The sequence below is a fragment of the Sturnus vulgaris genome, chromosome 3, assembly GCF_052056855.1.
Source record: "Sturnus vulgaris isolate bStuVul1 chromosome 3, bStuVul1.hap1, whole genome shotgun sequence".
Classification (NCBI taxonomy): domain Eukaryota; kingdom Metazoa; phylum Chordata; class Aves; order Passeriformes; family Sturnidae; genus Sturnus; species Sturnus vulgaris.
Window position 1 is genome coordinate 7412660 of NC_142245.1, and position 569600 is coordinate 7982259.

The 569600-nt window shown below is 44.4% G+C and overlaps 13 protein-coding genes, 1 long non-coding RNA gene and 1 pseudogene across 52 annotated transcripts; 7 read left to right on the top strand and 8 right to left on the bottom strand.

Moving 5' to 3' along the window:
• Window positions 1-36761: 36761 nt before the first annotated feature.
• On the top strand, window positions 36762-108860 carry MAP4K3 (mitogen-activated protein kinase kinase kinase kinase 3). 5 transcript variants are annotated; one of them, XM_014891162.2, is made up of 34 exons: window positions 36762-37004; window positions 51617-51674; window positions 54492-54582; window positions 57372-57436; window positions 59666-59721; window positions 62551-62598; window positions 64679-64721; window positions 65350-65422; window positions 67712-67843; window positions 68138-68200; window positions 68282-68363; window positions 68468-68578; window positions 72421-72496; window positions 73474-73532; window positions 76067-76129; window positions 83283-83341; window positions 84500-84538; window positions 84835-84888; window positions 87640-87682; window positions 87896-88058; window positions 89042-89151; window positions 90129-90170; window positions 90401-90485; window positions 91481-91560; window positions 93997-94057; window positions 94143-94260; window positions 95796-95854; window positions 97698-97801; window positions 98547-98718; window positions 100771-100839; window positions 100953-101045; window positions 102648-102718; window positions 105236-105291; window positions 107365-108860. In XM_014891162.2, the coding sequence occupies exons 1-34, from the start codon at window positions 36894-36896 to the stop codon at window positions 107450-107452; spliced, it is 2697 nt and encodes an 898-aa protein (XP_014746648.1). In that variant the 5' UTR covers window positions 36762-36893; the 3' UTR covers window positions 107453-108860. The 5 variants fall into 5 exon arrangements, with proteins under 5 accessions (XP_014746648.1, XP_088016985.1, XP_014746645.1 ...); XM_088160859.1 differs by having other exon boundaries at window positions 94149-94260; XM_014891159.2 differs by lacking the exon at window positions 76067-76129.
• A 2771-nt stretch (window positions 108861-111631) lies between these two features.
• SOS1 (SOS Ras/Rac guanine nucleotide exchange factor 1) lies at window positions 111632-160463 on the top strand. 2 transcript variants are annotated; one of them, XM_088160861.1, is made up of 23 exons: window positions 111632-111919; window positions 116388-116489; window positions 120706-120831; window positions 123041-123172; window positions 123586-123750; window positions 125170-125379; window positions 125827-125970; window positions 127755-127865; window positions 127975-128073; window positions 143931-144058; window positions 144832-145487; window positions 149805-149886; window positions 150114-150236; window positions 150383-150486; window positions 151591-151813; window positions 152492-152611; window positions 152926-153088; window positions 153425-153542; window positions 154872-155044; window positions 155947-156063; window positions 156223-156487; window positions 157538-157656; window positions 158889-160463. In XM_088160861.1, exons 1-23 carry the CDS (start codon window positions 111833-111835, stop codon window positions 159390-159392), a joined length of 4071 nt encoding a protein of 1356 aa, XP_088016987.1. In that variant the 5' UTR covers window positions 111632-111832; the 3' UTR covers window positions 159393-160463. The 2 variants fall into 2 exon arrangements, with proteins under 2 accessions (XP_088016987.1, XP_014746643.1); XM_014891157.2 differs by lacking the exon at window positions 116388-116489 and having other exon boundaries at window positions 111641-111919.
• A 3235-nt stretch (window positions 160464-163698) lies between these two features.
• Window positions 163699-201104, bottom strand: ARHGEF33 (Rho guanine nucleotide exchange factor 33). Its single transcript, XM_088160711.1, has 15 exons — window positions 200854-201104; window positions 198426-198552; window positions 180148-180312; window positions 178443-178564; window positions 177465-177607; window positions 176401-176460; window positions 175575-175790; window positions 174817-174946; window positions 173960-174092; window positions 173126-173209; window positions 172294-172377; window positions 171423-171571; window positions 170373-170558; window positions 167982-168735; window positions 163699-166401 (listed from the first exon to the last, which is right to left on the bottom strand). The coding sequence occupies exons 1-15, from the start codon at window positions 201102-201104 to the stop codon at window positions 166264-166266; spliced, it is 2742 nt and encodes a 913-aa protein (XP_088016837.1). The 3' UTR covers window positions 163699-166263.
• A 197-nt stretch (window positions 201105-201301) lies between these two features.
• On the top strand, window positions 201302-217489 carry DHX57 (DExH-box helicase 57). Of its 4 annotated transcripts, none has more exons than XM_088160885.1 (24): window positions 201302-201352; window positions 202627-202829; window positions 203619-203771; window positions 204051-204215; window positions 204570-205372; window positions 206730-206926; window positions 207044-207165; window positions 207414-207609; window positions 208338-208462; window positions 209587-209720; window positions 210490-210544; window positions 210844-211040; window positions 211481-211597; window positions 211910-212006; window positions 212466-212639; window positions 213499-213699; window positions 214136-214412; window positions 214951-215046; window positions 215138-215221; window positions 215342-215476; window positions 215935-216009; window positions 216417-216551; window positions 216920-217120; window positions 217213-217489. In XM_088160885.1, the coding sequence occupies exons 2-24, from the start codon at window positions 202636-202638 to the stop codon at window positions 217354-217356; spliced, it is 4077 nt and encodes a 1358-aa protein (XP_088017011.1). In that variant the 5' UTR covers window positions 201302-201352; window positions 202627-202635; the 3' UTR covers window positions 217357-217489. The 4 variants fall into 4 exon arrangements, with proteins under 4 accessions (XP_088017011.1, XP_014746639.1, XP_088017012.1 ...); XM_014891153.2 differs by lacking the exon at window positions 201302-201352 and adding an exon at window positions 202196-202334; XM_088160886.1 differs by lacking the exons at window positions 201302-201352; window positions 217213-217489 and having other exon boundaries at window positions 202486-202829; window positions 216836-216972.
• A 1768-nt stretch (window positions 217490-219257) lies between these two features.
• Window positions 219258-224903, bottom strand: LOC106862256 (serine/arginine-rich splicing factor 7-like). Of its 2 annotated transcripts, XM_014891167.2 has the most exons (9): window positions 224774-224903; window positions 224246-224426; window positions 223929-224105; window positions 222893-222967; window positions 222672-222773; window positions 222116-222169; window positions 220806-220850; window positions 220163-220198; window positions 219258-219568 (listed from the first exon to the last, which is right to left on the bottom strand). In XM_014891167.2, the coding sequence occupies exons 1-9, from the start codon at window positions 224793-224795 to the stop codon at window positions 219544-219546; spliced, it is 717 nt and encodes a 238-aa protein (XP_014746653.1). In that variant the 5' UTR covers window positions 224796-224903; the 3' UTR covers window positions 219258-219543. The 2 variants fall into 2 exon arrangements, with proteins under 2 accessions (XP_014746653.1, XP_014746654.1); XM_014891168.2 differs by lacking the exon at window positions 220806-220850.
• Window positions 224904-225192: 289 nt separating this feature from the next.
• Window positions 225193-230875, bottom strand: GEMIN6 (gem nuclear organelle associated protein 6). Of its 5 annotated transcripts, none has more exons than XM_088160890.1 (3): window positions 230563-230875; window positions 229104-229249; window positions 225193-227286 (listed from the first exon to the last, which is right to left on the bottom strand). In XM_088160890.1, the coding sequence occupies exons 1-3, from the start codon at window positions 230575-230577 to the stop codon at window positions 226881-226883; spliced, it is 567 nt and encodes a 188-aa protein (XP_088017016.1). In that variant the 5' UTR covers window positions 230578-230875; the 3' UTR covers window positions 225193-226880. The 5 variants fall into 5 exon arrangements, with proteins under 5 accessions (XP_088017016.1, XP_014746634.1, XP_014746633.1 ...); XM_014891148.2 differs by having other exon boundaries at window positions 230707-230852; XM_014891147.2 differs by lacking the exon at window positions 230563-230875 and adding an exon at window positions 229835-230321.
• A 49-nt stretch (window positions 230876-230924) lies between these two features.
• On the top strand, window positions 230925-237077 carry LOC106862265 (uncharacterized). The gene is made up of 9 exons (XM_014891186.2): window positions 230925-231042; window positions 231360-231540; window positions 231671-231847; window positions 232739-232813; window positions 232904-233005; window positions 233122-233175; window positions 235187-235231; window positions 235812-235847; window positions 236764-237077. Exons 1-9 carry the CDS (start codon window positions 230937-230939, stop codon window positions 236816-236818), a joined length of 831 nt encoding a protein of 276 aa, XP_014746672.2. The 5' UTR covers window positions 230925-230936; the 3' UTR covers window positions 236819-237077.
• Window positions 233740-254099, bottom strand: GALM (galactose mutarotase). 2 transcript variants are annotated; one of them, XM_088160888.1, is made up of 8 exons: window positions 253420-254099; window positions 252776-252930; window positions 243349-243555; window positions 241899-241980; window positions 240828-240969; window positions 240562-240736; window positions 239965-240076; window positions 233740-233918 (listed from the first exon to the last, which is right to left on the bottom strand). In XM_088160888.1, the coding sequence occupies exons 1-7, from the start codon at window positions 253613-253615 to the stop codon at window positions 239999-240001; spliced, it is 1035 nt and encodes a 344-aa protein (XP_088017014.1). In that variant the 5' UTR covers window positions 253616-254099; the 3' UTR covers window positions 233740-233918; window positions 239965-239998. The 2 variants fall into 2 exon arrangements, with proteins under 2 accessions (XP_088017014.1, XP_014746670.1); XM_014891184.2 differs by lacking the exon at window positions 233740-233918 and adding an exon at window positions 236252-236801.
• Window positions 254100-254699: 600 nt separating this feature from the next.
• LOC106862261 (uncharacterized) lies at window positions 254700-264903 on the bottom strand. The gene is made up of 5 exons (XR_015802122.1): window positions 264842-264903; window positions 264197-264233; window positions 259845-259938; window positions 258980-259083; window positions 254700-254804 (listed from the first exon to the last, which is right to left on the bottom strand). It is a non-coding gene; the product is annotated as an uncharacterized LOC106862261 (long non-coding RNA).
• A 4637-nt stretch (window positions 264904-269540) lies between these two features.
• On the top strand, window positions 269541-293789 carry HNRNPLL (heterogeneous nuclear ribonucleoprotein L like). Its single transcript, XM_014891177.2, has 13 exons — window positions 269541-269884; window positions 278000-278118; window positions 278232-278469; window positions 281764-281849; window positions 283662-283758; window positions 283848-283920; window positions 287818-287889; window positions 289395-289612; window positions 289776-289897; window positions 290529-290730; window positions 291596-291653; window positions 291770-291868; window positions 293020-293789. Exons 1-13 carry the CDS (start codon window positions 269684-269686, stop codon window positions 293073-293075), a joined length of 1641 nt encoding a protein of 546 aa, XP_014746663.1. The 5' UTR covers window positions 269541-269683; the 3' UTR covers window positions 293076-293789.
• An 11108-nt stretch (window positions 293790-304897) lies between these two features.
• Window positions 304898-349939, top strand: ATL2 (atlastin GTPase 2). 18 transcript variants are annotated; one of them, XR_015802119.1, is made up of 16 exons: window positions 304905-304989; window positions 311552-311767; window positions 331228-331505; window positions 335974-336108; window positions 337744-337848; window positions 338582-338632; window positions 340696-340752; window positions 341316-341408; window positions 341691-341829; window positions 342669-342796; window positions 344753-344809; window positions 345572-345643; window positions 347399-347830; window positions 349052-349066; window positions 349184-349417; window positions 349704-349939. XR_015802119.1 is itself a non-coding variant. In XM_088160871.1 (16 exons), the coding sequence occupies exons 2-15, from the start codon at window positions 311638-311640 to the stop codon at window positions 349289-349291; spliced, it is 1800 nt and encodes a 599-aa protein (XP_088016997.1). In that variant the 5' UTR covers window positions 304905-304989; window positions 311552-311637; the 3' UTR covers window positions 349292-349294; window positions 349704-349939. The 18 variants fall into 18 exon arrangements, 16 of the variants coding, with proteins under 16 accessions (XP_014746655.1, XP_088016997.1, XP_088016995.1 ...); XM_088160871.1 differs by having other exon boundaries at window positions 349184-349294; XM_088160876.1 differs by lacking the exons at window positions 304905-304989; window positions 311552-311767 and adding exons at window positions 327852-328042; window positions 329105-329291; window positions 330942-331135 and having other exon boundaries at window positions 349184-349939.
• A 3603-nt stretch (window positions 349940-353542) lies between these two features.
• Window positions 353543-360189, bottom strand: EIF4A3 (eukaryotic translation initiation factor 4A3). The gene is made up of 12 exons (XM_014891187.2): window positions 359931-360189; window positions 359657-359729; window positions 358800-358866; window positions 357896-357958; window positions 357328-357460; window positions 356588-356668; window positions 356152-356293; window positions 355226-355364; window positions 354648-354763; window positions 354048-354155; window positions 353840-353967; window positions 353543-353742 (listed from the first exon to the last, which is right to left on the bottom strand). The coding sequence occupies exons 1-12, from the start codon at window positions 360085-360087 to the stop codon at window positions 353726-353728; spliced, it is 1224 nt and encodes a 407-aa protein (XP_014746673.1). The 5' UTR covers window positions 360088-360189; the 3' UTR covers window positions 353543-353725.
• A 2257-nt stretch (window positions 360190-362446) lies between these two features.
• Window positions 362447-378422, top strand: LOC106862250 (uncharacterized; annotated as a pseudogene). The gene is made up of 15 exons (XR_015802121.1): window positions 362447-362453; window positions 362667-362803; window positions 362887-363024; window positions 363895-364033; window positions 365137-365247; window positions 365773-365862; window positions 367829-367925; window positions 368466-368533; window positions 369571-369751; window positions 373278-373347; window positions 373708-373959; window positions 374936-375161; window positions 375833-375925; window positions 376018-376253; window positions 377048-378422. The product of XR_015802121.1 is annotated as an uncharacterized LOC106862250 (transcript).
• On the bottom strand, window positions 377381-379816 carry GINS1 (GINS complex subunit 1). 2 transcript variants are annotated; one of them, XM_014891188.2, is made up of 7 exons: window positions 379540-379637; window positions 379405-379469; window positions 379204-379299; window positions 378839-378929; window positions 378539-378655; window positions 378075-378149; window positions 377381-377818 (listed from the first exon to the last, which is right to left on the bottom strand). In XM_014891188.2, the coding sequence occupies exons 1-7, from the start codon at window positions 379612-379614 to the stop codon at window positions 377750-377752; spliced, it is 588 nt and encodes a 195-aa protein (XP_014746674.1). In that variant the 5' UTR covers window positions 379615-379637; the 3' UTR covers window positions 377381-377749. The 2 variants fall into 2 exon arrangements, with proteins under 2 accessions (XP_014746674.1, XP_088017009.1); XM_088160883.1 differs by lacking the exon at window positions 379204-379299 and having other exon boundaries at window positions 379359-379816.
• A 978-nt stretch (window positions 379817-380794) lies between these two features.
• Window positions 380795-495648, bottom strand: SLC8A1 (solute carrier family 8 member A1). Of its 6 annotated transcripts, none has more exons than XM_088160865.1 (9): window positions 495553-495648; window positions 483261-485096; window positions 404238-404341; window positions 402139-402159; window positions 401292-401309; window positions 399490-399620; window positions 398768-398867; window positions 394980-395255; window positions 380795-392909 (listed from the first exon to the last, which is right to left on the bottom strand). In XM_088160865.1, the coding sequence occupies exons 2-9, from the start codon at window positions 485057-485059 to the stop codon at window positions 392533-392535; spliced, it is 2826 nt and encodes a 941-aa protein (XP_088016991.1). In that variant the 5' UTR covers window positions 485060-485096; window positions 495553-495648; the 3' UTR covers window positions 380795-392532. The 6 variants fall into 6 exon arrangements, with proteins under 6 accessions (XP_088016991.1, XP_088016988.1, XP_088016990.1 ...); XM_088160862.1 differs by lacking the exon at window positions 404238-404341 and adding an exon at window positions 404684-404790; XM_088160864.1 differs by lacking the exons at window positions 404238-404341; window positions 495553-495648 and adding exons at window positions 404684-404790; window positions 486260-486320.
• Between the last annotated feature and the right edge of the window lie 73952 nt (window positions 495649-569600).

Sequence of the window (569600 nt, forward strand, 5' to 3'; positions counted from 1 at the left end):
TCCATCCTGGAATCCTTCCTTCCTGGAATCCTTCCTTCCTTCCTTCCTGGAATCCGTCCTTCCTGGAATCCTTCCTTCCTGGAATCCTTCCTTCCTTCCTGGAATCCTTCCTTCCTGGAATCCTTCCTTCCTTCCTGCAATCCTTCCTTCCTGGAATCCTTCCTTCCTTCCTGGAATCCTTCCTTCCTGGAATCCTTCCTTCCTTCCTTCCTTCCTTCCTTCCTTCCTTCCTTCCTTCCTTCCTTCCTTCCTTCGTTCCTTCCTTCCTTCCTTCCTTCCTTCCTTCCTGGAATCCTTCCTGGAATCCTTCCTTCCTTCCTTCCTTCCTTCCTTCCTTCCTTCCTTCCTTCCTTCCTTCCTTCCTTCCTTCCTTCATTCCTTCCTTCCTCCCTTCCGTCCTCCCTTCCGTCCTTCCTTCCTGCCTGGAATCTTTCCTTCCTGGAATCCTTCCTTCCTCCCTTCCTGGAATCCTTCCTTCCTTCCTGGAATCCTTCTTGGACTCCTTCCTTCCTTCCTTCCTGGAATCCTTCCTTCCTTCCTGGAATCCTTCCTTCCTTCCTTCCTTCCTGGAATTCTTCCTATAATCCTTCCTTCCTGGAATCCTTCCTTCCTGGAATCCTTCTTTCCTTTCTGGAATCCTTCTTTCCTTTCTGGAATCCTTCCTTCCTTCCTTCCTGGAATCCTTCCTTCCTTCGGGGAATCATTCTCGGACTCCTTCCTTCCTTCCTGGAATCCTTGCTTCCTGGAATCCTTCCTTCCTTCCGGTAATCCTTCCTTCCTTCCTTGAATCCTTCCTGCAATCCTTCCTTCCTTCCTTCCTAGAACCCTTCCTTCCTTACTGGAATTCATCTTTCCTTCCTAGAGTCCTTCCTTCCTTCCTGGAATCCTTCCTTCCTGGAATCCTTCCTTTCTGGAATCCTTCCTTCCTGGATTCCTTCCTACCTTCCTGTATTCTTGCTTCCTTCCTGGAATACTTCCTTCCTGGAATACTTCCTGGAATCCTTCCTTCCTTCCTGGAATCCTTCCTTCCTGGAATCCTTCCTGGAATCCTTCCTTCCTGGAATCCTTCCTTCCTGGAATCCTTCCTTCCTTCCTTCCTGGAATGCTTCCTTCCTTCCTGGAATCCTTCCTTCCTTCCTGGAATCCTTCCTTCCTTCCTGGAATCCTGGAATCCTGGAATCCTGGAATCCTGGAATCCTTCCTTCCTTCCTTCCTTCCTTCCTGGAATCCTTCCTTCCTGGAATCCTTCCTTCCTTCCTGGAATCCTTCCTTCCTTCCTTCCTTCCTGGAATTCTTCCTATAATCCTTCCTTCCTGGAATCCTTCCTTCCTGGAATCCTTCTTTCCTTTCTGGAATCCTTCTTTCCTTTCTGGAATCCTTCCTTCCTTCCTTCCTGGAATCCTTCCTTCCTTCGGGGAATCATTCTCGGACTCCTTCCTTCCTTCCTGGAATCCTTGCTTCCTGGAATCCTTCCTTCCTTCCGGGAATCCTCCCTTCCTTCCTTGAATCCTTCCTGCAATCCTTCCTTCCTTCCTTCCTGGAACCCTTCCTTCCTTACTGGAATTCATCTTTCCTTCCTAGAGTCCTTCCTTCCTGGAATCCTTCCTTCGTGGAATCCTTCCTTTCTGGAATCCTTCCTTCCTGGATTCCTTCCTACCTTCCTGTATTCTTGCTTCCTTCCTGTAATACTTCCTTCCTGGAATACTTCCTGGAATCCTTCCTTCCTTCCTGGAATCCTTCCTTCCTGGAATCCTTCCTGGAATCCTTCCTTCCTGGAATCTTTCCTTCCTGGAATCCTTCCTTCCTTCCTGGAATCCTTCCTTCCTTCCTTCCTGGAATCATTCCTTCCTTCATTCCTTCCTTCCTGGAATCCTTCCTGGAATGCTTCCTGGAATCCCTCCTGGAATCATTCCTTCCTGCAATCCTTCCTTCCTGGAATCCTTCCATCCTGGAATCCTTCCTTCCTGGAATCCTTCCTTCCTTCCTTCCTGGAATCCGTCCTTCCTGGAATCCTTCCTTCCTGGAATCCTTCCTTCCTTCCTGGAATCCTTCCTTCCTGGAATCCTTCCTTCCTTCCTGCAATCCTTCCTTCCTGGAATCCTTCCTTCCTTCCTGGAATCCTTCCTTCCTGGAATCCTTCCTTCCTTCCTTCCTTCCTTCCTTCCTTCCTGGAATCCTTCCTTCCTTCCTTCCTTCCTTCCTTCCTGGAATCCTTCCTGGAATCCTTCCTGGAATCCATCCTTCCTTTCTTCCTTCCTTCCTTCCTTCCTTCCTTCCTTCCTTCCTTCCTTCCTTCCTTCCTTCCTTCCTTCCTTCCTTCCTGGAATCCTTCCTGGAATCCTTCCTTGAATCCTTCCTGGAATCCTTCCTGGAATCCTTCCTGGAATCCTTCCTGGAATCCTTCCTGGAATCCTTCCTTCCTTCCTGGAATCCTTCCTTCCTTCCTGGAATCCTTCCTTCCTGGAATCCTTCCTTCCTGGAATCCTTCCTTCCTTCCTGGAATCCTTCCTTCCTTCCTTCCTTCCTTCCCGGAATCCTTCCTTCCTGGAATCCTTCCTTCCTTCCTTCCTGGAATCCTTCCTTCCTTCCTGGAATCCTTCCTTCCTTCCTTCCTTCCTTCCTTCCTTCCTTCCTGGAATCCTTCCAGGAATCCTTCCTGGAATCCTTCCTGGAATCCTTCCTTCCTGGAATCCTTCCTTCCTAGAATCATTCCTTCCTTCCTTCCCGGAATCATTCCTTCCTGGAATCATTCCTTCCTTCCTGGAATCATTCCTTCCTGGAATCCTTCCTTCCTGGAATCCTTCCTTCCTTCCTTCCTGGAATCCTTCATTCCTGGAATACTTCCTTCCTTCCTGGAATCATTCCTTCCTTCCTTCCTGGAATCCATCCTTCCTTCCTTCCTTCCTTCCTTCCTTCCTTCCTTCCTTCCTTCCTTCCTTCCTTCCTTCCTTCCTTCCTTCCTTCCTGGAATCCTTCCTGGAATCCTTCCTGGAATACTTCCTGGAATCCTTCCTGGAATCATTCCTGGAATCCTTCCTTCCTTGAATCCGTCCTTCCTGCAATCCTTCCTTCCTGGAATCCTTACTTCCTGGAATCCTTCCTTCCTGGAATCCTTCCTTCCTTCCTTCCTGGAATCCTTCCTTCCTTCCTTCCTGGAATCCTTCCTTCCTTCCTTCCTTCCTTCCTGGAATCCTTCCTTCCTTCCTTCCTGGAATCATTCCTTCCTTCCTGGAATCCTTCCTTCCTGGAATCCTTCCTTCCTGGAATCCTTCCTGGAATCCTTCCTTCCTGGAATCCTTCCTTCCTTCCTTCCTTCCTGGAATCCTTCCTTCCTTCCTTCCTGGAATCCTTCCTTCCTTCATTCCTTCCTTCCTGGAATCCTTCCTGGAATGCTTCCTTGAATCCTTCCTGGAATCCTTCCTTCCTGCAATCCTTCCTTCCTGGAATCCTTCCTTCCTGGAAACCTTCCTTCCTGGAATACTTCCTTCCTTCCTTCCTGGAATCCGTCCTTCCTGGAATCCTTCCTTCCTTGAATCCTTCCTTCCTTCCTGGAATCCTTCCTTCCTGGAATCCTTCCTTCCTTCCTGCAATCCTTCCTTCCTGGAATCCTTCCTTCCTTCCTGGAATCCTTCCTTCCTTCCTTCCTTCCTTCCTTCCTTCCTTCCTTCCTTCCTTCCTTCCTGGAATCCTGGAATCCTTCCTTCCTTCCTTCCTTCCTTCCTTCCTTCCTTCCTTCCTTCCTTCCTTCCTTCCTTCCTTCCTTCCTTCCTTCCTTCCTTCCTTCCTTCCTTCCTTCCTGGAATCCTTCCTGGAATCCTTCCTGGAATCCTTCCTGGAATCATTCCTGGAATCCTTCCTTCCTTCCTGGAATCCTTCCTGGAATCCTACCTTTCTTCCTGGAATCCTTCCTTCCTGGAATCCTTCCTTCCTTCCTTCCTTCCTTCCTTCCTTCCTTCCTTCCTTCCTTCCTTCCTTCCTTCCTTCCTTCCTTCCTTCCTTCCTTCCTTCCTTCCTTCCTTCCTTCCTTCCTTCCTTCCTTCCTTCCTTCCTTCCTTCCTTCCTTCTTTCCTTCCTTCCTTCCCTCCTTCCTTCCTTCCTTCCTTCCTGGAATCCTTCCTTCCTTCCTGGAATTCTTCCTTCCTTCCTTCTGGAATCCTTCCTTTCTGGAATCCTTCCTTCCTGGAATCTTTCCTTCCTGGATTCCTTCCTTCCTTCCTGTATTCTTGCTTCCTTCCTGGAATCCTTCCTTCCTGGAATCCTTCCTGAAATCCTTCCTTCATGGAATCCGTCCAGGAATCCTTCCTTCCTTCTTTCCTTCCTTCCTTCCTTCCTTCCTTCCTTCCTTCCTTCCTTCCTTCCTTCCTTCCTTCCTGGAATCCTTCCTGGAATGCTTCCTGGAATCCTTCCTGGAATCCTTCCTTCCTGCAATCCTTCCTTCCTGGAATCCTTCCATCCTGGAATCCTTCCTTCCTGGAATCCTTCCTTCCTTCCTTCCTGGAATCCGTCCTTCCTGGAATCCTTCCTTCCTGGAATCCTTCCTTCCTTCCTGGAATCCTTCCTTCCTGGAATCCTTCCTTCCTTCCTGCAATCCTTCCTTCCTGGAATCCTTCCTTCCTTCCTGGAATCCTTCCTTCCTGGAATCCTTCCTTCCTTCCTTCATTCCTTCCTTCGTTCCTTCCTTCCTTCCTTCCTTCCTTCCTTCCTGGAATCCTTCCTTCCTTCCTTCCTTCCTTCCTTCCTTCCTTCCTTCCTTCCTTCCTTCCTTCCTTCCTTCCTTCCTTCCTTCCTTCCTTCCTTCCTTCCTTCCTCCCTTCCGTCCTCCCTTCCGTCCTTCCTTCCTGCCTGGAATCTTTCCTTCCTGGAATCCTTCCTTCCTCCCTTCCTGGAATCCTTCCTTCCTTCCTGGAATCCTTCTTGGACTCCTTCCTTCCTTCCTTCCTTCCTTCCTGGAATCCTTCCTTCCTGGAATCCTTCCTTCCTTCCTGGAATCCTTCCTTCCTTCCTTCCTTCCTGGAATTCTTCCTATAATCCTTCCTTCCTGGAATCCTTCCTTCCTGGAATCCTTCTTTCCTTTCTGGAATCCTTCTTTCCTTTCTGGAATCCTTCCTTCCTTCCTTCCTGGAATCCTTCCTTCCTTCGGGGAATCATTCTCGGACTCCTTCCTTCCTTCCTGGAATCCTTGCTTCCTGGAATCCTTCCTTCCTTCCGGGAATCCTTCCTTCCTTCCTTGAATCCTTCCTGCAATCCTTCCTTCCTTCCTTCCTGGAACCCTTCCTTCCTTACTGGAATTCATCTTTCCTTCCTAGAGTCCTTCCTTCCTTCCTGGAATCCTTCCTTCGTGGAATCCTTCCTTTCTGGAATCCTTCCTTCCTGGATTCCTTCCTACCTTCCTGTATTCTTGATTCCTTCCTGGAATCCTTCCTTCCTGGAATCCTTCCTGAAATCCTTCCTTCATGGAATCCGTCCAGGAATCCTTCCTTCCTTCTTTCCTTCCTTCCTTCCTTCCTTCCTTCCTTCCTTCCTTCCTTCCTTCCTTCCTTCCTTCCTTCCTTCCTTCCTTCCTTCCTTCCTTCCTTCCTTCCTTCCTTCCTTCCTTCCTTCCTTCCTGGAATCCTTCCTGGAATGCTTCCTGGAATCCTTCCTGGAATCCTTCCTTCCTGCAATCCTTCCTTCCTGGAATCCTTCCATCCTGGAATCCTTCCTTCCTGGAATCCTTCCTTCCTTCCTTCCTGGAATCCGTCCTTCCTGGAATCCTTCCTTCCTGGAATCCTTCTTTCCTTCCTGGAATCCTTCCTTCCTGGAATCCTTCCTTCCTTCCTGCAATCCTTCCTTCCTGGAATCCTTCCTTCCTTCCTGGAATCCTTCCTTCCTGGAATCCTTCCTTCCTTCCTTCCTTCCTTCCTTCCTTCCTTCCTTCCTTCCTTCCTTCCTTCGTTCCTTCCTTCCTTCCTTCCTTCCTTCCTTCCTGGAATCCTTCCTGGAATCCTTCCTTCCTTCCTTCCTTCCTTCCTTCCTTCCTTCCTTCCTTCCTTCCTTCCTTCATTCCTTCCTTCCTCCCTTCCGTCCTCCCTTCCGTCCTTCCTTCCTGCCTGGAATCTTTCCTTCCTGGAATCCTTCCTTCCTCCCTTCCTGGAATCCTTCCTTCCTTCCTGGAATCCTTCTTGGACTCCTTCCTTCCTTCCTTCCTGGAATCCTTCCTTCCTTCCTGGAATCCTTCCTTCCTTCCTTCCTTCCTGGAATTCTTCCTATAATCCTTCCTTCCTGGAATCCTTCCTTCCTGGAATCCTTCTTTCCTTTCTGGAATCCTTCTTTCCTTTCTGGAATCCTTCCTTCCTTCCTTCCTGGAATCCTTCCTTCCTTCGGGGAATCATTCTCGGACTCCTTCCTTCCTTCCTGGAATCCTTGCTTCCTGGAATCCTTCCTTCCTTCCGGTAATCCTTCCTTCCTTCCTTGAATCCTTCCTGCAATCCTTCCTTCCTTCCTTCCTAGAACCCTTCCTTCCTTACTGGAATTCATCTTTCCTTCCTAGAGTCCTTCCTTCCTTCCTGGAATCCTTCCTTCCTGGAATCCTTCCTTTCTGGAATCCTTCCTTCCTGGATTCCTTCCTACCTTCCTGTATTCTTGCTTCCTTCCTGGAATACTTCCTTCCTGGAATACTTCCTGGAATCCTTCCTTCCTTCCTGGAATCCTTCCTTCCTGGAATCCTTCCTGGAATCCTTCCTTCCTGGAATCCTTCCTTCCTGGAATCCTTCCTTCCTTCCTTCCTGGAATGCTTCCTTCCTTCCTGGAATCCTTCCTTCCTTCCTGGAATCCTTCCTTCCTTCCTGGAATCCTGGAATCCTGGAATCCTGGAATCCTGGAATCCTGGAATCCTTCCTTCCTTCCTTCCTTCCTTCCTGGAATCCTTCCTTCCTGGAATCCTTCCTTCCTTCCTGGAATCCTTCCTTCCTTCCTTCCTTCCTGGAATTCTTCCTATAATCCTTCCTTCCTGGAATCCTTCCTTCCTGGAATCCTTCTTTCCTTTCTGGAATCCTTCTTTCCTTTCTGGAATCCTTCCTTCCTTCCTTCCTGGAATCCTTCCTTCCTTCGGGGAATCATTCTCGGACTCCTTCCTTCCTTCCTGGAATCCTTGCTTCCTGGAATCCTTCCTTCCTTCCGGGAATCCTCCCTTCCTTCCTTGAATCCTTCCTGCAATCCTTCCTTCCTTCCTTCCTGGAACCCTTCCTTCCTTACTGGAATTCATCTTTCCTTCCTAGAGTCCTTCCTTCCTGGAATCCTTCCTTCGTGGAATCCTTCCTTTCTGGAATCCTTCCTTCCTGGATTCCTTCCTACCTTCCTGTATTCTTGCTTCCTTCCTGTAATACTTCCTTCCTGGAATACTTCCTGGAATCCTTCCTTCCTTCCTGGAATCCTTCCTTCCTGGAATCCTTCCTGGAATCCTTCCTTCCTGGAATCTTTCCTTCCTGGAATCCTTCCTTCCTTCCTGGAATCCTTCCTTCCTTCCTTCCTGGAATCATTCCTTCCTTCATTCCTTCCTTCCTGGAATCCTTCCTGGAATGCTTCCTGGAATCCCTCCTGGAATCATTCCTTCCTGCAATCCTTCCTTCCTGGAATCCTTCCATCCTGGAATCCTTCCTTCCTGGAATCCTTCCTTCCTTCTTTCCTGGAATCCGTCCTTCCTGGAATCCTTCCTTCCTGGAATCCTTCCTTCCTTCCTGGAATCCTTCCTTCCTGGAATCCTTCCTTCCTTCCTGCAATCCTTCCTTCCTGGAATCCTTCCTTCCTTCCTGGAATCCTTCCTTCCTGGAATCCTTCCTTCCTTCCTTCCTTCCTTCCTTCCTTCCTGGAATCCTTCCTTCCTTCCTTCCTTCCTTCCTTCCTGGAATCCTTCCTGGAATCCTTCCTGGAATCCATCCTTCCTTTCTTCCTTCCTTCCTTCCTTCCTTCCTTCCTTCCTTCCTTCCTTCCTTCCTTCCTTCCTTCCTTCCTTCCTGGAATCCTTCCTGGAATCCTTCCTTGAATCCTTCCTGGAATCCTTCCTGGAATCCTTCCTGGAATCCTTCCTGGAATCCTTCCTGGAATCCTTCCTTCCTTCCTGGAATCCTTCCTTCCTTCCTGGAATCCTTCCTTCCTGGAATCCTTCCTTCCTGGAATCCTTCCTTCCTTCCTGGAATCCTTCCTTCCTTCCTTCCTTCCTTCCCGGAATCCTTCCTTCCTGGAATCCTTCCTTCCTTCCTTCCTGGAATCCTTCCTTCCTTCCTGGAATCCTTCCTTCCTTCCTTCCTTCCTTCCTTCCTTCCTTCCTGGAATCCTTCCAGGAATCCTTCCTGGAATCCTTCCTGGAATCCTTCCTTCCTGGAATCCTTCCTTCCTAGAATCATTCCTTCCTTCCTTCCCGGAATCATTCCTTCCTGGAATCATTCCTTCCTTCCTGGAATCATTCCTTCCTGGAATCCTTCCTTCCTGGAATCCTTCCTTCCTTCCTTCCTGGAATCCTTCATTCCTGGAATACTTCCTTCCTTCCTGGAATCATTCCTTCCTTCCTTCCTGGAATCCATCCTTCCTTCCTTCCTTCCTTCCTTCCTTCCTTCCTTCCTTCCTTCCTTCCTTCCTTCCTTCCTTCCTTCCTGGAATCCTTCCTGGAATCCTTCCTGGAATACTTCCTGGAATCCTTCCTGGAATCATTCCTGGAATCCTTCCTTCCTTGAATCCGTCCTTCCTGCAATCCTTCCTTCCTGGAATCCTTACTTCCTGGAATCCTTCCTTCCTGGAATCCTTCCTTCCTTCCTTCCTGGAATCCTTCCTTCCTTCCTTCCTGGAATCCTTCCTTCCTTCCTTCCTTCCTTCCTGGAATCCTTCCTTCCTTCCTTCCTGGAATCATTCCTTCCTTCCTGGAATCCTTCCTTCCTGGAATCCTTCCTTCCTGGAATCCTTCCTGGAATCCTTCCTTCCTGGAATCCTTCCTTCCTTCCTTCCTTCCTGGAATCCTTCCTTCCTTCCTTCCTGGAATCCTTCCTTCCTTCATTCCTTCCTTCCTGGAATCCTTCCTGGAATGCTTCCTTGAATCCTTCCTGGAATCCTTCCTTCCTGCAATCCTTCCTTCCTGGAATCCTTCCTTCCTGGAAACCTTCCTTCCTGGAATACTTCCTTCCTTCCTTCCTGGAATCCGTCCTTCCTGGAATCCTTCCTTCCTTGAATCCTTCCTTCCTTCCTGGAATCCTTCCTTCCTGGAATCCTTCCTTCCTTCCTGCAATCCTTCCTTCCTGGAATCCTTCCTTCCTTCCTGGAATCCTTCCTTCCTTCCTTCCTTCCTTCCTTCCTTCCTTCCTTCCTTCCTTCCTTCCTGGAATCCTGGAATCCTTCCTTCCTTCCTTCCTTCCTTCCTTCCTTCCTTCCTTCCTTCCTTCCTTCCTTCCTTCCTGGAATCCTTCCTGGAATCCTTCCTGGAATCCTTCCTGGAATCATTCCTGGAATCCTTCCTTCCTTCCTGGAATCCTTCCTGGAATCCTACCTTTCTTCCTGGAATCCTTCCTTCCTTCCTTCCTTCCTTCCTTCCTTCCTTCCTTCCTTCCTTCCTTCCTTCCTTCCTTCCTTCCTTCCTTCCTTCCTTCCTTCCTTCCTTCCTTCCTTCCTTCCTTCCTTCCTTCCTTCCTTCCTTCCTTCCTTCCTTCCTTCCTTCCTTCCTTCCTTCTTTCCTTCCTTCCTTCCCTCCTTCCTTCCTTCCTTCCTTCCTGGAATCCTTCCTTCCTTCCTGGAATTCTTCCTTCCTTCCTTCTGGAATCCTTCCTTTCTGAATCCTTCCTTCCTGGAATCTTTCCTTCCTGGATTCCTTCCTTCCTTCCTGTATTCTTGCTTCCTTCCTGGAATCCTTCCTTCCTGGAATCCTTCCTGAAATCCTTCCTTCATGGAATCCGTCCAGGAATCCTTCCTTCCTTCTTTCCTTCCTTCCTTCCTTCCTTCCTTCCTTCCTTCCTTCCTTCCTTCCTTCCTTCCTTCCTGGAATCCTTCCTGGAATGCTTCCTGGAATCCTTCCTGGAATCCTTCCTTCCTGCAATCCTTCCTTCCTGGAATCCTTCCATCCTGGAATCCTTCCTTCCTGGAATCCTTCCTTCCTTCCTTCCTGGAATCCGTCCTTCCTGGAATCCTTCCTTCCTGGAATCCTTCCTTCCTTCCTGGAATCCTTCCTTCCTGGAATCCTTCCTTCCTTCCTGCAATCCTTCCTTCCTGGAATCCTTCCTTCCTTCCTGAATCCTTCCTTCCTGGAATCCTTCCTTCCTTCCTTCATTCCTTCCTTCGTTCCTTCCTTCCTTCCTTCCTTCCTTCCTTCCTGGAATCCTTCCTTCCTTCCTTCCTTCCTTCCTTCCTTCCTTCCTTCCTTCCTTCCTTCCTTCCTTCCTTCCTTCCTTCCTTCCTTCCTTCCTTCCTTCCTTCCTTCCTTCCTTCCTTCCTTCCTTCCTTCCTTCCTCCTTCCGTCCTCCCTTCCGTCCTTCCTTCCTGCCTGGAATCTTTCCTTCCTGGAATCCTTCCTTCCTCCCTTCCTGGAATCCTTCCTTCCTTCCTGGAATCCTTCTTGGACTCCTTCCTTCCTTCCTTCCTTCCTTCCTGGAATCCTTCCTTCCTGGAATCCTTCCTTCCTTCCTGGAATCCTTCCTTCCTTCCTTCCTTCCTGGAATTCTTCCTATAATCCTTCCTTCCTGGAATCCTTCCTTCCTGGAATCCTTCTTTCCTTTCTGGAATCCTTCTTTCCTTTCTGGAATCCTTCCTTCCTTCCTTCCTGGAATCCTTCCTTCCTTCGGGGAATCATTCTCGGACTCCTTCCTTCCTTCCTGAATCCTTGCTTCCTGGAATCCTTCCTTCCTTCCGGGAATCCTTCCTTCCTTCCTTGAATCCTTCCTGCAATCCTTCCTTCCTTCCTTCCTGGAACCCTTCCTTCCTTACTGGAATTCATCTTTCCTTCCTAGAGTCCTTCCTTCCTTCCTGGAATCCTTCCTTCGTGGAATCCTTCCTTTCTGGAATCCTTCCTTCCTGGATTCCTTCCTACCTTCCTGTATTCTTGATTCCTTCCTGGAATCCTTCCTTCCTGGAATCCTTCCTGAAATCCTTCCTTCATGGAATCCGTCCAGGAATCCTTCCTTCCTTCTTTCCTTCCTTCCTTCCTTCCTTCCTTCCTTCCTTCCTTCCTTCCTTCCTTCCTTCCTTCCTTCCTTCCTTCCTTCCTTCCTTCCTTCCTTCCTTCCTGGAATCCTTCCTGGAATGCTTCCTGGAATCCTTCCTGGAATCCCTTCCTTCCTGCAATCCTTCCTTCCTGGAATCCTTCCATCCTGGAATCCTTCCTTCCTGGAATCCTTCCTTCCTTCCTTCCTGGAATCCGTCCTTCTGGAATCCTTCCTTCCTGGAATCCTTCCTTCCTTCCTGGAATCCTTCCTTCCTGGAATCCTTCCTTCCTTCCTGCAATCCTTCCTTCCTGGAATCCTTCCTTCCTTCCTGGAATCCTTCCTTCCTGGAATCCTTCCTTCCTTCCTTCCTTCCTTCCTTCCTTCCTTCCTTCCTTCCTTCGTTCCTTCCTTCCTTCCTTCCTTCCTTCCTTCCTGGAATCCTTCCTGGAATCCTTCCTTCCTTCCTTCCTTCCTTCCTTCCTTCCTTCCTTCCTTCCTTCCTTCCTTCCTTCCTTCCTTCCTTCCTTCCTTCCTCCCTTCCGTCCTCCCTTCCGTCCTTCCTTCCTGCCTGGAATCTTTCCTTCCTGGAATCCTTCCTTCCTCCCTTCCTGGAATCCTTCCTTCCTTCCTGGAATCCTTCTTGGACTCCTTCCTTCCTGGAATCCTTCCTTCCTGGAATCCTTCCTTCCTTCCTGGAATCCTTCCTTCCTTCCTTCCTTCCTGGAATTCTTCCTATAATCCTTCCTTCCTGGAATCCTTCCTTCCTGGAATCCTTCTTTCCTTTCTGGAATCCTTCTTTCCTTTCTGGAATCCTTCCTTCCTTCCTTCCTGGAATCCTTCCTTCCTTCGGGGAATCATTCTCGGACTCCTTCCTTCCTTCCTGGAATCCTTGCTTCCTGGAATCCTTCCTTCCTTCCGGTAATCCTTCCTTCCTTCCTTGAATCCTTCCTGCAATCCTTCCTTCCTTCCTTCCTAGAACCCTTCCTTCCTTACTGGAATTCATCTTTCCTTCCTAGAGTCCTTCCTTCCTTCCTGGAATCCTTCCTTCCTGGAATCCTTCCTTTCTGGAATCCTTCCTTCCTGGATTCCTTCCTACCTTCCTGTATTCTTGCTTCCTTCCTGGAATACTTCCTTCCTGGAATACTTCCTGGAATCCTTCCTTCCTTCCTGGAATCCTTCCTTCCTGGAATCCTTCCTGGAATCCTTCCTTCCTGGAATCCTTCCTTCCTGGAATCCTTCCTTCCTTCCTTCCTGGAATCCTTCCTTCCTTCCTGGAATCCTTCCTTCCTTCCTGGAATCCTTCCTTCCTTCCTGGAATCCTGGAATCCTGGAATCCTGGAATCCTGGAATCCTTCCTTCCTTCCTTCCTTCCTTCCTGGAATCCTTCCTTCCTGGAATCCTTCCTTCCTTCCTGGAATCCTTCCTTCCTTCCTTCCTTCCTGGAATTCTTCCTATAATCCTTCCTTCCTGGAATCCTTCCTTCCTGTAATCCTTCTTTCCTTTCTGGAATCCTTCTTTCCTTTCTGGAATCCTTCCTTCCTTCCTTCCTGGAATCCTTCCTTCCTTCGGGGAATCATTCTCGGACTCCTTCCTTCCTTCCTGGAATCCTTGCTTCCTGGAATCCTTCCTTCCTTCCGGGAATCCTCCTTCCTTCCTTGAATCCTTCCTGCAATCCTTCCTTCCTTCCTTCCTGGAACCCTTCCTTCCTTACTGGAATTCATCTTTCCTTCCTAGAGTCCTTCCTTCCTTCCTGGAATCCTTCCTTCGTGGAATCCTTCCTTTCTGGAATCCTTCCTTCCTGGATTCCTTCCTACCTTCCTGTATTCTTGCTTCCTTCCTGTAATACTTCCTTCCTGGAATACTTCCTGGAATCCTTCCTTCCTTCCTGGAATCCTTCCTTCCTGGAATCCTTCCTGGAATCCTTCCTTCCTGGAATCTTTCCTTCCTGGAATCCTTCCTTCCTTCCTGGAATCCTTCCTTCCTTCCTTCCTGGAATCATTCCTTCCTTCATTCCTTCCTTCCTGGAATCCTTCCTGGAATGCTTCCTGGAATCCCTCCTGAATCATTCCTTCCTGCAATCCTTCCTTCCTGGAATCCTTCCATCCTGGAATCCTTCCTTCCTGGAATCCTTCCTTCCTTCCTTCCTGGAATCCGTCCTTCCTGGAATCCTTCCTTCCTGGAATCCTTCCTTCCTTCCTGGAATCCTTCCTTCCTGGAATCCTTCCTTCCTTCCTGCAATCCTTCTTCCTGGAATCCTTCCTTCCTTCCTGGAATCCTTCCTTCCTGGAATCCTTCCTTCCTTCCTTCCTTCCTTCCTTCCTTCCTGGAATCCTTCCTTCCTTCCTTCCTTCCTTCCTTCCTGGAATCCTTCCTGGAATCCTTCCTGGAATCCATCCTTCCTTTCTTCCTTCCTTCCTTCCTTCCTTCCTTCCTTCCTTCCTTCCTTCCTTCCTTCCTGGAATCCTTCCTGGAATCCTTCCTGGAATACTTCTTGAATCCTTCCTGGAATCCTTCCTGGAATCCTTCTGGAATCCTTCCTGGAATCCTTCCTTCCTTCCTGGAATCCTTCCTTCCTTCCTGGAATCCTTCTTCCTGGAATCCTTCTTCCTGGAATCCTTCCTTCTTCCTGGAATCCTTCCTTCCTTCCTTACTTCCCGGAATCCTTCCTTCCTGGAATCCTTCCTTCCTTCCTTCCTGGAATCCTTCCTTCCTTCCTGGAATCCTTCCTTCCTTCCTTCCTTCCTTCCTTCCTTCCTTCCTGGAATCCTTCCAGGAATCCTTCCTGGAATCCTTCCTGGAATCCTTCCTTCCTGGAATCCTTCCTTCCTAGAATCATTCCTTCCTTCCTTCCCGGAATCATTCCTTCCTGGAATCATTCCTTCCTTCCTGGAATCATTCCTTCCTGGAATCCTTCCTTCCTGGAATCCTTCCTTCCTTCCTTCCTGGAATCCTTCATTCCTGGAATACTTCCTTCCTTCCTGGAATCCTTCCTTCCTTCCTTCCTGGAATCCATCCTTCCTTCCTTCCTTCCTTCCTTCCTTCCTTCCTTCCTTCCTTCCTTCCTTCCTTCCTTCCTTCCTGGAATCCTTCCTGGAATCCTTCCTGGAATACTTCCTGGAATCCTTCCTGGAATCATTCCTGGAATCCTTCCTTCCTTGAATCCGTCCTTCCTGCAATCCTTCCTTCCTGGAATCCTTACTTCCTGGAATCCTTCCTTCCTGGAATCCTTCCTTCCTTCCTTCCTGGAATCCTTCCTTCCTTCCTTCCTGGAATCCTTCCTTCCTTCCTTCCTTCCTTCCTGGAATCCTTCCTTCCTTCCTTCCTGGAATCATTCCTTCCTTCCTGGAATCCTTCCTTCCTGGAATCCTTCCTTCCTGGAATCCTTCCTGGAATCCTTCCTTCCTGGAATCCTTCCTTCCTTCCTTCCTTCCTGGAATCCTTCCTTCCTTCCTTCCTGGAATCCTTCCTTCCTTCATTCCTTCCTTCCTGGAATCCTTCCTGGAATGCTTCTTGACTCCTTCCTGGAATCCTTCCTTCCTGCAATCCTTCCTTCCTGGAATCCTTCCTTCCTGGAAACCTTCCTTCCTGGAATACTTCCTTCCTTCCTTCCTGGAATCCGTCCTTCCTGGAATCCTTCCTTCCTTGAATCCTTCCTTCCTTCCTGGAATCCTTCCTTCCTGGAATCCTTCCTTCCTTCCTGCAATCCTTCCTTCCTGGAATCCTTCCTTCCTTCCTGGAATCCTTCCTTCCTTCCTTCCTTCCTTCCTTCCTTCCTGGAATCCTGGAATCCTTCCTTCCTTCCTTCCTTCCTTCTTCCTTCCTTCCTTCCTTCCTTCCTTCCTTCCTTCCTTCCTTCCTTCCTTCCTTCCTTCCTTCCTTCCTTCCTTCCTTCCTTCCTTCCTTCCTTCCTTCCTTCCTTCCTTCCTTCCTGGAATCCTTCCTGGAATCCTTCCTGGAATCCTTCCTGGAATCCTTCCTGGAATCCTTCCTGGAATCCTTCCTTCCTTCCTGGAATCCTACCTTTCTTCCTGGAATCCTTCCTTCCTTCCTTCCTTCCTTCCTTCCTTCCTTCCTTCCTTCCTTCCTTCCTTCCTTCCTTCCTTCCTTCCTTCCTTCCTTCCTTCCTTCCTTCCTTCCTTCCTTCCTTCCTTCCTTCCTTCCTTCCTTCCTTCTTCCTTCCTTCCTTCCTTCCTTCCTTCCTTCCTTCCTTCCTTCCTTCCTTCCTTCCTTCCTTCCTTCCTTCCTTCCTTCCTTCTTTCCTTCCTTCCTTCCCTCCTTCCTTCCTTCCTTCCTTCCTGGAATCCTTCCTTCCTTCCTGGAATTCTTCTTCCTTCCTTCTGGAATCCTTCCTTTCTGGAATCCTTCCTTCCTGGAATCTTTCCTTCCTGGATTCCTTCCTTCCTTCCTGTATTCTTGCTTCCTTCCTGGAATCCTTCCTTCCTGGAATCCTCCTGAAATCCTTCCTTCATGGAATCCGTCCAGGAATCCTTCCTTCCTTCTTTCCTTCCTTCCTTCCTTCCTTCCTTCCTTCCTTCCTTCCTTCCTTCCTTCCTTCCTTCCTGGACTCCTTCCTGGAATGCTTCCTGGAATCCTTCCTGGAATCCTTCCTTCCTGCAATCCTTCCTTCCTGGAATCCTTCCATCCTGGAATCCTTCCTTCCTGGAATCCTTCCTTCCTTCCTTCCTGGAATCCGTCCTTCCTGGAATCCTTCCTTCCTGGAATCCTTCCTTCCTTCCTGGAATCCTTCCTTCCTGGAATCCTTCCTTCCTTCCTGCAATCCTTCCTTCCTGGAATCCTTCCTTCCTTCCTGGAATCCTTCCTTCCTGGAATCCTTCCTTCCTTCCTTCATTCCTTCCTTCGTTCCTTCCTTCCTTCCTTCCTTCCTTCCTTCCTGGAATCCTTCCTGGAATCCTTCCTTCCTTCCTTCCTTCCTTCCTTCCTTCCTTCCTTCCTTCCTTCCTTCCTTCCTTCCTTCCTTCCTTCCTTCCTTCCTTCCTTCCTTCCTTCCTTCCTTCCTTCCTTCCTTCCTTCCTTCCTCCCTTCCGTCCTCCCTTCCGTCCTTCCTTCCTGCCTGGAATCTTTCCTTCCTGGAATCCTTCCTTCCTCCCTTCCTGGAATCCTTCCTTCCTTCCTGGAATCCTTCTTGGACTCCTTCCTTCCTTCCTTCCTTCCTTCCTGGAATCCTTCCTTCCTGGAATCCTTCCTTCCTTCCTGGAATCCTTCCTTCCTTCCTTCCTTCCTGGAATTCTTCCTATAATCCTTCCTTCCTGGAATCCTTCCTTCCTGGAATCCTTCTTTCCTTTCTGGAATCCTTCTTTCCTTTCTGGAATCCTTCCTTCCTTCCTTCCTGGAATCCTTCCTTCCTTCGGGGAATCATTCTCGGACTCCTTCCTTCCTTCCTGGAATCCTTGCTTCCTGGAATCCTTCCTTCCTTCCGGGAATCCTTCCTTCCTTCCTTGAATCCTTCCTGCAATCCTTCCTTCCTTCCTTCCTGGAACCCTTCCTTCCTTACTGGAATTCATCTTTCCTTCCTAGAGTCCTTCCTTCCTTCCTGGAATCCTTCCTTCGTGGAATCCTTCCTTTCTGGAATCCTTCCTTCCTGGATTCCTTCCTACCTTCCTGTATTCTTGCTTCCTTCCTGTAATACTTCCTTCCTGGAATACTTCCTGGAATCCTTCCTTCCTTCCTGGAATCCTTCCTTCCTGGAATCCTTCCTGGAATCCTTCCTTCCTGGAATCTTTCCTTCCTGGAATCCTTCCTTCCTTCCTGGAATCCTTCCTTCCTTCCTTCCTGGAATCATTCCTTCCTTCATTCCTTCCTTCCTGGAATCCTTCCTGGAATGCTTCCTGAAATCCCTCCTGGAATCATTCCTTCCTGCAATCCTTCCTTCCTGGAATCCTTCCATCCTGGAATCCTTCCTTCCTGGAATCCTTCCTTCCTTCCTTCCTGGAATCCGTCCTTCCTGGAATCCTTCCTTCCTGGAATCCTTCCTTCCTTCCTGGAATCCTTCCTTCCTGGAATCCTTCCTTCCTTCCTGCAATCCTTCCTTCCTGGAATCCTTCCTTCCTTCCTGGAATCCTTCCTTCCTGGAATCCTTCCTTCCTTCCTTCCTTCCTTCCTTCCTTCCTGGAATCCTTCCTTCCTTCCTTCCTTCCTTCCTTCCTGGAATCCTTCCTGGAATCCTTCCTGGAATCCATCCTTCCTTTCTTCCTTCCTTCCTTCCTTCCTTCCTTCCTTCCTTCCTTCCTTCCTTCCTGGAATCCTTCCTGGAATCCTTCCTGGAATCCTTCCTTGAATCCTTCCTGGAATCCTTCCTGGAATCCTTCCTGGAATCCTTCCTGGAATCCTTCCTGGAATCCTTCCTTCCTTCCTGGAATCCTTCCTTCCTTCCTGGAATCCTTCCTTCCTGGAATCCTTCCTTCCTTCCTGGAATCCTTCCTTCCTTCCTTCCTTCCCGGAATCCTTCCTTCCTGGAATCCTTCCTTCCTTCCTTCCTGGAATCCTTCCTTCCTTCCTGGAATCCTTCCTTCCTTCCTTCCTTCCTTCCTTCCTTCCTTCCTGGAATCCTTCCAGGAATCCTTCCTGGAATCCTTCCTGGAATCCTTCCTTCCTGGAATCCTTCCTTCCTAGAATCATTCCTTCCTTCCTTCCCGGAATCATTCCTTCCTGGAATCATTCCTTCCTTCCTGGAATCATTCCTTCCTGGAATCCTTCCTTCCTGGAATCCTTCCTTCCTTCCTTCCTGGAATCCTTCATTCCTGGAATACTTCCTTCCTTCCTGGAATCCTTCCTTCCTTCCTTCCTGGAATCCATCCTTCCTTCCTTCCTTCCTTCCTTCCTTCCTTCCTTCCTTCCTTCCTTCCTTCCTTCCTGGAATCCTTCCTGGAATCCTTCCTGGAATACTTCCTGGAATCCTTCCTGGAATCATTCCTGGAATCCTTCCTTCCTTGAATCCGTCCTTCCTGCAATCCTTCCTTCCTGGAATCCTTACTTCCTGGAATCCTTCCTTCCTGGAATCCTTCCTTCCTTCCTTCCTGGAATCCTTCCTTCCTTCCTTCCTGGAATCCTTCCTTCCTTCCTTCCTTCCTTCCTGGAATCCTTCCTTCCTTCCTTCCTGGAATCATTCCTTCCTTCCTGGAATCCTTCCTTCCTGGAATCCTTCCTTCCTGGAATCCTTCCTGGAATCCTTCCTTCCTGGAATCCTTCCTTCCTTCCTTCCTTCCTGGAATCCTTCCTTCCTTCCTTCCTGGAATCCTTCCTTCCTTCATTCCTTCCTTCCTGGAATCCTTCCTGGAATGCTTCCTTGAATCCTTCCTGGAATCCTTCCTTCCTGCAATCCTTCCTTCCTGGAATCCTTCCTTCCTGGAAACCTTCCTTCCTGGAATACTTCCTTCCTTCCTTCCTGGAATCCGTCCTTCCTGGAATCCTTCCTTCCTTGAATCCTTCCTTCCTTCCTGGAATCCTTCCTTCCTGGAATCCTTCCTTCCTTCCTGCAATCCTTCCTTCCTGGAATCCTTCCTTCCTTCCTGGAATCCTTCCTTCCTTCCTTCCTTCCTTCCTTCCTTCCTTCCTTCCTGGAATCCTTCCTTCCTTCCTTCCTTCCTTCCTTCCTTCCTTCCTTCCTTCCTTCCTTCCTTCCTTCCTTCCTTCCTTCCTTCCTTCCTTCCTTCCTTCCTTCCTTCCTTCCTTCCTTCCTTCCTTCCTTCCTTCCTTCCTTCCTTCCTTCCTTCCTTCCTTCCTGGAATCCTTCCTGGAATCCTTCCTGGAATCATTCCTGGAATCCTTCCTTCCTTCCTGGAATCCTTCCTGGAATCCTACCTTTCTTCCTGGAATCCTTCCTTCCTTCCTTCCTTCCTTCCTTCCTTCCTTCCTTCCTTCCTTCCTTCCTTCCTTCCTTCCTTCCTTCCTTCCTTCCTTCCTTCCTTCCTTCCTTCCTACCTTCCTTCCTTCCTTCCTTCCTTCCTTCCTTCCTTCCTTCCTGGAATCCTTCCTGGAATCCTTCCTGGAATCCTTCCTGGAATCCTTCCTGGAATCCTTCCTGGAATCCTTCCTGGAATCATTCCTGGAATCCTTCCTTCCTTCCTGGAATCCTACCTTTCTTCCTGGAATCCTTCCTTCCTTCCTTCCTTCCTTCCTTCCTTCCTTCCTTCCTTCCTTCCTTCCTTCCTTCCTTCCTTCCTTCCTTCCTTCCTTCCTTCCTTCCTTCCTTCCTTCCTTCCTTCCTTCCTTCCTTCCTTCCTTCCTTCCTTCCTTCCTTCCTTCCTTCCTGGAATTCTTCCTTCCTTCCTTCTGGAATCCTTCCTTCCTGGAATCCTTCCTTCCTGGAATCCTTCCTGAAATCCTTCCTTCATGGAATCCGTCCAGGAATCCTTCCTTCCTTCTTTCCTTCCTTCCTTCCTTCCTTCCTTCCTTCCTTCCTTCCTTCCTTCCTTCCTGGACTCCTTCCTGGAATGCTTCCTGGAATCCTTCCTGGAATCCTTCCTTCCTGCAATCCTTCCTTCCTGGAATCCTTCCATCCTGGAATCCTTCCTTCCTGGAATCCTTCCTTCCTTCCTTCCTGGAATCCGTCCTTCCTGGAATCCTTCCTTCCTGGAATCCTTCCTTCCTTCCTGGAATCCTTCCTTCCTGGAATCCTTCCTTCCTTCCTGCAATCCTTCCTTCCTGGAATCCTTCCTTCCTTCCTGGAATCCTTCCTTCCTGGAATCCTTCCTTCCTTCCTTCATTCCTTCCTTCGTTCCTTCCTTCCTTCCTTCCTTCCTTCCTTCCTGGAATCCTTCCTGGAATCCTTCCTTCCTTCCTTCCTTCCTTCCTTCCTTCCTTCCTTCCTTCCTTCCTTCCTTCCTTCCTTCCTTCCTTCCTTCCTTCCTTCCTTCCTTCCTTCCTTCCTCCCTTCCGTCCTCCCTTCCGTCCTTCCTTCCTGCCTGGAATCTTTCCTTCCTGGAATCCTTCCTTCCTCCCTTCCTGGAATCCTTCCTTCCTTCCTGGAATCCTTCTTGGACTCCTTCCTTCCTTCCTTCCTTCCTTCCTGGAATCCTTCCTTCCTGGAATCCTTCCTTCCTTCCTGGAATCCTTCCTTCCTTCCTTCCTTCCTGGAATTCTTCCTATAATCCTTCCTTCCTGGAATCCTTCCTTCCTGGAATCCTTCTTTCCTTTCTGGAATCCTTCTTTCCTTTCTGGAATCCTTCCTTCCTTCCTTCCTGAAATCCTTCCTTCCTTCGGGGAATCATTCTCGGACTCCTTCCTTCCTTCCTGGAATCCTTGCTTCCTGGAATCCTTCCTTCCTTCCGGGAATCCTTCCTTCCTTCCTTGAATCCTTCCTGCAATCCTTCCTTCCTTCCTTCCTGGAACCCTTCCTTCCTTACTGGAATTCATCTTTCCTTCCTAGAGTCCTTCCTTCCTTCCTGGAATCCTTCCTTCGTGGAATCCTTCCTTTCTGGAATCCTTCCTTCCTGGATTCCTTCCTACCTTCCTGTATTCTTGCTTCCTTCCTGTAATACTTCCTTCCTGGAATACTCCCTGGAATCCTTCCTTCCTTCCTGGAATCCTTCCTTCCTGGAATCCTTCCTGGAATCCTTCCTTCCTGGAATCTTTCCTTCCTGGAATCCTTCCTTCCTTCCTGGAATCCTTCCTTCCTTCCTTCCTGGAATCATTCCTTCCTTCATTCCTTCCTTCCTGGAATCCTTCCTGGAATGCTTCCTGGAATCCCTCCTGGAATCATTCCTTCCTGCAATCCTTCCTTCCTGGAATCCTTCCATCCTGGAATCCTTCCTTCCTGGAATCCTTCCTTCCTTCCTTCCTGGAATCCGTCCTTCCTGGAATCCTTCCTTCCTGGAATCCTTCCTTCCTTCCTGGAATCCTTCCTTCCTGGAATCCTTCCTTCCTTCCTGCAATCCTTCCTTCCTGGAATCCTTCCTTCCTTCCTGGAATCCTTCCTTCCTGGAATCCTTCCTTCCTTCCTTCCTTCCTTCCTTCCTTCCTGGAATCCTTCCTTCCTTCCTTCCTTCCTTCCTTCCTGGAATCCTTCCTGGAATCCTTCCTGGAATCCATCCTTCCTTTCTTCCTTCCTTCCTTCCTTCCTTCCTTCCTTCCTTCCTTCCTTCCTTCCTTCCTGGAATCCTTCCTGGAATCCTTCCTGGAATCCTTCCTTGAATCCTTCCTGGAATCCTTCCTGGAATCCTTCCTGGAATCCTTCCTGGAATCCTTCCTGGAATCCTTCCTTCCTTCCTGGAATCCTTCCTTCCTTCCTGGAATCCTTCCTTCCTGGAATCCTTCCTTCCTGGAATCCTTCCTTCCTTCCTGGAATCCTTCCTTCCTTCCTTCCTTCCTTCCCGGAATCCTTCCTTCCTGGAATCCTTCCTTCCTTCCTTCCTGGAATCCTTCCTTCCTTCCTGGAATCCTTCCTTCCTTCCTTCCTTCCTTCCTTCCTTCCTTCCTGGAATCCTTCCAGGAATCCTTCCTGGAATCCTTCCTGGAATCCTTCCTTCCTGGAATCCTTCCTTCCTAGAATCATTCCTTCCTTCCTTCCCGGAATCATTCCTTCCTGGAATCATTCCTTCCTTCCTGGAATCATTCCTTCCTGGAATCCTTCCTTCCTGGAATCCTTCCTTCCTTCCTTCCTGGAATCCTTCATTCCTGGAATACTTCCTTCCTTCCTGGAATCCTTCCTTCCTTCCTTCCTGGAATCCATCCTTCCTTCCTTCCTTCCTTCCTTCCTTCCTTCCTTCCTTCCTTCCTTCCTTCCTTCCTGGAATCCTTCCTGGAATCCTTCCTGGAATACTTCCTGGAATCCTTCCTGGAATCATTCCTGGAATCCTTCCTTCCTTGAATCCGTCCTTCCTGCAATCCTTCCTTCCTGGAATCCTTACTTCCTGGAATCCTTCCTTCCTGGAATCCTTCCTTCCTTCCTTCCTGGAATCCTTCCTTCCTTCCTTCCTGGAATCCTTCCTTCCTTCCTTCCTTCCTTCCTGGAATCCTTCCTTCCTTCCTTCCTGGAATCATTCCTTCCTTCCTGGAATCCTTCCTTCCTGGAATCCTTCCTTCCTGGAATCCTTCCTGGAATCCTTCCTTCCTGGAATCCTTCCTTCCTTCCTTCCTTCCTGGAATCCTTCCTTCCTTCCTTCCTGGAATCCTTCCTTCCTTCATTCCTTCCTTCCTGGAATCCTTCCTGGAATGCTTCCTTGAATCCTTCCTGGAATCCTTCCTTCCTGCAATCCTTCCTTCCTGGAATCCTTCCTTCCTGGAAACCTTCCTTCCTGGAATACTTCCTTCCTTCCTTCCTGGAATCCGTCCTTCCTGGAATCCTTCCTTCCTTGAATCCTTCCTTCCTTCCTGGAATCCTTCCTTCCTGGAATCCTTCCTTCCTTCCTGGAATCCTTCCTTCCTTCCTTCCTTCCTTCCTTCCTTCCTTCCTTCCTTCCTTCCTTCCTTCCTGGAATCCTTCCTTCCTTCCTTCCTTCCTTCCTTCCTTCCTTCCTTCCTTCCTTCCTTCCTTCCTTCCTTCCTTCCTTCCTTCCTTCCTTCCTTCCTTCCTTCCTTCCTTCCTTCCTTCCTTCCTTCCTTCCTTCCTTCCTTCCTTCCTTCCTTCCTTCCTTCCTTCCTTCCTTCCTTCCTTCCTTCCTTCCTTCCTTCCTTCCTTCCTTCCTGGAATCCTTCCTTCCTTCCTGGAATCCTTCCTGGAATCCTTCCTGGAATCATTCCTGGAATCCTTCCTTCCTTCCTGGAATCCTTCCTTCCTTCCTTCCTTCCTTCCTGGAATCCTTCCAGGAATCCTTCCTGGAATCCTTCCTGGAATCCTTCCTTCCTGGAATCCTTCCTTCCTAGAATCATTCCTTCCTTCCTTCCCGGAATCATTCCTTCCTGGAATCATTCCTTCCTTCCTGGAATCATTCCTTCCTGGAATCCTTCCTTCCTGGAATCCTTCCTTCCTTCCTTCCTGGAATCCTTCATTCCTGGAATACTTCCTTCCTTCCTGGAATCCTTCCTTCCTTCCTTCCTGGAATCCATCCTTCCTTCCTTCCTTCCTTCCTTCCTTCCTTCCTTCCTTCCTTCCTTCCTTCCTTCCTTCCTGGAATCCTTCCTGGAATCCTTCCTGGAATACTTCCTGGAATCCTTCCTGGAATCATTCCTGGAATCCTTCCTTCCTTGAATCCTTCCTTCCTGGAATCCTTCCTTCCTTCCTTCCTTCCTTCCTGGAATCCTTCCTTCCTTCCTTCCTGGAATCATTCCTTCCTTCCTGGAATCCTTCCTTCCTGGAATCCTTCCTTCCTGGAATCCTTCCTGGAATCCTTCCTTCCTGGAATCCTTCCTTCCTTCCTTCCTTCCTGGAATCCTTCCTTCCTTCCTTCCTGGAATCCTTCCTTCCTTCATTCCTTCCTTCCTGGAATCCTTCCTGGAATGCTTCCTTGAATCCTTCCTGGAATCCTTCCTTCCTGCAATCCTTCCTTCCTGGAATCCTTCCTTCCTGGAAACCTTCCTTCCTGGAATACTTCCTTCCTTCCTTCCTGGAATCCGTCCTTCCTGGAATCCTTCCTTCCTTGAATCCTTCCTTCCTTCCTGGAATCCTTCCTTCCTGGAATCCTTCCTTCCTTCCTGCAATCCTTCCTTCCTGGAATCCTTCCTTCCTTCCTGGAATCCTTCCTTCCTTCCTTCCTTCCTTCCTTCCTGGAATCCTTCCTTCCTTCCTGGAATCCTTCCTTCCTTCCTTCCTTCCTTCCTTCCTTCCTTCCTTCCTTCCTTCCTTCCTTCCTTCCTTCCTTCCTTCCTTCCTTCCTTCCTTCCTTCCTTCCTTCCTTCCTTCCTTCCTTCCTTCCTTCCTTCCTTCCTTCCTTCCTGGAATCCTTCCTGGAATCCTTCCTGGAATCATTCCTGGAATCCTTCCTTCCTTCCTGGAATCCTTCCTGGAATCCTACCTTTCTTCCTGGAATCCTTCCTTCCTTCCTTCCTTCCTTCCTTCCTTCCTTCCTTCCTTCCTTCCTTCCTTCCTTCCTTCCTTCCTTCCTTCCTTCCTTCCTTCCTTCCTTCCTTCCTTCCTTCCTTCCTTCCTTCCTTCCTTCCTTCCTTCCTTCCTTCCTTCCTTCCTTCCTTCCTTCCTTCCTTCTTTCCTTCCTTCCTTCCCTCCTTCCTTCCTTCCTTCCTTCCTGGAATCCTTCCTTCCTTCCTGGAATTCTTCCTTCCTTCCTTCTGGAATCCTTCCTTTCTGGAATCCTTCCTTCCTGGAATCTTTCCTTCCTGGATTCCTTCCTTCCTTCCTGTATTCTTGCTTCCTTCCTGGAATCCTTCCTTCCTGGAATCCTTCCTGAAATCCTTCCTTCATGGAATCCGTCCAGGAATCCTTCCTTCCTTCTTTCCTTCCTTCCTTCCTTCCTTCCTTCCTTCCTTCCTTCCTTCCTTCCTTCCTTCCTTCCTTCCTGGACTCCTTCCTGGAATGCTTCCTGGAATCCTTCCTGGAATCCTTCCTTCCTGCAATCCTTCCTTCCTGGAATCCTTCCATCCTGGAATCCTTCCTTCCTGGAATCCTTCCTTCCTTCCTTCCTGGAATCCGTCCTTCCTGGAATCCTTCCTTCCTGGAATCCTTCCTTCCTTCCTGGAATCCTTCCTTCCTGGAATCCTTCCTTCCTTCCTGCAATCCTTCCTTCCTGGAATCCTTCCTTCCTTCCTGGAATCCTTCCTTCCTGGAATCCTTCCTTCCTTCCTTCATTCCTTCCTTCGTTCCTTCCTTCCTTCCTTCCTTCCTTCCTTCCTGGAATCCTTCCTGGAATCCTTCCTTCCTTCCTTCCTTCCTTCCTTCCTTCCTTCCTTCCTTCCTTCCTTCCTTCCTTCCTTCCTTCCTTCCTTCCTTCCTTCCTTCCTTCCTTCCTTCCTTCCTTCCTTCCTCCCTTCCGTCCTCCCTTCCGTCCTTCCTTCCTGCCTGGAATCTTTCCTTCCTGGAATCCTTCCTTCCTCCCTTCCTGGAATCCTTCCTTCCTTCCTGGAATCCTTCTTGGACTCCTTCCTTCCTTCCTTCCTTCCTTCCTGGAATCCTTCCTTCCTGGAATCCTTCCTTCCTTCCTGGAATCCTTCCTTCCTTCCTTCCTTCCTGGAATTCTTCCTATAATCCTTCCTTCCTGGAATCCTTCCTTCCTGGAATCCTTCTTTCCTTTCTGGAATCCTTCTTTCCTTTCTGGAATCCTTCCTTCCTTCCTTCCTGGAATCCTTCCTTCCTTCGGGGAATCATTCTCGGACTCCTTCCTTCCTTCCTGGAATCCTTGCTTCCTGGAATCCTTCCTTCCTTCCGGGAATCCTTCCTTCCTTCCTTGAATCCTTCCTGCAATCCTTCCTTCCTTCCTTCCTGGAACCCTTCCTTCCTTACTGGAATTCATCTTTCCTTCCTAGAGTCCTTCCTTCCTTCCTGGAATCCTTCCTTCGTGGAATCCTTCCTTTCTGGAATCCTTCCTTCCTGGATTCCTTCCTACCTTCCTGTATTCTTGATTCCTTCCTGTAATACTTCCTTCCTGGAATACTTCCTGGAATCCTTCCTTCCTTCCTGGAATCCTTCCTTCCTGGAATCCTTCCTGGAATCCTTCCTTCCTGGAATCCTTCCTTCCTTCCTGGAATCCTTCCTTCCTTCCTTCCTGGAATCCTTCCTTCCTTCCTTCCTGGAATCCTTCCTTCCTTCATTCCTTCCTTCCTGGAATCCTTCCTGGAATGCTTCCTGGAATCCCTCCTGGAATCCTTCCTTCCTGCAATCCTTCCTTCCTGGAATCCTTCCATCCTGGAATCCTTCCTTCCTGGAATCCTTCCTTCCTTCCTTCCTGGAATCCGTCCTTCCTGGAATCCTTCCTTCCTGGAATCCTTCCTGGAATCCATCCTTCCTTCCTGGAATCCTTCCTTCCTTCCTGCAATCCTACCTTCCTGGAATCCTTCCTTCCTTCCTGGAATCCTTCCTTCCTGGAATCCTTCCTTCCTTCCTTCCTTCCTTCCTTCCTTCCTTCCTTCCTTCCTTCCTTCCTTCCTTCCTTCCTGGAATCCTTCCTGGAATCCTTCCTGGAATCCTTCCTGGAATCCATCCTTCCTTCCTTCCTTCCTTCCTTCCTTCCTTCCTTCCTTCCTTCCTTCCTTCCTTCCTTCCTTCCTGGAATCCTTCCTGGAATCCTTCCTGGAATCCTTCCTTGAATCCTTCCTGGAATCCTTCCTGGAATCCTTCCTGGAATCCTTCCTTCCTTCCTGGAATCCTTCCTTCCTTCCTGGAATCCTTCCTTCCTGGAATCCTTCCTTCCAGGAATCCTTCCTTCCTTCCTGGAATCCTTCCTTCCTTCCTTCCTTCCCGGAATCCTTCCTTCCTGGAATCCTTCCTTCCTTCCTTCCTGGAATCCTTCCTTCCTTCCTGGAATCCTTCCTTCCTTCCTTCCTTCCTTCCTTCCTGGAATCCTTCCAGGAATCCTTCCTGGAATCCTTCCTGGAATCCTTCCTTCCTGGAATCCTTCCTTCCTGGAATCATTCCTTCCTTCCTTCCCGGAATCATTCCTTCCTGGAATCATTCCTTCCTTCCTGGAATCATTCCTTCCTGGAATCCTTCCTTCCTGGAATCCTTCCTTCCTTCCTTCCTGGAATCCTTCATTCCTGGAATACTTCCTTCCTTCCTGGAATCCTTCCTTCCTTCCTTCCTGGAATCCATCCTTCCATCCTTCCTTCCTTCCTTCCTTCCTTCCTTCCTTCCTTCCTTCCTTCCTGGAATCCTTCCTGGAATCCTTCCTTGAATCCTTCCTGGAATCCTTCCTGGAATCCTTCCTGGAATCCTTCCTTCCTTGAATCCTTCCTTCCTGCAATCCTTCCTTCCTGGAATCCTTACTTCCTGGAATCCTTCCTTCCTGGAATCCTTCCTTCCTTCCTTCCTGGAATCCTTCCTTCCTTCCTTCCTGGAATCCTTCCTTCCTTCCTTCCTTCCTTCCTTCCTTCCTTCCTTCCTTCCTTCCTTCCTTCCTTCCTTCCTTCCTGGAATCCTTCCTTCCTTCCTGGAATGCTTCCTTCCTGGAATCATTCCTTCCTTCCTGGAATCCTTCCTTCCTGGAATCCTTCCTTCCTTCCTTCCTTCCTGGAATCCTTCCTTCCTGGAATCCTTCCTTCCTTCCTTCCTTCCTGGAATCCTTCCTTCCTTCCTTCCTGGAATCCTTCCTTCCTTCATTCCTTCCTTCCTGGAATCCTTCCTGGAATGCTTCCTTGAATCCTTCCTGGAATCCTTCCTTCCTGCAATCCTTCCTTCCTGGAATCCTTCCTTCCTGGAATCCTTCCTTCCTGGAATACTTCCTTCCTTCCTTCCTGGAATCCGTCCTTCCTGGAATCCTTCCTTCCTGGAATCCTTCATTCCTTCCTGGAATCCTTCCTTCCTGGAAACCTTCCTTCCTTCCTGCAATCCTTCCTTCCTGGAATCCATCCTTCCTTCCTTGAATCCTTCCTTCCTTCCTTCCTTCCTTCCTTCCTTCCTTCCTTCCTGGATTCCTGGAATCCTGGAATCCTGGAATCCTGGAATCCTGGAATCCTGGAATCCTGGAATCCTGGAATCCTGGAATCCTGGAATCCTTCCTTCCTTCCTTCCTGGAATCCTTCCTGGAATCCTTCTTGGAATTTTCCTGGAATCATTCCTGGAATCCTTCCTTCCTTCCTGGAATCCTTCCTGGAATCCTACCTTTCTTCCTGGAATCCTTCCTTCCTGGAATCCTTCCTTCCTGGATTCCTTCCTTCCTTCTTTCCTTCCTTCCTTCCTTCCTTCCTTCCTTCCTTCCTTCCTTCCTTCCTTCCTTCCTTCCTTCCTTCCTTCCTTCCTTCCTTCCTTCCTTCCTTCCTTCCTTCCTTCCTTCCTTCCTTCCTTCCTTCCTTCCTTCCTTCCTTCCCTCCTTCCTTCCTTCCTTCCTTCCTGGAATCCTTCCTTCCTTCCTGGAATGCTTCCTTCCTTCCTTCTGGAATCCTTCCTTTCTGGAATCCTTCCTTCCTGGAATCTTTCCTTCCTGGATTCCTTCCTTCCTTCCTGTATTCTTGCTTCCTTCCTGGAATCCTTCCTTCCTGGAATCCTTCCTGAAATCCTTCCTTCATGGAATCCGTCCAGGAATCCTTCCTTCCTTCTTTCCTTCCTTCCTTCCTTCCTTCCTTCCTTCCTTCCTTCCTTCCTTCCTTCCTTCCTTCCTTCCTTCCTTCCTTCCTTCCTTCCTGGAATCCTTCCTGGAATGCTTCCTGGAATCCTTCCTGGAATACTTCCTTCCTGCAATCCTTCCTTCCTGGAATCCTTCCATCCTGGAATCCTTCCTTCCTGGAATCCTTCCTTCCTTCCTTCCTGCAATCCGTCTATCCTGGAATCCTTCCTTCCTGGAATCCTTCCTTCCTTCCTGGAATCCTTCCTTCCTGGAATCCTTCCTTCCTTCCTGCAATCCTTCCTTCCTGGAATCCTTCCTTCCTTCCTGGAATCCTTCCTTCCTGGAATCCTTCCTTCCTTCCTGGAATCCTTCCTTCCTTCCTTCCTTCCTTCCTTCCTTCCTTCCTGGAATCCTTCCTGGAATCCTTCCTGGAATCCTTCCTGGAATCCTTCCTGGAATCCTTCCTGGAATCCTTCCTGGAATCCTTCCTTCCTTCCTGGAATCCTTCCTGGAATCCTTCCTTCCTTCCTGGAATCCTTCCTTCCTGGAATCCTTCCTTCCTGGAATCCTTTCTTCCTTCCTGGAATCCTTCCTTCCTTCCTTCCTTCCCGGAATCCTTCCTTCCTGGAATCCTTCCTTCCTTCCTTCCTGGAATCCTTCCTTCCTTCCTGGAATCCTTCCTTCCTTCCTTCCTTCCTTCCTTCCTTCCTTCCTGGAATCCTTCCTGGAATCCTTCCTGGAATCCTTCCTGGAATCCTTTCTTCCTGGAATCCTTCCTTCCTGGAATCCTTCCTTCCTTCCTGGAATCATTCCTTCCTTCCTGGAATCATTCCTTCCTGGAATCCTTCCTTCCTGGAATCCTTCCTTCCTTCCTTCTTGGAATACTTCCTTCCTGGAATACTTCCTTCCTTCCTGGAATCCTTCCTTCCTTCCTTCTTGGAATCCATCCTTCCTTCCTTCCTTCCTTCCTTCCTTCCTTCCTTCCTTCCTTCCTTCCTTCCTTCCTTCCTTCCTTCCTGGAATCCTTCCTTGAATCCTTCCTGGAATCCTTCCTGGAATCCTTCCTTGAATCCTTCCTGGAATCCTTCCTGGAATCCTTCCTTGCTGCAATCCTTCCTTCCTGCAATCCTTCCTTCCTGGAATCCTTCCTTCCTGGAATCCTTCCTTCCTTCCTTCCTGGAATCCTTCCTTCCTGGAATCCTTCCTTCCTTCCTTCCTTCCTTCCTTCCTTCCTTCCTACCTTCCTTCCTTCCTTCCTTCCTTCCTTCCTGGAATCCTTCCTTCCTTCCTGGAATGCTTCCTTCCCGGAATCCTTCCTTCCTTCCGGAATCCTTCCTTCCTGGAATCCTCCCTTCCTTCCTTCCTTCCTGGAATCCTTCCTTCCTTCCTTCCTTCCTGGAATCCTTCCTTCCTTCCTTCCTGGAATCCTTCGTTCCTTCATTCCTTCCTTCCTGGAATCCTTCCTGGAATGCTTCCTTGAATCCTTCCTGGAATCCTTCCTTCCTGCAATCCTTCCTTCCTGGAATCCTTCCTTCCTGGAATCCTTCCTTCCTGGAATACTTCCTTCCTTCCTTCCTGGAATCCGTCCTTCCTGGAATCCTTCCTTCCTGGAATCCTTCCTTCCTTCCTGGAATCCTTCCTTCCTGGAATCCTTCCTTCCTTCCTGCAATCCTTCCTTCCTGGAATCCTTCCTTCCTGGAATCCTTCCTTCCTGGAATACTTCCTTCCTTCCTTCCTGGAATCCGTCCTTCCTGGAATCCTTCCTTCCTGGAATCCTTCCTTCCTTCCTGGAATCCTTCCTTCCTGGAATCCTTCCTTCCTTCCTGCAATCCTTCCTTCCTGGAATCCATCCTTCCTTCCTTGAATCCTTCCTTCCTTCCTTCCTTCCTTCCTTCCTTCCTTCCTTCCTTCCTTCCTTCCTGGAATCCTGGAATCCTGGAATCCTGGAATCCTTCCTTCCTTCCTTCCTTCCTTCCTTCCTTCCTTCCTTCCTTCCTTCCTGGAATCCTTCCTGGAATCCTTCTTGGAATTTTCCTGGAATCATTCCTGGAATCCTTCCTTCCTTCCTGGAATCCTTCCTGGAATCCTACCTTTCTTCCTGGAATCCTTCCTTCCTGGAATCCTTCCTTCCTGGATTCCTTCCTTCCTTCCTTCCTTCCTTCCTTCCTTCCTTCCTTCCTTCCTTCCTTCCTTCCTTCCTTCCTTCCTTCCTTCCTTCCTTCCTTCCTTCCTTCCTACCTTCCTTCCTTCCTTCCTTCCTTCCTTCCTTCCTTCCTTCCTTCCTTCCTTCCCTCCTTCCTTCCTTCCTTCCTTCCTGGAATCCTTCCTTCCTTCCTGGAATTCTTCCTTCCTTCCTTCTGGAATCCTTCCTTTCTGGAATCCTTCCTTCCTGGAATCTTTCCTTCCTGGATTCCTTCCTTCCTTCCTGTATTCTTGCTTCCTTCCTGGAATCCTTCCTTCCTGGAATCCTTCCTGAAATCCTTCCTTCATGGAATCCGTCCAGGAATCCTTCCTTCCTTCTTTCCTTCCTTCCTTCCTTCCTTCCTTCCTTCCTTCCTTCCTTCCTTCCTTCCTTCCTTCCTTCCTTCCTTCCTTCCTGGAATCCTTCCTGGAATGCTTCCTGGAATCCTTCCTGGAATACTTCCTTCCTGCAATCCTTCCTTCCTGGAATCCTTCCATCCTGCAATCCTTCCTTCCTGGAATCCTTCCTTCCTTCCTTCCTGCAATCCGTCCTTCCTGGAATCCTTCCTTCCTGGAATCCTTCCTTCCTTCCTGGAATCCTTCCTTCCTGGAATCCTTCCTTCCTTCCTGCAATCCTTCCTTCCTGGAATCCTTCCTTCCTTCCTGGAATCCTTCCTTCCTGGAATCCTTCCTTCCTTCCTTCCTTCCTTCCTTCCTTCCTTCCTTCCTTCCTTCCTTCCTTCCTGGAATCCTTCCTGGAATCCTTCCTGGAATCCTTCCTGGAATCCTTCCTGGAATCCTTCCTGGAATCCTTCCTTCCTTCCTGGAATCCTTCCTGGAATCCTTCCTTCCTTCCTGGAATCCTTCCTTCCTGGAATCCTTCCTTCCTGGAATCCTTTCTTCCTTCCTGGAATCCTTCCTTCCTTCCTTCCTTCCCGGAATCCTTCCTTCCTGGAATCCTTCCTTCCTTCCTTCCTGGAATCCTTCCTTCCTTCCTGGAATCCTTCCTTCCTTCCTTCCTTCCTTCCTTCCTTCCTGGAATCCTTCCTGGAATCCTTCCTGGAATCCTTCCTGGAATCCTTCCTTCCTGGAATCCTTCCTTCCTGGAATCATTCCTTCCTTCCTGGAATCATTCCTTCCTTCCTGGAATCATTCCTTCCTGGAATCCTTCCTTCCTGGAATCCTTCCTTCCTTCCTTCTTGGAATACTTCCTTCCTGGAATACTTCCTTCCTTCCTGGAATCCTTCCTTCCTTCCTTCTTGGAATCCATCCTTCCTTCCTTCCTTCCTTCCTTCCTTCCTTCCTTCCTTCCTTCCTTCCTTCCTGGAATCCTTCCTTGAATCCTTCCTGGAATCCTTCCTGGAATCCTTCCTTGAATCCTTCCTGGAATCCTTCCTGGAATCCTTCCTTCCTGCAATCCTTCCTTCCTGCAATCCTTCCTTCCTGCAATCCTTCCTTCCTGGAATCCTTCCTTCCTGGAATCCTTCCTTCCTTCCTTCCTGGAATCCTTCCTTCCTGGAATCCTTCCTTCCTTCCTTCCTTCCTTCCTTCCTTCCTTCCTTCCTTCCTTCCTTCCTTCCTTCCTTCCTTCCTTCCTTCCTTCCTTCCTTCCTTCCTTCCTTCCTTCCTTCCTACCTTCCTTCCTTCCTTCCTTCCTTCCTTCCTGGAATCCTTCCTTCCTTCCTGGAATGCTTCCTTCCTGGAATCCTTCCTTCCTTCCGGAATCCTTCCTTCCTGGAATCCTCCCTTCCTTCCTTCCTTCCTGGAATCCTTCCTTCCTTCCTTCCTTCCTGGAATCCTTCCTTCCTTCCTTCCTGGAATCCTTCGTTCCTTCATTCCTTCCTTCCTGGAATCCTTCCTGGAATGCTTCCTTGAATCCTTCCTGGAATCCTTCCTTCCTGCAATCCTTCCTTCCTGGAATCCTTCCTTCCTGGAATCCTTCCTTCCTGGAATACTTCCTTCCTTCCTTCCTGGAATCCGTCCTTCCTGGAATCCTTCCTTCCTTCCTGGTATCCTTCCTTCCTTCCTGGAATCCTTCCTTCCTGGAATACTTACTGGAATCCTTCCTTCCTGGAATCCTTCCTTCCTTCCTGGAATCCTTCCTACCTGGGATCCTTCCTTCCTGGAATCCTTCCTTCCTGGAATCATTCCTGGAATCCTTCCTGGAATCGTTCCTTCCTTCCTGGAATCCTTCCTTTCGTCCTGGAATCCTTCCTTCCTGGAATCCTTCCTTCCTTCCTCCCTGGAATCCTTCCTTTCTGGAATCCTTCCTTCCTTTCTTCCTGGAATCCTTGCTTCCTGGAATCCTTCCTTCCTTCCGGGAATCCTTCCTTCCTTCCTTGAATCCTTCCTGCAATCCTTCTTCCTTCCTTCATGGAATCCTTCGTTCCTGGCATCCTTCATTCCTGAATACTTCCTTCCTGGAATCCTTCCTTCCTTCCTGGAATTCTCCCTTCCTTCCTAGAGTCCTTCCTTCCTTCCTGGAATCCTTCCTATAATCCTTCCTTCCTGGAATCCTTCCTTCCTGGAATCCTTCCTTCCTGGAATCATTCCTTGAATCCTTCCTTCCTTCCTGGAATCCTTCCTTCCTTCCTGGAATCCTTCCTTCCGTCCTGGAATCCTTCCTTCCTGGAATCCTTCCTTCCTTCCTTCCTTGAATCCTTCCTTTCTGGAATCCTTCCTTCCTTCCTGGAATCCTTCCTTCCTTCCTGGAATCCTTCCTTCCTGGAATCCTTCCTTCCTTCCTTCCTGGAATCCTTCCTGGAATCCTTCCTGGAGTCCTTCCTGGAATCCTTCCTTCCTGGAATCTTTCCTGGAATCCTTTCTTCCTTCCTGGAATCCTTTCTTCCTTTCTGGAATCCTTCCTGGACTCCTTCCTTCCTTCCTGGAATCCTTCCTTCCTGGAATCCTTCCGTTCTTCCTGGAATCCTTCCTTTCTGGAATCTTTCTTTCCTTTTTTACTGGCACAGCCAACCTTCCCTGGGACTGAGAAAAATTCAGCTCTTTCCTGACCAAGGCAGCCTTCAGCCATCCAGTAAGAACTTGTCAGACTCCATTTCTGATCCACCCTGGCTCCAGCAGGACCCTCTAAAGACACCTTCCTTCTCACATCATCTCTATACCCATAAACAAAAACGACAGGTAACCCAGTGTCCATTTTCCCTCCACAGCACCATGAGATGCAGTGCCTTGCCCTTTAGTCTGGAGTGGAAAGATGCCAGAGAGTTGGGAAGAGGTTTTCAACTGTGACAAATTGCACTGCTGTGACCTGGCTGGAGCCAGGTGGAGTCTGCCAACGTATGCTGGCGAAAGAACCAGAGCTCCCATTTGAAGCAGTGGACAGGACCTGGGGCTTTAGAGCACAAAGCAGCATTTCAGATCAAAACAGTAGCAGCAGGAACAGCAGCAACAGGATGGATGGATTGTGAACACAGCTGGAAACAACAGGCATCCAGTCTTAGCAGGGCTGTGGCTGTGATGTGCCATGCCACTGACTGCAGCTGGGGCTCATAATCCCCGAAGGCACCAAAAATCTGAGCAATTGGCATTGACTGAACTCTTACAATAATATCCAATACCCAAATGCAGTTTTATTGAGTTCATTTGACTTTCCTCCATGATGTTGAAGAGGAGGCCAGCTTGTCTCTCTGCAGCATATGGCTTGACTATCCTACCACAGCCACATCCAAGTCTCCTGGGGTACAATGCAAAAATGTGTATTCTATCACCATCTGTTGAAATGTGGGAGGGGTGGTGATCCTTATCTCTGTGGGAGATATCCTCTGCTGATGTGCCATCTGATAAGATCAGGGGGATGATCATCGTTATCTTTTCACAACCCATCCTTCCTCCAGAAGATATATTCTGTTAATGGGCCATTAAGTCCTATTGTGTGACTGATAAGATTACATCATCCCATTGGGAGATACTCCAGCCAGGGGCAGGAGCCAAGCCTTTCCTACCTAGATAAAAAACTGGGGTTTGGGACTCAAAAGCAGCCCTTTTCCACTGGATCCCAGAGGAAAGTCGGACCTTTTCCACATCATCACTGGACCTTCGGAGGAAAACTGCACATTCTACAGGAGGACTGAAGCCACCATTTATACGGACTGCTACCAACACCCTGACTGACAGGGTGTCAGGTTGTATTCTGACTCTGTCAGTGGTTTTTCTTTTGTATTATTGCATGTATTTTATTTTTTCTCCTTTTTCCTATTAAATTGTATTACTGACTTGGAGTCTCTCACTGGTTTTGCTTTCAAACCAGCACACCAATGAATAGGAGGAAAAAGAGAAAGCGAGAGAAGTCTTCCCAAAGCATGGGAAAGCAAATAATGCCTGATACTAATTTGATCTGATCTGTTTCTGAAGGCAGTGGAGGACACACCTCTCAGATCCATCTGTCTCTCTTACTGAAGAGAAGGGACACAGACACTCCCAGAGAAACCTGTGGGTGGTTTTTACAAGAGAAGAGGAAGAACAGGCAGCTGCCATGGATAGAAAGCAGGATTTAAGAGGGAAAATAATCCTGCTTTCTTCATTCATAACCATTTCTACCAAAGCAGAACTTGTCAAGAACATAATATGGGAAAAACGATAAGCCAGTTCCCCTCTAATGGGATAAAAATGAAGACTTAGAGGCAAGAGCAGAAGGGTGACAAGGTTATCGGCTTTCCCCAGCAGAATATCTGTCAGCCTTTCTGGATGGAGCTCAAATTCCCTGGCATTTCCTTCTGTAACTCGGTCAGAGCTGCTACTAGCTCTTAACTTGTCACAGAGCCCAGTCCCCTTGGACTGGCTCTCAGAGCATCTGTGGCAGCCCTGTACAGCTAATCTGTGCCTGTCCCAGTGCTTCCGCTGCAGAAAGCAGCAAAGTGTGCTGCAAAAACCTCAGTCACGTGCCAGGAAAAATTACTGACATCTGAATCTGGCAGGTTTGAGACCATTTTGCTTGTGAGAGCAAAGGTCATAAAACAAAGCCAAGGACAGGAATGCAACGCCCAGGGTGATTGGAAGGACAAACACGCTGACAGACAATATGCAATTTCACAGGCATGACCTGCCAGAGGTCAAGCTCCTCTCGAGCTCCTCAGAGTTTCGTTTCTGCTCTGATAATCACACATGGAAATGAGGCCAGCCCCCCTGTCCCAATGCACCTTTACAGCAGAGAGGAAAGACCCCACACCAATATCTTCTCCAAGGCAGGCAAGGGCAACGAGCACATGGCATATCCTATTGTCCAATGTTGCCCCTCATCCCACACTGTTTTTTTCACCCATCAGTCACTGGCAGCAGAAGCGTGGTGGGAAAAGCTGCGCCTGATTCACAGAGCCCAAGAAGTGCCCTAGCACCCACTTAACACACAACTTCAGGGGCTGCACATCTGGGGAGAATGGTTTCCACAGCTGCCTGGTGCTTGTTTCCCACACAGAAAGGGTCAGGAGTGCAGACAGGGAAGGAGGTAAGCACCCCACATACCTCCTCCGTGCTGGAAACCTGTGTGCAAGAGTGAAACCCTTACAGGGGCACTAGTGTGAGAGGAGAGGGGGCCCAGTCTTTATCCCATGGGGGAATGCACAATGCTCCAAAAAGTCACAAAATAAGGGGAAGCCGTCCCATGGACGAGAGGAAGATGTTGCCTCAGACAAGAGTGCATGGGAGGCGTGTGCAAAGAGGCTGTGCCAGTGGTGCAGAGGACTAGCATGTGCACAGACGTGGGGATATCCGCAACTTGTGGCTCCCATGTCCCACTGCGGAAAGGCGGATACTTCCCAAAAGCCAGCAAGGGCCTCAGGATTTCCCGCAGGATCCAGCACTGGAGGATGCGGGCAACTGGACAACGCTGCAATTACAGCGGCTTCCCAAGGAACTCTGGGTTCCCACACACGCAGCTGCGGGGAAACGCCCTGCCCCAAGTTGGAGAGCCAGGGATGGACACTAGGGAACAGGGAAGGTGGTCCCTGGTGCACGGGAACAACACTGCGGTGTCCTCGGGCTCCGGTGCTGCAGCAGCCTCGGGAACGGGGGTTGGTGAATTTGCGAGTCCTGAGCTGCACTCGCAGGCTCTCGCGGCAAGGGCAAGAGCTCGGTCTGCGGGGGAGGGAAACGCCGGCTGCACGCTCCGGCGCTTCCTTAGCGGGAGGGCGCACTGGATCGTTGGGGCGGGACGCGAGCGGTCCCCAGACCCGCGGTTCCGCTCCCCGCTGCGAGCGAGGCCGCCACGCCGTGAAGAAATCACGTCCGCCATAGCCTGGGCCGGTCTCGCGGACGCGCGGGATGCACCACCCCGGGAAGGGAGGCGGGCGCTGCCCCGCGTCTGCGCGGTGTGGCGGTGGGCGCCATGTTGGCGGGGCGGGCTGAGCGGTCGCGGTGAGCGCTCGGCGCTGCTGCGTTCGCTCCCCGTCTCCGCCCGGGGCCTGGGGGGTCGCGGCCGAGCGGGGCCTCCCCTAGCACCATGAGCAGCGGCGGAGGCGGGCGGGTGTGCGACCTGTCGCGGCGCAACCCCCAGGAGGACTTCGAACTCATCCAGCGCATCGGTAGCGGCACCTACGGCGACGTTTACAAGGTGGGCGTTGCACCGCGACCCGGCGAGGGTGTTGCCTGTGTCGCCCTCTCCGCTGTCAAGCATCCCGGCTCCCCAAAATCTGGGAGGGCATCTGTCGCCAGCGGCGCGCCCCGGCCCTCCCGAGGGCAGCAAGGCCGCCTCCCTCCGGCTGGGTCTGCGCCGCTGCCCCGGCACGGCCCCGGTGGGCGCCCGGCCCTGCCGCCCCTGCCCCGCCGCCGGCTCGGCCGCGACCGCCGGGGCCGGACAGTGCGGGACAGGCGCCGTCCCGGCTTCCAGCGGTCGTGGAGCCGCCCCGACGGTCGGCTCAGGCCACTGCTGCTGCATGCCGGCTTGGGCGGCTGTGTCATGGGCGGAGCTTGGGGGCCGAGTCTCTTCCGGAACGAGGTGGGGGCTGTAGGGGTATGAACAGCTTACTAGCTCGGTTCCAGCCCAGATGTCATCATATTAGTCCCGGTCTCTGCTCCCATCTTGTCGCCGTCTTGTGTGGGAATGCCAGTGTATAGTGTTTGTGTCAGTGTGAGACGTGAGTCTGACCGTGTGGAGAGCAAACGGGTGTCGTTAGGATGAGAGTCTTTCAGGATTCCGACCGAACTTCAGCAAACATCGGAGAATTAAAGCAAAAGCAGCTAAACACAATTTGGATTTTTGGGGGTTTTTTTGAGGGGCTTTATAATGCGCTTTATTTTTTTCCCTGCTCTGCAAGTGTATGTTGTTATTTGTGTATCCAGCTGGCTGTTGGGATGTGGCAGCCTTTCCCTGGGATAGGATGGCACTGGTTGTTACCTGCTCTTGTTTGGCTTTGGAGCAGAGGGGAGAGCTGAAGCTTGTCGTGTGCAGCCTGCTGGAAGCATTATTTGAACTGTGTACTTTCCAAGCATCTTCTGGCCTGTTTTTGTCATCATAGGGTGCGTGTGCTTGAGGAAACTTGTACTGGTAGGCAGGACTGTAGGGAATCATGTAAAGCCGTTCCTCAGTTTGAGGTGGACAGAACTGGTTTCAATGCTGCGTTTCACTTTAGGTGAATGTACCTAGAATGAAGTCTTGTTTGGGTTGGGCCGGTTTAATCTCATCTCTCTTAAATGTCATGTAAGTTTCAGTACCTAAATCCTCTTGTTGCTGCACTCTTAGTGTGCTAACTCCCTGCTTTATTAATTGTTATATTGAAAGGGGGTTTTGTGTTGTTTGCCTCACCTTGTCAGCTTTCTTTGAGTATTTGTGTATTGTGCTGATGTTTTACTTGTCCAGGTTTACTTGCCTTATGCTCTGGGTTTGTTTTTTTATTTTTGCAAACTGTTTTCTGTTGTGTATGTCTCTTTCTGCTGCAGTTTTTAACTGGTATATTGACTCTGATACCTTATCAATTGAATTTTTTCCAGTGTTGTGTGTGACTGATGGATGTGAATTAACCAAGTCACCTGTCTTTATGGTTTCATTTTAAGAATGCTATCTTCAACCACAGAGTTTGGAATATTTATCTATGCAATACTACCGTGCATATGAAACCTGCTAAAAGTTTGTGAAGGTTTCTTTGATGTTTATCATACTTAGGTTGCAGTAACCTTCAGTTTGGTGCTCTGTGAGTGGCCAGTGTTTGGCACTGCTTGTGACTTTTTCTTGTTTGAGGTGCAGAGTGGATTTGTTGATGTGCCTGTACCAACTGAGATAGAGTATGATATAGCAGGATCAGGATACATTAGGCTGGTACTATAATTATCTCTTCTAGATGAGAGATGTTTTCTGATTAGATTGCGGACCCTGTAGAGAAAATGAGAGGTGCTTTTCGCTTGTGTGGGTTATTGCCTGTTTCATTCTGAGGCAAGGTGTCTTAAAAGTGGAGCATAAAAGCAGCCCCAAAACAATGAAAGCCAGTTACTTTTAATGTGACAAAGAAGTAGTAATATTGTCTGAGGTGTCATCCACACGTGAGCTTCCTAATGCCTTATCTTATGTTTGTGAGTGATTTCATAAAGCCCCTTTCTTTTGCCTTCACCTGTCACCTGTAGGTGAACTTTGAGGTGGATGAAATAATAGCGTGGAGTTGTAATCAGCCGTGTGCCAACGGTGCTCATGAATGGTGGGATTTCAGCAGAGTGGTTCTAAGCACTGCGTGTGCAGCTTCAAGCTGTAATTTGTGGTTTGCCCCCTTAGCAGAGAGAGACACATAGGAAAGTGTTTCTGCTGTTAGCAAGCAGGGATTATTGCCTTAATAAGCTGACAGTCTTGTTATGTTGAGTCTTGCTAAGTGCTGACTTTCTGCAACCTCATTTCCTGGCAAAGCATTGAAGAGCTGAATGCAGAGCAGAGTGACACCTACTTCTGTTACTATGTTCTAGTTGAACTGAGCTAGAGCAGGGCATGCTCTATGGTTTAAATGTTTGGGTTTTTTTTAAATATATATATATATTAAAGGAAAGAGAGGCAGAGTCGTTGTTCTGGAGTTTATTGAATTTGACATAAGGGCTGATGGTGGGGACTGAACTACAGAGGTTGGAAGAGAAGGAGGATGTGGTCAGATGGACACAATCTTGCTGCAATGAGTCCTGCTCTCTAGGCTGGTATCTAGAAAGGGAAAAGTCAGTGCACTACCAGTACAGATTTTTGGCTTAAGCAAATACTTTACAATCATCTGCACTCCTACCAAAGTTCAGCTTTCAAAAAGGCCTTGGAGAAAATAATAATGGCTTCATCACAAGAAAGGTAATGGGTAACTTGTTCATGGTATTAGCTCTCTATCAAATATTCAACAGTCAACAATAATGTATATATTTGCACCAGTGCAAATTTGTTGTAAGAGATGAAGTGTTATCTGAATTGCTTAGTTCTTTATGTATTCCTTGTGTGGGTCATTTCTGTTTTTTGTGTTTCTGTATTTCAGTGTTGCAAAGAATTTAATTGTATAGGGTGGTCAGCAAAGCAAAAGAGAAGAATTAGGGTTTATTGGTTGTGAAACAGAGATAATGTCCTGTCAGTTTCAGGAAATATTCCTTAAGTCAGATGAGGTAGTTGCTTAATTTTGTTTGCTCTGCAAAACAAAATTTATCTTTCTCATATTTAGGAGGATGTTTCTGTCTCTTGATATGAAATTGCCATTCTAACAATCCCTAATCCCAGAAACTCTGTAAGTTGTGCTGTTCATTTAAGGTCATAAATGCTTTCACAGGGTTTTCTGACAGAGACTGTATTAGTAGGTTTCCTATTTGTCCCCATTCCTGTACCTTTGGTTTTGGTAGTAACTGCACAGAGTTTGGAAGTATTTTCTGAGGTGATTGTAGGTCCATTTTGTTCATGTGATTAATTTATATCACAGCATATCTTTTTTAAAAAAAATATTGCTTTGGTTTGATAAAGGTTGAACTTCATTTGTCATCTCATAGGTCATTTGTCTAGTGCGCGCGGACTCTTCCAAAGATTTTGAGCACCTTATTGCAAAAAAAGCCCTTATTTTGCTGAAATTCGAGTAGTTGTGATAGAGATATTTTTTTTCTGCATAGGTTATCTATTATACTGTGTTTGCCTTATTTCTGTTCTGTTTGGCATTTATGACTTCAGCCAGGTAACAAAGGAAGACAGTACATCTCAGTGGGGTGCACTTTGAGGTCTCATTTATCAATAAGGAAAGCTTGGTTTTTGTTCACCAGCCCTTTGGCAGAGAGGTTGGTTTTGGTGAGGGAAGTAATGTATCCACCAGCTTAGCTGCCTCATGCTGAAAGTGGGTATCTCTGGAGAACACCTGGTGACTATTGCTGCTTTCTGCTGCCATGCATATTTTGGGGTGCCTGGTTGCTGATAGAGCTTCTGTGTGTTGCTAGAAGAGAATGTGTCCAGGTCAGATGAACCTGAATTTTGATGAACTTAATTTTTTTTGTGTCCTCTTCTCTACATGTGTGTGCCCTTGCTCCTCTTTACTGGAATGATCCACTAGGGCATCAATCCTTCTTCAGTTTGTTGTTTCTGCAATGTTGAAACTGTGCTTTTTGATAGGCATTTTAGTCTTCCATTCTTCCTGATTGACAGTACAGCTTTTGAAGCATCTTGACTTTGTTCGGAATAAATGTCTATTTTTGCCATCTTTCTCTTCAGCTTTAGTTGGTTTTTGAAGCTTGTCAGGTAGGCAGAGAGGGAGGTGGATGTTTTGCCATCCCGTTTTTACTGCACTGAATAAGTGCTATAGGATTTATTTTCTTGGACTGTGGTTTCCTCTGTGCCTTGCACGGAAGTTGTTTAACATCAACTTAATCAAAACATTGCTTTCTAAAATTGTCACTCTGTTGGGTTGTGGTATTACATTTTCTACCAGATATGGAAGCTAATTATTTTTAGCTGGGGGAGTAGTGAGGGCTTGACAGAGGCTGAAGAGAAGAGCTCTGAGGGCTTCAGAGTTGCTTGGGTGCGTTTTCCTGAAGAGTGGAGCTAATGAGGCTCAGAAAGCCTCTTTGTACACTGGGACCAGTTTTCCCATGGAGTAGTAACCTGTTTAGAAATCATTTTTTTCAATAGTTCACGCAGGAAGTGGTCAAAACCAGAAACCCCTGCCTCAGACGTTTGCTTTTTTGGGTTTGTTGTAGCAGTATACACTTTATATTATCAGTTTCCATTTTAAGGATAAACACAGCCTTACCATTTTTAGCTTTTATTTCTAATTGGTGATGGCTTTTTATATAAAATTTGTATCTGATATCCTGCTGTTGTTACAGAGTACACTAGTAATTACTTCCTGTTTAATTAGGTAGTGCTCCTTCAGCTTGACCTAGCAGTTGGTGGAATTTTTGAAACTCCTGCTCAGATGGCAGTCTGTATATCTGGAAGAATATCTTTCTTTCAGCTGCTGCTAGAATTAGCATCCTTCTGTGGTTTTCAAGAGCAGACATTCTATAAATGCTGTATACATTTGGTAAAGTGTCTGCATGTAGATGCAGGCATTGTAGGTTAATTTTTGCCTCTGGAAAACCTATGTTTCCATTGACATAGTGAAATCTGCATTTGAAGGAAGGAATTGAAGGATCTTGCTCATGGAAACAGGGGTAGGTGCTGTAAACCTCAGTATCACAAAGACTGGGAGTTAAAGTATGTAAGAGTGTAAGTGGTAACAGAAAATGAGCTGGGGTTTTCTTACCTGAGCCTCTTCAAAATTTTAGTTGCATTTTGTCAGCTCAAAAGTGCTTGTTTGAAACTGTTCTTTGTTCTTCTTTGATTTTTCAGTCTCAAAACCCATAAGGAACTGGCAATGTCTGTGGGATTTTCCTAAATAAAAGTCTAAGATAGTGTCCTTCACATTCTGACGTGCTCTGTGGTACACACTTAAGCACACCCAAATTCAGGGTAGGAGCCAGCTCCAACAGGTGTTTAAAACCATATGGTGCTGGAGTCATTCTCAGTCTCATTGGAGTGAGCTTGGAGGCAGAATTGCTTCACAGCTGATGATTTGAAAGGTGTTTGAGATCTAGTAATACCTGTCAGGGGTATCTTGTTCTCATCCCTAGCCTTTAGAAGGAGCCCTTGTGTCACTAGAAGCAAATGATCTTTTTATATACTCAGATTAACAAAGACAATTCATATTCCTACTGTTGGTAACACTTTCAATGCTGATAACCCAGATGGAACAAGATGCAAAATTATAGCTTAGATCCTCAACTTGGAGTCATGTTAATTTAATCTATGCCCTTTAGCACAGGGTAGTTGCTGTTGCTGAAGGTGTTGGTGGCCTGCATGAAATCAGATTTTCTTCCTCCTTTCTGGCTTTAATAAGCCCAGGAAAACCTTCTTTCCTTGCCGCAGAATTCTGCAAAGCATAGTGATCTATGGAGCCACAGTCAGTAACAAACTCCTGGTAGCTGGACACAGTATTGTTAAAAATAAATTTAAAAAAAATCCTGAGCAGGTTTTCTGAGGCCTGTGAAATGTTTCCATCCTGGCTTGTGCAGGGTGTGTGTCTCGGTTTGAAAGACAGGTATGGTCTAAGGAAAGGCAGGAGCCCCTTTTCTGCGATGCAGAGTGCAATCCCCCTCCCTTTTAATTATTTTAGGTCCAATTCAGACACCTTCAGGCAGGAGATATGGGGATGAGAATAACAGTTCTTTACTGGTATTTAACAAAGCAGAAAAAAACAACAACAGCTATAAAAATTGGCAACAGAAACAGTCTAGCTCCACTCCAGTCCCTTCTGGCCGCAGGCCGTCTCCCTGTGCTCAGTTACCGGTGCTGTGGGGGCAGGGCAGGTCCCGCGCAGTTGAAGAGGGCTGGGTGATGGCGGCCGCGGCCCAGGGGTGAGAGGGGATGGGGAAAGTTACTCCCCCCTCACGGTGTCGGTCGTGGTGCTCAGCAGAGTGTCCGGAGGTAGTAGGGTGAGCTGGGAGAGCCGCGGAGCGATGTCCAAAGGCAGGGAGCGTGGATCTCAGCGCTGGGATGACAGGGGAAGATGCCAGAGCAGAGCCCAGGTTGTCTTCCCACTCCAGGAGCCAAGCGAGAGCCAGCCCCCCGCTCCAGACCCCCCTATCCCACCTTTCCTTTTTCCGGTTCCCCCCCCCCCTCTCCCTCCAGCCACCCCCCTACGAGAGAACATTATCTGTCGTTTTAAGGTGTAGCCACAATTACTTAGCATAACAATGGGAGAAATTCCACAGAAAGAAAAGCAAAGCATTCAACCCCCAACATTATCCACCCCTGAATTTCTCCCATACTAATATGCTATATCAAATTAAACTGTTACATTATATATACATACATGCAGTTAGAGACATAGGCACAGTACTATAGGTATTTCACCCTAAAACAAGGTCTCCTTGGGGTATGCATCTGGTCTCTCCATTCTTTTGCATTACCCACCAGGTGCAACCTGGTCCTTGAGCGAATACAACTCCATGGATGGGATTGTCTTTGCTGGAGGCAGGATTCACCCAAACAGTTTTTCCTAGCATACCTCTCATGTGTACCACTGGAACCTTATCTCCATTCGATATTCCCAAGGGCTCAGATTGGGCAGGGCCTGCTCGGTTAGTGGAACCTCGGGTGTTCACTAACCAGGTGGCCTTTGGTAGATTAATCTCCCAGTTCTTGAAAGTTCCCCCACCCAGTGCCTTCAAGGTGGTTTTAAGCAGGCCATTGCACCGTTCAACTTTCCCTGCAGCTGGTGCATGGTAGGGGATATGGTACACCCACTCAATGCCGTGTTCTCTAGCCCAGGTGTTTATAAGGCTGTTCTTGAAATGAGTCCCGTTGTCTGACTCAATTCTCTCAGGGGTACCATGCCTCCAAAGAACTTGTTTTTCCAGGCCCAGGATGGTGTTCCGAGCAGTGGCATGAGGCACAGGGTAGGTCTCCAACCATCCAGTGGTGGCTTCCACCATGGTCAGTACATAGCGCTTGCCCTGGCGGGTTTGAGGCAGTGTGATGTAGTCAATCTGCCAGGCCTCTCCATACTTATATTTGGACCATCGCCCCCCATACCAGAGGGGCTTCACCCGCTTGGCCTGCTTGATGGCAGCGCATGTCTCACAGTCATGGATAACTTGAGAAATACTGTCCATGGTTAGATCCACCCCTCGGTCTCGTGCCCACTTATATGTGGCATCTCTGCCCTGATGACCTGAGGCATCATGGGCCCATCGAGCCAGGAACACCTCTCCCTTGTGCTGCCAGTCTAAATCTATTTGCGACACCTCTATCTGTGCAGCCTGATCTACCTGCTCATTGTGTCGGTGTTCCTCATTAGCCCGACTCTTGGGGACATGGGCATCTACGTGACGGACTTTCACAGGCAACTTCTCTACCCGGGTGGCAATGTCTTTCCATTCATTGGCAGCCCAGATTGGTTTTCCCCTACGTTGCCAGTTAGCCTTTTTCCACCTTTCCAGCCATCCCCACAGAGCATTGGCTACCATCCATGAATCAGTGTAAAGGTAGAGTTTTGGCCACTTCTCTCTTTCAGCAATGTCCAGGGCCAGCTGAACAGCTTTGAGTTCAGCAAGTTGACTCGATCCACCTTCTCCTTCGGTAGCTTGTGCAACCTGTCGTGTGGGGCTCCATACGGCTGCTTTCCACTTCCGGTTCATCCCCACGATGCGGCAGGAACCATCAGTGAAAAGAGCATAGCATGTTTCATCTGCTGGCAGTTGGTTATATGGTGGGGCTTCTTCGGCCCGGGTCACCTGTTCCTGTTCCTCTTCGTCGGCAAGGCCAAAGTCTTCCCCTTCCGGCCAGTTGGTAATTATCTCCAAAATCCCAGGGCGATTCGGGTTTCCAATACGGGCACGTTGTGTGATGAGGGCAATCCATTTACTCCATGTGGCGTCAGTGGCATGGTGGGTTGAGGGAACCTTTCCTTTAAACATCCAGCCCAGCACTGGCAGTCGGGGTGCCAGGAGGAGTTGTGTTTCTGTGCCAACCACCTCTGAGGCTGCTTGGACCCCTTCATAGGCGGCCAAGATCTCCCTCTCCGTCGGAGTGTAGTTGGCCTCGGACCCTCTGTAGCTTCGGCTCCAGAACCCCAGTGGTCGGCCTCGCGTCTCACCAGGCACCTTCTGCCAAAGGCTCCAGGACAGACCATGGTTCCCGGCTGCAGAGTAGAGCACGTTCTTCACATCTGGTCCCGTCCTGACTGGGCCAAGGGCTACTGCATGAGCAATCTCCTGCTTGATCTGGGCAAAGGCTTGCTGCTGCTCAGGGCCCCAGTGGAAATCGTTCTTCTTGCGGGTGACCAGGTAAAGAGGGCTCACAATCTGGCTGTACTCAGGAATGTGCATTCTCCAAAAGCCTATGGCACCTAGGAAGGCTTGTGTTTCCTTCGTGCTGGTTGGTGGAGACATTGCAGTGATCTTATTGATGACCTCACTGGGGATCTGGCGCCGTCCATCTTGCCACTTTACTCCCAGGAACTGGATCTCTTGGGCAGGCCCTTTGACTTTGCTCTTTTTAATGGTGAAGCCGGCTCCCAGCAGAATCTCAATGATCTTTTCTCCTTTCTGAAATACTTCCATTGCCGTATCCCCCCACACAATGATGTCATCAATGTACTGCAGATGTTCTGGAGCTCCACCCTTCTCCAGTGTAGCCTGGATCAGCCCATGACAGATGGTGGGGCTGTGTTTCCACCCCTGGGGCAGTCGGTTCCACATGTATTGCACACCCCTCCAGGTGAAAGCGAACTGAGGCCTGCACTCTGCTGCCAGAGGAATGGAGAAGAATGCATTGGCGATGTCAATGGTGGCGTACCACTTTGCTGCCTTGGACTCCAGCTCGTACTGCAGTTCCAGCATGTCCGGCACGGCAGCGCTCAGCGGTGGAGTCACCTCATTCAATGCACGATAGTCCACTGTCAATCTCCATTCTCCTTCCGATTTACGCACAGGCCAGATGGGGCTGTTGAAGGGTGAGTGGGTTTTGCTGACCACCCCTTGGCTCTCCAGCTCACGGATCATCTTGTGGATGGGGATCACGGCATCTCGATTCGTCCGGTACTGCCGGCGGTGCACTGTTGAGGTAGCAATTGGCACCTGTTGCTCTTTCACCCTGAGGAGTCCCACTGCAGATGGGTTTTCTGATAGCCCAGGCAGGGTGTTCAACTGCTTAATGCCCTCTGCTGCCACAGCAGCTATTCCAAAAGCCCACCTGAGTCCCTTTGGGTCTTTGTAATAGCCATTCCTGAGGAAGTCTATGCCTAGGATACATGGTGCTTCTGGGCCAGTCACAATTGGATGTTTCTGCCACTCTTTCCCAGTCAGGCTCACCTCAGCCTCCAGCAGAGTCAATTCCTGAGATCCCCCTGTAACCCCAGCAATTGAAACAGGTTCCTTTCCGACATGTCCTGATGGTATTAATGTACATTGTGAACCAGTGTCAACCAATGCTCTGTGTTCCTGTGGCTCTGATGTGCCAGGCCATCGGATCCACACCGTCCAAAAGATCCGGTTTTCCCGTGCCTCTCCCTGGCTAGAGGCAGGGCCCCTCTAGCCCTGGTTATTATTTCTCTCCTGGGCATACATACTGGAGGTTCCTTCAAGGGGATCTGACAGATCATCCTCCCTTCTGTAATACCCTGCACCTCCATGGGAGGCTGAGGCTACCCTCACTTTAGTGGAGTTCCCTCTGTTGGTGTTCCCCTCCCTGAGTTGGCGCACCCGTGCTGCCAGGACAGAAGTGGGTTTCCCATCCCACCTTCTCATGTCTTCCCCGTGGTCACGTAGAAAAAACCACAGGTCAGCACGTGGGGTGTACCCTCTCTCCCTAGCTGGGGGGCGTTGGGCTCTACTTTTGGGGTCCATGACTCTCACTGGTGCTGCACTGATCTTCCTCACCTCTTCCCTTATCTCCTTCATCTCCTCCTTAAACTCCTCTCTGAGGTCCTTAGCCACAGCAGAGACATGAGCCTGCACTGGGCCAGCCATCATACTCTGATAATTCCTGAGCCTGTTGGCAACAGAACCCACTGTCACTTGGTTGGTATCAGCATCAATCATTGCAATAAAGGGGGTATATTGAGATGGGCCCAGGTTTGCCAGATTCCACAACATCTGCCCTGTGCACCTGACCTTGTCAGGGTCATTGTCATGCTGTCCATCCCTCCCAAAGAGCACCTCCAGTACTGCCACTTCTCTCAGCTTTTGGATCCCTTCCTCAAGGGTATTCCAACGTGTTCTCTGGTGGTACTCCTGCATTCTTTCCCTGTGGACAAATCTCTCTCTCACACTCATTAAAAGTCGCTCCCAGAGGGAAAGGAGACCTGTCTCCCTTACAAATACCTGGTCCACACCTGAGTCCTGGGTCAAGGCTCCCAAATTCCTTGCCTCAGTACCATCCAGTTGCACACCTGTACCCATAAGGTCCCAGACCCGCAGTAACCAGGTTGTAAAAGGCTCACGGCCCCGTCGTACAATGTCTTTTCGCAGGTTACGGAGACTCTCGTATGACAGGGACTCGGTGATGATCTCAACTTCTGGCTCCCCTGCTGGTTGTGAGGGGCCCCCTTCCTGACCCTTATTATCTAGGTGCCTTGTTTTCATCTTAGACTTCCTAGTTTCCACAGGGGCAACTGCTGCTGGCTGTGAGTGCCCTTGCAGTTCAGCTGGAACCTGGACAGATGTAACATCTGTGGGTCCCACTGCTGCACCACCAGAGTCTCCCTCTTTAAGGCAGGGGGAGGGTTTCTCACCAGCTGGGGAGAGGTACTCCTTCAGCATCTGGCCCATCTCATGTATCTCCTTTGCTAGCACCCCCACCCATTCTGGGTGGTTCCTTTCCGAGGTGGGCTGTGGAGCAGGGTCAAACTCTGGGGTAATATCCCTAGTCTCTGGGATAGGATCAGGCTCTGGGGTAACCTCCCTAGTCTCTGGGACAAGATCAGGCTCTGGGGTAACATCACTATTTCCTCGGGTAGGTATCAGGGTTGTTATCCAAGTCAATCTCCCCTTATCTCTGAATGTTAGATAGAACAGGTTTAACAGGGATATAAGCAACACTAGCCACAATATAATGTCATTAGCATTTAAAGTGGATTGGAACCCCTTGAAGACTGGTGGGGTGAACTTCAAAAACCCTGTGATGGGTTGAGAAAAAATTTCACCTGCTGCCACTTCCTCACAGTAAGTACCATTATTGAAGTAGCCCCAGAAACACACACTTAGAGTGTGATAGCTCTGAATCCATGTGGCCATCTTCCAGAGAAAATTAAAAATCCATGAATTCCTCAACTGATCAACCCACATAATAAACTGGATAATAGCCACAGTAACCTTGGTTATGAAACTCATGTTTAAAAAAGGGCTTGCAAATGGGAGAGATATAGCAGTGACCACATGGAGGCCAATCCAGGGTAAGCTGGACAGCATGGTGTCACCTACCACAAGCTTGGGTAATTTAAGAACTGTTATCCCCTTTTCTACCCCTCTCTCAATGCCCTCAGGCAATGCCCCACGTTCCGGGCGCCAAAATCTGTCTCGGTTTGAAAGACAGGTATGGTCTAAGGAAAGGCAGGAGCCCCTTTTCTGCGATGCAGAGTGCAATCCCCCTCCCTTTTAATTATTTTAGGTCCAATTCAGACACCTTCAGGCAGGAGATATGGGGATGAGAATAACAGTTCTTTACTGGTATTTAACAAAGCAGAAAAAAACAACAACAGCTATAAAAATTGGCAACAGAAACAGTCTAGCTCCACTCCAGTCCCTTCTGGCCGCAGGCCGTCTCCCTGTGCTGTTACCGGTGCTGTGGGGGCAGGGCAGGTCCCGCGCAGTTGAAGAGGGCTGGGTGATGGCGGCCGCGGCCCAGGGGTGAGAGGGGATGGGGAAAGTTACTCCCCCCTCACGGTGTCGGTCGTGGTGCTCAGCAGAGTGTCCGGAGGTAGTAGGGTGAGCTGGGAGAGCCGCGGAGCGATGTCCAAAGGCAGGGAGCGTGGATCTCAGCGCTGGGATGACAGGGGAAGATGCCAGAGCAGAGCCCAGGTTGTCTTCCCACTCCAGGAGCCAAGCGAGAGCCAGCCCCCCGCTCCAGACCCCCCTATCCCACCTTTCCTTTTTCCGGTTCCCCCCCCCCCTCTCCCTCCAGCCACCCCCCTACGAGAGAACATTATCTGTCGTTTTAAGGTGTAGCCACAATTACTTAGCATAACAATGGGAGAAATTCCACAGAAAGAAAAGCAAAGCATTCAACCCCCAACAGTGTGTAAGTTCAGGATCTTCTCACTTACATCCACTACAGTTGTATCTCATTGAACATTTTAATAATACAAGTTGCCCTAAAACAAGTCTATGAGAGTTAATAAGACTCCCTGATGATCACAGGTTTTTGTTAAAGCTTCAGTAGCTTTTCTTGTTTGTCTTGGAGGTCAAAAAATGACGATGTTTGTTTAATGAACATTTTGCTTCTGTTTGTTTCTTGCTATGAAGAGAATATGTTGGGTAAAGAAATAAAGAGTAAAAATTCTAGCTCATGCTTCAGTGGTGGCACTTTCTCACGTGTTGCCTTTATTCTTTGGTCCAGATAAAAGGAACTCATGTTTTTGCTGTTCTGAGATGTCTGTGCATCTTTTTTCCTCCAGTGATGGATGGAGACATTGCTGCCATTGGTGGGATGGATAAATAATGTCAGGGAAGACTGCCAGAAAAAAAATATTTAACTATATTTTTTCTACCGTCAGTCAGGTTTGGACTATTCCTTGATTTTCGTAGGATTCCCACTCGGAATATGTCTGCCTGCAAATTATTTGGAAATGCCAGTGCTCCCAGCATTGCATCAGTGTTGCCACACCAAAGAATAGTGAGAGGTTTGAGATCAGCTGTCCAAGGCGTGAGCTGAGTAAATCTCTAAACACAAGAATACCCTCTGCATTTTTCTCCAGACTTTATTCTTGTTTACTTTTTATAGTCTTAGGGGTATTTTCTCCTTCACTTTTGGTTCCACAACAAGGTCCCAAGCTGCCATGTAACAAACCTTGTACATATTTGGTGTGTCCATAAAGGTCTGAATTCCTGACTTCCTAAAGTGACTTAAATGAGACTTTTAGCAGCTTATACGGTGGGTCCTGGCTGCATGTTTTAAGTTCTGTAATTTTGGCCTTTGCAAAAGCCAGCTCTGAGCCCTGTGTGAGCACTGCATTCTGTATTCCTACAGGTACCAAGCCTCCCTTGGGGTGAGAAGAGGCTGTACCTGGGCATCCCTCAGGAGCTGCTGCTGCTTGAGTGCTGGGAAGCAGCTTTGCTGCCTTCTCTCCATGGTTGGGTGCAGGGGCACAGAAATGCTCTGGAAGCCCTGGGCAAACAGCTTCTTGGTTTTCATTTAGAAGTCAAATGGTACAGTTGTAGAAGAGAAATAATTTTTATAGTAATTTATGTTGCTTCTTAATGGCTTTTAAAACATGTGGCTTCCTTGATTGCTCAGTAGAACTGAGGCCTTAGCAGGACAGAGCTCTGTTGGTAAGAGTATGGTGCTAATGGCATCAGGATTGTGGGTTTTATCCCTCTATGGGCCATTCACTTAGGAACTGATGATCCTTGTGGATCCCTTTCAGTTCAGGATATTCCATATGTAAAAATGCAGTGAAGCTCCTGAGTCATTGCTGCTGCAGTTGTCTGTTGTGTGTCTGAAGGGAATGTTTTGAGGGGAATGCTCCCTAACTCCTTTGTTGCTGCCTTGCTTTTTTGAGCCCTTTGCAGTAAGGGGAAACTGCTGTTGTTGTTGGAGATTAAGGTTCAAGGAGCCTTGCACGTAGCAAAATGGGGAAGCTTTGCATTGCTCATCTGGGAGTCTTGCAAGTGGTCCCACACGCTGCAGAGCACAACCCTTGGTGTCCTCTGGATCCCCTTGTCTTCTGAGACACCCGCGTGTGTTACGCCTGCTTTTCGGTCTCTCAGTGTTGGTTTGTTTATGGGTTTTAATACAGAAGCACGGTGTGGTTAAGGACTTGCATAACTGAAGTGTTGTGTGGCATTGTAGTTTCCTGAGCAGACTTTAAGCTTCAGCTCTCAGTACAAACCGTTTAGTATTCCCTCACAAGTGGTTCCACTGTGTTAAACCCTTGTGTACCTCAGTTGCTCTTTGACTACTGCTGTCAGAGAACATCAAGTCAAGAATGCAGAGGTGGGTGCTGCATTCTGCTTTCTAAATACTCCTTTGTTGTTTTTTTATAGGCTCGAAATGTCAACACGGGTGAGCTTGCAGCAATTAAAGTAATAAAACTAGAACCAGGTAAGTGATTTCTTAACTGAAGTAGGCCACAGAAACGAAATATTTTTGTGCTTAAGATAACAATTGTACAAAATCAATCAAGTCCACTTATTGAAAGAAGGGATAATTATTTACTTCTGGTGTGGGAAAAAATACACTGTTCTAAAAAAAAATCACAGCAAACAAGATGTAAGAGGAAAAATGCAATTGGAGAACAGTTAAGTGAAACCTGATTAAAATTTCACTGAGAGTTGTGGGGGTTTTTTTGTCCTAAGTACTGTGTTCTACACATGTGTTACAAAAATTTCTAGAACAAAAGAAGACAGCAAAGCAAAAGGAACTCGCCTGGTAAAAGAGTAGAGGAAGAACTAAAAAGAAGGGTGAAATAATACCTGAACGTTAGTATCCAGGAGTTGAGTACATTTCCTGAAAATCTTTTGGGGCTCTGTCTGCTAGATTTATGCTTGCACTGTGCTTCTGTGGTGATTTCACAAAGCACATGTGCCCTACAGATCAGTTCTCAGCCTGCAAAGTCTGTTCTATTAATAAGAGTAGCCTGTTGAATAGGAGTAATCTGGGAAGTAAAACATCCAGACTTTTAAACTTCTAACTGTTGGTGTTTCATTTACAGATTTAATGTTGGGGTGTGTGTAATATTTTAACTGCCTAGTTTGATCCTTAAGGTGTATGTGGGCAAGAAGGGAAAGAAGGTATTAGTTTTTTCCATTTTTTCCCTTACCATTCTGGAAGCGGTTAGAAATGTTGTGTTTTCGCAGCATACACATTTAAAAGTTCGAGACAGGACAGTATGTTACTAGGTAGTTCAGAAAGTGTATGTTAATCACACTTCTTTTCCTCACACTGGAAGTGTGATCTCAGATGCTCCTGTCTAGTTCTGCTTCTTTGTTTTTATGTCAGTTCCCATTGCTAGAGTCCTTTGCTGTGCATGATACGGGATATCAGTCCAGCTAAGTTGAGCATGAGAACTGTGCTGTGGGCAGAGCCTGGGGATGCCCTGCAGCCTGGGGAGCTTGCTCCCATGCTGTGGTAATGGGTCAACAGTTGGCATCTTGAATTTAAATATTTTTTGGCAGCCTTTGGACACCTGAGTGGTGCTCAGAGAATAGGCTTCAGCTGCCCTGTTTGGAAGTTTTGCAGATTGCGGGTACAGTGTGCAGACTCAGGGTTAACAGTGTTTAGGGACTTAAGGCTTTACGTTACTTTATTTTGAATGCGGTGAAAATGCAGGTCACATACTGGAGGAATTGTGTCCTTTCATGGAGGTCCATGTGTAAAAATAAATTTCTCTATTCTTTAGTGTCTGTGCGTTTAAAAGTCTAGCCAGGCGACAGAAAGCCATCAGCAACACACTACAGATAGATGTTAACTTGCAGTTTATGATTTTCAATTTGCTGTCAGTTAAATAAAATGCATGGGAATATTGTATTTGTGGTTATAAATAACTCCATTGATAGGTGTTCTTGTTTAGGGCAAATTTGGGAGAAAACTTCCAAAGGGCCCCCACCAGGAAGCAAACCCAAGTGCCCCTCCCCCAACTGGTTCGGGAAGAAATTTCCTCAGAGAGAAGTGGAAAAAACCTGTTTATTCAACAGGCAAAGCACTGTCCAGCACAAAAAAATGAACAATACCAAACAACAAAACCTCTCACTGCTCTGAAGAGATGACAAATTCAGGAAGTCTCTCTCCTGTGGGTGGTAGCTTGGCTCAGTCTGTTATCAGTCCCTCCGGCGCTGGAAAATGCCGCTGCCCAGGCCTCGGTGGGCTGCAGGTGCAAGCTCCTGGTGCTTCCCCCTGGGTCCTCAGTCCAGAGCAGGTTCAAATAATTCCAGGGAAGAAAAACGGAAAGAAAAACTTTCCGGGGAACTTCTCTGCTTCAGTTAGTCAAAAACTACGTAAAATCAAAGGAGAGCTCTCTCCACTGTCAACCACGGTGATATAGTCCAGGAGATGAGATGCTGGAACTCCTATCTCTGTGTTTTGAAAACAATTGCCTCAGACATTCCACCGTTTCTCCTCCTTCCCCTCCCCCTGCCCTCCACTCTCAAATCCAACCTTAAAGGTACAAAACTTATTTCCGGGCTTAACAGAGAAATGAAGATACAATTCAACATGACTAAGTCACCCCAGGACAATAGGTCATCAGTATATTAATGTACTGAGAAAAACTTAAAACATTTCCAAAAATAAAACATCTCAGCTGTGTTTTCAGTTTCACACATTATTTTCTCAGTGTACACATCTGGTAAGAACCTTTAATAGAAAGACTGGGATAACCATGGTACCAAATGCTGAGATTCAGATAAATGCCACATCTTTGTCAATGTTTTCTAGATGTAAGTTACTCACAGTCCATGAATTCACGTTCTTGTGGAGTCTCCTGAAATGTTGCTGCAGCAGCCTACTAGTGGCTGGTTATGTTTTTGGGTTTTTTGCTTAGGAAGATGAGCTAACTGGTGTGGGCATGTGGCCAAAAATAGCGAAGTTTTGTTGTGTTTTTAAAAACCCAGGCTATTGGCAGGGCTTATGCCACTGGACACAGTGGAGTCTCAGGGAAAATAACGACTTGAGAAAGAGCTATGGCAAATATTGTGTAAGAGCTATCAGCAGATGTGAGGTCCATCTGTCCCAGAATGAAACTTAAGAATGTCGTACTTATTGCTGAGCCCTTGCTAATAAATACTGATTTACAGCGGATTTATGTCTGTGAAACTTTCAGATAGTTAGTCTTAATACTAAGAATGTTTATTTTGTAAGCATGTGCTAACAGTTGTGACTATAACCCAGGCCAAAGAAAATACTCATTCTACTGCATTTCAGGGGAAGATTTTGCTGTTGTGCAGCAGGAAATCATTATGATGAAAGACTGTAAACATCCGAACATTGTTGCTTATTTTGGCAGCTATCTCAGGTACAGTTTGTTTCTTTTGTTCACTTAAAAGTGTGTCCCTGTCCCCTTGTAAAGGACAAATCTAAAAAGTGACATAGGCAAAATATAATTTACCAAGTATTATCCACTTGTGTAATGTTTTTATTCACCTTCAGATCCGTTCTATTTACTACAGTGTCTCTCTCTAAATAATCTTTTACAGCAAAACTGTTCAGTGACCATGTAGTCATGTTTTCTTGCAAATTAGTTGATGCTTAAAAGCTTTGAGTTTGATATATAAGTGGAAAATTAAGCAGAAGTATGACAAGTATGAAGAGTCTGTGTATATAGTATCTTTTAAATCTGTTTCAGTAGAACGTTTGTTTTTCCAGCATGTGAACTTCTGACCAGAATGTGAAGGTTTTGTGTTTGTTTCTGGAGGTGAGGTTATTTGCATTGTAGAGACATTGACAAATGTATTCAGTTGTCTTTCCAGCTACTTCTTTTAACCAGTCATAGTGAGAACAGATTGCTTAGTATAACTAATAAAAAGCTGCTTCTGATGATTTTTAAAATTTTCATTTGAAAACAGGTAGTGCACAACTACTACTGTTGCACTCAACTGTCTTTAGCATTTTTGTATTGAAACACTGCCTCTTCTCCTATATTCAGGCTGGAGGTGCTTTTTCTTTAAAAGAAAAGTTTCCCTCTTGTCTCAGACTGTCAAAGTATATCTTTGGAGACCCAGAATTAAATTTTGGCAAATGTGCTATATATTTTGTCACCGTCTTGCACTCCTCCTTGGTTCCCTCCTCTTTCTTTGGCAGAGTGCTTCTTTGTTGTCTGGGCAATCCAAGTCACTGTCTTTGAGACTTTTTATTGTCTGACCTTTTGTTTTCCAAGAATAACCAAAGTGCTATTGTCCTATACTTGCTGTCACCAGTGTATTGTTCCCCAAGGATTTCTTCTGTTTGTGTAGGCGTTTTTCAGACAGTGGCATTTCTGCCTTCCTATTAGCCTGGGTGTTAAGTTGCAATGCTTCTGTTGATCCTATCTCTGTTTTGCTTGCTGCTCAGGCCGAATGCTCTGCAGAAAAAGAGACTCTACATGGTTGCTCTTGGATGTTGCAGGGATCTTCATCTGTCTCAAAGTGCTTAGGCACAGTGATAACAGGCTAGATAGAAAACAATAAATGCAGTCACCTCTTCTGATCCTCTTACATCCTTTTTTTATTTTCTGTAGGGCTTTTGCAAGTGGGAAGTAAATGCCCAGTAAGCAAAAGTGAGAATTTACAACACGTTAATGATTTATATCTCTTACTTTGTGGGTGCTCTGCTGCTGTCCCAAGGCTGTTGGGAGAGTTCTGGCTTCTTCCCACTTCACACTGCTGCCACTTTTGGCATCAAATAGGATGCAGGCACATGGGCCCATGAGTCCAGTGCCCCCAAAAGTGTCCCTGAGTCCTGCTTCATTGTGGGGAACAAAGAAGGGTCTTGGAGATGTCTCTTCAGTGCTTTTTTTCTTAGTTTTCTTGCACGGGTTGTCACACTGCTTGTATGTCTGGCTTTGGTCAGCTATTCCAGTGGAAAGCTTTAATATTATTGCAAACAAGGCTTTAATTGACCCCTTGAAATGAATGGAGTTAACAGCAGGGAATTCTGCTGCTTAAAACTCCTGTAGAGCTTGGGCAATACCTTTCCCACCCCTAGAGGAAGCAGCTGGGAATATAGCTTTGAGGGCGGTGTGCACTCTGGGCATAAAAGGGGAAGACATCCAAGAAAGACAGTTCTTGGAGCAGCAAGCTATTCTAATTGTCACCTGCTGGTGAGAACACTTGCAGTTTGCAGCTCAGTAGATAAGCTCAGCACTTCCACCATTGCCTTGCAAAAATGTGTCTCAGCTGTTCTGACAGAGCCTTAGGAATGCAAGACACACAAGAGCAGGTAATCAGGAAGCTGCAAAACAGCCATCAGTCTTTCCTTTGGTTCTCCTGTGTTACCGTCTGCTCTAAGGTGGTTGTACAGGATGGGGTTTTTTTTCCACCTGAGTATGTTGATGGCCAGGAATGACTAGGGAAGTCCCAGACCTTTTGCTCTCCGCCGTCCTTTTTGTGGGCACATGTCTTACCAATGAAAATTACTGAGTGAAAATAGAGTTAATGGCTGTAATAGAAGATACCTTTGAATCCTTCAACCCATTGTCTATTCTTAGAAAGCAGCTTTTATGGGGGTACAGTGAATCATACTGAATTGATTACATTAGTAAGGGAAGAGGAGCTCGATAACTTCCCTTCTGACCTTGCCACCAAAAATATCCATAGGTATTTTTGAAGGGAAAGACTTTATCTGAGCAGGCACCCACAGCATGGGCTCTGCTCTGCCCAGCTTTGACTGAAGCACTACAGTTTCACTTAATTTGCTGTGAAAGACATTTGGTTGAGAGACCCCTGGGGCTTTTTGTTGTATTTGTTTCTTGTGTTAACTCCTATGCTCTGAAAAAAGTGGAGAAGTGAAAATGAGGAAGAAATAGGAACCCACATCTGTTTTGTCTCTACTCTCAGAAAAATGTATTTTAACAAAAATCAGTGTGAATGTTTCACTAATACTGTTTTTATTGCTTCATTAAAGTAGAATATTTTTTACTATTTCATTAGTTACTATTTAGACAGTGAAGTGTCACATAAAGACTGAATTATACTCATTATTTGAAATGTACTTTCCATAATAGAGAGCATGTTGTGTTGTGCTTTATAGTGTTTGAGTCCTCTGACTTACCTTTTACAACTCCTCTGCAAAGCTGACAACTACTGAATGGTTTTGTTCACTCTTTAGACGAGACAAGCTATGGATTTGCATGGAGTTCTGTGGAGGTGGCTCTCTACAGGATATTTACCATGGTACGTCAGGACTTTATTCCTTAGAATCTAAGTACTGCTTATTTTCAAAAGTTGAAATGATTGCGTTGTTTTGGAATTAGAGAGGAGGAATCCTAAATTTAGTATCCATAATAATTTATTCAAGGTCAGTTTTATCCTATTTTTTTCTTAATTGGTTTGGGTTTTGTAAACAAAGTTAGTGGGGTATTTTTTTAGCAGCAGAAGTTATTTCCATTCTTCAGAGGCTCATATGCCCATCACTGCTTTTGAAAGTCTGTAAAATTAGACAGTATTACATTGTAAAGAGAAAAAAATTGATGTCTTGGTGTGCTGTCTTGCTTCATAGCCATTTTATTTCTGAACTTTTGAACTTTGTTTTAGTATAATATGTACCACTTCCTATAGAAACCTAGGTATTTGAATTGATTTGCATGGATGCTCTTGTCCTTTGTAAACTGAATGTTTGTATACCAGTAGTTCCATGAGGATCTTTTAAAATATTTTTCAGTTTTTTTAAGCTGGATGTGTGAAAAGCAAAGTTGGTCTCCATATTTGCTTTAGGCTTGGCTTCAGTGAGCAGTGAAAGAAACAAGGGCTCTCTGTGAATCTGTTGAATAAAGACAGATCGGTCAACTGCCTGCTATTTTTTAAGAGAGACAATCAGTTTTGAAGGACTTTATTGCCCTGGAATTAAGCCTTTTTTACGAAAGGAGTATGCTTTAAGTGAGTAATGGCTTTGGGGTTCTCAGGTGATGTTTTTAATTGAGGAAGTCCATCTATATTACAAATGGTGAAGATTTAAGGCGTGAGGGTCTCTTGTGCATAAGCAGTTTTTTATGTTTATCTTGGATGCAATTAAAAGAAGCACCAATTCACAAGTACACACCATGTTCCTGTCACAGTTGTTGGAGTGTGGCCTTGATGATTCTTTACCTCTTGGCTAATTTTGAGAAAAGCATCGTGTTTAATAGGCTTTATTTTGTGGAATACCTGTAGAGTAGGAAATGAGCTCATGCCACATAAATGTCTGAGCAGATGTCTACAGGAATGGTTTCCCATTGCAATTCCCATTCCCATTCTACAGGAATGGTTTCCCATTCCATTTACCATTGGTTGATGATAGTCAGAATGGAAAGTTCTTTTCTGGTCTTTATGTTCTAAAGAGTCCTATTCCAATTGAACTATAGACCTCTGTAATCTCGAGTCATTTAAGTTAATCAGAATGAAAGCTCTCAAAACAAAAATAAATGCCTAGATATGCCTATCGTGGGTGTAAATAGATATAGTTTTGTGTGGGTTTGGAGCTTTTCTTTCAAGAAAGAGAAGTTGGATGTAGACTTAATTTGAAGATATGTTGCATGATACTAATATTGTAGAAGCTAAGCAGTTAAATTATTTAATCTAGATTCATTCTTAACTCTCTACTCCTTCAGTGTCCTTTGAGAAACTCCATCCAACTCCAAGTTTGTTTTCTGTTCAAAACCTGAAAAGCTTACAGCCAGGACTGCCTTTGTTGGTCTTAAACCCCTTTAATTTCAGGATCAAAGTCCAGTGACTGGGACGAGTTACAGACAGTTCCTTGCTTGCTGCTCACTGTTTGGTTTGTGTATTTGTTCAGAATTTAATTGTTTTCCTCTAAGAGACGAGTGAAGTTGGACCCTCGAGGGAGAGAAAGACTCCTCCTGTCTTGGGAAACTGCTGAACCTGCTTACAGGGGGAGTTTGAGAAGGTGCTTGGTGTGGCAGGTGCAGGAGTAGCAGTGCTGACATCTGATTTCAGAGAAAGTTCCAGCTTCTCAGCCTTTCTCTGGCAGTGGGAAGGATGGAAGGAGAAACCAGGTCACAGATGGTACAAAGACCTGCCCAGAGCTCAAAGGGAACTGAACAGAGTTGGCTGCAGCTCTGAGTCACGGAGTTGAAAGTCCAGCCCTCTATAGAAGAACACAATGGGTTTGTTGAGGGAAAAGAGGCTTAAATCATTACTTTTGCTTCTTTTTCCTCTTAATTACTGTGATATTTAAATGCAGAAGAATTAGTAGTTTCCATTCCAACAGTACTGGACATTTTTGACTTTAAAAAATGCTGTGGTCTTTGGGACACTCAGTCTGGGGTAAAGACTAAGCACATTTACTTAGAGACTTCTAGTGTAAGATCCTATCAGTGTGAATGGAAGTAATTGAGGTATGAATTTGGAATGGGTAGTATCTTACCTGCTTTTGAATTTTTTTTATCTTTTTCCCTTCCATTTCAGTGACTGGACCACTATCAGAGCAGCAGATTGCCTATGTTAGCAGAGAAACACTACAGGTAGTGTCTCCTCAGGTTCTTGTGGTTGTCTTTTAATGTAGAAGTATTAAAAGCTAAGAATAAGAGCTACAAACATGTAATGCCACGGCAGTCTGGTAATTGGATGACACAGCATTTTTCTCACACTTCTGAAGAGGTTCCATATTGGAGCCTAGAAATTTGTATAATTGCATAACCTCAAATCACCCTGGATCATTTGAAGAAAGCTCTTGTCATGTTTCTGCTGTTAATTTTATATTTGTTTTTAAAAGGAGGGAAACAGCATTTAATTAGCAGTTTTCTTAGTCCATATTTATGGTATAAATTAGTTACTGCACGTTTGAAAGAAAACTAAAGCACTCAGTTTTGCATATCTAATAATTGATCTGTGTCAATAAGAAAAAATTGCCTGTACGCTTGAGATGTGTCATTAGCCTCTCCTTGTGGGTATGCTAGCTTTCATTATTCTTTCCTAAATTACAGGTTCAGTACAGCAGTAAAACTTAATCAGAAACTGCTGTTTTGATGGATGTCTTGCTTCTCTGAGAGAGAGCAGCTCTTGACTTGTAGTGAACACAAACCTGTTAAAGACCATTGGTTGAGACTTGCTGCCTCTCGCATTCTTTCAAGATAGGTCTGTTCCAGACCATCTCCTTTGGTTGTCACTCACCATCTCCCTGTGCTATGCCAGAAACTGCTGCCTTCTGACTTACAGGATGTGGTGCTTTTTCTTAACTTACAGATCAGGCTTATTTTACATCTGGGAGTATTAAGAGTTTTGAGTCTTTAAACCCTTTTGTTCTTAGACAGTTGTAGAATGGCTGGCTTTAGAAGGTGCCTTTAAAGACCCCCCTGCAATGAGCAAAGACCTCTTCAGCTAGATGAGGTTGCTCAGAGCCCTGTCCAGCCTGTCCTTGAATGTAGAGATGGGGCATCCACCACCTCTCTCTGCATCCTCTTCCAGTAGTTCATCACCATCATTATAAAATAATCATTCCGTATATCTAATCTGAATCTACCTTCCTTTACTTGAAAACCATTACGTCTTGTCCTGTCACAACAGGGTCTGATAAAAAGTTTGTCCTCATCTTTCAAATGAGACCTCTGCACATTTGCTGAGGATGCCCTTGATCCCACTGTCCATATCAACAATGTAGATATTACATAGTCTGGTGTGGGACTCTGAGGGATATCACTTGTCACTCTGGACATTGAGCTTGTTTACCACTGCTCTCTGGATACAATAATTTAGAAATTCCTTTCCCACCAGATAGTCCATCAATCAAATCCATAATCTTCTTAGGTATGGAGAAGTGAGTATCCTATTTATAAAGCCACTTATTTGTGTGGGAAGATATCTTGGTTGTCATGTTAATATGTATAAATTGTGTAAGAAAAAAGCTTACTATTTTGTATTTTCTAAATATTATTCATTGAAATTATTATTCTAAATTGTTAGTAATTTTCTAAATGCTACCCATTTTTCTATATTTTAAATTGCCTGTGAATACATGTTTATAATAATTCTGACCAAATATAATGCATGTAGTTTCAGATATCTTGTTGTGCTTATAATGGAACACCATTTTCCCAAGTAAGAAGTCTGAGAATATAGGCTATTGTCTGTCCATAGATGTAATTTTTCCAACATTAATTTTGCCCCCAGTGTCCATGAATCCAGTGTCTCACTTGGATGCTGAAGTTAACATTCAGTCTCCATATTTGGAAGCCCATTGAATCCTCCGTTTTGAAAAAATACTTGTTGTCCATTTTGCTGGAATCCGTGAGATTTGATTCTGAAAATATGGATCTTTTAAATAGGACCTTTAAAGTAATTGTCTCCAGACATTCAGTTTTGAAAATGGTGACTTCACATGCTTCCAGGGCAGTGGGAATTAATGGCCTTTGTATGCCAGTAGTATCCAGAGATTCAAGGAGTGTACCTGGGACTCTCTGCCTAGTGCCAGTCTTTGCAGTGGTCTGGTAGATGCTTTGATTAATTGCGCTTTACATTTTGCAATCAACTCTCTGATGTCTTGCATGAACTGGCAAAAAAATACGAGTCTCGACATGGATATTTCCCATGAACGTAAAGCCTTGTTCATGGTCACAGAGCAATGAAGATGCTTGTGTGTGATTTTATCCCGGATGAGAATTTTAGAGTTAAGCCTAAAGTCTCCAAAGTGACATGGTCTCTCATTTGTCAGGCAGGGATTTGGTTCTGCAAAATTCTTTCAGAATTTAACCTTAGTTTCTAACCTGTGTTGAGTCTTAATATGTTTTGGTACTGTCATTGAGACCTGGGTGGCTGAATGCTTTTGCAGAAATCCATGAAATAGAGTTGAACTCTGGTGTTAGACCCGAAGCACTGCCTGCTAGCACGTTTCTAGGCTTGATTGAAATATGTAATGATATAGGAGATAGCTTTACCAGTGGTCCTGTGATCTAACTGCTGAATAGAAGAAGACTCCTAGGCAGTTTAACAGTAATTACTTTGGTCTGTAAAGATGGCAGTTGCCATCTCCAAAGGAAAACCTGTTTGGGGAATACTCTTCTTCCAGTAGGTGTCTTACTTCCATCTATCCTGTGTTTTAGATACTAGATAAATGTCTAAATATCTCTTTATAAAGATACTTCGGTATGCTACTTTATATAAAGATATTAGATATGGTGCTACATCTATTGAATCTGCAAATTAGCAGCAAATTACACTGAAATATAAAAATGTTCTTCAGTCAGTGAATCATTTCAAAGATTAAATTGGATCCTAAATATACGTGGTAATTAAATAAGAAATGTATGTCAAATGAAAAATGTTGGACTAAATTACCCTTTAAATATTTTATGCAGGGACTATATTACCTTCATAGTAAAGGAAAAATGCACAGAGATATAAAGGTAAGTAAAAACTGAAGGGGTTTTTGGTGCTTTTAAAATAGGTTATATCACCTCCAGTGGTCTTCACTGTTGCATATAAATTTTAAGTACATTTCTGAATATGTAGAGATTTTTAATCTATTAGAATGAAATAAAAGTTTCTGCCCAAGGAAAGAAAAAAATCTTTCTTAAAAATCCATGGAAGGAAATAGTCTGTTCTTTTCCTTGGAGCCACACATAATGTTTATGTGGATCAGTGCTGTGAAATTTAGCCATCAGCTGGTGTCCAGAGGAGTATGTGTTCAGATGACTCTCAGGATTTGTGCTCTGTGCAAAAGAAAGGTTTGCTCTTCCCACAGCTTTTCCAGGGAGCTCCATATACCTTCTTTTTGAACCAGCTAGTGAGCAGAGCTCTTGCTTTGGCTTCTTGCATCATGGTGAGCAGATTGCAGGGCAGAGGCTACTGTTCTGTGCAGTTCCTGGAGACTACTTCTGTCCCCTCCTTCACATGTTAAAAATAGAGAGGGTGCTGCAAATCAGGCTATTAGTACTGACTTAAATCTCCATCTCAGCAAAACTATATCTGAAGTGGCATGTTCAGACTCTTATACTCTGTTACTCTGGTGCTTCCTGTTGACTTTTTGTTCCTGAAGTTTTACTACCTAGTCTTTCCAAAGCTCCTCCAAACCTGGCAAGCTTCCTCCTGGAAATCTGACAGTAAATCATCATATTCTTTTGTGTTGTTGCATGCTGTTGGTTTGGCTGGTTTTGGTTTTTTTTCCCCCAGCAGCTTCAACTGTAGTTGCCTTCATGCAGCCTGATTCCAAGTTGTTCTCAACGGCTGCAGAAGAATGTTTGGGTTTTGAGCAATCACAAAAGTAATTGGGGTTTTGAGCAATCATAAAAGTAATTTCTGTATGAAAGATTACTTCAGGCACCAAAATTAAGTGTTTTCCACTCTGCTTTTTAGAATGCTTGTAAAGATACACTGCACGGATACTTTTTCTAAGCAGAACTATGGTAATAACAAATGTTTACAGTGCTTACATTGAAAGGATTCTTTTTAAATAAAGCTGTTCTCATGAGCATGGAAAATTACTGTCTTCATGTGGAGATTGCCTGTCTGTTGAATTGTGTTTGCTTCCCTCCGTAGCTAAGTTCCATGTTTAGAGTACCTGTCCTGTTATCTTGAAAGGTGAAAAAGGTCAAGAGCGTGTAAGCAGGGTTCTTACAGTGTTTGCCAAACTCATTAACTGTGCTTGTGCAGCATGGGCCAAGTTAACTGCGTTTTATTGCAGGCCTGACTTTTCCTGCTCTGGGAAAAGCCATAATCTGTAAAAACACGTTTTTGGAGGTTCATCTCTGCTGCCTTTCCCTCTGTCTGAAGGGCAGTGCAGTACAGGCGTTTGGATCTGTGTTTAGCCAGCTCTAACCTTCACTCAGCTCAACCTGTACCTAGTTTCCGTCTTCAACTCTTTGTTTGTTCTTAGTCCTTTTATCCTGTAATTTTGTAATACAAACCTCTACTTTGGATTAATTTTGGTTATTGAGCTGAAGTGAGTGGAACACACTCACTTATGACCTCTCCCAGTCCAGCACGAGCAGAATCTCTGTTGTATAAGGACGGAAGTAGCTTTGCTAAATGCTTGATTATTGAGGCAGGTCCTTAAGGCTATAATTATAAGCATGGCTCTTAAACAAGACAAAATGAGTTCCTACTTATGAAAAGAAAATGAAATTGTTTCCACTTTGACCTTTTGAGTTCCTGTTTCCTCTGAGTCATTGTAAATAGAAAAAAGTATCATTACAGTCAAATACTGTTTATTGAGAGGTTTTGTGTGCAATGTAAATTCTGTTAGGACCATAGGCTAAACTAAAAATTTATGAAAAACACTATATCCAAGAAGATTTTTTTAATAACAGAGTGGCAGCTTGCTAATTATCAAACATTTCCTTGATAAATTTGCAGATTTATTGAATACAATCCTCGCTTTGTCTTTGGTCCCTAATTTGCTGTAAGATCCCACCTATTTCTTTTTTTTAATGTGATATTGGAGAAATCAGCATGTTTTAATTCAAGTAAACTTTTCTTTTTTTAAAGGGAGCAAACATTCTTTTAACGGATAACGGACATGTAAAATTAGGTGAGTTACTACATCTTAGTGCTTAAAAATTAATATTTTTATGTGCTCTAAGAAGCAGCATGCTTTGCTTTGTTTAATGAGATGATGGTTCATGTAAGGAGTTTGTGAATATCAGAATTCTTTTTATCTTGCTGGTAATATCTAACTAAACCATCCATTTAGTATCTGAGGATTAGTTGGAGTAATTTTGGAGCAGTGAGGTAAAAGACCTGATATTGTAAGAGAAATATAAAAGTCAAATCACAGGGGTTTATAAATTTTTAATAAAATCTTCTATCCAGAGTCCTTAAATGTGAAATGTATCTTGAAAGCTTATCTGAATCTCTTTCGTAACCCAAAATGACGTGTTCTGTCTTATTAAAACCCCTCATGTACCTGTTAGATCTTCTGTGCCAGCCCTGTATGGATGAGGGACATTTGTGTGCATGTTTGGCAAGTGGCTGAGGAGAGCTGATCAATGGTATCTGAGACAGACCAAGTTTCTATTATTTGCTTTTGGTACTTATTTTTTGTTAAATATTTCCAGTATATTTAAGAACCTCTTAATACTGGGGAAACCATACTTGTGTTCATTAACAATTAATTACATCAAATTACTTGTTAACTCTCTTTTTTTTTTTTTTAATAGCTGATTTTGGAGTGTCTGCACAGATAACGGCTACAATTGCCAAAAGGAAATCATTCATTGGCACCCCGTATTGGTAACTGTGTTTTACTTGACCATTAATATAATGGTAACACGTAAAATACTGTTGAAAATACTGTGATAAAGGCATGTGCTATCACTTCCTGGGTAGACTAACCACTAAAGGCTGTGTCAGACTTTCTGGTGATCATATCTGTGTTACTTATTCTAAATTCTGAATTAGCTCAGTGTCAGAGAAAAGGCTTTAAAAGGCTGAAAACTTGAAAGGTTGTGTAGTGCCGTCACTGTTGACTCGTTTATCTTAATTTAGTAAAACCTAAAAACTAGCAGCAATTTTGCTTGTTTTTAACTTTAATCTTAAATAATTTTTTATTCCCTGATTTTTCCATTTTGGTGTTTAATGTTATTTCCCCTCCAGCCTAGATACAGCTTTTTTACAACTTCTCAGTTGATGAGTTTCCTTTGCCTTCACAGATCCACAGACTTGTGAAGTGTTTCTCTAAGCCATTTTTTTCCCTTATTTACCTAAACTGATTGAATTCTACCATTCTATCTGTACTGCATCTCTATTCTTCCCCTTTAAACTACTGAGTATCATTTTCTTATCTTATCCTTTCATTTTATCCTTTTCCTACGGGAAGTGGTTGTCCCCTTTTACCTTCAAGTAAAGGAGACACATTCTCCACTGTAAAACAGCACTTTTGTCATGTTTCACAGACAGATACTGAAATTCTGTAGTCTGACAACATGGTAGGTGCAAGATAAAAATATATATAATGAAAAAAAACCCCTATGTTCAAGTATCGACCTGAAATAGCCAAGCATAGTATATTTAGCATTCTTCTTCACACCAAGGCTTCACTTCCCTTTCAGAATAACACAACCACCCATCAGTCATGATTGTGTGGTTGGTTTGTGTCTCTTTCCCAAAATATCTGGGTGACCTCTGTCCTTGGCTGTAACTTCCTAAATCGTGCCAGGCTTCTCAAATGACCTTAAATTATAACTTTGAAAGTATTACATAGGTTAAATGCTGATGAAAAGCATTGGTTGTTCTTTGCAAAGCGGAGAGATTTGAGAGCAGGACCAAGGAAGCAAATTTTTGAGATTGCAGAGAAGAAAATTTAGTTGAAACAGACCATGTGAAGGTTTTAGTGGTCATTAGATCTACCTGTGTCTCAAGGCAGGTGGACTGCAGTGCTAGTAACCCTTCCATTTTAATGTTTAATCCATGTTCCCCCTCTCCTGTGGTAACTCCTTATTTTTGATTTCGAGTGATTGGGACTTTTAATGAACTCTAGAAGAAATGTATCCAAATGCAGTTTAGTTATGCAAACGTGAAGTTCTACCACCAAACCTGCTGATATTTTCAGATCTACAGATAAGGAGTGGAAAAGAGCCCACAAGGGTCATTGAGTCCAGCTCTTAGTCATGCACATGACATCCGCAAGTGTCACACCATGTGCCTGAGAGCATTGTTCAAACACTTTTTGAGCTCTGGCAGGATTGGTGCTGTGACCACAGGATTTCTGTATTCGAATAATGCATCAGTTGAGATGCTACTTGCTGATCTACTGGACCACTCTCTAAGTAACTTCATCTGTGTTACATTTATTGAGTTATTTTGTGCTACTTTTCAGGGGATCTGGATTGATAAAGCTCAAAGCTAATAAATACCAACATGTTGGCCACCTTGTAGGGCTACGCAGGACAATCAAATTCATAATTCGCTTTGGCCACTCAAAACACATGACAATTCAAGGTGAATAATTTCCTTTAGGTATTCCTATTTATGTGCCAGTTACGTTTGTTCATTTTTGCCACCTGAGAACGTGAAACCACTTCGATGACTTAGAGGTCGCCTGACATGAGTGAGACAGACTTTACAAACAAGGAGTGCTCTATACAGAGGTGACAGAGTCTCATACTTTTGGGATACGAGAAAGCTGACATTTTGTTGCTTTTTCTCTTGTTGGAATGCTTTTCTTCAAAGTCAGTGGGTCACTTTCAGGACAATGTGTAAGGATTATGTGGATTTTATTGTAGTTGAATAATTATACTTCAGGCTCTTTGGCTGTTGAGCAGTATTTAGTCTGAGAGATTGATTTCATCCACTTAATCCTAAATGACCATTTTAGAAACTGACTATTAGTTACTAGAAGATGACTGAGGGAAAACTTAAGGTGTGCATCACATGATTTTTTACACACGCTCTTAGATAAGAGTCTGCATGTATATACTGTGACCTTATAGATTGAGAGCTATAAGGAAGAGTATACTATGTGTGCAAAGAATGTTTGATTTGTGGTGAGAAGTTCACCTGAAAATGTCTTTTACTGTTCAGGATGGCACCAGAAGTTGCTGCAGTAGAAAGGAAAGGTGGCTATAACCAACTCTGTGATCTGTGGGCAGTTGGAATAACTGCAATAGAGCTTGCTGAACTTCAGCCTCCAATGTTTGACCTACATCCAATGAGGTTAGTGAGGGGTTTAGAGCTTGGTGGATAAATGCAGCTAATTAAATAATCAATTTGAAGAAATGGCTCTGTGTGTTGGTGGGTCTTGGGTGGACTGCAGGGGCACTGGGCTGTGAGTGTTGTGAGTGAACAGGACAGAAATTTTAACAACTTCTTCTGGTGCCTATGTGTATAAAGTCCTTGTTGAATCTTTTGAACTCATGGGGCTTCTTCCTGGCTGTTAAATGAAGTGTTTAATGATTTATCTCACGTGTATTGCAGCGTAACCACAGAAATGCTGTTCTTTTTTTTCAGAGCACTTTTTCTAATGACAAAAAGCAACTTCCAGCCTCCTAAATTAAAGGACAAAATGAAATGGTAAGTACTTTTTTGTTTCAGTAGATAATGAATGTACTGTACTGGGAAATTGACTTTAATGTTTAGCACTTTGTTTTACAGGTCCAATAGTTTCCATCATTTTGTGAAAATGGCACTTACAAAAAATCCTAAAAAAAGACCTACAGCTGAAAAGTTGCTACAGGTATAAATTTATGTATGAGAGGGTTTTTTTAAAGTTACAAAATTAAAATATGCTTAATGTGAGTGTCTAGAATTTAAATCTCTGGGTTTCCCTCTGTCTTTCAGCATCCCTTTGTTACCCAGCCATTAAATCGAAGTCTTGCCATTGAACTTTTGGATAAAATGAATAATCCTGATCATTCCACTTACCATGATTTTGATGATGATGATCCTGAGGTAAGAATGTCTTTTAATCATAGAATCAGATTAAGGTTTCTTTTATCAACGAAAGTAAATTATTGTGATTTATTGAGCCTCAAAATTTTTTGTGATCTGGGAATAGTCTCAAAGGTTGCTTTTACTTTTAGTAAAGTGCTGCTCTGTCACTCATACAGGCACTTAGCAAAAATCATAATTTTGGGAAGGGAAGCTTGAAGAGAAGGAGATTTCAATACTTTAAAATTTTGTTTATAACTATTCCTCAACAATTTTGAAACACTAAATGTGTTTTGCTTCTCCCGTCCTGAGTTCTGTCATGCATTCTGCTGTATGTTTCTTTGTGGAGTTATGTTTCCATCTGCAAAGAAAACATTAATAAAAAATATTTTATACCTGTGTAGGAGAGAATGATCTTGTAGTTGTTTTTGTTCAATGGTTTGATTTGTGTTTTTTGCAGATTGTATTTTTCCATCTTAGAATACTCTGAAACTTGATTTCACTTACAGTTTTGTCAAAGAGTTTCTGATTTTCTGCTCAAACAGCTGGGAAAACATAGCCTGCTTATATAAGATGCTAAACAGTACAGGACTAAACTGTTTAAATAAGAGAAAAGAGATAGGTATTCTATTACTTCATCCCATCTTCATACTTTTCTGCACGTTAGTGAATACTTTCCAAATGTTTACAGTTCTCTGACAGTCTTTTTTTTTTTTTTTTTTTTTTTTAAGAATAAATGTAATAATTTTAACACAAATGCCATTGATTCCTTAGTTACATATTTTTGGTTCTTTTTAATGAGTAAACTAGTCTAAAAATGCCTTCAGAGGAAAGGCTTAAAAGAGGCAACTAATTTAAGGGACTAAATTTCAGATTTTACGAGTTAAATGAGCTTTTACCCCCTCAAGCAACAAAGATTAGTTGACTTGTGCCAAGTCTTTCTTAAAAGCTAAAATAAAAAGTGTGGAAAGAAGCCAAAGTGAAATAGATAATTTTTTGTGTTACAGCGTCTAGTGCTTACACATTTTCCAAATGAAAGGGAAAGAGATGAAGGCCAAGGATGAAATAATAGTACTTGTAAAAGCAAATGTACACAGTGGGAGTGGGAGAAAAATTTAGTAGATTTTTCTGATTAAAAAAAAATAAAAGTCAAACACACAAGAAATCCCTTAATGTGGTTGGCTTTCAGGTCACTTAAGAGAAAGTATCTGATTCCACATGGAGTCATCACTGAGAAACCTGGATCTTCTCACCATAAGCTCTTTAGTGTCCTTTAGTTCTCTCTCTGCTCAGTGATGAGTGAGAGCTCTGAGGCCCTTTAAGAGGCGTTTCTTAGCTTACAAAATAGTGTTCATTCTTTTATATCCCTTGTGACTTAGCCTTAGGAAGGCTGTTTTGTTGTCCACTATATGACTTGCTAATTATCCCATAATGAAGTGTTGTATCAGGAGCAAAAACTGTGCCTTGTCTAGGGAGAAGCTTAGCAAATTTTATATTTCAGATGAAGAATCTCACCACAGGCAGAGCAATCTTTGGCAATTGTGGTCTTTCTTATAACAGAAGGAGTGGAATAAGAAGTGTATGTGCTTCTTTCATGCACAGTTTAACTTTCTTCAAAACTCAATTGCTCACAGAGGCAGCTGGAGATGTTAATTTAGGGATTGACCTGTTCTTTATTTGTCACAATTGTCTGAATGCATTCATCAAAAATCAAAAGAAGTGACAAAATGTGGTACATAGTTTACCACAAAACATAGTCCAGAAACACTTGAGAATTGGGAGCGTCAGATCTACTCTCCAGTTTGTTTAGAGCTATGGATATTTTTGAGTGGTGGTATTAATGTTTTGAGGGGTTTTGGTGGATTGTTTTTCTTTTTTTGGAGACTAGAAAGCTTTTCTCTCTGTCAGTAGTTTGTCTTCGAAGGTAAGTCTGCTGCCCACTGTGGTGACACATCTTCACTTGGCCTGTGCTACTTTTAAGGGGATACAATCAATTACTGCTTGGATAGTCCACACAGCTATGAAGTAGATCTGAATTTGCCACCACTCTGGGAAGTACCATACTGCATCTTTAAATCATTCTAAACTCAAAGGTCAAGTGTTTAATGTGTGAAAACTAAACCTCATGCCATTATTTGGTTAATTGAAAAGCTTCTCCTGTTTGGCAACTGTACCTGAAACTGACATTTCCAGTGTTTTTCCCTACCCCAGCTCGTGGAGGGCTTCACTTAATTTGCAAAGAGGAAAGTGCTCCTGTTTTATGCCTAGCACACTGCAAGTTTTGGGGATAAGATTGCTTTTGAGATCTGTGCCATGATGGAAATTGTGTCCAAATGACAGTTGTGTCAGGAAGTTAAACCTACATTGCTTCATCCTCTTGCACAGCTCAGATGTCAGGTGTTTATATCAGCCTGTTGTCAGTGCAGGTATTTCAAGGTGACTCGAGGACTTTATCCTCATGACTGAGAGATGAAAATTTGATCCTGGATGTATTTCTGTGGTCATGGAAAAGGTGTTGGGAGGAAAGGCTCTGTCTGTAGTGCAACACAGGCATTTGTGTCAGGGTGCAAGTGCTCACACGGTATTGCTGCAAAGGTGAAAATAACTGCTACCCCTGCTCCAGCTGGGCTCCTAGTGCTGGAATTACAGATGCACGCACATCAGACACAACTGGGCAGTGCCTCTTAATGAAAGATTATAAATGAGCAACCTTCCAGCCTATGGTATCAGATCAAATCTTGACGTGCTGTAGCCAAGTATTTTTGAAGCCCACAGAGTGCACAATAGACAGAATGGAACTGTGGAAGGGAAAGAATTACACAAGCTGTGAGAAGTAAAAAATCTTCAGGTGAGATATGTGGGAGAAAATACACATCCACTGTAAGTCTCTCCAGTTTCAAAGAAGAGCAAAGTGAACAAAAATAGGAGGTGAAACACCATGTACATGTGTTGGATCCTAACAGGAATCAAAGAAGTAGTGTGCGATGAAAAAGGGAGAAGGGAAGTCATGTTTGCAGATAGTATTTGAAGAATAAACAAGAGTTTCTGAGCTATTCATGACTCTGTGAAAGTACAGCAACAATAGTATTAGTAACAAAAGGGTGATTCACGTGCAGAGGTGTTAACCATGGACCCTGAGGTAGTGAACAAGGGTGCAGAATGCCTCCACGTTTCTAAGAGAACTTGCAGTGGTGAATGTAGAAAGAAGAGATAAAATCCAGCAGAGGCAAAAAAAGAAACCCAAGTTAAAGTGCAGAACACTTCATCCTGTAGAGAAGTAAATGGAAATTCAGAGGAAAAATAGAAGTGGAATATAAATATGAAGGTGAATTTGTAGAAATTTTGCTGTCTCTTGTCTCACAGCACAGGAGTACCAGGATTACTCCTTTCTATTCAGCTTTGAAAACCTCAGGTAGATTTCTCATCTGCTTAAATAACATAACTGATGACATTTTAGAAATCAGTTTAAGTTAAAAGCTGGGAAAATTATTTTTTTATCTAATGGAATGAAATCTGTCTGTAAGCCAGATTTAGTCTTACTGCTTATTTTAAAAACTACCAATACCCTTAAACTGAATGGTGAAAAAAAAAATGCTATATGAGCAAAGAAAAATGCTGGCCAGCATTAGCTTTATTTGATCAAATGCAGGGTTCTAAAATGCCTTATACTGAAGGCACTCAACAGTTAAAATGTCTCCAAATATTTCTAACTTCAGTATATTAAAAAATGCATGCAATCTTTACATTTAACTTTCACTTGTTTTTTTTTTTAATGTTATGCTAAAGAAGCCTGCTAAAAACGATTACACAAGACAGGGTTTCAAGTGAGTATATTTTGGTAATATTTTATTTTTCACTTCTAGCCTCTTGTTGTACCTCACAGAATTCATTCAACGAGTAGGAATGGGAGAGAAGAAAAGACACGCTCTGAAATAAACTGTAAGCATGTATAATGTGACAATATGATGTATTTAATAATTGATATTATTTCAGCTGGTATTTTGGATATCTGTCATACATATAAACATTTTTAGTGATGCATAGGAAAATAAAAGCTTAGATTATTTCACTTAAAAATATAGGTTCTGTAAAATATTTGTATACACCCTTTCTCAGCACTTCAGCAGAGTTCATTATTGCTTCATCTTAATTGAACAAGACACAGCTTGAGCTCTTCTGAGAGCTGATTGACATAGTTTCATTTGTTACTCCAGCAAGGATATTCAGATCAATGCCAGATTCATCTGGGTAACAGAATGAGAAAGGATTCTTTTTTCTTCCTTAATTTAGTATCTTGGATTTGCTTTTGAATTGAAGCAATCACATAGAGGTCAGGAAGGGTGGAAGTTAATCACTGGCCATTAAAAGCAGACTCCATCTCCCAAGTTCTAGTAATTATTTTGCTTGAATTATATCAGTGCAATACTTAGAAATTTAGCTGTCTTTTCTTAAGGTAAAATCTGCAGTAGGACTGTTCGAGAAGTCCTGCCAAAGAGTTGTCCTGGAAAATGTAGTTAATTCACATAAAACTTCATTCAGCACTCTAATGCTAGTGAATCTCTCAGAAGAACAGAGCCAACAGTGAATTCACACCACGGATAGTTTTTTCTATTGGGTACAACTGTATTGTACCTCTAAAGAGGACACTTCTCTGCCCTATTTGCTCAGTGGTTTTCCTATTCCTTCTAATGAGAAGGTGTGGCAAATGATGATTGGGCTGCCTTTCTGATAAAATAGTACTTTCTGTGCCCATTAGTTTCTAGCAGGCACAAGTTTGGTATGTCCATGTGTCACAAGTTTCTGTCAATGGGGATATGATACACTCATTAAACAGAATTTTACTTTTTTGTTAGTTTTTGGAGCTAAGTCTTGTCTAACTGCAGTCCAACTTCTTGTTTTCTTTTTCTCCTCTTTAGTTGGCCAAGTAAAGTTTGATCCACCTTTGAGGAAAGAGACAGAGCCGCATCATGAATTTGTGAGTAACAAGCAGCATGGGCTATGCACTACACATTAATCCCTATAAATATTTGTGAGGGAGGAGAAATCCAAGATGTGTAGGATGCTTACTTGGTACTACTAAACTTGTTAGTGATTTCACTGACAAGTTGTAATGTAGAGAGTTTTTTGTGCCATTACATTACTATATGTAGCAAACCTCCTTATTTGTGGTTTCTGCCAAGTGTGCTGTATGTGCTAAGCAACAGCCCTTTGTGTTGCAGGTTTCCTATATCCTTTATCCCTCACTGCCCAGTATATCATTCCCTTTATTTACAGAATTATTTTTTAAATTGTAGAATTCCTCAACTGTTTCTCCCCCTTGTTATTGTATCGACAATGGAAATAATAAAATTGAAAGCCTGGGGGAGAGGTATGATGCATTTTAGAAGACTTTCCTCTGTGAATAATCCTTCTGTGGCCCTGCATCACGGCTGAGCGATGCTGAGTCTGGCAGCTATTTTCTGTCAAGGTGTATTGCCAGTGGTTTCTTCCTATGGACCCATTGGTACAAGGGGTGTGAGAACTCAAGCTGTGACGGAAAAGGTGTCTGTGCTGTCTCACAATTGCAGTAGCTTCTTCTCTTTTGTGGAGACTGTTGCTTTCCACATTTGTGCACTTGGGCAGTTTCTTCACATTCCTGGATAAAAAGACCTTTGCTTCCTGACTGCAGACTTACATGTTCTCTGTTTTCTAAGGCAGGTGTTGAGGAGAAAAAGTTGGCTTAGTAAATAGGTGGGAGGGGCACTGGCTTTGCTCTGAGTTGGTTTTTGGAAGGGTGCGTACTTAGGAATGTTGTAGTCTACAAACCACATGTGAGTTGGATATCTGGCACAGACTTCCTTGTGGTGCTCTCTAGTTGTAATGAAATAATCATTGGTCAGCAGATTCTGGGTGTATGAGATGGTATTTAATCTGCTTGTCCTCAGAATTGGCTGGACAGGGAGCCTCAGTTTCTGGTGTGTGTTTGAGATGGAGGAGAGCAGCTTACAAAATCATATACAGGATTTAGACAAGTATTTCGGGTGTCTTACTTAGACCTTGACATAACTGCATAACAGCATCGTTTAGGAGCCCTGGTTATGTAAGTTCTTAAGTAAATATTATAATGAAGGCAGTACTTCCACCATAAACCCATCATTTAACTCAAAATTATTTTTGGACTGATTCCAAGTTATTTTGTCTTTGCTTCCCTGTTGCGTGGTCTGGATTATAAAGAAAATACAGTTGGAAGAATTGAATAGTTGAAATTATCATGCTTTTTCTCATTAAGAGTTTTGTTTATACACACACAGAATCGTAATTGTAAAAAGATGTTAGTGGAGAGATTGAAGTTTTAAAAATACTTTCCCCATTTCTTTTTATTGGTTGCTGACTATATTTATTGGGTAAATCCATGGGGCAGTGGTGCTTTTATTGCACCTTAGGAACTTGAGTTGCTAAACTGGAGAGAGATTTCCTAAGGGGTTTAAAGCACAGCTTTTGAAGGCAGTTCTTTGACAGGTGGTGTTGGAAGGGAGGAATCGAGCCTTTTCCTACACTGTATGTTAGCAGTCAGGACCTTTGCACTTTGGAATCTCAGAACTTCTTGCTGCTTGGGTGAAGGGACTTGAAGCATCCAGATTCATTCTGCTGATAAGAAAATATCTTAGTATTGTCTGTTCTGATCAGATGTTGCATATATGAAACCTCTCCAAGGAGCTCACCTCATCTCCCTGTCTATACGGAACACCTATAACTAGATCTTTCTGAAGAGGAAAATTAACTGCTTCATGCCTTAGGTCAGAAGGAAGCATGCAGACCTGCTATGTTCTTCCCAGACGAAACAGATCTATGATTTCAAAAATAATGATGTCGACTCCAGAGACCAAATTAATAGCATATAGTTATAGATTAGCTGAAGAACCAATGGACAATTTAAATTGCCGTGGCCAACTGCAGACAAATGACCTATTCGAAGAATGGATGCTTTAGCAAGGAGCCTCAGCACAAACTAGTCTGTGGGAGAACTTTGTAACAATCTACCCACTCTGGCAGAGAAAGTCTTTGAAATGGAAGTAGGAGCGAGAGATGATTGTCTCTTCCTCCAGCATTAGCAGTGTGGATCTGTTTTCATTAAAGCAGTTCTGATGCTTTTGCTTCTATCTCATCAAGTGTGCTAAAACTTACACTCATTTATTTATGTGTGTGAGAGCACAAAGCACTGGACCCCTGCAGCGTGAGGAGTTATTGTTAGTGCTGCACTGAGATGTTGAACTGGGCTCTTGCTGGGACAGTTTGTTACACAATACCACAGCTGAGCTGATGAACGATAATTCATCATTTTGGTGTTTGGTAATGTGGCCATTCCCTTAGCTGTGTTTTACCCCCATCCTGAGAATTGTCTTAATATGGTTTTGAGTTTCAGCTAACAGTATCTTTCTTTTCTTTAGCAAGAAAATTTACCTTTATGTGCACCTGGCTTTCAGTCACAGTATAAATAATATATTTTCTTGATCTCTATCTAATGAACAGCCTGACAGTAGCGATTTTTTGGACGATTCAGAAGACATATACTACACTGCAAGATCTAACCTGGTATTTTTCATCTTATGCCTTTCTTTGTCAGTGTTAGTTTTGTCCTTGTTTTCCTTTTTCAAAGTTCGTGTTTTGTCCTGTTGTTGTTGTAGTGGCGTTTTCATCAGTGTAAAAATCATTCAGTACAACTGTTCGTCTATATGTGTATTTCTGTAGTGTAGAAAGAAATTCTTATTATGTGCAGCATTGACAGTATTTAACCTGTATTCATATTTACTTGAATTACTCTTATAGAAGGGACTTAGTGTTTTGCATTCATTCTAATTTCTTTGCTGCCATACTGTGCATAATTTGTTAGTTTTTTGAAGAGCGATTGAAAATAGAAGAAACATTTTCTTTGTATTTCTGTATAGTAGGTTTTTTTTAAATGAACTTATGCAAGACTTAATATTATGTAAGTCTCGGAATTCTCCCGATGGTAATTATGTTACAGAATGACTATACACTTAATAGAAATAACAGAAAGTGGTCTCATAACTGTTTTCAGTGGCATTTGGCATCATTTAAAGTCTGATACATTTTCCAAATTTTCTGTTTCTGCACTACTAAAAAATGTGGTTTGTTAGGATCACACTGTAGAAATTAGTCTAGGGAGTGAGTTTTCTTATTTCTCTGCTCTTTGTGTAGTTAGATAAGTAAAGCATTCAAGTCTTGGACAAAGTGTTGAGAAAAAGGAAGTAACATTCTGTACTAAATGAAGAGCATTAATCTACTAACTTTCTTGGATTTGTGAGATGTTTAATATAAATGCACTGAGAGGAAAATGGGAAACTGGGGTGTTTGAGAATGTCTTGGGTTTTTGTTCTTACGGGGTTTTTCTGTTTATTATGTCATCTGTTAGTCTGGTGTGACTTGAATCTGCCAGAAACGTAATTAGTGAAAACTTAGACCGCTTTTGCCTTTCTTGAAAGAAATTTCTGTATTACTTCCTTTTAAGAATGTTTCACAAATTGTTTTGAGTTCAGTAGTTTAGATTTCCCTACCTGGTGGCAGCACCCACATCCTGTGCAGTTCCTTTGGTTTTGACAGTGTGGTTTTGGCTTTTCAGTTTGGTTTGCTTTTGGTTTCCTCTTTACACTTTAATACTTCAAAATTTTTTTTAAGGCTACTTTCAGTGTTGTCATATATCTTGCTAGCCTGGTATCTGTGTGTCTAAGAGCAGAATGAGAGCATGTCTCATAACTGGACTGTGCTTTCCCATCCTTCTTCTACTCCATGCTGTTCAATACACTCTTCAAAAATTGTGGCTACGATAAAACTTACCAAATACTGTCGTTGTCAAAATCATGAGATGTGTTTTTAAAGTCTCTCAACAATGCTCTGTTTCACTGCTTTCTTCACATCCTCCTGTGCTTATTGTGAATCAAAGTGGAGAATTCTGAGTTGGTGGTAATTCCATGTGAGATTTTTCAGTAAGATCTAACCCTTAGAGGAGATAATTACTAGTTGGTTCATTTTTCTGTAGGATTCACTTATCAAAGATTGTCTCTCTGTCTCCCCTTCCCCCACTCCTGCTCTGACAGTATTGGTTTCAGATATGTTCATTGAGAAGTGGTATGTGAATTTTTTTAAATGTTACCAAGAGGAAATAATTACACTTTTTCACAAGCATGATGTATCACCTACTACTGTTGGGCTCTTTCCCTGCTGTTGTACTGGTTTTATAAAATACCTCATAAATAACAATTCCTTTGCAGAGCTAACATAATTTTTAAAAAGTTATCATAGATTGAGGCATATTTTGGGCCACATACAGTTGATATTGAAAGCAAATTTGGGGAGTGAGTGGCAGGATTTTGCACAGCTGGATCAATCATATGGCAGTTTGTGCATATTACCTTTCAAACATTTGATGCCTATGATGTGGCTACCCTTGAAAATCATTCCTCTCTTTTTCTTCCTCTCCTTCTGCCTGTTTTTTTCTGAGACACCCACCTGGATCTGCCAGAAGAGTGGAGAAATTCAGTACAGGGAAAATTTCGTAACCAAACCCCAGTATCCCTTAATGAAAATTGCAATCTGAAAGGGCAAGATAGTGCTTTGCTTTCATCTTCTACAAATATACTCCTTTGATTCATACCTAAATAAATAACAGACTATTTTGCTCTAGATACAGGCTCTTTTGTCCTTCAGGATAGGTGTTTTGTTTTTTTTTTCTACAACTAGACAGGTTTCTCAGAAACTTTGTTGGGTACCTTCTGTCCTTTGAGATTCTTTTTTTTTTGCACATGCTACTTCCTGTCATCTAGAGTTCTTCATGTTGCTATTTTGTTTTCTTAGTCTTACGTTCACATTGGACTTTGCATAAGGTAGATCTTTTCACTGTGTTTCTGTATATTTTAAAAGCAGTTGTTTGGATCCTGGCTCAAATCAAGTGCAGAGCTGAGCATTTGCAGTGAGGTCTGGAATTGATCTAAATCAAAGTCACCTTTCAAAAGATATACTCTTTATTCTGGGACATCTTAAACTTATGCTGTTGATCCTGAGTCACAAAAGCTTGCTGTTGTTCTGACTCAAAATGTCACGTTGAACCAAATGAAAATATTTTCGTTTAAGTTATCCTGGTCTACCATGAAATTCTGTGGCAAAACATTTTTCTTCCCATTCCTTGTGAGCTGAAAAATTATTCTGGTTCTTACATGGAGAACTGGGCTGCACACCTTGTTAAGTGAGAAATACCATGAGAGAATTCCCCAAAAAAAAAATGAAGTGGCAAGGAGCCCCTGGTGATCTCTAGCTTACTTCTTCTTAAAGTAGTGGCCTGGAGTATTTTAACCTGGAGGATATAATACACAGGGAAAAGCGTAGAATTCCACTATTAAAGTGACAGGGGAGTTGAATAAAACTTGGACTTGACTATCTCAGATTCCAACCTATAATTGTTTTCAGTTGTTACAAATGTAGCATTCATTTAGGACTTTAGCATAGATTTCGGTTAGAGGTTTGCGGCTCCCATGCTGTCTACACTGTTGTCCTTGCCAGGTGCATTTATAAATTTGGTGCTATTTAAATAATTTGGTCATGGTTGATTTTTGTTTTCTTTTGGCTCCTTAATACACTCTGGGTATAATAATTTGTGATTGTTTTTGGTAGCAGTTACTTTTAGGAATGTAATATTTCTGCATAGCTATTCTGTGATTTTTAACTAGTTGTGGCAGAAAAGCTAAAGTAGGAAAAGATTGAACTAAAAATATTAACATAGGTAACAGAGAAGCTTACCCAGGAACATTTTTCTTTAATTTAAGTAATTTTTCTCTTCACTACACATATATATATACTTTTTCTTTGCTGCAAGCCATGAAGACTCCTATCCTACTTTAGCTAACATAGCTCTAAAAACATATTGCAGCTATCAGTATTGAATTTCAGAGAGTCTTCATACCTTTTTCAACTTTAGGTAGTGAAATGGAGCATGGTCCTTAGGATCAGAAGAAAATAAGTGGAAACGGCGGGAAAAGTACCAGTGGTTTTTGCTCTTTTGCTTTCTTCCCGTGTATGTTTTAGGTATTTATTTGAAAATAGTAATTAAGAAAATTAGATGCTCAGTTCTACTGCTAGGAGGCAAGGGGACATTCATAGACAAAATGTGTGGAGAACTGAAATACCAGGGAAGAGGGGAAGAGTCGTTGTGTAGCAATAATGCACAGTAAAACCTCACTCAGCCATCAGGGAGAATTATATTTAGCATGTTAAAAAAATATACTACAACTTGCTATTTCTGATGTGTTAGGCTATCCAGAGAAATTCAAGAATGCACTTTTTATTGAAATAAAGGCATTAAAATACAGAATATGCCTTAGGTAGTGTTAGAATCTTCTAAGTATTAACTTCCTCTTTGATGAAGCAATGAGAATTGCTTTTTCATTTTACTGAGAAACTGTATGTGCCTTCTTACTTGATGTGTTAGTAGTCCAAAGGTGGTTTCTATTCTTTGAAATTCAGTGTTACTTCCCCAGCATTTTGTACATTTCAAGTCTTAATTTTGTCACTTCGAATGGTCTTGTTAGGTTTCAAGAACAGCAAATGTAGGAGTAACTGTGAATTTCTGATTTATGTATACATTTTGGTTTTGAAGGCCTAAACACCAAAAAATAGATTTCCAGGACAGCCCAGCTCTATAGAACAAATTAGGATGGTAAGACTGTTAAAGATACAGTAGCAGTTAACTTAGAGTGAAATTCTGCAGAAATTAAATAGCAGGTTTTTAAAATTTAAGCCGCAGAAGTTATTGTAGATTTGATCATTCCTTGGGAATTCTTTTCATGGCATGGCCTTGCCATCAAATGTTTTGAGGAAATCTCTATACTGTTTTTAATATTCTTTTTAGTCATTGATTACTTTGCACATGTGATTTATCTAAGGGTATGATGTGGCTTTCTACATGGCAGCTTCCTTTAATATTACCTGAGCTGTTGAGAAGAGCTGGTAATTATTCCCTGTATTACCTTTTTTCTGAAGCAGTCCCCACCAGCAAAGAGCATTCTGGTCTTGTACATGGATGAATTGTTTCAGGAATGAGCTGTTGGTAATCTGAGGTCTCATCTTTGATTCGATGCCAAGATCATAGACCTCTTCTCATTGCTACTGGCTGTAGATCTCGAGATTCTGTTGGAATATATCTGTCTGGTCACTCAGGTTTATTCTGTGTCAATTTTGTCTGATCTAAAGAGAATTTGAGTTAACTAACCAGCATTGTATGTATGTTAAATTAAAATATTAATGTAGATCGATTAAGCTGATGGGTAACTTTGCATAATTTAGTAATTAATACCAATGTGTTCTTCCCAGTAGAAATCCATAACTCATAAGATTTCATACCTTTATGTGTGGCTTTAAAAAAATCTATTTCTTTTGTGTGTTCTGGTGCAGTACAACAGCTCACTAGAGGCTTTGCTGGATACATGCAGAATCTACCAATGTTTCTGTATCAAATGTATATCAAATAGGTTTAGTTAATATAAAATTATAAATTCTGTGTGTATTTGAAATAGAAGGTAGAAGAAAAATGTATTTCACTTTTTAAAACCTCTCTAGCTCTCAGTACTTATCAAGAGGTCAAAAGGAGAAATTTCCCTGGTAGTGGAGTACTTGACCCTACCTTTGGAGTGAAAACCAGCAATATTTAAAGGGATTAGGAAGGGTATACATGTCCAATTAAAATCATAGTTAAAGGTGTAAACTGAATCAAAACAAAGGTTTTGCCCTTTAAAACATTTAAACAGATGTCATCATTCTTAAAAGAAGAACTACTGGTGGCAGAGGAGGGGTCCTTTTGTTTTAGGTGGGTTTATTTATTTTCTTGTACTAATTTCCTTGTCATTGCTGTGCAGGGTATCTATAGCCATACGTTGCATAGTGTGTAAATTCAAATGGACGGGCATTTTGGGTCTGCCCAGTATTTTGCAACATTGGAGGCTTGTCTGTTCAAGGTGAAAATCTCAGATTTCCTTACATTGTTCTGGAGTTACTTTTCTCAACAGTTTCCCAGACTTTGTTCTGGCATCCTCTTATTGAGACTCGCACAACCTGTTTAACCTACTTGCTTGTGAGCCTGGTAACATCTTACATTTCCAGTCTTGTGATTGATTCTCTGCTCTAGAGCCTGAATCCTCAAAATATCTGTGCTTGCAGGTGGAAGTTTCTGAGATTGCACAGAAGTAATAGAAGTACTTGGAGCAAAGAAAGTTGAATCTGTTTCTTGCTGGTGGATTCTAGAACATCCACTGGTGGTGAGGTGTCAAATTCATAGAAGTGGGTGAGTTTGGTGGTTTAGGGGAATCATTTAATCCTAGAACACAGATGTATAATAAAGTTGATACAGAGATTGGAAAGTCAGTCTCTCCATGGTTCAGGAAATGCCAGGACCAGGCTTGCATTTGCAATTTTTATTCAGCTCTCTGGTCTATACATTCTTTTATGTCAATAATTTTGTCAGTTATTTTATGTCAGTAATTTTCAGTTACATAGTGTTTTTTCCACAATATTTCACTTATTTTGAAAATATGTGAAGTCACCAAAGCAACCAAATGCTACTGACAGCTGTGGTAGACACACCCATGTGCAAACTACTATTTAGCTTTACAGGGCGGACTAAATGGTGCAGTAAACAACCTGAAACTCCTTAGCAAGCAAAAAAGCAGTACTTACAGCTTTGTATTAACGTGTGATTGCCCTTTAGCCTGGAACTAAGGGATGCAGTGGTTTCCACTTCGTCAGCTTGGAACCTTGGCAAATCTGAGACTTTGTCTCTGATTTTTAAGAACACCCTTTTGAAAGATCAGCCCCATCTAATCCAGAGTTATTCTCTTAAAGCTTGGTTATCTGGGCTTCTTGCTGAAGGGTGACATGCTTTTTGATACGGATTGCAGCTGAAAGGGACCTGTTCAACAGAAGGTGTTGAGAGACCTTTGAAATATTTCCTGTGAAGGAACGGTCTAGCTCCATTTATCACTAATTTAAGTGATCAATAATTTCTTTCTCCTGGTGAATACACTCACTATTTTGGGAGTAAATTTGTGTTCAGATTTCTCCTGTTGTGATCCACCTGAAGAAAAAAATAGACTGTAATTATAGCAGTATTCTCCCAGCAGATGTTTGATTGTGCCTCAGTGGAGTTCCTGTATTCCATTAATGCATTAAATATTTATACCATTATGGTGTTTATTTTAAAATAGTGTTGAAGGCCTATTGCCACATCTTTTTCTGTGTAGCCTGCACTCCATGATTGCTGGAGTGTTTGACTTTATTAATTCTGTTTTGGTTTTGGTTTTTTTCTGAAAGAAAAGGTCTTCCTAATGTATTCACATATTGGTATAACCAGATAAAAACATTTATTGTCCTCTCCGCTTGTTTTTAAATGTTTCCATGTGCTAAAGGATTTCAGGCTCCCTGCCAGAACTACTCCTCTATTTGAATGACTACTAAATGTGCCAGTGAGAGGTAGCTAGGTTCTCTATGGAACCTGGTAGATTGCAAAGTCCTGAATTTTTTTTCTTCGTATCGTTGTATTACTTTTGTTGTAGTTTTGTTTGCTTTTCTGCAGTTGACTTTGTTTGAGCAAAGGATCTCGTGTTCAAGGAAGGGGCTAAGGTCAAAGTTAAAAGGAATTAAGAGATGGAGCAAACTGGCAGAGAGATTTTCTCTTATTTTTTAGGATCTACAGCTAGAATATGGTCATGGTCCTCAGTGTGGCTACTTTTTGGGTGCTAATAAGTGAGTATGCAACTGCATTTTCTGTCTTCATTCATTCAAGACTACTTCAATATAAAGACATATTAGCTGAAGTGGATGTAGTAAAATAAGTCAAACTTGTTTCTATCAATTCAAATTCCAAAATCACTTACTTATTTCTAAAATAATAGTAACTCTAATGTTACAGAACCGCAGCACTTTTCAGTATTTGAGGCTGTATTAACTATATTATCTTTGTGGTGGTATAAGCTTCCTTTTAAGAGCTTTTATCTTGGTCTACTTTTTTACAAAATATTCTGCGTGATAGGTCCAGAGAGCACAATATTACCCCACCTGGGAACTGCCAGTGCTGCTCTTTGACATTCCTTTATGCCCGTTCTTTTTATTGTAGGGCATTAGGAACATGCAGTTATAGATTCTTTAAAAAAATAAAATGTACCTTTCTTAGCAAGCCCTTTAACTTCATGCTCATACCTTTAATCATCTTGATATATTAATCATATGAAATAATTTTCCAGGAAATTTTCCCTTTCCACACAATTACTTAATTACATTTATGCATGCCAGAATTAAGATGCCTAGCTTTGATTTGCTAAATTAAATCTTACTAAAAATGCAGAAAAGCTAAGCATAGGGCATGATATTTTTGCACAGTCTTTAACTGGGAAAATAATCAATACTTGATGTATTTTGAAATCCTCTTGTTCCTTAGTCCCAATCCTTAGTGTGATTCTTCTGTGTTTTCAGACAAAATATGAATATGAAGTTCATAATGCTACAAAAATTAACCAGGGAATATTACTTTATTCCAGCAGTAGTTTCATACTTGTCAGTTGGTTTATTTTGTTTAATATTACGATTTTCTTACGGATTTATTTTAAACTGGATTAAAGTAACACAGTCCTTGTTTTACAGTAAGAGGAAAAAGGACCATTGCACTTAATAGCAATGCATTAATAAACACACATGAAAGGGTGTTGTGTAAACAGTAAATTTAAAAAAATTTGCAGGCTCTGTTTGTTTATATTTGAATGCTGTATGAATATTCCAAAAGCCAGCTGAAATAACGTGCTTTGGATTATTTACTGATAGAATCATAGGTGCTTTTGTTCTGGCTTTTGATAATTGTGCTTGTGTACCACAATTAAATTATGTTCTTGTTCTTATTTGATGCTGAAGGAGTCTCTTAAAATCAGTTGAAGAAGAACTACATCAGCGGTAATTCTATTTATTTTTTCCTCTGTGTTCCTTTGTGTTGTGTGTGTTTCAAAATTTGTGTGTTGATTTTTTTTTTGTCTGTCGCAACTGGTTCTTGTTTGTCCCTTTGCTTGCTGAGAGCCTGAGAGAGAGGCATGGTTCTCTAGATTGCAGCTATATTTTAAAGAATGATTTTAAAAAAGGCGATAAAATTACATAAAAGAGGTAGATTTTGAGCTCAGAATCTTTCACGACAGTTGAGGTAATTTTAATACAATTCATTCAACCATTGTACTTTGTTCTTTTTTTTTTTTTAGGGGACATGTGGCGCACTTAGAAGATGATGATGATGCAGACAATGATTCTAAACAGTAAGTCCTTGTAAAAATAAGTAAAATCAGATTCTTAAATAGATGAGTTTGAAAACAAAGTTTGAATCCTATTCTATAACAACTCAGGAATCTTGCTGCTGTAGCATTTTTAAAGGTAGGTATTTTAGTGTTGTTGCTAGATTGCATCACCATAAATCATCTTATTCTGCTGCTTGTTATAAGTTGGGGAGAGGGGGAAATGTTGTTCCTTGATTGATACAATTTTCTTTTTATTTTCTATTATGGAACAAAATCTTGGCATCATTATGTAGAGCCAGTAATTTGTCTGACTACAGTCTTAGTGCCTTCTTTAGAACTGATAACTATATCTTAAAATAAAGCTCATAAAATGTAGATGAAATATATACATTACAGGCTTCTCTAGATGTTTGAGTATGTTCTGTCTGTGTTCTCAATTAGGAGGATGCTTGTATGGGTGCTTAGTTTTTGGAATAGAGCTGACTTCCTTTACTTAAAGAGAGCAAGATTATGTGACTGCAAAGGCATGTGTCACTTTATGGTGTTCTTATTAAATCCCACTGATATAAGTATTCTTGGGCTCTATTTCATTCATAGATGAGAGCTTAATAAATTTGAAAAGCAAAACCAGTACTTAAAGATTTACATTCCTTAAGAAATCTGGTGTAAAGACTAAAAACAACCATGCCACTGAGACATAATTTTTGTTTGCTTTCTGTTAATAGATAATTTGGAAAGCTGTTGCTCTGTGCAAGAAACCTTTAAAACATGTGTTACCTGTTGCTGTCATCTCTCTCTTGCAGAGAACCAATCTATAATTTTTTTTTTTTTAGTCATTTTACTGATTTTGTGAGCACCTCAGCTTGATTCCTCCATCCATATGGACTTCTGTATGTTTTTTTCTGTGCAGCTCTGTGTCTGTTCATTTTTGTTTCATGTTTCTCTTCCCCCCCACCCCCTTTTGCTCTATTTGCAGCCAATATCATCAACTTCAGTAATGTTCCAGGGCTTGGAACCTCTTGATCCCTGCTGTCTTGAAGTGCTGGCACTGATTTCTTCGTCCAGTACTTTGAGATCCTTGTTCCTTGCACAGGCTCCATCAAAACTTTCAAACTGCATTGATTGCATCTGCTTATGTTGTAGTTGTGTTTCTGTAGGTACTTTTTTTTTAGTTTAGGCAAGAAAGAACCTGAGAGAGCTCCTGGAGAGGTTCTAATTCATCTGACCCTGGGGACTAGTAGTCAGCTTGTCTTCTAGAATTGTCTGGGTGTTTTTTGTTTCTTCTGATATTTCATCCTAAGTACTTTTGTCCTACAGAGAGGGCCTGACAGTGTGTAAAAAACTTTAATCTCCCAACCTTGGGTCAGACAGATTCTGCATATGTGCCTTTCTCTTGGTAACTGCTGGAGATCTGCTGCAATTATTGGTTCATCTGCTTGGTCTTGAATATCTTTCTGTGGAGCACACTGAAGATTCAAGGCTTTGGTTTGATTTATATTCTGTGAGGTGAAGCTGCAGTTGGGAAGCACATGTGACATCAATCACTTCTTCCTTCAGATCCAGAACAAAACCAGTGAATGCAGTGTACCCTCTCCAGCCCAAACTGGTGCCACTGCATGAAACGGCAGCAGAAAATCCATGTTTCAGAGAACAATACGAAGATATTTCTCTTCATTTAATAATTTTGATTGTTTTGATATTTCTTTTTCTCTCATGTGCAGCAAGGCTGCTGATGCTGGAATTTCCTGGTTATGAAAACTGGGAAAGCAGAAATGACTGGGGCACTGCCCTGCATGAATAGCAGTGACAAACTGCGCCTAAACCCTCTTGTTGAAGCAAGGGCACATGGTCTTTTGTACACACATCTATCACATGCCAGATTGTTGCCATTTTTGCTTTATTTGGCTGCCCAGTAACATTGGTTGTCTGAAATGCAGGAAGAATACAAAAGTAAATGGAAATGGAGCTTGAACCCTTATGACTGAGGACTTAAACTTAGCCCCATGTTACTAAGAGAAGATAATTTCTACCACAAAGACAGCTGAAGTGCATAACACAGGGGAACTTGTTCTCAAAATTCCCTTCCAGCTTCTCTGAAATACAAACAACACATAAGACGCCAGGTTAGAAAATAGAGGCATAGATGGCTTTACACCAATCAATGTTATATTGATCTATTGTAGCCAATGAATAAAGTGTAAATTTTGTAGAGTGTATAAAAGACAGCCGGTTGTTGTAATAAACAGAATATTAGCCTTCTGAAATGTAGTGTGTCTATTTGTATGTCGTGCCCACCTCTACAGCGACAAAAACCCACCAGCTAACCTAAACACGAGGGTAGCTGTCCACTGCAGATGGATTATAGTTTTATGTATAAGGCTTTTCTAAGTCATTTTCCAAGGAATGGTCTTCATTAGTTTTCTTGTAACTCCCCTTCAGCTCACTGAGACCCTAAACTTTCTCCTCTCAACAGAGCAAATGTCAGTCCTCTTCTGCTTTCTCCTTGCTTTGTTCTGCACAATTTGTGCGTCTTCAACAAATCAGTTTATAACACTCCTTGCTCTATGGGGGCGAACCTGTGATCCTTGTTTTCTTACAGTATTTGAGGTATAACAAAATATTGAAAGTATTTGTGATGCAGTTACTTGGATATAATAGTGCTCTTGACAAGTTAATGGTATTTATTTGTATGGCGTTTCTAAAACCCTCTATCTTCTTGAAAACTGCAATTTAAGTTTTCTCTCTGTTTTGTTTTATTTATTCTCTTCATAGTGCTACTATGAAACCTAAAGTACCACCTCCTTTACCACCAAAGGTAAGTGAGAGGACTTTGGTTGCTCAGGAGAAAAATGCACTTTAAATAAACAAATAAATGGAGAATATTTAGATTACTGTATTGGTGGCTCTTAACTTGTGAAAATTTCAGGATCTACATGCTGTATGTGGGGTTTTTTTCCTCATTGATAAGTGGCGTGGACGCTTGGAATCTTTTTTCATTATGTTTTGATTATTACTATGTCTCTTTCAGCCTAAATCCATATTTATCCCCCAAGAAACTTATTCTTCAGAAAATGAAAATCAAGGGACAATCAAGAGATGCCCAACATCAGAGAGTCCAGCAAAATCTACATCTCATGTTCCACCCAGACCACCACCTCCTCGGCTACCTCCACAGAAATCTAATCCTTTAAGTAATAAAGTGACCCCAAAGAGTATACAAGTATTTCTTAAATAATCTGATGTGATTTCTATATTCTTAGCTATGCACACATTAAAAGATATTGAGGTAGTTTCTTCTATGGTGGACAAGTAACAAAAAGTGCATGAAAGCCAAAATTCATGAAGAAAGCATGCTTTAACTCTTAAGAGGGTCAAATGAACCTTCTGTCAAAGTCACTGACACAATTCCTGCTGATGCCATTGGTGGCACAGTTGCTTTCCTAAGCAACAGGTTTATAATCTAGAGTATCAGGATTGGTAAAAAAATATATTTGTAGGTTTCAGGTTCAGTGTGTCAGCTGTTGTCATTTGTCATGTCAAGAACAGAGTTCTGCTTTCAAAGTTTGCTTTTGTACATAAGGAACTGGATTGGGGAGTGTAGGAGGTAATTGTGTTTGTTTTCTGTCTGCTCAGACTGTTCATTTTATGCCTTTGCCAGTCTAATGCCTTGAGAGTTGTCTTGGACTGGCTTCTCTTAAGCAAGCTCAATGTCTGCCTCTTAATTGTTACTTTGGTAGCTTTTTCTTGCTTCATACTTAGTACTGCAGTTGATTTGTTAAAGATGTGACTCTAACAAGGCTGTGTTTCTAGGGAATCAATAATAGAAGTGCTAGCTATTGGCAAGTATTTCTTTAGGTGTGGTCAACAGGTTTCCCCTCATAACGGTGACTGGGTCCCTTTCTGTGCTCCTGTTAGAGTTGTTAGAGTTATTATATTAGAGTTGTTACATTCATTACCAAAAGTCATGGACTGAGATTGAATGCAGCTTGATGGATATGTGCACATGTAAGAACATACATACTTCAGAAATCAATTAGAGTATTTGATACTATATTGTGTATAGTATATGTTCTTACTTAATTGGATATTCTGGCCCACTTAAAAGAATTTTTGGTTTAGATTACTCTTTGAGGTGAAGGTAGAGGAACACATTTTTAAATATGAATCTTTCTAGGTAATGGAGTCACTTCTGTGCAGTTAAATGGTGAAAGAGAGGAGCTGTCACATCAACAGAATGAAGCTAGAGACACTAACTTTTCAAGGAAAGAAAAGAAGGAAATACTGGTAGGTATTTAAGTTTCTGGGTGTCCTTGTAGAGTTGCTTTGACTGTTCCAAATGTGCAAGGAAAAGGAGTAGGTGTGCTCTTTAAATTTGAAATTATGCTGGATGGCATCTTGTTTACTTTGAATCAAAGCACAGTTTTCCTTGATTGTCTAGTTGTGATACAGCCTTAGGCTGAAGTTTGTCAGTGTTTAATATTCCTTAGAAACAAACATAATCACAAATATATACAATTTACTTGCTTTTTCACACATCTAAAAGCAAAATGAGAGCTGTGTCAGGTGGCATACTGAGCAATAACTGTTTAATAGCAAATGGGGAAATGAGGGAATGGAATATGCTGTAATTAGAATAGATTAAATGTAATGTGAGGCCCTCTTTGAGGGCTCCTTCCAAGTATGAGGCTGGAAGTGTAAATTTTTTTGTGAGAAGTGAAGAGGAAATAGACTAGAAATGTGATGATGAGCCTTTGTTTTGTTTTAAGGAAATGCCAGTAATACTGGCAGTACTTTGGAAAGTAGGATTAACTGGACAGCTTTGAACTTGTAATTTGAAATTTTGTGTTTGAAATTTACCTGTAAAATACTTTGTTCAGGAACTTGTTTGTGCTAGGAGAAATTGATACTGACACAGGAAAGTGCATATAGCACTGACTGGTAACATTTAATGCTGTAATACTAAAAGATTGAGCAATTGTTACAATATTGCTTAAACTCTTGAGTAGTGGAGATGGCATTCTTACAGCCACCACTGTAATAGTGTAGTGTGAAATAGTGTACACTGTAGTAGTGTAGTGTGAAAACGTTGCACAAGACTGTGCAAGCATACAATGAGGAGGTATTAGGGCATCACAGTAGAGATTTTAGTGAAAGAAAATGTTGCTGAGTGTTATGGTTATTCTGTGTGTGGGGAGGGAATATACATGTTCAAGCACAGTGTGTATGTGAGTGTAAATATACTTTTAAATTTTATTTTCTAGAAACCAATTAGTAATGGCCTTCCTCCCACACCTAAAGTTCATGTGAGTATTGCTGAGTCATACAAATGCATGTTGGGAGCAGGGTGAAAGAGCACATTTTTTGATTGTTTGTAGTATTTGTTATTTAGCATTAAAAACCCATTATGACTGAGCAATGCTAAGCCAGTGGTATGACTCTTAACCTTTTGTTACTACTTGAAGTAAAAATAATACTTTTGCGAAGGTCACATTTTAATTTTTCATATATATATTTAATGTTTTTACTTCCACAGATGGGTGCTTGCTTTTCAAAGGTTTTCAATGGCTGTCCACTAAAAATTCATTGTGCAACATCTTGGATAAATCCAGATACAAGAGGTACTATATGATGAGTATTTTACCCATTTTGTCCTCTCCTTGAATTTCAAGAGTACTTAGATGAGCAGGACTATTCCTTTTAAAACAGACATATGTTTGTATAAGCAGGAGTTATTCTTTTATTATGCCACTGCTGTCTAAAGTTGGATGAAGTTTTTTGCTTTGATTAAAAAGAATAAATTACATATCGAAGTTAAAGACGCTTCTCAACATTTTAGTCCAAAAAAAGACAATCCTAATTTATTTGTAAAAAATCTGACTTTTGGAGGTCTTAGCTGAGATTGACTTCTTTATCATTCACTTGATCTTTTTTTTCCTTTGAGATCTTTCTGGCCCTACAGGATTCTGCAGCTGTTTATTTTTGCAGAAATTTTAGTGCATTGATATCTAGCCTGATAAAAGGGATAGTTGGTAATACTATACAGCCATTACACCCTTTGATTATAAGCTATATAGACATATTACTGAGCTGGTCAGCAAGAAAATAATTTGTATTTTTTTAGAAACTGGAATTACGGAAGGGTAAATCCTTATCAGTTGACATCATCTCATAGCAGATGTCTGCCTTGTTTCCATGCCTATGGACAATCCAGGGATTTGATTATGTTCAAGAAGTGAGGCACCCACAGACTACTAAGAAAATGTTCCATCAGTACTGCTGTAGATGTACTCTCAAAGATAGCAATGGATATTTCCATAATATGTGGAAATGTCTAAGTAGGATATGCTGAAACTGTTCATGTGATTTCCTGCTTGTGGTTGAATCAGTTTTTTTAAAATTTCAAGTATTACTCCCCCCCTCCCCTTTCCTAGTGACTTAAAACACTCTTATTCATAAACTAAAACTTCCTTGTCAGGATTATTTTTCCATGCTTTCAGACACTGTAACTATTATAGTTTGATTTGTTTCCATGTGTGTAAATATCTTCTTTTGGTAAAGGTGTACATAACTTCCTGAAATCAAGATTTCTACCTCTTTTTGTTTGTGTTTGTAGATCAGTACTTGATATTTGGAGCAGAAGAAGGTATTTACACACTGAACCTCAATGAACTTCATGAAACATCAATGGAGCAGGTATATTTCTAATTTAAAAAAAAATACATCACTTTTTAAAATCAGATTAATGTTGTATAATCCTTGTAAAAATGTTTTTTACTATATTTACATAGGCACTGGCTACACTGAGAATTACATTAAATATTTGCTATTGAGGATACTTTTCAGTCACGTTTGTGATTTGTAGGCTGAACTTTGTTTATATAGGAGGTCTTCATCTATCGGTATTTTGAACTTCATCATAGAGCATTGTTCTGCAGTTAAATTAGGTAAATAGTATGGAATTTCCCTGATGCATTCTGGATGAAAGTTTCTATTTTCCTTAAAACTTCATTGCAATACAGAATTTTTGCACCAAACATTGTGTTTCAGCTACAGGGAAGCAAGGAGATCCTTTATTCACAGGAGTCCATTCTTGTGGTCTTAAAAGCTAATGAAACTCCTCTTACTGCGTTCCACCTAAAGCTCTGTCTTTGCAAAGTCTTACAAAAAGTAACTTTTTAAAAGGGATGCTAGGGAGGGAGAAAATGCAAGTTGCAGGCTTTTCTGTATTCTCTAGCTCTTTCGTTACTCTAAGAGACTTGTTTTCTTTCCTGCCTTCTCCCTACTGTAGGGAGCTGTGCACCTGCCATCAAGATGGAGGAATTTGCAAGGACAGCCTTCACACTGTAAGCTGGAGGCACTGGTGTTTGTTCATCCTCCAGGGTCCAGACATTGTAGAGATTGTTGAGAGAGAGGCCTAGCTAGCTTGAACTGAGCTCATACTGCTGCATGAGTTACCTGGTTTATACTTAGCTCAGGTAGCACTCTGCTGCTGCATTGCAGTTGTAACAACTACCCTGGGAAATATCACTAATGCAATAATTCTTGTAGGCCAGATAGACCAAGGAAAGTTTTGGGTTTTTTCTTCACTGTTTGGGGTTTGGTTTTGGTTTGTTTTTTTGGCAAGGGAGGAGAAGAGCCATAATGAAAATCATGCAGTGTGTTGCCTAGTGAGCTTTCAGGAAAATGTTTTAATAAGCACTTAGAGACAAGAAGAAATGCTTGCTAACACAGCCAGTGGTGTGGAACAGGAAGAATGAGTGACAGGTCAATTAACCTGCTATTTTGAAGAATTGCTGTTCTCTAATCCTCAGATCCAAATTTACTTAGTTACAGTATGCTCGTGTACCTGCAGAAGGTCAACCAACCTTACGTGTTAAATTGGTAGCAAATTTTGCTACAAGGAGTTTGGTCGATTATTATCATAGGTGTTTCTTACAGTGTGTTTGTGTTATGAGAAGATTTCAGGAATAGTGCACCCTCTGTGCTAACCATTTATTGCATCATTTATAGCAGCCAGTAGGGCTTTAATGGCATTTCCAAGTTTTGTGTTTTATGTCATTGTTTACTCTCACTCTGATACGACTCAGCATAAAAGCAAAAGTAATATCCTTGATTATTTTTCTCTGTATTTCACTTCACCACTGGACAAAGGAGACATAATACACATTTCCAGGAGTTGGAATAGGTTCAAGGTTTATATTTTAATCTCTTTTTTGGAAGAGTTGTGTTTTGCTTTCTTTTGTGGTGTTTTTTTTTTTTTTAAGAGCGAAACAATTGTCCTCCTGAGTGGTCTGTCTAGCCCAATAGTCTCTTTCCTAAAGTGGCAGCTGGAAATGTCAGTGAGCTTGGAATCCTCTACAGTCATTGATTCGGGGATGTTGGAGGATCCGTGCCTATTTTTTTGTTCACTTTTGGACCTGTTGAATACGAGTATGTCTAATCCCTTGGTTGTGTTGGTACTTTCCACCTCCATGACATCTTGTGCCAAGTAGTTTCAGAAGTTAGATGAGAGTGGGGTGGGGGAAAAGTAGTTGTGATTTGTTTGGGTTTTTTTAAGGGATGTTTTGTTGCTTTCACCCCCATCTTTTTGGAGTTTGCAGGATTTGACAAGAACCAGCTCTGCCTTGAGTATTTGTTGCACTTGTTCATCACTTAAGTGAAATGTTTAATCATGCAGGTGAAGGTGAAGAATCACTTGGAGTGCCAGTTTTAATGGTTTCAAGAGATTTGGACTGTCACAGGCTTTAGAATGGCTGTGGTTTGTGGACCGTGCTCAGTTTACTGAAGGTTGTTGTTGAGCTTTTCTTAAGGAGAAAATTTTTTGGAAAAGGGTTGATGGATCTTTATAATGACATCTTGTGGAATATAATATACCTGAAGACATAAGTATAAAATGTGCTAATTGTCTAAATGTGAATTCATATATTAAATATAGTGTGTGTGCCTAAGATTTACTCTGAATTAACTCTGGAATCCAGGTAAACATTACTTGGCTTAAAAACTTACTTCTGCTGCAAAAAGCACGTCAGTTTTAGTTTTGTCCTGTCATCTAAGCAGTTACTAATTGATAATTGTCTTGTGTATATAAAATTGAATGCTACTTCTTTGTTTTTTCCTTCCATTTATCAGTTGTTTCCTCGAAGATGTACCTGGCTATATGTCATGAACAATTGTTTATTATCAATATCTGGTAAGTTACTGTGCTGTTTTTGAGTGGTAGTGCTGGTAAACACTTGGTTTCGTATTTGAAGTGTGGTTTGTTTTCTAATTGCCAGGTAAAGCTTCTCAGCTTTATTCCCATAACCTACCAGGACTCTTTGATTATGCAAGGCAAATGCAAAAGTTACCTGTTGCTATTCCAGCACATAAACTCCCTGACCGAATACTTCCCAGGTAAATAGACATCATCGGATATATCAGATTATCTTAACTCTGGGAGTTCAGGATATGCTTGTGAAGCTCTGGGAGCACCAAATAGTGGGGGTCTCTGTGCACAGATTGCAGTGACTAACTAATCTAGTTTGCAGAAAAATCTTTGATTCTTAACGTATATAGCGAGACACTGGTTCTTCTAATAGAATAGGATTTCTGTTAGGAAATTGTGTTACAGAAAATTTGATACTCTGCTACCTTTGGTTGTATTAAAAGCCTATTAACATATAATTATTGGGTTCAGGAAAGCTTCTTGTTCAGTTACCTGCAAGCATAATGGTGCAACACTTGTCTGAAAATTGTGTTCTTCCCAGAGGGTAAATTCTAAATAATTAAAAGATAATTTGTGCTTTGAATTGTTATCTTCTGTGTACCTGCACTGTTGTTCTGTTCCTCTTTTCCAAATTTGACTTTGGTGGGTGACTTTGGCTTGAGGACTGAATCAGCAATGAAATAATAACCATAATTACCACAAGGATCATGCTAGGAAAACCATGCTAGATTCTTCCTGGCACGCTACCTCACCTAAGTTGCAGAGGACTCAGAAAATTTTTTTATCCAGTCATGTTACTTTCCAAAGAAAATGTAGCACAACCTGATTGTGAGTGCCAAGCCAGTCATTCAAAGACAGGAGGGGTTAATTTAGATAACCTGTTTTCCTATTTTACCTCTGATTGTAGGGTGTCAGGGTAGTCATGTTTAGCCAGCAGAAGACAGACATTTGAAGTATGTCAGAGAACATAATTTTTTTTTCCTTCCAGACCATAAAGTGTATTCTTAAACAAGTTTCTGGGTACTATCATGATGAGTGCTATATGCAAAATGATAAAAGCAGAGGTTTTGGTACAGAAAAGAAAAAGCAAAATTGAATTTGAAGTAATTTGTGAGGTTTGTATATTCATTTGCAAAATGTTCTAACCTCAATTTATGATACTTGATAGGCAGACATTCAGTAGCAGAAAATATGTCTGTGATAAGTGTCCTTTCCAGCTTTCTTTCCCTGGAGTGTCCTTGAACAGTTCCTTTCAAACATTCTATGACTTATTCCAGCAAAAATTTGTGACCAGTAGTCAGTTTTCATGCTGTTCAGGCCTTTTGCATTATCAGCACTTCTGGACAGTTCCATTTAAAATGCTACACAACTGTTTTTCCAATTCATAGCTTTGAGTGTACCATCTGTCGTCAATCTATTTATCCCATCTTTTCTGCAGCATCAAATTAATTATTTTTATTGTCAAGAGTACTGTGGCCGGTCTCAATAGTGCTTGTTGTCTTCTAATCCATGTAGAAACTCTGAGTCCTGTGTTACCAGCAAAAAACATTTTGGTTTATCTGATAAATTTTCACATTATTGTTTCCATGACTTCAGGAGAAATACACAAACTTGAATTTTTTACTTTTAGGTGTGACAGATGTTTTTCTATTAATGACTGTCTAAAAAGAAAATTTACTCGATTGTTTTAGTTGCTCAATAATGTTGTGTTTATCTTTTGTAGGAAGTTTGCAGTATCTACAAAAATTCCTGACACTAAATGGTGTCAAAAGTGTTGTGTTGGTAAGTAAAGCTCTGGAGAAAAAGTGTGAAGGGGCAGCACAAATGGTGGCAATATTAAGATTACCAAGTCAGCTTTAGGAGGTAAAGGGAGAAGAGACTTCTGTCGTTGTTATGAAGTTGTACATTTGCAGACAGTGAGCTCATTCAGGTTACTGCTTGGGTTTAAGCAGTGAAAACTTTCCCATTCAGCTCTTCATATTTAAAGACAATTTACAAGAAATGCAGAGAAGCAGAATGATGTCAAAATTTGAACCAATACTCAAGAAGAGCCTAATCTCCATGGATGGAGAAGCTTAGAGAAGTTGCCATCAGGATTAAGCCACCTGTATTCCTAGCAGAAGTTTAAGTTATCAATATTGAGTGATAAAAAGCAAAGGAGTATTTTTAATTATTTGAGGACAGTGTTATCTCTGAAGCCTTTATAATGTGTTTAATAATGTGTCAGCTACCAAAGTCTCAAAGCTGTGCTGTGTTAAGACATGGTCTAAAAGAGAAGCAGATAGATTAAAAAAACTCCAAACCACTGTGAGTGTTAATGAATGCTGCAGGGAGCACTCATGGGGTGACAGAGGTCAGAGTATGTAAAACTCTGACCTGACAGAAAAATTAATTTGGAAGTCTGTATGTTTCTAGGTTTTTGTTCATAAAACAAGAAGCCTTGTGATGTGCTCTTCTGTGGTTCCTGTCCTGCCAGGCACAGAATTTAACAGGAGTGTTGTGCTGTGGTACTTGACATTATGAGGGAAGTCTTCATAGTCAGACATAGCTCAGCCTCCTAAGCCTGGAGTCCTTCGTGCATGATAGCTGTGAGTGATAATTTGTGAACACAGCAAGGGTGGCTGTAATAGTCTTACTTCTTGTGGCCTGAGCCTCCATTCCTGCTGGCACATAAGTCTGCTTTTGGCCTCGGGGCAGCAGGAGTGCCGCAGGAGGTAGAAAAAGATGAGAACTTTTCGTCTTCTTTCTGCACCTTACAGGTGTTGGTGATTGCTTTGTGGTTGCTACCAAGTTCAGCCTTATTCAGGGTCACACCAAGCGTTATTTCCTGCACTTTGCAGTCAGTCTGACTGATGTTGAGTAAGAACTTGGATTAATGAAATAAAGCACTGATGTTTAAGGTGCCATAGGATTGCTGATGATTTTCTGTGGCAGTAAGGTAGCGTTGGCATATTTCACTTCTGTGGATAGTTTTGTATTGTAGAAACTTGCTACCTAAAACTGTGTTGTTTATTGCCCAATAGCCCACAGTCACTTCACTGCACATTAAATTTGGTCTTTAGATGTATTTGTACAAAGTGCAAAATAACACTTGTTTGTCTTAAAGGAAATGTTGCCAGTGCTTAAGGAGTGAAATTTTGTCAGCATTGTAAAATTGAAGTGAAATTTCAGAGGGCCCAATTTTGCAACTTTATTGCTCTCTGCCAGTTTTTAATTAAGTTCTGACAATGGAAGAGCAGCACTTCAGTGCTTCAGTTTCAGCCAGATGTTCTGATGATCTAGAAGTGTTCATCAGAATTACAGAACTCCTGGATTTCAGATTCGCTGTGACAGTGCTTGAAGAGCAGCTGAGCTGTTGTTCACTGCCTGCTGGGCGACTGTGTGTCATAGAAAAAGCCATTCTTTAACAGTTTACTTTTGGTGATTTTGAGATAGCTTAGGCAGACCACCACAGTAGACCCAAGACACTCCAGATGTGTATGCAATCAGTTATTCTTTAAATATATAAAAGATTAGAGTGGGGGTGATGGGTATTTTCCAAAAGTAAATAGACTCTTGCATGATTGGAAATTGTTTCTAATTTGTATGTGCTATTGCACTAATACTCTGTATCCTTTTTTGGCAGTGAGAAATCCCTATACAGGCCATAAATACCTTTGTGGAGCACTACAGTCTAGCATTGTTTTGTTAGAATGGGTTGAACCAATGCAAAAATTTATGTTAATCAAGGTAAAATTAAAATTACTCTCATGTTGACTTCTAGTTATCTTGCAGTGGCTTGTTAAGAATAAGTTTTAGCCATTTCTTGATTTATTATACTTTTCTCTTGATTTCTGTTATATTGAAAATAACTGTTTAAATGTGTCATGTATTACCTGACTCAAAATAAATGTTCATGGGTTTGGGGTGCACTTCAGTTAAAGAACCAAGCCCTTTTCTTCATGATCATTGCCCTTCAGTTGCACAACAGAAAACTGAGGCTGGCAGGCTGAGACACGGGTTAACAGTGGTCTTGCTCCCATTCTAGAGAGAAGGTGACCATTTGTTGTATGTTTTTTGACACTGAGGTGCCCAGAAATGCTTGTTATCTCCCAATCTGACATCACCTGAAGAGACAGAGCCAGGATGGGCTCATGTTTATGAAAAGGCATCTGCTATAACTTGATCAGCCTGGAAGAGATGGCTTATAGGCTCAGTAGCCAGGGAGAGAAGTGACAAGCACTCTTGTTGTCTGTGGGCAGCTGCAAAGGACACACATGATAAAAGACATGTTATTTTATGTTAACTGAATTGACATGAGATGCTCCAAGCTTCTTAACTCAGGCCTTTTGTATTTATCAATTCCTGTTATCTGAAGAAGTAAACCTAACATTACAAAGTATGTCATAAAATTTACCATACAGTTTGAATATCTAATAGTAACTCCGACTACATTTGTTTCCCTTCTAATATCTATTTTTGCTTATTCATCTAGCACATAGATTTTCCTGTACCTTGTCCACTGAGACTGTTTGAAATGCTGGTAGTCCCCGAGCAGGAATTCCCTTTAGTTTGTGTTGGTGTCAGTAGAGGAAGAGACTTCAACCAGGTGGTGAAGTTTGAGACTGTCAACCCAAATTCTACCTCTTCATGGTTTACAGAAACAGGTTTGTGTGCTGTTGTCATTGCATTCCAAAATGTTCCTTGTTCTTCTTTTATAGCTGAAGCACTAAAAGTTAGGCTTCTCTGAGGAAGCAAATGGTTAAATCATTAAGGCTAAGTGATAATTGTAAGTTCTCTTCTTAAAGGGGTATCTGGTTGAATCTGTTTGCACATGTACTTTTTTTTGATGTTTCTCCCTGTTGAACTGATTGGATTCCTTGAGATTTTTGGTGTAGCAGAGGATGGAGTTACGGTTTTTTACATTTCCATAAATTAGGCAGCTTGTGCTGTTTTGTGCTCTACCCTGGAACCATGACTTCTGTTTATTTAATAGGTTCTAGTAAAATTGCATTCTGAGCAATTCCTTTTGACATCTCTGGAAGATATTTGGCTCTCCTGCAATGTGCCACTATGGTTAGAAGTGGTGTTACCAGTCTCCTGCTGAGATAGAGCATTCCTCTAGGGTTTATGGAAAGCAAAAAGGATTAGGACCTCTGCTAGCAGGAAACCAAGTGCCTTCCCATCACCAGTGTGGCCACCATCTGAACAACAGCAGAAATTCTCTCAAGGAAGTGTGCTGCGAATTACTTTTTTAGAGTTGCAAGGTTGGCCCCTGAACCTAGATGCAGTAAGGAATCGTTGCTAGTCATAGCTTGCAGGTTCAGAAGCAGTAAATAGCTTTTGTTTTGCCTGTCATGGATCCCTTGTTAATTCATGATGAATTTATACGTAGCTCTGTGCTGGCATATACATGTGCACAAGTCCAGATGAATGTGTACTGTGGAATTCACTAAGAATAACAGTTTCCACCAAAAAGACACCCAGTGACCTTCCTGCTGCTGAACAGTGCATCAGATCTTGACATAGTTTAGAGCATAGTCACAATACCCAAAGTGAGCAGTAGATGTCCAATTAACACACTCTAATACTTCAGAAAATGCATTTTATTTTCATTCCTACCTGTGACTTTGTAACTTTATAGCACAGCCCATAAAAGAAGCACGCTGAAGAGTGTCCTGTTGTCATTTCTCTCTCAGTATTGTCTGCACTGGTGCATAAATACAAGAGTAGTAATCCCTCCTCTGTTCTTTTTTTGGATTGTGCCTTCCACACTTTGTTAATTTCCTTTAATTACTTGTGTATTCTTGTGTTGTGTCTATGATGTTGTTTTCTCCTTTTTTTGTAGCTCAAATTTAAACCCTTTTGTTGTATCAGCTTATTCCTGTCCCCTGCTGGCAGGAGAGTAATGATGCAAACATATTTTTGTTTTTTATAATTTTAACCAGAAGCTGCTTTTGTGTTCTAGGTAATGTGCTCTAATTTCTCATGTCTAATGGATTTAATGAGTTTCTCTTTGCTATATGAAAGATGCCTACAGAATCTGGCAGTAATGTTGAAATAGTAAGAGCTGCTTTGTATGTAGCTTTAATGTTAACAAACAAATGGACAAAAACTACACTTCTCTTTAGAGCTGACATGTCCACTAATCATTTGTGGGTCAAATTCCCATTTGCTGTGATGGAGACTGCTTCAGCTGTAACCCAGAAGAGAAGAAAATAGCCCTTCTTTTGAGGTTTTGGAGAAGGAAATAAGCCCCTATTTTTGGAACATCTGGGGATGGAACATCTGCAAATAGCAGCAAGAATTAAGTAATAAATCTTTATCAGGATTGAGAAATAAAACCGGAAGAAAAGTGCAGTGAAACAACATAGTGTGGACAGTCACATATATCTGCCTTTTTGCAACAGTAATATTCAATTGCAGCAACAGAGAATAAATGGAGAACAATGTACATGTCAATTTGCTTTTGTGACATGGCTCAGAAAAGGCTGAATGAAATCTATGTTTTAATATTAGAGCTTCAGTTTTCCTGTCACAGCCAACATGTCGGAGATAAGTGGACATGCATCTCTAAGAGAAGAGTAATGTCACTGGTAAGATGATGATTTAAAGCAGATAAAACACACTAACCCATCAGAATGTCTCAATCTCTAGAGCTTCCATTTCAAATTTCATGTTAATTTATGTTATGAACTAACACTGTCATTTTTTTATAGACACTACAGAGACGAGTGTTGTCCATGTAACACAGCTGGAGAGAGATACCATTTTGGTGTGTTTGGATTGTAAGTTTAATATCAACTAAATATATATGTATGCATGTACATGCACACTGCATGCAAATTAGGTTCTATATTGAAGATAATCCTTGGTTAACATATCTTTATTTATTGTCTAGGCTGCATAAAAATAGTGAACCTGCAAGGCAGGTTAAAATCCAGCCGCAAACTGTCGTCCGAGCTCACGTTTGACTTTCAGATTGAATCAATAGGTAAGCTGGGTTTTATTATTAGTCTTGAATATCCCTGTAAGTCAGAAAGTTGGGCAATCACCATCTGGATGAAATTTAACAAGAGCAATTGGCAGGTTCTGCATCTGATGAGGTAGTCCCACTTAAATGTACAAACTGGGGGATGAGAGGCTGAAGAGCAGCTCTGGGGGTTGGGATTGATAGCAAGCTGAAGATGAGTCAACAGTGTGCTCTGGCAGCCAAAAAGTCATGAACAGCAGTAAGGACATGGAAATTATATGAAGTTGTATATGGGAGAATTCAGGTTGGATATTAGGAAAATGCATTTCACTCAGAGGGTGATGGATAACTAGACTGAGCTCCCCAGAGAAGTGGTCACAGGACCAAGCCAGTCAGAGCTCATGCAGCATCTGGAAGGTGCTCTAAGTGATCCTTAGGTCCCTTCCAACTTCAGATCGTCTATGATTAACTTGTCCAATGTTAGAGTAAAGAATTAGGTATGCTATCTGTCTAGTCTTTGGCATTTGGAACATTACCTCACTCATTTCACTTTGTGCGAGAAGACTCAGTGAAAGGTTCAGCATGGACTTTCCTAAGAGCAATTGAAATGGAGTAATAATCTTGGAGTCTTCTTGGATTAAACTAAATGTCTTGGGAATATGATGGAGACTTCTAGCCTCTAAAGGAATACTTTAACACAACCTACATAAACTCTCTGAATCATTCATGCCTAACTCATTTTGCATGTGTGTTTGTGCAGTCCATTTTTATGCAGCAGCTCAAAGACTAAATTACATGCTATGTCACAGGTTGTATAAATGTTGTTTCCTTGTGTAGAATTTGAATTAATTAAATTTGTGAAACAGAAGGAATAGACTATTTTGGCGATTCTCCAGTAGTTACATACCTGGATTGCACCACCTGCTATTGAAAGAGGGGTAGGAGAGATTTATGCACAGATGAAGGGTAGCACCAGAAGAGGAGGAACAGTGAGTTCTAAAATTATCAGGAGTTGCAGGGAGTTTATTTCTGAGGAGAAGCTTTAAAGTTTCAGGCCCTCCAAAGATAACCTTCCTCAGAGAAGAGGACAAGAAACAATGCCACTGAAAATAATACTTCTATGGCTCTTGATGGTTGGAAATGGGGGGAAGGAAGGGTTCAATGTACTTGAAGCTTCTCGCTCTAGGACCTCTGCATTTACTGTAGTCCTCGCCCTGCTTGCCACAAATTAACTTCCAGTGGCCTATACTTACACTGTCTTGGAAGTGTCTCCAAAGACATTCCTGGAACTTTTCTGTTAAAATTCCATATATATTGTCTTCAAGTATAAAGGGATTTCCTGTTCAAAGAAAATGACACATTTAGTACTAGACATTTAGAACACTTTCTGGTTAGGTGGAAATGTTTTCAAACCCTGCTCATTAAACAAATAAATGTATAAATGCAGTTGATTTTGAGGCAAGTTCAGTGATTCCTGGGAGACATTCCACAGTCTGAGTGGGTGGATATCATACAATGGAACATATATGTATAGATTTCAAAACTACAATCTTTTGCCTTTGGCCTTAAAAGTAAGAGTTGAGTTTACGTCTCAAAACTGATTCCAGTGTTCTTTCTTACTAGTCTGTCTACAGGACAGTGTGTTAGCATTCTGGAAACACGGCATGCAAGGAAGGAGTTTTAGATCAAATGAGGTGAGTACTACATTGTACTTCAAATTCTGGCTTCTAATGTAAGCCATGTGGAGGAGAAATGCACAATGCTGTTGTCTAAAAAGGAGTGAAACAGATCAGTAACTTCCTAGGTTAGACCTAGAAGGTGGAGCCTCATTCTAAGCTTGTTTCATTAGCTATAAAGCATTAGTGGAGCTGTACCCAGCTGAGAACCCCCTCAATTCTAACAAGCAAAGCAGAAACAAGAGACCAGGCCAGAATGCCATAGAAAATATCCAGGCCTAATTCTTGGTAATATTAATCTTCACCTTAAATTGCTTTGAAGACCACTGTCAGGTTCTTAGCATCTCACATATGGATGCAAAAAATTGGGCTTTGCCAGTGGTTCCACTGCTAAACTTTAACTTTTTGTCACAGTGTCAAATGAGTTGCCTGATGTTTTTTAGTCTCTTCCATGTTCTTTTGGCTTACAAATACATTGAAGAATTGCCCAGCTTTCACTAGAAATATTTTCCATCTTCAGTAGAAAAATACCAGATTGACCTAAACATGTTTTGTTTGGTTTTTTTCCTAAAATCTCCTTGTAGTCCCTTTTTAGCCCATTTGATGTGATTTATAGATGGAGTTAAACCATTATAACTGCCTTCTCAAATAGGTTTTTTCCCCTTGCTGCAAACCTTGTGTACCTGTTAGTGAAAATGCTGTATTTTGTAGGAATTTAATGAGTCTTTTAATTTGGTTATTAATGAATATTTACAGACTTTACCAGTTGTTCCATGAGTGTTTCACTGGGTGAAAAATTGAACTCATTGTGACTGATTGTATTTTAAGGTACACACAGAATCGCACCATGCCAAGCTTAGATATAGATATAGATAGTTGTTCCACCACTACATTGACTTGCACAAAGCCTTTGCAAGTCTGTGCTAACAGTGAGCCTGCTCTGTGTCAATCAAAGACTGGAGTCAAAGTGCTTCTTATTTCCAAGGTGCAAAGGTTTTTTTGTGGCATTTGTGCATTGCTCTACTCATTGGTACTTAGTGGCTCTGCTCCAGCTGGGAGAGGCCATGTCCGAGGGTGCTGCAGCCCAAATGCATGCATTTTGTTGTTTATGTAAAGTCTCGAGGACACTGACTTGCTTTGTTGCTGTGAAGCCAAAGTCAGAACCTAAAGGAAGAACTGAAAGCAGAACTGGGCTGTTGACAGAAAGCAACCCACCTAAAACTTTTTCCCTGTAGAACATGTCTAGGGTAAGCTTTTGGACCTTTTAAAATTTTTTATTTCTTCTGGCTGTCCCACTAGCTGCAGCTTTTAAAAGAAATAAACCTATTTTCTGCTGTAATATGAAAAGCCTTCAGTGCCAGGCTCAGGACTTGACCATATTTGTTACTTATGGGGAATTTTATACTACATAATAGGTAGGAAGTTGTTGCATGGGACAAAAAGCTGACTGACTTAATTTGCAGCAATTTTTTTCTTTGAAGACATTGTTTGTTCAGATTCCCTATTCTAATACAGTTGGCCTAATTGAAGATGACTTGAGCTGCTTGCTAAGTTATTTCCTTCCACAACTGTGACCTTCCACAGTGGTTTGATCTAGTGTGAAAAATGAAAGGGAGCTGTGAATTCTGACACAAGAAGCTCAAAATTTGGACAATGATTGTACTGCCTTAGCCTCACAGAAAGCAGAAATTAATTTTCTTAGGAAAGTTAAGGATTTTATTGCTATGAATTAAAATTCTCATGACAGTTCTCTGCACCAGAAGTGAATTCACTAAGTCAGCTAACATTACTAGGATCTGGGAAGGAGATAAGAATATCTACTTTCCCCAAGAGTGTGAAATTTAGCTGTGTAGAAGGGGAGCTTTGTAAACAGTGCTGCCTGTTCACAAAGTGACTAAATACTCTTTGGCGTGTGTACTGGGCTTTGGTTGACTTTATTGATGAATATGGTGGTTTTTTGGGTGCTCTGATATTCATATGATCATAAAGATGTATCACTCAAGTACAATTCACCAACAGAACACACAGGTCTTTTGCACTTACCTGAAAAGTCAAAAGATGAAATTTTCTTTTTGCAGTGGACATAAGTACCACTAAGATTAAGATTATGTTTTTCTGGTAAGGTTTTCAGAATATGAACTTAGTGCATTCTTACTATAATTCAGCATTTAAAAAAATGTGGTTTATGTGTGACTTTCCTGACCCGTTTTTGGATATCCACTCTAGAGTGACACTAATTGCACCCCATCTTTTCAGCCACGGCTGTAAAGAGAATTGCACTGGTAACTCAAGTACCAAGCTGAGCCCCACTGTTGTGCTTGTAGTTACTACCAGAGAAATTCATGTAATGTGGGAGGAATTGCAGAAAACTTTTCTATCTTAGTTAAAAGTGACAGTTACATTATAATCTATATTGAATTTTAATTGGCAGTCGGTAACATCAGTCACAGTCAATTCTTTCCTCTTGACTGATGTTAAAAAGAAAATGAAAACACTTGTGTTCTTAACATGTAAATATTTATTTTTATTGTCTAGATCACACAAGAAATTTCCGATAATACAAGGATATTCAGGCTTCTGGGATCTGACAGGTAAGATGAGAAGTAAACAGGACATACTAAAATAAAGGAATAATGTGTGTTCTCCTACCGTGTAAAAGTTCTTTTTGCGTATTTCTTGCAAATTCTTTATTAGGCATCTTAGACATTCCTTTGTGTACATGTCTATCTTCCAGTCCTTTGCTTTTACTTTTCTCTTTCTTATATTAAAAAAAAAAAATCTTATGAAAGTGGGCTTCCACTTTCTGAAGTACTCAGACTTGGCCGCAGTCACAATCTCCAGGAGTGTTTTCCTTTTTGTATTGTAATTCTTTCGTTTAACTTGGTGAAATCTTTACTTTCAGATGTTTTGCTGCAGTAGTTCGATCAAGATCTGCTTCTGGAGATAAATGCAAAAAAATCTAAAAATTTAGATATCTCACTTTCATTCACAGAAAGAAAATCTACCAGTTGTTCTCTCAACATGGCAGTTCAGGTCTTGTAAAAGCTCTTGATAGTTCCCAGGGTAGCTATTCTTTGGCATCTGCTTTCAGGACAGCAACACCCTATGTGACCCAACTGCTGTTTTAGGAGTGTCACTGACTTCCTCAACTTTCTCTGCCCTGGTGTTGAACTTTGTACTTCTGTAAGACCCACAGAAGCAGCAGCAGTTTTGTCTTTAGAGGGAGTGCATGCTGATGTGACAGTTTCACCAGTAATGAATTCACAAGAACTGCAAAGATAGGCTTTAACTTTTGAGAATTGCCTCTGTCTTACACTACTTGCAGTAAACCCATGTGCTATCTTAGAAAAACATTGCAAAAAATTGCCTTGTGAAAATGCCCTCTTCCCCAAATACAGTCACATCTATTTCTGGCTTGCTCTGATAGTTTCTCAAGTCTAAGAGAATCTTTAAAGACTTGGCACTGCAAAAAACATCAATTCCAATTTCTTCGTATACATTCTTCGTATACATTGCTGCTCTGTCCTGTTTTGTGCTTGAGCTGTGAAGCCTTTTTCTACGAGTCCTTTCCTAGGCAGTTCATAGGAACTGGTGTTCTGAGAAGCAAAATCCTGATGTCAGTCTACTAATAAAAGCTTGTGTGATGCTTTCTCCTCATGAGCAGGGAGCTGCCTCATGGCATGAGGTGTCATTCCTTTTGAGGTGCACATTGAGTAGAGGTCAGGTTTTTTGAACCATAGTTTTCCAGCAAGCAACCTTTCCTGTCAGAATGCACAAGAGATGGATTTGAGTTTCACACACCCTGCCTTCACTTCAGGATGTTTGTGGAGGAGAAGTAAATCACGAACATCCTGGTCTGTTTGGCAGTTTTAGCAGTTCTTGTCTGATGAAAAAATTGTAAATAGTTTGTGAAACAAAATTGTGACGGCTAATTTCTCTTCTTTGACGAGAAAGGTCTGATCTAGGACATCCCTTATGATCTTTGCAGTTGCAGGCCCATGTAACCCAGTCTCTTGTCTCCAATGCTGACCAAAAGTGGGTGGCAAGAAGAAATAAGAGAAAATACTCTTCACATAGCAGTTCCTTCCTTAGGATTCTCTTTGCCTGTAAACATTTGGCTCTGGGACTTTCAGAGCTGGAGGAAGTTTCTGTGGATTAGGTTACATGGACTTGGGGATTAACTAGAAGTGCTCACAGAAGAATCAGCTTTGTTCATCTGTTGTTCCTATGGCAAGGGGCAGACTAACAAATCTCAGAACTGGAGCCTAATGAATGGGTTCACTTTGCAAAGCTCCAGGAAAGCACAGGCCCAGGAGGGGAGTGATGGGCCCTTTTCAGAAGCCTTCATCAACAGGGATACAGGATTGCAGCAAGGGAATTCCCAGATGGATAAAAGGGATAAACATGATGGTGAGAGTGGTTCAACACTGTAGCAGGAACCCAGAGAGGCTGTGGGAGATCCTTGGAGACCTTGTGTGGACAAGACTGTGAGCTTACTTTGAGGTTGGCATTGGTTCGAGGGGCTTTTGGACTAAAGGCATCTTAGGAAAAGAGAAATGACAAACCAGTCAGATGGATCTTATGAAAGAATATTTAATTATACCCAGGGTTGTTTTTAAATTAAGGATCACTTGACATTGTGGCTTTTTAAATTTCCATTTCAGGGTCGTGGTGCTGGAGAGCAGGCCGACGGACAACCCGACAGCCAACAGCAATTTGTATATCCTGGCAGGGCATGAAAACAGCTACTGAGAACAGCACATGGCAGGCAGCTCACTGTGAGGAGAACATTCCTGCTGCAACAGCACTCGTGACTGGCTGGAATTGCACAAAAGCTGCAGTAACCCCATTTCAGTTACTTTATAATTTATTATGGCATGAGAGGAAGACAAGAACTGTTTGTGGTATGGACACAGAAGCATTATAATTCCACAGAAGTGCTTAATTTACTTTTATGTAATCTTTGTACATATTCAGTATTTTTCAGTGAAACTTCTCGCTGAAGCCCAACACTGACTTTCTGTAGATAGAGGTCCTCCTGTTAAGTACAAGTGTCTTACCTGTACAGATGTAAAAGTCACTGAGGATGCAAAAATTAAATTGGGCTACTATTATAAGGATGTCTCATGTGTTTATTATGAAGTGGGATTCTAGCAACAAATACAGTACATTTAGCAATACTATTGTATTTTATTATATGTAATTTACTAATACAAATAAATATTAACTTTTAGAAATTGTAACCAAGGCTGTAATCAGATTACAATCTTGTTTTAATTTCAATACAACACACTGGTGTTCATGTTTGCACAATGTATTGAGATGTGATGTATTTAGTCACAAAGGTTAGCTGTGACTTTGTGGATATGAATTGGGCTTCAAAGTTCCTTTTTTTTTTGTTTATTTGGTTAGATTTCTTTGTGAAACCAACCAGTTAAACACCTTTATTTTTATATTTAATTAAAACTTTCCTTATGATTACTTCTCTATGCTTGAAAACAATACCTTACAGATGGGTGTCAGTCCAGACTAGTGGTACCTGTCTGAATTCTGCAATAGGTGTTTGGATTATTAGTGTATACAGTGATAAAAAGTAGTTATTACTGTTTGTCTTGCTAAATAGTTCCATATCACAATGAAAAGGAGCAACATTCCACATTGTGGAAATGGCTCAGAGGTGTTGCCATTTTTGACTTTTTTTTGGCCTTAAAACCATTTTCACACTTCTCTTGATTTTAGGATGCTAACACATGGCCAAAATTTAGTTACTACCTCATTGAAACAATACAATGGTTACTACGCATCACGGGAATTTAGTTTTGATCAGAAGTATTTTTGATTGCTATTTTCCAATGGAGTGTGCAAATGCCAAGTTTTAAGTAAAGTGCACACATTTGACTCCTTTTTTTGTATATGTTCTTTATATTTTATTGTGATAATATACACTAAAACCAAACTAAATTAAAAGTGATTTATGGCTTGCATTATTGTTGTGATGGGTAATGCTTTGAAATATGTTCCCTAATGTATATAATGTAAAATAAATTTTTTAACATGTTGTACAATTAGATTATCACCTGCACTGATTTTCCACATAAGAGTAAAATGGAACATACTGAGTTTTCAATTCTGCTATTAAATGGTTGTGCCAAATACAGAAGCTGAGCGTCTCTGAATTTATGAACAGAGGTTGCTGGAGCTCCACTCAGTTTCGGTTGGCATCAATACCCTTTGGGCAATGGATATGTGGATTTGAGCTAAGTCTTTCCAAATTCCACCTTATGTGGTTTCTTCCCTCTATTTCCTGCTTTTCCATCTCTGTTGATTGCAAAACTGACTTATTCTTCCTTTCAGCAGGTTTATTTTTCTGCCTGTGGGCCTTGAGCTCACTGCTTCTGCTGCCCCCATCCTGGCTGTTCCTCGTCCTGAGCCTCAGCTCACCCTGTGGGGGGAGAGGTGGTGGCACAAGCCCCATTGCTGAGCAGCTGAATTCTCAGAAAAGTGGAGAAGTTGTGTGTGTTTCACAGCGCCCTTGTGAAATCCCCAAGGGGTATTTCCATCCTGTCTCCTGTGGACTGTTTCTCCCTTGGACATGCAGAAAGTCGCTCAAATATAACAAAATGCACTACAGCTAATGTGCTATGAACGTGCTTCCTCCTGAGGGAGGTTCTGCAGCAGCTGGGGCCAAATTTGTCATTGCTAATTGCTGAATTAAAGGCACCAGAGGCTAAGGCCTATTGGTTTTTACTCTGCTTGGGTATTTTTGGTACAAGCATGCATGCAGAGGTGCAGCTGGAAGGGCTAAAAATAAAGAGAACAGGGTATTGGCATGTGGGAAGAAGGGATCATTGTGCTAGGGTAGGCATCTTTCCACTGTATTATTGGTATAATCAGGAGAGCTTTGCTTTTCCCATGCTGCTCTCCAGCCTCAAAGATGAGAAGTGAAGGGTTCCACGGAGCAAACTAACTTTCTTCGATTAGTTTCTCAGGCTGTCAATAACCAAACCAACCTTCAATTGGTTCCATCAACTCACAGAAGAAGTTCTCATAGAGAAAAACTTCTAAGTCTGTCCTTCCCCCGGTGAAACCAGAACAAATCTGATCTTCTCCAGCAGGTAATTCGTCAGACTCCCAGGGTCCTGTCTTTCCCTTCTACAAATCAGCAGTGTGGCTGGAGCACTTCCTGGTGCAGATAGGGGCGAACAGTCACTAAATACCTTGGCCTATGCCATCTCTCAGGTAATCAGGTCTCCTCTTTCCTTCCAGAGAGGGTCTTCATTTTTCATAGTGTTCTTTTTATCACCCACACACCTGCAGAAGCTTTTTTGGCCATGTTTAATTCTCTCAGAGCTTTATCTCCTCTAAGCTGATCCCTGGATGCTCAGACAACCTCTATTCCTGCCAGGCTACAGGTCCTGCTTCCACTCTCCATAGGCTTCCTTTTAGTCTCTGAGCTTGTCCAGGAGTTCCTTGTCCATCCAAATAAGGCCTCCTGGAATTTTTGTCCAACCTCTTGTCTCAGCCAAATCCATCCCTATGTGTCCCTGCAGACCCAACTTATTGTGTCCTAGACAGATATACACACACACACACACACACACACACACAGAATGACAAGGCTGGAAGAGACCTCCAAGATCATCAATTCCCACCCAGCCCAACACCTCAACTAGACCATGGCACTGAGTGCCACATCCAGTCTTTTTTTTAAACACATCCAGAGATGGTAACACCACCACCTCCGCAGGCAAACAATTCCAATACTTTATCACCCTTTCTGTAAAAAGCTTTTTCCTAATAGCCAACCTGTATTTCCCTTGACGCAGCTTAAGACTGTGTCCTCTTGTTCTGCCAGTTGCTGTCTGGAGAAAGAGACCAACCCCCAACTGGCTACAACCACTTTTCAGGAAGTTGCAGAGAGTGAGAAGGTCACCCCTGAGTCTCCTTTTCTCCAGGCTAAACAACCCCAGCTCCCTCAGCCATTCCTTACAGGGTTTGTGTTCCAAGCCCTTCATCAGTCTTGTTGCCCTCCTCTGGACGTGCTCAAGCATCTCAATGTCCTTCCTAAACTGAGAGGCCCAGAACTAAACACAGCACTCAAGGTGTGACCTCACCAGTGCCAAGTACAGGTGTAGAATGATCTCCCTGGTCCTGCTGGCCACACTATTCCTGATTCAGACCAGGATGCCGTTGGCCTTCTTGGCCACGAGAGCACACTGCTGGCTGTCAACCAGTACCCGCAGGTCCATTTTTGCCTGGGCACTGTCCAGCCACACTGTACCCAGCCTATAACACTGCAGGGGGTTATTGTGGCCAAAATGCAGGACTCAGAACTTGGACTTATTAAACCTCATCCTATTGGACTCTGCCCATTCATCCAACCATTCCAAGTCTCTCTGCAGAGCCCTACTACCTTCCAGCAGATCAACACACACTCCCAGCTTAGTGTGGTCTGGACATTTACTAATGGAAGACTCAGTACCGTCATCCATGTCATCAATAAAAATATTGAACAGAACTGGCCCCCACAGTCCCTGAGGGACACCACTTGTGCCTGGCGGCCAGCTGGATGCAGCACGGTTCACTACCACTCTCTGGGCCCGGCCATCCAGACAGTTCTTAACTCAGACCGATCCATTCCCGTGTGTTCTAACCGATCCCCGTGTATCTCAGAACAATCCATCCAGATCACGGGTCACCTGCGGTCCCAGGGAGCGGCCACTCACACTCCCGCCGGCAGGGAGCGTGCGCACCCGGCCCGCCTTAGGCGTCACTTCCGCCAGGAAGGCCGAGACCGCGCGTGGCGGGGCGCAGGCTCCGGAGGTGCGGAGCGTCGCCGCTCCGCGCATGCGCTGCGGCCGCCGACGGAGCGGCCGAGGACGGGACCGGGGAGGTGGCGGCGCTCGCGCTCCGACCCCGCCCCTCGCGGCCCGCGCGCGACCCCCGGCCCGCCGCGCGCCCCCCCTGCCGCTCCCTCGGCCACCCCCGCGAGCCGGGGCGGGGAATGCGGCAGCTGCCGTTCCCCCCCGCCGCTGCGGGCCTGCCGCCCCCGCTGGCGGCGGGGGAGCGCCGGGGTTCCCGCTGAGCGCCGCCGGCCCTGCCGCGCGGCGCCCGGCCTGCCCCGGTGTCACCATGCAGGCGCAGCCGCTGCTCTACGAGTTCTTCAGCGAGGAGAACGCGCCCAAGTGGCGGGGGCTGCTGGTGCCCGCCCTCAAGAAGGTGAGGGGCGGCCGGGTGCCCACGTCCCGGGGACCCGGCCGCGGGATCGGGCTGGACGCTAGGCGGGCCGCGGGGCCGCCCGGGGCTATCCGCGCTCCGGAAACGGCTCCGGAGCTGCCGGGGGTCGGTCCTGCAGCGCCAGCGGCTGCCTCGGTGGGTGCCCCGGCGCGGAGGGGCTCGGCAGCCGCGCCGGGGCGATGCTCTGACAGACGGAGCCGTGTAGATAAAAACCGTGTGATGGACACGTGAGTCCCGTCCCCCCTCGGCCCGGAGGGTCGCAAGTGGTGCTGCTGCGGGTTTCTGCTGGTCGTCCATGGTGACACGACCGGGAATAGGGGGGGGATTGTTATGAGCGACTCCTGAGAGAATTTTGATTAATTAGTGTTCTTTTCTAATGGCTTTTAGTTAAACTTCTTTTAGTTTAAATACTTTTTTGCTGAGAAGGCTTAATCAGGACAAACTAGCAAGTCTTGCTCCCTCAGGATAGTGAGGCTTGTGCCTGTGGCGTGGAAAGAATTTATTCGGAAGAGAGGGAAAAACGGTGAGGGCTCCTCTTCCACTTTTGCGGCCTGAACCCAGAAAGTAGAAGGCTTAAGAAACAAGTTTTCTGACACTGTTATTTGAAGTGGCTTCAGATTGCAGAACTTCACGTGATTTAGTCGTGCACGGCAACATTTTCTAAGTTACTGTCTAGTTACAGTGATTAACTGCAACTTTTGCCTGAAAGGCTCCTTCCTAAGGCTGGTTGAGAGGTCTCGGGTGCTGCAGTTTTACCCATTCTTCCTAATTTCCTCTTGCAATGTACTGCCTCTCTTCTCTGGGCATGCTCTTTGGTCTCCAGCACTGTGTGGCTTGGTCCAGTTCTTGGAAATCTTTTTGCTTGTCTCATCCATAGCACGTGCTGTTAATGTCTTGTCCCTGGATAGTTGTTTCCTTGAAGCTTTAGCACTAACCACACTGTTCACATGTGCTGCTTACAAGTACTTGGCCACCCATCCAACTGAAGCCTGTTTGGAAACTGGAGCTGCTCAAGGTCCCAGCCACAGAGAGCGTGTTCCTTTGGAGGGTTTATTTCATGGTGGAGCAAATGTTTGTCAGATTTGAAAGGAGTCTCAGTGCTGACAGCTGGAGTACAAAGAGTGAGGAGTCAAAGCGAGCAAGCGTTAAACTTTGGAATAACTTGTGACATCTGAAGTGCCAGATTTGTTCCCAGTGGACAAGCCATTCGTGAAGTCACCTTGCATTAAAGATGCTTCCTGAAGGAGCTGGATGAATTCTGCAGTGGGGAAAGGAATTCTGAAATCTGAGGTCAGCGGAGGCCAGTAAGGACAAGCTACCAAGGATGATGAACTGGCCCTGCAAAGGTATAGTTGTCTTGCTTTTGTTGTCATCTGCTCTGTTTCTCTTTGTGGGTAGAAGGGTGACAGGAGGCAGATGGAATTAGTTCTGAAGGCTTCAAACTGAAACTTGTAACTGTCTGGCAGGTGTTGGCTCTTTTGACCTCAGCTTTTCATGAGATCACCACCTGTTTCTTACCTTCTCTCAAGTTTTTCTTCTTACTACTGCTGTTTTTATAAAGATGGAATTAAAGAATCTGTCCAGATTGCCACCAGCTTTACTGAAGAGCCAAACACTTGAGTTACAGGAAAACTAAATGGCAGATGAAAATGTTGAATTATTTTCTTATTGGCTTCTTCATTAATGGAGAAACAGCGTCATGTATTTTCCTAATGTAATAGAGGTACAGATAGTTTTGAGTAGGATGTTTTGCCATGATAAAGGCTCCTAAAGTAATGAACATGTTACAGGTGGAAAGTAAACCCACGAACTTGCCTTGATAATCCTCTCTCATGGTTCACAAGGCAGGTGCAACATTGCAGCATTGCAGTCAGTGCCCCCTTCGGTAGCTCCCCAAAGACCTGAGCTGCGCCTACAGGCCAGGACGTGGGACTGGTAAAGTGGAGAGAATGGCAGCATTTCCCAGTGGGGTCAAAGAGCTGGACTGTTCTGGAGGGAAACTGGTGCCTTGTGACTTTGTTGAATTGCCAGAGCATTTCTATCTCAGTAGGAGTCAGATTTTTGGAAGCTCATGTTTGTCCCATTGTTGCTAGAGGAGAACCTTTCCTTCACTTCTCCCTTAGCTGAGCAGGTGCTGCTACTCGTTCTCAGGTAGTGATAGCAGCTGAACTCCACCTGAAACCAGGTGGTTGTAGAGGCAGAACTGTGATGATTTCCTGCATAGCTGGAAATTAGACTTAGTAGTTTGTGGAGACCTGTGTTGAATTAATAGGTCCATTGAGGAGAATGGCATTTAAGTTAGCGTTGTAAGAGCACATACACCAGGATGGAGTGTTTGCAGCTCTCGGGGAGAGCTGCCACATGTGGACTGAATCATTAAAATGCCATTGCCCTTTTGTAACTGTGAGTTGGCTTCTAATGCAGAGCTCAAACTACAGTCTCGGGATCGCTTTCTTAAAAAATGGGTGTTGTTGAATCATTGCAGATAACTTTCTTTTCCCCAGTGGATTATTTTGATTCTATTTTTTATCAAGCAGCAAACCCAAGACTATAGAGTAAGAATAAATCTCTTCTTACATCAGGCAATTCTTAGGAGACCATGCTTTGTGTTTCATTAGAATGAACCTTAGTAGTAGAGCTGTATTTGCTTTGAACAGCTGCATTTGCAAAGAGCAGCTCTTGTACCATTGAGATCTTAATGTAATCCCTTTTCTTCTGATTCTTCTTCAGATGCTGTCAAGATAGGCTCCAGTGCACTCAGTTAGGAAGAAAATTATGTGAACTGAGATTCTTCTCTGCCTGGTCACAGTTACTTTGAAGCTGCAAAAGAGGAGTGTTGCATCTTTGTTTGCTGACAAAAGGCAGTACTTATGGTGATGAGGTACAAGAAAATGAAGGAAGAAAGAATAACAACAGGTGTCTGAAAATTGTAGTTGCAAGGATGGACAGAAGGTCAGATGCTGAAGATGAAGGATTCAAGACATTTGAAACACCAGAGGTCTCGGGTACCTGGAGACAGAGATACACAGCTTTTAATCCACGTTAGAAAAGAGACTCAGGAATGACACCTGCCATGTGATGCCTTTTCCAGCACTGGTGTTCTTCTGCTGGTGAATTTGCACACTTTATTCTGATCATAACCTTCTGGATAGTTTTTCTGGAACATCATTCCTTATGGTTCATCTCGTTGGTATAACTTGTTCACGGAGTCAGAATTTCTGTGCATGTGTATGATGCACTTGTTCCCTAACCCATTGTTTTTTGCAGTAGGAAGCATGTCATTCTTACTGATGGATACCTTAAGCCATTTGTTAATAGAGAAAAACAAAAGAATGTTCTACTCTTTGCATACCTCAAGTTGTTTTGAATCAGTAGAGCAATTACTCAGGGGTACTGCTGGAATTTGTTGTGGTCAGAATGATTTGACTGGTGTGGCTTGACAGCTGAAGGGATTTGCTTCCTCAGTAAAGGAAAATGTTCCAGAGAGCATGCTTTCAGGGACTCCATGTGTCATCTGGTCAGTCATCTGGACCTTTCATGGAGCAAAAGACATGGGAGAAGCTGCTTCAATCACTACAGAGTTCTCAGGAAACTGTTGCTGATGAATATATTTCTACCTGCTTTTCAATAACCTGGCCTTCAAATTGGTGACAAACCAGTTGTCACTTGCTACTCAAAATGGCACTTCTTACTCGTAGCATTGCTTCACACAAGATGTAGAGCTTTCCTGATTTCTGATCACTTTGGGTCTTCTGTTCTTCTGATGGCTGCAGAGGATAAAACTAAGAACCTTCTACAGTTCACGTCTTTACTGCATGTTTTTTTTTCACCTGCTCAGTGGAGCAGTGTAATACTACTGCCCTTCTGAGACATCAGCAGAAACGTTAGCAAAAATTCAAGTCCTGCATCCTTGGTGAATTGTTGCTGAAGAGTGCATCCAAGGCATTTGTATTTGATTTAATGTACTGTATTTTTAATTGATCAAGGTACCAAAACACCATCAGGGTTACCAAATATTGGCAGAGATGTACAAGAATAGAAGGAAAAGCTTTTTAAGGAGTGCTGACTCTATAAGAACACTCATCCATGCAAGGTGTACATAAAATACTTTGTCCTCGAGTGTTTAATGATAAGCTTGTCAGTAGTTTTTAGTCATTGAGGGAAAATAAAGATGTTGAGTAAAAATGGGAGTTAAGAGTATTAGTGAAAACTCTCGTCAGAATTATCTCCTCTGTTGCCAAATTTATTTCTACAATGGATTATTTCTACTAATAATCCATTGTAGAACAGCAAAGGTTTAGAAAATTTTCAGTTTAAAAAGCTACTTATAGTCAGTTAAATTTTATGCTCTCTGATAATGCTTTGGAGGGTGGCTTGGCATGTTGTCTCATCACAAAGCTCCTTCCATGATCAGTATGATGTGATAAATACGATGCTTTTTTCCCTTTAGACCCTTTTTTACAAGCCCTTCAGCTGCCACCAGGGCAGACTGGCAGCACAGCCCATGCTCAGCACTGAAGTACAGTTGTTCTTTAGCAGGAGTTGTTTTTCGGTTCATACTGTGACTTCTTGCCAGAATCCCAGTACAGGGGTAGTCTTGCCCAGTTATGAAAAAATTGTCTATAACCTGCAGTTGATACTTCTTTTTTATTTCAGTTTGTTATGTAGCTTTATAATTATTTCCTTTAGAATTCCTTTAGAATTGTTTCCTTTTTTATGCTATTTTCTGAAGCTGCTGGAGCTTCTGCTCCTGATGGGCTCAGGTTGGTATTGGTTTTGTTGGTATTGGTATTGTTTTCTGAAGCTGCAGGATTTGTCTGGTGTGTTCTGTATTTAACAGAACAACTGTGAATCTGATTGTGTTGATTATTAATGATGATTTGGGAGCATAAAGATAGTGTTTATGTAACGTAAAGTTGCTTTAAGAAGTCTCTGGAGACAGGGTTTTTTTTGTCCTGAATTAAAATTTTTCGGCTTATAAGCAACCTGTTGGGCTTTTTCTCAAGGCCACTGAGGAAGAGGTAACTGAAAACTGTTGCTGAGGATGTATTACTCAGTATCACTCAGATTGTTAAATTCACTGTGTCTTTCTTTCTTACGTATTATCAAACACCTCTTTCTAATGCAGAACAAGCTGTTGAGTATCACTCTAGACTGGGGTTTGGGTCATCTTGTGACCAGCCTAGGGGTTGTTGTGTTGGACCTGTTGGGAGACCAAGCCCCTGTCTCAACTGAAGCTGTTCGATCTGCAGTCCTTTAAATGAAAAGTTTCTCAGGGTTTAGTTTAAAGTTCCCACTGCTTCCCATGAGGCCTGTGGGAATGTTTATATTCTAATTTATTATGGAGAGTTTGAAGAAAAATGGTGTGAGAAGACTTTATATAAAATGAGCTGCTATGGGTTATAAAATAAAGAACAGCTATATTTGTATTATGCATTTAATCACTTCCTTCTTTGTTGTTGGTTTCATTGACTTTTTCTGCTGGTTTAGATTTATGCCTGCCTAATTTTTAAACTTTTGTTGTTCCTGATAGAAAGTCTTTGCTTTTTGTGGATTTTAAAGGAAAAGGACAAAAAAGGCAGGGGAAGAAAAAAACCAAGTGTTCCTATTGTAGGATTTTCTTTAAGTGTTTTTTGGGTTTTTTTTTAAGCAGGCACTGTTTGTCTCTAGTCATGTTCTTAAGCAGATCCTGAAAAGCTGTTCAAGAAATGCTGGTTCTGCTTACCTTTATTTAAAGAAAACTGTGGTCATTTCTCTTTCGAGAATTAGGAAAGATTGAGAAGATTGGATATTCAAAAAAATGAATACATGAGTTGAGTGAAAACAGCCATGGTGGCAGGGATTTATAGCTGATGCAGGTTGTATTTGCACTTTAGAATTTGTTGGGATATTTTGAAAATTTTAAGCTTCTTTTAAAAGTTTTTAAACTGCTTTTTTAGTAATTTTTCTTATCATAAGATAGTCATTTTATTGTGTGTATAGGAGGGAAGGGAATGATTCTGTCATTATTTAAGGGAGAGGTTAAATATTTCGATAAGAATGTGATCTAAACATCACAACAGAAGTTGTTAGTCTGTTTTTATTGTGTTTTTCTAAGTAGGACTGAAGGATCTGGTGGGATTCAAGCCATACTCCCCCTTTTCAAGGATGATAATGCAGGGTGGCCCAGGTTTGTTAATTTAAAATCTGACATGACTGTATAAGAAAGAGGGAAAGCCCCTGGTAATTCAATCTTTTTGGGTTTTTTTCTTTTGAAACTAATCATGTGATGATTTATGCTAACAGATGTTCCCATTTCTTGTGTTCTCTTACTAAATATTGCATCTTACCCGGCCTTGCATCATGTCTTAGATAATGGACTTGAGACTTGTACTGAGTACCCTCAAATAACATTATCATTCTCAGTCTGAGCCTTTGGGTACTACGGTAGTGCAGATATTGAAATTATGCATTTCTGTGATAATTGTGCACCCAACTCTGCTGTACTTTTCCTTGTTAGTCTGGTTGTTTTCTTTTGTTTATTCTAATGACTTTGAACCCTCACTGATACTAAGTGTCACGTAGCAATGAAGGTTATTTGCCATCTACCTAATATAGATAAGCTGTGCTGGCAAGCCAATGGCAACTCAATGGTGTTTTCTTCTGCCAAGGTGGGTGTTCTGTTAAAGTAGAGCCGGGCAATGGCCTTTGGGAAGGATGGTATCACTGTCCTCGGACAGAAATGCTTAGGGAACTTGCCTGAAACTTTTATCTCCTGAAGTTGGAGTAGGTTATCATTGTTGGCTCTGTTTTGGCTGACTGTGGCTAAGTTTTCAGGTTATGGCCTGATGCGGTATTTTTGTTTGTTTGTTCTTATTCTTATAGGCTCTGTGTTGCAGACTAAAGGAGTTGTAATGAGGTTATTAAAGTCTGGTCTGTTTTCTAAATAAAGGAGAAAGTAGAGCTGCTCTTCATCACTTCTTTATCATGCTCTGTATTTTTACTATTGAATTGACTTGGTAATTTAGCACTTATTGAAATAGAAAGTGCTGGAGTATAATATAGGGAGATTGTAATACAAATTTGTTCAGTTCTGCTTTTAAAAAAGCACACATTAAAGGCAGCATCTTCCAGACGGCTCAGATCAGCTCTGCTCTTTAAGAGAATGCTTTGGCAAGTCTAATTTCTGGTGTTAAGGTGTTCCAAGCTGGTACAGTATTTCAGATGTCAGTGTTTGAATTGTAAATAATGTTTGGGACTTCCTGGCATGCTGTTATTCGTGTAGTTCCACAAACACAGTAGCTGTGGGTAGCGAAGTTCTTAGGAAAAGTGAAACTGTTGGCATAATCAAAATAGTTGTGCTAGCTAGTCAGATGGAGAGAAGTTCTTCCGTTCTATTTTTGCCAGACTGCTTTTAAGTTTAAAAAGTTTAAAAGACTTCTGGAGGTGTTGTTTAAGACCTGCTGTGTAAGGGTGTGCAATCTGCAAGAAGCCAAACGCGTGATCCAGCGTATTTGAATCTCAACAGCAGTTAAGTGAGCACCAGCACTATGCAGTTATGAAGCTTTCAGACTAATGAGTGCCTTAGCAGGCAAGTGGATTTCTGTTTTAGGCTGTTGTGTGCTTGAACTTCATAACATTTAGTTCTTGCTATAACTGCAAACAGGAATTAAGGCTCAGGTGTGAAATTAAATAATTATGGCAGCATTTTTTGAATATAGACATGGGTTAACATTTGGATGAGGCAGATCGTTGTGTTTTGCTTCAGAGTTGCTAGGCTCTCATGTTAGTGATTGAGAGAACTGAAGGCATTTTGAGTTGTGTGCAGGGGAACAGTAAAATGGAGAAATTGGGGCTTGACAGATACATTGCTAAAATCAGCAGTCAGCTTGCTCTGTCATAATATTTACCATCGGTATAGGACTGAGATTAAACTGTCTGTTTAAGCTCTGCAGCACTGAGCTTTGTGTACCTGAAATTTAGGATGGTTAAAACTGTCTTAATTTGTGAACTGCAGAAGTGCAAAGAAAAAGTATGCCTCAGGTTTCAGAAGTTACACGATTATCTGGAAAAAAAATGGAAGGAGCAAGGGGGATTGTCCCTTGTTAAATTCGTGCCAGTAAGAAATTAAACACCCTTATGACATACAAGTAAACATACTGGGACCAAATTTCCAAAATCTCTCAGCTGGCACTTAATGCCAGAACAACACTGAGGCCTTTTTTGAAGTGCTTTTTTTACTGTAGAAGCTGACATATTAAAAAAAAACCCCAACACTATGGAAACAAACTTCTAAGCCAATCTTATGAGTGCTAACTGAGAATGGATTAAAAAATTTGAAGTAATAAATGTTGCTGATACCATTCTTTGTGTAGTGTGCTCTGTGAAAAATGTTCTGTATTCCGTTATTGTAGATTGTGTGCAAGGGGGAAAAGTCCCACTGCTGAAACCTCATGTAAAAACAGTGGTTAAAGAGCTAGTGGAGCGAGATAAGTATATGCAAGAGCTTTAAAAGTTTTCCTAATTGCACTGCTAAGCACAGTTATTAATTAACCATTTTCTTGACATTAAATATAATTTATAGTGATTTGAGTACATAAAGCCTTTGAGATTCATATTTCCATCAGGTGTGTTTCACTCAGGCTTGTCTGATGGACCTTAACAGAGCTACATTATTGTACTTTTCTGGGCTGTTTGGCTTGGGTTTTGTCGTTTTTTTTTTTTCCTGCAGGTAAAGCAGGTTTGGGGAAGAACAAAACATAAAGCTTGAATTCTTCTCTTTCCTATAGGTTCAGGTGCAAGTCCATCCTAAGCTTTCCTCTACTGAAGATGCATTGCAGTATGTGGAGGAGTTAATTCTTCAGTTGTTGAATATGTTATGTCAAGCTCAACCAAGAAGTTTTCTGGATGTAGAGGTATAGAGAACACTTATTACGAATGTTATTGCAAATAATTTGAACTATTACATAAAGCTGCTATATTAATATTAATTATTTCCCAATGCAAAAAGGAAAGCAGTAATTATGTATATTTATGTAGCAGAGCCTTCTGCATAAAGCCTTTTAAGTTCCCTAATATTTCATTTTCCTATCAATTGAATTTGTTGTTCAATGCACAGCAAAACTATCTGTGAGTTGTATTATTTTTTAATAGATGTTGAGTGTAAATTTTGTATATAAAGCTGACTGGTTCCTTTCAAAAGACATTTTTCCCCCATTGATACTGTATGCAAACTACAGCTGCTTAGTCTGAGGCTCTGTCCTGCTTTCTTAGCATGGTTATTTAGACTGATATATCCCCTGCTGGCCCAGAAATTAAAACAAAAATAGTTCAGTTACTCTTTCAGGAAGAGTTTAGGAACACTTCTTTTCTTTGTACAGAGACCTCATCTCTTACCATTGCCTTTTCAAAGATCTACAACCTCTGCTGCTCAGCAGAGCAGCTTAATGTTTATGAAGAGAGGTTAAGCTGAAGAGTTTTTCCATCTGAGGAACAAATTAGTGAAGCTGTATCACTTAGACTCATAGGACCATGAGTACCTTGGTAGCAGTTGGTGCTTAACCATGATTCAAAGACTTAGAATCCAAGCTGCAGACTCTGTGTGCTCTGAGCCTGTTGATTTCCAGTGCTTGGGGCCAGGACCTGTGGCAAGTGACTTCCTCATGTTCTGAAGAAAGTGGACTAATGGCAAATAAAACCTCACTAACAAAAAAACCTTTAAAATGTGGCCGTCCTAGAGCTCAAGATTGATGAATTTCATTCTTCCTCTCCCCTTTTGAATACTGATGCCTCCAGTGGTGTTCCAGTGTCCCCTTTAACGGCTAACCTGTTCTGCAACATCATTTTGGTCTGACAGCTCAAGAGACAAGAGCTTTGGGGAAGGTTGTTTAATTCTGTTTTAAACAACGCTGACAAAAAAACTTGACACAAGGTATTGTATTATGAGTCTTATGGTTCATAATACAAGAAGAAGACAGGAGAAATGGAAAAAGTAGAGATGATCAAACAGCCACCATTTACCCCCTTGATGTTCATGTACAATAATGATGTTTTTAATTATGTGGTCAAACACATTTGGTTTTCCATTTCATTGTTCAGTCAACAGACTAGGAGTGTGAATTGACAGTGATTCAGACATTTTTTTGGTAGGACCTCTGCTTTCCTTTTGACAATGTGTTATGATGGGGAAAAAAAAAACCCTGCACTTTGAAAAGATAGGGTTTTTTTGGTTTTTTGGGTTTTTTTTGGTTTTTTTTGTTAGAAAGTTTTTGTTTGTGTACTTTTTCCCTATACCAGCTCTGTGTAAGTGGTCATTAAGTTAATCTTCGTCATTTCATGGTTACTCAAACAGGAGCTATATTTATGTAATTGAGCACTTGCAACTGAAACATCAGTGGGAACTGTGGTCTGAAAAAATAAAACATTAAGTTGTGTGAGAAAATAAATTTCTGATATCTGTGGATACTAAAAATGGTGAAGCTTTTGAACCTCCAGAGACCTGTGTGTGAGTTCCAGCAGGAGAGTTATTCATGCATGGGAATGTGGAGGTGTCCTCAAGCACTGCTGAAAGGATTAAATCAAGTGGGCCATGTCTGTCCCACATGTAGACTGAAACTGGTTCAGAATATGTGGGCGCTGTTGGATATTTTCTTTTCCTGTTACGTTTGTTGTCATCATCAGAGCAGTTTGCTTGTGTACAGGCTGGACCATGTGCTCATCAGTAAAGGTAAAACAGAAAACTTGTTATCATTTCATTGAGTGACCATCCTATACAGGGAATAAAGTGCAAGGAGAAAATGTAGTCAGGTATTCAAATGCTGAGGTACCAGGCATGGGCACAAGGGGAGTGAACTGTGCCTTCAATTGCAGCTTAATTCTTAAATTTTGAGCACAAAATAGATAATTCTCTGATAATGATACCCTGAAACAGCCTTATGAATGTGGTGAGCAAGGTGTACCAAAATGATAACATTTACACATCTTGTATAAGCTTTTATAGTTGAACTACAAATATTAGCAACCATTTCTTTGTTAAGTAATAGAAAGCAGTTTGATAACACAGTTATACTGCTGAGATCATTCAGATGGTGCATTTACCCTTTGGTCATGTTTTCTTGTCTTAAGGATCGTGTTCAAAAAAGTTTCCCCCATCCTATTGATAAGTGGGCAATAGCTGATGCCCAGTCTGCTATTGAGAAGAGGAAACGAAGGAATCCGTTATCTCTTCCAGTAGAAAAAATCCATCCCTTGTTAAAGGTAAGCAGTGATGGAATCTTGCTTTCAGAATGCAGTTAGAGGTTAACCCCTTTGTTTCATGTAATGTGTGCTGCCTGAACTAACAACTAAAAGAATTAAGAATATCTGTGTTTGTTGCATAGTTCCAAGTGTCCCAGTTAATGGAATGTATTTATTTTTTAGTTAAAAATCACTCAGTTCTGTTTTGGACCAAGACGAAGAGCCCATTGTACAATGGCACTGTTTCTTCTCTATGCCTACACACTCCTGTGTTTCTATTTCTAAAATAGGCTGTGTATATGTGGTGACTCTTTATTGAGCAGGGTCTTAAGCTTACTTACTGGTTTGAGTTGTAATCTAGAGTGTCTGTTTCATCAGCTGAGTAACAGTGGAATGCTTTTTTTTTTTTTTTTTTTTTTTTTTCTCCTTTTCAGGAAGTTCTAGGCTACAAAATTGACCACCAAGTGTCTGTTTACATAGTAGCAGTATTAGAATACATTGCTGCAGACATCCTAAAACTGGTTGGCAATTATGTGCGGAATATAAGACATTATGAGATTACAAAACAAGATATTAAAGTAGCAATGTGTGCTGATAAGGTAAGCCCAACTCTCGTTTGTTAAGTAAACAAACAACTAAAGCTGTAGGTAATTTTGAGAGGACAGTGTCTTTTTCTTAGTAAGTATATGGAGTGTTGTACCTTCTAAGAAGAAATTAGTGTCATAAAATATGGTTCCAGTAATGGAAAAAAACTACCAGAAAGCCAACTGAGCTTATAAAGCTCTTACTTGTGCTTATTAATACTTAAATCTTTCTCTTGATTGCACCTGCCTAATGTCAGCAACATGTGAATACTTTAAAAATTACTGTTAAGCAGCACTAACTGAAGACTGCATTGCACATAAAAAGTAATGTTTCAGTGGGTCAAACAAAACCCCCATCTCCTTAGCATCTGAGCCCAATCTTCCTCAGAAGTGAGACATAGGCCTGATGAATACAGCCTGGAATCTCCTAGCAGTGTGCAGGAACTGGACCTGTGAATGAAAGTTAGAAATGCTGAGGTCTCCTTGAATACTTGAATTATTCTGTGTAATTTCCTACAGTAGTGATGCTCTAATGCCCCATTCCCCAGAATTATTTAGGGTTCTCATTTTAACCTGAATTCCATGTACAGTCACTGACTCTGAAACATGAATCACCTTCTGTTCTTAGAGCTTCAGAAGTCAGGCTTAATGCAAAATGTCCTGCATTTTTCTGCATTTAGACTGTCGTTTTAATGGCTCCTGGCTCACACACCACATTTAGAAGAAGTGTGCAGTGATCAATTTTGTTGAGAACTTTAAATTACTGATTGCTTGTATTTGGTAAATATTGCTTGGGTGTGAACTGGGACCTCTACTAGTCAGAGTGTTTAGAGTTCTTGTTGTCTATGTAGTTCTGCAACAGGACTGGTTTCTGTAGCTGGTGCCCTTCCTCAAGGATTCATTTTAATAAGAGAGCTCAGCAGTTAAGGGCAGAAACTGGGCAATGTACAGTCTGTGGACAGGCCAGTGTTCATTGCAGGTAGATCACAGGGTTCTGAGAATCATGTGACTTCCTGGTAAAGCTAAAGCTGAAAAGCCAAAATACACACACCTTTTAACTTCAGACAGTATTCAGGAACTTGGTTGTGTACTGCTGATTCAGAGCAATAGAACACAGCTAAACGCTAAATGTTTTTGTGTACTTCACCCTTTAAAATTGTAATTGATTTTAGGACCATGTTCTTGGAGAGATGCCTGCATTGGTCTAAGTGACTGGGAGTCTTCAGAAATTGCCACTGCAAATAATGACTTGCAAACTCATAGCAATGGATATTGTTTTTTTAATGCTCAACTGATTGCAGAATGAGAATACATAAATCTTACTGCTGATCAGTCTGATTTCATGGGAATAATAGGTTTTCTTTATTGGTAACTCACTGGTCAATCTCAAAAAGGGGTTCTTTCTTTGTGAATTTTCCTCTCTTTGCTACCTAGGTATTAATGGATATGTTCCATCAAGATGTAGAAGATTTAAGTGCACTAACTTTATCTGATGAAGAACCCTCCACCTCAGGAGAGCAAACCTATTATGACCTAGTGAAGTCATTTATGGCAGAAATTCGGCAATATATAAGAGAACTGAATCTCATTATCAGAGTTTTTAGAGAGCCATATGCCTCCAACTCCAAACTGTTTTCATCTCATGTAAGTATTTTACAAACCACAAACACAAAAAGCACCTACTGTAATATCTATAAATACAGATGGTAATTCTGGAATCTTAACTGTTGTTGAGTTTAATGTATCAATAGCAGAGAAAGCACTTTTCTTGAGTTCTGAAATGGAAATGGTAAAAGAGCATTTTCAGGTTTTGTAGGGCTGTGGAAGAAACCTTCTCATTTATTTATGTTCACTTGCAGGCCTGTAATTTTAAGATCTGTCACTGTTCTTTGCCATGTTTCAATAATGTACATTTTAAATATTTATTTATTTATATTCATTATTTTTAAAATACATTTTATGATCTTATATAAATCATAGAAAAAGTATATTATAAAACACTTGTGAAAGCTTGTTCTATATAAGGAACTTCTTGACTTTCACATCAGAACAGAGTAGCTTTGCACGTTTGACTTTTGTCTTTTGTTGCAGGATGTGGAAAACATATTTAGTCGTATATCAGACATCCATGAACTTAGTGTGAAGTTACTAGGTCATATAGAGGACACTGTTGAAATGACAGATGAAGGTAGTCCACACCCACTAGTAGGCAGCTGTTTTGAAGATATGGCAGAGGTAAGAGAATGGGGTTGGGGATTTTGGGGTTGGGGGTTTTTTTGGTTTTGTTTTGTTGGTTGTTTTTTTTTCCTATTCATGTTTTAATACTTGCAATTAGGTCTCTGTTCCAGCTGGCTTTCTTCAGTTTGAGATCTCTTCTTCCAACCCCACTGTGATGAAGAGATTGACCATTTTTTAAAATGCTCTTATCTTTTTAGTCTCTAAATCTCAGCTTTTAGAGTGGTTGTTTAAAGTTAAGAGAGTGGAGGTGAAAAAAACCTCAACAACACTGATGAGAAGGTTCCTGTCAAACTAGAAGCTGGTCAGCTTCTCCTCAGTCCCTGAGAAGACCAGCAAATCTTCCTGGACTTCACATCCAGCCACGTGAATGCTTTAGAAGGTGGTTGGCAAAAGCCAGCACAAATTTCCAAATGACAAACTGCAGCTGTCGAGCTTGACTACTTTCAGAGTGATGGCTGTGTCCATGGAAGAAGGAAAGAGCAGTTATTATCTCTTACCTGAATTAAGCAAGGCCTTCAGCACAGTCTGTCATAGCATGGGTGAGATGCAGCCTAGCTGTTTGAATTGTGGAACATGGGCAGTTGACTGAGCTGTCAGGCTTTTGAAGGATTGTTATCAGCAGCACAAAGGTCACCTGGAGGTCAATGGTTGCCAGCAGTCCTCAGGGTTTGATACTGTTTAATGTATGTGTTGTGTGTGGAAGGAGGTCACTTCTTCTAGTTGGTAGGTGCTGCCAAATTGTGAGGGATGCACAGGAGGACAGAGCTGCTGCTTGTGGGACCTGGCAGGCTGGAGAAATGGACGTATGGGAGCCTCAGTTGAGTAAAGGCAAATATTAAATTCTGCACCTGGGAGCAAACGACCCCATGCAATGTCTCAGCTGCCTGACTGAGGAGCAGCACTGCTTTCCAGGGCTGGGAGATCCTTGGGGATCGAATGTGAAGGCTAACTAGCTCCTGGGTTATATTAGGGAATGTGTAGCTGGCAGTTCCGTGTAGAACTTGAGATCAAATCTGGTGTACTGTGTCTTGTTTTGGCCTTTCTGGTACAGGATAGGCAAGATAGGCTCGTAGTGAAGGTTGCCATGATGATTAAGGAGTTGAGGCCCACGATGCACAAAGAGGGTTGAGACTGCTGGGTTTGTTGATTCTTGAGAAGGCTGAAGTAGATCTTACTGCTTTTTTTAGTTACCTGAAGGGAGGTGTGAGGATTGCCGAGGCTGATTCTTCTCGGTTGAGAACTGTGACATGAGTGAGAGAACGTGAAAATAACAAAAAGATTAATGCTGAGTAGATACTGGGGGAAGGGAGGTTGGAAATTTGCATTGAGAACAATTGAACATTGGGATAGGCTGCCCAGAGAGGTTTTGGTGCCTCTGTTCCCAGAGTTAGAACTCAACAGGATGAGAGACCCTGAGCATTCTCAGCCAGCTTTAATGATCTGTCTTTGGCCCTAAGGTGGGCACTGCTTTGAACAAAGAATTGGACCCGTTGACTTCCAGATATCTCTTTTAGACTGATTTAATCCATGAGTCTGTGCACAAAGAAGTATGGATTCTTCTCTGTAGATGTTTTGAGGAAAGTATGGAGAAAAGTCTCTCCTATGTAGGATATGTATTTTCCATAAGAAATATGGAAGTTTAGCTGTTAAATCAGTTTTGTAAATTGATGACATGCCTGCCCATGGCAGCGGGGATGGACCTAGAAGATCTTTAAAGTCCCTTCCAACATAAGCCATTTTGGGATTCTATGATTGTAAAATTATTCTGTATCTCTTTTTAGGAACTTGCATTTGATCCATACGAATCATATGCACAAGATATTTTGCGACCTGGGTTTCATGATCATTTTCTAAGTCAATTGTCAAAGCCAGGAGCAGCATTTTATTTACAGGTAAATTGCCTTTGAATAAGACATGTTGTTGATATTACTATTTTAATTACATTGTCTTGTTGCTTCAGTACATGTATTGTTTTAAGACTGAATCTTATTTTGTTTCTAGTCGATAGGTGAAGGCTTTAAAGAAGCTGTTCAGTATGTTCTACCCCGGCTCCTTCTTGCCCCTGTTTACCACTGTCTTCATTATTTTGAACTGCTAAAAGTAAGAATATTGTGTAAATCTGATGTGTTTGGGGGTTTGGGTTTTTTTTTTCATGGTTCTCAGTGTTAGGTGAAAGCTTTATGTGCTCAGTTAGGTGTAAAATCTTTTACTAGAATGTCAATAATAAAACTGCTGTGTTGAGAGAAAAGCAGGCTGTGTGCTCTGCAGATGGACCCTATAATTAACTGAATATCAGCTGATAATTTTTTCTGTTGAATCATCTATCAATCTAGAAAGCAGTAGAGATCTATACACTCATATTCTTGGAATGATTATTTCAACAGTGCTAGGAGATGATGGCACATGGCTGTATTGCAGAAAATGTCCAAGCCTTTCTCAAGCTGTTACTTTGTAAATTTGAAATCACAGTAAGATTCCCCTTCAGACTTCATTTAATGTTAATAAAAACTTCAGTGTTCTTGTGCTGCACATCCCATGGGATTGTGAAGCTGATAACGTTCCTTCTAAGGGAAGGCTGGGTTAATATTTATTCTTGGGCTGTTTGTAATTAGACCTTGCATTGATAGGGTAACAATAACATATAACACATATAATAGCTGCAGAATGTTTTTCTGGGTCACTTATCAGTATTGCATAATCTTTAAGGAGTGTAAAGCATTTTCAGGAAAATTTTGCAGTAGAAACTTCTTTTGGGGTTAATGGAAATTCATAAGGCATACAGTATTCCAAACAATTCTTTATGGAAATTTAGATCAGAAGTAAAAACAAATAACCAAAACCCTAAAAACCAAAACAATTTTTAACAAATTTGTTGTGTTTCCTTGAGTGTTTGCTTGGTTGTCTTTGACTAAACCAGTAATTCACCTGTGAGCCTAAGTGTTTACAGTTTTAACTCCATTTTTACTAATTTAGATCTACATGTACACCTTTGGCATGTAGCACGTCTTGTATAACATGCTTTTTGAAAAATCTTGGGATGTGTGCTTGATCTGTTTGTCTCATTCATGGGTTTGGTCTGACTTCAAACTTCTTTAAAATATTAAGCATTTCCTTTCATGGCAGTCCATTTATTGGAAGGGAGGTTTGACACAGCTTGTTTGCAATTTGTACGATAAAGACCCGCACAGACATAGGGTTTCTCTGCTCGTGCTGTTATCACATAGTCTCAAAATGTAGTACTGAGGGCTTGGCATACCTCCATGTGAGCATGGCACTATATTACCTAATGGACAAAGCATGAAGGATTAGTGTTGTCCAACACCTAGCCATCCTGCCTTCCTTCTTGCCACTGGCAATTTTAGGGGGTAAGGGAGAGCATGTGTACCTATGAAACAGGGAGCAGCCTGTGTTCACCTTTTTTAGGGCAGACCGGAGTCTAAGCTGACCCCCACTCCAAAGTTCATCAGTCTTTTTGCAACTTATGACCTCTGCTTTGTGAAGAATTCTTCTCACATTCATACTCTACACACACAAACCTCTCTACCCTGTGTCAGTTTGATGTTGTTGGGCTGGATTTTATTCTCTATCTGATAATAACGTCTCAGGTTTTCTTCCTGCTGTGTTGCTCATGTCACATTTTAGTTGGACCTGTCACTGTGGTCTGTCAGCACACACATATTATATATACAGAATAGGCAGTAGTGCACTCAGCAAATGAATCCCTGCATCAAATAGTCTTTGCTAGCACAAACATTTTCTTCCTTATATCTGGAATCTTCAAACAGATTCCAGCTTGATTTTTATCTGCCACAGGAGGATATTGGTACAATTATTTAGCCATATCATCCTAATAGTTCTACTGATACAAGCTTGTGTTGAATTGTCTTGTGTGGTAAAAGGCCTGATTTGGTGATTGCAGGCATGTCTATGAATAACCAAGTTTGAAATGCTATGAAAATGGACCTCTGGTTATGAAGAGGCAAAATGTTGGCAAAGTAGCATGTAGAAAAAACATTTTGATTTCTCTTGAATATAGATATGCTTAAGGATAGAGAGGTTAGCATTCATCTTGGAGCTGTGTTGTATAATATTGCATATTTTGAAGTAATCTGGTTAAAATGCATTTTACTTACCTTCCAATTATGCAGACTACCAAAAAAAAAGTAAATTTCTGTTCACTAAGGGTTATCCTATTCAGAAACTAAAGCCCTCCTGAAGCTGGACAGGCACCAGGAATGCACAAATGCATATTCTTTTTTTAGCTGAATCTTATTGCTGTTAGGTTGTTGAGTAATTTGCATAGGACTAAGAGTTATGTTTTCCTTTAACCAACCTGAAAGTCCTCAAACTTTTATATAGGAACTATATAAAATAGCAGCTTTGTGTGAAACTGCACTTTTCTGCAGATGTTCAGATAATAAATGAGCTTTTCTAAATCACAGAATCATAACTATGACCTTAAGTAATTGAAGAAAGAGGTTTTCAAGATCTTTGAATTGAGCACTGTTTCAAGTGCTGCACGTTTGTGTGTGTGTGTGTGAGATAATCTTTCATTGGGCGAATACATTACTTTAAAGTCCTTTTTTTTTTTCCAAGTAGAAATGTGTCCTGGGGTACAATGCAAAAATGTGTATTCTATCAACATCTGTTGAAATGTGGGAGGGTGATCCTTATCTCTGTGGGAGATATCCTCTGCTCATGTGCCATCTGATAAGATCAGGGGGATGATCATCATTATCTTTTCACAACTCATCCTTCCTCCAGAAGATATATTCTGTTAATGGGCCATTAAGTCGTATTGTGTGATTGATAAGATTACATCATCCCATTGGGAGATGCTCCAGCCAGGGGCAGGAGCCAAGCTTTTCCTACCTAGATAAAAAACTGGGGTTTGGGACTCAAAAGCAGCCCTTTCCACTGGATCCCAGAGGAAAGTCGGACCTTTTCCACATTACCACTGGACCTTCGGAGGAAAGCTGCACCTTCTACAGGAGCACCGCTTCAACTGAATCACATCTGTCATCCAGGAGGACTGCAGCCACTATTTATACGGACTGCTACTAACACCCTGACTGACAGGGTGTCAGGTTGTATTCTGACTCTGTCGGTGGTTTTTCTTTTGTATTATTGCATGTATTTTATTTTTTCTCTTTTTTCCTATTAAATTGTATTACTGACTTGGAGCCTCTCACTGGTTTTGCTTTCAAACCAATACATTTATTGGCGCCCAACGTGGGGCACGAAGGGTACTGAGAAAAGTCAGTATTACAATTTTGTATTCACCATGATTCTCAGCATGCTTACATGGGTTTTATATCTTGCTCTCTATATTTTTCCACACATGGGGAACTATCTGCCGGCTGTAATGCTCCTGTGTAGACCAGGGTATGATATAAAAATTGCTTTATTGGCCTATTATATCTACTGCATGATAACCTCTGAGGCAGTGAACATCATTCGGAATATATACTCAACTTTGTTTGCTTGTCCTAGTCTAGGTTGCTACATCCGGGGCCTTAACAATCGCACCCAACCCCTGGGGGGAGGGGTAAAGAATGATTTTTTTTTTTTTTTTTTTTTTTTTTTTTTTTTTTTTTTTTTTTTTTTTTTTCCCGTCTTTCTGGCCTGACAGCAGTTTTTGGAAATGTCAAGTTCCCACTGGATGCCAAGGATACCATAATGTTGTTGTTAGTTCTGCTTTGTCTCCTCTGCACAGCCTCCAACATGCTTAGAAACAAAACACTACATGGTGTACTGCAGCCTATTCTTGAGGAAGAGGAAAAAAGAAACAAATCAACTTCGTCCGTGTCTGCACAGACTGCCACAGAGGAGGAAAAAGCCAAAAGCAAAGCAACAGCGTCCGTGTCTGCGCAGACTGCCACAGAGGAGGAAAAAGCCAAAAGCAAAGCAACAGCGTCCGTGTCTGCGCAGACTGCCACAGAGGAGGAAAAAGCCAAAAGCAAAGCAACAGCGTCCGTGTCTGCGCAGACTGCCACAGAGGAGGAAAAAGCCAAAAGCAAAGCAACAGCGTCCGTGTCTGCGCAGACTGCCACAGAGGAGGAAAAAGCCAAAAGCAAAGCAACAGCGTCCGTGTCTGCGCAGACTGCCACAGAGGAGGAAAAAGCCAAAAGCAAAGCAACAGCGTCCGTGTCTGCGCAGACTGCCACAGAGGAGGAAAAAGCCAAAAGCAAAGCAACAGCGTCCGTGTCTGCGCAGACTGCCACAGAGGAGGAAAAAGCCAAAAGCAAAGCAACAGCGTCCGTGTCTGCGCAGACTGCCACAGAGGAGGAAAAAGCCAAAAGCAAAGCAACAGCGTCTTCACACAAACCATCACTGAACCAGAACAGCCTAGACCAGTAGCAGTTGCGCCCGTTCAGAAGAAGAAATCAAAGAGCAAATCAGTCTGCATAGTGACTGATGAGGACATGGCAGGACCTTCACACCCAGCAGACGAGACAGAGCCAGAAATCATCACTCACTCTCTATCCCTGGGTGAGCTGCGTGACCTGCGGAGGGAATTCACCCACCAGACGAATGAGTCCATCCTGACCTGGCTGCTCCGCATCTGGGACGCTGCAGCCAATGACACCATTCTGGATGGAAGTGAGGCCAGGCAACTGGGATCTCTGTCCCGGGATGTGGTCATTGACCAGGGGATTGGGAGAACCCAAGAAACCCCCAGCCTCTGGTGGCGACTACTGACAAGTGTGAAGGACAGATGCCTTTGTAAAGAAGATCTCCAGGTGCATCAAGGAAAATGGAACACAATAGAACAAGGTATCCGATGCCTGAGGGACTTGGCCGTGCTGGAGATCATTTTCTCAGAAGATGAGAGATTTCCTAAGAGCCCAGACTGTGTCAGGTGCACGTCACAAATGTGGTTGAGATTCGCACGGCTTGGACCAGAGATGTATTCCCGTTACCTGGCAACACTGCAGTGGCGGGAAGGTGAGCATATGGTAGGCGTCTTGGCCAATAAACTAAGAATTTATGAGGACACTGTCACAGCCCCATTTTGTACCCATGTCTCATCCGTGGAAACAAGGCTGGTGGATCAAGTCCGGAGCTCAATTGAAGAGGGCCATCAGAAACTAAAAAAGGAAACACAAGCTTTCCTAGGTGCTATAGGCTTTTGGAGAATGCACATTCCTGAATACAGTCAGATTGTGAGCCCTCTTTACCTGGTTACCCGCAAGAACAATTTCCACTGGGGCCCTGAGCAGCAGCAAGCCTTCACCCAGATCAAGCAGGAGATCACTCATGTGGTAGCCCTTGGCCCAGTCAGGACGGGACCAGAGGTGAAGAACGTGCTCTATTCTGCAGCTGGAAACCATGGTCTATCCTGGAGCCTTTGGCCGAAGGTGCCTGGTGAGACTCGGGGTTGACCACTGGGATTCTGGAGCAGAAGCTACAAAGGATCTGAAGCCAACTACACTCCCACACAGAAGGAGATCTTGGCCTCCCATGAAGGGGTTCAAGCTGCCTCAGAGGTGATTGGCACAGAAACACAACTCCTCCTGGCACCTCGACTACCAGTGCTGGGGTGGATGTTCAAGGGAAAGGTGCCTTCCACACATCACGCCACTGACACCACATGGAGCAAGTGGATTGCCCTCATCACTCAGTGCACCCGTATTGGAAATCCGAATCACCCTGGGATTCTGGAAATAAGTACAAACTGGCCTGAAGGTGAGACTTTTGGATTGTCTTCTGAAGAAGAAGAGGAGCAAGTGGCACGTGCTGAGGAAGCCCCACCATATAATGAGCTACCGAAGACTGAAAGATGATATGCCCTCTTCACTGATGGTTCCTGCCGAATTGTAGGCACTAACCGGAAATGGAAAGCAGCTGTATGGAGCCCCACATGACAAGTTGCACAAGCTACGGGGAGACAAGTTGGATCGAGTCAGGTCGCAGAGCTAAAAGCCGTCCAGTTGGCTTTGGATATTGCTGAATGAGAGAAGTGGCCAAGGCTCTATCTCTACACTGACTCATGGATGGTAGCTAATGCTCTGTGGGGATGGCTGGATCGCTGGAAAAAGGCCAACTGGCAGCGCAGAGGGAAACCCATCTGGGCCGCTGAGATTTGGCAGGACATTGCTGCCTGAGTAGAGAGACTGATCATGAAGGTTCGACGTGGATGCGCACGTACCCAAAAGTCGGGCTAATGAAGAACATCACAACAAGCAGGCAGCCCGAGCTGCCGAAGTGAAAGTATCACAGGTGGATCTCGACTGGCAGCACAAGAAAGAATCATTCCTAGCTCGCTGGGCCCATGATGCCTCTGGTTATCAGGGGAGAGATGCAAGATACCGAGGGGTGGACCTTACCATGGACAGCATCTCACAGGTCATCCACAACTGTGAGACCTGTGCTGCAATCAAACAGGCCAAGCGGGTAAAGCCTCTGTGGTACGGTGGACAATGGTTGAAGTACAGGTATGGGGAAGCCTGGCAAATTGACTACATCACCCTTCCCCAAACCCGCCAGGGCAAGCGCTACGTACTGACCATGGTGGAAGCAACCACAGGATGGTTAGAAACTTACCCTGTGCCTCATGCTATTGCCCGGAACACCATCTTGGGCCTTGAAAAGCAAGTCCTTTGGAGGCATGGTACCCCTGAGAGAATTGAGTCAGACAATAGAACCCATTTCAAGAACGGCCTTATCAATACCTGGGCCAGAGGACGTGGTATTGAATGGATATATCATATCCCTTACCAGGCGCCAGCTGCCGGGAAAATTGAAAGGTGTAATGGACTCCTTAAGACTACCCTGAAAGCACTTGGTGGGGGAACCTTCAGAAACTGGGAAATGAACTTGGCCAAAGCCACCTGGATGGTTAACACCCAAGGGTCCATGAGTCAAGCTGGTCCTGCCCACTCTGAACCCCTGCACACAGTGGATGGGGACAAAGTTCTTTTGGTACACATGAAAGGTATTTTAGGAAAGATTGTTTGGATTAATCCCACCAGAGGCAAAGGCAAACCAATCCATGGGATTGTTTTTGCTCAAGGACCTGGTTACACTCGGTGGGTAATGCAGAAAGATGGGGAAACCCATTGTGTACCACAAGAAGACCTAATTTTAAGTGAGAACTGTATGTAAGGTTTCATTCTGTAAAATAAATAAATATATATATATATATCTGTAAGAGGGTATTGGTTTTGGGTATGATGTAGATGGTAATAGAATAAGGGGTGGATTATCTCCGCAAAAATGTGTATTCTATCACCATCTATTGAAATGTGGGAGGGGTGGTGATCCTTATCTCTGTGGGAGATATCCTCTGCTGATGTGCCATCTGATAAGATCAGGGGGATGATCATCGTTATCTTATCACAACCCATCCTTCCTCCAGAAGATATATTCTGTTAATGGGCCATTAAGTCCTATTGTGTGACTGATAAGATTACATCATCCCATTGGGAGATGCTCCAGCCAGGGGCAGGAGCCAAGCCTTTCCTACCTAGATAAAAAACTGGGGTTTGGGACGCAAAAGCAGCCCTTTCCACTGGATCCCAGAAGAATGTCGGACCTTTTCCACATTATCGCTGGACCTTCGGAGGAAAACTCCACCCTTCTACAGGAGCACTGCTTCAACTGAATCACATCTGTCATCCAGGAGGACTGCAGCCACCCTTTATACGGACTGCTACTAACACCCTGACTGACAGGGTGTCAGGTTGTATTCTGACTCTGTCGGTGGTTTTTCTTTTGTATTATTGCATGTATTTTATTTTTTCTCTTTTTTCCTATTAAATTGTATTACTGACTTGGAGCCTCTCACTGGTTTTGCTTTCAATCCAATACAAAATGCTACAAAGTATATATAAACTTTGCTTAGATAAAACAGTATATTTTGGGAAACAGGAGAATTTGAAAGGGATTTTGTGTGCTTGGGTTTTTTTCTGCCAAGTGTAGACTTGAGTCCCATGACTTATGAATGGTAACCTATCATCTCTTTGCTAATATATTTTAATTGGAATTCTATCTATAATGTACTAAAAATCTCAGGATGCTTTCATTTCACTGCAGCATCTATTACGTTCCTTTTTTTTTTTCAAACTTTCTTAGATGATAAGTAACTTTTCAGCTTCTACTGACTGGCAATTCAGCTCAAGTAGAAATACTCCTCAGATGAATCTTTTTGTCTTCATCTTTCACCATGCTAATGGTAAAAATAAAAATTCTGGTTTGGCAGGGTCTTTCAAGATCATAACCTCTCCTTTTACCAACCTTGTTGGTATTAAATTTATTACATGTTGCTGAAGAAGGCACAATACAGTAAAAAGTTTAGGAATAGAGTATCTTGAGCTTGATCCCCTAAGTTTCTTGCTGTGTATTTTATTGTGCAGCACATCCCAAAGTATTTTGGGCTTTGACTTCCCTTTGATTCTCAGCCTTGTTTCCCCCAGTGTCATGTTCCAGAGTAATAAATTGAGTGAATTTGGTTTGCAGTCCCATCTGTAGATGGCGTAACCCAGCCTAGGTGGAGAATCAAAGTTTTAATTAGTTGAACTTTGTCAGTCTGCAAAGGTTTTACAATATCGGCAATTATAGGTCATTGTCTCACAACACTGTCTGGACCACTTGTTTTCAGTACAAGCACTGTGTTTAACAGGTTCTGTTGCTTGGGTCAATTTGCCAAGTATCCTTTAATTGCTGTTAAAACCAATAAGTAATTAATTTGAACTATCTGTGAATTATTTTAAGAAAGTATTCACTTAATATCAGCACAAGATTTTGCTTTCTGAAATCACTTTTTCTTCAGTGTTTCTTTCTGAAGACAGTGACTTATATGCACAATACCGTTTAAAATAAAAGAAAAAGCAGAAGTATTACTGTTTTACATGTCTTTGTGTATGTAACTGCAAATGTGGATGACTTCTTATATCCACTGGAGATAATGTGCAGTTCTGGGTCTCTTTGACAGATGAAGTTCTGTGTGTTAAAGAAAGTGTAGCTTGACCAAGCTATTGCTTGTGTGTGATAAGGACTACACGGTGTATTTGGGTGTTTCTTAGGAGAAGAAGGAGGTGTGATGTAAAATTTGGTCTGAAGTCTAAGAAGAGGTTTCCTAGAATATGACAATAGGTAAAAAATTTAAGCAACTTCATATTGTTAAGGTAAGAAGACTTATTATTACTTATTATGTGTTACAACTGGAATGTTGTAGAGGTACAGAAGTTGTGTCATGTGGTAGAAGCCAGAGTTGATACAGCCAGGTGAAATGAGGAAATGAGATTCTGTACTTACTTCTTGCTTGTGGGGTTTAATTGACAATATTTCTATTTCTTTTCTCCTTTAAGTGCTAGTGGATTTATGTCTTAAGTCAGTTGTATGTTCATTAACCAAAAGGGAGATGCTGATAGGGGAAAATAAAACGGTCACACTTGTGTGTGTGCGCACTTTTCCCAGAAACTTGGTTATTGTTAATCAAACGAATTAGTCCTTAATTTTCTTCTAACTGTGGCACTCGTGGATCTATTTCCTGTGTTTCTATCAGGTGAATCTATGCATATGGATGTCACTTCATTTGTCAGGGATTTATGTCATCTATTGTGGAGTTGTAATGGGGCTGCATGTTTTGCTTTATAGGTTGGGTTTTTTTTTTTTATTCACAAGATGTATCCGGAGTTTTGAGAAACAGATGTCTTTTTCCAGGAAATTTTCTAATAATTTCTAATAATCTCCTTTCCTCTCTAAATTGGTACCTCTGAGAATATTCATTTTCATTTTGCTTTTTGTCAGAAACTGGATAAGATCTAACAAAAGTGAGCATAAAATATTCCTTGTGACCGTTTGTCGTTCAGTCCTCAGTGGCACTTGAGCTGTGTCAATCAATCCTGCTGGGTCTGTAACAACAAATGCTGTACTTTGATCTCTTGAGGCAGAAGTAGGATGTCACAGGGCCAGACTTCTTTGGGAAGTCAAATGAAGCACGTCCCGAACTCCAGACTTAAAACTTCACTTACGTGTTTAACTGTAGGGTTCCAAAGTCCTGTTTTCGAATCAATTTTCTAGAAACACCTGCATGGCAAAGTCTCTGTAGTCCAATGGGAGTTAGATGAGCTGTATTAACTCATCTGTTCCCACTTTTCAGTGGCTGCTGTTAAGTGATGGTAGAGAGCTCTTCAGCTTCCATGGCAGCAGCATGTGCTGAGCACCCAAGGCCAAGCTCCCATGAAAATTGATGGGTGTTATAGAAACTTGCACAGATTTTGAGCCCTTTTTTCCCCACTAAATAAAAGTTTTGAGAAAATCCATTGAGGACTGAATGTTAAGAAGCTTATTTTTGCTGGGATTTTCAACTCCTAGTTTTTGTGACTGTGGCAGTCATGATATAGTCTCTGATACACTTGTATTGCTGCATAATCTTTTAAAAGCAGTACTGTATTCCCTCTTCTCCTGCCACCTTCTGTACCAAAGGCAGATCCTTGGAGAGAGGTAATGCAATGGTTGAGATTTCCATGTGCTTGGCTCTCTTCACTGGAAATATTTCTGGATGTGGAGCTGTGGATTTAGTCCCACTGCCAGCTTTCTTTGTTTCTCTATAACAGTGGAGGTTTTTGTTTTCTATCAATGCTTCGAGATATTCAATGGAAAATGGATGGAAATACAAAGGAAATAACAAACACAAGTGGGACAACAAACTCCATTCATGGTTTGCCATTTCATTTCATTTCACCTGCTGGGTTTTTTTTACTTAACCACCAGGGTTCCTCTTAAAATCAACAGGGTTCTACCCTTGCTTCCCAGAATGATCTCTGAAATTGTGAATTCTCCTTATGTAGCATTCTAACATTCATACATTTCTGTTCAAAAATTCATACATTTCTGTCCAAACATAGAGGTGTCATCCAGTTTTGCTTAGAGCCTTGCAAAGTTTTCTGGCAAAGATCAGACTTGAATTGTCAAAGCAGAAAAACTGGATTTTAATCCACTTCGGAATTACACAAGAGAAAGGGAAGATGTTTTCAAATTGCATTGTCTTTATGGATGGAAAATTTGGGGGAAGAAAATGGAAGACCTCAATTACAAGTGTGGAAGTGTATAGGTAAATATTCTGTGATATTTCAAATACTGATCTAACTAAATGTTATGAACTAAATTATGAGTTTCAAATTTCTAATGTATTCTGCAGGTCTGCTAATAGTGATGAGACAAACCAAAGTGACAGTAAGAAAGAAGAGAGTTTCAGAGCATGAAGGCTCTGGAAGGATCTGTGTACATTTGTTGCAGAAAGGTAATGATGCTGCTGTGGAGGAGACATCAGCATATGCAAAAAAAACCCAAATCCCGTTATTTGTGAAAAATGCAGAGCAAATAGGTTTTCTGTACTTGGAGAAGTCAAGGCAAAGTAGCCATTCGCAGTAATGGAATGTAAAATGCATAAATGGCTGCTACTAGCCTACAAAAAGTATGAATGTTTAGGAAATAGTTTTGTGAGAACCTTACAGAAGGCATTTGGAAAAAAGGCTTTGCTTTTCTATCCCCTTCCTTGGTGAGGGAGATGCTGGGTGTGTGACCTAGCATCGATCGCATACATGAATCCATTCCCAGCTGCAGAATCTGAGAGCAAGATTGCACCTCTTCCTGCTGAGCAGACAGACACCAGGTGAAACACTTAGCAGGGTGGCGTAGCTCTGGAGCAAATCTGGGATATGGTCTTCTGACAGGTTGTACCCCTTTATGGTAATGCTAATGATAAATTGGACACATAAGAAACCTGTTAGAGGAAACTTCGAATTGGTGAAATGTCAGCTGACAGACTTCTGTAGTATATATTTTTGAATGGGTCTTCCTGACTTTTACTGAGTGCACATCCTGATTTTCAAAATGGCACTTCAGAGTAGTGTAATTGAGTTCTAAAATATAATTAAAATAATTTCACACATACACACACCCCCCTTCCCAAATAAGAACATTCACACTGAGTAATCAAAATAGCAATTCCTTAAATTCATGTATTTCTTTAGCCCAAAGGTTTTTACATTTTTGGGCTCGGATGACTTTTGATATACTTGAATTTTCAACGTATATTTAGGATCTGTTTTAAGTAACATAGTAAAGAGGCGAAGGAACAAGGAATCTTGTACTAAAAGTTTAAATGCTTTTTTTTTCGTCTGTTTTGATGCTTTTCATGTCCAGTATGCTTCCTGATGGGTTGATCATATTTTATATTGTGAGTTGAACTTAATGTGAAATAAAAGATGAGGGGCTTTTAGCTTCTCTGTCTTTTAAAATGTACTTCCAAGAGAATGCTGAAGGCTTTCTGTAACTAATGATCTGATATCTGGGGTTTGATATTTGGCGTGCTATTTTATGTAACTTTTAAAAATTAAACTGAGAAGGCATAATTAAACTTTGGAGAAAAGGTTTTTATAATTTCTTCAGTAAGATATTAAATTCTGTTCCACTGTCAATGCAACTAACACTCCTGCTGTAATGTAGATCTAAATAAACTGATAACTGTATGAATATTTTTGCTTCACTGTGCTCAAGATTGTCTGAGTTTATATGAAAACACAATGACTTCTCAAATTTCAGTGCATGGAAGCTGTGTATGTATGTTAAGGAATATGGCATGTGGAGTGTCCTTCAAGGTTCAAGTGTGGGGTGCTTTTTAGTCTGCTAGCGTTTTCCAGAAGCGCATAGTGTTCCCTGCGGGTGTCCCCATTTACTGTCCCAGATGATTTCCTGATGCTTTCTAAAAATTAAAGTTTCTAGATATGAGAACACTTTATTTTGTTTCCAGGACACTGCTGCTTTGGACTGAGGTTTTTTTGTAGGAATTACAGAAAGTCAGAGAGTGCTCTCAGGTATCTCTATGCTATTGAGCCACCTTCCAGCTTTGGTTTATGGCAAAGTCCCAGCAGACCTGCCTGCCTTGGTCAGAGAAGAAGCCCTGTTGGTTTTTATTCTTGATTACAAAATAACTCTGTCTTCTATGTATTGAAGCTGTGGTCTTGAATCCCAGAGGAAATGGGGAACTTGCAGTTCACAAATTTCAGTGGTTAGATTTAATCTTCTGGGAAGACAGAAGTCTTGGTTGTGATGCAAACCCTAAAGTACAATACTTCATATCTGTTGTGACACCTGCTGGTGTGATTGTATTTGCATGCTTTCGTTTGTATTTTCTATCATTGTATTTCCAGAGAGATGCTTCTCTGACAGTGTAAGAGGTCGACTACCACAGTCTAATTGTACACTGCATAAGAAGGATTTCTTTTCTATATCTTTGGAATTTATAAATGTGTAATCCTTGTGGTATGCAACAGGTAGAACTAAATACCTTGTCTTCCACTTCTAGGTGTCTCTTCAGAACTTGTGGCCTAGAATGTAGAGTACTTTCTTTTTATTAGAGACTTCCCTAGCAGTTTATTTTCCAAGTTTGTTTTCCTTGAATGAACAAGGTCTTGTGCCTGTAGTATTGTGAATCACATGAACCATAAGCCAATATTTTCTCCTCAGATTGTTAAAACTTACAATCTCTATAATACTGATAATATAATCAGAAGTCTGCACTTCCTTCACATAACATTATAGTATTTTTTCTAGTATATAGTGCACTTTCTGTTTAAAAAAAAACGACAAAAACAAACAAACTTCCCCAAAACAAACAACCCCCCCCCACGATCACTTACTTAGCATTTCTCTGGCTTGTTCATTAGGGGGCACTGCATAGCTGTAGAAGAATGAGTGGAATCTGCAGAGAAACTTTCTGGGTGCTTTCCAATGATACCACTTTACTTTCCACCTTTTCCAAACTGTCCAAGGGCAGTGTAAGATTAAATTGTTGCTGTAATTTACACTGAATTCTGACTAAGTCTGGTTTTGGTAATTGTACAGTACCATGCTGGAATATAAACTTCCAAATTCCTGTGTCCAGAGAAGTGTCTTCTTAGTAGTTCAGAGTACTGCCTGATTTGCCATTTGTGTTGGTGTTACACAGACGAAGACACACATTTCTGCACAGCACATTCTAAATGTTAAACCTGGAACATAATTACACTCACTGGATTTTGATTTAGTTTCTATTTTTCTATTTAGTTTCTATTCTATATTACTCCCAGTGGAGTAATTTTGAGTAATTTCCTGTTGGTAAAGTATTAACTGCTTTCTCTATATGCAAATATGTATTTTGCTTGGGGATATGGATGAATACCAACGTTTTTGCAACTGTGGAGAGGTTGCTGTAAAAAGCAACATAAGAGCAGAATTTGCAGTAATGGATGTTAATCTCTACTAGTTTGTTTCTGAAAAGAATGTACAGAATACTGTAGGACCTAGTAAGGCTTATTTTCAAGGAGATCAGGCTTAAACAATCTCTTCCACTGCTGAAGAGTAGCAACCCAGAAATTGTAGGAAATCCAGCAGACTGTTTTGCTGGAAGTTTGTAAAAAAGGTAGCATACAAGACGAAGAGCCTCCTCTGAATGCTTGTGCAGGAAAGATGCGAAATCTTAGAGGTAGTTACAGCTTTTTCAGAGCTTTCTCTCAAGACTTCTGCCACTGGTGCTCTACCTGCCACATTGGTCTGAAATCCTCTCTGAAGCCAGATCTGCAAAACTTAAGCAAAGGGGAGATGATAGCTCCACTAAATCTGGAGAGAAGAGGAATATGAAGAAGGGAGTCTGTTCCTTCTTGGATGGTATCATCTCCCTAAGATCTTTTGGGGAGTAATGTTTGTTGTGGTGTGTTCTCAGACCTATTTCAGTGGTTGTTACACAAGTGGGCTCTCACACCTAATGCTGCTTAGGTTGAGAGTACGACAGATGGCACAAACCAAAGCTGCCTAGAATAAACTTTGCGGTCATCCTTATGGCTGAAAACACAAATAAAGTAGTCTTTGACACTGACAGCTGTTGCAGTGAATTATTAACTCTAGTCAGGGAAAAAATTAATGCTGTTCTCTGACCCATTAAAATACCAAACATGACTTGTTGTACTCTGTTGGATTTTGGAGGATAATACTTATATTTTACACTGGAATTGAATGGCACAATTGTACTTTATCCAAGAGTGTCTCATTCTGGTTCGTGTTGGCCTTCATTTCACTTCTACCACCAAAACAAATCCTTCAATTGTGTGGAGCTAAATCTTGATGTGTGATAGTCTGAAATGCTTGTCTCTTGATAATTCTGCATATGTTATTTCAGTTCGACATCTAGGCCACAGCTGTAGTCACCTATTTGTTCACTCATGTGAAACATTTTAATGCTTAAATGAAGGTTTGAGATTAAAATCTTCAATTTAAGCAATCTGAAACATGGCAGATCTTGTTTTAAGAAATTTACCTGCCATAACAATAGTTAAGATACAAAATATTAGTGTTAACCCTTCTCATCCAGTTTTAGTTTATAGATTGAAAGCTCTTTGTGTCTCTGGGCAACTTGATCTGTGTTGGCTCTGGAGGTTGCCTGAGATAATCTCCAAGGTCCCCTTCAATTTGATTTATCAATTAGACTGTTATTTGTGAGATGAGAGCCCTTGTAATCTTCTGGTTTTGAGTGTGATGAAGGAATTCTGCTTAGCTTTCAGTCCAGCTTGCCTGTTCCAGGATGTTTATGTTACAGACTGATCTTGTCCTGTAGTATGCTGTGTATGGGGATCTCCTTCCTTGCTTGTTCTTCTTAAGATTTAACACCTGAAATGGGTTCCATTAGGGAGCTGTAAGGTAAATCAGACCAGTTTGAGATAAATACTGCATGTCTGAGTGTATTTGTATGTGGGCGGCCTTAGTGACTGTGCTGTATTTTAGTGAGATTAAGCTCTTAGCAGAGTTGTCTTTCACCTGTGTCAGTAACACACCTGGTTATTACCATTAACTTTTATAACAAGCAGGTACATGGAAAATCAGCAGATGGTTAGATTTCTTCTTCATGGGTCAAGCTTCTGGATGTGCACATACCAAAATGCTTGTAACGCTTCCTTTACTTTTAATGTTTGTAGCAATTGGAAGAAAAAAGTGAGGACGAGGAGGATAAGGAGTGCTTGAAGCAAGCAATAACTGCCCTGCTAAATCTTCAAAGCAGTATGGAACGGATATGCTCCAAAAGCCTTGCAAAACGAAGGCTTAGGTAAACGTTTCCGTTTTTTCTGCTTTCTGCTCTTAGTGCTTTGCTAAAAATCCAGGGCTCCCGGTTTCCTCTTTTATTAAACAATGAACAAAATAGTTTGCGACAAGCCTGCTTTTTCAGAGGAAGTGACATCAAAGCCAAGATAATTTGTTATTGTTTTAAAACAATTCTAATTTCTATGTGTCCTTGCAAACTGGTAGTTGAGACGTTCTGAGAACTCACTGGTAAGTAGACACTTACAGCATTGGTGGGTTAATTGTGCTCAGATAATAAATATCCACCTAAAAATGTTCTATAAATACCTTTCTATGTGGTTAGAATGTTTTTAAATTTGAAACTACTCTTCAAATTGTTTCAGTATTTTCTTTGCTGACAAGTTTTGTGCTGCCAAGGGTAATCTTTAGGCTTGAACATGAATGCATTTAACAGCTTATTTCTTTCTGAATGTATTTGTTTCAAATTAAAGCCATCTAAAATTGCTCTGTTGGTTATGGAAGTGAGTGGCTTGTTGGGCTAAGAAGCACTCACAGCTTGCCTGCCTCTGGTTGCTTGTGTTTAGGTAAGACATCTATTGCTGAAGATAAGTAGAAGATTTATTAGATGAGATACTTTAGTCAAGCCTTTGCAATGGTGCTGATACTGTATGATGAAATTGCATTCTCAGTGGAATCCTTGCTTCTCAGAAAGACGATCTGGTGTTTTTGTGTTAGTGGTTGTGTTTTTTTACATCCATGTGTACTAATAGGCTCCCTTTCTCCCATCCTCCACTGAAGTGAATCCGCATGCCGGTTCTATACTCAGCAGATGAAGGGGAAGCAGCTAGCAATTAAGAAAATGAATGAAATCCAGAAAAATATTGATGGTTGGGAGGGTAAAGACATTGGACAGTGCTGCAACGAGTTCATCATGGAAGGAACACTCACACGTGTAGGAGCAAAGCACGAGAGACACATATTCCTGTTTGATGGCTTGATGATCTGCTGTAAGTCAAATCATGGCCAGCCAAGACTTCCTGGTGCTAGCAATGCAGAATATCGACTCAAGGAAAAGTTCTTCATGCGAAAGGTACAAATCAATGATAAAGATGACACTAATGAGTATAGACATGCTTTTGAAATTATCTTAAAAGATGAGAACAGTGTTATTTTTGCTGCTAAATCAGCTGAAGAGAAAAACAACTGGATGGCAGCATTGATATCTTTGCAATATAGAAGCACGCTGGAAAGAATGTTGGATGTAACAATGTTGCAGGAAGAAAAAGAAGAGCAGATGAGATTTCCAAATCCTGAGCTTTATAGATTTGCAGAACCTGACTCTGAAGAGAATATTGTGTTTGAAGAAAGTATGCAGCCCAAATCTGGAATCCCCATCATCAAGGCAGGAACTGTTGTGAAGCTCATCGAGAGGCTGACTTACCACATGTATGCAGGTGAGGCACTTGGTTTGTGCAGCCAAAGCTCAAGGTAGTTAACTCGTTTGTGCTTCTCCTGTGTTGAATACATGCAGCAAAATACATAAAGTGAGTAATGCTTGGCAGTTCACATGGGATATTGCATGTGCGTAAGATAGTTCTCATGCAAGGAATGGGGGTGGGGGCCTGCAGCAATTGAGCTCTAGACAATACTTTTTCCTTTTTTTTCTTTATAAGAACTGCTTTCCCTCCAGACTTCTAAAGATGGGTGACACAGGAAGCGCCAGCATTGTGGGATAGAATTATGGGCCCAGTGTTTTCAGTTCAGAGTTGTACTCCTGTCAGCTATTACCTGTGTCCATGCTGGCATGCCATGGAAAGACTAGTATCAACTTGATAGATGCAGTCACTTGCATGCTTTGGCCTGAGAACTTTGCCTTAATCAGAACTTTAGTGAGGATTTGATTTAAGGACTTTTCACTTAGGGTTTCTCTTTGTGTTGAAGACACATTAAAGACATTTAGGTAGTTATCCAGGTTGACCTCAGTGTGTGGGGTTCTTCTTGATAGCAGCCCAGGATTTTCATAACCTGTGCTGCAAAGCCTGGTCTTGTGTTTGGGGTTTGGCTTTTTTTTTTCTCTGATTCTGTCTGTATGTCAGTTACTCTGAAACTTCATGCATCTTGGTATTAGTGCTTTTCATATTCAATGATTTTTTTTTTCTTCCTTTTTGCACTCTTAATTGTTGTAGGTTGTTCTGCAGCACAGTCCTAGATACCCTGCATAGATCAGGACTACTTGTTTGAAAGAAATTAGGACTAAGCAGAACATAATTTCTGTAGATTAGTACTCTGTTTACTTTTTAAAATACTTACATTTATATCTCTTTGCTCCATTACTATTCTTATTCTTCTTTTAATTTCCTTGAATTTTTCTAACATTTACCAGAAAGCCAAATGCAATGTTGTGCTGGCAGTTTCTACCTGAGCAGTTTTGTACCTGTCTTCATTTTCCTGTAGCTTTATAAACTTCTAGCTCTTTGAATTTTATAGGTATGATTTATGACATAATTTTATGGTCTTGAATGGTAAAATCAAACAACTCAGCCTTAGAGAAAGGAAGACACTTTTCTGTTATTATTTGTAAATCTTGTGTTGTCTTTGCCAAAAAATTAGAAAAACTATTGTATGAGAAAGCTGAGAACATGGGTACTGAGAGATGGCCTAAAAGACTTTCACCAAAAGGATAAAAATAGTTGTCTTATAATGTATTTAGCCTGTCTTTGTAGCCTTAAACATCTCAGTGGACATCTTAATGATGCTACATTGTGCATAATTTCTCAACACTCTTATCTTCTATATCTTCTGTTTTGTAATTGGTTATCTGTAAGGAAAAACATCATTGTTCTCACTATTCTGAGCAGTCTTTTTCAGGACAGCAAAGAAATAAGAGATAGAGTGACTCAACCAAAAATGCTCTGTTGTGCAGGAAACGTGGTCCATTTGTAATGTAAATCATTCAGGGTTTTGTTGCATCTTGTGAGATCCAGTGAGAAGGGCAGCAGCTCTCCATAGTACCAGGTCAGCTCTTTCACATGTGTCAGCTGAATTCAAGGCTTCTCTGCTTGGAGACCTGGGAAGATGAGTCCTGTGGTGATATGTAACCAAATGGCTACAGACTGTAGAAATGCTTTTCTTGCCCCACACATGATTGTGCACGTGTGATGGTTACCTTAAAAGTCTTCATTGCCTTTATATTCAGTTGCCAGAACAGCAAGGGTTTACCTTTCTGAGGCAATTTTTCTGAAATTCAGTGTGACTGGTTATGGCAGCCCTTGATCTGACAGTCTAAAGACAGTATAAAGCTGTGACTTTTCTCTAGGTTTTTATCTTTGTAGGTCAACTGGCATAAGAAATCATTACAGATACACTTGCAAAGGTTATACGAATTTGTTGCAGTTTAGTCAGTTGCTGTAAGTCAAATCAGGTCCCAATTTTTCATAATATATGAAGATCCACGCAGTCCACATTGTTTATAGATATGGATGTTGGACCTTTTATATGTCATCCTTCACCCCCTTGACAAATGACAAAACGTTTTATCAGCCAGAATTTTTTTGCTATGCAACAGAGGCAGCTCTAAGGAAACAATTCTGCCGGAGATGGTAGTCATCCAGCCACTGCAACTCAGCTCAGACAGGGAGACAGGCCTTATGGCCACAAGGTCTGGCAGCCTGTCCGAACTATCCTGCAGTGGAGTAGCAAAACAGGGAGAAATCTCCTCTGCGAAAACAGCTTTCCATGTATTTTTGCATGAGAGAAATTACCCTGCAAAAGGAAGTTCAGGTTCTGACTTTATTTGCATATTCTGGTAGGTTTTCCTTGTTTTAATGTGTTTCTGCATTCATTATCTCATCTTGCCCGATTCTTGTTTAAAAGCAGCTGGATTAGGTGTTACCAACATTTTAAAGTCATGGCATTTTTTTTATCAGTAGGGCAACACTCTTCTATTTTCAAAGCTTTGATATGTTAAGAGTGCTTGTGCGTCATCATAGTGTCCGTTTCCTTTCTTAAGGAATTCAAGGGTGATTATTTATAAATCCTCGTAGAGCAGTTATTGTTCTTTTTTAGCTTTCAAATTGGCTGCATTGAAGAAAGAGTTATCACATGAGCAGACATCCTGGCTAACTGGTGTTGTCTGTATTTTTTTAACACTTACTCATATATTGTACACTATTTTGAGTCACAGTCGTTGCTACTAAGATAACACAGTTAGATTTGATTTTTTGATCTACTTCGTTTGAAATTAAATATGTATTGTGGATTTATATCTTGACCCTATCTGTAAATAACAATAGCTACGACTCAGAGCTTGCAGTGATATGAAAATATTAATTGGTATGGAAGCTCTTTTTTTAATGTAGACAAAAATCTTCTATTTAGAGTAGATGCTGTGTACAGATTGCAAGCTGTGAAAGCATCAGTTACAGTGCTTCTTTAGCACAGCAGAATTTGTGTGAATGAATTTTCATAATGAAGATGATGTGAACAAGGATGACCTTCTTTGTGTAAAAAGTATTGGACTTCTGCCTTTGAAAATAATTTTAGACTGTACAGTTTCAGGGACTGGTGGGAGAGGTATTATGATTAGAAAAATGGAGTAATAAACGACATGTGAGAAGCATAATAGCCAATTGTTTAAGAAATTAGAATTATCATGCAAAAAATTTGCAAGGGAATGCTGTGTTACATGGCACAGTTAAGGTGTGCAGCACATCACTGTGCAGTAAACTGTCACCCAAATGAACAACTCAGTGGGATCTAAGAAAGGTAGAATGTTCATTCAAATGGACAAGATGCTGGTAAACAGTAAAGGAGGATTTTAAAGCAGCTTTTAAAAATCCATATTCCAGGAAACAAATCCAATAGAGCATTAGGTCAAATAATGCAGCCTTTCTATCCTACATGTTACAGCCTACAGGAATTCTTGCTTGTCCTATGTGCTCCTCTTCAGCCACTCTGTGCTAGGAAAATTCCCAACTGGGGTTTGGTTTTCGGGTCTGGATATGGATTTAATATGCAGAGCTGTCACAATCTGCTCATTAATTCTGTTCAGTGATAACAGTGTTAACCTTGTTTCTAGTCAGCTCTGTGCAGTGCCAGTGAACTGTCACTGCATTTCCTCATATTTGAAAACGAATGGGTTTGCTTTTGTAATTATGAGAGACACTTTGGTTTCTGTTTTGAATATTTGATTGTTTTTAAGACACATTTTCATATTTTAAATGAATTGATATGTAGTTAGTCAATTTAAATGAAATCAGTTGATTTTCTTGAAGTGAAATTAATTTAACCTCTAACATAGCTGTCAGATAAAAAATGTCTAGGCTGTCTTAACCATAACTGATTATCAGTTATGCCAGTTTAGGGGAAATATTCTGCCCTGGAAGAAGCCACTTCTACCCAATGCAAAGTTACCTAATGTGTTTTTTGAGTTCTTATGTCCAGATCACTATCAAAACCAAAGTTGTTTACGCATAAATAAAGTCATCTGTTCATTATTTTCAAAATCATCGGCAAAGAATGCTGTCTTTAAACAATTGAAGGGGAGAAAAATCGTTGTGTACCTTCAACAGAATAAAAACTGGTTTTAAGTTCTGCTTTGTATTGCTATTTTAGGAGGTTTAGAATTGTTACCAAAGCCATTTTGGTTTACATCATCTTCTCTGTAAATTGATAGTGTGACATCCTTAATTTTAACAGATAATTGAAGTTATTGTAAAGGAAAAAAAATCAGGTAATTGCTGACATAAGTGTAAAATTATTCTTTGTCTTAGATCCCAACTTTGTTCGGACTTTTCTCACAACATATAGATCCTTCTGTAGACCTCAAGAGTTGCTGAGTTTGCTAATAGAAAGGTATGCCACTGTTAAAAATACTGTTCTTATGAAGTGCATTTTTTTTCCTTTTTACTTGGAGTGTGTAAGATTCTGGCTTTCCAGTTGATTTTGAGTCGCTTCAAACACCTTTTCAAAAATTGTCCAATTCAAGGATTGCCAGTAAAATGTACAAGTTTATATCCATAAGCTTGTGCCCGAGATGGGTGTAGCAGAGTCCTAGTGCTTACACCCATCTTCTGTGCTAGATTTGAAATTCCAGAACCTGAGCCAACGGAAGCCGACCGTATTGCCATGGAGAACGGAGACCAACCCCTCAGTGCAGAGCTTAAAAGATTTAGGAAAGAGTACATTCAACCTGTGCAGCTACGGTGAGTGCTGCATCCCTGAATTCCTTCTGAAGTGCCACCCTTTGGCTGCACCGGCTCTTCGTGCAGCCATGGGCCTTCCTTGCAGCTGCTTTGGTAGGGAAGGTGGAGTGAGCTGTAGCATATTTGTTTATTCTTTGCTTTTGCAGAGTATTAAATGTGTGTCGACACTGGGTAGAGCACCATTTCTATGACTTTGAAAGAGATGCTGACCTTCTGAAACGTTTGGAAGAGTTCATTGGAACAGTAAGAGGTATTTACGATTTTTTAAGTGCTGACATTTTTCCTAGAGCATCCCGTTTCTGAGGTATGGAATGTGATCACTTTTGCTTTCAGGGAAAACAGGATGGACTGCTTATTAAATACTTCATAAAGAGCATGAAATAAACTTTCATTAAGCCCACACACACACTGTTATTCAAAATCTGGCTCCTGTTCAGAATAATGATTGTTACTAACGTCAGTTGTGAATTTTGTTGTAGAGGGACTGAAATAATGAAAAATAATAAGAACCAAGTAATGATCAGGACAAAATAATTGCTTTGATTGTCATTTTAAACTTAACACAGGGGTAATTTTTGTAAAAGTTGCATGGTGGAAACCATTATTTCTTTGAAACAAGAGTTTCCAACTACTTCACAGTGCATATTAGAACTGTAGGACACCTTACCATTGTTACTGTACAGATTTTTCCTGTTTCCTTTTAATTAAAACCAAGACAGACACAGGAGCAATTTGTAGGAAAAGACTATGTCAAAGAAGTGCTTAGTGATTATTTAGCCATTAAAAAGAGGGCAGAATGAGGCAGTTAATACAATGGGTGTTACTGGTAAATTTTCAATGGACTGGTGTGTGAAATTCTTATGGTGCAGATCTAAGAAGGCATTTGGCCTTTCAATTTTATTCTCAGCTTTGATGGTAAATGCAGTACAGAAAGAAGCTTCTCCCTGTTTGTTATTTTGACTTCCTAGGTTATCTGAGGTAATCACCTGCTCTTGCCCAAACTATAAAGTTCAAGGTATTTGCAGAAGTGCATTTTGGGCAAAACAAGATTTGTTCCCAAAAACTCACTGTAAACCCAGAAAAGAAAAAAAAAAACAAAAACACTGAAATCAGAGCAGGAGTCTAATTTAGATGTTCTGATTTGTGCTTGGGCAAAGTTCATGCTCAGCATTGGCTGTTGAGGAATTCTTTCTGTCTTTGAATACTTCTACACTTGTGTGAGAACGCTAATCCTAAAGAATATATGATTGCTTTAGTTTAATAGGTTTTGGGGTTAAATCCAAAGATTCCTGAGTTATACTGATGTCTTAGGAAAAATAGTATTAACTAAATAGTAATTTTCTGTGTGCTCCAGGCAAAGCCATGAAGAAGTGGGTTGAATCCATCACAAAGATAATCAACAGGAAAAAGCAGGCACAAGCCATTGGGCCGAGCCACAACATCACTTTTGAGAGCCCCCCTCCAGCAATTGAGTGGCACATAAGCAAACCAGGCCACACAGAGACTTTTGACTTGCTCACTTTACATCCCATAGAAATTGCTCGGCAGCTCACTCTACTGGAGTCAGATTTTTACAGGTAACTTTCTTCCACTGAGAAGCACGTTGCACAAATCAAAATATTCTTCATGCCTGAAATTGTTTCTGAGGACCTCTGATGTGAAGCCCCCTTGATTTTCCACAGAAATCAAGGGACTTTTACTGGTGGTGTATATTAATTTCCATTTTTGCAGAGGAAGCTCTCTTAAATACAATATGTGTTTTATCCTCTCCAAGTTAATGTGCAAGTGTGTGTGACTGTTGTATATTGTTAATTGTGTTGTGCTCCAGCTTTCTCATGATATTTTCTGAGCAGATCAACCTTTGAGAAGTATGAACAATTATTAAATCAGTTTTCTTCACATCCTAGTTTGTGTAGCAAGTTCAGGACCGTGTCAGATCTCATCAGCTGTCTGTAAGAAATTATTCAGGCATTGGAAGCTCACATTTTTGTTATGGTGAATGAGACGGAGATTTCATTCTTCATTTAGATGAACAGAGGTGGTGAACAGTCACATAGATTATCTGCAGTCTAAAAAAGAAGCATCGAAATACCAGTCATTTAGTCATGAGGGCAGCCTAACATTGTAGAAGAATTTGTCTAAGAATTTGTCTAAATATGAATTCCAAATTCAGTGAAAATCAATAGGGTTTGGAAAAATAATACCTTCTTTCCTGCTTTTAGTTATATTTTTTGATAAAACATCTACTTTTCCAGAGCTGTGCAGCCATCGGAACTAGTTGGAAGTGTGTGGACAAAGGAAGATAAAGAAATTAATTCTCCCAACCTTCTCAAAATGATAAGGCATACAACTAACCTAACTCTGTGGTTTGAAAAGTAAGTGACTTTGCTGAATCTGCACCTACTCTATATCTGAACGTTTACAGTCCATTCGCAAGTATACTGTGAAAAATTCTGTTCTGGAAGAATTTCTGTTTTGGTGTTTAGATGCTAAAACTGGTCCCTGTGAGAATTTTAACATAATGGTCTCAACCTTTTTATTCTTAGAATATTTTCAAATCTCTAAGACATTTTCAGAACTACCTCGAGTAATTTGATAAAATCATATTCGTTTGTGTTACAACTTAATATTTGACTTTGGAAACCTCATCAGTGCTTTAACACAGACCCCAATGTTCTTGTGTATTTAGATGCATTGTAGAAACAGAAAACCTAGAGGAAAGAGTAATTGTAGTGAGCCGGATAATTGAGATCCTGCAAGTTTTTCAAGAGCTAAACAACTTTAATGGTGTCCTTGAGATTGTCAGTGCTATGAACTCCGCAGCAGTTTATAGGTTGGATCATACATTTGAGGTACAGTGAAATGTTTTCCACTTTTGCTATGTCAGTGTCATACAGGGTACCTTGGCTACACTGAAAGCCTGTCTTGTCAGTAAGCATGTGCTTCCAAGGAGCAAGGAAAGTAAATCCCCCAAGAAATTAATCAACCAGGTTGTAAGAGAGAGGGTTTTCTCCTTCGTTTCAGAAGCCAGAAATCTATCCCCACTTAAGAAAGGCATCTCAGGATGGTGGGGCCCTGTCTTCTTGGTCCCTGATTCATGTACCAGTGGGGGCCATTACTCTCAGTATTGTTGCTGGGCCATGCTTTATATTCTCTTTCCAAACAACCTTCTTGATCTCTCTTTTAAGCAAATTCCAAGTCGCCAGAAGAAGATCTTGGAAGAAGCTTATGAGCTGAGTGAGGACCATTATAAGAAATATTTGGCAAAACTCAGGTCCATTAATCCTCCTTGTGTGCCTTTTTTTGGTGAGTACATTTGGTTTGGATGAGCTGTGTCCCACATTAATATTTGGAAAATACCGAGCTAAGGTACTAAACAGAGTATGAACAATAGAGAGAAAAGTCAATTTTAACAGGACAGATGGCTTGGAATTTCAGGTGCCCAGACACAAATACATTTAAAATAACCCTAAAGTGACTATTCAGGGAAGATATTATTTGTAGTTAAAATAACTGTATCTTCAATGTCCTATTTCCATATTTGCTGATTTTTACTTTGAGTGTGATTTGAACGGTTGCAACCAAAAATACTCTCAGTAGAAAGCAGTCACATTAGAAATATTACTGCCATTGACTGGGAGAGAAAGAAAGATCTTCCTCATCAAGGGTTCGAATAAATATAGCTAGAGCCTCATTTCTATTAAAAAGCCTTATTTATATGACTGAAATATATGACTATATGTATTTTTATATATTTGTATTTTATATTTATAAAGTCTTCTTATTTACATATATCTATATGCAGAAACAAAGTTGGGAAAGGAAGCATCCTGTTTATCATCATATTTAACAGTTCTTCTTTGAAGTAGATTGCTGAAATTTAGCGAATTGTGATGTTAAGCACATGTCACTCTTATTCTTAAGCAAGCCACTTAAATATTTGCTGCAGATCAGTTCCAAGTCTGGACAGTGCACTTGCCCAACATAGGCTTCAGGCCAAAACTGAAAGAAGATAGTGTTGATGGCTTTTTTGGCCTTTTACAGATTGGACAAAGATATATTCCAGAGCTCTGCAAAGAAAGATAAGGATAAGATCAACTAAGAAACCTTCTGTCCTGCTTCAGAGATGAGTGGAGGTTAGCAGGATCACATGTGAATAGCTTCAGTTATTTCTGTCAAGTCATAATGACAATTCCAGACACATGATCTGTGGAGTGGAGAGCACTTTTTGCTTCCGAATCTCCAAATTATTTGATGCAATTATGAAGCTAGAATAAAACTTGAAAATAATTTTTGGATTTAGCTGAGATGTCTAGTGGAGAAGAGGAGTTAAGAGAAAGCACTCCTGTTCAGTGTCCTCTTTTAGTGTTCAGTTGTGTGAGCTTCCTAAACCGTAGAAAGGTGCTTTGGGACTTTGATCCAGAAAGGCATCTTTCTGGAAAACGCGTATTAAAATATTTAAATTATTGCCCTTATTGGAAGCTGAGGTGCGATTCTCTTATTGTCCACAGCAGAAGAGTTTTCTGAATAATTGCAGTGCACAAATTAAATTCTTTAAGAATTCCATGTATTCCAGTTGTGACTTCCTTGTTGTTTTGTACTCTCTGTTGAAAACCTCTTCTGTGTGCTGTTTAGGGATTTACTTAACCAACATTTTGAAAACAGAAGAAGGCAATCCTGAATTTCTCAAGCGACATGGGAAAGACCTTATAAACTTCAGCAAGAGAAGGAAGGTAGCTGAGATAACAGGGGAGATCCAGCAGTACCAGAACCAGCCATATTGTCTAAGAGTGGAATTTGACATCAGGGTAAGTGACGTGATTTCCTTCTGTAGTGATTCTGTCAGCTGACCGTAAGCACAGACTGAATCAGAGATGAGCAGAAGACCTGTCATAAAACTCCTCTTGGGTCTCACTGGAAGAAAGGCTAGAAAGCTCAATGCTTGCAGTTTCTTGAGTTTGTTTCATTTTTTTTTCTCAGCTGTTGGGACATTGGTAGATCTTCTTATTGATCAGTGTTAGACAGGAATTGAAACTGGCAGATTCTCATTGTCCTTCACTCACTTGCAATTATTTGTCCAGTGAGCCCAGTTGTCTTTTCCTCCTCTGTTAACACTGCCTTTATGTTCCATGTTTACATGATAGCACTGTGTTTACATCGTGTGTTGATGGTGATGATACTCATATCTTTCTTTCTCTTGGTGCTTGCTTTCCTTGGTCTGAGGTGTTGCCTAAGTAGTGTCCTCTCTGGTTGCTTTCCTTTCTTCCTTTTTTCTTTTTTCTTACAGTCTTTTGAGCTATACTTTCAGAGAGTCACAGGACATGTTATCTTAAGAGATTCTGCAAGGTTTTTTTTTAATTTGTTCTCCTCAGGCTTTGACAGAATGCATTGTGGGAGCAGCCTTCCCTGCATCACTGTAAAGATGGATTGTTTGCAGCTTCTGAAAGTATTTGAGCAAACCTGGTCTGATTTTGCACTGCAGAAAGCATTTAGGGTACTTTTACACAGCTGGTTTTCAAGCCCAAGCATAGCAGTAGCAATGTCCAGAAAAGGCCTGTCAACAAACAGATTTAATAGCTTAAGTCTGTCATTACCTCTGACTCCAGCATTTTCTCTCTTCTCTTGAACAGTTGTGATCATTTGTGCTGTAGAAACTAGCAGTATTAAGAAGCATCTTAGCTGACAAGTTGTCTGCCTTATTGTATTGCAGAGATTTTTTGAAAACCTGAATCCAATGGGAAACAGCATGGAGACAGAATTTACAGATTATCTGTTCAACAAGTCACTGGAGATAGAGCCACGGAATGTCAAGCCTCCTCCAAGATTTGTTAGTATTCGATTTTTGTACTTATTTTCCAAAAAGTGCTTACATTTGTCATTCTTAGATGGCAGAAGTCATTTCAGATCTCTGACTTCATAACTCCAAAGCTACATTTAAGTGATCCCATAGCCTTTTGATTTTAATTGATAGTTTCTGTCTTTTCAGCCCAAGAAGTACAGCTACCCTCTCAAGTCCCCAGGTGTTCGTCCCTCTAATCCAAGGCCAGGTACCATGAGACATCCCACACCCCTGCAGCAGGAGCCAAGGAAAATCAGCTACAGCCGCATCCCAGAGAGCGAGACAGAAGCCACAGCGTCTGCCCCAAACTCGCCCCGGACCCCGCTGACCCCACCCCCTGCTTCTGCCACTTCCAGCACCACCGACGCCTGCAGCGTGTTTGACTCAGACCCCTCCAGTCCTTTCCATACAAGTAGGTGGTTGCAGACAGCATGTGCCAGTCACATTTTGTGGTGTTAGGCAGAAGAAATCAGATTTAGCCTTCTAAAGTAACTGTAAAAATCATTGCTTTTGTCTCCTTGCAGCATCAAAAACTTTTGGTATTTCTTACTCCCTTTTTCTTCAAAAAGTTTTTATTGTAAAGGAGAAGCTGAAAAGAATTAGGTGTGTTAAACAGGGACTGTTACAAGTCTTTAGAGGACCTGTCAAAACCAAAGGCAGAGGTAATATCTAGGGCCCATATATGTCCCAAAGAAACTTGTGGGATTTGCTGCCATATATGTATGTGTGAATGTATTTGGTGACTATCTGATGGTGAACTGTGAGAATAAAAAATTAATCATTTGTGGGTGCCTTATTCTGCTGCCTGCAATTCAGAACTGATTTCAGTGTACATGGATGAAATTAATTCAGAACTTAAAATCAGCATTTGCTTGCTTTAAATCCGTCAGGACATATCCACGCTTCTTCTGTCTTTCCCAACATACAAGGAAGATCGTATTTTATGGTGTGCCCTTAGTATTTAATAATGGATATAGGCTCCTTTCACATATGAGGCTTTTCAGAGGTTACTCCTGTGTTCATCTGGTTTCCACAAGGAGATGAAATTACTTCCTAAAGGCAGAAGTTCCTTAGCAGAGCAGTGTCATTGCTGAATATCCAAGCCAGATCTTTAGAAATCCTCTGGAGAAGAAAGGATTTCTTTCTTGTTGGGTCCATCAACTGCAGGTTTAGGATATTGTTTTAGTGCTGTTGTAACGTAAGATCAAGTTTGTGGTGTGGTTTTGGTCTCAAGGATTACTCAAAGAGAGTTCAGGAGCTGATGGCCACAGAGATCTTTGCAGCTCAGAAAAGCAGTTTATCTGGCAGCTGCAAGTTAGAGGCTTGTTTTGTTGTCTTTATTTACCGCTTCCTTGATTCATGGTGCTTTTTATGAGCAATCGCTTTATTATTTATGACACCTTTATTCGCAGCAATATTGAGCCGAAAGTTTATCATTATCAATTTTTTTAATGTCCCTTAGGATCTGCTTCTGTGTCATCCATAAACTTTGCGAAAACTTTAGATGATGCTCCTGTCCCTCCTCCTGTTCCTCCACGAAGAAGACCAGAATCTGCCCCAGCTGAATCCTCCCCATCAAAAGTAAGCAGAGAATAGGTAATTTGTTCTTCTAGGAGAAGTGAGGCAGATATGATAGAAAAGTAACTCTTAAAGACAGTGCAATTATTTTTTGAAGAATTGTATGTGAAAGAGTAAGCAGCTATGTATTTCAAGCCTTCACAACCCTGCCTTGCTATGTCTTGATTTCAAACAAATAAAAACAGATGGGACCTAAATTTAGGGTTAGAAATGTCTCATCTACTGATGTGCTATGCTCAGGCCGTTGCATTGCCTGTGAGAACTTGAGGCTTCACGCAGATGTTTCCATTAATTGTTTCAGAGTATCATTTTAGGATATATAAATAAGAGTAAGAACTGATGAACAGTAATGATGGAAAGTGCTGTACACAACTCTATCCTCTGGAAAGTTTCACCAGAATATTTGACCCTGATGCTGTGGTGCTCAAATGCTTGCTTTCCCTACTTGCTTACCCATCCTGTCTGCCTGCCTGCTTAAGCCATGGCTGCATTTTCCTTTTGCATTTGTCTGACAACTGGGATCTGATCCAGCCTTGTCGCAGACAGTATCAAATTTCACCTGATTTCAGTGGAAGCTCAATTGTGACTTCAGATTTGAAAATTCTACTCAAAATTACTTCAGAGCAGATAGGTCTTAGAAAAGAGCTTATAAGTAGCTCTTCAGCAGTTATTTTCAGACTACAGGAAACTGTTTTGTCAGTCAGCAGAATTTAACACATCACCAAAATGTATCTGAAATCCTGCCAAAATGGATTTGAAAACATTGTGTACATGATAGGGTGTTGAAGATCAGTTATCCTGTCACTGTGGTCTGCAGCTTGGGAACTGTTCTCTTCCATAATTCTGACTACTTAATTCCATCATCTGAGCATAGTTTATTTTTTTCCCTGTTCAGCATCATCAGCCTCTCCTTTTTCTCGTTTTCTTGAAGAAATATCTGGTGTGTTAACCCACTCCAAGTGCTTGTTACTGGGGAGGTGGTGGGAGATATCCAAACCTTGCCAGCAAGCAGACCTGGAACTAGCATGGAAATTGTTGCTTTGACCATTCTTTGCCTTGCCCTTGTCCCTCTCTGTGCATCTTCATTCCTTCCATCCTTGGCTGTTCACTCATGTGTTGCTGCACCCCTGCTAAGAGCAATCTACAGTGCAGGAGGGGGCTTCTGTTTCACAGCAGGGTCCTGTGCTTTGCTGCCACTTTGGAATTTTACTGACTGAAATGTTTGTGTACCTCAGATTACTTCTGCACACCAGGACAACCCACCAGCAATCCCTCCTAGGCAGCCAACCTCTAAAGTGTATTCTCCAAGGTACTCAGTGCCTGATCGGACCTGCGTCTCTGACTCCTGTGTTATCACTGCAAACCCTCCCGAGTTACCGCCACGGGAACCTGTGCGAACTCCGGATGTTTTCTCTAGCTCACCACTACACCTCCAGCCCCCACCCCTGGGGAGAAAAAGTGAACTTGGTAACACGTTTTTCCCAAACAGCCCCTGTCCATTCACACCCCCTCCCCCCCAGACACCTTCTCCACATGTAGCACGGAGGCACCTGCCATCACCACCTTTGATACCACAGGATGTGGACCTCCCTTCTGTTGCTGGACCACCTGTTCCTCCACGACAAAGCATTTCTCAACATATCCCAAAGCTTCCTCCAAAAACTTACAAAAGGGAGCACACGCACCCGTCGATGCATCGAGATGGGCCACCCTTGCTGGAGAATGCCCCCTCCTCCTGAACTGTCCCTCGCGCTGGGAGTCACATTGTCCTGGTGCTATGTCTGTTGCTGGCAATGGATGCACCGAACCTGGTGGTGTCAAGGAATTGGGATGTGTTTGCCAAACACTAAGAACTCTCTGATGTGTTGGAAATGTAGTATACAGAAATGGAATTGCAGAGACAGACTTTCTAGTGGTTAACTTGCTATTCTTGTTTTAGTATGCAGGACACTGTTCTAAAGTAATTGGACAGCTGATTGTACCAGAAAACAGTCTGGAGAGACTTCTTTGGCCATTGAGCAGAAACTGCGTTTGTACAATAATCAATCATGTCCAGTACAGGAAGGAAAAACAGTCTTGTATCCATCAGTTCCGTACAGTGGCACAGTTTTCGGAATGAAAACATTATGCACTTTTTTTAAATCTCAAACAGGGAACTTTACATCCTCCTTAGTTTTCCTTTGCTTTACTTACTCCCTGCTTTAAAATACCTTCCTAAAATTATGAGAAGGACTGTGAGGAAGATCTGTGGTACCTAACCGAGCTAGAATTAAGGCAAAGCATTGCATTGCGGTCCTGTTTACAAGTTGTTACAATGAGGAGTAGGGGGTACCTAGGCTTCACCAAAGAGGTACTTTATTATTATTTTCTGAAATACTGTGGTGCCAGTTCAAAAATAAATTTTTGCCAGGAAGCATAATGCCTAATTATTGCTTTCTTTAGATAGAGTGGATGAAAGTCTTACATGATCGAGGTGACAGCAATTTTTTTTTTAAAAGCAGCACCATCATCTGAAGCAAATATACTACATTTAGAAGACTGTTAATTTCTGCTAGGTTATGTCATTCTTTTTAAGGTTTACTGATAGTCCATTTCATGGCTACTAGCTATTCTTTTTCAGTCATGCCATGAAAACAGTCACTTGTCAACTTCGATAGCTATTGTCATGTTTTACTAACAACAGATTAATCAGCATACATAGAATTGCCTTGCGGTTGCATAAATCGTGTGTATATAGTGAATGTTGCATAAATATACTTGCAGATTGTTTTTAATTTAATTGAAATAAAGATAAAGATATGTTTGGCTGACATACGTTAAATTATTACATGGACAAATGTTCAACTTAGTTTTTCAGTTAAGCACTGAGGGGCATAAAAGCCCATCTTGTGGTACATATTTTTCCTAGTTCAGTGTATGTGTTCTAGTAATAAGAGACTAAAGAGGTGTTTCTGGCATATTACAAAACAATAATTCAGCAATATATGAGAGTCTGGGTTACACCCAAAATGAATTATTATACTTTATGAAGTGTTTCCCACATCGTGTATGACACATGTTAGAAAAAAATCAAACTTATATTAATCTTTACAGTGGCTTTCTCTGGCCAAAATACACATGACAAAACAGGAATGTTGTAAGTATTCTGACATGGTTTATCCATAAACCTGCATGCTGCTCTTCGGCTCCAGACGGACTGGGACAGTAATGGATGACAGTTGTTGAAGAAAAGGAGCTTTGTAATGTCCTTTACAGTAGGTATGTGAAGCATAAAGTGTCTAATCTTCAGTCCATATGGCTCATGGGGCAAGTAAAATTCCCTCACATTTCCTCTTTGGAAGAAGAACGCATCTCAGGATCTTGGAAAGTTGTGTCTCTTAAAGGTAGTGTCAGTTGAATGATGGCAGAAATCATCTTTTTTAATGCTTTCAGCAATGCCATTGGTCAGGGCCTTTTCATCCTTTAGTGTGGTCGTTACATTTGGAAAGCATTTCATCAACAGGAATGGCAGTTTTCACCACAGTTAGATATTGAAATTGTCAGTTGTATTCCTTCTTAGATATCTTTAACAATGTTGTTTTGAAACATTTTTTTCTGTCAGAAGAAAAGCAAAGTGAAGATCTCAAAACCTTGGCTTCAGAGGACAACATTTGTGGGAGCTTTATAAAAACTCAAGCCACGGGATGTATAGTTTAGGTCATGGTTTCTTTGGATAAAAACAGCATGATGGACATGCTGTTGGCAGTGTTACCTAAATTATTAGCTCCTTGGTGGGTTACCCGGAAAACTCCGTAAATTGAGACTTTCTGATCTGTATTTCTTCAGCACACTTATCTGTGCTGTTGTGCAGCTAAGGCAGAGCAGACCACCCAGTGGTGAGGTTGCTCTGTCAGGAGAGACCTTGCATAGCTTCTGCTAATCAGCAGATTTCCTAAATGTCAGTAGGTTTCTGCTTTCCTTTGTGAAATGGGGAATGCTGTTCCCTGTTTGTGGTTGAGGATAAAATTTCCTGGTGAGGTACTTGGATAACAGGTGACAATGGTCACCATGCAAGAACCTAAAGTAAACATTCTTTGGAGGCCAGGGGTCAGTCACAGTGCACAAATCATGGTGTTGACTCCGCTGCAAACAGGAAGGACACGGTCAGAATCAAACCTGTAGCATTTAGGAGTTGAATACAACGGCTAAGCTACTGTTTTGTGTCATGGCAGCTCTGTGTTAATAATTTCTGATCTGGAATGGCTTCTTTGGATCATGTTTGCATTAGTGACACTACTTTTCACATAGAAAATTAAATCATTTTAATGATGCTCTATCTCCTTGGTAGAATGACCCTGATTTGGTCTGGTGTGGCCTGGGGTGATGATGTGATCTGGACAATGAAATGTGGTTGTGTGGAGGCCTGGAGAGTTGCTGTATTAGTGTAGAGAGCTGATATATGGCTAAAAGTCAGCCAAAACCACTGCAAACTGTGCAGGCAGGGTTATATAGCAGAACTTCATAGGTTTATAAGAAAGATGGGGACAACCTTTTTGGCAGGGCCTCTTGCAGTAGGACAGAGAGTAATGGCTTTAAACTAAAGGAAGGTAGATTTAGACAAAATATAAGAAAGAAGTGTTTTACAATGGGTGTGGTGAATGACTGGCACTGGTACCCCAGAGACAGGCTACCCTGGCACATTCAAGGTCAGGCTGGAAGACCTCTGAGCTCTAGGTGAAGATGTCCCTGCTCACTGCAGGGGGTTGGACTAGATGGCTTTTAAAGGTTCCTTTCCAACCCAGACTGTTCCATGATTCTGTGGTGATTTTGCAGGTCCTGAGTATTTGCTTCTGTTCAGCCGCTGTGTGGAAAGTCGCTGTTGTGCTGCCTGGTGACCCCATGGTGACACTCCATTGTCATGGCAGTTCAGCAGCCCCTGCTACAAACTTGTCTGCTAATGGGGAATATTGTCTTCCTTCAGGGTTGATACCATGGAAGCACTGGAGTGCTCCATCCTCACTTTCCAGTGTGGGCAAACCTGCTGCTCTAATGTGCCTCTCTTAAATCAGGGAGGGAGAGGTCTGTCTCAGAAAGAGCATGCTAATACACGGGATTTAGATCCTTCAAGTTTTAGAGTGACATTGTGGGATATTTAATTATTTGTCTTTTGTGTGTGTTTTAAATTAGATTTTCCCAGTGATATCTGGAAGTACCACTGTTGAACACAGTAGATTATTGGGCTTCATGGAAAAGATTTTTGAATTGTCATTTCTAAACCCAGACAATGCATAGGTGAAATGTTTCTTTGGGAGAGAAACCTGTGGCCTCACACAGGTGTAAAAACAAAAATGCTCTTATTTTGTAAATTCCATTCCTTATTTTTCATTAAAAAAACCCAAACCACCATTCAATGCATTTTCTGACCACTGGGAGCAAATTTACCTTTTGTGTTCAGTGGGAAATAATGTATTATGAGGGAAACTAAGTAAAGAGTCAGGTTTTTTTCCTCACTTTCTAGCCAGCAGGTGTAAAATCCTGTACTGGGTGGCTGAGAAGTTGAAAGGGAAAAATAAAATAAAAGCCCTTTTGCCAGATGCATGACAGTTTAGCTGCCAAATGTGCAGAACATCTGTAATATTTTTTAAAAGAAGGTAAACAGTGGTAGGTGATCAAGGACATGTTACTGGAATTGCTTTGGACAAGTTTGTTGCATCTATTCCAGAGTAATACTTTCTTGTTTTGACTCTAGGATGGCTGACTTAATCAGGGAGTGTAGCTATGGAGAGGTGTGGTCTAGAAGAATCTAAGGAGATGAAGATCTGTCACAGTGAGCTGCAGCAACAACAGGATCTTGACTAGAAGCCTGGGGAGTGACTCAGCTGAGTTCTGCATAAGAGGCTTAGAACCTCATATAGGGAACAGTCAACAGTCAGCTTGCATGGCTGGACTTGTAAGAATACAGGATTGTGTAAGTCATGTTGCCTCAGAAAGGGACCAGAGAAACATGTTTCTTTTAATGGATGCAACCTTCTGGTTGACTCAGTACAAGAGGCAACAGCATTATTTAAAGGCAACGTTTATTTAGCACGGGAAGAAAAATAATCCAGAGCACACATGTACACTAAAGATGGATTTGAAATGGATCCTGCAACAGGTTGTGCATGTGTGGTGCCAAGCATCATTCATTCATATTAATGACATTTGCAGATTCTGAGCAGGTACAAGGACATCGCAAGTGGTAAGTATAGGCCTGGAAGTAAGAACTCATAGAGAATCATAAAGAAATAACCATAAGTTCTGACTGTGCCTTAAATCACTAAAATAGAAGCTGAATCCACATGCATTTTACAAGCAAGGGTCTGCCTCTTTGGAAGGATTTCCTCACCCAGGAGTTGTGAGCAGGTAGTTTTTTTTCCTTTGTCCTGTTTCTGTCCTGGTATCTGCCTGGCAAATATGAAAAGCAGGTTTGTTTTGTGAAGGATAAAAGTGTCATTATATACATGAGACCAAAACCACAAGAATCAGAATCCTTGACAGCATCAGTGCATTACAGTGGACACTTGTCCATAGTGATACAGCTCTGGTTCCATGGACAAACAAACAGTTCTGTCTGTGGCTGATTCCTGTGCAGAACAAATAGGCTTTGCCAATGCTGCAGTTACTAGTATCTATCTCTTCCTACGTAATTTCTATCCTGGCCCTGCACAGTCTTACTAAAAGCTGCCAAATCCTAGGAACTGTCTGTGATTCAGTGGCTGGTCAGCATGGAGCAGCCCTGACTGGAAAGGGACAGGGAATTTGTAATTTTATGAGGATGTGAGGGAAAGGGAAGGAGATAGAAGGAGATTTTTTTTTTTTGCCATTAAAAGCCTTACATTAAAAAAAATCTTCTCAGAGTAGTTTCCAAAAGCTAGGGGAGGAAATTATGGTACTTTCCTTTTTGTAAGGAGGAGAAGTGGATATTTGTTTCATTAAAATCTGTGGGAGAGGAACCAGCTAAAACATCTTAATCTTTGGGGTTTTGCTTGGTCACATTTTTGAAACGTTGGGAAAACTTTGATTGCAGTAAAGGATGGACTTTGTCTGTTTGGATAGCCCTTTTCACAGCCCTTTTCACCCTTTGGCTCCAGCAGAGGAGGAAAAGCAGGTGGTAAATGCAGGTCAGTCAACATTGGAGAGCTCTGAGCCCTGCATCTGCAGCAGGTATTGGCCGCTGCTCTAGGCTCCCCTGTCCTGCTGCCACAGCCAGGAGAACCATGCAGCATGGTGGGTGCTCTTCCCTTGGCCCCAAAATCAGCCACCCTTGTGCTGATGTGGGGAGTCCCAAGCCCCCAGTGTCACAGTATTTCCCCCAAGGCATTGCTGTTGGCCCCATGGAGACAGTTCACAACTTTTTAAAGTGAAGCTGTCCTTTAGACAGACCAGTGTCACAGGCTTGTCAAAACAAGGTGATAAAACCACAGTTGCTCTTGAAACTGCCCTCAGAACATCCCAGCTCCAGGTGACAGCCAAGCTCACCAGTACTGCATTGGTAACACCTCCGTGCCAGTGGTGCTCTTTGTGCTGGTGTGTGACACAGGTTTCACAGCAGAGCTTCTCTCAGTCTTCTGCAGAGATCAGAGTTCCTGAGAGTTTGTCATGTCCAGGTGTGAGGAGGGTGGCCTGTGTGTGGCCTTGTTGATCTGTCCTTGCACAAGAAGGAGGGCTATGACTCTGAACATGGTGCATCATTAACTTTCCTGCCCTGGTGCCTCCATTTTTAGCTGGAAGAACTTTCCCAAAGCTGCACATGGTGGGGCTCACGAGGGTGTCAGGCCAAAGAGTTAGCAAAGCGTATTCCAGGTATTCCAGGTGTTTCCAGGAGCCAGGACACTGTTTGGCACTACCAGTGCCTGCATTGATCCACACTGGGGATAAGGTGGGGAAGAGTGTCTCTTGTGACAGGCCCTGGATCCTGCTTACATCACCTGCCTGGAGACACGGACGATTCTGAGAGCAGAAGCAGTGATTCCTACAGCAGGATGCAATTCAGGAAAACAGCATTCACACAGGAGGTGAAATAGGATTTTGGAGAGGTTCAAAAGAAAGGATGTTGCTGATTAGGCAGTGCAATGCTCAGGTGCTTCAGCTGATGCTTCTTAGACCTTCTCAAACCACCTGGGTAATGCGAGCTGGCCTCCTGGAATACATCTTTGATGGTGAGTTTTTTTGGAAAGCAGAGGAAAGAAGGGTATTTTAGACTTCTGGCCAGGATGCCAGGGCTGTAAAAGTAACCCTTCTGTCGTGGGTGAGCCCAAATAAGACCTGCCTTGAGTTTGGAAGAGCAAAGATGTATGGCAAATCAAGCAGTTTTGGGGGTGAGGGGGAGGAGAAGATACTAAGGTTTGACCAGAGCTTTCCAAAACTGAGGGAAGTTCATTCCGGTAGGGATGGAAGCTAGCAAGTTCCTGTGCTTATTGGACCTGCTGGTTGAGCTCCACTGCAACCCAAAGCCTGGCCCTGCCCTGTGCTAGAAAGAGCAGCCTTTGTGTTAGTCAGGGGGATCCTGGGGCTTTGCTGTCTGTCTCCACCCTCGGGAACCTGGGGAAGCACTGCTGTGCTTTGGCTGTGGCCTGCCTTTCTTGGGGCTGCTTATTTCTTTTTGAAGAGCTTGCGGAAGGAGCTCCGGAACCCCCCCTTGGGCTCGTGCCGCGGGTTGTGGTCGCTGAAGGATGTTTGCTCATTGTCATCCTTCTGGCAGAACCTGGTGTTGTCTTCTGCATGGAGCTCCTAAAAGGGAAAAGACAATTTAACCAGCATTTGCAACCTCACATTCTTGTTCCCTTCTCTCTCTGTTTCTCTTTCTGTGCTAGGAGGGACCTGTTGGGTGAGGAGGTGCTGACAAGGCTGGGAAACAACACTGCAGAGAGCTTGTTGCTGGCTCTAAGGCTGAGGCAGTGACAGAGGAATAGAAGGATAAGCATTGTTAGAGGGAACTGGAGCCTTTCTTGCTAAGTTTTTTGTTCAGGAGAAGCTCACTAGCTTCTTTTGTCAGTGAGGGAGCAAAATTGCTTGGGCAGTTGGAAGAACTTCCCACCCTCTACTTTCTCCCCTAGGGCAGGGAGGCATCAGGCTTTGGAGCTGTGATGAGGTGTGAAAGACTTCTGCTGGCTCTGCTGCTGCATGGTTTTGTATCTGTGGGGCACAAGGCTTCATTACCACACACACCTTGTGGTAAATGTGCTACTAAAAGTTCTGTCTCTCTTTCAGGAGAGTATGAAGCTCCTCTCAGCAAGACTCTGGACAGGACCCTTTTCTCCAATTCTGCCCACCACTGCCATGGTGATTTCCTTTGCACTGTGGGGGAGAACATGTCCTGCAGTTCTGGACAAACTCCACATTTGCACCCTGCTGTGGGCCATAGTTCTGTGCAGGTGAGTGCCAAAGAGTTCATAGGCCCCTTTCTCTGGGGTGGCTGTGTCCCCATGGCTCTTCTCCCTCTGCCTCATCTCCCCTGTTCAACCACCTACCACCTCCTTCACTCACTAGGCTTTTTTTTCTTTTCTTTTGAAGTTTCCTTGCTGCCTTTTCAGTCAGGCTGTTGGAACCTACCTCCCATCATCATTTGCATCTACAGTCTCCAATCTAAGCACCTCAGAGCATCCTTGGCCTCCACTTTCTTGGCTGTGACAGCCCAAAGCTGACTCTGAACAGAGTCAGAAACAGAGACTACAGAAACATTGTTCCTGCAGGACCTGGTGTCCCTGAAGGGTTACTGTGCTGTTTGTCATGTCCCATCTGAGGGACACAATTGCTGGGCTCTGACTGTTCTCACACAGACTTTGGCATGGATCTGTACAATCCAGGCAACAAATACATGTGAAACAAAAACTATGGACCAAATCCTTGCTGGTGTAAATGGGCTGAGCTTGTCCAAGTCATTCTGGTTTACACTGGCATGACTTACCCAGCACTCCTCACAGCAGGTGGAAAGGCACCTGTTTAACTGGGTGCCAACCACAGCACTAATTTTGAACAGCTTTGTATAAACTTTGTGACCTGCTCAGAGCATTTACCTGGGGGGAAGCTCAGTGACAGGTGGAGACACACAAGAGGATACCTTGTCTTAAGGGTGCTCTAGCTCAGCCAGCTGTGCACCTCAAACCCATGCTTGTCCCTGGGGAAGATGTGTGTGAAAACAAGCTGTCTTGACCCTCCCTTGGGCGTGTACATGCAGTTGAGGACATGGAATGTGTGGGCTTGAAAGCTGTTTTGTCGTGTTCTACTCTAACTGTATCTCAGATCTTTCTCCTGCTCTGTTGCACCGCCATGTGCCTTTTTTTTTCCTCCTCCTATTTAAGCCTCCTTACTTCCAAAAAGCTCGGTTTTTCACCCGCTCCTCTCTGTGGGGGGAAGTAGCTCCTTTGGGAGCTTCGAGATGAGGCTGAGATCATGTGAGGCTGAACATTCCTGTCCTGCTTCTGCTGCAGACGGCTCCCACTGCTGCTCCGTGTGCTGTAGAGTCTGGTGCTCACGCCCTCCGCACTCCGTGGCAGCTCCTTCAGTGACCTGCTCAGCTGCTTCCCTTTGCTGTGGAACATCTCACGTTTGTAGGTGCTGCTGCTCACGGGAGTGCAGCTCTTAGGCAGTGGCTGCAAGGCGTGGTCTGTCCTCTCTGGTTCTGATGTGAAGTTCACAGGCCTAAGGAAGCAAATATCCAAGCTGGACTCAGAAGAGGCCGGGGAGCAGTTCTCAAAGAGAGGGAGGTTTTGGAAGGTGTCGTCTTCGTAGGGACCTGGCATGGTGAAAACCTCCCCAGGGTAGTCAAACTCTTCGTAGCTTGGTGCAAAGTTTCTGGCATCCTGCAGCAGTTCCACGGAGGTTCTGATGGCTCTCTCAGTGTTCCCCACTGCGTCAGCCGGTGGTGCTTCATACTCCATTTCGGGGATGGATTGCAAGGGGGCTGTCAAGGCCTTGAGCTCCTGCTCTGTCAGCTGAGAGGAGGCAAGGATGTTCTCTGGCCTCTCATGTTTTCTGCTTTCCATCTCCCAGTCAGGGGGCTTTACAGCCTGGATATTCTCCATAACAGTTGGCTGGGATTTTTTCATCTGCGGTATCAAATGCCTTAAAAATAAAAACCAAAACAAAACAAAAAAACAGACGGAAGTGGAATACTAAAGGATAACAGAGACAGCATGACAAATCTCCCCCCACTGCCTCACTCTCTCATCCCTATTATGTTGATTTTATGGCCAAAAGGTACTCTACTCTCTTGGAGAACAGTAACAGAGGTGTCTCTTACAGAAATTGCCTGGCTGGTTAGGAGGATCAAACTTGGAGAGACAGAACTGCTTATCCAATAGCTTTGGCTGACTTTTATACTCTACAGCATGAAATGAATAGAAACTGAGATGAGAAGCCAATTGCTCCATCTCTCTCCTCTTCCTCTGCATTTTAGATTTTAACTTTCCTTCTCTCTCTGTAATGTAGGAGCTGTGCCTCACTTTCCTGTGGTCTGGTTGTCTTTTCAGGTGGACTGAGTTTTTCTCTTGGGTAAGGTGACTCTGTCCTCAAAATGTGTGAGGAGTACTTGGAGGGTTCCTACCCTCCTTGTGTTCCAGCTGAGTCTTCAGTTCAGGATGAATGTGGGGGTGGTGCCAGCTGAGGTGGAGGCCTGGAGCAAACAGTGAAAGGAGGGAGATTGGTTTGGGCAGTCTGGGGAGAAGGAGGCTAAGGACTGACCTATATCACTGCTAACAGAGTGGACTGGGAATGATGCAGCCAAACTCTTGCTAGTATCAAATGAGATAAGAAAGCACAATGGCCACAAATTTTATAAGAATAAAGGTAAGTCTAGCATGCTTCTCTCATCATCTCATTTGGCACCTGTCAGGCTGGAAACAGCCAAAGGGGAACGGCAGAGGTCACTTGGTCTGTTCAGCCTGGAGGAGACTGAGGGGAGACCTCACTGCAGTTTGCAGCTTCCTTATGAGGGACAGCAGAGGGACAGGCACTGATCTCTTCTCCCTGGTGACCAGTGACAGGACCTGAGGGAATGGCCTGGAGTTGTGTCAGGGGAGGTTTAGTTGGATATTAGGGAAAGATTCTTCACCCAGAGGGCACTGAACAGGCTCCCCAGGGCAATGGTCACAGGACCAAGCCTGACAGAGTTCAAAAGGTGTTTGTACAGTGCTCTCAGGCACTTGGTGTGACTCTTGAGGATGATTCTGTGCAGGGCCAGGAGTTGAACTCAATGATTCTTGTCCTTTCCAACTCAGAATATTTTGTGATTCTGTGAAGATTTCCAGCCCTGTTTGTCTTGACTTAGTCTTGTGTCTTTTCTAACCCATTTTATACTTGTATCTTGTGATAGCTAATCACATCGTTCAATTGTGTGCTGTGTGGAAAAGTAATTTTTTCCTGCTCTGAAATCTTGGTCTTATTTCCCAGCTCTTGTAATGTTGACAGTGAATAATGTAGAGCGTTACTGTGCACACCACTGTCAGGCCTAAACAAATTGATGTCCTCCCTGACATACTGCCTTAGCAGGCAGCCCTGGGTAGAGCTCAGAAACATTCCCTGCTTGTAAACGACATGGTAGGAGATAGCAGGATGGAGCCAGCCCTTCATCTCTCTATCCATATAGAGAGAGTGGTTTTGGAAATTACAGCCTGTAGCTGCCTGGTGTCACTGGCATGGTGTGGATGAGGAGAGAGTTTTCAGCCTACTTTGAAAGCTGCCCACAAGGACAACAGGCTTACGGGGTGGTTGTGCCAGAGGAAGGTGCTGCTGGGAATGACTGTATGGCCTCTTCAGTGTGGATTCCACTGTCCCGCATTGATGCTGCACTGGGTGTTGGAGAAACCTCCTGGCTTGTACACTGGGAGGTGAGACCTTTGTACAACTTCACCAGGGATGACCTGAGGGATGAGAAATCCATCGTCGGGCTAAGAAATAAGGCAGGGAATGAGCACAAGCATGTAGAAGCACAGAAAACAGGACTGGGAGTGACCTTAATATTCCCATTCACCTCTGCCCACCCCAAGGAAGAGCCTGTTCCACCCAGTCTGCTCCAGCCAGCAGGGCATCCTGCTTTCTGTGGTGTTTTTAACACCTCTCCTGATAGCAGTCCCTCCCCAGAAATCTGCTCCAGCCCTTTACCACCCTCCATAATTGGAAGCTTCCCTTGAAATTTGATCTTGTCCTACTCCTCAGGTAAATCATCACAAGGAACAAAGGCAACCAGATTCTGATTTTAGTAAAAAGCCTTGATTTCAAGGAATTGTTCTGAACTGCAACTTGAGAATCTACATTCAGGGTAATTTCTGTCATACTTCATCTCAAACAGGTTATGAGAGGCTTTTGTTTCTCCCACCTCTTCCCACAGTAAGATAAAATAACACCATTCTTTTGGAGTCTCAGCCCATAAGGGAAACAGTCCTCACCCTCACCAGGGCCCGGAGCTGAACTGCCAGAGCTAAATCCCCGTGTGTTTTCCCACTGGAGAGTGACTTTGCTGCGAGCTTAAGGAATCAGATGATTCCATGAAACGTGGCTGCTATATTTAAAAGGATTTAGAAGTGATTTTTCTTTCACTCTCAGAGTTAGGAAGAAGGGCCCACTGCAAATCTGACCTCAGTTTGGAGGGCAAGTGCCAATAGTTGTTCTCCAGCATTCAGATGCAAAGGGCTTTGTTTTATTTCAACAGAGCAATGTTCCTGTTGATCTTGCCTGGACCTAAACCTGGACCTGCCAGGCTTCCCCCACCCCTCCCTTCCCTGGTGACAGAAATGAGCTGATGTTGTGCTTACTTCTTCAGTTTTTTCCTCTTCTGTATTAGCAGGTCTTCATTGCATTGGAAAAGGAGGCTGTAGTGTGAGATGAAAACCCGGAGGCGCTGCACACACACTAGCAGCAGGTAATAGTCAGGGTGCTCTTGCTCCGTGAACTTCAGGACATTCTGAGGCACAGAGGAGAGCAGGCTGTTTGGAGGCTGTCCTGACCCTTTCTGGGGAGAAGGCACTATTGGAACCATGGATTAGGGCTCTGGAGTGCTCATGGCACTGCCCTGGGGGAGCTTTTCTAGGCTCTGAGTTTCTGAGGGATTGAGATGAGGCCTGCCTTCCTCTAGTCTGGTGCAAATTCACAAGGAACTACTATAAATGTAATCATGGGATGTGTAGGTGATGCACTGGTTGAGTTTAGCTTTGGGTGAATACACCAATATTTTGATTTTTCTAGGGCTTGCTTTCTGTGTATTTGCCTTGTCTGAAATGTTTCAGTACAATTCAGATAAGCCTTCTGGGAACCAGAACTCTTTTTATCAGCCATCTCTCTGTAGGACAGGTTGTTGGGCCCTAGGAGCCCTCTCAGATGTGTCCCCTCTCTGGCCTTCTGTTTTCCCAGAGCAGCAGACAGCAGAGCCTTTGGCTTCTCAGGGGACAAATGCTGTTTCTGTTAGCTTAATTGGAGAAACTGGCAAATATAAGCAAGCCTCATGGGAAAAAGATGAAGCTTAACCTATTGTTAGCTGGCTTTCCCTTGCAAAATTTTTTTTTCTTCAGAGAACTCACTGGTTTTGTCAGGACCATGTAGCTGTACAGGCCCAAATACCAGCTCTGAGTTAAAAGTCACCTGATGTGATAGGAGTTCAACAACACAGTTTCCATCTTGGGGCCCTACCTGTAGATGAATAAGGTATTCAGGGATTCGCTGGACTATATGAAAGAAAAGAATGTAGAGATCAGACTTGATTTCTTCTTCTACCTGAAATAGAGAAAGCGACTTAAGAGTCTTTTCCACCCATAAAACACATCTCCTTCCAGATGGTTTTGTGGTTTAATGAGTAGTTATGCTGTAAGGAGCTACAACAGTTCACATGGGCACACCAGGCATTTAGGTTGGGGATTATCTACAAGGGACACTCAGCCTAATTAATTAGGGGGGCACGTGGAAAGTGCACTAGTTAAGTTTCAGTGAAACCCCAAGAAGACACTGTTGTTCAGAACACAGTTCTTAGTTTAGGCTCAAATTAATTGAACAAAAAGAGATTGACCTCTAAATTAAAATATCTTGGAAGCAAGCAAATGTGGTTCAGTTTTGCACTTTAAACCATCTTTATATTTAACTTTCCAAGTTTAAACCAAGAATCCAGGACCAAATAACTGAAGCTGAAAGTGAAGACTTTTCTTTACAATGGACTCGATCATTGGATGAGTCCTCCATTTTCCCGAAGCCAGTTCCTGGAAGAGGTCTGGATAGCATGTGCATAGGCAAGCTTTTGGGAGGTTTAGTCTGAGACATTGTTTCATGGCACAGCAGAAAAACAGCTGTGGTTTCAGACAATGAGGAAGGTGTTAAAACTGTCTTTTGTAGGTGCCTGTCAGCCATGGCAACCTCCAGAAAACAGAACAAGTGGATTGGCAGGAGAGTTCTATCATGGGTAAGCAGAACAGGAAGAGATCCAGGCTTGCATGTTGCCATTACATGTCTGGGAAGCAGGCAGGAAGTTTACCTCCTTCAGGATCACCACGTGGATCAGAGAGATGCATTCTGGCAGGTCCCTCAGGTAAGCAACGTAGTAGTCCAGGAAATTATTCTTACAAAAGAGAAAGAGAAAAGAACAAACAAACTTAACAGAGATTTTTGGTCACAGAGCCAGCCAAACTGTTGATTCCTCACCATCACTGCTGGAAGGTCACCAGTGCAGCAGAGCTGCTATTTCACTCCTTCAGGGCTTGGAACTTCTCAGGAAAGTCTGTTTTATAAAATGTGTTCAGCTGTTGAGCACAGTGTGTAAAGCTTTACTCCAGGTGGGTAGGGATAGAGAGGCTGGGCAGTTAGAAGTTCTTCTTATCTAAGACTCTTTAAAAAGTATCAGATGAGTTTTTACACATCCTTGCTGCTCACCTGGGCAACAGAAGTGGGTGCAACAAACCTCTGCCTGCCCACCTGCTTGTCAGAACTCTGAGCAAGGTTTTTTGGGGAAGGGGAGCATCAGAACCACTTTCTTTTCACACCCTCACTGGAAATATAGCCATTCAAGCTGCCAAGGCTCATGTGTGGCTCCTGCAAGCAGGTCTGGGTCTTATGTAGTTTATGGAGCTGAGTTGTAAGGCTGTTTGCCCACAGGTGAGTGTAGCATGTGGGATCCCTGAACAACAAAGGGGCTGTTTGCCCCAGAACTGTGCTCCAAGGGGGCTTGATGAAAGGCCTTACCCTTCAGACCACAGCTGCACAGCACAGCCCCTCTGTTCATGGTGCCTGGGCCTACCTATGCCCCAACAAAACATAATGAATCATGACAAGATTCTGGTCTTTAACAAAATGATTGACGTCTTTAACATACCTCATCATTTGTCAGCTTCAGGAAGATGTCTCCTAGGATCCCTTGTCGTGGCCAGCTGAGGACTCGTTCCTGGAGAGCGTGCAGTAAATCCACATGCTGCTGCACCAGGAATCGCAAAGAGTTGGGGAAAAAGCTAACGGGAGACCAAATCAGACTGGTTACACAGAGCAAAACCTCACCCCTAGTAAGTGAATACTGCTGAAGTGGGCATTCCTGAGTAGTCAGCACAGCCTTTCACATGTAATATTGACTAGACCCATTATTGCTGCTATAGTGCTGGTGTTATTAACTCCTGTAGTTGGAGCCCTGGCTGCATTAGAGGGTCCTGTTTTGGCTGCTGTGTACATGCAAGTACCCTCTCCAACTGGCTATTAATAAGGTGTTTTGAAAGCTCCTTAGGCTTTCCCTTATATGCATTGAGTAGCTGACCAGAATTAGCAGCACTAAAATCCCCCAGGCAATGCTGCTGTGGCTGATGATGCAGGACTGTGGTCCCGAGCCATTCCATTGAGAGCTTGGAGAACTCCCCAGCTTTCTGTGTTGTCCCATTTGCCAGGCCCTTTCACGAGACAACCCATTGATGCAGACCTGGTCAAAATGTGCTACTGCCTTTCTGCTACTTCATGTTGATTTCACCCAGAATCAGAATGAAGATGGTGGACAAGATGCAAGGGACAGGCAGGAACATCTTTAATGACTGCAAAAACCTCTCAGTGCCTCCAGTTTTCAACTAAAAATAAACTAAGTGCTCAAAGATCTCTGTGTGGATGTAAGAAAAGTCTGTGAGGGGATAATGCAGAAGTAATATTGACTGGAGAAAACTCCCCAAAAGACAGAGAGCACATTACATCAAATACCTTCTCTCTTTGGTGCTTCTTTTCACATCCGGCCCTTGCAGTGTGGCCTTGATCTTCAGGATTAAGGAAAGGTTGATGACGTACTTCCTTTCTGACTCCAGCAGCTCCAAGGCAATGTTCTGCCTTTTGGCTTTCAGAAGATAAATGGTTAAGTTTAAAAGTAAGAAAATACTGACCTCAAAGACAGCTGCATGTTAAACTGGTGAAGTGATTATGAAAGGAGAAACTTGTTTAAAAATAATGTCAATGTCTCATTTTTTGTGTCTTCTTTAGCCAAAATGTAAAACTCCAGCCTGATGCTACAGCATGCCCCAGATATGACTAGAGCCACAGTTTGCCAAGAAAGCTCTAAAGCAAGTGTGTTTTTCCCTATGAATATGAATTTTTTCTAAGAATAACAAAACAAGTAATCTAAGGCACAACTCATATCAGAGTTTTCCATCCTGAAGAATCCCTGCAGAATGAGAAATTATATTTTTCACCCACTTAAGTAACTACACTGCTGCAATCCCATCAGTACTCTGAACCTGACAGGTCTTGGAAAGGAGAAGGGCTGTCCTGGGTACAGAGTGGTTCTGTCAGTCACACAGCCCAGCGAATACAAAGGCCAGAGGTCTTGGAGTGTGAGGCCCTGAGAGATTCCCCCCAGCAGCAGAAACTGGTGTGTGTCTCCCTCCATGGATGCTGATCACCAGCCCTCTCTCACTAGGCATGGATACAGCTTTGAGCCTCTCTAGCCAGAGTTTTCTACTCCTTACCAGCCAAAGAGGGTTCACATATTATATTGTCTGCTGAGCTGTATCTGCTTTGGCCCATGTCTTTCCCTCTCTCTGGTTGCTCTTTGGAAATGTATTCATCTCCCCAGTCCTTGGTGTCCTTGGGCTGCTTCCATACTGTTGATGGCAGATGCATTTTCGACTGCCCCTCTGTTGCCAGGGAAGGCTTGAGGCTGTCATCTGTCTCTATGGCTGCTCCTGCAATGATAAACAGGTCTATGGACTCTGATATCTCAGCATGTCTCTGACAGGTTATGCTGCAGCAGGCAGCTAAGCTATGTTTCTATCCATTTGAAGCACTGGAAGGTGAATTTGGAACATTCTTTGTGCTTCACAAGGGCTGTAGCCTTGTAGAGTTAATTTACAAAGGAAGTGCAGTTGGGGGCTCTTCAGCAGAACAAGGTTTGCACTCTTCCAGCGTTTATTTTCAAGCCAAATACGATCCAAGATTAGACATATATTAGAGAAGAAGAAACACCATCTCTTCCCAAGTGGGAGAAGTAGTGTTTTCACTATTCTTTGTCACATCAGGAAGCCTCAATTCTTCCTTTCTGCAAAAGCACTTAGAATCGAGGAAAGCAACAGCACAAAGGCTTTCTCTGCCAAATCCTTGGCACTGGTCATCAGTGACACTTCAGGGACACAGGTTTGCCCTCATATCTCAACTACAAGTAGGAAGATGGAGGTACAGGGCAGAGTGAAAGACATCCCTTTGAAATGCCTTCCATGAAAGCATTTCTTTAGTGCAGTAAAGCAAGCATGCTAACTGAATTGTCCTGCTGTCTTTTGATGTTTGATATTTTCTTACCTGGGCCTGATATGACTTTCACGCCTCCTTCTCCCATGGGCATGATCCTGGTGTCAGACACTGTTGAAGAACAAAGGGAACTTTAACAGAAGGCAACTGTAGAGCTTGCTTCTTCCTGCCAGGCCCTCTCAGTAGGGTTAAATCCTCCAGTCTTTCACAGTTTTGCTATGAAAACACCCCTGTTGGACTCTCCAGCAGGGAGGATCTTTACTGCTGTGCTCTTGTGACAGTCTGTGTTTCAGTAGAACTTGCAGGCAGATAATGTGGGGCCCCTGCTGTGCTCCGTGCTTTGTGACTGCAGAGGAATGTGAACAGTCTTAGCTTCTCCTGGCATGCAGGTGCATGTTGGGTAGAAGGTATTCCACACAGAACAGAGATGATGGAGACCTGACACAGAGACAGGCTTCCATTTTGAGTGGAAAGTAGCTTATTGAAGAGCAGAGGAATGAGACTGGAAAGAAAGGAGCAGTGGGAGAAGTGGGTGAGAAAGGTGGCTGTGCAAGAGGGATATGAGGGAGAGGGCTAACACACCACCTCAGAGCATAGAGCAGAGAATGGCAATGACTAGCAGGTTCTGAGCAAAACAGAATAGAAAACAGCACATGGTTTTCATCTAATCTCTGCCTTTGTTGACATTTTAAATGAATATGTCTTTATTGTCTTCCTATCTGAACAGCAAGAGAGTGATAGAACAGTTTAGACCCTCAAACTTAATTATAGAATGAAAGGCTCTTGTCCATCACCTTTTCTTTGATTCCAATTTCGAAGTGTTTGGCAGTTGAAAGTATTTTCCCCATCAAGGCATGATCCTCCTTCCTGTGCCCTCCTACCTCACACAGAAACAAAACCAGGATTTTTATCATGACCCCCCATGTGGTTCTGTATCTGTGTCACTGGCACTACAGGAATGAAGATCTAGCCTGCATCCCTCTCCTTGGAGGAGGCAAGAAATGGCCGTTGGGACAGCACTCGCAAAGCAAATACTTCCTGAACCCAGGTTACCCCAGTGATCTTTTTCTGTTTTCCCTGAGGAAGGCACTGCATTTGCCTATTCTGTTTCCTACCTTTTTCATAAGTCACGTTGTGTAAAAGACTCATAAAATCTTCATTAATCAGTACAGGTTCTGGGAGGTTGATGGATCGAAATGGGCTACCCTGGAGAGGTGTTGGCACTGTCTGTGACCCGTGGTCATCCTTCTGTGCTCTTCTGCACAAACACAAAGAACAAAGTGGTTGCAAAGTCTGAATGCTACAGGCGAAGCTCCTACACTACATTTGGGGCCAACACTGTCAGAAATAGGGCAACTCTAGCAGAGACCAGGAAAGGAGCTGGCTTTGATGGAAGTGGCAATTCATGAACTGTGTTCTGGAAATAACTTCTAGTGGCTGTAGGAGAAGGTTATTTCAGATCTATTCTTTTGCACAGCATATTTCATCTAATTAAATAGTTTAATTAGGTGAGGGCCTAGCCTAGATTTGCAAAGTTTTTGCATCAAGGCAGCTGTATAGACTCATGATCAAAACTCTGTTTTCAGAAGGAGGCTAATTAAGGCCAAGCTGGACAACCATTTGCTTCATCACAGCATCAATGTGGCCCAGCAGTATGCAAACATTCTCTGACTCTGCTCAGAGGAGAAAAGACTGGTGACAGGAAAGCAGAGCATGACTGCACCATCAGGACCATTGACTCCTGCAAGCTTGGAAGGGGAAATTGCAGTGCTGTTGTCTGAATGGTGGAGGCTTCTGACTTTCAACGGCCCCAGCATATCTTTAGTGGGTATCTGTTCCATCAAGCCCTGGTTCTCCAGGGAGTTGCTGGGGGGTGTTGGAATCACAGTGAGGTGTTTGCATTTTTCTTCTGTCTTTGCTCTGTGGGGTGTGTGTCTAAAAGCCTGGAGTGATTTAAGTATTTCTGGTCATAAATAGGGTTGATACACATGTCCAGCCAAGAAAAAAATTTAGAAATTATGCTATACAGAAAGGAACAAAATGGACACCACTTCTAATTAGCATTTTCAGCACCCTGGAGTTCGGGCCCTTACTTAGCTTTCATTTTCCGTGATTCCCGCCGCTTCTCTTGCTGCAGTTGCTCAATTTTCTGTTGCATTTCCTCCTGCTTGGCACTGATTTCTTCAATCATTGACTTTGCATCGCTGAGCTCCTCCTGAGAAACAGGCAAAAGCACACCATTCCCAGGGTGCCCATCAGCCTTATGTGGCACAACTTTGAATGCTGGCTGGTGTGCACAAAAGGTGCTTCAGGGTGCTGTGGGGAGTGGCTCTGTGATTAGACACTCTTCCTTTGCAAGTCCAGGATGTCACACATGCCATGCACAACGTGCTGATCTTAATTCTATAGGCAACTCACCCAAGCCAGTGTGGTGCCACATGATCAAGGCACTAGAGGGAGACGAGACTCAGGGCATCCACCACCAGCTGAAAGCACTGGGAGGGTTCCTGCCCTTAATGGCATTTGGAGGTGGACCTTAGGGAGCACATTTCCCGCATGTGTATTCACATGTTGCACTTGGTTCAGATCCCAGTGTTAGCACTCACATGTATAAGCTTTTGCCAATCAGGCCATGGATCTGCCCTTTTAGCCTGGTTTCCTGAGGAAATGAGGGCTCCATATCCTCTCTGTCCATCCTCCCTCAAGCAGTTTCTGCCAAACCTTACTCAGATGTAGAGCTCAGATGCATGAAGTTCCTGCAGGTTTCATGAGTGTGAGCAGCAGGATTGAGGAGAAATATTCAAGAGTTTCACGTAAACGAAAGGATTTTCCCCAAGCAAGGAGGTGGCTTCACTGGGAGCTCAGTGTTTGAATAGCCAACATGGGCATGAGGCAAAGGGAGAGCAGCCTTTGCCCCTTCTGTTGCTTGCATAGTTCTTTGTATCTGCATTTTAAATGCCCTTTTCCCCTATGACAGTGTCCTGGGTAACCATGTGTCTGGTTGCTCTGAGACCTAACCTATATGTCCTTGCCCTTTTTGTTGTCTTCCTTGCTCGTCTGGCACCAAGGGCTCCTTTTGCCTGGTGCCATCTGTCTCCCTGACACAGGGTTAGTAATGGGCTTTTTCAGTAAGCTTTAACTTCACAAGGTATTATTGACTCAGCAAAACCCCATGGGGAAAATTTGCAATAAAAACAATAAAAGAGTTCCTCTGCCTGCCTCGTCATCTACGTTCTGCATGGAGACACTGGTTGGTCTAAAGTGTACATACATCAGGCCTTCTTGCTAGGCTGTCTCTCCAGCACTTTGTCTTTATCCTCTTGGGCCAGATCAACCCAGGCAGCACTTCCTCCCAGCCATGTGGAAATGCGACTTCAAAAGGCTTTAGGGTTTTGTGTTAATTTGCTGCTCCCTGGTGGCTTTGGTTTCTGCAGGAAATGCAGGAGACCTGACCCAGGGAGAGTTGTGGGACAGTGGTCCAGCAGTAGCCTATGAACAACCATAAACCTATGGCATATGCAGCCCAGAGCTTGTGCTCAGGTAATTCAGCACTGCCTCATGGCCAGTCAAGAAGGCTAAATAGGCCAGAGTATGGGTTGGCCAGAGACTGAGTTGGAACAGTCAGGGGAGACCTAAAGCCAAAGGAAGTACCCCAGGTGTACTTGTAATTGTATCAAAACAATTGCCTGCTCCTTTTCTTTGCAAACAGGAAGTATTGATGGAGGCAGAGGAATGTTTCCCTCTGCCACACAAGCTGACATGGAATGTATGCAGCCTCCCCACAGGTCACACTCCTACCTTGAATGTGTTGAGGGAATTCTTCATCTCAGCCACCTTCTCTTCCATGGCACAGCGGCAGCTCTTCACCTTCTCTTCCAGGGCATACTCTCCATGCTGGATGCGTGACAGCTCCTGCATTGCTTCTGTGAAACCTGCCTTCAGCTCAGAGGCTAATGCCTGCAACTACAGCAACCACAAACACGGTGGGTTCAGTCTCTCCTCCCAGATTCAGGTGTTTGTGTCCCCGAGGGTCACAAAGGCTCAGTGTAACCCATCCTGTAAGGTGCTGTTCTCTTTCTCCTCCTCCTTTCATGCCTGGGAAACATGGGGAGAGGTTTGGCCCCTGCTACAGCCTCAGTACAGAGTAGGAGGTGTTTGTCTTGGGCAATCAATGTACCCCTTTTTTAGACGTTTTTTAAAAACTTTTTTGAGCTTTTGCAGGCTCCTTGGCAGTTTGCAGCCTGTCAGCCTGTAGTAGGAGAGGACATCCTGAAACATGCCAGGAAGGTTTGCAATCACGGCAGCCAGATTATTAATCTCCAAAGCAGCTCAGCAATCAAGAACATGTCTGGTTTTGAGCAGGTCCTCCTCCCACACATGCTTGTGGGGTGCTACTCTCCCCACACAGGTCTAACTCCTTGCTCTCCAAGAAGCTCTCTCCTTTGCCACGCGTCCTTTCCATGGAAGGAGGCAGCTCTGACTTGTGCTGGGGAAGGAACAGGAGTTTTTCCCCTAGCATACAGTGACGCTGTGCCCATTCTCTGTTTTCTGTTCCTAGAGGCCCTGGTGCTGTTGCAAGAGCTCACTACCTAAGCTGGAGGCAGCCAGTGATAGCCGGATGAAGCAAGAGATGGACTGGGGCAAGCCAGGCTGGCAGAGCAAGCAGACAAGGCAGGTGTGGAGGTGGGCAGTGAGGGGGGATCAGCAGCTGGTGGAGAGCTAAGCAGGGAGGACCCTTTTGGGAGCAGCTCGGGATGGTGACCCTGGACTCTGCCCCCACTGCTGTGAGCGCGACACTCGTCCTGCCTGCAAAAAGCCCACAGCAAAGTCACGGCCCAAGGCACTTCGCACAGAGGTTTTTACCTTTACCACAGAAATTCGGCCTAACATCTGGTTATAAACTGAGTCCAAAACGGGAGCACTGGTGGTAAGTGGAGAGCCACCCCGGGAACTCAGGCGCTTGAGTCCTGCAAATGGAGCAGAGATGGCTTCCGATACCTCGGGGCAATGGCATGTACCAGCCTCCTCTGGTCAAGACTGGCAGTGTCTTTACAGAGGATGTCTGCCTGCCATCCCCACTCCTACGCCAGCGCTCATCCCACAGCCCCCACTCTGATCTGGCTGGACACACATTTCCAGAGTGCCTGAGTAGGAGGAGTGGGATTGACAGGAACTGCAGCCACTGGGACAGTGCAGAGGAGAGCAGGAGGCTGAGGACATTTCTCTCATCAGGATGATAACCCTGAGTCCCCAAGCCAGCTGAAGCTCCAGACTCCTTGTCACAACCCTTTCCCCCACCCCTCCTGGCCACAGTGTCACCCTGTGAACTGTGAATGTATCCTGAAGGTTAGAGGGGCTGCTTAGGGCAGACAATGATTGCACTGCTTCTAATATCTCAGCGCAAATGGTCATAGCATCATCAGACATGCTAACATATGTGCATGGAGGAGGAGGAGGGAGGGTTATAAAGGACTGTGACTGTGCAAAATATTCATATTCCCGTCCCTGCTCACAGGTGCTTGACACATTTGCCCCCTGAGCTGATGTGGCCAAGGCACAGTCTGTCTGCCAGCCTGCATCAGGGCTGGGCATCACACAGTGCCCTCCAAGTGAAGAGTTGGTTTGCTAAATCTGTCCCTTCCAACTGGAATATGCTGTTCCATTCTAACCTATGCTATCAACTTTAGAGATCTGCTTCAGGATGGAGATATCACAGCCCCAAGTCTTGCTCGCAGTGGAGCAGTCCTGGAGCTGGCCCTGGAAATAACATGGTCTGGGAAGAATAAGCCAAAAATGAAATGTTTCTGCCCACAAGCCTGGCCATCTCCTCCTCAGATGCTTCTAGAAGAGGGGTAAACTACACAGATCCTTTGAAGGGTATAGGATGGGAATCATTGCTGACCTTCAGCTTTCAGAGTAAGAAACTGCAAGTCATCAGCAAAAATAGACCACTGCAGACTTTGATGTCCATGTGCACTGAAACACTCTATGAAAGCAGAAGTCAGCCAACAAAAGGAAAGATTTGGATTAGAGGCTGGACAAAATATCCTCTGCATCAAAGAGCAGACAGTGACCTGTTATTTTGGGATTCACTGTTGACCAATCTCTGCTTTTCTGGTGACAGTGCTAGCTTAGTTTCTTTGCGTGTCCATCTCAGTGTTCCAGAGCCTAGCCTGAGTCTGTCCTGCCCCATATATCCTTCCTCAGCCCCATGCAGCTTGCAGTGGCTGTTTCAGACACTGAAATGCATCCTTGTGTTGCTGCTTGAGGGATGAATGCAGCCAGAAACACCAACCAGCCACAGAGCTTGTATGATGGAACAAGAAATGCTGAAACCCTGAGCAGGTCAGGGTTAGCATAGAGAGGAATTACATTCTTGTTGCATTGGATGCAAGGTTGATCCAAAATAAGTGAAGTGGTACAGGAACAGTGTGTTATCTTTAAACTCTTGCCAAGCATAGTGTGTAGCTATGGATTTCAGTTTGAGCTCATTTCTAAAAGCAAGCTGTAGAAAACCATCCTTTAAATCCCATAAGCTGCTAAAACAGATGGAAGCTATTGAACTATCAGGCCCTGCCCGTGTCTTGCCCAAGTTACAGGGCTCTGTCTTCTCAGGGATAGCGTATGCCTACAGGACCAGAGAGATACTTCACAGGTTTGTGACCCTCTGGAAAATCAAGTCAATTCTGTGTTTCTAAAGTTTCTAAGTGCAACACATACCAAAAAAGACAGCTTTTGTAAAACAGCAATAGTATTACAGTAAACTGTAATGTGTTGCCCTGGCTCACTTACTCATGGGAGTAAAGGTAACACTTAAGTTGTGGAATTTAAGGAACAATAACTTAAATTGAACTAACGCTTAGAGGATCAGTGCATCTGCACAGTCATAGGGAGTCCTTTGAACCTGTCCAAGACCTGTTAAAAAAACTGTTAAAAAAAAGCATTTAGGCACCTAAATAATTTAGTAACAAGTACAGATTTCAGTGCCCATCTGCCTTTGGAGTGTGGCCCTCAAACCTGAAAAAGCAAAGCAGTGAGGCATCCAGTGCCATGTGTCTGTAGTAGGTTATGTCTTTCTTGGGCCTCATGACTCCTATTTCACCTGCTGCCCTGATGTTTTTCAGCTCTGTGTGGAAAAACCATGCTGTTCACAAAGGGAGCACAGGACTGATGGCTGCTTCCCAGACCCAAGGCAGCAAAACTGCAGAGTCTTCCCCCTCTTTCTTGGTGGGTGACAGCAATTTAAGACATTTCTAAAAGATAACAACTGTCCTTGCAGACTAAAGTTTTGTTCAGGCTTTGAGGCGGCCCAGGGAAGACACTTGTGGACAGCAGATGGGCATGGTTTATGGAAGGAAGGAGTGGGATGGAAAGAGGGCAGCAGAGCCTTGGTGAGCTGGGTCACTGTCCTGGCTGCCACTAAAAGGATGAGAGGGAGCCCTTGTTTCTCTGAGTAGCTGTGTCCCCACAAGGTTTCCCCCAGCACTGGCCAGGCTGTCCAGGGCTCTGTCTCCACAGGGATGGCCATTTGCATCAGCCATGCTTGGCAGCAGCCTAAGTCCTTACACTAGAACAGGACCTGAGCTAAACACTAGAACACAGGATCTGCTGTCTGGGACCTTGAGCTGAAGCCTGTCAAAACCAGTAGAAAGCAGACTCATTATAAAGAAATACTGCACAGAACAATTCTGCTATTATAAATATATCATTTTATATCATATTATAATTATATCCTTCTGTGGCCATTAAGGAGTACTGTCTATGGTGCTTCCCCCAGTTTATCTGCTGTCCATCACTGCACATCTTTTGGGGCTGGTCTGAAGAAGTAAATATACTTTGTATCTCTTAAAAGAGGGCTGCCTGAGGACACTGCTTGAAACCAATCTGGCACAAAGTCCAGTGTTTGACACAAGCCTTGGATCTGATTTTTCTGAGTTACATTATGCATACTTTTACCAGGAAACAACTAATTTTTACAACAGCTATTAACTCCTGCTCTTAAGGGCAGCACTCTTACAGCCAAGCATTATGAAGGCTTGCAGTGCCTCATAGCAGGAAAGCAGCAGAGCTGCAGCGATTTACAGTGGTAAAGAAGCTGATCCTAGGAGTATATCCAGCATATATATTCCTAGGAAAGGATGGTAGGAATACAGTCAGAGCAGCAGAATAAGTATAGAAGAGAACGATGAAGGTGCTTAAAGGGGGCTGCAAGTACTCATCAGCCCTTTTTCCAACATCTGTGCAGTCCCTTTTGGTAACTGCATTGTCCACAGGGCCTTTGCTGAAGCAGAAGGGAAGAGCCAGCTGGTGACTGACTTTTAAGGATTCATTAAAGTACCCACACATCAGCTGGAAAGTGCATGCATGGTGTTTCCAGCATGCAATCCCACATGTATATTGGATCCACTATGCTGGGCCCTTGGAGCTGTCTGGATGGGAAAAGAGGATGAGATGACAGAAGTGCTGGGTAGTTAATGAAAAGCAGTGCCTTCTCCACTTGCCATGGTGCACTTGCAAGCAATTACGGACATTACTGTTGCAATGGTTACAAGATCTCAAATAGTCTGGATTTCCACTTCAGGGGTATGTTTCCTCTCTCAGATTACAGTTGCATATTGAACAAGACCAGGGTTTAAAGTGCTTAAAACTCTGTCACATTTCCCACAGACTGGAAATGCATAGGAAACATCACTGTAGAAAGGCGAAACTGCATCTTACAGGACAGATACTCCCTGGGCTGTGGTAATAGACAACCTTACAGCATCTGTGGTGTCCAATTGCAGCAAAAATGTTAGCCCAAAGACAGGGCACAGAGCTCAGGAGGAACTGGTCACCAGGGTTTCCAAGTTTCTGGCTGGGAGGCCAAAGACATGCAGAAAGACTCAACACTCTGGCTGCTCTGGATTATCAGGCAAGAGCACCCCATGGTCTGAGGAGCTGGGAGGGTGCCAGGATAACCCAAAGCCCCACAGAAGACTTGGACCTCTGCTGCTTAAGACACCCCTACCCCATGTCAGTCAACAGATCTTTCCTTCTGGGACAGTTCATCAGGTTTGCTGAAAGCTCATCAAAGCTCAGTCATGAAGTCTCCCCCAAGCCCAGTGAATTGACATTCTCTAATTTGGGCTAATGATGTCAGTTGGTTAATTAGCTGAGCTCACAAATCACCTGTCTAAATACAACTGGTTGTGAGCAGAGAAATTTTACTGAAAAGTCTTTTAAGATGAGGCCCAAGATGTGTGACACTTATTCATGCAGAGTGCACGTTTCGGTTGCCATGTTCCTTGTAAATGCCTATATTATTCCTTCAACTTAATTTAGGTTTTTAACTACTGTTTATATATTAGTAACTCTTTAAACTCTTTGAGTTATTTAGGGCATTTTGCTCATCTTTACCTGGGAAATCTGTGTTGCAGGGGTACTCACAGGCACACTTTCAGTCCCTCCTGTGGGAATAAAGAACTTCAGTCAATTAAAATTACTTATAATGGCTGCTATAAATAACTGGAATAAAGGGCTTGATATCCCTCTTGAGGAACAAATCAGTTTTAAAGGACTCAAGTCTCACTTTAGGAGGTCTGAACAGCATATAATTTGTAAAATAATCTGCAATTATAAAATAGGAATGACTCACCTAAATTCAGATGTCAAATTCAACTTATTTTCTGTTCTGTGTCTGGCCAGAGTTGATCCATGCAAGGAAGTGAGAAAGTTTCTATGTTCAATTAGGACTAAATTGCTCCCTGTGAAGTTTAGTTCTGTGTATCAGCCTTAGGTAAGAGGGGTTTTTTGTCCTAAAGAACTACTGAGCTGTTCCTGTACCGAAACAGTCAATTTTATCCTCTACTATATTTGTACAGATTCTTTAATCTCCACAAAAGGCAAAATACCTTTTCTGTATATCTTTAAATATATATTGTCACAATGCAGTCCAAGCAATAATCATGTCTTTTCTAACCTCCTAGAATTACACCTTTTCATTGGTTTTGTCAGTCCTGGGAGTTTGTGGTATGGTGATCCCACCTGATCTTGTACAACTTAACATTGCTGAAACAGATTTAGCTGATGGAGGAGATTATAGCTATTTTGCAGAAGTATTTTGGACACTTCTGAGACACCTCTAGGCATTAATCCTAGAATCATGGAATCATTTGAGTTGGAAGGGACCTTTTTTTTTAAGATCGTGTAGTCCAACTGTCTTGTGCAGAAACCTTCAGTTGTCCACAGAAATCGCTGCCAGTTGTGCTGGCATTGCATTTTGAGGGAATTGCAGTCCAATGGCCATCATGTTATTTCCTCCATCAGGCTCCCTGTCTGGATGTCACTCCCAGCAAACACCATGCTACTCTGTTTCTCATCTGGATTGCCTCCGCTTGGGAATGCCACTCCACTAGATGGGTTTTCTCTTGCCTCCAAGGATTTGCCTCACTCATCTCTGCTGTTAAGTCACAGACATGACCAGTAACCCTGTGCTCAACTCCAGGGGAAGCCAAGATCCTTCCTTCCATGCTGGCTGCAGATGCTTGGTGCTTTTCCATCCTGGGCCTTTAAGACCACAGAGATTCAGTCCTGCAGAGGCTGGAAATGCATTCAGGGAGGACTCTGCACAGTCGGCCAATGGAATGTTGAAGCCTGGAAGTCAGAGCTATATAAGGCATAGCTCCATTCTGATTTCTTTACCACTGATGGGGAATGTGGGTTACCAGCAAGGACACCTATGAAATGGCCCTGTTCTGGTCTCCAGGATTTGTCCTGATTCAGAGGAAGTTGAGCAAATTCCCCAGTGACTTGCAGAAGGGAGAGGCAGAGAGAGCTCTGCTCATGTGCCACTTCCTGCCTATGCTAGTGGCTCTCTCAGCTGTGGGGCTGAGTAGCTGGGTCAGACACTGACCCTCTGAGGAATATCCTCTCATGCTTCCTCCTAGGGAAAACAAAAAGCAGCAAGCAGCAGGCCAACTGGGAGAAGTAACTATGACTCCAAACTGCCAGCTGTTTGGGGTCAGCACTCATCAGCCAGCCTGCACCAAGTCTCACATTTCAACTTTTAAATTACAGGTTGTTTTCATCTACAGCTTTGGCCTTTCTGGTTCTTTTTTTTCAGATCTTCTCTGCAACTACAGGAATTAGGAACCGACCTTTGGCCTGAAGCTTTCTCATGATGTATGGAACTGAGGCTATGTGTACAGTGACTCTCCTGGATCATGGAAACTGAGGCCCATGCCAGTTCTGCTGGGCTCTTGCTGTGGGATAGTAAGGACTGACTCAAAGAAAGCAAGAGAACCTGTTTCTGAATTAATAGTACAAGACAAACCAGGTGCTGGAGGACAAGGAGATGCTGTTTTTACAACATGAGTGGGTGTATTGAATGCTGAGCTCTGTGAAGGACTGGAGGTGTCAAGTAGAAGCATGGCACTGGAAGGAAGAGCCTCCTCAAATTTTCTTTGGGTGTCTTTCAATCTAATACATAACACAGAGGGCCTGACCCATGTCCTGCTGAAATCTGTAAGGATCTTTCATGTCTATTTGATTGTGGATCAGTCTGTAATGCCCTTGGATATATTAAAAGTGAGGGAGTGCTCCTGAGCAAGACCAGAACTGGGGAGGAGGATCACTGCTACTGTGACTTTATCTCCCACCGCTGCCTTGAGCACTCTCTGAATGTACCCAGTCAAAACCCAGATCATTTATATAAAGTCACTGCAAAGAGCTGAAGCAGAGGAGGCTCCTCACAGTCTCACTTGTGGGAAACAAGATTTCGTGGTTATCTCCCAGTTTCTGCAGTGAACATTTGCAGCCCATGAGGGCATACCAATTAATTTGAGAAAATTCCTGAGTTAATTTCCTTTTCAGCCTGCTATAGTGTAAGGGCCTAGGTACACAGACCTAATTTCATCAAATTAAAATGGTCATAATAATAATAGAGAAATTAACTTTTCTGTTAACTATGCCATGAATACTGGCACCACCAAGCATCTTTTAAGAGGGAAAGAGGTGGTCCAGTCTCTCTCCTGAGTTGACAGCTGTGGAACACTCCTAGAGCTGCTCTGCCTGCTCATAGTTCCAAGAGCTCCACACCATACAGAGACAGTGCCCCTGAGGTGGCAAGGCAAAGCACAATGCAAGGGGTTTGGGGTGGAAAGCAAGTACCACATTCCTCTGAAAGAAGTCAGCAACCACTAAAACCCTGGATTTGAGCTTTGCAGACTTTCTAGAATGCAGCCAACCTTAGCAAGGACTGTTTGCATTCAAGCAATGTGGCCTGGATACATCTCGCTGCTTGCAAGATTGGGATTGGTGCAGATATCTGGGTTGTGGCACTGTTATGAACAAGAACCCCTCTCTGCAAAGCGCTTAGGGGAGAGAAGCAGATCCTCATCACAGCACCCTCCTGTGAAACACAGCTTTGGACAGTCAGAAGTCTTGCTACATCCTAAGGCAGAAGTGGGGCATGAGACAAGAAAAGGAATGACTTCCCACACTGGACATTACCTATGCCACAGGAGTATTTTCCAGAGAGGAGAGGGAGGTGGTTCTAAAATAAGATAAAAACATCAACCCCCAGATATTTCTAAGAAACTGAAAGTACTGAACATTTGGCCACAGCTGTCATGGCTGAGAGGTGCTCTCAGGGGCCTGGCTGGTGGCCAGCAGACAGGTCCTAGCCTATGAGAACACATTTCTCTCTTGCTGTCTTTCATACTAGCAAGAAGTGAAATAAGAGGATGCTTTACCTTCGTGTTTGTTTGTGTCCATGGCTGCTATGGTGTGTGCGTCCTTGCACGGACTCGTGTCCTCACTCTGAAGTGTTCTGTCTGGTCACTGAGAACATTCCATGGCTTAGAGCTGCCCACATGTGAGCCCTGGGGTGGGTCAGCTGATCTGAACCCTGAGTGCAGAAAGATGCAGAAAGGGTTTACTGAGCAGAGCTGCTCCAAGTTCAGACAACAGAGAAAGGAGAAGGGATTTGAGAGAATGAAGCATCCTAAGATCTGCTTGGGTTCCAGTGCCACCACAGAGTGGATGCCGCTACAAACACTTCCCTCCCAGCCCAAGGCCATTTGTGCTTCCATGGACAGGTACTAAAAGGTTCTATGTAATCCCACAGAGACTGTTTCCTCAGCAAGATACTTCCTGTATGAACACTGAATCAAAATATGCTGTAGTTTGAACAGCAGATTAACATCTTGCACAGGTGTTCTGCATCAAAGAGCCAGCTTTTTGCTATGCAACCAGTCACCCAAAATGTGTTTCAGACCTGTGTTTGGGCCACAGAAATGCTGCTGCACAATTCTGCCAGCACTTTAGGAGGCACTTGTATGGCTATACCTTCTTTCTGTGTCGATTGCTTCCCTGACTGGGAGACACAGGAGTGCTGCAAGGCACGTCGATATGCAGAGATGTGGCCTCTGTGGGAACCAGGGCATGATGCAGTGCCCAAGCCAATCCTGTGGTAAAGCACCTCATCACTCACCTGGTGTTGGGATTAGGACCCTGATGCCTGATTAATGACATGGGCAGAGACACAGAAAAATGGATTGTACCAGCTCACACTTATCAACATGGACCCTGCCCCACATCCACACTTCCCCTTCCCAGGGTTTGATTCAAGTCTGCTTTTGTCCAGCCTTACTAGGAAACCTGATGTGATTTAGGACTCTAGAATAACCTCCTACCTCCATTCCTGTTGGACACAGCTATGCAGAAGGCTGATGTGAGTCATCATTGGCTTTGGAGTGAGCAGCGTAATTATTGCAGAACTCTGCTGGCACAGCTCTGCCAAGGTGGTTCAGAGAAGTCTGAGGTGATGTGTTCAGAGAAGCAGGCACAGAGAAAGGCACATAGCCTTAAACAGATGGGAGAACTGCAAAATATGCACGAGTCCTGTGTGGCTACTGGAAATCAGAGCAGAAGCAGGTGCTTCTAGTGCAGTCAGGAGTGTAGCTTTGGGTACCACACATTAAATCTGAGGGCTTTTGAGTGTGGAATTCCAGGAGACAAGGGTGGCGGAACTATCAGTGCCACAGGATACCCAGTTGGCCTCTTGCTGGAGGGTGTGGTGTGGACTGAAAGGCTTCCAGCACAGTGCTGGAGGGACTTGGGGTTAAGCAACATCTTAAGATTGAGGGTTAATGAAAAGATAAAGTTATTTTTAAGAGAGCTGTTTATAAGATCCCTTGCTAAGAAGATCCACTGACTTCTCAGGACAGAGGATCCCTTGGTGAGGCGTGTGAAAAACCTGAGCAAAGGTGGAGGGACCTTTGAAGTGGGCTTTGTACAAATAGGCTGGGAAAGCTTCCACAGTGGGATAAATCTTAGCGTTTGTTACATCTGGTTTTGATCAGCTGGTAGTATTTTTTTGTTGTTGTTCTGAAGACTTTTAGAGTCATTACAGAGCTTAGATGGGCAGGGACCTCTGGAGTTGTCTGACTCAAAGCAGGGCTAACTCCAAAGCTAGACCAGGTTGCTCAGGGCCACATCTAGTCAAGGTCCAAGTATGTCGCAGGTTAGAGAATTCTCAACCTTTCTGCACCTGCATACTGGGGCTATACTGCTCCTATGGGGAAGAACTTTTTCCTTATGGCCAATCAAGGTTTCTTTTGTTGCAGTTTGTGACCATGACCATTTATCCTTTCATTGTGTCTTTGAGAAAAGCCTGGCTGTCTGGACTACAACCCCTATTAAGTAAGTAGTTGCAGATGGCTGTAGAAGTCTCACAGCCTTCCTTTCCCCAAGCTGGACAAACCCAATTAATTCAGCCTCTCACTCTATGTTCTGTGTGCCAGCCTTTTCCAGAAAAAAAAAAAAAAAAAAATTCTGGTATTAGGTATTCCAGAGAATTACAAGAATGCGAGTTCTTTTTAAGAAGTTTTGAGGACAAGGTATTTAAGTGTGTGTCTCTGAGCAAAATAGACTTAAAAATTCAACTTCAGTAGCAAAGTTGCTAAAATTTTACTCCCAATTTTTAAATTAGTCAGCACCATAGAAAATCCCAGAGGCTTTCGTTATTGGGCTGCTAAACTAGAACTAGTGTGCTTAACAGAGAACTTGTTTTAAAATTCAGAATTGCTTTTGCAATGCTGGGGGAAAAGGAACAAATAGGAAAGACAAAACAGATATGAAAGAATCATGAACCGCCTGTGTTTTCACTGAAAACAAAGAAAACAGCATTTTGCTGGAAATTAATTAATTTCTTTTTAGCGTATTTTTGCCTATTCTATTAAGGACATATTTAAGTAGTCTGTGTCCTCTGCAGAGGTTTGAGGAGGAGTGAATCTTTGAAATCGGGACTCTGGGGATGCCGCCATCCCCTCCTGCTCCAGGCAAACCAGGAGGTTTGCTATGTGACTGTGCTGCAAAGTAGGCTGACCTTGGTTAAGTGGGTCCAGAAAATCTTACCTGCTTTACCAGAGTAACTGTGTTTGTGTGTCCTCTATCTGCAGCCTGCAATTTCCTGAGATACTGCTTGGTTCCTTGTTACATGAAATAACTGCATTAACATTGGCTACTTTCCAGAAATTTGGGCTCACTACTGTACTCAGTGAATATAGTAACATTGTCTCTCTCACCCTGGTTCTTCTGAATTGCTGAATATAAGAAACAAAACTAATCAGTCCTTCCTCATCACTGGAAGCGAACGTGAACCTTGCCCTGGTTTGGAGTGAAGGTTTGTCCTCTGTTCCCCCCAGGTGTGGGTGGGGAAGCTGTTCTCACTAGGGACCAGGATTTCAGGGAGTCTGAGCTTGTGCCTTTAGGCTTGAGCCAAACCAGAGTACTATCCAAGTCTGTCCTGGATAAAATATGCAATGTTGCAGAAAAGGCTTTTAATCAATTACCAATAGTAGATGCTAAAGGCAGTTATGTTAACATTAAACAGTTTGCTTCTGGGAATTTCTTACAGTTTGTGGACCGCCTTCATGCGCAAGTGGAAAGACAGGTGTCTGATCCAGTGGTACAAGCTGAATTAATTAAAGAGATGGCTCAGAGGAATGCTAATGATACCTGCCGTAGGGTTATCCTCAGCTTTCCCCTCGAGCCAGCACCTAGCTTAGCACAGATGATAGAAGCCTGCACCAGGAAAGCAGAACTGCTCAGTGGACACAAGAGAAATCCAGGACTGGCACACCCAAAGGCCATGGCAGCTGTAACACCAGAAGCCAAGAAGCAACCAATGTCACCAGAGCAGCTGCAGCAGATCATCTGCTTCCAGTGCAAGCAGCCAGGACACTTCGCCAGAGACTGTCCACACAACCAGAAACAGAAGAACACCAACAAACAAAAAAACTAGCTTTACAGCGCGTACCCGCCATTAACACCATAGCGCGCTCGGCTATAAATACTGGGCCCCACACTAGCAAAGGACTCTCTTTTAAACAAAAAGGGGGAGGATGGAATAGAGGGTGTGGGGATGCATGGCAATGAAAGTATTAAATGTTCAACTAACAAGGTTTGGAAGCCACTAGGCCATTTTAGGCTCGTGACTACCAAAGGTTTTTATTTCAGGTCACCTGATTGGACAGTCATAACAGTGGACTTACCTAACAGTACACAGGACGTGACGTTAAACCACATGAAACTGGACAGTGAGTACTTTGTTGTCGGGGACACAGCACACACGCACCTAGAGATTGAGATAGCTCCCATGACCATCAAGGGAGGCATAACTGGCCTTATTCTCCTGGCACGATGTCCTCTACCACCATATTACCTGATTGAGGGACAAATCCTCATCCAGGCCATTCCTGTTCCACAGGAGGTCCCAGTAGATGGAAAATCACCTGAAGTCTACTGGGCAGAAGTGGTGGGTGAGGACAAACCTTCTCTGGCATGCAGCCTAACCCGTGGATCAGACCACCTCCATGTGGAGGGGGTACTGGACAGGTGCTGATGTGACTATCATACCCGAGAGGATGTGGCCATCACATTGGGAACTTCAGCCTGTGGCAAGCAGAATCCAAGGTATAGGAGGAGTAAAATTGGCAAAAATATCAAAAAGCATCGTGCAAATTGAAGGGCCAGATAGAAAATTGGCTAGCATCCATCCATTTGTTACAGACTATAAATGCCCTCTATGGGGGAGAGACACCATGTCCCAGTGGGGGGTGAAATTAATTATTCCTAATACTCCTCGGGATTTTTAGAGGCGGCCACTGTAGAGCGCCCTACCCAAAAATTGAAATGGCTAGATGATACTCCAGAGTGGGTAGCACAGTGGCCGATGAGCTCAGGGAGCTTGAAGAGCTTGTGGAGGAGCAATTGGCTCAAGGCCACATAGAGGAGACCACAAGTCCGTGGAATTTTCCGGTCTTTGTAATAAAGAAGCCGGGAAAGGACAAGTGGAGGCTGCTCCATGACCTCTGGGGAATAAACAAAGTAATTGAGGACATGGGTCTCTCCGACCTGGGATGCCTTCTCCAATGATGCTTCCCAGAGATTGGCAATTGGCTGTTCTAGACATCAAGGACTGTTTCTTCCACATTCCCCTACACCCAGAGGATGCCCCATGGTTCGCCTTCTCGGTTCCTACCATCAATCAAGAAGCCCCAGTGAAACGCTACCACTGGAAAGTTTTGCCCCAGGGATTGAAATGTAGTCCCTCCATCTGCCAGTGGCATGTGGCCTCATTGCTGTCCCCGGTGCATGCTCAGGAAAGGGAAGCCATCATCTTGCATTACATGGATGATGTGCTTGTGTGTGCCCTCGGTAATTCTCTACTCCAAGACACACTTGACCTAGTGGTTAAAGTTTTAACCTCTGCTGGATTTCAATTGCAGGAGGACAAAGTCCAAAGGATGACACCTTGGAAGTACCTGGGCTTGGAAATTACTGCACAGACCATTGTTCTGCAGAAATTGGAAATTAATTGTAATCCAAAAACCTTAACAGATCTCCATTCCTTGTGTGGGTCTTTGAATTGGGTTAGGCCCTGGCTAGGCCTCACTAATGAGGACCTAGAACCTCTCTTCAATTTATTGAAGGGGGAGAGAGAGCTGCTTTCTCCCAGGGAAATGACCCCAGAGGCAAAGACTGCAATTAAAAAGGTACAAAAGGCTTTAGGAGAGAGGCAAGCTCACCGTTACCAGCCCGAGCTGCCCTTCAAATTCATTGTCCTAGGAAAACTGCCACACTTACACGGGTTAATATTCCAATGGATCGAGGGGCAGAGAGTCACTCTTAATCATAGAGTGGGTCTTCCTCTCCCACCAAAGATCCAAAACCATCACTAAGCCACAAGAGATGATAGCTCAGCTAATTCGGAGAAAGCAAGGATGAGACTGTATGAACTAGCTGGTTGTGACTTCACATGTATTCACCTCCCAGTTAAACTGTCTGAGGAGGGAAGGAACTCTCTTGAGAGATTGACTAAAGAGATGTTTGAGCATTTGCTCCAGAGCAATGCCAGTCTGCAGTTATCCCTGGACAGCTATAGAGGACAAATATCAGTCCATGCCCCATCTCACAAGCTGTTTAATGAGGAATTCCACCTCATTCCTCGTGAGAAGAGGAGTCGGAGACCAAAGTTCTCACAGTGTTCACGGATGCATCCGGGGCATCCCACAAGTCGGTGATGACTTGGAGAAATCCCCAGACTCAGCATTGGGAAGCTGATGTTGAATTTGTGGAGGGATCACCCCAGGTATCTGAACTGGCAGCAGTGGTGAGAGCCTTTGAGAAGTTCTCGGAGCCAATCAACTTGGTAACAGACTCAGTCTATGTAGTGGGGGTAGTGTCCAGGGCGGAGCAGGCAGTGCTCAGGGACATCGAGAATGAGCAGCTTTTCAGGTTGCTTTCCAAACTAATTTACTTGATTTCTCATAGAGAACACCCGTTCTATGTGATGCATGTGAGGTCACACACAGATTTGCCAGGCGAAATTGCTGAAGGGAACCATCAGGCAGACTCACAAGCAACCCCAGCAGAGCAAGCACGCCTCCCTGACATCTTCCAACAGGCAAAGCTGAGCTACCAGCAGTATCACCAGAATGCACCAGGTCTAATGCATCAGTTCCAGCTAACACGGAGTCAGGCTCGAGCCATTGTGACCACCTGTCCCAACTGTCAGCTCCAGACCATGCCATCAATGGGCATGGGGGTTAACCCCCGAGGTCTTGGCAGTTGTGAGGTATGGCAGACAGACATCACACACATTCCTAGTTTTGGTCGCCTCAAATATGTGCATGTAAGCATTGACACATATTCAGGCGCAGTCTATGCCTCTGCCCACGCGGGAGAAAGGGCAATGCATGCCAAACAACACCTAGTGCAAGCCTTTTCAGTGTTGGGGATCCCTAGGGAAATCAAAACTGATCAGGGCCCAGCATATGAGTCCAAGGAGTTCCTGGAATTCGTCCAGCAGTGGGGAGTGGAACATAAAACTGGCACCTCCCACTCCCCCACAGGCCAAGGTGTAGTTGAGCGAGCCAATCAGACGCTCAAGCAGGTCTTGGCTAAACAGAGCAGTTCAACTGCGTGGAATGTCTCCACAGCAGAAGCTCTGCAAAGCCATGTTTACTATCAATTTCCTGAATTGTTCATTTGAGAGCATGAGTCCACCTGTGGTACGCCACTTTAACAGTGGTAAACAGTTCAAGTTATCCCAACATCCTCCAGTCTTGATTAGGGACCCAGAAACCTGGGAAATCAAAGGTCCCTATGAGCTCGTTACCTGGGGGTGTGCTATGGGTGCGTATCCACTCCCTCAGGCCCTCGGTGGATTCCCCAAAAGTGGGTGAAACCGTATGTCCCCAAACATCCTGCTCCAACTGAGGGGAACGAGGAGCAGGTGTCTGTGGCTTCGAAAAGAAGACACCGCCAGAAAAAAGGAAAGGAAATCCTCATAGAGGATGACATTCCAGCAGATAGAGACTTTTAACAGGTTTTACAATGTCTGTCTTTCCTTTTAGAGAAAAGCTTCCCTTCTCTAGGTCCTGTGATGAACCCCATCCACATTGTCTTCCTGTTAACACTGAACAGTTTAGCAGCTGCAGGAATCGTCCCTCAGCCACGTCAGAACATCTGGGTGACCCTGGCACACACACTCCAAAATCGTGCTGCTATAGATTTTCTCCTACTGCTGCATGGACATGAGTGCCAGGAATTTGAAGGACTTTGCTGCATGGACCTGACCTTGAGAGCTCCTAACATCCATGCTACCCTCCGAAACATGAACAACTTGATCGGACAAGTGAAGCAAGAATCTGAAGATTGGTTCAATGAACTGTTCAAAGGCTGGGGACTCACAGGGTGGTGGACATCTATAGTTAAAACAATTATGTTAATTTTTATTATTCTTTTCCTTGTAGTAATGGCGTTCGGGATCCTGCGTCACTTGGTTTTCAAGGCTATTAATAGCCTAATTCCCTCTACCTCAGTAGTCAATCACATAGAAATGAAAAACTTAGAACAATCTAACCCTCCCACCAACTACAAGTGGTAGGCAAAATCATAATTTGAATCAAAATGAACCTAATATCCTTCTTTCAACTTTGTTAAACAAAAAACGGGGAGATGTTGCATCTCCCTAAAAGCATTGGATATGGTACATTCCATGACCCCTGCAATGTCCTGTAGTCTGTTCCCTCTCCCTCCTAGCCATACCTGGCTGGCCGAGATCCAATTTCTTCCCACCCCCCTTTCAGACCCTAGAAAAGACCTGTGCCCCCTGAGCTTGCCCTCTTTCCCTTTCTCTTTCTATCTCCTGTTGCTTCTGGGGAACCACAAGAAATAAACCCTGTAACTTCCTCAGGGGAAAGAGCCTCTTTTGTTATCTTTTATTTACGTCCATGTGGCAGGGCCCGGGAGGCTTCACCCTAACATCTGACCTAGTTCGGAGGAAAGGGTGAAGACTCCATAAGGGCCAGAAAAAGCCACAGGAGAGAATCAGCTGTGCAGAGAATCACAGATCAAAAAGACTGAGGGACTACACCAAGGTTCAGCATGCAAGCAGGCAGGGCTCAGTAAAGCCTTCACAGCCTAGCCTTGGAGCACAACTGTTACTATTTGTCTGGCTTCCTGTCCCATTCTGCTTCTGAAATCATGACATGGGTGACAGTGCAGAGGAATCCAAGTACACTTTTGCTGCTTCAGTTGTTAAGCATCCACAGTTTTCCTAAATAAATGCTTGAGATCTTCCTGGTGACTGTCTCAATGCTGCTGGCTGAGATTGCTGGCTGTTTTATATATCCCACTTCGAGAACAACCCCCAGTCCTCTAAAGAGAACAAAAAATCAGTTATTTACTTTCATCACTCTTGCACTTTGTCTCCAACTAACTCTAATGCAGTTGTCATCCAAATAAGTCAGTTCAGCAGGATACTTCAATTTAGCTTGTAAATGGTGAGAGCAAAAAAAAGGCCTTTTAAAACTATTTTAGGGACCTCACTATAAATGCAGCCTAAGAAGATTATCCAGCACACTAAGAAGCTAGATCTCCATTCAGAATCTTAGAAGAAATCGCTGAAAATAACTGTGGGCACTGAAGATGCAAACCACTTTAAATATTATTTTATGAGCTGAACACACAGTATAATTAGGTTTAGGTCTAGCTTTTTCCAATAATATGAAAAATGGCATAATTAACCCCACTCTTCATCCCAAGCCGAGTACATTTTAAACTTACCCCAGGCTAGTTGAAGGTCCTTCAGCACTGGCGGTTGCTAGAGTTGGGAATTAGCACAGTGCAAGAAAGGAGAGAGAGAAAGAGAGAGAGAGAGAGAGGAGAGCAGTGGAGCCTTGACATTTCCCAGGATGGGACTGTCACATGCTAATCACTGATTTGAAAAGCATAACAAAAGCCTTCTAATTATATAATCTTCAGGTCACATCCTCACGTGCCCAAGCAAAAACCAGGACTGTGCACTTGGAAGAAGGTGATGCAGACTTTCTGACTTTTTAATTAGCATTGCACAGGGCTGGGGAGGGAGAGTGAGGAACCCTGGGAAGTGATGGCAGCAGGGGCCATGTGGGGCTGGTATGGCTGTGCTGCCTTGCCAGGCTCTGAGGACCTTAAGTACCTCCTGTGGCATCCAAAAAAGACAACTGCCACTTGGGGACAGGGAAACGGGACCAGCTCCTCCCTACCTGCTGACACCCTGGCTTTCCTAGGGATGCCAGGGCCAAGAAGGCGCAGGGGCCAAGGGCAAGGTTGCCATAGTAGCCATGGCAGGGAAGCAGCAACAATCGGCACTTGAGTATTTTCTGTTTCTTGCTACATGATGAAACATTTTCTTTTGAATAAAATTATTTAAGGGCTTGGAGGGTAGGGAGCAGCAGCCCTCCACACCTGCTCCATTTTTTCCCTAAGGAGGATCAGCCCTTCACTGGAGGGCTCTTTGCTCCAAAGGGCCTCAAGAAAGCATGTGGAGAATGCAAGTAACCCAAGGGCAGGGTTGTCAGGGGAGTGCTTGAGCCAGTCCACAGAGTTACTCTTGTTATGAATGATGTTCTATTTTTTCCAATTTATCAAGCAACAAGATTAAATTTAATAGTAAGTTTTTAATAGTAACAAAATGAATACAATCAAAGTATTGGAGATGACAATTAAAGTATTGGAGATGAAACAATCAAAGTGCATATATTTAAGAATATACAAAATTTGGCAGTAAGTAATTTAGTATAATTGAGGTTCGTATAAAGCATAAGCAAAACTGACCGGGGAGGGGCCCCCCTCCGACCGGGGATACGGGGAGTGGCTCCCATTCCTCACATACCAAAGCATTCGGGCTAACAATCCCACTTATATACTGTAGGCTACAGAAGTTTCTAGAAAGCTCCTCCTAGTTTCTATTCCTAAAATCTACGTAACTATACTGCACGGCGCATGCTCTACTAATGGGTTAGGGGGTCTCTCATCCTTTTGAGGGTCTTATTTCCGATGAAGGCTCGTCGTCTTCCTCAATGACCGAGGTGTAACCCGCAGGTAGCGCAGACGCCCTGTGTGACTGAGCAGATGTTTTCCATAACATGACTCTAATTAAGTCCCATGCTTGGAATCATTCCATTTTTGCCCATTTCAAGGTTGAAGCTCTATTTCTAGATGCTGCTTATTAGACCTACGTCCTTCTACTATTCTTATTTGACTTTCTTTCAACCTTCTTCTTCGACTCCCAACATCTGGAAGATGTCCTTTGTCCTGTCTCACCCATCTCCCCCCTCACTCTGTAACAATTGTCTTCTATTGATCTAAATACAATTTTGTTATATAGTTACAACTTAATTAGCACAAATCACATTTATCACACTCTGAAGCATAAGAACAGGGAGACATAAAGGAGGAGACACAGTAACAAAAGGCAGAATAATTTCTCCCTGAAACACAAAGATATGCTTCAAAGATACCCTCCAGGCAGAAAATCTGAAATATGAAACTGCACAGCCTAAATCAGTATAATTGCTGTGCAGCATAGATAAATGTGGAGCCCTAGCAAAGGAGTTGAAAGGACAGACTCCTAAATTAACAGAAGCTTTCTTAGAAGATGCTGCTACCTCTGAAATCAAGGACTAGGGAGAGAGGACACAGCACTTATTTTTTTGTTTGGTTGGGGTTTTTTGTTTGTTTGTGGGTTTTTTTGAGCTGGCTATTTCAGAAGCAAAACGCAGGAAAATTGAACAAAATCAACTGTTCCCCTCTCAAGCACAAACTCAGGTGTCCTTTTACAGTCCCCCTGTAGGAAGTGAGAATAGTGTGTGTATGTATGTATGAGAAGTATTTTCACTTCAAGACAGAAAGCATCTGAGAGGCAAAATCCCATGAGATCATGCAATACATTTCTTCTGCTGTAGAGAGCCACTTCTCTCGGAAGTGATTCTCCATCTCCTGTGGACAGGCTGTTCCCAGAGGTTGGTCCATAGACCACGTAAGCCCTGCTGGAGCAGGCACCTTTGGGTGGCACAGAATGTGAGTCAGCAGCATTCCTATGAACCACTCTTACCCCTCTGGGGGTGGTGGGGAGCCTTTATGGGGCAGAGCAGACCTAAATAGACCATCAGAGTGGTGGCTGTAGGACCCTGAGGAAACACCCTCATGGCAGGTGTTGTGTCTGGGTTGGAGGCTGTGGCGATTCTTATACAGTTAAACTAGTGCGTAAAAATATATTTTTTTCTTTTATGGTAGTTTTTTGCTTTAAACTCCAACCTGGTGCAGGTTACCTGGAGGATTTGTGTAGTCTCCATCCATAGAGTCAAGACAGGATGTGCTGAAGGGCAGCTGTCGTGGGTGACCCTGCGTGTGCAGGGATCTGTTGCAGAGAGGCCTTCCCCACATCAGTGACACAGCACTGGGGTCTCTTGTCACTTATGTCACCCTTACTCTGAAACTGGTATAGCTTTCCTCCCTTTTAATCCTCCACACTCAGTTTTGTAGTGAAGGTTGAAGAAGACCTCCAAGATCACTGAGTACAGCCATTAACCCAACACTGCCAGGCCCACCAACAACCCACGCCCGTCCCCAGGTGCCACATCCCAGGGTTGATACTTCCAAGGATGGTGATTCCCTGTGTGATTCCAATACCTGCCCACCCTTTCCATGAACACCTTTCTTAATATACAATCTATTCCGTGGCACAACTTGAGGCTGTTTCCTCTCGTCCTGTCACTTGTGGCCTGGGAGAAGAGGCCACCCACGTGGCTGCTCCTGTCGGGGAATTGTAAAGTGACAAAATCTCTCCTGAGCCTCCTTTTGTCCTGGCCGAGCTCTCCCAGCTCCCTCGGTAACTTGTGGGGTTGGCGCAGCGAGTACCTACCAAGATTTTCAACCATCATTCTCGTCTTTACTTGGCAATACGAGAGATACTTTAAAAACCAGCATGCCTGCTGAGAAACAAGCAGCCCGTGTCACTGTTACAGTCACATACACACAGAGATACTTAAACGCACAGCAGCTTAAAGCCACGCGTAATTCCCAGAGCCGGGCGCTCTGTGAGAGGAGCAGGGCGGGCGGAAGTGCCGTGGCCCGGAAGGGAAATGCTGCGGATCCGGGTCGGGGAATCCGGGACGTGCTGGGCAGAGAGGTGAGAACGCTGAGGAAAAGAGGTGTTGGAGCTCCAGGGGGCGTCACGATTCCGCGGGGAGCGGGGCTGGAGAAGAAAGGAATGCGCGGGGGCTCGGGGGGGGGCGGGGCTCTGCGAGGGCCGCTGAGGGGAGGTGGGCAGGGAGGGGATGGGGTCCGGAGAACGCGGGCGTGGGAGAGGATTGAAGGTCCCCAGACACTCGTGGAGGGTGTGCGGGGCGGGTGCCGTCGGAGCTGCTCCGTGCCCGGGGCTCTGTGCTCTGAACTGAGAGAAAGGGGACAGAACCCTGTGTGTCAGCTGCCATGATGTCCCTTCTCCCTCACTTCTGCCAAACTGCCCCGAGCGGGGTCAGCTTGCCTGTGAGCTTCTGTCCAGCCCCGGTGGAGCTCCAGTGGCGAGAGCGGCCACAAAAAGGGGAATTTGCTCTTTTCCAAGCCCTCGTTTGGGCTGTTGCTTGTGCGCGGCCACATCAGTTCTTTGTCCTGGCTGTGGAGGTGCCAGTGCAATCACCCAGGGAATAAGCTCCTGCCGGGCTGCTTGCAGCTCTCGCCTCTTCCCTGCAATAGCTTCCCATAGCAGGAAGTGCAGTGGGAGGGTGTGTTAATGTTGGGTGTATTAATGACGGATGCTCAGCCCTAATGGGCTGCTATCGGCGCTGGGAATACACTGGGTGTGGGAAGGGGAGGCCGCCTGCTTCCCAAGGCAAGTCCGCTCCCTCCCCTCACCAGGCTCAGCAGCCTGGACAGCTCCCTGCAGAACGGAGCCCAGAGTGAGATAACGTGAAAAAAAACATTGTATATTTGGCTCTAGCTTCCTTTTTTTAGTCTAAGTCCTGCAAGTTGCTGAGTTGAAAAGTGATAGGGCAGAGGCTGCTACCTTCTGTGAAATTTCCCTTGAAGGTTTGTCCTGTGGACTTCATTGAACCAAGAAGGTTCCATCAGAGTGGCAGAACTGCGGTTCCCAGTTCCTACCAGAACTGCTGGTAGGCTCATGCTTTTGCTGGGAGTTTTTTCAAACTTGCAGCTTTTGGCTGAGGAATATATATATTTTTTTTTTAATTTATTTATTTTCTGAAGCCGCAGAACTTACTAAACAATGTCCCAGAAGAATATTTTTTGCTCCAGTTGCATACAGATACACCAACATGCAGATAATCAACAGTGATTTGAGAGAGTGCCTTGTTACATAGAAAAACAAATAATGTGCGCTCAGACATACACAATGTGCTTAATCACCTTAATCACAAGTAAGGACTGCTTTTTCCTCTTCTTTAGCAAGGAAACATGAGTTGGGCAGGGAGGAAGAGAGGAAAGCCCAACAGAGGAGGAGGAGGAGGGAGAGGAGGCGGTGGAAAACGAGGAGGCAGCAGTGGCCATTCAAACAAGTCTCAACTTGGTGGAAACAGGAAATGTTCAACCAAAATCTGGGATGATGGAGATGATTTTTGTCTCTTTGAGGAACCAAGGCTAGAATCCAGGTATTTCTGTTAATTTGAGGGGCATTGGCATAGAGATGTCTGGGATACTTGGCGGTTGTTTGGGATACTTTTTTGGATGTTGTCATATATAGACATTTGGGTCTGGTTTTTGGACACGTTTGAATATAGAGAAGAGTGAAAGGGTGATGAAAGTGTTTCAGTATGAAGCAGTTTTTACATGTATTTTTTTGATTATTGTTTTATAAACTTGATACCTAAGAAAGTGTTTTATTTTTTAAAGATTAGAACCTCTGATTGTCTTCTTTGGTCGTAAAGTAATTTCAGTACACTTTTGGTCAGAAGACACTAATATTAATATCCAAGTAATTAATATATTAATATTTAATATTAATTATATTTAAATATATAGGATATTTATTAATATATTAGGATATTAATATTTGTGTATTACAAAACAGAAGCTGGGCCATGTAAAATCAGCAGTTTAGAATTAGTTTAGTATCCTGTGTGTCTTCTGATCCATCTAGCTTAGAAATATTGTATTTTAGTAGTGTAGTCTAAGAACAGCTTTGCCTAGCAAAGTGTTCAATAAACAATTTTGGATGTGACATAAGATACAAAACATATATGCACGTGTGTATGCAGATAAAGACATACAAATCCTGGTCACATAAGAGTGAATCCAGATGAATAATCCTTTGGTGATAGATTTCTCTTATTTTTATTTTCCTGTTTTGAATTACAAGTTTGGGCCCTAACATCCCAATTCAGTCATGAACATTTGAGCCAGGCAAATAACTCATGGTTATGTCCTATTTTAATTTTCAGATCAAGTGTCCCTGCCAGAAGAGGAGGGCAAATGAAGCAGAGACCTGAAGCAAGAATGCCTCTGCAGACCATATGCATGACATCAGAGAACCAGAGAAAAGTGAAAGAACTTCTTCAACAGCTGCAAGGGCAGGAGCTGGCTCCTGAATCAGTGTTAGTTTAAATGGAGGCACTGCTTCCAGATTTTCTACATGAGAGTGCTTTAGCAGGCATATTGTTAGAAATGGAAACAGTATTTTTTTCATTAACTTTTAATTGTATCTCAAATCCTCTGTTTTTGACTCTGCTTTGTTCTTCTATAATATTAACTCTGGGAAAGGGGTAGCCAAATCTTCCCTTTAAATGAAGGATTTAAAACTGTAGAGGCAAAGTTTTATGTCTACTCAACAGTTTAATTTTGTTACATTTTAACTTGATAACTCTTTTTATCAGTGTAGCTGGAGAAGATGATGATGAGCCCAATTACCTCAATGATAAACAGTGCTGGTCAACAGAACAGGAAGCTTCTGATGTAATGCCGAGGTTGTCTGCTGAGCCAGCTGAGCACAGAATTGTAGACAGTGAAGTGTCTTCATTTGCTGTGCACAAACTCTCCAGGTGATGCTTTTTAGTGAATAATTTGTATCATGAAGAGGTAGATCACTGGTCTCAATACTCTATAAGCCCTTCTTGTAAGTGTTCTTCATCCATTTTGCTCAGATGTGGATATTTATTCAGTACTTTTGCTTCGTTTGGGAGCATTTTGTATGTGACGGCTTTTTCTGAAGAGTTTAATTTCTGTAGTTGAGTGGGGAAATCTAACCTTGAAACTATTAAGTGCTACATTCTGAGGTGTGAGTCAGTGGCTTGCATGCTCCCTTATTGTGAGCCTAATCAAGCAGATCTGTGGTTATTTTGCTTCATATGAGCCTCTCACTCACCTGTTACCCTGTTTTCTCTGTTTTGGTGCAGGTATGGTTTTGACTGTGAGCGTTGTAGGGCAGTGCTGAGATCCTGCAATGGTAATATTGGGGCATCATTAGAGTATTTGCTATTGCAGTGCTTCTCTGAAAGGTATGGAGAGAAGATGCAGGTTTCTGCAGCAGCTGCTGAAGCCAGTCAAGAGGAATGTTTAGAGCAGAGACAAGAAGAAGCTTTTGCTCTCTGGTCAATTTATGGAGAAAAATTTGTGGAAAGGATTAAAAATCGTGTTTGGACTTTCAGTTTGGAATTAGACTACCTAGCCCACAGGCTCAGTAAATCTAAACAAAACAGTACAAGGGACACAGCAAAAGAGACCTCAAAGGAAATATGTAAATATTACTGCCGAGGAGGCTGCAGGTTTGGTTCAAAATGCAGATTTAGACATGAATTCCCTCCAAACCATCCACTAAATGCATCCAAGAACTGTGTAGACGATGCTCATCTCAGACATAATGATGGTCCCATATATGAACTTGAAGTAAGATTTCCTGACGAGAACAAGTATCCTCTTCAGGCACCTCTTGTGGCATTTTACTCCACTGACGAGAATCTGCCTCTTGCTTGTCGTCTGCACATCGCTGAATTCCTCTTTGGAATGGCCTTGGCAGCTGCAGAGTCTCATGAGCCAGTGGTGTACACCTTGGTGACTTGCTTAGAAGATGAACACAAGATCAGTGAGTTACTGAGCAATACTCAGCACAAGTTCAGTGTTCCTCCCGTGTCCCTGCTGGCAGCACCTCCTGTAAAGCCACAGACAGAGAGTACGCCTGCTTCAAATCAACAAGCTGAAGGTACACCAAATCTCCGTTATGGTTTCTGGGCTAAGAACAGTCAGAAAGATTTAAAAGAAAAAAGAGAGATGAGGCAGAGCCCCCAGTTCAGCCATCTGTTCCAAATCTATTTCTGGAGATTAAAGTCATGTGGTGAGCCAGATTCATGATCTGTCTGTGCCTCATGAAGTTCCTTTTGTAATCAAGCTGTAGCAGAGAGGTTTTGTGCTGGCCAAAACTGAGTTCAAGGAGCACAGAGTTTGATTTGGCTGAGTGAGTGATGCCTATTGCCACCCAATCCATGGAAAGCATTGAGAGGTGTGAGCTCACCAGAATGGACCAGGGAAGTGTGCTTGGAAGGGAGCAGGGAAGGTTGTTTGCAAGCTTTGCTGCATCTGCAACTCATCAATTCAGAAACCTCTTTTTTTAGATTACTTAAAATTACCAACAGCTCCTCAAAATTAACTTACAAAGGTGGGTTTAAGGCTGAGCAAATGTGACAAGTGGTTATAGAATGTTGTTCAAGGTATGATCCCTTTGTATTTATACTTGTGCAAACAGGTTGATTTCACAGAGGGAGAGCTGAGGCTGTGTCACTTGTGGCAGGGGGACTTCAGGGCTCTCAATTCCAAAACTGCTTTTATTTAAGGCAAGCTTTTTTCAAGACAGTTTTTAAGAGCACTTAAATAGTGACAAACTGTGTTATTGTTACAGTAAGACAAAGTATTCCATTTTTTAATATCTCTGCGGAAAGACAGCTTTGTTCCAGAAACTGAGATGCCAAAAAATTTTCTTTAGTTAGAAAATATTCCTTATGCTATAAAATATCTCTTTTTTTTTGGCAAAAGTAGCCTTAAAACTTTCAAGGGCTGGCTGACAGTCTGAGCAAATCCCACTTCAGTTGATAGGCAAATGCACTGAAGTACCTGGTCCAGTTTCAGCTTTGGTTTAAAAGTACTTGGCAGTGGCTTAACACTTAATTAATTAAAACTATACTAATATGTAAGCTGGTGCTACTATCAAAGCATTTTGTGTTTCAAAGAAGGGGTTATGTATTGGAGAGGTGAGCTGAGGCACATGGAAACATTCAGAAAGGCAAACCACTTAATTATCCTGGCTCCCTGCGTGGCCACCCAGACCCTGGTGCAGGGGTAGGGACAAGTGGAATGGGGCTGGAGAAGCTGTAGGTGATTTGGTGAGGTGAGGGGAGTTTTCCTGATGATGTTAAACTGAATGCATGTCAGAAACAGTCCTGCAGACCCTCAGGCCCAGTCTAACAAGATTCTTTGATGAGATTGCTGCTGGAATATATCTCTCTTTCCTGCATTGCCCTTTCCTTAGCAATAACAATACTTAACTGTACACTCACTGTCTCAAGCCTCAACAGTGTCAGTGCCTCAGGAAGAAGAGGTGGTGGCAGAAGAGGAGGAGAAGGAGGAAGAAGAGCCTGAACAAGTTGTGGAGAATGAGAGTTATGTGAACTTGAAGAAGAAGCCTTCCAAAAAATATGATGTGCAGGCAAAGTCTCTGTATAACGAAAATGTTAAAATCTGCATGCAGTTTCGGCAGAAAAAGGTACAATGTGCAGAACATAATTTTGTTGCTTACTTTAGAGAAATAAATATTTAAGAAACAAGCTGTTTCGGACGGTTCAGTGTTCTTACTGCTGTGCTGTCTGTTTTTGTCCATCAGTCTTCCAGACACTTTCAGTCCATGCTGTATGAAAGACAGAAGCTCCCTGCATGGCAAGAGAGAGAGAATATTCTGGGTTTGCTTGAGAGTCACCAAGTTCTTGTTGTGAGTGGCATGACAGGGTAAGAGTGTAGATTGCACATACAGACTTTATGTATCAAAGTATACACAGAATAACATGAAATATGATCCATGTTCTGGAAAGGTTGGGGTGGTGGCTCATCTGTGACCAGTGACAGCAGTCCTAGGTGAACTTCATGTGAAAGATCACACATGAAACAAAGCAAATTTCCAGTGGAATGCAGTCAGTTTATGTGGGTGGAAGGTGTTGAACTTGGGTTTTTAATTAATTCCTGACTTTGCTGTACAGATGTGGGAAAACCACTCAGATTCCTCAGTTTATCTTGGATGCTTCATTGCAAGGCTCACCAAGCAGAGTTGCAAACATCATCTGCACTCAGCCTCGCAGGATCTCTGCCATTTCTGTGGCTGAACGTGTAGCCAAGGAAAGAACAGAAAAGATTGGGCTCACTGTTGGATATCAGATCCGTCTGGAAAGTGTAAAGGTACATATGCTTTGCTTGCTGGTTTTCATTTAGTCCTATTAAAATGTGCTTAGTGCTTCTCTAGTGTATAGAATCTCTGCCCTGTACCTGCCATGCAGTGAGATAAGCAAGTTTGTATCATCTGTATTTTATAAAATACTATGAAACATGTTCTATATTTTATTTCATCTCAAGTTGCACTGTTCACTTTGCAGAATGAGAGTGCAGTGCTGTGTCTTGCTTTCTGTTGAGTGAGGTGAAGGGGTTTGAGAGTGTAAGTAATCCTGCTGTCCTTTGGAAGGCTACTGGCTGCTTTTCTGCCTGTTGCCATTCCCATGTCTTCCAAGAGGAGACTGAAGGGTACAGCTACAGCCAGACAGAAACTGCTGTGTTGGAAGTGGAGTTTTGTCTGTGTTGCAGCTGATTACTTTTTCCAAGAAGTATGCTAAAAAAGAGACTCACCAAATCTTTCTAGGAGCAGAGATATGAATTTTTTGTCAAAAACAACATCCACAGGAAAAGCAGTTCATATTTTTTGATAGGTAGCAATTCTCCTTGTTAAGAATCAGGTGTTGTCAGTGTCAGCCAAGAAATTAAAATCCATCTCCAGCAGGACTTGCTTGTTCCCTCTCAGTCAAACCTGGCACTGAGCTGAAACCAAATGCTTTACAGCAACAGATGTAAAGCATTTTCTTTGCACTGTGTTAATTTGCCCATAGTCAACTGAATGCTTTGTCTTACCCTTCAAGTCCTCAGCTACCAGGCTTTTGTACTGCACTACTGGTGTGCTGTTGAGAAGGCTGGAAGGAGATCTGACTTTGCAGGGAGTCACTCATGTTATTGTTGATGAAGTTCACGAAAGAACAGAAGAAAGGTAAATAATCTCTTATCCTGTAAGCAAAATGAAGAAACATAGTCAGAAAGTGGCTAAGGTGCAAGTAGCTGATCCTGTGGCAGTATTCTGGGATGGTGGAAGGAGTCTGGGTTTAGGTTCTTGTCTTTGGGCAGTAGGAAATTGTGCTGCAGCAGCTTGTGAGAAAGCAAATCTCTGTAAGTTGCTGTGCCTCCAGTGTGCTCTCACATTTTAGCAGTGTTGCAAAGAGGTTTTGGATGGGGCTGGAGGGTTAAGTAACTTTAACCAGAGCTGTCTGTTTCTTACAGTTTCCTTGTTTCAACTTTTATCAAATGCCATAATTCTTCACATGCCTTTTGGGGAATTTTTTCTCATGATGCGGGATTCAACAGAGCAAGGGACAAATGCTCACATTTCCTCACAGTCTATAGATTTCACTAGACAGTCTCATCCTAACCTGCTCTAGCCTCCTGCAGTTTTATCCCATTTACCTGCCGATCACATGCAAAAGATAATGTCTGTCAGTATCTCTGTAAATTAAGTGGCGAGCATCCTTTTCTTTGTTTTCCTTGTCAAACACTGCAGTGTAGTGGGTTTCTAGGAGGCTTTGTCTGTTACCCATTATTCTGTAGCTCAGGTAGTATTTTAGCCACTTAAAAGGGCTTCTGTCTCTCAAGGATTCCTCTTCCTTCTTATTTAAAATCACTTCAAGCCAGTCTTCCAGTCAAAGCCACAAAAACTATAAATATATAGGGAAAAATACAGTGAGCAGGGAAGAGTGGGTAAGTTTGAGTAACTATTTCAGTGAAGAAGAGGAGCAAAAAGGTCTCATCTGTTACTTTGAGTTAATTTGTTATTTGTTATTTGTTATTTGTTCTTATGTTGTCGTTAATGTAAGTAATTTATAAAATTTTTGGTTGTTTAAATGGTTTTGCTAAGTAATCCTGACACTCCAGTAAGGGACAACTAGAAAAGAGTCAGATTTGCAGATTGCCTTTCACTAGGCCATTCCAATAAGCTCATGCTTCTGTGATGGTGTTGCTGTGCTGTTGGAAAACACCAGGAAGGTGGACAGAAGGGGGAGAACAATAGTCTGAAAGTTAATGCTGGACGCGTTGAAATGTTCTTTTGCCTGTTTTCTTCAGTGACTTCCTGCTGCTGGTTTTGAAGGATATAATGGTTCAGAGGCCAGACCTGCGCATTATACTGATGAGTGCGACCCTGAATGCTGAGCTTTTCTCTCAGTACTTCCACTCCTGTCCAATCATTAACATACCAGGTGAAAAACATTCATTTTTATTATCATTCATTGTATCAGAGATTTGTTCTCACTATTTCTTCCTGCAAAGTGTTTCTCAATTCAAGATGAGGATGTATGCAAGAAGTAGGATGCTGGAGACATAGAGGGAGAGACTGATGAGATTTAGGAGAGAAAGGACTTGGAAATGTTGACATTTTTGTGCTGTCTGTATACCAGCAGAATTTCCCTCCTCAGAAGACAGTCATTATATGGTGTGTGCATTACATGGTTCCCTGGGTTAGTTTCACCATAGCTGACAACTCTTCTGGATCCTTGTGAGAAAGGGATCAGTGAGAGGATCCAGCCGGATGTGTACACATTTAGCAAAATTCCGGAGTTACGACATGGAGCAAGAGAGGAACATGGGTGTGTTCCCATAAGTGTATCAGCCCTTCTCTGCATGTGTGAGTGCATTGTGCAGGTTACCATGGAATCCTAGATTGGTTTAGGATGGAAGGGACCTTGGAAGTGATCTAGTTTCACTCCCCACCATGGGCAGGGATACCCTTTCACTAGACCAGGCTTCTGAAAGCCCCATCCAGCTTGGCCTTGAACACTCCATGCTTGGAAGACACTCACTGTTTGTCCTAGTCAGAAATTGTGTTGAAAAGTGCAGTGTTGATGAGAGCTGCGAAGCCAGTGTATGTCATAATAACCTGTATAAAATTACAACAATCTTTGTTCTTTCATCTTTTCTCCATGCTGTTATGCCATGTGTAGATAGATTTATTTTCATGTTTCCTTTCAGGTCGAACGTTTCCTGTGGACCAGTTTTTTCTGGAAGATGTGATTGCAATGACAAGGTGTGAAATTCACACATTCTCAGATGCATTTGAATGGTGAGGTTGATGTTGCAATTTTGACCTTGAGACTGCAGTAGTTCTGTGCATTTATTTAAAAAGTAAATCCTCTCAGATTTCTCCTATCACCTGCACTCTTGGAGTTCTACTAAAGCACCTTGACCTTCATTTTATCTATGGTTTATACAAAGTTCCTCTCAGACTTACAAAAAATATTTTGGATACCCTATTTCTGTAGTTAATTATTAGAAGGAGACTGTTTGGCTTCTTTCCACACTATCAAATGTTCTTCTGCTGTCCAGGTATGTTTTAGAGGGCAGCAGTCCCTACAGGAGGAAGGTAAAGCAAGAACAGAATGAGAGACACAGAAGAACTGCATTTGAAGAAGTAGAGGAAGACCTGAGGCATGCTGGCCTTCTGGAAACCACTGACACAGTGGTCAGAGATTCAGACCCAGACCAGAAATTAACTCTGAAACAGCTCCTTACACGATATAAAGGTGAGCTCCTTCTTAAATTTAATAAATTGGCACACACTAATATGGGATATTAGCACTGTAAGCTGAATGCTTAGCTCTAATTCAGAGTTTTGCACTTGTGAAGTTCTAGATAAAAAACTTCCTGCCAGTTTAAAAAAAATAAAAGAGAACCCATTGTTCTTTTAAACTACAGCAAACATTTGGCTGAAACTACTTAGCATCTGAAAATAGACAATTTTCAGCTGCTGTCTCTTTCCATCCCTTTTCAGATGCCTTGTTAGTTCCACTTTGCTCTCTGTATCTGTTCTTGCTGAAGCAGCTTTGCTTGAGGCACAGCATGGATCTGCCCTCTTCAGGTGTAGACAGGTGCTCTTTAAACTAAGCTGTAACTGGTCCCATGCTTCCACAGATCTTTTTTACAAGACATGGATTTACTGCATGTTTTGTTTCTTTTTTCCCAGGAGTCAGCAAGGCAGTGTTGAAAACAATGTTTGTCATGGACTTGGACAAAGTTAATCTGGAATTAATTGAAGCCTTGCTGGAATGGATAGTTGCTGGCAGACATTCATACCCCCCAGGTAATTTCATTGTCCTTGGGCAATAAATGAAAGAAGATTCTTGGGAGCTTCTTGGACAGTGCAATGCTAATGATTTGCATGCAGAGTTTCTATAGCTACTGACTATTTTTGAAAAATATTCTAGTTGAATTACAAAGCTTGTGATACACATGGAAGGGGGAATGTGAGAAAATTGTCTACTTTGAAAAGTCTTTTGTGAAGGACTGTTACAGCCTGTGTGCTTTTTTTTGGTACAGTAATTGAACATTAATAAAATATTGTGCTGTCCTTTTTGTTGAGTGATTTAAATTTTTTTTTTAATTACATTTATAGGTGCTGTGTTGATATTTTTGCCTGGCCTAGCAGAAATCAAGATGCTCTATGAGCAGCTTCAGACCAATGCTCTTTTTAATAACAGGCACAGCAAGAGGTAAGGCAGAAAAGCTCCAAAACAGTCAGTCTTTACCCATAACTAAAGAGTCATTTCCTGCACAAAGCCTGCCTTTATCCAAGGATGAATAAGCTTTATTAGATGTGTAAGCTGACTCCACTCAGGGTAATTGCTTTTCTACTATCATGTTGGCTCGCTCCTTCTGCTTTTCTCCTCAGCTCAGGAAGGTCAGTTATTAAAGTTCTCAGAGACCCTAGTGAGGAGTGGTTTCCATTTTGTGCTCTGCATGATCCAGGCTGCTGAAATCTCAACCCTTCATTTGTATTAGAGTGTTTGCTGAGTTACATTTAGTTGTGGTTGTGTTTGGCCTTGGACGGTTACAAGGAGAAGTGACTCTCTGGACAGTGTCTAATGAGACAGAAGTGTGTGCAGGCAGATTGTTCCCAAGAAGGAAGAGGCTGGAAATGCCCTGAGTGTGTTGTCCTGTTATCCTTGCAGGTGTGTGGTTTATCCACTTCATTCCTCACTGTCCAGTGAAGAGCAGCAGTCTGTGTTCCTCAGGACTCCTGTGGGAGTTACCAAAATTATCATCTCTACCAACATTGCAGAGACATCTGTCACCATCAATGACGTGGTCTATGTGATTGACTCTGGAAAAATGAAAGAGAAAAGGTACTGGCATTCATTCCTCGGGGTTTTCTAAACTATTTTAAGCCTTGAGATTTCCAAAGAGCTGGGAAAAACTGGAAGGAAACTTCGTCTGTAGAAAGCTGCTATGAGGTGGAGAAAACCAGTCTAAACTCAGATCCAAGTGCAGGGGTGGGAGTTGTATCTATATAGAAGTTGGCAGCATCTGCCTGCTCAACCTCCAGCCTGTTCTCTCTGCACCCCTTATAAGGGCAGGTGATAGGACAAGGGGTAAAACAGCTTCAGTCTGAAAGACGGGAGGTTTAGATTCGATATTAGGAAGAAATTCTTTACTGTGGTGAAGCACTGGCACTGATTTTTCCAGAGAAGCTTTGGCTGCCCCATCCCTGGAAGGGTTGAAGACCAGGCTGGACAGGGCCCTGAGCAGCTTGGTCTAGTGGAACGTTGAGGAGAGAAGACAAAGGACTCTGCACGATTCAGTGTGAATCAAGCAAAAGCCATTTATTGTGCTTCTAAACATTGTTTATGTTTACTTCTATTATACTTTGGATTGCACAGTCACACATTATTTGATTGGTAGCTCTAAATTCTCCATGAGGTGAGCACACATCTTTTTCCTCATCTAACTTGGGCTGACACCCCTTTGTTTGTCAGCAACTTTCTGCATCTTTCTTCTTGCAACATCAGCTTTTTTATCCACAGAGATGACCTTATTCAGAAGGTTTAGGCTGGTTCATTTGGTACATGTCCATTTTCCTGTAAATATGATCCTATTCCTGAATGTGGCAGGGGGAAGTTGGAATTGGATGATCTTTAAGGCCCCTTCCAAGCCAAACTATTCTGTGGCTCTGTGAATACAAACCTGTCTCTTGTTCTCCTGTAGATATGACCCAGGCAAAGGAATGGAAAGTCTGGAGGACACCTTTGTGTCCAAGGCTAACGCTCTGCAGAGGAAAGGGCGGGCAGGACGTGTGGCCTCAGGAGTCTGCTTCCATCTCTTCAGCAGCCACCACTACAACCATCAGCTTGTAAAACAACAGCTGCCAGAAATACAGAGGGTGCCCTTGGAGCAGCTCTGTCTGAGGTGAGCTGTTATGCTTCTTGAAAAAGCCAGTGTGCAGAATGTCCTTCCTGTGCTGCAGGGAGGCACCTGCCACGACCTGCACCAAGCACCATCCTCACGCAAACGTTAAAAGAGGCTCTCCTATCTCTGCTGCACGCTATACACCCCTTTGTACTGGAAGGAAACAAAGCAGTACAAATATATAAAGTAAAAACTTTATTTCAAACCTTAGTGTACTAAATAGTTCTTACAGAATCACTATTCCACATTGCTCCCTGACTTCAGCTTTTTGTTACAGGCCCTCTTCTAGGGAGTGTGCTCTTGAAAGCATGTTTTCTGTTGGCTTTTTTTGTTCTTTTTCTACAAAAGCTTTCTTTTTTTATCCTATGTATGGATCTAAGCAGCTTTTTTTTCCTCTTTGTTTTTTCTTTTTAACTTTTCCTCCCCTCCTCTAAAGAATTAAGATGCTGGAGATGTTTTCTGAGCAGAGTCTTCACTCCGTCTTATCACGACTGATCGAGCCCCCTAGGATCGAGTCTTTGCAGGCATCAAAGGTGCGACTGCGGGACCTGGGAGCATTAACTCCGGATGAAAAACTCACCCCTTTGGGATACCACTTGGCTTCGCTGCCTGTGGATGTCAGGATTGGCAAACTCATGCTGTTTGGCACCATTTTCCGCTGTCTGGATCCTGCACTGACCATAGCAGCCAGCTTGGCCTTTAAGTCACCTTTTGTAAGTATTCTTAACCCAAGTGCTGTGTTTTTGTGTGGCAGCAAAATGCTGTTGTGACTTGCAGTACACTACACGAGTATATTAATTCTTTTTAATGTGTTAATGCAGTGAAAACAGTCCAGTTATAAGCAGAAGTTCAAAACCATGTGGTAGCAGCAAGAGTGGTATTTATATACAGTAGAAACAGTGAATATTATTTTCGATTTCTAGCTAGGAAGTGCACACATTTTGTCTGAATTTGGTGTGAAAATTACTGGTAATATAAATTGTGAAACAGTGATAATGATGGAGCTGACATATCTGAGCTATGAATGCAGAGGTCAGTTTGGATCTCAATTTGTGTCTTCACTGTCACTTTGGCTTTTTTGAAACAGGTGCTCTTTTGAATGCTTCATATTTTCTGTTATCCACAGGGAAAATTTGCATTCTGACCTGTGAGCTGCTGTGAAAATAACAAAGAGGATATGCCATGTAGCTCTAGAATGGCTTGTCCAAGTGGTGAGGGAAAGAACACACTAACCTGTTACTGCCTGTTTAGGTGTCACCATGGGATAAAAGGGAAGAAGCAAACAAAAAGAAGCTGGAGTTTGCAGTAGGAAACAGTGACTACCTGGCTCTTCTCCAGGCCTATAAGGTGAGTTTAAACGCGGTAGCCTCTCTTGGGATTTTGTGATGTCTTTGAAATTCAAGCAGAAATGTTTTATTAAAGACTTCCTCTCAATCAGGGATGGTGTTTAAGTATCAAAGAAGGCTCTCAAGCAAGCTACAACTACTGCAGGGAGAACTTTCTGTCAGGAAGAGTTCTTCAGGTAAGTCAGTGTTTGTGGCCTGGCACAGGGACTGGCAGAATCCCAGTGACAGAAATAAGCCACTGGAGCAGACTTCCTGCCTGGTGTGGCAGCCGTCGCAGAGCTCTCTGTCTGTTGTAGGAAATTGCCAGTCTGAAGAGGCAGTTTGCAGAGCTGCTTTCTGGCATTGGCTTTGTAAAGGAGGGATTGAGAGCCAGGGATATTGAGAAGTGGTCCCAAGGAGGCGATGGCGTATTGGATGCCACAGGAGAGGAGGTAATTCACAGCATTTCATCAGTGCTTCGAAATGCTGCTGCAGTTTTTCATGTGGGCAGTGTCCAGAAAGGCTGGGGCCAGAGATATCCTGAGGTTACATGATGATCAGCGTTCAGTAGTTGTAGGATCTTCTGTGCTTTGGCACAACTTGTGCTTGCTTTCTCTAGGGTGCAAGCCACTTTGTAGCCAAATGTCAGAGAGCAATTCAGCTGGACACCAGGAAAGTGGTGGCCAATTTGTTCCATTGATAGTGGGGGGAAACACAGCCCAGGTCCAGCCTGAGGCTGCAGGAGCCATGACTTGTCCTCCTCTAATCAAGCACTAGAGTGCAGCTATAAAAGTGAACCAGTTTCAGTGATTCCTGGAGCAAGGCTTTACCTTTACACACTGAACTTTAACTTTACACACTTCACACACTGAACTGTAGGATCCCTAATGGTCCCCTATTGATTTCACAGGCAAATTCAAATGCAGAGAACATGAAGCTGATCTCAGCTATGTTGTGTGCTGCACTGTATCCCAATGTTGTCCAGGTAAAAGAATGCTTTTTCATTTTTCCTTTTTCTATCTAGCATAGCCATACAGCCTGCTTTCATTTGGGCTCAACGTGGCAGCCTTGAGCCTGGCTTAGGTTGCCAAAGTTCGCTGCTTGTGGTGTCCGAGATTGGAGTAGAGCTCCAGCTTATATTGCCTGAGACTGCTGGTGTTCCTACAGGCTGATTGCAGTGTCACACAGAAGCCAGCTGCAAATGTTAAGACACTTAAAATTACATCTTTTTAGAAGGCTGAGGTTACAAAGGAAGTCAGGGTTAGACAGTACCTGGAGTGTAATGCCGGTCTCCAGTAACTTGGTATGTTGCTACTACAGAATTTGTTTTTGAAAAACTTAAAAGATTTTCTGGTGCAGAAGATTTTTATAACCTTTTTTCTTACCATACAGGTGAAAAAGCCGGAGGGTAAATACCAAAAGACCAGTACAGGAGCAGTCAAAATGCAACCAAAAGCAGAAGAGCTGAAGTTTGTTACTAAAAATGATGGTTATGTTCATATTCATCCTTCGTCTGTGAATTATCAGGTCAGGATGCTTTTTTCTGCAAAGCATGCTCTTTTTTTATAAAAGAAATCACCTTTGCTTGAGTATTTAAAATTACACTGAGGCTCCCTATGGATGTTTAAAATAAAAAATCTTAATGATTGAGCAATCCTGCGTTAGGATTGCAAATAATGGTGCATTCTGGAGTTAGGAGTGTCCTCTTGGGCACAGTTAAATTCCAAACAGTTGTTGACAGCTCTTACGGGTCAAGGAGGGTCTCTCAGTGCTGGAGGTGCACTTTTAGGTACATTTGCTGTTCTCTGCAGCTGTAGAAGAGGCAGAGGAGGCCTGTATGGCAGAGGCAGGAGGAGCAGTGTCACTCTGACCAGGCCGCTGTGTCCCTGTCCCAGACCAGGCACTTTGAGAGCCCGTACCTGGTGTACCACGAGAAGATCAAGACAAGCCGCGTGTTCATCCGAGACTGCAGCATGGTGTCCGTGTACCCGCTGGTGCTGCTCGGGGGCGGCCAGGTGCACATCCAGCTGCTCAAGGGGGACTTTGTCATTTCCCTGGATGATGGCTGGATACAGTTTGTGGCTACCTCTCACCAGGTGAGGAGCAGGAGGGGCCATGCTAGGAGAGCTGCAGAGCTGAGCTGGAGATGAGTCTGACCCTTACCTCTGTGTTTCACCACGTGTGCTAGGTGGCCGAGCTGGTGAAGGAGCTGCGCTGTGAGCTGGACCAGCTGCTGCAGGATAAAATCAAGAATCCCAGCATGGATTTGTGTATGTGCCCCCGTGGCTCTCAGATCATTGGGATGATAGTCAAGCTTGTGACCACACAATGACATCAGAACAGCTTTCTGTAAAGAATCACCCATGGCCACTGCCTGAGAACAGACCAAGTAACATCAGTGTCCTGATGTATTCATTAGTCCAAAATGTGGCATTGACCACCGGAAGAAAAGGCTGGCAACTGTACGGTTTTGGGCTTTTTTTCCCTTTTGTTTGCTTGCTGGTTGAAATTAAGGTGGCTTACAGTAGACTCTGGGAACTGGGGAAACAGCAACTCTTCCAGAAGGAATAGAAACCTTAGTATTTATGGGACTATACCCTGGTAGTCATATTTTCTGGTCACACAAACACCTGGTAGAGAGCTGGTTCTTGTAATAGTCATGGCTGGAGGCAGCATGTGACATAGGGAGCTGCTCTCAAATTGGTTTAAACTCACTGCTGTATTTTGACCAAGACTTTACTGAGGCAAGTTTGGCTGTCCAGGGATCCTCTGTTTACAGTTCAACCCAAAGCCCTTGTGCAAGTGAGGAAGAGGTTTATTTTGATTTATGTGAAGAGGTTCTGAATTTCAGATACTGTCCTGTGGTGAGATGTACTGGATCAGTCAGTGTAGTGTCAGATCAAAGCAGGGTGCTCTGGTGACAAGGTAAAACTCCAGGACAGTAGAGATGGACATTCTCCCTGAAAGAGAGGCTGTTCCAGCCCTCCTGCACTGGGAAGAAGTAAAAAAGATAGGACTGCTGTAGTGCATGAAATGTATTCTGGTGTGGGGTCATCCTCCTGCCACCCTGCACAGCTGGAACAAAGTCCCAGTTTTGAAAGCTTTGAGCCAAACTCCTGCTCTGGGGACTGGGCTGCTCCAGTGTGTGGCAAAACGCTGTAGCAATAATGAGCTATTATTTCCTCCCTTTGGCCTTGCTTAATTGCAGTGCTGAGCATTGCTGCAGCCAAGCTGCTCCAGTACCAAGTGCCTGAAGTGATAGGAGTGGGCTGTCACCCTTCACAGTAAGACCAGTAAGCAGCACCAGTCTGGTCTACAACCTTCAGCCTGAGGAATGATGAGTGGAGGGAAGAACATTGTTTGGAGAACTGTTTGATTTAAAAAGAAAATACACATGAATGTAGGAGTTTCACACCAACACACCCTCCTGTGAGGAAGATGACAGGAGTACCAAGACCAACATCCCTGTGCAGAGAATGGCCACTGCAGCTCTGCTGGGATGGCTTAGTCCCAGCTGGCTTCACTCCCTGCTCCATCCCACCTCCATGACCTGGCACTGGTAAGAGGATGAGATGGGAGAAGATTCACACATAGCGATACATCAAGTAAAAGCAATGCACAGGCACAGCACAGTGAGGAATTTATTCCCCACTGCCCTTGGGCAGGCAAGTGTTCAGCCACTCTGGGAAAGCAAGGTGCTGTCCTTTCTAACATTCCTAAAATTACATAGCACTCCCCTTTCTTTGCTATTCTGATAACGGCCCTTATCAGCTGCAAAGAGAAATCAAATTGGCAAAGATCCTGCACTATTTTATTAATTCGGTAACTGATCCATGGTGGGATAGGGATAGCCTGGTTTCTTAAAGCAATCATGGATCAGCACAGCAGCAAGGCCCTTCCCTGGGCACACATCACTGCCTGGATCGAACCAGGCAGATGAAGGGGAAACTTGAGCTCTCAATTCTGCACAGATCCTGCTACTTGAACATGACCTGCAGGATGTGATTAGGACCTGTCATCTCCACAAACCCCCTCCAATTTCCTAAAAGTGTTATATGGACATATAGTACAGAACAGGCACCTGGCACTGGTACCTTTTCCCACTAGCTGGTGCTCTGCAGGGATACAGATGGTTCACGTGTGCCTGTCCCAACCTGCACACTGTTTTTCACTCCAGGGGCACAGTGCCTGCTTCCCCATCCCAAATATGAATAGCAGGGTTATCACAACTGGTTTCTTAGTTAGAAAGGCAGTTTATTTCAATGCACCAATTAAAAAAAAAAAAAAAAAAAAACTCTCAACATTTTCAGATCACAGAACATGAACACAACAGAAGAGTTTTATATCAGTCTGCTAACAAGACTTTTAGAAGACAGAGATTCATGCCAATTGCTAGTAAATAGAAACTGCCTTCTAGGACTAAGCCCTTACATCACAAAATCCCTTATAATGTAAACAAAATAGGTTTTTTTACTAAACTTCTTAGATTTGAACCCATTCTTTTAGGACTTTCATTTCTTCAAGGGCTTCCTGATGGTGAGTGACTGAAAAGGAAAAAAAGACAAAGCCTTAAGAACACCTCCTACAGCAAAACCAACAGAAACTGCACGCTACCCCAGGCTTCCTCTGGAGTTCTGCAAGTAAGTGCTGTATTTTACACTTTAATGAAGAAACTGCTTTAAGCTTGAAAGCTAAATAATAGAGCAGAGACATCAAGCCTGCTCCAAAAATCTCAATTCCAGCATATACTTTCCCTGGCAACACAGGAAAACTTCTTCCTTCATGGAGCATAGCACAAGCTTGGCAACTGTGCAACTCCTGAGCCTGCAGGAGTCACCAGAAGGAATTTAAGCCTACACCATTTTCATGGCTTGCTCCACACCTTACATTACTCACTTGCTCCCTAGATTCTAAATTCCTCAGAAACATTTCATTAAAGCAGGTTTCCTTAGGGGTTATTATGACATTCTGACTACCAGCAACAAGAAATGCCCGTGAACAATTCATCTCACAGATCACAGATTTAGGCAAGTAAAAAACCTGAGCTTTTATCCTTGCCCAAGTTCATTTCTCTAGGAACTGCTCCAGCTCATTGCTATTGAACCACAGGACAGACTCCAGTTTTAACACATTCCTACCTTCTCTTTGGAGATGGTGTTCTGGACTTTGACCGGCTGTTTAAAAACAAACAAACAAACCAGTCAGTTCGGTTGGTACACTTAGGTGCTCTCAGTAACCACTTCTGACCATTTAAAACCAGAAAAAATTTATTATGTTAAATGCATTGATACTGCTGGTAGCAAGTGTGCCCAGTTACTTTAAGCAAGAAGCTGCAGGTGAGAAGGAAAAATGCTGGAAGCCAGAACCCTCTGAGCAACACAAGGCTTCAAAGCTGCTGGAAAATCACAGTAACCCTGCAAAGCAGGGACAGTGAATTGAGCACAGTTAGGGAGAGGGAGAGCTGCAGACATTTGAGAATAAAGGTAGGAGAAAATATGCCCCAAATCCTGTCCAAAAGATTTCATTTTGTGATAATGAGTGAAAAACATCTGTATGCAAAATCCTGGAAGAATTACCTATTGTCCCACAAAAAAAACCCTCAGCTGTTAAAAAAATCATAATGTATGAAAAATGTTTTCAAAACCAGCTATGAAAAGTAAAAAAAAGAACCCTGCAACTGAAACACTGGTCCAAACAGACATTTTGAATCATGAGGAGAAAACCGAAGAACCCGACCACCCAAAACAAAAACCAACTGAGGTAACTTGTATGAACGCTCACCTTTTAGCAGGTAAGCCAGATTTAGATCTACCATGAGACTCAGACCTACAAACAGGAGAAAAATAAAGCTCAGCAAAGCAGCCAGTGGGCATGCAAACACATCGAGAGTTAGCTATACCAGCAACAGCAAATTCACCCCATGCAGCAGCACCAACCAGAGGGAAGGCTCTGGTGCTGCAGGCCTTCCCCTGGGACCTTCCAAGGGAATCCTTTAGCTCTTATTGCAGAGATCCCACTCATCAGAAGGCACAAGTGCAAGCAGAGGAAGCTCCCCAGCAAAGCTTCAGCTGCCGGTTCCACAAAACACCAGATTCCCACACTTTCTAGAAGTGATAACTTGCAGGTAGGAAGAAAGGGAAGAATAGTTTCAAGTGTCATCTTAGAAAGTATTTTAACAGCACATTAAGAGCCTGGAATCAGCCACAAGTGAGCGTGTGTGCTGAAGAGCTGGTGCATTCTTCAGCTCAAGTTCCCAATCCCAGTTTTATTCAAGCATAATACAGATTTTGCACCAGTATCTGGCTACTAATGAGTAAACTATTCTCAATTTATCTCAGGAATTAAAATCTGCTTGAGCAGCGAGACTTTCCTTCACATTTATTATGATACTTTATCAACTCAAATATTTGCTGTTACTTAAAAATTATGTCTTCCTAGAGTGTCAGAATTCAGGTTATCACTTGACATGACATCAGAATGCTGTTCAGCAAGTTTGGCCAAAATAGCAAAGTACTTTCAATACTCTATTTCTGCTCAGAACTGTTTTTGAAGGGTAATCAAGATTCACTTTTACTTGGCGTATTAACGCATGGAAATACTAAAAAGGCACTGCTGGCACATGGTAAACGAAATGGCACTACTTTGAAACCTTCATGTTCACTATCATAAGCCACTGTCTGTCCCATTTTCCCCCTTAAAACAAGTAACTTTTTACTGGATGGCAGTTACTGACGATAGGAATGCTCACAACCACCCAGAACTGGTACTCAGCACCATGAGCATCTCTTCCACTGCTAAGTAAAAGGCAGCACAGCACACAAAACCATCCTCAGTTTGCTACATACCTAAGAATTAACTTGTTTTTTAAAATTCTCTCCACAGACCTTAAATTGTATATCACTACTTTTGTCTGGGAAAAGCCTTAAGTTATTAAGTAAAAATATTGCTCTGCTGGACAGCCTTCTAAGTGCTTCCAGACAAATTCCCCAAGGGAAGAAGGAAAAAAAAAAAAAAAAAAATCAACTATACACCACCACAACCAAACGACACACCAAAACTATTACTGGTTTGAATTAAAACAAGCGCCTCACCTGCTTCGAGGCCATACAACAGAGCGGGACCTGGAACGTGACCTGGACCTAGATCTGGAAATAAAAAAGAACTACTATCACATGCTTCATAAAGGTGAGACAGTAACCAGTTGTTGTAAATGTCTCAGAAGACTAAGAACTTTGTTGGACTGCTGGTTTTACAGAAGTTTTATTATTAGAAGGTTGTAGCACCTTTGGTCAGTACTGCCATGCATATAAAATGAATCCAACTGTCTTACTGGATAAGCAATTACAGCCTGTACACTTGAAGCTGAATTTGGAAAGCTTAACCAGAGAGCAGGCCTGTAACTTTGATACAACGTTAGAAAGAAAAAATAAAATCTCAGACACAGCAGTTCCAGAATCACACACAAATTTTTTAAAAATTATTCAGAGTAGCTCTTGTGCACATTACACCACAAAGGTTCCTACCAACACATGGACTGCAAAACAAAATTACTGATTATATTATATATGCTATATATAGATACTTGATACTTCAGCTCCAAGTTATATACCCTTCAATAATGCTGTGACTTTAACAGCAATCACATACCTTGACCTTCTTAGAGAACCAGAGCGGGACCTACGGGGTGAGAATGATCTGTATCTACGAGGAGACATCGACCTGGACCTGCGGTAGGAAGCTGACCTGGATCTGCAAAATAAAGTGAAAACCAACCCATAGCTGCAAGGTACTTTGCACAACTACAGGAGAGGAAGAAGGGGCCGCCAGAGGAAGGAGTGAGAATGAAAACAGAAAAGGCAGGGCCCTACCTCCTACCACGGCTGCGACTGCGTGACCGGGAATACCTTCTTCCTCGGGACCTCGAGCGGGATCTAGACCGAGACCTGGGTTTAGGTTAGAAAAAAACAGGTATCAGCAGACAGCTGCAGCAACCAGCACGTGTGAGGCCCTGCTGAAATCAAAACTTTTTTCAGACAACTAAAAAGAGAATTTAAAAATAAAACAAAAGAAGAAAATCCAAAAACGAAACCAAAGAAAACAACAAAAACACACCACTAGCATCTGTCAGTTGGAAAAATGTTTGGGCCTACTTGTCTTGAGCATTTTTACTGCCTAGAAAAATGTTAAAAGCTGAATTACATTGCAGAATTACATTAGAATAGAAAACACTATAATGCGTATTTAAAATAAACCTTGCAAGTTTGCAGGTCGACCCTCTTTGGCCCAAGGTCTAGCAGATCTAGACGATCTAGAAGTATCTATAGGCGAGCGCTGCATCTAGGTAGGTGTTCTCTTCAATCTAACGACGATCAAACTGACAGCCCAATGAGCCAGGGTGAGGCTTGATGGACGCAAGAAGATTTTTCTAGGTGGGAATGTGGTCAATCTGGTGTTCCTCTTTCTAAACCGGAGGGGGGCCCCCCAATTGAAAGCCAAATTTACTGTTACGGCGGTCACCGTCTCAAATTTTCTGCCCTTAAAGAATAAGGTGAAGCTACGTGTAGATGGCTCGAGGGGATCTGGCCTCTTATGCTGATCACCTCAAGGTCTAGGAGGATCTTAAGTGTCGGATTTGCAAGGCGCCTCAGCATGAAATCTTAAGGCTCGTGACATTCTGAATCAAGGCGACTGACTCAAACGAAGAAACCTGAAAGGTTTTGACCAGGTTGATTATTAAGATATTAACATTTTAGATGTATTAGCAAAAAAAAAGAAATTGTGATATACACCTGTTGACTTACGACAATTAGAGTTAAAACTGGTGTAACATTGTGTTCTTTGCTAACAAGAACTATATAAAAGCGAGCTGGCGAAACAATGCGGCCACCCCGGCCCCGCACGTACCTGCTCCTCCTTCGCCGGCTATAGCGGTGACAGTCATAAGCATAGTGGCCTTTCTCACCACACTCGTAGCATCTGTCGTTGGGGTCGAAGGGGCGCCGGGCAGGAGGACGGTCGTAGCGGGAGCGGCGCGGCATCCCTGTGGATACTTCCACTCTGACCCTGGAGCCGCATATTATCCTGCAAGACACAGCAGCTATTAGTCAAAGGAATATTTTCCTTTGATCGGCCCAAGCAACGAACATGAAAAATCCATGACTGGTGTGGCATAGGGAGATCGAGGGCTGTGATATTCAGAGAAGTTCCAGGCATGCACGTACTTCCCATCGAGGCCAAGCACAGCATCTTCAGCATCCCGGGGGTCTTCGAACTCCACGAAGGCGAACCCCGGCGGGTTCCTGGCGATCCATACGGTTCTCAGCGGTCCGTAGTAGCTAAAGGCTCTCTCCAGCTCGCCTTTGCCGGCGCCCGTACCCAGGTTTCCCACGTACACTTTGGTCTCTGCAAGGACATGCGGCCACCATGTCAGCGCCGCGCCCGGCATGAGGCCACCCCTCCCCCGCACCCTCCCCGCCGCCATCTTTAACACCGCGTCCATCTTATGAGCGCTCCCGCTGAGCCGGGCCGCGCCGGCCCCGCACAAATCCCGCGGCAGTGGTCGGCGGTCCCGGCGAACCCTCCCCGCTGCCACCGCCCCTATCAGAGGCCGCCCGAGGGAACGAGCACCTTCTCCCACCGCCAGAGCAGCACGAACGTCCCCGTTCCCGCCACCTTTTCCTCGCCCCCCTGCCCACAGTAGAAGCCCCTACGCGACTCTGAGACGCCCCAAGTTCCCTGCCCACCCTTACCGTATCGCCCGTATCGAGACATCCTCCCGACGACAGTGCAATCGCTGGTAGGCGCGACCCTTATATAGAAAAACAGCAGCTGCGCCTGCGCGCCGCGCGGGGGGCGGGCCCGTTGCTCGGCGGGCGCGGGTCTCGCGAGAGGCGGCTCCCGCTCGGCGGCCATAACAGCTCAGCGGGGGTGAGGGGGGCCCACGCTCGCCCCCGCCATCCCCCAGTGAGAACTCCTGTCTGGCTCTGAGGGGGCAAACGAGCCACTTGTTGCATTGTACACCCCTCCACTGATTGTGAAGGAGCTGACACCATGGGCCTTACTCCACGGCCAGGAGTGGTGTCTTCCTAGGAACCAGGCATTCCCAAATTGCTCCAATTCTCTTGTGACGGCTCATGCATGTTATAAATGAGAGACAAAAGTCTCGATATTCAGTAAAATTTTGGATTGCTTTATTTGATACAGAAAGAGCAAGCAGCGCGCTGGGGAACGCGAGGGGTCACCGCCCACTCCACGCTCCACCGAACCTTGGTTTGCAGTCCCTTCTTATACTGTGGTTTCTCATTGTAATCAATAATTTTTGGGGTTTTTTTGCTGTCATAATTTTGCTAGGTAAGCAGTGGTGGACGAATAAACATCCTTACACAAATTCACAAAGCCTTTGGGTGATAATCAGTCACAGATAGCCATCCGGTCCTTGTAGATAACCACCAGAGAAGTTCTGGAAGTCTGGTCCTTGAGATAGGCAGCATTGATCAGACAAAGGCAGGAAGGGCTTTTTGGGAAGTTCGATTTCGCAAGCTGGTAGCCGATACAACTTATTTGAAAAACATAATATAACGTAATGTAACATAATACAACATAATATAACACAACAAGGTGATTTTAAACAGAATTATTTAATCATATAATTTCCTTTATCTAGTGTCCATGCTTCACTTCAGAGCTTAATATTCTGGTTTATGCAAACCCCAATGCTTTTGTGATTAACACGAATCTTTTATCAATTGTCACATGCACCTTGGATCCATCCCAACCAGCCTTGAAGTTCAGGCCCTGGTTTATCCCCTCATATCTGGCATGCACATGGAGCTGTTGTGTGTTGGCATCTCCCAAACTTTACAGAGAGATACACAAGAATAGATGTGCAGTATTAAGGAAAAAATCAACACAAACCTGACAGATTCAAAGTAATTTTAGGTAAATCCCAGCAGTAATGAGGAGAACCTTTTAGGAACAAGGGTCAGGCAGATTTCCCAGTTGCATTTGAGCACACTAATGTGCTTATCTCCTAATAAGGCAGAACAAATACACTGATATAAATGAGGGCTTTAAATGTTCCTCACTGCATTAATAATCTCAGGAATAATCACATAATGATTTCTACATTGTGTGTTGGCATAAAATAGAAACATAGCATTAAGAAACATAAACTTAGTGAATTGCAACAAATTTTCCTTTCACAGATCCCTGGTTTTCCAGGCACTGCTGCTCTAAAATAACAAATATAGTTAGGTAATGTTTTTTAAATTGCTGTTTGCCTGCTAACCTTCCCTAATAATTTTACAAACTTGGACATACACTGTAATTTATGTTCTAAACTAGGAAAACAATAATGGGAAAACAAACAAACAAATAAAACAACCAGCCACAAAAGCAACAAATCAAAACAGCTTTATGAACATTTTTTAAAATTTGGTTTGGGAAGTACAGATGTCGTAATTCTCTTTATTAAAAAAAAAAAAAAGAAAAGAAAAAAATCTGGTATGCAGTTCAAATAAACATGCCTTCAGCACTAGATAATTAAACTAGTTTTAAAGGGAGAACAGTAAATGTATTCTATATCATCTTATACAATACTGTTACAAAAATTCTAAACTGACAAGTTGAACTGACAAATCAGTTTAATACATCAGCATTATCCAACAGCTTTGCTTCTAATAAAAACAGCGCATGAAAAAATGCTTGTGCTTTGAGTTTATACTTCTTCTTTTATCCCTTTCTTTACGCACAAAAAAGTCAAGACAAAAGTACCCAAAACGTAGCATTTCTGCAAATAGTGAATAGTGATGCCCAGGAGAGTTCTAAAAACAGAGAGTTCCTAAAGCAGGAGCGTTCCTAGAGACAAAAGGCTTCCTCAGCAGGGCTTGGGGGCTGCTGGTCGAGGTAGCCCTGCAGCAAGCCCTGCATGCGGGACAGGATGATCTCGTTGGCGCTGCTGCACTGCTCGGGGCTGTACGGGGGCTCGATGGTCAGCACCCCCGCCACGCTCAGCGTCCTGCCCTGCTCCCCCTGCTCGACCACGGGGATATGGTTTGTCTCCAGCCAAGTCTTCAAGGCGTTCTTCCTCTTCTCCAGCTCCTCCGGGCTATAGGCTTGGCTTTCCTCGGGTGCGGAGATGTGAGCGAGGCGCTGCTTCATGTCACTGTCCACTTCCTGCAGTATTTCGACCTCTTGGATGGCGTGGCCCATAATGAATGATAGGGACCCTTTCTCGTTCTCTGGGAATGTTGCAAGGACAATGCTGTCAAAGAAAGAAGATTGTGTAAGTTTCTTAACTGAAGACTGAGAAGCAGCCTCCAAGGTTTTGGAGATAAGAGCTCATTTGCATCAGCCTAACACAGGTCAGGCAATATCCAGCACCCAGCATTTTCCTTTGAAAAGCATGCTGCTATATACACTTAAAATACTAAAAATGTGGGGCTCTGCAGGTAATTGCTGGTCTTGAATTCGAAACTGCCCTAGACTATGAAGAACAGTAATGTACACTTCGCTTTGAAAAAATAAAGTCAAGTATGAAAACTAAATATTTTTGTGCAGCATTCCCAACACTACTGAAGAACCTTTAAAACATTTAAACATTCAGAAACAGTGATACATTCATACATATAGCACTTTGAATGCTGAAGGCAACTAACAACACCAGAATCTTTTAATGAAAAAATAGTAATATTTATTGATCATTGCCCAAAAAATATATATTTTTTTTTTATGACTGTTGCCAGTTTGTGAAATGAAAATACAACAGGAACACACTACAGAAGGCTCAGGCTCACACTGTAGAAGCCTGGTCTTTTCCCAAGGACACTTGCATCCCAGAAGTCCTAAAATGCAAGTAGGAAGGCAGCTGGTTATATTTCTAGGATCTCTCCCTCATATATCAACAAAGAGTATCAGAAAGCATTTTATTCCTCTTGTAGGAAGCAAAATTCCAGAACTTGATGCCAGCACTTCACTAGCCTAGTATTGCCACCATTAGTGATAGTAATGACTTTTTGGGATGTATCCAGTGAGATATGCATCGATTTCAGCCTGGACCATCACCAGAATCACAGCTGCATGCACCTTTCTCACCAAAATGCTAAGAAACTTCAGGAGCTTATTTGAGCTACTCCAGAGCTGGCACAACAACCAATTCTTCTGAAACACATCAGAAGCTGATATGTTTTCAGCTTCCATCCCGTGTTCATGCTGGACAAGCTCATATCCCATACGGTATGAAAGAGCTCTGGCAGCAAGGAGACAAATTTCTGCCCATTCCCTGGTGCATTCTGCTTTTCAAATCCTGTTTCCAAGCTACTCACTTGGGATACCAGAGATGTGTGGTACCACTTTCTGTCCAGTGCCCCTGATTTTCCCTGCTTGCTCTCCAAAGAAGCCTCTACACAATCCTGGGTGTCTGGCTAGAGTGGAAAGCCAGGCATCAATGCAATAACTCTGGACAAAGGGTAAGGATTTCAACACCTAAAGCACTGAAAACACTCCTGCACTCTTTGTAAAGCAGGGTTTGGTATATTATTAAAAGCAATCCTTAGCTCATGGATTATTGAGATGTAATAGTGTAGTTTAATATGTAAGGTTTAAATAAGAGTAAGTCACTTGGAATTATAATACTGTGTGATTTAATATGCTGTTCACTTAGCTTTACTTAGTATGAGTAGCTGAATTTGTTGAAGCCTTGGCTGCATGCTGTGAACTTTCACCTTGAACACATGCATTCAGTTGGTAGTTTATTTTCTTAGCAATTCTCCTAGAAGCCGGCACAGTGCTGAGTTTTGAATTGACAGTGAGAATAACGTTCCTAGCATACTGATATTTTGGTTGTTGCTAAGCAGTGATGATTCTAAATCAAGGACTTTTTAGTTTCCCATGCTCAGACAGAGATGAGGTGCACAGGAAGTACAAACCAGAAGAGGCTGCAGCCATCAGCAGAAACTGCAACTTAACAAGATAACATGCCATTTTTGCTCCAGATAAGTTTGCTTCAGCCTTGGGATCTTTTCTCCTCCTAAAAATCTTGCTTTTTATTACTTTTAAAGAAATAAAAGCTTCGGTACTTACGTGGCAGAAATTGGGTCAACTGTTAAAACCCATCCTTCATATTCATGTTTCTCAACAGCAACAACTTTCACCAATTTGTTCACATACGTTTCCCAGTCTAGAGGGCTTTTCCTCTGCCAGTCATTCATATTTCCTATATCCAGGACCTAGAAAACAACCATATCAATCAGCAGATGCAGTCAATCTTTTTGCTTTGCTCTTCACGTCAGAACTGTGTTTGCCTCTATGTAAAGCATGTAAAGACTTGTCCTAAGCAAAAATTTGGCTTTTCTAAGCAGACATTCCCACAAGTGGTTTGCATAAAGCTGCAGTTCTGTAACTCCCCACGGAGTCTGCTTGTTTTTAAAAGCACACAGCAAAGCCTCAAACCCCTCTGTTCTGCTACCCCACTGTAACCTTACACTTTCCCGTTAAATTCAACACTGCATCTATTGCTCTGCCTTCTTACAAAACCTTGGAGGTAAAAGTTCAGCGCCTTTCTCCTCATCCCCCGCGCTGGAGCAACAGCAAGCGCTGTTCCATCCTTTTCTCCCGTCCAGCATTCCCATCCCAACGCTTCCCCGCCAGCGAGGCCGCAGAGCTATGGGCGCAGCGCAGTTCGGGGAGCACAAAAGGCTGGAGGGCGCTTAGTTCCCCAGGAATGCCTTCCTGGCAGGAAGAGCTTGCACAGCCCAGCTCAGCGGGAGCAGGAGCCCCGGGGCCCCCGGTCCCCATTCCGCTTTCCCGCTCACCGGCCCCCGTTCCCATTCCCGCCGAGGGCCCCTGGGAGCTGCCCCCGAGCAGCGCTGTCGCTTCCTGGCGCCGCCGCCGAGCGCCGTCTCCAGGCACGGGTGACCCGAATGCTCTCCGTACGGAGTGTTACGGCTGCGGGAGGGCACTTAAATGACACAGAGGTTTGCACGTATCAGGCCACGCTGCCAAACAAGGTAGTCGGGGCGTGTGGGCACTGTAATCCCGCTGCCTTCCGCCCCTCTGGAGCTGAATTTGCTCCTGGGATGCTCCTGCTGGTGCAGTGACGCTGTGGCTCTCGCATGCCAAGCCGTGCCTTGTCCGTGTGCGCTAACGGGTAGATGCCCGCTGTGTGCATCTGCTACATAAAAATAAGATATTTTTGCTCCCTGATTGTTGAGTTGCTTTTTAGCAAGCTTTCCCGTGTCGCCGTGAGGGGGAGAGGCTTGATTCCAGCGCCCACCCCCACCCCACAGATGCTCCATTTCCGCAGCACTCATGCTAGGGATGAAACAAACAAGCTGCTAGTCACTAATTCGGTGATTTGTCAGTAATTTGTGAAAGCAAGCATGCAGTGGTTTTGCGACTGCGAACACAAAAAATATAAAGGGTATAAAATGAGATAGTCATATTTTGCAGGCTTAAAGGTGCAATTTCCTTTATTTCCCCCCTTTAATTTCGGGAGTCTCAATTCAGCCTCTCCAGTACTACAGGGATTGTGCATGAATACCTTATGCCACTGCATACAGCTACCGCTCTCTTTCAGTCACAGCCCGTCTATTAGAAAGCAGGGAGAGACAATCTATTTGTTTTCACTCTAAGAACAAGTAATGCAATCCAGAGGCAGCTACGCAGCAGCTCCTGGGGATATCACCTCCAATACTGGATGCGTCCAAGGATTGCTCCCACTCAGGAGATGCCAGGACAAAAAGGCCTTGCCCGCTTAGTTCCACCGGACAGATGATCACCAGCAGCAGGACCTGAGAGCTCGCTTTCTCAGAGAAATGTTCTCCCGACTGTTCCCACTTAGCCCTTCAATTCCTATTCAAGCCCCAGTTCCCATTGAAGAGCCCGCCCCGCGGCGTGCGCCACCGCCATGCGCGCATGCGCGCCTCCGCGCGGCGCGGAGGAGCGGGACAGGGGGCAGGCGCGCGAGGCGGCGCGGGCGGCGGAGCCGTCGAGATGTCGCGTTACGGCCGTTATGGAGGCGGTGAGACCTCCTGGGGACCACGGACGGCGGGAGGTTGCTCGCTGGGGAAGGCGAAACGGGTCTGAGAGAGACGCGATTACCGCGGGAAACTGGGCGGCCGGCGGGCGCCGGTGGGGAGGGACGGAATGAAAGAAGGCAGGCGACGCGGCCGCCGCCGCCATTTTGCGTCAGCGGCCGTGGGGGAGGGAGCGCGGCCGGGCGCGAGGCGTTCGCGGTGAAGGCGGGAAGGGGCTGCGCGGACAAGATGGCGGCGGCCGGGGAAGAGCGGGGCTGAACCCACTCCCGGCACCGCGCTGAGACCCGGTCCGCTCCCGCAGAGACCAAGGTGTACGTGGGAAACCTGGGTACGGGCGCCGGCAAAGGCGAGCTGGAGAGAGCCTTTAGCTACTACGGACCGCTGAGAACCGTATGGATCGCCAGGAACCCGCCGGGGTTCGCCTTCGTGGAGTTCGAAGACCCCCGGGATGCTGAAGATGCTGTCCGTGGACTTGACGGAAAGTACGTGTCTATTTCGCGTTTGCCGAGGCTACTGAGAGAGAATCGGGGTTTATTTCTCGGGTCACTGTGCTTTTGTAGTTCTATCATGGAGTGCAAGTTTTTACCCAGAGCCTTCGTGGGCTCGTTGCAGGGTGATCTGCGGCTCCAGGGTCAGAGTGGAAGTATCCACAGGGATGCCGCGCCGCTCCCGCTACGACCGTCCTCCTGCCCGGCGCCCCTTCGACCCCAACGACAGATGCTACGAGTGTGGTGAGAAAGGCCACTATGCTTATGACTGTCACCGCTATAGCCGGCGAAGGAGGAGCAGGTACGTGCGGGGCCGGGGTGGCCGCATTGTTTCGCCAGCTCGCTTTTATATAGTTCTTGTTAGCAAAGAACACAATGTTACAGCGGTTTTCTTTAAACTTAAACGCTAGAATAAATGTATAGGTGTATATTACAATTTGTTGCTATTTCTATCAAATGTTAATATCTTAATAATCAACCTGGTCAAAACCTTTCAGGTTTCTTCGTTTGAGTCAGTCGCCTTGATTCAGAATGTCACGAGCCTTAAGATTTCATGCTGAGGCGCCTTGCAAATCCGACACTTAAGATCCTCCTAGACCTTGAGGTGATCAGCATAAGAGGCCAGATCCCCTCGAGCCATCTACACGTAGCTTCACCTTATTCTTTAAGGGCAGAAAATTTGAGACGGTGACCGCCGTAACAGTAAATTTGGCTTTCAATTGGGGGGCCCCCCTCCGGTTTAGAAAGAGGAACACCAGATTGACCACATTCCCACCTAGAAAAATCTTCTTGCGTCCATCAAGCCTCACCCTGGCTCATTGGGCTGTCAGTTTGATCGTCGTTAGATTGAAGAGAACACCTACCTAGATGCAGCGCTCGCCTATAGATACTTCTAGATCGTCTAGATCTGCTAGACCTTGGGCCAAAGAGGGTCGACCTGCAAACTTGCAAGGTTTATTTTAAATACGCATTATAGTGTTTTCTATTCTAATGTAATTCTGCAATGTAATTCAGCTTTTAACATTTTTCTAGGCAGTAAAAATGCTCAAGACAAGTAGGCCCAAACATTTTTCCAACTGACAGATGCTAGTTCTTTAGTTGTCTGAAAAAAGTTTTGACTTCAGCAGGGCCTCACACGTGCTGGTTGCTGCAGCTGTCTGCTGATACCTGTTTTTTTCTAACCTAAACCCAGGTCTCGGTCTAGATCCCGCTCGAGGTCCCGAGGAAGAAGGTATTCCCGGTCACGCAGTCGCAGCCGTGGTAGGAGGTATGTTTGAGTTCGTCTTTTATTCCTGTTGCCTTCTTTTGCCAAGGAAATGCTACGCTTGACCAACTCTTGGAATTGCTTTCTTTGCAGATCCAGGTCAGCTTCCTATCGTAGGTCCAGGTCTATGTCTCCTCGTAGGTCTAGGTCCGTGTCTCCCCGCCGGTCCCGGTCAGGTTCCTTGAAGAGATCAAGGTAAATTAGTACTAATTTTTGTTCACACGTAGACATTCATTTATACAGTGCTGTAATTGTCATAATTTCTGCTTGAGTTGACTTCTTTTTAATTTATCTCAATTTTTAAATTTCAGGTCTAGATCAAGATCCAGATCTAGATCGAGATCTGTTACATGGGCTCGAAGCAGGTATGTAACTGTACACAGTTGGTAAAAGTTGCTTAAAAGTCTGTTTAAACTCTCTAACAACTGGAACTTTTTTTCCAGAAAAATGTGTTTTCCCTCCACTAACTTAGGGGTTTCTAGTTTTAAAAAGCAGTGCAGAAGATTTTTCTTCCTCTTTTTGTTCTTTTGCACGCCAATAACATCTTGGTCACCATAGTCATCGCAAATACTAATTTGATCAGGTTGCATTAAGAGCTACCAAATGTACAAATAATCTCAAAAGTTTCTTTTTCTTTGTGTAGCACACCCAAATGATTGTGGATTCTTCCCACTATTTTCCAGAGAAAGCAGGATGGCCTTCTAGTAGTGTGTTAATGCTTTATTGTCTGCAGCCAGGCAAGTCATGAAGGGCTTGCTGGTGTCTCCTGAGTGTTAGAGTTGCAATTCCAGCTCTGTTGAATATCAGTGTCAATCTGCAGGAGTTGATTTTAATATGAGATAAACACCGGTCAAAATTACTTTGTACCAATAAACCTGTCACAAGAGTAACAGCCAGATATTAAACGAACACACTATGCTATTTGTTACCTTAAACTTCACTTGACAGTAAGTGCAGCCTGTGCTTCATGGAGACTTGTCCTGGCAGCAGGGCTGTCTGGGTGTCCTCAACAAGAATAAGAGTAAATGGAGATTCTGCTCTGGATTTGGAATTGTTTATTGGCCCAGGCCATCCCAGTGCCTGCTGTGCTGGTTCTAATGGCTGTTCTCTGAAACAAGGAACATCCAGCCATGAAGAAACACAGGAAAATACAGGATAGCTTCAGCTAAAGGGAACAGGTGGAAAAGCCCAAGGCTGAAGGTGGCATTTTTTGAGGATGGACAGCAAGCAATGATGGGAGTTTTAAGGGAGAGATGAAGACCAGATGGCTTAATTAAGAGCAGAAACTCACACAAATAGTCCAGAAGCTGGTAAAGAGGGAAGAAGGTTGCCCAGGGCAGTAGAGAGTCTGTACCCAGTCTCTCTGACTGGGTACAGCTGTGACTAAACTATGTTGTACTGGTTGTTCCAACATGACTTAATCATGGCTTATCACTGTTGACTGTCAGTGATGAGCAGGAAACGGCTATAGTCAGCAGAATCTCAAAGAGGAAAACATCTTGATTTTACCACCATTGCTTTCTCTTTTTGGCACCAGGCTGGTTTTCTGCAGGGTAAAGGATACTTGTAGTGACATTTCTAGACTATTGTGTGACACTTTCCGTTTTAAGTAGAAATTAAGTGGCTGAGGCATAGGAAATTACAGATGTACAACTAGACAGAAGGGGCAAAAGAATTGTGCTTATGCAGTTGAAAGATTATTTCTTCACAGAAGAGTCCAAGGAATGCATTGCACCCAGAGACAGACTAGATGAGTGCATAGCATTTGCTGGTTTGACAGTATCACAACACACATCTGGCAATTGTTGTGAAAAACCTTGGATGTGGAATATAGAACACTGCCTTGGGGAACCTCAAAATTTCTGTGAAGCTTTCAGGCAGTATTAGTGTTCTTGTGTGCAGCAGTATCAAAGGTGGACATTTTCCCCATTTTTTTCATAAGGATTAAGTTCAAACATTAAAAAAAAAAACAACTTGAAGCAAGTGGATATAAAAGATGAACTTCACTGAGAAGATACTTGTGGGAATAAGCTCTCTGCAACTACAGTGGTAGGTATTGCTCAAGTCTAATAAAACATGCAAGTTTAGAGCATGGGTTTTTATTAGTTCTGTGAAAATAGTGGTCAGGATTTGGGTTGTTCCTGTGTTCCTGCCACCTGCATCAGTGAACACTGGTTATCAGCTAGGGACCAAAGTACAGAGCAACACGTGCAGCATCCATGTAAAAAGACTTCTTTGGAAACTTAACAGGCAAAACCCTGGAAAATTGCAGGATTCTGTGTATTCAGCATGATAGTTACTCATCCACTGAGTGTCAGTCCTGCTGTCCTGCATGCTCTCAGTTTCCCTGCTGAGCTGTCCTTTTTCTTATTGCAGGTCTAGGTCTCATGGCAGATCAAAGTCTGGCTCACCGGCTAAGAGGTGAGCATGCACACATAGAGTCTGCAGTAGCATCTCAAATTTAGGTTTGCATGATTAACAGAGCCTGGTCCTTTAGAAAAATATCCCCCTAACATGGGTCCCCAGCTAATCTCTTTGTGATATGACAGAAATCATAACAATTTCCTCTGCAACTCTTTGTAATGTGTTCCTTACCTGTCTCTTGGTTTTCATTAACTCTTTGCAGTTTCCAACATAGTACGAATTTTTTGTGTCTTTGTACTCAGTTCTGTTAAATTTTTCTGTCCATCAGATGAAGAGCTTGAGCTTTGTTAATGCTTTTCATAAAACACAAATCTGGAGATGTTGCTTTTCTCAAAGCCTCACCTTAGTACCACCCCTTTTTTTTCTGTTTGTCTGCTGAAGGAAGTTGTTTAAAATGCATCTCTGTGCTAAGTGAAGGGAGAATCCCTGTCAGAGTAAAAGTTGATCTGAAAACTACCATTTGAATGACCTTCTGGCTAGATCCCTATAATTTACTTTTTGATAGGTTGGGGGGTTTTTTAAACATAAAAGTTGCATTTGGCATTTAAACTGCATTGATGCTGTTCTGTTTTGACAGCCGGTCAAAGTCCCGGTCACCATCTCCAAAGAGAAGGTACGTTGGTCTCCCTACTAATAGCATAGACGCTGTAGAGCTGGCATTTTAGTATCTGCACTTAGCTCTGCTGAGGAGTTTGCTGCTTGTAGCAAAATACTGGAAAGGTATTTTGCTGAGATCTCTTTCATAACAATAATGTTGTGGTTGTGACTTTCTGTATGGTAATACATATATGTGGAGAAAAACCCTCAGGTTTATGTAGCAGTGTCTTGTCTTTACTCCCCTATTCCTTTTGGTTCACTAACAGTTTTATTGCACAGAGACTGAAGAGCTAAAAGCATAGAATAAATGTAGGAAATGATTTTTCAGTCTCATTAAAAACTGCATTGACATTGGGGAAGGTAGAGTGGAGTAATCTGGCACAGCAGTCAGGAATGGAAAATCAAGCCTGTTACATTCACTGTTGTTAGATTATTTTTTTATTTCCCAGAAAGTCAGTAAATAGTTTTCTCTCTGTTTCTGTTGCACAGAGTAATGTATAGAATATGTGTATCAGCAGCATTTTTTCCCTAAGTAGAATTCTTTAATAGTTCATTTTTACAACTTTGGTGTCAAACAATCACAAGGGCATAAGTAAGTCCTCATAAACGCTGAGTGATCACCAAATAGGTTTTGACAAGCTGCTGTATCAGAACAGCATAACAGAAGAAGTATCTTTCCCCTTTGGAGGCCACTATAAGTAATATCCTTTAGATGGCCTTACAGTGATCTCACTTAAAAAATAACAGTAAAGAAGAAAAGTGTTATCTCCAGATCATCAACCTGTTAACTTTTGTCAATAGTGATTGGTTATTTTATTTAAAAAGAGTGCTTAAAGGGAACCGGAGTCTGCGTATACTCCTGCTGCTTTTTCCTGTATTTTTGATTCCTAAGCAGCTACTGAAATGTTAATTGTGGATTCTTTTCCTTTCAGCCGTTCACCATCAGGAAGCCCTCAGCGAAGTGCAAGTCCTGAAAGAGTGGATTAAAGTTATGAAGTTAATCTATTAGGAAGAAAGCTATTTTGCTTACATTATTATAAGGGATTTTGTGGTGTCTTTGTAAATGTAAGAATGTAGATAGAAGAGTATATCAATTATAATTTGGCATGATCTGGGTCTTCTGAGTTAGTCACACCAATAGACTAGCACAGGTCTCTTTTTATTGTTTGAATTAACTTCCTGTGATATGAAAATGTGGGACTTTTTTATTGGCACATTGAAATAAAACGTGTATTTTTAATTAAAACTCCTCTAGTAACCCTGCTGCTTCTGTTAACGTTTGGGTAATTTTAGCTGTGTGCCATGTAACGTGGATGAAAAATGTCTAAAATGGGAATCACTAATCCCAGCTGGTGTCTTCTCAAGGTAGTCACTTTTCACATCTACTATTGAATGATCTTTGGTGGAAGGATCAGTTCCTGCTCTCCTTTAAGTGGAATTTAAAATCCATCTGTCTGCAGATGGATAAAAATTTGTGTATGCCGTTTTCATTCCTTGATACTTGGCGGGCATTTATTTTTCTGCCTGATCTGCTTATTCTGCAAAGCTCATTCTCTGATGTTTGACTGTTAGATACCGGATGCCCCAAAAATGTAAGGATAAACTTTCCTCCAAAACACATCTTTTAAGAAAATAACAAATGCAGAAACCTCTAAAGGTAATAGAAATCATTAATAACTTGACAATTGTTACTTTAACTTGTTGCATTTTTTAGTTCCTTAGGCTATTGATATAAAGAAGACTTTTTAAAATATCTCAAGGTGTGTTTTCCTTCTTTGAGGGAAGATCCTTAAAATGAAAGATGGTCAGCTGCCTTCAGGATTTCTAACCTGCTTCACAGAAACTGGTATGGTTGTAAAGCAGCCCATATCCTGGAGATGGCTTTGTTGAAAGGTGCCAGTTTCTTACAGCAAATACACAACCTGCAGGAGTCATTATTTGTGTATAGTGTGTCAAATTTTCTTCATTATGTATGAAGGAATTGCATGATAAAGCACTTCGACACTGATCACAGCAAGGGACTGGCAACAATGTTGGACTATGAACAAAAAACTGGTAGGCAGAGGGAAGAAAAGCATCTTTTCTTTTTGCTCGGATTGGCTATCCAACAGAAATAAAGGCCAGTTTCAGCAGCAAGTAAGCACTGAAATGGAAAGCCAGGCCTGTTTGGGCTTCCAATGAAATCTATCATGGCAGTTTGCTTCTATTGTGTAAACCACTGCAGAACAGCTTAAATACCACTGCAGAAGAGCTTAAATAAAGTTACGAGATGAACTTCGTTACACCTGGGGTAACTCATGTTTTTCAAGAAACATTTCCTTTTAATAATGACTGCATGGTGCTTTTCCAGTGGATGAGCCAACAGTCCAGATCCTGAAGGTGCTGTTCTGCTGCAGCATCCTCTGGCCTTTATGCCTGGTCCTCGCTGTGCCTGGATCCTCCCTGGGGCTCACCATGGCCATTGGTGTTCCAGGTGGATTCTGGCCATACTCACCAAATCCCACTGTTCCCACAGTGGGAGAGCAGAGCTGACACAAATGTTACCCTGCAGTGATTTAGCCCAAATGCCTGAAGCCTGTGATGCGTGTTTGGAGTATTTTACTGGTTGTGCATTGTGAACCTGGTGAGAGGTATGTACACCACTGCTCTGGAATTTCATCACCTTTTCTTTTCTGTACTCTCACGACAAACCTGCTCCACAATAAACCTGCAGACTGACATGACAATTCTACTGGTACCTGTCTTTCAGTACCCAGAGACACTGGAAGACTGAGCAGAGGAGCCCAGGGTTTCTCTAGGGGGGCTGAGGTTCCTCTAAACCCAGAAGTGAGAACCTGACCAAGGAGCAGGGCTGTGCTAGTACAGATAGCCACTCCAAAGGACAGCCAGCACTTGTAAGGTATAGAGGGGGAGCAGTCACAAAGGTGGCTTCTGTGCAGCTGGCAGTCTGGTAGGATTTCACCACAAATTCCATAGTGTTTGTGAGCAGTTGGAAAAGATCCCCTGACACAGAGGTGTGTTGTGTGACTGGTGCTGCTGTGCCTCTGGGCAGGCTGTGCACACCCCACACAGGCTGGCTGGAGGTGGGGGGCAAGGGGAAGTGTATCTGAGGTCTCCAGAACGGTGGGCAAACCCCACTCTCAGAGAACATGGGGTTCACCCTGGTTTCCAACCTGGTGTTTCCTGTTGGTGGGCTTTGTTTTCCAAGGGATACCAGCCCTCAAAGATAATATGATCACTACTGTGCACAGCAGAATAGTAGGGCACTTCTTTTAGTGTCAGGGTGGCAGAACTGACTGTGACAGGGCTGCCACATTTGCAAGCCAAATGGCCAGGCACTTCCACTGGGGTCAAGGGCATTCCTGCATCTCTGCAGCTGAGGAAGCATGGTGAAGTGCTGCAGGCCCTGGGTGCAGCAGCATGGCAGGAAAAGGTGGGACATTATGCCTGATACAAGCACTGTACCTGTTTCCCTGAAGAGTGGGCTATCAGCTCCCTAATAGGATGGTGCTGTCATCCCCTGGCTTGTGCCAATTTTTCTGAACCCTCAGAAACATGGAGGTTTTCATTAGATTTTGAAGATTTCATGTGGAAACGCAGTGTTAGGATGATGGCTTTTCCCTTGCAGTTGTATATTCAGGACTAAACGGGTCTGCCCACTTCAGCAATCAAAGTAGAGCATAGGAGTTTAACCAGAGCATCCAGAGCAGCCAGTTGGGATAAACCCAGCACACCATCCTCCTCAAAGCTATCCTGCATGAGCACTGCACACCACTTAGAGAGAGCACTTAGATGTTGTAACAAACAATCACAACTGCATCAGCCTTCTCACATGCTCCACATGTATATTACCAGATAATCCCTGCCGTAGTTGGAGCTGCAATATGCCATGCCTCTGGCATTTTTACTCCAAAATAAAACCCAGTGCCCAGGGTGAGAAGCTGGACAGAGTGTGAGAGCTTTGCACAGACCAGACAGCAACAGAGGCGGTGACAGGAGTTAAAGCCAGCAGAAACCACAGGTGAAAACGACAGTGGAAAAAGGCTCCCAAATCAGATGCATCACCTGGGGTAGTTGTAAAGCTCTGTTTGGCATCTGACAGGATTTCTGGCTCAGCTGCTGGAGGCACTTACCCCTCTCAGTGGTGGGAGTCAGCAGCCCTTCTCCTCAAGCAGTGTTGAACACGAGCCATGTGGTATGGTTGTATTCCTCACCCGGATGCAGCAGGACATTGGGGAAGTGAGGCTGGGGAGAAGCAGCAGCATATCAGTGACTGTGAGCACATTCCGTGGGACCAGAAAGCACGGCTGCCTCCTTTTTGTCTTCCCAAGGCATATTCCCACAGCTCCTCCCCCAGCGATTTCCAGCAGCAGTGTGTAACCACCCACCACTTGCCAGCGGGCTGAGTGGGTGAGTCCTACCGCTGGTTGAATTCAGGCCATGAGGAATGATTCAGATGTAAGATGTGGCAAGGCCCCACATGGCAAGGGGTCATCTGCTCTATACGCCACACCTTTGGGAAGCTGGGCTGCACAGGGCCAGTCCCTGCTGTGCTGACTGACCGCTGTCTAAAGCCACCACTGTGCCTGCCTCACTTCTGGTGTCTGCAGTGTCCCCTTGACAAGCAGACTCTGTTTCTACATTTAGTGTCCCGTTGACATGGAGGGTAGTGGGGGTATGTCCCCTGCCACAGGACTCAAGTAAGCTGTGGGGGGGAATGGACAGCTCACCTTGTTAACAGCATCGGGCCAGTTCTGGGTTTCTAGGCAGAAAGCCGAATGCTTGGGGTACACGGCAGCACCTTTGCCCTTCAGGGAGCCATCCAGGTTGTTCCCGGTGTAAAACTGAATGCCAGGCTGGGTGGTGTGAACCTCCATGGTCCTGCCAGTGGGTGGGTGGAAAACCCTGTGGAGATGCCAGTGGAGGATGACACGGACTGGCTGAATGGGCACTCCCTGCTCCAGGGGTGGGGACTCCTGCTGAGATCCCAGCCTACCTGGCCACGAGGCGTCGATCCTGCCCCTGATGCAGGCAGAAGTTGTGGTCGAAGCCATCCAGGTGAAACTTTTGCAAGTGCTTGCCCAGCTCCACCGGCTGCCGGAGATCAAATCCAGTGCCCTGCACAGCAGCCACCTCCCCTAAGCAAGGAGAACAGCAGGCTCAGCCACTCACCCACTTGCCAGCAAACCTTACCTTGTCCCCTTCATAGCCGGCAGCTCCTGGGGATGCCTCTGTTCTTAGCAGGGGTAAAGCACAGACAAGCAGCAAGAAAATGCACAGAAGTTTGTATATGTACAAAATCAGTATTTTCTACCTAGTCCTTGTTAAGATTGCTGTGGGCATACAATGTCCTGTGATAAAGCAGCACAAACAACCCCAGGACATACTAAACACAGTGCAAAACAGTCACCCCAACCCAAAGGTGAGGGGTTTTGCACGGAGGGCAGAATTAACACCTTGAAAAAAAAAAGGAAACAGTTCAAATTCAAGCACTTACATAAAATACAGCAAGCATTGCACACAAGGCGTCTGTCTTTAACAATTGCACAAATCTTATCTTCATCCCAGGACTAAGGCTACCCACATAAGAAGGAACTGCAAAAGGCATGGGTAGCAAGCTGACCACAACTGAGATGTGAAACAGCTCCATGGTGAAAGCAGCAGGGAGAAGCAAGGCACTGGGTTGTGTATGGCCTTAAGCTCTTCCCCTATTTGTGCACAAGCATGACATACCAAGCTGAGCAGAAGCCACCTGGACCAGAGAACCCACTTTTCCAGGTGCCACAGGGAGCTTGTGTCCTGGATGGACTCAAATAACAGCCTCACATCCCATGTGCCTCTGGCCCCATTTCCTGCTGCTCCTGCCTGCTCTCTGGGGCTGGTGATGAACCTGGTTACCAGCACCTTGCTCTGCCCACCCTGCTCAGGTGCAGTGGGACTGCACCCAAAGGTGAGGGCCCTGCTATGCCTGGGTGTCCCCCTTGCCAGGCAGTGCTGCTGCCCGCACCCACCAACAATGCTCAGAAAGATCACTTCCACCTGGCGTTGCAGGTGCTGCACCACCTACCAGTAGGGATCTTGGTGTCGTCCACAGGCAGATAGGAATCTGCTTCAATGGCGATCTCGTGGTCATAGACATGCCTGGAGCCCTGCAGGAGGATGGGAAATGCTAGGATTCCTGTTGCAGCCACTGTTCAAGCAGCCCTAAGCACAGCTGTGAAGTGACAGTCCACAGTGGTGCCCCAGGTGTACCTGATCAGGTAGTGCCTGGAGCACCTCCTGGCCCTCATTCCACCTTGACACAGGAGAAAGGTACTGGCACAGGCAAAAACCTTCATGGGCCCTAGGAGCTGTAAATCCCTCAGGGATGAGACCATCAGTCTGTTCTTGTACCTCACTGAGCACTACCACCCTGCAGACTGACTAGCCAAAACATGCTGGGTACTGAGCACACAGCAGCAGGGAGAAGGGGAAGGAAGAAAGCAAGGGGAAATGCAATCCATCCTCGTGTCTCAACTACACTTCTGCGGGGGTATGCTCCTCTTCCTCTTCTGCAGCCTCAGGAATGCTGGCAAGGAACCTGCTGGGCTGGAAGGGGAGCAGGCTCAAAGCGGGAGCCTTCAGGCCACTATCTAATCTGAGCGGCAATTTTGTGCTCAAAGGTCTCCTGTTCCTCTGGAACATTCCTGAGTTGCACACTGCAGATGTTGGCTATTACTGCACTCTGGGAGCACCAGCAGAGGGTACACCAACAACTGCACAGTCATTCTCAGGGCAGCAGCCCTGGGCACAGCTCCTTGCTCAGAGGGGCTGGGTTGTCTCTCACAAACACTTTTAACGGCCTTTGTCTCACATCCAAATGTGACTGCACTGTATTATCATATTGCTCTGCCCAGCAACATTTTATTTCTCAGATCCTTTTCTTCCAAGTGCGGTCATAAACTGTGAGATTAAAACATAGATGCAATTCACTGTCCGTGTGGTTGACAAAACCCTGTATGGGTGTGTGGGAGCCCTCTGCATCCTGCTGCAGCAACCTTGCTAGTCTGCAATCCTGGCAATCTCACATCCCCTTTCCATGATGTTTCTTCTGCCCATTTTGACCAGGATACTTTGGTGCTGCTGCCACTCTAGGCCCCAATCTCAACCGCACCACTCTCTCAGAAATGCCAACAGAATACAGTTTAGAAATGCCAGGCCACGACTAGGGAATGCCAGCTCTGCACCTCCTCCATTATCTTCCCAAGGGACCAGGAGAGAGTGAAACTCTCCCGTTACACACAAAAGGAGAACCAACACGCTCAACTGGATGTCTCTGTTCAAGAAGCACTGAGATAATGTGTCCTCAGCTGAGGTCCGCATGATTCAGTCCTGTTCCTGCATGCAGCCCATGATGCACAGAGACAACCTTCATTGCTGTGTCCCCAAAACGTTGGTCCCAATGATCATCCCATGGGTCCCCAGGCTTTCTTACCCTGCACAGTGTGTCTCCATGGGGCCCATCTCCTCACACTTACCTGCCCTGCCAGATTGAAGTACGCATGGTTTGTCAGGCTGATGGGGGTTGTCTTGCTGGTCTGTGCCTGGTAGTTGATGGCCAGCTCCCTGCCACTAAGGGTGTATGTCACCCAGACTTTCAGGTCACCAGGGTAGCCTTCCTCGCTGTCGGGGCTGAGCCGAAAGAAGCGGACACCATTCGGGAGCACCTGGGGGCTCCAGAGAACCTGCAAGGAGCACAGTGTTAGTGGAACAGGAATGGCAACATGGTGCCCTTCCTTCCTGCCCCAGGATGGGCTAAAAACAGGGACAGAAGGCATGCAAGGGATGTTGCACCAAAACAAAGGCTTTTTCAATTACCTTTCTAAAGAAAATGCAAGCACCAGCCTGCTCTGGACCAACAACAGGGAACAAGTTTTCCACTGAGCAGCCAAACAAATGAGGCAATTTGGCAACGAGGCAAGTCTGACGGGGGTCTGTTCCAGCCTGTGTTATGCCATGCTGTCCTGGGGTACAATGCAAAAATGTGTATTCTATCACCATCTGTTAAAATGTGGGAGGGGTGGTGATCCTTATCTCTGTGGGAGATATCCTCTGCTGATGTGCCATCTGATAAGATGGGGGGATGATCATCGTTATCTATTCACAACCCATCCTTCCTCCAGAAGATATATTCTGTTAATGGGCCATTAAGTCCTATTGTGTGACTGATAAGATTACATCACCCCATTGGGAGATGCCCCAACCAGGGGCAGGAGCCAAGCCTTTCCTACCTAGATAAAAAACTGGGGTTTGGGACCCGAGGGCAGACCTTTCTACTGGATCCCAGAGGAAAGTTGGACCTTTTTCCACATCATCGCTGGATCTTCGGAGGAAAACTGCGCCTTCTACAGGAGCACTGCTTCAACAGAACCACATCTGTCATCCAGGAGGACTGCAGCCACCATTTATAGGGACTGCTACCAACACACTGACTGACAGGGTGTCAGGTTGTATTTCTGACTGTGTTGGTGGTTGTTTCTTTTATATTATTGCATGTATTTTATTTTTTTTCTCTTTTCTCCTATTAAATTGTATTACTGACTTGGAGTCTCGCACTGGTTTTACTTTCAAACCAACACATTAATTGGCGCCCAACGTGGGGCACGAAGGGTGCTGAGGAAAGTCAGTATTACAATTTTGTTTTCACCATGATTCTCAACATGCTTACATGGGTTTTATATCTTGCTCTCTATATTTTTCCACACATGGGGAACTATCTGCCAGCTGTAATGCTCCTGTGTAGACCAGGATATGGTATAAAAATTGCTTTACTGGCCTATTATGTCTACTGCATGATAACCTCTGAGGCAATGAACATAATCCGGAATATATACTCGACTTTGTTTGCTTGTCCTAGTCTAGGTTGCTACATCCAGGGTTTTAACAATCACACCCAGCCCTTGGGGGGAGGGGTAAAGGATGATTTTTTCCAATCTTTCCGGCCTGATACAGTAGTTTTTGGAAATGTTGAGTTCCCGCTGGATGCTAAGGACAGCACAATATTGTTGTTAGTTCTGCTTTGTCTCCTCTGCACAGCCTTTACAGCCTACAACATGCTTAGAAACAGAACACTACATGGCGTATTGATGCGTATTCTTGAGGAAGAGGAAAAAAGAAACAAATCAACTTCGTCCACGACTGCACAGAATGTCACAAAGAGGAGAAGATCCAAACAAAAAGCAACAGTGTCCGTGTCTATGCAGACTGCCACAAAGGAGGAAAAAGCCAAAAGCAAAGCAACAGTGTCCGTGTCTACGCAGACTGCCACAGAGGAGGAAAAAGCCAAAAGCAAAGCAACGGTGTCCGTGTCTATGCAGTCTGCCACAGAGGAGAAAAAAGACAGAAGCACCATCAGCATCTCCACACAAACCATCACTGAGCCAGAACAGCCTAGACCAGTAGCAGTTGCGCCCGTTCAGAAGAAGAAATCAAAGAGCAAATCAGTTCGCATAGTGACTGACGAGGACGTGGCAGGACCTTCGCACCCAGCAGAAGTGACAGAGCCAGAGATCATCACTCGCTCTCTATCCCTGGGTGAGCTGCGTGACCTGCGGAGGGAATTCACCTGCCAGACAAATGAGTCCATCTTGACCTGGCTGCTCCGCATCTGGGACGCTGCAGCCAATGACACCATTCTGGATGGATGTGAGGCCAGGCAACTGGGATCTCTGTCCCGGGATGTGGTCATTGACCAGGGGATTGGGAGAACCCAAGAAACCCCCAGCCTCTGGCGGCGACTGCTGACAAGTGTGAAGGACAGATACCTTTGTAAAGAAGATCTTCAGGTGCACCAAGGAAAATGGAGCACAATAGAACAAGGTATCCGATGCCTGAGGGAATTGGCCGTGCTGGAGATCATTTTCTCAGAAGATGAGAGATTTCCTAAGAGCCCAGACTGTGTCCGGTGCACGTCACAGATGTGGTTGAGATTTGCACGACTTGGACCAGAGATGTATTCCCGTTACCTGGCAACGCTGCAGTGGAGGGAAGGTGAGGACATGGTAGGCGTCTTGGCCAATAAACTAAGAATTTATGAGGACACTGTCACAGCCCCATTTCGTACCCATGTCTCATCCGTGGAAACACGGCTGGTGGAGCAAGTCCGAAGCCTGATTGAAGAGGGCCATCAGAAACTAAAAAAAGAACTTAAGGAAAACAACTACCAGATCTCTCCTGAACCAACAAGAGTTTCTGCCATTAGGAGCCGGCGTTCCTCAGGCAGGGAGAGAGGACACACTCCACGAGGTAACCTCTGGTTTTTCCTTCAGGAGCATGGAGAAGACATGAGGAAGTGGGATGGAAAACCCACCTCCTCCTTAGCAGCCCGGGTACGTGAGCTGAAAAGAGGGACACCTACCCCAAGAAGCTCATCTAGAGTCAATGCTGCTCCAGTCTCTCGTGTACAGAACTCCAGACAGTATCAGAATGATGATATGACTGATCCTCTTGAAGGAACCTCAAGAACCTATTTACAGGGAGAGAGCAACGTGTACCAGGATCAGGAATAGAGGAGCCCTGCCTCTAGCCAGGTAGAGGAGAGGGATAATCGGATCTATTGGACTGTGTGGATCCGATGGCCTGGCACATCCGACCCACAAAAACATAAGGCTTTGGTTGACACTGGCGCCCAGTGTACTCTGATGCCATCAAAGTATGTAGGAGAAGAATCCATCTCTATTTCTGGGGTAACAGGAGGATCCCAGCAGCTGACTGTAGTGGAGGCCGAAGTGAGTTTAACTGGGAACAGGTGGCAGAAACACCCCATCGTGACTGGCCCAGAGGCCCCATGCATCCTTGGCATAGACTATCTTAGAAATGGATACTTCAAAGACCCAAAAGGATATCGCTGGGCTTTCGGGATAGCTGCTGTAGAGACAGACGGCATTAGAAAACTGAGCACCTTGCCTGGTCTTGCAGATGACCCCTCTGCTGTGGGACTACTGAGAGTTGAAGAGCAACAGGTACCAATCGCCAGAACAACAGTACACCGCCGGCAATACTGTACTGACAGAGACTCAGTGATTCCCATCCATGAAATGATCCGTAAACTGGAGAGCCAAGGGGTGGTCAGCAAAACCCACTCACCCTTCAACAGCCCCATCTGGCCTGTGCGTAAATCTGAAGGAGAATGGAGATTGACCGTAGACTATCGTGCATTGAATGAGGTGACTCCACCGCTGAGCGCTGCTGTGCCAGACATGCTGGAACTGCAGTACGAGCTGGAGTCCAAGGCAGCAAAGTGGTATGCCACTATCGATATCGCCAATGCATTTTTCTCCATTCCTCTGGCAGCAGAATGCAGGCCTCAGTTTGCTTTCACCTGGAGGGGTGTGCAGTACACCTGGAATCGTCTGCCCCAGGGGTGGAAGCACAGTCCCACCATCTGTCATGGGCTGATCCAGGCTGCACTGGAGAAGGGTGAGGCCCCCGAACATCTACAGTATATCGATGACATCATTGTATGGGGCAGCACAGCAGGGGAAGTCTTCGAGAAAGGAGAGAAGATTATCCAGATTCTGCTGAAAGCTGGTTTTGCCATTAAGCGAAGTAAAGTTAAGGGACCAGCTCAGGAAATTCAGTTTCTAGGAGTCAAGTGGCAAGATGGACGTCGTCAGATCCCAACAGAGGTAATTAATAAGATCACTGCTATGTCTCCACCTACCAACAAGAAGGAAACACAAGCTTTCCTAGGTGCCATAGGCTTTTGGAGAATGCACATTCCTGAGTACAGTCAGATTGTGAGCCCTCTCTACCTGGTTACCCGCAAGAAGAACGATTTCCACTGGGGCCCTGAGCAGCAGCAAGCCTTCGCCCAGATCAAGCAAGAGATTGCTCATGCAGTAGCCCTTGGCCCAGTCAGGACGGGACCAGATGTGAAGAACGTGCTCTACTCTGCAGCCGGGAACCATGGTTTGTCTTGGAGCCTGTGGCAGAAGGTGCCTGGTGAGACTCGGGGTCGACCACTGGGATTCTGGAGCAGAAGCTACAAAGGATCTGAAGCCAACTACACTCCCACAGAGAAGGAGATCTTGGCCGCCTATGAAGGAGTTCAAGCTGCCTCAGAGGTGATTGGCACAGAAACACAACTCCTCCTGGCACCCCGACTACCAGTGCTGGGCTGGATGTTCAAGGGAAAGGTGCCTTCCACACATCACGCCACTGACACCACATGGAGCAAGTGGATTGCCCTCATCACTCAGCGCGCCCGTATTGGGAATCCAAATCGCCCTGGGATTCTGGAAATAATTACAAACTGGCCTGAAGGTGAGACTTTTGGATTGTCTTCTGAAGAAGAAGAGGAGCAAGTGGCACGTGCTGAGGAAGCCCCACCATATAATGAGCTACCGGAGGCTGAAAGACGATATGCCCTCTTCACTGATGGTTCCTGCCGAATTGTAGGCACTAACCGGAAATGGAAAGCTGCAGTATGGAGCCCCACACGACAAGCTGCACAAGCTACCGAGGGACAAGGTGGATCGAGTCAGGTAGCAGAGCTAAAAGCTATCCAGTTGGCTTTGGATATTGCTGAACGAGAGAAGTGGCCAAGGCTCTATCTCTACACTGACTCATGGATGGTAGCTAATGCTCTGTGGGGTTGGCTGGATCGCTGGAAAAAGGCCAACTGGCAACGCAGAGGGAAAGCCATATGGGCAGCTGAGATTTGGCAGGACATTGCTGCCCGAATAGAGAAACTGACCATAAAGGTTCGACACGTGGATGCACATGTACCCAAAAGCCGGGCTAATGAAGAACATCACAACAACAAGCAGGTGGACCGAGCTGCCAAAATGAAAGTATCACAGGTGGATCTAGACTGGCAGCACAAGGGAGAATCATTCCTAGCTCGTTGGGCCCATGATGCCTCTGGTCATCAGGGGAGAGATGCGACGTACCGATGGGCCCGTGACCGAGGGGTGGACCTTACCATGGACAGTATCTCACAGGTCATCCACGACTGCGAGACCTGTGCCGCAATCAAACAGGCCAAGCGGGTAAAGCCTCTGTGGTATGGTGGACGATGGTCAAAGTACAGGTATGGGGAAGCCTGGCAAATTGACTACATCACCCTTCCCCAAACCCGCCAGGGCAAACGCTACGTACTGACCATGGTGGAAGCAACCACAGGATGGTTAGAGACCTACCCTGTGCCTCATGCCACTGCCCGGAACACCATCTTGGGCCTAGAAAAACAAGTCCTTTGGAGGCATGGTACCCCTGAGAGAATTGAATCAGACAACGGAACCCATTTCAAGAACGGCCTTATCAACACGTGGGCCAAAGAACATGGCATTGAATGGATATATCATATTCCTTACCATGCGCCAGCTGCCGGGAAAGTTGAACGGTGTAATGGACTCCTTAAGACTACTTTGAAAGCACTTGGTGGTGGAACCTTCAGAAATTGGGAAATGAACTTGGCCAAAGCCACCTGGATGGTTAACACCCGAGGGTCCATCAATCGAGCCGGTCCTGCCCACTCTGAACCCCTGCACACAGTGGATGGGGACAAGGTCCCAGTGGTACACATGAAAGGCATTTTAGGAAAGACTGTTTGGATTAATCCCACCACAGGCAAAGGCAAACCAATCCGTGGGATTGTTTTTGCTCAAGGACCTGGTTACACTTGGTGGGTAATGAAGAAAGATGGGGAAACCCGTTGTGTACCGCAAAGAGACCTAATTTTTAGTGAGAACTGTATGTAAGGTTTCATTTTGTATTATATATCTGTAAGAGGGTATTGGTTTGGGTGTGATGTAGATGGTAATAGAATAAGGGGTGGATTATGTCCTGGGGTACAATGCAAAAATGTGTATTCTATCACCATCTGTTAAAATGTGGGAGGGGTGGTGATCCTTATCTCTGTGGGAGATATCCTCTGCTGATGTGCCATCTGATAAGATGGGGGGATGATCATCGTTATCTATTCACAACCCATCCTTCCTCCAGAAGATATATTCTGTTAATGGGCCATTAAGTCCTATTGTGTGACTGATAAGATTACATCACCCCATTGGGAGATGCCCCAACCAGGGGCAGGAGCCAAGCCTTTCCTACCTAGATAAAAAACTGGGGTTTGGGACCCGAGGGCAGACCTTTCTACTGGATCCCAGAGGAAAGTTGGACCTTTTTCCACATCATCGCTGGATCTTCGGAGGAAAACTGCGCCTTCTACAGGAGCACTGCTTCAACAGAACCACATCTGTCATCCAGGAGGACTGCAGCCACCATTTATAGGGACTGCTACCAACACACTGACTGACAGGGTGTCAGGTTGTATTTCTGACTGTGTTGGTGGTTGTTTCTTTTATATTATTGCATGTATTTTATTTTTTTTCTCTTTTCTCCTATTAAATTGTATTACTGACTTGGAGTCTCGCACTGGTTTTACTTTCAAACCAACACACATGCCTGAGAGTCCACGTTTGATTTTTGCCCTGCAACTGGATTTATCTCCCTTTCCATGGATCTCCTCATGAGCAACATCACTTCAACAAGCTGCCCTCCTTCCCTCTGCTCACTAGACACTGGTGTCTAGAACAGTGTAAGAACACACTAGGAGCTCCTGCCGAGGGGCTGGGGTTGGGTTAAATGGTACCAGATGTGCTGTCAGACACATCCAGAGAGCTGGGACCTCTCCAGTTCTTGTCTCTGCCAGAGGACTAGCACCAGTGCTCAGCTTGGAGCCAAGCATGCTGGCAAGGGAAGCAAGCTAGTACACTGCACATAGCTGCTTAGACAGGCTGTTTGGCCCTGGCCATCGGCCTCATGCTGAGAGGATGGATGTGCAAGAAGAGGCTCTCTGGAGCTTCATATTTCCCTAAGGAATAGTTACTGTCTAATCAAAGCGGAAAATTAAGGAATAAGAGTCAGATAATGCTGTTGAGTTGATCCCTCTTGTGTCCTACACAGAGATCACCAACATGGGGCATGGTCAAAAGCCAGCATTTTCACCAAACACAGAACCTGAGGGCACCAAATATACCTAGCTGCAGAGTAGGCCCTCCTGCACAGCATGCAGTCTGACTGCAGCTCCCACAGTTGTAAGGATACTGTGGTTTTTTTTAATACGAGTTTTTATTTAAGTTATTTTTAAAAGCTATTTTAATAGCTTTTTTAAAAAAAGCTATTAAAGTCCAGGAAGCATACAGGTATCATTGTGGGTTTTTTTAAAGATAAGAGAGTTATTTTCTGAAGTCCTCCAGCAGTGTGGTCACATACTGCTGCCCTGTGCGTGCAAATGCCAGCTGCTCTCATCAGACCACACACTGACCACAGTATTGATATCTGCAAGATTAGGAAAAGCTCAGAAGATGACCAAGATAATTACAGCGCAATGGCAGTGTGTGTTTTTTGTTAGGGATGACCAGTTAGGGCACAGCATCACTGAACAGTAATTGTTTCCTGGCTGGAGGCAGTCTTGGGCAGGTGTCCAAGTGGGCCCTATGGGCCAGAAGACACAAAGCTCTGGCTAGGAGATGTGCCTGCCTTGTCCCCAGCAAGCTGGTGAGACTTCAGCAAGCAAGGTGAAGAAGCGGAAGGAGAGACTACATCCCCTGTCTGCAGAAGACAGCCTGGAAGTGCTGCCACAAAGAAATGCATGTTTTCAGCTCCAGATCACAGGTGTCAGGGTGTATAAAAAACTTTAAACCAACCAAATAGTCTTCTTTGGGGGTACAACAGCCTAGTCAGCCCTAGTACTCCCTATTTTCTAAGGCTGTTGAGGACCATTTCATCCCAACCTGATGCCAGTTCACACTGTGACTTTTTTTCCCTGGCACCCTGGCTTTTGTCCCATCAGCCTGGATTCCTTTCACAAAAAAAAACCATTAACTCCACAAAAGCAGCTGCACCAGCACATTCATGTGTTCTTTGGGGAAAACAGAGGATCAGCTACTTACTAATTAAAAATGCACTTGATCCAACAAAGCCCAAGGCTTCAGGACAACAGAGACTTCTGAGCCTGCTCTGCAATCAAGCAGGGTTATCAGTAAGGCTTTCAAGAGAAGAGATCCTCCACTGCTCTTGCCACCTGTACCACAAATATCTGACTTGAGCAGCAGCTCTTGGGAGGAGAAAGAAAAGGTTGAGTGCCCTGGGGCCAGGGAAAGGTTGCTTCATCTCAGGAGGTCATAGGGGAGGGCTGGGAAGGAGAGACAGTGATCCTGGATCCTGGGGCATTTTGCAGGCCCGAACTAATCCCCCCCTGCTGTGAGTCAGAGTGAGAGCCTGGGGGATGCTGTCACAGGATGAAAGCAGCACAGAAAGGGGCAATGCAATGACTAAACCTGCAGCACCACCCCGCTCTCCCCTTACTTGGGAGTGCTATAACAGGCAAGCAACAATGCTAAGTTTCTGCAAACTCAGGTCCTTCTGACTCTGGGAAGAGCTATGGGCAGGTAACAGCCATGAAACTGCAGGTGGAAATGAGGATGCATGGACAGACCATTATTCCTCAGGAAACTTTCTTTGGGCACTGGCACAACTCCATGACACACCCCAGGATGGTGCAGCTGGTGCCTGGGGAGCCACCATTGCTCCAGACGCTGGGTCCTCACTGCCGTGTCCCAACCCAGGCTCTGCAGAAGCAGCACCTTGCCCAGAACAACCCTATCAGAACTGGGTTCATGAGGCTCAGAACTGCAGCCATTCAGAGGAAGCACAGCAACCCTCTGCTTGGCATCCAAGAATGACATAAGTCAGCCCTGCAAACTCAGGTAAAGATAAGCCAACCCAGCAGCTCACAGGATCTGTCTCACTTCCCCCTGTTTCAACATTTACAGCATTTTCTGAGCTGATTCAACTCAGTAAGCACCAGAAAATGCTACAGGGTTCAGGGGTGTAGACATCACACGCTTTTGCCACAACACTACAGGCTGTATGCTGGCAGGACACTGAGATTTTCACCTTGTCAAATCCCTTGGCTCCTCCATGCAGGCTGTTGGGCCCATTGTTGAGGAACAGCTGATACTGCTTCCCATCCAGGTTGAACCTCCCGTTCGCAATCCTGTTGGCAACACGGCCCACGACAGCACCAAAGAATGGATGCTTCCTCATGTAACCTGGCCGGAGAAACAGCACATGGTTAAACAGAACCATTGGAACAGGAGGGGTGGTCTCCAGGAGTGCTTATGGATTCAGAGGTGCCTCTCTGCTTCGCTCCAGGACTAAATAGGTGACTGCCGTCCCAGCCCCAGCGTTTCACAGGACACACAACTCGTTAGTCATGTGCATCTTTGATTAACACAGCCTGATGGGATCTTGTATTCTTCGAAGATTCAAAGAAAATATCTCTGTCATGGCTAGTTAAGGAATGACTCAGAGCTGCCCCAACAGAGTGGCACACTGCCACCAGTGTCCCTGTTCCACATCCATCACAGAGCCCAGGAAAGGCAGCAGGAACTCTATCTCTTCAGCCCATGATTTGGAGGGGGAGGGGGCCTTACAAGCAGGTCACAATAAACCAGTGGCAATAAACCAGTAAATGCTGGTTAAATTGCCTGATTGTGGGTTTTAATTTTTTTTCCCCCAAGAAACATATTAAGACCCACCTTCTAAAGTGTCAAATCCTAGGACAACATCTGAAAACTGCCCATCCCTGTCTTTTGTCTCCAGAGTGCTGATGATGCATCCAAAAGACAGGATCTCCACTCTCACGCTGTCCGACTGTAAGACGAACTTCTCCACCTCTCCGCCTCCCTCCTCCAGGGGCATCCGCCCGAACGCCTCTCTCCGCACCGTTGTCATCGCTCCCTAAAACCCGGCCACCGGCACCTCCGGCAGGAGCCGCAACTCTGCCCGGGAAAGTCTCTCAGGACGAGGAAGCAATGGCGGCGGGATTGGAGTGTCCTCAGCTCCAAAGGGCAGCCGGAACAACCTTAGGCCGCTTCCCGCTCGGGGCGGAGCCGCGCCGTGCCCGGAGGAGCGGAGCTCCAAGCGCCCCGGGGCTGTCACCGAGGGGCAGCAGGCCCCGAGAGCTGCCGGGGGCAGCGGGAAGGATGCCGAGGGGAGGGAGCATCGCTGCAGGGGCCGAAGTATCGCCGCCAGCAGCTCCTGTCGCCCACTTCCATCACACCGATAGGACTTTCAAGGCCCGTGCAAAGCGTGGCACGACAAAATGCTGTTTTGTCCCCTTGTTCCCTCCATTAGCCCCTCCACAAGAGGCACAAGATAGTGCCTGCTGATGGTGCTCACGGCATTTGCTGGCAGGGGTGCTGTTATTATCAAAGCTGTGGCTCTGAGCCAGACTCAATTAAAAAGCATTATCTTTTGAAATACCGACTTCTGCCACTCTTTGCGGGTATTTTCAGTCTGCAGGGAAAACCCCGGCAACATTTAAGTAATGTATGTGCACATTTTTGACCTCTCTTGGCAAGGCTCAAGTGCAAGGCACAAGAGCACCTCACTACAATTTGATATGGTTGTATTCCTATGAGGGCCCATTTTTAAAATTTTTTCAAAGAAACAATAAAAACCTCAATGAGTCAACCAGAGATTGGTAAATATTAATTTCTAACACAGCCATCATCTTTTGACAAGACCAACTACAAATTCCAAGACAACACAGAAACAAAACCTCCCACCCGGGGGTGGGCAGAGGTGGTTTGGAAATCTGCATTTCTTTGATAGTGATGGCAGTTCCTGTGTTTCCTTCTGCACCTTCACAACCCGTGCTCTCTACCCAGAAACAACATTTGAAGCTAACATACCTTTTTTTCTGCTCATCAGTATCACCTCCCGTATGAGACAGGATAAGGAGTAGCCCAAATTTTGGAGCGAGGAGGATCCGGGTGGATGAGAGGTCAGTCTCATTTATAACTGATTCATGGAATGTTTTCATGCTCAGAGCATTCCCAGAAGTTTGCTCCTTAGCACCTCAGCTCCCTCAACAACTCTCTCTTAATGTACTTCTCCAGATAGAAGAAACATTTCTGCTCTGCAAAGACAAGATTTCATTAAGCTGTGGAGTTTTTAAAACAAGAGGACCTACCATTTTGGTTTACTTCTCTTATTCACAACAGAGAAGGTCCAGCTCCAACTCTTTATCTGAGGTGACAGTCATGAACGCTGATTTTCTCACCTCCCCTCACAGATACAAGACCGCTCAAGCCCCAGTGGCCATCTAAGGACGTGTGGTTGCAAAAGCCATGCCAGAGACAAATCTGTTTGTGAACCAGTCACATGATTTTAAAGCTGGCAGATAAACTAGAAAAGAGATCAGATTGCATTAGCCTGAATCCTGCAGAGACCAGTAAGGAGCAATATCAGCTTCAGGATCTGAGCAAGGTATTCCAAGAGTCCTGCTTCAAGAGTTTGAGGATTTCTCATGGCTCATCTTTGCATGCATCCTGCCCCTCTGCTGCTGGTGACTGTGAGAGGTGGACAAGGGGGAGGGCAGGATACAAGCAAGTCATGTTCAACATCTCACCATACTGGATTTTCTTTTCAGTCTTTCCTATTTTTAAGAAAGTGGGGTTTTGGGGCCTTGTTCGCTGTGGCACTGAGTTTTACTTAGACTGATGGTCAAATGCAAGCTCCTTTCATTTTCTCATCTTTCTTTCCAGAAGAAAACTGCAGCAATGGGTGTGAACACACTTGGCATTGGCAGCAGGGCACTTCCACAGGCAGGGAGCGCTCAGAAGATCTTGTTATTCATCTTTGAGACTATGGTTTCAGTTCTCTGCCTTGCAGCTCCACACAGCAGCTGGACAGTGCACTAGCTCTCTACTTATTTGCCCTCTCTCACTGAAAATACAGCAGTCTTTCCCAAGCCAAAATGCAGAATGCTTGTGAGGAACAAGGATTTATCTGCTCTGTCACAGCAGGCATAGAAAAAATGTGACATGAAGGCAGATTATGTGCCTGGTCCCACTGGTCCCAGCTCCTAGGCACTAGGTGTGCTGGTTTGAAAGCGAAACCAGTGAGACACTCTAAGTCAAAAATACAATTTAATAGGAAAAAAAAGAGAAAAAATAAAATACATGCAATAGTACAAAAGAAAACCACTGACAGAGTCAGAATACAACCTGACACCCCACTAGTTAGGGTGGTGGTAGCAGTCCAGATGAAATGGTCTTGTTGAAGTAGTGATCCTGTAGAAAGGTCTGGTAGCTCTTGTCCTCTGGAAACCAGTGGGTAAGGGCTGCCTTGGTGTTCCAAATCTGTTTTTATCTAGGTAGGAAATGTTTGGCTCCTCCCCCTGTGTGGAGCATTTCACAATGGGATGATGTAATTTTATCACTCATGCAGTGAGACTCAATGGCCCATTAGCAGAAGATATCTCCCTGGAGGAAGGATGGGTAGTGGAAAAGATAAAGAACACTTCGACACCTGGTTTAACAGCTGGTGATAGAATACCTACTTTGGGCACATTTTTACATTGTAGCCCAGGACACCAGGCAAGATATTTCTTAATAGTACGAAAGGCAAACTGGGAAGTCAGTTTGTGAGTGGTCCTGTCTTTCCCCTACGACAAAGCTGGTAACAAGGCACACTGTGAAAAATAATTTTTTTTGTTGTTTATTTTGGTTTGTTTGTTTTGTTATTGGGGTTTTTGTTTGTCTTTTGAGAGGGGGGCATTAACATACAGTCAACTCCTATTACAAAATAAAGTCGTTATGAGAAAAATTATAGAAGACAATTTATTTCCCTGGGATCAGAAGCTCAGAAATTCCAAGTGCCTGCAGGGCAGCTACCATTTTGCACAACAGAAAAGAAGCATTGGATTTTATACATGCTTTTGTTATTTTTGTAGGAATACTTTATTTTGTCAATATATTTTTCAAAATACATCCCCCCGAGGCTTTTTTTAACCCAATGGTTTTCTTTAATCCAAAGTACAGTACTTTGCTTAAAAGGCTATGGTGAACCAAAACTCTGTCTCTATGTGATCTTTTCTTATTTGGTTGTAAGGCACTTCTGTAATAAATTACATCACCACATTTTCTTCCTTCATTTTGTCTTTATGTTAAATCCAGCTGTGATTTTTCAGTTTAGTCTGGACATGGAGCAAGACTTGAGGGCTCACTGATTAAGAAATTCATTTTAAAGGGCAATTCAGGTTTCTGAAGGGATGTGTTGTCCTCTGTTCTGAGTTACCCAGGTCTATAACCTCCATTTTCATCACAGCTGCCTTCTGCAATGGAGCAGAAGAGTGATGGTAATACTTCTCACCATCCTTGAGACAGGTGACATGTGTGTGTCCTGTGAGGAAACTTTGGACAATACTCCTGGACCAGGTTGCTTGGACCAGATTTCTCGTTTTGGGGAACCCAGAGTGTTTGTCTGGCACTATGAAGTGGTGCAGCTTTGCAGGCAGAGGCCAGGAGCTCTTAAGCTGTTATTACACCAGTGGCATTTTAATTCGAACATGACAGAGACACTCCAAATGCTGTAATACTTAAGCAATGGCCAATGGTTACAGTTTGCTGTTGCTCAAGAAACTTCCTTGTTCAGTAATAGCAGCAGTGATTTGCCCAGCACTGCAGCTGGAGATGTGGCCTGTGGGGGACTGGTTGCTGCACAGACACAGAAAAGAACGAAGACATTGCTTCTTACACCCTCCAGCATTACAATGCTGCAATTAAATCCCTGTTCCCAACACTCTCTTTATAAGCCTGAGGGGATGAACTGGCACGAGAAGCCTGCAGGGAGTTGGAATCAGCGCACAGAACAAAAGCAGAGACGTTCCCCCACCATTTTATTGTCTGTTTGTTGAATGTATCTTCAGCTCTGCTGGGAACTTCCCAGCATATAGGCTTAAAATGGAGCCTCTGCTTTTTTTTTTCTTCATCTCTTCAGGGGCAAATATACCGAGCCATTGATTAGGTTATTTTGGGATCGTGGCACGGCACAATTCCTTGCTGTTATTCTGGCAGTCATTTCTCAGAAGCCTGTTACACACATTTTATAGAGCTCTTGAAAACACAGAGCTACCCGAGAACATTTTACACAGCACGTTTCTGATATGCCTTTGTGTGCAAGTTGTTTGTGTCTCGGCAGCAGCCAAAGAGCCATTCGGATGTGTTGGTTGCTATAGTAATTACTTTTCTTGGGAACTAAAATAATAGCTTACAGCTCCTGCAGCTTGCTGCCGTGTAAGCTGCCTTGAAGCAGAGACACTTCCACTTTGTTTTGGAGGGGGTTGGGGACTCTCAAGTATGTCGAGAGACAGACTTTCCTCCCTATGCTTGTGCAGCTAATTTTGAATTTAACTTTTGCAGAGGATGTGCCGCAGGTCTGAAGGCTCAAAAATAAAAGTAGCTTATGAAACAATAGAACAGCTTTGCAGCTGTGTTTTCTGATGGGATGAAGACTTGGATTTGCTTTCCATTTACTGTTACTGAAAGCTGGTAGGAGAGGGACTGAGGCTCATGATGAGACTGATTTTCGGTGCTAAGGACCCTACAAAACACTGGGTGGGGGCTCAAAGGAGCTTCAAATATGCCTTAGCAAGCCAAGCAAGAACGTGTCAAGGAGGGCAGCTCTGCATCGTTCAATGTGAGGCAACTCCTGTATTGACCTCCATCTCTGGAGGGGGCAAGGGAGTCTCACAGTGGACAAAACAGCCTTTCAGAGCAATGCAATAGCTGGCAGATGCCACCTCCTCCCTTCCGTCTGCAGGCACAGAACATTTCTGAGTGACATTTTAAACTGCAGTTCTGGATGTCTGCTTGAAAGAACACAGTGCAGCAGCATTTCCCAGCAGTAGGACAAGCCCATGCTCATGGCTCTGGGAAGGTCTTTCACTTCCTTTGGGCTCCTGGACTGACAAACTAGGGGTTTCTGTGCAGCTTGCAGCCAGGTGGGCTGGCACAACATGTCACTTCTGGATCTGCCAAAGAAGAAGAGAGGCAGGGGCAAGTGGCACAAAAAGTGATAAACCAGATTACCCTCCTGCATCATGAAGCAGGTGCAGGCTGACTGCAGGTCAGATTCTTGACTCACAGGGATTGACCTATATAAGGGTCCCAGCACCAGCAACAAGTATCAGTTTAGTTTTGCAGTTAGAGGTCAGCAAAAGGTGGGGAGGATATAAAAAAAGGGTCAGAGGAGGGAGCAGGAGGAGCTAGGATGAAAGCAGAGAGAAAACAAATAGGGAAAGCATTTTACCTCCCAGTGTTGTCCTAGAAAATTTATTCTCAGATGTACACACGGCTGCATTGACAATCGGCAGCGAGATGCCAAAGGAAGATTAGAGCATCATCTGCTAAAGGCTGCGAAGGCAAAACAGTTCCTGTTCGAGCAACAGCTACACAGAGATGCAGGGAGGAGGGTATCTGGGGAAACCACAGGGCAAAACTGGGCCTTCATGTGTGAGGGGGATGTGCTTGGCTTGCAGGCAGCAGGTGATAAGAACTTCCCACGTGTAGATGTGCAGATCTACCCCCCATCCCCTCCCCAATTTAGGCATAGCATACCCACAGGTTTTGTGCCCGCACAGCTCTGCAGCTGAAGCACAGTGCTGTACCAATCGAGCTCGAGCAGCGGGGACCTACATGAGCATCCTCAGTCCCCACAGGCAATGCTAGATAAAGGACCCTTTGCCATGCCCACCTGTTTCTTCTGTTTGAGGCTTGAATTTAACAATACTGCTGACACTAAAGCTGGGTTTCCTATGGCCTTTTTATAAACCTCTCAGGCTGTTTTCTGCTTTTGTATCAGAAAATTTAGCTTCACCTTTAGTCCTGGTGGATTGTGGCATACCAAGAACTTAAAATTGTCACTGAAGCATAGCAGTAGAAACAATATTTAAGATGCAAAGTCCGAAATGCAAGGGGGGAAAAAGAGTATTTATCTGGCAAGATGCTTTAGGAAACAAAAAAGTAACTCAAAGGTGTGTGAAGATAAAATTTCACAATCAGCCCAGTGTATTACTTGATTCTGTAGATTATTGTCTTTGAAACATATCACCTGTATTCACAGTGACCAATACCTGCACTTTTAGCACAGTAACAAAATTAATTTCTTTACTCACAATGGGTCAGGTGTGGGAGAATCTTGGCTTTTCTTAAACAGGAAATCTGCAGCTGTTGTGGGGACTTCAAATCATAATTGAAAACACGATCCAGCTATGAGATACAGAATCAAGTTACCACAAAGTGAACAAAATAATTCAGACTGATCTAACCACAAAAATATGACTTCTGATTTTTAAGCCATGGTTTAAGGGAGGAACAGGGGTAATTCATGACTTTTGGTTTCTACTGGCCTACAGAAAAATTAATGAGAGTATTTCTGGACCACTAATTTTTTCTTTAATTTGGGAGTAAATTTTGTTATTAATTATTGGATATTTGGCATTTGCAATGAGCTGCTAGCAACTTAGAACATGTACTTTAGGAAGCCCTGTTATATTAAGAGCAAAAGCTGCAGCTACGTTAAAAATTCAGGGAGGCTGCAAAAACTTTTCTCTACTGGAGAAACTGTTTGTGCTAGACAAGTATTCTTGCTGGCATAATAATTATTTATTCTCAGCGGCAACTCTTCTCCAGCAAAGATACTGTAAGATGAAAAAAAGTCTCAAAAGTTTGCTCTCCCATATATCATAAAAAGGACTTATCTTACATCACCATATGGCAGGTAGCCTGTCTAAATATGCGGCAGCAGCTGGACAATGTATGAATACTCCTGCAGTGTGAAAAGCTGAAGTGTCACCCAAGTAAGTGTGTCAATGGCACCTTAGGGACATGCTTCATCAAGTGCAACTTCCTAGCCAAGTCACTGGAGCTCTGAAGGGGCAGCAAAGATGCTCCACAGCCCTTATTTAATGTCTTGGGGTGACTGTATGATGCCTATATCCCCAAATAGTCTGTTCTGCTGGTGTTGAATATTAAATTCTGCAACTTTAAGACTGGTTCCAGGAGTGAAAGGGCAGTGGGGGGAAAGAAGAAGTGCAGAGTTTGTTATCAGAGACTGCACGGGCTCCCCCACATTCCTGCTCTCAGACTGTGTTGTCTGCGGTGGGCAGTGAGAGAGAGCTCTCCTTTGCTCTTGGTTAGTTTTTTGGCTAGCTGAGGCAGAGAAGCCCCCTGGATTGGTTTTTTCCCCGTTTTTTTCTGTTTTCCTGGAACTGTTTGAACCTGCTTTGGACTGAAAACCCAGAAGAGCACCAGGAGCTCACACCTGTGGCCCACCAGGCCTGGCCTGGGCCGCGGCATTTCCCAGCACTGGAGGGACTGAGAACAGACTGAGGGAGCCGGGCAGCCCATGGAAAGAACTCTTCTAAATCTGCCATCTCCTTGGAGCGGCAAGAGGTTTTGCTGTTTGATATTGTTCATTGTTGCGCTGGGAGGTGTGTTGCCTGTTGAATAAACAGTTTTCTTTTTTCCATTTCTCTCCAATTTTTTTTCCCTTTTACCAGAGGGACCTCATTCAGAGGTTTCCTCCCAAATTTGCCCTAAACCAGGACAAATACATTTGGCGCCCAACGTGGGGCTCCATATGGCTGCTTTCCACTTCCAGTTCATCCCCACAATGCGGCAGGAACCATCAGTGAAAAGAGCATAGCGTGTTTCCTCTGCTGGCAGTTGGTTATACAGTGGGGCTTCTTTGGCCTGGGTTACTTGTTCCTGTTCCTCTTCATCGGCAAGACCGAAGTTTTCACCTTCCGGCCAGTTGGTAAATATCTCCAAAATCCCAGGGCGATTCGAGTTTCCAATACGGGTGTGTTGTGTGATGAGGGCAATCCATTTGCTCCATGTGGCGTCAGTGGCATGGTGGGTCGGAGGAACCTTTGCTTTGAACATCCACCCCAGCACTGGCAGTCGAGGTGCCAGGAGGAGTTGTGTTTCTGTGCCAATCACAAGGCAGCTTGAACCCCTTCATAGGCGGCCAAGATCTCCTTCTCTGTGGGAGTGTAGTTGGCCTCAGACCCTCTGTAACTTTGGCTCCAGAATCCCAGAGGTCGCCCTCGAGTCTCCCCAGGCACCTTCTGCCACAGGCTCCAGGACAGACCATGGTTCCCGGCAGTAGAATAGAGCACATTCTTCACCTCTGGTCCCGTCCTGACTGGGCCAAGGGCTACTGCATGAGCAATCTCTTGCTTGATCTGGGCGAAGGCTTGCTGCTGCTCAGGGCACCAGTGGAAATTGTTCTTCTTGCGGGTGACCAGGTAAAGAAGGCTCACAATCTGGCTGTACTCAGGAATGTGCATTCTCCAAAAGCCTATGGCACCTAGGAAAGCTTGTGTTTCCTTCTTGCTGGTTGGTGGAGACATTGCAGTGATCTTATTGATGATCTCAGTGGGAATCTGGCGCCGTCCATCTTGCCACTTCACTCCCAGGAACTGGATCTCTCGGGCAGGTCCTTTGACTTTGCTTTTCTTGATGGCAAAACCAGAGGAGAATCTGGATGATTTTCTTTCCTTTCTCAAATATTTCTGCTGCTGTGTTCCCCCACACGATGATATCATCGATGTACTGCAGATGTTCTGGAGCCTCACCCTTTTCCAGTGCAGCCTGGATCAGCCCATGGCAAATGGTGGGGCTGTGTTTCCACCCCTAGGGCAGTCGGTTCCACGTGTACTGCACACCCCTCCAGGTGAAAGCAAACTGAGGCCTGCACTCTGCTGCCAGAGGAATGGAGAAAAATGCATTGGCGATGTCAATGGTGGCATACCACTTGGCTGCCTTGGACTCCAGCTCATACTGGAGTTCCAGCATGTCCGGCACAGCAGCGCTCAGCGGTGGAGTCACCTCATTCAATGCACGATAGTCCACAGTCAATCTCCATTCTCCTTCAGATTTACGCACAGGCCAGATGGGGCTGTTGAAGGGTGAGTGGGTTTTGCTGACCACCCCTTGGCTCTCCAGCTCACGGATCATCTTGTGGATGGGGATCACGGCATCTCGATTCGTCCGGTACTGCCGGCGGTGCACTGTCGAGGTGGCAATTGGCACTTGTTGCTCCTTCACCTTCAGGAGTCCTAATGCAGATGGGTTTTCTGATAGTCCTGGCAAGGTGTTCAATTGTTTAATGCCCTCTGCCTCTATAGCAGCTATTCCAAAAGCCCACCTGAGTCCTTTTGGATCTCTGAACTACCCATTTTGGAGGAAGTCTATGCCCAAAATGTGTGGGGCCCCTGGGCCAGTCACAATAGGGTGTTTCTTCCATTCATTTCTAGTCAGGCTCACCTCCGCTTCCACCAAAGTAAAATCCTGTGATCCCCCTGTTATACCAGCAATAGAAACAGATTCTGTCCCCACATGTCTTGATGGGATTAGTGTGCACTGTGAATCGGTGTCGACCAAGGCCTTATATTTTTGTGGTTCAGATGTGCCAGGCCAACAAAATCCACACTGTCCAAAAAACACGGTTTTCCCTAGCCTCTACCTGGCTAGAGGCAGGGCCCCTCTCAGCCTGGTTATTCTTCTTTCCTTGAGCATATGTCTTGGAGGTTCCTTCAAGGGGATCAGACATGTCATCATCATCATCATCATCGTACTTGGCAGTTTGGCTACGGGCAACTGGAGCTGCTTCCCTTTTAGTGGAACTCCCTCTCTGCATCTCGCTGTCCTGCGACACCCCAAGACATTTGTATAAACAGCACTTCCTCAGGCAGGGAGGTAGTGAATGAGTAGTCCTGCATAGCTCAGGTGGTGAATTTTGTTGCAATTGCAAGAGAGAAAGCTTAGTGCACAGAGATACCTTCCATGAATTCACTGAGCCTGATCCTCCACCCCCACCAGAGTGCTGTCAGCTGTGATTGCCAGCAGCAGCCACGTCATTGTCACAGGCTTAGACATTGTCAGTTAGTGCAAAGCACAAGTGGGAATAATGATTTTATTTTATTTTATATTTTATTTTATTTTTCCTCCTTGAGAAGCAATACTTGGTGAACTCACCCCCTTTGTTACAATCAAAATCCTTGTGTTTAGTGTCAGGTTCACGGAGTCTAGGAAGGTGGCAAAAGTAATGCCATGGGGAAATCACAAGGGATTTATGTCAAGGCTACTGCAGCTAACTGGGTGGAATGGTACAAAATGTTTTGTTTGGCTTTAGCCAGCAGAACTTTCTTTGGAATAGGCAAAAATAGGCAGAGACAACATTTTTGTGCAAATCAATAGAACCAATCCTCATGTATCACATCAAGCACAAGGACATCAACAGGCAGAGCTGCTTTGGTCTTACAAAGTGTTCATGCTGTGTAATGTGCACTAAACCACTCTGGGAACCCAAGCAAAGACAAGTTTGTGCTCTGGGGTGGTGCATCTCCAGCCAGAGGTTTCCCACAAAAGTGGGGAAACCTTTGTACTGTACCCAGCCTCAGCCTGTAGACATCCTTGTGTACCAGTCAGATCAAAATCCATCACCAGTTTGCGTACCTACCACAGCAAGCAAAGTAGTCCACTGCTGCTGCTCCATCCTGAATGGAAAGAGATAAAGGAGATCAAGATTAGAAATAGGAAAAACTCATAGGAAAGCATCTGGCTCCCAGAAATTTTCCTGCTTTTACACTGAGATTTATGCTTCAGTTAAATTTTCACCATTAAAGAGCAAAGTACAAACCACCAGACATCAATTAAATTACTATTTAGTCAATCGTATCCTTTCTGGTAGCTCTGGTAGTTCTTCTTCACAAGTGCTTACCAAATGGTGATTCTGAGAAGCAAGCCTTGCTTCACTAATTGAGCACTGATAATTTTTAGGAACTGTTACCTAAGTAAGTACAGAATTGTTGCCCCTTCCTCCTCAGGGGATGCAACACTCAGGAATAAAAAAATGCATCCAGAATCTCTAAAATGGAGCAGCTGTTTTAAGATAGGAAGGACAGTCTGTGTGTCTGGATACAACTGTCCCCGCAGATGGCAGTTCAGGGTGTAAGCAAAGGTCAGAGCTGGCTAAGGACATGATTTGTGTCCATGGGACCGGAAGGCTTTTGGCTTCCTCAGCAAGACAAGCTGCCCCAGGGTTATTTTGTGTGAGCAGTCCTGAGAGCATTACACTGAGAGTCAGGTAACCAGAGCCTCTTACCCCTGAATGCCACATATATCAGTCCTCTTTTCTCTCCATCACCCCAATGTCCTGCTCACTCCTCATGTGTCTGTGTCCACATTTCCTGAGCCAGGCAGGACAAGGAAGCTGTCTGGGCTTCTTTCCGAGTGCTTGACCTTGCACAGGGCACAGGCAATGTGTGCAGCATATCCATAGGTCACTGAGGCATCCATCTCTTCCAAATATGCCAACAATTCCACAACCTGCCAGCAAAAGGAAGACATTTCAGAACTGCAGTAATTTTATTCTACAGCTCCAAAGAAGCAAAGCCACTCCTGGATGGGGATGTGAAAGTACAATTCCAGTGTCTTGAACAACAAATGGTGTCTACTGTTTATGCAGAGAAAAGTGGTATGAACCAGAGAGAGGAAGTACGGACTAGACTGTCTGGTTACACTGTCTATCCAAGCAGGAATGCTGGTAACCAAAGAAACCATAAAGGTAAAAAACAACCACCACCGACAGAGGGGCCCCATACCTGGGTAAAAGCTGTGACACTGAGAATTTATCTTTGCTGTGGCTGCACTAGTGCAAAAAAGTGTGGTGGCTCTTATCTGCTGCTGTATCTCTGCTGCACTCACATCTGAAAGATCCCACAGAATAACCGGTCAGGTTGCCTTTTTATCCTTTTAACAGAGGTTAATCACACACTCTGGTATATAACAAAGAAAAAAAACCAAGCATGCAAAGTCAAAAATGCACAAAATGGAAAATGCCAAGATGAAAGTTGCAAAAGCAGACTGATTTTGTCCCCTCGTGCCTCACATGTTGTGATAAGGACTTCTATTTTACAGCCTTTGATTCATTTTCTTGTGGGGCTCAGCCTCCCGTGGTGTACTGAGCAGACTGTGCCCAGGTAGCAAAGAGGTGATCAGGCTTTGCTTTCCTCCCACTCAGCCAGGCCGTGCCCAGAGCAGCTCCTCAGCTCTTCCTTTCGTTGGTAAAGCTGCCTTGTTTTCTTCTGAGTATTTTTCATTGCCTCAGGGAAAGTGCAGCGCTGTCATGTGAGGTGAGCAGCTGCCGTACTGTGCTGCAGGGGCAGAAGAAGGATGCATAGATAGCTTTTGGCCAGATATGTTCCAGCCGTGTACTTTTTTAGGGACCATTTAGAATGCTTACGACCTGATTTCACAGATAATGCAATTTTATTTGGCACTCATACTTTATTTGGCAACTCAGCTCTGGTTTTGGGAATTTATAGATCGTATATTTGGACTGACTGCAGCTGGGTTTCCCCTGGCATGGGGGCATTTAAAAATCATGTTTTTTCAATCAAAGGACTTTTTTTTTTTTCCAGAAGTACTCACTAGACCAAGTTTACTTAGAGAATTAAACTCAGAGTTATTTGGAATCTGATGCAGAGTAGCAAGTGACAAGGAGCAGTAAGTGCTGTCCAGACTGGAGGAGAGCATGGACAAATTGAAAAGAAAACAATAAAAATTAAAAACTGACAAAAAAATTTCTAGTTCATTTTGTCCAGTTATGCTGTGTTTTCACCATCCCTCTGCAGCCAAAGTAGTGTTACCTTCCAACAGGAGGGTGATCAGTGCATTACTTTCTTAAACTGCTGAGACTAAATTCCAAAGAAGGAACAAAAACCCTACAAGTGTAATACTTTAGCATTGTGAGACACATTCCCTGCCACAGTGGACTAGTAATGTAATTAAAATTACAGTAAAGGATGTAAGAAAAAAAAGGCACAAAAGGAAGAGGAGACAAAAGTCTTAGTCCTAGTAACATGTTCTTCCAAACTATGAGCATAATTATGTGATTTAAATTTCTACCAGATCTGGATAATTTTTTAAATGTCATTATTCGCCTCTTTCTGCAATTATGTTGTACTTGACTGCATGGTGGTAAGCAAATAACACTAATTGTTACTCTTATTGGAGGGCAGTGGACTGAAACCATGAATTCTGTTTATCTGTTCCAGTTAATAAAAAATGCATAAAAAGATCTATTTCAGACAGTTTTAGAATCTTTCTTCTCTCTCTTTTTATACAAAAGAAGTAGGTCTGACAAACATCATGACAGTGAAATCCTTCTGCTGAGTCAGATGCTCACATTCAAACTTACATAATTGGGGTGTATTTCCATATTCCTTCTCTCCTTTCCTGTGCATGAGGCACAGACAGAGGGAATGTCTGCTCCAAGGCTGCTCACAGTAGCTGAGTGTGGAAGCCTCAAAGTGGCAACTTAAATATTTAAAATATCTTAACCTCTCCACAGTGGGATAATTAAATACTGTACTAAGTCAGCAAAGCAGAGTCTGCTGTCCAGTGACACTGGAGCCCATATGCTGCTCAGAAGCACGGTGAAACTTTTCTGTTTCAGGGAACACTGAGTAAATAAGAAATTGGTCAAACAGTATGTAATTTCCTCATTTTCAGAAAATCAGTTTTAAAAACATGCAGGAAAGAAAATTTAATTATTAAAAAAAATCTTATTATTGCAACGTTCCAATGCCATTTTCTGACTGGTACATTCTGTGATTTCTCAGGCTGTTATTTTTTGCAGTATTACGGTGGAACTGTGCTAAAATTGCAGAGCCCTGTCACACAAAACTAACTTACTAGAAATGTTATCTGGCATGTAAGCATTTTTGTCTATAGCAGAAATTTCAGTGGTGTATTTGAAAAGAAGTGCCAAGAAAAGAAGCTTCGTGTTCACAGATGGCATGTTCCTCATTGACTGTTTCAACCACACGAGATGTGTGCACAGCTCCAGCCCTGTGGGCTGTGTGCTCTCAGAGTTGCAAGGGTTTTTTTGGTAAAAATAAGTACAAATATAAGAAATACTGAAAGGAAAACACAAACTAAAAAACAAAGACCAAAGAGAAAACAAGAAGGTGAGAAACACAGCAAGTTGAGTTAAATCAGATGTGCTTGCAGAGGAGATGATGAAATGAACTGAGAGATACAAATTCAGATCATGCCAGGCAGAATGGGAAACTGAACCTTCTCCAACTTCTTGGAGGAGTGCTTTTATTACTGTGTTTCAGGATAACTGAAAATGAGTAAATAGCACACCATTTGCTTTCCTTTTTAGCCTAGAAAGCTTACAAGCACCATTTCAGATTGAACAAAGTTTTATCTGATACAAGTGTGGGGAGTTGTGTTTTTCCCCACACACACAGCAAAGGAAGAAGAAAATAATGTTTATTTTGGCTGTCTTCTGAGTTATTTTCCTCCCTCTTATTTGGCTACTCAACTGAAAAAGCAATCCTATATCCATTCTCCATTGATCTACTTCCAGGAGGGCTCCACTCCATATCCCTCTGGGTGTGGCAGCCACAGAAATGAATTCAGCTATAAAGTCCTGTAAGCCACATACAACACTGGGAGTCTTCTCACTCTCCTTCCACTGATAAGGAAGCCTTCTCTTGAACTAAGTGGCAAGGCTAGGTGGTCTGTAAGATGGGTAGAAAATTGGCCAACAGGCTGCACTCAGAGGGACGTGATCAATGTTTTTAACTTGGGGTGGCAGTCTGCTGCAAGTGGGGTATCTCTGAGATTGCCACTGGGCTCCATGCTATCCATCTTCACAAGGATTTGGGTGGTGGATTTGAAAACACCTTCACTCAGGTTGCTAATACCAATAAAATGGGTGGTGAGGACAACCTGCCCTGTGAGGAAAGACCGAAGGAGTTATATCTTATCTCCCTGGAGGAGAGAAGGCTTGGAGGCAGGGGGTTAATCTCAATATACCAGAGTGCTACAAAGAGAGTGGAGGCTATCCTCACAAAGGATCGCACGGAGAAGACAAGGCATAACATAAATTTTCTTATGGTGAGAACAACCAGTGACCGAAACACAGGGAGGTAATGGTAGAGTCCCTATCGTGGGAGGTTTCCAAGCTGTCATTTGGACAGGGTGCTCGATAATCTCATCTGGGCTCCCTCCCAGAAAAGTTGGAGCAATGATCTTTCCAGCTCACTTTCAGCCTGGGCTGTTCCATGGTTCTATGATTCTGTGCAGGCAGGCACGAGATCCTGTACCCATCTTCACCAGCATCGCCCTGAAGAAGGAACCAGACCAGCCTCACCATTTGCCAGGAAGCAGACCTGCATGCACTACAGTGGCAGCTGTCCAGAGAAGCCTCCAGCCCACCGAGCTCGCAGGGACCACACTGAGGCGCTGCTGGTTCTCACCCGCTGGATACCGGCCCCCATCGGCCCACGTGAATTAGCACCAACTTCTTGCTCGGGGCCGAGGGCCAGGTGTGGGTGGTGAGGAGAGGTCTCACGGCTCACCGAGGCCTCTGTGACCTTGGTAATTGACGGCTGCCGCAGCCGGGGCACATCGGCCACGCCACTCCTGACACACTGCAGCGCCGGGCTCCGCGTCCCCCGCTGCCCCATCAACCGGTGGCTCTGGGAAGCAAAGGCAGAGGCAAAGTGATTGGCAAACAAAGTGCCCGGGGGCTGGCGGCGCAGGGCAGGCTCTGGGGAAGCCTCAGCGCATCTCCCGCTTCCTCCCCCCGACTCCTCCCCCCGACCGAGCCCTCAGGCACAGCGGCGGGGGGGCAGAACCGAGGCGGCCCCGCAGCGCCGCGACGGATGCTCTCCCCGTCCAATCGAACCGCGGTGTTGTATGATGGACATGTGTACTAACCAATCGTCATGGCGCACCCGGTCCCACCTCGGTTTAGAGCCAATCGTGGCGCAGGTAACGGGTGGGGAGGTGGGGCTGTGTCCTGGCGCGGGGCGGGCCGTGTGTGGGGGCCGGGGCCCAGAGCATCGCTCGGGCTCGGTGTCGCCGCCGGCTCCGTCCCCGCTCCCACGTCGTGTCTTCTGCCGGCTGCCCCTTCCCTCACGCGGACATGTCGTCGCCGTCGTCCGGAGAGCGGTACGAGGAGGAAGAGGAGGAAGAGGAGGAAGACGGCGCCTATGAGAGCCAGGCCAAGCGGCTGAAGCCTAGCGCCGCTGCCGAGGAAGGCGAGATCGAGTACAGCGGCGCGGAGGAGAGTGAGGGCCGGCGGGACAAGCCCCCCGCGTCGCGAGGCAGCGGCTTCTCGAGTGGGGTAAGGGACGCGGGGCCGGCGGGCAAGGGGCGTCTACCCTCAGGCTGCCGGCGGGGGGAGGGGGCCCGGTCCGTCCCGCCCCCACCGCGGGCGAGGCCGCGGCCACCCCCGCAGCTGCTCCCCGGGGAGGGGGGCTTCTCACGGCCGCGAGGTCTTCCCAGGGTTGGGGCTCTCCGCCCGCTTCCCAGGCATGGAGGCGCTTCCGGCGGGGTGGGAATGGCGGGGACTCCAGGCCAGTCCTTGCTCCGCTCCGCGCTTCCCGCCGCAGGCCTGCGCGTGTTCCTGACCGCCCTCGGGCATACGCTGAGCCTGCAGTCCGAGGGATGCATGGGTGTGAGGGATATGGGTTTGGGAGCTCACGGGCAGCTGGGTGCCTTTTGGGGTATCGCCATTGCAAGTTTTGTGCCGGCCCTGTTGCTGAGTGTAACTATAGAAACACCGAGTGGGGGGGTGGCGGCGGGGGCTGAAACCGCGGACGAGGGTTTCTTTCATCCTCCGTTCTACCTTTGTGTCTGGCACCGTTCCGCCATAAGGCTGGTCTTAAACCATCCCCTCCTTTTAAAAATAAGTTCTAGTTCTGCTTCCTCCCTCCCTCCCACTGCTACGAGCACGATGTTTTTTTTGGTTTTGGGTTTTTTTGTTTGTTTGTTTTTGTTTGTTTGTTGTTTTTTTATTTTTTTTTTTTTTTTTTTGCTGCGTACCTTTTCCTCGTGAATTTGCATCTAAGTATCAAGGTAGTCCTTGACCCATAAACTTGGGCTAACGAGACTTTTCTGTCTACTGTTTGATTCCTTATCTAACTAATTGTCTATCTGATTAAAACCATTTTTCTCCTTGATAGCTCTTTCCATTTCTTACTTGAATAAGCCAAATCAAGAAAACATTGAATGTCAAAGCTTGAAATTTGGAATATGCGTTTCGTGATTTGTTAAAACGAACTTGCTTATCACTGGGATGAGTTAACGAGGGAGCATTTGCTGTTACCATTTCTGCATCAGTTAAATATATTGAAAGAGAAGGTGCCTTCTAGATTTATTGTCGTGGTTTAACCCTCTCCTACAACCAGGCACTGCACAGCTGACTCCTACCCGGGCTGATGGGGAAGGGAATCAAAAGGGTACAAGTGAGGAAAATCTTGCTCCCTCTTCTTCTTCCTCCATTTTGTATGCTGAGCGGGATTTCGTAGGGTCTGGGATATTCCTCAGGTCAATTGGGGTCACTGTCTCGGCTGTGCTCACATGTGGAGCCGCAGGAAAAGCAGATAAAGCCTTGATTCTTGCTTAGCAGGAAGGAAAACTTCTGTATTATCAACACTGTTTCGAGCATGTATCCAAAATATAGCCCATGCTCCTATGCAGAAAATTAACTTTTCCCAGCCCAAAATTACAAAAGTTTCCGGATAAACTGTAACAAAATAACAATTTCCGGAGAAAATAGTTTTAACTCTCAAGTTTATTGTAACAGAGCACTGTCTCTGTTACAGTCAAGACTTAGTAATATCCTCTGTCCTGAAGGCCAGTGCTGAAAGGAATCCTTATACTTGCTTAAGTTATCTGGAAAGTTTGCCATGTAGGAGGGCTGAACATCATGCAGTGAGTGTTTCAAATAGAAAGGGGATTCTGCTTTTGCCTTTCCTCTTTTCCGCAGTACTTTTATTAAATGAACTCTTACATGTCTCTTTTTGCTTCTTTCTGGGTTCTGGCTCAAAGAGTGTCTTCATGATGTCTCAATATCTTCGTTTGTTCAAGTTTACCCTTCATGGTAATGAGAGCATGTAGTATGTAACTTCACCTTTTGGATCTCAAGTATGGCGTGTGTTGAGGCTTGTGGGTAAAGAAACTGAAACAAATGTGTAGCAACATCGAGAACACGAGGGGTTTTCGGCAGCTGGCTGTATCAGTAGCAATGTCACTGACAATTTATTGGCAAAACTGCATTCACACATTCACTGTTGGACAGGCAGAAGTTGTCTTGCTGCTGGAGACCAAACTGGTTTCTTAAGTATAAGCTGTAACATCAAATAGAGATATGAAAATGAATGACCGAGTGCTTTTGTTAGTAATTTTATATGAGGCTTTTAATAGCAAAATGCCAACTTTTATTAAGTAGAGTTAATGAATGTGAATTTTCATGTTTGTTTTTTTTCTCTAGCAGATACAAAAATGTGCAGGAAACTTACTTATTCTGTGGCGTATCTTACTCGTTCCTCTGCAGGGAAATGTTCTTGGCTTATAAAAGTTGTATATGGTTCAGACATACAAGATGAAGGTAGGCTGAGAGGAGGGAAGAAGTGCAACTGTCCTGGATTGTTCAGAAGAGAGCAGAAAAATAAGTAGGAGGAGCTATAGCGAGTGGGGAATAGGCGGAGAAATGGGAAATGATGATTAGGATAAAGAGTGATAGGAGTCTGGCAGCCTTATGATTTGTTGGGTTTTGGTGGGATTTTTTGGGTGGTGGGGGTTTTTTGTGTTTGTTTGGTTTTGGTTTTTTTTAGTTTGATTTAGTTAAAAAAAATTTCCTCACATATGCCCTGGAATGTTAGCACTGGACACTCTTATGGATTATATAACCTTGTATAAAAGCTCTTTTGTACTTTGACTCTTCTGGCAGGTTGGTGAGGTCACCCTCTTGGGCTGTATTTATTATTCTGGCAGTTTCCTGTTCTGGGATTGTTACATTTGGCTGAAGAACCCCTTCATGCCTCTATTTTTTGTTGTTTTATTTTGGTTGGTATTTTTTGTTGTTGCGGGGTTTGTTTTGGTTTGAATTTTTGAAAAGGGTGCCTAGAAATCTCTATGTGAGAACATATTGCTATGTGAGAGGGAATCCAACATTTATTTTGCTCTTCGTTTTCCTCTGTTTCCACTTGTGTGGATACTTCTCGTAAGGCAGATGTGTACCCTCTCCTTCATGGCTCATCTCCAGGCTGACGAGTCTGAAGAGCTAGGAACAGACCAGGATGTTGACCAGGCAAGGAGCAGGATGTACTCCTGCAGAAGTATTCAGTGGGAGAGAATGTGATTTGGAAGAATGACCTTTACAGAAGCAGTGTTGAGTGGTGGTGAAGCCCTGTCAGAGGAATCAGAATTGCAGTGTAGCAGAGGGTCAGGACACTGGGCTAATGTGGGCTGAGATCTGTGTTTAAGGGAATTTTGAGGGCCTTTCAGCTCTATCCCCTCTCCCTCCCTTAAAAGTCAGTTTTATGGATTAATGTCATATTTATACAACCTGTAGCATCCACTTCCCTCACTGTCTCTGACATATCTATTGCTAAGCATTCTTGTGAAGTCAGGAAGAAGATCTATTAGCCCTGTACTTACGGTTGGGGAAGTGTGATGTGGTGTCTAAATATACAAACAGAGCTATCAGCTGCTGCAAGGTAAAACGGGGATGTGATCTTGCAGCTTCTCAGCCACTCCGTTGAAACTTCCTGGGTTCTAAATGGAAAGCAGCTCTTCTTGCAACTCAGTTGCTTTGTGTTTGACATAAGCAGTGAGTTCAGATCTTGATCTATTTTGCAGTGACTTGTCCATTTCTTAAATTAAGTCCATCCTAGAAGCTGGTTTTGAGTAAATGTAAATCATCTTCCCTCCTTTGTCCTTCTTCAAATCCGCCCCCCACAAACATTACCTTCAGGCCGAATCTCCTGATGATGTTGTGTTGTGTAGGCTTTTGTTTTGGAATGGTGTTTGATTGGTTGTTTTTAAAACATTATTTATTTATATACATATTTTTAAAGGATATTCTGATTGTCAGGAGCAGAAAGGAAAATAGAATAGACTATTTCATTTGGAAGAGACTTGGGGCAATCATATGATCTAAATACCTGACCATTTCAGGTCCAATTCAGAGTTAGCCAAAGTGGTCAGAGTGCAGATATTCTTTCTGTTGCAATTGAAATCATTGAAAGGACACAGTGGTAGAGATACATTAAACAAAGAGAAATGACACCTAAACTCCTCATCTGAAACAAAACTAAATTGCCAGGTAACCTTCCAGAGTATGAGGTGTGATTAATCTTAACCCCCTTCTTCTGTGTAGCCCTGCCTCCAAGCCCCTAACCAACCAACCAGCAACAATTAAAAAAGCACAAATCCAAGATAAACAAAACTGATACATTCTTCCAATGTGGTGGAACCTTAACTTTGTCTTTATTTGGTTCTTCTGAGACACTTCCCCCCCCCCCCCCCCAATTCTGTTGTATCTGTAAAACAAATTGCAGACCAGTTAAGAGGGATGCAGAGTGAGGGGAAAATTGAGAGTGAATAAGATAATCTGAACGATGAGAAACTAAATGAGATTATATTTAGGTACTTGTCAGAGGGAATATTAAGAAGTGCCATCTTTTTGCAGCGAGGGAAAAAAGAGAGATGGAGGAGGTAAATAGTGCAAAGACAAAGAAGCAGATGCTCAAAAAAAGGTAGTACAAATTAATAGGACTAGTAGGAGTATACTGACTGGAAAGTGTCTGACTGGAGAAAGGGTAAAGGACACATTTTTGTGCGAACAGTTGGTGAGAAAATTCTAATCTGGATTTGATGAGCAAGAGAGGCATCGTCCTACAGCTCATGATGACTTTCTTCCTTTTTGGAATGGCAAACTGTAATTAGTTGGCAAGAAACCATTGGTATGTTTCAAATGTTATCTAGAGGTATGTAGGTCACCAAAAAATGGATGTTAAAATGCCACCACTGTTCTTTGAAGCTGCTTCTGTTGCAGTCTTAGGTATGTGAAGTCACTTGTTTGTACTTCATCTGCCTGAATGTGTCAGTGCTTCCCTTTGTGCCTCACCTTTATTTCAGGGCAAGCATTTTTATGCTCCTGGTTTCTTTCTCGAGGGAAACCTTTTCTGTCCTTGTTACTGGTCTTGAGCAGGAAGTCTGTTCCATTATCTATTTAAAATTAACTGCATTTTCTGTCCAGTCTAATGATTCTTCAAGAAATCATTCTTGAGCTTTCAAACCCCATTAAGGGATATATACACACACACATGCGCACACATATATATACACACATATATATATAAACGGTACAGCTATAACATTAGCTACTCTGTTCTCATGGCTTTAGTGGAGTGCAAGTGTGGTGTTGGAGTTCTGCATGGGGCTTTGTGCTCTCGTGGGAGCTGAGTTACTGAAAGACTGCTTTGTAGGCAGGAAAATACTAGTGGTTGTTAGTGTGTGACCAGATGCTTTGATGTAACCTTTGTCTGTGTGCCAACTGTAGCACATGTAGCTTTCAAGATACAGTGAGGTCTTGGTCAAAATCCTGCATTGTTCGTCCCTGCAGAGAAATTCCAGCAGCATCTGGATGAGCTGTGAATATTCTGACCTTAGATGTACACTTTACACTCTGCAGACACGTTTGATTTTTCATGTGGTCGGGTGGTTTTATTTCTCCTTCTAGAGAACCTATTCCTCCTCCTAGAGGATATCCAGGGTCATTATAGATTTGCTTGATACTGCAGCTTTGCCAGCTGCAAGACTTCTTTGACAATAGTTTGTGTGTCTGCCCTTTGTGAAGACTTTTCTTGCACCTAAATATATACCTGTGGCACATCTTTCACCAACCCGTATGCTTTGTGAATGTTAGTTTGAGGCTTCCTGGCTCAGGTCTGATTCGTGTTTGGTTCTTGTGCGGCTGTTCACTGCTGCTGGCTAGAAACTATTTGGAGTAAAGCAGAAACCCTCTGATTTGGTTTTATGTGTATAAAAGTGGTTTTGAAATTCTCTGCAGTTAAGTCCTTAAGTTCAGAAATTGGGATTAGAAAGTCAAACGTTATTTTAATGCAAACAGAAAGCAAAATTTGTATTTTTTATGTTTTGCAGAAGTGCAGACACCTGTGCACGTTCATGTAACTCATGGATAATGGATTTGAAGATGCAAGTGTAAAAGTCTTGATTTTTGAGAGAATTTGCACTATTAGAAAGACTTGTATCTTCTAATACCTGCTAGTAGATAAAAATATAAAGGGATGTGCATAATAAAGAACCATGAACTGAAACTAAACCAGAAGTTTGAGTTGGGAAGGCGAGGGAGAGCAAAATACTCTTCTGAGTGTTCATTATCTGAAAAGCTTGATGTGATTTATGGAGATATTAGTTCAAAAAGGTAGTGAGTAGCAAGTACTAAGTTGCTAGAAACTATTCCTTGTGGTGAGTCTGCTTCAATGAGCAACTCATTGCTTGTATTCACCATGTGATTAGACAAATATTATTAGTTGGGATTTCTCGCGTGTATTAAAGAAACCTGAAAGAAATGCATCCCCGGGCACTAAATGGGATCTCAGTATAGTAGCAAGTATGCAGGGCAATGAATAATTGATGTAATCGTTCTTGACTGTTCTGTAGATTGTAAATAAAGTAAAGGTGCCCTTTATCTCAACATCCTAAGATAATAGGGTTTGCAGGAAAAAGTGGTAGTTATTGTTAGTTTTCTCTTGAAGAATTCCTCAGGTGCTTTATTCAGCTTTGAAAAATGTGTATGTGGGTTAAGAACACATAAGCTGAAAAGAAAATCTCTCTGTCGTTCTGTTCCTTCTGCAATTGCCTAAGCATTCGCAGTTCAAAGTATTAACCTTTCATGACTACTTTGATCATTGCTCCTGCCGTACCCTGGGACTTATTGATTCAGGATACAAGGTAACTTATGCAAATATCACCAGTGGTGTTTTCCCAGCATTGCGATAGTTCTTATTCAAAGAAATGTGTTGCCACTTAAAATGCCTTCCTACTGCAAACAAATAAAATGTAAGGTAAGCTTAAAATACTACAAAGCAGAGTATTCTGACATCTGAGGAACCCTGAAGTGCTGGCTTTTGATTCAAACAGAATGGTGAAATCCTCGATTTAAAGAAAAAAAATCTGTTATTATTTAGTGACAACTGTACATGGCACACAGGAGTTAAACAGGCAAGACTCAATTTGTAGTTATCTGGAATGTGTTTTTTTTCCTGGCATCTGTAGTTCAAATGGACAGAGAAGAGAGGAATGTCTAACAGTAGTAGCAATCATTGTGGCAACTTAATTATTGGAGCTCAATGCTCCTTTGTGCTACAAATGAGAATCTCTCACAAGTTCCAGAAGATGTGCTGCTGTTTAAGAAAAAGTGAAAAATCAACAATACTTGATCTGTTAGATGGACCACATTGATGTAGTCCCTAAATTTGAATACATCAACTTCACACTGCTGTTACAAATATGAAATTTGGGTGCTTGATATTTGCAGTATATTTTAGTGTGCCCTTTATTATCTCTAATCTTTTTTTTTACCATATCCTATTATTGGGTTACTTTTTTTTTTTTTAAACCCCCTGTGTCCTAGAATATTTAAGGTAAATTTCAGCCTTCCTTCAGGGTTTTCATGGAAAGATGAGCTGATTCCAACCCAAATTCTTCAGCTGCACAGAACTGAGCCTGTCTGAAAGTAGCTCTGAAAAATATTTATGGTGGGAATTCTGTGTGCTAATGTATGATGTCTGGATCCATTATTAGTAGTGAGCCTTGGGGTGAAAAGAGCCTCATATGTATAGAAATTGTGAGTTTTAAAAACGTGTGTGTTCAGAATTAGAAGGGAGATTGGGTTTATATCAGCCATAATCCAGAGCTGGCATTTTCTTGCACTGTGGAACATTGGAAAAATACTCAATTTGCGTTGAGTTTATGGATAAGTCCTCATTTGTTCTTGCTTTTTTATTCTCTCAGCCTGTCTCAAAAAAAAATACTGGCATCAGCAAGCAGAGTGTCAGAAATATTTTTGCTATTAGACAGTCCTAATTTTTTTTTTTTTCTGCTCGTAATGAATAGGGTGTGTGTAAGACGACTTGCAATTCAATCAGTGTTAACTGGCTGCTTTTTTTTTCAAATACAAGAAAAATCCTGTGTGTGCAAACAGATTAATTAAATCTGAAAAGCTTTTTATTTTAAGTAGACTTCAGCAACTGAAATTGGCAATCCATTTGAAAAGAAAAGTTAAATTATTTAACACATGCTTAGATTGTGCATTTGGATGGCTGCTTCTGGATCTAGTGTAGTGTCTACTAAGTATTTAATTTTAGTTAATGATAGGAGTATTCCTTGCTCCGTGTTGCATTTTAAAACGTCATTTTGTTGCTAGGATGCTGGGGGAAGTCATCACAAAGTCTCTGTTTCTCCTGTTGTCCATGTCCGAGGGCTGTGTGAATCTGTGGTGGAAGCAGATCTCGTGGAAGCTCTTGAGAAGTTTGGAACCATATGGTATGTCTTAGTTAGGAATGGTTTTGAAAAAAACATTTCATAAATGACTATCATGGGACCTGGGAGTTGTTTTGAGTGAGCAGGAAACCTTAGTGTAATGTTTTCCTCACCAGCTATGTCATGATGATGCCATTCAAGCGCCAGGCTCTGGTGGAGTTTGAAAACATGGAGAGTGCAAAGAAATGTGTGACATTTGCAGCAGATGAACCTGTGTACATTGCTGGGCAGCAAGCCTTCTTCAATTACTCCACAAGCAAGAGGATCACTCGGCCAGGGAACACTGATGACCCATCCGGTGGGAATAAAGTCCTCCTGTTGTCAATTCAGAATCCTCTCTACCCAATTACAGTGGTATGTTTTGTTCTTGTTTTATTTATTTTTTTCTATCTTCACATAGCTAACATGCGTGTTCTTAAATAAAGGTTTTTCAAGATGATTCAGTCTTGTACAGGTGTTTTGCAATACATTTGAAGACTTTGGAAGGGAGGATTTTGAAATATTTAAGTTGCTGCATGCTTCTGGAATATTTCCAGATGTGTTGTCACAACATCAAGATTGTTACTGAGGCTTTAGGCTCTGAGTGGTGTATGTTTGAAGAGCATGTAACTTTTCCAGTAGGGAAGGCTTATTTTATTGCAGTCCTTCTTAAGTATTTCTGTTGTGGAAAGGTGAAACCTTTACCTTCTGATGATCAACTCCAATTTGATGGAATCTTCCTCATTTTTATTTGAGCCAACATATTTTCCTTTTTAGTATTTCAAGTTGTGCCATTTATACACTTGCATCTTAATTTATTGCCATTTGTTAATGGCTTTTGTACACGGTCTTTTAAGATACAGGGGTTTTTTTGTTGTTGTTATTTAAGAATTTATGTTTTAGCATGCATTAAATGCTTATATTTTTCATAGGAGATTTTATAGTAGGTGTTAAATTGCACCGAAATATTTCAGGAAAATATTTAAAATTGTGTACTATGATACAAGTATGAAACACTTTTTCTTTGGTATGTAGGATGGTATGGATCAATCAAAGTGTTTGGGGTGTATTGAACCAAGTAATTTCACGCAAACATGAAGTTTTATGTAATGTGCTGTAATTATGAGGGCAAATTGACTGCAACTTAGTGTTCCTGAAATTACCTCAAGTAGTCAGTCCCACATCATTCTTTCTACTTTTCTGTCCTGTGAGTATCAATAGCTTTTTGTCTGTTGATTCATCAGTGAGTGATGAATTTTCTTTCTCCTGTCAATTTTTTTAATAGAAAAGCATGCCATGGTATGAGTTGCTTTTTAGTGTTTAAAAACAAACCTGCTCTGAGCTGTGTGAACAAATCTGCTGACTGAGTTAAAGTGTTCTTTGCACATGACTGTAATACAAATTTTGGAAACTCTGTTTCATTCATGCATTTTAAATTTGCCTTGCATGAGCTGCTGAGTTGAAGGTGGATGCTTGAAGAAATTGGGAGCAGAAGCCTGGTTCTGGGCTAGGCGAGTTCCATGGGAATTCTGGGGATGAAGCCTCTGACACAGTGGCTCCCTTTTAAAAACAAACAACTCCCCCCAACCTCTTCCTTCCCACTGCCTCCAGCTGTCTCTTTAGCAAATGAGTGCTAGAAGCAGGCAGATTTCCAGAATTACTAGAAAGCAGCGAGCTCATTGAAGGTAGTGTAGTTAAAGCAACTGGGGAGAGCAGCTGTGCCCATAACAGCTAAAAATGTGGTGAGAAAAATACAAATTTTGTTTTGCACTTGTCCAGTGAGTTAAAAGCTAGTTAATTTAAGAATACCTCAGGCAAAGCCTGCATTATTAAAAAAACTCACCCCCAACAAAAGAAAACAAAAATCAACCAAACATCCCTCCCCCTCAAAAAAGAAAAAAAAGACACAAAGCCCAATACTGCTTGTTCCTCTTCAACACACTTCTTAAATTTGAACTATAGTTAGAAAAAATAGATGAAAAATTGCAACCTGTTTTAAGTGGCAAGTCTGAATAACTGCAGTAAACTGTTTTATAGTTTTTACGAGCTTTACTTTACAAACAGGATAGTGTTTTTGGAGAGATTTTGGTCTGTTTAAAGGCATCCTGTGGCTGAAGCAAAATTGTTCTGTATTTTTGCTGCAGCCTATTTCCCCCCCTCCATTGTAATTGTGACGAGCTTCTCTCTCACACAAAACTTTTTTTTTTTTTTGAGGGATGTAACAGCAAAGGGCAAGAAAGGCATATTAACTATATTTAATCCCTAGTTGCTTTTCATCCCTATGTGATAAGGCGTGTTGGTGTTTTGAAAAGTTTTGCCCAGGATGTCATTTGCAGGTTCAGTTTTCTCATTTTCTAACCTGTGGCCAGAACTTTGTCAGGGATTTGTCTGTTGAAAGAGACTTTCCCAAAGTGACTTGTGCTGCTACAGTCATTGCTGTCTGTTCACCCATGCCTCTGCTGTTCCTCTTAGTTCTCACTTCTAAATCTTCTGTACATGTATGAGGAAGGTGTGGTGTACCTTGGCAATTGAATTACGATTTTCTAGTATGTATATAATACTAGTGCTTAATTTTTTAATAAATAGCCTTCATTACTGTGTCTTGTCAACCACTTGACTGATTTGGTAATATAAAGTAGCTGAATTATGAAATGTAATTTAAAAAACCAACTCTGTGTGTGACTGCTGGCTAATGACACTGATGGAGTTTTGAGTAGAGCTTACATTTTGAAAAACAATTTTTTTTTATTTTAATTAAGTGGCTGTGAAGAAATTTTTTGAGGGACTCATTGTGAAGGAAAGTCATATGAAAATTAATGTCACCTGGACTGGAAAGTTTCTAGGAATCTTTTCTCCCAAACAAGAGAGATGGAGGGCAGCCTTTTGTGCTGCCAAGCGTGCTGTAAATGATCTCACAGGTCTCATATTTTATGGGTTCAGGCTGTGTGGGCTCTGTTTGTTTTAGTTTTAAGAAATTCACATGCCCTGTACTCCTTTGTGTCCTAATTTCTCCTCTACTCTGCAGAACATAATAAATATTATTCCTACTTCCTTTGCCACTTCTCCTTTTTGACCCCCAAATAAACCTGAGGATGTACCCCAAGATCTTGGAATGATCATTTTGGAGGTATTTGGTTTAGATAAAAAGGAAGGAAGGAGCGTAGCACCCACTTGCTTCAGGTGAATGAAAACTGTTGAAATTCTCATTTTTATGAGCTATCTAAGTTTACATTTTGAACTATTCCCAGTTACTCTCTGAAAAATAACATGAACTCAGCTGCTGGGATCTTGTGGAATGTGTTACAACTACAAGTGTCACTTTGCTGTGGTAGAGCTGCTGCAGGGCAGTGCTTCAAAGGTAGCAGAGCTTGAGACATGGATGCAGTTACTGCAGTTACATAGTTGAAGATACTTTTTAAACCAGTATTTGCATGAGTATTTCTCATAGAAGTATTTTCCTGTTTTTCGGATTTTATTGCCTCTAGTATATTGATCCATAAAAATGCCAATCATGAATGTATTAATTGTAGAGGGGAAGATAAGAAATGGAAAGTTAACAAGCCTTGTCTTTGCTCTTTGGCATTCAAATGCCACTGCGAGAATATGTTCTGTGGACCAAAAGTGATTGGAATTTCACATCTGATTAAATTTTTTTTTCTTCTTCCTTAGGATGTTTTGTACACTGTGTGCAACCCTGTTGGAAAAGTTCAGCGCATTGTTATATTCAAGAGGAATGGAATACAAGCCATGGTTGAATATCCTTTTTAAGTGTGATTTTTTTTTTTTTTCTGTAGGTTCTTGACTCCAAATGGGTTTAACATGCAAATGTCAGAAAAATATCATGTGATTTTGAGACCAAATTATTTCTTAATTTCAAAGATATGGTAACTTCTAATTTTTGTATGTTGGTAAGACTAAATATTACTTACACATTTCATTCTTTGTAGGACAATGGCATTGTCAACAGTGGTTGATAACTGCATTTATAGTCTCTCAGGCCTAATAACTGCAGACATGAATTATATCATAGATTTGACAACCCCTCATACACAAAAGTTTCCTGGCTTTTGCCTGTGTTGATACTCAAGAAATGGGTAAGGGATTGCAGAGGTGCAGTTTGTCTTCTTCAGACTCTTTTAAAATAGTCCCAGTATGTACTGCTTGCTATTTTGGCTTTTTAAAGCAGAGGCCAGCTTAGGCATCCTTGGGCATCATGTGTTGAAGAAATTCCCTGCTCTATTATTCCACTGTTTATTCTATTTGCAGCCTTAAGTCGTTCTTGGGTTGAGTATTCAGAATTGTTGTATGTTGCTGTGGTTTGTGAAGTCCAAAGTCTGATATGATTAGGTCTTAATTTATGAAACTCTGACAGCCCTCTTCCTAAAGCTATATTAACATCCGTTTTTTAACTGTTATCTGGACAAAATTTGCCAAATTATTTGGCATTATTTTATTATTTCAGGTGCTGCCAATGTGATGGCTGCATTGATGATTTTCTAGGCAAAGGGAACAACCTAACTTCTATTAAATCAAACTAATTGCTAATTATCTATGTAGAAAACTTAAACTGTATGTCCTAATAGACAATAATTTGACTTACTGTATGTATTAAGTTTGTCATAAATGGAATTGTCAGGATCAGATGACTTGCACAGTTGGAGGTTATTCTTCATCTTGTGAGAGATTAGGGAAGTTGAGGGGAGGGTCCTGCACACACTCAGAAACTACCATCCTTATGTCTTTTGACTTAAATTCTGTAACATGCCTTTTATTGAAAATGAAACCAGCCAGCAATTGAAAGAAAACTCATAAATGTGAGTGAAGTAATGCAGCAGCAAGGCAAACAGTTTGGGGTGGCAAGGAAAGTGAGCTTCAAGAGAAGCCTTATCTGAAAGGTTCAAAAATTTACTCAAATTTAAACTTGAAGTACCCATTACTTCTGCAGTTCTGGCCACTGTCAGTTTCTTGTAGGTCTAGGAAGCTTAACTTTCCTAATTTTTGGGTTCTACAGTGAACCTGTATCACTTTGGAAGAAGCTGGGCTGGCAGGAATGTGGTAAAACCAAGGCAAATTCTGTTGTTTTTGACTTACTCTAAAGTATCACTAAATGATATCAAGACATGGTGCAAAAGATCTGTTCTGCTGCAGAGTTCAGGCTTTCTGACACCATTTATTATTGAATATGGGTGAGATCATGGGTTGTGATGTGCCAAGGCTCAGGCACATTTTTCTGCTAAGTACAGAACTAATCTTGGAGTATGGAGAGTATGAAATAACAGGTGTTGGAGCCTGCCACATGCATTTGCCTGTTGTATTTTTTTGCGGTAACATGATTATTTGTTCACTCAAAGTCTCTCTTAGTTATGTAGGGTTTTTTGACTAATGAGCTAAAAAAGATGTACTCTTAGTTCTTTTTTCTGTAAAGTAACTACTGTGATAAGTCTGTGTGGAGTTCTTGTAGTGTAGATAATAGTGAAATACCTGCAGGCTACAAAAGTAAAGACCTATCAGGTAAAAGGGACATGAATGAGACACCTGGGGAAAAAGATCCTTAACATTAAGTGTATGTTTGAATCAGTGTTTTGTGCCCAGAAGGCGAAGGCTGCACTCAATGGAGCAGATATCTATGCAGGATGCTGCACACTAAAAATTGAATATGCAAGGGTAATGCTTGGACCTGCTCTTTTAATTTTACTAAAAAAATTACATATAGTCAAGGCTTAACCTCTTTCATTTTTATTTTATTTGGACAGCCGACTCGCCTTAATGTCATTAGGAATGACAACGATAGTTGGGACTACACTAAGCCGTATCTGGGCCGCCGAGGTAGGTTCTGATCCATTCTCACTGTAGGTGTTTGACTGTACTCATGCCAGCCCTTCACACGTGGTCAGGCTGTGTGGCAGCAGTCCTTCCAAAGCAGGCCAGTGCTGCTGGAGGCTGTGCCACCGCAGGGAATTAACCCTGAGCCCTAGTGCCCCCTACTGCCGTGTGCTTGAGCCACTTAGTGCAACAAGGAGCCCACACTTCCAAGCACCTTCGCAGTTCTCAAGGACTTGCATTTCTCCAAGCAGCTCTCTCTCTTTGGAGGAGAGGAAACCTGGCACAGACTATTCCTTATAAACTACAAACTTGCACACTGCTTCTCCTTCGAAAGGACTCTTTTCCCCTATGTTGGACAAGGCATTAAGAAGGATAGAGGACTTCAGCAGGCTGACAATACACTTCATCATGCACCACATCGGCATCAGCAAAAAAAACCAAACAAACAAACCCAAACAAACAAAAAACCCTCTGAAAAACCTCAGACTTGCAGTTCACCTTGTCTGCATATACTGCATGCACCACCACCACAAGTTTTTAAAGGAGGACATTTTCAGTACTTCAGATTTGTGTGGGATGAATAACGTGATAGACTGTACCCTTTCTGTTCAAGTTTGTATGTATGCTGGTCTTATTTCCCTTAAAAGTACCACTGAAAAATCAAGAACCTCCAAAATTAAGAACCTCTTGTTGATATAATTGACATTGTAATCTTTTTATTACTTGATGTATATGAGAGTTGCATTCAGACTTAACAGTGTAAATATTGCTTAGTAGTAGGGAAATTCAAGCCTTATATGCAGATAGTTGGAACTGAGCAGTGCAATACCAATAAGTCCCCTCAGCTATACTTAAGTAATAAGATAGGGAGATTCATAATTGGTACAGGCATACTGTCTCTTAAATACTCAGCTGTAAAAATTCTCAGAGCTTAACTCATGTCAGTGGAAACTATGATTATATATGTACAGTCAAAATGCTGTCTAGCCTAACTCCTGTAAAGTGTTTATTTAAAAATAACCAAAAATCTGTAACTCTTGAGTGCAGTGTTCAGTAACCTATGTACAATAATGTGTTCAATGTAAAGTTAGAAAAGTGAAGACAATGTGACCAAGATAGAGTATCTACTTATCAAAGGCTACAAGAGAACCAGAGCTTTGGCTGTCTCAAGGGATTTGCACTTTCACAGTAATTCTGCAGAGGCACTGGGCTTGTGAAACTGTTGTACAACTAAAAACTTAGGGCTTGCTTTCTCAAAATGAAGTTCTTGTAAAAAGTTAACAAGGGAGCTACAGTATTGGTTGCAGCTTGTAGATTATGACTATTTATATTGGGATTCAATTTTTTTCTCAAATTCTTGAGTCAAAGAAAAAGGATTCTGAAGAAATTCAAGAACAAAGAAAAAAAAATCTAAAGGTTTGAATTTGAAAAATTGAATGGATTAATTTGACCTATGTATCTTTTGATCATTGCAGTGTTTGGAGGCTGACTTGTAACACTGTGCATCAAAATGTATTATGTAATTGGTCTGCAGATAGGTATGACTGTATGAACTAAAACTTCCCCAAACTTGAGCAAACAGTGGAAAATGAAAAACTTAGGATAGATGTGGCTTGCTCTTTTCAAGAACTCTGCACTTTTGTTTTTCTTTATTACTATCTCTATTCTCTATACATAAGCACCCTACTACACATAAAAGGAAGAAAATTAGACTTATATTTATCAATCATTATATATTGTATGTAATTTTTCATTTACTATGATCCACATCCATTTATGTGGACAATGGGACCATAAATTGTTGAATGAACAGTGAAATGCACTCGAGGAAACAGGCATCTAGAGCAGTTTTTCCCATAAAGTAATCCAGGAGTTGTGTTTTCCTTTGAAAGAGTTTATGTATTTGTCCTTCAACTTACTCTTGCAACAGCATTAGTTGGGTTTTGAACATAGTGTGACCTGAGCTGTAGGGCTCTCACTGCAGAAAAGATCTTATCCCAAAGGAATTTCATTCCAAGGACAGACATGCCAATAAATCCTTTCAGAATTTCACACTTGCCCTTCAAATGTTAGGAAGGATATGCATTTTACTAATGATTTTTTTTGAAGAACCCTTTGTAGTTCTTTATGGTAATAAATTGCCCAGTCTTTCTCCACGAAAGTAAACTTCCTAACAAGTGCCTGCTACTATGAACTCATATTGCATTAGACTGAGTGAAATAAACCCACCTGACTTAGTATTCTACTTGCCTTTAGCCAGAAATTTCAAACTGTAGTTTGGAGCATTTCTTTTGGTGGTAATACCAGCTTGCTCAGTGACTCAAGGACCTGATGTAAAAACAAAACTAAAAATCAAGAAACCCAAGCTTAAACAAGATTTAACCTTTCCTTTCAGAATTATTTTTAACACAGGTCAATTCTCGTGTTTCAATGCTTGTTTACATAGGTATTTGTACTGGCACAATCCAGGGGCTTTTTTCAAGGAAGGAACAAGCATGGAACAAGGAGAGACTTGTACCATCACGAGGAGGAAACATTTGTCAAACTTTTCTCACAGAATTCTTTATTTGAAGAATGTGATTCTTGACTTTACCATCGGCAGTTTCAAAGCATTTAGTTCCACAGATTGGAATTACAAAATTGATTTTTCTGAAATGTGATTACTGCATACAGTTTAAATGCTCAAAATACTGACCCATTTGCTTTCTAGAGCCAAGAACTGGAGCTGTTACCCTGAAAAGGGAGGGGAAGAGTAAACTTGACAACAGTAATCTTGCTTCTATATATTTGAAAGTATTCAGGACTGCTCTCTCTTCAGATTTTACTGCCAAAGCAAATATCTGACCTGGAACCTGGCCTCAAAATCCTGAGCAGAAAGGGCAACATGTGTTTTCATCTACCACTGTTGTATAATCAAATAGTTCCTGTTTTTTGGGGAAAAAGCTCCAACTGCATTGGGCTGGAGTTACTATTTTCAGCAGTCATACTTATATTTCAGGAGAATTGCTGTAAACTGATAAATACCTTGTCCCATCTTTTTAATGTTGCTTTTTTTTTTTTTTTTTAATTGTAAGAAAAGAATTGTTGCTTACCAGAAAGAAATCTGAAAGTTTAGATCTTTTTGTCCTGCAGCATGGATCTTTATTGGAAAAAACAGCTTTGGTTGTGAGGCATTGCTTCTCTCCATTAATGTAGACCCCTTGCTTAACTTTATATCCTAGAGAACTGGGTTTGCTGAAAGGATTGACTGTTGTTTAAGTGCATTACTCAGTGATACTTCTCCTCAGTTGAACTGTTATGTGCTTCTGATAATGCCACAATCTACAATCCTTTCAGCACGCCCATAAATCAGTAGGTGTTCTGTAAATATATATGTACACATATGTAATACTCTCTGTTTACTGATTATGAAACCATGTAATACAGGTTGTTGTTGGCTTATGCTGAAACTTCTTGAAAGAAGCCCACTTTGAAAATGTCTTGCTGTTGAAGCTAATATTATGATTCAGGTACTGTCTTTCAAAAGTACTGCATTTCAAATTTGTTTAATGAGACACAGGGTAAATCCTGCTGTATGGTGTTTTCTATACTAATGTGTGGTGTCTGTTTAGGAGAACTATTGGGTATCTCCATAAACTTTAAATGTCAGCATCTCCTCATTGGCCACTGCCCCCAATCAACTTAAGTGCAATTTGTTATACAGATGGCAGTCTTTTAATTTTGGTGTCTCAGGGCTACAGCTTGTGTTTTTAGACATAGAGTGAATGAGAACTTGTTTATAAAATTAACAAACACTAAAATTGCTTTTTCACTTCTTAACTAGAAGCTTTGTGTCTTAACTGGAGAAATCAAGTGCGTGGTTGTGCATACTAAACTAGTTTCTTTCCCTTCCAACGTTAGACAGAGGGAAGGGCCGGCAGAGACAAGCTATTTTGGGAGAGCACCCATCATCCTTTAGACATGATGGCTATGGTAAGTAACACGGGATGACAGCTGGTTATGATTTCTTATGTGCTCTGTGGAATTCTAAATATTTAATCAATGCTTGGCTAATTTAACCAATGCTTGTTTCCCTTCAGAATGAGCAGTTCACTTGCAGTGCTGTCAGTCTGCTTCTAAAACACTGCTGATTCAGTGAAATCCATGTGCACTCATTGCCTCATCTCTTCCTGTCACCCAAAGTATTCAGTTCTACAGGCTTATTTCTTGGAAAAAAAGTTTCCTTTCAGTTGCCATCACCTTGGCAATGGGCAGAAAATGATATCTGGATTGGAAAAACAATTTTCTTCTAGAAAATGGCAACATAGCGTGATCAATGGTTTGGTACAACAGAGAACTCTGATGTTTTTGCATGCAAAGCTATGAATTGTTGGCATTGGCACTTCTTATTCAGCTGATTCAGAAAAGGTGCAGCTATGTGATTGTAGAGGAATGCTGTTTTGGAATCAGCGCTATAAAGTTACCAGTAACGAGTTATATTGTTACCAGTACTCTGTAAGGCAGGACCTGCTGTCACTTTCATGTGCTGAGCGGAGACCTCAGGGTCGAGAAACAAAGGTCCCCACTCACATGTGACTTTTCTAGTTATTTATTCTCTCAGCTGTCAGGTGCAACGTGGTTTGTCTTGCCTCTTTCTTTGCAAAGGTATTTATGATATTCTGCAGTGTAGGTTAACATCCTACCTACTCCTTCCAAAGGTTCTTTAAATCTCCAGAATTTCCACCTTCATTCAGTGATGTTCTTTTTTCATTCTTCTGATACATCCTTCTACCTTAAGTAATGTGTCCATCTCCTCTAAACCACTGTTTCCCTGTCATTACTGCTTTTTGCTGGGGAAAAAAAAAGACAAAAGGTTCCTTTGATACTTAGCTTATGTGATTTTCACATTACTTTTGTCTCAGAAAAACAGGAATTCTCCCCTTGGTCTGTAATACTAGCATTTTCTGTGAACAAAGCTATTGTTTATTAGTAATGTCTCATCACTAAAAGGAAAAGAAAATGTCTATTTCAGTGAAACTTGTCACTTTATAGTGGAAAATAGGACCACTTCATTTTGCCTTAGTGTGGGGATTTAAGTATTCCTGTTTCTTCCAAATGACCTTCTTGTAGAAAGGCAGGCTTCTGACTTAATCTCATGTCTCTGGGAAAAAGAGCTGTGTCATCTTCTGATCTCTGTCTCACTCCTTTTGGTTTGTTTTCCTGACTTTGTAATATTTTTTCTCAGTCTCATGTAGCTCTGTACGGAATATTTCTGAATGTTGCTTTTAATAATTTCTTCTGATATGTTTATGTTCAAATATTTTGCATGCTGCAGGGAAGATAATGATTTTTGTAATTATTGGAATATCTTTTTTCAGCAATTGCTCTAGCCTTCTACCCCTCCTTTAAATATGCATTATGTATGTGGGTTTTGATGCATAATTAAGTAGTGAAAATTATTCAAAACCACGTATAAACATGGTCTCTCATCTCCTTAGGCTCCCATGGTCCTTTGTTGCCCTTGCCAAGCCGGTACCGAATGGGATCTCGGGACACTCCAGAACTTGTTGCTTATCCATTGCCGCAGGCATCCTCCTCTTACATGCATGGTGGCAATCCTTCTGGGTCAGTTGTCATGGTTAGTGGGTTGCACCAGCTCAAGATGAACTGTTCAAGGGTATTCAACCTGTTCTGCCTGTATGGAAACATTGAGAAGGTAAGGCATAATTTATTAGAAACTTGGAAACTACTATAGTTCTTTTAAATGCTTTGGAAAAAGCCTTTCTGAGATCGTCTAAAAAATATATCCCAGTGTTTTATAAAACTATTGGTTGAGCTCTTCGTTGCAATGTAATTTTTTTTTACCTTATCTGTCTTAGGTGAAATTTATGAAGACTATTCCGGGCACAGCACTGGTTGAAATGGGTGATGAATACGCTGTAGAAAGAGCGGTCACACATCTCAATAATGTCAAGTTATTTGGAAAGAGACTCAATGTCTGGTAAATATGTTTTATCAGATTGATAGCCCATTAGTGGGCAGATGGAATGAGGTTTCAAAGGGACAATATCACATTACTCTGTTATCTTTGTTGGAGTTAGGATTTCCAATTGTGACTGTTTATTTTGGCTTTTAGATGAAGGAGGGTAAATTTAGGTTAGATATTAAGAAATTCTTTACTGTGAGGGTGGTGAGGCATTGGCACAGATTGCCCAGAGAATCTGAGGATGCCTCATCTCTGGAAGCGTTCAAGGCCAGGTTGGATGGGGATTTGAGCGACCTGCTCTAGTAGCTGTTCCTGCCCATGCCTGGAGGGTTGGAAAGAGGTCTCCTTTAAGGTCCCTTTCAGCCCCAACCGCTTTAAGATTTATTCCTATTTATAATTTTATTTATTTACTTTCATAAAGCATATTGTAATTACATGGATTGGCCACTAATTATCTGTATTCCCTAATATGTCTTATCCATTCTTTCTGCATTTTTTAAAGGAAGGTGTCAAATCCAACCCATCTTGTTCTTACTGTATTTATTTCACATTATTATAAAGAAACATCAGCACTTTTCTAGTTAGATAATAATCTGCAAGGCATGATAGCCTTAATTATTTAAGAAATTTTATCCTTAAATTCCAGTGTTTCCAAGCAGCACTCAGTAGTTCCAAGCCAGATATTTGAACTGGAGGATGGCACGAGTAGTTACAAAGATTTTGCCATGAGTAAGAACAATCGCTTCACCAGTGCTGGCCAAGCATCCAAGAACATCATCCAACCTCCCTCTTGTGTGCTGCATTATTACAATGTTCCCCTGTGTGTGACTGAGGAAACATTTGTAAAGGTAAGCACTTGGAGTGACTGACATCCAGTGCTCTCTGGGCTCTGTCCTGACTTTTCATGGTGCTGCTTCTGAAACTTAGTAACTGGGAGGGTTATAGCAGAGCCGCTGGAAGAGAACTGTTCCTTAAAATACATTTGTAGCCCCTCTGGCTGCGTTCACAATTCTGGAGTTATTGTCTCAATTTTATTAATTTATATTTTTTTAATGTGAGAAACAAAATCTTGAAAATAATGTGAGGGGTTTTTGGAGGAGAGAGAAAAGACACAAAGCCAGATACATGAAAGTTAGGACTAAAACTCACAAAGGATTTACTGACTCACTGTAATGACTGCTGGGATGTTTTGGAATGGAGAAAAGCATGCACCTGGGACCTTTGGCACAGTTGAATCCTAAATGAAATCTGGATGCTTAAAACATGCAGTACTGGGCCTCTTTAAGTGGAGGCAGTGGTAAGATTGCTGACAGTTCAGGGAGTTCTTTTTCAGTTCAATAAAATATCTTTTTCCAACTCTGTCTGAAAGTGAACTCTGGTTCTCAAGTAGTGGCACTGTATGCACAACTTCAGAGCTACTGTATTGGAGTAGGAATGTCAAAAGTAGAACTTTTTATTATTTAAAAACCTTTTTGGAGATAGTAGTGATATCACAGATACAGGAGCCTTGTTTTACATACTACAGGATAGTATTCTAAGGAGTTACCGATCTAAACATATTTTAAAAATTATTTGCCATAAATTCTTGCAAACTCTCTTAAAAAGTCAGAATCTTCCTTTTTATGTGTCTCTTCCAAGAACTTGGAATTTTTGCTTATTTGTTTATGTGCACTTTTGTTAGAGTTTTACCTCTTAATTTTATTTTTGTGACAGTTATGTGAGGATCATGAAGTTCTCAGCTTTATTAAATACAAAGTGTTTGACCCAAAACGTAAGTAAAATTTCACCAGTTTGGGAAGTTACTTGTTTCCAGTTTTGATCTGAGTATGCACTGTCAGGAAATGTTACTGATCCCCTCCTTCCCATTTTTATTTCTCATTTTGACAGCTTCTGCCAAAACACTGTCTGGTCTGTTGGAATGGGAATGTAAGACAGATGCAGTGGAAGCTCTCACTGTACTTAATCACTACCAGATAAGAGTCCCAAGTAAGTACATTTTCCTAATCTTATTGCTGGAATTTTTTTTCTTTGGAGAAGGACTTTAGGGTTCTGGCAGCCATGAAAATGATCAGAGGGCTGGAGCACCTCTCTTGTTAGGAAAGGCTGAGAGAGCTGGGGTTGTTTGTTTAGCCTGGAGAAGAGCTAGGATGACCTTATGGTGGCCTTCCAGTACTTTAAAGTGGGCCTATAAAAAAGAGAGAGTGACTTTTGATGTGGGCAAATAGTGGCAGGACAAGGAGTAAGGGTTTTAAACTAAGAGAGATTTAGGTTTTAGATATTAGGAAGATGCTCATTACTGTGAGGCTAGTGAGGCACTGGCACAGGTTGCCCAGAGAAGCTGTGGATGCCCCATCCCTGGAAGTGCTCAAGGCCAGGCTGGATAGGGCCCTGAGCAACCTGATCTGTAATGTGTGGCATCCCTGCCCATAGCAGGAGGTTGGAACTGGTGATCCAATGAGATGATCCCTTCCAACCAAACCCTTCTATGATTCTTTCACAATAAATACAGAGAGCTCTGCAATGTAGTGAACAGAGGACTCTTTAAGTTACTCAGCTCATTGTTCTCAATTTACTGCTTCTGTAGCACGTTCCCTTTGAAACCACCAGAAATTGTGAAGCCAAGCTGAATTTAGCTCCAAACTAGCAAGAATAGACTGGGGTGAGTTCACTTGCTAAACAAGTATACAACAAGCCAGATCTGTGCTGAGCAATTAAGACAGTTTACTGGATTAAATGGAATTTTTCCAGGTTTTCCCAGACATAATTTTGAATCTAGGCCAGTGACTAATGTTATTTTAAACTACCTCCTCCTAATTGTTATGAGTTTGTCTCCCTGTGAAGTGTTAACAGTTTAAATGTTTTCTATTCCCCCACACCTTTGGTCCACCTTAATAATGGACCTTAGGGGCAGAATATTTTTGAAGATAGTATGGAGAACACACTGTTCACAATTTCAGTTTTATCTCAGTTTGGAGAGGTGGTAACAGCAGAAAAGCTTTCTCTTTCAATGTGAAAAGGACAAACCCCAGTGGAGGTGTGAGTGTGAAATACAAGGAACTGGTGAACTTGCCAGGTTATGGAAGGTGGATCAGTAGGAGAGCTGTGCCCATGGTGTGTTCTGTGTTGTCTCCTCACAGATGGCTCCAATCCTTACACCTTGAAGCTTTGCTTCTCTACTTCATCCCATTTATAGAGAAGAGGACAGCATGTTAAAAGCTACGTTCACCTGGATTTGCAAGTTAAAAACTACACTTTGTTCACAAAGCTCTAAAGTGGTTGTTATAATGTTGCCTTGTTTCAACTTAATTCTAATATCTTTTATCTTGTTTTATAATAAATGGATGTTCCTTCATAAATACAAACCAGATTTTTTTTTTGCCTCTGAGAAGTATGTGTTGTAAGCTTACTATGAAGTTTGTATTTTGTTAGTGTAGTATCTTCAAATGTCTCAAGAAGCACCAGTAGGGTAAACAAGATTGTTTCTTTTCAAAAACATTAAATATATTTGCATTTTCAAAATGTTAAAGATTAGCAAGTATTTTTCCATTTGTAGTCTTAATTGGCAGATAGAACTATTGCAGCAGAAATTTAAATGTAGAACTTGTTTTTCAGTATATTAATTAGTGAAGTATGTTGCGATACCGAAAAGAAGCTTGTATTTATAAAATGCTTTGATCGGGTTAATGTTGCAGATACTGAACTTTTAGTAGTATAGACTTGATATATAGTTCAAACTGAGCTAACATAGAAAATTATTAAGTATGTACACTTGTATGGTATGAATTCATACTTATTTAAAGGGGTTTTATTTTTTTTTAAACCTATTTTCTATTTGCATTAGCATCATGCTATCTACAGCTAGTCCCACCGTTAGGGGCCTTTTAAAAATTAAAATTGCAAGGCTGTATCAATGTGTTCATCCTCATTTTCCATGATTTAAACTGAAATCTTTGGTGTTTAGCATATCTTTCTGACTCTTTTTTAAAAGCAGTGGTTATGACATACTAAATGGTAAAAGTTGGGGGGGGGGGTGACAACATGGATGACAACAATAGAAACCAAGGTGGTAAAAATTGTTAAAACAAAAAGAAAGCCCCCACCGTATCCTTTCACACCTGGATAGTTAATTGAATGCTTTCTTTTATCTGATTTATCTTAAACATCTATTATGACCCTGAAAGAATTCATCAGGTGAATAGTCTTGGCTTGTCTGTAGCTTAAGCTGAGGTAATCTCAGTGAGATTCATGTAAAATAACTTATTATGTGATGTGAAATTAATGAGGGGAGAGATCTTTCACTTTGGAGAAGATGACTTGTTCTGTTCCAGTACTTTGAAACCTGTCTTCTGGAACTGGAGTTGTGTCTTTTTTGGGATCAGGCCCCCGAAATGGGAATCCAAGCAGTGGAGTCTGGGAGCTGTTTTCCTAGGCTCTGTGTGTGTTCTCCCCTTTGTGAATTTGCAGTGGATTGTTGAGGGCTTCTTTCAGTTCTGTTCTTAGTCATTGCGGAGAAGTTACTTTATCAGCTATTTTATGCTTTATCCTACAAGTTCTTTATTCTGCCTTTATGGATTTTATCTATATCCATCCTTTATGCAAGATGATTTGTGCAGATTGCTTGTCCTTGAGAGGTTATGTTGTAAGATGTTTACATTCTGTGGGCATTGCACATCTTTCAATATAGACTGGATTTTCTCCATGCTTAATTTCTAGGCAAATATTCCTTATAATACAAGGGAAAATATCTGTTGTCCTTCAGGTTTTCTCATCAACAATGATTCATTTTTGCCCTGTCTACCTCCATTTTGTTCATGCTTCAGGTAACGAGTGTTTTACATATTCACATCAGGCTTTTAATATGTTTGAACTGGGAACTGAAAACCACCTGCTCTCTGGCAGCTTTCAACACAGAGTTTGGAATAATCCTAGCCTCCTCTCTGTGAGGTGGCAAAGAAACTTGCATTTTAGGGGCACTGCTGAGACTCTTTTCAACCTCAGTGCTCCTTCCCCAGAAATTGCTTCCAGACAGCTCCAGCACAAAAGTCCATGTGCCATATCTTGCTGCTAGTGAAATGCTCTGTGCTGCCTAGTGTTTTAACTGTAAAAGATCTCTCCCAGTCTGTTATTTCTCTTTTATCAACTTGAACGTTCTGTGGAAGCCTGTTTCTTCTGCATTCATTTCCATTGCTGGTTGTATTAATGTAGTTCCAGAAGTCGTTAAGCATTAAAAATAGTCTGCTTTCAAATTGCAGTGTGGGATGAGTGACCCTTAAAACATTTAGATTTCATCTAAAAAGAAAAAGAAATGCACTTTAATGTTTTGGTGTCCTCAGTGGATCACAGCATTCAGTGCCTAAGCTGTTCAGGTGAAAGGCATCTTTCCTGTGTCTTCCCAGATCAAATGGAGCATGGTTCTGAGTATATTATAGAGGACTGACTTGATAGCAGCTGGAAGGCCCATATGCAAGAGTAGCCTGTGCCATGTGGGGCAGAAAAGAAAGGATACTGAAGAATTGTGCAAGCTTCTTTCTCCACAAAATAATCATCTTCTTCATGAGAACAAGAAAGATTCCTTGTTGGTGTTTTGCTGTTAAAAGTAAACAATGTTTTCTCTTGGGCCTACAAGAGTGGATGTTTGTCCTCAGGAAGGAATGAGGTGGGTCTTCCTCCACACGCGAGGTCTGTGTTCACCTTAAATCTTGCTCTTTAGAACAGATCCCAAACAGTGGGACAGGTGGGGAATTAGTTGCTCCAGAGGGAGTGAAGTTTGTCTCTCATTTGGCAGTGGTTTTACCATAGTTGTTACCTTCAAGGTCTGTTAATGCAGGGTTTTTTCCCTGTCTCTTTTGCATAAGGCATACAGGTAAAACATTGACCATTGCTATGCACATTCTCTGCTTGTAAGCAGCTGTCATTCACAATGTAATATATTCATGTCTGTCCCACTGTTTTTTTGTTGTGTTTTGTTTGTTGGTGATGTTTTGTTTATTTTTCCAGTTGATCACCTTTTACTGGGGGTAAAGATGTATTGAGGTGGAGATATGTTCCTCTTCTCATGATACTCTAATTCTTGTTTCTATTTATTTTTGCTTATATAAGAAGTGTGAAGAGTTGTTTTTTTACTTTCTATACCACCACAGCAAGATAGAGTGTATTGCTAGGGTGATGAAAGAGAAGATTTGAAAGAAACCATAGAGGATGTGTTTGGGTGTCCTGCTTTGTGAAAGGAATGATACAACTGGATGTGGTGTCACTAAGTCTGTCTTTTGGAAAGGGATAATGTTTGGGGCAAGCTGGCTTGTTACTGGCTGAAACCCTTTTGTTGTAATTAAATGGAACTTGCTCCTTTTCCTGCTGTGTGTTTTCTTGTGAACAGCTCTTGAACTTGTTTGAATGTGCTGGTGGCTTAGCAGGAGACATTTAGGCTCTTCTGTTAAATAATGCATCGAGGTCTGGGAACATGAACACTTTTTGCTCAATTATTTTTTCATCTCAGAGATATGTTTAAACATATTTGGGATTCTTTTGTGTGTTCCTCTTTTTGAAAATACCTTTCATTCTCACATCTGTAGCTACCAGTGGGTTTTTTTATCCATTCCAGGTTTTCCTGTCTATTTTGTCTATTTTTATGTCTAACCAGTCAAAGAGAAGTGTGCTGCATGACTGATTTGTTGTGAAATTCAAATATCTTCTCAGTTGCACCATTAATATTGACACTTGTGGGGAGGGATGATCAGATGTGCTCCTTCCTGTGATAATGTGATGTTTCTAGAGTGCCCTTTGGGTTCCTTAGAACTAGAGTAAGTTAAAAATAACCTGAACCAAATAGGTGTTCAGGGTTTTTCAGATTATGAGGACCCCACGTTCTACTGCTAAAGCATCTGTTTTGAAAACGGGTCAATCCATTTCTAGACAGCTGCATTATCAAGTTAAAAGAGCAAAATATTTGTGTTCTGTTTAGTCTCCTAATGCATAATAGCCTTTCTGTGTTAAAAATAGAGGATTTCTTCCTCCAAGGACTCTAATTCTCACAGGATGTGGAGGAACCTAATGCAGCCAGACTACTTGTGCTTTGACCATGGCTCTCTGAAGGAAGTAGTAACCTCAGTCCCTTTTCTTGTATTCTTCAAGCTTTATCTGCCCCATGCCAAGCCTTTCTGTCCTAGCCTTTCCCAGCTAGCTCCCTGGACTGGAGCCATACATGAATTCAGATGGATTCCCTGCTCTTCCTCCTCACTGTTGCAGCTGCTGAAGCGTGGTCTTAATTGCTGGCATGATTTATTTAACTTTTCTTTCTCTGATGTTAATGCAGCAGCTGCAGCCTGAGTGGATCATCATACAAGGGAGTGAGTCCTGCAGGAATGTGCCAGGAAGCCAGCAGCTATGGCAAGATAATTAACCCTCTTTTCCAAAGCATCTGGGATCCAGGAAAACAAATTAATCCTGGCAGGGGCAGTAAAGCAGTATTCAGAATTAAGTACTGAAGTGGGATTGTAGGATGGGGATGGAAGCTGGAGCACAATGCAGGATGTAATTACTCAGCTTAATATAAGCCATTATCTGTTTATTTTCTCTTGCCATCTTTTCCATTTGTGGGTTCATCTTTCTTCAAGCGACTAAAAAAATTAAATTGTTTGTGCTCCATGCAAAATTCAAGTGGGTAGTAGTCAAATAAGCCTCCAGAAGTTATTAAAGTGTTTCTTACGGAAAATCCTAAAATTTCTGTCTCTTAGGCTGTTTATACAATAGACTTTGGATATTTCAGGAAGCACAGTTTGTATTTAGGTGATGCTTTCTCTATCAGCAAAGTGCAAACTTCAGGCCATTTAAAATTGTATGGCATGGATGCAGGGATTTGCATGTAATATAGATTATGCTTGTATTTTCTGTTAACCACAGCACTGTAATGCTAAATCAGATTAAATCAGTGAGCTTTAGATAAGCATCCTGTCAAAAGGCTTCAGAAGTGTCTAAAGAAATAGCCTGGTCAGTAACTGGTAATCTTTTCTTGAAGTTGATGTATGGCTTCTGATTGAACCACAGACTTCAGTAGCTGAAGGTGGGAATCCCACTTACTGAACTTTGACTTCTCTCATTTTCTTGGGGTGCACTTTAAATTCAAAGCAAACTCCCGAGTTCCGAGGATAGAGCTCAAACTGGAATATTTTAGTTACACTTAAATATGTTCCCCTTGTCCAAGATTTCTGTGGCGTTTTTCCATCTCTTTATTGGTGTATGGGCAAAGACCTGTCTGTGCCTTCATAAAGATCCTTTATATACCTCTAATTTCTCCTTTTTGTGGCCTTTTAACATGAAGCAATGAGAGCTAACCAGAAGATTCCAGATCAGGACTGAGCTATTGATTTATTTCAACGTAACACATTCTCTAGTCTTGCTTTTTTCAGCTATAATTTTCATGTAATAATAATAATAATAATAATAACTCTACCTGAGGTAGTCTGAAGGACAGGTTTCCCTCATGAAGAGAAATAAGGTACTAACACTTCACCAGGTCTTCAAGCACATGACCCCAAGTTCACAGCTGAATGCAATCCTGGTCTTCTTGCTTTCTTCACTGTAGGCAAATAACACATATTTCATGTTTGAGTGCTGCTTCAATCTGCCTCTGCCATTACCTCCAGTGCACCCACCTGTGATGACCCTGGCATTGCAAAAAAAAAAAGAAAAGAGATTTTCCTTTTTATCTCCCAAACGAAGCTTGTTCTTCTGTCTTCTGCACAATTTGAAAATTCTCAAGAAAGAGGCAAGGATGCAAGGACAACAAAAGCCAATCTTACTCTTTGAAACTGGCAGGAAGAAAAGAGTTGTAGCTCCTGGCCTGAGACTGCCAGCACAGCCTCCATTTTATTTTATTTTTATTTTTATTTTATTGCTGAAAGCAAATCTTTCCAGGAACTCTGCTTTGTGGACTTTTCCAGAGAACATCTGGCCAAGGACAAGCCTCCTTTCACGAAGAGGACAGAACGGCTCCAAAGCCGGGATGGCACAGGCTCATCAGTGGAATGTGTGTGGGGTGAGGCTCCAAGGTGACACTTGTTTCTCTCCTGTGGCGTGCTGCCATTCCAGGAGCCTTGGCAAGAGCCCTTCCTGCACTAAGCTGCTCATAGCTGACCAATGTTTGAGAGGGGCTCGCCATTAAACTGCTTAAGCAGAAGTCACTTTCCATGTGAAACTGCTCTTAAAGCCATTCTGCAAGCACTTAAGCTGCTTCTATCTTTTAGTCCTCTTGAGATGCTGATATTCCCCATTTCCCCAGTCACTGTGTGACTACCTCTACCTTGCATTAGCCTGGTTCCTGTTAAAAACTCTGTAGATCAGAATTCCAAAGAGTCACTCACTTGAGTGCCTGCTTTGAGTTGTGTGTGTGGTTTGAGCTTAGGCCTGCCAGCTGTGATGTTGGCTCCTGAGCCAAGGAGGGTGGAAGTCTTCCCTGTTTTTTTTAGGGCAAAAGAGCCCTAAAAACAAATTGCCCAGTGCTCCACGTTTCACTGCGAGTTCAGACACTTGTCCACACTTGTCCTGCAGCTTGCAGAGGAGTCTATTTACCTTTAGCCAAACAGTCTGCTAGTAACCCTGAATCAGCCTTATACCTGGGGCTGTGCAACACAGAGGCCAAGCTGATAACAACCGCATTTTGCTTTGTGTCCTTTCCAAGCCCAGACCAAGTTATCCTGCTGAGATCAGGGGGAAGGATAGGTGGAGAGACTGAGCTGTGTTCACCTGAGAAATACCGTTTTTATCTGCTCTGTGAACAGGGAGCTGAGCAAAGGAGCAAGGGGAACATGAGTACATCTTTGGCTCTTGGCTGTGGCAGTAGCACAGAACAGACACCAATGTCTGTGCTGCTGGCCTGTAAAGCAGAGAAGCTTTCAGAGCTGGTTGAGTTCACACACAGGTGTCTGGTAGACAAAATGGAATTTATTTATGTAGTTTATAGCATAGATAGCTTTGGGCTTCTACAAGGTAGCTCTGTGGCACCTGGATTGCACATGATGAATACATGAAGCCCAGGATCTTTGAGTTCCCTGTTTTCTTGCCAATTCCCCTTGGTTTCCTAGGAGAAAATGGAGCAGCTTGTCCCTGCAGCATACCCATGCAGCTTGCTTGACGTTGGAGATAGCATTGGTCCTCGCAGGTACACAGCCAAGTGCCTGTCTTTGTCCTCCAACAAGTCCAGACTTTGCTGGGGAATGTCACTGGACTGGTTGTGCATTGTGTGGAGGTTATACTGAATAACCTACCTGGGCCTGGGTTTTGCCTGCAGGGCTTTGTAAGACCAGGGGTTGCCGGTTTCTGCCTGGAATCTGGTGAGAGTGAGGAGATGAGCACAGTGAAGTATAAGGCAGCTACTGCCACAAAGATACTTATCAACTATTTCTCTGCAGACCTTTAATGACAGACTTCTACCTCTCCTCCCTCTCCTGGTTCCTTTCAGGGCCTATAGTTCTGCCTAGAAATAAATGATACAATATTTTTAAAAAGAATGAAAAAATGGCCTTAGATGATGTGTGGTCCCAAATTCCCTTTATGCCAGGCACAGCCCATGTGATAAAATCCTGGGTTGCCCTGTTTATCTGAAATACAGAAGGCTGCCATGGAGGAAAGGGCAGGGTCCTTCAGGACCAAGCACCTGCAGCTTTGCTGTTGTCAGGTTTCTGCAGCATTTTACCTGATTTGCGTCTCTGGATCAGAGACCTGATAATCTGAAATGCTTCCTGGCATCCAGTCAACTTACTTTTCTGTCAACTGAAGCAGGAAATTTACTATGTCAAAGTAGCAGACATAGATGTTGTTGTCATTATGATTATTATTATCACTTCCATGTCTGCAGCTGTTGCCCTCTCTCCCTTCCTGTGATGGGCTGAGTTAGCAGGAAGGAAGCTCTTGTGGGCCTGTCCTGGCTAACAGCAAAGGTGGGTCACTATTCCCTAGGGCTGTATCCTCCAGGGAGAAAATCAGGCACAACTGTAGATTTGGAGCTTGTAACCAGGAGAATCAGGACACAGAGGCCAGTGTTTTTGTGTTTCTGTTCATATCCAGGCTTTGTGTCTGTCTAGTGCTTCACAGGGAACAGGGACTGGGGAACCAGGGTCCGTGGGTCCTGCTGTTTCCTCCCCTGAATCCCAACTGGGGCTCTGGGGCAGAGCTGGTAGGGAGCAGGGCAGGGCCTGTCCTGCTGACAGGGGACAGCAGGTGGCAGCAAGAAATCCAGGTCCCTTGACTCCGAGTTCAGCACTGGGAACTGTGTGTGTTGGCTTCAGCTGAACTGGGGAAAGTGAAATCTTAGACAAACTCTCTGAAGTAGACCTGACATGGCTTTTGGTTCGTGCTCGAGGGCTGTTTGAGATTCCTTCTCGGGATGCCAGAACTGATGCCTGGAAAGGCTGATCTGGAATAGAGACTAGACAGAGCAAAAGGAATAAAATAGGTATTCATTGAAAGGATACACCTTGGGCAGTGCAAGAGCCCAGCCAGGGCTACTCCCAAATCAAATCCAAGATGATTCCCGGTCACGAGTTTTTACATTTTTATAAGTTTTGGTTCATCTACACATTGGGGTTGATTGTCTGACCACAGCCCCAGGCCATGAAGTCTCAACCCCCTGGCTTGCCCCCTTTCCTTCCCTGTTGTTTATGCTTTTTGGGTACCAGTTGTCCTTGATTCTCTAGCTAAGAAGGGATTGTTTTGTCTAACTAACCTGTGAAGAGAACTTACTAATACCTAATATGAAGTTTCAGAGTTACGCACTAAGAAGCAGAGATTCTGAAAAATATAAAACCTAAAACCCAAGGCATCACGAGGGCTGTTTGAGGTCATGGGATGCTGTCCTGCAGTGTATGCACTGGATCACCCTCAAAGACCTGCCAAGACATGCAGAAGGACTCTCAGGTGCCTGAGTTTAGACTCTCATTCATCAGAATGGCCACTCCAGAATTTGCTGAGCTATCTGTGAGTGAGGAGAGAGACTGTGTAGGGCACAGCTAAGGGCAGCAAGCACATATGTGGCTGAACACAGCTGTGCTTTGGAGAGAGCAGCATGCAAGATTGCTTCTGCAGAAACCCATCCTTGACTTTGGAGTCTCCTCTGAGTGACCAAGAGGCATCCAAATTGGAAAACTCAATGTCTGAATCTCTCCTGCAGTCTTATTAGCTCTGAGGTGTGAGCTAGGGCATCTCTGCAAGCCTTTTCCTAAGAGCAGCATTGCAAAAGAGTCCCACTGGATAATCCAGAAACCTGGGTTTGATTCCACTTGTGTAAGCAATTTATCAGGCAAGAGGTGATATTTTATCCCTCCTCCTTGAGGGAGCTGGTGTTCTTTGGAACATGTGCAAATGCTTTTGATACTTCAATAATAATGGATAAGTGAGAGCCTGGCTTAGGAAGAACAGATCTTGGAAGACAAGTGTGATTGCTTCCACTGGGAACAGAATGGAAAACGATCCAACAGCCAAAGATGTGAGCAATGCTACTCCTGAGGAGTAGTAATTAAATAAATGCAATGAGGCAGTGAAAGGCATGAAAAAGTGACTGCCACGGCAGCATAGCTGGAGCTTGGAGGGTTCCCCCGTGGGATGAGACATCTGCCTCCAAGGGTTCACAAAAGAGATGCAGGAAACCTGTATGTTTACCTGGGAGAGGGTGGGATTGGGTCCCGTTCCCTTTCCTCCTGATTCTCCTCTGGGCTCTGCTTGTCCTACTTCTCATGGTGGGGCCATCAGGGAAATAATGGCACAGGAAGGGCTGGTCTGTCTCCCTGGCTCCTGCCTGGCTACTAGATGATGCCACTCCTGAGCCATGCCCTGCAGGCTCTGTCTGGAGCTCACCCCCACGCAGGGAGCAGCAGGCCCACCTACCTGATGAGCTCTGGGGTGGCTTTTTTCAAGGAGGAGCCTGTTTTCAGATGGTCACGAGGTACAGACACCCCCTCTCACCATGCACCAATCAGGAGATGAGAGTTGGATTGGAAGGATGCTGAGACCATAGGGTGTGTGGCGGAGGGGGGCCTTCAGGGACTTTACTGCCACTGACACATTGGCAAAACAAGTAGAAGATTCAAAAGGGAGATTGGGGTGGGAGGGAGAGGCTGTCGACACATATTTCTATAATGATGAGCTGCAGAAGGAAGACATAGATTAAGGAGAAGCCCTAACACAGGTGGAGGCTGCCTTGGGTGAAAGCAGGAGCTGGGCAAAGTCTTGATCATGCCAGCCATGTGCTGTCAAGCTCTGGCTGTTCTCTGGACTCTTTTGTGTTATCTTCACTCCTTGGAAAGGGTGGAGGCAGCTTCAAACTTGGAGACAGTCCACTTCTACCTAGAGCAAAACAGTTGTTTTAACACCACATAAACCACGAAGGTTATTTTTGGGAATTTTCCACCTTCTTTTTATTTTCTGTCCTCATTACATGTAAGAAAAATTGGCTTTAGATGCAGTTTCAGAACAGGAATGTTGCAACAGTCATAGAGCACCTGCATAGTAGTGCCTGTTGGAAAACTGTTCCTTTGCCCTCCCCTCTTGGCTTCAGCTGGGCTTATTCCTGCTGTGCTTTCTTTCTGGATTTGCTCCTTTTTAGTTTTCCTTTTGTCTATGCTCCTTTCTTTCAGGCTGGGGCATGTGTTTCCAAGGGTGAGCCTAGAGCCAGAGGTCACAGTCTCTTTGGTGTTTAAACTCAGCCATGGATTTTGTAGCACTTGTGGGGAGAAGAAGAGCCAGCCTTGGTTTGGCATTTTTGGCAGCCCTCTGTCTCCAGACTCTGGGCTGCTCTCTGTGCTGTCCCTGCTGCCTTGCTGGGGACAGGAGTAGACTGAAAATGCAGGGCAGCTGCTGGCATTCCCACTCCCACAGCTGTGTCAGGCAGTGAACTACATGGTACTTGTCCTGCTGACCTAGGAGAGACCTAGGGCCTGGGATCTTGGCCTGTTCCATGCCAGGACACCCCTGATCCTTGTGACATGGGGAAACACAGTGTGGCTGTGCATGAAGGCGCTGCTGGATCTGTGTGATCAGATGGCAAAAGCCACTGTGAGCCCCTGCCCTTTGAGCAGGGTAGAAACTCCAGCTGACAGGCAGCTGGAGGAGCAGCCTGGTAAACAGCCCCGTGAGTGTGTGATAAGGGAGCACTTGCTCTGGACACACTCCTTGGGCAAACCCTTTGCCCACAGGTGTTACCCACCCTGCCTTATGGTGAGCGAGCTGTGGTCCTTCACCCCCGGCCTCCTGCACTGCTTCGCAGGCGGGTTTGCTGCCAGCTCTGCTTTCCTACTAAGGCAAAGTGCAAAGGCACCTCTTGCATCACTCCAGGGGGGTGAGGGCCAGGCAGGGCTGTCCCTGCCAGCAGCAGCACTGCAGGCACTAGGCATACATAGGAGGCTTTAAAGATCCACAGAACTGCTCCCATCCAGTTCCCTATTGCCTGTAAATGAAATAGACTAACTTTGAAAAATCAAAATTCTCCTAGCAAATGGAAGCTGCTGCTTCCAGCTGCGATTTGTCTCCTCCAAGGGGAGGACAATTTGCCTTTGAGACAGCCAAAATGTTTTCTTCATGAAAGGCCAGGCTCACCTCTCAGTAAAAGCACTGGCATCTTGTGTCACCTGTTTGTAAGGCAGCTTTGAACTTAACTGTTTATGTAACCTATTAAAAATGCATTAATGTGCCTTCTTATTCTTTTCTTCCCTGCCAAGGAGTTGGTTAGACGTGGTTTCAGGTGAGCTCTGGCAGTTGGTTGCTGCTGAAGGGTGCAGGAGGGGTCAAACATGGTAGCAGTTTCCAGACTCCGTGGGCTCTGCAGGAGCATCCCCATGCCTTGCTGCACACCCTCTCTCACTGTTGGCACACACAGACCTCAGGCACAGCACACTGTTTTTCAGAGAGCATCATACCTCTCTAGCCCCCTGGTTAATGATTAGACCCACATTGCAGCAGCTGCCTCCCTGGCCCAGCTGTGGAACAAAGTAAGGAATTTTAAATATTGGATTTTCTGATCTTGCCCTTTGGACTTATTTTTGCTGTGGCTGTTGGTAACTGCGTGCTCCTAAGCTCTGGGTACTGTGAAATCCTCTCTGGACTGCTGCACCCCTGAACAGGTACGTTTTGGTAAGTTCTACAGGAGCAGTATCTGATGGAAGTTGGTGCAAATGACTCAAGGCAGGAGGCTGATTTCAGCTTAGTTTGGTGTAGAATTACCTCTCAAAGGAAGTGCTGGTAAGAAGGGGCCTGTGGCAGTCTCAGATTCAGCTAGCCTTTGGAGCAGGATTGCCAAAGCTGGGTCAGAGCAGCTAAGGCTGGAAAATTTGAAAGGATGGAAACCTCTCCACTCTGGGTCCATGTCCCAGGGCTGCACCACTCTTCTAGGGAAGGAGCTTTTCCTAACAGCATGAACCAGCCAGACTGACTTACCTCCTGGAAAGACTTCAGCTTCATCCTCCCTTCTAGCTGCCAAGTCTGTAGACTTCTGCTAAATCACCCCAACCTCCTCTCCTTCCCAACTAACCAAGCCAGCTGTCTCTACCTCTCCCTGGAAGCAATGTTCCCTGACCTCAACCTGCCTAGTGGCCCTACTAGTCCTCTCCAGCTTCCAGCAGATCCATGCTCATCCTGAAGGGGCTGTTTATACCCACCAAGTCCTTTCAGCAAAAGGGAATGCTTAGAGCCAGGACATGCTGAGGTCAAGCTTAGAAACAAGCTCCTTGTTGAGTCTGCTCCAGTAAGGCTTCAGGAGAAGCTGGTTTTGATGGATTTCTGAATGAGATGGATCTGAGCCACCTGACACATGCCCAGCACTGATAAGCAAGGCCTGCCTGTGCCCATCTCCTTGCAACACTGCAGCATCCTCCTGACCACTGACAGCTCAGGCCCCTGCTTTGAAATGTCTCCTCAGCCCCATGGAAAAGCAACACAGTTTAGGGACATCACCAGCACAAGGCTGGTATGTCCTGAGTTCTAGACTATTCAGAGCAGCAGGCGCCTCTCTACTGGCTCCTAGGCAGTGTGCACCCCTTCTGGAGTAGGTCCAAGGGGTTCAGCTACTCCCAGATTCCAGAGACAGTGTGGCTGGAACCCAGGGGAGCTGGTGGAACTGGCTTGCCCTGCTCAAGGCCAGCTCCTCCATCTTCACCTTGCTGAAACAGCTTACTCTGAATGGAGAGGAGAATGTAGTGCTTCATTTAGATGGATAGCAGGGAGCAGAGGGACTTTGCAGGGTCATCTTGGGCACTTCAGCAGGATCTGGGCTACAAACCTGAGCGTTTGTGGAGCATTAGGCTCCCTCCTCTTTTCCCTTCTGTGGGACTGAGATGTGCTGGGCAGCCTGTTTCTGCCCAGATCTGCCTGGTCCCCCCTGGTCACTCCTCTCTGAAGGATGGTGTTACATGCCTAAGGCTGCTCCTCTGAGGTCTGAAAGATTAGACTGGAAGTTTTATGGGTGGGAGATGTCCCAGGGCTGAGGTCAGAGACAGAAATGTCTGCCCTTCTCTGTTATACAATCCGCTGTTAAATAATCACTCAGGGTCACTGTGCCTGCCAGGCCACTGCAGCTGGTAGTGGGGCTGCTGGAAAAACAGGATCACTGTCCACCAGACAAGAAGGAGAAGGAAAAGCAGTAACACATTTCTGGGCAGTCCCATGCTCAGACCCTTCCCAGCGTTGGGGTTCCTCATTGCAAGGTGCTTTTCAGTGACAGAGGCACTTGCAAGGACACAGCCCGTTTGTAGGAGGCTGACAGTGGGGAGGTGGCTTTGGCCACGGTGACGAAAGGCTGGTGTTTGTGTGATGCTGTGGCTTGAAGTGTGCAAGAAGGGAACTGTGCCTGTTACAGGGACACTGGTTTTCCACTGAATCTGGGCAAGGTGGATACTCAGCATCCATCCATCACAGATCTGTGTCCCCCAGCCCATGCTCTCTGCATTTCTTAAACCTGCAGTGGAGCCAAGGCTAGGGGAGAGCCATGGCCTGCCATGAGCTGCTGACCAGCATGTAAATGTTGGGCCAGTGCCACAGTGCCAAGTTGTGCTGCCCACCTGGGACTGACACCCATTAAATAGCTCTATGTTAATGATTTCAAAAGTGCTGCAGAAGAAAGTAGCTGAACTGGACACTTGGAGGACGTCAGGAAACCTGTGGGAATGGGTACTGGTGACCCTTGCACGTAAGCAGTTACTCAAGGGAGCTGGATGATTTTCTCTAGGAGATACAGGCCAAGTCCAGGAAAAGAAACCACACTGGTGGGGAAAGCTCACAAAGCAAAGCTGGGAAGTAGCTACACTGCACTCAGAGTCTGAACATCACTGTCCTGGGATTCCTGTCCTCAAGCATGCATTTACAGCTAGCTAGCCTAGTTCTGCTGGGTAATTTCTTCCTAATAAGAGGTTTTGGCAGGTGGCTGTGCTCCCCTGAGGGTGAGAGAGAGCAGCTCAATACAAGCAACAAACTGGTGTGGGGCAGGGCAAGTTCCTTTTGATTTAACTTAGAGGGTGGCTGTGAAATAGAAATGCTGAAGGATGACTGGATGGCTCTGAGGAAGCTTGAGATAGCCCTTACTTAGATTTGCTGCCTGTGATCAGAGAGCATTCTGGCTTAATGCAGCTGTTTTATTATTTAATCCTGCTTGATTTTCCTTTACACTTTCCCAAATGTTTTAAGTGATTCTTTGTTGTGCTCATCCACTTTTTAATCTGAGGTCAAATGATTGGATCTTAATCCCTGGATCTCAAATAAATTTGCCTTTTGGTTTCCAGCCCTCTGCTACAGCCAATCTTGCTGTCCCCTTTTCCTTCTCTCATTATTTCTCTATTTCTTGCAAGTTAGCATTACTTGAGAAGAACAAAACTGATGATATCCCCCTGATTAATATTTTCAAACAAATTTATGTTTTGACTTTTTTGTCAAACTACCTAAATGTGATCATAGCCAGTGCAATACTGTGCTTTTTGTGGCTGACTGGGTGAAGAGACAGCTACCATGGAGTGATCATACAGGACAGCAAGTAAATCTATTGTACAGTCTTCCTGGAGGAGAGGGGGCAGGACAGCCTCTGAATCACATTCACAAATCCAAAAATGACAGGATGCTGATCTCAGTCCCACCCTCTGGGTTTTGCTAAAACTTGGTTTCTCATTTCATTGCAAGTGCCCTGTGCTGCAAGTCCCTTGCTCAAATGTATGCAAAAAAGTCTTGGAGGAAGATTAAATACAATTTTTCAACAGCATGTTCTAGATTTTATTGAGAAGAGATCTAATTAAATTCACACGTTAATCAAGCCAGATTAAATGGCAAATTCTACTTTGTGTCCTTAGCTTGGCCCAGGGGCCAGACTGAACCTACAAACACAGACCACAGAACTGGTCTTGCCCTTCATGTCTTGACTCAGACTTTGCTTCAATATCTGAGACTAGATCCAGACAGTTTCATCAGTGTGTTAAGGTTCACAACCTACATATAGGCCTGACTGGGAGCATAGGAGTAATCCCAGTCCTGAAGGGTGCTTCTGCCCCAGGTACCCTCTTGTAAGCCCATGGTGCTGGTCGGGAAAGTTCAGGTCCCCAGCTCATCTGGCTTTCCTGGGTGCTGCCATCACAGCTACCCTGTCTTTGAGGTACCCAAGTCCTTGGCAAGGCAGCCTAGTCCAAAACTTCTCCTGAGCTGGGTACAGTGAGCCATGCCTTCGTGGCTTAATTACATCCAAACCTATTTTGTCCTGACAGAGCCTCATCCAAGGGCGTGTGCATGACGTTGTGCTGGAGGGATTTGCCTTCCAGAAAAGGGCAATGAGAGCTGCAGGTCTGATTCTGCTGTGGGAATTCAGTAGAACTCTCTTAAGCACAACTCATCTCTCTGCAGCCAGTCTGGACTTGCACAGAAAACAAGCATGTGAAACTGTAGGAATAAACCATCTACTTTCTCTTGAGGACCTGTAAGTCTCACCCAGCAAGCCAGTCATGTAGCTGTAAAGGATGCAAATAAACTCTGTTGTGTAATTAGCACCCTTTATGTGCCAGGGCAATCATTCCTAACCCCACATGCAACCAGGAGCCAGGTCTGCTAGCACAGGGCTCAATTCCAAACACCCTCCCCAGGTGTAAAGCTGCACTGCTTCCCTCACATCAGGATCACATGGTGGTGCTTTGCCCCATATGGGAGAAGCTGGCTTGTGATAGGAGAGATCAGTTATGCTGCAAGGGCAAATACCCTCCTCTAAAACCCACAGCCAGTGCTGATAGGAGTGTTTGCTGGTAAACACCTGCAGCAGGCTAAGCTAAATCTGGCTGATTTTATTACATTAAAGAATGAAATGTTTATGCAGCATTTTTCCTGGTGAGAGTCTGAACTGCCACTAATGCCTCTGTGATGGTGGAGTACTTCCATCCCAAATTATCCCTGGTAGCCTGATCTTTGCATTCTGTACACTACAGACAAAGCACTGGTGGTACGGGCTGAAGCACAGTCACTGATCATATGGGGACTCCTCCGTTGAGCCTTGCTGTTTGTACCAGAATAAACAGACACAGCTCTTGGAAGGAGGCTGTGTGACTTCAGGGGCTGGCATAATTGTCTCTGCAAGACATTTGATGGGTGTCACAATGACAACTGGAACAATTATTTTTCTAGGACAAGAGGCTTAGAGGATAGAGTCTGGGGGTGTGGGAAACCTCTTTCTCTGTGGTGGGCTTGATAGCATAAAGGGTCACTAGGAAATTACACCAAGGAGATCCAAACCTGAGAGGTGCTTCTCATTTTTAGAGATGCAGAGCAGGCAGCAGGTAGGTAGACAGAGCTGGCCTCCAGGTGAAGTTGAAAGTGACATGCTGGCTGTAGAGGGACATCTCTGCAGTGGGGCAGCCCTGGGGTTTGCAGGCATACTCCCGATCCAAGCAGCACTCCAGCCTTTGCAGGAGTCAGTGTCTAAGCCAGACTGTAAAAACAGCTGTTGCATAAGAGTGAGATGGAAGTTTCACTGTGTTTATACAGACTGGAATGATAAGACTCTGCTTGAGCAAACGCTTGAAATGAAAGCTTCAACTGGCTATGAAGCTTTGCTTCCAGGAGCAGAAGAAAACCACTTAAGCATTTAATCCTTTGAAGACTTCAATCACCCTGATAAGATGTAGATGGCAGACAGGACAAGGTAGATGGCCTTCATGTGCCTCTGCAAGACTGTCACCTCCCTTGGCAGGCTGTGTTCTACCACCCCAGAGAGCCACATAGACCAGAGTGGCTCCTGAGCCTGCCCACTGCCCTTTCCCCAGCTGTGACACAAGCTCTCGATTTAAACCCTTAATCCTGGGAAGATTGTGAAATAGCTCCTTCAGGCTGAGAACAGATTATGCCCGTTTCAAAGGTATTTGGCACTCTGGCTGCATCGGGAGAGCCCAATCAACCAGCCCAACCTCTCCTGCAAGAGCACCTGCAGGCAATTCTTGCAGCTGGTGCTCAGCAACTTGCTCTGAGCTGCTCTCACAGCTAAAATTCAATGCTATTTCCACCTTCTTTCCCAGAGGAGCAGCTCCTGGGTCAACATCAGGGAAGAATGAGATGTTTCCCACTCAGCTTGCTATAAATTAGTGGCATGAGAGGGGGTTGCTTTCTGTCTTTCGAGCACTTGTCCTGCAGCCAGCTAAAAAGGCACGTCCTCTCAGCATGTGGGGGAGCTTCAGGTTCAGAAGACTAAGTAAAATGTTTTTTTCCCCCTCCTTCCCAATTTGTTTTCTGCTCCCAAATGCCTCTGCTTTCTGGGAGTTCTCTGCAGAAGAGCCAGGCTTGGATTCATGCCGCATCTCACCTTGGCTTTGCTTTGTGTGAGCCCCAGGTTATGCAAACACACACAGGTAGCTACAAGCTCGGGGCTGTGCTGAGCATTCTCTAATGACGCACAGCAACTTTTAGATCACCTGTGTGACAAATGAAGGCAGCTTTGAATCTGAGAGATGCCCTTGGGCATCTGGCGAGCACCAGGGGAAAAAAAAAGCATAGGAAACCAAGATTGCCTGTTTACGGGGGTGAGATCTTTGCCGAGGTGGTGAGGTAAACATCAGGCAGCTTGGGCAGGAGCGAGCGGCGTGCTCTTGCGTAAGGGCAGGGCACAGGAATGGGCGCTGCGAAGAGGGAGCCAACGGGAGAATCTAGCTGCAAAGTGGGCAGGGGCTCGGGGAGCAGCACATCGTCCAGCGCCTGCTGGCACTGAGCAGAGGGAGCAGCGCTCCACTGAAGAGGTGGGAAGCTGTAAGTAGATTAAGTCCATGAGTAGTAGGGCTGTGGTACGGCAGCCTGGGTGTTTTTCAGAGAAAAGCAAGCCGCCTTGTAGGGCATTTCCAGACTCTGGGAGGGTATGTGTTTGCCTCTGGGAGCAAGCCCGAGATCCAGACGGATTTCCCAGTGGGAGTCTGTTAGGACATCTCAGATTTGCCTTAGTGACACAGCTCCCTTGGTGGCGTGTGGTGGGAGGGCAGCTGATTACTGCCTGCCCTGGCTGCTCCCAGTGGTAGAGCTGGTTCACCATTGCAGAGCTGACCTCTCCTTGCCTCCCCAGTTTTGATCCTTGGGAAGCCCTGGGTGGTCCTAGCAACTGCAGCCAGAGGGTTGGAGGTGCTGTATTGCCGTGGACAGGGTGGGTTTCAGAAGAGCCACCTTTATCTCACAGCTGTCTGTCCTCAGCTCCTGACTGCCTGCAGCACTGCACAGTCTGGAAAGAGGAGTGGGAATCACCTGATCACTAGTTTGGACTCGACAGCCTGAAGCAGATGAGGAGAGAGGTTTGTAAGTGCAGAAGCACCAAAGGAGACGTCTCCAGCTCATCCCAGGACCCTCAGCCTTCCAAGGTGGGACATGGCTCTGTTCCCCATCCGAGGAGTGGTGCTCAGAATGCTTCAGGTAGGTGTTTGGCTTAAGGATTTGTCATCGTACAGATTAAACAAATCCAACTGCATTGTACAGGTTAGCTGATGAGGATTGAGAAACACTTTATATGGAAAGGTGTAAAGGACCCAAGTCTGATTCAGCCTTTCCTTGTGTCCAGTGGGTGGCTCTGCCTGCATGGGTCAGGAACTGGCCAGTCCTTTGCCATGCTGTGATTCCTGAAGGCCAGGAAACATTGTGGTGGCTCTACTTCCCTTCCAGCCACAGGAAGGGACAGCTTTCCAGGCAGCGTGGCTGCTTGCAGCCTTTGTCCCACTACATGGGTGACACTGGTTGGCTGGCCTGAAGTGGGGTTGGGACAAGCTTGGGACAGCAGAGTTTTCAGAGCAGCATGGCGAAATCCAGAAGATGCTCCCTGTATTACGAAACTGTGACTTTGGTGGCTGAAGGGATTACTGGCCCAGCCAGCACTCGTGGGTTAGGTCCTTCTGCTCCAGCAATCCCTTCCCACGACAGCCTGCGTGTGGTTGGCACAGTTGTTCCCAAGCTCCTTCCAGGCCAAATCCACAGCCAGCTTAAGCAGTTTCAGTCCTAACTCCTTTCCTAGCCTGGCTCAGAGGAATGTAGCTGGGAGTGCAGTAGAGATGGGGACCTTTGCAACCAGGAGAAGACATGTTCATAGCAAAATCCTCAGCTCAGGAAATGTCTCCTTCTGTCCTGAAAACATAAGGACAGAATTAAGGCTGAGCTTTCTGACCTCCAAGTTCTTGACTTCTGCTCTCACATTACAGCAGCAGCAAATCCTGTTGCATGAAGCAGAAATCTATCTGTCTGAACATGCACTATTTCAAATTCTTCTCTGCGTAAACTGTTCCAGACTTGACCAGGACCAAGGCTGTTTACTAACAGCAGAATTAAGAAACTTCTTTAGTGTTGCAGTGTTTTTCCACTTGTTATTTTTTTCTTTTAGTTTGCATATTGAGCTATTGAAGCTTAAATTTGCCAGCTAACAGTGTTTCTAGCTTTCAGTGTGTTTTACTTCAAGTTATTTCTCTCTGTCAGATTGCTGGAATATCTCTGAAATACCTCTGCAGAGTACAGAGTGTGCTCTGCCTTCCTTCCGGTGGAAAAAAAGGTTTTTCTTCAGTTGGTATGAGGGTAGAAGGACGAGCAATTGCATGCTCATTTTCACCAAATAAATAGAGGATATTAAACTGCAAAAGGCCAATGGCAATATTTTTGGTTTTTATCCTAGCATTCATATGAACGTTTTTGTACAAAGGGGTTGAATCCTGCTTCCATTTATGCTAATATAAATCTACAATAAGGAAGTTCTTTCACAGAACTCCATATTTTATTAATCCAAGTGTCATAACTAGAATTGAATATATAATAGCTTGATCATTGTACCCTTCTGCAGTTCTCACGTGCTGTGATTGCAGCATTTTTTAGACATTTTGTTTTTCGTCTGTTATAGATATTAAACTTTCTGACACAAGGGCTGCCAGTGAAGCACAGCAGGAGGTGTCATGAACCCCTGTGTTAGGAAACCCCTCGTGTGCTACTTTGGTAATAAAGGAAAGCAAGGTTTGGAAAGCAGTTTTAGGTGCTTCCATGATAGTTAGTTGATTTTTACTTTGAAAATCTCTTCTGAGCTTTTCCTCCACCTTGGTTTTGGCAGTACCAAACTGTTTGCTGTTAAAATTGCTGTCACTCACAAGCTGCCTTCCAGGACTAAGTAAGTTAGCATAGCTAAAAACTGAGAAAAATGGTTTCTACAGAGAGCATTGCCACGATGAAGTGGGGTTTTGCAAGCCTGTTGCTTACTTCACACGATGATTTATTGGACATTGTGTTCTTATAACAAGTAACAAGGTCATACTGACCGATTTGCCTGTGAAGGTTTACACAGCCTTTAGCAATAGGAAACCTCACAGACTTAAAAACTTTATGCAGTAAGGGCAGCTCACTTTCACAGCTGGCCTTTTAAAAGGATGAAGCAAGGTCAGTTAGGATTGAGAGGAACAAGACTCTTGCGAACTCCAGAGACAGCAGGAATGTTTGGCTCCTTGGAAACTTGTGTGGCTTGTTGTGATTGAGTGCTGTCCTCCTGCATGTTTCCAGCCCCAGTGCAGCAGCACTGCTGGAGTTACGACTGGAAATGCAGAGCGGTCCGGTCGCTCTCCTGGCTGTTCACAGGGCTCAGCAGAGGTGGAAATGAGACGCGAGGGCCCAGCAGGGTGAGGGTGGAGGCGGACACTAGCACACAACTGTGTGCTCTACATGAGGGAGCTGTGGCCGAGGGAGGGAACTCCGAGGGAAGAGGAGCGGTTCTCTGTGGCCTGAGGGCTCCTCACCCTGCGCCCCGCGGCTCCATGTCAGCGGGAAGCGGGGTGCCGTGAGGGAGGCACTGACCCCACACGCCAGCTCAGGGGCGGAGCCGTGCAGCTAGGCGTGCGTGTGCGTGCGTGTGTGTGTGTCCGTCCCTCCCTCAGGCCGCCCGGCCTCGCAGCACTTCCATCTTCCCGCTGCAGCCGCCGCGGGGCGGGGGCTGGGGCTCCGGCCCCGCCCCGCGCCGCCTGCGGGTGATAAAGGTCTCGCGGCGGAGCTCTGACGTCACGGGGAGTTAATTTTAAACCCGGACAAGATGGCGGCGAGGGACGCGGCGCGGCGCGCGGGCCCGGCCCGCCACCGGCCCGCCACGGCAGGTAACGCGGCCCGGGAGCGGCGGTGGGGCCGTGCCCGCGGGGTCGGCCCGGAGCGCGGGGCTGGGCGGCCCGGCGGCGCCGTGCGGCGCCGGGGAAAAGGCCCCCGTGTCTCCCCCCTCCTCAAAATGGCGTGGGCAGCTGCCCGTCCCCGAGGGTCGGCGGGGGGAAGCCGCGGCAATGGCCTTTGCGCTCTGCCCGCAGTCGCTGCTCGGCGCGGTCACCTCGCTTTCCCCGTGCTGCGGCCAGTGCCTCCCCCGCTGCGGTATGGCGGTCCGTGCCGGAGCGGAGACGGCCTGGGGTCCACTATCGGTGACCTTATTCCCCGCTGCGGTGCGGCCGGGCCTCACTGTGTGTGCCTCAGCCTCGTGAGGAGCGGGGGCTGCGGGGCACTAGCGTTGCTGGGACCGGAGCCAGGTAGCGCGGAGGGTCGACTTTCTCGGGGCCGCGTCCGCATGCGGAGGGAGCAGCCCCGGGCAGCTCGGTGAAGGAGGTGACTGATGCCTGTCGACCCCACATGGAGCGGATGCGTTCCGCTGTCAGCGCTGCTCTTGCCTGTAATCTATCCCCTGGTGGGGATGGGACATGGCTTTGGCCGGATATTTAGCCTTGGGTGTGCTGGAGTCTGCGCAGTGTGTTTCTTAAAGTATGGTTATTTCTCAGGAATGGTCTAAAAGCTGAGAACTCGTGGCAGTCTCCCTGCCGGACGCTTGGCGAGGGGGCATCTGGGACTTGTGAGGGTTGTACTGACTCGAACGCTGAGTTGGATCATGTGAGGTTTTTAGCACTGCACTGAGACACTGAACTATTTTAACATCTTTGTTGTGTAACTCTCACTTAATTTGGAAGCAGAGCGATTGGACTGGGCACAATTAAACAAAACCTAGCAGATGCCATGTGCCGCGATTGGATTCAATTGCTTGATTTGCAAGCCAACTAGAGATAGGGCAATCTAGCTGCGCTATAAACTGGGAGATACCGAGTGACAGCTCACTTGACTTGATTTACAGGGAGGAAAAGGCAGTGCTTCTGAGCATCAGGAAAGGTTTGATTATGTTTGGCAGCATTGCAATTTGAATAATTTGAAAAAGCCCAGAGATTGAAATTGATTATATAATACTGCTTTACTCCTCAAGGATTGGTCTCTCTCCCTCCCAGCACTGCTCAGTTTTCTTTGATTTCAGTTTTCTGTGGTTTTACCACTGTGTAGTTTAATAATCTCAGTGTTAAACTATTGCGTAGTTTTCTCAGTCATAAAAGTGCCAGCGCACCTGTAATAAATGACCTTTAACTGTGTCATCATTAGCAGTGGAAACATGCACGTGTCACTTCTGGTTGCTTCTGAACTTTAGTCATGGAACTAAATGGTGATAGGGTCTGTGTGTACAGCTGTGGATGGTCTGTATCTGCCTGCAGAAGGGCTTTCTGTACAGTGAAATAAAGCAGAGGGATAGGTTGGAGTAGTTACAAGAGCAGCAGTATAACAGGCGAGGCCTTTAAGTCCTCCTGTACCATTATATTAAGTGTTGCTTAACAGCTGTTACGTCCTAGCTTACCCAATCAATAATCGTGTTACAGCACCTCCTTTTTGTTTTTTCAGCTGGAATTATTTTGAAAGCAGGGAGTGGAGCTGAGGAAGGCTGTATTTTTTCCTTTTCACATTCACTCGTCTGCAACTTAAAACCTAGCAGAGAAACAGTTGTTGCACAGAACAATTTTACTTGAAGTGTTATAAATGGATTGTTTTAAACATAACAGTCTGTCCTGGTTTAGGAGGCCAAGCAGCTCTTGTTCATGTTGGATGCACAGGAATGCTTGAGCCATGTCTTACAAGAGTCCTAATACCTCTTAGGTACCTTGTGTCAACTGCAGTCTCTGTGGTTTGCTTAAATATCAGTGATCAATATTTATTTACTGATGATACTAATAAAGTAGCACTGACTGGACCGAAGTGCTGTGAGAGATGAGGAATTGTTTTCTCTTCCTGCCCTAATAATAAAAGGGACATTACCTCATGTTGGCCAGCCTGGACAGGAGCAGGTCTGCTGAGAAGGGCTGGGGATTTTCCTCCAGTGTAATAGAAGAGCACTTATCTCCTGCTGGCCACATCACATCATCCCCAGTTTTGAATTTCCCAACTTCCAAACCAGATGAAGTAGGCAGATGGATATGCAGGTGTCCTTGTTGGTTTGGTAGTGAACCACAGTGATGTTGGTCTCCAGCACCAGCATGATAGCAGGCTTCACGTCAGCACTGTAATAAAAGTACTTTTAACTTTGTGCCTGTTCTTAGTGGACTGTTGTACATCTTATCACAGTCCATGGAAGTTTCAAGGACATTCATAAGGAAAACTGCCAAATTTCACCAGAATGTCACTTTACATAAGTTAGGTTTGACTTTCCTTTTGTTCTGATATTGGGATTATGAACAGACCCCATCCTTGGGATGATATTTGATATTCATGGCAGTCTTTGAATGGGAAGCTTTAAACTTTAAAATCAAGCCGAGTTGTTGACTTGTTTTTTAATTTACTTAATTTCTTTTTCTACTGTTGCTGCATACTGTGCCTACAATGTGATTTGCAAGCTGCCTGGGTGCATTTTTTCAACTTTTTGCTAAAGGCTGCATTTGCTTCTTCAACTTACTATACTAATCGTTAGTATTTTAGGTTTTGTCTTTAACCTCAACTGTCTAAGGTGAACAAGGCATAAAAAATATTTTCTAAGTTTCTGCATAGGCAAATGAGCTGTATTTGCCATTGGTCAACAACTGAAAAATTTCAGAAATGCTTATATATGGTAGTTCTTTAGACTTTACTCATGCTGAAGTATGACTGGGTTTGTTTTTTTAAAACATTTTCAGCAACCTGAACTTCCTGAGATGTCCTGGAGGAAAGATAAAAGTAGCTTTCCTTGGTTTTGGAAGGTTGTTCTTGATTTGATGCAAAGAATTATTATCTCATCCTATAGCTGATTTTAAGGTCACGGTGCTGAGTAGGGAGTTGGTTTACGTGAATACAGTTCTGGGGTTGAGATTTGTGTCTGGAAGACCAGAGCAAGCAGATGAGCAAGTTTTAAATAGGTGTGAAAACATGGCTCACATTGATGTCTGCTGTCTCAGCTGCAAAGAAATGACTGATAAGAAATAAGTGATAAATTTTACGATAAAGATTATAATCAAGGTATTTCTAGGAGCAAATGAATACATAATAGGAACTTGTGTTCTGAGAGCATTGGTAACTAACTTGTCTGACCTTTATCTTCTTTTTATTTCTGATATAATATATTTTGTGTAGTGTTCATTTCCAGGAAAACAAGATTTATGTGCTTGCCAAGCTTTTTGATACACTTTGAATATAAAAGTTGGAAGAAGTTTTGAAGTTCCTTCAGCTCCCTAGCTTGGTATTTAACTGGAGTTCTTCCTTTGCAGCAAAGCAAGAAGCTCACTGTCCCCCTTTGTGCTTGGGAGGGAGCCCACATCCCTGTTCTAGGGCCATAATTATCTCTACAGGATGTGTGAGTATGTGAATAACCTCCCAAAGTTAGCTATTCAGTTTGTCTGGAATCTGTTACCAAGAATTTTGGCTACTCCAGGGGAATGTTACTCCTTGAAGTAACAAGACTGGTTGATATCTCATTTCAGTGTGAGAACAGTTCTTTGGAGCTATATAAGTATCTCCTTCAATTAACTAAAGAGGAAAAAAAAAAGAAAAGCTATGCTAATTTTATAATGGTTAGTAGCTGGCTTCTCTTTAAGGCTGGAAAAACTTAAAGTAGAATGTTTGCCACCAAAGATTTGGCACTACTGAGCATCCAAGGCAGTCTAGAAGAAGTTATGTGAGTAAATACAGGTAAGCTGGATATTAGAATTCCTGTTTGATGCCCACTTGAACTTACAGCAGGACTAATAGGAAATCAAGTATAAGGTAAAAGAGAAGTCCATTTGGGCCTTTCCAGAAATGATTTATGAGAAAACAGCTTATTTTAAAATTGGCCCTGTTCTTGTCTATCATGGAGGAATAGATGAGAGAACTGGCAAAAGTCTAAGACTGCATAACGTGTCTTTTGGGGAAGGAGTTTTTGTTCACAGCCTGGTTACTTGGTACTTCTATTTACTCTCTATATGAGGGAAATTCTCATATGCTTTACTAGTAGGGGAGATGTCTCATGTAGTTTTTTGGTTTTTTCTAAATCTATTTTGAACTTTATTTCAGTGCAGATGATGAGCAAATGATAATTGCATTCTCAGACCTATATTCTGGTGATTTTTGAGTGGCAAGGTGGGATTTGCTACTGCAGGTCATGGCAGGTTTCTCTTAAAGGACTGGAATAAGAGCCAAAATGTTGAAGACTTGAACTGATAAGATGTACAGATTGTAGACATGGAGTGTAGAATGTAATTTCCAGTGAATTGGTATTTGAGAGTAGAACCTAATTTGCTCTTACGCAGTTGTTGTTTCAGTGACATCAAAATCAGGTTCCAGCCTGTAGTTAATGTAAAATTATAATGCATTTATTTTCCCACTGTCACCTCAGAGATAAGCATGTTGAATTTACAAGTTCTTACTGGTCTCAGTAAAATATTTGTAATGTCTTTTAGGGCAGTGTTTTGAATAATGCATCCAGGATAACAAAGTGGCTTTTTTTTTAACTTGGATTGAAAATTGCAAAAACTTGTTGGAGGACATGTATCATCTGCTTGTACTAATGTGTTACTGTTGTGCTTTCCCTGTGTTGTGCATACTTGGAAAAGTTGTTCTCACTTCTTATCTCTTTCAGTAGGGTGGTACTGCTGAGCGGAAGAATAAGTGTTTAGCTGTTTCTTTAAACCCAATCCTGTGATACTACTACCTGCAAACTTGCTGTCTTGTTCCCCTCCCCTCCTTGACTGCTTCTGCATTAAAGAAAGGGCCTTCTGGCTTTTACTTGTAAGTATTCATTTGCCTTGGTCCATGTGGTGAGATCTACTTGGGGAGCTGTATACTTCTGGGAAATAAAAGGTTCAATCCATCAATCTTTTGCCTAATATGGCAATCATCACAGCCTTGATTTCAGGGAAGGAAAGTCACTTGAAGTATATGAACTCACTTCTAGGCTTGGAGACAGAAGCTTGGGCCTCCTTTAATGTATTGCTTAGACATAAAATAATGGTGAAAATTACTGCTATAGAAAATGAGGTTAAGACTCTTGATATAATCAAATCACTTTCTTAAAGCAGGAAGTCATCTTGCTTTTAAGAGAATTAAGTTTCTTAAATACTTTGTAATCCTGAAGTAAGGAACAGTGTTTGTTAAGATTTTAAACATTGCTTTGAAGTCTGTCTCAAAGCAGTTAACACTTATCTTTCAGGGAGTAAAGTCTTAAGCTTGTCATTAGGATAGGAAGGGAATGCAGTTCAAAGTTCTTAAAAGGAAATCTTTCTAACTGCTGGTATGTGAGGCTTGTTGCTAATAAATTGTTTGGAAAAATGCAGTAAATAATGATTTTGAGGGTTAGAACATAGAACTGGAGTATTTTCTAAAGCTAATAGTACTATAGAAATAGCTGCTGAAGACCTACATGTTATGTACTGAGATTTAAAAGGCAGAAAACCTTTCAAAATAAAATACTGCTGGTAGAAACATTAAGAAATGCAACTTCTGCTTTTAAACTTAATTTTCTTCAATAGAAAAATGAACACGCTATTTACTGTGAATGTTTAAATAGCAAATGTGTTTAAATGCTTGTAGAACCTTCAGTTGCTATGAGAAATCCTGCTTGATTGAGAAGAGCATTGAGATACAATTTGGTGGTTTTGAAGAGGTTGGAAGTTGGTTTGTGAAAGAGTGAATATTATTCTTAGAGTCTTGTTCTAAGTACTTGGGAGTTGCAGAAATATCACTGTGTTGTTAATCAAATATCAAACTGAGCTCTTTTTTCTGCTCTAATCTCTTGTTGATTTATTTCTGTGGTGCATTAGGACTAGATGAAGTTTTTGTGAGCTTTGAAGAGAAGCACACTGCTCTCTTTCTCTGTTTCAGTTCATATTATAATCCTAGCCTTTTCTCCCTAGAGTTTACTCTCTATACTGTAAGGAAAGATTTCGTAGATCTGCCAAATGAGGACATTAAGTATGATCTACAGAGACTACACTGTTGGTTGGACAGGAGTGGTAAAACATACAGACTTTGTAGAGTTGTATTCGCCTCTTTCTTCTCCCAAATTAAAGATGTATATTGAACCATTGTGGTCTCAGCATATGGTAGTCCTGCAGAAAAGCAGTTTGACTGTCCAGATGTATTTAGATAAGTTTGAGAGCTTGGTGTAAAGAGAAGTAGTAAGCAGCCCCCTTTGTGTTTGTTCTTTTTGGGGTTATGATAATTGATAAAAGGTTTGTGTTAATCGCAAAAGTATTGGGGTTTGTATAAACCAGAATTCTAAGGTCTGAAGTGAAGCATGGACACTAGATAAAGGAAAATAAATGATTAAATAATTCTGTTTTAAATCACCTTGTTATGAATATTATGTTTTCCAACTAAGTTGTATCTACTACCAGCTTGCAAAATCAGACTTTCTGATAGCTCTTCCTCCCTTTGTTTGATCAATGCTGCCTATCTCAAGGACCAGACTTCCAGAACTTCGCTGGTGGTTATCTACAAAGACCAGATGGTTATCTGTGAGACTGACTTTGCGAATTTGAATATGGATGTTTATTCAACCACCGCTGCTTACCTGGCAAAATTATGACAGCAAATTCCAAAAAATTATTGATTATAACGAGAAACCATAGTATAAGAAGAGGCTGCAAACACAGGTTCGATGGAGTGCGGAGTGGGCGGTGACCCCTTGCAATCCCCGGTGCTACTTGCTCCGTCTATATCAAATAAAGCAATCTAAATTTTGTTGAAAATTGAAACTTTTGTTTCTCATTTATAACAGGGTGATAAGTGTGGCTTGCCTTACACCTGAGATTGCTGACTTCTTTCAATTTTATATCTCTAGACTTGACTGGCCAGCAGCCATCAATGTACACATGACAATGGCATTTCCTGTCCCAGGAAAATGTGCTTAAAAATGAAAAACGCTCCAGTTGTTGAGACTTGTTCTGTAGCAGTGCTTAATGTTTCTGTAGTAACAAGAGTAATGAATGATGTTAAAAATCCTTAGGTAAGTGGGTGAGCCTTAAGCCCTTTGAAAATAGGAAGCTGCTTGTATGGAACTGAGCTGCTCAAGTGTGAGTTGTTATGTCCTTGGGACAGCTTAACTAGTGACTTTTGAAATCAACATTTTTCTGATCTACTCTGTAGTAGGCCCAGCTCTTACCAGGTGCAGTGTATTCAGTAGGTGTTTTCAAGGAATACTCCCCCAGTGCAGGAAGGACTGTGACAAGCTTGAGGTCTTCCCACCAGTCATTTGTCCTGACCTGTTATACTGACAAACTGAAACCTATGGCAGCCTTCATTTGTAAGGGAAGGAAACCTTGTTCTTAAGTGAAGGGTAACAAATGTGTTGGCTACCCCAGCCTAAATCTGGACTTTCAGATAGAGACAAATCTTTGGCAACACGCAGTCAGATCCAGTTACAGCCCAGTTGTCTACCCATCTTTTCAGTGTTATCACGTATCACCAAGTCATGTATATGCTGATTAACTGTACTTGTGAGTTTTGGGAATCTGGAGAAATTTTCCAGCTGAACTGGGTTATAGTTACAGAGCTGAACTTTTCTTTTGGCACCAGTGCCCAGTGAAGCGGTTTGTGCCTTCCTCTCATGGGTGCTGGTGCGGCTGTTTCAGAGGCTCTAGAGTGCAGAGCACATCACTTGGTGTCCAAGATAAGTTGGTGCTGGACCTGGAACTACAGTGCCAGCACAGAGGGCAACAGCCCTGGACTGTTCAACAGTACAGCTGAACTGTGCCCTGCAGAGGAGACTGCGTGGCTCTGCTGTTTGTTTGTCTTCAGTTCTAGTGCTTGTTGGATTTCTATTTGAAGTGATACAGTTTGTAGAAAACTGCTTGTGTCAGATTGCTTTCTCTGCTGCTTTAGCTTCTGTAGCTGACTTGACTCTAGGCAGCATTGGATATATGGCAGACTTAGTAAGAAAGGCAGTGTAGTGCTGCATGGTGCTGGAAATGGGAAAGAGTGAGAGAGCCCCTGTGAGTGATTAAGGTGAGTGGTTAGGACTCAGCTGTGCTGTTGAAACAGATTTGAAGAGGCAATGGGGAGAGGGGAGGAGGCGGTTACTGGCACTGTCCTGTTGGCAGAATTAATGTACTTTGAGCTGTTGCCTTAACCAGGGATTTGTGTGTAGCAGCGGCAATGATGCCTGGCCGAGACTCAGGAGTTGTGGCAGTAGGGGTGGGGCTTTGAAGTGTATAGACTTGGGTACTATATCAGTTATTATAGGTTAATTGCAGGAAGGGGATATGGCAGCCCAGACCTGTTTCCTTAGCAGCAGGGACCCTGACAAAAACTATTTGTTGTAGCTGTGAGAGAAAAATCTCTTCCTCCAGTGGAAATAAAGTGAAGATACACAAAATGTGTTTTTTTTTTTTTTGGTTATTGTTTCAGTTCTCTCAAACTGTGCCTTGTGTGGAACTTTTTTCCTGTTGTGATTCATATTGTTAATCTGGGTGTTAATTGTATTGACGCATGTTGCGTTTCCCATTACTCTTCCCTTTCATCTGGTGGGTGTCAGTGACCCTACCAGGTTAAGAAGAGTAAAGAAGGGAGGAGAAGAAACTGAAATACTCCATGGAGTTGTCTGCGGGTAGTTACTGTATCAGTTTTGCAAACCGTGTGATCTAGAGAAGACAGTTTTTTAAAAAAAACCTACATTCTCTCTGTACTGCCCTTTATTCTTTGAAATAAAATGTAGAATTCTGGAGTTCAGTGCTGGAAAAACTGGCTGGAAGGCTCACTTAGCTGCAGGAACTGAAAGAGACATGGGAAGCTGAGTGTGAACTGAGGTTGAGCTAAAAAATCACTTTTGGTTGGAAGCTTCACTGAATTGTTAAGGTTGGAAAATACCTCTAAGATCAGAGTCCAGCTGTTATCCTGGTGCTGCCGTGTTCACCTCTAAAAGCATGTCCCCAAGTGCTACATCTGCTAGTTTTTTTAACACTTCCAGGTATGATGATTCCACCACTTCCTGGGCCAGCCTGTTCCAATGCCTGACCACCCTTCCCATGAAGAAATGTTTCCTAACATCCAACCTAAACCTTCCCTGGCACCATTTGAGGCCATTTCTTCTCATCTTGTCACTTTTTACCTCGGAGAAGAGACTACCCCCACCTCACTACAGCCTCCTTTCAGATAGTTGTCGAGTGCTAAGGTCACCCCGAGCCTCCTTTTCTCTAGGCTAAATTCCCCCAGCTCCCTCAGCTGCTCCTGATAAGAGTTGTGCTGCAGACCTTTCACCAGCACCTCAGGGTCTTTCTTGCCTCAAAGTGAGGGGCTCAAAGCTGGGCCCAGTACTTGGGGTGTGGCCTCACCAGGGTTGAGTACAGGTGGTTGAACACCGCCTTCATCCTGCTGGCCACCCAGTTGCTGCCATTCACCTTGCTAAAAGCAAAAAAAAAAGTTTGGGCTTCTTCAGCTTACTGTGTTTCCTTTCATTGCTATTTGTGACTGACAACTTGTTTATCCTGGAAATGAGTAGGAAACCTGACTCTTTGGCACACCTTCGGGTCCAGCCAAAGGAAGCACTTGCTTTGTTTTCTGCTGAACTACCCTGTGGCCATGGTACAGATGCATCTCAATAACTAAATCACCTCTGACTGGCAATCTAAAGACTAAACATGGGGTAATTGCAGCTGGCATCTCTCACTTCATTATTTTCTTCCTATTCTTGCTCAAAATACCAATTTAGGTTAGCTGCTTATTGTTTAAATTACTGGCTGTTGATATGCGGATACATACAAGATACATAAAACACAGTTACGGCCTAAACCAGTTAGAAAATACGGAATTCTTGAGTGAGCAGCAACCTTAAATAAAATCACTCTGAAATACAAGCAGAAGGCTGTCTGGTTTAAAATGTGTGTGGCCTGTAAGGATCCAGTTAGCTTTCAGTATTCATGAGGAGCTGTCACTTGCCATTTCCAGAGTTGATGGTGAACCAGGGCATTGTCAGATCTGGAGTACTCTCATTCCTATCCTCAAGAGCCTGCATGATGGGTGGGAAAAGGTGAGCAAGAGGCCTTTTAGTGCTCTAATCTGCCTTAGTGTTTTAATACAGCTTTCTTTGAAACGGTCGGGAAAAGTACAGGTGAATCTCACTGTGGGTAGAGATCCTGTTAGGTCCTTCAGGGAATGTGCTCTTAATAGCTGATTTTTGGGCAGAGAGGAAGAAGGATGAGAAGCATGCTTTGCCACTATCCTAACCCTGCATGATTTTTCTTGTAGCTATGGAGAGACATATTTCTTACCAAGTTCATGATGTGCTTTCTAAAAAGCAGTCCTTCTTTATAATTTTTTTTTACTTATTGGATTTGTACTTCTTCTTAGTCTCTACTTATTGGCATTCTCTTACTTGGATTGGTTGAGAAGAGCTGAATTTGAAGGTTGACTTTTTTGCTACATGTTTTCAGTATGATGTTTCCCTCTTGCTTTTTTGTCCCCATAAATGGAGAACACAAAATGCCAGCTTATCAGTATTTCGTGTAGGGGAGAGCTGTCTGCTCCTGCATGCATGCTGACACCATTCAGCAGAGAAGCAATTTAATGCACTTAGGAATAGACAAGCCTACTGTTTGATTAGTTGTGGTGCTTCAGAGGTATCTAGGTCATCAGAATATCTTCTTTTTCCCCTTCCCTCGCAAAATTGTAGCTTCAGGTACTTCTCACTTCATCTCACGGTTTATGTAACAGTTCTAGATGTGTCCCTTTAACATCCCATTGCCCTGAAGGAGCACAGAGTTAAATGTGTCTTTCCCCTTTTACCGTGCCCCTACTCCTCTATCAGAATTACTGGATGTCCAAACAAGTCTTTGGAACTTAGCTCATCAGTCCTATTTATAGCTGAAATATTAGAAACATTTAATTATTTCTGGCCTTAAAATGAGCTACTTGGCACTATTTACTAGTCAGCAATAAGAAAGCAGCGATGCATTAAGGTCTGTGGCAGCCCTATAGTTTCATGTGAGTTCATTGCACGGAGTAGGACTGCTGGAAAAAGGGGAGGACAATTTTGTGGCTTAAATCCAGTGGTTTATTTTGGTTTTTTTTCCTAGAAGATGTGTCCAAGTAAGATGTGAAGGTTAACATACTTTTTTTCTGTGCTCTGGAACTCACTTCACAAATGCCTACACTTTCCTTCATTCCAAAAAAATGTTAAAGCAGTTTGCCTCCTTTCTCTCCAAGGAAGATTTCCTACGTGAAGCACTGAGAGAATGCCTTACATTGAAATGCGGTGTAGCAGTTTCCTCATGATAAATTATTTTAAGCTTTTGATTCAAGCCCTGAACTCCCTCAGGGTATGGAGGTTGAACAAAATTTCAGGCAAGATGGCTTGAGCTTAGTGCAGCTCACTTCAGTTTGCTTTTCACCGTTCAGGTGATGGTGGGGCAGCCTGTCAAGCATCTGTATTGAAATGTTAGCAGGGGACTTGAACTGCTGGTGGTATGGAGCCAAATGTGTGGTGCTGTAGAGTACCAGGAGAAAGAGTTCAGGGATGCTGAAAGCTGAAGTGTCTAGGGGTGCTGGAAGATTTGATTTGAAGGTGACTTCTAGCAAAGTGCAGGTTTCTGTGCAAACAGAATATTAAGACTAGCAGCTAGAAGATTTACGGCTTTATACTCCTTAAACTCCTTGTGATAGAGCAAATGGAAGTACTGATAGCTGTATTTGGGTTGAGACTTAAAGGTAACTGTGTTCGTACTTTCTGTTAAATAATGTGCTTAAAGGGAAGAACTTGCATTTAAAGCAGGCTGTCTCTTATTTTCATAGCATGCAGGTGTCTGAGTGTTTTCACTATCGTGTTCTTCCACTTCAGGACAAGTAGGTCATCTACTGCTGGCTGTGTACTTAGATGAAGCAGGAATTAGCTTTTCATTTTATCTCACAGCTTAAGAAATGGGTTATTTAGTGGGGTTTGTTCAGTTGACATACTGTCTGTGTACACAAGAAGCCACTGTTCTCAAAATCTGGATTAGTATTTCAACAAATGGTGCTTGTTCTGGCTACTTAGCTGGTGAGAATAAATAGCAGTCCTGCTGTAGTTGTTACTGAGTGAAGTGAGGAGTTTATAGGGGAACTGAGTGGTAGTATCTTCCTTTGGCTATATTTGCTCCCATTGAAATCTGTCTGCTTCTGTGTCTTGCTGCACAATGGTGCTTCTCTTGTGTCTCCCAGCCTATTTGAGCTGGGTTAGGAAATGATCACGTCAGTCAGAACCGTTCATTAGCCCACCGATTCTAATGGAATAATTCAGATGGGAAGAAGCCAAAATGACTAGGGACTGATTGGTGAACAGCCACAGTAATAGGTGTGAATGGATGGCAGACTTCAGGGGCAAGTCCAGTTGATGATCTCTTTGCATCTGGTCCAGACAGAGCAGTAGATAAGACCTTAGTCTGGAATCTGTTAGTTCAGTAGTGCAGAAACTTCAAGGTCAGGTGAACATCTTGAAAAACAAAATATAGCTGTGGCTTTCTGGGCCTTCAGCACTATGCTACAAGTTCTAGTGCCATATGGTTTGACAGATGTGAACTCTTATGTATGCGCTAAAAGCCTGAGGTTCAGATCTTCTGTGCACATGGGAATTTCCAACAGCATAGTGATCAACCCCTTGAGCGAGTTGGATGAATCTACCAGTCTTTAATCCTCTGGCAGGAGGCAGCGTTGCCTCTTTGTTGTTGTGTGTGCAGAACATGGAACATTCCTCTGAAATAACCACTCCCTGTGTGAATATATTGGGGTGGTAGCTCCGTTGCTAAGCCCAGTTCCATCCCAGTAAAGTGTTAAAATGTACTATAAAAACAAACAAACAAAACCCCCAAACCAACAAAAGTCTGTTGTTTTAGTTGCTTCTGTAGCAATACTGAAATGTATTGTCATGGAGACCTGTAAAGGGATGCTGCCATGAACTTTGCAAGTCCCAAGTACTGTCCATCTGGCTAGGAAGTCCGTGTAGAAGTGGCCGTTCTGTGAATGCCACCTCTCTTCTAAAGTTAGTACTCATCTCTTTTTACTTGATTTGCTGAGACTGGACTAATGCAGTAACCTAGAGCAGTCTGTGGAATTTAGAACAAATCAGCTTAAATTCTGCATTTTAAGTAGTACACTGTGACTGTGCTGGGGCAGGTGAGGAATGGGGGACAGCCAAGGGATAGCGCTTTGAGTTCTGAATTGCATAAACTTCTGGCCTGAGCTGACCTGAAAGTGCTGTCAGTCATGTTTATTTTATTAACTACTTTAAGAAGTTTTGCAGTGTTTTTGCAGAAAACTGGACTGTGGAGGAGGCTGCTTCTTGTCCTGACCTTTGTTCCCAGAGGCTGCGCTGAAAGTATTTCTTGGAAGTGTAATGTGACCTTTCTGTCCATGATACTGAAGCCTTCTAGAAAGGCTTCCTAAGTGCTGCCTGAGACAGCGACTAGCCAGAGTGGCAGGGTAAGCAGCCAGAAGGCAGGATAATGGTTCAAAAAGGGGTGTGACATCTGCCTAGGACACCTGAGAGGGTGGTATATGCTGATTATGCTGCTGGGACAAGCAGTAGTACTTGTTCTATAGTTAACATGCTTGACCTGTGCAATATCTGTCCTGGTAACTGCTAACTAGTTCAAAATCTTGAAAGGAGGGGTGTTCTCTGCCACTCAAGCATGAAGTTATCAAACCAGCTCTTCTGGATGGATCAAGTTGCTTTCACAGCTGTCAGCACTGTAGTTCTCCAAAGTCTAAAGTGCTTGACTGATGGCCATGATGGTCTTTTCTGTAGGTAGGTTGGGAACTATCAAATGTATTAGGCTGGCTAGTCAAAGGAAATAAAAAATGCCAACACACCCAACTTGGTGCTCTGGGCTTGACTTCCAATTTCTGCTGGTAAGTGAAATCTAATAAGAATTGAGTAGGGTCTAGGATGAATCTTCTCTCCTGTTCCTTCTGAGCTAATGAGCTTCAGTGGTGCAGAATGCTATTAACGAGATGTGAGCTTTTAATGGGCATATTGTGTGTAAGCTCTTGATTGTACTATCTCCATGTGATAGGGAGAATTTGCTTGTTTATAAATAACTAATGATAAAAGACCATTCCACTTGTTTGTTGGGAAATCTCCTTGGCCTGAAGAGGTTTTGTGTGGCTGTGCTCTGCACTGACACAAGGTTGCTGCCACAGCCTGAGGTCTTTGCAGTCTGACAAGTTTTGATGACTTCCAGGTAGAACAGGATGGTTAATATCAGGCTCCAAGTAAAGGAAGAGAAGCTGCAGGTGTGGCTTCAGGCCATTTTTCAGTCTGCCCTAGTTTGCAGACCCAATCCCTTACCACAGCTGAAGTGGTTATTCAAATGAAAGAACAGGAGGCTGTTCAAGTAACCAAGTTACACTTGTTACCAGGGATGTACCTTGAAGCAGAGGCTTTGAAACATTGTGTGGATGTGTTTGCTAAAACACACACTCTTCTTGGAACTGTCGGACTTCAATATTTTTATCAATAGAATATTCCCTTTATATTTCTAGGCTGTGATGCTGGAAGCTTTCTTTCTGACTGTCAAAATCTTCGTCCCTCCATACCCGGCCTATCCTCCCAAGTTTTCTGGTCTCCAAAGGATCCTGCCTATATATTGGACAAAGCCTGTTTAGAAACTTCCAAAAAAGAGGAGGGAGCTTGTTTAATATCTAGGAATACAAAAGCTTTAGGCCAAAGGTGAGAGACTTTCCTCTGAAGTGGTGACCAGTCAGTGTCAATGTAGTTTGTATAGTTTGATGTCCTGTTGATGGATTTTCTTTTAAAAGTTACTCCTTCCAGTTGTTAGGGCTGCTAGTATGATCAATTTTTTGGTCTGCAGTGTTAATCACATTGAGTTAGGGTGATGCTGGGGACTGTTTTGCACACCCACTTGGATAATGTTGGAGTTGAGTTCTAGATGCTTAGGATTTAAGCACTCAAGTGTACTTCCTGTTCAAACCAAGTACTGTACAAGCTTAATATATTCAAACCAATTTTTTTCCAAGATTTAATGCCATTGGGCTTTGGGACAGCACAAGATTTGATGCTTGGAAGTGGAAACATCCTCTGTCATTTTGCAATTAAATGAAGTGTTGTCAGAGCTGAGTAAAGAGGCAGTTGCTGGAGAAACTTCAGGGTCACCATGTTACCAGTTTTTCAAATTCATGGTATTAACTGCAGTGTCTCATTACATCCACAAAACCGGAGCCCTGTTCGTAAGTCTTTTGAACTGTATCTCACATGTGAAGTTTGGCAGGAATGACTTGGCAGGTCCTGTGAGCACTGTTAGGTTCTCTGCCTGAATGAATGAAACTGTGTTCCATGGTGCCTCATGGATAGATCCTGCAGGAGAACACTTCTTGTGGGCTGCTTCCACAGGAAATGTCTCTGTGGGCAGCACATCAATGGATTGGTGGTGACTGCTGCCTTGTCTTGGAAATGGAAACATGACTGCAAGGACAGTGTACTGAAAATCATATGTGATAATCCCAGGTAGGAAGGTGCCTTGATCAGGTTTGTGCACACGGGCTTCCAGTAGAACATGGCAAAATGTGAATTGGGAGTAGGAGACAATTCTGTAAGCACAAAGAAGCTTTCCAGATGCTTGCTGGGAAAAGTGGAGTCAGGAATGGTAGAGTTGATTTCTGCTGTGGGACAAACTTCAGTGTTGTGGTGCCTGAACATGAGAGGAGACTTTGCCTTGGACAGGTTAGTTTGATTTTCTTTTAGGCCTCTAATCCAATTAACTCCTGAATTCTAGAAGTCAGGAAAATAGGATATTGATACTGGTATTGTGTGTGTGTGAACGGCTATGTTACCTTGTCATTCATTAGCAACTTGAATCTGAGTTATAGTTTTTTCAGCTACTGTTTTATCCTGAAAGGGTATTAATTCTTAAATTGTGTATAAAACAGTCTCTTAACTGTTTTAAAGAGTTGATGCTTACTGTTAATAAATCTTGCTTAAATAGTGCACTGTACGAAGAATATGAAGCTAGAAGCTACTCCAATGATTTTTTTTTGTTTGTTTTTTTATCCCAGAAGTGTTAGGACAAGGGCATGTTCAGTAGTTTATTTTGTAAACAGAGAATAGGTGTTGTAAAGTCTTTGCTGTATTGAGACTAGAAACAGCGTTGAAATTAGAGAGGAGCTTATTGATCTGGTGTTTGTTATCTTGGGCTTCCATACTAGATCCGTGGTCTTGCTTGTACATGTTGGCAAGCAAACCTGTTGACAGAAAACATTCATTTCCTCCAACACCCTTACAACAGTACAAGAAGTTGCTGATATAAAAATGCCTTTTTTTGGTTGTCTTTGGAGCTTGTTTGGAATGTTTTTTTTTTTCCAGATAAAGGGCCCTTGATTTAAGATACCTTTAAAAGGGGTTTTGAAGCTGAAAATCAGGGTTGGAGTTCTTTTGTGATTCCTTAATACATAGGGAAGATCTGAAATATGGGCTAGATACAAAGCTGATGAAAATGGACAAGGAGCTACTGTTGACCTCTTTGCATTCCCAGGAACATCACCCTTGCTGCTGGAAATGTAAGCCCAGCTCAGGGCTTCACAATAAAAAAAAAATTGTTTCTTGCCATAAGTTGTGACTTACTTATGTGTTCTCGCCTGTCAATTTGCAGATAAGCTTTATGAAGAAGAAGAGGATGATGCCCTGCCGGACTCAGATACCCTGCTGGACTCGGATGATGAGGTGGAACTGGATAAGCCACGCCCCATACAGATTGTCCTTGCTCATGAAGATGACCATAACTTTGAATTAGATGAATCAGCGTTGGAAAAAATCTTGCTTCAGGAACATATTAAAGATCTTAACATAGTAGTTGTGTCTGTAGCAGGAGCTTTCCGTAAAGGAAAATCTTTTCTGCTGGACTTCATGCTTAGATACATGTATAACAGGGTGAGTAATTTGGATTTTTCCTGCAGGAAAAAAGTACTTTGGTATTTTAACAATTTCTCTTTGTGTTTGTTAACTTGAGCATAAATATAGCAGGTCAAAATTTTCTGATATATTGGGGGAGGGGAAGTCAGCTACTCTGCTTCTACACTGTGAAGAAGGGTATTTAAGTGACAGTTTTTTCAATGTACCCTGTCTTGCAGTTATCAAGGGAATTTATTTGTGTGCCAGTGTAAGTGGACACAAGAAGAACTTGAATGATGAAGGTGTGATGGCCTTCGAGTTGAGCTTTCGGGAAGGCCTTTTCCAGGTGGTGACTTGGAGGAACCTTGCTTTGACTTTTATCTCCTAAAATCATATTTCAGCATTCACTTGCCCATTGTTTCAAAAATAAAAGTCTTACCAGATAGCTGTTGGAGGGCTAAATCTTGTTAAATATGATGATGTATGGCGAAAAGGAGAAAGTTGGCTGTGTGCTGCTCAGAACACGTTTCTCAATGGAGTCCAGGAACTCTTAAAATCCTTTAAAGTTATTGAATGATTAATGCCTGATCCAAAATTTAATTTCTTCATTTAGTTTTTGTAGCTTTTGGCTAGTGTTGTCTTGTGACTACTATGCTTTGGACCCTTGGCTTATATGGAGAATGTGGTGTAGGGTCTTCTGTGAGCCATACGTGTCTGTCTGTCACAGCCTGTGGGGTGTTTCTTTTAGTCTGCATTGTGAATATTGACAGATCAGTGTTTTGTTGCTTTTTGAGCTCTTAGAAACCCAGAACTGATTCCTTTTTTGGTCACTGTTCTTTGGAACTAATTTGTGCAAGCTGGCTTGAGGGAAAATCAAGATGAACCCTGCAGTTACAGGATATACGGCAAGTGAAGACTTCCTTCTCTCTATCCCAGTAGTGCCTGCTATTGAGTTCCTCTCCCTCATTTACCAAGTGCTTTGGAAGAAAGACCCTGAGGCTAGGGTAGGAGGAATACAGAGTAGCAAGCTGGTACTCCTAACTTCTTGAGACTCTTTTAACTTAGGGAGGGAAGAAGTTTCATTTGAAATGGATGGTGTTCAAAATTAACCAAACAATAAAACCCCTACCAATCCCTGCAAAGAAAGAAAAACACAAACTCCTACGTACAACAATCTGAGCAATATGCTGGGCTGGGTAGAAGTAATGTCATTTCCTTTTGAAAACAGAAGGGCTGGGCTTTAGAAAAATACTCTTAATTTTCAGATTGTGAAATAAAACAAATGCTTCTATAGCAAAACAGATTGAAACTGCTGTTTCAGCCTTATATATCAGGCCTCTCTGTTTCCTTTATTGTGCAGTCACTTTTCTTGGTTTTCTATAAATGTCCTTCAAAATAGCATTTGTTTCCCTTAAACTGAAGATGAAAGTAAGCTTGGCCATCTACTCTAACAACTGTTTCTTACCAAGAGCAGAGAGGTCTTGCTCTCCATGTGCTGCTTCTGGCCAGTCATTTCCATTTGGAAGCTGTAATGCTTGCAGACCCTTAGTTGAGCTGATCCAAGTCACCTATGTATCAGAAGACACTGCACTTTGCCGAGTTGTTTTCCTGCCAGCTCAGTGACGTAAATTGGCTTAGAGAAGGAGTTTGACAAGCATCAGAACTGCTGCAAACTGATTGATGGGAACTGGGAGTGATGGAGAATAAATGCTACACCTCCTCTTTGTAGCTCTCTTGAGTTGTATGAAGTCAAATGATACCCTCTGCTTATCCAAATTTAGTACAGGAGGAGAGATCTTGGTGTAGTTCTATAGTACTTAGTCTGAGCCCTCCATCTTTAGTCAGGCTCAATTGCAAGTCTGTATTTTCTGTGAACTAAATATTGCACAGAATATTAAAGCGACTGTGTTCTGTTCATGTGCCAATCAAGCAATTTTAGGATGTGCTTTTATGTGGACATTAACATGCATAATGAAAAACTTGCCAGAAAACCTTCAGAATCTCATTTTCTTGTCTTATACTGAGGGCCAGAGGTCATGTGGAAAGTTGCCATTGTAAAAATCTCACTAGTGCCAGCTGAAGTCACAAGTAGGATTCTGGCATGGCAGAGGGTGATTGCTGCCTTCAGGAAGGTGGACATCTCATGTTAAGTACTGATCCTTAGTGTTTTGATTACTCTTGAAATGGAACAGCAGCAGTTGTGTAATCAGCAAGCTGCTGCAAGGATCCTGTGGTCTTAAGCTTTAATAAGAATTGGGTGCAGAAACACCTCTTAGTTTAGATGTAAAAGTTTATTTTTTACAGGGGTGTCACCTCTTCATTTTGAATTAATCTTCAAGGTGTACTGTATATTAATGCACTAGGTAATTAAAGCTGCATTGGGCTTTTCCATAGTGTGGAGTAAACTTAGAAAAATTGTGCTTTAGGTGACTGAGATAAAATTGCAGAGCAACTTCCAGCTTGATTTCACGTAGGAGCCTTTTCTTCTTCCTCCCATCTCCTGAATATCTTTCAAGCCAACTTGATGGGTGGAGACTTAAAATATTGAGCTATAACAAAGGAAAGGTGTAGGTAACAAGCTAGGAGTGTTTCAAAGTGATGCAGAGGTCAGTCAGAGGCAGGCTTAAGTACATCACCTATAAGATAAAGCAACTTCAGTTGAAGTTGTGCCTGTTAAAACACCAAAGTCTCCTGAGATACAAATCACATGTGAAATCAAATGAGGTCATATCTATTGCTCATTGAGGGACTTGTCAAACTGTTTGTATAGTTTTGGTCTGATTTGTTACAAATAGGAATAATGTCTGGACCAAAATGGGATAAAGTAGTCTTGTATAAAAGAAGAATGGAGCATACTGAATAAAAGATTATTTTTGAAAAGTAAAAAGCTCCAGTCCATTGACATGTACATGTGAAATATGGTACAGTATTGCCAAACTGTATCCTGGAGTATGCTGCAGCAAAAAGCAGGCTTGGAGCTTTCATTTCTAGAGTGGTCTGTGGAAGCATAAGCATCTTCTGGGATAAAAAAACCACAGGTAAAGCTGTTCATGTTTTGCGTAGTGTCTCTGGTAGAGATGTATGTGCCTATTAAAACAGACAAACAGAAGGAAAAAAAACCCAAACAACTTACTGGTAAAGATCTGTAGAACTCTTCACTTGCATACCTGTGTTCATTTTCTTAATTTTTATCTGCTTATCTCACCTTAGTCTGATCCAACTAGCAGAGTTGAATGGTGCACTGTTAGCATTTGGGAGAATGCTGGTGCAGAACTGCTGGATTGCCTGCATGCTTCTAGGCATGAGGAAAGTGTGCGTGTTTTTTTTTCCTATCCCCCTTTAGAAATAAGCAGTTTCACTTAGTTGTTTCAAGTATTTTTACTCTGTACAGTCCCTGGGTATTCACGCTGTGTTCTAAAATGTGAAGAAATGTCTTAGCTATTATCTGGAAACTGCCAGTGTGGAGTTAGCAAGGTAGAGCCCAGAACTGAATTGAGAAATCTCCACTTTGACCTACCTTCTCAGTAGACTTTTTCCTGGCTGGTAATCTATTCTGGGTAGTTTAAGGCAAATTAATTAAATGTGTCTTATGCCACCTTGCTGTGTTCTAGCCTGTGAAGGAAAGGTTTATCTAAACTGAAATCCTACATGAAAGAAGTGGCAGACAGATAACACTAACTGATGAGGGGGCTACAGAAAAACCTGTCAAAGAGAAACTTCCTTGGGGTGCCAGTTCATCCTCCTTACTTGCCAGTGCATGAACTATATTCCTGGGTTAGATGTGCTCATATAACGGCCGGACTCTTGTGGATGAGCTGCTGCTCTGCAATGCCTGTCTTTGAAGACCTCATTACAATTCCATCAGCCAGGAATGTTAGCTGCCACTGTACTCGCCTCTCAGATTCTCAACTTTAATATGGGTAGGTTGATTGACATATATCAAACTCTTTACCTGACCTTTTCTCTGTAACTGGCAAGTATAGATTGCAAGTCTTCTGTTTGTTTTCTATTCTCTGTGGCTTCTGGCAATGGGAGTCTTGTACTGGCTTCTGTCGGTTAGCAGGGATTCAAATGCTTAGCCAGCTGTTAGTGAGGGGGAAGGGAGAGGATTAAGTTAAGATCAGATCCCTTGGTTAAACCCTGAGGTGTAGCTGTTCCTCAGTTGAAATATTTGCTGTTGTCTTTGAGCAGAGTTTTCTCAACTGTGAGAGTGGAACTGGTGGACAGAACTGTGCTGTTCTCAATAACTGAGTGCTTGAGACTCAAAAACTGTGCACATTTACTCTTCAGTGACTGAAAAGTTGTGCAGCCACTGAAATGCCATGGTGTTACTTTGTGGATGATCTTGAAACACAGCAGAGTAGTACTGTGTTTTAATATTTTGTGTAGTGTTGTCAGCTGGCTCTGAGGAAAATGTAGTAACAGTGTGGAAGTCTGCTAAAACATACCATGCTAAAAAAAAATAGGCATCTCCTCCTTGGTTTTACATAAGTTTTTCCTTTTGTAGACTTCTTCTTGCTGGATAGGTGGAAACAATGAGCCATTGACCGGGTTTACATGGAGAGGTGGATGTGAACGGGAAACCACTGGCATTCAGATTTGGAGTGAAGTGTTTGTAATTGATAAACCTAATGGAACAAAGGTGAGTGCTTGACTTACCTTGATCCTTGATTTACTTGAGGTCTGCCTTGGAGGAGTTGTAGGCTTTTTGGTTTGATTGTATGATGTGGTTTTGTTTGTTTGTTTCGAGTTTGTTTGTTTGTTTTTAAAAATATAACTGAGAGGCTGTGGATGCCCCATCTTGGGAGGTGTTCCTGGTCTGATTCAGTGGGGCTCCAAGCAACCTGGTCTAGTGGAAGGTGTCCCTGCCTTTGGCAGAGAGGTTGGAACAAGATGATCTTTAGCAGTCCCTTTCAGCCTTAACTGTTTTTGTCATTCTAAAACTTAAATAGGATTTTAGCCTCTGTGTACACTTTTAATGTCATGGATTTCACAGTGGCCGTTTGAACATTGCTTGCTTGCCTTTGCACTGAGTAGCTGTGTAACATATCTGGAAACTGTATATCAGTGTAAGGATGGAGATTGAATTTTCCTGCTGGGTTGTAAGAATCAACAATATTGTCACTCTGAGAGTACTTTGTTTTGGCAAAGTCTGTCCCGTCCAGGCTCATGGATGGGTTATCCTGGGAATGTTGTAAAACTGTAATGGCTATAAATACCCTCTACAGATAAATGCCATGGTGAAAAGCTCTGTAACACACTGTTCTTTGAAGGATGAGAATATGTTCTAGCTTCTAGATGTGTTCTAGTGAAATGTAGTAGAAATGGCTGTAAGTAATTCAGTGTCTGGAAGCTGGTCTTTCCATATAGTTTTAACAGGCAGCCTATAAAAAAGGACTAAGTATAATAGTGGGAAAAAAAAAGCACTAGCTTGATTCTTTATTAACTCTTAAGTCAGTTTAACTGCAAAATTTACTTGGAGGTGTTTATGCTGAAAGAAACTGTTAATGTCATTAATAAATATTTATTCCACAATAATGGTGGTGATCTTGAATGATTTGTGTTCTGAACCATCAGTTTTACGTTATTTTAATTTCATACCCTTTGCATTTGCAAAGGAAACATCTGATGCCCAATCTGTGGGACATGGATTTTAAAAATAGTGGCTTCGTGGTGTTTAACACATTTCACAGCTAACCAAACATTTCTCTGGTTAAAACCCAGTTATGTTGTGTGAATCTGTTTATGCTTTGGGAACAAATCACTCACTTCTTCTTGGTTATCAGTGGGAAAGAGAAGTGTAGTAGATCCCAAAGATGGGAGTTGGACTGATAAACTTTTTTCATTAATATCACTTCCTTTGTCATTCTAGCAGACAGTATCAATTATCTTGTTTTCTGTTGAAAATAATATTACTTATTTATTTATAAGTAACCATCTTACTCTTAGCTCTAATGAACTATGGCTTAGATCTGCAGCTGAGGCTGATGTTCTTGCAGTGAGTGGTAGCTGTCAGTTACTCTCCACGGCACCCCTGCTGGGCCAAGGAGGTCTGTTTCTGTGGGAGAAGGTAGCCAGGCAAGGCCAGGTACTTGAGGCTGATGCTGGAGCCCTCTGGCTGCTGCTTACTCAACTGTGGGTGTGTGTAGTCACCTGTGCAGGGAGCTGGCTGAGGGGCAGAGACTTGCTCTGCTTGGAATAGAACTTACCCCAGTGGCCTGGATTGTGAAAGTGTCCATGATCTGGTTAACTACTGCTGTTCTTTCAAACTCTGCAGGTTGCTGTACTACTCATGGATACCCAAGGTGCCTTTGATAGCCAGTCCACTATCAAAGACTGTGCAACAGTTTTTGCCCTGAGCACCATGACAAGCTCTGTCCAGGTGAGAATATATATGCTGGCAAATAATGGCAGAACCCTCTGTCCTGAACATGCAAAGAATGTCTCTTGAGCCACGCTTGGAAAGGTCACCTGCACATCTTCCTCCAACTCTGATTTAAAATTCCATACTTTGTCTTATTTTCAGTGTAGTACGTAAACTGGCCAAGTTGCTCGATGGAATAAAGGTTATACAAGGCCAGGCTGAGTTAAATTGCTGACAGACTGGGAAATCCCCTTTCCCCCTCCCCAGGATGTCAAAGTAGCAACTGCTTCTTTACAGATGTTACAGAATCTTTTTTAAGGCTGTAGATAGAGTTTGGGGTGACATTATGCTGCGATCAGCCAAACTTAAAATTGCTGCTCCTGTTAAAGTGTCAGTTAAACGCTTGACAATTGTGCTATACTCAAAACTACTTCTAAGCTTGTCCCTTAGAAGTGCCAAAAGTGAGGAGGCTTTTGAGGGGTGAGAAGTGACTTTCTTCAGACATGCCACAACCTAAAAGGAACAGGAGTATGTGGAATACTACTCTTATCCTGTGGAGTTGGCTCTGGCAGATGATTTTTGAATAAGGAGGTGACTTTTGTTTGAGATGTCTTCTGTGACACCTTTCTACTTGCTGGCTTTTGGGTAGTTACACTTTTTCTGGAGGGAGCGAAAATTCTTAATGCGTGAAAGACTGTATGCATGTAAGACAGTGGTTTCATGTGACACTGTAGTTCTCTGTCTCTTGCAGGTATACAACTTGTCTCAGAATATTCAGGAAGATGATCTTCAACATTTGCAGGTAGGAATATGGTGAATTTATGTTTAAACTGCATCTAAACTGATAGTCCTGACAATGTTTTAGAAGTTACTATTAATGTAATTGACTTTGGGAGCTGTTTGCTGCTTCATGTAAAACACTGAATTTGACCTAATACTAAAACTGATACAGTCTGTAAAAAAAACATGTTTGCATCAACTCCATGATGCTTCTACTGTGCCAGTGTAGAGGTAAAATAACTGGCTGATTCTTTTAAAGTCTGTTCTCTGTATTGCAAGTTCTGAAATTCCTGAAAAAATGAGAAGGCAAAATGATTTATGGGAATACTTAATGGTGAACTTCCAATGTTTCACTTTTTTCTTAAAATAGGAAAATGGATGTTATTTCATAATCAGTTTGTAAGGAAGCGTTGGAGTTTGGGCCAGGCCAGAAAGAGTCTTCTGCCCAGAAGCCATCTCTGGTTTTTCAGCTGAGAAACTTCTGCAGAGTTTTATTTCTACTTAGAAATAAAAGCAGTAGAATGTTGTCTTCTCTTCCCTGGGTTTTTATCCTCTAATGGTACATCATGGTCACTGGGTTCTGGCTTCATGTGCAAGAACCTTATCTCCTTAACTTAAAACCTGTAGTTCTAGAGAATAGCTTGTGTATTACCAAATGCCAAGGCCATGACCTTGTCACAACTTAAAACTGTTCTGTGTGTCTTCAGTGCTACAACAGACTGGTTGCCAATGCTGGAAGTAGAAGAGCACTAACTAAAAGTAGTCTTATGAAGTTGTTCTCAATTAAAAGGCTTGTTCCACTGGGCCAACTCCTTACAATCCCCCAAAAAACCCAACCAAGCACAGAAAACAAAAAATCTGTGGGTAATTATTTGAAAGCCAGGCTTCCCTTGAGACTTGGGTCCTTTGACAGCCTCAGTGTAATCTGAATGAAACAGTCTATTTCTTTTCTACTGGAAGGTGAGATTTTAGGGAGGGAAGGGGAGAGGATGATAAATACAAGCACTGGGTAGGGGCCACCCATGCTTTTAAAACTGCAGCGGGGAATCATGTTCTGAGGGAAGGAAATTGCAATTTTCTGTGTTAACAGGAATTTATGTAGTTGTGAAATACTGTTAGTCTCTGACTGCCTTTTGCATTTAGCAGGGAAGTGAATGAGGTAAAGAGTTTGGGTCAAAGAAACCAGAGTCTTGTGGGTACTTGGCCACTTCACAGCTGCTTTACTCAGGGTGAGGAGGGCTTGGAAGTTAAGTTATGTTAAATTAATCTTGTAAGTTCCCAGGTGCTCTTGTGAACAACACCAGAACTGTCCTTTGAGCTGTAATTTACCTGAGCTGCTCCAGGAGTTAGTTTAATGCAAAATAATGGTTGCCTGGTACTGTAGAATTCTGGTGTGCTTCCATCATCTTGACCTCCAATACCTGTGAGGGGGCTGGCATGGATTGACCTCTGCTGAACCAGCCAGTACAATCCCTAATTCCTGTTCTTGTGGGTGCTTTGGCCTGCTCAGGACAGCAGGGAATGCTGCTGCTGCTGGTATTAAAGATGGTGAAAGCAGTGAGAAGATGACAACTGATGCTTGCCTTTATACTGAAGGGAAGGAACAATTACTAGTTAAAGTCATGGGCTGAAGCAGAGATCTGCTGAACTTGGCTTGTATTTAAATATCTGATATATTGGCTAGAGCCAAGTTCCCTGGGATTTCCAGGAATAAACCTTCTGTGGGAAGTAAGGGGCGAATGTTAGAGAGGCTTACCTCCTTAGCCTAGGAAGCAAGTGTTGGAAGCTGGCTTGGTGAGAAATGCAGCCAGCTTTTCTCTAAGAATAGCCCATAAGCCACCCACTTGAACTGTCAACACACTGCAGTTTTAGGAATGGCGCTGTGATGCCTGTGGGAATCATGTGTTCTACCTGAATCTTATTGAGGGTTGGTGGTATATTCATTATTGAGGTTTGTTTGCCATTCTCAACCTATAGTAAGATAAAAGATTGAATGCTTTTATTTTTTAGTGAGATAATAGAATATTTCACAGCAGAAAAATGTGTTTTCTATGTGGCACACCCTTACTCTGCTCTTTCTCTCAGTTGTTTACAGAATATGGGAGACTAGCTATGGAAGAAATTTACCAAAAGCCGTTTCAGGTAACTGTGTGTTAAATGGATTTAAGCAGTTGAATATGTAGAAAATGAGCTCAAGATAATTTCTGAAGATTAATTGGTTAGGCTGAAAGTAACCAGTTCTTTGCAAGACTAATTTTCCTTCACTCTTGCCACATGGCTTTGTGAAATGCTGAAGAGGATCACATTTTGGGCAGTGTAGCTTTGTGCTTGATCTGTAAGGCATAAAAGGAATCAAATGTCAAGTGCTGTTCAGGAGAAGAATTTTGTGCTGCCTTCTTATTTATTACTCTGAGATATGGTTGGTCTTTGGTGGTAGATGGTTCTGAGAAAATGTCCTGTTTGGTGGTGGCTTTTTTGTTTAGTTGTTTTTTTTAAACAAACAAACATTTGCACCACAGAACTACAAGGCTGCTTCATTTAGAGCAGCCAAATACACCAAAAAACTTACATAGTATCCTTGCTTGTAATCTATAATATATTTAGTTTTAGAGCAGCCAAATACTTAAAATAATCACACACATGATAGAATTTTTGACCTTAGGAATAACGCAAACCATTCACTGCTGTTGTTCTTCCTGTTGCAGACATTAATGTTCTTAATTAGAGATTGGAGCTATCCTTATGAACATGCGTATGGCTTGGAAGGAGGAAGAAAGTTCCTAGAGAAAAGGTTGCAGGTAAATTATCTCCAGTAGTCCTATTCCAGTAGTCCTATTCTGATCTTTTAAGTGACACCTTGCTGTCAAGGCAATGTTGCATCATGAACTGGCTCCTTATGCTAATAAAATACATTTGTGGTGTTGTTTCCACTCATAGGCAAAGTTGACATTATTAGGTTCAGGAATAAAAGCTTAAAGACACTTCTGTGCTCTTACTGCTTTTAAGATGATCGTTAATCTTGATTGCAGTGCTGTAAAACTGGTAGCAGTTTTCTTACTGCCTTTTTTTTTGTCCTTCAGGTAAAGCAAAACCAACATGAAGAGCTACAGAATGTAAGAAAGCATATTCACTCCTGTTTCAGTAATCTTGGATGTTTTCTGTTGCCCCACCCTGGTCTTAAAGTTGCAACAAATCCAAATTTTGATGGGAGATTGAATGGTAGGAAACTTTTCATTTTGCATTTTTTGATTCAAATCACTGAGTTTGTTTTCTTATATGATGCAAGTTAAGCACTGTAATGGTTAGCTATTGCAATGACTGACTGGAAAATATAAGGCTAAAAGGTGAAACTGCAGAATTTAGAAATGTGCATTGTGTGCTCTTTTTAGTGGTTTAAAAGTAGAGGAATTAAGCAGGCAGAGAGAATGGATATCTTTGAGTCTGGCTGTTCACTGTAATCTGATAACTTGAGACATACTTAAAGGTCATTAAATAGAGATTCTAAACATAACTAAGGGCTCCAGAGGGCAGAATTACCAGGATTAAAGACTACTTTCTGGAAACGCTTTTCCCTAAGAACTTGCTGAACCACAGGTCAGCTCTGAAGTGGTTGAAATAAAACCTAGAGGGTTCTGCTATCATAAAATGAGAAGCAGTCAGGATTCCTCCAGTGGATGTGTGTTCCCCGACAAAGGGAATGCATCAGAATGGCAAAGGCTATAAAAATGAATTACAGTGGTGGGATGCCAGCCCCTACTGTACTGAGGGCATACACCTGTGGGGTCATTATGCATCACTGTAACTGGAGAAATGCACTTAAAATATTCAAAGGACAGTGGAACCTTGTTCTCCCAGTCTGGAGTTAAGATTGGTGGATTAAGAGTAGGTAGAACTTACTAAAGCTATATTATGTATGCAAGCCTTTAAATACCTTAAAAATGCAATTCAGAGTTGTGATGCTGTGGATTTAGAAGGATCGTGGGCTATCAGTGTTCCTTTAGGAGATACAAGATTGAAAACTAACCACTTATTTCCTGGAATTGATTGAATTTTACTAGATATAGATGAGGATTTTAAGAATGAACTGCGGAATTTGGTACCGTTACTGCTTGCCCCTGAAAACTTGGTAGAAAAAGAGATTAGTGGATCCAAGGTGACCTGTAGAGATCTTGTAGAATACTTCAAGGTAAGCAAACTCATACTAATTATTTCTGTTAATAGCTTAAAAGACAGTATTCTAATTTTAGGCCATGTTGTTCCCAGAGAAGATAAGATATCTGGGCTGACACTTGCTGATAAGCTCACTTTTATTTTCATTTCATTACTCTGACTTTCCAGAACTGGAACACTATTTCCTAACAGTACAGCTCTTTGCAAGCTACTGTTAGCAAAATTCGTGGTTGGTGCCTTTAATTTTGCTTTCTGTGAATAGGCTGAAATAGCTCAAGCTTTATTAGATTTTTTTTTCCTACTTTGAGATCCCGGTTGGGTTGGGGTTTTTTGGGGGGAGTTTTTTGTTGTTGTTGTTTTTTGTTTGTTTTGGTTATTTTTAGTTAAAGTTGGTCTCATGTAGTTTTTACAGATAGAAAAACAGCTCTTGAACTGCTAGGTATGCAGTGAAAATTTCAGATACTCCCCTCTGGATTTTTATCATGCAAGAAAGGTGCTTTTCTTTTTTTTTCCTACTAAGACAGTAGGCTTGGTAAGAATAATGCCACTGTCTCATAAAGACAGGAATTTTGCATTGCTACTTTTGGGGTAGAAATGTTGGGCTGAAGTTAAGAAACAAACTATGCAATTTGAGACCAGAGCTCATTTAACTTCACTTGTAAAACAAAACTTTTTTAAAGGAAAGACGGTATGGGATGCAGAAGTGATGGCTGTTCTGACAAGCATAAAATCAACACAGAGGCTCGGAGGTTCAGTCTCTGTGTTTATGTGGTTGCACGCTGCTTTTTGCTCCCGTTTTTCTCTAGTAGGACCCACTCAGGTACAGCAGCAGTCTAGAAAGGACTGCATCCTAAAAACCCAAGTATAAAACCTCTGCCAGAAAGCTGATTCACATCTTGTATCCAGTCGGGGAGCAGTGCTGTGGGGTGCTGCAAAAATGCTATGCTTATGTAACTAAAGAGGACTGCTCCCTTGGGACTGTGCATCTGAAGCTGAGATTGTGAGGCCTGAGTTGGAAACTGTAGGGCTTTTACTTGGAGGAAATAGCTACAGAAGCAAGGAGGATGTCAAGGGAGCTGAGTCCTGTTATAACTGTATCTTTTTGTAGGTTGTTCTACAACATAGAGCATTGAGTATGTGGGGACCCTGATAACTTTGTTCTCTCCTCCCTTGGAGCAAAAAACCCTCAAGCCTGAGGCTTTCAGACAGGGCAGGGAAGAAGGCAGCAGTGGTGTGAAAAGAGTCAGGATAAACCCCCTCAAGGGGCTGAGAGTGGCTTTGCTGGTGTAACTTGCACAGCTTGTCCAAAGCACTGGAATGGCTGCTGCTGTCTCCTATGCCCCACCTACCTGTCCCTAAAGCTGTGCCATGGGGCCAGCATGTGGGCTGGACAAGAAATGAAGTGTGTGTTCACTTCCAGCCCCCTGAAACCCTGGGGAAAGAAAGGACACCTGAGGATAAGTGGGATGTGGCACAGTGGGATAGGCTGCCTGTGTAGCTTCTTGAAGTGTTTTGTCTGCTCAGCTCTGTCTGCATTAAAGGCCTTGATCTGGTTTTCTTCCTCCTACGCTTAAGTAGATCAAGGCATGTGGGGAAATGTAAGTATTGGTTCTCCCAGCACTGGGTTAAGTTTGGGCAGGCCTATTGCCAGAAAGGCTAGGATAGTTATCTCCACTCTTTGTTCTGGGTGAAGATTCCCTGTTTAGCAAAGACCTTATGCATTTGAGGAAGTAGAAACCTGCTGTCAAACCTGTCACTTCTTGAGACAGTGGTGATGTCTCCTCAGTCTCAGGGACAGGAAAGTGAAGGGGGAAAACAATGCCAGACCTTTATGAAGAAAACTGCATAATTTAGTATTTAGCTCTATTACAAAGAAATAATTTGAGCTCTATTTTTGTATCATCCCTCATTTCTTACTCTCCTTAAACATAAATATTTAAGAAAATAAACCTTTACTTTTCCTCCCATTTAGGCTTACATTAAAATATATCAAGGAGAGGAGCTACCTCATCCAAAATCTATGCTGCAGGTATTTTTTTTTCTATCAAATAATCTGGTTAGATTCATGTGTACTTTTAAAGTTCTTTGCAACTGAAGAATCATGACTGCTGTGGGCCTGAAGCTCCCCCACACAGCTGTAGTTCTTGAAGGATCTGTGTACTTCGAAAGCCACCTGAACTGTGATTGTTGGTTACTTTTTCTCAGTTTCATCAACCAGATGAAATGAAATCAACCAAATGGAGCTGGGGGTCTGCCTGGTTGGTTGGGTTTTTTAGCTGCTTTACTTTCTAAGCATGAGTTTTGTAACTTGCTGTTTGCCTGGGAGATCCAGAAAATGACATCTCGCAGCTTTAACTACAATAATTATTCCTGGCATGACAGGTAGAAAATAAGTCTCAAATTCTTGACAATTATGATTGACACCAAAACTGTACATCTATAATGCAGAAATAATGCCAACTTCCTTCTTTCCTCTCAGGTAGTGAAGTAATCCAGTACCAGGATTAAAATACAATAGTTTAGTGACCCTCATGTGCTTATTAACAGTAGAACATTCAGAAGAGATTGCTCATGATGAAAAGCCTGTACAAGCAAGCTGAGGTTTGTTTGCAGCTGTGCTGGAAAGCTGAAGAAAGGCACCAATATGTTTGAGTGTATCTTGCTAAACTTCACTTATTTTTATCTGGCCTTTTCCTGACCATCGGGAACTCTGGAGGTTTTGGGGTATGTTTTAATGCTGTGTAAAACCTGAGATTACTGTGAATGACACAGGATGCTCCATGTTTTTTAGGCGACAGCTGAGGCGAATAATCTTGCTGCTGTGGCAGGAGCAAAAGACTTGTACAGCAAGGGCATGGAGCAGGTATGATGGCACAACCTTTTCTAAACACCTGCATGCAAATACAGGCCTTCACCTTCCATATTGTCCTCTGTGTGTGAACACTTCAGTGGGGCCAGGACTTGTGTGTTTTCTGCACTCTCAGGACCAGGACTTGTGTGTTTTCTGCACGCTGCTCTGAGCTTGGGTGCCTGATGCTGGGGAGGTATGAAAGTGAGTGTGTTTGCAGGATTCCCACCTGTTAGTTCCGTCTACAGCTCTTGACAGGCATCTCAAAATCTTGTGACATGAAATGCACAAGCAGATGAGCAGAGATTTGTTGTGTCAGGTTTGCACAGTGGTGGAATTCTAGTTCTGTACTCTCATATTTCTGAATTGTGGCCATTCATTAGCTGTAAAATGCAAGATTTGGAGTGATTCAAAAATTTGAAGAAACCCCTTGGAATATAAGAATTACTTTGAAAAACCTGTGTATGTAATTTCGCGCTTGCTACTTCTCTTGAAGATAGTGATCTTACATGATTCTAAGCTGAATGCTGGGTGGATTTCATACCTTAATGTAGTGCTATGCAAGGTTTTATCATAGGAAATTCTGAAAATCATTACATGTCTTGTAAAGCTTTGCAGAACTGTGCTTATTGTGAAACTGTACAACCAGAAAGACCAGTAGGTATGAGAACATGCTACAAACATAGCTTTCTATTTATTAGGCTTATTGTGGTCTTAATTGCTGAGGTAGCTTTCTGTTTTGAAATTAAAGAAAGACCTAGTGCTAGTGGCAGACAAGCCAGTTCCATTTATTAGCAGGCTGTTTGGAGAATGTTCTGCTGGTTTAAGGGAACTCCTCTATTTCCATTTTGGAATGTCTTGAAGTAGTGAATGTGTTGTTTATAGCAAGTGCCAGGTCTGCCTTCCAAACTTGAATCTTCAATGGTTGTTGAGATACTGTAGCTTTAAGGCTTCTAACTTGGAGCAGGGAATAAACAGAAACAGATGTTCTTTTAAACAGACTTTGTTTCCATAGTAATGTTCCCCAGTACTGCATATTTTGATATCACTGTAGAGATATACACAAATTACGGAATGTTTTTTTATCCAGATGTCTCATATGATATTCTTAATCTGACACAGCTCAGAAACTTCTATTTTTAAGAACAGAAGTGGGAGCTCTTTGGATTTAAAACTCGACTATGTAAAGGTAGTTCTTGCTGCAGCTTCTGAATTGACCTCATGAACCAAAGCCCTCCTTTGCTGAGTGTGCATAACTGAAACACCGTCCCCCTAATGACCTGAAATGTAAGGAACAACAGGTGCAGTGTCACAGAGCATACGAAAACAGTGGCATTTGTTTGTGTGGTGGCCTCTTGATCCCTCAGTAGCTCCTGGTGTTTAACATGCTCTGGGTGGTATGAAAAAAAACTGTTCTGAAGGATGAGACTGGTAGGCATTTTCCAGGGAGTCTTGGTAGATGTGGAGGACTTCAGTCTGGGAAGAAACAAGGATGTGCACATGGCTGTTGTCCTGTCCTCCTGGGCTTGCCTGAAGAGAACAATGGAAGTATGAGTTCAGTTCTGTGCTGTGGGTCTGTGTGTGGTTGGACAGGTGAGGCTCCTGCCCTGCTGTGATCAAAAATACCTTTGGCTGCTTCACTGGATGGGCCTGGGGTTCACAGAGCCAAGGGAGCTGCTGGTGGAGGAGGGCAGTGAGGGGCAGGTGCTTTCCGTGCAGCAGCAGCAGACACTCAGGATATGATTCCGTGATGTCTGGTTGCTCCCACAGGTGTGTGGGGGAGATAAGCCTTACATTGCCCCGTCGGACCTGGAGCAGAAGCACCAGGATTTCCGAGAGAGTGCCATCCGGCAGTTCCGCTCTGTGAAGAAGATGGGAGGGGAAGAGTTCTGCCGGCGCTACCAAGAGCAACTCGAAGTGGAAATCGATGAGATCTATGCAAACTTTGTGAAGCACAATGATGGCAAAAACATCTTTTACGCTGCTCGTACCCCTGCCACTCTATTTGCAGTCATGTTTGCCATGTACATAATCTCAGGACTGACTGGGTTCCTTGGCATGAACTCCATAGCTGCCCTGTGCAATCTCGTTCTGGGGATGGCTCTTATATCGTTTTGTACTTGGGCATACGTTAAGTACTCTGGGGAATTCAGAGAAGTTGGAACAGCCATTGATCAGATTGCTGAAGCTATATGGGAACAGGTTTGTATCTGTTTCTATTGCAAAATCTTGCTGTCTTGAGCACACAAATCAAACAGTTTCTATTCAGGGCTGAGAGGGAAAAGCTGGTCTAGACCTAACAGAGAATATTAGTGCTGCCAAAGGGAAAATCTGCTCAGTAATGTGACTGCTCTCTTCAGGAACAGATGCTGCACACAAGAAATGTTAAATAAGCTTAGGATATTATCAAAGAAGTGCTACTTAAGGTGCAGAAGGTTACTTAGTAAGTGCTTTGATGGTAAAGAGTGGAGGGACTCTTCAAAACTTTTCCCTTATTCAGAGCAAGAAATTGACTAGTCCCTGGGGAGAACTGGCTGGGTCATGGCTTTCAGCAGCTGCTACCAGAGGGTGCACAGCAGGTTTATTCCATCAGGGAGACTCGTGCTCTCTGTGGCAGCTTCAGTGGGTTTAACTGCTCTTTGCAAGGAATACTCAGCAAATTCCTGAAAGAAAAGATGTGAGTGTAATGACAACAGAACTGGAGGAGAAAACTTTCTGCATAGAGGTTTTGCTGCCTGAACTCGTTTACACAGCTGTGCCACTAAGGCAAATGTAGAGAATTCCTGACCAGTAGTTTTTGGAGCATTCTAACTAGCTCTGTCCAGTGCCAGCAGAAGGGAAACACTTTCCTGCTGTTACTGGAAATAAAAAGTGCACTGACCTTATCTGGGATGAAAGTGTGTCCAGTGAGGCATGAGTAGGTAACTAACTGGAGCCTTCTGCAAAGATGCTTGCTTCCACAGCTAGAAAATTCCTGTGTTCAAGACTCATCCTAGGCACTGGTACTAGGCCTATCTGAGCAACCTGCTGAGGGTCCTGGTCAGGTTTTGAGTTACAGTGGAGCAGAAAAAGTGGATTTTTAAAAATAGGGAAATGAGTTAGCACCACTCACTAGAGATTAAAATTGAGGCTCTCCAGTACTACTGGAGCTGCTGCTGCAGGATACCTCAAGCACACAAAGCTTAGTTTGGCTGCTACCTTCCCTGGAAGGGGGTGAACTTGACTTACGCTGGCAGGAGCTTGCCATTTGTGGGCTGGAGGAAGGTGGTCTCCAAAAGACCTCAGCAGTGTTGCTGTTAGAGCTGCACATCACCAGTAACATGCAAAGCACTGCAGGTCATGTCTGAGTCACTCTGATTAAATGCTCATTCTTGCTGTTGATTTTTCTGAATCTCTGTCTTTCTTTTCCCTTCCTTGCTTCAGAGGAATCCCAGGAAGGTGAGAAGTTACTGGCAATCAGTTTTTTTTTTTTGTTTTTTTTTTTTTTTTGAACTTGATTGAGTTTCTGCTGTGTTGTAAGAGCCGTTTTTCCTAACAGCTGAATTCGTGTTTTAGGTGTTTTCCAAACTCTTTGAAGTCCTTAGACGCCGAACGGTTCATCGTGCTCTTACATCAGTGCCGCGACAGCGACTCTCATCCAACAATAACAAGAAGAAAAACTAGCCAGTATTTTTAACTTTCTTTCTGTATCTGAAGTGTTCACACTTACACATATAGGACAATAAGCTGGACCGTCTGAGCCGGTCTGCATAAATGCTGTAACCATACCAGACTGATGCTGCATACGGGGTATGGAATTGCACATCCATATTCTAGGAACTGTAAAGTGGTTTGAATTCAGTGAAATACTGCTGTGTAGGAGGGGTATCACTTGTGTCCATAGCATGTGACTGCTTCAACCTCATTACTCTAGCAGCAAAATTAATTTCTCTTTCAGTTCATGCCACTTTGTGTCAGACTTCATCATTCTAAGTTTTTTCATGATTTCAAGTCTCATCTCTTTATATGATTTTATATCTTATTTTCCTTGGTTACCTCATTTTCTTGTTTCTTTTGCACATTTCTCATTCCACAGGTGTTGAAGCCCATGAGTGATAATTTGATGGAGGATCATATGAGGCAGTCTGTAAAAAACTCTATCAAAGCAGGCCTGACCGAGCAGGTGGCTCACCATGCCAGACTAAAGACAGACTGACACTTCGTCTCCTCTTCAACTCTGCCCTCTCATCCTAGACATGCTTGCTGTACCATGAGAACTCAATAATAATAAAAAAATAAATATAAATAAACCAAAGTTTACAATCAACTGTAGAAGTAGTTTAGTGTGATTGGCTTCACAGATTGCTGCCATCACTGGGGAAGAGTTATGTTTGTCAGTGCTCAGCTTCTCAAACAAACTGGTGCCATGGAGCCCGCTGGGGTGGGAAGGAGGGGCTCAGTTTTACAGTCCTGGTGCTTCGTGTTCGGGGGAGGGAGGGGGAGCTTTCCCAGCGTTGTGAGTCTGTGCAGGCTCTGGCTTACAGGGGAAGCCTGTCCCCTGCAGGAGCTGACTTCAGGGAAGTGTCATGATCAGTCGCACACCAGGTGTGCTCTCCCGATGTCCCCAGATCGGCACCACCCTCGCCAGCTCCAGCGAGCGTTTCTGTGTGCAGCTGGTGAAGCCGTCGGAGCAGCCACTCCATTACAACGTGTCTCTTGCTTTCTTGCCTTTTACCAGTGTTACACAGATGCATGTGCTGGTTCCTCACGCAAAACTAGGGTGTCAGGGAGGTAGTGGCTCAGCACAGAGGGTGTCTTGCCTTGAACTCGCAGACCTGGTCCCGAGGGAGGTGCATATTGAAACTGAGCTGTCTTTTTCTGCAGTTTAGCCTTCATGTATATAATATTGCCATTAATTCTACTGGGGAAGAAATTCCATCAAAAAATGTTGCCTACAGCTACCAAGCAATGAGTTAGGATTGTCTGTACAGTGTGTTTAGTTTTTATTTTTTAAGAAATCACAGATAGGGCATGTATATGAAATATAAATATATAAATACGATTTTGTATCAAAGTTTTGTAGTTTATGGCAAAACCTGGTTCTGTGGTAGCTAAGTGCAGTTCCTGTAAAGGAATATTTGTGGCTCATGTAAATGTGTGAATGCATCAACAATTTGAAGTTTTTTGATACATTTGTGATATTTACCTGCACTGCAATCTCTCACCCCCTTGGGAAAATCAATGGGAATGTTTGTTGTGAAACTCTTGTCTTCTGTTCATTTTAAAGTTATTTCCTGTAATTTATTTTCAGTACATTATTAAAATCAGTTGTGTATATATGAAATGAAATCCGTGCTTATTTTTAAAAGATGTTCAGGTATTGTATTCTACTGCATAAACTATGTCAAATACTTATCCTGACAACTATATGAACAGATTAGTTCTATTGTACTTCATAGGTTTCTATTGAAGCCGATGTTCCTCTCATGCTTGTCTCTGGAAAGTAACCTCTGTCCCTGTATAGGAAAACCTCCTGCTGTTCTTAACCACGCTTTTGACTTGTGGAATTGCTTGGCAGATTCTGCCCTCCGACAATTTTATCACTCTGAAATCTTGTTACTGGCTTTGCTTTCAGTATCAACCGTGTGGAGTGTAAAGGCAGCTAAATAATTAACTGCTGTAGTTTCAGCTGGAAATGGCTGTGTGCAATAGCTGTTTTTTTTGCATTCCTAAATGGTAACAATTTTCATCAACATTTAAGCTTTAACATTTCCCCTCTCTTGAGTGAGGGAAGTCATCTGTCTAGGACTAAAGCAATTGCACTGTAACTTCTGCATCGAAAAGAACTTTTGGGGAGTGGTGGTTACCTGCCCTCTGCAGGTGAGGGCTCAGCTCCAGGGGAATGATGCTAAAGAGGAGGTAGGAATGTCGCATTTTATGATATCTCGACCTGTACAGATTAAATACTGTTACTCAAACAAGCCAATGCTTTGGTGATTCATCTCTTAATAATCACAGGAGTCACATGGGGGCTCGCAGGGCCTGCCCTTGCTGCTCGTGGAAGGTGCAAGTCAGATTTGAGGCTGTGCCCTTCGGAGATGGCAAAAACAACTCTTCCCAGCATGTAGACAAGGAGTTGCAAGGATTTATCTGGACTATTCTTCAGGCTTTGTGCGGGGAGAGTTCCTGAACGCTGTGCCGCGAAGTTGCTGCATGAATGCAAAATCCCCTCGAGCTTGTGGGAGGGATCAAAGGTAGGGAAAGGGAGGGGTCAAGATGACTTTGAATTAAGTGTGGGAAATGGATGTCTTAGGGGATAAAAGGGGGTGGTTCTGTGGCAGTAGGTTGCTGGTGCGTGTCCTTGTTCTGTGGTGTTGACTGTTAACCCTATCTCACACTTTCCTGGAAGAGGGGACTCCATTCTGTGGGCACAGAGGTCAAAGTGCCAGGGACTGGAATGGGACCTGGGGTCACAGGGCCTGCATGGTTGGAGTGGCAGCAGCCCGGAGTGAGGTTGTGTCACTTGAACAGGGAGCTGGATTTAGCCAGCACGTAGGGTAAGGGTCGAGCATTGTTGGAGCAGTTCTAGGTCTGGGCTGAACACATCTATTTCTACATGAGGCAACTAGAGGGACAAGGTCTGGGCTGATTTGGAGGGTGTGGGGATCCATTTTTATGCGTGATTCTGTGGAGGTATGAGAGGCTCTGCAAGGGCCAGTTAAGGACAGACTCGTGTCTCAGGGCTAGCTGCCTAGGGCAGGCACAATGGGGATGTGCAGGGGTGGGCCGTGTCCATCTGCTGGTTCCTGGAGCAGACTGGTGGTCCCGAGGCTGGATACTGAATAAGCTGGGCCTCCTTGCCCAGTTCCTGGAGGGATCCAGAGCCCGTGTGTGTATTGGCCCCAAGACCCCTGCATGGTGACCAGGTGGAGGGGCAGGGTGAGGGTGCTGGTGCTTTTGTGCCAGTGCTGAACACAGACCGGGATAAATGGTGTGAGCACTTTCCATGTGTGTGCCCAGTGGGAATGCTGGCTCAGCCTTGCTGCTGGTGGCACATGGAGGCATGAAGCTGTAGTGGCCTTAGCTCCATGGGCAGCCCCCTACAATTAGTGTTCCTAGAATAAGCTTAGTATTTCTCAACTTCTGTGTACTGTGAAGAACATCGGGTTGGTGCATGGAATGGGTTCCTCAAAGAACTTAGGAGTTTCACAGGGCTTTAGAGAAGGTGGCAGCTGCTTTTCCCACCCTGGTCTACTCTGCTGCTACTAAGGAAAGGAGTTCTGACAGCTGATCCAATCCTGTGGTGTATTCAGGCCTTGCTTCCCCTGTCCTCCCTGAACGTGCAAAAAGCCGAATGTAGCAGGAAAAGCAGAGAGCAGAAGATGGTAACTGACTTCTGGTCAACTCTTGCCTCACAAAGGGACACAGCAGAGTGAGGTAGGAAAGCTACATGGAAGATCCTACAGCTGGCAAAGTACAGCATCATGCCAGAAAGACACGGGAGCTGAAGTGACTGGGAAGATGTAACGAAGTACAGCAGCAGAAAGAGGTGGAGGTGACAAGACAGGATGCTTGATCCTTCTGTTTGGGAAGTGTGTGCCCAGATTGCTTGGAGTGGGAAATCCTCATCTGGCTCCAGAGATGTAACCAGCAGGAAATATCTGGCTATCTCCTCTCAATTTTCCTACAGCAGGCTAGAGCCAGGCCACAGATTTTTCCTGAAGATATCTGATCCTTAAAGGTTAAGTTAAGGAAACTAAAAGTACATCAGGTGGTGTGGCACAACAATAAAAGGGTAGAGAACAGGAAGCCCTGTATTTTATGAATCCAGATATGGGGAGTGTTCAATGATTTGTTTCATTAGGCTAGCAAAGTATGGCAGTATCTCAAAGCTCCCTGCCTGTTACTATGCTGGGTAAAGTAATTAAGCACAGGTTATGGTAAAACCTCCTCTTTTTTATTGAAAAACATGGATGGGAGTACAGACAATATTTACACAAGTTCCCAAGTGCAGATCAACTCAAGAACATATGACCAAAAATATGTAAAAAGGATGTGGGTCTAAAACAGAATTATGGAGGGTACCAAATGGTACAACTCCCTGCTAACCATGGACCTTCAAATAAGATCAGCAACTGAAAGGAGAGAAAACGAAAGAATTAAAAGTATGAACTGAGTGTGTGGAGAGCCACAGCCCAGCACTGCTGCTCCCGGGTTGTTGCCAGTACTCACCGTTCATGGGCATCTCGTCGATCTGGGTGGAGTAGTACTGCTCAATGTCCCGCAGGATGCGGATGTCGTCGTTCTTCACAAAGTTGATGGCGACGCCTTTCCGGCCGTACCTGCCCGAGCGGCCGATTCTGCAGAGGCACGAGGGAAGAGGGAATGGAGCCACTGTGGGAAGAGGTCCCCCAGTCCCCGTGCCCTGTGGGAAGCCTACCGGTGTATGTAGAGCTCCCTGTTGTTGGGCAGGTCGTAGTTAATGATCAGTGACACCTGAGGCACATCCAGGCCTCGAGCCCAAACGTCTGTGGAAATCAGAACTCGGCTGCAAAGAGAAGGGCACACTTATGACTTTTCTGAGAACTCCCTGTCTCCAGCACTGAGCATCCCCTGCTATTCCATGCTATTCCACAGCACATCAGCAGCATCTACTTTTGCTGCACAGAAAGCTGTCTCTTGCACTATCACCAAACTTCAGTCAAGACAGGACCAACACAGCTTGGATCTTTCAGAAGGAATAATGCTCCCAAGGGTTAAAAATACTGAGGATGGAGCACAAACATTTTTTCCTTGATGTACTTTAAATGCAACAACTTCCAACGTCTTCAGCAAAACAGAACAGACTAATTCTACACCCAGAGCTACGAGCACCCCTCCTTGGAAAGCTGCTATCTCTCAACCCTTCAATACCACAGGAGACAGATGGAAATCAGAATTCTCCTTTATCTAAGCTGAACAAAGCCTTGAGAGAGAGGTATTAAGGGTTTCCCTGCCCTGAAGCAGCAATGATGTAAGCAGTGCTATTTGGGGCATTTACCTGGCACCAGATCTGAACTCTTTCATGATGGACTCTCTCTCCTTTTGGGGCATGTCCCCATGCATGGATGACACGGTGAAGTTGGCTTCCCTCATCTTCTCTGTGAGCCAGTCGACCTGTGAACACAGCCTGGGTTAGCTCTTCGCTTAGACAGCCAAACACAGCAGCTGAGCTTCAGAATGTTTGCCAAGATGAGCTGGTATGGACTGAGAGACACTACCACAAGCACTGTGAGACTAAAGGAAGTAAATAATCCTTAGAAAGCATCAGCTGTATGATACAGGGCTCCACAAGCCCTGAAAAGAAAGGAATTAAGACTATTTATTCAAGAAGTGTGGTTTGCTCCAGGAATTTTAAGCAATTAGATTGAGCACATTGTTACCTACTTCTCTAAAAAGGCAATTCCTGTCAGCTGTATCAGTCTGCTACTGTTGTTTCAAGTTAGGCACATCCCAAAGGTTTAACCTGTGGTCTTACTGAACTCTTTCCAAACGGGGGAGCAACCAGACCTCTTAACTAACCCAGCACTGTTTGAGCCACTCTCAGGAAGCACCATGCCCCTCTGATGGCCCCTGTACCTTTCTCTTGGTGTTACAAAAGATGACAGCCTGGGTGATGGTCAGCGTGTCGTAGAGATCACACAAGGTGTCGAACTTCCACTCTTCCCTCTCCACAGCCACGAAAAACTGCTTGATTCCTTCGAGGGTTAACTCATCACTGTAGAGAAGACCACCACAAGCAGGTGAATAGCAGTTAGAAGGGCTGGGTGTGCTTCACCAGAGACCACCCCTCTGCCCCATGTGCTGTGGGTTCCTGTATCCAAATGGAGTCCAAGTAGTTCTAGAAAGTCCTGGGTAAACTCAGCTTTAGGAAGGGCCCTGAATGTGACCTGTTCAGCAGAGACTGGAACTGCTCTGCTCCAGCCAGCCAGCTCCAAAAGGGACTACTTCTGTTCTCATAATTTTTACAATCCTGCTTCTTGACAAGAGAGACTGAAGAAAGTCTCAAGAAGCTCAAATGTACGAAATGGAGCAGTGTAAGAGCTCAGGCAAGAGGGAGACTCCTCCCAAGTTCCAGTGCACAAGGGACCTGTGACACCACCAGATGTAAGTTATGCCTCCAAGAATACCCAAGATCAGTCAGCCAAAGGATTTTTTTTTTGCCTGCCATGTAATAAGAAATTATAACAGGAAGTCTAAAAAAATCCTCAGGGGGAGCCCAGGAATTGTTAAGTGTGAAGGACAGATTTCCATGAGGAGAGACTGCTATCATGGGGAGAATGAGGGGACAGCCAGGCTGAGCAGCAGCACACAGAACTGGACAAGGATAAAGTCAGGGAGATTAAGTCATCACCTGCTGGTAAACAGGACATGAACATGTCCGTAGACATTCAGGAATGTGAGAAAGAACGTGAGAGACTCTCTGTACATTTAAATCTGTTAATACTGTGAACTGCCCAGGGCTGGACCAACTCAGAATCCCTGTTCTCTCCAAGGAAACTCACCGTTTCACCAGGATGCGAATGGGGTCTGTCATGAATTTGTTGGTCATTTCCAAGATTTCATGTGGCAAAGTGGCGCTGATCAGAACCACCTGTGTGGCAGGGGGCAAGTACCTGTACACATCATAAATCTGCTCCTTGAAGCCTGCAGTGCAAATCAAGCCACACAGAACAGTTAGCACATCCTTCTCCCAGATATCCTCCTCCTTCACAGTCTGATCTGGAATTCAGTACTGGGTCTATAGGATGAACATTATTGTGTGAATCAGTAACATCAGACAAGGCATGTTGTGTAGCTTAACGCATTACAGCCTTTAACTAACTGTAACTGTCTTATCTTTTTCAAAACCAACTTCTAGAAATGGGCCTGCTATCTGAGACACCTTGGAATCTCAAAGAAGCAAGGAGAAAGCAAGTAAAGGGGAGAAAAATGTTTTACCTTTATTGAGCATTTCATCTGCTTCATCCAAAACCAGCATTTTGATGGCACGAGTTCTTAGACTTCTGCGACGAATCATATCTGTAAGATTTCACTTTGTGAGATGAGAATTCTCAGAAAGCAAGTGAGCCCCATCATTGTCAGGGCATTTTGGTGGAGGGACAGATATGAAAAATACAAAATGCCAGATGAACTTTATGTCAACAGAATCCACAAAACCTGTTTGAGAGTCAGCTCAGTTTGGCAGCTGCTAATTTTTGTATCTTTTTTTTCTCACTTGTAGGGATCAATCCATGTTCTCCCCATGACAAGAGCTTGTTTAAGGGCTGTGTGTTTTTCAGAGACCCAGAAGGCCAACACAACCCTTTTGATAACTGCCATGAACAGTAAAGGTTAAACTTTTCATGCAGTGAAAGCAGAAGGTACCAGGTGCTAGTACACCTGATTTAACAAAGATGGAGCAAATGTGGGCCTAATTTTGGCATTCATGTAGGCCTGGCTCTTATCCTCTTGAAGATTCAGGGACTGTAATACTTTCTCCTTTTTCCAAACCACCACATAAAGAGTCACCTCAACAATGAAAAGCTAAACAGAAACAGAGGAAGTGAAAATACGATCACCATTGATTTCCTCTAGTGTTTTCCAGGCAAAACATCAGTAAGTTGTTACCTTGTTACACTTCACCTTTAGGTTACACTAAATACAATACATAAATACAATAAATATCAGGATTTCCTTACCAAACACCCGGCCTGGAGTGCCAGCTACAACATGCTGCCCATAATCCAGTTTGCGGATATCCTCACCCACGTTGGTGCCCCCAATGCAGGCATGGCACTGCACGTTCATGTAGTCTCCCAGGGCCAGAAGCCCCTGTGTGGATACAAAGGAATGAATTATTTAGCTCTCCTCAGGCTGCATTTATGAAGAAATGCAGGTCTGTGCAGTCATGCTATGGGTTTTCTAAAGAGATGTTAGCACAAGAAGTTAGACGGATTTTTTTAATGTCTGTTACCTAAACCTCCAGAACAGCAGGCCTTATAACACTGCGGACTCAGCTCCTCAGGGATCACTTTAGGAAGCACTGGCCTTAAAACCTCAGTTAGAGCTGTGCAAAACCTCACACTGCCAAAGTAATGGATATCATGCTGAAGAGCAAATGGCCCTGTATCAGACGATATTTCAATATTTCTCTCAGGAACAGAAAGAAAAAGTGGAAGTTGTGCTTTGAGCTCTGCTAGAGAAACACCAGAACACTGGCCCCAGGCCTTGCCAGTGCTTTCCAGACAGGGATTGAAATGCTCCTACCTTCTGAATCTGCACAGCCAGCTCCCGAGTTGGTGCCAAGATCAAGGCTTGGGTCTCACGAACCTGGTTAAAACACGGAATCACACGGAAGTTAATCACAGGCCAGAGAGTCAAGCATGCAAGAGATGATGGAACTCACAGAATCGAAGCTGTGAGATGTCACAGCTAAAGGATTAATCACAGAATTTTATGATAAAAAATAAGAAAAAAGTGTGTACATTTATTGGAAAATAGAACCAAATTTCAAGCCCTTCAGTTCTGTGTGTTTGGTTCAGATAAACACCTTGCATTCCTCAAGGACTCCAGGACAAGTTTTGAAGTGTCACCTCTAAATGTATTATGAGCACTTTACAGAAATAAAGCAAAAGCTGTCCTTTCCACTTAGAACATGCAACCTTTATTTTTATGTCCCCAGTGACAGATAAGTAATAATCCCAGCCCATTGAAAACCACCCTTTTATTCAATTACATCCACACATCCAAGTTATACCCCAAAACTACTGGATGGACACGATGCCCCTGAAGGAAACAGCTGTCAGTCAAAATCTAGGTTTGATTCTGTGCAATGTGTGGTAGTTGTTCAGACAGGCTGCTGATGCCATTAGAACTGTCTGAAGACAGTAATGCTTGCTGAGAAATTTACTTAGCCCTAAGAGGTGAAAGAGGTCAGCTGTTAAAGACAACTTTATGATTACAAGTCACCATCTGAACTTATTTTGCCAGACTGGCTTTAACAGTTAAACTGTTAGTCTGGTGAAGTTCTCAGTCAGAATTCTGTCTGAGGTTCATAATTAAAATATTTCAATGTAAAGCTTCATTTATTCACTCTTAAAGAATACACTCTTATTATAAAGACCAGTGATTTAGTAAAAATTACTTTTAGCATGTGCTGCTATGAGATTACCTGTATATCCAGGCATTGTAGAACAGATATGGAGAATGTTGCTGTCTTCCCTGTTCCTGACTGTGACCTGAGAAACAGATATTTGGTGAATACTGTGGATGTCTGGACAAACAGCATAGGCAATTTCAACATATTCAACCCCTATGCTCTCTCCCACCCCTCCACTGCAAAGAACTCAACAGTGCCAACAAAGGCTTGTTATGATCACAGTGTGATCTGCTGTCAAGCAGCTTTGAGAACTGCAATATCAGAGACAGAACACTCAAGGGTCCCCAGCTCTGGCACGTTCACTCCTTATCAGACCAACATTTTAACTTTCTGCCATCAGCCACACATATACTTAATTTCAAGTAAATGACAGATAAGCCAATGCAATTTGCAAGGCTAGTAATTTGCACTAGTGACCAAGAAAGGATTTTTTCAGCAGGATGCATATCCTTCCTTGTCTCTAAGACTTTTTTTACAGTGACTAAACCTAATAAACTTTGGTGTTAACCACTGTTAGGATCACAAGTTAGGCAATTTCAGCGTTTTGCTTGTCGCATCATATAATCACAGAACAGTTTGGATTGGAAGAGAATTTAAAGAACATCCAGCTCCATCCCTCCTGCCATGGGAAGGCACACCTTCCACTACACCACGCTGCCCAGAGCCCCATCCAGCCTGGCTTTGAGCACATCCAGGAAGGGCACATCTACAGCTGCTCTGGCCAATCTGTCCTAGTGTCCCATTAACCTCAGGTCATTCCCCACACCCTGCCAGGCAGGAGCCCAGGCCCACGGGTAGCCGATCCCACTTCCAGCCTCAAGGCAGGAAGTATGACCCATACCCCACGCCCCGCCCCCGGCCGCACTCACTGGGCGATCACGTCCCTGCCCTTGATGATCTGCTTGATGGCTCGCTGCTGGATGGCCGACGGCTTCTCGAACCCTGCGGGGGCCAAAGGACACCGTTAGGGCAGGCCCCGACACTGGCGGGCGGCGGCCGCATGGCGCAGGTGCGAAGGGACCACATCCCGGCCCTGCCGCGGCCCATGAGCCCCTCCGTGCCCTCAGCTCGTCCCCTTGGCCCCGCGTCCCCTGCCCCCTATCCCTTCCCCCTATCCCTTCCCCCTCCGTCCCCGTCGCCTACCATAGGCATAGATGCCGCGTAGCAGGTCCTCCCGCAGGCCCATGGTGTCGAAGGTGGGCGTCACGTCCACCTCCTCGCTCGTCTCGAACTCCACCTTGGTCATGTCCTCCTCCTTCATGAGGCGCTTCCGTGCCGAACCACCCGAGGACCCCGCCATGGCCGCGCCGCCTCCGCACAACGCTCGCCGCGCGCGCCCTTCGCCGCCACTGCGTCTGCGCGGGGACGCGGCCGGAGCGGTGCGGGGCGGGGCGTGCTCGTGAGGCCACGGGGCGCACGCAGGGAACCACGGGATGGCCGCGGCTTGGAAGGGCCCTCTGGAGATCGCGCAGCCTAGCCGGGCCTGGAATGTCTCCGGAGTGGGAGCGTCAGCGACCTCCCTTCCTTGGGCAGCCCAGGGTTCCGGTGCCCTGCCACGCTAAGTGTAAAGCAGTTGTTCCTCATGCTGAGGTGGAACTTTTGTGGTTTAGTTTATGGCCACTGCCCCTCGTCCTGTCTCTGCGTATCACTGTAAAGCGCCTGGCACCATCCTCGGCACCCGCCTTTGAGGTATTTGTATGTATGATGAGATGCCCTCAAGCTTTTCCTCTCCAGATTATCAGGCCCACCCCCCTCAACCTTTCCTCAGAACTGAGATGCGCCAGTCCCATCATCATCTCTTTCGCTCTCCGCTGGACCCTCTCCAGGAGCTCCTTGTTTTTCTTGCCCTGAGGAGCCCAGACCTGGACACAACACTCTAGAAAGAGCTGAGTAAAGAGGCAAGACTAGTTCCCTCCGCCTCCCGCCGCTGCTCTTCCCAATTCACCCCAGGAAATGCATCGGGGGGGCTGGACGGGGATGTGCTCGCGGCCTACGCATGCGCGGGGCGTCAGGGCCGAGACGGGCCGAACGGGGCCGGGCCGGGCCGAGCCGATGCTGATGCTGATGCTGATGCTGCAGTGTCTGCGTCGTCGCGGATGCATAACCCCGTTTCCCTCGGTATGTCAGTGTCTCTTGAGCAGCCAAGGCTCAGCAATTCCATGGGATGAGGTTTGTAAAAAGGATCCTGGTTGATGGCCTTGATCTGTAGCTCCATGAGGTGATTTCCACTAACCTTGGGTAAGGAGTAAGTAAGTCGTTGCCAGTCTCCTACACAGGACAGTTCGTTTGTGTTTGATGTTTTAAAACGATCCTGTAGGGAATCCAGACACGAGTTCAGACATCACTTAGAAAAGTTTCCATTTCCCTGTGCCCCAACTCCCTCCGCAAAAAAAAACCAAAAAACAACCAACCCAGAAAAACTGAAGGAGGCTAAAGATCAGGGTTTACTGAGAACAGTTCAGGCCAAGATACTTTTCACAAATGGGTGATTCCATAGACATCAGTCAGGCATCTGAACGTGGTGACCTGGGGAGAGTTCTTCACTTGCAATACAGTTTTTAGATATGGTTTGTACTGCAGCCACTGCATGGTGACTGAAAGGCTCCCTTGGGAGCTGCCTGAGTAGGAGCAATCCCTGCCTGGGTGGTGTGGGATTGTAATACAGAACAACAGGGGGCTGTTGAGCCTCGTCTTTTTATGGGGGGGAGAGGGATGTACATCCTAGCAAAGGAAAACCATCACCCCAATTCTAATATTGGCCTCAGAAGTGCTGATGTATCTGCATCTCATGTGTGACACAGATCGTTCTCTTTTTAGTGCACGAACAAGCTTTATCCACGTTTTCTTTGTTTGATGTAAAATACTTCTTTCTCCTTAGTGCTTTCAGTTCCAAGGACTGGCAAGGCATTTGCTTTTGAAGTAACACCACATTAATGTGGTAAGGTGGAAGTGAATCTCTGCTTACCCTGACAGCCAGGACAGCTCAATCCAGGATCTTAAGCAAAAAAAAAGAAAAAAGAATAGTTTCAGGTTCTTTTGGCTCAAGACTTTGAGGTAACAGCTCTCTGAAGACAGGCTTCTTCCAAACCTGGTACAAAGTTGTTGCTTTTGGAAATGTTGTGAGTTCTGTATCTGCTTTCTGGTTTCTTCTCTTTGGTCAAACAAAATGTTGGCTGGCTTCCATGTGAGAGTTTTCACAAGACCCTGTAAGTGATATAACTTTCAGTGCTGGTCTTTCTGGATACTGGGTGTTGATGGGTCAGCAGGGAGACCAAACTGAATGGTCTGTGCCTGCAAACATGCTCTTGCAGCTGCCACAAGGGCAACTCAGGACATCTCCCTCCTGGCAGCCTGGGGTTCTTTCTAAAATGTTCTTCAGTATTGATTTGGTCTCTGAAGTTTCCCTTTGGTATTGAAAACCATCAGTTTTCTTCTGCCAATTTGGCCCCACTGCTGTTATTCCTGCTGTTTTTTTTCCTCAGCATCAGAGAGGAACACTCAGGGAAGCAGCCTGTCCTTCTGGCCAAGCTGCCTGGATCCACATCACTTCTCCAGCATCAGCAAAGGCACTGGATTTGCCAAGCCTCAACTTGTCATTGCCACCTGAGCCCTGGAAGAACGTAGAGGAGATCCTCAGGGTCCCTGGTTCTGCCTGGATCGGTGGTGGTGGGTGAAGTGAGCAACTGCCTGGGGTGGGAGAAGCGCTTGCAGCCAGGTTCAGGATGGGGGAATGCAGAGTGGATGTGATCTAGGCTTATCAGTGGGATGAGGGGGGCATCCCTGAAAGACTGGAGGGTGGTCAGATGTTGTAACAACAGAAATTCTGTTGGAACTGTTAGAAGAGGGAGGAAGTGATCGCAACCTATGCTGTTCTTGCAGAGGCAGAGCAGCAGCAGAGAGGATCAGGTAAGCCTGGCAGGGCTGCCTGCAGCTTTGGACAACACACTCATGGTCCCCAGGAGTGGCCTCCAGCATGCAGCTGGCACCTCCTACGGATACAAACTGCAGTGCCTCTGGTAAGGGCACTGCTCCCTGTGAGGAGAACCCTTCTGTGGGCTGTGTGAGGAGTCTTCTTATGCCCTGCTCACTGTGTCTGCAGGACCCAGGTGAGACAGATTGCCAGGGAGAGGGACAAGGCAAGGCTCAATTTGGAGAAGGCAGAGAGACACTGCTTGCAGCTGGGCAGAGAGCTGGATGAGCAGTACATTGCTCTTGAGCACACCCAGAGTAAGATCAGGTAGGAGGGGTTCTTTGGGTGGGGTGGGAAAAATGTGCTTACACATCTCAGTGTATTGGGTGGTTAAAATTACGAGAGACAGGGCAACAGAGAGACTTCTTAAGAGAGGGATTATTGCCTCATGGCATCAGCCTTACAGAAGGGTGATGAGACATTAAAGGTGTTACATCCAATGCCATAATATCAGAAGCCACTTAATTCTTAGTTACAATGCCTTATGTTAGTTTTTTAGCCAATCTTTCAATCTTCAATACTTCTACGAAACTTTTTAGCATCTTTTTACAGCAATCATTGATTGCTTTTCTTTTTGTGGCTTTACTGCAATGTGTCATTTTTCATCCAATCGTATAACACTTTATAAACCTACATAGCTACATCTTAAGCTTCTGACTAACTTTATAACAGGTTCTATTGCTAAACTAAATCTTTTACTATCTTACTTAACATATTGCTTTGCTTACATAATACATATCTCTGTTTGCTTAAAACATATTTCTACTTAAACTACAAACTTATATTCTTGTTTCATATGTGTTTCCCTTTTACTGTTCTAATTCTCCAAGCCTTCTCCAAACTCTTAGGTCAAACATTGTATCCATCTCTATCTCTGGGCCTGTATGCACAAGGCCTTGGGAGCTCTGTGTGCTTACATTTCCCACACTGGTGTCTCTTTTGGAAATCTCACTTGTTTTGCCAATGTGTCAATGGCAGGAAAGTCTTTGAAGACCCCTTTCCCTCCCCTATGGTCTCAGCATCCTTCCAACCAAGCTCTCATTTCCTGCTTTGTGCATAGTGAGAGGGAGTGTCTGTACCTTGTGGCCATCCAGGAACATGCTCTATCTGCCCCAACCATGTTGTTTTTTCCCCCAGGGATTTTCAGGCAGAAATAGAGGCAAAAGAGCTGCTTTTGCAGCAAGCAGTGAGTCACCAGGCGAAGCTGGAAGCTGATACACGGCTCCTCCAGGGCAAAGAGGCCAACCTGCAGGGGAGACTGAACCATGTGATGAACGTAAGTAAAATTGCTTTGGATGAAGCATCTTCACTCTTTCAGCGGTGGCAAAGCAGAGGTGGTGACAAATATAGATGGTTCTCTTCGCATTTATTGAGAAGAACAGGAATTTTTTGCAGAAGAATCATCAGACACATCCATACAGTTGTGTTAAATACAGAGCTTGTTACCTTGCCATGCCATTACTAAATTGCTGTATTGTGTGTTGGCAGTGGTATGGCCCTTGGTAATAGCTGAAAACACAATGACCAAAGCTAAAATTTGCCAGGGACCATATCAAAAGCAGAGATGATAGTGTCTGCATGCCTGGGATTACCCCAGTTCTGTTCAGTGTAGAAGTACAGATGGAGATAACTCAGGACTTCCTGCCTTTGTTAGTTGTGAAGGAGACCACAATTTTGGGGAGCAGAGGTAGAGATGATCCTGTGGGGCCGTCTAGCTCTTATTGTGCAAAACCCACTCCTGTCCTTCGGAGAGATGAGCCCATGTGATATCAGCAATGTGCTGTCTTGTCATAGTTTAGGAATGGTGCTCCCCAATTTAATTCTTCTACCAAGACTCTCCAAACCACATTGCTGCTTGCTCACTCCCTCTCCCTGCTTTCAGTTGCTGGAGAGGAGAATTGGAGGCACAAAAGGCAAAGACCATGGGTTGAGATGAGAACAGTTTACTGGAAACAGCAATGAGATAAGAAACAACCAGGAACAGCAACAATATTAACCACAAAAATGTACAAAGGAGAGGGTGATTTACATGCAAAATGCTTGATGCAGAGCAGCCACATTTTCTCTGGAAGGCATGTCCTTCTCCCTGGAATTGCGAGAGTGCCTTCCCTCTGTCCCCGGCAATGACTGAGGTGGTACAGAATGACATCTGGGCCTTAGCCACATTCCCTCCTGGTTCCTGCAAAAATCACCCCTATCCTGGCCAAAACCAGGCCATGTCCAGGGTCTCCTGGGAGCTGTGCTATGTTTGGCATGCTGATATATATATATGTATATATGTAGCTGTTTTACAGCTCCCTGCTGAGGACCTGAGGCTGATAAACCCATCCTGCCATGTCAGGACCCACTGCATCAGGGAAATCTCCGTTTTATCTGCAGGAGAACACACAGCTACAAAACAAGGTCACAGAGATGGCTGAGAAACTGTCAGCCTCTGAGGAAATGGTGTTGGAGCTGCAAAAAGAACTCAGCCACATTGTGAAGGATAAGGTAACCTTTCTCCATTGCAGTCAAATAAGAACTTTTCAGAAATTCATTAAAAAATTGATCTTATATATTTTGTGTCAGTCACTATGGTGAACTTTCCTGCACATTAATGACAACCTGGAAGCTGGGAAAAAAAAAAGGGGTATGAGAAAAGTTTTCAGTTTTAGAGAATTCTATAAATCTGCAGTCTTCAAGGGAAAACTTTATATCAGTTTCCAGAGAAGTTTTATTTTTCACTAGTATTGAAGTAAAGGGTTTGTTTTAGTATCCTCCACTCCTAAAATGAATCTGGGGAAGGAAGTGAGTCTGTGACCTTGTTAGCCAGGAAAGCCTTCCTATAGTTTGGTGTCTCACATGTGGAGAAAAATGTTTTTCCTCCTCTTTCTGACCCATCCCACAGCTGATGCACCCCTTAGGGAGCCTTCTGTTGAATGTATGGATGTAGCACCGTGACCCCAGTGATTTAGTAGAGCTTTTGACTGTCCGTTTGGAGATGATTTTCTTGATGAGAAGTGTTTCCTTGTGCAGCTGGAGCAGGGGGAGGCCCACAGCCCAGAGTCCCTGAAGCAGAGTGAGCGCTTTGCTGAAATTATCCTGGAGTACGAGCGGCAGTGCCAGGTAGGTATAGGCAGCTGCAGGTGTGACAGTGCTGCTCTCTGCAGCACATCTGTTGGTCACTTTGGCCTGAGGGGGTGGAAGGAAGCAGACCTGATCATAGGGCAGCCCTCTTACCTTGCTCAAGAGTCCTCACTCCTGAAGCCCTCCATGGGTTGTTTGCTTTGCTAGGATTTTGGCAGGAGAGAGTAGGGGTGAATCATAAATTCCTTCCTGCCTATAACCGTGGACTATTTTGTTAGGGAACCATGGTACCTCTGTTTTTAAGGACAGACCACTCTGGGCTCTGTTGGATTTCTTCTTGAGCTGAAGGAGGAAGCTGTTATCCTAATTTGGAAACCATATTAACAGCTAAAGTCTTCTATCTTTTTGTTTTTCCCTTCCTTGTGCTTGCCCCCACTTAAAAAAACCCTAAAAAACTTGTTGCTGCTGAACTCTGCTAGAGAATCAAGGTAAGCCAGTCCAGATATCTGGTGTGTGTGTGTGTGTGTGGTCCAAGAATTGTTGCTGTGTGTATTATATCTCCTGCAGGGTCATGTGCTCCTTCCCAGAGCTTGGGGCTCTCTGGGGCATGAGCACAACCTCTGTTTTCCTTCTTCCATTTTTAACTTGTGTATCTTTAACTTGTGCTAGGTGCTCTGTTCTTTGAGTCCTGTGCTTGTCACATTGCCTGTTTGTTCCCAGATGCTGTGTTTGGCTGGGGAGCACCCCTGAGCAGGGACAGTGACAGTCACATCCCCTCAGCAAGGGCTGAATTGCAGACTTTCAGCAAAGCCATTCTGTGGATGCATCAGGCAGCTCTTCTCCAAGCTGTAATTAAAGGCAAACGTTCTGAAGCACTATCAACATTGCTCCAGGTGGCACCAGAGGATTGAATATGCATGGTGCTGCAATTTTTCCTCTAGTTGAGCAGCCCCACGAGAATGCTGATTGATGGAAAGGTTTGACCTTCAGGCTTCACCTGCCCCTGGGAAGGCACCCATTCGGGTTTACCCTGAAGGATAAATTGAATTTAACCCTCATTGAATGCTCTCAGCCTCCCTTCCTTGTTTTGAACGGAGATTAAACAAACGGGCTTTGCATTTGTCTACATCTCCTCAGTAATATTTGTTAATTGGAAGTGTCCTAGTTCATAGTCTCTTGCAGCACATCAGTTTCCTGGGTGGCAGGATATGGGATGTTATTGGATGTCTACTTAAAGTGGACAGTCCAGAAGAAGGTAGGATGCCTTGTATGCTGTTGCTTCCATTACAGGATAGAGAATGTGAAGTGAAGCAAGCAGCTGCCCATTTCCAGACACTTCCATGGCAGTGGCTCATTGCACTGGTGTGGTGGTTCATTACTAGGTGTTCAGCTCTGGAACTCCTTGCTGATGCAGATGGTATAAATTCCTGTCCTTAGGGTGTCTCTGGCACCAGGAGACCAGCAGGACATGCCTCATGCTGTACTTCCCATGGGATTGACACCTTCTTACCTTGTTTTATTCCTTCTGCAACTTGGGAATGTTCCCTCCCAAAGGCCTGTGGGCCTTGCTTCACTGTGAATCCTGCTGGTGGCCTTGTCTGCATAGAATAGTGCTTGTTGGGCAGCCTGTGTGCCCCCAAGAGAGTCTTGAGGATGCAAACAGAAGCCTCTGGGCTTGTGCTGAGATCCTGATATTTCTTCTGTGTTGGATTCTACCAATGGTTATTTAGGTCAGGAGGGTCACAGGAGGCCCAGCCCCCTGAGGTGTCTGCAAACACCCAGTTTTTTTGTGCTTTTGCATTCAGGGGCGGTTGCTTTGTGCTTTACAGTATGTAGTGATGGTGATCTTGGAAATCTGGGGTTATATTTCTTCTTTTCTTCGGCTCTTCCAAACTCTCTCATGTCTGTCTTTGTTTGGGAAGGCTGTGCTGGGGCTGAGGGAGGCTCTTCATGCTCTTTGTGCTGCAGGAACTTCGTCCTGTGTCCTGAGCAATGTTTGTTTCAGGTGCTGTGCAATCAGAACGGAGCACTGCGAAGGGAGCGGCAAAGGCTGCACCTGCAGCTGCAGGAGAGCAGAGCTGAGGGAGGGCTGCCAGCAGCAGGTAACATGCAGGAGGGCTCAGTGACCATCCTCTCAGCAAGAACAAAGTTCCCTCTGGATCCGAGTTTGCATGGGAATGTGGGGAGGCTTGTTGTGCCTGAACTACTGCTTGCCATTTCTGGTACTGGGCAGTCATGGGAGGAAAGAAGGAGAACATGGGTGGTGGGGAGGAGGGAGATGGAGGAAAGGAGGGTTTTCCAACCTGAGAGTTGGTGATGGAACTTGTGAACTAGGCAGCTATGGGTGAATTGGCAGATTTTCAGTGTTCAAGATGTTGGGGAAACAATGCGATAAAGAGGAAGTAGTCCCAGACTGTGGGTTGGAAAATTCAAGTTGAATATTAGATAAAAGCTCCTGGCTGAGAGGGGTGATGCAGCCTTGGGATTAGTTGCCAGATAGATGAGGAATGCCCATCTTTTGGGGTTGTGTGGACTGGATGAAGCTGCAGCCATCCTGATCTTGTAGGCCTGTCTTGTAGGTCTACCCTCTCTGCCATCACACCCCTCTCCAAGCCTTCTTGTTCCTACTTTTGTGTTTACAGAAATGTCACTCCCAGTGGAGCAGCTCCAAAAGCAGCTGCAGGACCTGAAGGTGCAGCTGGAAACCAAGGTGAGTGGGGTGGGGGGAGATGTCCTGACTGCTTGGTAAGCACAACTGCTACAGCATGACTGATGAGACATCTGCTCCAGTGGGGTTGCTGGAGAGAGAGTTCAGGCTAGGGAGCAGGGTGGTACCTCATCAGTCTTGTGGGGTTATTTCATGTGCTTATCCAGCCTGTCTTAGCCGGTAGGAGGATTTGGAGCCTTTGCCTCACTGGCTGGCAAAAGTTGTCTGGAAATCACTGTTACCTTGTGACAGGTTTGTGTGGATCACATCAGAGATCACTCAGTGTTGCTGTCACAGTAAAACCAGGGACAGGACCAAGAGGAGAAGCAGCCAGGTGTCTCCTGATGTAGGGGCTGTATCAAAGCCCTGTCACCCTTGGCTTGCAGCACACTTCTAACCTGCTTGCTCTGAGGAGACAGTGTCAGCTCAGCCTCCTCTTCAGACAGCTGTGAATGCTCATGGGAGAGGCCTCAGTTTCCACATTTACTCCTTTTGCTGCTAAACTGAGAGGTCAGTGATGCTTGCTGGGTTTTGTGCTGCAGCACTGCAAGAGAAAATCCTAAGCTGCCACGCAGGTGACGGAACAGTTCAGGGAACAAAAAGCTGCCTACAGATCTTCTGCCTGCTTTATAGTCCTGCCTTTGTGCACATCAAATCCTGGAGTTTCCAGTGTTCACAAGGGAGTTGTGGGGAGCAGCAGCTTCTCACCACCACATCCTGACAAGGAACTACTCTGCAGTGGAGGAAGGATATAAGGAGCAGTGGCAGATGATGCCCTGGCCTCTTCCTTCTCCTCTCTGGGGTTCCTTGCAAACAGGAGAATGGGGAGAACTGTGCTGCTTGCTGGCAAGAAATGGACCCACTGGTTTCTGCTGTATGAGACTGATTGCTGCCCTAAGTTCAGCAGGGACCAGAACTGCTTAAAGAGGGTGCCCTGTCCCCTGTGGGACCAATAGATCAATCTGAATTGGAGCTATTGGAGAAGAGGAAAGCTCTCAGGAGTGTGGTGCTAATATCCCAATCCTATCTCCTTCCAACAGATGAACTATTACAAGGAAGAAATAGAGTTAATGTGAGGAAAGCTTCAAGGCTGAGATGTGCAAGATGGAAGGCCAGGAAAGAGATCTTGAAGAAACAGTTGCAAACAGTTGCAAACCTGGGCTATAATAATAATAGCCTGAAAGAGCAAAAATGGGAATGGAGCCTGGAGCTGGAGGAGAGGTTTGAGATGGAGCAGACTATAGTGGGACAGCAGCACACGGAAGACATTTGTCATCCAGGGCAGTAGCTGGACTAAGGCAGAGAAGAAATAAAGATGCAGTGCAGGGACAAACTGAGCCTGAGGTCTGGCACCCTTCTCTTTCTGGGCCTAAGGAGTACATTAGGGATGCATCTCCTGCTCATACCAGAGTAGGTTGGGCTGATTTTTCACAGGGCTGGAGAGCTGTTTTAATTTGGAAGAAAATTGGGCAGAATTGCAGGGCTGCAGTTGTTTGAAATGAGACATCTAAACTCCCCTTACACGAGTGCTTTATAAGTTTCCTTGTATGTTCTACAAGGTTATGTTAGAGGCAGTGCCCAGCGAAGACTGTATCTTAAAACAGTTAAGAGATGTAAAAGAGCTTTGATTTGTGTTTTCTTATTACCTCTTTCTAGGTCCTTAAGCAAACCTGCCTCTACTTGCTAGATGATCACAACTTGATATCTTAAAAGCAGTAAAAAATGTCTTAAATTTCTCCATATAGGTAAAAGAGACTGGCTTGTGAAAGAATGAGGTTGTCACTGAAAAACTGTTTATCCTCTCTTCCTCCTGCCTCTGCCCGACTGTGTCTCCCTTTAGGAGCAGTGTTCCCCTTGGGAATATGCAAGCAGAGGATTTTGGTAGGTCATTATCCCTGTTTTAAGGATGAGATAAGGGGTAGGTGAAGGAGAAAGGAGGTGATTTGGCTGAAGTCTGTGGTAGACCAGGGAAACAAACCCAAATAGCAGGAATACAAGGCATTATGGTGAATGGCAGATGGACTGACTGTGGGGAGCTTTCAGAGTTGCTGGAAAAGATGTGATGGGTGTGGGCTTTTGAGAAGTGCAAAAGGTGTGGGAACTTTCTGTGAAGTTTAACAAATTGCCTTGACTTTGCAACATAAAAAATCCTTTGTATTGCATCTCCAGCAAATGTACATTCAGAGGCTGGCTGAGCTTTTCAAGCTGATAACTAACCCATGTCAGCAAAATGGTTTTTATCTTTAGGAAAGATGCAGATGTTGAGCATGACCAAGAGCTGTCATGGAGTGAATGCCAACATGAGGACAGCTGTAAGGCTTTATTGCAGAAACACTGGTGTGAGAGGAGGTGATTTCCCAACATAAAGGCTCCAAGATGAGGCCTTCAAGAGCAGGGCACCCATGAGAGGCAGTAGTGGAAGCAGAAGAAAAAAGACTAAGTCTCTATGGAAACAGGAAGCTCAAGTTATAAGAAAAGGTTAATGATGAACATGCCAAAATGTGTGTAATGCTGGCTGTTGAGTATAAAATATTAAAAAGGCATCAGGATGAAATGGGAGTAATGCAGAGACAGTAAAGCTGAGGGCTCTGGTGTTGAAAGGGACAAGGTGTCTGGAGAGCTGTCCTCTAGGGGAAAAGGAGCTGATCCCCTAAGATTCAGATGAGCAGGTAGACCAAAATCTGTTGCAACATCAACACTGAAGGAACAGAGAAGAAATGAACAGTTGTATGATGGACATACCAGTGCAGACAGTTGCAGATGTTTGTTGTAACAAATGCCCTGTTCAATCTAGAAGCTGGAGCCAAAGTGGAAAGCATTTGTCTGGGAGAAATGGAATCTTGATAGAAAAGGGAATGCTTGGGAAGGAGGCAGAGAGGGCACGGCTGAATGCCTTCAAACAGCAGACATCTCAAGGACATCATCTTGCAGAGCAAGAAGAGAAGGAAAAGAACTCTGGGAGACAGAGTGGCATAACAACATAGGAGGAAACCTGACATTCAGGCTGTCAAAACAGAGCTGAAGAGGAAGAGGAACAGCTTGAAACTGGAGCTAATGGAGCTCAAAGATATCATGCAGTAGTTGGAAAATGAACCCAGAGCTCAAGAGAGTGTCAGGCTTGAGTGCATAGGTAGTTTGAAGAACTAACATGCTTCTGCAAAGAAAAAGCAGATGCCTTGTGAGACACAAGGCTGCTTAACACCATGATGATGATGATGCTGAATGCTGTAACAGCAGCTATGTTCTCTCTGGATGTTCTAACAGCAGCTTTGTTCTACTGCACATATGAAGTGGACTATGAACTAGGATACTTCGAATTAATAAATATTACTGAGCACATGTAGACAAATGCAGAAGCTATATTATGTCTTTTACTGACCGTGGGTGTGTGGTCAGGGAGCTGAGATATGCTCCTGTGGCTGTGGCTGGCTGTACACTCATCTCCTCTGCCTTGTACATGGATGTTGGAGATGCCACAGGAAGCACAGCATGTGAATTCCAATGTAAAACTTGGAAAGCAGCTGCACTGAGATGAGCAAACACCACATGGAATGGTCCTTGTGCTTCAAAAAGAGAGGAAAAACTTCCTCACACAGCTCCTCTGCCTGCCACAGGCACTGCCACAAACTGCAATGCTGTCCTCCCTGCCAGGATGGATGGTCTGTTATCCTGTGCCTTCCCTTGAGGAATTTGGGTCCTATATGGCTCTGGTGTTTAGCAGCAGTTATTGGATAGGACTGTCAAACACAGGACTAAGCTTCATTCCCACAAGTGCCAGTATTCATGGGAGAATGGGAGTACCTGGAGTGGAAGGATAATGGAAGACTAGGAGTACCAATAGAAGTGGAAGGATAATGAGGTCACCTTGGATTTGGCGTCACAGCTGTTGTGTCCAGCACTGTAAAATCACCGAGGCCTCACAAACAAGCTGGTTTCTCCAGACCTGGCTTTATTGCAATTGAGGGGTTGGCCTCACCACCTGTTACCCTGAAATGAAGTCTTGATGAGTCAAGTCACTTTGTATCCACAGGACTGCAAAATAATTTTAGCCAGCTGGAAGCCACATAAATTCAGTCTGATGCTCTTTGTCCTTATTCCCCTTTATTTCCCTTCCCTTGAAGACCTGCTCCTTCTCTACTCTTGTCTCTTGATTGACCCCACATGTTTTGCCTGAGTTATGGGAAGGTTTTTTCTCTTTTTTTTTTTTTTGTCCTTGCTGTCATTGGAAACCAAATTGGAAAAGATCAGGGAGGCAGCACAGAATGCCAGAATAAATGGGGCTTGTGCATGGTTTTCTCACTCTGCATCTCACCCTGCACAGAAGACCTGTGCTGGCTGCTGGAGAACAGCTTGCTGAACAGTTAACATGGGATGGATTTCTTCCTTAGGAAGCTTTAGATAGGTACTGGGGTCACCCACTGAGCCATAAATCTGGGGACAGATAGGTTTCTGGTGTGGATGATCCCAATCTGATAAGCCATCTCTTCCATTGTTCTTCATCCCTTGATTTTTAGGTCTCTGAGAGTGTTGCAGGACTTTGGATGTGCCCAGGCTGTCTGCCCTGGGCTGAGGCAGAGGCACTCGACTCATTCCTGCATCAGTTCAGGCCGTATCTGTTTTGGCTTGGCTTTGCCTCCTGTTGCAGGCCAAAACCAGATGTGGGACTACCCAAAACAGCACTCTCCTCTGGGTGGCTGTGCTTTGCTGCTCTCTGATCTGAAGCTGATCCCATCCCTCTTCCCAGCAGGGAAAACAGGAGTGAGTTGGGTAGAGAGAAGGTGGAGGAGCTGGCTGAAATAGCAGAGTTTACAGCATTGGTAAGAAGCCATTAACTCCAACTACCAGGCTCTTGTCTAAAGGATTTAGAAGGACAAAAACTGCACGTGTTCATAGAGGACAGCAAAAATGTTTGTTTCAAAAATTCAAACCCAGTCTTGCCTTGAAGAACCAGCTTCATCTTATAACTTGTAAAGCAGTGAAAACTTGTCTGACAAAAACCACTGAAAGTCTGACAGAAGGGGAAAGTCTTAATGACTTTCACGCTTTCACTCTTTCTCCCTGAGATTTCTCTCACTCCCAGTCTCAAACCCACATGCTCAGTCAGTCTTTGTTGCCTGTGTTCCCACCCCAAGCCTCTTGTGCATGATTTGTTGTTTTTTGTTCTCAACCTTTTTCAGAGTGAGAAGGGCAAAGAGGAGCTCTCTCACCTGGATGCCAAGATGCATCAGCTGGGCTGTGAACCCCCTGAGTACAAGGCTGGTCACAGTGATGGCCTTGGCACTGCCCAGCTGCAGAGCCAGAGGCTTCTGGAGGCTGTGTGGCTACGAGGAGCAGAGATTGCTGCAAGGCTGGATCACCACCAGAGGCATGCAGCATGTTCGATGGAGATGGAGCTGCTCCAACAGCAGCTCCACGCCTCGCAGGAAAAGGTGGGTGGTCTCTGTGATGTTGGTATTTGAGTTCTGCCTGGGGCTGTCCTGGACACCTTCCCCAGTCAGAAAAAAAGGTGTCCTCTTCCTCTTTGTGGGAGACAAAGGATTCTCCCTCCTGTTCAAATATGGCTGAAGCCAGTTCACGTGCAGCTGGGGAGAGGTCCTTTCTTGCTTGTCCCTGTGATATCCCCCCTGTCCTTGTCCTGTGCAGGCTAGCTGGGCAGAGGAGATGGAGGCTGAGTGGAGGTGGCTCACACAGGGGTGCCTGCAGCTGTGGTTCCCCATGGCTCAGCTGACAGAGGAGCTGGAGGAGTAGTAGAATCAGATAAGGGTTGGGAAGGGATGACAACAGCCAGACAGGGATTGTTGAAGGATGGGAAATGAGGTGGTCAGGGTAGACTAACGTGGATCACCAGGGCAGAGAGAGGAAAGCCAATGTGAGAAACCTTGCAATGTGTTAATATCCCTCTCCTGCATTCTACCCTGGGGACTGGCTTTCCAAAGTACAGCTTACCCTTCCTAGCCATTCCTAGACAGCCTTAGTGCAAAGTTGGACCAGACCTGCATCTCAGTACCAGGTTTTCCCTTTGCTGGTGACAGGAAGCAGAGGACATCAGTACAGGGCATTTAGTATATCACAGCTAGCCTGGGATGTATCCAAGAACCTGGGTGAGCAGCTCCCTCTGTCTCTTGCCCTCATGGCAGCTCTTGGTGCTGGGATTCCCATCCAGAGAATCCCTCCAACTCCTGCTCCTTGCTACTCAGCAAGGGGAGCATCTCTGAGTGAAGGGCCTCTGTTTCTCTTCCTGCAGCTTAGTGCTCTCAATCCCTTGCTTTGCAGGCTGCTCAGTGAGCACCACTCCATGGTCCTGCAGGTCTTCTGTGCCCATGCTGGGGTGACAGCTGAGGGTGCTGTCTAACCTCTCCTCTCCCCTAAAACACAGACTGGGCCTGTCTTCTTGTTGACTCAAAGCTGTAACCAGCTGTCAACCTTTCTGTTAAAGCTTTTGGAAGCCTGGCCCAGGCACAGCACACTCTGCAGCTGCAGCAGGCCAAGGCCCAGATAAAAAAATGGTGCCAAAGAAGCAGTTTGAGCAGCTGCAAAACACCTTGAGAGAGAACAGTGCAAGACTCAGCAGCTCCAGGAAAGCCTCCAGCAGCAGGCTGAGCAAACATGCAGGCAGCTGATCAGGACCCAGGTAAGCAGGCAATTGCAGGAGCTCTGTCAAGGGTACTGTGAAGGGAACACTGGCAGCCTGGAAGGCAGCTGTGATTGAAGGCACCAGAGGTTTGGGTGGAAGATGGTAGATATAAAGAACCCACATGAAAAATGCACTTACCTTCAAATTCAGCTGCAACTTTAATTCTTTATGAATCCTCCAGTCACCACCCTGCACTCCAACAGGTGGATTTCTCTCTAGGGCACTGAGTAACCAGGTGTTGGGTTTTTGTGAGTTTGTCTTCTGGGCAAAGATAGGCATATAACCTAAGGAACTATAATAAGCAGGCACAAGGACTGCATCCAAGGATACTTTGTCTCTCCCTGAGCTTTCCTGGACATGGCTGGGAGAGGGGAGACCAATGGCTTATTTTTATAGAAAACATTGCTGGAAAATCTGTGCCTTGTCTTAAAACTGATTGGGTGCAGACCTAGGGAAGGTTGTGCTGTTCTAGACGTCTGTCCCACTGCTCTTTGTATCCTGCACCTCTGATGAACCCCTCCTGCTCTGCCTCAAGGAGTGTGAAGGTCCATGAACGGGGCCTTGGGGAAGTGTACAGTCCAGGGTTGCCAGAGGCCAGGAGAGTGCTGGGACAACCCAAAGATAGGCTTTCTTGCCTACTGCAGGAGGAACACGAGCAGCTGCTGCAGGCAGCTTTGGAGGAGGCTGAGGGGCTGGAACAGAGTCTGAGGAATGCTGAAGCTCTGCTGGCAGAGAGGGCAGCTCAACTCAGAGATGCCCAAGTGAGTGCCAGAGGGGCTGCTGCTGTGTGTCCCTGCCCATGTGGTACCCCTGCATGGGATGCTGAACCTGAAGCCTCCTGTCCCTGCTTTAGGCCCAAGTCTCCAGGAACAAACTACTGATTGAAGAGCTCCGTGGAGAGAACAGGAGGTTTGCAATGGCCCTGCAGGCTGCTGAGCTGAAGCAGAGGAGCATGGAGGAGAAGAACCAGCTGTTGGAGGAACAAGCCTCAGCTCTGAAGCATCTTATTGGAAAAATCACACCAGCATCTCTGAGTGGGTGATGGGACATCTTCAGTGGCAGCTCCTGGGCCTGGCTGCAGCTGGTCAGGTGCAGAATGGGATATGGATGGGTTGGGAAATCAGCCTTGTCCTTTCTGGTCTTGCCAGGATTTTCCTGTGCAGAAAATAGCAAATGGGGAGCCTGGAGTTCTTTGAGGAAACTGGTCCTGTGAATAGCTGAATTTTCCAACTGAAAGCAGCAGCCTTGGTGCCTTTCTCAGTGGCAGTGTGCTGTTATGTCATGTCTGTCTCAGGGCAGCCATCTCACAGGATTTTCTTTGGCAGTGTTTGGTGGTGATGCAGGTGCTCCCTCTCTGCAGACGGTTGATGTTGGAGCCACATTTACATACTGAAAGCCAGGGCAGAAGGGCTTGCAGGTTGCCTGGCTTGCTCTGAGCAGGAAAGCTGAGTAGTTGCATTAAAATGTTTGTAATGTTACAGCACCTCCTGCTATCTCCAGTCTACTCTGTATTTCAGTAACTTTTCCCAGCTGCAGCTGAACATTTACTCCCGATAGCTGCTCCTAAAGCCTGAGCCTAGGATCCAAAACCAACCAGATTACTGTCTCTGCAGTGAGCAGGACAGAGCAATGCTGTAATATCCCAGGCATTCATCCTTTTCCTGCATTCTTCCCCAACTGTTTGCTTTTTCAGCTCCAGTCTGAGATGGGGCTAAGCAAACCTCTAGTCTTACCTAGGGCTAATAGTTTTGCAAGTGTTTTCCCAGACACAGTGTAAGAGCTGAGCAGCTCCATTAGGAACACCAGACACAGAAAGCAGCTCTTGTTCTGTTTTTGTGCTAACTAGAATCCTTAAAACCCTTTCCCACCCCTATTCCAAACAGCCTGTAGGCCCTGCCAGACCAGTGCTCTGGGATAATAGATTCTTCAGAGGAACAGCGGCACAGACCAAGCACAGTGGGAAAAACCCAGGCCTGTGACCCAGACTGCAATGATCATTCACAAAGCACCTCAAGAATCAACATTTATGGGTCTCTGTTGGGGACAAGGCTTCAGGTCTAATCCTTGAAAGAACCTTGTGCAGCCTTATCTGACACTTGGAGGAGCAGTTTCACTGAGATACTTAAATAACCATCACACTTCAGGGTCAGGGTGCGTTTGGCTGGAGATCAGAGTGCTGAATGAACATCACATTAACTCTTAAAAACTCAAGAGACTGAGGCTGAAGGAGTTCTTTATTTTGCAGCCATGAAGTTTTGCTGGCTTCTAGAGCCCAACCAGTTGGTGTCGTATTCCCAACATGCACAGTGTGAACTACTCCAAACCAAAATGCATTCACAAACCCTGGTTGTAGCTATGGGGCTTGGATAATGCCCCCCTGCTATCCTGGATTCCCAGGATTGCTGTATTACCAGCATGCACCCTTTGCTCATGAAGAGCTGTGGTTTTAAGGCATCAAAGGCTGTTAGGAGTGGCAGGATGCCACTGCAGAAGTACTGAGGTGTCTGAAGTCCTGCACATACCAGAGCTCAGTCCCCACTGTGGGCAGGCCACCAAGCAAGAGCTGTTCCTCCTGTCCTGCACACTTAGGACAGAACATGCTCCAGGACTCCTTGTCTGATCAACTGCTCGCATTTCCAGCGGGGTAAAAAGTGCTGCACAGGAACACAGAAAAACCCTCCTTGAATTTGTTGGATTTTTTGCTGAACACAACCAGCTGTTTGTTGTGCTGTACATCCAGTTCCTCATAGTGCCAGATCAGGCAGAGATGCACTCTGGACCATGCAGACGGCACGTGCAAGGAGCTGTGTGTGCAGGGACTGGGAGGTGCTGCAGGGCCAGCATCAGCCGGGGTACGTCATGGGAATGAAAGGGAAGGAAGAGAACAGACTACACTCCTGCCACAGGTACCTGGCTGTTCTTCTTCAAGAGGATGGTAGTGCCATCATCGATCTCAAATTCCCCATGGTCTCTTAAACACCGCACCTGCAAAGTGGAAACACAGGTCTGTAAGAGTTCAATGAAAAAAAACAACCACCCCCTCCGGGTAACAGTCCTTAGCATGGGAACATGGTTTCTAATTGGTCTAGTTAGTTAAGTTTCTACAAAAAGGTGCAAAAACCTCTTACTGAAAAACTCTTAATGGAAAACACCATTAACTCCCTGCAGACTAGAAATGCCATCTCTCAACATACTTTGTGCCCTCGGTAGAAACAGTAAAATGCTGGCAGGCAGAGTAAAACACAGAAACCTGTGAAAGCTTTGGAACTGTGAAAGGTTTTGCTTGATGAACGGACTTAGGATGGGGATGAAATGCTCGAAAGGAGATAGGAGAGTGTTTATTCATGGATAGAAACCAGAAATCTTGTACTTACTTCAATGTACAGGCTTTTAGGAGGTTTGATGTCCTGTGTGAGGTCCAGCCCCTCTTCTCCTCCTACTGACCTCATGTAAGTAGCCAGAGACTTTTTGTACTGATTGAACCACTCCACCTGTGGGCATTAACAGGGTTGTACCCACAGACAGTGAGTATGCACAAGTAAGTATTTACAGAAAGACATGTTAAATGTCATGTTTATAGTGGAGGGAAGACTACCCTATTTTGATTGTACTAAATAATCCATCAGGAGGATAATGTGGAAAGAGGGGAAGAGTTTAAAATGAGGCTGACTCACTTCCTCAGAGGACATGTGGAACTGGATGGTGTTGGGCAGAACGCTGCCATACTCCCACCTCAATGCACGGATCCGTAGCAACCGGTCATACCTAGGGGAAGAAATGGGGCAAGCCCACCACCTCTGCTGAGGTGAGTGCTGGCAACATCCCGAGGCACCCCTGATACCCAGTAGTCTAAACTTTTAAAGAGCAGGAGGAAGCAGAGCCTCCTCTTTGTGGTGATAGCAGCAATAAACACAAGGAAAACCAGCTGCGCAGCTACTTTGCTGCTCGTGGAAAAGCCACCTGCCCTGGCCGAGAGTCCCAGCATCCTGTGCCGGGAGGGATGAACCAAGGGGAGGCGGCCACCCCCCGCCTCACTCACAGGTAGGCCAGGAGGCAGCGCTGGTTCCGGAGCAGGCAGCAGTGCCGGAACCGGATGAGGAAGATCAGGTCAGTCCGTCCCGACTTCGCTTCGGACCTGGGGGGTGAAGGTAAGGAGAAAGAGGCGTAGGAGGAGAGTTGCGGGCCGGGGAGTACCTGCGGGGTATCTGCGGGACGCGCCGGGAACAGGCGCCCAACTCACACGTCCGCCTGGTTACGCTCGTACAGTGCCCGCATCTCCTCCAGCGCCTGCCGCATCTCATCCGTCTGCAACAGCGGGCACAGTCAGTGAGAGCGGGCGGCCGGTGGGGCCCATCCCGGTGTTCCCGGAGCTCACCCGGAAGGGCGGGAGGTGCCCGCCGGCGGCACGGTGCAGCTCCCTCACCAGCTCCAAGCATCGCTCCGCCGCCATAACGCCCGGCCGCGCGCGCGGGAAACCTGCCCGCGCACCAGCCAATGGCGCTAAGGGGCGGGGCCAGCCACAGCCAATGGGAAGCGACGGCGGCGGCCCCGGAGCCTGCCGTTAGCTGCGCTGAGTTGCGCCGGTCTCGACGGGCGCGGGTGACCCCGCTGCGGTATTCGGCCACCGCCCGTGACATTCGTGGGGGCACGCTGAGAGCCTCCGAGGGGCTGGAGCAAAAATCAGAATTTTTACCGCACAGCTTCCTCCAGCAAGCCTATTTTCTCCAGTCCTCTGCCCTGTTTCCCCCAGTCCTGAGGTGCCGCACTGGGCTGCCTATGGCAGCTTCCTCCCCGTGCTCCCCCAGCCCTTCCCAGTGCGTTTTTCCCTTTTGACAGCCTTCAAACCCGACGGATGCCAGAACTAAAGGGAGAAAAAGAAAAAAAGACATGGATACATTTGTGGATGGGATGGGAATTTTTTTAGCACTCGAAGCCCTGGACAGAGTTTCAATAACCCAGGACCACAGCTTGTCCTGCTCCAGCAATTTTTATTTTCTCTGACCATGTGTTTCGTATGGTCATTAGACATAAAAAGCCAGCAGCGTTTCCTGTGCGACTGCAGTCCAGACTGGGAGAGTGGGGAGAGCACGGTGGGGCTCTCGTCCCACGGGTGAGACATCCCTGCTGCTTGTGCTCAGGATGATATGGTACCCGCACAGCTGAGCAGAGACGGTATCTGGCCCAGGCAAGAGTATTTTAATGATCCCAACCACTGTTTTACTTGGAGGTTTTAGGCATGGGGGCGGAAACGTCCAGAAATGCTCCAGCCAGCTGGAGATGGGATTCTGAGGGTCTGTTCCCCAAAATGAACTGTTTCCTGGCCGCAGTGCTGCTGCCAGATGTGTCTGCAAGGACACCCCCACTTCCCTCCCATCTAGCCTGTGGCCCGGCAGAGGTGCGGGGCCTGAGGAAGGTGTTGTGAAGTGCCTGGGATCCCCAGAGCGCTGTCACTGCAGGAGCGTCAAGTCTGGTTCGTCATTCATCATCGCATTCTGCGGTGATAATGACCCATCTGAGCCAGGAGAGATAATAGCAATAAACAGACATCCCGAATGACAATTGTCCCTGCTGAAAATTGGTTGCTGCCTCTTGCCAAGGGATGGAAATGTAGCTGAGCCTTGATTGAAAAATGCCGGGGAAACTGCCTTATTTTATTGCTTTGCCAGATTGAAAAAGCCTCATACATAAAAATAGACCAAATGAATGAAGAATTTACAAACATCTATATTTTGTGTTAGGAATTGTGTTAAAATTAGGAAAACAGCTGAAGACACTGATTTATACAACTGTGACTTTTTCAGGCAATGAAGGTTTACATATCACAGTTTAACAAGATAAAAGATCTCCCACAAAATACATAGATGACAGATGACTCATCTGAATTTGACATTACACAGCATCAAGTACACATGTAATGTGATGAACAGTGCCAGGTCATTCCCCAGTTAGGTAACATACAACCTCTTGAATAAGGCAATTCAAATATAAATCTTAATTCAAATCACAACATACCCAGGCAGCATGCAGGGAAAAGTAATTTATTTTGTATATTGAAATGACACAACTTGCAACATGTTTCCATTTTATGTAGTTAGAGCAACAGGATATAAACCATTCAAATAATATATATATATTTATATATATCTCAAGTTAACAGTTGTCTTTACTGGAATAAAGATTATCTGTTTTTGGTAAAAATAAAACTATTTGAATTCACTAATTAACAAAATGCACAGTGATCAGAAACCCAGTTCTTCTCACCATTGTCTTCCCTGTCTCACTTGCATTTCTCTGTGACGCAGCAGCTGCACAGCCCTGGATTTAGAGAGGCCATTGCACAGAGGAACAAAGATTCCCTGCCACGTGGTCCCCACGGCTGCAGTGTGCCACCTATGCCCCACGGACAGCAGTTATCACACCCATCACACCCTATGGCTTGGAAAATGCTTTTCCCACCTGCCTTCCCAATAAAACACACACGTGCCTGACCTTGGGGGAGTTGTCAAAAGTGGAATTGCTCGTGGAAGCACATTCACTGGAACAGGTCTTTTATTTCTTTTTTTTTAACCAATTTATTCCTCCAGACCTTTATGACCAAGACATTTAAGAAACTGAATCTGCTCAGAAGGGAAAAAAATCTGAGCCAAAAATCTCTTTGAAGTGGTGGAGCCTAACAGACATGGCTGAGGATTTATTTCCACTGCAGCAGACCTGGGGATCACAGAAGATAATGAAGGCCTTCCCTAGTATTGAAAAGTTGTTTCAAAAGGGAGAAATGAAGAAGGGAAAGAAGATTTTTTCTTTACAATAATAAAAAAAAAAGTAATTTCTAAAAGACTAATCTAGGCAGCTTCTCCATGGTAAAAGGCTGTACTTCCCCCTGTTTTAGCTGAATATCTGCAGGGATGGATCCTCTTGCTAAAGCACTGTGTCCCCTGGTGGCTGAGTGCCCCCTTCCCTGTGCCCATGTGAGGAAGGGGACAGGTCTGGATGCCAGCAGGATTCCCTGTGCCACTGGTTCAGGGCTGCTGGCAGGTGCGTGGAGGGAATAACTTTGGACTGAAGCCCCACTAAGCTCTGGGTGAGGGTTCCCCATATGCCACAGAGCCTATTAAGGGCTAATAAATAAATAAATAAATCATGCCCATAAATAATGAAGAGGCTAAGATTGGATGCAAGGGGATCCAAATGCCCCAAGCCTGGGGATGGGATTCTCGGGAGATTTCTCTTCTTTGGGTAAGCTACACAGCAGCCACAGCAGCAGCAGCCAAGGTCTTCCTGCTGGACAGCTGTCCCAGGGTTCAAACCCTATCTGTCAGCCAGTGGAACTACAGGAGAAACTGGATTTTCAGAGTGGTTGTTACTGGATCCTGTTTATCACATTTGCAGAGTTGTCTCGTGCCTCCTTACTACTCCATTTACTACTTTAGTAAAAAAACATTGGAATATTTCTTTGCCCTTAAAGATAAAAAAAAATCTTCAAAAGGTATGATGAGAAAGGTCCTTTCACAATGACATTCAGAGCAAAAAGAGAGAAATGACATCTTATTGATCATTAGAGAGCTCTCTTTGGCAGAATATTTCAAATAAATAATTTTTACAAATATTTTCTGCAGTCATATATTTATTTTGAATAGTTCACTTTCAGCTATAGGATTCACTACTCTCTATTGATAGGAAAACACCACATAGAAAAATATATTAGCTCAACACAACTTTTAGGCTACCACGACTGTGTCCAATAATTTCAAAAGTTGTAGATTGATACCACGGAAAATATGAAACGGGTTTTCTAACAGCGTGTGTTGGGTTAGAAGGTCACAGCTCGTGGCTGCTGTAAAACACACCAGGGAGAGCAGCTGGGATTGGCATGGGAAGGAGCTGGAGAAGCTGGATGCTCCGAGACAGTCTCTGCCATCACCATCTGTCTTCCCACAGTGAATCGTCTCTCTTGGACCTCTAAGACTTAGAGATGTCATGCTGGGTGGTGGCCGAGGGCTGGGCACCAGGTGGATGACACCAGGCATGCTGAGAGTTCCCAATTGATCCTGTGCATGGCCCTGTGCTGTGCCCCAGGAGCGAGGTCAATGTGGCCGCTCTCGCTCCCAAAGCTGCCCCCTTTCACCTTCCTATGGGGAAAAGCACCGAGGGAGCTGCAAGCTTTGCTGTTGAACCATGGCCAGATCCTGCCCTAGACCGTGTCCAGAGCCCAGCAGGATGGTGACTCTGCTAGGACCCCTGAGCCCAAGCTCAGGCCCAAGAAGGGGCCTGATCCCAATTTCCCCCTGCAGCATGTGGCACCGAGTCCACCAAACATTTAGATTTACTTATTTTGCTTTGTTTATACAGCATGTACAGAATATACAGCATTGGACAATTGTTTTCCAGTAGACTGGAAATGTCTCCCAAGATGACCTCTTTTATCAACAAATATATATATAAATTGTCAGTAATAAAAGAGTCGTACCAACAAATATTATGGCTTTTCAAATAGTGTAGCTGCATTGTGCCATTGAATTTGTGAGAAACTGTGACAGAGACAGAGAGACTGGGGGGCTCCAGCTGCCGAGCCTGGGGGTGACCCTCAGCTTGGGGAACAAGCTGGGGCAGTGGCAGCTCACGGCGCCAAGCACGGCACAGGTGGCAGAGGGAAGGTGGAGTTGAATTTATGACCCATGCTCTTGTTTCTGTCTCCAGGCAAACCAGTTCTTCTGCAAACTCTCACCCCAGCTTTGGAATAATTTGTCCAGCTGGGGTCTGCCTGCCCTGTCCCTGGTGGGAGGACCAGGGGGCTGATTGTGCTGTCAGAGATCTCTCTCTCTCTCTCTCTCTCTCTCTGTGTGTCAAAGTTTGCACAAGATCTGCCCTAGAGTGCCTTATGGTTGTGAGAGGGGACACACAGAGTGTGATGAGTGACACGGATGACTGTGGCAGGTGGCTTTGGGTGCATCAGGAAGGGTGGTCACAGCCTCCTCCCTGCCTGCCTGCCCTGTGCTGCTCCAGGGGCCACGGGGAGCTCCCCTTGGGCTGCTGAGCAGGGGCACATTGGTGGCTTTTAGAAACTGGTGGCTGTCAGAGGAGAGCAGGAAAGTGCTCTCTTTCTTTCTAGAGTGCTCCATTCTTTCTGGAGCACATCCTAAATTCCAGAGGACAACTTGACTTGGTGGTGCTGGTGCTGTCCCCAGCCACCACCCTGGCATGGGGTGCCCATGAGGAGACTCACTGCACGCCTGCTGTCTGCCTCCCTTCGTGGGCTGCATCCAGCCACCAGCTGTCCCCATCACTTCTCAGGTTCAGAGAGCCACTTTGAGCTCTTTCCCTCCTGCATCCCACTGTTCCAGGGGACTCTTGCTGTGGGGAGTGTCCAGCAGCCCTGGTATAGGCTGTGCAGGCAGCTCCCTGCCCAAGTGTCCCTCTGTTCCTGGGAGGGACAGTGGGAGGAGCTGCTGACATGAATCATATCTCTGCCAAGAAAGATGTGTTTCCTTCTGAGATGGTTACTCTAGAAGGAGGAGCAGTTGTTCAAGTGTGTAGAAATGACTTTTGAGAACGGGAATGGTCACTCAAGCATCAAGATAATTGGACCACTTCATTATAGCAGAAAATATGTGATGGATCTAAATTACCCCTACTGTAGGGTTTTTTGCTAATTCCCATCTCATTTCTTTCTCCTTTGAAATATTTTGGCCACTCCTTGCAGGCTTCTCTGGCTGATGCTCCCATGAGCAAGCCCAGGCACCTCCTTTGGCTGTGCCTACAGGATACCGGGCTGCGAGCAGCCCTGTCCTTATGGCAGCGATCTGGGGAGCAGTGGGGAGCGAGCACCATGGCGAACCTGCTGCCTTTGAGATGGGTGAGGTTTCCCAAGGACTGCCTGCCTGGCAGTGTGACTGCTTTTTGCTGGGAATATCCTGTGGGCTTGTATTTGGGGTGGGAGGTAGAACATGGTCTGTCTACTCCGTGTTCTCTTCTCACTTGATTAGTGGTGATGTTCACATGTGGTGAACACCAGGTGTACCAGAGACCTCTCTGAACAGCAGGAGAGATAAAGATGCCCATCATTGCTGACTGGTCTTCAGGAAGTTCGTGATTTGGATTTCACAACCTCATGCCAGGTCTTCTTGGCACAGAGACCCAGGATACAAAGGGCTGCATATTACAAAACCATGCTTTTTTTTGGGTTTTGCCAGCATGGCTGTGTGTCTTCCAGAAGGAGCTAGGAATCGTAGGAGAATTCACCATCTTCTGTCTGCCCTTCATCCACAAATAAAACTGCTGGATTTCTGAGCAACGTCCTCAACAGGTAGTCTTGAGAGCTGGACTGTGTGCAGAGCTGTGTCTCCTAATGCTTAATGCATTATGGAAAAAAGAAGTAGGATGAGTATTGTCAGGGAAAAAAAACCCAAACATTTTCCTCCTTGCTAACACAGTGCCTGTACTGTAAGAGGTATTATTGCCATCTTTTGCTCTCTCAAGCTGCAGAAAGTAGTGTATGTTTCCTCATTAAGAGCAGGACAAGCAGGGCTCCTGCAAGGCTCCGTGCATGGGCACATTTTTCTCAAGAGCTCACAAGATGAAGGAGACAACATGGGGCAAGCGAATGAAGATACAAACACAAGAGTTCGTTCTCATTTGAACAGGGGGAGTTCAGCCAAGGGGCAGCTCATCCACAGCTCCTACTGCAAGGAAAGGTCAGGGCAGGCCCAGGGCTGGAGCTGAAGGCAAGGAAGGCATCTCAGTGTTACATAAAACAAGGAGAAATCCACTTGTGCATCTCCTCACATCCCTGCAAGTCACAAAGCTACTGGATTGCAAAACTTTTCAATAATGTTCCCAAATAAGCTCTGGGACACATTTACACTGCTGGGATCCAACCTCACTTGTGCCAGCACAGCAACTTCACAGGGACTTAGAAATTCTGAGTGTTTCTAAGTACCTGCAAAGAAGAGATACTACCAGAACCTCACACTTCTGTGAGTGTGGAGCCTGCCAGGGGGTGTGGGCTGGGGCAGAGGGGCACACACTCCTGGGGATGGCAGTGCCATGGACATGGCAATATCCATGGGGAAAGCAAGGCTGTGTTCCATGCAGGTCTCATCCTCCCATCTGTAAGAGACTCCTCTGAGCTGGAAGTAATAGAGGAGAAATAAATCCCACCTTAACAAAGAGGTCGGGAAGTGCAGGGAGAGAGAGAGCCCTGTGGCAGTCTCCCACGTGCTGAAAGGTTTCAGGAGCTCTAAGTGTGGATAAGCATCCCAAGCCATTGCGACTTGCTCTGCTTAAACTCCCCATTTCAAGCAAGGGCAGGAAAGCCTTGAACCCCCAGATAAAGCAAATTAGTTTGTTTTGGAAGCATAGAGGCACATTTGAGTGGGGGGTGGAGTTGGAGCACTTGTGGAACTTGATAATATTGTAAATTCAGCAAAAAATCTTCCACAGACTAATGAGTGAAGGACAGTGGCACAAACAGAGGCATAGCTGTACCTCTGGGTGTGACTGTGCCTGGGTGATGAGCAGGAGGGGCTCAGCATGCTAAGGTTTGTGTGGAAGTTTGTCTGCTCCTTGGTTTGTAGGGGCTCAGGTCCACCGTGTGGGGTGGTTCATCTTTGCCTTGAGACACAGACAGCAAGGCTGAGCTAACAAGTGTCATTGTTCAATGCAGTGAGAAAGGAAATCTATCCCACACAGGAAACCCTCAGCTGTGGGGCAGGAGGGAGGGACAGAGAATGCTTCTCTGCAGGGAGCTTGGGAAAAGATGAAATGTGAAGAGGCTTCATGGCAAGCACAGAACAAGCTGCAGGCTGGATTGTCCTGAGCATAGACAGCGATTTTGGGACCATTAGATGACTCGAGGCAGAATGTGGAGGACTCCAGGTGGGGTCACTAATGGTGCGTCACTAATGGTCCTTCCCATTGCCACCTGAACTGTGAGGATTCTGAACTGAGGGGTGAGGCTGTGTACTGGGAGGGACAGGAAGCTTTCCTGGTGCAGTACAACAGGCCAAGGGCTGTTTTGGATCAAAAAGATAAAAACACTGCCTGGGATTGGTGCCCATGGACAGCCAGAGAAGCTGGAGGCTGTGCTGTACCTGTGCAAAAATCGAGGTGCATGCCTGTGCTCTGGCAGCCATGGCAAAGGTTATGCTGTGGCAGTGCTTGAACAAGGTTTCCAGATCTAGGTGAGACCCTTGTCCCTTCCCCATGCCCTCCGATGCTGGGCATCCCACTGGAACACCCAGTTCCATCAGTGGCTCCACAGCACCTGCTTTGAGAACAGTGGGTGCCCCAGTGCCCTCTTCCACACCCGTAGTGAGGGCAGCACCAAGCTGGCATTCCCTTTGGAAAAGGGGAAGGAACCAAGGGAGAGTGCAGAGCCTGCAGGAGAGGCTGTGAACCACCCTGGGGGCACTGGGTCCCAAGGGCAAGACTCAAGATGCTCCAGAGAGAGAGAGAGCAAGACCCTGTGGAGACTCCTTGGATGCTCTCAGGGGCATCCCACAGGCAGAAAATCCTGCTGGGAGAAGCAAGCTCCTGTCTATCTTTGCTGATAACAGCTCCTACTTGGCCAGGCAGGCCCCTTTCCCTTGCAGTATCCCTTCCTTCTGTGTGAAGGGTGCTGCTGGCTGGCAAGAGGTTCTTGGCACCTCCAGTTCCAATAGCAGAAAGGCTCACGTTCTTAAAAGGTGAGGAATCTCACTGTATTTACTATCCCTTTATTGAATAAGGATGCCTCTGGGTGATTTCCTGTGCAAGTCAATTTTTTACAAGATAAACAGGTTTTTCCACAGCTGTGCTGAGCACATGTGTAGACACCAGTAGTTGGTCATTGCATGCTCAGAGAGACCAGAGAGGTTCCAGGTGCTCTGCAAACACATTTCTCCAGGTGGTCTTGGGCACCAAAGCCTACAGAAAATAATGCAAGGCTTTGTCCTAGAATTACACCATCCAGCATTAAGTTTTCTGTCACTTTCTGGCTATGCTCAGCTCTGTCTCTCCAGGAATGTAGTTGAACTTCCTCCTGAGTTATGTATATGGCCACCGATGTTGATGATTCTTACCCAAGAATTTAAAAATAACTGTAACAATAACACAGGGCTCTGGCTCCCCAGTCCCTGCCCCCATCAGAAATAGTGCAGTGAGTTCACAGCCAGGCTCGTGACTACAGCAGACTCCAGGCCTCTCTTCTTCCCTCTGTCCTTTCAGGGAGTGGGGATGAAGATTCACAAACGAATCTTGCGATCACTCCTCGCCCCAGAGGCACCACAGGGGTAGGAGCCTCATTTGGTTGGAGCTGAGGGGTTCACACCTTGAGATTGAGCAGCTCCTGTGCTGCCCTGGCACAGGTGGCAGTTCAGCTGGGCTCAGCCATGAGACACTGCAGATCTGCGGCTCTTTCCCTTTTTTTGCGCCTTTTCCAGTGTTCAGTGTGTGACTGGGATTTCCCTCCATGCCCACTGAACCCTGAAGAGCTGGCAATATGGTTTGTCCGAGATGGTTAGGGCTGTTCCTTCTGCTTGGCACATGCTTGGCAGCAGCCTGTGGAATTATTTGGGTGTCTGTCTCTGAATGTCCTTTGGACACCTGCTGCATCCTTTTCCATGGAAAGGTTTGCCTTTGGCTGGTGAGGTGATGAGAAGGGGCCAGAGTAAATGGAGCAGGCAGATGGATGGAGGCCAAGGGTTTAAACTGCTGCTTCTGGCAATATCCATAAACCCAGGCCTTTATCAAAGATGCTCATTGTTCTCCCTGTGCCGACAAGGGTGGGGAGGCTGGACGAGGAAGAGATGGGAGAGTTCTGGCATGAGAGAGGGGATCCACAGAGCTGAGCTGTGACAAGACATGACTGTGCCGGGGATGTTCTTCCTCCTGTTGCCTCCCAGCCAGTGCTGGTGTCTTCTTGGGGAGGGCAGTTCTCTTCTGCCTTTGGAGAGTGTGGTTTAAAGAGGAAACTGTACAGAACAGCAGGCCTGGCACCCTTGGGAATGCTGCTTCCCCTCACTACTCCCCTGTGACCCCTCCATAAGCCACTGGGCACACTCACATCACACTGCACAGCCTTGTTAAAGATGCCCAAAAGTTCTCATCTGGCAGACAGCAACTGCATGAGCAGGGATGGTGTTTAGCCTGTGATTTAGGCCTTGTCCTAAGCAAGTTCCTCCATTCCCTTTGGAAAGCTCTGTGAGCAGAAGAGTTATTTACTGCCTGCTAACCTGAGTGGCTACACAAGTCCCATTTGACTTGTTAATTACTTCAGCGAAGGCAATTCATTCTGAAGAAGCAAATGAGGAGGGGAAAACACCAACATCACCTTTCAGCAGATGCAATTACTGGGTCAGAAGAGCTGCTTTGTTTTCACAATCTGCTGCCTTGGAAAAGCACATGGACATTGCTGGCCGTGCTCTCTGCTGGGGAGTCTTGAAGGCAGTGCTTGCCTGGGGCCCATCTCCAAGGCTTGTTTGAGTTCAGCTGTCAGATCTGGACCTCCCAAGCACTGCAGGGAGGGTTTATCTGGGGACAGCTCAACAGATGCTGGATGAAACACAGGGAGGAGCAACATCCCTGGGCATTTGGAGACTTTTCTCCTCCTCAGTGCTGGCTGACCTGTGTCGAGGCACATGGGTCTGAAACGGCCCATGGCACCCAGTCTGGAGCATGGCCAGGCACCTCTTAGAGCAGCCCAGCCTCGTGGGATGTCTCAGACCTGCTTTGGCACCCATGGAACCTGCCCTGGTAATGCATCTCTTGCATTCTCCCTCATAGTTAGCTCATGGCTTAACCCAGCACAGGTCACTGTGAGGCTGTAGCAAGAGCAGGAGCAGTTCTGTAGAGGACACAAGAAGAAAGAGCTGCTTGGTACCTTGGGGGAACACCCCACGGCACTCCCCAAGCCTAGGGCAAGCCAGCACAGGAGCAGCTTCTGGCCCCAGGAGGGTGGGTTGCCCTGCAGCTCTGTCTCTGGGTGGTTTTCTGCATCCCCCTGAGAGTGGAGTGGGCTGTGAGCCCTGGCTGTGTCGCAGCCTGAGGCATCATGGAGATGGAGTGGAAGGAAGGGCATGAGATGGGGCAGGGGTGGCTGTGCCAAGGCACCACTGCCCCTGCCAGTGGCAGGAACACGGCAAACCAATGAGTCAAGGAGAGATGGGTACAAAGGGGAAATAGCTGGAGGGGAGAGAAGGGTTTTCCATAGAGAATATGCAGGAGCAGTACTGGATCCATCAGGAATCATTACAAACTTTATTTTTCTGTGCATTGTGTACCATTGATAAGGATCATCACAATTAGTGGACTCACTCCCTGTAGTGGTGGGCAATACACACAGAGTAAAAAATGAAGCCAAACAGAGGAAAATGAAATCATTGTACTAAAGGTAATCATAAACCTGAACAATCTGCATCTGTGTTTGATTTTTCCCCCAAAACAATGAGAAACAAAAATGAAAAACCCCCAAACAAATCAAAAGTGAAAAAAGGCTCGAGAAGAAAAAAACCAAAAACCCCTTAACTTCATATTCCTAGAGAAAACCTTATAGCTGTTTAATTAAAATTTCCACAGATAGTTCAAGATGAGTACAAATACTCCCAGCCAGCTGGTTATGGTACAAGCATCAGACATGGTTTCCAGCTGAGTGGGCTGCATGGACTTGCAGGCTGGGAGTTTGCCTGGCATGTCAGGAAGCCTGGCAAGGGCATCGGGTCAGAAGACATCTCTCAATACCAGTGCCCAGTGTCTCCCCTGTGCTGCATCCTGGGGAGGTCCACACCCACATTTCCCTGGCTTGCCTTTTTACCCCAGCCTGAACTCCTGGCATCAGGGCAGTGATGCCAAGTTACACCTCCCTGTCTCATCCTGTCCAGTGATTTTTTGATTCAGAGAGTGTAAAATATGACCTTTTCCTGGGGGAATGCTTTCTGGTTACACTCAGAGGGGTGGGAGATCTTGTACAGCCCTTCAGACCTTACATTGGATTATTCTGCCTCCAAATGGCTGTGGGAAGGGAGCAGCTTTGGGGACTGGTCCTGATGGCTTAACACTCAGAAACAGTGGCTGTCAGTACACCTCTGGGGACACAGGGAATAGCAGGGGGCCAAGGGCTTTGAGGCAGCCACCAACTCGAAAGGCAGAAGCATGTGAGGTGCTGGGAGTCAGCCACATTTGTTCCCCTCAGACTGCTCGCCCCACTCCCTGGGACCTTGTGTAAAACCTCCTGTGAGGCAAAGGAGGCCTTCACACCAGCTTTCAGCACATCAGAGGACCTCCATCCACACAGCTGGACAGAGCTTGAAGTCTCTGGGGTGTGGGTTTTCCTTCCCTGAAAACCTACAACTGCATGGCTGTTATTGCTTCTCATGGACCCACGCCACGAGTAGTAAGTGGGGAGAGCTTTCCATCCTTTCCACCCCCGCTAAGAGGAAACAAACAAACAAACAAACAATTAAAAACCCTATGGCAAAACCGAACTAACTAAAAATAAATAGAACCCAGTGAAAAGAAAACGCTTGTAATCTGCAATGCTCAACCCACATGATTGGAAGGACTATCGCTATAGGATGCTATATACAGATAGATTTCAATTCATTCATGCAAATGTTACAAGTACCATGACAGCATGCCCGAGGAGGCAGAGGAGTGGGACGAAGGCTCCCGCCGCTCTATGCAGCCTCAGCTTGGGACACTGGACACGAGGCTGCAACTGCGCCCCCCAAAGCATGGACAGGGAAAGGTGAGGAGCATGTGGGTGGGAAATGCTAGTTGTATACACGCCAAAACGAAACAAAAAAACCAACCCCAAATCAATGACGAAAACGGTTTGTGTTCTGTCCTTAGAAAGCTCCCAGTTTCCCCTTGTCTTCAGTTCGGTCTCTTGCTCCTCTCCAACAGGGCCAGGGGGCCTGTTCCCGAGTAGCAAAGGCAGCTGGATGGTGGTGGGAGATCAGAACCCTTGCTTTCCTCTCCTTCCCTTGCCCACTGCTCTGTTTCTCACCAGCTACTCTGACCTTCCTCACACCGATGCACCCCGCTTGCCTTCACATCCATCTTCCCAGGGGCCAGCAGGTGGGAGTCAGTGATGGGAAGGGGCTCGATGGCCATCGGCTGTTCCTGTTGGTCGATTTGCAGAAAGGGCCCTGCCCCTGGCTCCTGGCTGGGGCCGCTGACTGGCGAGGGGTCCTGCTGGCTTTGGGGTCCTGCCTAGTTCAAAGGATGCTCCAAAGCCGCTTTCCATCAGCAGATATGTGAACATGGCAAATCTCTTTTATTCTTTCTCTGTTCATTATACACAGCTTTATATCTATATCTATATCTATACCTATATATCACTCTATATAGATATATATAGATATACACATATTTACTATCTCTGCTTGTCCCTTTAGAAGCCCTTTATGTGGCAGTAGGCTTCCAGAGATGAGAAGAATATGTACAAGAGCCAGAGGAGGATAAAGAGTGAGGATGTGAGCAGCTTGGAAGTCCGCGGCCCGCCCAGCTCACCTCCGATCTCAGGTCTCCGTCGGTAGAGCAGCACTCCCACACTGATAAAAGCAAAAATGGTGAAGAGGGTGACGGAGAAGGCCAGTGTGCCAGGGGAGACTTGGAAGGCTTGTCCGTGCGCCGCGTGGTAGATGGCTGCGATGGACCAGGCCACCCCAATGCCCAGGAAAACGTTCACAGCGTTGCTCCCGGTGACATTCCCAATGGAAGCGTCTGCGTACTGGTCCTGCGTTGCTGCTACTTTGCTGGCAAACGTGTCTGCAAAGGAAAGATGGGGAGAAAACCTTAAGAAACACCCAGGAGAAGAGGGCAGCTTGGGGACAAATGTCAACGGCAACATCTGGGGGAAGAAAGTAATGGGTAAGGAGATAGGAACAGCCCCTTCTAATGGAAATTCCAAGGAATCAGGGGGCCATCAGGTTCTTCCTGACCATCAGGGCCTGGAAATGCACAGGGGAGAAATCTCAGTGGTCAGAAATACAGGGCTTCCCCCAGTATGGCCTCTAGCACCTTTTGCCTCCCTGAAGTCCAGTGCCTTGTGCAGGTCCTGACACTTTGGTAAATCAGGTCACCCTCCATCCCTTGGGAAGAAAAACCGTGTGGGTGGGTGCATGCTTGCCCAGGTGCTCTGCCAGTTTTAATACTAGTGATAAAACTTGGCTGGCTATTTTAATGGAAAACCTTGTGTCTGGCAGACCAGCATGACACCGATCTGCATCACGGAGAAGTGCTGATTTTACATCCAAACCCACTCTGGATCTGCAGGGAGAAGGAAGAGCAGGAGAGATTAGACCGTGGGTTTGTTCAGGTGAGCACTCTCGGCTAACAATGAGAAGATGAGTCCTGAACATATCTGCACTCCCAGATCACCTTGAGTACAGGCAGCCCAGTGTGGCTTATGAAAAGAAAACAGCGAGATCATATTTCACGTTTTTTAATTCTACAGAATTTCCTTTCCATTCCTCCCCAGTGGGCTCCAAGGGGAGATGGCAAAGTGCAGCCTGGCACTAAGATCCAGTTCCATGGAACAGGAAGGGATGGGCACATATAAGCACAGAGAGAGGATCTATTTGCAGCAAAGTAAATAAAAAGTCTGCTTTATTTTTATAAAAAAGCTGCCATGGAAATGCACCTGATTGCTAAGGGAAGGAAAAGACATAGATCATGGTGCAGTAATAGAGTTGTGGGACAGTGCTGATGCCTCCATGGCTCTGCAGCTGCCACTGGGGGAGAAGGGATGAATGTAGAAACAACACCTGCACTTCTGTAAGTTTGAGCAGTGCTTTCAATGCAGGGAGGGTCCCTGTCAGTGTTGATTTCTCTGTACTCTCCTCTGATGCCTGCCCTTCTCCTGGAGTATGGAGGAGTTCAACCAGCACCCAGCTAACACAGCACCACCTGGGGGCCAACTGAGACAAGAGTAGCCCAATGTATTCTAAAAAAGAACTTCTTAAATGCCACCTTATGTCAGCAAAAACAGGAGGGAAGATTTTGACGGTCAAACATGTGAAAAAGCCTTCTGCCTAAAGCTTCTACTGGCCAGAGGTCTAAAAAAATGCTCCTTCTGTTCCTTGTCCCAGATCTGTTCTTTCTTTCAGTTCTGTACTTCTCTTTGCCTTCAGTAGGATTAGGACAATTTCAGGATCTTTGAGCATCTGTGTGCTGATAACTGGAAGTTTGAAGGTGGTGAGGGAAGGTGTGACTGATGCAATGGATGGTTGAGGTGTGTCAGAGCCCGTTGTTCAGAAATCAGGCTCTGCCTGCCCAGCACAGCCCATAGGAGAAAGTGAGTGAAAGGCACAGGCTCTCTTATCCACGCTGATATGGGAATCTCCAGAATTTCACAAGTTGCATTTCAGGCAGCTCCCCTAGATCAGCAACCTCACCTCGATCCATCTGAACCTGGTCTCACACAAATGTGTCCATGCTGGAAAGTGTGCCCTGAGTATGGAGTCACACTTAATTCACCCAGGAACAAGGTTAAAGCAGCAGATGCTTAAAATGCAGGACTGCCAACGCAAGCAGCATTTTAACCAAAGACCAATTCCAACTCTGAAAGTGGATACCACGGAGGCTGCTCACAGAAATAGATACTTCACAGTCTTTGCAGTGGCATGGTCCTTGAAATAATTCCCATGGGACTGAATCCACATCCTGGTTCTATCCTTCCAGCCCATCTGAGACTGAAAATCAATTTCCACACGTATCTCAAACCTGTGCTTTGGGACCTTTCAGAGCTCAGTTCTTCCTCAGCCCAACCCCAACTTCAACCCCAAACCCAGCCTGGGTGGAGATGGACCTTCACAACAAACCCCTGGTTGTGCTCACCTGGCACCGATGTCCCAAGGGCGACAAACACAACGGCAGTGACGGAGTCCTTCAAGCCAATGGTGCAGCCAAAGTGGGATGCCAGGTCGCCAATGAAAGCTGTCAGGAGGCCAATCATGAGGATGGAGACAACAAAGCAAGCCCAGCCATTCCAGTAGTCTGTTGGGGGCACGAAGGCAAAAAGGACCTTCCAGAAGACGGTCAGAAAGTGCATCACGTAGTCAAAGCAGGAGGGCAGCTTCTCCTCCCCACATTCATCATCATCATCATCTTCCCCTGGGGAAAACCAGCAGTGCCTGATTAGATTTGCCCATCTGGAGGGAGGTTGGGCAAAGCTCCTGTGCAGACCGCAGCTCCAAAAATGCTGTGTCTTACGATTTGGACCCTGGAAGGCCTTGACTTCCAAATATCTTATTTTCTGAGCAATGGTCAGAGTGGCTCAATAGCCTTTCCTTGCCCCTTTCCACAGCACAAAGAGACACCCCAGAGGTAATGGTTTAAAAAAACAACCTGCGCTTCAGAAAATGCAGAGCCTTGTGCCAGCACCTCTGCCTGAGTTTAACCATCAGTTGCTTTCCAGGACTCGGCCCCTGCCCAAGAGCCCTCCCCCCGAAGATATGGGAAGTCACCAACGTCATGCTGGCTGGAGCTGACTGAGGCAGGCAAACCCACTGAGAGCAACTCCTGTCTCGTGAACACTCCCATAGGGAAGCATCTTTTGAGCTGCTCTGAGATGCTTTCCACAAGTGCCTTCAATTGCTTCCAGCTCTCGGGAAAGGCAGCTGGCTTTGATGCTTGCTGAGCTGCTCTGGTGCTTCACCTTACCTCTGCTGCAAGCTGGGATCAAGTAATGGATTTTTGTCTAACCTAAAGCCTCCCTGCTCAATCACTGCTGGCTGTCCTTCCCTGGTACATTTCCTTGCCCCTTCACATGCTTCCCTATAAGCTCATTCCTTGATGTCTGGTCTCTCCAAGGTCAGTGGGAACTCCCTTTCCTGCTCCAGGCATTGGCACCTCACCTGTCTGCAAAACCACTTGGGCATCAGCCTACAGGGAGTCCCCACGGTGTGGGACTGACCCCACCAGGGAGCCCACTCTGGCTGGTGACCCCTTACCTGACTCCTGCAGCTCTGAGGAGCTGTCTGGAGACACAACCTGTGCCTTCGGCAGGCTGCATGGCAAATGTGGGGCTTTCCCAGCCTGGCACAGTGCACAACATCACTGTTGTGGCATAGTCAGAAATTCCTCCTGCTCACACTGGAACCACTCCTGGACTTGAAAGGGAGGTGACACTTTCCCAACTAAGTCAGTGGGAGCTTTCCTGCTGCCCTTAAGAAACAAGGCTGAATTTCTAAGTCATGAATGTTTAGTATTCCAAGGCCACTGTAAGTCATGTTAAAGACATCCCTTGCAATTTATCTGGTGATTTTCCACGTCTTTGATGTTTTGGTTTTTTTTCCCACCAAGGATGTGAACCAGCAGGTCTTCCTGCACGGCTGTTGGAAGAAGCTCCTTAGCAATAGAAGGATGCAAGCTTTAGAGCTTCAAACTCACTATGGCACAAAACAGTAGCTAATCAGTGTTATTATTTTGGCAGATATAAATACCTATTCCTGTGCATTGTTGTGAAGATAAGGAACAGTTTTCCAGCCTGGAAAGCCTATGTTGGCCTGTGTTTTCCCTCAACATGCAAAGGCTGCTAATGACAGGATATGCAATGCTGTGCTCATGCTGTAATTCTGCAGCAGGTATTTCAATCGTCTGTCAAGATCGGCGTGGCATCAGGGCTGCTATGGACCTAAATCTTTACAGAGATGATGAAACAGACTGAAAACCAAACATGAATGCCACTGTCATAACACTCATCCAGATCTGTCTGTCATTTTGTTAAGCAGCCACGATGTCTCTCTTTTGAAGAGCTGGCCAGATCTTGTGGAGGTGACTTGAAACACAGAGCGGTGTTGGATGGTGACCTAGGGGTGCATTCAGAAACAGGCCTGTAGGTCCCAGAATGTTTTTGCTGTGGAAGAAACTTTATAGCTTTTGGGTGCATACTAAAGGAGCTGAGTGACAGACTCTGGACAGCCCAGAATGGCACAGCACAACATGGCACAGCCTTGTCTGCACCTGCACTGCTCTTCCACAGACTTCACCTTCTGCTGCTCCATCCCCCTGCAAACACTTCCCTGAGTTGATCATTGAGTGGAAAATGGGAGTTTAATGTTTCTTTTCTCAGCTGGGATGTTACATTTTGAAGTGGTGACAGGTGACTTTCACCTGGTATGCAGGGTGAGCTGTATGGGAAAAAACTCAAACCCAACCTCCAGCATTTAAGGCATTTTAACTTATCTGGCACAAAGCTTAAGGAGCTAAAGCCAGGGTACCTCCAGAGCTCTGAGACAAACTACTGATCCACAACTGCAAGAGAAAGCTCATGTCCACCTAAATACATCTCATTTATGAAATGCTTGTTAATCATCTGATAGCTCTGATCATGGCTGTATATTCAAGACATGGGGGCAACAAGGTCTCCACATAACTGTAGTCTTTACATGCATCACAGAAATAGGATCCAACCATCAGTGGCTTTAACATGGGATGCAATTACATAATTGGTTCTGGCATAGATTAGTTTAGCCATATTAGCTACAAAACCTGCAGCAAGGATTGTCTTGCATGATAAGTTCACGCTGAATGCAAAATAATGTGAGGATTTTGCTTGGAGACTCTGAGAAGAGCTGTGCTACAAGAGGAGGGATCACAATCTGAGGAGAAAGCTGTTGCACAGGGTTCTGCCCTCGTTTTCCAGAGGCAGAAGGTAAATGGTACTGCCCTCATTTTTAACTACCCGGTGCTGGGCAGAGGTTATCTTGTATAGCAGAGTTAGAGGTAGGAAGCTGAGTGCTCCCCCATGCATTTCAGTGCACAACTGGCCAGATGAGAGGTAATTGCCTTCCCCAGGGATTTCATTTAAGATGGTGGATTTTGCCCTAATGTGTGCACACAGCCCAAGTTGGGCTGTGAGGTTGCAACATCCAGCCAGTAAGTAATAGTGTTTCCAGCTGTTGAAACAACATCTGGAGGAGACCTTCTTTCTTTCTTCTTCCACATACATGGGTATGATAATATATCCTGTACTGGGCATTCTGATAAACGTGGCACTGGCACCTGCAAGAAGGGTATGACAGGGCATTTGAGGGAAAGGCAATTCTCAAAGGGAGGGAAGGTAAGATCACACAGGATCTGGTTCGACCGCAGATATGATATGCAGCTGCAGCTATTGGGCTGCTGAGCCATAATCCTCCAGCCACAGCTGGGGCAGCAGGAGTTCCAGAAAGGAGGGTGTGTCAAGGGCAAATTTTGGCTCACAGAGAGTGACTGCCTTCAGGGTTTGCATCCTGCCTATTGCATTGTCCTCACCACAGAGGAGAGAACCAGGGAAGGGGAGCACTGTTACTTCACACCAGCATAATTTATGGCACTCTGAATTTCCACACTGTGTTCACCTCTCAGATTTCTCCCACTGAACTGACTTTTCACCCTCTGCTGTCGGCTACCAGCCAAGTTGTTGCTCTGTCTGGTGCTACAGACACGCTTCATGCAGAAGGTTTCCTACACATGAGACAAAGTGCCCTCACAAAAGGGTTTAATCAGCTGCCTTATTTATGCAGACGCTGTAAATAACTTTGCCACCTGTTTTGCCTCCTGCTGCTCCACTGCAGTCTGTGCTAGTGATACAGCCAAGCGAGGGTGATCGTAATTCACCTGGAGCTGTGGCCCAAACTCACCCGCGCTGACAGTAATGGCCTCGATAAACTGCTCCCTCCAGCTGTTTGTGCCAACCACCAGGGCCAGGTTTGTCTTCTTAATGAGCTTGTCCACTGTGTTCTGTGGATGAAGATGCAGAGTAGAGAATTAGGGGCTGGATATACTGGGCTAAAACCCATCAGTGCCAGTGCTTATGGCCATGTGTTTATGGAACAAGCTCAGCAGATTTTAAGCTAAAGAGCCCCAGCAGCAAACCCAAATGTAAATACTTGCACTTCCTTTTCTACTGAAAAGGACCTCTGGAAACCTGCTCATGGATAGGAGTTTGAACCATCTCAGAGCAACAGTAAGGGTGGCCAGTTGTATTTTTGTACTACAGAAAAATGGGAAAGATCATGAAATGGCCAGTTTTCAGCTCTTGGCCTGGCATATGCATTCATGGCAGCTGAACTGCACAACCATTACTTGCATTTGGGGTTATGAGACCTTTGCACTGGGAGTGCCAGCCTTGGGGCTCACTCAAGGCAGGACCAGAGTGTAAAACTCACTTTGAGAACACGGTCATGTTTTAAAGCAACCTGCAGCATTTGGGATTCCAGATCCTGTTTTGTGTGTGATTCCAATTCACTGCCTCACTTGGCTCCAATACCATCAACTTGTGCCTCCCAGTGCTGTGCAAATCCAAAAAGAGGGTCCCCAGCTAGGGGGGAAGAAGAACAGGGATGCAGGATATGAACAGTACCTTGAACTCATAGGATTCCTCAATGATGATCTCGAGTTTCGTATGCTCCCCCAGGACAGGGCGCCCCATCTCTGCAATCCGACGCTCTTCCTCCTCCTTGCTGGTCAGTGGCTGCTTCTCTTCATTCTCTTCTGCAAAGCAAAGAGCCTGTGGGTGAACCAGGCCCAGCTGGTCACTCTGGATCTGGCTTTATGTTGGAGGGGGAGGTCAGGAGGCCTCCAGGTGGGAGTGTCAGTGACAGAACAGTGGAGAAGGAGTTCATGGAGCAACAGACAGCATAATTTTATGAAATGCTACCAAGAGGTCTGCAACTCATCCAGCCTCAGGAGGAGTTCTGCTCATCTTTGGGTTGGGGAATAGCTTATTTGCTGGGTAATTGCTGCCTCTCTCACAGGGACCCTGGGAAGGGGAAAGATCAGCACTAAGGATGCTCCATCCCCCAGCACTCCAGGTTTGCACTGAGGTATGGTCAAGGCAATTCCACCCTGATATAACAATTCCTGCCCTGATATAACAAGAGAGAACTGTCAGCAGCCCCAGGGCTGAGCCACATATGAAATCTTGGCTCTTCCTCCTTCAGGGCAGGGCTTTGCCTTGGACAGGAGTGCTGGCAGCCAATGCCTGCTGTGATGGTGGGGCTGGAGGAAATAGCACAGATGTAAGAAGCCATCCACAGCACCAAACACTAAAAGAGGAGGCAGCAGAGGGACTACAAGATCAGTGAAGCAGGTCTGCACCTCCACTGTCATCTGTGAAACCTCTGGGGCATGGGGACTGCAGGCAGCATGCCCTTTGTAACTGTTCCTTGTGCAGACCCCAGTGAACTCCCTCCCAGTCCACCTCAAGGATGGGCAGAAGGACATAAGGGCTAAAATGGACTGGAGTTAATCTGTCAGTAGGCAAACAACCCAGACAGTCGACCTGAGACTGACATGGTACCACACCACAGGTACCTTGGATGGAGACCACGGTGCAAGGAACAGGATGATCTCTAGCCTGGACCTTCCTGAAGACAGGTTTGCCTATTAAAGTGATCAGCAGGAGATCAGCGGGGGGACTGCACACACTGTACAATCTGTCCCCGTGCAGTTAGTAAACTCCATTCTTATGTCACACGGGGTTAGTGCTGCTCCCTTGCTGGCTGCCCCTTGTCTCCTCAGGTGGCACTGAGTTGAGGGAAAGCCCTTCTCCTCTTGCAGGCCAGAGAGACCCACCTTGGAGCCAGAGCCTTCTAAATCTGAATTGCTTCCACGGCTCCTGAGGGGCGGCTCTGCAACGCGTGGGAGTCAGGACCTTCTTGTCTTGTGCTTGGGAAGGGAAGCTTGGCTAGCTTGTGACAGAGGAGCCAGCCCTGCTGCTGGGTCTGGCTGCTGGGAAGGGCAGGGGCTGCACATCTGAAGCAGCCATGGGCTCCTGCACCTCCCGCAATGCTCAGGCACCTGTCTTAGGCTAGGGTAGTGAGGAAAGAGCCCTGTGCATAGGTACAGCACAACTGGATCAAATGGAGAAGCCCACCCTGCTCCAAGACATGGAGTGGAGTTGCTTGTCACCTGGGGGGGTGACAGGTCACCCTCCCCAAGATGGGGTTAAGTGTGAGTGGCAGGCAGAGCACTCTGTGAGAGAACACGCTGTTAATGGGACCAGCCAGGGCTCTGCGCTGTCTTACCATTCCAGAGTTTCCCTCCAGGACAGAACAAAAGCAAAGAGGAAACCAAGAGGAAAGAGCAGGGTGAGCCATTAAGAGAATATAATGGCCATTAAGAGAAAGGAACAGGGGGACGGGGAAGAGTAGAAATCCATACCTGTGATGGTGAAGCCACCTAGATGAAACCAAAAATGAGAAAAAGGCAGAGAGAGAGAGAGAATAAATGAGAATTAGCATTTGCACATCAACACAGACATGGTGGTCCTTCCCTGCCCTGCTGTGGACATGGGGCCTGCTCCCCAACACACACTTCAGGGATAGGGGTGGGGGGGACCTGAACAAAGGCTTTTCAACCCACATCTGCAAGCTGCCACCTCTTGGTGTCCAATATATGCTGTGGAAGGGGTAAAGTCTGCCCTGGGGCTGTGAGTACTTTGGAGAACGAGGGTAGATTGGGTTCCCTCCCCAGCTGCCCTATCCTGGAGGTGGCCAGCAAGGAAATACAAAGGCTGTTTAGGCTCTAAGTCTCCCCAAGACAGGAGGCAAAGTTTGTACTGTCTCTTCAAAAAGGATTGGCCAACTTTCCTGTCCAGCCACAAGCATCCCCAAGTGGCCAGAAAATCCTGTTTCTGCCACACCAGTTTAGAGGTGATGGGTTAATTTGCATGGCACAGGTTTTTATCTCGGGAGTGCTGTCAGATTTACTCCGGCTGTAACAGCATTACCCTCCCAAAAATGGTCCTTGCATCACCTCTTAATATTTATAATATTAATGTATATATTATATATATTACATATATATAATATTTATAATATAATATTAATAATACTTTGGGGCTCTACTCTAAGGAAAGATGGGGCATTAGGTACCTGAGCTTACTTAAACAGTGCTGACCACCCTAAAAAAGAATGCTGTGAGCAAAGAAAAACATCAAGCAAAATCTATTGTCTTCCAAAAATACGCAAACCAGAAAAATGGAAAGGAAAAATGAATGCGCGCTTACCAAGCTCATTCAACAACAGGGCTGTGAAGGAGACAGAGACAAACACAGAAGAAGAAAAGTAAATGAATAATGAAATCAAAACGGATATCCACAGAAAGACACCAGATCCCAGGGCAGAGATTTCATATCTGTAAAGCTGCAAGATAACATTAGTGTTAAGAGAAAGACACTAAACAGAAATGTTTCATGGGATTGTGGATTTAAAATAAAAACCATTGCAGATATGGGTTGGATATGGGGTTAAAAGACTCCAAAAAATTCATTTTTCCCCTTTGAATTGTATGTGCAAGATCTTCCATTGGTCTCACAGGCAGTTCTGTCCTGGGGGGTATACAAAATGTCCCATGTGCAGCAGCTACTGGCTTTGACCTCCTCCAGCTGTCTGATGGGGAGCAATGGCTCCAGTGGCAGCTGCACTTTTGGCATAGACAATGAGAGAAGAAAAGTTTGTGGCAAGGCTTGGCTTAAGGGTCTTGTTGCTCAACGTTTCAGATCTCCAAACCGAAAGAAAAAGTCTCTCCCTTACTGTTCTAGTGGATCTTGGGCCCCACCACAGCCCAGGGGTGACATTTCAGAAATGTCCTCATCTCTCTAAGCACACTGTTCCTCCTGCCTCGCTGCTTCTTGTACCAGACCAAGTACAAAGAAACAAGTTTAAAAAAAAAAGAAAGAAAAAAAAGATTGCATGACCAAAGCAGCAAATAGCTGCTTTAAATAGTCTTTTAAAGTTTTCTCTTGCATTCCACCTAGCGAGCTGGCAAGCCTGAACTTCTCTCAGGTTTCTCCACTTATCTTTGTGACTAGGAATATGAGATTTTTTTTTTCCTTTTCCTTTTATTTTTAATTTAAAATTTCAGCTGGGATCTCCAGAGCTGGGACCACAAATTTTAAACCTTGGATCTGGAAAGCATGTTTGCTCCTGCTGGATTTGCAAGGCTGAGCCCATACTGGCCCCTGTGGGCAAGGATGGAGCTGCTGAGCTGAGTCATCCATGTGTAACTTTATCCTGGCAGTGCTGTCTATGCTCCAGAGATGCCACCAGCACCATTTAATGACATAGACCCCACCTGCAGTGCCTGAGTCATGCCAGTGTCTGATTTTTTAGCCCAGCTTTTGTTAGGTAGTCACATAAACCAGCAGGGAAGCTGATTTAGCACCTGAGCTGAAGAGGAATGTGGCATGTTCCCATTCAGTGTGGGGGACCACTGAGGGCCCTCTCTGGTCTGATCAAATAAATATTACAGCTTAATGCCTGCTGGAAGGAGAGCTGATGTCCCAGAAACTGGAAAGAAGCTCCAAGATAGACAGACCAAATCTTCTGCTAAGGCTTTAATAATGGTCCATCCCTTAAATAACTCTAAAACTGCTTCTTGCTCAGCCACCAGTAGTGTGCAGAACCAGCTGTTGCCATTAATCCTCACTTAATTTTCTAGCAGAAAAAATGCATGGGAAAATAGGTGAACTCTGTCTTTTTGGGAAGTTTGGCATTTGGTTTAGAAATGTGATGAGAGAGGAAATAGTTTTTATTATTCCTGTGAGAAGCTATTATCCAATGCAGAGCCATGAAACTTCATTTGAACATAACCTGATTTACCTAAACTGATTGCATCTCATGGTATTACCTACTTGGACTGTGATTCTTGTCTATTTTCAAATCCTAGTGCCAGTATGAAAAGACTAAAATTACTGCTCCGGCCATGCATTTTATTTCAAGCAAAAGTTGCTTTATCTTCTGATAAAAATGATGTAGCGCTGCCCTTTTCACTTGTCGAGGCTGGATGTTCTCTTTGATTAAACGAAGGTGCAGCAGGCAGCACTCCCAAAATGTCTCTGGGGGCTGGTGATGCTCCCCATCGCCTGCCTGAGAGCTCCAGGGTAGTCCCAGGAGCACTCCTCACTCCCTGGGGCCCCGCTGAGCGGGATGGAACCCTCTCAAAATGAAAGAGGAAAGAAAACAGAGCAAAAAGGTGCAGCGGCCAAGCTTCGAAGGAGGGAGGGCAAAACGAGGAGCCAAAGTGCGAGGAGAAAGGAGTGTGAGAGTAGGGAGACACAGAGAAAGCGGCAGCGTCTCGAGAGCTGGTCTGGTTTTACTCTCACACCTTTCACTCCTCGTCGTAGCCACACCGGGTCCCCAAGCACAAGGAAGAAACTGCACTCTTTCTCATACTCCTCACGGTCAAGTACTCTAAGGGTAATGAATTTCCTGTGGGAACACAAGACAAAGGCAAACACATGATTGGCGTCGCACACACATGCAGGTCACGTCCGCCTGGGTGCTGTGGTGACAGAGATGGTTGGGTGGGGGAAAGGGGCTGCACATTCCCCCTGGGGCATATGGGGAAGGGCAGGAGCATCCTCATCACCTGGCTGAGGTCGTGCCTTGATGGTCTGGGGAAAGGCTGTGCTCAGGGGGGACGGGGAGTGGCCTTGCTCCTGCCCTTTTCCATAGGCACCAGTGATGTGAGCTCGGTGTTGCAGGTGTCAGACATGAGTGAGCCAGACAGGGACATACAGGCTGGGCTCAGCCTCAGAGCACATCCCCCACCTTTCTTCTCACTCATCTCCACCAGCCGGGGCTCCCCGATCTCTAGGTAGAAGGTCTTGTTTTTCTCATACTCCTCATCATCTATCACCTTGATTGATATCGTTTTGCTGGAACAGAGAAGAAGAAATAGAGATTCAAGAGTAAGGGGGGAAAAGGAAGGAGAAGAAACAGGGAGCAGAACAGCAGATGGACAAGAAGATAGAGGAGGAGGGTGGAAAGAGAAGGAAAAGGGGGCTGTGGACAGAAAACAGTGGTTTTGGTGGCACAGGCTGGAGGGACAGCACAGTCAAAAGCAAAGGGCAGGAGCCAATGGGCCAAGATTGCCTCAGGATGGGCACGGACCACAAAGCACCAGCAGACTGCAGGTGCCACCCTCCCTGGCATGGCCAGAGGCCATGGCTGGGCATGATACAGCCTGGGCCAACCACCCCCAGAGGTGTCTTGGCAAAGCATGTCCCTTTCCAAAAACCTGTGGTATAGAAAAGCCCCTTGGCAGCTTGCACACATTGCATGGGCACTGAGAACCAGCACAGACCAAGCCCCTGGAAGCACGATCCACTGCTCAAGCTTGGGAATGGAAGAGGTTCTGTCTCCCCAGGCTCAGCAGATTCATGAACAACATCATGATCAGCTGCTCAGTTTGGGCTTTGGAAGTTCTAATTTACAAGCTTGAAAGGGACGTTGGAGTTAGGACTTTTTCTATGAAAGGAATGCAAAGGAAAAATGGCCTTTCTGGTTAGGGCAGGCACATGGAAAGCTTCACTGATGGTGAAATTTTTACCTCTTAAATTTTACTTTACAAGCAGCACATCCTTTCCCAAGCCTTCAAGGTTTAGTCCTCTCCCATTAGAGAGCTGAACTGCAATTCCCTCTCACATGACCCAGGAGTTGCTGAATTTGCCCCTGGAACATCATCAGGACAGGTCCAAAGGCAGAGTCACTGCTCAGAGCACAGTCACAAGCACACACCACAGAAGCTGAAAACCTCACAGGAGGCTGTGGCCACCAGGAGAGAAATTTTCTCCTTGAGCCACCCAATAAAGTAAAAATTGCTCTTCCAGGGAAAAAAAAAATAGCACAGAAGTTTTCCAGGTCTTTTCAGGGACTCACAGAAACTACTGGCTGAAAGCCGCTCACCAGGAAGTGGCCAAACCTGGGGTACAAACATGGGGTGGACCTGTGCTGCTGTGGTCCTTCCTACAGTGCAAAGTCATTGCAAAGACAATAGGACAGAAATCCAGTGGTCTCTGCTCCTCCCTGGAGGCTCTGCTCACTGTCATGGCACTGCTGTGAGGACAGGACCTCCTCCTGGCTCTCATCTTGATCCAGACAAAAAATAAGAAGGAGTAACAGAACAAAACAAAAAGCCAAGTCAGTGACTGCAGTCCTGTACTTGCTGCTGGCCTTCCGGCTGGGTTTGCTTTTCCCCCACACTCACTTGACAGCACTTCCCTCCTGTCAATGCTTTTATTTAAACAAGCTTTCCCATTGCTCCCTCCCTGCCCAAACCTGAATGCCCTGTCCTTTGAAGAAATGATCCCATCCCTGGCTCCTCTGCACTTTCCACGAGCACCCAGCAGAAGCTGAAGCAGCCCCAAGGCTGCTCCAAGATATGATGAAGGAGGATCTGATGTTCCTGGCAAATCCCAGCTCTGAAACACATAAACATAGAAGAAAGCCACACTCTAGGGGAGTGAAATTGAGCTCACACTGCCACGATTTCTGTCTTTCTCCTCTTCTTGCACATCTGCACTTGCCACCCAGAGCCCCTCTGTTAAGCTACAAGTATTTGGCAGCAGAGTCAACATTTTCTACTCATTCAGGGTAAACACCTCAAGCACTCAGAGAAGCAGCCAGGATGATTTCTTGTCCTGTTTGCTGTGAGTCAGAAGTGTATTAAGTTTGTCCTTCATGCTTTTAATGAAACCATTTACTCAAGAGCAAGTGATGGCTGTGAAAGTGTAACAATGCGGCACGGCTCATTGTAATCGTATTTTATAATGAATATCTGTAATAATTTTTTCAGGTTGTAATTATTGCTGCAGTAGGTTTGTACATAGGAAAAATGGTTACCAAGCAGGCAGCTAATCTTGCTTTGTGTTGATGAGTTAGGGGAAATTATCATGTATTAAAAAACTAATCAAGGATATAAAAATGCTCTCAGTTAAGCTTTCCAAGAGAACCTAATAGAATTACCAGAATGGCACAATTTCAGAAACATTACTAACAAAATCAATAATTTTCCTGACGGCTCCCATTATAATGTACACTGCATCCTGGCCTCAAGTAGGAAAAATCTCCTCAGGAAAGTTAATTAAGAGAGGTGCCTTCTTAAATTCATAGGGCAGCAGAGACATCAAGACATAAACTTCCTGTGTGTGTACTCTGGCTTGCCATATGTGGCACTCCTCAAAGCCCCACAGAATAATTCTCCATCACAAAAAGAAATGTGCGTGCCAATTAAAATAAACAAATTTCTGATGCTTAGATACAACACTAACAGGACTTCACAGAATGAAACAGAATGACGGGGCTTTAAGTGCCTCTGCCAGGAGGTGGTGGTATTAGGCAGTTTTCCAAGTGATCATTTCGGGGTGTGAACAAGTGCCCTGTGTTGGGTAGACTTCTGCACTGCTGCTGTTTCTGCTGCACAAGGCTGCTGGGAAGATGGGTAGGCAGCACAAATGGCAAATCTGCTCTCTAGGTGAATTTCCAATCAGCAAAAATTGCTGAGGCAAATTTGTCCCTGGGATGAGACTGCAATCCTGGAGGAAAGGATTGCCTTCTAATGGTGTTTGAGAAACAGCAAGGATGTGAAAATAACACAGGCTATTCTTAGAGTGTGGCTGGTCTCCATCACAACCTTCTGCCTGCTACAAAGCCCCTGCCCAGGGTCCTGCACACACGTGGCAGGGCTTGGTCGGTGCACAGGAGGAGGGTCAGGCAACTGCACCATTTATCCTGCAATCTGGGACAGGCACTGGTGTCTCCCTGCTCCTGCTGGACCCTTCCATGTGGTCCCTGCTTCTCACTCCTCTCCCAGGCTGTGGCTGTGAGTATGTGTGCAGCATCGAACCCCCATGGGCTTTCCTTGCATTCCAGGACATGGTAGGAATGAGGCAGAGCCAGGACGGCTGCCTGAGGCTCACAGAGCAACCACAGAATTGCCTGCACCATCTGAGCTCCCCGTCCCTGGAATTTTCCAGCAAGACACAGCAGCATGGTGACACCAAAGTTCCCACAGCACAAGTCCCTTCTGAAATTTGCATTTAAGATCTCTCTGTCCCAGGGGCTGTCTCTCTGGCACAGGAGCTCTTTCAGAACAAGCTGTGATAGTGCATAACAGAAAACCAAAGGAACATTTATTAGTACCCTAAAACAACTCATGCTGCATTACTGCAGGGCCAGGATCCAGGAGTCCCAAACCCACAAGGCAGAGGGAAAAACCCCAAAGGATTAAAGCAGCCTCTAAACCATTACACATTTTCTTCACCTCTTGGGAATCTGAGATGAATACAGAGGGTGTTTCCAAGCTGACCCTTCCAGACAGAGGCCAAGAATCAGTTTTAATATGAGGCAGACAGTGGTGTTTTTGCCATAACTTAATGTCTCCAGGAGATGAGTGCACAACAACACAGTCCTTGGAATAGTTGGATTAGTTATTTTCCTCTTTTGACCCTCAGTCACACTGCAGATGGGAAAGAGCAATTTCCGGAGAATCTCCCCAGTACATTGGGATACATACAGGTCCTGTGTTGATATAAACCACCAGTCCTGACACACCCCCGTGTCCCTTCCTCCAGTGGAACCATTGGGCAAGTTTGCAGTAAACCAGGGCTGATGCTGCTGGGTTTTCCTTGCACTCGTGTTAGGTCATCTCTGAGCTAAGAAGCCCTGCTCTGGCGTGAAGACTGAGGGCATCCACGACCCATCTGACTATCTGCACTTCTGTACCAGAAATTGCACTTCCCTGAGTCTGCAGTCAAAGCGATTGCTGAGGGAATTAATTTCATCTCATTTCCACGTAGTAGAAATCAAAGAGTAAACACGTCTTGCAGAATTTCAGCTCCAGCTCTTCTCCTCTTGCAGATACGCAGCAGCAACAGGAGAGGGATGGTGTCTTTGTGAACGTGCTCCAAGTCCAGTGCTCTTCATCAGGGCTTATTTTGCATTTCAAACTGTGCTATTTCATTCAAACTTGAAGAGGCCTTTTATCACAGCATTCCCACACACAACCCTTAGTTATAACAGCCCCTGGAAAAGCCCTCTTGGCTGGTGATGCTCTAAGGAAGAGCTGCTACACCAATGTACAATGGCAAAAGCAGGACAAGAAGACAAACAAAGCTTAGAGCAAAATGCCAGCTGGGCAAGGCACCCTGAGAGCAATCCCATGGGTGTGCAGGGACAGGTACATATGGAATGAACTAGAACAGTCTGGCACAGGGTGACAGGAGCAGGACAGAGATCAACAGTGAAATATTTCTCTATGAGTATTTTTTTGACAACAGGAGAGAAGATGAGTGCAGCATGGGGCAAAGATGTAAGAAGGATCTGGGACTCCCAGCTCTCTTGTCTGCACTGGCCTTTTCCCTCAAGGATCAAATGGCATCAGAAATGATTGGTGAGGGTCTCCATGGACCTTTGCATTTGTTTTGAACCTGAATATCTGCACAGTCATGGCACACCTGTGGAAATTCTGAGCATATTTGCAAAAATCCTACCATCCCAAATCTACACTGCAGTGCTTAGTTCCATGAAATGGCAGAAACCCCTCTCTTGGCTCAGACAAACAACCAGCATTGCAAGGACCACGGGAGCCTGGAGGGCATCAGCAGCCAGCTCTGGAAAGATTCAGGCAGGACATGCTGGAGGACAGGAGACATCATCCAGGGCACTTCTTGACAGAGCCAGATCCCCAGGAGCAGAGGTGTCGCAAGTCCAACGCTCACTTCCTCAGCTCTCTTTCAGAACCACAGTCATGCCAGAGCTGGAACAGCCAGGAAGTTCTGCACACAGTCAGTAATGGTGTCTCCAGTGGGCCAGGAAACCTCTGAATACACAACCAGCTGTTAGAGCAGTCAGCAACAACCTTGCCCCTGAGAATATGGCACACTGCTGCTGTCTGCACAGACATTTGTTCCTGAATCAACAGAGGGAATGATGCACTTCTACAGCTTGTCACCCATGCGGCTTCCACTGATCACCCAGGAGAGCCACAGGAACAGCTGGGAGGATGCTCAACTGCAGATTCACAGCTACAACATCCAGGCTGGCAGTCAGGAGTGGGTTGTGCTACCTAAGCCTGGTGCTGCCAGCCCCGATGAACAGACCAGCACTTCCCACCCAGAGGGCCATCAATTACAGCGAGGGAATAGCCATGAGGGACACATATTCTCGAGGTGACATTGCAAAGTCTCATCCATCGGTGCTGCCTGTCCTAGCATGTGCTCCCAGACTTCCACAGAACCGTGCCACATTGATTTCTCATATGTCTGCCTGTCAGCCAGTCACTTAATTAGCTGAAGTTAGAGCTTGCCATGAGAGATGGGCACTTGGCTTGGGAAGCTCCCAGCCTCACACAGTTTGTGTAGTCACTGGGCACTGGGCAGTGCCTGCCCAGAGGTGCTTGGGGAAAGAAAACTCCCAAATCATCATCATCATCATCATCATTATCATCATCATCATCATCATCACAGCTGGGCACCACCTGAACCAGAGGGCAGGGCCACATAAATGGGCCCCAGTCACAGCGAGGAGCCTGGACCAGACCCCTGGGTATGGTTGGAACCAACCACCAAGAGCAGCTTTCCTGCTCAAATTCCTGACAGATACTCGAGGAAGGAAAAGGAGGTGATGGGGCTTTTCTTCCACCAGTTGACAACAAAATTGCACATTATGGTGAGGAGGTGTCAGCCTCGTACAGAGAGACAGCCAGGTCCATGGTGGAGGTGTTTGTCCCAGCTACAGGGTGTGTGTGTGTGTGGTGGGGGACACAGCTGAGGGCAATGTGACACCTGCTCAGCCAGTGCAGGGACAAACCTTCCTGAGGGACAGAAGAGGAGCAAAAATGGGCCAGATTATGTGAAAGACTTTGTGCCACACATGCTTTTAGCTGTCCAACAGTGGTCTTTGACAGAGGAGAGGGTTCATCAGGGTTGCTGTCCCTGCTAAAGGGTTCCCATCTGTGTAAGATGTCCTATGAGTCACCCGTGCAGGATCCTTTGCCAAACCAAGCATTGCTGACATGAAATGTCTGTACTTTATGAAGATTTTGCCTGCAGTGCACTGCAAACATGACAGGGAGGGAAGAGGAAAACCTGCCTGAAACAAAGCATGACGCATGCTTTGGGAAGTATGGATGTGAGCTGATCTGATGTGGCAGCTTGGTTTGCTGGTCGAGCAGCCCAGGTCTGCATGGGGTTTTACAGTCCAATGCCTCCCAAAACTGGTCGAGCCTGGACACTGCTAACAAGGGGAGGGGGAAGTGGAAATGTTGGTCCCTCTATACCTTCCCCCCACCTCTGGAGCCAAAATTCACCTGGCTGCTCTCATTTTCTTGTATGCCCTCCACCTCTTTTCCCAAGGTGTCCTGAATGAATCAGACCACAGGGCTGTGTTTTCAATTCCATGTCTGCGTAAAACAACTGCTTCCCTGGCCTAGGGATGCGCTGAGTTTAAATGACAACATATGGCTCAAATATGTAACACTGTCCGGCTCTAGAGCATCACTACCGGGAAAATCCCGGAAAAAGATCCAGCCTGCTTGCTCTTCCTTGGTCTTGCAGAAACACAGGGCATGAAAGGTGGTCTGCAGAGACAGGAAGACTGAAGGCTGTTGCTGCTCAAATAGCTGGGAGATGACAGGCACAGCTGATGCTGAGTGTCTCAGAAAATATTTTAGGAGCAACGATTGCCAGGTAAGATGATTTCACATGCCAGACTGAATGCTGCTTGACTCTCCTAGGAAGACCATATTGAGAAGGATTCGACAGATCAGAAATGTTTTTCTGGCGAATCCTCAATGTTTGCTCTGATGTGACTATGAATTCTGTGCTCTGACTAATGCACTTTTTCATCCATCTGCCACATCTTGCAAGGGACCAGCTGGGCGAACATGAATGCCACTCTCTTGATCTGCCCCAAACCAGTGCCTGAGCCTTTGGTCATGCTTAAATGTTTCCACAGCTCCAGCTGTGGCCTCCTCTTCCATGGCTCTGGATGTGGTGACATCAGGACAAAACTGTTTTCCTGCTTTTTCCCAATCTCATTGCCATGCATGTCTAGTGATTATGACCCACAGTCCTTAAAGCTCCCAGAATGCCTGCTGGAAGCAGGATCCTTGAGGGATCAAACAGGAGAGACCCATCAGCTCCAAGGACAGCTTGCACAAAGAGTGCAATACCACTGATGACTAGGGGGGAAAATGCATTTCATGTGAATTTGATCAAAACCACCCCCAGCAGCAATTACTTAAGGTGTCTAGGAAAGCTGAAAGAGTAGAAATAACTTCTCCCCTGGCTGTGCACAGCCCTGCCTATGCCAGCTGAAAACTGAAGTAGTCCTGAAAAATCCAGCCTGTGCTGCAAGCAAAGGATTGACTGCCCAGGGCTCAGCCCAGCCCAACATCCTTGCTCAGTATAAAACCCTGCAAATCCTGCTTCTAAGCCCACAGGGTTAAGAGCCAAAATCCGGCATTTTCCCCCAGTCTGCCTTTCTGGGATTTTCTCTTGACCTGGCTGGGCAGTCAGGTCTGTGGATAGTGCAGGCAGGTAAATAAGGGGACAGAAACCTGGCACAGAGTTGCTTCTTGCACCCAAATACACACCCAGCTTTTCTTTGCAGCCAGGTTCCCCCTCATGATAATAATTGCTCTCAGCTTTCAAACAGATACGAGTTGCTCTTCCTCATGTGCACCTGGATAGCTGCCATGACAATGCTCCTCAAAAAGAAGACATCACCCTTATTTAAATGGCTTTTGGCCTCCACAAAATTAATTTCAACAAGCAACTGCCAGCAAAAAAAGGCATCTCTGCAGTTCTGTAAATCATTTAGCAAACTTTTCGGATTTACACCTGACTAAACAAAACAGTGGGGACCACCAGAAATAATAGGTCAATGTCTAAAAGCATGGCTTCAGCATTAGGAATCAGGATTCAAGGAAGCCCAAAATACATGTGCTGTGCATGATCTGCTCCAGCACTGCCACTACAGCAAGACTTTGTATCAATCCTGGCAGTGTTTTTCTTCCAGGGAAGGCACATTTCAATTCCTGCTTGACTGAGTTTCACAGCGAGGGAGAATTTCCCTTCTTATTTGGGAAGACACTTGACAAGGAGTCTTGCTTGTGCTGTCACTCTGTCAGGGCTACTGCCAACAGCTCTGCTGCTGGAAAAGCAGCTATACGTGAGAAAAGAAGACGAAGACAAGGAAAACGCTCAATGGCAGTGGACGGCATACCACAAAAATTCAAAGGGCAAACATCGATACAGAATGTGCAGGTCTGCTTTCAAGAGGAGCATCCACGGTCATTTTAGCTCCCTGCTCAGCCAGGCATGCATCTGACTCCTCTTATTTGATGGCTGGCCCCAGACACTCCTCTGAAATTCTTGGCATGGTGACCCCAGCAGCAAGATCAAAGCCTCCTGATAGTGTGGCAGAAATAAACACTTGGCCACCACTACATTGATCATCCCTTGCTCAGTGAAGGATGCGAGAGACTGATTTAAAGACTTGGACAGTAGACTCACACTGAACTTTTATTAGAAGTTTTAAGTTATCCTCTGTCAAGGTTCTAGGGAGGTTCAAGTGGAATGCTCACATTTTATCAGTTTAAGTGACTGGATGCAGAGCTCAGTGCTGGTCCAGACTCCCTTTGGCAAGTCCTCCATGCTGGGACAGTATCAGAAGTTACCTGGTGGTATAAAAGATGCGGAATGTCTGGGTACCAGCACATGAAATACTGTCATTATATAGGATTGAAACATCAGGGATGCTCATTTCTGAAGACCTTCACCCAAGCTGAGAGCTACAGCCTGGTACCTTGCCAAGTTGTCACTATGCCACAAGGCAAGCCCTGCGAGGGAGGTGATGCAGATCCTGCATTCTTGTCCTTTCTATCCAGGGATAAGGCCAGCAAGCTCAGACAATGCTTCATAAAGTATTCAGCCACTTCCAGAGAGGGGCTGCTTCTGGGACAATGATGCCTTAAAAAGGGACACTGTTTGGACCATTAGGTCAAGAGATGACCACAAAATCTCAGGTCTGCACTAAAGGTGCTGCTTTGTGTATTCACACTGCTATTTTCATCCTTTGGGGATGGCTCTGGCCAAGGAAAAGCATGTACTAGGGTTGAGTGTGAGCAGTGGGTTTTCTTTGCCTCCAGCCCAGCAAATCTTCAGACAGCTTGGTAGTTGTTAGGTTTGTTGTTTTTTCCCCCTCTTCCTTTTCAACGAGTTCCATCTCCAGAGGGCAGATGAAAAAAGTGCATCAGTTGAAATAGGATTTTTCCCTTGTCCTTTCAAACACCTCCAGGTTTTTAGGAATTGCCAGGGATTCATGCCCTTATCCCCACAGAAATGTTCCAAAAAGACTGAAGGACCCCAATGTCCTCAGGCAGGTGCTAGAAGGTGTGCAGGGCTGTGGGACCTGGGTGGAGGGTGCTGCCACAGCAAGAAGCCATTCCCTGCCCCTGCTGAAAGCTTTTGCCATTCTGGTGGCTGCAGCATCCTGACAGGGGCCATTCCAGTGAAGATTCCAGGTTGCTGGACACTCTGGAGGTCAGGAGCATGCAGGCAGCTTCAAGAGTCACCACTCACACTGTGACTGACACACCACCTGTTTACTGGCAAATAAATTAAGTCGTGAAATACATCCCTCTCAGCTGAAACTCTGTTTCAGTATAAAAACCCTTTGAAAGAGACACCAGGTATCCCGAAGTCCCCAGTGATCCATGAGTTTAAAGCCTGTGGTGGGAGCACAAAAGCAAACATAAGTTTGCCAAGGATCCCTCCCAGTGCCAAGATAGGCAGGAAACCAATCTGATGAGGAGCATGAAAAAGTTCTGCTTCTGTCTCCAGTTACTAAGGAGATTGTTCAAACAAAGCTAAAATAAGAGGAACCAAGTGGCCAAGAGAAATGTGAGAGTGGAAGAGCACTTGAATGCTTTGTGATGGCTTTGCTGGGCAGGGTGCCTGTGATGTGCTTACCCTTGGCCAGCAGCTCTTCCCCTTTTCCCAGGGGAAAATGTCCATATTTTGGTTCATGTACCTGTGTGAAAATGAGAGAGTTTTTAAAAATGGCAATACAGAAAAGTCCCTGCCCACAGAGGTTTCAGCCATGTGCCAGCCCCATTTATGGCAATTGTGGCAGCAAGACATAGCACTCAATGGCCTCAGCCTGGACCTGTGTGTTCAGGTTCTCAGAGGAGATCTCCCTGTGGGAGCAAACTAAATCCAGCTGTGTGGGGGGCTAAAAATTCCACCCTTTGTGGCCAGCTCAGCAGCTCCAGTGACTGTCTATAAGACCAGAGGGCTAGCAGGTACATGGAATACAGGATGGAAAAATCCTACTGCAGAGCCCCGTGGACACACGTGCTGGATTTGCTCCTGTGACAGTCACAGGATCACAGAAACATTTAGGTTGGAAAAGACATCTAAGATCATCAAGATCCACCATTAAAGGTCAGAAGACAAGCACCACCAGACTGTACAGGAAGATAGGGCTTTCTCCAGCCCCACCTCACACCAGGATTGCACAGGGGCTGCCTCAGGTCTAGCTGCACATTTCTCTTGTGCTGGGAACTGCAGATATTAGTGGCAGTTCCCACACAAACCCCACAGCCTGTAAGCTGCTTTCCATCCCTCTGCAATCCTCAGTTAAGACAAGGAGAGGGAAAACTTCCCAGATGCTGTTTCTCCAGCAGATCCTCATACCTTACATATGCTCATCTGGATGCCTGATGCAGTCAGGGCTGTGAGTTAAAGGCAGTGCCTGTTGTTCAGCTTGCCCACGACTTTCCACTCGTTTAGAGTCTGTCTCAGCTGCTTGGTGCTTTGCCAGACTTTAGCCATTCAGAATGAAACCTTCCATGTAGAGCGGCCAATGCTGAGAGAGTAATGAGAAACTTCACTGTCTCAGCTTTGGGGAAAAAAAAAAATAATGCTGCTCTGCCCATACAAACATTTTTTCCCCAAACACTATATTGAGTAATTCTCTCTTCCTTATGCTTTTCTGCAGAGGACAAAACTTAGCAGAAGGATCTCTGTCTAGTGCTCAGGATGTGCCAATTTGCTTAAATTAGACCAAGTCCTAAGACTCTAAAAACTTGCAAAATGCGTAGGCTTCTTCAAACTGGCAGCTCAAAGTCTTGGAAGATCTAATCTACTCTGGAAATGCTCCATTCTTTTCCCAGTGCCAAACCTGCTTTTGCATAGGCTATGCTCTCAGCAGGGCTTTTCCAGTGCCTGGGAGCTGCTGGGGAGCTGGGAGCACTGACAGCAACAGGAAAGCTGGCTGCCCTGGGTACCCATGGCAGGGGCAGCCACGGGGTTTGAGAAATTCCACAGCCATGCCTCCCCTCCTCCTTTACTGCTGGCCTCTGAGCTAGGAATGTCTCCAGGCACATGGCCTCTGCATCACAGACCTTGCATCCATGCTGCAAGGATGACAGACTCTCTGCAGTATTTTTGGTAGCCCTCCTTACCAGCTGGTGTAGATAAATGATGAAGCTTGCTGGGACACAGACATTTGCTCCCTCATACTCAGCCTGGGATCTGCAGGAGATGATTCTGCTTTTCTGCCCATCCTGATCCTGAGCCTGACTTAGTGAGCCAGGGTTGCTGGGGAAAGCTAGAGTTTAACTCTATCTAAAGAGCTTGGCTGGGTAGGTAGAAGCTGCTCCTTGTGCTGTGTTCTCTGGCTGCAGGTGGAGTGATGCTACCAAAAAAACCCTGCTGCTCCTGAATTTAATACCAGAAGATTCAGAAGCATTTAAAGCAAAAAGAAGTGGAAACACACCTCAGTATTGTACTTGGGAGTTTCTCCCTAGTGTGGGAACCACTAGGATGGCTCAGGAGCTGTTGAGTGGAAGGAAGGCAGGAGAGAGGCCAAGGGAAAAATGGTTTCCCAGAGAGTCCTCCCAGTGCAAAGCTGGGGAGTTGGGGGGAGAGAGATAAGAACAAAGCCAGTATGAATTGCCTTTGGCTCCAGAAAGCCTCTCTAGTGATGGTAACTGCAGTATTATAAAAGTAGCTTTTAAGAAGTGCTCTAAGGACACTGTCAGGATTCAAGGAAACTGTAGTAAAGTGCAGTAAGAGGAAACCAAATTGACCAAAACAACCAGATACAAGCTGCCTTTTGTATCTCGCCCCTCTTCTTCTCCCTCATTTGCTTTTCCTTCAAGCACGGACAAGTGCTGTTGTGGGGCTATTAATGCTTTCAAAGAAGAGAATGAAGTCTCAGCTGGAGACTCCATTCAAAGGCTGAAGTGCTCTTCCAAATGCTCTGCAGTGCAGCCCCTCTGGTGTCATTCATCACATAATTCACATCACCTCATCATGATATCTAGTTTCCCATTGAATATCAGGATGTCGAACTGATCGTGAACACATTAATTTACTACAGTCAGGTAGGGATCCTCTAGTAGCCACACAGAGTTAAATTTTATTTTTTCACCAGTGTTCACATTTTAAAGCTATTTAGGTTAAATTAAACCCTAACCTTAGCAAGGCTCAAGCATGGTGAGTGAGGATTTCAGGTCATGTACATGAATGTCATGGGCCAGAAGCTGCAAGAGCACCCAAAAAACTCAGCCTACCTCAGGTACCATCATGTGCAGCAAAATGAGTGGGGATCCCAACCAAAGCTGGAGAGAGGGGCTGTGAGCCTGCACAATCCAGGCAGATTTCCCCCTGCTTCAACCTGCAGCATGTTTTGACTGCATTACAAAATGAACTGGGAAAATCTCAGCAGCAAGCAGGGGACAAAGCTCCAGAAATGTGGTAGCACCAGGAGAGCCGGGGGGATCCCCAGTCCTGCGTGCACAGGGCTCATGTTGGGCTGAGCCCAGGAGCAGCTGCAGCAGCCTTGGAGCTCCCCCCCGGAAGTGAACATTTGGTCACGGCTGCTGTTTCCCCAGAGGAACCTTCGCAGAGCACATTAGCAAAAGTCTCTAATTTTATTGGCACTACTCAGGGAAGATATCAGGGCATGGAAAAAAACCCAACCCCTAAACCTTAAGAATTGGGAATGGTGCTGCAGGCATTTTTTGAGAGAGATTTGCAATTTGCTGCCCCCTTTTCTGAGAGCTAGACAATGTATCAAAGAACATATTTGGGGTGAGTTGGTTTTTTTATTTTTATTTTTTGTTTATTTGTTCTTTTTCAAAAAGAATCCTCTAGCAATGATCTTTATTGTTTTCCAATTCACAGCTGTTAGGGAGCCTGGAGGATTATTCTGCACAGAGCTATAAATGATGCTCCATATTAATGATTGCTTTCACTGATCTTTGGAGGAAAATTCCAGAGCGATAGATATTTCCATTTCTACATCTCAAATAAACAGTTGCACGTCAAAATCCTAGAAATAGGCAGAAAAACATGTTTCCCAGCTCCCAGAAACGCAAATAGAAATGCCCAAGGTACATTCCAAGTGGAGAATGAATTGCGTGCAGTGGGGCCTGCCAGAAAAGCAGCGAACAAAAATGATTTCCGGCTGAAGAGTAGAGAACCCTGCACCACTCAATGGGCAAGGGGGAACACCACAGCTTTTCCAGGGGGGCAGAAAATGCCATTGTTTCCCACCTGAAACAGCTGTGCCATGAAAAACATCAGAGGGAGGCTGGTTTGAAAGCTGAAGACGGTGAGATTTATACCTGATTCACAGAAGATCTGGGTACAGGCAGCGATCTCTCTGTGTTTGCCATGAGGCAAAGCCAGTCACACACTTCCCTGCTACACACCCTATTTGTGTCTCACAAATAGCAGGGCCATGTATATTTAATAGGCACAGGCACAGCCTGGAGGCAATCAGTCCCAGCACTTGCAGCCCCCTTGCTGGCTTGGGTTGCTTTTGCCTTTTTAGGGCTGGAGCAGCCCCATTTCCCTTCTACAATTTGTGACCACCAGCCAGGCACAGGTAAGCATTTGTTTTCCAGCGCACTAAAACCTTGTGAACACAGTGTGTGGAGAAGGGCAATGCCACAAGCAGCACAAACCTGTTTGCTGACGTGATGGGACTTATATACACCATGAATTTTGTCCTTTATTAGACCTCCTCTGTCCACTCTATTATTGATCATTCCAGCCTCAGTTTTCTCAAACTGCAGGGAAAGCCAAGAGCGAATCTGGATGAATAACTTTTGGGCTGGCACTCTTCACCCTTCACCCACCAGCACACCATGGAGATACACTGGGTGCCAGGGGAGCCAGGATTTCCATTCCAGGGCTGTTACGAGCTCTAGAAAAATGAGCAATATCCAGGCAAATCAGGACCAGCTGCAAAACGTGGAGCCATTGGGAAACATTTGACAAGCCTGTAGAACTTCCCCTTTTCTAGCATGTTGATAGTTGCAGGAAACAGACACTTTTTAAAGTTTTCATAATCGGGTTTCAGGAAGACCCATCAGCCTTACTATATATAATATTCCACTCTGTGAGCCATTATTTATTTATTTCTCTTGGTCCTGCTGTCCAAGTGAAGTGAAGTGAGGAAACTTGGCCTCACTGCATTTCAGACTGAAGCAATGCCAAGGAAAGCAAGCCAAAGGAAAACAGAAGTCAAGTTTAAAATATGCACATATTTTTTGTGCATATATATTTGCGACTGTTCTTTGTGGCAAGGGTTTGGGAATTTTTTTGCTTTTGACAGAACTGCAGGAAGACCCTAGCAAATAAGAGAAAGAAGGCTGGGAAGTGATGGCCTGTTTGAGCTGTTTGTAGATATTTATTTAATAAAGATCTTTGCACAGAATCTGTGTATTGATGCACCCAAACTAGGTGCCACTCAAATTTGGTGAGTGCATTCAGGTGCCTGTTGATTTCCCACTGTCTCCATGCTGCTTGCTTCAGCTACATGCTTAGATCACAAGCGGGTTTGTCCAGCTCCTCCACATGAACATTAAATGTCATCAAATGCCTGAGAGGAAAGGAAAATTACTGACTTTGGAAATGGCTGTGCACACCAGCCATTTGCACCAATTCGCATGAAATTTGCATTTCATCACTAATCATTACTCAAATGTATGGAAAATAATTTTAATCAGCTGACTGTGGGCCAACAAAATAATCTCTCTCCCAGTTTTGAGCCAGTGACCTTCTGTCCCAGCATCAGAAATGACATAAATTGCCACTTGGATTGCCTGGGCTTTTCCCAGGAAAGCCAAACAACCCTGAAGACACCAGGACACGCTTCCCTGCCCATCCACACTCCTCTGTTTCCCTCTCCCTTGCAGTGATAATTTCTTCTAGGAAAAGAAGCACTCATCCCAGTGCTTCCAGAACCAATTGATTTGCTCTCAGTAGGCCCCTCCATCACTGGATAGTTTGGAACGCCCAGGGAAAAACATTCAGGCTATTATGAAGCCAAACACAGTGGATCACCAATGCACACTGGTTTTCCTGCCTCTTGCTCTCCTTGGAACGTCCATGATGGCCTGGACTTTTTAGCCATGTTCAAAAATGCATTTTGGCATAATGTTCTTACTAGACATTAGAAAGCTCTGGCCTGCCAGCAGAATTCAGGGGACAGAAGCAGATGTTTGTGAGTCTGGGGCTGAGACATCCAGCAGAAAAATCCCAGCTCTGCTTGTGACCAACTGTATGAGGTCTCAGGAGAATGAGCCAGGCCAACATTTCATTGCAGCCTTTGGAGGAGGATGCTGGAGTCACCTAGTCAAGCTGGCCTAGTGCCCAGTGGCCAGTGTCACCCTAGTGGGCAATGGGCCAGTCCGGCAGCACTGCAAATGAAGCCTTTTTAACAAAAGTATTGAACTGAATCAGGATGTCTGGCCTTAACAAGCCCAGATTAACAAAGGACTGACTCCACTGCTGATATTTTTAGCTTCCAAAAACAGTCAGACCATGCGTCTCCCTACAGTGTCTGCCTGTGAACACTCTCAGCCTGATTTGACTCAGAGAGGGGTTTGACACGAGCGTTCCTGTCTCTGTTACTCATCCCCAATCTCCCCATGGTGCTGATCTGCCACCTCTCCCCATGTCATGCCCACTTTGGGCTGTGTTTCCATCCCCACGATGGAGTGGGTGTCTCCAAACACTAGTGGAGTGGTTCCTCAGGAGCTGCCTTGGAGCAATGATGCTGCCAGGCTCAGTGGGATGCTTCCCAGCAAAACCACCTGGACACACAGGCCGCGTCTTGTCTGAGCCTCGGGTGCTTTGCTGATTTAACAAACATGCACTGCTTCTTAGGTTCCTTTGGCTGAAAAAACTGACAAAACACACCTCTGAAAGCAGCAGCTGTTTGGGCTCCTGCACCAAAACACCTCACCAGACAGGAGAGCCAATGGGACTAAAGTGGCTGTGAGGCAGGAATGGCATGGCCACGTTGGATTTGACCAAGCAGGTGTCAAGTGAAATGTCCCAGCCAGCTGGTGGCATGGGAAGTGCTGCTGGCACATCAAGATGCCCATATCTGCCTGGAACATGCTGGAAAAGTGATGTCCTGCTGGGTCCAGCCAAACAGCTCCAGCTCCAGCTGCCTTTCTCTCAACACCTCCAGGGCTGAGCGCTGATGCACTAGGCAGGAATGCCATGTACCTCCTCAAACATAGGTAAGGCACTGCACAGGCAGAAACTCTCTGATTGTGAGGTGTGAAATCCAGCACTGAGCTGGATTTAATAAGCAAAGGTCCTGCAGGGCTCCTTATCTCTCCTGCTCCATGAAGTGCAGTCAAATGAAGATGTGAAAAAGAGGCCACGTGTTTTTCCCCCCACTTGTGATTCTCAGAGGAAGGCAGGGTTTTTAAAGGCATAGGCAATTACTAGTGATCTGCCTCTAGTTTTCCCTAAATCTCAGTTCTTTAGAAGAGGACAATTAATTTGGATCTAGATGTCAAAATCTGCTTGAAAAAAACACGGTCAACCCAACCCTGAAACTATTTAGTGTGAACTTAAATTCCTGCTGGACTGGGAGCTGCTCTAGCTACTGGATTTTACAAGTGGAAGGAGAGAGTTTCTTCCACTTGAATTCAGCAGGGTTGCTGTTTGGTTTTTAATTTTTTTTTTTTGTTGTTCAGAAGGTACAAGATGTTAATTTATTAAAGTGTGTATTTCCTGCAGAACAGATGGGGCCCTGTTGTGCAGATCTGAGCACTAAGCCTTTTCTGCATCTCACTTTGCAGCTGCAGTTACAGTTGACTGTAACTCCCCAAGCAGAAGTAAGACACAGCCCACACCTCACCCCTGGACACATCTGGTCTCATCTGGCTCATGTCTGTGGTCACCAGTGGGCTGCACACAGAGAAAGTCAGCTCTGGTTCAGCCTGATAGTGGTGGCCTCCAGCTCTGGGGGGTTTGGCACTACAAGTGACAATGCCCTCACTGACACTAAAGGATGAACTGGCTCTGTTACCCCTCCCTTCCTCAAAACCTTCTTGTCCTGGAGGAAAAAGATGCTGAAGGATGAGAGATCACCAGAGACTCATTTTCTCAAATATGGTATTTATGACCCAAAATATGTAGATGCCTCTTTTATTAAAAATTATGCATTTTCGTATGTCTTAGGATCCATTTAATGTACCTTATGCTATTGGTATTGCATAACCTGAATGCAATATTTATATTGCATTTGCACTAATATGGCACTTATGCAAAATTGGTATTGCATAAGCTAAACGCTTATGCATTTAGTTGATTCATTTACAATCTTACTTTCCATGTTTGTAATCACATAGGGGCCACAACACTCCTATGAACACACTCTCAAGATCCTCAGAATGACTGAAACTCTCACTTGTATGAAAGCAAACCCCCAGTACTAAATCCAGCTGTCCTTATATCCTCGCTAAACCACACACCAGTCCAACACACCAGCAAATTACAAAAACTGTTTGGCCCTCTGACCCAAATAACAGAACTCTGAGGCCTTTCCTCACATCCAAGGCAAACTCTGGGACTCCCATTTGTGTTGCACCACTTGTCCTGGTGGTTTCCAGCTCCACCCCTCTTACATCACTTAGGAATCACAGATGGACTCAGCAACCCCAGCCCACAGACATGAACTGAACTCTGTGATATGACCAATCCTCTAAAAATACTGCCGTTTCACAAGGGGGAGGGCCTGGGTGGGAGAGTGCCAGCAGTTCTGCTCTGGCACATTTTGGTCTGGCCCTGCTTGGTTTCCAGCCTGTTCAGCAGTGTGGAACAGTGATCCTGCATCCCACAATTAAGCAGGAAACACTCGTTCCTGCCATGGGGAGAATGTGTGTGCCCTTCATGCTTGCCATCTCCAGGGCATCTGCAAAAACACTTAGCAAGTCCCTTTTTCTCCCCTGCTCCTGTCTGCTGACAACCTGGCTTTCAGGTGGGAATTGTGTGCGAGAGGTTTGGGGACACCAGGCAGGAATTTCATGCCCCTGTGAAACCAGAGGGAAATGTGCTGCCAGTGTCAGGTGTGGCAGTGCTTCCAAGTCCTTCCTCACAGCCTGCTCCTGCCAAACACACCCATACCATTTGGCTCTTTATTCCATGTCAAAAGCAAAGGCTGCTGGTGCACCAGGCCTGTGGGCAGCAGGCAGCACCCGTGGGTGTCTCAGACCTTGACAAAACTAGGCATGATTTTCCCTGAGTGAGAACATCAGTCATCTTACAGAGTGCTCATTCCCCTGAGTAAAATGTTGTTTTGTTATCCCTGCAATCTATGCACAGAGCAGTACCACTTGCCAGGTACAATTCCATAAGAAATCAGGAATGATAGGGGAGGGGGAGCCCCTCTTTGTACTCCCTTCCCCAGTGTGTTCACCACCGAGCACCCCAAGCTGAGGTCACCCCTGGTCCCTGGCATTTCTCCCGCCCTCCCTCCTCACTCTCTCTGTCACAGCAGGGGTTGCAGGGCAACCCTGACTCCTCTCCCAGGAGAGGATGCTGAATTATGCCAGAGTCAGCAGTGAGTGCTGCCTGCTTGGCTCATCCCTGAGTCTTGATCTGCCAAGACAAACCCAGGCCGGTCACAGAGGGCTCCTGGAAATGTTCCCAGGTGCTCCTCTCGCTTAAGTTTATTTCCTCTGAGTGCACACCTGATGGAGACAGAATTATGGAAGCCATACCCTCTCTCCCGGTACATCCCATACGCTGGCCCTCCACAGAAAGAACAATGAAATGTAATTAACACCTGGCTCTTTTTCCAGGGTTCCTTCTTGGGAGGAAAGGGAAGGGGAGTTGTGTGATAGCTCCAGCCCTGCCAATGCAGGTGCTGTCAAGAAGCTGAGCCTGGGGACATGCCAGGAGCTGGTCTAGGCTGGCCAAGCAGAGAGCAGGGAGCAGAGAGCAGAAAGCAGAGCCTCTGCTGTGCCACTGTTATCCAGATATTCTGGCTTCCCTCCCTGTCTTACTCCCATTGCTCCAAAAGAAAACCTTTCCTCCACCTGCGCCTGTTGTCAGCTGCCCCAGGAGCAGAATAAGGGCAGAGTGGGGTCTGTGGTGCTGGAGGTTTTGGCACAGGAAACATGGGAGGAAACAAGCAGGTCGCAGGGCGGCCCCAAGGAGGGGATTACAGAGCTCCTGTTGTGTGTGGGACTTGACATCCAACATAGTTAATGCCTTCTTAATCACTCATAAGCCATTCTGCTCTGAAATAATAATAATAATAATAATAATAATAATAATAATAATAATAATAATAGTAATAAACAACTCCCCTCTTTGGTCTCTTTGCATTTTGCTTTTCTATTTGTAAATCCCAAGGCCTTCAAAACACTGTCCCTGCTGAGTGAACTTAGCCATTAACCTACAAAGAGTCACCGATGATTATGCCTCTGAAAATAGATTTTATCCATTCCCTCCACTTGCCTCTACTGATCTAGACACAAATGATTAGTGATTGTTACTTGGCAACCATGGTAAAAATGTACTGAGTCACACATGGCAACAAAGGATGAAATCACTGTCATGAAATTTCCAAAGTAAGTACTGTAATACCAGAACACTTATTCCTAAGAGGAACAAACAAACCTCTGCCTTATATATTGTTGTTGCTGCTTTTTTTTTTTAATAATTTTTTATTAGCAAGGCATAGTTTTTATTCTTGCTTCTTTGTGACTTCATTCAGCTTGCTTTGCTGTAGTGAGCATCACATACATGCATATACAGACACACAGCATTCAGGGAAGCACAGATATCCTCTGCTGAAGCCTGGACAGAAATACAGAGTTGTAGGAGGGCTCACAGGTGAGCAGGGACCTCAAGAGGTCTTTGGTCAGAGCAAGGCCCACCCCCAAGCAAGGACAGGGTGCTCGCATGGGTTTCTGTATAGATGCATGCATGTGCACACTTTCCAGGCTCTCAGAGCACGTAATAAAAGGTGAATCCATCTGAGACTCCTTTAAACTAGAAATCACTAGTGCAGTGAAAAGCTGGGGTGGATAATTAATCAACTGCTTGGACCTACAGTTGTCAAATGTCCAACTCAAGTGCCTATAAATCCATTCTTCTCCTATGGTTAAGCTCTCTTATGGCTAAGTATCCAAAGCAAGATAGTACCATGGACTACCAAAACCAAGATGCCACTTCGAGGACATACTTCTCCTCATAAAAGACATCTGAGCTTTAATCTTTGATAAAATATTTCCTGATGGGAAAATGTTTGTGTCATGGCCCTCACAACTAAGAACTCAGTGCCTTTAGACCTGATTGAAAGCTGTCCTGGGTAGCCTTTGATTAATACATGTTTCTCTGTTGGTCTCTCGATAAAGCAGGGAAGAAATGGATGTTTTTGCTCTGCTCAGAGACTCAGGGGCTTGGTCAGCTTCTGGACAGACTGAACTCTACACAATCAGAAAGATCTGAAACCAGTGCACACCAAGCTGAATTTTTCAAACACAAGCCTCTTGAAGTTGTCTGACTTCTCATCAGTGAAATTTTTAATTTCAGAGATTAAACACCATGTTTGGAGATTGAGAGGCAAGATGCAATGCTGATTAGCATTCGTCTCAAAGCCTGATTATTCACACTGTTCCTCTTTTAGGGAACATACTTCTTTCCAGTCGCACATAAATTTATACCCACAGATCTGCTTTCTCCTCTGATCAATACTCATTAGTTGCAACTTTTCCTAGACTTGAGCAGCAAGGGCATCTCTTCCTCCCCAGACCAGTGCTAGATTGGATCAGAAATCTGAAATCAGATTCACCCCAATTTTCAACACAGCTCATCCCCGGAGCCCTGCATGCTGCACTGGTGCTCCTGGTGAGGACAAGGAGCACAAAGAGGTGTTTGTCCTTCTCTGTCATGCTCCCCCCACCAGTGGGGAAGGCTGCAAGGGGCTTTCAGCTCCTGCAGTGGGAATACCTGCTCAGCTCCTTTCTGCCTCTTAGAGTGGAATTATATTGGTAGTGGAGAGACCTGCATCATCTCTCCTTGCAAGAAAGGGCTTAGTGAGCAGGGTCTGTCACCTCCCTGGGATATTTCCAGGCTGATGCAGGCACTGCAGCATGCTTCTAGCATGCCATGGGTTGAGTGCCCTGGTTTGCAACAGAAGAAGCAGCTCTGCTGATGCAAAGGAGTGAGAAGTCCTTGTGGCAAACACTGCTCCATGAGCCCCACAAGCAGTCCAGCGTGGTTATCCATGGAGGATGCTCCCCAGGCATAGGCAGCAGGGCTGGTTCAGCCCATCACAGCTGGGGCTCTCTCTCTGAGCTCTCTGCACCTTCCATGACTGAGCCTGGGTCCCTTTGAGCCCTGCCTTGGTGATGTGGGCTGTGCAAGGAAACCTCTGAGTCCTGGATAGACCCTTGCTGACATCTCCAATCCACTCTCAAATGCTGCTTTCCTATTTTTCTGTCTGTAATGCAAGCACAGACCTAAAAGAGACATCCCCCCAGCCTTCCCTCTGGCAAGGATTTGGAAACAGCACTTCGAAATCTCTGTGAGGCCCTTGCAGACAACGAAATGATGGTGAAAGCAGCTTAACCGAGTGAAATGAGATGATGCCAAATAAAAACTGATCTTCCTCTTTTCTGGGTTCATCCTCTCCACCAACCTATGCCTTCCCCCCTACACCTGGCCAGCAAGTTCAGGCTCTTGGGTCAGGGCTTCCCTGATGGATGCATGGCCCATCTTGCTGGGATTTTTTCCTAGGCAAAGCCAGGAATGAAGCTTCCCAGCTCCCTGTGGTTATTTCATGCCCTCTCTCCGAAGACTTTGAGAAGAAACTGGCCAGAAATCCCACAGACACAGGGAAGAGTTCTGGGGTTCCCTAGCTCAGAGGAAGATGCTTTCATCTGCAAAGTGAAATGAAACAACACTAAGAAGGGAAAAGATCCATGCAAACAGTTTTAACTTCCCTGCCCAGGTCAGTGACACAAAACCAGCCTTAGACAACAATATACCACAAAACCACACACAGCATTTTGCATCTGTTTCCTGAAGCTGGGCTCAGGGTTAAGCTAGGCTCTAAACTCTGGCAGAAATAATTCCTGTTTCCTGCTGGTACTTTAGAAATGGGTTTGAACACTGGCTTTTTAATCGGTGAGAGCTGCCAAGCTGTATCAAGTTTTCCTTAATTAAAAGCTGATTTTTTACAAATACACTTTTAAGAGATTCTTCATAAAGAAAATTTTAAAATAATAAAAATCCCCTGACCTTCTAAATTGCATCTGTTTTCTAAACTCACAATGCTCACATGCAGAGCTATGGGTGACTAACAGGTATTTAAGCTAGTTATTATTTTCTTCTGCAAACAGTGGCAAACCACAAAAGCTAGTAATCTCGGATTTCATTATCTCGTATGCTGAAGACTTGGTGCTCCTGACAGCTGAAAGCAAAGGGAGAAATTAAAACTCTGTATCTCAAAAATGCAAACTGTGTAAGAGGTGGTTGGAAGAATGATGACCTCAACCCATTTCAGCAGGGTAACCTGTTAGCATCCACTTGCTGACAGATTCCTGATGCGAGTGGTTTGCAGGAATTTAATGCTTTGATTGCCCAGCAGCAGGGCAGTGTGACCATGCAGACACAGCATTGCCCCGATGGCCTTCTCAAGTGCTGTCTTGCCTCAAGCAAGTGCCCTGATAATTTCACACCATATTCTCAGTGGCTTGGCAGTCACTGCAATGCATGGAGTGTGCTGAGACCTACCTGGGCACAGAAGTGCCCACATGCAGAAAAGCAAAATTATCCCTACAACCTTAATTCTGTAAAAATTCACCATAAATCTGACGTTCGGTGTTCCCACAATATACCTCCAGCGGTCAAGTGTGATGGTACTGCCTGCCCAAATCTCTCTGAGCACACAGCAGGGCCAGCATATGCAACTGAGTGCTCCTGGAAGAGCAGGAGGGAAACAGTCCTTTAAAACCATTTCCACACTGAGCTCTCATCCCTGGGAGCATTCCCAGCTCAGCATCACTTTCAAGATTCATAACTAAAGCACATTTTCTGGCTGACAATATTGGCATAAAACCTGAGCCCTGTGTGCCCTTGCTCTGCATGGACAAAGAACAGGGAGAAGGAAATATTCCTTCTGCCTTACAGGCAGCAAGAGGAGACATTTCTGTACGATTTTAGATGTTTAGGTTGTGTTTTCCCCAACATCTGAAACAAAAAAAAAAAGGTTTCCTATTTTAATTCCCCCAAAAGCTGATGACTTCCCTGTCTCTGGGTCAACCCATTCCCACACCTGCCAGCAAGTGACAGATTAAAACAGCCACTTTCACTGCAGTTCTCCAGTCTGGGAGCTTTTTTACTCAAAATGAGATAGGCTGTTTGCCAATTCACTTCTCCATAAAATATGGCTTTCAGCAGGGCAAGAGGACAGCTAGGGAAATGGCAGCTCCCTTGGCTCCTGTGCTGTGCTGGCAGCCTGTGACTTGGGCACATCACACCGGGGTGAGAGGCACAGCAGGGATTTGGCAAAGAGGTGGCTGAGGTATGAGTTTTGTGAAGGTCCTGTGTCCACCTTCTACAACACATCTATCTTGCTCCCATTTGGTTCCTCTCTGTCCTCCTCTCTGCTGGCCTCAGCTTCCAGCTCTCTCAGGGACCAAAATCCCAGCAAGCAGTCAGGGCAAGCAGTGCAGCAGCAGTCACAGGCACGAGGGGACATCTGTTTAGCTTGCACAAGTGAGGACCAAATCTCCTCTGCAACATGGACACAAAAACCCGACGAAGCACTTTTGTGCAGATGCCCTTCTCCATTCACCCACTTCTCTCTCCACCCTGGAGACAGCATCAGTTCATGCAGGGAACCTAACAACCCATCCCCAGAGTGTGTGTGTCCCCAGCACAGGAGCCCTTATACATCCGCTAGCTGAGCCAAAAGAAGGCTGCGAGAAGAAACTGGTTATATTTTAATATGGTTTATGATTTCCTCATGAACCTGGGAGCCCAGAGGCTCTGGTCAAGGCTAGTTTAGCAATTTATCTTTGTGTGGGGACAACATTCTACAAGAGGTGATGAGTTGCCCCATCTCCATAGGCATCCTGGGACACACATGGACAACAGACTAAAAAATTATGTAGCGTCAATGGCTATAAAACTGCTCAGAGGTAAAGAAAGATGTGAAGGCAGGAGGTGCTGGGAATGCAGCAGCTGTCAGAGGAGCCAAGGAACAGATTAGTTTGCATAATTCATTCCTGCACTTCAAAGGGAGGCTCAGGAGCCAAGGTCTCCTCTTGCTGAAGTTGCTCTCCTCCATCAGCATGCAGCAGAGACACGATCAATCATGGCCACTGCAGCTCCCCAGTGACATTTCCAAGTGCTCCACTGAGCAAGGATGAATTAGAGATGGCCATGATGTAGCTGTGGGGTGCCCAGATCTCTTTCCTGGACTCCTGCAGCCACTGGACTCCACCCTCGCTCTCCCCTCAACCACATTTCCTGAGACAGATAGGATCAAGGAGATAATGCTTGTACATAGCTGCACCAGTCCTGATAACAAACTATTAACAAGAGGCATTTTCATACTGTACTGCACTTAACAGGGGACTGACAATTGTGGAGTAAATACCAGCCAGTAGATAAGCCTCAAGTGCTCCTCTGTCTGTATGAGGTGCTGCTCACACGAGGGCAGTGCTCAGCCTGCCAGCCACATGCTGGGGAGCTCTGTGGTCTACTCCAGCACACATCACCTCTGTGCCAGCGTAACACCAGCCAGGCTTTGTGGACCACCTGGGGACCTCTAACCTGGAAGTGCTGCATAAGACTCCAGATGTTGCTGCAAATTGCTGATCTACTGCAGACTGGCATTGATGGCATCCTTAGGTGGTGTATGGGATACGGATAGCAGCAAAACCAATTGGGATTTGGCCTCCTGAGCGTAAACAAGTTCTGGATTTATTGTGTGACCACTTCAGCCCTATTGGCATCAGATGTTCCTCAGTAAGCACAAGAGAAATCCTTTGCCAGGCACAATGCACTCCCCAGGGCTTCAGCTGCTCTTCACCCTCTGCTTGTCCAAGCACCTTGATCTCAAGAAGAAAGCCCTGAGCTGTGACACATTCCCTCCCAGCTCTCCTTGGACCTCAGCTCCTGCAAGGAGGGAGGAGGAGAGCTGCAAGTGCTCTTTGCTCCAACAAGGACAAGGACCTTTTTACTGGCTGATGCCTCTGCAGGTCACACAACTTTCCACTCTGTCTCTGCCCAAGGAGCTGTCAATCCGCTGGGCAGTTGTTTCCACATGTGGGAAGGAGGGAAGGATTCCAGGAAGGATTCCAGGAAGAATTCCAGGAAGGAAGGATTCCAGGAAGGAAGGAAGGATTCCAGGAAGGAAGGAAGGAAGGAAGTGCTAGGCCAGCACAGTTTGAATGTGGTGCTTTCCCTTCATCACCTGCTACCTCCATTCCCCCAGCAGCTTGGGAGACCTTCAGTTCCCACCATCATTACCAGGGTCACAAACCTCTTGCATGAGGTCTAGAGAAGGCAAAGGGGTGATCTGGCACTGCTGATGTGATGGCTGCATCCAGGTGAGATTCCACCTCATCATCCAAGCTCAGAAGAAGCACAGATCTGCTCCAGCTGATGCAAAAAACATCCCCCAACCATTTAGGTGCCAGTGAATCCTTGAACATCCTAGGCTGGATCAGAGGGTCAGCATGTCAGGGGTGAGTGAGAAGGTAGACAGGATCTCAAACTGCAGGGTGAATACAAGAGGCTCTCTCTTGGCCCTGACACCAAAGCTAAAATTACCCCACTCCCAGCAGATGTCTGGGAAAGAGCAGGATTCCCATGGCACAGCCAGAAAAGCAGAGGGATCCAGGGTGGCACAGTGGCACCAGGGCAGCTGTGCAAACCCACCACCATCCCTGCAAGGGAGCTGGGCTGGGAAATGGATAAAGCAGGAAGAAAATGTGCAAATGATTAGTGACTCTCATCCAGTGGACAATCCAGATGCTTTAAAGACAGGTCTACCCCTGATACCACAGCCTCAGGTGATGGCTAAGGTTTGAGATTTTGTTTATTTCCCATTGGAAGACCCTGTCTGTTGCCAAACTTTTACTATCGTGGCTGGAATCTGTCCAGGCTCAGTGTCAGCCCTGCAGGGATGCTGCTGGTCACTCGGCTGGAGCAGTGCACCAACCCTCCCCAAAAACACACCCATGGTGCCACTGCTGGTGTGACACAATACTCCCCCTCTGCAGCTCAGCTCTCAGCTCTGTGTGAGGGGGCGAGTCCTTGCCAATTCACATAGCCATCTGCCAGGTGAGGGATTTAAATAGACTATGTGCATTAAACAGGGGAAGGGGGTGTGGCTTATCAGTGCAACATGTGAGATCTAGTTTGTCACTTGAAGAAAGGCAGGTTTAAGTCACAGGCAGTGGCACTTTTGAGGTTGCCCACCCACCTGCTTGGGTTGGCATGAAGGCACGCATGCTATCTACACTCACTTTGTTCAGAGACAATGTTCTTGCCAATCTCAGCAATATAGGGTGATGTGTGTCATCCATTATTACTATTTTCATTCTTGACACATGGAAAAATTAATTTTCTTTTTAAAAGTGATGTATGAAGAACCCAGATTTGCCTGAATAATATATGATCCTATAATCTGGCTGTTACCCTTTGTCTGAAGCATTAATATTAGCAGAGGGCAATTTAGGATGATTGCTTTTACGTTGTAAAGCCAATGTTCAATTAGAGCATGAAATGAAAGACTTATCACTAGTACTGGCATAGAGATTTATTCGCAGAGTATTTATTTTCAGCCACAAAGATGCTGGTTTTGTCAAAAGTGACATGTTTAGAACAAGCAGCTTTTGTCTAATATTGCTATGAAAAAATGGTTTGGAATCAAACATTTTTATATTTAGGATAATGACAGCATTTTGTTAAAAAAATTCAATGCCATGCTTTGAATTCAGTCACTGAGTTTGGTTTGAGGAGGTCTCCATTCCTCTGCAGGCTGTAAGAGGATACTGTTCACATTCTCCAGCACCTTTTGCTAGGGCGAGGTAGCGCAAGTGATACCAGGAATATTTTAATAACCAACCAGAGCTCCCAGCAGTCTCCCACAGATCTGATGCTTTGTTGGACCCCAAACTGAACTGTGAATTAAGCCTTTGTGAAATGCTGGGGACCAGAATCACAGACAGCCTTCCCTCTAGCAAGCAAAGAAGTAAATGTAAATCCATGGCTTGTAAAAAAACCCCCAAACATGGTTTGGTACTTGCCAGCAGTTACATTGGTGCATGGCAGCACAGGAGCTGGGGAGCCCTGTGTGCAAACCCTGGGGCTTTCAGGCTGCTTCAAAATGGAAATTCCCATTTAGTCTGCAACCCTTGGATAGCCAAGGCTCCAGACTTTCTAGTGACATCTCAAGAGAGGCATGGAGAGGATGGGTTTGTGAAGATCCAGCAGCTCTGCCAGGAAAAACTAAGCATGAGGTTTCACTGGGGAGATAAAAGGGAAGGCAGTGACAAACAGCCTGGTCTGTAACATCATCACACAGCAGCTGCTCTGTGAGCTGCAAGTGACTGCTTTGTCCCAGGTAATGCTGATTTTCTGCACACTGTTCTCCCCAGGCCCTAGAGTCCATTTGTCCCTGTTCTTTCCAAAGGGAAGCTGTTTGTGATTGAACCACTGGCTGCAGACTAGATTGCTGAAAGAATTGAAAAAAAAAAAAAAAAAAAAAAAGAGACTTCAGTGCTGCTATGCTATGAGCTTGGAAATATCTGGAGGGAATGAGCCACATGCAGGGTACAGCCATGATCAGGAGGGCTTATGCCACCCAATGCTGGTGGTGAGGGAACAAGAGAAGGTGCACATCTTGGAGCTGTGAGAGAGCAAAGCCATCAGGACTGAACTCTGCCTGGGAGAGGGGAGACTTTCCCTTCCCTGGCTCCTCTAGGGGGATAGCTAGGATTCACTCGGTCCCAGGGAAACTCGCCAGTACATCTTGTTCCTGCTTGGCACTATTAATTTGGCTAAGCAGCCAGAGCTGGCAACACATCCTGCACTGAATAAAAAACCCTAGTGTTGAGTCACAATTCAGGGCCAGGATGGAGCAGTGACTTCTCCTCTGGGCCTGGCACTACCCTCCATGCCTGTGGATCTGTCACTAACACACTTCTTGCCCCTCCAAAATGCACCACTGCTATCTCCCAGTTTCTTCCCCCTTTAGAAGCTGTGATCCCGCCTAGAAGCAAAGATCAGAGTTTAACCTTTGGAGATGGCAGCCCCCATCACTCTCTGATCCTCTTGCAACATTTATGTAAATAATATGCATTCAAACAGCAACACATACAGCATCTCTCTGCCAGCACAAGATGACCAAGTCTGCTCAACGGAGAGGCACTAATTTTTTTCCAAGGCGAAGGTCTGAACCTGAATTGCCACCAGGACTTTTTCTTTTTAGTAGATGAAGAACGGCAATTATAAATGTTATTCATGCGTGCTTTCAGATGGGTTGGCAGTTGTTTAGTTCAATGGTATGAGATGGCTAGTTAGAGCAGGACAGCTGGGTATCTGCAATTAATCTCTGCTTAAAACACACTGAAAATGAGCAATACAGTCTAGCTGGATCTTAGGTTGCTGATACATGAATCCCAATGGAAAGATTAAAGGAGAGAAACGACATATCTCCAAGAGAAGTTTATTCCCACAAAAGAAATCTCTGGGTGCATTTACACAAAGCTGTTTCTCAAGGCTGTAGCAATTATCTCCTTCCTGAGATGTTTTCCAGCTGCACTTTGCAGCGGTCCAGATGGACCTGAATTACACCTTGGTTCTGAGCAGCCTCTGGCATAAGTTTACAGTGTCAAGAAATGAAAAAAAAGAAGTACTAGAAAGTTTCTTGCAGTGGGAACATTTGTCACTGAGATGGTTCACGTAATAAACCCTGGGCACAAGACCAAGAGAAGTAATTGGACTGGCTGTGCTCCGTGTTTAAGATACTTGTCTTGGGCTTTTCAAATGTGCAAAGAATATAACTTCTTTTTTCCAGAGAGCAAGGATGAGAGGGGTTGATGGCATTTGTTTCTTCAGCTTGCATATCGTCTAGGCCTTTACCCCAAAGTCAGGGCACTTTGTCCCTTGACATGCTGCCAGCATGAAAACCTGCTCTTTATTGCTGTCCTGAAAGCCCTGCAATACACTGAGCCGCCTGCACAGTGCTGCCAGAGCAGGCAGGAGCGTGCCCAGGTGGGAGGATGCCATGTGGGAGTCACGCTGCAACACGTGGCGAGCTCAGCCCCGGAGTCGTGCAAGGACAGCGTCCCCAGAGAGGCACCTTGCCACATCTTCACCACATGCCTCGGATCAGGAGAGCCAGCAGAGATGTTTCCAGCGTGCTTTTTGCTGGCACCTGCCCCCAGCCATCCATCTGCTACCTCGGTCCCAAGGGTGCCTCCAGACTACCTTTGTGCACAGCCCCCATCCCTCCCCGCATTCCTGACAGCTGGGAAAGGAGGAGAAGGAGATGGTGTGAAGCACAGTGAGAGCTCTGGCAGGGTAAAGGAGGTTGTGACTGGAGATCTCCCCTGTGCTCTCACACTGCCAGCACAGGGAGAAGCCAGCCTGGAAATGTGTCTGCTTCCCCACTCCATGCTGTGGGTGAAACACTTGGGCTGGCACGTGTGATGAACCCTCTGCCTTCTGAGCTGAGCACCATCGATCTCATCTCAGAAATTACTCCTGTCATGAGCTCAGGCCACACGGATGGCCCCAGCAAGAGGCTGTGAGAGAGGAAAAAAGCAGATCCCCAACGTCAGGATTCACCTGGGACAGCCCTGAATTTATCCTTGTGCAGGCAGCCCCTCTTGGTCTGCTTGGCTTGGGGCTAGTTTTGGGAATCCAGAACCTGTTAAAGGTGTGAGAAGGCCTCGGGGTGGCAGGGGCAGGATCCACCCAGGAAATTCAGGGTCCTAGAGGTCTTTGGAAAGACTGTGCCTGTCCTGGGCAGTAATGCAGCCCTACCTGAACTTGGGAAGCTGCTCCTCTAGCTAGTCTCTCAACACAGTGGCTCCCAAAGCTCCTCTGGCATCACACCACCTTTCTCAGTGGGCATCTGCTTTTTAATTTTTTTTTTTTAACTAATCCTCCATACTAATGATGCCTGGCAGGTTTTGAAGTAAAAGAATAGCAGCTGAAGGCACCAGCTATTCAAGTAGCTCTGCAGAGGGAATGGCAGCCCTGTGATCAGAGCCGTGTTGCAATCCCTGCTGAGGTGACCCAGGCATTGGAGGGATGTTCCAAGGATCAGCTTATTAAACACTGCAGTTTGCTGCTGCTGTATTGCCACATAGGTTAATACTCAGGCACAGATTAATTGCCATCTTCAGGAGATAATTAAAGGGACTCTGAACCCCGTCTCCATCCCAGGGAGAACAGACCACGGCCATGGCTGCAGCTGCACAAAGTCTGCCTCCAAACTGTGGCAGCAAGAGGAGATGGATGGATTTACACAATCTTTGTTTGCCAACAGGCAATCTGCCATCAATATTTAAAGCTGAATGAGTCTCAAGAGTGGGATGAGGAGCGCTTGATAAGGCAGCATCCATCATTTTGGTTTTTAATTTTGTGCCTGCTCAGTGTATGACATTATACGCATATTGAGTAAATGAATAATGGATAAATAATTCACCAAATGGCTTGTTCTCTTGGTTCTCCCAGCTGTCATGGAGCTTAGGTGCCTGGCACAGGGATCCAAGTGCAGGAAGGTGGTTTTGGGGGCTAGTACCATGGTGATACATTACTCAGCACTTCTGGAGTCCCTCTGCCAACAGCTGTGACTCCATAGCTGCCCAGCTGGCTTTATAAAGGTACATCAAAGCCTTCTGTCTCCCAGAACTTCTCAGGGGCTCACTGTAGTCTCAGCAGCCCCATAGCCAAATCTCTATTGGCTCTGTTCGTGCAGGGGGTGCTGGACACCCATCCCTGCTATTCCCAGTGTGCTGCAAGGGTGCCAGCAGCACCATGGGCTAAGTGCCCAGAACCTCCTGCTGTACCATTTTTATACTCCGAGGGCAGCCAGAGAAATCCTGGTCCTCCTGAAGCTTGTGCTGAAACTCTGTTGGTCGGGCAAAAAGAAACTCCAGCCTCTGCTGCCATCACTTAATAGGGAGGACAGGCTTTTGCCACCCCATGGGGCTGTTTGGCACAAACACTTGGACACTGCATGTGACAGCTCTCAGCAACACCTTTAGAAGTGGCACTTCAGTTGAGGGCAAAAGGGACAATGATGCCAGTGTCTGCTCTAGGAAAGGGAAGGAAACCAAGGATGCAATAATTTCGGGAAGCCTTCCCCACACTCTTGTGAGGCTACAAGCTGGCTGCACCCTACTCCACATTTATTCCTCCTTCCCCTTCTGTGTAAGTACAAGGGAGCAGAGAGCTGCATTAGAGAAGGGACCTGCCAAACCTTGGTCAGCAGCTCTCTGCTGACCCTCCACTTTCCAGGAAAAGCATCGAGTTCTGCAGGGCATGTACACCTAGTTCAAATATTGCAGGATCACATTTGCTGGAGCACCCAGAAGCCTTATCTGCAAGAAATGCTGACAAATGCGTAGCTGTAGTAAGAGCATGTCAGGCATGGGAGGGGCTGTGGAGCCGGGATTTGTCACGTATAACTTTTCTGCCAGGCTTCTTCAGGGATCAGATTGATTCTCAGCTGCCCCACAAGTAACACTGTGAAAGACTTTCATCCAAGACTTTGATCTGCTACCACTTGGTGTCAGCAAGAACCTCTCAGTGCTCAGCTCTCTTGCCACAGGACTGGGGCATCAGGATCTCTGGGGATGAACGATCAGGGCTGGGCTATCCAACAGGCCCTACAAGCTGCTGGTGGCCAAAAGCAGAGCTGTGAAACCTCCAGAACCCTGATGACATGGATGGAAAGGCTCCACCTTGGCAGCTCATGTTTGCTGGGTGTTGTGATTCCCGCAGCAGGTACTCTGTGACAGCACTAACCTTTTGCAAGGATGGCATGGCCAAAGCACCAGCCCACCTCTGGCTGCAACTCTCTTTTGAGGTTTTAAACTTAGCCTGCCCCAGTGCACCTCCAGAGAAACTCATCTCTGCTGGGAGAATCCCTCAGGACCCTGGGGGAGAGGAACCCTGGCAGCAGTCCTGCAAAGCTTCTCCTTCTGGCTACCAGACACACAACTCAGCTGCTTGGGACAAACTTAGGAAACACCGAGTCTTAATTTATGGTGGCAAACAGAAAATCAACTCCAAGTGTTTGGTACAAAAGGCTTGGCAGTTCCTGCTGGAAGTGGATTCTCTCCAGTGGCAATCAGCAGGCTCTGAACCTCTGCAAAGCAGTTTGCTTTGTGCTGAAAGCTTTATGGATTCACCAGGACTTCTGGAAAACCTGTTCCCAGAGGGGTGTGCAAGCAGTATCACCTGTTCCAGATCAATCTCAGCCCCTCTCTGCCTGAAGATGCCCTGATCTGATGTGATGTTATCCAGGTCTGATCTGATTTCAGACTTGGTTTGTGAGAGAGCTGCCTCCTTCCAGCTCTGTGATTTCTGGGTCTCCAAATGAGATGTAGGAGCAAGCCAGTATTCATGGATAGATAGCACGTCTTAAAATTCAGCAACCAGATTACTGAAACATGGATCCTGAAATGTGGAAAACAGCTTTGGTTTTCCTGCAACATGGTTGCAGTGAGCAGTCATTTCCCAATGCTCAACCACTTTAGCCTATCCCCAGTGATGTCTGGCTGGGGCTGACTGAAGCATTTTCAGACCACTGACACACAAAGCCCGTATACAAGTACCTTGTGACATGTGTCAGCAAAAGGATGAACAGAAATGCTTTTGGCTTCCTCAGGGAGCTTTCTACTCCCCTCCTCAGTCCTCTTCTGTATTTCTCCCAACTGCAGCTGTCACACAGAAGAGTGCAAGAAAACTCATTGAGGCAGTAAAAGTGCTGCTCAGCTTCAGCAGGAAACATGCAGGAAATCCCTGGCAAGCCATATGCATCCAAGCAGTGGCAGGGGATCGGAGCAAGCCTTTTCAAACCACCCCGCCAGGAAAAGTCTCCACCTCGCTCCAGTTCCTGCTGTGCCCCTGCAGTTTCAGCACCAGGGCTTGCAGGGGACACAGAGGTGAAATACCCAAGGGGTCAGCACTGGGATCTCTCAAGCTATGGCAAAGCCTGGCAATAAAATTTGACATTTTGGGAGGAGACAGTTTTTATTACCTTTTTGTTTGTTTGTTTGTTTGTGGGGTGGTTTTTTTTGTTTGTTTGGTTTGATTTTTGTTTGTTTGTTTTTAGGGTTTTTGTTTGTTTTGGTTTTTGTGTTTTGTTTTGTTTTGTTTTGTTTTGGTTTGGTTTGGTTTGGTTTTAATAGCAGCAATAAAAGTCAGTCTTTTGGCAGGTGCCCGGAGCTGTATTTTGCCATATGAGAAATGTTTCAGCATGTGATAGCTCAGTTCATGGGCTTTGAAGAGCTTGGAAGAGCATGTCTTTAGTGCATTTCTTTTAAGGAGAAAATTCACAGAGGGGCAAATGAGCAGAAAACTGAAGGAAATAGTGTAAGAGACCCTTTGCAAGCCCAAATGGACAGGGCTCCCAGCACTGGCAAGGTCCAGGTCTCTGGCCAGCTCTGTGCCCAGAATGAGGACATGGGAGCATAAGCAGAGAAGGGCACTTTGCTTCCATTCTTCCTCCCACTCCCAGTCCAAGGAAGAGAAATAAGAGCCAAGTATCAAAGCAAAAAGCAACCAGATCCCGTCCCTTCCTTGGTTCATTTTGAGCTGACCTTTAATAATTGCAGAAGGGAAAATGGGCTGGTCAGTTTGCATTAAAAATTCACTGGAGTGGCTGGTGCATTCTTCTGCTTATCAAATCCAAGACACTTGGATAAGCCCTGTGAGCAATCAGTAGCTGTAGGCTACAACCTACAGCCAAAAAATTGTAGAAGTCCACAGGCATAGTTAGGAAAATGTTGATTAATTTGTTCTGATACACTCCAGAAAAAAACTCCACTCAAATAGCATCAGGGAGCTCAGGCAGATTATAAATTGCCTTGCTCAAGATTGTAAATATTGCATCCATGCATTCCTGTGTGCTTTAAAGACATTTTCGTGGGATGTGCCTGCGTGGAAGAGATTTGTTTTAATATTTTACTAAGGCAAGCATATTTCATCTGTGTGATCCTTGCAAGTGAGGGATTTTTTATTTTGAAAAGCTTCTTCAGCTGTGAAGAGAGCAAGTGGAAACAGTACACAGACATGCCACTGCAATAAGGCAGGATGCTGCAGCTGCCCTAAGATGTGATTTAAAATGCACAGGGCAGATAAGAGAAAAAGAGAGGGGAAAAAAAAGGAGATCAGGAAAAATAGAGCAGGCACTGAACTTTGAGTCTCTCATCCTCCTGATTCCACGTGTGCCAGAGGCCAGCTGAGGCTCGGCAGAGAGGGACCTTTAATCACTGACTGGCTGCTAATTCAGGGCCACCTCTTGCCATCAATAGCCAGGCATTTACTGATCAAGGCTGGCATGGCATTTACCATCAGGGGATCTTATTTGGATCAGGGGATGCCCAACATGAACAAAGCTACTTTCTTTTTTGCAAGCATAACCAAATTTCACCCTATACACTCGCAGAGGAAAAGCTGGAAGTGTGGACTGGGTACAATATGGCAGCTCTCATGACCTATACAAGTACCCTCCTAAACCAAATGTCTAATTCAGGCCTGCTCTGATGGGTTTTTCTGCAGCACTGGGGCTGCCTGAGCTGATACTCCTGTACTGAGCCATGCAAGCTCCCCCATGGAAAGTTTCTGTCTCCTGCCATGAGGGGCTGCAGCTACACCTGCTCAGCAGTGTGCACACACAGCTCCCAGTAAGACATTTGCTGGGGGAAGCAATCAGATTGAAGACTGATGCATTTGAAGAGCAGAAAGGATTCCCCTTCCCCCAGCCCCGCCTCACCAAAGTCAAGAATCTACCTGATCAGAGGTTCCTTTTCTCAAACTGCCTGAAGAAATATCCCTGGCTCAGCATTCCCAGGGAGATTATCACACTCGAGCTGGAGGGTGACATAACCCCAGAAGACCCTACCACAAAGACAGCTCCAAATCTCAGCAAAGCTGGAGACAGCTGCAGGACTGAGAAGAAAACAGGACCCATTCTGTGCAACAAGCAGCATTTTAGGGAGAAAGTAAAGCAGACAGACTAAACGAGCTGCCGTTCAAAGAGCTGCTAACATTTCCAGTATACCTTGAAGAATTTTGTCTATTTTTGTATCGTAAGCTGTGCTCTGCTGATCTAAATCCAGATCAGCTCTGCTTCACAAACGCAGCAGCTCTGAATTCAGCCTGGTTTAGCTCTGGTCTTTTATCCTTGGGAAACATGTCTCGCTCTGAAGATTGGAGGAAGCACACAGAAGAGCACAATGCTATGAAAAGCACCAGGAATTCAACCCTTGGAGTTAAAGAAGCAGGCATATGCTGCAGGGGGTGAAGCCCACGTGCAGCCAGCCACAGCTATCCTAAGACACCACGAGCAAGTAGCTCGCTCAGCAGCCAGCCCAGCCATCCAAGACATGGAAAGACCTCACAGAAACAAGGGCAACTCTCTCCCAATGCTGCCAGGGGTGGATTTGGCTTGGATGGTGCTAAAGGTTTGCCAATGACAATCTGCTACTAACAGCAAGATGCTGAAGACCTGGACCAAAAAAAGGTCTGTTCTGTGCCTCTGAGACCTCTCCAGCTTCCAGCACCTGATCCTGTTTGGCATTCTGTAGGGCTGCACTGGGCACTGGCAAGGTTTCAGAGCAGCACAAGCACCGAGCAAAGCCTGTGTACAGCTGCAAAGAGCGTGGCACATTGCTCCTTGGTACATACTCAGGCCCTCCTCTAAAAATCCCCCACGCTTTTTATTGTGAGTTGGAGAAATGCTGTTAAACAGAGAGGAGATACGAAACACTGCCAACAATTGTCTTCTGCAGGGATCAGGACAGATCTCAACACCCTCAGAGCTCTGTCCTGGCACCTGCTCAGACACATCCCTCTGGTGACCTGCTCCTGGTGGAGCTGGTGGCCTGCCTTTCAGTTCTCTGCTTTCAGCTGCAGAACACCAAAGCAAGGCAGAGTGTTGCTCCACGGTGGAGTGTCTCCAGGATGCACTGGAAAACAGTGTTCAGAATGCTCAAAATGCACCTAAACCCAGCTGCTTATGCGGGAGCAGCAGGAAAAGGAAGTGCCTTCCACAGCTGCACAGCAGCTGTCCCTCAATGACTCTTCCAGGTACTGGCAGCTTAACTAGCACACATAATCTGCCTGAGATTGTCTGCATTTACCACTTTTGCCATGGTGTTCGTGTACCTTGCAAGCTTCACCAGCTCTCTGCAATACAGGGAGCTGCTGCTGCCTGCTGGGAGCGGCTGGGGGATTGGTGTGGATGGCATGTGTGAGTCCTGGGGATGGGAGATGTTCCCCCACAGCCCCTTTCTGCCAGGCTGCCCAAAGCTTGCTCCCCTTGCCAGTACAGAATGACACTAAAACATGAGCATCTGCCTTACCCTGGGGTAAACAGCGAAGACCACAAGCTTGATTTCTGCTCCTCTTTTAACCTACATTTGAAAAGCCTTTAAAAACTCCTGCTTCAGCCTCCTCTTCTTGGCTGCAAGCAAAAAGCCTGCAGGGCACAGGAAGGAGAGCAGGCAAGCCCCCCAAGGCACCCATTAGGAGCCCTTGGGGGACACCAGTGATGCCCCCAGCCTGATGGGTGACAGTGACCAAGCTTGCCACTGCCTCTTCTGAGTGCAGGCGCCCCAGGCTGTGCCACCGCTGCTCTCTGTTTCCGTGAAAAATCCTGCATGGCATCTGGCCACAGATGTTTGGGCAACCACACATCCTGCCTGGCCTGCAGCATCCAGCCCCCAAGGAGAGAGGCAAATTGCTCCCCCAAACACATAAACTCGTGCCTGGATGCACAAGGGAGGTCTACAGCAAAGGCCAGGCACCATGGGCTGCAGTGACCCAGGATTTAGTTGTTACATCTGCCCCTGGTTTCATCCCTGTCAAGTGGCATAAACAATCAAATCAGCATTAACAAGGGCATTTGGTGGAGGCTTTTAGGTTCATATCTTGCTTTTAATGATTCATTCAGCTTCTCTCGGCTCTTGCAGCCCAAGTCCTCTCCATTCTTCCTGATCAAAATCTGCCAGAAGCCACCCCAGCACTGGCTGGATAAATTAAAGGGACTTGGGCTGTGAGGACTAAAGGACTCAAGAGGGGAGGATGAGTTATAAACCACATTTGCTTGAGCTTATTATCCCTAATGAACACCTCCATGGATGTATAACCACGATATTGCTGCTGCCACCATGTTCAGCCATAGCATTTCCTGATGGAATCATTCTTGGCAGCCCCCAGCCCTGGTCTGCCACTCTGCTGTGGACCCATGACCACACCAACACTCTTCTGAGGAGGTGGCCACCACAGAGGGGACAGGAGAGCAGAGAGAGGATATATTCTCCCCACACTGCACCATTTTCATGTTTCCGTTTTCATGCCCCACACCTTTCTATTAAACAGTCTGAGCAGCTCTCAACCAGGGCAGAGAAAGCCTCCAGCATATCTCACATGTGCCAGGCAGATCTCCCTGTTCCTTGATGTTCAAACATGGTCTCCTTGTCCAGCTGCCAGAGAAACCCTTTATATCAGATAGCTTTTATTTCAAAATAAGCCCTGGAAAAATAACACAGGCTTTATTTGTCATTCACTCTGGGAAAGTTTTGAGCTATTAAATAAAGTGAAGTTATTTTAAAGAGCAATAGCTTTCCTAAAAACTTCAGCTCAGGACTCTGACAGAAATAACAATACCTCTATTGACTAAAAACTCATCTGTTCAGCTTCTGCAAAGTTTGGTTTCTTTGGCTGCAAAGAACAAAACTTTGCAAATTATTTTGCTTCCCAGTATTTGGGAGAATCATACCCAAGCGGGGCTTTTTTAAACTTGTTTTGTGCATGTGCACATTCATAAATGCAGAGGCACATCAGAATCTTGGCCAAAGTATTCCCTTTGATCTGCTCTTCATTTCAGTGCAATTGAGACCAGAGATCTCAGCTCTTAAACCACAGGAAACTTCAAGTGTTAATGTTGGTACTAGCAAACCCCACTGCCCCACGGGCACTAAAAGTCAAAGTCAGACATGAGGCCCTGCTTCCTGATGTCAGCGTAGGACTCCTGAAGACTGCTCAAGAATTCCTGCACAGTTTTGGGGAGCTATTTACAGTGCTTGAGCAAAGAGATGAGAGTGTAACTCCCCTAGTGGAGTGCAGACATACGAGAAGCACAACACCATGCAGGACAAGAACCCTTTGCCCTAAGCTGGATCTTGGACCCTCAATTTTACGTGACAGATCAGGGCTTGTCTTCCTCTCCTGCCCCCAGCTCAGGTGTGGCATAAAAAGCTTCCAACCTTTTTTTTCAGGGTACAAAGTGGCTTTGTGCAGTATCTGAATTAAATTTGACTCACTTTTCCCTAAACCTCATGCAGCAGCTTCAGGAGACACCCCTCCAGCAACAACTGTATTTCTCCTTATTCTCCTTTTCCTGTGATGGCAGACACGGCCTTTCATCACTGGCCCAGATGGATAGATTGGTGGATGATGAAAATGATGATTGGATGATGAAAATGATGATTGGATGATGAAAAAATGAAAGACCCTCAGTAAATTCAGTCAGTGATGTTAGCCAAGTTTGATTGAATCCCCCCTGCCAAGGACACTGACACAACACTGACACTCAATGGATCCATTACAACCATGTACATCCATGCCTGTATACATATTTTCGTATTTCATAGAATAATTGGATGTTCTGTGTTGGAAGATTATCCAATTCCAACACCCCTGCCATGGGCAGAGATGCCATCCACTAGAGCAAGTTGCCCAGGGCCACTTCCAACCTGGCCTTCAACAATTCCAGAGATGGGGCATCCATAACTTCTCTGGGCAACCTGTTCTAGCATCTCACTTGAGGTTATGAGGTCAAGTCACATGAAGATGGGCTTCAAACCCATTTAAACCCTTGGGTTGGTTCAGCTCCCAAATCAGCAAGAGAAACAGCCTGAAGTCTTTGCCCTGATAAGGTTTATGTACACTTTGGGTCTAATCTAGAAGTCCTTAGTCACTTCTTAAAGGTAATAGAAATCCCTGTGGCCTTGCAAAGCAGCATGGCATCTGTACCCATGGAAGAAATGTAGGATGGGAGCCACAGGGGGGTTTTGCCTTCTTTTCAGGCTGGCTGAGATGGGGACATGTGGGAGCAGTGGAAAGCCACCTGCAGCCAGTGGGGGAAAGCGAGCACCACTCTGGCAGGACAATCACGTTATGTGCAGAGCTGTTCCTGGGCTTCACTTGTGTGCAGCCTGCACCAGCCCATCTCCTGTATTCTTTCAATACACTGTCAACCAGAACTGCTAACTTCAGGCATCTGCTGGCATTTCTGCTCCCAAAGTTCACAGCATAGCAAGTGTTTTTTTGTTGGGACTGGTTTCCCCGTCTGAAGGGAAATGTGACTTTACTGAAAAGCGAGAATTCTGAATTCTGCCCTCTCCTACGCACATTGCATTGCTGCTTGGGGATAAAAAAAGCTCATGGTCTGTTTTTATGTTCTCTTTCTCCTCTATACTATTTAACATTGTTTCACAGTGACTCAATAACAGTGTGTATGATACGCTCTATTTCTCCTGGCATGGTGAACCTAAATTTTATGTATCAGAGAGCCGCTTCTCCTGAATGACACACCAGACCTCACTAGAGTGGAACACTCCCCCCTTGAATTGTCACTGGGAAATTTGTCACAAAGGGACTCAGTGATCATGAGGTTAGCTCAAATTTAAAATAAAATAAAAAAACCCCACCCTTATTAAATTAAGGAATCTGGCTCTGCTTAAGGTGGGTCTAAAGCTGGGCAGTAGCTTTCCTCATGTTCACCAAGAGGATGCACCACTCATCTTATTTCAGGATGTAGAGGGGCCAGACAGCCTCACTGCCTTATGTAAAACTTGTTCACGTTTTTCTTGGCCTCCTTAAGGATTCCCAAAGAAGCTGTTCATCCTCCTCTGCTGAGGGAGGCTGTCTGAATCTGCAGCAGTGGTATCACTTCATGGCTCACTTGGAAAACACAGAGCCTGGTCCAGGTCCTGTATGGAGTGGCTTCAGCAGGCTGTGGTGATTTTCACTCTGTAAGGAGCTGGCTGTATTTCTGGATGGGAATTAGATTTGATCACTTGCTTGCTTATTTGGGTTTCAGTGCACCAAGTGTGGCAGCTGCTGTGTGGGGTAAGTGGCCAGTGGCAATGGATGTGCTCAGCCTCGCTGGTTTGCTGGCAGAGTAAAGAAAAGGCCTTTGACATTTTGTCTTCCTCTTCTGCCCCCAGCTCACCTGTGGCAAGAAAAGTTTCCAACCTCTTTTTCAGGGTACAAAGTAGCTTTGTGCAGTAACCGAATTAAATTTGAACAGAAAGTGAGCCATCAACCAGAGGTGTCTGGTGTCAGAGCAGGAAATCTGAGGATAAGCATCTAAGAGCACTCTGTGCGTATTTTGTGCGTAATTCAGGTGGCTTTGGCCTGGTCCAGCTCCCACGAAAGGATGGCAGAGAAAGCCAGTGACAATAGTTAAGGGATCTGAGAGAGGCTGAAGCTTTGAAAATATCTCAGAAGTGGAAAACAAGGAGGAAGAATAAGTGGTCAATTTTCAAAGGAACGAACTCACCTGTGGGGTGGTGGGAGGACATACAGGGCTGCAGAAGTTCTTGAACAGGCTGAGAAAAATGTATGGATGTGTCCATGGATATACATACAAATGGGGTAATATACATGTATATGCATATTTTACTCGAGCTTAGAGAGAACTGTGAGAACCTTTAAAGGCACCCAAGGAGGACAAAGGAATGGGAAGATGAAGTCTGAAGAAACGAATGCAAAGCAGCACATGTACCAATGGCAAAAGACCCAAACTACTCCAACATGCCCTACATTATAAATCAGCTGAAGCTGCTCCTGAAAACGACTTATCAGCAGTCAGCCCGGTGAAGAACTCTGACATCATGAAAACAAAATACAACCTGTTGCTGTGCAAACAGCAGATTGAAAAAAATAGCATCAAACCAGCACAATAACATTCGGTAAAGCAGCTGCAAGGGCACATATGAGGTTTCTGTTATTCTACTTCAGAAAGGGAGAACATCAAGTAACAGGGTGACAACTAATAAAGGAGTGCAGAGATTTTCCATACTAAGCCAGGCTGCACACAGAGGATTTTTTTAGCTTAAAGATAAAGCAATATATAAAATGTCTGCCTGACACTTCTCATTTATTCTTCCTTGACACAAGAATAAATGATCTTGGTGAAATGAAAACACAATGGATTTCAAAGAAACAAAAGGTTTTTTATATTCTTACCTACAGTGCACCAAATTGTGGCACTGACATATTGTTGAGATCAGGAAAATAGCATGATTAAAGACAGAATCAGATGTTTAGGAGGAAAATACAGTAACTTTAAATGAAAGTTTAGAAAAAAAACATGCAAGCCCCTGTGCTTTTATGAGGAAATATTAACAAATATACTTTCTCTTTCAGGCCAGGCCAAACATCTAGGTTCAAACCATTGGTCCAAAGATGCTGGAAAGTAGCCCCAAACCAGTGATTCTGGAAATGGTGCAGCTCTCCCACCACCTTTCTCTGTGTCCTGAGCTGAGTGCATAATAAAAGGGGACAAAGATGGGCAGGGAGTCAGGGACATGACAGCCCAGCACCAGTGAGACCACCAAAAGGTCTTTCAACTCCCATGGCCACCTCTCAGCATGGTTGTTCAAGGGCCTGGTAAAGGCTGAGGAGAAGTTGAGGTTTGGAAAACTCACCTGGTAAGTGTGGAGCCAGAGCAGGAAGGCGGCCTTCTGCTCCTTTGGGAGGGTCTGACCTAACCTGCATGACCAACAGCACAGTAATAAGGGAGTCCTAAGGAATTTAGATGATTATTTTGAAATGTGTAACTACATGCAGTAAGACGAACAACAAAAAAAATTGCTGTGTCTGTAGAAAGCAAAAAGGGTTGAATCTACTGGATAAGGGGAGTAATTTAACTTCCTTTTCTCTGAGCCATGTAAGACTCAGCATAACCCATCGAGGAGGGATTCCCCTGTCTCTCAGTGGATAGGATTTCAACCATCAGCAGTTTTTATGCTACAGCAACCTTAGTTCCCCATGCTCCCTCCCTGGCTTGACTCCTTTCAATCTTGTTCTTCATGGCAGAGTGCCTGGGTTGGAAGACAAGGGTTTGGAAATGAAATCACTGCAAGATGCAGAGAGCAAACAGGCAGCCCAAGATCACATCCAAAGGTCACATCCTCCTGTCCTTTCCTATGGGAAGGTGCTCTCTAGATCTGCTCACAACAGTTTCAGAGCCCAAAGCTGACCACCCAGTCACAAACCTGTGATGCTTTCTCCAGCTGGGGTACTCTGGGCAGGGCTGCTCTGCTGCAGGAACAAAAGGCTTTTTCCTCTCTCTGTCTTTGCTGAGACCTTGGTGGTGTTCCTCAGAGTCAGAAGGTGTCTCTCCCTGAGAAAGAGCAAGGGGCTGCTTCATATCAGTGGTGGGGGGTACAGAAAGGGACAAGATCTTCCCACAGTGGGCTCAGCTTTGTGATGGGAATGAAACTCCAGCTTCTGGCAAGATCCACAAACCAAGCCTAATCAAACCCCTCACTGTGGTAGGAAGATGTTTGCAGAGTGAAACAGCTTAATTGCTGATCTTTGTGTGCCTTTGGACATGCTGATATTTTCTTGTGCCGTAAAAGCACTGACATCTTTCATGCGGAACAGCTCTGGGATGATGGATAGGGAGGAGAAGCAAGACAGAAACAATGTGACTCTGCCAAGGTCCTGCTCAGTACCTGGACTGGGCACAAGACTGAGTCTGCTGGAGGGCTCTGCCCATCTGGCCCCCCTAAGAATGCTCTCCAACAGTGACTATTTCTGTGCTTCCCAGCCACAGAAAATCATGGAACTTTGCCTGGTACTAAGCAAGTGCAGCCAGGACCTGGGCATGGTGATGCCCGCAGCAAAAGCAGGGGTGCACAGAGGCCTGCTGATCACTAGAACTGCTAACTTCTTCCCTTTCAATGGTCCAACCAAGGGGAAAAAGGATCCTAATGCTGTTCCCAGCCCCAGTGGGCCACCACCTCTTGGTCTGTTTGCTACAGGGTGATGAAGATGGTTGACATATACCACCCAGCCTTCTGGGACTGCTTGAGCACACACAACCCACAGGAAATCTCCACCGCAGATTTCCCCACAAAGGAAAAGTAAGACCCATATTTTCAGCTGCTGCATTGCTCCCAAAGGCAGTACGGTCTACCAGAATGAGGAGATCTACATTTGCCCAGGTTCTCTCCAAAGTATTGGACTTGTTGGACTCTCTTCATCCTGTTTGTCATCAGCAGGCTTAGACTGGCTTTCAGACACTGTTAAGTTCGTGATTTTCTTCCAAAGGCATCATACAAAAAATGTTTAGAGATGTTTAGCCTCTCTAGAGCAGTTTTCAAACAATACTACAGAGGAGCTGGGGGGTTTCCTTCTTGACCCCCATCGGGGCTGTTTTACCAAGGGGCAGTGGGAAAATTTCCAGGTCTCTTCATTCCCCTTGCATTGTCTCTGTGAGACAAACAAGCCCTTGGAATGAGACCATGCAAGGGAAATCATGTCTGGCCGAGACCCAGTTCCACCACAGCACTGGTGCCAGGAGAATGGATGTTACATGGCCCCATGCAATTAAATGGGGCCTTGGGAGGTCCCATAGTCCCTGGAGGATCCATGGAAAGAAACTGGACTTGGTTCATGGTAAAGGGAAACTCAGAGCTGGACCACCACCAAGACAGTACGAAGGCTCTGGGTTTTGCATGGGCAGAGAGGAGGTGCACAAATATACATCCAAGGAGGTCAGCCGGGCAATCATACATTGAGGAATGGCTAGAGAAATCATTGTCACCAGTGGCTTCAAGGTCCTCCCCACCCCATAAAACCCCGTCAGAAAAGCAGGAAAAGGGGGTGGAGGGCAGCAGCTGGCAGGAGGAAAGTGCCAACAATGAGAGTCTAAGACTCATCTGGACAGAAATACAGCTGAGCCTGTCTTTGGCACATCTCCAGCAATTTCCCCAAAGCTGGGGATCTGACAGCTTTAATATAAGGAATCTTGATCCTTATAGAAGCTCCAACCCTACACTGGAGTCCTGTGGAAAACAAAACCAATGATGACAAGTCCCCTCCCTTTGGAGCAGAAGCAGGAGCTATGGCTTTGCATCACTAGGCACGTCAACACACATTGGACATGCTCTCCTGCAGTCTCAGCTACTATTTCCGTCCCTGGGTTTCCACAGCTTCTTCCAGATATGCTAGTGTGGTATCCAATTAACTCATCAGTCACAGCTCCACGAGCTTTGCTGGGTGCAGACTCTTAACTACATAAATAATAAATAGGAAAAAACTAGCATCTTGCTTCTGTTCCTCTGCTCCTTTCAATTGCAAATGCATCTGGTGCGGTCACCTTAGTGCATGCTCACACACAGACACACACACAGACACACACACACAAGCACATGGAGACACCAAGTGCCTGCACTCCTCTTTGATTAATTGTGCATTTGGTGATGAGTTCAGCTTGTGGCAAGGCTGTACACACAACTAGAAAACAAGGCTGGCTTTAATAGACCTAATTTTCATTGATCTTGTTGCCTCTCTCTGCCTCACTGCTGAAAGGAACTGAGGTTAATCAGAAAAAAGGAGTCTCTTTTGTAGAGCTGGTGGGAGGTTGCAACAGGGCTGAATTGGTTATTTTCCACACTCCCCTGAGGCTCATATAGGAACAGACATTTAGTCCAAACTATATTACTTGGCTAACAAGATTTACAAGCGGTTTGAGATAATGCAATCATTTCCAAAATTAAGAAAGGGCATTTTCTAAAAAGTAAAGCTTGGGAGGAGGGAGCTGAGGGCTCATTTTCTCAAAAATTTTTATCTGCAGCCTGGGTTTTGCACGTGTGTGTGTGTTGCTTTCAGACTGTGATGACTGAATTAAAGGCCAGCTCTATAGATTCAGAGCAAGCTTTATGTGCAGCATCATTTTTCATCTTCATCCAGATTTTTTGCCCCTCCCTTTGCTTCCCATGAATCTTACACAAAAAACCAACAGCATCTAATCAGGGTGCCCAGCCTTGTCTCATCCCCCTCTGTGTGTTACCCTACACAGCCTTCGCTTGCAAGGAGCAACTCAAGAGCTGAACATGCATCAATACCAACAGGAATGCTGAGCTCATGCAATAATGCTCTCCCAGATGGATGCCTGCTTTACAGTGTGTCAGATCCCCAGGGAGTCTGCCTGCTTCCTTATTCACCTGAAGCTATGGAGTAATGTGGTTAGCTTTCCAAAATAATTCACGGTCGTTGAGTCACAGAAATCAGACATGGAAAAACCAGCTGCATCATGCTGCTATCCACCACATCACTTATGGATGCATCCATGCCTATACACACAAGCTTCCTGATGCCCGTGCAGGATACCTCCCTATGGCTGAGTACATTTGGATTTTAAAATACTCTGGTGGAGGGGTTCCCAGCATTGTCCCTGGAAGTCTGTGAGCTAACCATGCAGACATCACCCACTGTACTGACAGTCTTTCCTTCCCAAATGACTAATTTTCTCTTGCTCCATCACCCTTGATGAGCTCCAGCATCCTGCTGAGTTCCCTGCCAGTAAACAGACTTGTCTTGGTTCCACCACACACATTTCTGCTGTTTCACTATAAGCAAATCCCTCGGGCTTCCTCTGCCCATGTTTGTGGTCCTCCTGGACTGTGCACTGAACCATGCCCATGTAGGCAGCTGAGGTTTTAGTGCAGAAGGATGAGGAGATGTGGGTAGTCGTGGGTGAAAGGACAGGATGGCCAAGGCAGAAGAACTCTGAGGACTGTGCTCAGTGGAAGATGCACTGAGCTGTGACTGGAGCAGCAGAGGGAAGGGCAAAGCTCTTGCTCCCCTCCAAAAAAAGAATGGGGCACCTTAGAAATCCTGCATGGCTGTAAAGACAAATCACCTGCATGCACTTCATCTGCCAAGTTTCACGTGCACAACAAGGTCTGGTAAGGGTACAGGATGTTTAATATTAAATGTACAATTCATTATTTACACCGCAAAAAAAGTGCACACTAAGGAAGCTCTTCTGAGGCGAGCAATGTGCCAAGCCTGGCCCCAAAAAACGTCCCTAGCTCCTCCCAGCAAGGCCAAGGGGAACAAACTCTTTAAAAGTCTGGGAATGTATCCATCTGCAGAAGGGGTGCATTTAGGTCATGGTGATGCAGTGGAGCCTGGGGCTGGGGCCAGGCTGGCCAACGCTGCCTGGGGCCAGCACTGTGGCTGGTGGTCTTTCCCCAGCCTCCTCCTGCCAGCCAGTTCTTCCCATGGCATGGTGCCCCTCTGTGCCCTCCCTCCTGACCTAAACCATGGGGAAAATGTCCTGCCCTTGGTCTTTCCTGATTTCTGACAAGGTGAAGGCAGCGAGGGTGGAAACAAACAATTTCAAAAGAAAGCAATGACATCAACACAGAAAAGGGATGAGAGAGGCTGGATAATGAGTTCAGCAACCCCCGGTGTGAGTGCAGGGGAGCCCTGGACTCTGGACACAAATGCAAGGGAAGAGGATGCAGGGAGGGATTCTTGCTAGAGGTGGTGGGAAAAACTCCAGATCTCTTTGGAAATCCCTCTTGTGTCACACGGTTACAAAAGAGAGCTGGGTTGCCAAACAAATACAAGAGAGTTAAAGCTAGACATACCTGCCAAAGCCTTAGATCCAACCCCAGGCAATGGTTCTTTGAAAGAAGAAAGTGTTTTTCTCTTAACTGGTTAATAGTTCAGACTCTGGTCAAATTTGTAGGAGCCTACAGAGAACCTGAGGATCACCTCACATCTTTAATGCCTGCCCATTATCCTTGTGCTGCTGCTGGGAGCATAGATGGACCCTGCCTCCTGTGGCAGCTTTCTCTTGGGGTTTTGCCAGGCTGCCCTAAAGCCAGCCCTGCCATTCCCAAAACCACCCTATGGCTCAGGGCTAGGCAGGCAGGCTACCCACCCTCCCCAATACCTCTGAAAGTCCTGGTTGTTTTATTTTGGAAATATTTATAGCAGGATTCATGTTCTGAAGCAGAGAGTGAGCTCCTGAATTATGCCACCAGCAAGGTATGTCTCCCGGCACACCACTGGGATAGCTGTGGAAGACAATGTTTTCCAGGGAGTGTCATATTGATGCATTCAGAGTACCTCATTGCCTGCTTCCCAGACACAGGAGCTGTTTAGGAGACATGACTTTTCAGAGAAAGTAGCTGTGGTATTTTCCCCTTGCATAGAGGAAGGGGAAAAAAAAAAAGTGAAAAAGTTTCCAGCAAGAGCCAGCAGCACACAGTCTAAGACACTTTCAGCTGATCCCTTGTGGACACACACATTTAGAGAACTAGGGAATTACAGCTTGGAAATTCTTTTTCAGGCCTGGATTTCTCCTGACTCTCAGGTCCATTCCCAGGCTGACAAGCTGACTACAGCTTCAGTTAGGGAAGAAGTCTCCCAAAGTAATAATATGGTAAAAAAGTGAAATTCATAATAATTCATAATAAAAATTAACACCTGGTGTCTTTCCCGTGGGATACATCCTGAGGTACTGTCCCAAAGATGTTTTTCCCAATTGTCCAATGAACTACTGCCCTGTCCTAGCTGCACTTAACATACTTTAAATATGGGCTGTCCATACAATAAAGTTGACCTTTTTTCCCCTAAAAAAATCCGTGTTATTGTCCTTTCTCTCTCTTTGCAGAGCAGTAACCACAATCCCTTTATTTCCACCACACTGTGATGAGCTAAACTTGGACACTTTCATATCAGTGCTTCTTCCACAGAGCTTCCACCAGAACCTTCTCTAGCACTTCAATGCTTTCCATTCCTCCCCAGACTTTTATTTGTTGATGAGGAAATGAAACTCAAAACTCCAGAAAATAATGCAAAATCCTATTGCACCCAAACTCCATGCAGATCAGACATGTAACTGTCTGACATGTACCAGAAAATGTACCTCCTCGAGACCAATGCCTGTGTGCTTAGCAGCAAAACACAGAGATCTGGAGAAAGTTCCTTACCCAAATGCCACCATGCTGAATATTTCCAAGTGTACCTGTTGGAAGCCTACACCCTTCAACTTCCAGGTGCCCAGTGGATTGCACAGTGCACTTCCAAACCATTCACTGCTCCTCGGCAGGACTGCGTTGCTCTGAGTCAGCAGAAACTGCCTGAGACACTAAAGCTTCTCAGAGTTCAATGTGATGGAAGCAGCAACAGGCAAAATCCTGTAACTCATCAGACAATGTAAGATATCGTAAGTAATAACCAGCAATGGCAGTCTATAAAGTGGTTTATAAAGGGCTTGATGAGTAACTCAGATGAGCCTCTGGATTATACACAAGACGAATCACTTCATTTTCTGTCATGCAGCAGTCCATCTGCAGTGTGCAAGGAAGCATCCCTGCTTCTCACATGTCAAGGGCTTCAGATAAAAGAGTGAGAATCGCTGCCAAAACCAGGAAGCACAAGGCAAATTTTTCACTTGCTTCTGAAAGAGACGAGTGATTCTGTGTGCCAGATTTCTATAATTGGGGAGCACTTGGTATGCACAGATGTGCAAAGCCTGAAATGGACACACAACTGTGAAATGGTCAATAAGGGGGCCATGCTGGTTGGTTGCTGCTCCCAATTCAAAACCAGATTTGGCTGGAGCCACTGTCTTAAATCCTATAAAACTGAACTGATTTCCGCCCTGTGCAATACTGCTGAAATTCAGAGGACAAAATGCCTGCAAAGGGGACCCAGAGTGAATCTGCACACTGTCAGATGCAGGAGCTACAAGCACCCACTTCTCTGATCCAAGCACCATCTCTAGCATTAACAGTCCTGCTTCCTCAGCAGAGCCTCTCTGGCTATCTGCCCAGGGGATCCTACTGCTTCAGCTTTCCTAATCTCCCTGAATTTTTCACCAGACTGTCTCCATTCTGGCTTCTCACATAGGGTACTTGAGAAACCTACTCTTTACTTTGAATTGCTCGAATAATTCAGAGTCATGGAGAAGCCAATAAAGAACTTGCCTGATTCTCCTGAGAGACTTGAGTCAGCATCTTTGCATCTACCTGCAACAAGGAAACCTGCTGCATATGCAGCATGTGTGTTACATCCTAGGCACGTGCATGGAAGCAGGTTTGCCTGGAAATGCACAGCCAGGCTGATGTGGCCAAAAGGCACTTGGATCTTTGCAGAGTGCCCATAGAGTCAGACTGATAGTGAGCATTCACCCAGGTCTTACAGGGTGACTGCAGCTACGTCTTCAGCCCTGATACTTCTCTGCTGGCACAGAGAGAGTGTAGGATGGGGTGGGCAGCTGAGCATGAGCCAGCTTGTGCCCATGCTCCTTGCGAGGTGAGTTCTACTTATAGTTATTGAGCTTCTGCTGGAGGGCAAGAAGGCTCTGCAGAAGGATCTGGACAGGCTGAAGGGTCAAGGCCAATGGTAGAAGGTTCAAAACCCCCTGCAGCACTATAGGCTGGGGGAACAGTGACTGGAAAACTGCCCGGCAGAAAAGGAGCTGTCCTGGTTGATAGCACCTGAACATGAGTCAGCAGTGTGCCCAGGCAGCCAAGAAAGCCAATAGCAGCCTGGTCTGGATCAGGAATAGTGTGGTCAGCAGGGCAGTGATTCTTCCCCTGTACTTGGCACTGGTGAGGCCACACCTCGAGTGCTGTGTCCAGTTCTGGACCCCTCAATTCATGAAGGACACCGAGGGGGTGGAGCGAGTCCAGAGAAAGGACAGTGGAGCTGCTGAAGGGTCTGGAGCACAAGTCCTGTGATGAGCAGCTGAGGGAGCTGAGAGGGTTTAACCTGGAGAAAGGAGGCTCAAGGGGAGACCTTATCACTCCCTGACAGGAGATTTGACCCAAGGTGAGGATCAGCCTCTTCTCCCAGACAACTAGTGACAAGAAAAGAGGAAATGGCCTCAAGCTGTTCAGACTGGACATCAGGAAAGGTTTCTTCACTGAAAGGGCAGTCAGGCATTGGAACATACAGGGAAATGGCGGAGTCACCGTCACTGAAAGTGTTCAAGAAATGACTGAATGTGGCACTCAGTGCTGTGGTTTAGTTGACATGGTAGTGTTTGGTCAAAGGCTGGACTGGGTGATACAGGAAGTCTTTTCCAGTCTTAATGGTTCTGTGATTCTAAGCAACAGTGCACTTCTGGGCTCGTGTCAGGAGAGTTGGATTAATTCCAAATGGAAAGACATCAGGAGAAAACGTCTTCAAAATGCTTTGGATCACTGCCTTGCACTTCAGCCCACTGTGCTGAGGGAGAGTCACCCCAGCCACCCTCCCTTTTGCATCCCTGGGTGCAATGGCACCAGTGCCACTGCCTGAGAAAACCCTTGGCTGGACTTTGGCATGGCTGATATGCCTCAGGCATGGGAACAGTGGGTCTGGTCCTAGCTTACTCCAAGGACAGCCATTTCCTGAACCTCACCCATATCTCACACAGCTCTCTGCTGCTTGATGCAGCACAGACAACATCCTCCAGCCCTCACAAGCTCATCTGCCTCCTTCTCGGCAGCAGCAGTCAGGCTTTTGGCTGCAGGCTTCACCAGCAGTCCCAAAGTGCAATTCTCCATTCTATGACATTTCCAGGCAGCCCTGCTGTTCTGGCACCTCTTGCCTTGTATGGTTTGGCACTACCCAGAGCTGATTTTAAACCTTGAAGGGTTGGCTTTCACTGTGCCACAGAGTCCTAAAAGGCACAGTTGTGAAAACCAAGCTGGATGGATGTGAGACCAGGAACACACCAAGCTGGACCTAGGGAGCAGTCTGGTTTCCTAAAGCAAGGTAAGATAAGTACAGTCCAGCCTTCCCTCCAAATTCACAACCATAAAACCTCTGCGTTTCGCTGCCTTTGTCCATCTACTCCAAAACAAAGGTCTACATCTCTAATGGTAAAAAACAAGGCAAGAACAGCTGCCCTTCACCCAAGAACACAAAAACTACCCAGGGAAGTGTGCAAACCCTGGTTTCTCCTGCTCTACAGGTGGGGGATTCTCAGTAAGGACATGGGAACAAACCCCTTCTGGCTGGAAGACAGCTTCCAAGAGGGCTGTGGTGAGGCAGAGCATTTCTATTCTGAGCCTCATCTCATAAGGTCTCCAGCACATGACTGCTTTCCCAGACCTTGCTTTAACTTCTCTGGAACGATGGGAGGGGAGGGTCATGTCATGGAGCCCTCCTTTCTGGGGGCTGCTTTTTGGCACCATGACATTTAGCTTTCAGTTTCAAGGGGGCACACAAATATGCCAAAGTGCTGTGGGCTGTGCTGTTAATCAGTTCAGTACACCTAATTCTGCAATATCAAACGTGTCAGGCTCTCCAGTTCTCATTTCCTAATTTATTCTCCCAGGCTGAGATGGTTGATTTGTGCCTGTGTAGCTCCTCTATAAGGCAGATTCAGAGACTATGCCAGCTGGGTAGTAAACCAGGATAACAGTGCATTGCAGCAGAGGAATTAGCAAATGGAAAGGAAAGCAGAGCAAGGGGATGAGCATGGATGAGAGCTGGCATGAGCCATCACATCTGCAGTGATTTATTTTCAATTTCACTTATGAAAACCTCCCTGGGTACAGATTGCCTTTTCCCACGTCATCTTCATTATCACTCTACCTTGAGACTGGGTGATGTGGGCATTCATGATAGACTACCTGGAAGCCTGGTTTATTTCCCTGGTGTTTCCCTGTGGTGTGATGAAATCTCTTCTTCAGAGAGCTCTGCCAGCCACGCCAGACAAAGCCCTTCCTGTCCCCAAGGCAGGTCTGTGTTGCAGTGTCCTAAAGAACAACTGTGTCCCCACCTCTGAGGCACATCTCAGTTCCTCACAAGTGGAGAGTTTGCACACCAGCCAGCACAGGATCTCTTCGTGTGGGAAGCAAAATCAAGCAGGGAGTTTCCTCTTCTTGCACTGATAAAGACCACAAACATCTCCCTTGCAGGTGGCAAGTTGCTGATGACTCCTAAACGTGCTGTGGCCTGGACCATGCTCAAGAAAGCATCTTGTCACATTAACAGCATTATCAGTTATCAATCAGCTTTATTTCTCTCCTGCCTTTTTGGTCATCAAAGTGTTGAGAGCTTGTGCTGCTCCAAAGAATCGGGCTCCTTCTGCTCTCTTCTTCCCAAATTGCTCGTGTCTTCCACATCCCTATGTGTTTGTGAATCCTAATCAGCCAGACCCAGGAGCACCTGTCATCCTGCATTTTGGACCCTGGGCAGGACAAACTGCAGCAAAATTAAATAAAGGGCATTGATTTCACAGGTCAAATGTTCCTTTGGAGCAATGGAAAAACACCTACTTCCCCTGTTAAACCAGGATTTGTACATCTGCCTTCAGTGCCTCGCACAAGGAATTATGGCTGCCTCATTGGCAGGGTTTAGAGCTGCAGTCAGCTCAGAAAGATCACAAGGCTGTGTTTATTTCCTGACAGATGTATGCGTTTATCGCATCCTCTCTTTTGAATACATATCCCCTCGAGTGCACAGACCCAAGGTATCTTTGGGCAGAACTCCAATAATATGAGTGAGAGAAGAGCCTGGCTTTTTCCTGGGTTAAGCTCCCCGTCCAAGCACAGCAGGACTAATGGTACAAGTGTGCTGGAGAATGTGTTTCCTCACTTGTGCATGTACCATTTTGGGTCTAATTCATCCTGGCTGACAGCAACTAATTTGACAAGTACTTTAACAAGACATGTTTTTAGAGTAATTCCCTTGCTCATGCATGCTGGGCCACACGGTTGCACACTGTGATTGTGCATCTAAAATTATGGTAGTTGATAAACCAAAGGCAGAAAAGGCAGTTAGAGCTCAAGCAGAAGCCTGCCAAGTTTCTAATAAAATTCAAAACACAGCAATATTTAAGAGCGCACACAAAGCCAGTGCTTTTCTGTGTTTCAGTCTGCCTTGAAATCCCCTGAGCAATCAACCCTCATGGAGGCAGCTTAAGGCATGGAAAAATCAGTCACTTCTATTTCTCATGTCTTTTTTAGACTGCAACTACAATATGCAGTGGGAAAATAGGATCCAGACCACTTACTCTGCCATAAAAGCAATTTTGGTTGTTTTCAACTTGAGAAAACCAATGATACCACTTCCTAAGGCCTGTCATGACAGAAATCCATGGATGCCTGACCAATCACCTAGCCTCAAATATGATGTTTCTTAAGAGACACCCCAAGTCCCCAAATGATCCTTTAGTTCCATGTGCACTAAAGAAACTTGCTTGCAAGTCTAATTAACAACAAAAAAATCAATTCCTCCCACTATTACTACTGCAATTCTTAGCTATTTAGTGCCCAACTCCCAAGCACAGGTTTTTAGTCACTTCTTGTTAAATATCCAAAAGGAAAGAGGCATTTGTGCTGCATCTGTGGTTGTGTCCTCCATCTCTTACAGACCAGGTTTGGGAGATCTCAACTGGCAAGGTTCCTCTTCCCCCCTAGTCCTGCAATGAAAACAGAAGAAACAGCTCTCTGCTGCCAAAAATGTGCCCCTCAGAGGCCTTATCCAGGCCTAGATGGATAGGTGGAGAAATCCCTATGAAAGCTTTCCCTAAACAATGCCAATGGCCTTGGCTTGCAGGTAACATTTCCTGAGCTCTGAGGATATTAAGTTGCACACTAGTGTTTGGCAAAATTCCTTAAAATCACCACCTTGTGCAGTAAGATCATTTTTCTAAATGTCTTAGGTGACATTTCAGCTGCTTGTTTTACCAATTGGAATTCTAGAGAAGTAGCGCCGTTCAATGAGAAATACCTTTGTTTTTGAAAATTTTGTCTCTAAATTTTACATCTGAAGTACTAATTGCCCTTATGGTTAGAGCCTTTCCCAGTTTTCTTTTTGAATATAAGAGATCTTGTTGGGAAGTACGAGAATTTAATGAAGGACTTTTGCATATATACAGAGAGTTTTACAGAAATAAAAGCAAGTTTTGATATAGAAGAAAAGAATTGCTGAGCCAGTCTTACTGGGTAACTAAAAGACAAAGAGCAATTATGGCTTAGAGCAAAGGATAAATCCACCTCAAACAAAAGATGTTTTTACCAAACAAAAGGATTTTCACAGGTAAACAAGAAAGCCAATGTTGCAAGTAGAAAAAATATCTCAGAAATTTCCACTGCAAAACAATTCCCAAGTCTAACATGTAAATACTAACTCCAATAATTAGCTAGTCACTAACATAATATGGTAATTTTAGCAGCTTTTGATAGGTTATATGTAAATGTAAAAGGTATTGTGTACGGTTGATAGTCATGTATTAAGATGCTCTGTAATGAAAAGTATATAATGCATTGTAACCAGAACTAGAAGGGCTTCAGGACACACAGCTTGCCTATGGCCAGCAGCTATAGGCTCACCCAAGACTCTCAACTGCTGTAACCTCGTCTATGCAATAAACAGAATTTTAAGAGCTAGCTAAAGCCTCCATCTCTCCATCAGGCTCTTACAGGATCTCAGATCCTTAAACAAGGCAGCATGAATCACTGCATTTGAGTGGAGGCCACTTGCAACTCTGGCTTAAGGAAAATCTTTTATTGCCTCTAAATGTCCACAATTGTCCTTAGAAGAATAATATTTACTATCAGATCCATCCAAAAATGTCTTGCTAGAAGTTTTTTTTCCCACCCAAAACTTACCTTGGAACTATTTTCTGAAAATGTCAAGCCCTCTCTATTCTTCAAACAAGATGTTTGAGTACCACATTTCCCCTGATTAATTTTTACAGTATTATTTTCAGTGTTCCTTTAAATTCCTATTATTATTATACCTATTTCTCTGCCATTACTTTACATCCTCACTGTTGCTGATTCCTACAATTTTCTTTGACTTTCAGCATTTCATTAATTTTTCAAAACTGTCAAAAAATGGAGGGGAAGAGTGACTTGTCTTAATTTTCTTTGCTAAATAGTCTTCTAAATTCTGAAATGCTACAAGTTACATGGTTTTACTTTTCATTTGCCATATCAGAGATTTCTTCCCATAAACTCAAGAAATTCTGGGAAAGATGGAGAGTAGAAAAAGAGATGTTTAAAGAAGAAAGTAAATAAAGAATTTCTTCACCACCCCTCCCAAGGCCTTGACAGTCACATATGGTCCTGTTTGAAAAGATTGAATAAGAGCCAAAAAACAAAGAAAAGGCAATGATTTTAGGTTTTGGGTTGGTTTAGGGACTTTTCTTGGATTAATCTAGCATTTTCTTATTTCAATGCCCTGAGGTTTTGTATTTTTTTTCAGTTAAATTTCTTTTCTCCCTCTTTAGTGAGGGACTATGCAATTCAGACTATGTAATAACTAGTTTAATATTAAATATTTCACCAGCTCACCTGGCATTTGCCACCAGAAATAAGGTTCAGCACTGATTATCAATGGTTATGGGAATAATTAACTCCCCACAGGCAAACCTGCGCCACGCATCGCGTCCAAGCACAGTTCCGCGATCCTTTGTGAAAAGAGAACTGCATGGCACAGGTCACATCCCCTGCCCTGGTGTCCGGTCAGGGTGCACCCCCAAAGGCTCTGTCTTCGGGAAACACTTTCTCCAAGGCCAATCCGGCCATGGGAAACCCAGGCACAGGCAGTTTCCTGGTTACAAGGTGTTTGTCTTCCACACAGAGCATCGCTTCCTGCTGGTGAGATACAGGGGATGAAGACTCTGGGGCATTATCAGCCTAAGTCAACACATACTATTAATAATCATTACTTCTGCGCTGCATATTGCCTGGCACCTCGGCCACATTTAGCTCTGCTTTCTGCATCACAGCTCTACACACACTAATTACCATGCAGTTTACAAACAATGCAATTACTTGGGTGATTATTAAAGCTACAGATATGGCAGGAAGACTTTTTTTTTTTAATCTCTTGGACCATCAGAAAACCTCCAAGCTAAAAAAACCCCCTAAAACGAAACCCAACAATAAAGTGATTGCTACAGGCATTAAATTATTTTTCCCCCCTATACTTGAGTGTTTGCCTTTTTCTTCGTTACTGGTTATTATGGATTACTGCCCTAATTATGGCTGGCAGCAGCACTGCCAGGCCCTGTTTTTTGCATTGAGAAGGCGAGCAGAGGAGTGTGAGCAGGTGGGTGCTGCTGACTTGGGGAAAAGAAATTCAGGGCAAGACAGCTGACATGGGCCAGAGTGACCAGCTCAGACAGGGACAGAGGGAATCACTGCCCCGTAATGGCAAAGTTTCAGCTATTTTCAGAGCACAACTAAGACTGTCCGCTTTTAATTCCGAGGCATAACTCTTAGAGTACTTTAAATTGTCAGAATTAAGAGAAATAAAAAAGAAAAACAAAACAAACCAGAAAACCTGGAATAAGGACAAAGAAAACAGCAATTAACATTCAGAGAACACTCCTGATACCTCTCAATTTCTCATGCTGGAAGAAAGATAAATGCTAAAATCTTAAGCTTTCCTACTTCCTCTATCGCTCACAGAAAATCCTGGCTTTGCAGTGGAACACCATGCACTCACACTGTTTTGGGCAATGATACCATGTTCCTGGTGTCCAGTATCCTGTCCATCCAGCCTGACCAGACATGCCCTTGTTTGGGCCATCAAATCAATGCTCTTACATTTTTGGAAAGCCCTGTGTCTCCCAGGTACATGGATCAGGACTTCCAAGCCATGAACAACTGCCCTGGTTTTCCCTTGTAATGCATATTAAGGCACACAGACTAACTAGGAGGCAGGTACCAAGAAATATGAAAGACCTCAAGGAACCATTAATAAAAAAACAAACTATGTCCCAAACCCATGAGGTTCTATTCCAGATTTGAAATGCAGTATGTAGAACTGAAGCCAGCCTTTCAGCCCAGCAAATGCTAAAGCACATTAGAAACCTTGAGAAGGTCTGCTAGTCTCCCTCAGGAGACACTTGACTGAAGCCAGCAAGAGGAGGCTGTGAATAGGACACAGCTGCTGTTTTTATCCCCCCAGCACACTCAAGTCCCACCTGTGGGCTGCTGAACTTCTGAGAGCTCACCCCAAAGCCCCTGGGCTGGCAGGGGAGTTACTACAATGCTGTAGGCTGCTCCCAGACTCCTCTGCCTCCATTTCCCATCTGCAAGGGCAAGATTTATGGAGGGTTTAAATTTGTAGAAAGGGTACAAGTCTTGTGAATGGGATGGTGCTGGCATGGCATTGGATGTGGAAATGCTGCACCATCACCTGAAGGAATAAGCTACAGTGGCTGCTGGGAGAGAGTGAGTGGAGAGATGATGCAGGCAAACTGGAGATGCTGGATGCCACATGAGCAGGGCAAAGATTTCCCCCGCTGGTCTCAGACACCTATTTTTAAACTATTGCATATGTTTCTTTTCACTGCCAGTCATACTCATTTGCTTTGAAAGGAGGTTACAAATAAGGAGAAAGTCCCTTGTTAATTGACTGGATGATTTATTGCATCCTCCCTCTCTTAGCAGCCACACAGGCTTAAAAGCTGCATGAGGAATAGCTGCTCAGCTTTTGTTTGGAAATGAGCTGGGTGGAGACTAAGGTGGAGGAGATGGGAATAACCCCAGTCACTGGCTGCCTGGTTTTTAACTATAGACAGCTCTTCAGTAGGGAGGGGTCCCTAAAAAGGATGCCCTCCTGCACTGTGCTGGTCATAGGTCAAAATCCGTCTACCACTCTATTGGCAATGTGTCTGGCGTTTACTCTAGAGTATCAAAACTTGCTCCTGCTTGGCTCTTCTGAAAGATGTAAATACAGACAGGATAAATGGACAGAGGTTTTCTAAAATCTCATTTACGGGCACTTTTTCAATGCACAGAAGTACCCTTACATTCTAATAACCCAGAAGGCAACTTGTGATGTCCTTAAAGTCAGTTCTAGCAACTGATTTAGCAAAGAGGTTTCAAGATACTTTCAGAAAGGCCAGGAAGTACCACAGAGAATTGGGCTTCCCTAGTAATGAGGGAGTGGAGGAGAAAGGTAAAAAAGTCTAAAGGAAAAGGAAAAAGAGTATAAGGACTAAGATAATGGAATGGACAAGGGAATAAAGAAGAGAAAGTGGAAACAAAGTTTAAAACAGGCTTAAAAAGCCATCAAGGGAACAGAAAATAAAATGAACCCCTGATCTTCAACAAGGTGTTGAAATGTCTTGGTTCTGGGTATGAACAGAAGAGCTTGGACAGGCAGGCCAGAAGGATGTTATTTGCAGCAGCTTGCTGGCTTTCCCTGGAGTTTAATAATAGCAACTGTATTTATACGACTAAAATGTTTTTGTTAAAAGGCTAAGTACTGGTATGTCATGCTAGTCACTTTAATTTAAAATAAATTCTAAAAGTTCTCACTGGAAAGGCTTGAAGCTAACTATAAATATATGCAATATGCTGATGAATTTTTTTAAAAAGCAAATTTATTCTTCCTCACAAGCACTAAACTGCACAACTGTGCAGCATTTCTGTGGGGCCCCAGGTGTCAGGATTTCTAACTGATCTGTCTGCATTTTTATTTTTTTTAGCCTTGCTGCATGTAGTGGCAGCTCTGACTGGTTTGATGTGGGTTTTTGATACATGAAGAGATTCAAAGAGATTGGTGATAGAGAGATAAAGAGAAAAACAAAAAAAGGAGAGTCCTGGGCAGAGTGACAGTACTTTTCATCCCTATTACTCTGAGCATTTGGATGACAAAAGTCCACTTTTTACACTTCCTTCCCTTTCTTCCACTGGGAACTCATTGCTGATGGCCAACAGAGAGCAGAGCCCAGGTGAATCCCGCAAAATGAAGAGTCCCAATCCCACCTCCTGTGCCCTGTGTGGCCACAGCAGCAGGTTGCCCTTTGCACTGACCACTTCCATCTCATTTGCCAGCCTCAGGACATGTTTCAAAGCCTAGCTACTGTAAACTGGCCCACCCTGGTCACTCCAGCAGTGCCTGGGTAGCAGCACCCTGCCAGCAAGGGGAAAGCAACCAGGTAGGGTCAGGACTGCAGAAGCAGCCCTGTTGAGTCCCTCACCCAGGACTCCAGCCCCCAGAGAGTCTCTGGTCTGTGGTGCCCCTCCATCCCACTGGAGCAGCCAGAGGACACACTGTGTTCACCGTTGCAAAGGATAATTATAGCGAATTCCTTAGAAGGGGCTGAAGTCAGCCTGCTACCAGATAGCAGGAAATATTTATAACAATCACTTCCAACTGCAGCCTTTCATCTGAAATCTAAACAGAAAGCTGAAATCCCAGGCCTGTAAGTTGATACCTTGGCTATATATGGTCAAAGAACTCCATGGGGAAGAAAAAGATGCTAAGTCCCCAGCACTCCTCATACATACGGCTCCAAGAAGATCCATTAACCTCTGTAAAATTAGCAAGCCCATATTGTCAATTAGCTTTGAAGTATTATTGTCACACTTTTGCATTAAGAGCTCTGCTCTCCCAGGGATGTCTCAGCATGTCACACTCACAGCCACGTGTATGGCAGGGCATAGCATTCTCTAAATGCTCAGAGAGTCCCCCAGTCTCATGCACCTGTGACAACAGTTGGGAATTATAAAGCACTGTGAACTCCGGCAAAGTTATGGGGTGACCCCCAGCACTCCTGCAGGAAAGCCCTGCCAGGCAGAGGCAGGGCGTTTTACAAGACACAAGAACAGAGGAATGGTATTTTCTGGTATTCAGGCTGGCAAAAAATGAGAGCAAAACCAACTCCTGCATGAAAAGGGATCTAGAAAATCACAAAGCATTGAAATGCATTGTTTCAGACTAGTGACTATTGCTACTAGTGACTATGACTTATCCTTTTTGAAAGAGTTCTTCTGATAACAAAAGTCCACATCTTACACTATTTTTTTTAAGAACTCCCACCACACGTCCTTCTGCATCAGCAGAAAATGAACTGCAGAGCTTCACTCACAGAGGTGCTTCCACATTGTGTCCCCCGTAGTGCAGAGAACAAGGTCCTTCTATGCACCCTCGAGCATGGATGGGATTGAAGCATTTCCTTGTTGCCCTTCTCTGCTTTTACCTAAGCATTTGCTGACAGGAACACGTTGCCCAGAGAAGCTCTGGCTGCCCATCCCTGGAAGTGCTCAAGGCCAGGCTGGATGGGGCTCTGAGCTATCTGGTCTAGTGGAAGGTGTCCCTGTCCACGGCAGGAGGGTAGGACTCAGGTGATCTTTAAGGTCTATTCCATAGTAAATAATTCTATCATTCTATGGTTCTATGATGCATGTGCAAAACCAGACAGGCCTAAAAAACAGCATTGCAGCCTTTTCTTACAGAGGTGAAGAACAGATTCGTGGTCCCTGAAGAATCAACAGTTTTGACCCTGTGATATTAAAAGCTTTTTCTCGCAATTTCTGTTCACCACAGAGATTGCACCGTGCTTAAAAGCAAAGAGTTGGCATTCCTGCTCTCAGCCTGCTTCATGTAGACAGCTCACCCATAATGTTAATCTCAAATCAGTAAAGTGAGTTTGCCAACACGTATAAGCCTTGAGCTGGAGCTCACAATGCTTGGTCCTCATCAAGACATCAGCCTCCGCACAGGACATCTCGTAGACCATTCTGACAGGCATGTGCCTCTGGGGCAGCCTTTCCTTTTCATTGCAGTTCAATGCCTTCCCACTACTCACAGCTGAATTTCAAGAAGATGGCAGTGAACATCTCAATTTAAAAATAGAGATTATAACCGAAAGTCACGTTTCCTTTTTTAAGATCTAACATACTGTCGCAACCTGCTTATTGTTATTAAGCAAACAGCAGCAAATTCATTTCTGCATATGTCCCTGCTATATGGGGTGTCAAAACCATGAGAACCACTTCTATTTCAATACCAGCCCTTCTTTGTTTCTCTTTCTGTATCTCATGCTGCATCTCACAGGGCATGATCATGAAACCACCGACAAACCAAATTTTGGTCTCTCTCAGTGCCAGCTGTGACACAGCAAATGGTGAGTTCCCAGGGTGGAAACAACCACTGGACACAGCAAACCTCTTTGCAGTGATGGCAAATAAGGACATGCAGGCTTGAGAACTACAGTTTGAAATAGAACTCCCCCAACAGGGGGGTTTTGCTGGTAGATATTATTTGTACTAGTTGTTATTGTGTGGGCTGCATCAGAGGGCACTACTGGGCTTATCCTAGCAGTGGTGCATTCCCAGCAGGAGCTCATCCTGCATGCAACACCAGGCTGGACATGCACCAGTGCACATCCCACTGCAGCCCAGAGGGCACAGAGGTATCCTGATTTATATCCCAGTAAAACACAGCTCATTCATTCACTTCTGGCACCTGAGGACTAGGCCTGACAGACACCAGTTCTCTCTGCAGGGAGCCTGCCATGCCAAGCCAGGAGCAGCATTTCACCTGTGTAGGCACTCACTTTAAGGCAGGATGACCCATGGTCTGAGGCAGGGCACAAGCCTCCTAACCCTGAGATCATCACACAGAAGAGGAAACTGGGATGGCAGGGCAGAGGGAAGGCTGAGCTTGAAACAGGGGCACTATGATGAAAGACAAGAGGTCTCTGTGGGAAGAAGAGGTTTTCCAACCACAGAGGAGGATTAGGTGTAGTGAGGCGAGATCTTGACACCTGCTGTCTTGTGTGAGAGCCCCTTTGCTGCCAGCCCTCATTCCCATTCCTCAGAAGCCCGGCTACCTCTGTCCCCCAGTGCACACTGCTCCCTGCCTTGCGTGGTACAGCCAAACACATGGTGCTCCAAACATGGTACAGGGAACATGGAAGGACAAATCTGAAAAGAAAAGCACATCTGCCAGATATGCCCAAGCACAAGGCTGGAAGGAACTGTCCCAAAAGAGCACAGTGGTATTTGAATGCAGGCTCACCCTCCCCAGCTGCAGGAGCAGCCGTCTCCACTCATGCGAATATGCGGTGTCCTTGGTAGAAATCTGTTACAAATATTTGCTGGATCTTCTCTCAACAATCTCAACAAATATAACCCAGGGGTTTAGTTTACTGGGGAAAACTCTTCAGGTTTATCTGCAGTCTTTTATATTCCTCTAGACTTCAAAGATGCACTGCCTTTGCAGATAGAATTTTTGAGATTTGAAAAGGGCTCCTTTGCTGAAAGAGCAGCCACAGAGCCTCCCAACAGGAGCAGTGGCCAGGGGCTTAGCCAAAATGCTCCAAGGCATTTTCAATCCCAGTTGTAGCTCAGCTGGCTGCCCTCTACCAGGCTGCAGCCACCCTTAAAGATCTTGTGGCAGGAAGAAGAATTGTCCTCCCTTCACCTGGCAGGAGCTGCTCTCCAGGCCCCAGTGCCCACATCTCCAAGGCACAGGCACACCAGCCTCGTGTACCCTGCCAATATATCCCCCTTCCTCCACTTGGCCGTGTCAGGGCTATTAACAGGATAATGAGAAGAAAGAAGTACAAGCCTGAAAAAAGCATCTCTAATGGGAGCATTTCAAAAGGCAGCCAGTTTCCAGAAAGCAAGAACTATTCTCCACATCAATTATCTACAGAGATGCAAGAAACTGGATGACAATGAGAAATTAGATAATAAAAGCTCTGATTTAACTCATTAAGTTATGGCTCCAGGTATATGTAGTCCCAGTGCAGGCCAAATTTTATTTATGCCTGCATTACAACCACCTCTAGAGAGCATTGCTACAAGGCACAGATCAACTGAGGAAGAAATTGAAGGCAATTTTGTTCTGCAGCTCTAGAAATGTGAGCCATTTCCACTGTCACAGCATGCAAGCAAACCTCTGCCTCTCTTCTCAATGGAACCTGGAGCAATGTGACTGCACCCCCACAGCAGGACCACGGCCCAGGACTCTCCCAGCATTGTAAATATCTGCAAGTCACTCATTATTAGTGTTGCAATGCAAGTTTCTGTCATCAGGGACTGAAGTAGGCAAAAGTGACATTTTCATTTGTACCAGGTGTTTACTCTAAAATACAAGCCAACAGCACCTCTAAATCTATATGGTTTCTCCTCCTCCAGCTTTTTAAATGAAAAGCAGGTATGCTTCGTGGAGTTTCCAGTTTTCCTCACTTTCACTGAGAGGAGAAAATGCAGCAAGGTACTTGAGGGGGAAATCTTCAATCTAACATTTTCTCAGTTTCTGCTGTTGTAGGAATGACAACCAACAAACATAAAGCCTCTGTCCCACAGGGAGGTAAGCCAGATGATCTTTATAGGCCATTCCCACTAGCTCTGGCATATGTAGCTATGTTGCATTTGTAGTTTAGACCAATTTGAGATGAAGCATTTCTCTGCAGCCTTTTATGTTATAAACTGATGGCCTCCATCTCAACCAAAACCTGCCTGCAGCCAGCAGAGACATTCCACAGAACAATGAAGAAAACCTTGCTCAAATATCAAGGTCACCCAGGCTGCTTGGTCATACCAGCAGGCAAAAGAGGCCCTCAGGAGACCCACTTCACTCTCACTGCAGCATGCCCACAACCTTGGGATCATGTCCCTGACGGATAGAGCTTCCCCTTATGGTGCCTTCTAGCCTTCTGAACTCAACCAGTTAGCTAGTCCCAGCTTTGTTACAGGTGTGACATAAACTGCTCTGTCCCAGATCCCGCTTTGCTACAGCAGATTCCCAGAGCCCTGTTGCATTAACGACACGCTGCGCTTTCTGTGCTGGAAGTCAATAGTGCAGTGGTGTTGGGGAGACAACTGCTGCCAAACCAAGGCCCCTGCTCACAATGGCTGGTGCAAAGAGAACATCACTTTACTTCATTTTTAATGACCCAAATGCAAGCCTAAAGCTACCCGTGTTCAAATGCATTAGCTGAGCTCACCACCTCTCCTCTAATTAGTCCATGAGTCTAAGCTCAGAAAGAAATAAATGAATAAAACTTATGCCACAAAGCAAAGGGTGCTGCACCCAGCCAGGACTGGAGAGCAGGCACTGCTCCTCACTCCCCATGGGGTTTGGGGGGGAATCACCATCACTCTAGATCCAAAGCTGGCACATGGCTTTGCCACTGCCACCTGCTCCTTTGTAGGATTTTCCACCACAAAACTGGGGTGCTAGAAGCAAATCCTTACTTGCAAAGAGCTGTTGCACAAGCTGCCTGACAATATATACCTTTCCAATGTATCGCCTTTCACAAAGAAGTTGAGGTGCTGAAATGTTGTTGCTTCACCTTCTGTCACAGTTGCTATTAGCAGGGTTTCTCAAAACACTTGGCCTGAAATGCATCCCCCTGCTTAAGTTTCCAGAGTCAATGAAGGAAAGTTTGGTTCAAAACGCAAAATGATCTTCTGTAAAGCAATCAATCAATCAATAAATAAAAAACTGCCAACCCCAAATTTCAATTAATTTCTTTAGACTTCCAAATTGGTTTATTCAGGTTGCAGATTTCCTGAAAGGTAAATCTTTCTTCCCTAAATAATAACACTCACACAGATCAGTACATTTTCCCTCATGTACAGGAAAGGAATTTTAAACCTCTGCTCTAACTGGAAGGGAAGAGTTTAACACAATATTAAATATGGAACTCTTAATGTTATCCTTTTTATTTCCTCTCTCACATGCACTGCCTTGGCACCAAAACGCTGATCAATTTAGCTCGTCCTTTCCAAGATAAGTGATTTTTCTTGGCAAGGCTAGAAGCATTCTCTTTTCCTCATTGCTTTTACCTTTGATGCCTAGTGCCAAGCCAGAGCTCTCCTGGCAAATACATGGAACATGAAACTTGATAGCTTTTTCAAAATACCTGTTGCAAATGTGAGCAGCACAACCTTGTTCTAAGGTCTGATGGGACAGGGGGGCTCTGAAGAGGACCCAAGCACTTTGCAGCTCTCAAATGCTCAGAAGCAGCTAAAGGGAGGCATTCATACCAACCATTGGGATTTTGGCTCTTCTTTCACTTTTTCCTTCCACTCCTTTTCCAATTATTCATATTTTACCTTAGTCCACGTCATCCCCACAGATGCATTTCCCTGGTTATCCTTTCACCTACTTTAATTGCTGAGGCCCAGGTAGGTGCAGCCCTCAGGTGTATGTGCACCTTGAGGTATTTGTACCCCTTTTGGAGGTGGCTGCAGCTGCTGCCTGAGTGAGCCCATCTACTCACACCCAGAGGAAAGGGAAATGATGTGGGTTAGCTGGCTGAGCTGTGTAATAACTGCAGGTGTAAGGCAGAGCAGTGGCTGAGCAGTGCCACACTCTCTCTGATGTATAGGATCAAGTTTTTATAAGCCCCGGGAGTGTGACTGTATTTTCCAGAAGGCCTCTGGTTTATACTGGGTGTGTGGTTAAGTAGGTTGCTATGGTTCTCCCTTGTCACTGGTGCTGACTCTGCTCTTCTCTATTTCACATCAGAAACCCGAGACCTCAGCAAAATATCAGCGTGCCTGGCTGTGAGATTACAATGATTGGGGGTGGAAATCAGCCCCTCTTGTGCCCCACAACCATAGAAAGAGAAATTATTCTCATTGTGAGCGAGCCCACAAAGGCAATGCACGTCTCCTCTTCCAGGCTTCCTCCCAGCACTGCAAAGTCTCTAGGCCTGGCTCACAGCTGGCAGCTAACAGCTTCCCAGCATCTCTCCTAAAAATGCACTCCTTCAGCAGGGTAATGAGTTCCCCAGGTTTAGTCTTTGTGACTCCCCACAAATCACTGAAAGGACAGACTGCTGTTTTGGTTCATTAGCAAGTTTTTTGTGGAAATCTGTGTATTTGCAAGATGCCAACATGCTCATTCATGCTAATGTAGGAAAGCTTGAATTGAGAAGCAACTTAAGTCTTCTACCTTTCCTTCCAGCTCCAGACGACTGGCAATTGAGAGCAATTCTTCTCCTGAAGCACGGCAACTTCTTCCTTGGCATACCAAGGACCAGACAGAGCACACTAGATATTAGTCAGCATTTTTCTTAAGACCACAGCTGTTAGAGTCCTGGAATTCAATAGGAAATTTAATTTTCAACTAAAACACAATGAGTGACAGATGCCCTGAGGTTTTAGCTCTTGGCACAGCAGAGGAAAACATCACCAGAAAGGCTCAGACAAACAAAATGAACCTCAATGGTATGGGCATCACTTTCGGGTCTTGCACCATTTTAAGCAGCTGTATCACCAGGGAAGGAAGCTGTTTGTGACAACAGCACAGATGTGACTCATGGGCTTTGCACATTGAAAGGGGAAGGGTTCTTTGCAGGCAGAATGTGGGGGCAAAGGCCAGGCAAAAGAAGATTGTTCAGGAATCTTTGCTGTCTGACCATTCAGGAGCCACTCTGGGAGTCACAACTGCACCACCCAACATCTTCACTGCTGGGACCAAAGCCCCTTGGCAGCAGGAGGCTCCAGTGAACCTCCACATACCCAGCTTGGCTCCTACCACACACCACACTCACAGACAAGATTCTCTCACTATCTCAGTCCCAGGTTTCCTGCAGATGTCTGAGTCTTTAAGTAATTAAATCGATGTGCAGTCACACTCTAACAGCCTGAGTTGATGCCTCCCGGCTCAGTGAAGGAATTCTTGGGCTTCTGCACCCTTACAGTCTATGCACCCATTCGCCTCATGCTCTTTACGCCCCTTACACTTGATATCTGTTTGGGGTTTTCTACTTGTTTATTTGGGTTCTATGGAGTCTCCAGGGAACTAGCCACCCCCAGCCAGTGCTGCAGATCTCTATCCCCTTTGTCAGACAAAGGGTTGGTGCCAGGTCACGGCCGCTTTCCCCCACCGCGGGCACAGCCTGCAGCTCCTGCTGCAGCTGCACAACGAATGACCTGCATTAGGTGTGTTCCTCAACAAGAACAGACCACAAGGATGCAGGGAAAGGAGTCCTAGGCTTTCACCTGTGCTTTTCAAAGCTACTGCCTTCAGGAGGTAGAAGCCCTCTGGCACTTCATATTTACAAATTAAAACAGCAATCACTTCCTTTGGCAGCCAAGGCTGAACTAAAGGTCTTCTTTAAGGTTTTAAAGATACTGAGGAAGAGGAATTATGGATAACTTGAGGCTGCTTCTGCAGTTCTAATCTATCAGATGACATTAATCCATCCAAGCTTTCCCTCATCGTGATTCTGCATTAACACCTAGCAGCAGCTATGGGATGAGAGCTGCTGCTGCAGTCCACAAAGCTTGCTGGCTCAGCTGGCACAGTGCAACAGGGAATGTTTGAGCACAAGGCAGGCACTCTACAGGGAAACGAAACTGCCCTCCTGGCTTGAAGAGGGCAGGTGAAAGGATCAGAAGCCAGGGACTCTATACCTGGTGCAGCATAGGGGCAGGGAGGGGAAGTAGCTGCTTTAGTGGTTAGAGGAAACTTGTAAGAAAATAACCTAAGATAACTTTGCAGGGTTTGTGGAGCAAAGGGGAACATTGACATGGTGCTCCCTGGAGATTCTAGGATACCCTTGGCTGGCAGGCACAAGGGCAGGAGGTTGTTCTCCTGTGCACTGGGAGAAAAGGTTGTTTCTCAGACCAAGAATTTACAACCCTCTCTGACTTCCCCTACATTCTCAGGTTTGCCTTTCCTTGCATAGGTGCCTTCAATGGTCTTGCCCAGTTGCATGTCAGAGCAGAGCAATCTCCCTTCCTGCTCCCAAGAACTGTGTTCCCATTACCTGCTCTAGGAGAGGGAGGACATCGTGCAGGAATAAGGAGGTGGTAGTCCAAAGGAATTTTCCTAGCTCTTCTCTTCAGGTGTGTTTCCCAAGTAAAGTTTGGTAAGCATAGCCCCTAGCCTACTGCTGCCTTCAGATCTGTTTATTAGCACCTTTGTGAGGGCTTTCCAGGACTGCCAATTCTCAGGGGGCTGAGATACAGTGTTTTAATTGCATATAATTAAATACTGCTCCCTTATCTAGATTTCAAAGTTTACTGTTGGGGCTTCAGTACCAATGCTCTCTTCCCCTCTAATTAGCTTCCTTAATCTGTGCAGCCTTACTTCTTCTCCCAAGGGGATATGGCTCTCCTGCAGGGAAGCTTGGATTGCATCTAATTATTAGCAAAGGAGACAGACAGCGGCATTGCCCCTGCCCCAGAAATCCCTTGAGGGCAAGAAGCCCATAGTGGATGGCCACAAGGAAGTGGTGCAGGTTCCATGTATGCATTTGGTCTTTCTGCTCCATCTGTAGGTTTCTTTGCATGTTATCCCATCACAGAAGACCCTGCACGACAAGGAGCCACATGGCTGAAGTGCAACTCATGTGATGAACACTTTTGCCTGGCTAGCACATAGTAAGAGGAGAGAAAGAGTTCTCAAGGCCTCATCTGACCCAGTGTGTATTAAAAGAGACAATACACCTGACACCTTCAGTAAGTTTTTGTGCAGTGCCTTCTAAGCTGTCTTCTGCTGTTGACAGAGGCCACCCACTCCTCTAAGAGAGAGCACGAGGATGGAAACCTTCCTCTTGAATATCTTCAGGATGGCATCTGTCTCATTCATTGCAAGAGCACAGTGTTGTAAGCTCAGACTTGGCTGGCAGGTCAAAATGGCACCCCCTGACTTGGTTGCTCCCCTCCCACTTGGATTTGTGTTTATGACTATTCTTACACAAACACTTTAAAGTGTCTTGCTTCTGTTCAGGCTAATTTACATCTCTGTAAAACCCCATTCTACCTCTGATAATGCTTTCAGACTCTATTCTTTTTCCATCTGCAGGCTAAACCACCAATTTTCTCTTTTCCATGCCCAATAAGCTCCACTTCAGGACAAGCACCTACTGAACATCTTTTCACCCCCATCCAGTGACACATTTTTCTTTCCAGACAGATTAGACCCCAGCACCTCAGTGGCCCATTTAGCCAGGGCTTGCTTATGACAGTGCTAAACAAGACAACATTAAAAGCCCTTCTGAAGCTCAGTGATATGACAACACTGCTTCTCCCTTACCCAAAAGGCTGGCATAAAAGGAAATTAGGTTGGCTTGATAAGATTTGTTCTTGACAAATATATGCTGGCTGTTACTCATCTCCTTGTTATCTGAGGTACTTACAAATAACGTGTTGATTTATTCTAGGCTCTTTTAGGTACAAAAGCAGACCTAATCTGGCTGAGATGCTTTTGAAGGCAGCTTCTGAGCTTACCTGCACATGTCACCCATTGCCCAGGAAACCTTCCTAAGGGACTGCTAAGAGCCCCCCATGCACTCCCCTTACAGCACAAGGCTAGATTCCTGTGTGCCTTCTGTCCTGAGGACAAGCATGCTGCATAACCTCTGTCCTACACCTGTAGGCTTCATGATCACAGACATCACAGAGGGACCTGCTTCTTGGCAGAATCTATTGTTCAGTTCCCTTCCCCTTCTTCCTCTGCATTGCTAATGCATGAATGTCTAGAGTATCTCCTTCCCATCTAATCCTTGTCCAGTTCATGCTCAGCCTGATTCTGACCCAACCCTCCCACACTTCTCTGTTACAATCCTCCCTACTAAACTGACCCATTTTCAGATTTTTGTATGAGTCTTTCTGAGTTCCAGGTCACCAGAGAGCTCTTGAGTCAGGTAAATCTCCTGCTACACTTCCCTCCTTATTCCCAGGATGATATGTGCCTGGGGCATTGATACATTATTTTTGCCCTGTGTAGGGGTGACACCTTATTCCCCGAGGTCCTGTGACATACTCAGTCACCAAGGAAGAAGAGAAATTTCAATAACCAAACCTAAAGTGTGAATGGAAATCTGAAGCAAGCAAACACTTGGCTCCTGTGCAGACTCAGGTGCCAGGTAAAACCTGCTTCCTACCTGCCTGAGCCAAAGTAACAGGTTTTGTTTCAGATCAAGCCTCCTCTTCTCAATGAAACCAGGGTGTCTCTCCCCTGCTTGCTGCAGCTCAATTCATTCCAGACTCCCTGCAGAACTGGCTTTTTTTCTGCCTTACACACTGTGACAGGGCTGTGAATTTCTGTTGGAGCTGTGCATCATGAGGACAGCAGACCTCGGGCTGCACAGTGGCATCACCAAGGCTGGAGGGAGGGTTGTGGCCGAGGACACACAGCTCATCGAGCCCAATGTCCAAAGTCTCCAGACAGAAGTGCTGTCTGCCCTTATCCAAAGGCATGCCAGAGAAAGTAATCCGTCACAACCCTCGTGCTCAGGATGCACGGGGGAGGTTTCGGAGTAGAGGATGGCAGAGCCACAGCCACATGAGCATTACAGAGATGGGAGGGCAAGCACCAGGGAGAAGGCCAGGCAACGGGGATGCTGAGAGCCTGTTTGGCAGTTTTGGGGACTGCTGAGTGCTCATAGATCCATAGATTTCTACTCCAAATTGTTTGCAAAACACACGTATAGCTATTTTGTTCTTTAGGATCATGTGTACTGACAAATTAAACCAGTAGCATGCAAACACGTCTCAAAATGAGTTTCTTACTAGGAAGCAAGCAACCAAGTTTGGAAAAGAATTCTAAGCAAATCAATCCTTTTTTGTCTTCATGTCCTTCTTATGTCCCAGCCAGCGAGACAACAGCCAGCTTTGCCACCAGGTGACAGTATATCTGGCCCCTGGGACAAGGGTCTCCTGCCAGGTGTACTGAGCTTATGGCTGAATTAGAGCCATATTGCATGACCCCAAAATAGCATAGTGTGTGACAACCACACATCAGTGTTTTAATGGGAGCAAATAACCACTCAAGCCTTCCAAAGAAGTTTCCTGATAACAATGCCATGAAATTTAAACCATCCGTCTAAAAACTCCAAAGGTAGTATCTCTGCACTGGACTCTGCTCAGTTGGGCCCTATCCCTGTCCTCAGCCATCTGCACTCAGGGGACCTTTCCCAGGAAAGGACTTTGCTCTGAGGGGGCAGGCATATGACATCAGTTCCATCTCTGTCCTTCCAGCACCCAGTCCACAGGGATCCAGCCATGCCCCCCATTCTTTGTTATTGCTTTCTTTCTCACTGCCAGACATATTTGATTGTTACTTTGATTGCATAGGAAGCAGTCCAAATATGGAAATGGAACCATACAGGGACTGGGCAGAGGAGGCTCATGCTGGTCACCCTCTTACTTACACATCAGTAAGATACACTTACACTAAGATATTTTAAAACAGAGAATGCTGTTACTGCTTGTTGTCACCCAGGATCCAGCACTGCCATTCTTGGAAAACAGCATAGTGCCTCTTATGTCATTGTCAGAAACTTTATTAGTACAGTTTTTGATCTCTCCCAGGATGTCCTCAGGCTACCTGGCATTTATGACTTGGAGAGAACTGACCCTAATGCCAAACATGCTCATGACTGCAAAGAGGAGGACATACCCCTCGTACCAGTACAGCGAGGCCATGCACACACCATGTGGCTGTGGCTCTAAGAGGCTGTTAGCAAAAGCTCCTCATCTAAGAGTACTGGGAAAACACAGGTGGTTCAGCAAGGCCAGACTGTGAAGGCTAAGCTAAAACAGTTCCCCTGTGGTGCTGAAGAACAGGGGAAGGAACAGGGATGAGGGACAGGATAGGTGACTTTCCCCTTGCATGGCAGTGATGTGCATGTCCTTGCTAGTGGACACATGATTTTGTCTCTGATGTGAGCAGAGCCAGTGAGCAGAGCCAATGAGCAGAGCCAGTGGAGACACACAGAAGACTGATCCAGACATGGAAGACTGTGCATCTGACAAGGGCAGGGCAACATCACATCCCCCTGTGAGCAAAGAGCTGGCTGATCACATTCATTTGCCTGCAGCATGTGGAGTGATGCCTCCAGGCTCAGCCTTTCCTTCTGAGGAGGGGCTGCTTCTGACTCAGTCTGCCAGGTCCAGCTTCTCGTCTTTGTTTGGCTTTGGATGGCAGCAGATGTTTCTCTGCCCATCTGTACAGATGCTTGGATGCTGGCTGTGGTCATCTGTCTGCTTTTTGGTCTGTCACTCTAATTTTGAGCCCAGGGATCCAGCCCTGCTGCTGGAAGAATACCAAGTGCCATCCACTGAGTTCAAACCCAAGGGCAGTGTCAGAGGAAAGAAGTCTACTCCCAAGGCAAATGCCCAACTTGAACTCCAATTCCACTGGGATCCTGTGTACGAGTGAATTACCTCTCCCTGCTCAAGGATTTGTCACAGCCATGTGCCCATGTGCACAACTGGGAGATGGATAGATGCCTGCTCTTTTTTAAAAATCTGCTGGTGCTAATGCTACTCCCAGCGGTGCTCAAGCACATGCCAGGAAAAGAAGGGTCTGCAAAAAGGGATAGGACTTCTCCTACCCCCTATTCTTGCCTCCCCATCAGGGAGCTGTGAAGCAGTGCTTCACTCCGAGATAAATTTTCTGCGCCAACAAGCTTTGCTAGGGCTGTTTTTTTAATTTCTTAAAACAAGCCTAGATCCTGCATTTTGTGAATCATTACAATGCATTTAATAGGTAGCCTTTTCATAAAGGAGCACAGTGGATGTGTACACAGGCCCTGATGAAGCTAGTAACTACCTCTCCATGGCTTTCAGGGAGTTATTACGTCTTTAAGATCCAACCTCTCTTAATCAACCACAGAGATGCAGCTGGCAGCAGTAAATTGCCAACAACAGTTCATTACAAATAAGGAAACATTGGTTTTTCAAGGACAAAAACTGTGTCAGCTCTTCAGCTAACTCTTGTCCTCACCCTTCTCCCCCCACTACTCACTCCCAGTGATGTGCTGGCGCAACTTGCTTTGTCCAATAACGCGACTTCACTGCCTAATCTCCTCCACAGGGGACATCACACCATCAACTTGCTGGATTTCCTGACTTATTTGGGCAAACGGCACAAACTCCATCCCGTGCTCACCCTCCCTGAGGGAGCCACCGGCAGGACTTGTCCCACAGCACCACGATGATCTATGTGCCACAGGAGCACCCTCAGTGGTTTCACCCTGGGGAGCAAATGAAATCACGGGACACTCAGGGACACAGCTGTGACTTTGCCCTTCAGGGAATGGAGACCTGACGTGGCACTTGGGAATGAGTTTTCCAGAACCTGCCATGTCCTGGGCACAACACAAAGGGGAAGGTCTGTGGACATCATATGGCTTTATTCCCTCGCTGTCTCCTAACAGAGACCACGCATCTGAGGCAAGAGCACAGCAGTTTAAGAGATATGCCCATGCCTGGGAGATACTAAGGCAAATATTTTAAGAGCATTCAGGAAAGTCTAAACATTGTTTGAATGAAGAGGAGAAAAAGACAGATGACCCTGTTAGAGCTGTATCTTCCTCTCTGAAGAGATGACAACCAGCTTTTGGCCTTCAGGAACCAAAGAAATTATACATTGCAGGCCCAGAGAACTTCTCCTCCTCAAAAGGGAAAGAGGCCCCATCCATGTCCCAGTGTGGTGCAACACACATGGCTCAGACCCCTGCTGTGGGTTTCTGCCAGGGCCACCTCCTGTAAGAGGGATCTGTGCTGGATGGACCAGGAACACTGGGTGCCTCTGCCAAGGATCCAAGCCCTAGATCCAGCTGGCCATATCTGTACTGCCTGCAAATCCGACTGGGCCAGGCAAGACTTCCAGTTGCGAGAGGAGAATACTCTTCAAACCCCATGCTGGGCTCTGGAAGCACGGCCAACAAGAGTTTAATCTTTGTTTGGTCTCCTTTGATATCTCACACTGTGCTGCCAGACATTAACCCCGTGTGAGCTGGGGCTGTTGAGTCAGGGGATGCACATTGGCCCAGCAGAACAAAGTGGGACTATAAGAGGAAGAAAATGTACTCAATTGTGAAACCTGAAAAAGGGAATGTTCGCTTCCCTTCCAGCCTGGTTTACAGCATTCTCTCTGCTGCATCAGAAGACATCCTGCTCTTCAGCTCTATCCTACTGCAAGGCTGCTCATGCTGGAGGCTTTAGTTTTTTTCTCTAAAGCTGCAGGTCACAGATGAAAAACTCATATAGAGGGGTTCCAGGGCTGAGTCAGGATATTATTTTTTCTGTTTCTTTAGAAATACCTGACCCAACTTCTTTTTAGAAAAGAAAAGGGGCACTTTAAAAAGCCATACCACTTGGTTCCCCTCCTGCCACCATCTATATTTATTGACATTGACATTTTTAAAGGGTTCTTGGGAGGGAGCCTATGTGGTTTCTGGGGACACTTTCCCAAAAAAATAATGAGATGTAGCCGATGTTTGTGTGTCTGTTAGTATTCAGCTCCTAAATTTATGCTTTCAGAGAAATGCCAAAACTGACTTGGACAAGTAAAATTCAGTGGGCAAAGAGTGTCATTTCCTAAACCTGCAGCAGACATGTTTCATAAAAACAACTAAACTGTATATTATGAACAGCAAGATCATTTGATATAAGATTTTCCAAGCATTTACAGGCGTGACTGCATAGGTGAAACGTGAGTTTAATTGGTTGTCCATATGTACCATCTTCCTCACTGACATTAATACAGTAAAATCTTTTCTTTTGGGGTGTGTGTGCAGACATCTGGAGTGCAGATTGTAACAGATCTCTAGTTGCAATGTTATCCCTAGGAAAACTATGTTTTTTCAACATAAAAGCGCACACTGTTTTCAAAGAGTTTTACAATCACATCTGGAAGAGGTGCTCCTCCTAATGCTTCGAGACAGAAAGGAGAAGAGCTGATGGGAAATCAGCTGAGGGAACTATTGCTTCCTCCTCTAATATGAGAAGTTGGACTTCTTTTGAATTATTTAGCATTCAGTCAGGAAATAAAAATACACTGGCTGGATGAACCAGTGACCTCTTCTATGATCACAATAGCTGTAGTAGATGGGGGGAGGCAGGAAGGGCCTACAACTGCATATCTTCTCCATGTTCTCCTGCAGGAAGCTTTAATTATTAATGGAGATGCAAGATAAGGATGGAACCACCATGTTGAGGGTGGCCCCAGAGGGAAGGGTCTCTTATACTTTAAATCACAGCACCTACACTGATGTCTCAGAGCCCCAGGTACCAGCAGTGCTAAGTTAAACGTTCCACAGGAGGACCAACATCTTCTCCATTACACATCTCTTTTTTGTAGCATCAGAATGAGATGCTTGTTTAAATGTGTAGGAGCAGCATGGCCTCAGCAGTTAAACTGCTATTTTGTGTACTCTGGGAAGGGGGGACATCAACAGATTGCAAAATGGGAGTCTCTCTGGACAAACAAACAACATGTTACATAATTAGGCCTTTTGGGAACCAGAGGAAGGTCTCCAGAAGATTAGGGCCCTCCCAGCGCTTTCTAATTTTACTGGGACTTACCAGCAAGCCAGGCCTCTAATAATAGAGGCTTGTGCATGCTTTTCTTTCATCTTCATGTCTCCCTGTACTGCCCTACCTTTGTTATTACTGACCCAGAAAAACACATCTTACTCACTTCTATCAAGCTGATTCATTCAGACTTGAATGGCAGAACTTAAGAGGCACTAAAGACCTTTAGAAAGGGCAGCAAATACATCTCTTGGCCATCAGAGCATAGGAAAACCTGGAATTTTAGAACTTTATTGAATCCAATGTGCTAGGGAATTGCACCATTCTACATAACCATGGCTTAACTGAAGTACAGCACTATCAAGCAATGACAGAGAAAAAAGTCCTTAGCTCCATAACCCACATATTTTGCTAGTATATCCTCTTTATTGGAGCAAATTCTTCCAAGGGAGGATGCCTGTAAGCAGCAGCTGAGCATCAGGAACACTCTGTCTCTGTGCTGCACGGCTGTCCTAAACTTGTGTCCAGGTAAAACATGGACCTGCAGGAAATTTGCCCATCAGATTGTACCACCTAGCACCTCCACACGGACTGTACTAGCTAAGTTTTAGATTAATACCTGCTGCCTTTCAAGCACACGGATAGATTGGAATATGTACCATTGATTTCATTCTGTCAATGTCCTCTCACACTTGAATGGAGAAAGCCCCTTGGCCAACATCTGTCCCTGCAGTCACCACCTCATACCCAGAAGCCAGGCTGTGGGCATTTCTGAGGTACCATCACTCACTGTGATTCCTGTGAGAGATAGTTTAAAGCCAGTAGAGATACAAGGGCATCTGCACAGAAAAAGGACGCTCGGGTTTCTAAGAAAGCTGCTTTCCCCTGTTTCTTGCTTGCTGTGCACATTCTGGCAGACGGTAGGAAGAGGAAGGAGGAGCCTTGGAGCCCTGGAGAGGGCACACCAGCACAGATCCCACAGGATGTGGTCAGCTCGCTTCCAGCACACCCCTTGGTTACTGGGCTGTTGGCAAAAGTCAGCAGTGAACAGCTCAGAGGAGGGAAGGCCACCCCCAGAGGCAAGCAGGCACAGCAGTGCCAGGAAGAACACATCATCACAGCCCAAGCACCAAGAGGCAGCATAGGCATAGGGTTTGGATGAATGATAGCACAGAGATCCTGGTCACAGTGATGAATCCAAGGCAAGGCGTAGTCCAAGCCACTCTGAGCACCGCTGCAGACCCTGTGGCCGTGTGTTTGGCCTGCCATGTAAACATGTCACATTCCATGGGAGCTGGGAACAAACGTCAAAGTCTAGCTGCCACTAGCCCAGTTTTGCTAGTGCTGAGTGACCTGGATAAAAAGCAAAGAGCCTTTGGGAGATATCCTTATAGCCTAGTTCGTTGCATCTCTGCGGACAACTCCCTGCTTTTCCCAAAATGATAAAAAAAATATTCAAATAACTGTATTCCTCTCTACTACATTTATCATTCAGGAGTCAGGAACCATGTGCTCTTGACCCTTGTGTGAGCAACATGCCTGCTGTGGCCTCCAGATTATAGAGCTGTGAAGTTTTTGCTCAGTTTTTCCTGGGAAGTCAAAATCCCAACTGGTATAAATCCTACCTGAGAACTACAAATCACCTTTTTTTCCTCCCCCATCTACTTCAAGAAGTTTTATGAAGAAGTTTCATTCTCCCTGTGCAGATGCAGCAGACACAGCTGACAGAACACAAGAACCACTCTGGCCACTCGCCATGGTTTGTCTCAGCTCATAGGAGACCAGTAGCACAATAAATAACACCCAAGCCAAAATTTAGCTCTCCCTTGACACAGCAGTGCCCTTTATCAGTTACTTCTTTCAGTTCTATGCAGTCTTTTTGTGCTATAGATCTTAGTCCCTGTTGGCTGCAAGCACAGAATTCACTGTAGAAGAGCCTCAGGTTGGAATAACACAGCTCTCAGTCCTTACTCCTCCCAGGGCACCAGCTGGGCAAGGATATGTCTTCAGGACATATCCAATGATAGATGTTTTCTACCATGATTTACTGAGCAAATTATTATTATGTTCTCCAAATAATGTGATAAGGCTACTAATTACTTAAAGCACTAATAATTTCCCCGTCAAAATAGCAAGACTCAGGAATAGGCTCCACCAGCTTTCAGCTTCCTTTTTTTACCTGCAAGCAGCTGAATGTGGCCATAGTTACATCCTAACCTTGAGGCTTCCCTGCATGACAACACTTTTTCAAGATGTATTGGACAGTGACCCAGCCTGCACCCTTTAGAACAGGAGGAGGTGAAGTAACCTTCACCAAAGCCCTGAGCAGAGCATCAGTAGGACAGGCTGTGAGCCAGAACCGTGTGATCTGAGCCTCCACTTGAAAGAGGAAGCAGGTAACACAATTCATACATTCAGTTTAAGCACTTTGCAGGATACACTCTCGCACCTGTGTGGTCACAGCCACGTCGGCTTTCATCTCTGAGCTGAGGCTGTAGAGATCGGCTCAGCGCATGGGCACAGCTCCCAGATGAGCTCCCCCTACCTGCTGCTAGAGGGCTGGAGTGCCCCGACCAGGCACCACTCTCCAGTCTGCTGGCAAGGCAGGGACGCAGTGTTTCAAGCTCCCCAAAGCACCTAAGACCATTCATGGCTTATTGCAATGCACTGGCACACAAACACCTGCACACAAACACCTCCAGTGCAGCTCTGGGAACTAAGTGCATTTCGTTTCAGGAGAAATAGAGACTGTAAGGAACAAATAAAACCTTGACTTACACTATCTCATCATTCTGGAACTCCAGCTCCCCACAGGTGTCTTCAAAGTCCTCTCCTCCACCTTTGGCTGTGCCTTCCATGGTTTTGTAGGGCACAATAACATTTCCTCGTGCTCCAGAGGTTCGCAACACTTTCACTTCCATGGTTCCTACGCTTTCACTGATGTGTGTGACTGGCTCCTCGAAGGTGAAGATGCCAGCGTGGTCATCATCAAAAATGGTGACGGTGGCAGTAGATGGTGATCCCAAGCAGGCAAGTGTTGAGACCCGGCTGGCCTCAAGAACACCCTCATCTGAGGCCTCGTTGCTGACACGGACGTTGCTGAGATGGACCAGGAAGTTCTCATCCTCCTCAAATATGTCGTCGTCAATTATGCCAACACGGATTTCCTTCTGGGTCTCTCCAGGCTTGAAGACCACTGTCCCTTCAGTGAACTCGTAGTCAGAGCCAGCGTTGGCCGTCCCATCCTCTGTCCGGAAGTCGACATACACCGTGTTGGTCAGGTCTCCTCCCCGGCGGACAATGGTCAGGGCCACAGTGCCACAGTTCTCCAAGCACTGGTAGGTGCCCTGCTCAAAGTAGAGCTTGCTGACAGGGTCGTTTTCGGTCACCTCACTGTTGACCTCGTGCATGCTGACGGCTTTGCGGGCCTGGTCTGCAGCGTGTCTCTTCAGGATGTTGCCAGCGCCAGTCATGAGCCGAGTGGCCTGGATGCGGTAGAAGGCCCTGCTCTTCTGCTGCTGGCTCAGGACCTGGTAGTTGGCCAACTCTATGAGCTGCTCGATTTCCTTGTCTGGGTGCTTTTGTTTCAGCTCCTTCAGGATCCGAGCCATCTCCCTTCTGGCTTCCTCGTCATCCTGGTCTTTCTCGTCCACTTCCAACACCAGTGTCCCATCCAAAAAGTTCTCCACGTGAGAATTAGCAACCTTTCCATCCATCTCGATGTCAGCCTTGGAGGAGGGCCGGTCACCCTCATGTTCGATGATCATCCCTCTCTGCTTGCCAGCTCGGTATTTCTTGTAGACATACTTGTAAAATAAAAGCCTCCTGTCAGCTATCCAGGCAAACACTACACAGATGGGGAAGAAGAAGAAGGTGAGCAAGCCTTCCCAAACCTCCACAACCCCAGGAGAAGACACAGATAAAATAATGTAAAGCCAAGTGTAGGCAAAGATGCTCCAGGCCGCTGTAACAAAAAACACTCGCAAGTGCTTGATCTTCCTTATCTCTCCATCTGGCACCACATACACACAGATTGCAATTATGACAAACATGTTGAAGGCAGCACTCCCCACGATTGTGCTTGGCCCCAAGTCCCCTGCTGTGAAGCCATGGCCACACACCTCAATAACAGACAGAAGGATCTCCGGAGCAGATGAGCCCAAGGCCATCAGCGTGAGGTTGGAAACAGTCTCGTTCCAGATCCTCACGGTGGTTTTGCTGGTCTCGCCATTGGGCTTCTTGATGGTTATTTCTCGCTCTTGGGATGTAATGACTTCAATGGAGGACATGAAGCGGTCAGCTATGATGGACACTCCCAGGAACATGTACACCATTGCCACAAAATACACTGTTGCCCGAGCAATTTTGTCCCCAAACGAGGGGTCCTGGGGTTCCCATATTGGTAAAATCACACCCCTTTTGCAGATATAGGAGCCAGCACACTCCTCGGTGTCGTTGGCAGGCAGTTCACTGGGGCTCTCCGCATGTGTGCCCTCTGCATGGCAGAGCAGAACCAGGACAAGGCTCAGGAACGGGAAGCTCACTGGGAAGGTGTGTATGTGAGTTACTTGCAACATGGCCACTTCTACCAGACACCTCCCAAATATCCTCAACCTGAAGAGGCAAAAAGGAAAGATGCATTAAGTGAGGCCAACCAGACATAACAGATTTTCCTCTCCAAAGATATGATCGAGTTAATCTGTACTCAAGAAGATGCAGCTGATGAGCCCATTTTGTTATGATCAGTGATGCTTTCCATGTAAAAATCCTCTAGTTCAGTCATCTGAACCAGGATAGATTCAGATGGTATCAGTGAGCTAGCACCTACCCCTTTAGCTACTATGATGCTTCTTTCTCTTTGTTGAAAACCTATTTGTTCAATTGCATTTTCTTGTTCCTCTAATCTAATTAAAGCCCATCATTCTGCTTCGCAGCTGGTAGAAGTGTTTCCCATTTCAAAATTACAGAGCACTCACTCACTCACTGGAATTCAGGCTAAGAGCAGAAGAGGACAGGGAAATCTACTATCCCCTCATCATGTTAAAAAAATATTTTTATACTTTCAAAATCACTGTAAGCTATGTAATTCACAGTCTTTTCTTGCTCACAGTCCTCCCAAACAACTATTCCACATCGGAGATCTGCACAAAGTGAGCTTGAGCCCTGGCAAAACTTTACTCTTAACAGTAACGTGGTCATAAGATGAACCAGAAGGGTAGCCTGTAATTAATGATTTTGGAGCCATTCCTTCCACAGTGCATCACTTTGCACCTTCCCAAAACTGGAAAGAGCCCCATATGTGTCGAAGCCTGGCTCCCTTGGCATGCTTCTAAAGGAAACATGTCCCTGCACTCTCTTCCCACTAGGTCAGCTTTGATGACTTCCCCTTCAAGGGCCTTTCTTACTCCATTTACAGCATCAGTCATCATGCATGACAGCTGTACTTGCCCTTGTCCTGCCTCAGGATTTTCCAGCAATGTAGAGGATCTGTTAAAGAGGTTTGCAGTTAGTTAACAGTGCATAAACCGATAGAACAGATGCCTTTAAGTACAAAGAGATGCTTAGTAAAAAAAAAAAAAAAAAAAAAAAAAAATCTGAGCATGCTCAGTGTTACATTCTCAAATTTACTACCCAATAAAAGCCAGATCCCTAGTTATTAAAGCTGTATTTTCTCCTCAAAGAGAGCCTTTGCTATACCACACTTCTCCAATCCAAGTTAATTTAATCAGCTGGTACTTAATGTTTCTATGAAGAGAGGAAAATGAGCACATCAATACCTCGACTTCTCTGGGAAACACAAAAAGCTGAGCTGATTTTCCTCAGAAAAACCCCACACACCTGAAAGGAAAAAAAGCGAACAAAGCTCAGCCATGGAAGGTTTTAACTCCTCATTAGGGCAGGGACATATCATGCAGGGACAGGGCTGTGTGCAAGGGAACAACTGGCTGGAGGAAGCAATGGGAACCATCCCACACCCATCATATGGGATTTGCTCCACAAAGAGACACTGGGGTGAATCAAAGCCTTCTCCTCCTTTGCTTTTATTTATGGATGCTGTGGTAGGATTATTGGTCTGGAAGAATAATACTGAGAATTTATCAAGACAGTTTCATATAAATGGCATTTTCTCACCAGAAACTGTTGGTCTGCCTCCAACTCCCCACTCCCTGGTATTGTAATTATGAAAAGAAAAAGATACATAATGGAGGAAGTGAGCAAATCTGAGTGGGTGATAAGAACAGATAAACCGAACAAGAAAAAGCAGGTCTCTTGTAGGAAGACAGATTTAAAAGAAAGTTGTTTGCATTGGGAATCCTGCTAATGCTACAAAAAAGCTCTTACTACCAGACTTATTGCCCCCCTGATCATAGTGCCTGAGTACGTTCTGCTTCACCAAATGTGAGCTGTAGCCATTGCTTACAAGTCCGAAGTGAAAAAAATGCAAGCATGACGTTTGTAAAGAGGAGGACCTTGTTGCAAGCCCTTCATTGGATGGCTAAGCTGAAACAGATGTGCATTCACAGTCATTGAAATTTAACTGAAGCATGAATTAGTCACCTAACATCTGTACTATGTTACACACTGCTCCAAACCAAGTCATGGAGACATTTGATAAAGGGGCTGTCAAAACACAGGCAGAGTTGGTACCTACTCTGTTTATCCCAGATAGCTCCTAAGTGTAGTTTTGTTTCCTTTTTAAATAAGTAGGCTTAAAAAAATTCATTATGGGCATCAAATATTACTCAGCTGCATGGTTCTTCACCCTCTCCTTCTAAAGTGCAGTAGTTTCTTCAGAAAACTCAAGAACATCCACCTGTCCTTGTTTAGTTAATTTTTCTCCCTGTGGCAAGTCATATCCCTGCAATGTACAATTGTTCAGAGCAATCAGGCATTGTGAAATCCCCTTGGCAAGAAGAGAAAACAGATGGTTCTAGAGAAAATATTATGCTTTGGGTCACTGATTTAGGTCATGAAGGACAGGAGAATCCCGTCACACTTTGGACCAACTCTCCAGCCTTAAAAGGATCTGGATACTTCTTGGGGGTTGTTTTTCCTTTTTCTTCCCCCCTCTCCTCTCTGGAATTTTTTCCCACTGACATGTTAAGATGGCTAGCTACAGGGGGAGAGGAGACTCCCTGTCCCTTTCTTGGAGTTTCTCTCGCAGGGTGGGTGTGGGGTGGGGGAGGGAAGAGAGGGAAACACCGCGATATCGGGGGGCAGGTAAAGGAGAGGTTTGGGCAGTCTCTTTTTCTCTCTCGCTCGGAGAAGGACGGTCGCTGGAAAGCCTCACCCCGCCACACCGACGCCGGTAGTTGCTCTTCTTCGGCTGTGGGATCCCGCAACGCTCCCCTGCTCGGACACTCTCCCGCATCTCCTGCCAACTCCAAGCATCCAGTTGGAGCATCGGGACCGACACTGCCCCGGGATCCGTGACCAGCCTCTCTCCTCCCATCCCCTTCCGTCTGGGCCCAGCCCCCATCACCCCCAGGGCTCCTCCAGCCACGTGGGATCACTGCATCTCCCCCTTGCTCACCGGGAGCTGGCCGGCCCTGCCTGTCAGCTGGGACGTTAATTGCACCACAGAGGAAGGGTGTCCACAACCGAAAGAACTGTTACTGGGTTCCTGTTCTGTTTGTTGTTAATTTCGTAGTTGTTTTTGTTTGCCTTGTTTTATATATATATATGTATATCTGTATGTAAAAAATTGTTATTCCTATCCCCATATCTTTTGCTGAGAGCCCCTTAATCCTAAAATTATAATAATTTGGGGGTGGTGGTTTACACTCTCCATTTCAAGAGGCTCCTGCCTTCTTAGCAGACACCTGTCTTTCAAACCAAGACAGTACTGGAAGTCTCATTCAGAAAAAAAGACACCCACTAAATCAAATTAATAAGTAATTTGAATTTTATTTACCATGTGTTTCTCCTTTCAAACATTCTAATATAAATCGGGTTTTGTTTTGGTTTGTTTATTTGTTTGTTTGTTCGCTTGTCTGAAATGAAGTTCCCTACTATGTTAAACAGGAGGAAAAAAGGCCTAGAGGCTTGCATCTGAGCAATCCGTATTTCTGGCATTCCCAACCAGCATTCCATGTACAAACAATATTTTGCTCTCAGGTGTCAGGTGGTAAGAAATGTGGGGCTTTTCTGGAGAGGGATAAGAAATGGCTGGAGCTTTGGAAGAGACATCCACCAGCCATGCCAATGTGCCTCCTTTGAGCAGCAGCAGCATCTCCCAACTCTGTTGTACTTACGCCAGCATTTTGTGGTGTAGTCACAAAGTAGGGCTCACATACCATGACCAGCTTTCCTACTTAAACCAATTCACAGTGAGGCTTGGGAATTATGAAGGGCTAGAAAATGCTTGGCCACAACATGCTAGTTACACACATGCAGCCAGAGCCTGACACTCAAAATATCTCTGAGAAGCCCCTGCTATTAAATCATCAGCATGTCTTTATTTGTACAATCTAAAATAAACAGCTTGGTCCCTCTTCCTCTGCATTTGCCTATGGTCTCAGCTCAAGGTCAGCACACTGTGGCATAGTGTAGGAATATACCCAGAAAAATCATTTCCAGCATGCTGTAAGGAGAAGCAAGGCTACCTGAAGAGCAGCCCTCCCTCCAAATCGAACTTTGTTAGCTTTTCATTAAGGTGTCTGAATTGCATTTCCCATCCTAGCCATCAGCAGTAAAAGCGTATGCAGCACCTGATGCCCAGTGTCAGGCCGGCAGCCCTGGCAAACCCTGCCTGCCACGGTGCTTGTGGCCTCGGTAGGACTGCTTTGGTGCCCCTGGGGCCAGAGGGATCGGGGCAGAATAGGGCAGGAGCACAGGCTGCTCTCAGGCTTGGTGCTGGCCATACACGTGTGGTGAAGAATCCCAAGATGCTGTCCCAGGCCATAAGCAACACCTGATGCCCGGGGACAGCACTCTGAGCCCTTTTTACCACTGCAGGAGAGGAACTGTCCTGGTGCTGCTGGAGAGCTCTCAGGGATAGCTAAAACTAACTAGGAGAGACAGAGCCCAACCTGGGTTCTCCTGAAGTGGCACTGAGCCCATTTCCCTTCCCAGATAAGCTCCACAGGGGTGCCAGCAGGTATTTTTGCACAGTCAGGGAAGAAAGCCTGTGAGAAGCTCCATAACAAGCTCAGTTTAGATGGAGGTCCTGGCCAAGGGTTGTCAGTCCAGCCTTTCTTCCATCCCTTGGTGCTGTGAAACACCAGGAGGGCAGTTGTTGCCCGTAGCAGGGCTGGGAAGGTTGCAGAGATATTTGCCTCCCTGCTGGACATGGGAGCTCTAAGTTTTACAAACTGGGGGGAGAGGGCTCCTGCTGCCAGCTCATGCTCCTGCCCCTCAGCTGAGGAGCTGACAGATGGGGAGGAAACAGCCTTTTATATTGCTCTGATCTTTCCCAGGCAGCATTGATCCTTCAGACTGACTGGTTGCTGCATGCAAAGCGAGCTTGAAAGCTGCTCTGCATTTAAACAAAGCACAGCCTTTTCTTTGTTGCAGCCTCTCAGAAGTCCCATCTCCATCGGGGCACTTCAGCCTTGAAATATCCACTGTAAGACCCTCTCTGTTATTTTCCTAAAGCTTTGTATCACACACGGATCTGTGACCATTTGCAATACATTAGAAGCACCATTATTTTTAAGAGCACTAAAAAAACCACTACTGGTCCAGGCACTTTAATTACAGAAGGACTAGGCAAGGAAGGAATGAGTTCAGGAGGAATGAGTGGCCGCACAAAGAAGGACTGAGAGGCTTTCCACGTAGAAATTTTTTTCCCAGCATCCCACAGAAAACCTGTCCAGAGCAGTGTTCACACCATTATAGCCACCACGTGCTACCCCACGGTGCCCACCCCACTGCGACACCAGCCTCATCATGAACATCATTACTGCGAATTTACTGCCAGCTTGGATGGGAGAAGTTGTCTCCACAGCTGTGTCACCATCGTGCAGGAGGTTAGAGCAGCACCCTCTCCCCACAGGGTGCCTGGTTGCTTGCTGGGGACAAGTATAAAGTTTGCTCTTCAGGCCAGAGTGGCTGCTTTTCAACTCGATGTGAAAACACAGCCAGGAGCATGTTGCAACACCACGAGGATTCCCATAGAGCCTTTTCACATCCTACAGTCAGAGCTAGACAAGAGAGGACCTTTTCCTAGCGAGGTTGCACTAGGGAGAGATAGGGAAGGCACCTTTCCTGGTGTCACAGGCTGGAGAAAATCGATCTCCCTTCAGCCAGAGGGGCCAAAAACCAATGAAGAAGCAGCTAGTGGTCACTGCAAGGATAGCCAGCCTGCACGGTAGAGAAACAGAGGCTCAAAGTAGCTCAGCTGCTCCTCACCCTGTCCCTGGGGAAAAGACAGCAAGACCCAAAAAGGCAGATTCTCTCCTATCCCACGGCCAAACTCGAAGTCCCCACGTTTGCCCCCCGCCAGTTTCTCTTGCAGGAGAAGAAGAATCTACTGCAATCTTCCTGGGAAAAAGCACTGCATACCTTGCCTCCATGCATGGGACTTACAGCCATCGTCCCATCTCTGGAGGAATAGTAAACTTCTCCCCTGCTGCTGACCCTGCCTGGCCATGCTCAAGCCTGTACACCTGTGCCTCACTGAAATCTGTAGCCTACTCTACAGCAGACAGCTTGGGCAAAGCCTGTACTAGAAAAAGATATAGCTGTAGGAAAAAAACTACCCAAACCAACCATCTGGTCTCTGCCCATCACAGCTTCTAGCAGCCAAGAGACACAAAACAGATGCCAGCAGCCCTGCAAGGAGGTCCAGGGTGCTTGGAGATCTGTCTGGGCAGCCACAGGCTGCACTGGGTTTGCTTCTGATCTTGGTGCTGACCCTGTGGCACAGCTTTGGTAAAACTAAGCTCCTGACAGCTGTGAGATTTACCTACCAGAGCAGGAAAAGGACCCTTCTGCCGCACTGGCTGTACATCCAAACCGTGGAGGAAAGCTGCTAAGTCCAAAGATTGTGTTGCCACTCAGGGCTGCATAGCGTGACAGCACTTTAAACACTGCTTGGAAAACCCTTGGCTCGCTTCCCTGCTCCAGCTCTGCCTGGCTCCTGCTCACTTTCACCCAGCTCTGCCACTCCAAAACAGGCATAACCTGTTGGCATCCCCTACCCATGACCCTGTAGATCTCCACATCAGGAAAATTATTTCCAGGCCATCAGCATCCTGATTGCATCAGTACAAAAAACATCGAAACCTTTCCAAATATAGTCAGAGGCACAAAGCCATGAAGCTGATCAAGTAAAACACACATCAGGCCACCTTGGTTTCTGTAAAGGACATTAAAAAGTAAGAATAATTATCAGTCTGCAACTGATTTTTCCAAGTATCCTATCTCTTCAATGAAACATCCAATCTCCTCCCACAATTTGTCCAGCAACTTTCCAAAATAAACAGACAAATAGAGAAAATAAAACATCCCTGATATAAAATTTCAACCACGTTGGATGAATTTGGGGGCAGCTTGCAGAAAATGAGCTTGGAACTGTTTGAGAGGGAGATTACAGTCTTGCTTTTCACACATGGAGACCAAGTGTCAAGTTGTCTCTTTCTCCCACAACTCAAGATCTCAGCAAGGAATATGCCAGGAAATAAGCAAGGGAGAAATGCTAAATTTCTCTGGGACTGGGTTTTGTTGGGGTTTTTTTGTTTGTCTGCATTTTAAATTACTGTCTTCCAACTTGCTGCTGTCTTCAGATCATTTCTTTATCCTTACCACCTGCCTTTGGTCTCTTTATCAAGCAGCGTCAGGCTCTTCCCTGTGATTCCTCTTAGGTTGCTGATATCTTCCTCTCTGCCTATGCATCTTTCTTGCTGATTTAAGCACAGTCTGCCCGTTCTCCCCAAGGCTGGCTGGCTGGCAGACTCCCCGTGAGATCTCAGGACAGCCCTGCATCTCCCTGTGCTCCACGGTTCTGTGTAAAACAGGAAGAGCATCTCCTGTGAGTGCTAGGAGAATAAAACACTGCTAACAAGCCTGAGGCTCTTGGGCAGCCTGGGGAGGAAGTATCTGCCCAGAGGTGCCCCAACCCAAAGGGGCCAAAGGGGAGGAATTAACAGGCCTATTGCTTTCCCCTATGCCTGTGTCTGCTCTTCTCTCTGGGACAATTTTTGCACTGGGTTTATAGCTGTGTGTGGGTCTTCTGTGCAGCAGGATGCTCCCCTGAGCCCTGCAGGAACAGAAAGGTTCAAGGGAGAGGAGATAAATCCCCATTCCCAGCTGCCTGCGACTATCCAGGGATGAAGAGGTGGAGATGTCCATGGGGAAAGACTGATGAAAATGCAGGTGGTTGACCTGAGCAATTCAGGCATGGTACTTGACAGGAGCTGGGCAGGTTGGGCTGGGGCTCACCCTGGCATCCTCCATCCATCTGCTCCTGGCTGGGGAAGGGTGGTAGCATCCCCTGCAGAGCCACGTCCAGAGGCACAGCTCTGGCATGGCTGACTCTAGAGGGAGCTGGATGCTAGTGCTGAGCAGATGGCCAGCTTTTAGACCCCCAGGCCTCAGGCAAGGGATGCTAAGCCCAGGTGCGTGCCAGGCTTTTCTTACCTATCTCAAACACAAGGTTAGCCACCCCTTCCTTCTCCTCAGACTTCCCCACCTTCTCTGTCTCCTCAGGAGCTCTTTGCAGCACCAGATCTCACTGCTGTTGGTAGCCAGGTTTCCTTAGGAAGCCAGGCACATGAAATCACAGTTTTCATGTCTGTCTGTCTGTGCACATTGCTCTCCCCTCTTTCCAATTTCAGTTGAAATCACCAGGGGGATAGAGATAAGAGCAAAATCCAAGTTCCTCCAAGGTTCCTGGAAACAGCTGGAGAGATACCACTCACGACTGGCAAGGGAAAGCCCAGTCAGGGAGCTCAGCCCACAGTGGATGCCAGAGTATCAAGAACACAGCAGCCTGCAGCAGCCCCAAGTGCAGCCAGGATTTGCACAGCAGTGTGCACCGATGTCCAGGAGCTGGGAGCAGGAGCAGATCCTAGCACTCTGAGCTTGGACAGAGCTCCAGGTTGTTCCCCGTGCCAGTCACAAGGAGAGCCACTGTCACTTGCAGTGTCTATTACCAACCTGTTGGTTGGTGGTCCAATGATGCATGGATCTTGCGAGGCACTGGGCTTTATTTCAGGAACTAAGTTTCATTAGGATGCTGGAGAACAGGGGCTTTTTTCCCAGTGAGCAATCAGGACTGTAACCCCTCAAAGACCAGCAGAAACCCAAATTCTGTCCCAGATGCAATGCCAGAAAATCACAACCTTGAATGGCCTGAGCATATCAGGACACTACAAAAGGCAGAGAAGTGGCTGTGCCTATACAGCATCATTTAAGATGCTGTAGAGACTCCCAAGAGCAAGAGCATAAACCAAAGTTTGTGCCATGTCATGTGCAGCAGTGCCAGAAGAGAAGACGAGGTGCAGCCTGGCAGATACAGGACAGTGAATATTTAAGTTTCCAGAGCCATTCACAGCCAATAGATTACAAAAACCTTAGTGAAAGTGAGGGAAGGAGAAGCAAGTAAAGCTTCATCAGGTTAGAACTGTGCTACTCTGTGCTGGCACTCAGGGATGCTGGACACAGAGAGTACATCCAACCTCCTTAGATATCCTGAATACAATGCCTGGTAGAGAGAAAGCTTTGACCAACGTGGCTCCTCAGCACTGACTTAGGAGTTGATCATGTCAACAGAGCTGGTGGGGGCGTAAGAGGAGTCAGACAGCTTTCCTGGGATTTGGTGGGGGGGGTTCATGGCTTGGCTGGCAGGTGATGGTCCTATAAATGTTACATTATTTCGCTATTTGGCCTAAATGTTTATGCTGGACAAGGGGCAAAGCTGCAATTGAAGAATCAATCAGAAGAAAAAGGGGAAAAGGAACAGCTAATAGATGCTCCCAAAGGATCACAAGTGCCCTTCTTTGATGACAGCCACGTCCCCAGCCAAAGCCATATAGCACAGCTCTTTCTTTCCTGGATGCCACCATCACATCAATATGCAAGCGTCTCACCTTTCCTTTTCTAAACAAAAGTGTACCCATTCTCTTTGCAACGGTGACAAAAAGCACATGAATTCCTAGGCAACTGCCAGGGGAGCACACAGAAAACCTCAGCCTCTCTCAGCCTTCATTTCCATTGCCTGACTTGCGAATCTCCAACATCTGGGACTAGAGGAATGAACAGGTTCTTGCAAAGCACAAGCGAAAAGGAGCCCTGAAAGCACACGCTCGCACCCACACGCCTGTGACCTTGTGATTTTACTACAGTTTTCATTTTCAGACTCCAGTCTTCTCTAGTGCTTGCTGCATTTCTGCAACATTTTGGCAGTTTGCTCTCGCCTTGGAGACAGAGCAGAGTGTGGAGTTGTTTTGCATGGCTCGGCGGGGAGGGAAGCAACAAGGCTGTGAATAAAAAATTAAACTCAAGATGACGGAAGAGCCCCAGCCATGCTTCTACCTAGACAAAGCCTACGTGATGAGCGCTGCTTAATGCCAGCCCTTAATAACGCACGCTGCTCGAGACGAAAATGGGAATTTCGGCATGGCTGCAGGTGCCTCCGAGCATTCACCTCGGGAAGCGTTTCAAGGCAGGAAAAGCAGCCCTGCCTGGAGGCACGCACAGCCCCACCAGGCGGAGGCACCGCACCCCACCGCGCTCGGGGGAATATGTCTCAAAGACCCTGGGGAAGGAGATTTGCCTCAGCCCCCTGCCCGACCCTACCTGCCCGGCAATGCCCGGCTCTCGGGCTAGGGGTAAGGGACCCCCGCCCCAGCCGCTCCTCCCGTCGCGACATGTCGCGATTGGCCGCCGGGGGAGGGTGGCGAGCCCCTTCGCCTGCCTAGAGGTGCCGCGGCTGGGTTGTACAAAGCATCGCCGGGTATGTGCTGTGAGTGCGAGCATCCTACCCCCGCCTCCCCATCGGCTCCCGCACGGCCCCGGGTCCCCCGGGCCGACACCCCGCAGCCTCCGCAGGCGCTCGGACCGCGGTGCGGGGAGCAGCGTGAGGCTGGGCAGGGTCGGGGCGGGGGCCGGTCGGTGGCGGTCCTACCTGGCGGGGTGCAGGAGCGGGAGTCGCCGAGGCCGTCTCAGCAGCAGCAGCTGCGGCAGCGGGGCATCGCGGCGGGGCGGGCGGCGGAGCCCCGGTGCGAAGCTGCGGCGCAGCGGCGGGCGGGAGGAAGGGAGACAGAGAGAGAGGGAGGGAGGAAGGAATGGAGGGATGGATGGAGGGAGCGCGCGCGCACACACACACACACATACACACAGGCGCGCCCCGGGGATGCGCTCAGCCGGCCCGCCCCGCAGGCAACCTCCCCTCCCTCCGCATCCGTCCGCCGCGGTGCGCGGGCAGCCAGAGACACGCCGCCCCTCCTCCTGGGGAGCAGCTTCAGCCCTCCTCCTCCTCGTCCTCTCGCTGCTGGAAATATTTCCCGAATTCCTCCTCGGATCGAGGGACTTTGAAAGGCAGGGCTGGTTGCGGACCCACCCTCAGCAGCGCTGCCCTCCCTGCTTGGGGCAGTCCCCAGCTTTGCCCTGCCTGCTCCTAGCGCTGCCCGTCCTGCCCGGGACAGTCCCCATCCATGCCCTGCCTGCCTCCATCCCAGCCCAGCACAACCTACCCCACCCTGGCCGGTCAGCTCCTGCCCACGTCCCCCCCGGCCGACCTGCAGCCTGCCAGGGTGATCCTGAACCCATTTGCACCCTTCAGGAGGGGTGAAAGCCCTGGGAAAGATGGAGAGAAGGGAAGTGTGTGTGTGTGTGTGTGTGTGTGTGTTTACAAGGAGTGCCTTGCTGTGTCTGTCCCCGTGCCCCACAGTGTTGCCCATGGCAGCTGTGGGGAGGAAGGAAGTCAGGAGCATCCCAAGGGGCCCTGGGTTGACGTTCACACCCCCCCCCCCCCCGCCACCCAAACACATCCTCAAAGGGGTGGCAGGGGTCAGCAGGGGACATGGGGTGACAGGCAAAGAGCATATGGGTCAGCTAGGACCCTCCTGGGAGCAGACCTCACATCTATCAACTGGGTCAGCCCCTGAACCCACAGAGCCTCCTGTCCCCCCAGGAGAGTCAGCGTGCCCCGGGAGTCCTGCAGGAAGGCAGCAGCCTGGCACAGAAGGACTTCCTGCACCTCAGGCTGACCAAAGTGTCCTTCCTGTGGGCAATTCCCCTTTCACCATGCCTGAATGACTCCTCCACCCTTCGCTGGCTCCAGCAAGGAGCAGATGAACCCATTGTCCCACCCTCCAGGCAAAACTCTGTGACTTTAGAAACTTAAAATAGGACCAGAGCTAATAACTCACTCACTGGTGTTCAAGTACCCAGCGACCTTGACAAACCCTCTGTGCCCACGTCCTCAGGTGCAACAAGAACTGTGGGGAAGCAGAGACATTGTTTTAGCTCTTGCACCCTCTTACACCCTCTTATCTTGTCAGCTCTGCCTTTAATTTTGGTCACCACTGGCAAGAGAGCAACCCGGAATTTTACCATTTTACCTTGGAATTTAATTTGTGCTATTCTTACTTACTTTGAAAAAAATTTTTTTGGAAGATTTTTGCACCACTGTGTCCTTCAGCAGAGATGAAAAACTAAATTTCTCCATTCAACATGAGGGGTAAGATATGGACAATGTCACAAAACTCCTTTGTAAAGCACTTTGTGATAAGTTGACCAACCAAAAACCAAGCTACTTATAATTAGTGTTGCAGCAGTTATGGATATTATTTAGTTTTGGTCTCACTTTAAGAGCTTATTGCTGACATATGGAATGAAAGGCATTTCCATATAAGAATTTGGTTTAGAGGAAAACCATGATTTTGTGTCCAACAGTTAACTCAGATTTTCTGCCTCACCTATTTTGATTTAAAACTCTTTAGAGAAGGGATAAGTCTGCATCTGGCCATGTGTGGTACTTTGATGGTACTCAATTCTCCCAGCAGGGCCATTGATATCAAATGAGCACAGCTAAATGTGTACAGCATGCACAGTGCTGTGCTGGGCTCAGGAGCTGAGCTGAGCAGTGGATGTGTATTTGGTTTGGTAGTGGCTGCAGGATGCACGACACTGCACAAGCTGACATGGAAAAAGGATAATGCGAGCAGGAAAAACTGGCATGGTTGCAGCAAACACAATCCTTGCTGGTGCTTTTCACCCTGCACACTGAAATCTAATTACTGCACCACAAAGCAGTGGAACTCAAATTTTAGTCATGGAGTTCTCTCTAAAACTCCTTAATTCCCTCAGTAATGTTGCCGATCTACTTCCCAATTCTTTCAAAGATTACAGTACCCAACTCCTCTGGATCCCCAAGACTGTACTAATGGGCATCCACTGGTGAGCTACCCTCTGAAGAGCCATGCACGCCCACAGCTCCTCCAAACTCACCTCTCTCTGCAGCTTGAAATGTGTGTTCCTGTCTCCCAGTCCTACCTCCTGCTGAGACCCTCAGAAAGACTGCTTCAGCTACGGGATTTTTGTGACATTCCAGGGGAGCTGAAGAAAACAAAGTGTTTGTCAGTGTTTGTGGTGATGCTCATTAGTCCATGAACCCTTTGTATCCACCCAGCCCTAATGGCACTGGGACAGAAAAGGTGAAGCAGCACTATCCCATCTGAACACGAGAGCACCTTTCATTTGTCTGCTTCAAAAGAGACTGGCTAGGAAGAATATGAAGCTGGGAGGCTTGGAGAAGATGTACCCTACTCCCTGGTCCCTCACACACCCCTTTCCAGGCATATTTAGACCTTCATTTCTTGCAGTCTTCAAGAGAAAGGGAGCTGGGCTCTGAAGGAAAGGGTGGAAGTCAGGGAGTGGAAGAGACAGTGAGTCCAGTTGCTGAGAGGAGGTGCAGTGTTCCAGGACTGGTCTCCACTGCAGTGGCCATGGTTCAGAGTGCTTTTTCTCAGCCAAGCTAGCTGAAGTGGTGGCTGTGACAGAATGGAGCTCTGCATGGGCTGTGAAATCTGCTGGGTGAGCTGAGCAAACGCTCTTGCGCTCTGCCTGATGCTCTAAGCAAAAATGCAACAAGACTGCTCATGTCCTGACACAGCAAGTTTTGTCACAGTATGGGCACATCCATGCTTCAGCATTCTGGATTGCAGCCTGGACTGTGCTGGGAGAGGCAGCAGTTTGCTCCAGCTACTTCTATCTACCCGCCACTCTTTGCAGCCATGCAAGTGAACACCTACCACTGCAGCCATGCTTACAACCACTAATTACTCCTCTCAAAATCATGGAGATTCTCATGCCAATAATAGCGAATGGTTCATTCATTCCCTCATTCATTCATGCCCACCCACAGCTCTCTCCGACAGAAGCCTGCATCTCTCTGCAGTTGCTAGAGGAGATTTGGGTATTGTCTGCATGTGCAGAGCAAAAAAGCAATTCCTCCTGGCAAAGAATGGGGTTAATGGGCTGAGCACAGGACAGAATGGTGCAGGCCAATTCTCTGTCCAGCGCCTTGTGGAAAAAGACTGCTGCACAGTTTAGAGGAGGGGGATAAAAAGCCTCAGGCACTTCTTTTGGTTGAAAAGTTTCTGCCTTATATTCCCTGTAAGAGAGAAGAGGTCAGGGCAATACTCAGCTCAGCCAAAGCATGTACATCTCTGAGGAGCTGTCCTACCATCCTTTCTTGTCCATCTTTGGAACATCTCCTGAATGCTTTCGTCTCAGATGATGCTGGAGGATAACCGGTGAGCCTGCTTTGGCTGGCTATCTCTGGTCATGGTTTTCCTCGAGGCCCTCAGGAGATGCCAGAGAGGTCCTGCAGAAGCAGATGGGTTGTCACCTCTGCTTGCCATCCATCTGCCTTTGCTCCTTGCTGCAGCAGACTTGAGCATGCACTCCCTGAACATTCTCTGGCTCTCCTATGCATGCTCTTGGCAGAGACCTGGAGATCCCTGGAGAGTGGTGTTTCTAAAAAAGATGCTTAGAAACATCGTTTCCAGCAATTTGAGCACTTCCTTTCACTGACACCTTCAAACCAGCCTTTGCTGTTAGGAGGATAAATCAGACATTTAGAAATATGGCAGATGGAGTGGGACACATCAGTGAGTAGGAAGGGGGATTTTGTGTGCTGGACATCAATATATTTCTTTTTGAGCTCTCTAGGCAGTGCCTCCTTAACTGTTTCCAAGTACCTGGTACAGTCTGAGTCCTGATGATCCCATAAAGGTCTGATTACATCACAATTGTCCATCAGCCAGCCAAGAGGCTTGGATGTGAAAGGTGTCTTCTTCCCTGGAAAACTGAGAATACAGACTGTACCCCAGAGAGGAAGAAGGCAGTGTTGGAATATTTTGGCATACCTGTGAAAAAATGGGTAGCGTGTGATTTGCTGTCACTCCCCTTCTTTGAAAGCCTGTAGAGGTAAAAGGAAAAACCAAGCTTGTGCCACTTCTGAGACTCCCCCTGGATATTCGCTCTGTGCTGTGTTTTATGCATGTTTAAACAATAAATTCAGAACACTAATTCATGAGCATAACATTTAACAGCTTGGGAGAGAGCTTTCCTGGAAGAAGCATTGACTGGCCAAATTTTGCAGATTTTTTTTTTTTAATTTTTAAATTTGCTTATGTGTAACAGGCAACAAAAGTATACTTGCACTGGAAACCACCTGCTGCATGGGGACTGAAAGAAGGAGTAGTTAGAGGGGCTGGACTTGAATTTAGGAAGCTTGGAAATGGGGAGAGTTGCACATATTTTGCAAACATTTAGGCTGAAAAATAAGCCACGCGTTCTTCTCTTCAAATTCTCCTTTACAGTCGTACTTTTCTTCTTGGAAAAAAACCTGCTTTCTGGTCACCAGGCATGTACAGGAAAAATTCAATATATGCACAGAATGACTTCAGCAGCTGGGCTTATTGTGAGAGATGTACAAGGTGTAAACTGTCTTCTCACTCTTCTCAAAGGCGTAGAAACATAAAAGGCTTCTGGCAGCTGCCAATTGTCTCACCAGCAGTGCATGCTAATACCAGCATCTCACTTCTCAGGCTAAAACCAGCTCCTAGCTGGAGTCACTGAATCACTGGAAAATGAAGGACCAGATGTCCTCTGCTGAGCTGGCTGTCCCTTAACATCTTCTAGGAAAACCATGACACCAATGAAGCTTTGTTTTGCTGTTCCAAGTCTTCATATACAGGGACCCAAAATGCAGATACAAGGTTGACTGAAATGTGTTTCCCAGTGAAAGCCATAACCCAGTGACTCTGCTGCTTCCCTGCAGAGGGACATGAAAGTGTAGTGTGCCAGCCCTGGGGCAGCCCTGCTATCAAACAGGCACTATCACTCTCCAGCTGATACTCCAGCCCTCTTCTCTACAATTCCAAGGCCTGGAAAAATTTTGGTTGAAAAAAAAGAATCCCCCCAACCAAGTACAGAATTAAAAAGTAACAAATAACACATTCTCTGGATTTGTCTTCTGCTTTTGAGCCCTAGAGTTTGGTGCTTTCCAATTTACTTGGCAACCAGAAGCAAGTTAAAAAAACTAAGAGTGATGAAATAGTAATCACATGACTCCAGGAGCTGGGACTTCCAGAAAAACAGAAGTGCAAGTACCATGTGGCACTGTCTGGGAGCCATGTCCTGCAAACTAGGGACTGTGAAGCTTCCTCAGCAGTGGCCCTATTCCTCCTTTGATCCATGAGCAAGGTTCCCATAGTTACCAGTGGGAAGCACAAGGCAAATCAGATGTAGTGCATGGCTCTGGCTGTGGCCCCTGGTTGTGAAAGTAATTTGGCCTCCTCTCTGTCATCTGTTTGCCAGCCTTCAGCAAGGCTGCGTATTCCAGGAAAAATAGCCTTTTTTATTAGAAGTGAGATGTGACTGGCCTCAACTGCATGAAGCACCATATTTATATTTAATTTATGTATTCTAGATCAAGAAAGCTGGTGGAGCACCTTGCAAAAGCCAGGCCCATTAGATGAGAGGCTGTGCAATGATTTCTCCTAAAGGGAAATTTTCTTCAGTGTAGTGGGCTCTGATCTGCTGTCCTTGAAGGTCGTCAGAAATGTTCCCTGACTCCTTGCTGCTTTGACTTCCAACACCTGCCTCAGCTCTGCTTTGTTTCACCTCCAAGTGGCCTTGCCTGGTGAGGTGCCCTCCAGCATGGAAGAGCTCTGCCAGAGATGAGTCCTCGAGTCCTGTTCTCTCTGTCAATCAGTCAATTTCAGGCCACAACGACCCATGTGGCTGGAATATCTGTGCTCCTTGGTCTTCCCAAGGCATCTTGGAGGAATCTTGTGTCCTTGCTCCTGGTTGACTTCCCCCCCGGGACAACTGAGACAGCAGCAGGGTTCTTTTCCCAGTTTCCTTCCCCACAGCTTAGTCTGCTGGCCAAGGACTCACACTGGTGCACACACAGATCTTGCTGTCTGGGCACAGTGTGCTCTATTTCTTCTGTTTTCATCTGAAGAAGTATGAACCAAAAATGCTTATCCTCTCTGTGCTGCCTGCTCAAGCAGTACTGAGGCAGAAACCAATGCTGCATGCCCTAAACATAGGAACTGAAGCCTTGCATGTAAAGAGAATTTACCAAAAAAAAAAAAAAAAAAAAAAAAGAGACAAGAAAGCCAGACATAACTTCCAGATTAATTAATGGTTATGAGTTTGAGGGTTTTGCTGGATACTTTGGAGATATGAAACTGCACAATTTGTAAGATTGGATTCTCCTTTCAAATTTCAATGCTGTCATGTGCTAGTGTGTTTCTCCCTTGGAATTTCAAACATGGCTTGTTTAAAAGCTGCTCTGAGCTGGATGTTTTTATCATGTCATTCTGGATTGTGATGATGCTTTAAAGTGTTTGAAGATGCTTGTTTGCCACCTGCCTCATGGTTAGAAATCCCCAATTCTCATAAGGAAATCTGCTCTTATGGGAAGCTGTACCCAGCCTCTCTGAAATATGTTTTGGTTCTGAGGCTGTAGAACCAGTTCACTAGTGTGTAGGCAGTTGTGTGTTTGGTAGAGCAGTGTCTTACAGGCCTGATGGGAATACAGGCTTTCCCTTTTCATTCAGCTCCCTTCCGCATGCACCCCAGTCACTCCAAAACTTTCTGAGTGACTTTCTCTGCACCTCAAGATACCAGTGTGGTATTTTGGTAATTGTGCCAGGGTTGCTAATAGTACCTGGATTTTATTTGCCATTGGTAGATTCCAGAGTTAACAGCTGTATTTATATGACCAATGGCATCAGGAAAGCAGGCAACAGATGCAGGAGAAATAAGAGAAGTGAGAGGTCTCGAAGACATAATTCAAGAGGAAACATTGCAGGAATGCAAACTGACAAGTCAAGAGGAAACATATCCTTGCACATCTGAAAGAGTAGATGCTTTCCATTCCTCCTATGACATGATAAGAAGTCAGGGGGTTAAACTATAGGCAGGGACACTGAAGTTTGGCACAAGGAAAAGCTTCCTATAGCCATGAGAGTAATGGTGCAGGCAGCTGGGTTGCCTGTAAAGAGGGAGAAGTATGCATTTCGTCACTGAAATGTTTTAAGATCAGGATGAGCAAATCTCAGATCAGGTGTAGGTGACCTAGTTCTCCAACATCATTTCACCAGAAAAATGTATCTGAGAGATGAACAATCAGGAGACAACTAGCACATTGCAAAGAGAAAACTGAGGTTGTGATTAGGCTGAAAGGAAAGAAGACATGCCTTTAGGCTTTGGATAAAAATTTGGTTTTGCAGAAGAGTCAGAACATTGGAAATTCGGCCATGCTGGGAGAGCATAGAGAAGTCTAGGTGACAAGACTATCTAATTTCACACAACCTGGAAGCATCCCGACCTTCATTCCAGGCTGGCAGCCAGTTTCCTGGGTGGATGAGCCATTTAGCTCATAGGACACCAAGGAAGAGAGCTGATTGCTGCTCTGAAGCCCATGGTATATACCGCTTGTGTTTTGTTCAGTCAAGGCTTGTTCCAGGCTCTTGTGGTTTAGTAATGGTATTCCCCAATTTAATACAGCCACTTGCTGCTCCCCCCTCCCAACTGGAGGCACAAAAGGCAAAGATCATGGGCCAAGAAGAGAACAATTTACTGGAAATAGTAGAGACATAAGAAAATGAATGGTAACAGCAACAATATTTGTTGTGGGTGGGGTAGTTGTTGAGATGGATGCAGGCAAAGAAGCAGGAAGGGCCTTTGTAGGTGTTTCATAGAGATGTTTATTTCAGCCATATGTGTGCACAGGTTCAGAGGCAAAGGCAAAGGGGCTGGTCTGAGGGTCCAGATTAACTACATGGGGATTTTGGGGCGGGGGAAGACATATTAGGGACCAATTACCAGGGGACATGGGGGTGACACAGGAATGGGGTTAGGGCATGTGGGCCAACAGGGAAACGGGGTGGGAGTGACCAAAAGGCTGACAGACAGGGAAAGGGCAGGGGGCTGACCCAAGGAACAGAACAGGGGTTGTCTTGGCCTGATAGAACAGGATTCATTATCAAGAGAAGACAGGTGAGAGAGGCCTCTTGTGTTCCCTAACTAGGGAGTGCCTTTCAGGGTCTCCACAAATACTAATTTCAAAAGTGTACAAAAGAGAGAGTGATTCACATGCCAATATGCTCACAAGAGAGCCATTTTTTGCACAGGTAGATAGTGATAGAACAATGCTAATTGTTTTAAACTAAAAGAGAAGCGATTTAGATTAGATGTTAATAAGAAATTATTTACTATGAGAGTGGTGAGGCGCTGGAACAGGTCGCCCAGAGAAGCTGTGGATGCCATATCCTTAGAAGCGTTTCTGACCAGGTTGGATGGGGCTTTGAGACAACTGGTCCTGTAGGAGGTGTCCAACCCCCACGGGGGTTGGAACTGGATGATCTTCAAGCTCCCTTCTAACCCAAACCATGCTGTGATTCTATGATTCTATGAAAACCCTGACATATGGCTGTCTAACAACATGAAATAAAGGTACGAGAAGCTACCAGAACCTGCAGATTGTAAGTAGGGGGTTGATGTACATGCAGCCAACCATGTCTGATCAGTAGCTACACTGACTAGACAGCAGCAGGAAAAATGGCAGGAAAGAGAAACATTGCTGATAACGAAGGTGAGGTACCAGCTTAATCACTGGGTTGTCTGGGGGAGAGGGACTGGATAAAAAAGCAGAACCTGGGAAGAAAAAAAGAGGCAAAACCAAAATATAAGGTAAAGCAAGTGACACAGTCAGGACTGATCTGGGGCCTTTGGTCAGCTGTGTGCTTAATTATGGCAGCATGACAAATGAGCAACACAGGTGTGAAGCTGTACCTGAAGTCAGTAAGGTCACAAAACATCTGCCACATCCAGCATGCCCCCAGCTCATCAGAGCCTGACTCAGCACAGGGCTTTCCTGCAGATGGCTTTGTGTGGCAAAGACCCTGCTGAAGTGAAGTGTCTGCATAAGACACTGCCACAAAAGAAGGGACCCACATCAAATGACATCCATGCCAAAGGCAAGAAATGAAGTTGCAGCTCAGGATGAAGGCAGGGCATTTGTGCTGGTGAAACATCCACTTTATTAAGGTTGGAGCCTTCGAACTTGTCTTGCTCTGTGGTTTTCTGTAAACTGCATACATCGAGACACTTTTCAAGGTAATCATACCATCTGTTTCAAAGAGAAGAATGTTAAAATTTGTTCTTATCAGCAATGTTGATAAAAACATGTTCTTATAAACAGGGACAGAAAATGTCTAGGAAACATTGGTAGTGGCACACCTTGTAATGTCTACAAACTTGTCTTGTTTTGTAGCATTCTTCTAGGTCTGTGCCTCAAAGCGTGCTCAAAATAGTCTGCCTGGTTAGTTTTAAGGCAAGAACATTGAAATTTAGGGTAAAAGACTGAATACTTTGTTAGTGCATTATTATGGAGGTACATCTTCAGGCATTTTAACGCTTTAAGGATCTTTCCAGGTACACATGAAGAAGGTGCACATACAGACAGACTTGTCCTGGCCTCTAAAAATGCAAGGACTCTCACCAAACTATGGATCCTCAGGTGCGTCTTTGGTGATTTATTTCGGTGGCTTTAAGAATCTAAAAAGGGTTTGACTAATTTTTCTAAAATAGTCATAACTTGTTCTGAATCTTAACTGATGATGATAACTTAACAGACAAATCATTGCCCACTAAGCAGATTTTCAGCAGCAAGCAGTACAAAGATTTCTCTTCTCTGACAATAAAAGGCTCACATCCTATACATGCTGTTCTTCACATGATCCCCATACACATCTCCATAGTCCTCATACAATACTCACAGCAAAGAAACTTCAAGATCAAGTCTTTTGTCAAGATTAATTTGGACACGTCACACTTCAGGGGAAGGGTGAGGTTATTAGCAAGGCTCTAAAAAACTCTAAAGTGTCGGTTACTCGCTCTCAAAACTTCACTTATGATCAAATCAACTCAAGCCAAAAGGCAAATCTGTCAGTTATCAAGAAAGATGCTTTGTGGAGCATCTCTTTTCCACAACTAGTGGCAAAAAAAGTAGGATCACAGGATGTTTTAGGTTGAAAAAGGCCTCTAGGATCATGAGTCCAGTTGTTAACCTAACACACCAAAGTCCATCACTAAAACATGTCCCCAGCTGCCATGTCTACATGTCTTTTCAATGCCTTCAGGAATGGTAATTCTACATTTTCTAAATAAATAAACGAGACTCGTCCCGATATTGAGGCCTGGGGAACACTCCTGGTGATGAGAGGAACTTTTTAATGTGTTTGTTTTCCAAGCAATGTTATGGGCTTTGTCCAGGACAGAACATGCCAGGAATACAAGGATACACTGTGGTGCTGGACCTTGTTGTGTTAAACCTTTGAGTAATGTAGCCAGAGAATGAAGTGAGGACACCTCTCACAGCTGCATGTCTCTCTTTTTGCAGTATTTTTCTCATTAATTAAGGCTACCAAGGAGATTTGGAAAACATACTAGGATTCCACAAAGAATTGGTTCATCAGGGACTTGGAAAACCATACATAAGAGGTAAATGCTCGAAGTTAAACTAATCTCCTTGGTCAGGATACAGCTTCTGCCCTGTACATGTGGCATCTGAAAGATGTCATAGCAGGCAGCAGAGCAGCAGTAAACATCATTATTGTGGACAATCAATAAAAATGGGGATCTGCTTATTCAGATAAAGACAGGGCAATCCACAACATCTGTCTTGCTCCCAAACTGGGCATTTTTACTGGACAGAGAATGCTTTCAGAGCCTTGCTTCAAGTAACTATGTTCTAGATCTGTGAGTTCATCTTGAAATAATAGTTGGCAGCCCAAAGTGATGTAACATTTAGCATACTTTAAAGGACCATATGGAATAAGTTACACTGGAGTAAAACAAACACCAGTCTCTCACATCCAGTGTTATTGTTAACATCTTACTGGGCTGTGTGTATTTTTCAGCAGCAAGGATGACTCACTAAATAACAGGATAATACCATGGATCACTAGCATGTTGTGGTCTGTGGTCACAGGAGGGGCTTACTTTTATTATGTAGATGTTGACAGTCTCACCACATCAGCAGCAAATCCAGAAGTTTATTGCTGCCTCTAAGGGCAGAAACCTCTGCTTGGAGCCTTTCTGTAAACCAAAAAAACACCATGGGATAATTCTCCTATCATGCTTGCTGGGCTGCAGCAAAAGCAATAAGCTGGGAATTAGAGACTGGGAAAGTAGTTGTCACCTTGAATTTGCTTCCTTGCTCCAGTGTGCAGATATGGCAGATGCTGACGCTGGGAGGGGGCTCTTTCAAAGAGATGGGATCCCTGCTCCCACACTAGAGCCTGCATGCATGGTTGCCTCTTTTAAAACAGGTGTCAAATGAAGCAGGTTTGGAAGGGTGAAGAGGTTGTAGGGTAATAGATATATTTGTCCATCAAACGCCAGGCCCCTGCAGAAATCCTGAGGGTGGTGAGGGGTGCCTTAAGTGGACCAGCATGACCCATCAGCTGCTTCATGACTCCTCAGGCTTCTCTGCGTGAGGCTGAAATCAAGCCCAAGTCACTATGTGCCAGGCCCCTTCATCACCTTCACTGAGCTCCTGTGCTGTCCCTTGCTTCTTAAGGCTTATTGAGATGTGAGATCTCCCTGTAGCCTGGGAGACCTCGGTATCTGCAGGGGTGTAGTAGCCGGAAGGGGACATGGTTGCAACTGGAAGGTTTTTTGGTACCCCCTTACATCATTTCCAGAAGCAGGGGGAAAGAAAACTCTCCTGGGCAGAAGGGGTTCTCCCTGATGGAGAAAATGTGGTGGAGGGAGCCATCAGATACTACTGTTATTAGGAAAGTGGTCCTACGTGAGTTGCTTCTTTTCTTTATCTCCTCTGACATTCAGTATTATTGCTGTTACGGTTCATTTTCTTATCCCATTGCTGTTTCCAGTAAATTGTTCCTCTCTCGACCCATGATCTTTGCTTTTTGTGCCTCCAGTTGGAGGGGAGAGGGAGCAGCACAGAGTGATTTTAGTGTCTGTATAAAACTGGGGAATACCATTCCTAAACCACAACAAGGGAGCAATTCCTGTGCCATTTCCAAGAGGGACTCAAGGAAACCTTTGCTTGAGGGGACGTAGAAAGGCAGCAATAGTTTTGCAGGCCCCATTCCTACACTTTCCATGTTTTGTCATTTTTACATTTTCCTCTATTTTCCTGCTTTTGCTTATATAAGAGGGTAAAAAACTCTCAATTGATGTTCCAGTGAAAGGAGGAACATCTCTCTGGAAGAGCAGGAAATGATGTGTGGTGGTGTCATGCAGGATTAGTCTGCAACCTCTGAGGCACACCGTGGCCTGTGGGATAACCTGGGAAATGCCACAGGGAGAAAACTTCTGGTGAAACTCATCCTGAGTAGAGCTTGAAAGCTCTGGGGGACAGATGGCAGGAAAAGGATTTTATATACTATTCAGTGCACTTTATTTCCATGGGGAGTAAAGCAACCCAAGTGATGAATCTCCTGCCTGGCAGGGGAAAATCTATACCTGAACAGTTCTCTGTGGCAGAAGAAGTTCCCTTTTTGGTTATTTAGAGATAAGTCATGAATCATTATTAAGCTGAGTGAAATCCAAACTAGTCTTCCCACTGTACCTTTACCCAATACTCACATTTTGCAGAACACCAATTCTGTTAGCATTTTCCTTCTCCTATGCCCACCTTTTTCCATAAATAAACTGCTGTGGAATCCTCCAGAGTGAAATGTTTCTCTTCTCTCTTCTCTTCTCTTCTCTTCTCTTCTCTTCTCTTCTCTTCTCTTCTCTTCTCTTCTCTTCTCTTCTCTTCTCTTCTCTTCTCTTCTCTTCTCTTCTCTTCTCTTCTTTCTCTTCTCTCCCTTTCCCTCTCCCTCTCCCTCTCCCCCTCCCTCTCCCTCTCCCCTCCTTGTGTCTCTGGAAAAGACTCAGCTAGAGACATCACAAACTGAAACCTGCATTTTATGATAGCAATGTCAGAGTTCAACATTCCAAGGATTTGGGAAAGATCCTAAAAAGAAACATCCCAAACTCAGGAGGAAGTTCAGCATTAAATATGGGAGAAATCCAAATATGTTAAAGAATGGAAATCAAAATAACTTCAGCTTTGCCCTGCAGTGACCCCATACAATAAGAATATGTTTATGGTTAGATAACAGTGATGGTTGAAGCCCTAAATAGGAATAAATTGAGTTTTGAAGACCTCCAGGTTTACTGTATTGTTGCTATGTTTTTCCCCTAAGTGTTGCCAGAATAACGGTGAGTTCCCCAAAGGATCAACTCCAGAATGAATGTCCACTTATAAATTCCCTGCTTTACTTGTAAATTGTCAGAAAACTCCACCACTACTTAAAGCTGTCACGTTGTTGCCTCTTCCTGTAAGAAAAGGATGATGATGTTTTTGCAAGAAAACCAAAAAAGAGAGCTGGACATTTTCAGATTTTTTAAAGAGGTCTCAATTCCTGGGCCAAATTGGATTTAAATTGGCAAATGGGTCTGCAGGTGTCTAGGCTGGGAGCAGGTGAAGCCATTGCACAAAGCCCATTTTGCTAGGACATAGGCAATAATGTGTATCTGGCCAGAGAAGTGGATAAGTCTGTCAGCATGCCTTCAGAACCTGCTCCGATCTTCTGACTTCCTAGAGAAAAGACAGAGATGGTGTCCAAACACCATCCTTCAGGAACAACCATAAAAATTTTGAGGTGTCTGGAGAAGGAGGATATGCAGTGGACTTACTTCAAGTCAGAGCCAGTCTGCAAAATCCTTATTGAGCGAATTCAGGGTGTAGCTCTTGTCTCTGATTTCTTTTTGGGCATACTCTCTTCTTGGGCACACTGTAAACAACAAAGGTGGCTTTGCCTTCTTACATGAAAGTCTGAATTTGGGGACTAGCTGTGGATGTCTGGTGCAAAGACTTTCTTCAGATGTGTTATCTGAACCCCAAGTGTGTTTGGCTTTGTTTTTTTAAAGCCACTAAGGTTTGGGAGCACAAGCCACCAGTGCATCTAGAAGTCCTGTGTGCCTTGACTCCTTTCATGAGACACAGAACATATTCCTGCTCTCTCCAAATACCGCCGGGCTGAAGACAGCTTTACTCTGGTCAAAGGCCAGCAGGAATAGGCACGGAGCTCAGCTTTGCCCTTGATCCTTCACTCCTCGTTTGTGTGCTGCCCCGACTGAGCTCGGCAGCCTTGCTGAGGCTGATTGTGAGAAAGAGCAGAGTTCCCCCTTCCCCCTCTCCTGCCTGCACTCTGGCAGAGAATGAAGCGTGGGAGGACCTCACGGCGGATGCTTGGAGACTGCAGCACTCATAATGACTAGTCACTTATAAAAGATGTTAGTGATACTATCACTGATGCTTTATGTGGCTCTTTATATTTATGGCTGGGGTCTGAATGAGATCCCATCGGCTCCACACAAGGGGCCAAACAAATCTCAGCGGTACCCATGACTAATCAATAGTAAATATTAATAACAGCCAGCACACTGATAATAGCAATAAAGATTAATGATAACATGGCCTGCCTGCAAATGCTCCTGATACAGGGAGGGGGGCACAAAGGGCAGTCTGCCTTGGGGCTGGCAACCAAGAGATTACTCATTCCACCAGGGCTCTGTCTACCAGGCCTCACTGCCCCAGGCTCTGGACCAAATGGAAACAGCAAATTAAATAAGTCCCAGCTTTTCCAGCTCCATCCTGCCATCTCTTCCTGGCCTGTCCAGCACAGCTGTTGAGTAACACCTTGCTCAGGGTCCACATATATCAGCTGAGCTTTGTGTCTCTCGGGGAAAGGAAAGCTCACAATCTGGGATGGAGGAGAGAAAGCGGAAAAATTGAGAAAGAATTTTTATATATCAGCAGGTTCAACAGAAACCTATGAACCAGGACCATATCCAATAGAAAATAGAGGCAATCTAGTAAGAGTGAAATGCAGAAATGTTATTTCATAGCATTAGCAGCTAAAAGGTTTATTTGTTAGTGACTCACTACCAATTTAAAAGCTATCTATTAACCCCAATTATTTAAAGATTGATTTCTGTGCTAGCATTCCTGTAGGCAGGTGGCATGTGTTTTAAAAGGTACCACTCAAAAGAAGTAAAGTTTGCCTAGCGCAGATAAAGGAAACCAGACAAAGAGAAGATGTGTATTTCAGTGAGGGTGAAAACTGAGGAAAGTGGGAATATCTGTGGAGATGCTGACTAAATAAGGGAAGATGAGTGCATTGGCCCTTTCAACTGCAGACTCTACTATGGGGTTACAAGCAAACACTTCCACTATGTTCTTATATAAGGACAAGGGAAAGCATTTTCATTCATGAATGGAAATGTTTATGACATTTGTGGTCGAGTGATTTCCCTTTACGATCATTCTTCATATCTCTGGAAATCTCCTACCATTTTAATTATGAATATTATTTTAAATTCCTGATATTATATTTAGTTCTTTCTGTATAATTTCACTCCACCTGCTCTGATGGGTTTTTTTTCCAGTCTATTAACCACCTGAAAAATGACAAAGCTTTTTTAGAACTTTGCAGTGGGATTATGAATACTATATTATAACTCCTGAAAACACGTGAACTGTTAACCCAAAGACATTCGCTAGCATTTAAAGAAAAACCTCATGCTTAACTGTATCACCATATACCAACCAGATTTTAAGCCAAGGCTATAAAAAGCTTTTTTGTGTTCTTTTCAACAAAACACTTGGTGAAGAAAGCCTCTCTGCCAAGGCTATACTCTGTTTTTTTGACAGTGCCCAATTCCCAGAACTGGCATATTTCTGTGCTAGTTTGAAGGAGATCTATTACTTCAGTACTTTGGAAATATTCACAACAGCACACAGCTGTTCGCTGTGAGCGGACTTTCACAACACTGTAATGGCAGCTAAAACGGTACCAAAAATCCTTGCACAGGATGTAATCAACCTCAAATCTACAGAGAAACATTGGGAAACTGCCTTCAAGTGCCAAGAAAAACAACAGTCTTTTACAAGAGCTCTTCCTAATGTCCAGTCAGCTCAACCCAAGTGAAGTGTGTTTCTCAAAATGAAAGTAGTGAAGAGCAGGGAAGAAAAAGCCCTTGACTCTTTAAATGAATTTTTCTAAATAGAAACACAGAGAGACTCTGACACTGGAAACCACCACTGATCCTTCCTGCCATTGAAGCTCTATCATCACCCAATCTGCGAATCCACTTCTTAAGTGATAAAACTCTTGTTTTCCAACATTTTTCTCTTGCCTCCTTCAGACACTTGGAAAGTTCCTGTTCCTCCAGCGGCAAAGCTGTTATATGTCATGTTTCCCTACTCAGAGAGCTTAACCATTAGCCAGTGATTGGAGCCATCCCATTGCCCCAGATTTATGGCTTTTCCCAGGATGTCAGTCCAACCCAATCCCCAGGTGTTCCCAAGGAATGCCTGAGTCGCATTTCACTTACCCCAGCCGAGGCTCAGCAGTTGTGGGTAATGCAGAATGGAAAAAAGCCCTCATATGATAGTGTCTCTCTATTTACCAAAAAGAAAGGAGCCAGGGTGCTTGTCCTTTAAGTGTCTCTAAAGATGGTTTGCATAGCTGGATCTCAGCTTATCTATGCTTTTCTGCTTTTGCTTCCATACATGGATCTGTTCCCCATAGTAACTCTAAGCTGTTGAAAAGAAGCTATCTGGCAGCTTTCAGCTTCATCTGACATGTAAATGAGCGCAAATAAATAACTACATTTTCTGCCATCTCTTTTTTTTTTTTTTTAATTTGCACCTCAGGACATCTTTTCTTTTTTTCCTTCTCCCCAGATTAACATTTTGCTGTTTTTCCCAAAGTAATTCCTAGGGGAAAGCAATCAGAAATGACCCAGGCAGATTTTTTTTTCTCCCCTTCCCACAGGCTCACATAATTTTATTCTCATATATATTTTTTTTCTTATTTTTTTCTTTTTTCTCCATTTGATTTGCTTATAGGTCAGAGTTTTGCATGTTTGCTACTTGGTATCATGTCAAAGCAATATACATCATGTCTGTAGCAAAGGAAGGTTAAAAGTCAAATTTTTGGAGAGAGAGAGAATACAGCTGAGCCACATGACTGCTCCCAAATTAGCAGCAGTAGCAGGAGTAAGCATTCCTCTGATATTACAGTAGCCACCATGGGACACGCCTGAAACATTGAAGAGAGAAGCTGCAGTTTGGAAGCTTCCTGCAGGTCTATTTATGAATAAATCACTCCTTGCTCTTTTCCCTATCTTTCCAGGTACTTTCCTACTCCCTAGGTTTCAGTTTCAGAAAGGGCTGATAAAGAATAAAAATGGGAGGGAGCCCTGTGGTACAGGTCAGGAAATAAGTCATATAATTACACTTAACTCTGCCCTTTGGAATCTTTGCTGTGCAAATGGAAATGTTAAGGGCTCCAGTGAAAGGGGAACACTAAATAGATGTCTTTATTATTGTTTGTTATAGTGGCAGCTGGCAGTAAATCAGATATTAGTGAGCTAATCAATTGCTTCATACTGGGCTCTCTGGTTAAAAGAAAACTGGTGAAAGGCATATTCAAAGAGATTTAAGATATCTAAGGCTGAATGTAGGTATCCCTATTCAGACACTTGCATGAAAAATGGCATCCACAAAGGTGGTGGCTTTGATTCATTGCAGGAGATGGAAATTCCTTGTATATTCCCACACACCAATGACCTTGACTGTTTGAGATTTTTCCTAAACATCTGCTGAACACCAGGCAGAAGAAAAGCTTGTAAAAAAGCTCACCAGCTCCACCTTTACAATTAATGATAAACTACATTTTCTATGTTAACAAATTACCCAATTAGAAATGCTGCTTCAAGTGGCATATTTGAACTCCTTCTGTTTGCTGTCTTGGAGACTGGAGGGAATGTGTGTGGGAGTGTGTGTATAAATGGAGATCTGGGGAGACTTCCAGCATCTCCCCAGAATCCAGAGCAGACAGCCTCCCTGGGAGCACATCCCAGGGCAAGGTGAAGGCCCATGGAAGCATGCAACAGGCAGCAAGAGGAGTCTTTTGGAAAAGATAAGTAGTTACAAAGGGGACCCTCCAGTTTTCAGTACACTGGCCAAATGGTTGTACTGTGCACAGTCCCCGGTTGTTTGGGGTTGTGGAGAAAAATGAGATGAAAAAAATTCCTTCTGGAAATTTGCTCTGGAGTTTCTCCAGCCTTTCAAGAGCAGAAGCCAAGCTCATCCTAGGAAGGTGCTTGAACAGGAATATCATCATTGCCTGTTAGACACACCTGGTGACTGAGGAGGTCTATGCTCTAATGCAAGTGAGAACATGATTCAGCACAGCATTTAAATTCATTGCTTAATTTAAAATATTGAATAATGCTTTTGTTAACAATGCTATTGAATAATGCTGAAGTTATTAATGTGATTTTCATTCTATGCTTTACTAGGTTGCCCAGGTATAGACATGAAGCTGCCATGAAGCAGCATGAAAAATAAACAAAGTTTGGCACTCACGTGTGAGTGTATTTGCAACTTGGTCTTGACCTTAGGTATTGCTCCTAGGAGGTCTAAAGGCCAACAAAAATGGGCTAAGATGAGAAAAACCTCAATTCATTGCATATGTCTTCCTTTCCATGAGAGAAATGCTGAATACCACAGGTGTCTGTGGTTTTCAGTGCCAAAGAAAAACCTAGGTGGCTTTGAGAATAACATGGCAAAGGTGCACTCAGAATTTCAGCAGCTACAAGGACAAGGGAGTAGGCTGTTTTCTGGCTTTGATCTGCCTTTTGGCACAGTGACTGTGTGTTACTCTCTAGATGGGTGACACCAGCCTCTTCAAACCCTGCTCCCCACAGAGAGCAGCCAGAGAGCTTCTCAGATTTTCCATCGAGAGGTTTTTCCATTCTTCCCTGCTGGGAAAGGTGAAGTTTGCATCAGGGTGATGATAAGGTGGAAGACATTTTCCTAAAGCAAAAGAAAGAGCGGACAGCAGTGTTGCCATGCACCAAGAGGGCCACAGGGAGTTGGAAATAAAGCACCTTTGACCTTTGTGCCCACCGACTTCTCTCCCCCTCCCCAAAGAAAGCAGAACAGGAGGATGAAGTCCACCTTTGGTGGTGAGACATGTAGGGGACATCAGCTCTGCCAGGCTTGGCACCAGCTGGACTTGCAGGAGTGCTGGTGAATGCAGGGCTGGGATCAGGACCTGTGTCTGTGCTGGTGGTGAGGGTGGTGGTGAGGGGATTCACTTCATCTTCTGAAGCCTTGTCCCCCTTGGGATCTCCCCAACACCTGAGTCCTATCCCAGAGCCATACACCTTCCTAGGGAAAACCCTCTGCAGGCTTTCCCACAGCATTTAAATGCTGATTCTCCAGGACTGTGCTTCAGGAGGTTGTGCATTTTTGTGCTATTTGTCCTCTCTGCCTGCTGTTATCAACGCTGTAGCCACAAAATAAAACCAGGCCTTGGTCTTCAGAAACACGTGTGCTCTTTCTTATGCTGCATACTGCAGTTGCAAGCCACCAAAGAGGTGTTGAAATGTCTTTTATGAATATCAATGTGGATTTCGTAAGAGTGATTTAAATATAGCAGCCTGCTTTCCTGGGAGACCCTGTAGCTGTATTCTCACTGCAGCAAAAGCTGCACCATCTGCCCAACATTCGCAGCCGCTTCCTGAAGACCGCCAGAGACTTGTCATCCTGCATTTGGCTTGCACAGGGTTCCAAAATGAAGCCTTTCTAGTGAAAAGGAATGGATGGGCAAGCTTCAACACACTCAGATGCGTAGCTCAGGTGTGTTTATGTAGCATTATATGCTGGGAAAGCTGGACACAGCTCTGAGCAACCTGATCTAATGTGGAAGCCAGCCCAGCTCTGAGCAGAGACTGGACCTCCAGAGGTCCCTCACAACCTTAATTATCCTGTTCAGTGTCAGTTTAGAACATAACCACACGGTAGAGGAATAGCAAGGAAACCTGAACTCCTATGTCACCTGTGACATTTTCTGTCTCCCTCTTGTTTTTTGTGACTACCTTCAAGCTCTTCGAGTGTGGTTCAGCTCTCATTCCACATCCATGGCTTGTCTCCAGTGTTGCTTGAACCTTACTGTTCTGCAAGTGAAAATCCACTACTTCCCCCTTTAAAAACAAAAAAAAAAGCAAAGTGATTAAAATGCAGTTGGGCCTGTGCCCAGGTAAAGCACAAGAAAGTCAGGCAGTCATTCTTTTCTTGTGTTAAGTTTGTAAAGTTTTGCAAGCAAATAAGACTTTTTCTGTTTAGGGTAAGCAAATATGCCTTGAACCTGGGCAGTGTCCAATTCTTAGTGATGGTTTATTTCACCAAGGCATAAATTACTGTGCCTTCAGGACAAAGCTAATAGAAAAAAATGCTAATTAGTGCTGGCCAAAAATTTTCCAGTGGAACATTTTTCTGTCAGAAACTCTCCTGATTATCAAAGTTGAAATGTTCCAGAAGAACATGTTGATTTTTCTGAGCCTCAAATGCCATGGGGTAAGCTGAGGTGGGGTCGGAATAAGGAAAGAGTGCTTCCCTGACAATTTATCTGCTTGGATGCTAGTCTTGTGGCACTGCTAAGGATTGGAGTTTGGGGCAATCTGCCATGCAGAAAATGTGCTGATGGACAAGTTGTGAAAATTCCTGTTTCCTGGATGGGAGTTGTAAATACAGAAGTCAGGGAGCCTGTCTCATCTCCCCAGCTCCCTTCCACTGGACACCAGCCTGGGAACATGCATGCAGAATGGCGTATCACCATTCCCAGATTAAATACTTCAGGCAGCTGAGTGAGACCTTCTCAGCTTATAAAAGAGAAGGCTTTAATTTTATTCTGGGATTTCTGCTGGGAGAAAAGGACGAGCTGCTCTGATATTATCTGAGTTTGTTTGAACTCAAGCTTCTACAGGTGCAGCTTTTTCATCCATGGCATGTCAAATCCACATGCAGCGCTTTTTTTATCTCACACTTCCTTGTCTTCTGACAGAGATGCTTTTCCAGCTGAAGAGATGAGGATCACAGCACTGTGATATTCATGCATTCAGAAACGGCTACATGGGCTTAAGTTTGATGTAACTTTGCAGGGTCTATGGCCAAACGGGAACTGAAAAGCCCATGAGCATGGATCTGGTGACACCAGTTTCATTCCAGACCTGCACTGCTGGCCTTGGAGACCAGACATGCCCCCAGCAGCATATTTGGATGGTGTCTGCAACACTCCATGTTTGCTCCTGGCTCACTCCTTCACTTCAGTCCTGCTGAAACCAGCCCAGCTCTTCGGCCTTCCACATTCCTCTCTTCCAGAGAGCACCCCTGGGGCCGGGCACCAGCTTATGGGGGTGGTAATCATGACGTGACCCTTCCCTTAGCTAGGACCACCTCTTCAAATCTCAGAGCTGGCAGAACATGGCTCTAATGCTGATCAAAATATTGCAGGAACCAGGACTAAGGATACTCTGAATTTCCAAGCATTAATATTTGATGCATTTCAATATTTAAAGAGCTAAGATAATTTAAGAAACACTATCACTTTTTAAAATTATTTGTAGGCAACTTATAATGGAGCAAATCCACTTGGAATGAACAATATTTTGGCTAGAGTAGACATGTGTCTTAGACAGCTGCCTACATTTATTTAAAATCTTAGAGAAATGAAAATTTGAAATTCTCTACTAGAAACCTCAGGTCTCAGCAGGCCAGACTCCCAGCCAGCAGAAGCAAGCAGAGGATCCAGACAATGTTTTAACACTGGATGTGCTCAACACTTTTGTTGAAAGTTTTGCCGTTGGAAAAAAAAATAGAAAGTAAAAGGGACAGAGGGTTTCCCCGAGAGTTTTGCTTTCAATGAAAATATTTGGGTTGTCATCTGAAACTCGAAAACCACAACTGGAAAAAAAGTGAACTGCTGGTTGCCAAGCAAGGAGAAAGAAATCCTCCTGCCTTTTTCATTTATATATACATATATATATATTTGTTTGTTTGTCTAGAACATCCTGGCATGAGGGGCTACAGCCCCTGCTACACCTGATCAGGGTCATTTGCCCGATAAAAGCCCTCTGAGGATGAGGCTGCAGGGAGCTAGCTGGGGCAGGCGCATCATCTCTCTTAATATCACATAGCTGCCGTGCGCCCGGAGCAGAGGGTAGAGAGACGGTGGCACGATTCATACGCCATTGAAACGAGCTGCTTTATGTAACACAATCTGCTTCAAAAGAACCCAACACACCACGGAAACTATGTGAGGCAAGCCAAGAAACCCTGGTACAATAGCACAAACAGAGACAAACAGTCTGTAAAGGACAGCACACTTGGTTACCAGCGAGGGAACATTCTGCATTAAACAGTCCCTTTGTTTCTCATTTTCTCATCATGATCATCAAGGGAGATCTGCAAACATGAAATCAAAAGATGAGCCTAGGAGGAAAAATTCATACCTGCAGTGGGTCTTGGCAAAGAGGAGTTGCTGGTTCTAAAGTGCACAGGAATTTGTCCAGCTGCCCCTGAGGGACCTGGGGAGAATCACCACACTTTTCTTCTCTAAACACCACTGTGGTTTAAGCACTTCTTCACCTTCCTCCTCTCTGATGCTCCTGTGCGTTGTCCAAACACCACTCTATTCTCTTAAATTCACAGAACCATAGAGTCATAGAATATGCTGAGTTGGAAGGGACCTGTCAGGATCGAGTCCAGCTCCTGGCCTTGCACAGAGCACTCCAGAGTCATACTAAGTGCCTGAGAGCGTTGTCCAAATGCTTCTCGAACTGTGTCAGGCTTGGTGCTGTGACCACTGCCCTGGGAAGCCTGTTCAGTGCCCAGCCACCCTCTGGGTGAAAAACCTTTTCCTGATATCCCACCTAACCCTCCTCTGACTCAGCTGAATGCCTTTTCCTCGAGGCCTGTCACTAGAGAAAAGAAATCTGTACCTGCCCTTCCACTAGCTACAGTGAGGATGTCGAAGACCCCATTGAGGTTTCCCCTCAGTCTCCTCCAGGCTGAACAGACTAAGTGCCCTCAGCCACTCCTCACACGGCTTCCTTCACCATCCTTGCAGCCCTCACTTGGATGCTCTCTAACACCTTTGAATCTTTTTTATATGAGTCTGCCCCAGTGCAGAGCAGAGCAGGAGAATTCCTCCCTTGCCTGGCTGGCAATGCTGTGCATGATGCTCTCCCAGGACACAGCTGGCCCTCCTGGCTCTCAGGGCACTGCTGACTCATGTTCAGCTTGCCACTGACCAGGACCCCCAGGTCCCTTTCCATGGCACTGCTCTCCAGCATTTCATTCCCCAGTCTGTACATGCAGGGCTGCCCCACCCCAGGTGGCAAAATCCATCACTTGCCCTTGCTAAACTTCATACAATTGGTGATTGCCAATCTCTCTAATGTGCCTAATTTGTATGAATCTGGGTAATTTAAAAAAATCATTCTCAACCCACAAAAAGTGGAAAGATCAAGGTTCTGCTCTGCATGGCTTTCCTGCTGAATTGCTGGCTTAGTCCAACTCACTGCCCCTGCCTACAAACCCTCCCTCACTCACAGCCTCAGGCCTTGACTGATCCTGCAGTCCAGTTGTTTATACAGCCAGTACATAAGGACAGTGCAGGGAAAGAGTTCCCTATGGAAATCAACCTATATCTTCACAGCTGCTGGGTGCATTAACATCTGGAACGCTAGTCTGCAAGCAGAAACTGGGTTTGATCTTCTTCTGTTCTTGTTCATTCCTGTGCAAAACAGAAATGGTGTGAGTGTGTTTTCTGCTGTTGTGTCTCTTTGGATCGATGGGGCAACTTCTGTCTGTCACTGCAGTTATGGAGACACTTAGGACTGAAGTGTCTGATTTCGCTGGGTTCTGGGTACAGCTATAATGCAGTGAGGGAAAGCAGTTATTTTTCTTACCAGTGATGCACATGGCAAAACTGCTATGGCAGAAAAGGAACGGCACCTCTCTCAGAAAACAGATGAAAACATGACAGAAGTGTAGTAACAGTTGAAGGTTTCAAAATGTTCACAGTCTTATGATGGATGAAGGCAAAAGAAAGGAAGAAAGGTTTCACACTTCTAGTCACAGCAAACCGCCCAGAGGAAGGTCTGGTTCAGCCACAACTGAATGTCACTAGCACAGCTCTCCCAATTGTCCTGCAGCCAGAGGGGATTTTGGAGCCCTGAATGGTTGAATAGTATGAATTTCAGAAATTTCTCATCTCTACAGTTTGCTTATGGCCTGATACGCCTTTGTCCTGAATAGAAAGGAAATCTTATCTTTTGATTTCTTCCCCTGATATGAAACCATGAACCAATGCACCCAAGGCCAGTGGAGCTACCAGGATAAAAGTGGTGCTTTATCTGAAGAAGGCTCATCACAGAATTTTGCCTGAAGGTATCTGTCTTCCAGAGAATCATAGAGATCATTTTTAGCCCCCTGGGATTAGGAAGGAATTCCCATCCTGTAGCTCAGGGGTTCCCTTGCATCTGCAGTCATGTTGAGGTAATGGGATTTTGACAACTTTTCTTCAGAATGTTTTCATTTCTGAAACCTCGTTGGTGTGATAACATTAATCAGCACTTCCATGGAAATAGTGCTTTTGGAGATAAACGTTGTAATCAGGATGAAGAGCCTCTGATGAGTATTGCTGAAATTAGAGTTTAAATTCAGCAAAATTGCTTACAGTGGGAAAATGCATTTTGATCCAAAGCCACCATTATCCACTAGCTCCATGCTAGCTTGTAAAAGTCAAGGATGTTCCCAGTTAGAAGGGCTGGCACCTCTGTGCAGGACCAGCAGAGATGGTCCTCATCCCTCACGTTTTCCAGCCTTACTTTCCTCAGTGTGCCAGGGGTGTTTCTTCTTATGCTGTCACCTGGACAGACTCTCTTGCATCTTTGGCTCCTGGAAGGCAGTGCAGAAGCAGAAAACCTGGCCCACGCCTGTGTTGGAGAAGCTGCCAGCTGCCCATTGCTTGTTGCAGGGCCCCTCATTCCAGATCCTGCTGCCCTGCTGAAGAGGTTCAGATTTTTCCCTGGTGTTGTCAGCTTGGTGTGATCCATACATGATCCAGGGCTCTCAATGACCTGCAGGGTCGGGAGACAAGTCCAGGGCTGACAATATTGGTGTCCTTTATTGATCTCCCAGTGGAAGGTGTTGTCTCCAGACTCTCCTGGATATGTATAAGCCTTGCTGAAAGCAGCAGCTTCTGCCACGGGTGCTGGGGAAGGGCAGTTTTTTGCACCTCCCTGTTGCAACAATATGAACTGGAGCAGATAAATATTCAAACACAGAGAGTAATGCAAGGGTGCAATATCAGCTTTGGTGTGACTGAAATTAGGTAATTTGTGCATGAACATGACTAAATATGAAAGAAAGATATAAATTTGTCCATAAACCTGTCAAAGGTCAAACATTTCAGAAAGCTTGGCCTATGAAACAGAAATACAAAGACTAAAAGTATCACTTCCCTCCAAAAAGCATGGAATGACTCACACTGCCAATGCTGGGGCCATAAAGCTGCCAGTGCACAGCTCTGGGACAACCCAAGATTCTCTTTTCCTACCTTCAGCCTCCATGAGTGGCTTCCTGCTTTACCACCTCCTTGGAAAGAGAGAGGAAAGTGGAGGGGAAAACAGAATTTCTTACTGCTGGCTATTACTGCTTATACTTCACATGCTGCTACTTAATGCTGTTAATGCAGTTCATACAACACAGGACAGATTTAATATGCAATGAAAATAATTACTAGGTAATCATTAATAATTTCCTGCATGTTCTCAGGGGTCTGAAAGCAAGCTCCAGGCTGGCAGAGCAGTAGTCTGCATGGCATGTCCCATCAATGATTACGTGTCCTCATTTTTTTCCCTTCCTCAGGATTATCTGCCTAAAATAATAGAATCGCAGAAACACAGAATGGTTTGCGTTAGAAGGGACCTTAAGATCATCCAGTTCCAAGCCCTCTGCCATGGGCATGGGGACCTTGCACTAGACCAGGTTGCTCAAAGCTCCATCCAGCCTGGACTTCCAGGGATGGTGCATCCACAACTTCCCTCTAAAATTTCTTCCTTAGACCTGATCTAAATCTACCCCCATTGGCAGTAGTTGGAGGGCAGAAAGAAGAAAAGGGAGTTGATTTTGCCTGCTGCTTCCTTTTGTACTGTCAGAAACATCCCCATTCTTCTTGAGGCATAGAAAAAGGGACAGTGTCAGCAGCCAGAGGAAGATAGGAAGATTTGCTAGGAAATCTTCTTTCAAACAATGGGCATGGAAGCCCAGAGATTTCCCTGTCTGGAACCTTCAAACCTCAGCCAGACATGGTCCTGAGCAATCTCATCTGAGCCTGACCACAGTCCTTTCCATCCTATATTATCCTGTAATTCTCTGTATTTCCAAGGGGTTTTTTATCCAGCAAGAGGCCCAGAGCTGAGAGCCAAGTGCTTCTTTCATGGGTGTGGGCTGGCTCCAGATTTACCTCCACACCAGACACCCTAACCTTTGTACTGTGTTTCATCTTCTGCTAATTCAATATTCAGGACTGGAAGGCAGTGGAGACAGAGACTGATCACTTGATATTTCAGCTGTGATTACTATGAATTCCTTTATTTAAACCAATTTGGAATTTATTTTTCTTGCTTTTGAAGGCTGACTTTGGATAGTTTAATAACATTACTTCTATTGACTGCAAAAATAAGTATCTGACAGCTCTAGTTTAGCAATGTCTCATTTGTATGGATGCTTTCTGATGTATAATAATAAATGCATCCTTGTTAGGAATATATGATCTATAAATCAAAATTTCTAAGGTCTTTCATTAATCTGTGTGAATGGTATGAGGAAGATTACTTTCAGCCTGTCACAAGCAATCCCTGCTCTGGGCTCTAGTAGCAGCCACTGGCACTGAGGTCACAAGTCAGATTCTATTCAAACCCGTTTGTTTTCATTTCCTGATAACCTTCTGAGACATTCACCTCTGGGGCTAAAATTTTCTGTACTGTGCCTCTGCCCGAGGAGGGTTTTAGACAGCTGTATTTTGGGAGGAAAGGCAGTAAGATCCTTTATTTTCCCCCTCTCTCCTATGGCAAGGACAGTGGGATAACATTTGCAAAGTAGCACAAAAGTCCTTCTTCTCTCCAAAGAGATGGATACAACTCATATCTGGAAATGGCTGGCTGAGCACACAAAAGCACAAGCACACAAAAATACTGTATCAAGCATGAACTCCAAGGAGCCACATGGGAAATAGTTTGGTACAGCCCCAGACCATCCCAATCCTGCACAGGCAATCCACATTCTCATTTCTGGGGTGCTCCACTGCCCAAGCATAATCCCCATGACTGGGGAAGGGCAGGGAACTGGGACATCTCCAAGAGAATGTAAAATTTTCAGAAAGATGCCTGTGCCTCCCTGATACCGTAGGTTTTCTGTTTTAGGGAGGCCATGGGTATCTGTGCCCTGTTCACAGCACTTGAAAAACCTTTTAACGGAGTCTTTTGCATCAGTGAGTTCTTGTTTAAGTGTCCTGGCCTCCTTTTCCCTGGGTATGTTGTTTACACTAATGAAGGTGATGTTAGTCAACAAAACCTCTTTGTAAAAGTTAGCCCTAGGTTTAGAAATGGCCCACTTTACCTGCCTGTCCACTCCCTACAATGTGCCCTGGTCAACAGTCTTGCAGGTTTATGGCCATGGGATAGTCCTCCTGGAAACATGAGTGACCACATAACATGTTTTCTTTTGCAGCAGCATGTTTGCCAGTTCAGAGTAGGAGATTTGGTATGTTCTGACATGTATTTAGTAAGACAAGTAAAAAACTTGCATAAATCTCAACAGGATTTTTTTGCAACAAGATTATTCTTTTATTTAAGTTTAGCCTTAACTTAAACTCTAGCCAGGTCTTCTAGATTAAATTTGGTCTTTTCAAACCCATACAGTTACTCTGAATGGTCTGCGGAGGCTGAAATCCGCTCAGCAGAAAGCTTCTGTTCTCTCCCCTGGAGGTTATGCCCTTCAGCACTCCCTCGTCATGATGGTTACAAAAAGTTACTCCCAGCATGCCTCCCTGTTTCATGTAAATTACCTGTACCCCATTGGTCCTTCCCCCTTTGTACCGCCCCTGAGCCCTCAGATGATTGGCTTAATGCTCTAACCCGCCCCCTGGCTTTCCTATATCAACCCTGCTCCCACAGGCGGTCTTGAGCCAATGCATCCCTTGACCTTTTCAGGGAGTGAAGAATAAAGCTTTGTCTGGGCCCAGTACACGCGGTTGCCATCTCTTTCTCCTGCCCCCTGAAATTACTCTCCTCCCGTGAGAGAGCACGACGCTTCTCACAGCACTCCACGACTGCCCTGCGATCGTGGGGCCTCCGTGACAATAGTTTAAGCTCTTGAAGTTGCCAGAAACGTAAGAATTCTGCTTTGAAAATATCCAAGCACTTTTAATCCTGTGCTTCCAGTGTATCTGGAAGCAGGGAGAGATTCTTAATGATTCCAGTCCCACTGCAGAGTTAAACTGCAGCATGATCGTGCTAAGGCTCCCTCTCTGCCTGGAACTGAGTCAACGGAAGCTAACATAAGCCTGGGAGCAGCCTGGTGCTCTGTTGGTGTCAGCTGGGATATCTCTGCAGAATGAGCATATGTTCTCCAGAGCAGCCCCTTCATTTGCTCTTCCCTCATAAACTTTTATGGTATGATTTCCACCCCGCACCCAAACACCCTCTCTGCTTTAATTAAGAACTTTGCCCTTTTTTGAGGGGTTTTAAAATTTTCCCTTCCCTGTGAGGGGCGGGGAAGGGCAGATGCTGGGTGAGAGAAGCTTTCATTGATTAAACTGATGAGATCTTTCATGTCCTACCTAAGAAGAAAACTTGAATAGCTGGTAACTTGAGCAATGTTCTGAAAGACCTTAATGATTGTCACATTGTTAAATTGGCGTCCATGATGCCTGGTAAAGAGGGAGAAAAATTAGATGGAGTTACATTAGGCTGGTGAATAAATCTCTAAGGCTGCAGAATCCTCAGAAATGTTCTGCAAACTTGATGGCGCTGCAGGGGATTAGATCTGCTAATCATAAGAAATCATGAGAAAGAAAAAAACTAGAGGAGGCATAGAAATAAGAAATGGAGCTGTGTAGGAAAGCATGTTAACAAATGTTTTGAAAGGTAAAGGAGGAATAAATGCTTGTTTTCTCCATGGAGAGAACTTGCATGTGGAATCTCCTACATGGGATTGAGGAGAATATGGCCAAGCTTGCTGCTGATACAGACCTGGTCTGGATAGTCTAAACTAACTAGGAGCTTCAGAAAAAATGAAGCTGCCAATAAAATTCGTTTTGTTAAACTGCAAAATTGTATCTGTGCATGTGGGGGAGCCTTCAATATGCATATATATGATGTTTGTCTTTAAATTATCATGTACCAATTACAAAGAGGATCTGATGATTTCTGAGACTCTGTAAATCATTGTGAAAACATGAATTTACAGCTCACCATGGTCAAATTTGAAAATGGGATGTGAGCAATTCTTAGGAAAGATACCCAGGGAAAATCAGATGACATGGTTATCCTGCTGCATAAACCCCATATGTGCCTCAGACTTGCATATGGCATGAAGCTTTGTGCACTCTGTCTCAGAGAATTCCATGAAAACAGTGGAAGGGCAGGAAGAAGGGATCTGGGAACCAAGGTGTGGGTGAATGCTCTTTAAGAAGAGTTTAAATATAAGTGGAAAGAAAACAACAGAAAGGGCTGTGATCAGGTTTTTCATGAATAAGGGTGAGAGCAGAGAAACAATAGCTGCTGCTTCTCAACGCTGAAACACCTTCAAAGATATTTTTGAGATACTAAAAGAGACTGAAGAGAAGACCTTCTTCCATGGATCCTTTGCTACGTAGTGAAGCTGTGGTGCTCCCTGCCAGAATGTGCTGCACAAACTAAAGATCTAAATGAGAGAAAACTTAAGAAAATACTGGCAAAACTCTTCCAGAGATGATCTATCAAAGGTTGTCTAGCCGGATAATAACTCCTGTGGCCTTCACTCTGACCAATATGCTGAGCAAATATGGCAAAGAAGAGGTGTTTATGTGTCTTTCCTAGAATTTGTTACCAGCATATGATCACACAAAGTGCAGACAGAGATGAAATGACTGTGTCTGATCTATGTATCTCCTGGAAGAATAACTTTTTGCCCTGTGTGTTTTCCTCCCTACCACTGAGTTTCCAGGTGTGCCACTGCGTGAATTTACAGAAGTATGAGGAACTCTGTTTGGGTTGGATCCCTCCAAAGGATAACAAGTGTAGCATACAAGGATAGGTGACAGTCAGATTCTGCAGTATATTTGAGAATATAAATCTATTCTGTTCTACATAATCTCCAGAGCCCATGTACAAGGTGCCTTGCAGTCAGCATTTTTCATGTACCCCTGAATGACTTGGAACAAGAATGTAAAACGTGTTTTAACAGTTTCAATGCTTGCTCTCAGAAGTGGTAGCATTTTGGTGGCATGGGATCCCATCCCATGTATTTTTTTTCCTCAGCCGGGGTATCTTTTATAGTGAAAGCACTTTGCACATTTTGAGTTACTCTAGCAGTGACTGCTTTCACTGCAAGAGTGAAAGTGTGAAAATTTCTTTTTATTTCTACCACTTGCTAATCCTGTTTTGGCTGGTGCAGCCCCTGCAAAGAGCTCTCTCCATGGAACGTGTTACTCAGAAATGATCCATACTATTGCTGAGATTTGGGGAGTGCTTTGATCTGTTTTATGATCTGTTTCACTTGCAAAGCAAATTTGTTTGCCCATTTGGTGGGAAGGGGAAAAAACTTGCATTGCTGATTTTATCCCTTTGCTTGACAGGGCCAATTTTGCCTTTACATGTTTACCAGATTTTTAAATGGTGGTGTTCTTGGGTACAAGCCAGGTTAGGGGGGCAGGTAGCACATCTGCACATCCTTTCACTGATCATGAGCATGGGTATGGGAGGTAGGGATAACAAATTCCCTGCAGGCCCCCAGGGGAAGGGAGACTGTACTGCACAACACAGAGGTACAGATGGGGGCTAGGCTGGGAAAGGATGGGAAGAGGATGTTGGTGGGAAGTGGGAAGCAAAGGAAGGGTCTGGCTTTGAGGTGAAGGTGAGGAGAGAGAGCTGGGAAAAGGGCATATGGGTAGAGGAAGAGACTGGCTTACCCTGGCTAGTTGGGAGGGAGGTTAGGGTGGCTTGAGAAAAGAGAATGTATCAAAGTATCACAGGCAGAGATCAAATGAGAGAAGACAAGGCATGTGAGCCTGTGCCACTTCAAATATGTTTTTTCTCTGTTAGCCTGAAAGGAAATCCCTGATCCCTGTTTCATTCTCTGGAGCCAAATGCCTTTTACAGCTTTCATTTGATAATTTGGGAATAGTATCACCTCAGTGATGTGGTAAAAACTGGTGTATTCTGTGACAAAATAAATGTTTTGTTAAAAAAAAAAGTTACACAGGAGGTGGTGACTTAGTGATGGACAGACTTGCAGATTAATTTCTGGGACCTTTTTTATTCGTACTTTGAACTGGGAGAAACACCAAGGACCATAGCACTTGTTTCCATAAGATGTGTTAGAAATTTAGCTTAAAGGATGCTCTAGATTTAAGAAAGGTTAAACACTTTTAGAATATCTAAGTATCTCTTATCCTCATGGTCCAGTAATTTAATATCAAGTCCTGTGCCTGAAGACAGATGAACAAATTGTGTTGTTTCTGCCTTGCTTTTGATGGACTGATTTCTGCCTGGTAACTCTTCCATATGGCTCCTTACTTTTACTACTTTTTCCATATTATTAACATCCTTGCCTTTTTGACATATGTTTCTTATGAGTGCTATCAATTCCTTTTACCTTCATCAATGAAGAAGTCTGGCAAACATATTTATGCACTGGATCAGATGCCAGTTCTCCAGAGCAAAATGAAGCTAAAGTTACCACAGCTGGTGTCTAAATCTGCTGACACTGCATTCCCTTGGGAACAAACTGATTTACTCAGTCTCTACTGAGCAAGTGAAGCAGAGAGGTAAGCCCAGGTCAGGAAATGGGCAGAGCAGGACCAAAGCATGATGCTGTGTGGTAGGTAGAAAAAAGGCTTTAAATAAAGAGCACAATCTCTCTGGCAGGAGAGAAAGGATTCCTCACTTCCCCTTTGGAGGTAGCAGGGGAAATGTGCCCAAGGGCAAAGACAATCACTCCAAGACATATTTGGATTTTAGACTACTCTTACATTTTGTTAATAGCCCAGGCTCTTCCCTAGCACTGAATTGTGAAATCTTTGCAGACATAATTCTAATAGACTTTCTTTACAGTGCAGCAGTTATGGTGATTGATACGGACAAATGTGATCTTGAAACAGCAATAATGAGACAATATAGCTCAATACTGAAGCAAATGCATTTCGAAAATCAATTTTTGAGATGAAAATTGCAGGAAAAACCATGCAAGTGTGTGTTTGACTCCGTCAGTCTTGTCTGGCTTTTGTTCTGCAAAACTTTTAGTAGTGACCTCAACCACATGGATGTGGATTATTACTCCCTCAGAAGTAATAGAAGGCTAGTAACAGAAGGCTGTACTGTGACAAATGAGCTTACCTGCTTAAATCAAAGGGCTGGAAGTTAAGGTATATTTTGCTGCATAGTATCTTTTCAGAGGAAGAGAAAATGTTCTGGAACATGCTTAGCAGTATCAAAGAGGAAAATGTGAATCCATTACAGCTCACACATAAAATCTCACTAAAAATATGTCCAAGTGAAAGAGTAGAGAAAGCTTGAGCTGTGGGTCTGACCTAGCAAACAGGTTTATAAATGCACTTCAGTGTTCACTTGGTGCTGTAAACAAAATATGTGACCAGTTGTTTGCAAATCCTTGTGCACATGGAACTGATCTGTAGCAATGTTCTCACTTATCACCAGCTTCCTTCCAAACTTAACTACCTCTGAAAGCTGGCTAACCTCAGCCTGCTTTTCCTGCAGCTCTGACTTACATGAGAAGGAATACTGTGCTTTGTACTGATATTTGCTCAAGATGAAATCATCATTACAGGCTCAGTGAAAATGCCAAGCTCTTCCCTTTTCCTGGAGTTCCTGACAGCTCATGCTGTACAGGCTGCACTCCCCTCTGCTGGAGGGAAGCTCGGTGGGCGAGATTCCTTGGGTTGCCCGTGGCAGATGGAAGCCACACTCTTCCTTCAGCCAGGGAGGTTTTCCTTACACTGACGGGTGAAAGGTTCAGTTGGAGGTGAAAGATTGCCCTGGCAATGCAGGGGGATGGTTTGATGCCTGTATTTCCTTCTTTATCTCTGTAAGGTTTTTCTCCTTCAAATACCACATTTAACCTGGTGCTTTGTCATGCTGCTGTCTCTGAGCACAAGCATACATCTTTTGGGAGCTATCTGGAGTATTTCCCAGATCTATGCCTTTTGGAAAACTTGCTAGATTTCTCTTGCTACTATGGGTGATTATAACAACTTTTTCCAAATGATGGAACAAAGATTTTAAATTATTTCTATTTCCTCATGTGTTTGGAGCTGCAGTGCTTCAGGATTTGAACTAGCATGGGTCAGTGATAGAGAAGATAATGTACATAGGAAATAGCAATTTTTAATTCTAAATTCTCAAGAAACTCATGTGTACATCAAAAAAAAGCAATGCAATGTAGGTCACCAAAATGTACCCTTTTACCAAATACTGGGCTCTGTCTGACTCAAGCAAGACATATGAGGTGGTTTTGAAGGTGCTAGACACTGTAGATTTATCTGTTACTCTGACATTACTGGCTACTGGGGTGGGGGAAAACAAAAAAATCCCCGAATCCCAGAAAGATAGGATCAGTTTCTGTTTCCATTTAGCCTAGTGGAAGAAAGGGCACATTAGCACCCACTGTCTTCTGATGAGAGTTACGCCTTTAACCAGTGAGGGTGGGGACCACTTACACAGCCTGTGTTCCCTGGTGCATCCAGGTTTCTAGGAGCATCTGCTGCAATTGCTGATTCATCACTCACTGTGTCCACAGTTTCCTTTTCTGTAATTACAGCTGATCAGTGGCCATCTGAGCATGGCCAAAATTCCTGAGCAGGGACTAATTCTAAAAGGGAAGGGGTTGAGTTGTACCTGCTTGGTCTAAAAGCAAAGGCCTGTAGGACAAGGGGGAATGGCTTTAGCTGAAAGAGGACAGGTTCAGATTAAATGATGGGAAGAAAATTCTTCCCTGTGAGGGTGGTGAGGCACTAGAACAGGTTGCCCAGAGCAGCTGTGGATGCCCCATCCCTGGAAGTGTTCCTAGAGAACTTTGAGCAAGCAGGTCTAGTCAAGATGCCCTTGCCCATGGCAGAGGGGTTGGAACCTGGTGATCTTTAAGGTCATTCCAACTCAAACGATTCTTTGGTTCTGTGGTTCTACAAAGCTGCGCTTTCTTTTGACTCAGACCACAAAGCTCTGCCTTTTCCCTCTGGGATAAAAAGGGAAAGTCACTGTAGGACCAGTGTATTTGGGATTTGTCATTGGAAATTGAATCAGGTGAATGTGGCCTTAATGACCAGATTTCTTGCTGTTGTGTGAACACCTCTAATTACTGATTTTATTTGAATGCTGATGTTTCTCATTAATGTTGTGCCAAACTCAGCAAAGCAAGCTGTGCTGGAATCTCTTGTCCTTGGATCACCCTTCTGAGTTAAAGTGTTAGAAAGAATAGATACAACAAATAGGAAAATGGTGTCTTTTCACCAGTGTTGAGTTGCAGCCTGGCACTGAGAATTCCTGGAACTTTCCTTAGTGCACAGTAAAAACTGTGTGGCATTGCAATAATTATTATGGAATTTCTTTAACCCAGGGTTTTGTTCTAATGTTGGAAAGTCACATGACACATACAGAATTATGTTGGAATATTGCCATTACTCTACTGAAAACTGAATTGGACGCTTTTTCATTAATATCCATTTTGATAATCGTAAATAATCCTAGAAATTGAGAAATGGGAGCATTATATGACTAATTACAAATGAATCAGCACATTTTACGGGGTCAGTGATTTACAGGCTGGGATTTAACTGCATGTTCTGCTTTGGTGCACTGCATTAGTGAGGTATTGCCTGAGAAATTCCTGTATTCAAACAAAACAAGGGGGAAAAGCAGGAAGAGAAGAAAACAGTAACCACTGGATGTTTCCAAAACTTGACTGGACAAGGGCATGATCAATCAATCTGGTTTGAAGTTTCCCTGCTTTGAGCAGAGAGTTGGACTTGGTACTCTTGAGGTTGAGTTACTCAATGAGTCTGCAAATTTTTATAAATGACTTCCCAAGTTGGGGTCAAAGATGTGCAGGATCCATGGTTGGTATGAAGACAGTAGTACTCCTGCTTCGAAATGATCCACAGGCCTTGCAAATAAAGATCAACTCAACCTGAACAGCAAACCTTATTCAACTGATATCATCAGAACTACATTGATAATGGAGTTGTCAAAGTTAAGCTAAAGTAGGTCCTAAGAAAAAAGTAATTTTTGGGATTTCTGACGTTGGAAAAGAAATGTACCATAAATATTGACATAAAGTTTGACTTGGACATCCAAAGTGTTCCTTTGTAAACAGCCTTTGTAACAACAGTTATTAAAATCTGTTGAAGGTTGACCACAGATTCTGTAAAATGCCAGGGAGCAGATCTCAGGGAATATGTGCCACACAACATGTGGCTTTACAATTCTTTCAGTCTTTTTCCTTCTAAATACTCCCTGTCTCCACAGTTTTCAAGACTGTCTACAAGAAGGAAAGGCTGAGCTAAATCGTAGGTTTTGGTGGCACTGATGTCTTCAGGAACTTTGATGGACTTACCTGAGCAGGTGTGATAGCTCATCAGCACACTGGCACACCTTTGCTTGTCTAATTTACTTCTTGGAATATCTTTATCTTATTTTTACAGGGTAAATATAAGATTGTGATCTCTAAATACAATGCTGTGTTCGAAGGGTCATATGGCACCAAAAGACAGAGGATGTCCTCCAAAGATTTGAAGCAAGGAGTATTCAATGTCCAAAGGGCTGTGCAGAAAGTGGTAAGAGGCTATTTACTCCTCACAAGAGCATTTGGAGGTAAAGGGCAAAGGCATCGGAACACAACCTGGCCTAAGAATATATTTATACCAGTTTAACAATCAAGATGTGTAAATTCATTTTAAGGCAGAGCATACCCAGAAACACCAGCAGTTCTTTCTGAATATGTTGAGGAAAGGCCTCTGATGCCTTTGGGATAGGCCACATTTTTCAAGCAGCTTCAGCCCAGTCACAATGTGATGTCTGGACGACTAAAAGAAGTATGGCCTGGTCATCTGTGCAAGGCTGAAAATTCTCTGTTTGGGATGTGGAAGTGAAAGAAGAACCATGCCAAGGCCACCATGCTATGCAGAGGGTGAGAATGCAGCAGCCCTCAAACATTAGGGAACAATTCCTCCTGCCACATCCTTAAATCCTTCACACATTATTTCCTTTACTGAATACCAGCCACCCCTATTTTCCTGTGTTGCTTCTATGCTCATTTCAGGGAATTGAAGAGAAGTCGCAAAGCACAACTTTTACAAAACAGTTAATCCCAAATAAAGTCAGATTTTAAACCTTGCAGTATAAAATTGAGCACTTGCTTAATTTGCTTGAAAATTGGAGCTTATTCCCCATAAAGAAAAAGAGACTTTCAAGTTATTGAGTAGTCTGAATTGGTTTATTTAATTCCTCCTATCATTTCAAAGGGCTTAAAGTAGGCTTGGGTTGTGGATTTTTTTTTCCTTGGGCACACTGGAGAAGTATTCTGGAAAGACTTTACCTGCTAAGTATCAGTCTTACCTTTTTTATGTCATTTTGCAGAGCATTTTCACATACCCTTTTCCAGCTCTGATGTACACATCACACCTTTTCCCAGAGCAGGAATATGAGATGCTTTCCTGCCCTTCCTCTGCTGTCTTATTCAAGGGGTTCTGCTGGGACTTGCAAACTTAACACAATGGCATGTCCTCTCCTCAAATTCCTGTTTTCCTGCGCTGATAGAATTCCCTTGAATTTTGCCGAAGATCACTCAAGCGGTTCCTAAAATAAAAACCTTGAAAGATTTTTGAAAGCCTTCCCTCCTATACAGGAAGCTGCCTGTATCAAGTCATCAGGTCTAGAAGAGAGCCTCAGATGTTGTGCCAAGACATGAAATGTGTCACCATCTGCAATATCTGCACCTCAAACTCAGAATTTGCAGCTCAGAAGGAACTTGTGCTGGTGTGGCAATAGGTTATCTGGTGGTGCTTGCATGGTCCTGTGCTCCTGAGCCTTGCTCCTGGTACTGCCTTGCAAAGGGTTACTTTGAAGAATGTGGCAAATTTAATTAATCCTGTGAGGAAACCACATTTTGAGTGATCATTCACTTATTAAAGCAGAGCCAGTGTTTAACGTTTCTTCAACACAGTATTAGAGGGAAGTGAATGAATTATTGAATGAACTATCTTCAAAAGTTCCCTAAGGCTTATATCATCTTGCACTTACCAAAAGCATGATGCCTACTGTGCTCAGATAATCCATTTACAAAGCTTTTAAATATATTTAAGGGTGAGTTTTGTAGGTTTCCTATTTCCAATTAAACAAAGCGTCGACTTCTTCTAGAGAAGTCTTTAAGAAGCACAAAATCTCATTGTTTAAAATAATTTTGGAAACTTGTTCCCAATTCCCAACAGGCCTTTCTAGTATTTGAACTTATTTTTTTTCCCTATAGTGTAATTTTGAATTAAGTAGGTATATCTTGAGTTTGCCGTCTCTGATTTCCTCACAGTATTCAGGGTGTAGTAGTCTCTTCTGCCTCTTCCCTGACTGCTAAAATGCAGCTGGCAATGTTTTTCTATTCTGCTTGGCCACCATGATGGATGAGGGGTTGTGAGTGTTGCAGTCTCCAGGAGGTTTGATTCTTTTTCTGCCGCTGTTTAATTTCAGACTTGTTTTGAGAAAGGTCAGCCCCAAAAGCTGACAGTAAGCGTTAGCTCAAAGTCCCCAGTTATGTAACCAAATACTCTACATGTGCAGTTTTAGGGTCCAATGTTCGAGACAAGATGTTGCTCCTTGGTGAAATTTGGAGTAAATTCTGTGACACTGAATGAAAAATGTTAGTGGTTTCACTAATATTTGTGTAAAACATACAAAAACTTACTGCTTGGATTTTTGTTTAAATGGGTGTGTTTCAAATATTACAAAGTAATCCCTTTTTTTGATCGACTCAGGCCTTTCCTGCCTTTTTGCCTTGTTCTCACAGAATGAGCTGTAAGCATTTGAAAGTACAAAATCTGAACTGCTTTGCCAGAAAATTGAAAATGTGATCTTGGAAGAAGCAATCTACAGCAGCTATGGTGCTGTCCAATTGGAACTTTTGCCTTGATGATAGTTCCAGGAAGAACTTCTTCCCTGTGCAGTGCCTGAGCACTGGGACAGATTTCCCAGAGAGGTAGTGGAGTCTCCCTCGCTGGGGACATTCAAGAACCATCTCAACACCATCCTGTGCCATGTGCTCTGTGATGACCCTGCTTGAGCAGGGAGGTTGGACCAGATTACCCACGGTGGTCCCTGCCAGCTTGACTCATGCTGGGATTTTGTTACTCTGTAATGTCCCAGGGTTTTTTTCCAGGAGGGGCATCGGGACAACAAATGTACGGTGATCAGCACAGCGATCAGCACTGATATTGGAGCACATAAAATTGCACTTACAAAAGGTAATTGCGACTTTTAAGAGTCCCCAAATTATCTCCGTTTCTAGGGCCTATGACTAAAATGACAGTATAATTAACAAATAATCTTTCATCCTAAATGAAATAATAAATCCCACCACATGAAAGCTTATTCTTTGTTCTAGATATATTTTGCAGTCACTCCAGTTCTTGCTATGGTCCATCGAGTTGCAAAGACATACAATACAAAGAGCTAAGAGTAATTTGCCTTGATGTAGGGTTTTCATCTGCTGCACAAGCTGGGAAATTAATGGGAATGGGTGTTCACACTTCAGGGAAAGCAGATCTGACCTGACTGAGGCACATAATGACAACTTCTAATTTGTACAGGGCAGCCTTCAGATGACTGTGGCTTTTGGTTCTTTAAGTGAACAGCCCAATCTCCTTTTCATAGTCTCTGTTTAATATTTTGCTTCTGGGATCAGGGGAGAAAACAAAAAGGTTCTTTATACACATGCATTTTGCATGCATTTTGCGGTGCTTTTGGATACTGTTGTAATTTAATTCCTAAAGGAACAGAATTGAGTCCTGAAAGTGAACAGGATCAGAAACATCTATGGGAAAGGGTCCAACAGTCAGGATGTTAATTCTGAAAAAATCCATGATAGTGTGGTGGATCCTCAGCTCTTCTCAGACTCTGGCACTGCTTGTGGACACACAGGTTTGCCAGTCTTGCAGATGATGTCAGCGAGCACTTCTTGAAAGTTTGGGAGTGTTGGTATCACAATCACCAAAGATCCCGAGGCAAAAGTGCAAGGAGAAGGGATCTCCACAAGGCTGGTGATAAAGCTGATTTTCTCACAAGGAAAAGTTGAGTCTTTATGATGACTTGGTGTCTGTACCTTCAGAGGAACGAGATGGAGAGTAGTGCGTGGTAGATCATGCCTTTGAATAAGTGAAAAACCCCATCAGTGTTTTCTCACATAAGGTTCCTGAGTGGGTACAGCTGGAACTGGAAGCTCTGTTCAAGCAGGAAAACCCGTGAGAGACATATAAAACATCCCAATTTGTTATACTCTGAGTGGATAAACCACTCAAATTGCCTCCCTCTTGGGATTCAGGAGGTCTTGGTTTAAAATGAAGTCATAGTACAATCTGTCCAAAACAAGTCTCAATGTTTAATTAACAACTTTTGGCTCTCATTTAGCTTTCAGATATTAGACTTTGGCTTTGGTTGAAGACTCGATGTGTTTAGCTGAAAACCAGACTTTTTTTCAAAACACCAACTGAAACCCCATTTTTTCAGCACAAATCACTTAATGCTTGACTGTGCCAAGGCAGGCACTTCTGATGGCCCACTATGCCTGTTTCATTTGTGACCCGCAGGGTTCCTCAGAGGACTATCTTCTGAGTCGTCCACAACTACTCCTTGAACTTTGCAAATCCAACAAGAAACATCCACAGATACTTTGCAAATAAAACACACAGACCCATTCCGAAGACCAAAGACTTTCTGCAGACTCCCTGCCAGCTTTGGGGTAGTGAGGAATTTTAATTGAAACCTGAACCACAACTGTTGCTCAAGATGTGTTTACACCATCTATTGTGGAAGATTTTTGAGCTGTAATTTGAAAGTGTAAGGAAGGCAGTGCTACCGGTGAAGCAGGGATGGCAGAACTCTCTCGTGGCAAACAACTCCAAAAGTGCCAATTAATCTGAGCAATGGGGGTTGAGGTAGAAATCTTGAGTGTTCACAGATCATCTGGTAACTCAGCAGCTTAATGGCACTCAGGAATGGAACATCCACAGCCTCATAGGAGCAATGAGTGCAGTGAGGGTCTGTTGATCCAAAGGCATTTCTCAGGATGATCATCATGTGCATTGTCTGGAAAATGAGGGTGGTTTGTGGTTGCAGGTCCTCTGTTAAAGCTGCCAAAGCCGGTTTCCCCTAGGGGTTGTCAGAGGGTGAGGCACAGCAAGCTGAATGTGAAACCAGGCATCAGACTCCATGTGTTTTTCCAGTCCAGCACCACTTTTTTCCTCCATCATGTTTTGGATCTGCTCTTGTCCACCTACATGTGCATCCCCGTCTTTTTCGTTACTGGTCTGACTAAGGTCTTGTCTCGCTAGTTTGATCCGTCCTAGATATGCCACATGATATGCAAAATCCTGCCTTTCTTGAAGGCAAATTGCCCTTCCTTTCGCCTGAATGTTGTCAGAGTTTAACGTAAGGGGCTGTGCTTATCTCTGATGGGACCCAAGTAATGCAGGAGAGATTTGCTGGTCTCAGGTGGGAGCTGGACTCCAGACCTACATCCATCAGTCTCTCCCCACCTCGGGCTGCAAGTAGCTGCTGTAATAGCAAAGTCCATCACAAGAGAAGCAGAAGTTCTCTCTCTTCAGACAGAAACACTCAGATGATCTGCTTCTAACAGCTACTACACTAAGTCTGGAGCCATATATCACAAACAAGATCTTGTGATGACTCTGTTTGCTCTAATGGAGGACTTTGCCAGACCTGTCAATGCTAAAGGAAGCAGGGAAATGAGCATATCTGTGCTGAATGAGGCTGTTTTGAATTAACTCTCTGTTTCTTTTACTTTCCCCGAGGCAAGGTCACCTGAAGGTATTGGAAAATTTCAAGGCAGAGAAGCTCAACACCTTAAACTTTGTATAAAATAGAGTTTTTAGATATATGAAACCCTGGGATATTTGGCAGTCTAAGGTTTTAAGTGTTTTCTCAGAAAATCTAAAGGTTTTAATTCTGTCAAAATTATGTCAACACATTGTCAGTTGCCTCTTGGTAAGTAATTACAGAGAGCAATAAATGTTTTTGAACTCTGAAATATGGGCTACATCAAGGGGAGAAGGATGAAGCACTGAAGTTGTTAAAGGCCATCCATCTCCTGGCTTGGAAAGACATGAACCTGGAAGACATTTCAGCTGCCAGGTCACATATTAGCACAGAGCCCTGGAGCAGCTCTAAGTTTTGTGCAAATAGCTTGTCCCCATTGTGAAGCTCAGGTGGTTTGGCCGAAATCTTGGAAGGGACACAACATTCCTGGCACTGAGATCAGTCCTCTTGAAGCTCCTCTGCAACTCGCCTGGCAGGGTGAGTAGATTGCAAACTTACGGGTGAGAGTTGTTGAGAAGAAGACAGAGTGGACCTTTTAACTAAAACATCTGTGTAAAGGTGGTAAAAATATAGCGCTGTGGTCATAAATATTAATTTTGAATTAGCTGGAAGTCAGTTCCATGAGGTATGATGGAGAAGACAAACTGTACAGAGAATGGATTAAAGAAGTACTTTAGTCACATTTAAGTTATAGTTTTTACTTTTATATATTATTAAACCATTTCTTCATGACATGCAGAAAGTTCAAGAAACTTGAACAAGGATGAATGTTCTTTCTAAATACTATTTTACCTTTTTAGTACAGTTTTTGATGGGTGGAAGCAAGAGGACATAATAACTTCTTTTCTTTCTGTTCACTTACTCTTGAATCCATTTGCCAAATTCAATGAGATCTGACCAAAGGGAAGAGATTTCAAAGCTGTCAGCTTGAATTATATCTTAATTACCTCATAGCTGCTACAGTACTTTTTGTTTGCTTAATGAAAATTGGCATTTACATAGAGGTAATAGCTCCTTTTGGGCTCATACTCAGTCGAAAAAAAGCTCAGAGCAGTGCTTACTCCTCCCACTTAATCTGAGTTGTCTGTCCTACAGAAGCTATTCAGAACTTTTTTTAAATTAATATAAAGTCTTTTCAGCATTGAAAATTTCTAAATTAGCTTTTGTAATTCACTGGTGTAATGATAGATGGACTGTTCCACCCTGATGGTGTGAGAAGGAAGAAGGGCCTTTTTTTGGCTGAATGCTGATTTCTTTCCCAGAGCTGCATTTATTGTGTGTACTGTCAGAAATGTAAGCTAGAGAAATAGGCACGCAAGAAAACAGTCAGCAGAGGAGGAACAGAAAACAATGTTGCCAAGGCAACTTTCTCTTGGTTTCCAGAGTTACCTTTAAAAAAAAATTCCTGAAAACATTAGTCATACTTTTTTTTTTAACGCATTATTTTTATCTATTAATTTGGAGTTTGCTTTGCCAGAGCATGGAAGGCATGGAGGTAGAAGACAACTTCTCCAGGAGAACAATTGGTTTCTTGATGAGGTCTCAGGGCTGAGCTTGCAGCCAGCCAGGACTGCAACATCCTGATGTGCCCACAAGGAATGTACGTGTTGCTATGCACCAGGAGGTGCTGCTTCATTATGACCTTAGTCAGAAAGGTACTTAGATGCTGGGAAGTATAACTGAGGTATAATTTAAAATTTTAACTGTAAAGGAGAGGATGGTGGAGATGATGCTTCAGGCACTGGGAGCTCTCATCTGTGTGGCACTAAGCTGGTCTCTGATGAGGGCACTGTGTGTCATGCAGACCCCATCTGTGGAGAGGTTCCACTAGCTCAGCCATTTGAGTTATTATTTGAGCAATTTCTTAGACGAGAAACTATCTATAGTATCTATAGTATCTATATCACCTACTATCAAACAGAATGCATGTTGCCATGAGAACTTCTTTGAGGTAAGGGCAAGTTCACCCAGCTGCAGAGCAGCAAGCTCTTCCATCGTCCTGGGGCTGAGAGCCAGGCACAGCACATCCAGGACATCTGGAAATGCCATTTGGGAAAGGCCTTTCCATCACAGAGTCTCCAGGGAGACTCTGCAAACCAGAAATATTAGCTTTTCATGCTGAAAGCAGTCCAGAATGTGCCATTCACAGATATCTTTGCACTCTGGTATTGCAAAAGGAGCTGTGGTATTTTCTGTAGCAGCACAGTGGCTGCAGTAAAACCTTACCAGTTATTTATTTATTGTCCTCCCAGATACTTAATCTAAAACAGAGTAACTACAGCCTACCTCACAAACTGTGCAATTTTTGTGATGAAAATTTTCATCTTACCATAGCATTTTAAAGTGCAGTTAGGAAATCACCAGTGTTCCTTCTAGTGCCGTGTGAAATGTTTTTTGCCCCAAAATGGAAGATTTTAAAGCCATAAAAGAAGGAAAACTGGCAAATAGAGAATTGAAATTATACTTTCATTGGTAAAATAAGATTTTTTTGCTTTGATGGCAAGTGATTTCTTTACTTGAAACAATTAGCTTGAAGGAAAAATACAGAAAGAATTGTTGTGACTGAACAGACACGTTTAATCCTGAAAATGCAGAGAAGGGAGTTTGGCATTTATCTGAATTATGTAACCAATCCCTCAGTGGAACTGACAAGATTTTCCGGAGCATGTCAATCCCCAAATTCCTTGCAAATCCTCGTACCATGGGTAGGGCCACAGAAATTTTCCAAGCCACTGAAGGCGATGTGCGTACCCAGTGTCTCTCTGCTCTGACCTGCAGATGCTTTGAGGAGTTTGCAGTGACAGAAACCCAGGCTGTGACTGATGAGAGCAAATCCCCTACTGCAGTCAGGATATTGCAACAGGAGCTGTGCTTTCTCATCTTGCTGGCTCCCTTCCCTCCACCTGGAATGCAAAGCTAGTTATTTCCCAAGCCCACTGGAAACACAGGACTGTGGAGCCAAAACTAGCTGTGAGCTCACAGTAGAAGAGCAACTTCATCACGTTGCTCTGAAAATTTGTGTCCAAATTTTGACCATCCCTTGCCTAACAACAGCCTGGCATAGTCAGGAAGAAATGTTGAAAACAGGGAGATTTGATTTAGTGATGGGGACCATCCCCAGCCTAAACTGTGTGTCTCTGAGAGCACTTCCAGCTGTAGAGCACCAGGAACTGAAGGCAAACACTGCAAGAGGTTTCAGAGTGGAAAAGGCAGACGAGATTGATGCACAGAATATCAACTGGAATTATTTTTGAAATGAAAGGAAGAATAGGTCACAAATTGGCCTTTTGCTCACAGCAATTTTTATTTCTGAAATAAAAATTGAAGTAGTCCTTGCAAAGCCCTGCTGATTCAGGGCTGCCAGCTGCCCAAAGCTCTGTGTGCTTGCTTTGGAGTGGTGGTGCTCTTAGGTTTTGTTTCCTGCTAGGAAGAAGTGTGGATATGTCACCCACACAGTGCAAGGTTGAATTTCCTGCTTTGTAATGGATGCTGTGAATTCAGGACCTCCATGTGACCTCAATAGCTGCTCTTAATGGTGTTTGCACAGAAAACACTTGCAAAAAACAGATTAACTGAGGCACAGTAACTCCCAGCCATATTCTTCAGCTTTTTTTTTTTTTTTTACAAAGCTTTGGAAGCACATGCAATGTTGCGACTGCAGTAGGAATAAAATGTTCAACTTGCCTTGAACAAGAAGCAGACTGTGCTTTTTTCTGTAGGTTTTAGAGTGGTGGGCTTCAGAAATAATGCAACTGGCCAATTAGTCCCTTCCAGGGCAGACAGATTCCTTCTGCAGGAGTGAATCTGCCTTGTTTTTTTGCTGGACTAATTTATTTGATACATGGTCTGGACAAGACATTCGTGGGTGTTCAGCCAGAAATTTGAATCCTTGATGTTGGTTACCTGAGATGTGTGACATTATCCTTGCTCACCGCCTGGAGGGTGGCAAAGAGGAAAAACAGTGAGGTGTGTCACAGGTAAACAACTCTGATGAGAAGTCAGGAGGTCTTTCTGGACAAAGAGACACTTATCATGGTCCACAGGATAGGCTGTGGCTCATGTGAGGTCAGATCAAATATCCTCATCCATAAAAGTCATCCAGGAGCGAGTGTTACACTTCATCTCTTTATACATTTAAGTTTGATGTCCTGAAGTCCAGGGTAGCAACTCTGATGACTCTTTTTTTTCTCATTACAGCGAGAATTTTCAGCTTAATAATTTTTTTGTCATTATGGCCAAGACAGCCACCTACCATCACATCCCCTGTGAGTCTATTCACAAGAAGCAAGTCTAGGGGTCATCCTTCCTAACTGTCTTACTGAGTGCTTGTGACAAGAAATTATCCTCTACAAACTTCAAGAATTTCCAAGATCTGTTCATTATAGCAGCATGGTATTTGCAGTTGATGCCTGGCAAGCTGAAAGCTACTGATCCAGGAATTTCTCCTAAATTGCCTATGGAATAACTCATCAGTGAGTTAACCTGTCCTGGCTGGGGTATTGGTGGTAGACAACCACTGCATTTCTTTTGTTTTCCTCACCCCCTAATCCTGTGTCACTGGGAACTGGCCAATGCCTTCATTCATCCCATTTTTTTTCCTCATACTGTATATGTTGGTGTACCAGAATTTCAGATACACCCCTGAGACCTCTGTGCTCCTGCGAGCAGTACAAATGTTCCGACTGATATTTCCCCCCACAGATAATGCCATGCTAGCTCTTGGTTTGCCTACTGCTATCCTGTTGGCATTCCCTTCTCTCATGGATTCTAGTTTCAAGCTCTCAGGTCCCCCAGCTTATGCCCCAAATGTGTTTTCCCCATTAGGACAGATGAATCCAATCAGGCTTCAGCACACCTTGTGTCTCTGAGGCTCTTTCATGGTTTAGAAGCCCAAAGCTTTGGCAGACTCACCAGTCCCAGAGTCAAGTATTGACATCCTGGCCTCACCTGTTTCGTCCAAAGTCTCCCCTCATCACTGTGAGGATTGAGGTAAACACAATGTGGTTTTGGGATAAATCAGTGCCTGAAGTGTCCCAACCCACCTTCTCAATTCTGTTACTTTGGACAAATTCTCTTGGGTTAGTCAAGACATTTGCTGAGACAAGGCTTGTCCAAGTAGAAGACTTGTCCACATGGGAAGAGGAGCAGGTTTTTCCTCACCTTGAGGAGCACTGGGTTAGCTTGTAGGGGCCTCCAGGAGAGGCTACTCCAGCCTGAGGACGCTGCAGGCTGAGCAGAGGTGAACTGGAGATTAAGTGAGGAAGCAATGGGGCTCAAGTCCTGAACAAAGCCTGGGGAATAGATCTCCAAAGTCTGACTTTTAACACCAAAGTTGCTGCTTCCTCAGCTGGCTCAGGGGATGAAGTACAGGGAGCTTTGCTCTGCGCTTCCACATCTTCCCCACCCTCACCCTTGGCACTGCTTCTCTTTGTGCTGTGCCAGGAATGCAAAATCTATCCTAGAGCAGAAAGTCTTGTCCAGGTCATCTTTGGTAGTTTATGTCCCTGTTGCCCTGGGAGCAGGGATGTTATAGGGTGCTTTCAAAAAATGCTGTGAAGGAGAAAACTGCTAGACAAGAATTAAGAAAGTGAACTTTTTCTATGCAGTTTCAGGACTCAGATGGTTTTGCTTTTACACCTCTTGCTACAAAGTTCCCAACTGTAATACTGTAGGAATATGAAATCAGACTATTCTCAGACTCAGGGGTATCTTCCTTAAATACAGAGCAAATCTCAGATCAACTTCTGTCCCAGCAGTGAAAGTCTGGGGTGGCGAGAGGGTGACTGCGAGAGTGGTCCTGAATGATCAGACAGGAAAGCTTCCTTAACAATATTAATACAGATTTAGTTAAACTGGCAAGGTACAGCCAAGTCTCAGCTCTGAGCTCTTTTATGCATGGTTTAATTCAGCATATCTAAAAGTCTGAAAGAGATCTTGTGTTATCTCATTTCTCTCTGGGAGATTGATGCTGAGTTTAAATTTAACTTAAGTTGAAAACATCTGTTACTCTTCAGAGTAAATATGTTCTGGTATTCTCCAATTGATTGAGAGGCAGACAGTTCAGGAGACAGAAACTGAAGGCATTTTGAACCGTCACTATTTATACTTGGAGCAGGAGTAATTTGTTTCCCACTCTTATGAGTCACGGCTAGAGGTCATAAAAAATCCTTCAGAAAGTGATGATGATTGAAAACGATTTGTAGGTATTTGTACCTTTTTGGCAAAAAAAAAAAGGAAATTATGTTATAGACTGGTGGGATTGTTATGTTCATATGAAAAATTCAAATTTGCTATATTAGCTGACTGGAGCCTAAAGCACTGTCTGCAATCTGAACTGTTATGCTAATTTATTATTTACATTGCAGTCTTGCATGGAGATCTCAAGCACAAACTTGGGTCTTACTGGGCTAGGTGCAGGCACATGGAAATAACAAAAGTAAAATGTCACCTCATAGCTTGTTTTACTTTCTGCTGGAACCCAGAAACTTGTGCGTTTTGAACTTTCTGTGCTTTCTGACACTGACACCCAGGAGAGCACTGCTTTTGACCTGAGGCCTTGGAGAAGACTTCCAAATTTGAGTGATGAAGTTAGAGTCATGAGTGTGCAGTTGGAATAGAAGTGTGTGATTTCACATGGTGAAAGGTTTTAAATTTAGGATTTTTAAAATATAGTAATAGGTATGGGAGAAGATGGAAGGTGTTTTAGGTGCTGTCTCTTTCTGTCTTCTTCCTTCTTCATGATTTCAGGTAGTAGTTTCTGGTTGAATAGTTAGTACTGGACTGCGGGTCACAGGAGTTTGGTTATTGGGTCAAAAGTATAAATAATATAGGTGTTAGTTCTTTATTGGACTCTTTAGCTTTAAAAGACCTTGTAATTAGCTAAATTTAAACCTCCATTTTGCTCGCTTTTAGCTGGTAGCTAGAAGTGTTGCAGAACTCTCCATACTTTAGATAAGATTTAATAAACAACCAAGTCCAAACACGAGAAAATTCATCTCCTTCGTGGTTTTAATCCTGACTCTGAGTGAAGACAAAAGAAAACAAAGACAAGCCACTAATTAAGTGGTGCAGTTACCCGTTTTACAACTTTCCCTGCTCCCCAGGTGAGAAGGGAGGGCCAAGGTTAGGCTGTCCCCCTGACAGTCACATTGGGTGCTCCCAGGTGTGGCTTTTTGTGAGTAAATTGTGGGTTCCAGTGACTCCTCTGAGGGACTGGGTGCCACGGGCGTCTTTTCTGCCTAAGGCGGCTTTGAGCCTCCCATGATGTGCTAACAACACTAATTGGGCTGGTTCCCTAAACTTAGGGCTGGTGTGAATCACAGTTAGGGTACTGTCTGCTTAAGCCAGCTCAAAGCCTGTCCTTCAATGCAAAGAGAAGTGATCTTTAATATAAAATTCAACACATTTTCCCTGTTGCCTTGATTTATTACATTTATTATGTCCTGTTGCCTTATCTTTATTATTATTTGCAGACACTGTATTTCCATCTCCCTCTGTTTGTTTTCAGTCATGATCAGTTAGTTTTTGACCTTTGGAAAATCTGTGAGAGCAGAGAGGAAACCTGTGCAGTGCGGTAGGACTGGCCTTTGCCATTGTGTTTTTTGCCCTCCTAAAAGCTTCCTCTCTTTCTCCTACCAGTTCTCCCATTAAGTGACATCTTGGGCTACTTTGTTACACTGGCAAATTTTATTCATATAAATATTACTAACATTTTGGATTTTGAATATGGATATTATGAATATGCCTTACATAGATGGCTTTCATGCCATAGGGCCCTGTAACTGTGCTCATTCATACAAGGGGTGAATCCAAAACCCCTTGGCAGTGAGTGGACTCAGACTTCAGTAACCAAAAGGAAGTCACAGTATGAACTAAAGCTGAAACAGGGTGAGACGAGTTTCCACACTGGGCCTTATGAAGGCTGGTGTTCCAGCTGTCCCTCCAGACCATTATAACACTTGACCAAAATGCTCCCAAGTAGAACTTGGTTTGGTTTAAGTTCCAGTTTCCCCTCACAGTTTGCAAACTCGAATATTGCATGCAGATGCCAACTCAGCCACAGTGCTTAGCAGGCCTGGGAAGATTTTCAAGTGCAGATATGTAAATCCATAACTAAATGTACATAACAATATCCCTGACTTCAAATGTGTATCAGAACTCACAAAACCCCCCTGCCATCTCCTCCAAAATATGCAGCAGAGCAAGTTTCAAGACACTGCAGATTTAGCCTTAGAAAACCCCAGGGCTATCTCATTCTCCCCTGCTCTGGTGGAAGAGGTGACCAGAGACCTAAGGATGCTCCACCTCTGGCAGTTGCCAGGATGCTGCAGACAAAGTCCTGGCCTGCCTTCCGTGGTGTTTCAGGAAATTGCTGCTCCAAGAAAGAGATGGGATGAAGGACCTTGGATGTCTCCTCCCTGTGCCCTAGCCAGAACAGAGCACCTTTCATGCCTGGTAAGGTGTAAGAGCATGGGCAGCTGCCTTCTCCATATCTGAAGCAAGAGCTTGCTGTCTCCAGCTGTCCCTGCTACTGCCCCACAGCTACACAGAGTGGGGATGTGTGTAAACATTTGGGTTGCTCATGCATCATCCCTGTGTACCAGGATCTCCTTGTCTCTCTGGCTGGCAGGTTCCTCCTGCAGTTCTCTGGGGTTTTTGTCCTGTGTCAAAGCCAGAGACTGTCCAGGTCCCTTCACATCTTCCCTGTGGATCACTGGGCTGTACACCTGAGCCATCTGCACTCCACCAAGAGCTCTGCTCATACTGTGGCTCTGGCATCCATCTGGCATTCATCTCCTCTGCCTCCTTTCTGGTTCCCTGCCTTCCCTCCCTATTTTGTGTGCAACTCATTAATCTTCCCTGTTCACCATCTATTTTGATCTAGTGCAGTATTAGGCTGTTGGTGAGTCTATTTTTTTAAGGCCTTTCTGATTTAATGAAGCCCTCTGCCCTGCCTCACGGAAGAAGTTGCTGACAGATGGTTGGCATTTGCATTTCCATTTCAAAGGTTCCAAGCAGTTGTGAACCCAAGGGCTGGTGAGGTGCCCAGATGACTCTGCTGTTGAGAGGTTGCTTGGTTGCACTGCTCTGGGCATCCTTGTTGTGCAGTTCCTGTCAAAGACTGCTCTGGCTTCTAGCAGTGTCTGATTTTGCATGGCACACAGCCAGGATTGCATGGGATAATGCTTCTAGCTGGAGCCTTCCCTCAGCCCCTCAGAAATTTAGTTCTACTCCTTAATCTGTTGCCCTTGTAATGATTCTAGGCATCAGCCCTACCTGGTTGTCAGGGAAGTAGTGTTTGTTCCTCAGGAAGGATTGTGGGGCACTGTGGATTATTAAACCATTATTTGCTTGCTGGACCTGCATGGGCAAAAGGCAAAAGCTTCTTTGTGTGACAATAGATACACCTTTCTTCCTAGGAGGGACCAAAGTATTGTTATTTACCATGGGCAAAATGAATGTTCTGGCACATATGGGGAAAAAAGTCAAACCACAAAACAAAAGGCAAATGAAGCAAGGGAGATTATTTTCAATTACTTAAAGATATAATATCTTCTGGCTCATCCATAAAAAGAAACAGATAAGATGTGCATCCCTCCCACACTGGACCTACACATTTTGGATTTCCACAGAGGTGAAAAACAAAAGCCAAACAACTTTTTTGTTGTTGTTGTTGTTGTTGTTGGATGCTGTGTATACTAAGTAAGTGTTATGACTGGTGCTTGCTCACTCTGATGGCCCCCTGAACTTTATAAAGAGATGCTCACTAAAAGAATTCCTGTCCTGTGTTATGTTACAATGACACTAACTGGTAAAGCATTCCCTGCTACCCCAAAAGTCAGTTTGGATTCAGTCAGCCTGTTAAGGGGAAACTATTTGATGAGCTGAATGCAAGAGTTTCAACCAGGCCTTAGACTCAAGGAACATCTGATTCACAGGCTGATGAGTAACTTTGTCCCTTTTCTTCCTGAGATACAGCATAGGATCACATGTGAGGAAATCTCTGACTGAGGAAGCTTTAAAGAGAGAAGGGATGTAAGGCACATAGCATCCTTCTAAATCAGATGGTGGAGTGCATCATAACCAAAATCAGCTGGTTTTTCTGATCACTCACACCACAGCTTTTGTTAGAAAGCATTTCACTGAGTTGAAAATATTTTTAATATGGTATCTGCACAGAAAAAAAAAGTTTCACTGCTGGGTATTTTGTATGTTCTTGAATCCCTCCCATGAATTTGCTCTGTCCCTCATTTTAACCCACGGTTGGCACCTTTACAGGTTGATTGCTTATTATTGTATTTTTTCCCAGTTTTGCCACTGAGACTGTGGACAAATGAACTGTGAAATGCCTTCCCTGTAAGGGCAGTCACGCTGCTTTGAGACTCCTCCACTCTGTTCCATTCCAGGCAACATCAAAATTCCTCTCCATGAAAATGTCTGGTTATCAGGGCTCTCATTACAATAAATAAGCTATTTAAAAGTCACATCCTAAACATAGCACTCAAGGGGAGAAAAAAAACCCCAAGCAAATAAAACCTGCCCTCTCTGCAGTCCTCATTTAAATTATATACTTTAATTCTTTCAAGGAAAACCAGTGCTTTGAAAAACTAATAGGTGTTAGCTCTCTCCTTATTTCATCAATGGGTCATCACCCACTCTTCAGGAACTGGTCAGTAGAGCTGGGGATCACGAATTCACATTTACACTCCCCATCTCTTATCATTTTGCTTGTTCCTTTTTTTCTGTCTACTGCTGCCTCAGGAGACAGGACACACCACAGGGATGTCAATATCCTATAAAACAAGGTGTTCAATAAGCAGAAGAACTAATTAAAACTAGTTTCCTACATAAATCTGGTTCCTGTCCTGTTTCCTTTATGGACAGTTTCTGTTCTGTCATTGATGATGCCTGTAGGTAGTGACAAATGACATCCATGCTCGTTAGCCAAACAGCTGACAGGTTGCCAGCTGCTGCCAAGCACAGTTGTAGCAGAGAGCAAGAACACTTTCTGGACTGCATTCCTCTAGCCAGATGCCAGTTTTCACAAAAATTGTAGGGATATAAAATCCTGGAAACATCTGCTGCTCAGTGAGATTGATTAGTGAGTTAATAATTATTAGTGGAAGACTGGAAGATACATGAACAATGTAATCTCTTAAACATCATGGATGTAAGGAATCAAGCCAAAAGGGAAGAGAAGCATGTGCAGTCAGAAGCAATTACTTGTGTCTTTATCCCTTTCCTCTCTCTACAGGAGATTTATGTAACATAGTTTGAATTCCATAATCCTTTGATCAGGAATCAGAACCTAACTCAATGTTTTCACTTAGTGTTCCTGCTGCAGAAAATATCTTAAATGCACACTTTGCAAGAATGTTGTCACTTTTTTAACTTCGTCTCAGCTTCTCTAAAATGCAAGTTTCATTTGTGAGTGACCTGCAGCAGGTGTTGCAAAAGTTGCCTTTCTTTATCACATCAGCAAAAAACGTGTTCTCTGGAGGACTGTAGAATATTCTTTTTCTTAGTTAACCAAAATCTAGATGAAGACTTACACCAGTACTGCTGTGACTTAGTGTGTCATAGTTGCAGTGATATTTAAAACTAATTACATAAAACATGCCTGCTTCTTTTAAAGGGTTGGATGGCAAATTCCTTGCCTTGCACTGTGTTGTAATTGATTTGAGTTTTTTCTCTAAAGACTTCTCCTCTGTGCTAGGCACTCATAACCTCATCTGATGTCTGTTCATACGGCACATCACATACCCTAACTCATCTGCTGGATGTTCAGATGCTTCATGTGCTTCACAGCCAAACCCCAGAGTATTTCTTGAATTTGATTTTTAATTTATTTTGCAAATTGCTGCAAAATACACATAAAAATTGTTTATGGTCATGTGCAACATCTTCAGAGAGCTTCATGCTAGTAGGATATGTTGATCAATACCATGTCTTGGAGTTAGGCAAAACATTAAATCCTGAGTTAGAGTACATGATGACGCAAGAAAGAAGCCAGCAAAGCTAAACCATGAGCAATTCCATTTCTGGTGCCCATTACCATGGGCTTCAAAACACGTTGTGCTTTGTTTTCCACTGCAGAGTATAATCTAATAGATAGGGATTTATAAAAATTCCTGCATGAGAATAAACAATGTAGTTTTTCAAATCACAGCTTCTCCTGCCTGTCTTCACAAAATCAGCTGACAACCAGGTAGGTTTGTGCCAAGATGGGAAAAAAATTCTAGTTCGATTCCATTTTCCTGAATAATGTCAGAACCCTCTCTCTTTCCTGAAACCATTGCAAATACCTGCTGAACTTTGGTAATTTCAAGTTTTCTTGAAGTTCCTAAAATATCTTCAGCTCCTTAGTTTTTGCTTGTGGGGTCCAGCATGCACAAAATAATTTTCTTGTTTTATTACAAAGACAAACAGAATATCCTCCTTTCTCTGAGCAGAATCATGTTTGAAATATGTACTTTCTCCAGTTTTATTTTGTAAACCAACTGCACACTTGGTTGTCTTATGGTGTGCCTTTGGGATGAAAGGGAAGAGTATGGCTACAATAGAGGTTAAATGAGTCTAACTGAGTCCGTCCCTGTGGTGCTATTAGTGTCTAATTGTAACACATTAGGTCAAAACCATATAACTGTGGCAAATGTGAAAGGGTGGTGTGAGAGCTGTCTTTGTGTATGTAATGAGGAGAGCATTATCTCTCTTCAGCATTACTGGAGAACAACTGATGTCTCAGCTGAGCTGTTTCAAATGGCAAAGCTAAATCTCATTTGTGCTGCAAACAGCTGTAATTCTCAACCAATGCCAGCCACTGTCACAGTCCCAGCCTTGGTAAAAATCAAGAAGCACATGATCTTTGCATGACCCAGAGCACTGAGAGGGGTGAAGAATATCTTACCAGCCTGAATCAATTCTGGGACCTTGAGCAGAACTGGGAAGCTCTCAGTTTGGGGTGTCCATCTCACCTCAACAGAGGAAAGAAAGGCATGTTTCAGTGTTGTCACTCAGATTTGCTTCAGAACAAAAATTTCACAGAGCTGGGGGATTCCCTTCTGTGCTGATAAGCATAGTATAGTATAAGCATAGTATTAACTGAAAGATCTATAACAGTTTGCCTCATAAATACACAACAAATAATTTTAAAATATGGCAGCTTGACTTATGCAAGACAAATGCCTCAGTGCCCACTGAAAGTATTTCAAGTCTGAATTTTGAAAAGAAGAAAAAACATGAAAACATTCCTTTGAATAAATTTAGAGATATGTAGATTTCCACATTTGTTTTGCTTGCGTAACAGATTGTTGTTTACGGGGAAAAAAGTGAACCTTGAAAGACAGTATGGCTGCTCTGCCTGTTTTAGATAGACTTGGCATGCCCTCTAAGGATTACACAACTATATATATTATACATATTTATATAAGCAATCATAAAATAAATAGGAGGATTAAAAACCTCTGAGAGTGGGTGTCTTGTCACAGCATCCTTGCACTTGAAGTGGCAGAGGAAAGGATGCAGCTAAACCTTTTTGCTTTCTTCATTTTGATGATCCAACAAGGTCTGAGATCATTCCATTTACTTTGATGGGGGTGGGATCAGGCCTTTCCTTCCTGGCAATTGCAAGGTCATGTATTTTCAGTGCAGCACTTAAAATATGTCCCTTATCTCCAGCCTGTGCCCTGTGGCTGTTCTCAGCTGTCTCTGCTGCAGCTCTGTCTCTCGCCCAGGAAAATCTATGGCACAGCTCCTTGTAAGGCCAGCCTTTCCAGGGTACTTCACTCTGGGAAGTCCTTGCAGGCTGTTGTGGTTAAACTTGTCTGCCCAACTGTGTCTCCAGGCAAAAAATGGACTCAAACCAGCTGAAGCCATCTGGTTATGGGTTGGCTTCTGCCTGATGACTTTGTCCCTGCCATGGCAGTGCCTGGATTTTTCAAATGGCAGGATCTTCCTTGTGCTGGCACTGACCCTTGTGGTACTCAGAGAGTAACTCTTCTGGTTTGCTGCTGGTGGATGGAGATTTTTGGGTTTACCAGAGTGCAAATGCCAACTAAGCCACCATCCCATCCCTCATGGCCAAGATTCAGCCTCCTGCAAGGCTGTCACGATGTTCCTAAGGGAATGGGGGAGCACTTGGAATGAACTTTGATTAAGAGCAAGTTTGAAGACCTCCAGTGTTTGTCTTTGGCTGGAAGATAAGACATGCTTCTAAGAAATTCATCTTCCTCCTTGTGCTGTGATGAAGGCCAGACCAGAGGAAAATAAACTGCAACTCTTCCTCTCTCTGGCAGTCCACTGCCAAGCACAATAAACCTTGTTTTGGTATAGACTGAAATATCACAGACAAAATTTGATTTCATTATTACATTTCATTTGTTTTCTTGGCACTGCCTTATTCCTGTCAGGCTCCCTGATAATCCATTTTTCTTTTCATTTTGCTGGCTTTTTTTCCATCCACTTACGTTTACTTAGTGCCCAAACCAATCTCCTGTTAGCAGTCATTCATCTCAAATCTTTCCACTTTATAGAGACTGCAAATGACTTGGAAGTCATTTGTGTTTTATTTTTAAAGGTCATATGCCAATAACAATGCGAAGTCAAACCTACTTTCATACTTGAAGGAAATCAGTAAAATAGGTAATTTTTTCCTGCAACAGATAAACTCTACACTTGCTTATTTGGACTTCAGCTTTATCTCTGGACTCCATCTATTTCCAAATGCTCCAAGGACACTTGAAGCAGCTGAATGGGGAGCCTGACTTTGAGCTGTTTCTTCATTTGCTTTGTCTTGGTTATAATAGTGGATGCATCCTGACAGGATTGCTTTAAAGAATAATCCTGCAAGGAGTAACCAATGGTTTAATTGATGTCTTGGCTTTCCTCTTGGTTGTTTTTGGCAGCAGCACAATTTCTACTAAGCATGATGTCTTATCCAATACTATTAATATACTAAGTTTGGAAGCACATACCTGCTGTCCATTTCATTTTTAAAAAATGTACTAGCGACCAAGCATTGGGATTTCTTTGTGGTGTGGCCATTGGTTATTTGTACAGTCAAACACATGCTCTTACAAGTGTCTTGGTTGAAAGACTGGCAGTAAGTCACTGAAAAGAAGGGGACAGTTATTACAATACCATTTGATATTTTAATGGTAATTTTGAAAGGCTGATAGTTTCAGCCCTCCCAAAGACAAATCTTGCAAATATTTTGCTAAGTAGGAAAGGCCCAAAACTTTGATACTTGACCCACCTCAGCGAAATTTGATTCTGGAGGAGCAGGTGAAAAAATAACGGGGCCCTACATACCCGATAGAAATAGATGGCTAAGTGGAAAGGTGAAATCCTACTAATATTCCTACCGGAGACTGGAGAACAGATTCATCCTTTATTAGACATCAGGGAATGCATGTAAAGACTCCTTTCATGTCTCTGCTCCCAGAACCACTGATCTTCTCAGACAGACTCTTTCCTTTAAAAGACAGGAAATTAACTGTACTGAAATATGAAATGAATACATTTTCAGTATGATGTCTTGATTTGTGTATATTTTAGTTAGGCTTTCAAACATTTAGAGTTTTAAATAGTCCTTCTGTAAATCTTTCTCAGAGATTTACTGGGTTTTGTTTCTAGGCCTTTGGAAGGAGTTGGTTATTGCCTGTACTATTTTCTTTCTGGTTATTTTCCCCTTCTCCTACATTTAATTTTCAGCAAATACCTCAGCTCCTTTGAAAAGTGTTTGTTTTGGTGTGTTTTTTACACCAAATTCAGCAGCAGCAGCTCTGTTTTTTTCCAGATGATTTCACCATGTTGTCCCTGACATTTCCTTGCCTTTGTATCACCTATTTATGTTTGAGATGTCTATGGCTGCAATGACAGAAGAATGTTACAGACAGAGTTTGTAGTTTGTAGTCTGGTTGGTAATTCTTCATCTTCTATCAAGCAGCCATCAGGTGAAGCCTCGGAGATGATGAACACCAGGGAAAGAGATTTTACAGTGGTTACTGCTTCCTCATTGTCCTGTCTGATTGTATTTTGTGTGTGAGGCAAACCAATCCAAAATCTGGAGTGTCTCATCTTCTGAGCAGTCTCAGCTAGGGATGCAGGATTCGGGTGTTTTCTTGGAAATTAGAATATCAGATACTCCTGGAAGAAGCCAGAGGTTGCGCCAGGCCTGCTGAAAGAGTGTGGTGAGGTGTCAAGAGGGTTTCTCACTGTGGGTCCTGCTTTTTATCAAATTATTTTGGTTTTTTCCACAACAACGTGAGAAAGAACATGACCAAACCATCCAGAAACAACTGGGGATCAGTGCCTACATGCACAGGGGAATCAAGAGCATGGAGTCATGACACCTTTTAGGTCTTATCTCCAAGAAGACAGCTTTGATATTAGATCTGGCCTTGGATGACAGGTCCAAAATGCTCTGTATGTGCTTTTCCTGCTGGTCACACTGTGTTTGCACATCCCAGGGGCTTGTGAGTTCTGTCTTTCTGCCCTGACTTGCAGATCCTGGTGGCTGTCCCCAAGTCCTGGAAAAGCAGGGCTGAAAAACACAGAGAAGAGCATTAGAAACCCTTGGCACAGGGAAGAGTTATGGATGGACATACTGGTGTCAGCCCACAATCTGCCCAGGCTTCTGTGGTCCAGAAGAGTTAAGGGATAGAGAAATTATATTAGTGTCAGTTATGCTGGAAGTTTTTCTTCCCAATGTTTTTCTAGCCTGGCTGAGGGGTGGTGAAATAAAGACCTGTCTTTGAATGCACCTGTATCAGTCCCCATTTTCATTGAATTCTTTGCTGATATTGTTCTGCTTGAGGACTGTCTCTCATAATGGGTAAATTTTGTTGTGAACAGTCTCATAGAAGATGTACCTTCCTGTCTGGCTGCACTTTTGCATAGATTTCTATTTTACAGTGTTAAGTCAAGATAATTTTTTATGTTTTAATGTCCTTTCCTTCCAGTATTTTGGTGATAAAAACTCACCTGTAGTATTAAAAACATAATATATTTTGATAGAAATCAGTAATATTTTATTTAGGAAATGTAAAAGAAGAACCAACAGATTTTCAGGCTGCCATCAGTATCCCTCTCTCTACTGAAATGTCCTGCCGCATTTGCTTCTCATTCCTCCTGCTGGCAATATTGGCAAAAATTCTTGGAAAAGATCAATTTGTTCCCCAGAGCCAGCTCTAACCGCACCTGTCTTTCTAGCTCTGTTTTTTTCAGGTAGCTTTCAGCAGGTCCAAGAGAGATTTCCAGTTTCTGTCCCTCCAGAGGCAGAGTATTTGCAGAGACAGGTTTGAACTTCAGCTCATTCCTTCTTTCAGCTGCCTGTGGGACAGTCTGGGATATCTGAGCAGAGAAACTTTGATCAGTGTTAAGCTGGTCAAAAGGAAAGGGACTTCAGGGAGTCGGAAAATATTTGTGAGTTGAATTTAGCAAGTGGTCTTGTCTGAGAAAATAGTTTCCACCAGTGCTGTAATACTTCCTTTCAGACAGAACCTCAAGCAGGTTTCTGTATCATGCCAGGAAAATATGGAGTGTGCAGTGATTAGCTGTAGACAGGCTGTGAGAGGGGTGATGAGTTTAACTACAACACAATCAAACACCTCCTTTTGTGCCTCAGGATGAAGTTTAAAATGGCCCTAAGCACTTAACAGGTTAGGATATTTTTAAAGTCAGGTGTGCCTTTGCACAATTGATCCTCAGTGAGTACCTCCTTGTGATGCATCCTGCTTTACACCATCTGCCAAGGCTAAGCAGCACCAGATTGTGAGAATTAAGAAACTGAGAAGATGAACTGGAGTTCCTTTCCCCACTCTGTATTTCCAGTTTGACAATTTTTTTAAATCCCACAACAGCAAACACAGACTAGCTCAGAGCTCAGTATGTGAAGACTTGTCTGATTTGGCCAGTTTTGGCCATCAGATATGTAGGTGCCATGACCATATGGTACCCTCTCATTCATTCAGTTCCTGTAGCTTCCTCGGCTGTTCACCTTAGTCAGAGTCTATTTTCTTTAATATACAGACTGTATTAAAAACAATTTTTCAGCTTCTTATTAAAAATTTATTTTTAAGCTATTAGTTTGTAGCTTGTGTTTTTCTAGTGGAAAGACACATCCATCACATGGTGGGAGGGTGTCATCAGTAAGAGTAAAACCATAATTTCTAATTTACAAGTTGGCTAAGTTGTAGTGTAGCTGTGTGCCACAAACAAGTCTGCAATGTGGATGTCCTAGAAAGCATTATTGCAATTTGCCATCCCACATGGAACCGACAGCTGAAATATTTCACTGGGGCCACTGGCTGTCAGAAGAAAAAGTGCATTTCCTTCTTGGGAGCTGCTGATTCTTTTGTGATTGCAGAACTTTAACGTCTCTGCTGAGCAAAGAGAGGTGGAGGAGGCAGGGACCCCTCTGTGCAGCTCCTGTGCCAGTCCATGACAGTGTTGTGTGGAGGAACAAGGGGACACTGGAATGCCTGAAGGGGAAAGAGGTTGTCCCTCCTCAGGGGCTGGGAGGGCTACAGCTTCATATCTGGGAACAGCACCATCATTTGCAGCTGCCAAGCTGAGGTCTCAGGCACCAGGAGCACCACTGTACCTTGCTTCATGTTGCTGCTCTAAATTTAGCCCTGTCAGTGCCTCCTGGGTTAGCTCTGGTCTGTGTCTGTAGCTGGGAGAGAGCGAGGGGCTGGGGGAGAGGATGGGATGCTGTGGGCCACAGCTCATGCTCCTGCTCAGTGCCTTGCTGCCAGGGCCAAGGACCACTTCTCTCCTTACATGGAGGAGAGAAGGAACCATGCCCAGAATTAGAAAGAAGCGTACCTTGGTGACTGTGGCAGGGTGAATGAATTCTCCCATTCCTTACTAGAAGGAGCACAACAAAATCAGGGCTTTGCTAGAGGGAATCAAGTGTCTCACTCTTACACTTTTACTATCTTCCAGCTCATTCCAAGTAACAATATGGCTATCAATAAAACTAGCCTGCCATCAAGTAGCTTTGGCTGGTGTTAGGAAGAAGAGATTGATGCATTTCTGTTAACAGCTGGAAACAATCCTCAGTTCCCCTAGATGATGAGCTTCTTTGCAGACAGCATCACCATATCACTTTACATTTCTCTGAGTGTTCATTAGGAAGCAGGTTTGTGAATGTGAGGATGAGACTGGAAAATCCATTGTTCTGTGGTGGAAGGGCAAGAGTACAGTGATAAGGAATAGAAGGTATTTCCTTCTTCTGTTTTTCAGTGTATTTTATAGGCATGTGAGACAGACCAACACCTCTCCGAATTGTCCCTGTGCTCTCACTATAGTGAAAAAATTACATTTATCAGTATGGCTGGGTGTTAGGGAAGTCTATTAATGGAAACAGTATGCAACTGTACAGAGATGGTATTTAGTAACAAGCACATAAAGCTTTTCTTCCATTAAAATGCTGCTTCGGGCAAGAATGTATTGCTTGATTAGTTTTTTGGAGAGCAGTTTTTCATTCATAATGAGAACACAGATCTCAGCCACTGTTATTAGTGAGAACATGCTCTAAAATGAAAATAGAGAGAAGGCAAAGCCAGGAAGCTGTCAGGGCAACGTTAAACAGCATCACATCTTGACAAGCTGGGCTGTCAAGAGTGTTTAGGTACCATAGGAAACACATGCTGTGCAAGAGTCACTGATAGCAGCAGAGCAACCATCCAACATAGCAGTCAGGTTGGATCACTCGGTAGTCTTGGTGCTTGCTCCTCCTCAGCATCCTTGGCTTTCAGGATGCTGTGGATAGAATTGCATGTTGCAGATTTTTAGGGGCCGGATGCCTGATTCTCATCTGTTGACTGAAGAGGTGAGCAATTTTCCCAGAGCTTGTATAAAAAGGGGGCTCTTCATTGCAGTACTTTGCACAGGGACAACTTTTTTTCTGCAGAGGACAAGTGGCTTTTGTGGTGGATTGAAAGGTGAAATACAAAAGTAAAACAGAGTCTTTCAAGCAGTCACTTTGACTGGAAAAGGACAAACTCAGTTTAGTTTCATTCTTTTGATCATCTCTGTTGCAGTATGTGAGCCAGAGACAGTGGCTCTTGCTGTTCATCATTGTCACTCCTCTGTTTAGTACAATGTGTGGCCATCCGCAGCCAGGCACAGGCACCACACAGAAAGAGGAAGTTTGTGCTGCCCTGTTTGCCTTGGTCATATGAATCCATCATCCATGAGAAATAAATAACACAACAGAAACTGGCAATGAAGTGAAATGACTGTGTCATCCAGTTTCCTGTGGAGTGAGACTTAGAGACAATGCAGGTTAAGGACAGGTGGCAAGGAGCAAAGGGAGTTTCCAGCCATGAAGGATGAAAACCCTCTGCCTTATGAGCACTGCAGAGGCTGAGGTGGCTTATTTTGCAGCTGATGGGTGAGCTTATGCCCTTCACAATCTTCTCTTTGGTTCCTTTTCTCCCCCCTCAGACAGTTCAGCCCTGAACAGCCAAACAAGTGCTTTGCAGGCCCACACTGGGAGTAAATCCTTTGAGTACAGGAATTTTGAGGTACAAGGTTGCAACAATGATAAGCCAGACTGGGGCTTACGTGACAATTGGATACTCAAGTAAGAACAGCCAGCACGTCTGTGTAAACCATCAGGGCCCCTGGGCCCTCTGCCCTGCAGGGAAATATATGCTTGCTAATTAGAGGAACCAAGTATTAAATTGCTCTGCTGTTCTCCTGCAATCTGTCATTGGGGGTTCTCCCTTGAGATCCAGGCTCAGAACTCTGTGTGTTTGCATGGGGGAGCCTGACTGCTCCAAAGTTTCTCTTCTGATCCCCTCTCAACCTGACTGGGGAAGAAAAAAGTCACACACACTCCTCAGCCCCACTCCCCAGGTAACAATGCAACTGTGGCCAGGCTGGTAGAACACAGTAGTTGAACATTCTTCCTTTAAAACCATCCATTTGTTGCTTTGTCCCCCTCTGAGATTACAGTATTTCTGCTGCCAAATGAGTTTTGAGATCAGATAAACTGGAAATAGGTTAAATTGTTACCAAAAAAGCCAAGTACGTATGAACTTTTGAACTTAAAAATAAACCTGTGAATTACTGTTCTTTCCCTGTTTGCATACTTCACTATTTTTCAGTTTCCTTCTGACATGGAAACTTCTGTTATGATTGCAGCCTTGCCAGAAAAGCTAAAAGCAGGAAATATTACTGGATAACATTCACAGGAGCTTTGTGGGCAAAGAAGTAAACCTGCATAAATATTTTAAGGTTCAGACACTTCTTGAATTAAGTTGCAATTGCTCCATCCAGCTTTGCTCATTCAGTCCTTTCCTGTGTTTAGCGTGGTTGACCAAGTTGAACAGATTTCATGGAAGCTGCAGGGTAATCGAAGTTTCTACTGCTTTTGTTTGCCATTTCTCCCAAAGTACTGGAGGTAGTTGTTCTTGTGCTTGTTGTTTTCTCCCTGCTGTAACATGAGTTGCTTGACAGATGAACACATGCATTTTCTTACCTGTCAGCTTTTACAGTGTGCCATGATCTTTGAGAGTATTTTTATTTTCTATAATTTTCTCCAGAAAACGAGTGATTATTTTTGTTTGTTTGGTTGGTTGGTTTTGGTTTTGTTTGTTTGTTTGGGGTGGGGTTTTTTGGTTTTTTGGGGTTTTTTTTTGTTTTTTACTATTATAAGAGTTCAGGCTGGAATTGACATTTCCTGGGACCATCTCTAAGTGTAAGCAACCTTCGCAGCAGTATTTACTTGCTCTGCTACAGTTCTGGGACCTTTCCATGTACTGAATACTTTGATACATAGACAGAGGTGAGCCTGATGCTTCCAGGCTGAGGAGAGAAAAGCAGTGCAGTCTTTCATCCATTTTCCAGACTTGGATTTTCATCCAGGTCTACAGATGGAGCCTGGAGTATGTCTTGCCCTCTGATACACTGTGATGTGCCTATGCATCATCCAAAATCCTATGTGTCTACATAAGAAAATGAAATAATTAGGTAGGAGGTCTGGGAGTGTTTAAACACACAAGATTGTTGTCTCAAAAGGCAGGAGTCACAGGGAGCTTCCCCTGAGCTTTCCCCAGCCCTTAACATATCTCCAGTTTAAAGTTTTGTGGCAGCTCATGTTCCCCACAGCTTTGTGGAAGAGGGTCCTAGAATTCATCAGGTAAAAAGATGTTCTGCTGTAGGAGAAAGAGAAGATATGTGCCATAAGGAAAACCAGCTTTGGAAGAGGATTCAATGGCCTAGAGGAACATTCCTAATGTTTACCCAACTTCCTTAGAGGACATCTGACTCCTTAAGGATTGCCAGTTTTGTGTGTTCCCAACCATCTGGAGTGATTTACATACCATTCTTCCCATTTCCAGCTCCACAAGACCGGGAGCTTACCTGCATCACGTTTTAGTCTGAGACTGGAAGTCATAGTTGTATCTAGGAGAGGAGATTCTTCAGCCAAGTTCTTGAGTGTTTTGGCTCTCTAAGATGGATAGGAACCCTGAAATGGGGATAACAGGGCATGGAATAGAGACAAGGAGAAATATTTCCTTCCAGAGACCTCTTGCATTTAGTACAGAACAGAAACTAGGTGAGGAACAGTCTGTGAAATTGCATATCAAGGTGCTATGTTCATTTAGTGTCTTAGAGAACTTAGAGAGCTGCGCAAGAATTGAACAGGGATGTACAGTCTCAAAAAGAAAAGACTGGAGAGGGTTGTGGTAAGAGCCTTATACTCATGAAACAGCTTCTCTTTTTCCATGGAAAGGCCATTAATTGTTTTCTGCTAAGGATATTTTTTTCCCCCTACTCCTGTCTCAGTCCTTATCAGCTACATACTGCTGTAGTGCTAAGACATCTATGGTATGAGGAGCTGACTCAGAGCTCAGATCTGCAGTGTTCTTAGGGTCTTGATCTTCGGGACAGAAATACACATATGAAATTTAATTCTGCTCATAAAACTGACAATATCCAGACCACGAGGTCTAAAATATGGCCTCGTGGGTTTTTATAATTGGAACAGGAAAGTCAAATGTCTTCAGTCTCATTCCTTCCTGCTCCAAAAAAAAGGAGAAAACCCAATATATTTACACATTTGTAGCCACGGATGTCCTTCTATATATAGACACTATCATACATTTCACTACACACTCAAATAACACCCAGATATTTAAGCCTAATCCATCCACCAGATAAGGGAATCCATGTACCAGATAAAGGAAATGCCACAATAAAGAGACATGTGCTGTGTTCATAATTCTAGACGTATTTCTAGGCTTAAAGCAATGCCACAATGTTGGTATTTTAACAAAAACACAAAGATGTATCCAGTGTTTTCCACTCCTGGAATACCTCTGTTAGAGTTTAAGGGAAGTTTTAATTTCAACAGAAAGAAGAATGGGCTATTGTTGGCATAAAATATAGGAAATCCATCCTCTGCCTTCTTTGTGCTGTTTACAACCTGCCACCCAGGGTTCTAAAAACAGGTAGGGCTCTGCTTCTCCATTTTTTAACTGAGGGATGTGAGAAGGACAACAGCACAGGACACAGAAAAATGAGTTAAGGAATTAGCCAGCAACAACTTCAGGCATTTGGGAAACATTCAGCCCATTTAGAAAAAAAATTCACATAAATGTGTGCTGGATAACAACACTGGAAAATAAATTACAGAGAAAAGAGAAGCTGATATAATTGTTGTAAACAAAGCCAAGTATACAATTAGAGCTACTCAAGGCTTTTATTGTGATAAAGCCAGTTAATCCAACAAAATCCTTGCTCAGTTCTTTTTAAAAACAAACACAAAAAAATCTCTGCCAGAGAAGCAAACTCCACAGAGGAGCTATGTTTTATCTCCAGTGAAATTTAGTAAGAGGGTAAAGAGCAAGATAAGTATTTTCTGGAGAGCTTTTGTTGGGAAAAAAAATAACTGGACATCAAACCTTAACATCAAAAAGAAGAATAAGTAATAGTAGGGATGTAACAACCCTGCTTTTAAAACGAAGCCTGCACATTTCTGTTTTTTAGGCCATTTAATCAGCTTTGCTCTGCCCCCGTGGCTGCACTCTTGCTCTTCAGTCTTTTGTCCCAAAAGGGCACTGAAGCACTCAGTATCTGAAAAGCACATTTATCATTCTACAGCCAGAGAAATACTGACGTGTCTGCTGCAGAAACTCCACTGATGGGTCTCCTTCCTGCAAGCAAGGCAGGAGCATCACAAGTCGCTGGGGTAAAACCAGCATGGACTAGGATATAGCTAGTTTATAAGCAGGTAAGTTGCCTGGGTGGCTCTGCAGAGGGAAGCACTGCAGTAAGATCCAGTGGCACACACAGTTTAGGGTGTAGGGAGATGGCAGTGCTAAATGGGTGCTTGAGACTGGGTTTGATTCATAGCAAAAGAGCCTTTCCAAATAAACTTGGCCAGGCATGCAATGGCATCTTTCTGTAGCTGCAAAATAAATTCCTCCTGAAAAAAATCACTTTTGATAAATAACTCTCAAAGTGATTTTGTCAGGTCAGAATTTAAACCAGGAATTTTCTGCCTGCAGCAGGACAAAAGTCAGGAAAAAATAGGGATGCATTCTCTCAGCTATAGGCAGCTGGGATTTTTCCATCCTGGGTGCCCTTTCTTCACAGTGTGCTGTGCTTCCAAACCCACCCCAAACACGCTCCACACTTTGCTGCTGCCCTGGTTAACCGAGCAGAAGGCACAGAAAAACTGTGCTGTGAGTAAATCCTTGGAGCTGGGGCTTTGCACCGAGTGTGGCCCCTGCAAAAGCCACCTCCTTAGAGTCAGAGCAGATATCCTCTGCAAAGACACACTCCAGCTTCACTTGACTGGGCCACAGCCTGGCTGCTCTGTGTGGAGAGGTCACCCCCTTCTCTGTATTAAGCAGGGTGGGTGAAATGCCACACTGTTTGATACAGATGACAGGGCTTGGCAAGCCAGGACAGGACCTTTAGGCCTTCAACTGAGAAGTCTCAGAGATGGAAATAGGGCAGACACCTCCCTGGGGACCAGGAGCTGCTCAGACTAGTGCAGAGAACCATGAATTTTCTCTGTGCCCACAGGGGATGCAACCTGGCCAAGCAGGGATAACATTTGCCTACCTGTGGTGTGTGGTGTTGCATAAATATGAGCAGTGTCTATGAAGCTCAAACTGGCAGGAAAGCTTAAACCTCCTGCCCTGACCATCAGGGATTTTTATTTTGGCATCTTGAGATCTCTTTTAATCTTGTACACCCTTGGGTGTGCAAGTGTTGCTCCTGAGTGGCTGGTGCAGGATGTGATCCAAGCCCAGATTTCCCACTGGACACTGCTGACATCCTTGCTACCATTCCTTGTCTCACAGCCTGCTGAGGGCTTACTAAGCTCTGACCTCCCTGCATACACCCAGATATGTTAATTGCCATGGCAAGTTTATTCTCAGCCCAGAATTTATACCTGTCCAAAATTCATCCCCTTGGAATAAGCAAGTTCTTACCCTTTTGGACATATCTGTGCAAGTTCAGCAGGGTCAGGTAGCCTATTTGTCTACTTCTATGACTTCTAGAGGAAGAGGACTCCAACATGATCAAGGTGTTTCTCTCCTAAAGCAAAGGGATCCTTCCCAGAGCCCCAGTCTCTGGTTAAGGCTCTCTAGGCTTTGAATTGGAACCTACTGAAAGCTCATCTGCCTCAAATGTTTGACATAACCCTGGCCCACTAATCAAGCTATAATTTCCCTCCTTTTTCCATTAATCTCACGAAGTGTATCTTCCCAAAGTATTGTTTCCTACCAACTCACCTATAACATATGCTCAATTTCCCTTTGGAATGAAGGCTCATTCCCTCCCCCGTGCATTGCTGAAGGGTTTTCCAAAGCAGATGATACCATTGCCATCTTTTTCCGGACCCTGTGCAAACTTAAGCTCTGCAAGTCTTATTTGGCCCAGACCTCTTTTTTCCAGTGTTTCCTCTTTCAATCCCATTCATCCATTAAAAAGCTTCATTTGGCTGTGCAAGTCTTCCTCTGCTTGGCAAATTAAAACTATTTTGTCAAAGATTATTTATGGGTCTTGTAGTTCTCTGTCTTTCCCTATAAATCCCCTTTGTTCCATCCAAATCGATATTTTAACTATTCTGCTCCATTTTTATGTGTTCTACTCAAGTTCCTGTGCTGTTGTTCTCTCTCTCTCTGCCTGAATATGCATGAGCGTGATGAAGCACCTCCAAACGAATTTCAGAAATCAAGCTCAATTGTCATCTTTTTGACTAACAGTCAGTGATACATCCTGACTGTTTATGGAGGGCAACAGAGCCAACCATGAGAAATAAAATTCAAGGAGAGGGACAGGAGAAGGAAAGAAAAAAAGGAGGGAAGAAATAAACGAATGAAGAGTTAGAAAAGAGTCTGCAATCCCACAGTGAGACAGAGAACCAGAGTCTATGAAAACTGGATGAATTATTGATGAAATAAAACTTTTAAGGGATTTATATGCTAATTAATAACTGAGTTAATTCTTATTAAATGGCAAAGCCTCTGATTATGCCACCCAGCACAGTCATGATAAAAGCAGCTCTTCTTTCTGCAACTCCTGGCTGTTCTAAAGGCTGCCAGGATTTGTCCCCAGAAGTCACTCAGAAAAAGGAGCTTTCAGATTCCCTTCACACCTCTTTTGTCGTCTGTTATTAATCTCAGCAGACAAGAGAGGTGTTGCCCTGATGTGGAAAGTCCCAGCCACATAGCTACATGAGGTTCAGAAAAACAACAGTTGACTGACTTCAATTTGCCTAATGAAAAACTGGGTTTTCTTTCACTCTTAAAAGTGAGTCTATAGAAATGTACAGATGTGGGAAGCATCTGGCAATGTGAGTCTGCTCAACTCACAGGGGAGAGTGTAATAAATTAGAATTTTTTTATTTTGAGGTAGATAACTAGATATTGCATTGACCTTCATAGGCAAAGGGGAAGATTGCATCACTTGAAATCTTGGATCTGACCACCTTTTCTGAAGTGGCATTCTTCAATTCAGTATGAAGATGTCAGATTCAATCATACAGCCTTTAGACTGAAGGAAAAATCTAATTCTGCCTGTTCTTTGATCAGCCTGGAAGGTCATTGCAACCCCATGCTATTTTCTTGTCTCTGAGCAACGCACCTGTGAGGTTAACATACTGAAGACATTCCAGCATGAATCAGCTTTTAGAGTCTTAGGAAGTGCCTGTTGAAGAGCTCTAGCGAGTTGACCCTGGCTGGGTGCCAGGTGCTCACCAAGCTGCTCCATCCTTCCCTTTCCCAGTGGAACAGGAGAGAGAATATGATGGAGAACAACCAGCAGGGTGAGATAAGGCAGTTTTATTACAGTGAAAGAAACAAGTGAGAGTTTGCACACCCATAAGTGAGGGGGAAAGTCAAGCTCTGCTTCCCATCAGCAGCAATGTTCACACATGTCCTGGGAAGCAGGGAAGGTCCTGCGAAGCAGGGACTCAGCACATGCAATGGTTCCTCCAGAAGGCAAAGACTGAAGAATCACAAATGACCCCTCTTCCTCCTCTCTCCTTAGCTTAAATATCTGAGCTGACATCCAATGGTGTGGAATATCCCTTTGGTCAATTTGGATCAGTAGGCCTTGTTTTGTCCTCTCCCAAGATCTGGCCTACTCCCATCCCCTTTGATAGGTGAAGGAATGTCAGAAGGTCAGCTCTGCTCAGCAGTAGCCAAGACACTGGTCTGTTATCAACACCCTTCCAGCTACCAACACAAAGCGTAGCACTGGGAGGGCTGTGAGCTCTGTTCCAGTCAGGCCCAATACAATCTCCACCCCTTATTCCATATGACTTGTGTCAACTCAGATCCCACATAATCTATGTATCTTCCAACTCCTCCACTGTATTTATTTCTCATTACTGGAATCCTTTCTTACCCACACATGCAGCTTAAACTGCACTCTTAAACCATCCCTCCATCAAATATACATTAACTACTACCAGGGCTCTTAGCAGATAATGTTGACCAGCTAAGTGGCTTCTGCTGAGTTTGCATCCCAGTGCTTCCATGTCCCAATACCTTATGCCCTTAACATAGCTTTCAGCAGCCCATTATATCTTCCAGTCTTCCCAGAGGCCTGTGGATGATAGAGAATGTGATATATCTACTCAATGCCATGTTTCTTTGCCGAGGAGTTTATAAGCCACCAGAGCAATTCCACCCCTCGCCACTGTGAATCACATACTAACGAATTATCATTAAAATCAACGTACAATGTTCACTTAGAACAACAAAAAAACACCTGAACTAAACAGAAGAAAAGCTGCCCACACCAAATAAAAAAATAACATCATCATAACACAGAATAAAAATGGACAACTTACACAAAATCTGCTACTGGACTCTTCACTACAGTTACAGCACGAATTCTTCACCATCATTCTACTTGATAACATGGTTTAATACTTGCTTTGCCCATTATTTCTCCCAATTTTATTTATTATTTATCTTAAAGGCCTCATTACTCCCAAGCATCTCCACAGTTTTCCGTCATGGTTTGACACTGGTCAAACTCCAGGCACCCCTGAAAGTCGCTCACTCACCCTCCCCTGCCACAGCTGGGCAGAGGAGAGAGAAATTTAACAGAGGGTTCATGAGTAGAGATAAGGATGGGGAGAAAGACACTCCAAGGGCAAAACAGGCTCAACTTAGAGATATTAAGTGAATTTATTACTAACAAAATCAGAGCAGGACTATGAGAAGTAAAATAAGCCCTTAAAAACAGCTTTTCCCCTGAGCCCCTCCCTCCTTCCCACTGACAGCACAGGGAGACAAGGCGTGTGGGTTTTGGGGTCAGTTCATCACCCGAGATTTTCTTCCACTTGGCTCAGGGAAAGGAGTCCTTCCCCTGCTGCACTGTGGGTCCCTTCCCATGGGAGACAGTTCTCAGTTAACTTCTCCAGCATGGTTCCAGTCTCACAAGCAACAGTCTTCCCAAAACTTCTGCAACCTGAGTCACACCCATGGGCACACAGCCCTCCCAAAAGAATGCTGTGACGTGGGTCTCTCTTTTCCACAGTGTGCAGTCCTCCAAGGACAGGCTGCTCCAGCCTGGAAGCAGGGGCCCTCTCTCCACTGGGTGTCCCACTGGATCACAGCCTCCTCCAGGCATCCAACTGCTCCAGCACTGGCACATGCCCCACTGGCTGTGCATGGATCTCTGCATCCCCCATGGATCCCCGTGCGCTGTGGGGATGCATCCCTCGTGGATACCCATGGGCCACAGGTGGAATTCCCTGTGGGCCCATGGGGTGAGGAGCACAGCTGCTTCACCATGGTCTCACCACAGCCTGCAGAGGAATCTCAGCTGTGGTGCCTGGAGCACCTCCTCCTCCTCCTTCACTGTCCTTGGTGTCTCTGTATTGTTTCCTTCATATCCTCCTGTTCTCTGTCTGGAATTAACCTTGTTTTGTATTTTCTTCTTAAATATGTTATCACAAGGGGTTGCCATCATCTCTAGCTGGCCCAGCCTTGGCATGTCCATCTTCAGAGCCATCAGGGATTGCCTCTCCCAGACATGATGGAAGCTTCCAGCAGCTTCTCACAGGAGCCTCCTCTGCGGCCCCTCCCACTACCAAAAAAAACAGGCTGTGCAAAAGCGACGCAAGAGTAAATAATTTTTTTATAGAGAAAGCAAATATGTCCTATCAGACTAGTAAGTGTTCTCAGAGGAAACAGACCCAGTTTGGGGTGCACAGGCCCTTCTTCAGAACTGAAAAGCAAAGCTGCCACCAAGACATTCTATCACTCCTCTCTTCACCAGGACAGGAGGACAATATAGCACAGGGATGACATGTGTCAAGATAAGGACAGAGAGGGATCATTTACCAAGGATCTTAAAAGGCTAAACAGGCTCAGCTTGGACAACATTTATTTAATTTATTGTCAATTAAGCAGAGTAAGATAATGAGAAATAAGAACAAATATAAACATATCTCCTCCCCACTCCTCCCTTCTTCCCGGGCTCAGTTTCACTCTCAGCTTCTCACCTGCTCCCCCCAAACACTGCAGTGGGATGGTGAATGGGAGTTATGGCCTGTTTGTAATAGCTCCCTCTCTGCTGCTTCCTCAGCTTCTCCTGCTCTTGCCCTGCTCCAGCATGACGTCCCCCGCTCCAGTGTGTAACACATGAGATACAGTCCTTCACAACCTTCTCTAATGTGGGTTGGACTGCAGCTCCTCATGGACTGCTCCAGCATGGGTAATTTCCACAGGGTACAGTCCTTCAGAATCTGCAGTGTGGGCTCCCTGTTGGGCCACAGGTCCTGCCAGGAGCCTGCCCCAGCCTGGGCTTCCCATGGAGTCACAGCCCCCTCCATCAGGGCATACCCTGTGGGCTACAGGTGGTTACCTGCTCCACCATGGAATAAGGGACAGCTATTCACAGACTCACAGAGATGCTAGTCAGAGGGGCAGGCTTGGAACAGGATTATCACCAAGTGCTAGGACAGGGCAGCTGTGGTTTTGGCTATGTGAGTTTTGAAACACTCCAGGGAGGTAAGACCCCATCTTACCAAGGTGTGTGTCTGCACCGGCATCCTGGAAAGAAGTTCTTCCAATACCCAACATGAACATCCCAAACTGCATCTGTGGCCTTTGCCTTTGTTCCACCACCTAGACCTGCCAAGCAGCACTTGGCTCTGTTATCTTGGTACTTGCCACCCTAACTATAGTTATCCACTATCCACAAATTAGATGTCCCTTTGGCTCCTTGCTTTTCCAGATTAATCCTGTCCACTGCCCTGCTCTGATCCTTGTATTTCATGTATTCCAGGCCTGGATCATCTTGGTAGGACACAAATGGACCGGCACTCTGGCGTCTAATGTGATTGTGGAGATGGTACATGTCATAAACCAAATACCACATTTGCAAAAACCTGATTTTTCAGGTTCAGTAACCAGGAGAAAATTTTCAAGGTCTACAGCAGATATGGAACAGTCCTTCAACCCACGTGTGCCAAGGGAGAGTCATTGTTCTGTGGGAAACAGCATTCTTTGCTGTGAGTTCAGATATAAAACCTGGGCAGAGCACAACTGGAAGCTGTGCAAGTGGCATCAGGCTTTATAATAAAGGCATCTGGGATTTATATTTTGCTTTTCCAGAATGAAATTATTTTGCTTTCTAATATTCCTTGTCAAACAACCGACTAGTGCTGGTGGGCATCATGATCTCACAGTAATCCTGAAATGAGGGCAGCATCTTTGCTGGAGAATCTGCTATACCTCTGATTTCTTCTTTATCCACTCTGCAGTAGATTCAGCAGCAGCAGACAAAGCTACTTGCCTGCATCTTCTCCCCAACTTTTTGAAAATATAACCTGTGTTAAACAGTTTTGAGTTAGCAACAAAGCTTTTGTTTCCTGTGACAAGAATGTGTAGAAAACTGCTCTTGAAATCCATGGCCTCCTAATCCTTTTAATGCGTTATAATCACAGTGCACAAGAGGTAGCAGGAGAATCTGGTAAAAAAAATTAGCAAGAAACACTAATGAAGATTTAAAAAATGAAGCTCTAGTAAGCAGCTTAGAGGAGGACATTTAAATCTTCTTTTTGAAGTTGCACATTCACAGATTTATTCACTATTACAAAACTAATCAGGGTTCTGCAATTTTTAATATCACCTTTTGCCATTAGTCATGGCTGCATAGCCTTTCACGTGTTATATTCTGTTATTTTTTATCAATAATTTCATATCTTTTTAATTTATTTTATGCAGTGCTTTTCTTTCCCTCATGAGCATTTTAAATTTATTCCATGTTTTATTCACTAGTAAGTAGTGAACTTATTTTCTTTGAGCATCCACTGCATTAAAACAAAAGCCTTTATTCATTTAACAGTGAGAGTCCAGATGTCTCCAGCTAAACTGATGCTGTGTTTTGCACATACTTATAAAATCAGGGTATTAAAAGACTCTAATCCTCTCCCACCAAAGGAATTATATTAGTATCACAACAATGTATCTAGATTTGGATTCTATCTTGTTGTCTTCACTCAGGTTTTAAGTTCTCAGTCAGATCAGAGGGCCAAGGAAAATATTAGGAGTTAAGGTATTTGAACAGGGATTTAAGAACGGCTGAAAGAGGTTGGGTACACAGCTCTCATTACGCTCATATTCGGTACTGCAGGGAAGAGATATAGGATAGAATTCTCTAGAAAGGGGAAACATCTGGAATATTTTTGCTGTCCTCCACCTTCGCTCCTTCATGTTTTGGGTTAAAATACATTGGATGTATTTTAAGTTGACAGAACTCCATGTTAATGTTGCTATATTCTAGAACAAAAACCACATCTCTTTCCACTTTAAAACTTCTCAGACCTTAATACATTTGGAAGTCAGAATTTGGAATTTGCTATACCACTCTGGCAATAAGCCTAAC

Bases quoted from the DNA above. Each gene is read 5' to 3' on its own strand.
- MAP4K3 (XM_014891162.2), top strand. From the start codon at position 36,894: ATGAGCAGCGGCGGAGGCGGGCGGGTGTGCGACCTGTCGCGGCGCAAC. The intron at 68,201-68,281 runs GTAAGTACTTTT...TTTGTTTTACAG, and splicing joins TTAAAGGACAAAATGAAATG to GTCCAATAGTTTCCATCATT. The intron at 88,059-89,041 runs GTAATAAAGTGA...GAATCTTTCTAG, and splicing joins ACAGAAATCTAATCCTTTAA to GTAATGGAGTCACTTCTGTG.
- SOS1 (XM_088160861.1), top strand. From the start codon at position 111,833: ATGCAGGCGCAGCCGCTGCTCTACGAGTTCTTCAGCGAGGAGAACGCG. The intron at 123,751-125,169 runs GTAAGCCCAACT...TTTGCTACCTAG, and splicing joins TAGCAATGTGTGCTGATAAG to GTATTAATGGATATGTTCCA. The intron at 156,064-156,222 runs GTTAGTATTCGA...CTGTCTTTTCAG, and splicing joins TCAAGCCTCCTCCAAGATTT to CCCAAGAAGTACAGCTACCC.
- ARHGEF33 (XM_088160711.1), bottom strand. From the start codon at position 201,104: ATGATGGTTGAAAATCTTGGTAGGTACTCGCTGCGCCAACCCCACAAG. The intron at 180,313-198,425 runs GTAGGGAGGAGC...TGGTTGCTGTAG, and splicing joins GAAAGCCAGGGTGTCAGCAG to TTGCAGGCATTAGCCTCTGA. The intron at 174,093-174,816 runs GTATTTGATGTA...GTCTCCCGTTAG, and splicing joins AGAAGCACCAAAGAGAGAAG to CTTTTTCCCCAACTCTTTGC.
- DHX57 (XM_088160885.1), top strand. From the start codon at position 202,636: ATGAGTTGGGCAGGGAGGAAGAGAGGAAAGCCCAACAGAGGAGGAGGA. The intron at 211,598-211,909 runs GTAATTTCATTG...TTACATTTATAG, and splicing joins CAGACATTCATACCCCCCAG to GTGCTGTGTTGATATTTTTG. The intron at 215,047-215,137 runs GTGAGTTTAAAC...CCTCTCAATCAG, and splicing joins CTCTTCTCCAGGCCTATAAG to GGATGGTGTTTAAGTATCAA.
- LOC106862256 (XM_014891167.2), bottom strand. From the start codon at position 224,795: ATGTCTCGATACGGGCGATACG. The intron at 224,106-224,245 runs GTACGTGCATGC...TGTGTCTTGCAG, and splicing joins GTGCTTGGCCTCGATGGGAA to GATAATATGCGGCTCCAGGG. The intron at 222,968-223,928 runs GTACGTGCGGGG...ACCTAAACCCAG, and splicing joins AGCCGGCGAAGGAGGAGCAG to GTCTCGGTCTAGATCCCGCT.
- GEMIN6 (XM_014891151.2), bottom strand. From the start codon at position 229,590: ATGAGGAGAAAGGCGCTGAACTTTTACCTCCAAGGTTTT. The intron at 229,250-229,551 runs GTAAGAAGGCAG...GTTGTTTTCTAG, and splicing joins ACTTTTACCTCCAAGGTTTT to GTCCTGGATATAGGAAATAT. The intron at 227,287-229,103 runs GTAAGTACCGAA...TTTCTTTGACAG, and splicing joins GTTGACCCAATTTCTGCCAC to CATTGTCCTTGCAACATTCC.
- LOC106862265 (XM_014891186.2), top strand. From the start codon at position 230,937: ATGCGCGCCTCCGCGCGGCGCGGAGGAGCGGGACAGGGGGCAGGCGCG. The intron at 231,043-231,359 runs GTGAGACCTCCT...CCGCTCCCGCAG, and splicing joins TTACGGCCGTTATGGAGGCG to AGACCAAGGTGTACGTGGGA. The intron at 233,006-233,121 runs GTAAATTAGTAC...TTTAAATTTCAG, and splicing joins GGTTCCTTGAAGAGATCAAG to GTCTAGATCAAGATCCAGAT.
- GALM (XM_088160888.1), bottom strand. From the start codon at position 253,615: ATGACAACGGTGCGGAGAGAGGCGTTCGGGCGGATGCCCCTGGAGGAG. The intron at 243,556-252,775 runs GTGAAAATCTCA...TGCTCCTTGCAG, and splicing joins GAGCCAAGGGATTTGACAAG to GTTCTCTGGAGCCCCCAGGT. The intron at 240,970-241,898 runs GTAGGTGGTGCA...CTCCTTGCTTAG, and splicing joins CGACACCAAGATCCCTACTG to GGGAGGTGGCTGCTGTGCAG.
- HNRNPLL (XM_014891177.2), top strand. From the start codon at position 269,684: ATGTCGTCGCCGTCGTCCGGAGAGCGGTACGAGGAGGAAGAGGAGGAA. The intron at 278,119-278,231 runs GTATGTCTTAGT...TTTCCTCACCAG, and splicing joins GAGAAGTTTGGAACCATATG to CTATGTCATGATGATGCCAT. The intron at 283,921-287,817 runs GTAGGTTCTGAT...TTCCAACGTTAG, and splicing joins GCCGTATCTGGGCCGCCGAG to ACAGAGGGAAGGGCCGGCAG.
- ATL2 (XM_088160869.1), top strand. From the start codon at position 311,638: ATGAGGAGAGAGGTTTGTAAGTGCAGAAGCACCAAAGGAGACGTCTCC. The intron at 331,506-335,973 runs GTGAGTAATTTG...TTCCTTTTGTAG, and splicing joins TTAGATACATGTATAACAGG to ACTTCTTCTTGCTGGATAGG. The intron at 344,810-345,571 runs GTATTTTTTTTT...CATGTTTTTTAG, and splicing joins ATCCAAAATCTATGCTGCAG to GCGACAGCTGAGGCGAATAA.
- EIF4A3 (XM_014891187.2), bottom strand. From the start codon at position 360,087: ATGGCGGGGTCCTCGGGTGGTTCGGCACGGAAGCGCCTCATGAAGGAG. The intron at 357,959-358,799 runs GTAATCTCATAG...TGTTTTAACCAG, and splicing joins TACAATGCCTGGATATACAG to GTTCGTGAGACCCAAGCCTT. The intron at 355,365-356,151 runs GTGAGTTTCCTT...TCTTCTCTACAG, and splicing joins ATTCGCATCCTGGTGAAACG to TGATGAGTTAACCCTCGAAG.
- GINS1 (XM_088160883.1), bottom strand. From the start codon at position 379,801: ATGTCACGGGCGGTGGCCGAATACCGCAGCGGGGTCACCCGCGCCCGT. The intron at 378,656-378,838 runs GTGAGTCAGCCT...TAATGCCCACAG, and splicing joins TCCACATGTCCTCTGAGGAA to GTGGAGTGGTTCAATCAGTA. The intron at 378,150-378,538 runs GTAAGTACAAGA...TCCACTTTGCAG, and splicing joins CTAAAAGCCTGTACATTGAA to GTGCGGTGTTTAAGAGACCA.
- SLC8A1 (XM_088160862.1), bottom strand. From the start codon at position 485,059: ATGTTGCAAGTAACTCACATACACACCTTCCCAGTGAGCTTCCCGTTC. The intron at 402,160-404,683 runs GTGGGGGATGTG...TCTCCTTCACAG, and splicing joins GGAGATGAGTGAGAAGAAAG to CCCTGTTGTTGAATGAGCTT. The intron at 395,256-398,767 runs GTGAGTTTGGGC...GGTTTTCCCCAG, and splicing joins GGCCATTACTGTCAGCGCGG to GGGAAGATGATGATGATGAT.